The sequence below is a fragment of the Pelodiscus sinensis genome, chromosome 23 (genome assembly GCF_052426305.1).
Source record: "Pelodiscus sinensis isolate ZL-2025 chromosome 23, ASM5242630v1, whole genome shotgun sequence".
Taxonomy (NCBI): Eukaryota; Metazoa; Chordata; order Testudines; family Trionychidae; genus Pelodiscus; species Pelodiscus sinensis.
The window spans coordinates 16,392,122-16,927,408 of NC_143074.1; the positions used below are offsets into that span (position 1 = coordinate 16,392,122).

Sequence of the window (535,287 nt, forward strand, 5' to 3'; positions counted from 1 at the left end):
CCCCGCTGGTTCGAACTCCGTGCAGCGCGGCTACACGGGGCACGAACTAGGTAGGAATCCTAGTCCGAACTACCTAGTTCGAGCCCCGTGTAGCCGCGCTGCACGGGGTTCGAACCAGCGGGGTTTTAAAAATGGCGGCTCCCCGCTTATGCAAATGAAGCCTGGGAAATTCAAATCCCGGGCTTCATTTGCAAGTGCGGTATGCCTACATTACCCCGCTAGTTCGAACTAGGAGGGTAGTGTAGACATACCCTTAGAGACTAACACAAAACTATAAATAGCATCTAAGGTGCTACAGGGCCACACGTTTGTTAAGCTTTTTTAAAGTCACAAACTAACACAGCTACCTACCCCTAGGAGACTTTTAAACATGCAACATCCCAGGAAGGATATTTGGCTGGAGGAGGGAGACCCACGACATAACTTACAATTTCACTGCAGTATTTCATCAATAGGATGTAATGAAATTAACCAGATGGCTACCAACACAGTGTGTGTGGCCATCCATTTCCAGCAAACACAGCTTCTAGCTAGTTTGTGTCACAGTGCTTAGGAATGCTGGAATGGGTAGAATAATGGGATATCCGCCTGGACACCTCTATGTGGACACCACATTTTCTTTATCAGAGAAGGCTGCATAATAAACAAAAAAATGAACCATTACAAAGGCCTAGGGTGAGATATTCATACATTGAGACGCTGGGCCGAGCTGTGTCAGATCTGTTCCGATCGCTTGGGTCTGCAAAACTGGGCTGGATACAAGGAACATAGGAAATGCCAGAGAGGATAATATTACTGTTCTGTCTAGTTGAATAGCTTGTCTTTGACAGAGGCTGAAACTGGTTGCATCAGAGGAAGGTGCAATAGACCCGGTGGCAGGCAGCTAGAGAAAAACCTGCTCCCAGGAAAAGCTTCCTCAGAATCCCCAACATTTGAGGTTGGTTTATGCCCTACATTTATGAGGGCTTATTTTCCTTCCTTGTTTAGTCTTTTACTTTTTTTTTACCATCATTGCAGATGTTCTTCTTACCCCAATTAATGTCCTTTTTTTTTGGCCTCCTGCTAAATACTTGGTCTCAACAATGCCTTGTGGCAATGAGTTCCGCAGGTTAATTATGAGTAGAGCCTTGTTTAAGACATGAGGCACTTGTGGAGTGTGAAAAACTTCATGATAGCTAACTGTATTTTTCCACTGAGAACTGAGATTTGACAGGGATGATATTCCTTTTATTACTCAGTCTCAGACCAAATTACAATGTGGGTATTTTCACACACAGGGGATTCTAGGCTTTGGTATTGCTTGGCAAAAAAGGCCACCAACCAGGCAATTGTAGCACCCAGATTTACAGAGAGGTGGAATCAAATAGATTTGTTGAAGCAGATCAGGAAATCACCGCCAATGAGGCATCATCACGTCCTTCCCAAGTACTTTACGCCATCCCTGAGCTGAAAGAACCATCTGCCCTTCCCTGCGCCGGCTCCACAATCCGTCCCCCAAGGGGAGCCAAAATTCCGACCGGGACGCTTCCTGCACCAACAGCAAACCAAGAGCCCGATTGCCTGGTAACAAAGAAGGCTTGACACATCAGTCCCGGATCGCACCATAGTCCTTATTCACTGTGGAGAAGCGTATCAGGCGGACCTCGGGGGGCTTGGGTTTGGTATCATCCCACAGGTACTCCGGAGAGAGAAGCTTTGAGGGCTTGTGGGAAAGGAAGTGCCTGTTGAGGTGACTCTCCTCCTGCCAGGCCGCCATGATCCCATTGGCTTTGTCTGCCAGGATGGTCGTGTGGCAGTCCCTGGTGAACTCATACACCTGCTTGACCAACCCCCCGAAGACCGCCCCGCCATAGTAGAAGTCCCCCTGGCTGTCAGGGATAAAGGCAGCGGAAGAGCTCCTCCTTTCATAAGGGAAGTGGCTGCGAGGGACGTTGTAGTACCCGGGGTGTATGGCCGCTACCCTCTCCCCCAGGGTCTCCACGCCCCACGGGCTGTGGAACACCATGTCGATGTCCAGGCAGAAGAGATAGTTCACCTCCCGGTGGCTCACGGCTGCGATGTGCCTGTTGATCGCCTCCATCCTGCGCATGGAAATCTCCTGCCAGTGAGAGTATTTCTTGATGGGGACAATAGCGAGGCTCCGGCCCGGCTGCAGCTGGGCTGTGGGGATCGCCTGGGGGTCATCGGTGAAGATGTAGTAATTGACCCGATAGCCCTTCATGAAGTGCTTCTCCGCTGACTCAAGGAAGCGGCCCACAAAGGTGGTGTACCTGCACAGACACAAAGGCAGTGGTGCCTATCACCGGGAGGGGCAGGCGGCTGTGTCCCCGGTTACTGGGGGTCTTTAATTTACTGATGTGATAGGAAGAGTTTTGCCTAGATACTGCTATAATGATGGGTGCATTCAGTGGGGCTGACAGACTCGCCGGGCCCCTGGGTAAGGTGTGGGTGGGGGGGGGGGAGTTCCGTGTCCCCACAAGCTGTGGGGCCTCAGGCAGAAGGGGCAGGACTTAGGCTAACCTTCCCCAGGCAGTCCTCAATGCTGTGCCACGTGGGACTCCAGCAGCAATTTAAAGGGCCTGGGGATCCAGCTGATGCCTCTACCAGACCCTGGGGCAGATGCCCCCTTTGCTCCTCCCATCCCCCATCGGCAGGCATGGGTACGCTGCAAGTGCAGTGGGTTAGAATAGCACTCAATTAGATGCGGGACATAAAGAACACGCCACGGCCCATTAGCTACCTATGAACAAGAAATCCCACCTCATGTCCCCGCTGGGGTTGCCAAGTGTCCGGTATCCAGTCTGGTATTTTTGGCTCCTGTCCAGTAAAAAAAATTCAGAGAATACCGGACACCTGGATTTTTCCCCAGCCAGGAGGTAAAAATGGCGGGCACCTGGCAACCCTACAAACACTCAACGCCCGGCTCCCAAAGCCCCCAGCTTCCCGACCCAGCCCTCATGCTTACCTGGTTCCCCAAGACTGACGGCCAAAAGACCTAGGGGAAGCAATGCTTTCCCCTGGGTCTTAGTGCTCAACCACTCTCCTGTTCCTATCCCTGCACTAACTCTGTTTTATTTTAATTTTTTTTGCTCAACAACTTTGGTCTCCCCCCCCTTTTATTCTCCCCCTTCAATAGAATTTTTTCCCAGTGTGTTTTGTTTTTTTTTGGAGGAGGGGTTTTCAGTATTTTTGTTTCAACCATCTGGCAACCCTAGTCCCAGCTCTCGCTGTTCTCAAGGGGAACCTGGGATGGGCTTGCCCAATGGCTGGCTGGGCTTCCGTGGCCTTCCCGCTTGGGCAGCCATTTAGGGTCTGTCGACACTGCAGCCAAGTGTGATTGCAGCACGAGTAGATGTACCGGAGCAAGCTGTCACCTAGCTAGCTCAGGTCCCACCAACAGTCGAGTGGCAGCATGCACTAGCCAGCCAAGAAGCCAGGCTCCTTGGCAGGCCTGTCCTCAGGCCGCTGGCCCACACTGCAACCCGTGCTCAGTCCACATCATCACTACTATTAGTACCTGTCATGGAGTCAGGGAGGTGATGCCCTAAAACTGTCCCAAGAAGCCAGCCAGGACTCTACGGTATGGTGCCTCCTCTCTCTGAGCACCCTGGTGCCAGGGCGAGAAGCTGACACAGCTTTGACCTTCCTGGGTCTGACCTTGGAGCAACCAGCATCTCCTTCCACACCATGAGGTTGCTTGGCTGGGACCCCTTCACCACAACACTGCAGCCAGCAGCGACTCTTGGCCACCAGGGAGAACGGAAGGTTTATTCGTCAACAGGGACACAGCACAGAATAGATCTAGTTAGCACGGAAGTCAGGAACATTCCCTAGAGTCCATCTTAGGAGGAAGGGAGGGAGGGCTCTGCCCTCCCCTAAGCCCCAGCCTCCAAGACTGAGCCATGTGCAGCTGCCTGGCCCCCCAATCTCCTCATTGTTTCTCCTCCAGCCTCTGTCCTGCTTCCAGGGCCAAGAGTCATAGGCCACATCCTGCTCCTGGGGCTCAGGTTACAAAGGGGCCAGCCTTCGCATTAGTGCTGGCAGCTGGAGCAGATTAGTGCCACACGCAGGGAAACTGAGGCACACACCGGGATCATGCAAAACAGTAAGACTCACCTAGGCTCACATACAAAACAACAAGAGAAAATTCCCACTGCGTCACAGCACCCACCACGCTAGCCTGATTAAAGCTAGCTCCAGTGTATCTACACATGCTGCAACCGCACCTCCATTGCACAGTACCTGGTGGGAGCAAAAACATCACCATTTTGATCTGCATGGGTATGGACAGTTTTTCCAGACAGAAGTGGTCTCTTCTCACATTGTCTAATGAGCACCCATGTGGTTCCAGTTTGTCAGCTGGGAGAAGTCACTGCGGGGTCATTTGACTTACACTCAAGCACCAGAACCATGTTTATTTTAAAGGCTGTGTTACGTTACATCTAATGTTCCTGGGATACTACACAGTTGGCAGGTGATGGCTGGCAAGGGAGGTTATTGCATGCCAGCGTCTATACCAATGAAACAAGCTACATTAATGCAAGCACAGCTTTGCCCACACATCTGCATCTTCATTGTAGCTTCTCAGCTTGTCAGGCACGTCTACACTACAGAGAACGATAGAAGCTGCCACAGTCGATCTTCCAGGGTTCGAATTAGTGGATCTAGTGAAGACAGCTAATTTGAAACGAGACGGGCGCTCCGGTCCATGCCGGTAGTCCTGCTTCCATGAGGAGTGAGGGAAGTCTAAGGGAGAGTGTTCTCCCGTTGGCTTCCTGCAGTGTGAACAGCGCCAAAAGCCGAGTGAAGGTGCTTCGACATTAGCTACACAATTAACGTAGCTGACATTGCGTATCTTCACTCGACCCTGTCCCATAGTGTAGCTGTACCTTCAGGAATCACACCTCTTGCCTGATGCCACAGCTACACTTTGGGCACTTCGGTGGCACAACGATAGCTTGGTAACTGTGCCACTGTAGCACCATGCTGTGGGGGCTTCCTACAGCGACAGAGGGTTTTCCATTGATGTAGATAATCCACCTCCCCAAGCAGCAGCAGCTAGGTTGATGGAAGACCTAGCCAGAGCTAGACTGTTTCAGTTGGCATGGCTACAGCGGTCAGGAGGTGTGATTCATGCCCACCTAACTTTTAACTATAGACCAAGCCGGCCTTAGTGTCTCTGTACTGGACTAGCACTGGTGTTATGCAACACAGCATGTCCAGCAGGGCCGACAGCCTCACCGGGCCCCTGGCCAAGGCAAGGGGGGGCCCTGCTTTGCACCCTGGAAGGAGCCCAGGCTGAGGAATAGGCATCCCTTAGTGCCACCCAAAGAGTACTGCGCCTCCCCCAGGCAGGCCTCAGTGCTGCCCAGAGCATGCCATGCAGCACTCCAGCAATTTAAAGGGGCCGGGGTTCCGGCTGAAACCACATTAACAGCTGGGAACTCTGGGCCCTTTTGTATCCCCGGCCCTGGGGTAACTGTCCCCATCCCCCACCTGTCGAGCAGGCCTGAGAGGCAGCAATGGACCTTTGCGGTACCGAACCTACTTGAGTTCTTGGGAGGCAGCATCGTCTAGTGATCCAGGGTCCGCCGGCAGGCCCGCCAACAGCAATTCTGGGTCCCAGGGCAGAACGAGCAATGGGCCCCCTCATGCATGCAAAAGCCACATTCGCACGACGCTGTCCGCCTGACATTTGGGTGGTGCTGCACCTCCACGGGCTGGTGCCCAGAGAGTTGCCCGCTCTGCTGCGTGGCGCACTCTTCTGGCACAGCCAGGCCTTCCACATGCCTGTCCAGCAGGGTTGCCAACTATCTAAGCATGCAAACTCAAACATGGTTGCCCTGGCCCCTTCCCTGCCCTGCTGTCCTTGAGGCCATGTCCTTGTCCCACCCCTTGTCCAAAGCCCTGCCTCCTGCTTACTCCATCCCCTCTCCCTCTGTGGCTCACTCTCCCCCACCCTCACTCACTTTCACCAGGCTGGGGCAGGCAGTTGGGGTGCAGGCTTTGGGAAGGAGTTTGGATGCAGGAGGGGGCGTGGAATGAGGGTTCTAGGAGGGACTTAAGTGCTGGCTCTGGGCTTGGGCTGTGGCAGGGGTTTGGAGAGCAGCAGGGGACCAGATGGTTGGCACTTACCTTGGGTGTCTACTAAAAGTGACCAACGCATCCCTCTGGCAACAGCTCCCAGGCAGGGCACTAGAGGGGTGTCCGCATACCATTGCCTGCAGGCACTGCCTCTCTAGCTCCCATTGGCTGCAGTTCCTGGCCAATGGGAGCTGCAGGGGCGGCACATGGAGACTCCACTTCCACCCCACCCCCTAGGGGTCATAGGTACATTCTGGCCACTAAGAGAGGGTGGGCAGGACGTCTGCCTTAGCTCCACTGTGCTGCCAGCAGCAGCCAGAGGTTCCCTGTCCCTTTTAAACTGCCCAGGCCTCTGGGTAATTGCCCCCTTTGCTCCCTCATCGGTGTGTATGCAAGCAGGTTTCGGGGGGGAGGGGGGTATGGCATTGGAAAAGCTTCAGAAAAGGGCAACAAAAATTATTAGGGGTTTGGAATGGGTCCCATATGAAGACAAATGAAAAAGACTTGCATTTTCAGCTTAGAAAAGAGGAGACTAAGAGGGGATATGATAAAGGTCTATAAAATCATGACTGGTGAGGAAAAAATGAATAAGGAAAAGCTATTTACTTATTCCCACAATATAAGAACTAGGGGACACCAAATGAAATTAATAGGCAGCAGGTTTAAAACAAACAAAAGGAAGTTTTTCTTCACTCAGCGCACAGTCAACCTGTGGAACTCCTTGCCAGAAGGCCAGGACTTTAACAAGGTTCAAAAAAGAGCTAGATAGATTCAAAAAAGAGCTAGATAGATTCATGGAGGTGAGGTCCCTCAATGGCGATTAGCCAGGATGGGTAGGAATGGTGTTCTTAGCCTGTTTGTCTGTAAATGGGTGACAGGAGAGGATTACCTGTTGTGTTCCCTCCCTCTGGGGCATCTGGTGTTGTCCAAAGTCAGTAAACAGGTACCGGGCTAGGTGGACCTTTGGTCTGACACAGTGTGGCCATTCTTAGAATCATAGAATCATAGAATAATAGGACTGGAAGGGACCTCGAGAGGTCATCGAGTCCAGCCCCCCGCCCTCAAGGCAGGATCAAGCTCCGTCTACACCATCCCTGACAGATGTCTATCTAACCTGTTCTTAAATATCTCCAGAGAGGGAGATTCCACCACCTCCCTTGGCAGTTTATTCCAATATTTGACCACCCTGACAGTTAGGAATTTTTTCCTAATGTCCAATCTAAACCTCCCCTGCTGCACTTTAAGCCCATTACTCCTTGTCCGGTCCTCAGAAACCAAGAGGAACAAATTTTCTCCTTCCTCCTTGTGACACCCTTTTAGATATTTGAAAACCGCTATCATGTCCCCCCTTAATCTTCTTTTTTCCAAACTAAACAAGCCCAGTTCATGAAGCCTGGCTTCATCGGTCATGTTCTCTAAACCTTTAATCATTCTTGTCGCTCTTCTCTGTACCCTTTCCAATTTCTCCACATCTTTCTTGAAATGTGGTGCCCAGAACTGGACACAGTACTCCAGCTGAGGCCTAACTAGTGCAGAGTAGAGCAGCAGAATGACTTCACGAGTTTTGCTTACAACACACCTGTTGATACAACCTAGAATCATATTTGCTTTTTTTGCAACAGCATCACACTGTTGACTCATATTCAACTTGTGGTCCACTATGACCCCTAGATCCCTTTCCGCCATGCTCCTTCCTAGATAGTCGCTTCCCATCTTGTATGTATGGAACTGATTGTTCCTTCCTAAGTGGAGCACTTTGCATTTCTCTTTATTAAACCTCATCCTGTTTACCTCTGACCATTTCTCTAACTTGCTAAGGTCATTTTGAATTATGTCCCTATCCTCCAAAGAAGTCGTAACCCCACCCAGTTTGGTATCATCTGCAAACTTATCATTCTTATGCCAAGCAGGGCCAGAATTAGACTTACTGGGACCCCAGGCTTCAACTTTCTGCCTGGGGCCCTGAGCCCATCCGCCCAGGACTGAAGCTGAAGCCTGAGCAATATAGCCTTGAGGGGGCTGTCTCCTAACACTGGCCCTGGCTTTTGTATGCAGAAAAGCAGTTGTGGCAAAGGTGGGCCACGGTGTTTTTATTGGACCTTGGAGGGGGGGATTCAGAACCTCTGGTTTAGTGGTTAGTGCACTTCATGAGGACTGAGGAGAGCTATGTTCTATGTCTGGCTCTGTCACTAGTCCGCTGGGTGACCTTGGACAGGACATTTCCCCACTCTATGCCTCAGTTTATCCATCTATAAAATGGGGTAATAGTGGATCAAACAAAGTCTCCTGTGACCTACTGATAAGAGCTAGGGATGTTGGTGCTTTTTCTAACTGATTCCACAGAGCTAGCGCATTTGCTACGAACAGGCCACAAGGCCCTCACCTTCAAGGGGAAACTTGAGCATGCGTAAGAGATTGTGCCTGACCCCAGATCTCTAGCCCATGCTTGTCTTCGCCCTCTTCCTTGAGCAAGTCATTTAATCCCACTGCCGCCCGCCCGTTGCTCTCACTGCCACACCCCCGCAGGACACCAAGCACTGGCAGGATCAACGCCAAAGACAACACTGGCGAGGGAGCTTTTGGAGGCGGCGAACCTTTTGCCTCATGAATCCGAGCCGTCGGGTGACTCACTCACTTGCCAATGGCGAAGGCTGTCACCCCTATGGTGAGGTTCAGTGGCTTGTAGGTGCCGTCCAGCAGTTTGGAGTCGAAAGTTCCTTCCCAAACAATGGGGGCCAGCCAGGGCGTGAGAGTCAGCACGTCCAGGCGCCTACAGGCAGAAGAGAAGGGTGGTAAACAAAACGAAACTGCCCCTTTGGCCTGGGTCCAGTGTAGCTGAGAACGAGACGCTGGCCAATGCATGTGTGAAGGCAATCGTCAACCTTTCTAGTTCCATTGGGCAGGAAACAGGCCAGTCTCCCCTCTGTTTGAATTTTCCCTCGCGGCAGCCTGGAGGCTTCACAGCTATATGATTCTCTCCAGCTGCTGCCATCACCTCGCTGCACGAGCAGTGACGCTGGACAGCCCAGAATTTTCTCCAGACTATGCCCCACAACTATTTGTGGCTGAGACTTACCAGAATCTTATGTGGCCAAGTTGTAGGACTCTGCCAGCATGCAACTATCTCCCTGCCTCCACCTTCCAGCTGAGATCCCTCACGATCACTGAGGGCATGCCAACTAGTTTCAAGGAATCCAGGAAATAGTCTAGAGGAATCCTGGGCCCAGTCTTGTTGGGGTTATGAGGGAGTGGAACAGGAGCCCTCGAGGTCAGGGAGGGCTTTGGGTAAAGGAACTGGGAGCAGGACTCAGATCCTTTGGCTAGCCCTCACTGGGGTAATATAGAAACCAGGAAAGTGGCTTAGTGACTAATTGGACCCCATGTTCGAGGCGCCTTGAGTGTTACTTTCTTGTACTGTAACTTACTAAAACTCTGTGGGGTTTTTTGGCTGGCTAGCCCTAGGACCAAAAGAAAGGGGAAGGGTCAATGAGAAATCAGGACTCAGACTCGGGAACAATGGGAGGAGGCCAATGCCCCAAGTCAGGCTGATTGACAGATGTGAGGGATGCTGCTCTTTTCTAAACATCCCAGCAGTCAGTAACTAAAGGGTTAAACCCAGGGTATCCAGGAAGTGTTGGCAGGGAGCCAGGAGAAGCAATGGAAAGAAAGTGTTGAGATTTGAATTGAAAGGGATTCTGTCTGCTGCAGTTCTTTTGTGGGAGTTGGAACCAGAAGCTAAGGGGAAAAGATTAATTAGACCAGGCAGGAATATTCATGCCTAGAAATGGACTGGACCTTGAAGTTACAGATATGTAAGTGATAGTGAATGTTTAATTAGATGTGCTTTGGTTATTTTCTGTGTTTTGTAGTTTGTTTAAATGAATGTGTATTCCACATACAGAACCAAATGTCCCCCCTCCACACTGTAACTAAAACTGAATCCCAGGGAAGCAATTCTCTGTGCTGTAATCTGTATTTTCTTAGTTGCTCTATAACACCTAGCAACCAATTATGCTTTCCCAAGTAGATCTTTTTGTTTTGTTAATAAAATCACCTTTTTTAAGACTATGATCTGATTCTTGTATTCTGGAAGGTAATAAGAGGTCTATATATGCATGCCTAAGACTATCAGCTATCAGTGATTACAGGTGGGGTTTTTTCAAACTCTCTTGTGGTAAAAGAGCTCTGGAAGAAGTTCCCAAGTGAATCTTCCTGGGTTCAAGAAGAAAGGTGTTGTTTTTTTCACTTGGGTGATGGCAGCATCCCACCCAAGCTTAGGGAATCTGTGTCCTTGAGGAGTTTAAGCAGAAGCCTATGGAAGCAAGGTATTTTTAAAAGCTCTTGCAGGCCCCACCTTCTGCAATCAAAGTCCCAGAATAGGGAACAGCCCTGACAACAGGGCAGGTAGACTAATGAGGGAATGAGGAGGCCAGGGAAGGGGAGGGATCCCAGCCTTGTATGAGCTGGATTTGTCTGGGCCTGATGGAGTGGGTCCCATTTACAGAGAGCAGGATCCAGAGCTGAGACGGAGGAGAGTCCTGCCAGTCAGAGAGAGCCAGAGACACAGCCCAGCCGCCGATCCATGCTGGGAGTGGGGCTGCAGCCACAGAGCCAGAGGAGCCAGAGAGACACCTCAGGAGCTTGAGGCAGCACAGCAGAGAGTGGAGCTGATGAGCAACCGGGGAGAGCGAGGGGACTCTAGGTAAAGACCCAGCTCAGGGGGGATTTCACCAGCCAAAAGGCCTTGAAGTCCACTGGGGAGAAGGTTCCTGCCTCCCAGAGCAAGTGTCTGACCTGCAGCATCCCTGCAGCACAGCCAGAGCCTGAGGAGGAGGCCTGGGATCTACAAGGAACAGACTGAACTGTCCTTACACCTCTGACACACTGTGTGTGAGGTCTCTGGTCCACAGAGCAGAGTGACGGGTTTTCTGGTCCCTTTTCCTATTTTCCCCCTTATTTTTTCTAAATTGTTTAATAAATTATATTTGCTTGAACTGTACGTCACCATCAGGGGGTCAGGGAAATGTCCAGACTGAAGAGAGGACCCCAGAGTGGGGACACCCAGCTCCTGCCCTAGGTGACTGCAACAAGATCAGGGATCAAACCCCCCAGGAATCCTGCGCCCAGCTTTGTTAGGGTTACAAGGACTCTGCCACACAGGGCAGTGGAAGGGGAGCTCTTCAGGTCAGGGAGGCCTCTGGGTAAAGGAAGTGGGAGTGGGGATTCATGTCCTTTTGCTAGCCCACTTCACCAGGGTACCGTGGAAGCCAGGAATGTTCCCCTCACTAGAGGGACCAATCCCCTGCTTACATATGGGAGACGAATGACATCTAAATACAATACATTCAGGAACTGATGGGGGAGAAAGAACAGAATTTGGTTCTATATGTAGAAAATACATTCATTTAAGCAAGAGCTTCTCTTTCCAGATCCCTGAGGTCTTATTTCTGGACACCCTGGGAGTAAGTTTTTCCCTTTTATCAAATGTTTCTTTCATTTCAAAGGGCTTCACTGGATCTCTCAGGGTCACTCATTCCCTATGGAATTTATATCCAGGGTAGCATGTGCAACCACTAAATAGCTCCCCCTGGGAAATATGTCACACCAAAAGCTGCTAGAAAACACAACATAATGGGCTGGATTCTCTTCTTACTTACGCCAATATAACTCCATTGACTTCACTGCAGTTACAATAGACCCTTATGTAACATGACAGTAATGGTCCTAGAAAACTGCATCGTATAGAATAGTAGAACTGGAAGGAACCTCGAGAGATCATCAAGTCTAGTCCCCTGCCCTCATGGCAGGACTAAGCACCATCTAGATCATTCCTGATAAATGTCTATCCAACTTGCTCTTAAATATTTCCAGTGATGGAGATTCCACAACCTCCCTAGGCAACTTATTCCAGTGTTTAACCACCCTGACAGTTAGGAAGTTTTCCTAATGTCCAACCTAAACTTCCTTTGCACCAATTTAAGCCCATTGCTTTTTGTTCTAGCCTCAGAAGCCAAGGAGAACAATTTTTCTCCCTCCTCTTTGCAATACCCTTTTAGATACTTGAAAACTGCTATCATGTCCCCTCTGTCTTCTCTTTTCTAAACTAAACAAGCCCAATTCTTTCAGTCTTTCCTCATAGGTCATGTTCTCTAGGCCTTTAATCATTTCTGTTGCTCTTCTTTGAACTTTCTCCACATCTTGCTTGAAAAGATAAAAACATGTTATATAAACTGAAGAGCAAATGGGAAAAATAGGGTTATATTCCCAACATGACTAAGTTGTACATGTTGGGGGCACAGGAAAGGGTGCATGGTGCTGACTCTGGGAGGGAGCTTCGGTGCGGGAGGGAGATTAGGGCAGAGGGACTGGGGCATAGGAGGAGGCTCAGGTTGTGGGATGAGGCAGCACACAGGGCCTCTGCCAGGAGCCACAGGCATGGGGAGCTGCCTGAGGTGAGCGCCCCCTGGATTCAGCATCCTGAGCCACCTCCTCCTGCCCCGAGTACCTCACGCACCGAAACTCCCTCCTATGACCATGCTCCTACGAGCACTATAAAAATAGTACACACAGCAGAAAAATGGGTCACCAACGGAAAACTGCATTATGTCGAAAACATGCTGTCTAAATGCACGTTACGTAAGAGCTGACTGTACTCGCAATTGACACCAGCGTGCCTGAGAGGAGAATTAGGCCCACCGTGTCCTGGCAAAACAGCAATGGGGATGGAAACATAGATGCATACGCACGCCTCCCCTTTGAGTTAAAATGATGGCTTATGAAGGACACTCGTTAGAGGCATCAGTGAGCAGGGGCGGATATAGGGCAGGGCGAACGCGGCGGCCGCCCTGGGCCCCGCGCTTCAGAAAGCCCCGCGCATGCGCCGTGGCAAAGGGGGGGCCCCGTGGAATTATGCTGCCCGGGGCCCTGCAAAACGGTCATCTGCCCCTGTCAGTGAGGCCACATTAGACTCACTCCAGCAAAGGTGCGGTACATGCTTAGCTCCCCGCTTGAGCCAGGGCAAGGTCAGGGACTGCATTTTTCACTCTGGTAGGCAATCGTTATGGAAACGCATTGCAAGGCTCTTTCCAAATCCTAATGATGTGCCCAAAAGGAATTGAAACTTCCCCTGTTGGGGCTTTCTACTGTTGGTCATCACCATAGCCTCTGAGCACCTAACTCGTCATTCCTAACTGGCTATCGAGGGATGATTAACAGAGAACGAGACCAAAGACACCAGCACCACAACCCTTGGGAGATAATGCATCAGCCATCCATTCACTGTCAAGAGGCTGTATTCTCTTACCCGTTACCCTGCGTGTGGAGCATGAGTATGTCTACACTAGCTCGTTAGTTCGACCTAGGTAGGCAAATGAGGGCAACCGGGGTTGCAAATGAAGCCCAGGATTTAAATATCTCGGGCTTCATTTGCATCTTCCCGGGCGCCGCCATTTTAAAATCCCCCTTAGTCCGAACTCCGTGCCTGCAGCTACACGTGGCACGGAGTAGGTAGTTCGAATTAGGATCTCTAATTCAAACTACCTGTAGACATCGTTCCATGAGGAGTAACGGTAGTAAAATTAGAGATCCTAATTCAAGCTTCCTACTCCATGCCGTGTGTAGCTGTGGGCACGGAGTTCGGACTAAGGGGGATTTAAAAATGGCAGTGCCTGGGAAGATGCAAATGAAGCCCGAGATATTTAAATCCTGGGCTTCATTTGCAACCCCGGTTGCCCTCATTTGCCTACCTAGCTTGAACTAACGAGCTAGTGTAGACATACCCACAGTGTCTTTGACTTCAACTCATAGAGTAAGGTGCTGTTCACTGCAGTTAAGGGTATTGCATCCTGACTCTTCATCTTAAAGGGTCCGATCCTCAGAGACACCAACCACCGACCCTGAATTGAAGGTCAGCGGTGCTGTGGGGGGTGGGGAATGTCACAAAAATCAGACTGTTTGGGATTGGGAGGGTACTTACTTCTGCTCCAGTGATCTTGGCTGAGGATAAACTAGCCTGCAAAGGAGAACAAACACTCACTGAATAAGAGAGGACCAGGCCTAGGGGTGAGGAAAAGCATTTCCAAGGGGATGATATTAAAAAGATGAGTGCTTACTGAGGGAAAAGCTGGACGGGCTTCTCTTCTGCATACTGTAGTTTCATGGAGCTGCACGAGAAAGAGGGAAAGGTCTGTACATTCTCCTTGAAATGAGGAGGCAAGTCAGTTTCAGGATCGGTCCTGGTACCAAATACTCCTCAAAGCACAGGCCCTGGTTGCTCCCACCCTGGCGGCGGGCTGTGTGTAATGCCTCCCTTGGTAATGCTTCAAGAGCAGTTACAGACACAATTTGTTTAAAATGGCACCTCGCTACACAACCCCCTAGGGGGTGGGATAGACTTTCAGGGAGCCCTTTAAAGTTCCTCCTGGATTCTCCGGGGGAAACAGGAGAAGGGAAGCACCTCCAGACAATAAGTCCATGGAATAGATGGTAGTAGAGATTGCCAGTGGGCGTTGCATATCAGACACAGCACAGCTTGCTCCCCATAGGGAGCGGGCTGCGCTGGCTCTGGACCCACTGGGGCACCCCCCACTTGTGCAGGAATTTTTAGCTGAGAGACGGGGTGTGTGTGTTGGGCCCGACTCACGTGCAGTCACATGCATTCCCCGGAAGCCCGCGCCGAACGCTAGCAGAAGCGCAACTCAGCAGGGCTCAGCCTTCCGCTCGTACCTGCTCGCCAGAGGACATCTGTCCTCCTTTGGGCCTTGCAGTGCATGAACAGCGACAGGTGGGCAAGTGCTGGCTTCTCCTCAGCACCAGCCGCACCATGTCCGTGTGGCAGCTCTTTGCTACTGGTGAGAACTGAAGGGGCACGAAGCACCCAGCTGAGCTCACAGATCCCAGCTGCCCTGGGCAGCTCACAAACATCCCAGCCAAATGTTACCTTCTAACGGAGGGAAGGGAAGCAAACCCAGCGAACTCTAGATTCTGATCAGTGCTGGCGCTAGCTCCGCAACGGGCAAGGGAGAGTGACCACACAAGCTGACCCTCCTTCATTTCAGTGGGCCGCAAGAGTGAACCAAGACAGTCTCCTGGGATAGGATAATTTTGCGAAGGGTGCTTGTGTGCCTAGAACGTGAACCGTAGCAGCGCTTTGACTGGAGTCCGAGGGCGCACACGGCTCTCGCAGCCCATGCTGTGAGCAGTCCCCCCACACCGCACTGCACGCGTGTGTGTCACACGGAAACCAGCAGAATCTGGCAACCCTGCGCATGTGCAGCAGTAAACACATCGTCACGTGGGCTACACAGAATCCTGAGGGGCGCCTCAGTTCACCTCGTGGTAAGGCCAGCCCTGACAGGGAGTCTGCAAGGGTACGTACGCCAGAAGGTCCGTGAGGCATGTCCAGGGCTGATCAATGCCTCTCTCCCAGGGCCTCTTATAGGCCATGGCACAGTTGTTCCACAGCAGGCAGAGGGTGCTGGGAGGGTGGGGAAGGAGCAGGGCGGGGGCGTGCTCAGGGGAAGGGGCAGAAAAGAGGTGAGGAGAGCAGGGGTGGAGCAGCAGAGGTGGGGGAAGGAGCGGAATGGGGGTGGGACAGGGAAAAACTAGAAGCCAGTTGGGCGGGGGGGAGGGAACATGAAAAAATTTAAATCAAAACCAGGCTCCTCAAGGTGCTAACATCTGAGCCCTGCAGCTCTAGGCCTCTGAGGTGCCGCAGCACAGAGCCTGCCCTGGTACTTCTGAGAAGGGCAGCGATGGCAGTTAACAGCATTGCTGCAGCCAGCATCAACCCTATTTAATAAGCAGTCCAGGGTGCTTTCCAGCATCCCTGAGTCACACAGTTCACAGCCTGCTTAGATTTCATCACCGGAAGCCCAGAGGCCCTCGGTTTGATTTCCCTCCGCCGCCAGCTGCACTAGATGGCTGTGTCTACATTGGGCCACTTATTCTGGAAAATCAGCCGCTTTTCCGGAATAAGCTGCGAGCTGTCTACACTGGCCCTTGAATTTCCGGAAAAGCAACGATGCTCTACTGTACAAAATCAGCCGCTATTCCGGAAAAACTATTCTGCTCCCACTCGGGCATAAGTCCTTATTCCGGAACACTGTTCCGGAAAAGGGCCAGTGTAGACAGCCCAGTAGTCTTTTCCGGAAAAAAGCCCCGATCGCGAAAATGGCGATCGGGGCTTTTTTCTGGAAAAGCGTGTCTACATTGGCCACAGACGCTTTTCCGGAAAAAGGGCTTTTCCGGAAAAGCAGCCGCCAATGTAGACACTCCTTTTCTGGAAAAACTGAAAACGGAATAGTATTCCGTTTCAAGCATTTCCGGAAATTCATGCCAGTGTAGACATAGCCGATGTGTTTAAAGGTAACACGGGCCACTGCTGTGCTCAGGTAGCAGGTCAGCTCCGGCTGTGGCCAGTCAGCACGGCTTGATTTCGAAGAGGCTCTTTCACACGCTCTGTGTCCCCAACTTGCTTTACGGAACCAGAGAACATGGTTATGGAGTGTTAATACCCCCCCACCCCACACACAAATCCCAAACCCACCATGGAGAGGGAAAGAGAGAGATGAGGAATTACAGGAGAGGGGACTGCAGAGCGGTTGTATGCTGCTCGCTGAGCCTTTATTCAGCTGGGAGCACCACACCTTTTAAAGAAAAACCAGGGGAGAGAGCTATTTGTTCAGTTGGCACAGATCCCGGTATAAAATGGCTTTCAGAGGTGTATGCATCTTAATGGGCAGCGGATGTTCCAAGCTGGGGATACTAAGAAGCAAGTGGAAATGTCTAGATCAGGGGTGGGGAACCTCAGGCCTGGGGGCTGGATGCAGCCCTGGATCCAGCCCCCAAGGCTCAGGGCTCTCCGCCCCCAGCATTGGGGAGCCCATGCTGGCAGCTCCATACCCCTGTGGGGCTGGAGCACACAAAATCTACTAGCCTGGGCCCCCCAAAGCTCTGGTGTGTGAGGGGAATGTGGGGAGTGTCTCCTTCTCAGTCAGGGACCATGATAGTGAGGGTTTTGGTTGGTTGGTTTGTTTTTTTTGCTTTTGATTTGTGTGGGGCCCCCGGCTGAGTTTTCTGTGGGTCAGTGGCCCCTGACCCAAAAAAGATTCCCTGCTCCCGGTCTAGATCAGCGGTTCTCAAAGTTTAGCAACCTGAGGAAACCCAGTTTGATTTAAAACATTATAGGGACCCTCCTGCCCCTTCACTGATGCCTGGCCCTGCCCCTTCTCTGAGGCCCCACCATGCTTACTCCAGCCCCCCTCCTTGTCACTTGCTCTCACTCCACCCTCATTCAGTTTCACTGGGCTGAGGCAAAGGGTTGGGGTGCAGCAGTGTTAGAGATATGGCTGAGGGAGTGGGCTCTGGGGTGGGGGCCAGGATGAGGAATTTGAGGTGTAGGAGAAAGTTTGGGGTCCCAGCAGTGTTTACTGTGGCCCCCAGGAAGCAGCCGCCAGGTCCCTGTGACTCCTAGCTGCATGAGCAGCCAGGGAGCTGCTGCATGCTGTCCTCCTGCCTATAGGCACTGCCCCAGCATCTCCATTGGTCACGGTTCCTGGCCAATGGGAGCTGTGGAGCTGGCACTCAGGTGAAGGCAGCATGTAGAGCCTCCCAGTCCCTGGCTGTCCCATGCACCTAGCGGCTCGCAGGAACCTGGCAGCCATTTCCAGGAGCTGTGCTGATGCATTGCAGGTAGGACCCCTGCCTTAGCCCCGGGAAGGGGAGGAGTTGATTAATGGGCCCTAGAGGAACCAAAAAGGTCGATGGACATCGGTTTGAAAAAAGCTAGTCTAGATTCTTTTTCCCCTCTGCAGAAGGTTGTGCTTTCCACCTCTAAAAGTTACGGGCTCTTTAACGATAGACTGTGACGTAGGGTGGGGAATAATATTGTCAACCACCTCTGACTACAGAAGCCACTAAGGTTACTTAGATCTAAGGTCCAGATTCTCAGAGGTATTTAGGCCACTTACTGGCATTGAAATCAATGGAAATAAGAGGTCTAAATTCTTATGAGGGCCTGGGTCTAAACTCTAGGGCAAAGGTCATCTTTTAGTTCTGTGTTTGTACAGCGCCTTACACAGTGGGGTCCTGCTGCAAGACTAGAACTCCTAGGCACTACAGCAATACAGGTAATACACAGTAATTAATGATGATTATTATTTATTAACAGTCAGCAAGGAAGAGGACCAGGAATTAGGAGATCTCAGTGCTGCAGTGTAAAAATATAATAAGGAAGGCCAAAAAGGAATTTGCAGAATAGCTAGCCAAATCCCCCAAAAGTAATAGCAAAACTTTTTTCAGTACATCAGAAGCAGGAAGCCTGCTATCCAGCCAGTAGGGCCATTGGACAACTAAGAAACTAAAGGAGAACTCAAGGCCGATAAGGTCATTGTGGAGAAACTAAATGAATTTTTTACATTAGTGTTCATGGCTGAGGATACTAGAGAGATTCCCAAACCTGAGCCATTCTTTTTAGGTGGCAAATCTGAGGAAGTGTCCCAGACTGAGGTGTCATTAGAGGAGGTTTTGGAACAAACTGGTAATCTAAACAGTAACAAGTCACCGGGACCAGATGACATTCACCCAAGAGTTCTGAAAGAACACAAAATGTGACATTGTGGAACTATTAATGGTGGTTTTTACCTTATCCTTTAAATCATCTTCCATACCAAATGACTGGAAGATAGCTAATGTGATGCCAATCTTTAAAAGGGGCTCTAGAGGTGATCCTGGCAATTACAGAGTGGTAAGTCTAACGTCAATACTGGGCATATTAGTTGAAACTATAGTAAAGACCAGAATTTTCAGATATATAGATGAACATAAATTGCTGGAGGAAAAGTCAACATGGTTTCTGTCAAGGGAAATCATGCCTTACTGAACTACTAGAGTTCTTTGAGGGTGTCAACAGGCATGTGGACAATGGAGATCCAATGGATATACAGTAGGGCACTTAGATTTCCAGAAAGCCTTTGACAAGGTCCCTCACCCCTCAATAAAGGCTTTTTAGCAAAGTAAAATTATCATGGGATAAGAGGGAAGGTCCTCTCATGGATTGATAACTGGTTAGAAGATAGGAAACAAAGGGTAGGAATAAATGGTCAGTTTTCAGAATGGGGAGAGGTAACTAGCGGTGTCTGTACTGGGACCAATCCTATTCAACCTATTCATAAACGATCTAGAGAAAGGAGTAAACAGTGAGATGGCAACATTTGCAGATGATACTAAATTGCTCAAGATAATTAAGACTAAAACAGAGTGTGAAGAGCTTCAAAAGGATCTAAAAAAATAGATGACTGGGCAACAAAATGACAAATGAATAAATGTTGATAAATGTTGATAAATTAATGTTGATGAATGCAAAGTAATGCACATTGGAAAACATCCCAACTATATGTACAAAATGATGGGGACTAAATTAGCTATTACCACTCAAAAGAGAGATCTTGGGGACATTGTGGATAGTTCTCTGAAAACATCCACTCAAAAAAATCTAGTCAAAAAAGCAAACAGAATGTTAGGAATCAATAAAAAAGATATTGAGACTAAGACAGAGAATATTTTATTGTCTCTCTATAAATCCATGATACGCCCACATCTTAAATATTGTGTACAAATGTGGTCACCTCATCTTAACAAAGATATCTTAGCAATGAAAAAAGTTCAGAAAAAGGTAACAAAAATTATTAGGAGTTTGGAATGGCTGCCATCTGAAGAGAAATTAAAAAGATTGGGACTTTTCAGCTGAGAAAAGAGGAGACTAAGGGAGGATATGATAGAGATCTATAAAATCATGACTGATGTGAAGAAAGTATATAAGGAAAAGTTATTTACTTGTTCCCATAATATCAGAATCAGGGGTCACCAAACGAAATTAATAGGTAGCAAGTTTAAAACAAACAAAAGGATTTATTTCTTCATGCAACGCACAACTTGTGGAACTCCTTGCCAGGGGATGTTGTGATGACTAGGACTTTAACAGGGTTAAAGAACTATATACATTCATGGAGGATAGATCCATTGATACTTATTAACCAAGAAGGGTAAGAACAGTGTCCCTGGTCTCTGTTTGTTAGAGGCTGGGAATAGGTGACAGGGGGTGGATCATTTGATGATTGCCTGTTCTGTTCATTCCCTCTGGGGCACCTGGCATTGAAGACAGGATACTGATCTAGATGGATCTTTGGTCTGACCCAGTATGGCCATACTTATGTTATTCCCACCTCTGCCAAGACTCACTGTGTGACTTCAGGCATAATTTCAACTGTGTCTCAGACTGGATACTTACAAGATTTCTGGGCATGGAAGGTAGTATGGCAGGTAGTGGACTGGCCCATTCCAGACTACTGTCCTGTAAGCAATAGGAGAAACTATTTAAAAATTAGGAAGATGTTTTCCAGCACTTGACAGGATTTTCCAAATTTTTCCTCAGAATCCTGCACAGAGTTTAAGAGCTGTGAGGAGGTTTTTCTAGCCAGTTCTCCCACTGATGCAGAATACAGTGGTTCACCCTTCTGAAAACAGCTCTGGGCTATGGATTACTGTGGTTCAGATGTGAAAGGGCATCTGTGATGCCGATGTCAGTAGAATCCAGCTTTAAGGTAAGGGGTACGTTTTATTTACATACCAGTGTCTTACAGAACTACAAATCATTTGAATGTACAGGGATCATCACTTCACCTCAGGGGACAAATAGCCACTTGCTTTCTCTCTGCCCTCACTCAGTTTCATAGAATCATAGAATCCTAGAGCTGGAAGAGACCTCAGGAGTCATGGAGTCCAGCCCCCTGCCCAAGGCAGGACCAATCCCAACTAAATCATCCCAGCCAGGGCTTTGTCAAGCCGGGACTTGAAAACCTCTAGGGATGGAGATTCCACCCCCTCCCTAGGGAACCCATCCCAGTGCCTCACCACCCTCCTAGGGAAATAGTTTTTCCTAATATCCAACCTAGACCTCCCCCACTGTAAATTGAGACCATTGCTCCTCATTCTGCCATCCCTCACTACTGAGAACAGCTTCTCTCCGTCCTCTTTGGCACCTCCCCTCAGGGAGTTGAAGGCTGCTATCAAATCCCCCCTCACTCTTCTCTTCTGCAGACTAAATAAGCCCAAATCCCTCAGCTTCTCCTCGTAGGTCATGTGCTCCAGCCCCCTAATCATTTTGGTTGCCCTCCGCTGGACCATCTCCAATGCATCCATATCCTTTCTGGGTGGAACGAGGTGTAACGGTCGTTCGAATTAGAGAGCCTAATTCGAACTATGTACTCCATGCCGCGTGTAGCCGCGGGCACGGAGTCCGCATTAGCGGGGATTTAAAAATGGCGGCGCCCGGCAAGATGCAAATAAAGCCTGGGATATTTAAATCCTGGGCTTCATTTGCAACTTCGAATACCTACATTAACCACCCTAGTTCAAACTAGGGTGGTAGTGTAGACATACCCTAGATCTGCTGGAAATGCTTCTCCTAATGCACCCCAATGTGCCATTAGCCTTCTTGGCTACAAGGGCACACTGTTCCACCTGGCTGGGGAAGAGGATTGGGGTGTGGGGGAGGGATGGGGGGATCTGGCTGGGGCTACGGGCTCTGGGGTGGGGTACACTGCAGCCATTATAACAGGGCCAGATATATATACAAAGTACCATAAGCAATACAATATCTGGTCTTAGTCTCCCTCCAGGTGGTCTGTGACTCATGCCTAGCAGTGTTTGCCTGGGAGCTTTGCTTGAGAGGAGTCAGTATGAGTAAGGCCAGAGTAGACACTCACCAGATAAATATGGGGATGAGGATCAGGCAGAGTATGAGGACAGGTCTCACCACTTTCCAGCAAGTCATTTCTCCTAGAGTGGAGCAAAAGAGACACATTTCCAGTCCCACCAGCTCTCCGTTGGCCACAGATCAATGGTCAGGCACTGGGCCTTACATGGAGCAGAAGGAGAGACACCTGAAATGCAGCACCTTTAATCTCACGCTTCTAAATCCCCCTCGTCAAAGCCAGGAATCCCAGAGCAGCTGGACTGCATCAGACAGAGGGGCCAACTAGTCTGAAGTCCTGTCGCTGCAGCCATGTCCCCTGGAAAACCTCGGCGTGGCCACAGTGCCCTGCCTACTTCTACTGGAATAGAGGAGTTGTGGAGGGGAGTAATTTCTTCCTGATCACCGCCGCTCACAGGCTCTGTATCCCTGACTCAACCGTAATCAGCTGGAAGGTCAGGCGGCACTGCCGAGGACCAGAGGCTGCTCCGGACAATCAGTCTGCGTTACGCGGTACGTCCGTGTGCTGCCCCCTCTACTAGCCACATTCATCGCTCCTCAACATTGGTGCTGGGTTAATACAATTGGGTGGGAGGCGCCCATGGTATTGGGATCTAGACCTCAGCTGGGGTGCAAAGGGCTGACCCCCTGCCCCACGTGTGGCCCATACCAACTGGATGGAATCTGGGGGCTTGTCCTGGTTGGGTGGGTGAGTAAACCAGCCCTGCCTCCCATCCGGGATGTGGGAGAAAGGGGGACGGGACCTGAGCGAGTCCTTTGGAACACCCCCCATTTCAGAGAGGATAACTCAGGCACATGGAAGTGAACCCAGCAGGTCGTTTCCCTTTCAGGGCTTCCCCAGAAGGACTTCCACTGGGACCCCCCAGGAGCCTGCAGCCCTGGCCAGTCCCTCATTACAAACATACCCCAAAGAGCACCATGTGTGGGCACCCACAGTGTTTGGTTCCCTCTGCCCCCCTCTCCCCAGGTGGGCTCTGGCATCCCCCTCCCAGCTCCCAGGACACCCCTCTGGGGGTCTGTTCAAAAGGTCCCTGCCGTGCAGATGGCGCTACATCAAGCCACAGAGTGGGGAGTCCCCAACATGCAGCTGGGAGTGGCCGGGGGTTTGTGTGCAAGACACGAGAGAACAATGGGAGCATAATACAGGGGGACTAGAGCGTGGACATGAGGTAGGACCAGGGGCCAGAAACGGGGGGAGACCAGGACTCAGGGGACAGACGAGGTGCAGGATGCAGGGAGGGACTAACATGGGAGGGGAAACGAGGACATGGAGGCTAGAAAACAGGGCAGAGAGCAGATCACGGGGCAGAGGAGGGGATAAGACAGAGTGGGTAGATGGGGCAGGACACTAGAGAAGGTGTCTGAGGGCGGGGGAGGGGCACAAGGGGCCAGCTCAAAGTGCTTTAATGCTTAGGGTGCATCAGCAGGGTGCACACAGACAGCTCGTGCTGGGCGGGTCCCATTCCAACCTGCCAATGAATCTACAGCAACCCCCCCAGACAGCTCCCGGTCTTGCCTATGCCTAGAGCAGCCGCTGATGGGGACCGACCATGACACTACACGGTAGCTGTAGGCAGTGCTTTGATATCACCTGCCCACGCTGCCCTGGGAGCCATCCTGCCCAGGCCCATGGGGGGTGGATAAACCACTAGATGGACTCATAGAATCCGAGGGCTGGAAGAGAGCTCAGGGGGTCACCAAGTCCAAACCCCTGCTCAAAGCAGGACCAACCCCAACTAATTCACCCCAGCCAGGGTTTTGTCAAGCTGGGACTTAACCTCTAGGGATGGAGATTCCACCCCCTCCCTAGGGAACCCGTCCCAGTGCTTCCCCACCCTCGTTGGTCCAGACACCTTGGTCTTTCCCCACTTCTAAGATCATTCCTACAAGACAGAGAGCAAAAAGCTGTCGACATTCCTTTGTCATCCCACACACATTTCTCTCTGCCTCCACAACTCATCTGCGGGCGGGGGGGGGGGGGGAACTCTTGCTCAGAAATGGCCCCAATTCCCAATAAAGAAAAACAAGGTGTTTAAAATCCTAATAGGAGCCTGTTTGGCAATTCCAGACTCTTACCTGACTGCTCTGCTGGCCCCCCAGTAGGAGCAACAACAAAAAGATTTTCTCTCCAGCCCTTCTCTCCTTGCAGTTCTCTGACCCGCCTCTTTTGGCCACAGAACACTAAGTGCTACCGCATTGCAGTTTCAGATTTTGTCCCAAAGTCTTAAATAGCCTACTTGAGGATTGAGCTCACACCCCTGGCTTTAAGCAAGCCAATGCTCAAACCACTGACCTAACGGGAATAACAACTACCAGCCAAGAATAAACACTCAAACCAGGATTAATCACAGCACAAGCAGGCTTGTCTCAAGAGCAACACTTTGCAGCCTGCTCCATGCTTGAATGCCGAGCTGGGAAGTGAGGACAGCCTGGCTGCCCTGGAGAATGACACATTATATTTATCCAGGGGCTATGAGTGTAAATATTTCCCCTCTAGTCCCATTGAGCTTCTGCATGGTAGGGGCAGAGATGAGGGGGCGGAGACGCATAGCAGGCAGTCAGAACATAGGCAAAGTGCTGGGGCTACCAAGTTTGATTACACATTTTCTAGCTTGTTACAGGACTGGGGTTTGTGCTGGTTCTTCTGCAGCCAGGGAGGGAGCATGGGCTGTGTTAGAGCTGCTTAAATTATAGCTACGGGTAGGCTGATGGGGAGTGCAAGGTGAAGCAAAGACTGGGTGCCCTGCCTCCCCCCAGAACAAGGCAGGTGTGCATGCAGAGGCAGAAGAAAACCTTACCTCCCCAGGCCGATTCACAGAGCTGGGAGCTGGAGATGATGCAGTGCCAGGGGCAAACACCAGGCAATTTGTACATCCCAGGTGGCTCTGAAGTTCTTTCTAGGGTAGTGCAGTTTGCTTGCTGGCCATCACTCAGGCCAGCCCATAATAATAACCAGGCCCAACCCTGCAACCACAGAGCATTGTGCAAGAGACCAGTTCACGTCAGGAGAGATTCCAGAAGACTGGAAAAGGGCAAACGTAGTGCCCATTTATAAAAAAGGAAATAAGAACAACCCAGGAAACTTCAGACTAGTTAGTTTACCTTCTGTGCCAGGGAAGATAATGGAGTAAGTAATTAAGGAAATCATCTGTAAACACTTGGAAGGTGGCAAGGTGATAGGGAACAGCCAGCATGGATTTGTAAAGAACAAATCCTGTCAAACCAATCTGATAGCTTTCTTTGATAGGATAACGAGTCTTGTGGATAATGGAGAAGCGGTGGATGTGGTATACCGAGACTTTAGTAAGGCGTTTGATATGGTCTTGCATGATATTCTTATCAATAAACTAGGCAAATACAACTTAGATGGGGCTACTATAAGATGGTTGCATAACTGTCTGGATAACCGTACTCAGAGAGTAGTTATTAATGATTCACCATCCTGCTGGAAAGGTATAACAAGTGGGGTTCTGCAGGTGCCTGTTTTGGGACTGTCTCTCTTCAATATCTTCATCAACGATTTAGATATTGGCATAGACAGTATGCTTATTAAGTTTGCAGATACCACCAAGCTGGGAGGGGTTGCAACTGTTCTGGAGAATAGAGTCATAATTCAAAATGATATGGACAAATTGGAGAAATGGTCTGAGGTAAACTGGATGAAGTTTAATAAAGACAAATGCAAAGTGCTCCACTTAGGAAGGAACAATCAGTTTCATACATACAGAATGGGAAGCGACTGTCTAGGAAGGAGTATGGCAGAAAGGGATCTAGGGGTTATAGTGGAACACAAGCTGAATATGAGTCAGCAATGTGATGCTGTTGCAAAAAAAGCAAACATGATTCTGAGATTCATTAACAGGTGTGTTGTGAGCAAGACACGAGAAGTCATTCTTTTGCCCTACTCTGCGCTGGTTAGGCTTCAGTTGGAATATTGTGTCCAGTTCTGGGCACCGCATTTCAAGAAAGATGTGGAGAAATTGGAGAGGATCCAGAGAAGAGCAACAAGAATGATTAAAGGTCTAGAGAACATGACATGAAGGAAGGCTGAAAGAATTGGGTTTGTTTAGTTTAGAAAAGAGAAGATTGAGGGGGAGACATGATAACCATTTTCAGGTATCTAAAAGGGTGTCATAAGGAGGAGGGAGAAACTTGTTCATCTTGGCCTCTGAGGATAGAACAAGAAGCAATGGGCTTAAACTGCAGCAAGGGAGGTTTAGGTTGGACATTAGAAAAAAGTTCCTAACTGTCAGGGTGGTCAAACACTGGAATAAATTGCCCACGGAGGTTGTGGAATCCCCATCTCTGGAGATATTTAAGAGTAGGTTAGATAAATGTCTATCAGGGATGGTCTAGACAGTATTTGATCCTGCCATGAGGGCACGGGACTGGACTCAATGACCTCTCAAGGTCCCTTCCAGTCCTCATATTCTATGATTCTATGAAGTCAAGAGCAGTGTGGCCAACTCATGTGATTTTAGAACAAGTCTCGCATTTTTCTTAAAGCCTCAGCTCCCACAGTCCTGTGGTGTGAGAAACCTGGATTTCTCGCTCTTTTTTTTTTTTAAAGTAAGTTGGCTCTCTTGATGGCAAAGAAACCTTGAACACATGTGCCACGAAGGACACCAACACACCAAAGCCTTAGGACGAGCTCTAAGGACTTCCCATTTGACAAAGGCTGGTAATGAAAGAGGTGACTCCCCTCCCCCAAAAAGGTCACCCTACAGCCGTGGTGTCCAGGACGCCAGCCACGAGCCACACGTGGCTATTTGGCTGGGTGAATGCAGCTAGTTCACTGAAACAGTAGCCGCTATAGTGGCTTCTGCTTCAGAACTGGTTGGACACCACAGCCCTAGAGTAAAGGAGAAAGTGGCTGCAAGACAGTAGTGGAGTGCAGGCCAGCCTGAGCTTCATAGACCTTGCGGGGTTCTAGGAGCTGGTAGCCAGCAGGAAGCGGTGGGAAGCTCAATTAGCTGGGAGCCAGGTGGCATGAAAAACAGAGGCCAAATGGCCAGAGCAGTGAAACAGGAAGGCTCTGCAGGGCTTTGTGGAGTCCAGTCCTCAGCACCTTCAACTTCCAGGGGCTCTGATGGATAAGAGATGAGGAAGAGGCCTTTCAAACCCATGTGTCATTTTCACAGGACCATCACCGGACTCCCACTGCTATGCGTTAGGCTGTGGGCATTCTCACAGCTCACTGTTGCATTAACAAAGTGTCTGAGCCCCTGAAATCAGAGGCAAAGATCAGCATTACAGGGTCTGCACCTGCCTCTTGTGTGCACCCCTTTTACTCTAGCTAGTAGTGCCTGCAAGCACAGTTATTTCAGGAGGGGGCACCCACCTCTCCTGGATGCCCCCTTTCTCTTAGTTAGGTGTGAGCCTGTTCTTCTTTTTTGGTATTACATCAGGGTGGCACCTACTTCTTCCAAGTACCCCATTCCCCAGCTACTGGCTCTCTTAGCCAAACTTTGGCTGTTTAGCCCTCAGAGTATACAATCCCGAGTTCTTATCATGGCCCTGGAATGGGGCTGTAGCTCTTAGGCTTCTTCCCTGAAGCAATGCCTTCTTCCCCCACCCAGCCAGGGGGGTTTCCAGCAGCCCTCCCCAGGATCATCTTGCAACCAGACAAGCAGGCCCCATCACACTACCCTCATGTGGTCTGGCCAAGTTCTGGACACGGTCCTCCAGGCTCAGCCTGCCCACATTGACCTATTCAAGGACCTACTGGTCTTTTCCCCCAGCCACACATTCTTTGTTCAATCCTCAAGCACCATGCAAGAACAAACTAGTATGCTGGGCTGCAGCTCCTTTTATATGGCCCTCCTGCACTCTGATTGGCTGCTTCCACTGCAGCCACTCTAGCCAGCTTTGGAGGACCTCTCTGCTGCTTCTTTACTGGAGTGAGTGTGGCAGAGCCCTGAAGTGTCCAGCAGGGGGCCTTTGGGCATGCTCTATCCCATCATTGACTTCACTGACACTGGGATTTCACTTCAGCCATGCACGGTCTCCCCTCAGCTCAGTCATCAGGAATTACTCAGTTCCATGCAAGCATTGTGCACCTCCAGAGGTCATATGCAGCACTGGCCTCTACACACTATGTCCTGCCTAGGCTTCCCCTATGCTTTATGAAAAGATGCTTATGAATATGCATAACTGGACAATGCTTTATGCAAAATACTTCTTGTAAGGTATCATTTAAAAAGCTGTAATCTGCTGAGTTGGCATGTTCTATTTGTGTGCATGTACCTTTCCTGTACTTGAAGGTAGAAATATGAACTCATTTTGACTAATCTAGACATGCTAAGTGAGGGCCATTAAGGGTATTTCAGAAACCTGAGGGCTTGTGGATAAGGACAACAATCTGTAAATGGGTTTGGTTTTCCTATGAACCAGACAGGAGGAGAGGCTCACAATCCCCACAAGGACATGTGACCATGTCACCCGATGCTGGAATCCATCTTGAATTTTGTAATTTTTCACAGAGATGTGGGGTAATTGACAAAGGCTCCCCGCCCTAGGGAAATTCTATACAAAGCAAGGGAAGTAAACAATGGATTGCCTTCAGCTGGCTTTACAGACTGACTCCTTACTCTGGAAAAACACCTGGAAACAAAGGACTGTGACAACAAGAGGGGGAGGAGAACTGCTGGACCTAGGTCAGGAAGGATATCTCTGGCCTGACAAGGACTTTATTTATCATAAGAACTAGGCTCAGATATTATGATTTATAACACATTCTCTTAGTGTATTATGTTTAGCTTGCATGTTTTCCTTTCTTTTGTTCAGTAACCTATATTGTTCCCCTTGCTATCTCTGATGTCCATTTAAATCCTATTTTTATACTTAAAATCACTTGTTTATTAATAAACCCAGTGTAAATAATTGTTACCACAGGCAGGGAGCTACAGCTGTGAATATTGCGCTTTCATTGTTAAGGCGAATATTTTATGAGCGTGCTCTGAATAAATTGTATACAGAGTAAGATGGTTTAATCTGGGGTTGTGCACCTGGGTGCTGTGTCAAGTCCCTTTGTCTGAGCCTTCCCAGAGGTGAGCTGAGCTCAGTGTCTGTGTTACTCTGCTGAGGGCAGTGACTTTAACTCTGAGCCATTGTTAGAGGAGACCAAAGGGTCTGGCTGAGCGGGACGGCTGGTCTGGCACTCCAGAGCTCAGTGGTATTTCAGCACATCAAGTGACAGTCTCAAGGGGATCTCTGTGACCAATCCTTTCACAAAGGCATCGCCACCGTCTCCGAGAGCAAGAGGGTCCCCTCAGGGAAAATAATTCAGTCATCGTGGCCCATGCCGCCTTGTCCTCTCTGCTCTGTGGGAGGAAGTTCATTGTGCTTGCGGTGGTAACTTTTCTGAGGTGTCCACTTGTCAATTCAATTGACACCCCACCACTTTCAATAGCTAACCTGGGCAGGGTTAGAACCAGTAACCTGATGATGGAAGTCTCCTCTAGCTCAGTCACCCAGTCCCTCACACGCCTGAGTTTAATACATTGCAAATAAAGCCCAGACAGTGCTCAGGGGTCTCAATGGCAATTTTGTGTGGAAAATTTCACTTAGGCTGTGTCCAGACTCAGGGGTTTTTTCGGAAAAAGTAGCCTTTTTCCGAAAAAACTTCCCCTGCGTCCAGACTCAAGCCGCGTTCTTTCAAAATTAAATCGAAAGAACGCGGCTTTTCTTTCGATGGCGGTAAACCTCATTTCACGAGGAAGAACGCCTTCTTTCGAAAGTTCCTCTTTCGAAAGAAGGCGTTCTTCAATGTAAATAGGGCTTCTTCGAAAGAGAGCATCCAGACTCACTGGATGCTTTCTTTCGAAAAAGCAAGCTGCTTTTTCGAAAGTTCAACGTGCAGTCTAGACGCTCTCTTTCGAAAGAGGCTTGCAGTCTAGACATAGCCTTAGAAAGTTAAGGCATGCTGGCAGGCAGAGATATTTCCACTGTGCTCCTCACCGGAGCATCTTGAGGGGAACCAGACCTCCAGCACAGGATAAGGGTCCCTCGGGAGGTGGAGTGAACTCTGGAGTGGCCTAGGGGATAGGGCATCAGCATCTGGGGCACAGGATGTGGTTAACTAGAATCAGGGGTGGCCCTAGACTAGCTGCCAGCAACTGGTGCCCTAGGTGAACCATGCAATCGGCACCCCCACCTCCAAACCCCTCAATGATATTGCGCCACCATTTGGTGCCCCATTTAACTTGGTGCCCTAGGCGACCACCTAGTTCGCCTATATGGATGGGCTGCCCCTGACTAGAGTCCCCGGCCCCCACTCCACCCACTCAGGCAGCTCCTGGACAGCCAACACAGGCTGCCCCAGGGATCAAGCTGTCTCCCATATCAGGAAGGCAAGATAAGGGATGCCCTGAAGGTGAGGTGAGGTGGGGCTGTGTTCTTGAGTGGACTAGGGGATAGGACATTTACCTGGAGAGCACAGGGTGGTTGGCTTGAGCCCAGCCCACCCTGGGAGCTGTTGGTTAGCCAGTACAGGCTGCCCCAGGGATAAAGCTGGCTCTTGCATTAGGATGGAAATAAAACTACCGTGTGTCTGACTAGCTGACTGAACGTACTGTGAAAAAGCATGTTGTTATATGTGCAGTGAAGACTTTAGCTTATGACTTTTGCAGTAAATGTTTATATCCCACTCACAATATTATGCAATAACTCCCTGCCCTTTTCCCCTTGCAGTATTACATAGTAACACAGTCAGATCGTCAGGCCAGATTCCCAGCTCAGTTAGAATCCTAGAATAGTAGGACTGGAAGGGACCTCCAGAGTCACACGGGAAAGCTGACCAGATGCAATCAAGAGAGCAATTGAGGGAACAAAAGGTCAGGCACTAAGTCCCAACTGCCACAGCAGCTGAAATTGAAACTGCAGTCAGCAGTAATCAGAATCAGAATTCAACAAATAACATTCAAACAGTCGAGCAAACTCACTCACACCAAAAGCAAGTACTCTCACTCTCACCAGGTAGCCTGTTCAGCGGCGGGATCTCTTGCGGTCCCTCTCAAACCCCCCTGTCTGCAGCCCCCTCTCCGCTTTCAGACTTCTACAAGTGTCTGTTAGGTTACGTCTACAAGCAGAGCTATTTTGGAACTATCCCAAAATAGCTATTCTGTGTCTTCAGAGCAAGCCCATTATATCAGAATACAACAGGCTCACTATTCCGACTTCCTTATAAAGCTCATTACACGAGCATTAAGGGATGTTTCGGAATAGTGCCTTATTTCAAAATTTGGTGCTGTGTAGACAGCACCAAATTTCGAAATAAGCTATTTGAAATAACATCGAAATAAGGTATGCAATTTTCATAGTGCAAATTGCATAGCTTATTTCAAAGTATGGGTGCTGTGTAGACATATCCTTACTCTGAATCTGGAGTATCCTCATTGAGGGGAGTTCCTTCTGATTTGAACTGGAGTGAGCAGAGCTCAGAAACTGGCCCACTCTGTGTGAAAAAATTCCCCATCTCGTTCATACTGTTAGGGCCAAAGGGACAGCAAAACTCAATACCAAGGAAAGTGAAAACAATCTGGGGGAAGTTGTAGTTGATACAATATTCTAACACCAGCTTCCAAAGGGACAGAAAAATAGCGAACACCTCTTTCATTACGAGTGGTCCTATGGACTTTAGAGACTAACCAGACTGCCTTTTCTTGTCCCCTCCTTCCCAATTTTCCCTTCTTCCACCCCCTCTCCCATCTCCTCTATTTATTTTGGTCCTAGACATCCAACACTCTGGTCATTTGGAGAAGTAGGCTGTGCCCACAAAAGCTCATGATACCATCTACATGTTTTGTTAGTCTATAAAGTGCTACCAGACTATTTGTTCTTTTTTCAGACTATATAGAATCATGAGTTTTCATTGTTAACATTTTTTAACTCTTTCATCGTTGCTCAGGTTTGCTTTGCTTCAAGAGGTTTTTTTTCCTGGTAAATTAACCTGTATGTTACATCCAGACCAAAATGATACACGCACCCCCACCCATCATCTCAGAAGGATTTTCTGGTCTCAGAGACATACCTGTTTGCGATGGCTTTCCAGAAAAGATTTTCTTCATAGAACAAGTCCTTCGGGTTTCTGAAAGCGGTGATTAAATAAGGTTTGAATTACACTCTCTTCGGGCAAACAACCAAGATTGGCTATCACGTGGCTGTTTTCACATCTGTGGGAAATTTCCCCACTGGATTCCCTCCTGTAAATGCATTCCCGTCACCGACTGGAACCACGGCACAAGCGCATCCCGTCTTCTCAGAGTTATAAAATTTTACAGTCACGGATCCAGTATCTGGCTTCAGACAGAAGATTCAGTGCTTCTCAGTCTGATTAGTGATGCAATGAGGTAGCTTTGTTTTGGCACGGACAGCATGATTATTCCCTGTACAGCACATTCGTCAAAGCTTTTACTGAGCTAGCAAGCACAAAATTGAATTCCAGTGTTGGGTGTTTATAGTGCCTAATGTTTCCAGGGGGCTATGCTTGAATAAATGAATTAATTAGAAACCTGGGTAAAAGCAGGGGACAGCTTGTGTTCCATGCAGAAAAACTATAAATATGGATGCAGGTGAGTACAGGGAGTGGGAGGGGCTGACCTCCGCTGCCTCCCCATTCCAACCCCCCCCTCAGGAAATCCCTTGGGTTAATCTGGGTCCCCCCACCACCGCAGGCTCCCATCAATGTGGGGGGCCATCCTGTCTGTAGGATGGTTGGGGTGGCCAAAGTGTGGGATCTGGGGAGGCTGCTCCAAATCATCCCATGGATCTCTGAGGATGTTCTGATTCCATTGTAAGACTCCCAGACTGATTCAGGGGTGCACATTTGCTACTGGCTTGGTGAAATTTAATGACTGAATCTACCACCCGTTTGGGGCATCTGCCCTATTTTCTGCCGGTCTAACCTGAGACTGAAACAAAAAACAGGACTATGTAGCACTTTAAAGACTAACAAGATAGTTTATTAGGTGATGAGCTTTCGTGGGCCAGACCCACTTCCTCAGATCAAATAGTGGAAGAAAATTGTCACAACCATATATACCAAACGATACAATTAAAAAAAATGAACGCATATGAAAAGGACAACTCAAATTTCAGAACAGAAGGAGGATGGGGGGGGAGGTAAATGTCTGTGAGCTAATGATATTAGAGGTGATAATTGGGGAAGCTATCTTTGTAATGGGTAAGATAATTAGAGTCTTTATTCAAACTTAAGTGTAAAGTGTCGAATTTAAGCAGGAATGACAGTTCAGAGGATTCTCTTTCAAGTGTAGTCTTAAAAGGCCTTTGAAGCAGGATGCAGGTAATCAAGTTGTTGGGACAATGTCCTTTCTGGTTGAAATGGCAAGAAACTGTTTTTTCTTTGTAATCCTGTCTAATATCTGTTTTGTGGGCATTGATCCTTTGGCGAAGTGTCTGAGACGTTTGTCCAATGTACATAGCAGACGGCTACTTTCGGCACATGATAGCATAAATTATATTTCTGGATGCACAGGAATATGTGTTCTTGATCTTATAACTCACTTGGTTAGGTCCAATAATGGTATCAGCAGAGTGAATATGTGGACAAAGCTGGCAACGGGGTTTGTTGCAAGGGTAAGTACCAGGGTACACCAGACTAACACAGCTACATTTCTATCACTAACCTGAGACTGGCACTCCCAGTTGTGAGTCACTCCAGAGAGCATGACAGGAGCTATGCAGGTTGCCTCTTAATTAGCAATCTACCATCCAACTGTGCTTGGCCAGCCCCTGAGATGCCATTAAAGCAGAACAGTCCGATCTTAGCAAGGATGAAATGTTCAGAAAATGCCTTCCAGGGAACACCTGCGCCTCCAGCAGTGAACAGCTCTTGAACTGGCTGCCTGAACCTAAAGGAGCAAATAGAAATCTTAAAAGAGGACTTCACCTGCCCCTAGGCAAACAGATCCTAATAGGCTTCAGAGGCTCATACAACTGCACCTCCACTAATGTGCTATATGCCATCAAGTGCCAGCAATGCTCCTCTGCCATGTACATTGGCCACCCTGGAGAGTCTCTATTACGATGAAGGATTAATGGACACAAATCAGATGTTCAAAATGGTAACATGCAGAAACCCATTGGGGATCATTTTAACTTGCCCAGGCATCCATTAATGGATTTAATGGTGGCTATTCTCTAAGGCTATGTCTACACTGCGCCTGTTTTGTGCAAGAAATATGCAAATGAGGCTAAGTGTGGAATATCGTCGAGCCTCATTTGTGTAATCAAGGCACCATTTTTGCGCAATAAGCTTTTGCACAAAAACCCCCTCTTGTGCAAGAGCCGTTCTTCCTGAAAAAAATGTTTGGTTAGTCTCTAAGGTGCTGCAGGATCATTGTTATTTTTTAAGATCCTTATAGATTGTGAAATTCAGACCTCTGCATAGGGCCAACATGAAGCTAATACAACACTCGAGCCAGTTTTAAATGGTGTGTAATCCTTGCGCTGCGCCTCAGCATGGGAGTGAATTTCAACCCCATTGAAACCTTAATTCCCACTATTGGAAGCTTGCCCCTAAGGAATCAACTTACTGTATGTGATCCTTCAGAAGGAATGCCAGCAAAAAGAACGACCTCCAAAGCAACTCAAAACTGACATTTAAGGATTGTTGGGCCACTAAAAAAATAGCTACTAAAGACCAGATGCTAAAGTTACAACTGGGTTATGATGTCAACACCAATGTTTTCTTTAATCTTTTCCATCCATGTGCAGAATAATTTTCATGTGCAGTGAGAAATGTGTACCACCGGTACAACCCACCCCCATCTGTGGGCACTCTGCTAATGAGCTGGGTGGCATTTGAATCTCTCGAGTGGCTGCACAAGCACACATCTTACAGGGAGCACTGGTCTACATGGCAAATGGGCATGAGCTTCCCAGCCCAGGTAGACAGATAGATGCTAGCTCAGCTCAGGTTAGTTGGCTAAAAATGACTTTGTGGACATAGGTGCTGGGCAGGCAGAGACTCAACTTAGCCACCGGAGCTTGGATAGAGGGTTTGGATCTACTCTGCTATTTTTAGCATACTAGCTTGCTGAGTAAGTGCAAATCTGTCTGCCGTGCTGGCTGCCAACTGCAGTTTAAAATACCCTTGGAAAATATACCTGGGATTGACTGGCCATGAAAAAAGGGTCTGCAATTGAAAGCTCTCCATTAGCTTAGGTGTGCATGAGTGAACAAACATTTGATCTCACATGGGATATGATGAACATCCCCAGAGGATGAGGAAATCAGCAGCATCTGCCACTGCCAAGGAGCCCATTTCATAACCATGTCGGTGCTGTTAGTGTAGTATCGACTAATGGCAGCCTCCTAAAGAAAGGAAAACTCCTCCTAGGGAATAGGAATAAAAACAAAGGAGAGGCAGTCCTGCAAACAGGTCAGAACTCATTTGCCTGCTTTGAAGCCACAAGCGCTAAACCTCCCCAGCATTTATGAGTGTGATGCTGGCAGACTACGTACCAGCTCTTGCCAAGGCTTTTGGCTTCGGCAGAGCCCTGACAAATTCATTGCTAGAAACCAATGTTTTACCTGTGTGTTAGCACGATTATTGAGATGGGTGTGTTGATCTCATAATGTGGCCGGTCCGTTGGGATCAGGAGAACCTGTTCTTATTAGGTGCAGCTGGTTTGAATAATCTCGTCTCTGTATGAGGAGTAGTGCTGCTGATGGCACAGGAAAGCTGAAGTGTCTAAGGCAGTGTTTCTTAAACTTTGTGAGACCACGGAACACCAAACAATAGTATTTTTTACGCAGAACACCTATGAAAATTTTCTTCAAAAAAATTTGCTGTCAGACAAAAAAAGACAAAAACAAAGAAGTATCAAAAACAAAGGAGAGGTCACGGCACACCCACGAGTTGTTCGTGGAATACCAGTGTTCTGTGGAACATAGTTTAAGAAACACTGGTCTAAGGGGATTGCTTGTACGACTTCTTGCTAGCCAGCATGGCAAACAGTAGTTCTCTTAGGCCTGTTCTGCACTAAGATTCAGTCCGAAATTTGCCCCCCAAGGTCAAACTTGTAAGCGATGGAGCCACACTACCAAGCCTGTTATTCTGGAATAAGGGGCCATGGAATTCAAACTCTGTAGTCCTGCTTTTCACAAGGAATAATGCTTTAAGTCCGAAATAATGTTAGTGTGGACTCTCCGGTGTGGCTAGTTCAAACTAATTGGCCTCAGAGTGCTTTGTGGGGCTCTCAGTCCCAGGTAGTGCATCCACATTAAGGGAGCCTGCCTCAGACTGCATTCGCTTCTTCTCCGTAATGAGGACACAGAACCTCGAATTTGTAAAATCAGGTGCTCAGAAGTTGAATGTAGTAAATTTGAGATACTCTTGTAGGGTGTGTTGACACAGCAGGGCTTAGCTCAATTTGTATAGCTTATTTCAAGTTATGTCAATTGCGTAACTTATTTCAAAATAGCTTATTTTGAAATTGGGAGCATCTACACAGCACTTATTTCAAAATAGAGCACTTTTCCTTCGACTTCCCTTACTCATACAATGAGGGCTACAGGAGTCGGAGTAAGAAGTCCTCCAGTTTGACAATATTTTGACATTATTTCAAAATAACTGCCTGCTGTGTAGATGCAGACTAAGTTATTTCAAAATAACATTAGTTATTTTGAAATAATGTTGCTGTATAGACATACCCCTAGTGTAGACATGGCCTTAGGGTATGTCTACACTACAGAGTTGTCAGAAAAACAGATGTTTTTCCGACAAAACTTGAGGAATGTCCACATTGAAGTTGTGGTCTTCTGTAAGAAAATCAAAAGAACAGAGGGGTTTTTCTGGCATTGGTAATCCTCATTCTACGAGGAAGAAGCCTGTTTGCGAAAGAACTCTTTTGCAAAAAGGTGTGTGTGAACAGGGAAGAGGGAGTACTTTCGGAAGAAGAGGAAAGAGGAAAAAGTACAGGTGCCCTGGTGGGCATTCCATCCATAGCAATCACAGCTTAAATGCAAGAGAGCATCCATTCAGTCTAGATGCTCTTTTGCAGTGTGGATGCTCTCTTTCGGTAGAAGTTTTTTCGGAAGATCTCTTCCGAAAAAAGCTTCTTCCAAAGGAAGCCTGTAGTCTAGATGTAGCCTTAGTGACTGTTTGGTGTGCCATCCTCAGTCTTGGACTGTAAGTAGCCCTGTCTTTTGACCCTCTCAGCAGTGCCCCAGAAACCTCCAGCATTACAAGCTTGGCTAGCTCAGTCGGTAGAGCATCAGACTTTTAATCTGAGGGCCCAGGGTTCAAGTCCCTGGTCAGGCAAGAAGGGGCCCTGTGCTCCTCCCTGGGGTTCTTCTGCAAGGCTCTCCTGTCTCTCCTAAAGAGGTTGTGTGTGGTATAATTAGATTTCACCAAACAAGTAACAAATATGAACTTCTAAAGCACTTTAATAGTCTTTGAAGTCACAAACAGTCCCCATGGGCATTCTAGTGTATTTTGCCACCCAGACAAGCTGAGAGTTGTTTGCTATACACCAAAGATTGCAAAATATTCAGGTTGCTCCCAGTCCCAAGAGATCAGTTACTTACCTCAGGTCAATTTGTTACCTTGATCTCACACCAAAGACAACACTGATACATACTCCTACAGTAAATTACCTAAGGGTTTATTAACTAAGAAAAGAAACAATAAAGTTATTACAAGGTTATAGCAGGCAAGCATCTATACACAAATGAGTTACAGTTTATGGTTTCCAAAGGCGACAGTTGCAGCAATCTGTCAGCTCTGAATGACTTTGAGAGTTAACTTGTATCGTAGCACCAGCCCTGGGAGAGTCCAAACAGAAAAACACATTGAAAGTTTTCTTGTCCCCCATTTTGATTTTCTTCTTCCAGAATTCAAGCTGTGGGTCAAGAGACTTTTTTCAGGTAGCCTTTTCATGGCCATAAGGGAAAATTAGCAACATTTGTCCATTGTGATGCCCCACAGTGGTCCATTTAGCTTTGATAGGCCTGCTTGATGGGCAGGTGAGAATCCCTCCTGACTGGGTTTGCCATTTCAAAGCAAGCATTTTTACAGTTAGAAATCAAAAACTTAACTATTACCTTGTGGCATGTGTGAAAGAAATGATAAAATTAAAGCTTGTGGTGACTTACAAGCATTTCATAAAGCCTACATGCTAAACACATCATTCACAGGTCAATTTGTACCTCAGACCTTCCCCAAAAGAGCATGCTGTGCCAATCCTTTAGAAACTAAAATCTAAAGGAGAAAGAAAGAAAGAAAGAAAGAAAGAAAGAAAGAAAGAAAGAAAGAAAGAAAGAAAGAAAGAAAGAAAGAAAGAAAGAAAGAGAGTTAGAATTGTTAAAAGAATCAAATACATACACCAATTGCACAGTGGCAGAGATGGAATAAACTGCTGTCATAAAACAAATCTCTGAAATACATCCTCTGTTAGTATGGGGTCATCAGTCCTTTCAGGCTTCAGTTCATAGTGGAGATCCTTCATAAGCGAGTACCAAGAGTGAAGGCAAAATGGAGGAACACACAGGGACCTCTTTATATTCTTACCCAGGTGGAGGGAATCCCATTATTCTCCCTGTGTGAAAGTATGCCCCAAGATGGCATTTGTCACATGAGAAAGTTACCTTTCCATACATGACACAGTCCTTTTTAGGCAGCTGCCATCGGTTACATGCTGGTCCGAGCGTTCACAGCAAAGCTCATTGGATGTGCATTGGCACCACCTAAGGTACATTGTCAGTGAAGTATTGCTATTCATTTGACTAGCAACCTTTTCACAATAGGTTGGCCAAACCTTCTGAAGGCTCCCAGAAGCAGACTTTGAAATACAAGTGCATAGCCAATTCCTGTATCTTCAAATACAAAACTGGTACATGTATATGAATAGTATAAACAGAATCAGCTTTTCAAAGACATCTAACTTGAAACATTTTGTACAAGATTTGGTGCAAACAGATAATAGTGGTTGCAACAATTATTTGTACGTTCATTTCACAATCTAATGTCACAGGGTCTCTGTCCTGATTCTTGACTCTGTGCCTGAGTCTGGCACTCACAGTGTTCGTTGTTTCAGACAATAAGCATAAAGGACTCCAAATAAAGGTATCAGAAAGAGGAAACAATAGTGCAAAATGTACCCACCGAGGGCATCATTTGGTCTAATGGGGCTGTCAAAGATTATTGGGGCTTGAATAATGTATACTTCTGATGATGATGCACGAGGAGGAAATAAACCATTTTGACGCTCAGAAACTAGCTGGAGCTTGAAGCTTGGGAGGTAGCGAACTGAGTGCATCTCACATAGAAATCATCAAGACAATAACCATTGTTATTAGCAATGAGTCACTTTTACAGTGCCAGAGTGAATGGATGCAGTTCCATTGACTTCAACAGAGCTATACTGATTTAAACCAGCTGAGGTTCTGGTCCCAAAAGTCTCTTTTCAGTGTAGAACTGCTTGAATACAATAAAATAAAACAGCTAATGGAGTTCCAAGAAAGTGAACATCTCGACAGCAAGCCCCTTCCCTCAGTTCAAACCCAGCTCTCAAAAACTTCATGCAATTAGTGTGTTAATTGTGTCCTTTAGAGAATATATGAATGCCCTAGCTTAAATGATAGGTAGATATTTTAACATTCTTCCCAAGAAGCTTGAATTTATCTGCATTTAATAAAATATTTTTAAATGGCCAAAAACTGAAGTTTTGACCCCTTAAGTCTAGTATCTTTAAAATGAATAAAAGAAAGAAAGAGCTTGGAAGAAAACAGTGTATATAAGCTTTCAGAGGGAAGAATTAGGCATTTTTAGTCTGGATACAAGTACAAGGGATGGGATAAATCCAAGAGTTTTCAGGGAATTTAAGAGTGAGGTGGCTGAGTTGTTAAAGATATCCAGTGTCTCAATATCATCAGCTACTATTCCAGAGGGCAGCAATACAAAAAGGTGCTATGGATTATAGCAATTACAGACTAATCTCCCATACTTAGATAACAAGTACATTAGTTATAGGAGCTGCAAGATTGGATCAGACCTGTGGTGTAACTAATGTAAGAGTAAGATGCAAGAAATCCAAGGGTGGACAATTATAAAATAACTCGTCTATAGGAGAAATTTCTTCTTAACCTCCATCAGTACTGGCTGTTGTAAAGAGAGACAAACTGATTTTTTTCATGACAGAATCAGCTGTGGCTATAGACCTCTGAGCAAAGATGGACTCTCCACAGACCCTTTACAGACATTCACCAATTATTCTAGGAAAGTTATAGGACAATCAGACTTTTTTCTCTAATAAAGTTTTATTTGTAGAACAAAGACACTGATACATTATTAACACAGATTTACATGTAACAAGAGGTTCATGCATAAAGCTGCTTTATCTTCTGAACAGATTGTTTCCACCACCCCTCCCAGCGCTGAGACTGGGTTAGCTGGGCTGTGTTTTCTTCCTTCATCTTGGCAAATTCTTCCTCCAGCTTCTGCTTATATTTCTGAACAAATAAGCAAAAAATAAGAAACATTAAAATCTGATTACCTGTCATCTCTTTCAGTTCTAACTCCATACTCTGCCCCCCCCCCCCACCCCATGTCAGATGACTGTGTAATGGCCACATTTGACAATAGAGCTATACAAGCAATTAATTACTTAATACATTCTTTCCGTTTCTTTCTTTAATAGGTACTGAAACAAGCAAAATAAAGATTTAAGTTTTGCTTTTAAGTATAAAGTGGGTTAAAATGCAAGATTCTCCATCCCTCCTCAATGAGTTCTACATATTCTAGAAGGATGCTAAAACTCTAATCTTCTTTTGTCTTAGAATTTATTAAGGCACAGAGACAAGCTAAACTGCGTGAAGCTGCTCTGAGATACATCACCTAGACTGAACTAGGGAATTATGAAACTTTTACCATAATCAAAACCTCTAGACCACATAAATGAGTTATTGTTCTAAAATACTGTTTTCTTGAATGTATACATCATTATTTCATTTTGCCTTAACCTAATACATTTTATTGTGCAGCATGTATGTACTATATGATACGTACATTGATAAATATTACTCACACACATATATACATACATCATGCCTAGCTCCCAGGTGTGTTTTAAGACAAGTCCTTAACTATCATTACACACACATAAAATTTGGACACAGTTTTATGATCTTGCTATTTCTGCCATAATTTTATATATATAGATATATATACAAAATGTCTGTTGAAATGAATTGTTGAAATTAATCACTTGGGGTAAAGTCACTTCCAGAACTGGCCTAGCAATGCTGATCTTTTATTCCCCTGAGGACTTAACAGAGCACTTTTCCCCAGCTGCTGATTTTGTTGAGTTTTTCAGCTATACACAATGCGAGTTGGAGGGCTTGGAAGCAGATTGGAAAGGAATGTGTTCATTTTTCTACTGGACAAAGTGACGAGAGGGTGACCCTAGTAGTGGTAGAAAGAGAAATCAAAGATTATTTAGGATGGAAATAGGAGTAGATCTTACCACCTATTCCACTCCAAGAGAGAACTAGCTTTGTGATCCAAAACTGAAATGACAGACTTTAGGAAGAGAAATAAGTACTGTAATGAAACAGTATGAGGGGAGAATTGTGACACCACAGTTCGGGTGCGTCTACACAGCAGCATTATTTCAGAATAACGGCCATTATTCCGAAATAACAATGTGAGTGTCTACACAGCAATTCCGTTATTTTGAAATAAATTCAAAATAACGGATGGCTTATTCCGACTTCCGTAAACCTCATTTCATGAGGAATAATGCTTCTTCCGAAACTGCTATTTCAGAATAGCTGTAGGCTATGTCTACATTGCCCTCTCTTGCACAAGAAAATATGCAAATGAGGCAAAGCGGTGAATATCGCCGTGCTTCATTTGCATACATAATGAGCAGCTATTTTTGCACAAGGGGCTTTTGCGGAAGAGCCATTCTTCCTGAAAAAGTGGCAGAACGGCTGTTGTGCAAGAAGGGGTTTTTGCGCAAAAGCCCCTTGCACAAAAATGGTGGCTCATTAAGTATGAAATGAGGCATGGCGATATTCACTGCTTCACCTCATTTGCATATTTTATTGCACAAGAGAGGGCAGCATAGATGTGGACGCTCCACTGCTGTTATTTTGAAATAGCTCCTCCCCAGGGCTATTCAAAGTAATTACTCTTTAGTGCTTCCTGCGGCTCTAAATCGAGGTAGTGCATCCACATTAGGGGAGCCTACCTCATACTAATTTCAAGTCTACTCTGTAGTGTAGACACACTATTTCAAAATAAGCTATTTTGGAGTATTTCTTCTGGAATAGCTTATTCTGAAATAAGTGTGCAGTGTAGACGTACCCATTCCTGTCCAAACTATAGCTCTACTGACATTTATGTCCATCATAATTTGTTTTGGCACCATTCATTGTTTTGTCCTATTGAAAAGTGGGGAAATGCCTGAGAGAAAAGGATTTCAGCCAGAAATCATTCAAGCACTTTCTACTTTAGTCCCCATCATAAAGAAATGGAAATGAGAGGGGATTTCTGGTCATCCTTATTTTGACTATAATCTTTGAAAAGACTTGCAGTGTGCCCTGGTTTTATGAGCAGGTACATTTTCTATAAGCTATGGCCTTCTGAAATGACCCCCCTCTCCCACACAAACCACATAGGCTGCATCTCTTGCTTCTTCTGCTGAAACATGACCCAGAGTCGTTTTGGCTGTTGTCACAGAGGCAGTTTCTCTGCAGAGAATATGGTCTGGAACATCTGTGAGCATAGTCATAGGTACTCCAGGCCAGGTCCTTAAAACCACAAAAAAGAAATCCTTTAAAAGACTTTTTGTTGGTGGGGAAGGAAAGGAGTAGAACAATTTTACTGCTCATTATACCTAAAGAGAAAATACAGGTTGAATTTTTTTTTCAAAAAGAAATTGCCACAAAAGCAGGAGCTTGACCAGGAGTGGGCAATAATTTTTGGTGGGGGACCACTCCAAGATATTGATACGTGATTAAGGGCCACACTTTTCTGTGGAGAGAGTGCAGAGTCTGGGATGAAAGTTGGATGTAGAAGAAAGCTCAGGGTAGGGGACTGGGGTTCAGGAGAGTGTATGGGGTCTGAGAGGGAGTTTGGCTGAAGCAAGGAGTTGTGACGCGGGGCAGGGTATTGGGGTGTAGGATCTCGGAGGGTTTTTGGGTGCAGGAGAGGATTCTGGCCTGGGGGAGAGATGTAGGAGTGGGTGGCGGGTCTGGCAGGGAGTTATGACCTGGGGCAAAGAGGAAAGTGCAGAAGGTTTGGGCAGTGACCTGGGATAGGGAGTTGGGGTGCACAAGAGGGTGGGGTGCCAGATGCAGGCTCTGGCTCAGAGGTGCTTACCTAAGCTGCTCCCAACCAGCAGCCCAGCAGGACCCTCAGGCAGGCTCAAAAGTGGCTGGCTGCTCCATGCTGCTCTCTGTGCTGAGCATCATGCATTGCCCCTGCCTCCAGCACAATTTCTTAGCTCCCACTGGCAGCCAACCATTTTGAGCAGTCTGGGGCTGCACCTTGACTGATGGTCACTGAAAGCCTTGGTGGGCCACACCTGGCCCGTGGGCCTCATCTTGCCTGCCCCGATCTAGACTAATACTGGGAGTGAGGAATTTAGTTATTTATCAAAACTAGAACAAAAATACTTTTTCTGTTATATGCAAATTCCATTGATTAATATGGGGTCAAAATAAGGAGGGTTTTTCCCCAAAGAGGCATTTTCTATCTCTCAGAAGTAGACTAGTTTAGAGGAACAACATCCTAATTGCTGTGGGTAGAACTTAGGAAGGACAACAAGTGTACTGACATGAACAAGCACAGTAGAAAACTATGTGGACAGAACCCAGAGCATTTTTGACAGAAAATGTGCAGAGAACTGCCATATATAATGGTACCTGCTGCCACGTTCAGTTAATGGCTTCACCTCATGGATCTCTAAAGAAAGTCCAGCTCGTTTACGACGGATTAAAGTGCAAGTCTTTTCTTTCGGCATTTCAATTTCTGGGACACAGCAAAGAGAAAACTTAGTAGCAGCAAGACAAGATCAGCTACGTATCATTGAGCCAAGGCAATTGTACAAAGCTAGATACTTTTCGTTTTCTATGGGTAACTTTGCAAGAAATCAGTGAATCATCCAAATTCTCTCTTTTCATAGTACTCAAAGGTCTCCTATTCCTAACCTGGTCATCAGAGCACAGAAATCGCTTTCCAATTGGGCCAAAAGCCCTGTTTGTAGCATCCTGAACTGCTACATGGTGGGACTGAGGCATGGTACCAGGTGTCTGGTTTTCAACTGGAACACCCTGTCAAAAAGAGATCCTGGTGGCTACAGTCAGCACCACTGACCTGTCCCAGCCCTGATCTCCTCCCCACCCTCTGAATCTCTCAGTTCCAGCCCAGAGCACCCTGCACCTCAAACCCATCATCCCCAGCCTCAACCCAGAGCCCACCCCCCCAGCCAGAGTCCTCACTCCCTTCTGCACCCCAACCTGCTGTCTCAGCCATGATCCCCTTCCCTTCCTTCCAGCCCCTCAATCCCAATCTAGAGCCCCCTCCTGCAGGCAAAATTCCTCATCCCCAACCCCACATCAGTGCCTTTTCCTCCATCTGGAGCCCTCAGTCCCCTGCACTGCAACTCCCTGCCTCAACCCAAAGCCCCTTCTTACTCCCTAAACCCCTGTGGGGGAGCCATTAATGTTGATGTCTGCTTTGTCCAAAGTGTGGATTTCTGGCCTGTTTCAAGTCTGGTGCGCCAAAGCATGCAGGCGGGGCCCAAGAGTCAGGAATTGTTTTGAATAATAATGCAGATTAAGCATGGTATGCGAGACCATGTCAAGAACACACAGGATAAGCAGCCTTATACTGGTACTTGTTTCTGATAAGCAAAGTTGTACTAGCCCCCATGGCAATTTAGAATTTTGCATGCACAAACCACCATTGCACCCTGCCATCTATGCTGCATTTCCAAAGGGCACACAGCAAAACTTCACCTACAGAGTCAGCCACGGAAGAAGGGAGATGCAAATATGTTGCTCTTGAGAATTTGAGATGAAACTACAAACTCTAAATTTGTACTTGTCGTTAATAACACTCATCCTTAAATTGCATAAAACTTTCCTTGAAACCTTTTGACAATGAATAGTTAAAAAAAAAAATCAATGGATGACTGCACTTGGCATTACAAGTTCCTCAGTATAATGAAATACAGCTAATATAAGCAATAGGCATCGTCAATTATAGAATGAATAGCGCAGAAGGGACTCTATTTCTCCTTTTAACAACATTTTGATGGAAGCATCAAGAAAGAAGTGGAGAATTGGGTAAGTGCTCCTTTCAGTTGACTTACTTGCTACTTGTACATCATCAATGGTGATACATTCATCTAACTCCAGAAGCAGGTTTTCCGTGAGGCTAGCTAGCGCAGAAACAAATTTCTGGACACACTCAGTAGCACAGGCCTGCAGGGGCACAGTTATCATTTTGGGACTCAAGTGCAAATGGGAAACGTGCTCCTCCCAAAGATCCTCATCTCCTACACAACTCTCCACCCTTGCTTGTGTACAACAGCTGCAGAGCAGCACTTTAGGAAAAGCTCAGAGTTTGGCTTCTTGGGAATGCTTCCCTGCAAACACATCACGGTTCAGACTGATGTAAATTATAAAATGGCATAAGAAGATCTCTGTAGTAAGAGACTATAAAGCTCAAGAATTGCACAATATGATTAAACAGAAAGCACCCCCCACGTGCTGCAATTAAGAATGTTAGCCAGGAGATGTCACCATTGCTCCATTCTCACATGCTGTGTGATTGAATAAATTAGTCTTTTCAGAACCAAAGATGTTATCATTATGGGAGCAGTCAAATGCAAGTTCACTCCTTACCTCAGTTTGCAGTATGAATAAATACCCTATGGGAATAACAGATTAACTATAAATCTGTATCCATGCACTCTTATGAAGATCATAGGGTCTAATGATGACAGCACAGAATGAAGAGTCAAAAGATATTGTCTTTGTTGGGAGCTCCCTACAATTAAAAAAAGTTTCCCAGTTCACTTTTAACCATGGAGGTAAAATGCACCTAGACTCCAACCGCTGACCTCAAGCAAGAAATCATACAGGTGCTAACAAACCACAATTCAGTGTGTCACTCATACCTGCAGTTTCTGGGTATTCAGGAGTATCCCATCAGCTTGGTCTTTTTGTCTTTTTAACTCCTCCTGGCACAAAACCTCCAGCAGGGGTAAGTTGTCTGGGTGCCCCAGCGCTGGACGCAGTTTTTTCTTGTTCTCGGCCTTTAATCAAACAAAGACATCACTAGCATTTTCTGTAGGGAATGAGTGACTGGGTTCTTGTAGCCAGACAGGAACCCCCTTGTAACATCCATTTTTGCTTGCCTGGAGCATACAGGGCACACAGAGCAGAAGGCCCAGGCTGTGTGACCGTGAATGGCTGTAAACAGAGATACGCCAATTGCTGACCAAGAGGCTGCCAAGGAGTGCCCTTGACTCAAACCCATATTGATACGAACACACATCCATCCACGGGGGGAGGAATCTCTCGCCCAGTAAAAAAATGTCTAGTGCTCACAATTTAGTTATCTCTCTTGCAAGTGTAAATTAACTTGAAACTTGCTTGTAAGAACTGGCGCCACAAAACGGACCAGTACAATTCGGCATCTTAGATAAGAAAGAGAATACGGGCCCCCAGGGGTATAAAGATGGGTCCAGCAGCGCATTTTCTCTGAGTGTCAATCTACCATCTATCTTCTGGTCGGGTTTGGTGATGGATCTCCCGAGGTTCCAAGGGGACGCCCACCTCGTATTCGTCTTTCCTAGGAATTGAGAGACCGGCCCTGGCCTGACACGCTGGAGTCGAGAGGCACAGAAAGGGGTAAAAATTGTACCTGGATGTGGTCCTTTGCTTAAGTATAAATATACATAGTGTTAGAGCTCTTTAAAGATTAAGCTGTCACTTGGTACCATTATTTCTATTTTCTATCTTTACCTTTTTCCTGTGATCATTTTTAAGACCTATATATATATATATATATATATATATATATATATATATATATATGCTAGCATTTAAGAAATAGAGCAATAGCCATTGTAACCATATGCTTTTATAAGTCTTTTAATAAACCTGTAACTGTTTAAGCTTTAACCTGACTCCTTCAGTTGCTGTAACAGAACCAAGCACAATTTAAAAGAACTTCAGCCGGTCATAAAGGGACAGACATAGGGAGAGCTTGGGCGTTTGGATCTGTGTCACTCCCAGGTGACAAGATCCGTTGGGGCACCTTTCCAGCCTTTCCCAGGCTGCCCGCTGCGAAGGAACTTTGTGTTCTAGCAGTTAAAATCTAAGGTGTAATAAGCTCTTCCTATATAACGGGGCGTCTGTTGGCCTGCTGGCCACCCTCTGCGATGGGACCCCGGTCCTAGCAGTAAAGACACGGACGTTAAACCTTTTCTCGGAAACATACACACACACACTGCCCTGACCGTCGGCTGACAGTTCTAAAGAGAAAGAGGGATAAGTAGAAACACAACTCTTATGTATCATATATAACAGGGTGGCATGCTCTTTAATGGCTAAATGCCTTGGGCCAGCCAACTGTAGTTACTAAGGAGATACACCTGAGCAGGGATCAGCTGACTCCCTTATAAAGAACAGCAACATAGAGAGAATCACCAGGTAGATCAGCAGCGGGACAGAGACCTGTCAGAGGGTGAGGGAAGCAAGTAGGCACCCTTAGACATCAGTAATGCTGTGATGCTTCCTGGGATCCCCTGGATTGTTAGGCACTTTGGTATCACCTGCCCTTAGCAAGAGGAAATCTTGTCTGTCGATCAGGTCCTTGACTCCACCAGCCTCTGCCGTCCCTAGCACTGTCCTCCGGGCCTTCAGAGGCCTTGCTCTCTGTGCAGGTTAGTGATAGGCACATAACACCAGAGTCCTTCAAGCATCCCTCTGGAGTGCCCAACCCTAACCCACTGAATACTCACTGAATTTCCAGATTCTCTGCTCCCAAAGGAGTGATATACACACCAGGGGTATGTCTACACTACAAAGTTAATTCGAACTAACGGACGTTAGTTCGAATTAAGTTTCATAGGCGCTACACTAGTGCTCCGCTAGTTCGCTTAGTTCAAACTAGGTAAACCTCATTTTACGAGGACTAAGCCTAGTTCGAACTTACTAGTTTGAATTAAGGGCTGTGTAGCCCCTTAATTGGAACTAGTGGGAGGCTAGCCCTCCCCAGCTTTCCCTCGTGGCCACTCTGGCCAACACCAGGGAAACTCGTATGCCCCCCTCCTGGCCCCGGAGCCCTTAAAGGGGCACGGGCTGGCTACGGTGCCTGTGCCAGGTGCAAGCCTGCCAGCACCCAGCCAGCAGACCCTGCACCTGGCACGCCATGAGCCAGCCACCCGATGCCCCCCAGCCCTCCGCCTCTTCCCGGGACCAGGCTGGTGGCTCTCGGGAGCCTGGCCAGGACCGCAAGAGGCGGGCACCCGGTCTAGTGCAGACATCGTGGACCTTGTCCACGAACTCCGCACTAGGCACAGGAAAGTGGCCGTCTAGGGCATGAGAGCTGCCAGCCTGGCCACCCAGGAGCAGGTTTGCATGAAAATCAAGGTGGTCCACTGAGACCCCCGATCCTGAGCCCTGAGCTTACAATGGCCGTCCTGGGTCAGACCAAAGGTCCATCTAGTCCAGTAGCCTGTCTGCCGACAGCAGCCAACCCTAAGTACCCTGGAGGGGATGGACCAAAGACAGTGACCAAGCCATTTGTCTCGTGCCATCCATCTCCAGCCTTCCACAAACTTTGGACAGGGACACCATTTCTACACCCTGGCTAATACCACTCCATGGACCCAGCCTCCATGACTTGATCTAACTTCTCTTTAAACTCAGTTCTAGTTCTAGCCTTCACAGCCTCCTGCAGCAAGGAGTTCCACAGGTTGACTCTTTGCTTTGTGAAGAACAACTTTCTGTTACTAGTTTGAAGCCTGCTACCCATTCCTTTCCTTTGGTGTCCTCTAGTCCTTCTATTATGGGAACTAATGAAGAACTTTTCTGTATGCACCCCACTCATGCTTTTATAGACCTCTATCATATCCCCCCTCAGTCTCCTCTTTTCTAAGCTGAAAAGTCCCAGTCTCTTTAGCCTCTCTTCATATGGGACCTGTTCCCAACCCCTGATCATTTTAGTTGCCCTCCACTCTCCCAGCCTTTCTCTTCCTCTCTCCCTGTCTCCCCCAGTTTTGTTCAATAAAGAGAGATTCTATTTTTGAACACAAGTTTTCTTTATTTTGTACATCAGGAAGGGGGGCTAGGGAAGGGTAAGTGGAAGGAGGTGAGGGAGGAATGGGGTATGCGCCCCCGATGGGGAGGACTGGGCTGGCTCTGCGGGCTTCTGGGGGTGGAAGCTCTCCTGCAGCCCCCCGATTGCCCCCTCCCCCCGGATGGCAGCCTGCGGCAAGTGCAGCCAGGCTGATGGCCGAGTGCTGTGATGTTCCGCGTGTGGGCACTCAGGGCACTCCAAGCCAGGACTGCTTTGCAAGCAGGGAACCCTGAGAACTGTCTGTTCAGGGTGGGGGTCGGGTCCCTTTAAGCACAGCCCTCGGCTAGCCTGAGACAGCAGCTCCACGCTCTAAGTCCTCATCTGATGCCCTGCCGGCACTGCTTCTGGCCATCCTTAACCTCTGTTCAGGGTCCACTCTGTGTGGACATGCTAGTTTGAATTAGCAAAACGCTAATTCGAACTAGTTTTTAAGTCTAGCTGTGCTAATTCGAATTAGCTTAGTTCGAATTAATTAATTCAAATTAAGTTAGTTCGAATTAGTGCTGTACTGTAGACATACCCCAGCTTACTAGTGTCAACTGAGGATCACCACTCCGGTTAACACAGAGCACTTATAGAACAGACTTATATGACAGCAAGTAAAAATACTGGAAAGAAAACAAAATCATAACATGGGTTCAAAACCCTGAACCCAGCTATAAGACTGAAACTAGTGGCGTAAGCAAGCAAATGAGTTTAATATAACTGCCAATAACATGTTCAGTCTCACAGCAGATATCTTATGCTGAAGACATTCCAGCATGCCCATAAACCGTACCTTTGCACTGTCCCATTCTTCCAGCTGTGCTCTGAAGAGCTGCCGGATCTGATCAGTGGAGTGCCTGAGCTGCTGCTCGTGCTCTTGGAAAAGGCTGTCGATAACCAGACGGGAGACATGAGGAAGCTGTTCTTCAAATAACTTCAGCTGATCCCAGAACTCTGTTGGAAAAGGCCGCCACAAGATGGTTTGTGTACATAAAAGACACTGACTTTAAGGAACCAGAAACCAACCAAACAAAAAGTCTAGCATAAGTACCTAAAGTGACTGGAATTTTCTTTCACAGGGATAATTTTTTTTCCACACACATCCCACCTTTGTGTCCACTGTCCCAGGACCAGTGGTTGGAGACCCACACTGGTTCTAACACATTTGTACAGGTCTGTCAACTATCTTTGCAATGGTTTTTCTCACATAATTTTAGTAACTGAAACCACTCTAGTTAGAGGTATTTGGCCCAACTCTGGTGCCACTCACTGAAACGGAAACATAACTAGGCTTTAAAACTTTCCAGCCTTCTCAGTGATAATAGGACCTTAAATCCATACAAAGCCTGCTCTTGTTCCTTCTTCCAGATCTCTCCCTTCCATAGAATGATTCAGGGCAGCTGTCCCAGGCCCTGATCTTTTGGGGGCCCCGTGGAGGCTGCCCCAACCATCCTATGGATGGGAGGGACCTGGGGGATTACCAAGGTGCCTGGTGCCACAGCAGCAGGGATTGTCCCCCCACCTCACTCACCATGGTGGCAGGCGCCAGAGCAACCGTGCAGCCTGGTCTGATGTACCCTGCCCCACTCTTGTGGCTTGGCTTCCCAAAGCCCTGCTGCCACCATGCCAGACCCCTATAATCTCCCGGGCTACAATTCTCATGGGAGGGGGCAAGGAGGGTGAGCAGGGGTAGAGTAAGGATGGGGCAGGAATGAAGTGGGGTCAGGGGGGACCTGCAACGGGGGGGGGCTTGCCCCAGACCCCTCACCGCCCTCAGGATGGCTGCCATCTTCCATTTGAATTGACTTAAGACTGAATTAAGAAAATTTCTAGGCTTATGATCATTTCAGCTTTCAGTTCCAGCTGGTACATATGACAAAGTATTAGGCTTTAGAATTTTACCTAGTAGGCAGGAATTATGGTAATCATCTGTCTGGCTCTGATAAGACAGGAGCTTCTGCCCAAATACTTCTGCACAATGTTCAAATGTTTCTTGCAGATATTCAGGCCTTGTGATTTGATGCTTATCCTTTCGGTAAAACTCCTTTGGAAGGTAAAGATGTGATAAAGAAAAGGACTTGACAAACCCATCCAATCTAATCCACTGCAAACAAAACAGTCATTGGCTTTCAACCTCCCCTTCATTCTGTGCCACCTTTATCCTCTCCCACGTGTGCCTTATCAGAGGGAATGTTTGCTGAGCACGCAGTGCAGATTCATTCCCAGATATCAGGGGTGTCACAGACCTATCACTATGCTTTATTAAAATATGCTTATGAATATGCATAACTGGAAAGTTGTAATCTACTGAATAGTGTTTTCCTATTTGTATGCATCTATCATTCCTGTTTGCTGGACCTGGGATGTTGTCAGACAAAGGAAATCTGGATTAGAGAAGTTCAACCTGTACCGGAGTAAATCTGTAATAGTAGAAATTGACTGCAGAAAATACAGTTTTCTTACCTCAGCAAGATACAGCAAGGTATTGTTACCTTCCCAAAGAATGCAGTTGATAATCCCCTTAAAATGACTGAAACCAAAACACAGTGACAAACCAAAAAGTTCTTACAATGCTTTTAAAAGTCCCAGTGTATCTCATTGAACATGAGATGTAAATATATTAAAATAATCATAAATACAATGTAAATATCATATTATACAATGTGTTGTAATAATGCCTAAGATGAACCCATCTCTCTTCAAAGCAAGTAAAGACCAGAGTAATATGCATACACAAAAATTCATGCAGAAAATATTAGGTATAGTAAAACAAAAAAGGCAAAATAAGATACATTTTTGTGCTGTGGGTATCATGATGATTTTTGACAGGGTTTCCACCCATTCTCCTTTCATCTCCTACCCCTTTTTGTCCAAGGCATCAAATGATGTAAACAACCAGTCCTATACTTAACACTTCACATTTATTTCTTTGACAATAAGACTGTACAATAATCTATCTTTACCAAAATAGCAATTTAATAATGTATTGGATCAATAGTTAAAGAAATACAGAGCAAACTTACTCAGATTGTTTAGGCCTCTCTCCAAATATGTGGAATTTCTTGTCAATTCGAGTTGATCTGGAGTATTTTTGCATACTGAAGAGGCAAAGATTTTCTATTTTATTAAAAATAATTCAGACATTTAATATATAAGTCTCTCTTCCCCTTCTAGGCAGTTGTTTGTGATAATATGGTCATATAAGCTGTATCAAATTTAAAGCAAACTGGGAAGCTTTTCATGCCCCCTCTTTTATTTAACGTGAAAATTATCATCTGATAGAGAAGGTCTCAGGATTTTGCTCCCTGTTAGCACTCCAGATCCTCCCTTTCCTGATCCTCTTTTAGAACAAATGAGCCAATACAAGGGTGGCTGTGTCTAGACTGGCATGATTTTGCGGAAATACTTTTAACGGAAAAGTTTTTCAGTTAAAAGTATTTCTGCAAAAGTGCGTCTAGATTGGCACGGATGCTTTTGCGCAAAAGCATCCATGCCTATCTAGACGCGCTTTTGCACAAGAAAGCTCCGATGGCCTTTTTAGCCATTGGGCTTTCTTGCGCAAAAAATTAAGGTGCCTGTCTACACTGGCCCTCTTGTGCAAGTATTCTTGCGCAAGAGGACTTATCCCTGGAGCAGGAGCATCAAAGTATTTGCACAAGAAACACTGAGTTCTTACACTAGAATGTTAGTACGCTTGTGCAAATTCAAGCGGTCAGTGTAAACAGTTGGCAAGTTTTTGCGCAAAAGCAATTGCTTTTGTGCAAAATCTTGCCAGTGTAGATGCACCCGGGTATGTCTACACTATTTCGAATTAACTTAATTTAAAACAGTTAATTCGAATTAAGCTAATTCAAAATAATGCATCTAGACACAAAAACTATTTCGAAATAGCGTTTTGCTATTTCAAAATAGCACGTCCACGCTGAGTGGACCCTGAACAGAAGTGAAGGCTGGCTGGAACCAGTGCCGACAGGGCATCAGTTTAGGACTTAGTGTGTGGGGCTGCTGCCTGAGGTTAACTGAACTCCATGCTTAAAGGGACCCTACCCCCACCCCAGACAGACAGTTCTCAGGGTTCCCCGCTTGCTTGTCTACCTCGATGAGGGACAGCAAAGCAGCCCTGTCTTGGAGTGCCCTGAGTGCCCATACTTGGGACACCACAGCACTCGGCCACATGGAGCCAGAGCTGCCCCTGGGCACGCTGCCATCCAGGGGCTCCATCGGGGGGGGGCGGCTGTCAGGATCCAGGAGGCCCTGAGGGAGAGCATCCACCCCGAGAAGCCCTCACAACCTCCCTGGTCCTCCCCACCGGAGGCTCGTGCCCCATTCCTCCCTCACATCCTTCCACTTACCCCTCCTTAGCCCCCTTCCTGATGTCAAATAAAAGACACATATGTTCAAAAATAGAAACTGGGTTTAGTGAACAAAACTGGGCGGGGGGATGAACCTCTGGGGAGACTGGGAAACGGAGGTGGGAGAGGGGAAGAGAGAGGGTGGAAGAGGGGAGGGAGAAACCTGGGAGGAGGGAGCTGGAAGGGGGAAGCAAGGGGAAGAAGGGGGAGGGGAAGCTCAGGGCTCAGGGTTGGGGGTCTTGCCAGACCAACCTGACTTTCATGCTAACCTGCTCCTGGGTTCGTACGTGGCCTTTGGTGGCCAGGCTGGAAGCTATCCTGCTATAGACAGCCGCATTCCTCTGTCTAGTGCGGAGATCATGGACGTTGGGGGCATTCCTCCCAAACCGGAATAAGGTCCATGATCTCCACCCTGGACCAGGAAGGCTCCCACCTTCTCCAGCCCATCAGGCTCCTGGGAGCTGGCAGACTGCTCCTGGGGAGTGGTGGAGGACTGGCTGCCAGTGGCTTGCTGGCTCATGTTTTGGGGCCACTGGGTCAAGGGCCTCGTTGGCCACTGCTGGCTCTGGGCTGGCAGGCTTGGAGATGGCACAGACACTGTGGCCAGAATCTACCCCTTTAATGGCTCTGGGGCTGGGGGAGAGGAGAGTAAGCTTTCCTGGTTGTGCCCAGAGTAGCCACCAGGGCTCCCTGGGAAGGGCTGGAGACCCCCTATTTCAAATTAAGTGTCTACACAGTGTCCTCGTAGAATGAGATTTACCAAATTCGAAATAAGGGCTCCACTATTTTGAATTTATTTCAAAATAGCGGTTTTGCCTGTGTAGACGCTATTAAAGTTAATTCGAAATAATGGCTGTTATTTCGAATTAACTTTGTAGTGTAGACATACCCCAAGATATTACCTCATCCGCCTTGTCTCTCTACTATCCTATTATTGATATAACTACAATTACATTGCATACTGATTAGCACCTAGCCACATAAATGCCTGTTCAATGTGTCCCAGAGCCAAACTGAGTTTCCAAAATCAGACATACAGTTTAGGTAGCCATATCTGAAAACAATGATATCTGTGCTAGCTATCAATAATATATACGCATATCCATACATTTGGAAACACTTTAGTGTTTTTATATTACATACACACTTCTTTGTATAGCATCAACCTGAATCCCAAAACACTCTGTATTTACTGAAATGGGAGAGGGAGAGAGAAATTAATATGTAGAGTTGAGGTGAGTTTTCAGATAAAACTGAAATGAGAGCGAACTGAACTGAAATGAGAGAGAGTTGATAAGGCACAAATACACCGCATAGTTGGTCCAGATTGGAGGCAACATTTAAGAAAAGATTCACACCAATAGCAGAGAGAATGTGTAAGAGGATGTAAAGCAGTCTAGTGTTAAACAAGCGGAAGGAAGTAAATACAAACAAGATGTTCGAGTTTCTCTTTCCACAGTCCTCACCTCGCTACTGAGAGCTTTTTGTTTGCAGAGAAAGACTTCTTGGGTCCTCCATACACATTGCCATAAGGAACAGAGTTCTGGGGACTTTCAGCATGTACATTTGAAACAGAAACTCTCTGTGCTGTGGGAGCCTGATAAGTTGTTTGATAAATTGGTTGATAGATGGGTTGATAGATCCCTTATAAGAAAAGAGGCAGTAAATTCTATAGGTCTAACTTGAAGTAATTTCTATATTATTATACATATGTTTTCATTTCCATGCTGAGTACTCCTAACATTAACCAAAACGAGCAAAGAGAAAACAGTAAGATGTTTGTAAATTTGAATCAGCACCCAGAAGTCTAGGTGGCTAATCTTCTGTTGTTTGAAGGTATGCCGTCTCGGCAAGGGCTCCCTGCAACACTTTTGGACAAGGAAGAGGTTTGTGTATCTGCCACTCCTGGCTTCCCTCCAGGCCACCTATATGCTCATGGGCAGAGACTCTAGAACCTAGGAAATGGGTCTGCATCTGGTGTAGAAAGCAAGTTATATTTGATAAAGATGAGATACAGTGTAGGATCTTATTCCTTTGCAGGTCCATTGAAGACAAGGGCACAATCTGGACACAAGTCTATTTCACTGTATTTTGGTATTTCCACTTCAGATCCTGAACTAAATTAGGAACAAAAGAAAGTGAAAAACATACAGAGAAGTTACACAAACAGTTTCTGAATCTTGGAAAGGTTTGGATGAAAATATGAACAGATTTTTATCTCATCCAAATCAATTTGTCCCTGCCTAATTAGAAGCTTATTTAATGAGAGGTTGGGTTCTTTTCCAGCTATAGCTCTCAGCTTTCACTTTTCTCAACAGAGTTCAAGTCCAATTTGAAGTATTAAGTGAAATGGGTTTTATGGCCTCAATTCAACCTCTAGTGAATGTTTGTCCTCATAAAACCACCATGCGTTTGACACAAATGGGAGTGTCTGCTTAGGGGAGGTTTAGAAATGTGCCAGTATGGATAGGCCAGAGTGGACTCTCCATTAGGGATGTTAGCTAACAAGTAATTTACTAGTCGAGTAGTTGATGGAATTTCTATTGACCACTCAACTAGTCGATAGGCACTTCTGCTGGGGTTCTTGTACATTTCAAAGGAAGAATGCAGAGCTCGCTTTGAAATGTCAGCTGACCCCAGGCTCTGCACAGCATTCCATGGAACCTGGGGTCAGCTGGAGACTCCCCAGCTGACCCTGGGCTCTGCACACTTTTCAAAGTGGCAGCGCCGCACAGAGTCCAGGATCAGCTGGGGACTCCACAGATGACTCCGGGTTCTGTGGAAAAGCTTCAGGGAGCCCGGGGTCAGCTAGGGAAACCCCAGCTGACCTCAGGCTCTACGTATCGCTGCTGCTTTGAAATGCCATGGCGGTGTTTCAAAGGGGCAGCGCCGCACAGCAGATCCCGGGCTCTGTGCGGCACTGCCCTTTTGAAATATCACCACGGTGTTTCAAACGGGCAGTGCCGCATGGAGCCTGGGGTCAGATCCATGTGGCACTGCCACTTTGAAGTACCCTCTCTTTCTCTCCCGCCTTTGCTGCCTCTATCTGATAGAGACAGCAGGAGGGGGCGGAGGGGAAATCAACTGGTCGACTCGACTAGTCCTTAACATCTCTACTCTCCATGTCAGAAGGAAGTTATTGATTAGGTGGCCTGAGAAAGCTCATATTCTATCAGGCCTAGGATCAAGGCAAGGATGTGGAAGAGGACTTACTTGATCACTGGATATCCATTAGGGATACATTTTCAAAGTGCTGCATGGGGTTTAGTGCTAAAACTCCTATTAAACACAATGGGATTTATAGGTGGGACTGCCACTTTCAAAATCTTAGTGGAATTACATGTAGAACTGCCACATATATTTTACCTAAACCAACATAATCCTTCATTTAACCGAAAAGAGAGAGAGATCGTATCATTGGTTTCTCCTGATGGGAATATATAGGCACTCACAGGCTACGTCTACACTGCCATTTTTTTGTGGCAGAAGATATACAAATTGTGCTCTCACTTGCATATCTTCTGTCAATCCTTTTTGCGGAGGAGGAATAAGGGACCATTTTTTGAAGAATAAGGGATCTTGCGCAAAAGGGTTTTTCCGACAAATGGCCCCATCTACATGGGGCTTTTTAGTGGCAAAACCTCTTCCACAAAAAGGATCGGCAGAAGATAGCAAATGAGAGCGCGATTTACATATCTTCTGCTGCAAAAAAACGGCAGTGTAGACGTAGCCATAAAGATAGAGGGATAAGTCTTGTGCACTATACACTGGCACATAAAGTTGGGGACAAAGAAAGAGTATGTAGAGGGTCTCTTTCCTTCTCATAAGCAGCAGGACAAGATTCATCCAAATCTCTCAAGACAGCACTAGGATACATGACTATCCAGTGTGTTTCCCTGCACACCATATTCCAAAGGATGTCTGGTGCACAGTGCCCCCTCCCCAGTCAACTAGCATGTATGATGCATGCAAGAAAAAGCATACTGGAGCGTACTTTATTCCTTCTAAGAGGTATAAATATACAGTCACATATTAAGAGTAGCCAATTACAATATGTATTTCTTTCCGCCAATCAATAAGAAAAAGCACTTCAACATACCTCCTGCTACTGACTGTGAGCGATCATCTCTCTCATGCCGCAGTTCTGGAGATTTCTTGGATTGCTGAATTCTGAAACAAAAATTAGGAGCTACGTGGCTTCTAAATACCTAGCTACCTGTTCTCCCTTGTTATCATGGTCTGAGAGCACTTTAATCTTGGAGATACTGTCTAATGCTAGGGCTAAATTTACAAATGCACGTCTAACTGCAATAATTTGCAGGAGAGCAAGTCAAATGATCTAGCATAGCTAGAAATTAGATGCCTGCCAGCACAATTATGTAATCAAACATGCAATTGAAAAGGTGGAACTTGCCATTTCACATGAATCACTGTCTCCTTATTCATTAATGTTTATACATTTTTTTGACATAATTTTACCTTTTATGTAACATTTACCCCAATTTAATTCAAACAGTGCCCCTGAAGCTAAAAACTTGTAACCACTTAATATCTATTTTTACAGCACTTCAGTTGAACTAGTGAAATTCTATCATTGCCATTGTGACAGTAAAATAGCTTTGGTTGTGAAATGTCTCTCTCAAGAAGAGGCAGAAATCTCAGTACTTGAGGCTTTTAAAACTAGACTGGAGAAAACATATGAAAAAGTCGTGCATATAATCGTTTCCATCTTGCACTGGCACAGAAATGGCCTGGATGATTTAAATTCAGTGGGATCTTTATGCACTACCAGAACAAAAATAATAAATATATACAGTAAACTTCCAATAATCCGGCACCTTTGGGACCCAAGGGATGCCAGATTATTGGATATGCTGGAGTACTGGAAGGGGAGCTATAAGGAGTCTGGGAGGGGGAGCGGTGTCGGCGGGGAACTGTGCAGCATGGGCAGCACTCCAGCTGCTCTGCCCCCGGCTTCCTCAAGTCCGCCGCTACTGGAACTGACCAGCGGCAGACTTTGGGAAGCTCTGCTCCCGGCTTCCCCAAGTCCGGTCAGTTCCAGCAGTGTCGGACTTTAGGAAGCCGGGGGCAGAGCAGCTGGGGTGCTCTGCCCCATGGCTTCCCCAAGTCCGCCGCTGCTGAAACTGACTAGCATTGGACTTGGGGAAGCCAGGGGCAGAGAAGCTCCAATTGTCCGGCTGGCCAGAGCACTTCCGGGTTCCAGTTGGTGCTGGACTATTGGGAGTGCCAGACCACTGGATGCTGAACAACTGGAGTTTTACTGTATTTGTATTCTTTCAAATTGTGCTTCCTATGTTCAGCATGACAATCAAATGTACATACAGTGAACAAAAAATTAAATAAGGTAAAGGAATAACATCTTAAGGCACTGAGAAGCTTTTACTTACTGGAGTAAATGTCTGATAGTGCTTACTGCTACATCTTCAATAACTGACTTTCCAAGTCTGCTTGGATTTAGCAGTGGAATATTATCCACGCCCATGACCATCATCCTACTGTCCTCTCTGAGACTTTCTGAGCGGACGGCATTTGCAATAGAACCCTGCAATGCAAACTCTGTGTGTGCTGGGATGGGGTCCTGGAGGTGGAGGAAAACCAAATCAGGTATTATTAAAGAGAACAGGCAGTTGGTTAGTATCCAGTGCCTCCATGTAATAGTATAACTATGTTGCTCCACAGGCTACATGAAAGAGTTTTATTATTTAGGATGCATCTACACTGCACTGTTATTTCGAGATAATTAGTGTTATTTTGAAATAACAATGCGAGCATCTACGCAGCCATTCCGTTATTTCAAAATTATTTTGAAATAACGGACGTCTTATTCTGAAATCTGTAAACCTCATTCTACGAGGAATAACGCCTATTCCGAAATAGCTATTTCGAATTAAATGGTGGGTAGATGCTCCACTGCTGCCATTTCAAAATAGCTCCTCCCCAATGCCTCATGGGGCTCTAAATTGAGATAGCAAGTCTACATTAGGGAAGACTGCCATGAGCTAATTTTGAGGCTTCCCTGCAGTGTAGACGTGCTATTTAGAAATAAACTATTTCAGAATAACTATTCTGGAATAGCTTATTTCAAAATAAGCATGCAGTGTAGACGTGCCCTTAGAAACATTTCCAATAGATTTTCCCTTTTTCTGCAGCTATGGAGGTTGAACGTTATGTGTTAAAAGCAATCCTCAAATAAATATAATTAAAATAACGATTCCTATTAGCTAACAAAAAACAACACATTGTAAAGATGTACCAACCAATCAGGAAGATTAATCACTTGATACAAAATGTGCTATCCAGTCAACGACTTCAGGAAATTATTCTGAATTTTTTAGAGAGACTTTTAAAACACACTCTCACAACCTCTCATTAAGGATCACCTCCTCCAATGTGCTGAGCATCTCCAGAGTAGTTCTGAGCACCCTGAACACTTGGCAGCCTCATTGGTGGGGTACTCAGGACCTTGCAAGATTGGGCCTTATATTACCACCTCTTGGGCAGCTTGTGATAATTTGAAATTCAATAGCATATGTATTTTACATGAAAATTCAAAATATGCATTCTGTAGCCCTTTTAAAATACAGGAGTAATCGATATAGTTCACATTTGAATAATGAAATTCACCCAAGGTCTTCATAAAATAAAGAGTCCAGCTAAGGTTATCTTATAGTACAATAGGAAGTGAATGTATTTACCAGCAGGCAATTCAGATATTTGCTTCTTTTTTTCATTTCTTTCATCACAGTTTTGGCAAAGTCATACAGTTCTTCTGAAGTCACAGCCTAGTTAAAAAGAAAGGATAACGTGGATAGTATTTTGCTCCACATGATAAAACATTTAGAATCTACCAAACACATTGACATATCAATTTCTCTCTTAAAGATGTTTCTAATTTGTTCCATCACTTCTGTATCGAGGCATGTGTGGAAACTAGGGGATCAGTTCAATAGCTACAGAAGCTTTTTTTCTTTTTTGAAAATAATTTTAATTGTGACTATCTGGCTCAAGAAAATAAAAGACTAGTGGTTTAGAGTCCTTACTGGTGCAACTTCTTATGACTCTTTTCAGCTATGCTATAATAGGGGGAGGAAGCAGAGAGAAGGAACTTTGTTGTGGTAAAATCGATGGAATAAATGGACCTCGAGAGTCAAAGGTTACTCCCGTTACTGAAAAAAACCCACTAAGCAGCTTAACATGATTCAGGGTTTTAAATATAGAGACCTCGGTCTGTTTAGCCTCATGGCAATAAAGGTCATTACAAATCTTTTAAACCTTTTATTCAAAATATAGAAAAAGAAACGGAAAAGAGTTAAATTGTTTAAAATGTAAAGTATTAAGAAAAATCTTTCATTTGAAAATATCCCTTATTCTCTTTTTAGTTGTACCGAGCTTTTGTAGTGGGAACCTCCTATTTGACAGCCTTTTAAATGATAATTGTCCTTTTTAGGGAAGAGAAAAAACTAGTTGCGAAAGTGTGGAACTGAGGTTGCTATTGGTGAAATCCAGTCCTGCTTCTTTCAAGACTATACAAAACGTACACAGAATGGGAGAACAAAGAATAGAATAGACAGAAAATGCACCTTCTGTCTCTGGCAATGACTTTCATCTGCATCCTCCCTGCTAGAGAAACACATGACCTCATCAGTCACTCTGAGACTTGTCAAACTCTTAGTTTAGGGCTCATTGGTCATGGACTCATGGCCAGTGTTGCAATAGAGACAGTCTTGGTCAGATAAGCCAGAGACTTATTAAACAGAACAGGCCCAGCAACGTGGGAGAGGGGCGAAGTGGACAGCTGTCCTAGGGCCCAGTAATTCAAAGGAGTCTGGGGCTCCCAGCTGTTTCTACTGATACTGCAGCAGTGGCGGTGGCTGGAGCCCCGGACCCTTTAAATCACCACGGGAGCACTGGAGTGCTTCTCCATATGCTCCGTGCAGCTTTGAGGTCGGGGGGGGGGGGGAGGAAGAGGGGTGAGGCAGTACCACGGTCCAGGTGATGCTGATGGCTGGCTGCTACAGCCCTACCCATTCCAGAGGTGTGGAGCCACCCCTCAATCCACACCTTACCCAGGGGCCCACAGAAGATGTCAATCCCCCCTGAAACAGAAGGCAAAAAAGAGAGAGTAAGGAAAGAGAAGAAATAAAGTGGGGGAAAGGTAAAGGACACATGACACATTCCAGGTGTTGTTGTGTGGGTACATTTCTGGCCCAGTCTGGCCAGGACACCTCTCAGAATCAAGCTGATGAAGGCCTAATGGTATCATAGTGGGACCCAGCTTCATAGTAATAATAAGAGTGTCCATCATAAGAATAAAGCTCATTCCTTTCAGTCTATTTCTCCTTCATCCTGGCTTAGGTGATTTCCTCCCCCATCTCTTTTTAAAGAACCCACAAGGGAATAATGAGCGGAACAGCCGTCCCCTCATTATTTATTCATCAACTAAAACTACCTTCCAACACATCAATTTTAGGTAATTAATTTCCGATTTCATTCTTCCTTCTTCACCTGTCATGATCTTAACACAGTGCTTTGGTAGTGGCAGTAGACTGCTGTGCCTGGGATAATCCAGTCTGTCTTCAAGTTTTGCTGACTTTTATAAAAAAATGTATGTAACAGGCCTTTTGTTACTTTGGACAACTTAAAGTAAGGTCTGTGGAAAACAGCCCCTTCAGTAAAGAGTGCCATGTCAAATTGTTTGGTAGTTTTTTTGATGAGAACAAATAGAGACTCATTTTAGGATGAGCTAATTTTCAATTGTGAGCAAGGTCAACATTTAGGATTTGAACTCAGGGCTCCCAAAGTAAATTGCATATGCATTAATCGACGATATGACCATTTGCACATGTAGGTGTTTATTAAGATGTATTATGAATTTTTTCTTTGTTAAACAGTAGGCAACCTCAAGAATCTGATAGTTCACTGTTCCAAAATCAGGCAAGAAAATTTTCTGATGATTTAAAGAGGATTTATTGGCATTGCTAGTTTTGCAGTCTCATTACCAAAATTCATGTTTCTCAAAAAGTTTTATTTATATTTTCTGGCATTTTTCCTGACTTTTTAAAAAAACTTTATATATTTATGTGTGTGAACTTCTCTTCATTGCTGGTTTAACAACATCCCCCATACCACTGTGTAGTTCAATACCATACATCTTGTCAGTTTGACTAGAATGAACTGTGATGGATACTAAGAAACACACACAAACATGCATATCTCACAGTTACCTGATATCTCTTTGGAACTTACTTCTTTATCCACAGTAGGATGAGCACAGGCATCTATTTTCTTAAGGAACTTATCCAAAGAGGAGTTTAATGTCTGTGCCTGCAAATTGGAGTTTGCCACCTAGAGTAGAAGCAGATTTTAGTGGAATAAAACCTCAAACATTTATAGAACCATCAAAAGATTTCTCCAGGAAGAAGCAAGCACAGAGGTTTCAGATCCTCATGAAAAAGCACAATATTTATTTTCAAAGAATAAGAATACTGAATCACTGGTACCCAAAATGGAGGCCAAATTCAGTCATTCATAACAGCAGCACTTTTTTCATTAATTATATTGGATCAAGCAGATGGCTGGACTTTTTAGTTGTAGGTGATTAGAGTGAAGTGCTGGAAAAACCCAGGATGTGATCCTACTTGACTACAACAGGAGCAGGATTGGGTTCCACATCCCAACATTCAACGCTGGCAATGGCAGAGGACAACACAGTCCTTACTTAAATAATAAATAAAAATCTTATACCTATGTCCCATGAGTGTGTTTGCCTCCGCCAGCCCAGACAAAACCCTTCTGGAGAGAATAAATGAGATATATATAAAAGATTGAGATTTAGTTTTAGTTCAAATTCGGGAAATTTCATTTGTACCTCTGATTTGATTTTCACTTGTAGATTTGTTAGAAACCGCTGGATTTTCTCTATGAAGAGACGATCCACTGCAAGATTATGGAATTTCGTTTCAAATTTGTTGATAATCTCAGTAGCCTTGAAAACAAATGCCAAAAATTAGCAGATAAATCAGGAAATAAACCTGTCCTTCTTAGGCTTTAATAATAGAACTTAGCATTTATATAATGATTTGTCCATTAACATTAATTGCACTGAAGAAAGTCTCACAACCAAATCTAGGAACAGAGGGGATTAGAAAAGTTTCACTAGGTGCAGCCAGGAATTTGAACACTAGAAGAGTATGAAGCTCTACCCACTTGTTCTAAATAATTTGACTCCATTTTCTCCATATCAATCATGATTAAGCCTTCAATGAAGTCAATACGTCCTGATTCTTTCTCCAGACTTTTACAGAAGAACTCCGCCTCGTCTGGAGAAAAGTTACCTCCCTCTGAAAATAATCTGCAAACAAAAGGTGAGAAAAGAAAGTAATTGTCTAGGGTTCTTCAATCTCCCCTCAAAGAATCTGTGGCAAAGCAGTCCCTATTATATATATTTTCATAGGATAAAAATACCATTATAATACTAATAGCATATATTTTGAAAAGATTAACTTTAATTTTATTGTGCTGACTTGACAAATTGCAGAATTTAGGTAAGGAGACAAGGAGGGAGGGAGAGAGAGAGGAATAAAACTGTACATATTTGGTGAACAGAGACTGTTACAGGAACAAAAACATTCACATCTCTCTCCCCCTTATACCTGCAAGCTTTCAGAAAGTCCACATTTGAATCTCTTAGTTTCCCCAAGGCTTCATCTAAATAGTTCCGGTAACTCCGCAGTGATACCTGGATAACTTCTACATGATTAAGCAGTTCGGAGTGCAGAGAGTTACTTAGCGCAACCAACCTAAAAGCAAATGACAAACCACAGCTTATTCAGGGAAATCAGCAGACACTCCTTTCCAAAGGCTGGGGTCTGGAGGTTTAATCAGTCTGCTTCTGTTTCCCTTTCATTACAAATGTTTTGATGTGGCAGCATATAGCATATACACTAGTAGCCATCACTCAACCTTACTTAACATGACCCTCATACAGGTGTTAACATAACCTAGCTTGTCAATTACTACTAGCGTCCAAGGTAGGTAGCCTGGCTGAAATCTGAATATATGACACAAGCTTTTCCTACTGTATTCTAAAATTATTATAAATTTCACCACTGACTTTAGTTTCTTAGCTAGGAGATAAAGAAATCTATAAGATGCTTTATTTTGCCTCTTCATATTTATGGGCCTAGTTTACACTGGGGCTATGTCTACACTACAAGTTTTTTTGGCAGAAAATAGTGAATGAGGGACTCATTAACATAAGTCATGCCATGATTAGCATATGTTCTGCTGTTTCTTTTTGCGCAAGGGGTTTCTGCGCAAAAATGGCTCAGAATAGATTATGCAAATGAAGCGTGACAAAATGCTAATCAGCGCTTCATTTGCATTGACTCTTCTGGCAAAAACTCACAGTGTAGACAAAGTTTGGGATTTTAGTCTGAACACAGCCACATTAGGTTGAATTTCTAAATAATAAGTCCACTCTACCAAGACTGTCCGTCGACTTTAAGGGCAGCTAAAATTGATTTTGGTACTCCTGCTTTTCATGAGTAATGCTAAATTCAACCTTGCATGGGTCACATGACTGTACATTAGACAAAAGAATTAGGTAAAGAGTGTCCCACTCAGAGTCATGGACCACCTGAAAAAGAACTGGACAATAATTATAAAGAATCTTAGGTCAAATGTTCATACCTTAAATGAACTGTGTGGCAATGAAATAGTAAGATAAAACGTTTCAAACTATCCCAGTGGGAGAATGACAATGGTATGTGCTGCTATTCAAGAATTCTGGGATAAGGCAGATTCAAGATGCAGTCCACGAGTAGGAAACTACACAAATGATGAGACTCACAACGTGCTTACTTGTCAGCTTTAGTGGAACTGAGGAAGATGGTCTCCATGTCCTGGATCTTTTTGCGGAAGTTCTTGCTGATGTCATTCTGATCCTCTTGGAGTTTCAAAAATGCATTTTTCTCCTTGTTCAGTGCTTCCACCACCCCTGCACAGTGACGTTCCAGACGCTCTTGGTGAAGAAGCAGCTCCGCTGAAAGGAAAGAAGTCCTCTTATATAACCGTCACCTCAAGTTTGGAATTAGCTTGAGCATAACAAAATGACCTATCCTGACTTCCAACACCAGTGACTATGGCTTACTTCAACAACTAGCTGCTATGCTCAGTATGTGGTGTGAAAACATGTAGGATTTCAAGGGGGGGAGGAAAGGTGAAAACAAGCCTGGTAAGTTATCACATCAGTCATAAAATTAGCACTGATAAAGGCAAATTTGCCTCTGTGTACCTGGCTTCCCTCCCATCTCTGAAAGTTTCTCTGACATTTTCTGGATTCATCTCTAACTCAGTATGTTAAAATATGAATTTCTCCTCTTTGCTCCTTTGCTACTCCCTCTCCCTCCTTCTTGGTCACTGCTGATATCTTCACCATCCTTCCCATCACCCAGACTTTCAATCTCCGAAGAGATGGTTAAATTTATTTTCTGAATGATTTTTCAATGGATAATGCTCTTTTTGTCTTTCCATTAGGAAAATAATTCTCAGCTTTCTGCCTGAAGGAGAGCTGCAGCCAAACTTGTGGGGGAAGGAGGGTGGTTGAAAAATCTTGGCTCTCCATCTGCTCATTTCTCTTAAAGTACCGCTGCCTCTATGAAGGGAAAGCAGGAAGGTTGAAAGACAGGGAGGCAGAGAGGTTGAGCTATGGATATGGGAGGAAAAGAGACATTGACAAGTACCTAGTTGTGTAACACATTATTTATGATGTAACATTAAAATGGCACAGAAGGTGTTGGTCTTGAGACTCTAATTTTCACTTCTGCCAAAGGACCTGGAGTAACTGATTAGACAGCTAATGTAGAGGGTTTTATTTTTTGTCTCAAATTGAGATGTTAATTTTTTCCCACACCTTAGAATTTTCCACAAGACAGAAATTTCATTTTCCAGAGAGCTCTAATCATCAGTGATATTTTCAGTACCTCAGTCCTTCTCTTCCTATATGCAGGCTCTTGTTAAGCTTTGTCACTTCATTCTCGAAAACAATTCTAAAATGACCCTTTTTTCTTCCGTCTGCCATGCCAAAACCTTATTAACTGCATTTCAAAGGTACCAAGCAGCCACTGGTCCTACTGACTTCAGTGGGACCTGAGGATACTTGTTATTAATCAGTTCAGAGAGCAATGCTTCAGATTCAGTCAATCAGTTCAGATTCAGAGATGAATCTCTTACTAATATGTAAACCAGGAGGAAACCAATCTGAGTTACATATAAAGGAAAGTTAAAACCCCCCAGAATATGTAAGAACCAACAACTTCATGTTCGGCTCTAGAAAAGTCCCCTTGAACCTACATTATCCCCCAATACTCAATCAATTAGTGCTAGCCACTGCTGTGCCAGATGATGAGTCACACCTGTGTAGTTCTAAAATCAGAGGTGCGATACCCAAAGTAAATATACGTACCAGCCCTGACATTATGGATATCCTTTTCTATGTTCTCGCGCCTTGGCTGATGCATATGAAGACGCAGCTGTAATTCTGAATTCAGCTCCTCTTTCTTGGAAGTTACAATGATCCAGGAGTTGGACATGGATTGGGTAAACCATTTCTCGAGTTGCTCAAAAAAGCAGAGGCGGATCCTATGATTGAAAAGCAAGCCTATTACTTTGGGACAGAGTGCATGTGTGTGAGAGAGAGACAGCAGATTTCATTTTGCAGACAGATTCTTCAAAGATTTTAGTAAAAAACCCAAGCTCTCGGATGTCTGACTCCACTGGGATAAGGTTTTTTACCAGTTGCACAATACTGACACACCTCTTTCAACCAAACACAACTAATGTTAGCCTGTGCAACTTGCTATTTTGTCATCTTTACAGAATCTCACTACAATCTTCTTGCCATGGATTTCTTGGATATAAAAAAGCAACTGGTGAAATACAGAAGAGTTGGTGTTCCATCAAAATGAAGGGTAAGAAAAAGGGCTTGGAGGGATAGGGTTTAGAAATTAGAGCAAGGAACTGGAAGTCAGGTGCTTTTGGTTCATGGCTCTGCCAGTGCTTTGTTTTGTGACTGGACAATCCAATAAACTTTCTGTGTCTCAGTTAGTCTTTAAAATAAGGATAAGATCTTCCTCATACATATGCCATGAGGCTTAAATATTTGATAGAATGCAATAGAAAATGTTTCTTATTATTTTTTGAAAAGGTCATATAAAGGGGTAGTTTTCAGATAACTTTTGCATGCTCATTCAAACTTTTCCTCCAAACTTTCTGAGGTTTGCCAATTACTTAGGAGAAAGAAAAAAAAAGGACAAAGTATACTCTACTAACCGCTTCTTAAGCTCTGTAAACAAGCTTTCTGGCATAATAACATTCTCCAGGTGCACAGGAAGTGCTTTTTCTGAAAATTCAGCACAAGTCTCAGATGTCTTGGTCTCGTCTATCTGAACATGTCCAAGGACTGAGTAAGTATTCCCACTAGAAGTGGTAAAGATCTCAGCAATTACTTCACAGCTTTCATCTTCAACATAATCATGGAACAGAACCTAGGAAAGTAATAGGAAGTCATCATCGGTTAGATTTGCTACTGATAAGTTTTTATAAGCAAAGACCTATTAACATGGGTTATATACACAGATTAATGTTGAGAACCTATGGATTTCAAGAATCATGAGCCATGTCCTGAATCCTAATTTGGAAAACAGATATAATGAGCAAGCAAGTTTGTGCATCTCAGCATGCTGCCATTTTGCTCTTAGCCTAGCATTCTTTGTGCAAGGCAAAAAGTAGCAGGTGGCCATTTCATTTTCTTAACTCTACAGAGTCATAGAGAACATCCTAGTACTTCAGGGTGGTCATTAGCTTGAGCTCAGTAGCTCTGGCAGTGTCTCCAGGAACAGTACAAATGAAACTTTACAGCATAGCCAGCAAAACATCTGCATGGCTTGGACTTTTTAAAATTACTTTATTAAGATGCTCTAGATACAGATATATCCTCTTCACTGAGTTATTATTATTATTATTTCAGTCGCCTTGAAATATGAGTAATAAGTGCTCAGATAGATGAACTTAAGGAAGTATAGTTTCACTACAGATTTTGAAACAAAAAACAGGACTATGTAGCACTTTAAAGACTAACAAGATGGTTTATTAGGTGATAAGTTTTCGTGGGCCAGACCCATTTCCTCAGATCAAATATGGTTGATGGATTTCCATTCACAAATTTTGTAATTGCTTTTGTAGGGTTTTTTTGTTGAAATGATCTTTTGTAACTTCTTAGCGTTTCCTCCGTGATCCCTATATCCTCAAAGCAATATTACAATTGAAACTAGTTTTTCTTTCTGTCATTTAAAAACACACAAAGCAGAGAGTGATTTTCAGATCAGACAACATCTGCAAAATGCCTACTCATTCCCAGTTGGGTTGACCTAACAGGATCATTAATGCCAAGGAAGGATTCCAGTTCAGGATTTTGCAGCTGAAATGTACAGAACACGCAGGGCAAGGTCAGATATGAGATGAGGGACACTAATTAGTTAACTTTCCTTTAATGTCTTGCCACCAACTGGCAACTATTCAGAGGTTACCCCACTGACATAAAAGGCTCTCTTACATTGAGACACTGACCATTAGGTCTTCCACTATGCACAGACCTGAAAAGGAAACAATGAGCTATAGAGATAGTGTGGATGCAGGAACAAAACAGACCCCTATTGGAAAAATCTCTTTTCAGCTGTTGCTTTGAAAAAGGACAGGAAAAGTGCATGAGGAAATGGTCATGCACTCATGAATGGGCTTCACCATCTCCCATACAGAATCTACAGCTGCTCTAAATCTCTAATGGTACATATTATAGAACAGCACCAAACTAATGCAGTAAAGACCCACATCTGTCTTGGCTGTATAAACACCAAAAATGTTTGAATTTGTGCTGAAACTGATTTACCTTTCTGAAGAAATTGAAAGATTTATCCAGCATCACTTGGGTTTTTAGCTCAATGTTTGTTTTTCTCTATTTATATCACTTATATCATTGTGCTAGGGTGGGGCTGGGGAGGAGGGGTTCAGTATTCAGGCTTCTCTAGGGAGAGAGGACTCGATAGCCCTCTCTCACCGCAGCACCATGGGGCCAGCTGTTCATAGCTGCTGCAAAGGTCATGGCCAGGGGAGGGGTGTATGTCCTCCAGCTTGGACAGGTGCAGGTTCATCTGCCCTCCTATGCTCCTAGCCAGAGTGAGGAATGCTGCAAACTGTGCACTTTTCCCTTGCTTCCTTATGAAGGGGAACAGCCAACGAAATTCTCGTATGAATTGGGGAGGGGAGAGGAGCTTCAGGCCCCTTCATCCTTCCTAATTCTGGCTGTGGCAGGTCCAGGTTTGTCTGCCCCCTGTGCTCCTCAGCCAGAATGAGGAATGTAGCAAACTGTTCGCTTTCCTTAATGAAGGGAAACACCCACCGATGTTCCATTTTGAAATAGGTGAGGGGACCGCCAGCCTTCTCCGCTCTCCCTAAAGGGTGCCTAGGGGGTGGGAGACTCAGGGCTGGGGCAGTCCTGGACAGAGGGACACATCCCCAGCCAGTCCATGTCACCTGCCTGGTGATTCTTGTCTCTTTTCTGTTTAGTTTTATGAGAACCAATCCCATTCCAGACACATCCCATTTTCCTGGCACAATCAAACCCTTACCTTGCTTTAAGTTATGATAGGGGAAGCTTATTTAGTGGTTTTAGCTCTTACCATTTAGGAAGAGTTCTTGAACAGACAGATGGACACATGGATTGACAGACAGATGGACTCTCAAATATACAGTAAACAAGTAGATTTACCTGGCAATTGCTCAGTTCCTTAACTCTATTAAGGTTTTTTTTTTTAAATAAAAGGAAAATGCACATGCTTTATTTAAATGATTGTATTTTTCCAAAATACAGTGTTATTTTTATGAAGTTAATTTTTATTTCAGATTTTTTAAAAAAAGGATTGTTAAAATTTTTAATTTCTTTAGTATTTTTAAATGGGAATTCCATCAAGTGTATGTTTTCCCTCATCCGTATTAATTCTTATCATTTGCTATGTTTTAATAAAAAAGGGTTGCCCCTCAATTTTGTTTCCAATAACATTTTCCAATAACATTTTCTTCTAATTTTCAAACCTTAAGCATTGATTTAGCTGTGCCAAAACAGAGCACTATTCCAGACTGTATCTTTTTCTGTAAGGTTCATTGAGAAACAATCCTATTCCAGGTTCATCCTAGTTTTCTGGCTCATCCTGGTTCAATCTCTTTCAATATTTGCTCAGTTATGTATTTGATGTGGTGATTCTGTCTCTTTTCTGTTTGGTATTATGACAAGCAATCCCACTCCAGGCACATCCCGTTTTCCTGTAACAACCAAACCCTTTCATTGCTTTAAGTGATGATAAGCGGAAACTGAATACCATATTTGGTGGTGCTAGCTCTTACCCTTTAGGAGGAATTCTTGATCAAACAGACAAAGAGACAAACTCTGTAAAATATATAGTAGGTTAGACCTACCTCACACTCAGGAAGAATATCTTTAAAATAATCGGTTTCTTCATACTCTTGTGCAGGATTGTCTCCATCCTCAAACCTATTTACTTCATTTTCTACACTGTCATCTAACTTTTCACTTTCTTCCCTTTCTGGGGCTGTGCTTTCCACATCCTCTGGTTTTTTTTCTTCCTCAATTTCTTGTACAATGCTCTCCTCATTCTCAAACGTATTTGTTTCTTCAGTTTCGTTTGTGAGACTCTCAGCCTGCTGACCTGCTTCTGTACTTATTTGTGGAAGGGTCTCAGACTGTTGCTCCGTTTCTTCAGTTTCTTGTAAAAGGCTATCCCCGGTTGTCTCTGGCGTATTTTCAACTTCTGAGTCTTCAGCAAATACTTCCCAATTAAAATAAGATAGAAATATCAGTAGCCATAGAAGTACATATTGAAAAAAAAAAGACTTGGATTCTTGAGAGATTACCTTCTTCTTCAAGTGCAGAGCCCATCTCTCCTGCTAAGTTCTAGAAGAAAAACAAAGGTGACAATTTACTTGTTTAAAACAACATTAAGTTCACTTCTCTTTCCAAAGTTAATCTACTCCATTCCTATTTGAAAATTTAAAGTAATACTTTATTATTAAAAGGAACTCATTTCTAAAATGTAATCCAGAGTTGGATGATTTTAAATTATATTTTAAAACAGAAAAATTATAAAAGTGAAGTTGTTAAAACATAGGCCATTGAAATGACAAATCTGAGAATAGAATAAAAGTAGGTACAGTGTGGGCAGATGATGCAAAAAGCTCCCTCCCTCAGCTCTGCCAATGAACCTCAGTCCTCTGGTGGCCAAAACTCTTTCATTTGATTTAACTTTTGATAGATCAAATCTTATGAATTTGAATGCAAGTTCCCCAAAAATGAAACAACAATGCACCAGCCAGATTTTAAATCATAAGAAAGTTTGTTTTTATACCTGTTTATAGACTTCCTTCACGCCAAAATACTGGCTTATGGATGCACTATAAGAAATCAATTCCTTCAGTATAGCTTCTGGGTAGGATGTTACTATCTTCACTAGATCTTGGTGAAAGGCCTCATACCTGTCAAATATCAGGTCACTATTTAAGAGAAATCATTACATAATGTACTAAAAATTAAATGTGAACATCATACACACTTGCATCTAATATGTGATCTAGAAGTGAAATAATAGGCATAAATAACTTTCTTGACCTATGCAGTCTCACTACCCAAGATTTTGACTTTCCAGAGCTACTGCAATGTACTTGTGATTAAATCATTAATGTAATATGATAGCATGTCCTGGACTAGCTTAGCACAATACAGAAAACTAATGATGTAAACCTAAGAAATTCAAATGAAAGAAATGTTTAAAAATCCCATAATTATTTGTTGTTTCCTCCCAACTCTTTAAAACAGGTGGCGTTTTGCACCAATAGTTTTTTGCCCATGCAGAGCAAATGCAATAAGACAAGAGAATACATTATTTAACATCAGTTTTCTTGAAGGGGAAATAGCTAGTGCAATTTTGGCTTTTGTACAAACACATTCAAAATGCAACACAAATGTGATTGGAATGGTCTTATCAAGCTTTGGACATCCTCCACTCAGGCTTTGTCTACACTGCCGAGTTTAAAGCACTCCTGCGGCAGCCCTTTAATGTGGCAGTGTGATCATGTCACCAGTGCTCTAGGTAAACCGCTTGCACAAGGGGAGTAGATAACAGTGTTGGGAACCTGTTACACTGGCAATTTATAGTACTGTAACTTGCTGTGCTCAGGGATGTGGTTTTTTCACACCCCCGAGTGAGAAAGTTACAGTGCAGTAAACACTATAGACAAGCCCTCAGAAAGTTTATTGCATTTTCAACAATTCTGAATACATACCCAGCTTTAATGACATCCAGAAAAGCAAAGGCCTTTCCCAAAAGATTTGTCAGCTTATTTTCAGAGCTTTGTGTTCTCATTTTGTCCAAAGTTATATCCAGATTAGCTTCCCTTATCTAGGCCCATATGAAAAGAAAAAAATAAGCATAGAGCTGTAAGAAGTACAAATGTTTCAGATTTAGGATTCAAGTAATTAGTTTAATATACATTTTTTTACATATATGTACATAATTGCATATTAGATGGCACTTTAAAAGGGCATTACTACGTTAAAAGGCTCAAAATTTGATCTATCTTGTCTCCAATTCCTTCTGTCTATTTAAGACAATAGGTATTCTCCCAAATCAGAGGCATTAATGCCCTTTAAAAAGAATCAGTGATAACAGCACTGTGTGTGTTTGCCCAAGCATGCAAGAAAGGGAATAATGGAAGGAAAATAATATATTTATGGAAACAGAGTTTTGCATTCAAGCACCTATTATAAATAGCTAGCACATGCCTTGTGGGTGTTACATGCATTTACTCTATGGCTATTGCTCATTTGTAATCACATTTGTAACTGGCCAAAGCAAGTGATGTGAATCCCAACTGAACAAAACTATTCACTGCGGACAGGCACTCCAGTGAACAACAGGAAGAGCCAAAGACTCATCTCTGCTGCTAGAGGAAATAGATACCTCTGCTACCTCGAGTCTGACTGATGCCTGGGCAAGTGGCTCAGAAGCATAGAACACTAGAACTGGAAGGGACCTAGAGAGATCATTGAGTCCAGTCCCCTACGCTCATGTCAGCACCCAGTACTGTCTAGACCAGTGTTTCCCAATTTTATTTGGCCACGGAACCCTTTTAACCTCAGAAGAATTTCAAGGAACCCCTATAGCCGGGAGGGGGGATTTGTCGAGCCAAAAAAAAAAAAAAAACCGAAACCTCCGAAAGTTGTTGAGAGCACACCGGCTCTGTCTCTTTAAGAGGGGCAGCAGGTGGTGATCAGGTTCTCGCAGAACCCTTACTTTCACCATTTGGGAAACACTGGCTAGACCATCCTTGACAGATGTCTAACCAACCTGCTCTTAAATATCTCCAGAGATGGAGATTCCACAATCTCCCTAGGCAATTTATTCCAGTGTTTAACCACCCTGACAGTTAAGAAGTTTTTCCTAATGTCCAAACTAAACCTCCCTTTCTGCAGTTTAAGCTCATTGCCTCTTGTCCTATCCTCAGAGACCCCCTCCTCCTTGTGACACCCTGAAAACCGCTATCATGTCTCCTCTCAGTCTTCCCCTTTCCAAACTAAACAGCCCAATTCTTTCAGTCTTCCTTCACAGGTCATGTTCTCTAGACCTTTAATCATTCTTGTTGTCCTTCTCTGGACCTTCTCCAATTTCTCCACATCTTTCTTGCAATGTAGTGTCCAGAACTGGACACAATACTCCAACTGAGGCCTAATCAGCACAGAGTAGAGCGGAAGAATGACTTCTCGTGTCTTCCTCACAACACATCTGTTAATGCATCCCAGAATCACGTTTGCTTTTTTTGCAACAGCATCACACTCTTGATTCATATTTAGCTTGTAGTCCACTATGACCCCTACATCTCTTTCTGCAGTACTCCTTCCTAGGCAGTCACTTCCCATTTTGTATATGTGAGACTGATTGCTCCTTCCTAAGTGGAATACGTTGCATTTGTACTTATTAAACTTCATCCTATTTACCTCAGAACATTTCCCCAGTTTGTCCAGATCATTTTGAATTATGACCCTATCCTCCAAAGCAGTTGCAACCCCTCCCTGCTTTGTATCATCAATACACACTCTAATAAGCATACTCTCTATGCCAATATCTAAATCGTTGATGAAGATACTGAACAGAACTGGTCCCAAAACAGACTCCTGCGGAACCCCACTTGTTATAACTTTCCAGCAGGATTGTGAAACATTAATAACTACTGTCTGAGTATGGTTATCCAGACAGTTATGCACACACCTTATAGTAGCCCCATCTAAGTTGTATTTGCCTAGTTTATTGATAAGAATATCATGCGAGGCTGTATCAAATGCCTTACTAAAGTCTAGGTATATCACATCCACCGCTTCTCCCTTACCCACAAGACTGATTATCCTATCAAAGAAAGCTGTTAGATTGGTTTGATATGATTTGTTCTTTACAAATCCATGCTGGTTGTTACCTATCACCTTATTATCTTCCAAGTATTTGCAGAGGAATTCCTTAATTACTTGCTCTATTATTTTTTCTGGCACAGAAGTTAAACTGACTGGTCTGTAGTTTCCTGGGTTGTTCTTATTTCCCTCAGATCATCTATCTACTCCACTAGTATTTGAAAATTTAAAGTAATAATTAATCATTAAAAGGAACTCATTTCTAAAATGTAATCCAGAGTTGGATGATTTTTAAGAATAATTTTTCTGTTTTAAAATATAAGTGAAATTGTTATAACACAGACCATTGAAATGACAGATCTGAGAATAGATATTGGCATAGAGAGTATGCTTATTAAGTTTGCAGATGATACAAAGCTGGGAGGGGTTGCAACTGCTTTGGAAGAAATGATCTGTACAAGTTGGAGAAATGGTCTGAGGTAAATAAGACCATCAGGATCAAAATATTCAAGATTCTAATGGGTAGAATCTGCCCAGTCAGATAACATGTGAGAACACTTTTGTCTCATTTCCCTTCCAGAATGTTTGGCCTGGTAAATTCAGCACTAACTCATCTACCTTTCATTAAGTAGCACTAACTCATCTACTCATCTACTTTGGGGTTCTCTCAAGCATGGTAGAAGTGAGATTGACTGATCAACAACAGACATTCAGACTAGGCTTCTATATCCAATAATTCAGTCATCATCAAAACTAAATGCATGCCCTGCTGAAGGCACAGGGAGATCTGGGAGAATGCACAAGATATCCCAGAATGATTTTACACATAGAGGGGACGCTATGCTGCTTTCTCTACAGAAAATTGGCAAGTATGAAAATCACTAAAAGGTTTTTAATAATGGCTTGAAAATATTCTTTCATCAAGCCACAGAACACAAATATGATGTGATAACTCGATATACATGCATGGTTGTGTAGCTGTATAAGATTTTCCTTGTGAATGTGCATGCAATTGTATATGAGTAATAACAAGTTTATAGTTGTTAGAGCTGGAAAATACCAATTTAGATACATGTGGTCACTGCCCTGCCAAGAATAAAATATTGTACACATCCTCTGATATTTGACTAATGCATATAGCAGATGCAACCACTTCCAAACACAGAAACCATTAGAAACACTCCCAATTTATCTTGTGCTTTTTATAAAAAGAGATTGTTTAAATGCCAAAAGCATCTTTTTTGCTAATAAGTGCTTCCTTTATACCACACCAGTGTTTTGGACTTTTGATTGTACCTGATTTAGGTTTTCATGTTTCTGCCGGCACTCATTCAGTTTCACCTGAAGTTCATTTTCTTGCTGGGACAGATTGAGTTGATGTTCATCCCAGAGGACAATAACTTGCTGGAAATATTTGTACAAGTCTTTGCAATTCTGTTCAACACATTTAGCCAGATCTTCAAAGTCTCGCTAAAACAGCCAAATGGATAGAACAAACTATATTAAATTATTATTAGACTGTTATTGGAAATAGAGAGTTGCAGGGGAATGCTGACTTGCCAGGACTGTCTAAAGAAATCCTACAGTTACCCAATAAAGCGGAAGGTGCATCAAGAATCAGAGAACACCATCTTTTTTTAGGTCACTACCATCCATTCTGTTATTGCAACTGTGCTAATGGGAATTACATTAACATCAACATTGCCCAACGTAGGAATATAATGTCTAGTAGTACCACTTTCAATGACATATCATACAATTAGAAAATAGGACCACAATGCTGTTTGGAAATTGGAAGCCTTTACATGGAAGCCTCATACCATGACAAAGAGCAAGGTATGAGAACCTAGAGAGAGATACAGACCTGAGAATGTGAAAGAACAATTGCATAGCCTATGAATTTGGGCTACTCTTTTTTCCTTTCCTGCAAATTCAGTGAAAATTTTTCTTACCACCAACAAAATCTAAAACAAAGTGTCAAAGTGAATGAGCATTGTACATCACTTTGCAGATTATAATATTTATAACTGATATATACACACTATGATGTTTTGTTAGTTCAAGGCAATGGATGGAAAAATAGCTAACATCTAAAAGTCACGTGTATATACACATCAAAATAAAACATTCATATGGCTAAAGCTCAGGCCATTTACCAAACAAAATAATGGCTAATGCTGGAAGATAATACAGAAAATTCACCTCTTTTCCATTATAAAATAGCAGAGAATTACTACGGGTTAAAAACAACAGCTAGTGTACACAAATAGAAGAGATCAACAAAATAATATCTTGTATTTATATATCATGTTCCATTTTATGATCTCTAAGGTCACACAACAAATTAGTGACAGTCAGAAATAAAACCAGATTGCCTAATTCCCAGCCAATACTTCAGCTAAAAGACCATCTATCCTTCACAAGAGTAGCAACTACAAAGCATTAGCCTTATTTAGCCATCTAGAACAGGGCTACTCAACACTTGGCCCCTTTGTTTGCGGCCTGCGGTGCAGTTTGGGTTACACGGGGCTCAACACATGGAACACTCTCCACAACGATGAGGCGTCTCCCAGGTAGGGTGAGCATTGAAAGACGCAAGTGGACGGGCTGGCTGGAACAGACGGGTGCAGGGTGTTGGCATTTCTAGCAGCCAGGGAGGAGGTGCCAGGAGTGCCAAGGCATTGTGGGAAGTGCTGGCTGCTTAGCCATGTGGGCAGAGCCTGAGAGGTGCTGACTGACTTACAATGGCCATGTCTGGGTCTGGTACTGCAGCTTAAGGCTTAATCTTTGTCTGTCAGTGTGAAAGAAGCTATTTGCATATATATGTGCATGTATATGCCACCACACTTAATTTGTGGCCCTCGGCATGTACTGTATCGTATCGTTGTGGCTTCCAAGAATTCCAAAGTTGAGTAGCCCTGATCTAAAACCTTGAGCACAAACAGGCCAGTTCTTTTCATATATAGTCACTATAAAAGTCAAAACAAAAGTTATGAACTACCATTCAATCTCCTCAAGTTCCCTGTTTACACTATAAGCAGTCAATGATAATATGGCACACTAATGGGGCATCAATAGAATGATGAAATGAAATGTAATATTTTAAACCAGTGTAGGCTGTAGGATAGATGTTAGATTTGATTATTTCCAGGATGTAAGAAAAAGAATGGCCTTTGTAAACATACATCCATCTGTTCCAGCTCTCGTTCAAACCGACACTGCAGCTTCCCAACCATTCTGAAGAAGTCAGGATTCACAACCTTTTCAGCCTCTTTCTCTGTGCAAACTTTTAAACTCAACAATTTATTCTAAAGAAAAGGAATATTAAGTTATTGACGTGTGCAAACAACCATGTTGTGTCAAGATATTAGAAAGATAAAGTAGATGAAGTAATATCTTGTATTGGACCATCTTCTGCTGGTGAAAGAGACAAGCTTTTGAACTATAAAGAGCTCTTCTTCAGGTCTGGACCAGTAACTCTATGTAAGTGCATACATAGCTGTGTTTTTTTTAACAATGCACCATACTCTAATAAAATATTTGTTAGAGAGACAAGATGGGTGACATAATCCCTGGCATCCCAGGTATTAATTTCTTTTGAACTGGTAGATTTAGAAATAAACATCCAATCTCAGCATCTTTTCCTGAAGAAACCATCAGTTGAGGACAAATGAAGCTAGGTATAAGCAGTGGATGTGCAAGGTGAGAAGTTGTGTACTCCTCCATTAGTAAGAGCACTAAGTCTTTGATGACATACTGTTTATAAGAATCAGTGACAGTTTCAGAAAATGAACGCCTATGTTATTTGAGTCCCATGATTAAACTAGAATGACAAGAAAACTGTAAATAATTAATTCTTTGTATTGACATATTGTCTCTGTCATCCAAAGCTCTCAAATCTCTTTACAAACATTGATTTAAGCCTCAACCTTCCTCACCCATGCAGTAGATAAGTGGCATTAGCCCCATTCTCGATATGGAGAAATTGAGACACAGAGCTTAAATGTTTTCCCCAAACAAGGCTATAGAATGAACCAACAGCCATGCTGGGGTCATGACCCTCAGTCTCCAAGCTTATGCAGTTGACTCTCTTCCCTCCACTAAATTAGTATTAGTAGTTACATTCTACATATTCCAAATACAAATACCACATGTTATTATGTAGAAAAATGCACAACATATAGGATAGGAGAGACCAATTTGGATTGTCATGCCAAAATAGTGGGTCTCAAACTAGATATTATATTGGATGATCTGCTGCTACCAAAATCCTTCATTGGATCTCCAAATTCAGCAACTTTCAATCTCATGACACCAACCTTGCATAGCTGTATATTGGCCAAACATTCCTGGCAAACTCTCTCATACTGGATGCGAATTACCATCATATGCTGTACATTTTGGGTGTCTTTAGAAAAGAAAGAAAGGAAATAAGAGTCAAGTGTGAAGACTTCACCTTTTCACATAGTAGCACATGGAAAAATCAATGTACAGTCATGTCTAGCTTCACTCTACCCTGATGGAATGCTTGACACTCATGTATGGCCAACAACTCGTAGGCTGCCTCTACCCAAATCTTTTTGACATTATGCTTATTAATGGTGGTTTACTATTTTTTATTACAGCCCAACACTGTTTGTGAAGCTATACCAGTTACCGATATCAAGATAGTTCTTGCCTGGAAAGTTTACAGGTTAGAAGACACATATATAGAAAGACAAGGCATAATGCAAAACTTAGAGGAAGGAATCACTTTTTTCTCATTCTAAACAGAAAAAAAATCCTGAAAGACCAAGAGCGGGGCAGCATATTTATGTATAGATGCAGGGTACAATTCAATCATGACCTTAGAAATAAAATTATTGCTTCAATCTCAAGTCATCATGGTGAATTCCTTGCTTACCGATATATTTGTTTAAAGCCACAAGCGATTCGTACCATTCATTTATCTCGGCTTTTGAATGTGTTGGAGGCAAAAGATCACTATTAAAATAGAAAAGAAGTGACACAATTTCATACATAATCCATTCCAGTTCTCAATGGGTTAAAGTTGTGAAGTAATATGACAACACATTTTCCACATTTTGTTTCTCAGAAGACATATTTTCAGCTAAATCAGCAAGGCGCAGCCACAGGGTTGGCTGCAATATCAGCAAAGAAGCTGCTTTCTAGAAAATGGGTGAATTGTTATCTGTTTAGTTGCTATATTACCAGTAATATTAAAGTGAAAAGGAATCATTATTTTAAAATTACAGTATTTTAATAAGTTTTACCGAGGTAGCCAAGGTAGTTTGTTTCAGCAAAAAACAATACGGAGCTTTTGGCACTTTAAAGACGAATGAATGTATTAGGGTATTAAATTTGTTACTCTTTAAAGTGCTGCCAGAATACTTTAATATGCTCTACACGTAGCAACTTTTCTTTTTTAGAATGGAGAGAGTCCCAGATACACAATATGAGATTTCCTTTGTCTCGTCTGCTGATTATTTACTATATTCTAAAGTTTCACACCATTCCCATGAGAGGCATTCACATTTTTCAGTCTAGCCAAATTAGGGTTATGGAATTTTCACCTACCCATTCATCCTGACTTGCAACTATATTACATTTTTAGAGCCACTGACTTCTAGTTTTTAGAGTTTTTACATCAGGTCCATTCTGAGAAATTTGGGGCCTGGTATATCATATTCATTGAGTTCCTGACTCCTTCCATTTCACTTTATCTACAAGGATGTTACAGACTTGGGAGGGCGGGGGAGAGGGGAGACTTGAGCTCCAGTCCTTAGTACAATTGTCCCACATTTCCCTCCTCCTTGACATCCCTGTACATTACATTACTACTAGAAGCTACTTTATATTGCTAATAATGAAACATTTAGTAGCCCCTTCATTCAATACAGTCTGCCCACTGAAAATCATGAGCATCTCCTCACGCAGAAAAGATTAAAAATAAGTTTAGGGGCTCACTGAGTACTATCTTGGTTCATTTTACAAATGTCAGACAGGTAGTCTTGTTAGTCTGTAACTTTAAAAATGAGTAGTCATTTGGCACCTTAAAGAATAACAAAAATATTTATAGTATCATGAGCTTTTGTGGGCAAATCCCACTTCTTCAGATGAACTTGACTGGCAAAAAAAAGGGGGACTCTCATAATTTATAACAGAAAAAAAAGTGATAGAAAAAAAAGTACCTGTCAATTGTAGTGCCGGTGCTAATGAGGTTAGTTGAGTGGGCTGGCAGTGCCCCGTATGTAACTTTTGATGTGAATTAGGTGTTAAATGTAAGGAAGGCTGGTTTTATAATGGGCCATCCAGTTAATATCTTTCTTCAGGCCCAGGAAAACAGTGTCAAATTTGCATATGAAGGTCAATTCCACACTCTCTCTGTAGTTGGCTTGTGAAATTCCTTTGTAGAACAATGGCTACTTTTAAATCCATGTCTGAGTGCCTAGGCAGGTTAAAATGATCCCTTACAGATTTATGTATGTACCATTTCTGATATCTGATTTGTATCCATTTATCCTTTGTCCTAGAGACTGTCCAGTTTGGCCAATGTACATGGCAGGAGTCATTGCTTGCCCTTGATGGCATATATCGCATTAGAGGATGTGCAGTTTTATGAGCCTCTAATGGTGTGGCTTATGTGATTAGGTCCTGTGATGGTGTCATTTGTATAGATGTGCGGACAAAGTTAGCAACAGAGTTTATTGCAGGGATAGGTTCGTGGGTGAGTGTATTTGAGGTGTGATGTGTGGCTGCTTGCAAGAAGCCTGTCTTCCAAGTACTGTGAGAGTTAAGGATCGTTTTCCAGGATAAGTTGTAGATTATCAATGATGCACTGCAAGGGTTTAAATTGGGGGGCTACGTGTCATGACTAGTGGTGTTCTGCTATTTTCATTGTTGAGCCGGTCTTGGTACTCATTCCTGGTACTCATCTGGCTTTGTCAATCTGTTTCTTCTCTTCTTTAAGTGGGTATTTAAGTTTTAAGAATGCCTGATAAAGATCTTGTAGGTGTTTATCTTTTCTGTGGGACTGGAGCAAATCCAATTGTATCTTAGGGCCTGGATGTAAACAATCGATCATGTGATGTGTCTTGGATAGAAGCTAGAGGAATGTAGGTAAGAATAGCAGTCAGTAGGTTTCCATTATAAGGTGGCGTTAATGTAGCCATCATTTCATTTATTTATTTAAAAGTTTTTTTTATTCCACCTCTCTGTTTAAAATATTTGAGGCAGCTATATGGCAATATTCAAGGCGGCTATATGGCTTTATATACACACACACACACACACACACACACACATATATACACATACACTACAATATACATACAAGACCCCACAGTAGGGGAACAAAAAACCTGCTAATTGTACTGCAGTGTCAAGGAAGTGGATCTGCTGTGTGGCTGTACCAGGCTAAGTTTGCTGGATGGAAATTGTTGAAATCTCTGTGGGTCCATATGATGAAGATGTAATCAATGTAGCATAAGCAGAGGGAGGATGGTAGAGGACAAGAACTGAGGAGGCGCTGTTTGTTGTTCAAAGTAAGTCATAAAAATGTTGGTATATTATGGGGCCATGCAGGTGCCCATAGCAGTGCCACTGACTTCAAGGTATAAATTGTCCCCCATTGGAAATAGTTGTGGATGAGGACAAAGTCACATAGCTCAGCCACCAGGTGTGCTATGGCATCACTGGGGGTAGTGCTCCTGACAGCCAGTAGTTCACCATTGTGTGGAATGTTGGTGTAAAGAGTTTCTATATCCATGGTGGCCAAGATGATGTTTTCAGGAAGATTACTGATGCTCTGTAGTTTCCTCAGAAAGTCAGTGGGCTCCCAAAGGTATGATGTTCAGTGGTGTACTGGAAATATTCTTTCAGACAGAGGTGGAGAAAAAGGCTTCCAGGTCACTGCAGAACCGAATTATGTGTGTGGAAGTGGTGGGGCAGAGAGTCCCCGAGACAGGACAGACTCTTCTATTGGGCTACGAGTGTTGTTGGATAGAATGACAGTGCTGTTAGGTCCGTTGAGGGTACTGGAATTATAGTACCCTGAGGCCGATAGGAGTTTATTGTCCTTTTCTCTCTGTAGAGAAGTAAAGTGATGTCATGTGAAGAAGTGGGTTTTGTCCATGAAAGCTCATGATACTACATATTATTTTTGTTAGTCTGCAAGGTGTCACAGGTAAAATGAACAAGTAGTCAAGCAGAAAACAAGATCCATTATTCACTATAACAAGAATCACTATTTTTTCTGTCTCTTCCTTCATACCAAAGTACTTGCAGAAGCTCCATTCTTTTTCTACTGAGTGAAATCTGCTCCTGCCTCATGTTCTCCAAGTCTCTTTTTACTCTTGGGGGTTCCTGTATCTCCTTGCAGGACATAAATTCTCTGCAGGACACAAGAAACTATTTAAATACAGACATATTTGGAACAATCTGTATCTTGACATCTAAACGTTATTTCGAACTGGAAGATTTATCCGAGGTTGCTTGAGTTATTAAAACACAAACTTTGTTTTTCTTCATTTAAATCATTGTTCTTAGGTGGGGCTGGGGATGAGGGTCTCAGTATGCAGGTTCCCTGGGGAGAGAGAACAACTCAAGCCCTCTCATCACAGCAGCTTGGGGCAAGGTGAAAAGTGCTTGCCTATAGCTGCTGCAGCTGCAGCAGGTACAGCTGGGGGAGGGGTGCATGTCCCCCCCTCTGGGGCCCAAACAGACATGCAGATAAACAGACACACAAACTCTGAAACATATAGCAGATAGTTGTCCCTTTCTCCACCCCTGCCTCCTGCTGGCCCAATGCAGTTATAGCTGTCCCAGTCTCTGGCTCCTTGCTGCCCCCCTGTGGTCATTCATAAGCATAAATATCCTTCCTACCAGACCCCTTCTTTTCCATTTTATGAGAAACAATCAAATTCCAGGCACATCCCATTGTCCTGGCACAACCAAACCCTGACCTTGCTTTAGTGTATGATAAGAGGAAGCTGCATACCAAATTTGGTGGCGTTTAGGAGTTTTTTAACAAATGGACTCACAGTTGGACAGACAGACAAACATTTCTAAATTACATAATAAGACCATGTAGATTTAACCCCAATCACTAAAAGGGAGCATAAATGCCAGAATAATTGCCAGAACACTGTCAGCTTTACAAAGGGAACAGAATCAAAGATCATTTTCTAACAGAAACACAAATGGGGTCTAGTCATTTAGTTGTTTTCCCATTAAAAATATAATCCGTTGCAAAATTATGGACCTGAAACTGCGAACCGCATAGTCCTTTTGTATGATTTTCCAGGCCTTCACTCTCTCTTGCCACTTGAGCCTTTCAGACAGCTCCCTCTTCAGATCTGCCTCCATCAGATTAACAAACAATTTGGCTATTGCCCTCTGATTGGCTAGAAGTGCTTGGTTTATCATCTGTGTATTGGAAGAGCCAAATAGGAATAAAAGGCAGCACAAAGCATACACAAATTTTCCAGCTATAGGTTTTTAATCCAATGCAATGAACTAGAAGAGATTTTTAAAGAGACAGTGGGAAAATGGAGAGTATTTTGTGCAATATAGAACAATCCTCCTAAACTGGGATGACTGATAGGTTTGAAAAACAACACTGAACAAATCAAGAAGTCACTTCCTCTGAAGCTCAAGGTATTAGACAGTGATGACCTTGTCTACAGTCAAGAAGTCTCCTCTAACTGTGGAGATGCAACAGAAGGAGATTTATTGGAAACTGCCAGTTTAGGCTCAGCATTAGAGGCAGGATACTAGACATAATGGCCCAGCTGTATGATTCAGTAAGGTAAATGCTATAAAAATATGTTGAAAGAAAAACCTTCGCACAATATGTCCAGTGAATTACACGAGTGAGCCAACAGCTCTGATATTGATCATATCATTATCAGCACTTACCTTGAGGGAACTGTACATATTAAAAGTGGAGGATGTTTTCTTTCCCTAATGAATAGTTATGAGGTTTGGAAAAGGGACCTATATGTTTCAGAATGGAATGATATGTTGAATACTGGAAAATACTGATGCATGCCAGAGATAGAAAATAGCACCTGAATGGAGGAAACTGCAGGTGAAGAAAGTTATGAGAAATGATGATCTAGCTCTTGAATCTTTTTATTGTTATTGAGGTGTGTTAAGTTTGAAAGAGGTAAAAAATGAACACTTCCTGACTGAAAGAGGAATTAATCATGCCTTACAGTGCACAGGGGATATTCTATCCTGCTACTTTCTCTATAGCCTCTCAGACCAATGAATGACAGAATATCAAAATGAAAGATTTACCATGGCTTCAGTATGTATGCACCTGTGAACATCAGAGGGTGAGAGATAAGAAATATCCTCCAGGATCTTGGTATATTTCTTCAGTAAATCTTTTATCTGGAAAACCAAAGAAAAGAGAAACAAGGAAAAGCCCCAAAAGTCAATATTTCTTAAGATAAGTGATCTGAAATAAGATGTTTTGTTTCTTTAAAAAAAATCAGTTCTCTAAAATACTCTCTCATATTATACATTCAAAACTGGATGTATGACTTTAAAAACTACTGTATTTTTCTTCTAAAATTTGATACCTTTAATAAAAACATACTAACTAAAATATTTGATACAAGCATTACTAAAATCAACTGCTTCTCAATATATTTCACCCTTTAGATCAGTGGGTCTCAACCAGGGGTACGTGTAGCCCTGTGGGTACACAGAGGTCTACCAGGGGGTACATCAACTCATCTACATTTTTGCCTAATTTTACAAGCTACATAAAAAGCATTAGCAAAGTAAAATACAAATTAAAATGTCATACAATGATTTGTTTATGCTATTCTATATACCAGGAGTCAGCAACCTTTCCGAAGTGGTGTACCAAGTGGTGTACCAATTTAACCCTCCTGTTCTGAGCTGTATCACTTTCCGAGGGGTGGGAGGGAGGGAAGGGAGGAGCTCTCTCCATTGCACACCCCATGGCCCACATGAGTCAATGCAAACCTTTCTGTGGACCATCAGTTGCTAATGAAAACTCACCATTCATTACATAATTACGCCCACATCATTTTGCTCCCTCTGCAACTGGGGAAAACGGTTTAGTCTAAGTTATTATACAGATTAAGCATTCTAACTTTCTCATGTTAGTTTATCAAACTTCATTTTAAATAATATATTAAAATAATATGTCCAACAGAAAAGCTGTCAATGTTTTCTTCATTATGGCAGGAGTGGGGAACCTTTTTTGGGTTGGGGGTCAGTGACCCACAGAAAAATCAGTTGGGGACCACACAAGTGAGAAGCAAAAAGCTTCTCCCAAAATCCCAAACCCTCTCTGATGTGGCATCCATCTGAGACACCTCACTCCTCTGCTCTCTAGCCTCACAGGGTAAAAGGGAAGGGACAGGAAGAACTGAGGTTCAAGACTTCCCATAGGCAGATTTACTTGTGTGGGGTTCCAGAGTTAGCGAATTTTGTGGATCCGCTTAGGCTCTGGGGTGGGGAAAAAAAAGAGGGGTTCAATGCATGGGACAGGGCTGCCAGTGAATGGGATGGGGTGGGAGGTGGGGTACAGGAGGGGGTGAGGAGGGCAGATTCATGAAGGGAGTTTGGTAGCAGGAGAGGATGTGGGTATGAGAGGGAGTTTGGGAGCCGGAGTAGGCTGGGGGCAGGGGTAACACAAAAACGGTGAGAGAGTGAGAATGCAGCCAAATATCTAGTTGGGGAAGGAAAGGGCAGCTTCTGCAAAGTAAAATTGTATCCCCCTCACATCTTCCCTCTGCTCCATCCTCCCTCCCCTCAGTCCCATGATCCCCACCCCTGCTTGATCCCTCCTCAGTGCAACCCCCACCCCCTCCCATCCTGCCCCTACATCCCTGTGCCCCCAGTGTACTCACCAGCAGGGCAGCAGTGCTGGGGCAAGGAGAGGTAGCGAGGAGGGGGAGGGAAGTCTCTTCCCTGTCCAGCCCAGCCCAGCCCTTTACCTGCAGCTCTGAGGCTGGGGCAGGCAGAGACCAGGGCTGCCCAGGGCTGGCTCCAGCCCGACCAGGCACAGTGGGGTGCTGGAAAAGGGGCTCCCGCAGCACTGGCTCCCCACTGGGTGGGTGGAGGAATGGGGGGACTGAGTTCCTGCCCCACATGCCAGTAAATATCGGCGGCACGCGTGCTGGGGGTTGCTGACTCCTGCTATATACTATACACTGAAGTGTTAATTACAATATTTATATTCCAGTTCATTTTATAATCACACTAGAAGACTTACCCAACATTGCTCAGGGCCTTCAGGAGAGGGGATGCTGGTGTGAGGGGTGCAGAAGTCAGGGGAAGACTTGGGGATGTGTGTGTGGGGAGGGCTGGAGACTGGGGATGTGAGAGAAGGTGCAAGAGTGAGGGTTTGGAGGTGAAGAGGGGCTCAGGGTGGGGGAATCCAACCAGCAAGGCTTTCTTTCCCCTTCCCCCTCAGCCGGGGGGGCTTTCTCCTCTACTTTGCCCCCTTCCCGAGCTGACAGGGGCTGTTTCTCTCCTAGCCCTCCCTCACCACCAGGGACCTTCTGTCTCCCCTCAGCCCTCCTCCCGGCCTTCAGGAGTCTTCGGTCTCCTCCCAGCCACCAAGGGCCTTTTCTCTCCCTCCTCTCTTTGGCACTGTGGCCAAGGTTCGAGGGGGGAAGGATTTGGGGCAGGGGGACTATTTATCTGGTCTGGTGGCAGGCAAGATAGTGGAGTCCCAGCCTTACTGGCCAATCTGTTGATGGTACAGCTGCTCCCAGAGTCACTCTGCAATATAGTTCTCTCCTGCAGGCTCTGCCCCCATTAGCCACTCTTAGTATCACGTCCCTCCTCTCTGAGCACCTCCCTTTCCATTTAATGGAAAACAGTCCCATTCACAGCACTTCCCATTTTCTTGGCACAACCAAACCCTGCCCTTGCTGTAAGTTATGATAAAAGGAAGTGGCATACCAAATTTTGCAGACTGAAGGTCTTTTGCAAAGCAAGAAACTGTGTCTCAAATCCCTGGTTAGCTCTTAAAGTATGGAACCATCATATCATGCTTTTTATCTGTAAAGGCTACTATTGTATCTTTTAAAAGAGCTTTGAAAATAGAGGCACTATCATTTTCTCATTTTACAGATGGGAAAACTGAGGCACAGAGCAGTTTCATATGTAAGAAGCTATAAGCCTATTCCTGATACGCATAATGACTTTTTTTTTAAACAAATAGTTAATTATTATGAAAGATGGCAAAACAAAGCTGTATTCAGGTTGAACCTCTCTAGTCTCTCATGCTTCTGACCTGACAGAGCCAAATCAGAGTATTTGCCAATCCACAGGAAATCAATATTGCAGCAAGTGAGTCTCTTTTTATTTTTATTTCACTGAGACGAATAAATGGAAAAATGGTCACAATGCTGCTCAATAACATATGAATGTACAGATATACCCTATATAAGCCTATAACTAGCCAAGGCTTATCAGCCCGCTTCATAACAAAGTATTAGTGTTGTTATACAATTTTATTGTATGGGCACAAGAAGTAGATAAAGTGCATAAAACATAAAAACCATGCTTATGCTTAGCGACATTACCAACACTTCCACGCTTGCTGGGCTCTTAGAAGACATTTACGGGTAAATTAGAGCTTTTAGAACATTTAGAGGTAAATTAGGGGTAATAACAGCACAGAACACTGAGCGTATGTCTAAACTACATGGCTCTGTCGACAAAGCCATGTAGATTTGCTTGTTCGGCAAAGGGAAATGAAGCCGCGATTTAAATAATCGCGGCTTCATTTAAATTTAAATGGCTGCCGCGCTGAGCCGACAAACAGCTGATCAGCTGTTTGTCGGCTCAGTGCTCTAGTCTGGATGCTCCCGCGCCGACATGAAAGCCCTTTATTGACCTTCCCGGTAAACCTCATCCTACGAGGCATAACGGGATGGTCAATAAACGGCTTTCAGGTCGGCGTGGGAGCGTCCAGACTAGTGCGCTGAGCCAACAAACAGCTGATTAGCTGTTTGTCAGCTCAGCGTGGCAGCCATTTAAATTTAAATGAAGCCGCGATTATTTAAATCGCGGCTTCATTTCCCTTTGCCGATCAGCCTAATCTACATGGCTCCATCGATGGAGCCATGTAGTTTAGACACACCACAGGACTGGCGGCGGTAAAGAAAATATATGGAACGAAGGGAAACTTGGCCACACCCAAGAGGACAGACAGCTAGCTAAAAATCATGCTGAACCATTGATGTTGCCAGACCAGAGAATGCCAGACTAGAAAGATTCAACCGATACTATCATATTATAACAAATAATAGATTAAGTATAATCATATGCTGAAGCTTGAAGTAAAATAGTTCCCTAGCAATACTACAAGAGATGTAACAAACTTCAGAAGGTGGATACTTAAGTACCAAGGATGATTGTGTTTGTTTATGTGTTTCCATCATGTATACAGTTGTTTAGTGAATGATTCATTATAGCCAGGCTTTTCTCCCCCTCCCCTCCCAGTTCCTCAGGAATAAGTTAGTTGAGAAACATATAGTATGGGTGTAAGAACTCTAGAGTACTGATGAGTTGAGAAGATTATTTTGTGAACACTGGTTTCTAGTGCTTAAAAGACTGCAAATGTTACACTCATCATCACAATAGCTAATCATATAGCACATAGAATTTATTAGTGGTGGTGTCTGATCTGCATACTAACAAATACTTTAGGGTCTGATTGTGGTTTTACCCTAACCAATCAACCAGAGGCATAAAGGAGAATCAGACACCTCGCATACACCTGCATGGCCTTTTCACATTTCCCCTGCAGGTGTCGGGGGAGAGAGGAAACAGGCTCCCCCACGGCGGCCTGGCTGAGTGGCGCAGAAGTCAGCCGAGTGCCACGGTGGGAGGTGAAGGGAAGCGGGGCGGTGACGTGCGGCATGACAGTGACTCCAGGCCCCACCCCCTGGCCGTGAACATCATCGCCCCACCCCCCCTTTGCCTCCCGCCGAGGCGCTCGACTGACTTCTGCGCCACTCAGCCAGGCCGCAGCGTGGGAGCAAGTGACCGTTTGGGCTCCGTGCCCCCCTGGCAGCACGGGGAGTGCGGAGCCCAAAAGGCCATTTGGGCTCCGTGGTCCCCCGAGTGAGAGGCAGGAGGGGGAGGAGAAGTGAAAGAGACGGAGAGAGAGGCAGGAGGTGGAGGAGAGCTGAGAGAGAGGGGGAGGAAGGAGGAGGAGGAGGAGAGAGACGGAATGAGAGACTGGAAGCTCAGGAGAGAAGACTGACGTGGAGGAGAGACCTGAAAATCCCGTCTTATGACGGGCTAATTGGCTAGTTAATTAATAACCATTCAAACTTTAGCTCACTTTCTCAGCTCGAGCCACTTCACACTTGATTAAGGATTCATCCATCTCTTTAATCCACTGCCTTCTATACAAGGATTCCTGAGAGATGACATCCCATAACTCTCCAAAACTCTGTAAGAAAAATGTAAATATCAGACCCATTGAAAAAATTAAAAATAAATGGACATTACACATACAGATGGCAGGCAAAGAAAAAAGGAGAGACAAGGGCTTGAGCTAGAGAACTAGATCAAATCAAATACACTCCCTTACTTCAATTGAAAAGGCTTCCAGATCAGTGTCATTTTCAATCTTTTTGAATAGAAGTTCAATTGTTCTATCAGATTCTGACAGTTTTGTCAAAAGCAACTTTCCAGGCTCCAAAATGAATGGTTCCATTTCCTAAAACAGGGAGGTATGCCAGTTAGATATTGGATATTCGGCCTTGATGCTTACATAACACTCCAGACTTCTTAGCGACTCACCCTCCCAATGCAGGCTAACTCCTGCTGTAGCCTAGCTGTGGCTTCATTATGACGGCCTCGTCTGCGCTCTGAGATACGTTCAATGATATTGCTGTTTGTCCTTTCTGGAACTGCCAAAGAAGAAAATAAAGATGGTGCAGACCGGATGTGATGCTGCAGAATGTGCAGCCACCAACCCTTTACAAAATCAACGCTAAGATCTCTGGGTTTTGTGCAGCACGAACGATCCACTACACAACACAAAAGGGCACAGATAATAGCAGCACTTTTTATCTTATGATGCCAAAACACTTATCAGACATTTATTAAGTTTCACATTCCCTCTGTAAGGCAAATATTATCTCCAGTTGAACTGGTAGGGATAATTAAGGCAAAAACATGTTAAGTGACTTGCCAAATTGTGAAGGACACAGAATAGAAATCAAGAAATATTGATTGCCATTGCCCTGGTCCAGCCCCAAGAAAACTTTGTCTTTAATTTTCACACAGGAACAAGTTAATGAGTGAAAAACCCAAAGGAAACCTTGAACCAATATGAATTAACGCATGATCACATAATAGGCTTATTGGTTAATTGTGTAAACGACTACATGCTAACATCCCTACATAGGACTTGTGCCTGTTTTTACCAGGGCTGAATTTGACTCCATGTCTCTAAAGTCTGAGTAATTAAACAAGTACAATAATACAATAAACATGTCTGCGATTATTCCCTCCCTTCCATGTGGAAAATACCCAAAGAATCATAAAAAATAATTTAAGATTAAGTAGTAAACTTTACTAATGAAATCACTGAGGCCTCTAACTTCACGGGCTGCAATCACATCTTCACTTTCTTGAACTTTTCGAAATGCTGTAATTTCTCTGTAATAGAAACAGTGATGAAAGCCTTGAACTATGCCACAGAAGAAAAAGTAGGGATTTCAAAAAGGCATTGCTTCATATTTTGTAAAAAAATCTAAATGACATTAAGAATCATCACAATCATCACAATATGCAGAGAGTGCTCCTGCTCTCCCCTATGCCATGCCCCCCCCCCCCCCGCTAATCCCCCAGGCCATGTCATTAAGGGGAAGAGGTTTGGGGAAAAGGGGTGAAATGGGGGAGGGGGACACACCCGGGATGGAATGTGAAATTGCTCGGACCCTAGATGGCCTGTGGGCCATGAGTTTGAGACCCCTGCTCTTACACTTTGACTGTTAAGAGAGAACTTAGCAAATACTTCGGTTATGTCTAGACTACATGGCTCCGTCAACGGAGCCATATAAACTAGTTTACCCGGCATAGGCAAAGAAGCAGGGATTTAAATAATCCCCGCTTCATTAGAATAAACATGGCCGCCGCGCTGTGCTGACGATCAGCTGATCTGGCACAGTGCAGCAGTCTATACATGGATCTGTCGGCTGGGGAAGCCTTTGCCAACTGATCTCTTATGCCTTGTGAACGTGCAGTAGATGGCCAGGCCAGAATTGCCTTTCTTTACAGCTACGAGAACAGAGCCACATGGATGTTGAATAATTTGCCCAGTAGGAGAATTGTTACTCGAGCCACAATTAAAATTCAAGGAGTTGTTAGCTTTCAGTTCCATGTTCACATCTCACTGTCCATAGTCATAATACATGTGGTTACCCCTTTTTGACCCAAGTAGCTGGGCCAAAATTTGCAGTCTAATGGGCTGTTTTGGTTAGGAGAGAAAAAAGTCCTCTCAACACAGTATGTAAGTTTATTTGCTCTTAGTTCCAAGCATCTGTTCAGGTAGCACATAGACCAAAAATTCTCTCTCTAGGCCTTTCTCAATGCAACATTCTCAGTACTTGCTCTGGCTGCAGCTTTGACTTTCTGCTGTTTCTCTCCCAGCTTCTCTGCTGTTTCTTTCTTCTCCTTTCAAAAAAGAAAGACACAGACCATACACACAGACACTTCCACCAAATCTAGTGACAGCCTGCCACCCACATGTGCCTTGCAAGTTTCTTTGTTTTGGGTGGAAGCTGCTAGTATTTCAGCTGGTTCTATAAAGGAGCTTAGCTGTTTCTTACATGTATCAATAATGAAGCTTAGCTATTCTACCCACTAATTTCAAAGAGGTTTAACTCAACCGCTACCAAACTATAATTACAAATTTATACTTCCAATCTATACCTGTACAACACTGGGTTTTCAATGGAACCATCATTGGGCATTCCCTCAACCCATTTCTGTTGGCGATGAGATAGCAGTCCTTTACCAGCACACATTTCCATGTCCCTCACCACAGGAATCCTTCCACTCTTCACAGGAAACTTAGGTTGCACTGCCTTGTTTCTTGCTTCCTCCAGAGAGCGTACTAAGTGAACCTTCATAGAAGTATAATCAAGATGTTAGAATTTTCACTAATCCACAGAAAGCAGAGAAAATTCAAAGAAGCCACACTGAAAAAAGTGGGGAAAAAGTAGCTGAAAAGTTAAAGTAATAAACAGTTATTTACCCTTACATAACATCTTTCATCCAAGGTTCTTTATAATATGAATAAGAACATCTTTTTTTACAGATTGGGAAACAGAAACAAAAAGGTTATATGACTTGCTTAAGGTGACACAGCAAATCAGTGGCAGACTTGGGAACACATTAAGTAATCCTGGCTTCAAATCCCACGTTCCACCCACTAAGATATCTGGATGTTCCTTTTAAAAATTAAACCAGCTATGTACAATACCCAAATATATGAGTCTGGCACACTAAACCTCTGAACATATCCATCATTGCCATGTCATTAATATAGCAAATTTTAGCTTTGGTAAACACATTCTGAAGTTCAAAAGACAAATAGCACAACCTCAAAAGGTTTGTTGAGGAGGGCACCCTGAAGATATTAACATTATTCTCTTCTAAAATGAATAAAAAATACAAAAGGCCCAAATTCATGTCTTATCTAACTGTATTGAATTCACAACAGCACAAATGAAGAGTAAATTTGGTTTAGCCTCTGATGTTTCTGTACCTCATCATCAAAAATCTGCCTGTAGACTTTTCCACTGGGGACAACACGTACTGCTCCCACCAGCACCATCTTGCAGAGTGCTCAGGTCTTTGCTTGTTTGCAGAACAATTGTACCAACTTGGAGGGAGGGGAAGAGAGACAGAGAAAGAGAGGCAAGAGAATTAAATCCTTAGGACTCCATCAACTTTAAAATTAGACACTTGGCTGAAAATTTTGGACCTTTATATCATTATAAGTGTATACAAATACTATAGCTTAAAGATGCAAAAATATTGGTGATTTCTCTAGTTTGTGCATTTGACAGGACTGCCTACTATCTAGCTATTCCAGTAGGCAAGAAAACAGGGACTTCTTCCATGGTTTTCTAATCTGTGCCAGATATCAGGTCAATCCCAGGCCACCCACAGGAGAGGAAAAGTACCTTGTCCTCAGTGCCTCTCTGAGCTCCTAAACTTAAGACGAATATTGGCAGAGGGATGGATTGCAGTTTCTGTGTGTAAGCAGTTTTGTGCTGGAAAGACTCTTAATAAACAGGAGAACAGAAAAGCTTATATGTCTTTATTAATTTTTTAAAATCTCAAGACAAACTGTTAAAAGCACACCAAAACATATTTTGAAATTAGCCAATTAAAAAAAATCCAAGTTGCCATTCTCCTATTGAAGAGAAATTACTCCTTACTCAAGGCTTTTTTAAACAAATTACATAGCCTCCAATCCTAAAGTGACTTCATGTGAGTGAATTCCTGTGCCAATGTAATCTCACTGACATCAGTGGGATCCACAAAGGCACAAGGATCTGTCAGGCATGGTCATCTGCAAGATCAGGGCCTTAAGAGAAATGTTTTGAAAACACTCTACCGACAGAAACTAAAAACTAATGATGATGGCCATCCTGAGAGCTATTAATGAAGAACACAGGTGTGATTTTGCAGTATTTCTTCCATAGTCTAGATTGCAAATAGTGGAGCCTTACTGATTTTCACTGAAGGCCCAGCATCTATTTAGGGTTACAACATTTTCACATTTCCTAAATAAGTAATCAAAAAGTACAAAGCAATTTGTGAGTTCATTGCATCAGCTGTGACATCTTTTTAATTATTTTAAGATATTTCAGAGGACTACATGTGTCATACAGGGTAGACTGTGAACTAGGGATGTAATAGTGTAGTCAATTAACCAATAAGCAAAAGCTTATAGGTTAATGTTATAGACAACAAGCATTTCCCCCCCCCAACTCCTGCTAGTAAATTTTTTAGCAGGCTGCAGCCTGGCTCAATCCTGGCTCATGCCAGGTCAGGGACCTACGCCCGCTGCAGTTCTGCATTTAAAGTGAATTAAAAGCTGGGCGGGTAGGCAGCACATGCTGGGTCCTGTGAGGGGAGTTAGATTTTAAACCGGCTCCCCTCATGGACCAGCTCCCGCCTGGCACCCTGCGTTGCTGCCTCTGATACTGAGGCAGCAACACGGTGTAGCAGGGGGCTCCTCCAGAGTTGGGCCGGAGCACACTGCCTGCCCGCCCGCTCCACCCCTAGGGACTACAGAATAGTTGACTAACCAAAAAGAATTAGTGAGGTTACTCAGCTATTAAATTAAGCAATATTTAACATCCCTAATGTGAACATCATGGAGACCCAGAGTGGCACAAACCCACATGAGAATGCTCTTCCCTTGATGCAATTTCTCCTCAGAGATCCTAACAGGACACTGTCCCCTTCTGCTCTTACACCTTTCCTGAAAAATGGGAGGAGGCCACTAGCACTTTTGCAAAATTCATCAGGCTTGTCAATTAGGGAAATGAGAAGCACTGAAGCAGCAACATTCCAATATTATGAGAAGTGGGCGAGGAGGGAATTCTACCAGCCTCTGGCAGGATGAGAGTGGATCACACTCTAGTCTACCAGTTCCCTCCAGTTGAAATCCTCTCCCCAGCACCTTTCCCACTGCAACACAAGGGGGGGTCACTCTCCCCAGCACCTCTCCCACAGCAACACAAGGGGGGGTCCCTCTCCCCTGCACCCCCTCCCACAGCAACACAAGGGGGGGGTCACTCTCCCCAGCACCCCTCCCACAGCAACACAAGGGGGGGGTCACTCTCCCCAGCACCCCTCCCACAGCAACACAAGGGGGGGGTCTCTCTCCCCTGCACCCCCTCCCACAGCAACACAAGGGGGGGTCCCTCTCCCCTGCACCCCCTCCCACAGCAACACAAGGGGGGGTCACTCTCCCCAGCACCCCTCCCACAGCAACACAAGGGGGGGGTCACTCTCCCCAGCACCCCTCCCACAGCAACACAAGGGGGGGTCTCTCTCCCCTGCACCCCCTCCCACAGCAACACAAGGGGGGGTCCCTCTCCCCTGCACCCCCTCCCACAGCAACACAAGGGGGGGTCCCTCTCCCCTGCACCCCCTCCCACAGCAACACAAGGGGGGGGTCACTCTCCCCAGCACCCCTCCCACAGCAACACAAGGGGGGGTCTCTCTCCCCAGCACCCCCCTCCCACAGCAACACAAGGGGGGTCCCTCTCCCCTGCACCCCCTCCCACAGCAACACAAGGGGGAGTCTCTCTCCCCTGCACCCCCTCCCACAGCAACACAAGGGGGGAGTCTCTCTCCCCTGCACCCCCTCCCACAGCAACACAAGGGGGAGTCTCTCTCCCCTGCACCCCCTCCCACAGCAACACAAGGGGGGGGTCACTCTCCCCAGCACCCCTCCCACAGCAACACAAGGGGGGGGTCACTCTCCCCAGCACCCCTCCCACAGCAACACAAGGGGGGGTCTCTCTCCCCTGCACCCCCTCCCACAGCAACACAAGGGGGGGTCCCTCTCCCCTGCACCCCCTCCCACAGCAACACAAGGGGGGGTCCCTCTCCCCTGCACCCCCTCCCACAGCAACACAAGGGGGGTCCCTCTCCCCTGCACCCCTCCCACAGCAACACAAGGGGGGGTCTCTCTCCCCAGCACCCCCCTCCCACAGCAACACAAGGGGGGTCTCTCTCCCCTGCACCCCCCTCCCACAGCAACACAAGGGGGGTCTCTCTCCCCTGCACCCCTCCACACCAGGGCGGGTTCAATCTCTCGCGCACTCCCACGACCTGAACAGTCCCTCAGCTCTCCGCGCCGCTTCCCGGATAAGCCTGGAGTACCTGGTCTCCATGGCAACCCGGGACGTCGGAGACATAGGGAGCGAGAACTCATCTTCTCGCGAGAACCTTTGCACGCCGCGCGAGTTCTCAGGCGCTTGCCTGTTGCCCTGGAAACGCAGGGAGGGAGGCGGAGGCGCGCGTCTCCCCCCGGAGGGAGGGGGAGGGGGAGGGGCGGTTGTACGGTAGCGCTGCCCCGCCCCCAGGGAAAATCACCCGCCCTTTTGCCGTGGGAGGGGCCCAGAGTAGCGCCCGTCCTCAGAGGCAGTGGGGAGCGGGGCTGTCCCGGGTTCACGCAGATCCCGGGGTGCTGCCTGGCCTGTGCACGGTCCCGGGGTGCACGAGCGAGTCCGGCCCTGGGGATTCCACCCCGCCCCCACCCTCCTCCTTTCTACTGCAGCTGTGTTCCGCCCGGCTGGGGGACAGGCTCCCGGTAGCAGCTACGCACGGATACTCCTGATAACAATAAACGTTACTTAACTAGAAAATGCCGGACGTTTCTATGTCTGGTATTTTCTCAAGGGTTGTGTCTAGACTGGCCAGTTTTTCTGGAAAATCAGCCGCTTTTCCGGAAAAACTTGCCAGCTGTCTACACGGGCCGCTTGAATTTCTGCAAAAGCACTGACTTCCTACTGTAAGAAATCAGTGCTTTTTGCGGAAATACTATGCTGCTCCCGTTCGGGCAAAAGTCCCTTTGGCGCCAATTTTTTGCGCATAAGGGCCAGTGTAGACAGCTGAGATTTGTGCAAAAAAGCCCCGGTCGCAAAAAATGCTTTTGTGGAAAAGCGTCCATGCCAATCTAGACGTTCTTTTCTGCAAATGCTTTTAACGGAAAACTTTTCCATTACTGGAAAATCATGCCAGTCTATGCCGTGATGGATCGTATGGTGTGTGCTGGATGGGAGCTGGAGGCATGCAGGTAACTATGAGTCACTGACACACCAGCACACTCCATACGATCCATCCAGTACACACCATATGATCCATCATCTATAGCCAAGCCCTTCGATACAACCGCATCTGCTCTAATCCCACTGAGAGGGACCAGAAACTTCAGGATCTCTACCAAGCATTTATAAACCTCAACTACCCACCCGGAGAAATAAAAAAGCAAATTGAAAGAGCCAAACGAATACCTAGAAACCATCTACTACAAGACAGACCCAAGAAAACCCACAATAGAACACCACTTGTCATCACCTACAGCCCCCAACTTAAACCCATCCAACACATTATCAATAAATTACAGCCTATACTGGAACAGGATAATAAACTCCAAGAATCTCTGGGAAACAGACCAATCGTCTCCTATAGACAACCACCTAACCTCAGGATGATATTTACCAACAACTACAGGACATACCACACTAATACCAACCCTGGTACTTTCCCTTGCAACAAACCCCGTTGCCAGCTTTGTCCACATATGCACTCTGCTGATACCATTATTGGGCCTAACCAAGTGAGTTATAAGATCAGGAATACATATTCCTGCGCACCCAGAAATATAATTTATGCTATCGTGCTGAAAGTGTCCGTCTGCTATGTACATTGGACAAACGTCTCAGACACTTCGCCAAAGGATCAATGCCCACAAAACAGATATTAGACAGGATCACAAAGAAAAACAGTTTCTTGCCATTTCAACCAGAAAGGACACTGTCTCAACGACCTAGTCACCTGCATCCTACTCCAGAAGACTTTAAAATCTGCACTTGAAAGGGAATCCTCTGAACTGTCATTCATGCTAAAATTCGACACTCACCGCGGGGGGCTCAACAAAGGCACCAACTACCTTACCCATTACAAAGATACCTTCCCCAATTATCACCTCTAATACCATTAGCTCACAAACATCTACCTTTCCCCACCTCTAATATCATTAACTCACAGACATTTACCTTCCTCCCCCCCCCCCTGCATCCCCCTTCTGTTCTGAAATGTGATTTGTCCTTTTCATATGTGTTCATTTTTTTTAATTGTATCCTTTGGTATATATGGTTGTGACTATTTTCTTCCACTATTTGATCTGAGGAAGTGGTTCTGGCCCACGAAAGCTCATCATCTAATAAACCATCTTGTTAGTCTTTAAAGTGCTACATAGTCCTGTATTTTGTTAAGGGTGATAGTGAGACATTAACAGGAGATTGATAAGAGTTAATAAGGAAATAAGATACTTGACTGGCTAACTTTGTCAATTCGCGCCCTTTTTCAATCCTTTGTCTGCGCTACTCTTTTATCTATATAAATAAGGTGACTTGGGTTTGTGTGGGGGTCTCACTTTTTCTGGTTGTATTAGCAAAGCGCTTTGCTAATAAAACAGAGTGGTCTACAAAAATTGTGAGTCCTGAGTCTAACTTTGATACGATCTAGACATACCCTTAGGAAGACAGACAATGGATGTTGCCAGACCGGAGAGTGATGGACTAGAGAGGTTCAATCTGTATTTCCATTCCCATTCCACTAATGGGAAAACTGAGGCACAGTGAAAAATGTCAGAACAGGGATTAGCATTCGGTGGGAAGGAGGGAGGCAGAAAACAGAACAGTGAAGGAATGGGCAGAAAAAGGAAGGAAAAGGAAGTGGGGCTGGGAGAGGACAGAAGACTGACATTTTGGTTTCCATTCACTAGGAATTAATCAAAGGTTTCTAAAAAGTTAAAACAAATCTTTTCAGATTTGTCTGAGGTCCTTCTCCAAAATATGATATGCTTTTTAGCAGATAGGTCCCCAAATCTCTATCCCCAGAAGCAATTTGATTTTCCTTCTAAGAAATAAGATGTTTGGCAATAGTCACGCAGGCCCTCTGACAGGAATTCCAAGCCTCAGGACAGCACAGTTAATGGGCCCCTGTCTCCCTCCCTCGGATGGAGCCACAAGCCTCCCTCTCTCTACCCAGAGAAACCCCAAGAACCAGGGCCGTCCTTAGGCATACACGGAGTACGCAGTCGCGTAGGGCACCACACTTTCTGGGGCACCACTCTGCCGGCCCGGCACGGAGGGGGAAGCATACACGTGTGCTCTGCACCAGAGCCAGTAGGGGCGCTGCAGGCACTTACAGCCCTGCCAGAAGACCCCACCGGGCCGAGGGACTCCGGCGAGGAGGCCGGCAAGATGATCCTGGCTGGGGAAGGGGAGCTGTCAGCCCGGGTGGCAGCATCGGGGGGAGCCGGGGCTGTGCCGGGGGCAGGGTCACGCGCGGCAAGCCGGAGGGGGCGGGGTCACGCGTGGCTTGGCTCTGTGGCACCGTTTTTAAAAATGGCCAAGCCGCGCCTCTGCAGGAGACGCGCTGAGCGGGGTGTGGGGGGAGCAGAGCCTCGCCAGGGCGGGACCGGCCGTGCTGTGATGGGCCGGGGCTGCGAGCGCCGAGCAGCCCAGCTCCAGGTCCGGCATGTGGTTTGGAGCCCGGGCTGCAGGGACTTCTGGGGCCCGATTGCAGCAGACTCCAGCCCTGCAAACAGGAAAGCAGAAGGGAGACCAGGCGAGGCAAGGTGAGGGGGAGGGGGAGAGGAAGGGGAAGGGAGAGGGGGAGGGGGAGGCTTGTGCTGAGGTGGGGAGAGGGGGCAGGTCAGGAGAAGAAAGGGGAAGGCACCAAGGGGCAGGGGTGCAGGAGAGACTAATGGGGGGGGGCAAGTGGAGACAATGAGGAAAAGGGCAGGAGGGGAGGTGTCAGTGGAAGGGGGGACAGGGTGATGCTGGGAGAGGAGAGGGGAAGGACATTGGGGGTAGAGGGGGAGGGGAGAAGGCTTGAAAGAAGGGGTGGGCATGAGAAAGGTGGGGATGGAGCAAGTCATGTGTGAGGGCACAGAGGGGCAGGAAGGGAATGGGGCAGAGAGTGGTGAGGGGGTGGGCATCAGGGAAAAAGGGGGCAGGGGCAGTAAGGGAAGGGGGAGGCACCAGGAGGGTGCAGGGGTAAGAGAAGGTGCAGGTGCCAGGCGATTCTGGGGGTGAAGCAGAAGGGCAGACATCTGTAGGGGAGAGAGCAGCACCAGAGGAGAGAGGCAGGACAGGTGTGTAGAGGGAGGTGTTAGAAGAGGGGATGGGGAGGGGTAGCTCAGGTGATCAGAGTGGGGCTCCTGGAGGAGTGGGCAGAGGGGGGAGAGAAGTGCTGGTGGAAGGGGGCAGGTCTCAGGAAGGCTGAGGGCAGTGAGAAGGGCAGGAGTCAGGACAGCAGAGGAGGGTTGGGGGTTGGGGGCAGCAGGCACCTGGGGAGCTGATGGAGCAAGGGGAGGAGACATGGCAGCAGAGGGAAAAGGTAGAGGTTTATAAGATATTTATTAATAACTTGGGTGCCACAGTGGCACATCCAAACAAGTCACATGAACTCAGTACTGGTGCATAACACAAAATTCATTTTGCTCATGGGAGGAAACTTAGGCTATGTCTACACTGGCATGATTTTGTGCAAGAACTCTTTTGCGGAAGAGTACTTGTGCAAAAACTCTTCCAGAAGAGAGTGTCTACACTAGCATGTGCCTTTGCGTAAGAGATGTGCTTTTGCGCAAGAGCATCCATGCCAGTGTAGATGCTCTCTTGTGCAAGAAAGCTCTGATGGCCATTTTAACCATCGGGCTTTCTTGCACAAGAAATTCATGTTGCCTGTCTACACTGGCCTCTTGCACAAGAACAGTTGAGGAGGAGGGCTTATTCCTGAGCGGGAGCATCAGTTCTTGTGCAAGAAGCACTGATTTCATACATTAGAACATCAGTGTTCTTGCGCAAGAACTTGCGGCCAGCATAGACAGGCAGCAAGTTTTGGCGCAAATGTGGCCGCTTTTACGCAAGATCGCACCAATGTAGACACAGCCTGAGATGGAACGCTTCCCCCAGCCTCTCTGCCCCCCGAGTTAATGTCACACACATTGGCTACATCTAGACTGGCATGATTTTCCGCAAATGCTTTTAACGGAAAAGTTTTTCCATTAAAAGCATTTGTGGAAAAGAGCATCTAGATTGGCACGGACGCTTTTGCGCCATAGCACTTTTTGCGGAAAAGCGTCCATGCTAATCTAGACGCGGTTTTGCGCAAGAAAGCCCCGATGGCCATTTTCGCCATCGGGGCTTTTTTGCGCAAAAGTTTTTAGCTGTCTACACTGGCCCTCTTGTGCAAAAGCATTTGCGCAAGAGGGCTTTTTCCCAAGCGGGAACAGCATAGTATTTGCGCAAGAACACTGACAATCTTACATTAGATTGGCAGTGTTCTTGCGCAAATTCAAGCAGCCAGTGTAGACAGCTGGCAAGTTTTTCCGCAAAAGTAGCTGCTTTTGCATAAAAACTTGCCAGTCTAGTCGCAGCCACTGGGTTAATGCAACTGCAGGATAGCTGCACGAGGGGGGTTTGGTGGGGGCCAAACTAATCCCTATTCGTAGGAGGATGGTAGGAAAAGTCCTGGGGGGAGGGAGGAGTGTCACATGACAACTTTTACTTTTGGTCATGTGTCCATCTTGCCCTGAGAGTGTTGCCTCCAGAGGCATTGCTAATGGGGGTCAGGGGTGTGGCTAATGGGGGGGTCAAAGAGTACACTTAAAAAAAATTCTTTGGGTGCACACCCTAATTAAATATGCTGCGCATGCCTATGACAGGAAGCAATAGAGCATGTAACAGAAGGGCTAGGTCCTAGAGAGCTGAATGCAGTGTCTGCAGCACAGTCCGAGGGAAGGGATTGACTGCTGGGGTTTCTGGGAAGGGGAGGGAGTAGGGGTGGAAGAGCAAGTCAGTCATAGGGGCACCAGTTTAATAATCTTGCGTAGGGCACAATAAATCCTAAGGACGGCCCTGCCAAGCACCATCCCTTGACCAGAAGATCCCCTGGGCAGTTGCAGCCAATCCCCCACTTGCTCCAAGGTCCCCTGTCCTTCATCTGCCCAGAGAAGCCTCACTCCAGCTGCAGCCGTGCCTCCTCTTCCTTTCCCAGACCCAAGCCACAGTATTTCCTAGGATCATAGAACTGGAAGGGACCTCTAGAAGTCATCAAGTCCAGTCCCCTGCATTCATGGCGGGACCAAGCACCATCTAGACCAGGAGTGGGCAACATATAACACTGGGTCACATCCAGCCCACCAAACACTTGGCTCCATCCCACTACAGCCCAGTAGGATCCTCAGGAAACGTCTCTGCCTGCCATGGCGCCACACATTGCCGAAACAGTCAGATGCTAGGGCCAGCTTGTGTGTCACTGTGTGGCCAGAGCCACTTTGGGGAGAGAGGAGTCTCTGCCCCCTGCTGGAAATTGGTCAATGGGAGCTGCAAGGGCAGTGCACGCACAGCAGGCTGAAGAGTCAGTGAGGGCAATACAGGACAAGGAAGAGAACTAGCAGCATGTAACCTCTAGAAGGCGGCCAACTCAGGTATTCCCCCATTCCTATAGAGGTAAGTAACTGCTTGCAGGCTCTCTCTACAGGCACTGCGGTGGAGAATGCTTTCACAGGGACCTCTCAGGTTTCACGAGGCATAAAGGATCTGCCGACAAAGGGTTCTGGGGTTGGCAGATCCCCGTCTAGACTGCCATGCTGTGCCGACAATCAGCTGATCGGCACAGCACGGCGGCCATTTTTATTTAAATGAAGCGGCGATTATTTCAATCACAGTTTCATTTCCCTTTTTCATGTAAACTAATCTACATGGATCCATCGATGGAGCCATGTAGTTTAAATGTACCCTAAGAGGATGATCAGAGGAAGTGTGGGACCCTTACTGGATGAGGGTGGTAACCTAGTGACAGATGATGTGGGAAAACCTGAAGTACTCAATGCTTTCTTTGCCTCTGTCTTCATAGACTAATGCACTAGGCCATGCAGTATGGGAAGGAGATGGACAGTTCTTGGTGGGGAAAGAACAGTTTAGGAACCATGTAGAAAAGCAAAACATACAGAAATCCATGGGTCCGGATTTAATGCATCCGAGGGTACTGAGGGAGTTGGCAAATGTCATTGCAGAGCCCTTGGCCATTATATTTGAAAACTCGTGGAGATCGGGAGAGATCCCAGATGATTGGAAAAAGGCAAATGTAGTCCCCATCTTTAAAAAAGGGAAGCAGGAAAATCCAGGGAACTGCAAACCAGTCAGCCTTACCTCAGTTCCTGGAAAAATCATGGAGGGGATCCTCAAGGAATCCATTTTGAAGCACTTGGAAGAGGGGAAAGTGATCAGGAATAGTCAACATGGAGATGTGATAAACTTTGACTTTAGCAAAGCTTTTGATACAGCCTCCCACAATGTTCTTGCCAGTAAGTTAAGGAAGCATGGATTGGATAAATGGACTGTATGATGGATAGAAAGCTGGCTAGACTGTTGGGCCCAACGGGTAGTGATCAACAGCTCAATGTCAGGTTGGCGCACAGGTCCAGCACAGTTGGAGCTTGGGGGATTTTGAAGGAGTTATTTTTTAGCATCTCACTTGTGTGGCCCTGACTAACTTTTGTGAGGGGCAGTGACCCCCCCAGACTCAAAACAGGTTCCCCGCCCCTCTCATAATTAAAGACAACACTGAAACATGTTGTGTTTGACATAATATTTTATTTAAAAATGAAGCCTGGCCAACAAGCCCCCAAATGGGGTCAAGCCTGTATCTGGCCGCAAAATCATAACACTCCCGCACACACACCCAGATCCCAAACCTGAGCCTATCATAGACTGGAATCCCCTGCTCTGAGCCCCTCACACACTCCAAAGCAAACTCCTGCACCCTCACATTCACAAGCCTGCACCTTGCTCAGCTCCCCAACCCTCCACCTGACCCCAACACTTTCCAGCCTGGAGCCCCCTCCCTGAGTCAGAATCCCCTTCTCTACATTCTCCTGCACCTACATTCCCTCCCAGAGCTTGCACTTCTCACCCCTTCCCACACTCAAATGCCTCATTTCCGCCCCAGAGCCCGCACCTCCTGTTTCAATCCAGTGAGAGTGGCTCTTGTCTGAAAATTCCTGTAATGTTATTTTTATCACTATATTTTGTGCACTATATATATCTCCATAACTTAAATGAATTGCATGCATCTCTTTTCCTGGGGTACGTGGTTTTAAAGGGTGCCCTTGGTGCTTTTTTTTTTGCTTAACAACTTTCCCCTCAGAGTACCAGCACCTAAATAGATAGATATATAAAAATAAATATATAATACATGGCTCTTTGCTCTCTATCCACCACTATTTTGGATCTTCATCTCTAATGGGTTGGCCACCCTGATATATTCTTATCAACCAAGACAATCTGCAATATCAGTTAGGATAGTTTGAACTAAGGGAGCTGTGATGTGTGGTGCCTGCAAATGATCAACATCAGCAAAATGTCTCGCTGACAGCAATCAGATTACTTTGGGCCACACGTGGCCTACATGTTGCCCACCATTGAACTAAGACCAGTCAGAGAAGAATTTCATTTATTTCTGATTGCAGCATGGTTCTTTGGTACAGCAAGAAACCTTCTTTTCCTAAGGATCTCTGGCCTACCTAGACTGTCATCCCACAAGTATTCTGGGGAAAGTATTTTAGTTGGTTTGTGGTAAACAAAATACTTGTTTAAGTGACTCTCTTCTTGCCATATTGCCTCAATTCCATTGTCTTTGTCCACCATGATGGATTCATGGCATTTCTTGGTCAGCTTGTAAACCTCCTTTACTGTTCCTCCAAAAAATGCTGCCATGTAGTAGAAGTCACCCTCATCGTAGGGCACATAAGCTTGAGAAGCAGGTCGACGTTCATAGGTGAAATACTGACGCGCTGAAGTGTAGAATCCTGGGTGTAGTGTGCCAAACAAGTTGCTCAGGATTTCTACTCCAACGTGGTCATTAAACCTCATGTCTACATCAACACACACAAGGTAGTCGACTTCATTAATGAATTGCTTCTGAGAAAAGTGGTTGATTATTTCCATGCGTCGCATAGAGATCTCTTGCCACCTCGGGTAGTTTTGGACTTTCAGAACTACTACGTTCCTTCCTTCTTTGAGCTCAACTTTAGGAACTTCTTGTGGTCTGTCTGTGAAAATGTAATAGTTCACCTTATATCCAACCATAAAATACATCTCTGCACTTTCTAAAAATTTCTGGAGGAACACGACATACCTACAAAAAAATAAATAAAATTACTAGAAATAAAAAGCATGGTTGGAGAAGACTAGAAGAAGAGGCAGAGCTGGACAGCATCATGAAGATGAGGATGAAAATTCTGAACTTAGTGTGGAAAAAGATAAGAGGCAGTAAAAGGACAGACAGGTCTGGTTTCCTGGCTGGACTCACTAGAAGGATCTAGAATTTAGCTGCTGTTATTTGGGGAGGGAAAGATAAACCAATTAAAAGCACTTGATGATGATCAAAGCTGTGTAAATGTAAGTAGTTTTCTCCTATGTAAAAATACAATTAATATAAGATTGCTATTAAGAAGTAACAAATCACTGTGACGCCACCTAACAGGCTTTGTTGCAAGCAGGAATTGATAATGCTCATGCACATCAAAATTAACTTTTGTATTTTAATCAGAAACAATGTTTTAAAAAAATATTTGTTGTGTGTTTCCTGGTGAGGATTACTTCCTTCCAAATCCTGGTGGTTATCAACATTCATGTCTTGAGCCAGATTCAGCTCTTCAGGACATTGTACATGACTCTGATGGAGTCTGTGCTGCAGGAGCAAGTGAGGTCTTAGATACTGTGCTGATTACAGAGTGCTCTACCCATGAATACATATGGAAGTGCAGAGAAATGAAACACAGACACCATAACACTCTATCCTTCCCCACAGCCAGGAAGGGAGTGTACCTGGGAAAAGTGAAGAGCTGACATGTACCCTGTCTGTATCTGAACCAAGTGTTACAAGAGCTCCCCGCCATGTAGCCAGCGATGAGCCAAGATCTCTGGCAGTGACTTGACATCAATGGCAGGGAAACAGCCAGGGCACTAGGACCATTAGCACTCAGGAGCCTTATCTGCTGTTATATTGGAGAGAGCCAGCAAAGGAACCTCTAAAACATCCATCAAAACCCCTTAAGGGCCAGGTGAGGCATCACTATCTTCCAGAATTCAACTCACACCCAATAGGAGAGAGGGAGCCTTACAGTTACACTGCAAATATCCAAGCCCCTTTCATTTGACTATGAGAGAGATGAACATTAGAGTTCTACGCTGTAGCTCTTAGAAATTAACATCAACCTCATTTGTTGCCCCTTTAGAACTAGTAGTAGTGAATGAGAAACATCTGCCTGGTCTTTGTTCTTGTTTGGTTCATCTTTATACAGTAAACAGATATACAGCAGAGTGAAGACTGGAATTGTTCATTCACAGTCATTTCCAATACAGTTACTAGCCACATGCAGTTTGGATGCGCCAGAAGACCTTTCTGCAACATATTTAGCCTTGCTTGAAGAAACTGATTTCTGATTCAAAGCTAAGCATTTTTAAGTAAGCCCATTTCTCATTACAAAAAAACGTAAAGGTGCACCAGGAAATATTTAGCAACCCTCCCTATAAAACAAAGGGTACAAATATGCTACTTATACCCAAGATATTATTGGGAAGAGATTCTAATTGAAAGACAAAACCCCAAGCAATGTAACACCCCTATATATGATCCTGGCACAATGGTTTATAACTACCCCAGAATCAATATCAAAGTCCTGATTGCATGAAATCAATTCGATTACATGTAGCGCCCCCTCTCCACCCGGTTACCTTCTTTAATGCCAATCTGCTTATGGGTTTTGATGGACAGGTCTGGATTCTTCTGGATCCCACCACCCACTCAGCAGGGTGTATCTTCTTTATTTTTTCCTATGAATTTATTTGGCGGTGCCTCCACCCACCTCACTCCTTCCTGCCAGGGCAGCTTGGGAGGAAAATTCTAACCACAGGGTAATCCCAATTTACTTGCCAGATAGCTGGAGACTTCCAAGAAATAACGCAAACACATACAATATATTAAAACCAATAATTATATTAAACAGGAGACAAATAGAACATTACAGGGTAAAACACTATTTTTAGGTTCACCGGTGCCCACGCTGCTAAAACCGTGACTTGCCCCAGTCATGTGACTTGATGTAGCAAATGTAAGATCAGTGTCCTGTTGGTACACGTACTTTGTCAGGGCCCTTGATGACCTATGACCATAAAATTCTTCTCTGCAGTGGTTTAGCAGGGTGGCTGACTAGGTTCAGTACAGCCCAAAGGACTCACAAGAGGGATATGTGGTAAATCCCTCCACGGGTTTAATATGCAGCAGATTATAAAATCCCCAAACCCTTACTCCCTGGCTTGAGGACACAGTTCAGGGAGTAGGGGGTCCCCAAAACAAATTCCCTGACTAACTAAAAGATGGTGCACTCACAAACTCCATGAATGATCCTCAGGTTCAGAGATGACTCTGGACTCCTCAGTCACTGCAGAGGGCTGATCTCTGCTGGCAGGGATCCTCTTCCAGCCGGAATCAGGCAGCTTCGGTCCCAGTATTTCCCCTCACCACAGAGGGGTGCAGGGCTCAAGGTGCAGATTACACAACTGTACTAAAATCCAAACTGTAGTCTCCTAGCCCAGCGTCCAGACACACACCCAGCAGGCAGCAGCCCAGAACTAGCAGGAAGAGCAGAGCTGACCATGTGGGGTATGTCTAGATTACATGGTTCCGTCGACGGAGCCATGTAAACTAGGTTACCCGGCATAGGCAAAGAAGTGGGGATTTAAATAATCCCTGCTTCATTAAAATAAACATGGCCACTGCGCTGTGCTGACGATCAGCTGATCCGGCACAGCGCGTCAGTCTAGACGTGGATCTATGGTACGCCCACATCTTGAATACTGTGTGTGACGTAGTGTGGGTACCTTGCTGATTGCTAGGCTTGGGGTGTGTGTGATCCCCACTGGCTGCTGTCTGTACCACGGCCCAGAAGAGTAGCTGATGGGACAGGGAGGTAACCTGTCCGATCAGTTACCTCCCATGGAGAGGAACAAAGGAAGGTGGAATGCCGCCCCTGGCTGGGGAGCAGGGCTGGAAAGGACGGTTTTTAGATTCTGTCTGGGATCATGAGGAGACAGCCTAGAGAAGGGGCTGGAATTTAGGGGCCCAGTCCCCCCCATCTCAAGGGGGGCTGAGGCATCCTAGGCCTGCCCTGTAACCAGATTACATCTGTGCTGTGCTGTATCCTGGAGAACCAATAAACTCCCTCTATTCTACTGGCTGGTGGAGTCTGTTTGTGCCACTACAGGGTGCAGGAGACGGGGAAATCCCAACATGCCATCACACTGTGTACAGATGTGGTCTCCTCACACCAAAAAAGATATTTTGACCTTGGAAAGGGTTCAGAAAAGGGCAACTACAATGATTAGGGGTTTGGAATGGGTCCCATATGAAGAGAGGTTAAAACGACTGGGACTTTTCAATTTAGAAAAGAGGAGACTGAGGGGGGATATGATAGAGGTCTATAAAATCATGAGTGGTGTGGAGAGAGCGAATAAAGAAAAGTTATTTATTAGTTTCCATAACAGAAGAACTAGAGGACACCAAATGAAGTTAATGGGTAGCAGGTTTAAAACTAATAAAAAGAAGTTCTTCTTCAAACAGCGTGTAGTCAACCTGTCGAACTCCTTGCCAGAGGAGGCTGTGAAGGCTAGGACTATTATAGAGTTTAAAGAGAAGCTAGATAATTTCATGGAGGTTAGGTCCATAAAAGGCTATTAGCCAGGGGATAGAAATGGTGTCCCTGGCCTCTGTTTGTCAGAGGCTGGAGAAGGATGGCAGGAGACAAATCGCTTGATCATTGTCTTCGGTCCACCCTCTCTGGGGCACCTGGTGCTGGCCACTGTCGGCAGACAGGATACTGGGCTAGACGGACCTTTGGTCTGACCCAGTACGGCCGTTCTTATGTTCTTATGTTCTTTGCCGACCGATCCTGTGAACCTCGTTTCATGAGGCATAAGGGATTGGTCGGCAAAGGCTTCCCTAGCCGACAGATCTGTGTCTAGACTGCCGTGCTGTGCTGGATCAGCTGATCTTTGGCACAGCGTGGCAGCCATGTTTATTTTAATGAAGCGGGGATTATTTAAATCCCCACTTCTTTGCCTATGCTGGGTAAGCTAGTTTACATGACTCCATCGACGGAGCCATTTAGTCTAGACATACCCGTGGTGACTGGTCTCACAAAGGGAACTGGAGGGCTAACTCAGCCTGGCTGGGGAAGTTTCCCAGCAAACTCTACAAACTGGGAATCAGGAGTGGAGAAGGAAAAGCCCAGCTGAGGGATTTTGCTTTCAGGTCCATAAAGGCCAGTTCTCTGGGGGAACCCTGCATGCAGGCCTAGGGCGTACCAGCTCCCCACACAGCCAGTTCTGCCCTTGCCATGGCTGGCTCCAGACTCACACAAATAAATGGCTTCTCCTCTTTCCTGAACTCCCTGGGAGGGGCATCTCACTTCCTCTTGGTTGCCGGGCAGACTCTGAGTTTGCCTTGGATCACCCTCCCTACCAGGGACAGTGTGCCTCTCCCTGAGCTGCCAGCAGACAGAGCCCCAGGAATCTAGGTAATCTCCTTGGGGGTTACATAAACTTTTCACAAGGGTGGGAAAGTTAGCTCCAGTATACTGGACAAATTCAATCTTCATTTCTATCGTACAATCTTCCCAAATTGGCCCTGTATTTTGAAAATTATCTGGTATTCTATGCTTCCTGTCCTAATGTGTTGTGTCTCAATGATGTACAACATTGAAAAGCTGCTGCATCTGATTGGTGGCCAAATCAGACTTGCATATATTTATTCAGCAGCTGATTCAGCACAGGTACAAAAATCTACTTGCCCATGATTAACAGGATGATAATGGAAAAATAATTGTGATATTTTACTGTTCTTTGATCTGGACACTTTTTGTAAAACAGGACTGATAAAGATAAAAGTTTCTTTTAACTCGAATTAACACTATAGTGTAGGTATACCCTTAGAGATTATCTTAATTCAAAATAGTGAATTCGAATTAAGCTAATTGGAATTAACGCGTCTACACACAAAATGCAGTTTGAATTAGTGTTTTGCTAATTCGAAATACCGCCTCCACACTAAGTGGACACTGATTCGGATTTAAGGCTGGCTGGAATCCGGTCAGGGGTAGGGCATCAGGTCAGGACTGTCTTTGTGTGGCTGTTGCCTGAGGCTATCTGAGGCTTATGCTTAAAGGGACACACACACACAGAACCCCGGGCAGCCGGTTCCCAGGTGTCCCTACTTGCTTGCCTGCCTTGCTGAGGGACAACAAAGCATTTGTGTCTCGGAGTGCTTTTGTTGCCCTCACTCGGACACCACAGCACTCTGCAACATGGAGCCAGAGTGGCCCGTGGGCACTCTGGTGCTTCTCTTGGATGCGTTGCTGCGAGCCTGGCTGCACTTTCTGCAGGCTGCCATCTGGGCGGTCCATCGGGGGGCTGTCAGTATCCAGGAGGCCCTGCGAGACAGCTTCCACCCTGAGGAGCACTCAGAGCCTCCCTGGTTTGCCCCACTGGAGGCTTGTGCCTCATTCCTCTCTCACGTCCTTCCACATACCACCCTCCCCCAGCCCCGCTTCCTGATGTCAAATAAAATACACGTATTTTCATGAAACCAAACTCTCTTTGTTTAACAAAACTGGCGGGGGGGGGGAGGGGAGGGTGGGATGAAACGCAGGTGAGACTGGGGAAAGGAGGCGGGATAGGGGAAGAGAGAGGGTGGAAGAGGGGAGGGCGAAACCTAGGAGGAGGGAGCTGGAAGGGGGAAGCAAGGAGAAGAAGGGAGAGGGGAATCTCAGGGTTGGGGGTCTCGCCGGATCACCTTGATTTTCATGCGAACCTGCTCCTGGGATTGCATGTGGTCTTTGGTGGTCAGGCTGGCAGCTATCCTGCCATAGATGGCCGCGTTCCTCCATCTAGTACGGAGATCATGGACATTGGGGGCATCCCCCACTCAAACCTGAATAACGTCCACCCTGATCTCTGCCCTGGGGAGCAGTGGAGGGCTGGCTGCCAGTGGCTTGCTGGCTCATGTTTTGGGGCCACTGGATCAGGAGTAGTGACTGCTGGCTCTGGGCCGGCAGGTTTGGAGCTGGCACAGGCATTGTGGCCAGTGTCAAACCCTTTAAGGAGTCCGTGGTGGGAGAGGAATGTTCTTGTGTGAGGCTGGAGTGGCCACCAGGGCACCCTGGGAAGGCTGGAGGCCCCCTATTTCGAAATAAGTGTCTACACAGCACTTATTTCTAATTAGCTCATTCGAATTTGGTGTTCTTCCTCGTAGAATGAGGTTTACCAAATTTGAATTAAGCGCCCTGCTATTTCGAATTTAATTCAAAATAGCGGTTTGCCTGTGTAGACACTATTAAAGTTAATTTGAAATAATGGCTGGTATTTCAAATTAACTTTGATATGTAGACATACCCTAAGAGCTTAGAAAAAGCTGAGGGAGTGGCGGAAGTTGGCCGGCAACAGAGCTTGTTAAATGCTGGCTGAACCTGAGCTCCATGCCTGGGGCCTTACCAAATTCACAGCCATGAAAAACATGCCTTGGACCATGAAATTTGGTCTCATTCCAGGAAATCTGATCTTTTGTGTGATTTTACCCTATCCTATACAGATGTCAGTGTGGAGATGGATGTTTCTCAAATTGAAGGCCCTAGACCAAAAAGTTGTTACAAGTGGGTTGGAAGGTTATTTTAGGGGTGTGACAGATTCACCCACAGAGATACCTTTGAGGCAGCCACTTAGGGTACGTCTAGACTACATCCCTCTGTCGGCAGAGGGATGTAAATGAGGCACTTGGAAAGTGCAAATGAAGCAGGGATTTAAATATCCCAAGCTTCATTTGCATAGTTGCATCATGGCGCTCTTTTGAATAAGCGCCATTTTGAAACTAAAACCGCAGTCTAGACGTGGTTCTTTCCAAAATGGCAGGCTTTTTCAAAAGATCCTGTACTCCTCAAAAAATGATATTTAATGATATTTAAATCCCCGCTTCATTTGCACTTTCAAAGTGCCTCATTTACATCCCTCTGCCGACAGAGGGATGTAGTCTAGACGTATCCTAAGTGGCAGTCTCAAAGGTATCTCAGTGGCTGTACCTGTCACACCCCTAAAATAACCTGCCAACCCACTTGCAACAACTTTTTGGGCTAACGCCTCCAATTTGAGAAACACCCATTATCAAAAAATGAGGAGTATAGTATCTTTCGAAAAAGCCTGCTGTTTTGAAAGAACCGCATCTAGACTGCGGTTTTAATTTTGAAATGGCGCTTATTCGTGATTATGCAAATGAAGTGTGGGATATTTAAATCCCCGCTTCATTTTCACTTTCAGAGTATGTCTAGACTACAGGGTTTTGTCGACAAAAGTGAACTTTTGTCAACAAAACTATACCTACGTCTACACTACATAATGTCAACAGAACTCGGCAGTTTTGTCGACTGCAGTAAACCTCATTCTATGAGGAATAACGCCTTTTGTCGACAGAGTTCTGTCGACAGAAGACATTATTGCATCTACATTATCCTTTGCGTCTACATTCTCATGTCGACAAAGCAGCTTGCTTTGTCAACAGAACTAGATGTAGTCTAGAAGCTCTTTGTTGACAGAAGCTTTGTTGACAGTATCTGTCGACAAAGACTCTGTCGATAAAAGCCTGTAGTCTAGACGTACCCTAAAAGTGCCTCATTTACATTCCTCTGCCAACAGAGGGATGTAGTCTAGACACAGTGTTAATGTGGTGAAATACCACTGAACCCATCTACCTGCTTTCTGGTGCGCCTCTCCACCATGTCCTGCTGATCCAGACCCTCTGGTCTTCTCCAGAAGTGGCACAGAGTTGGGGACCCAGCCCACAGCAGAGTAAAACAAACACTCAGCTCAGCGTTGGGAAGACTCAGTTAAATGGGCTTGACATGGCATTCAGGTGCACATCCCCAATGGGATCAGAATCCCAGCTAAATACACTTTACTCTGTATTAAGTTTTACACAAAGCGAGCTCATAAAATGTTCACTCCCTTTATCAATGAATGAGAGATATGCAAAGCTGTTTTCCACCCAGGTAACAATTATTTACACAGGACTGATTAATATAAAAAAGTATAAAAAGTAGGATTTAAGCAATTGCAAATAATACCAGACAGATCAAAGTAAGTTACTAAGCGAAGTAAAACAAAACACATCATCTAAACCCAGAAGAGCCAACAGACTTGCTGGGTCCCTGGGAAAGTGGGGAGGGACCACGGGTGGAAGGGGCAGAGCAAGGGTAGCCAGCCCTTAACACTTTAGTTGTCCCCTTTGCCCTCTCTGTTGGTGGGCCTGGCTAAGCCTAATAAACTAAGAAATGTGTTACATATAATACTTTACCCTAATTGTAGTTCTAGTTGTCCTTTTCCACAGGCTGGACTGCCTCCCAGACTAGGTTTGATGCTTTCCCTTATTTAGTCTTAGATGTTTCTAGCAATCATCTTCGGTGGTAAGCAGGGATGTCCTTGTGTCTGGGAGCAGCCCCTATTGTTTGGTTTCCCACCTTTGTATCTCTTTTGCCAAAGATGGGAATTCTTTGTGTTCAGTTCCAACTTCTTCATGCCTCCAGTGGAAAAATACAGCATCCAAGATGGGTTTCAGCATCAGGCCTTGGCAGCACCAGGATCAACAATGGGATGGGGGGAGCAGGCAAAGGAGACAGTTGTCTGGAGTGTGGGCACTTTAAACCACCACTGGAGACCAAAACAGAGCAGTCTAGGCCATGCTGAGGGCTGGCTGTCCCTACTCATAAGGTTCCACCCCTTCTGTGGGGTCTAGAGCTGAGCATGACCTCACATTGCCCAGGGCCCGGCCAAGTCTGTTGCCTGCCCTGGACAGGACCAACTATAGTCCAACCTTACAGGGAAAACAAGACTATTCACAGATCATTGTTCTGAGTACTGGGCCATTAAATTCCTTGAGTATTACTAAGGGCCCTTACTTAGCATGTCTAGTTTCATAAAACAGGTTTATATTTCACATATTTCTAACTTCAAATGCAGGAATGATACATGAACACAAAGGGCATTTTTACACAGCAGGTTTTTTCAGAATAATGTCAGTTATTCCGGAATAACATAGCACGCGTCTACACAGAAAGCCGATTATTTCAAAATAAATTCGAAATAATGGGTGCCTTACTCCAACTTCTGTAAACCTCATTGTGTGAAGAGTAAGGGAAATCAAGGGGAGAATGTTCTATTTCAATATAACTGCCATGTAGACAGCACCAAAAGTCAAAATAGCAAATTTGAGTTAAGCTACGCAATTAGCGTAGCTCAAATTGCGTAGTTATTTCGAGTTTAGTCCTGCTGTTTAAACGTGCCCAAATAGACTATACACATTCAGCAGATTATAACTTTTCAAGTGATATGTTACACGACCTATTTTGCATAGAGCCTTGAGTACAAGCAAACCAATTAGTCACTGGAGTTGAATGACAGGTTTAAAACATCAGCACCTGGTCTACACTGCAGCTCTTACAGTCAATATCATTGGTGGGAAATCCCAGATCCCAATTTCCTGACTGTTGACACAGCTTTGAAGATCTCATTATAACAGGCATCATCTTTCCATCCCAACAGGGATGAGGGTTACTTTCTACACATGCAAGTCCTGTCCCTATGGCTCTGGAGGACATCTTAGCAACTCTGCACCTGGTTGTGGGTATGCGTGTGCATGTGTTTGAGCGTGCATGTGTGCGAGAGAAAGGGAGTTATACTAATTCAGTGTAAATGTTCCCATCTTTCTGCACCTACTACCCTCACCCTCTATCAGATTAAGTTCTCCCTCCACTCCTCTCTCTCCTGTTCCCTCTTCTTGGATATAATTTTAGCGGATGAGGGGGTGGCAGCATGCAGGAACATGACAGAGACACTGCCTGGGGCATGCACTGTTTACAAAAGAGCGTGTGGTGAGTTCTGTGCAATTGAAAGGTGTTGGAGCCTTCTGGTCTCTCTGCAGGACAGAGAGGCAGCATGAGGCAGTGTCAGCTGGTGGGCTGAGCCTTGTGTGTTCTCTTGACCTGCCACACTGGCTTGCTGGTGTCACTTGACCTCTGTCTCAGCTATCCCTTCTGTGGCGAGGACTAATTGCGCAAAGGAAACTACAGACCAGTCAGCTTAACTTCTGTGCCAAGAAAGATAATGAAGCAAATAATACAGGAATTCATCTGCAAACATCTGGAAGATAATAAGCTGATAGGTAACAGCCAGCATGGATCTGTAAAGAACAACTCGTGACAAACCAATCCGATAGCTTTCTTTGATAGGATAACAGGTCTTGTGGATAAATGGGAAGCAGTGGACTTCGTATACCTAGACCAATGGTCTCCAACCTTTTTACACCCAAGATCACTTTTTAAATGTCAGGGCAAGCCAAGAGATATCCCAGGGTGAGATGAGCAAGGGATACACCATCACTACACACACACACACACAAAACAGTTTCCCACTCCTATTAGTGATTATCCTTCACCTTTCGTAAGTAACATACAGTTCTGTGAATTAGCCATACTCACTTTTTGATTGCAAACACTGTCAGTCCTACAGTGATATTCCTTTGTCGGAACTGCTCATTCAGGATCTCAAGATTATAGGTCCCATCCCAAACTATTGGGGCAAACCATGCAGTCATCATAAGGACGTCATTTCTCCTGTGGAAGAGGAAGTTTTCTTTAGAATCACACTATAGAAGTCAGAAGTACAGAGACAGTTGCCTTCCCTACATTTAGAAAGACACTACCAGATCCATGTGCCAAAGTTCAAAAATAACTAATAGGTGTATAGAAATACACAAGTCCATGAACTCACGTGGGATTGTGCGATAAGGCTATATAATGTAACAAGTTACTGTGATCTCCCTGGATTAACCCTTTAAGATTTAGTAATAATGTAAGAATATATCAGCTAACTAATGGTGCACTGCACTGGCATCTATCCATCATGCATAAGGTTTGTAACCAAATAAAACATCCTGGGTTGTACTTTGTTTAAAGATCCAAGTGTTTCTGAGATTTTGTATGAATACATTAACACACAGACAATCCAGGGAATTACAGACCAGTCATCTTAACTTCTGTACCCAGAAAGATAACGGAGCAAATAATTACGCAATCAATTTGCAAACATCTAGAAGATAATAAGGTGATAAGTAACAGTCAGCATGGATTTGTCAAGAACAAATCATGTGAAACTTAACTGATAGCTTTCTTTGACAGGGTAACAAGCCTTGTGGATGGTGGGGGGGGGGGGTAGGGGAGGCGCGGGAGGGAGGTACAGTAGATATGGTTTATCTTGTCTTTAGTAAAGGCTTTTGATACAGTCTCACATGACCTTCTCATTAATCAATTAGGGAAATACAACCTAGATCAGTGGTCTCCAACCTTTTAAAGCACAAGATCACCAACCTTTTAAAGCACTTTTTTAATTTAAGTGCAAGCCAAGATCTAGCTCAAGCCCGAATACCCTTGCCCCACCTCCTTTGTGCCCTTTCGGAGGCCCCGCCCCCTGCTCACTCCATCCTGCCTCTCTTCCCCATCCTCCCTCACTTTCATCAGGTAGGAGCAGTGGGTTGGGGTGCAGGCTCTGGTCTTGGATAACAGGACTTGGAGTTTGAGAGGGGCGGTGAGCTGAGCTTAGGGCAGGCAGTTGGGGTGCTGGAAGGGTTTCTAGGTGCAGACTATGGGAGGGTGTTTGGATAAACGGATGCTTGAGGCTAGGGCCAGAGTTTGGGGTGCAGGAGGGAGTTCATGACTGGGGTAAGGTTTCAGGATGTGGGCTCCGGCTGGGCACTGCTCACATCAGGTGGCTCTTGGGTGGTGGTGCAGTGGGGCTAAGGCAGACTCACCCCGCCCAGGCCCTGTGCCACTCCCAAAGGCAGCCAGAAAACTCCCTCCCAAGTCCTATTATGCCCCTCACTCTGCTTTGTGGAGATAGAAGAGGGTGGAAGAGGGGGCACCTTGATATCAGCACCCCTCTTCTCCTTCCCCTATCCTGCACAGCAAGCAAGAGGCTACTGGGGTTTGGGGGAGGCAGCTCTAAGGCAAATGGCAGGAGTTGCGCAGCAGTGGGGGGAGGGGCAGCTGAAGTGCCAGCACTTGACAGCCTCTTAGCCAAACCAGTCAAGATCACCTGTCAGACACTCCAAGATCTACCAGTAGATCCCGATCTACTGGTTGGTGACCTCTGATCTAGATGGAGTTACTATAAGGTGGGCACATAATCGGTTGGAAAACTGATCTCAGTCAATGGTTCACAGTCATGCTGGAAGAGCATAATGAGTAGAGTTCTGAAGGGATTGGTTCTGGCTCTGGTTTTGCTCAATATCTTCAACAATTATTTAGATAATGGCATAGAGTACATTAACTCCACCATGAAGCCTCTAGGGGTTTCATGCCAGGACCAAGCCTGGATAAAAGAGGAGGGTTAGTCAGATGAGTATCAATGCACTGATTGTAAAACACAATACGAATGAAATCTGATGCCAGTACGATTAACTGATAAAAGATGCTGGCTCGGACGTTGCCTGGTTAAACAAGGTCTGTGATACCAATCGAGAGATCAGGGATGATATAATTCACGGATGATATCGTATGAATCGAGGAAGATGAAGAGAAGCTAGCGAGAACGGGGCAGGTGCTAAATGAGGAAGGGAAGAGGTATGGACTGATTATGAATATTGATAAAACAAAGACAATGGTATTTGGAAATAAGGAAATAGGAAGGAAAATCAGATGGGATCAAACTAGTGATAAAGAAATACTCAAAGAGAAAGATATTGGCGTTCGAGAGGAGTTATAGAAAGATCCTGAGAATAGGATGGATGCAAAAGGTCACCAACAAGGAGTTATATTGGAAGATACAGCCAAAAAAGAACCTACTGCAGAAGGTTATACAATGGATGTTACAGCTATTCGAGCATATCTGTAGAATGAACGACAAGTGAAAAGTTAAGACCCTCGGTTACAAGTGCTTTGGAGAATAAGATTAAAATTCAAACTGGAGAAATGGTCTGAAATCAATAGGATGAAATTCAGTATAGACAAATGCAAAGCACGCCACTTAGGAAGAATCAGTTGAGAAATGACTGCCTAGGAAGGAGTACTGCACAAAGGAATGTAGGGGTTATAGTGAACCACAAACCAAATATGTGTAATACTGTTGCAAAAAAATTGAACATAATTCTGGGATATATTAGCAGGAGTATTGTAAGCAAGTCACGAGAAGTAATTTTTCTGCCCTGCTGGCACATGCATATCCCCTTTCAAAGCTCCGGTTCTGACACCCTGCTGATCTGCTCCGGGACACAGAGAAAGCCATTCTGTGGAATACTCGTGCTGCTGTACAAAAAGACGTGTGTGTGTGTGTGTGTGTGTGTGTGTGTGTGTGTGTGTGTGTGTGTGTGTGAGGGAGGGAGAGAGAGATTGCTGTGTAGCTGTCTGAACATACAAAGCAGTATGCTGATGTCCCCCAAAACACAGTCTCTCCCCCAATACATACCCACACACTCCCCATCCCCCACACTTCTACTGAAAAGCAGCTGTCAGTGTAATAGGTTGACCCTAGAGCAATGGGATTTGTTATGAATGATCTGGAGCTAGAGCTCCCATAGGGAAAAATTAGCAATGCTCATCACCCACGAGTAGGCAAGTTCCCCCTCCCCGCAGTGCTTCTTGCCCACTGGTGGGCCTGCTAACCAACTCCTCCTCCTCCTCCCACACAGTATCTGTCATCCCTCACGAACAGCTGTTCTTCAGCATTTGGGATGCTCTGGGAGGCAGGGGCAGGAGCAGAGACACAGCTGGTCACAGGAGGAGGCAGGAGACTTGGGGGCTGTGGTGGAATGGACATGGTGGCAGGGGCAGAGCAGGGGCAAGAAGGGGGAGGGGGTCAAGTACCCCCAGCTAAAGGGAAAGTCAGCGCTTATGTCTTAAGGTCCCAGTCAGGCCTATGGTTCTAAATTCAGAAACTTCTTTTTGCATTTTGGTCTGACTTTAGTCTATTAACTTTAGTTATATCTTGCAGGTAACAAAATGCCTATTTTTAATTTTACTTACGGTGGACTTAGAATCTGTGGCTTTGAATAAATCATTCTAAAAGGAACACAGGAAAACAAAAATTATTTCAAGTTAAGGAACAATTTTCAGAGCTCTTCAAAAAGCCTTTGACAGTTTACAGATACAGATTCCCACCACTGTCTGATTCCCACCAATTGGTGGGAGTAACCCAAACCAGAGAATATGCCATTACAGAGACTCCATTCAGTAATCCTCACTTGATCTACAAAAATGATACATGCATACAAATGGGATAATCTTATTCAGTAGATTACAACCTTTCGAAGGATATATTATGTGAGGCATCTTGCATAATGCTCATCTCAGTTATGACATTCATTCCATAATCATGTTCAGAAAGCTTATGGAAATCCCTTTCAACGCTGCCTTGTTATTTGAAGTCCTCACTCAGAGGTGAAATCAATTGTGGGAGGACTGATTCTCCCATCTGCTAAGAGATAAAAATCACTGTCAGCCGAAACTAGGTGAGATGGGGCAGCGTCTCTGCCCAGCCTGCAGAGATGAAAGTTACTAAGGGTATGTCAACACTACAAAGTTAATTCGAACTAACAGCTGTTAGTTCGAATTAACTTTAATAGGCGCTACACATGCAAACCGCTAGTTCGAACTTAATTCGAACTAGCAGTGCGCTTAATTCAAACTAGGTAAACCTCATTCTACGAGGACTAATGCCTAGTTCGAATTAAGTAGTTTGAATTAAGGACTCTTTAGCAACTTAATTTGAACTAGTGGGAGGCTAGCCCTTCCCAGCTTGCCCTGGTGGCCACTCTGGGCACAACCAGGGAAACTTGTCTGCCCCTCTCCCGGCCCCGGAGCCCTTAAAGGGGCACGGTCTGGCTACGGTGGCCATACCAGGTGCAAGCCTGTCAGTACCCAGCCAACAGACCCTGCACCTGGCACGGCATGAGCCAGCCACCTGCTGCCACCCAGCCCTCTGCCACTTCCTGGGACCAGGCTGGTGGCTCCCAGGAGCCTGCCCAGGGCTGCAAGAGGCGGACACCCGTCTGGTCTAGTGCGGAGATCGTGGACCTCATCAAGGTTTAGGGGGAGGCCTCCAACGTCCACGACCTCCGCACTAGGCACAGGAAAGCGGCCGTCTAGGGCAGAATAGCTGCCAGCCTAGCCACCAAAGGCCACATGAAAACCCAAGAGCAGGTTTGCGTGAAAATCAAGGTGGTCCAGTAAGACCCCCGACCCTGAGTCCTGAGCTTAGAACATAAGAACGGCCATAATGGGTCAGACCAAAGGTCCATCTAGCCCAGTGGCCTGTCTGCCGACAGCGGCCAACACCAGCTACCCCAGAGGGGATGGACCAAAGACAATGACCAAGCCATTTGTCTCATGCCATCCATCTGTAGCCTTCCACAAACAGAGGCCAGGGACACCGTTCCTACCCCCTGGCTAATAGCACTCCATGGACCCAACCTCCATGACTTTATCTTACATCTCTTTAAACTCTGTTATAGTTCTAGCCTTCACAACCTTCTGTGGCAAGGAGTTCCACAGGTTGACTATGTGCTGTGTGAAGAAGAACGTTCGCGTATTAGTTTTAAACCTGCTGTCCATTCATTTCATTTAGTGTCCTCTAGTCCTTCTATTATGGGAACTAATGAAGAACTTTTCTTTATGCACCCTCTCCACACCACTCATGCTTTTATAGACTTCTATCATATCCCCCCTCAGTTTCCTCTTTTCCAAACTGAGAAGTCCCAGTCACTTTAGCCTCTCCTCATGTGGGACCTGTTCCAAACCCCTGATCATTTTAGTTGCCCTTTTCTGAACCCTTTCCAAGGCCAAAATATCTTTTTTTGGGGTGAGGAGAAGTACTGAAGATGTGGGCATACCATAGTTTGATACTTCCCCTCCTCCTTCTTCACCTGCCTTCCCCCTTCCAGCTCCCTCCTACCAGGTTTCCCCCTCCCCTCTCCCACCCTCTCTCTTCCCCTCTCCCACCTCCTTTTCCCAGTCTCCCCAGAGGTTAATCTCCCCCCCCCCAGTTTTGTTAAATAAAAAGAGTTTCTATTTTTGACCACACGTGTCCTTTATTTTTTACATCAGGAAGGGGGGCTAGGGAGAAGTAAGTGGAAAGAAGTTAGGGAGGAATGGGGTACGAGCCCCCGATGGGGAGGACTGGGGTGGCTCTGCGGGCTCCTTGGGGTGGAAACTCTCCTGCAGCCCCCCGATTGACTCCCCTAGATGGCAGCCTGCGGCAAGTGCAGCCGGGCTGATGGCCGAGTACTGTGATGTGCCGAGTGTGGGCATTCAGGGCACTCCAAGACAGGACTGCTTTGCTGTCCCTCATCGAGGTAGACAAGCAAGTGGGGAACCCTGAGAACTGTCTGTCCGGGGTGGGGGTTGTGTCCCTTTAAGGACAGCCCTCGGCTAGCCTGAGACAGCAGCTCCACGCTCTAAGTCCTAACCTGATGCCCTGCCGGCACTGCTTCCAGCCAGCCTTAACTTTGGTTAAGGGTCCACTCAATGTGGACATGCTAGTTCGAATTAGCAAAATGCTAATTCGAACTAGTTTTTAGGTCTAGATGCACTAGTTCGAATTAGCTTAGTTTGAATTAACTAATTCGAATTAAGTTAGTTTGAATTAGTGCTGTAGTGTAGACATACCCTAAGAAACTGATGTGCAGAGGTCACAGCAGAGAGGCAGGTGGTAGCAGAAGGTGACAGTCAGCTGGCAAACAAGTGGCTGGGTGGCTAGCAGAGAGGGGCGGTGAGCAAGTGTCTGAGCAACAGAACAAATAAGGTGCCTCTTTACACCCTACTTCACCCAGGAAGTGAACTCTATAGCTTCACCTCTGAACTTTAGCTCTGCACTGGCCAAGCAACGCTGACCAGCAACTGTGAGTGGGGTGCAGAGAGGGTCAGGCATGTGAAAGGGTTTGGGTGGCTGGACCTAAGAACCTGAGAGGAAAAGGACACCCTCCAGCCTACTTGGGGATGGCTCTTTTGCCCATGGTTTATTTTTATGAACCTTCTTGCTTCGGTGTTTTCTGAAATTAATGCTAAGTGACTCCCCTTCTTTTATTAAAAGTTTCTTTGCCACACTCAGGCTCTGTGCTTGCGAGTGGGGATGGATTGACTCTCTGTAGTGCCTGGCTGTGTGTGAATTTTACAGGTTACTAGGCAGGGGCCTGAGCCAGTTTTGTGTTGTATCGATGGAAAGGAAACCCTCTGTTCTGTACCCGGCCCTGGTTGCTGCTGGCTCACCTGGCAGAAGGGTTATGCTAACATGGCTTGTGATGGTGTCAAGATCTTTGCAAAGTTCAGCTCCAAAGGTTCGGCATGACAACAGGTGCAACTCAGCTCTTCATCTGTGGCTGCTGGTGTCATTAGAAGGTTGGTAGATGATGTGGACACAGGAAAGGGCCTTGCAGAGCCAGATTCAGAATTAGATACAGGTCTTAGGAGAAATGCTCAGCAAGCATAGCTCCACTGAAGTCAGTGAGTGCACTGATTTATACCAGCTGCGAACCTGCTCCCTTAATGTATCTAATTCAGAAAAAGGTAATCACTAGATCCGTGCTGTCACTCTCCACCTGCCTCTGAGGAGTCACTGCTAGTTTAAATTGAGTTTTCATTTGAAATGTGGCAGCAGACCCCAAATAAGTTTTAAGAGCATAAGAACAGCCGTACTGCGTCAGACCAAAGTTCATCTAGCCCGGTATCCTGTCTTCCCATAGTGGCCAATGCCAGATGCTCCAGAGGGAGTGAATAGAACAGGTAATCATCAAGCGATTCCGGGCTTCATTTGCAAGTGCGGTATGTCTACATTACCCCGCTAGTTCAAACTAGCGGGGTAGTGTAGACATACCCCTAGTTCTTATGTTATGGGAACAAGTAAATAACTTTTCCTTATTCATTTTCTCCATACCTGTTCTCCTCTATCATATTCCCTCCCCAGTGTCCTCTCTTAGATGAAAAGTCCTTGTCTTTTTAATCTCTCTTCATATGGTACCCATTCCAAACCCCCAGTGCTTTTCTTGTTTAAAAAAAACAAAACAAAAAAACGGTGCCGGTACTCACCCTTCTGAGGGATTTTGTTGAGGAAAAAAAAAAAAGTCGGCCACCTCCTGACAGGCGACAAACTGGCCGCAGGAAAAAAAGTGAAAAGGTGACAGTACTCATTTCTTGAGGACAGTAAATTGGAAAATGGTCTCCCATCTTTTTTCTTACTGAGCCCCCTAAATCCTTTTCTATTGAATTTGTGATAAACTTTTATAATTATGCTGAAATAAATACAGATTGTTGAAATAAAATATCAAAATTAGTCATATGTATATGCCACTTATTACTTTGATTGTAAAGAATTAATACAGGAAAACATACTACATTTAGTAGGTTTCGTTCTTTGCTGTTGGTGTCTATGGCTGAATTCCTTTTCGGAATAACCATTAGTCCACATATTTTTTAGAGTCGAATCGTGGGGGGTGGACCAACAATTTTAATAAACAATAGTGCTGTTACCATTTTTGTCATCAATGAAGCTCTGGTCGAAGTGATGATCAGATTCATTTGCGAAAATCCTCATTCACATTCACTTGAAGAAATGGGACTAGTACTCAGAGCGCGTTTCAAATGCAGCAATTTTTCCAGAACTGTCTTTCTAGCCAGACACTCATGAAATCTGTGAATCATATCTCTTTCATTTAGTTTCAGTCTAACTGATAATTTTCTAACTTCAATCGTGCCGAATGTCAATTGAGAATTAACATCTTCAGGCCACTGTTTTTTTTATCAAGCACATGTACCCATTGCAGCAAATCAGCGTCTTCACTATCAAGCAACCTTTTTTTGGATTGATTTTTTTCAAGGTTCTGTTAAAAGCTTCTGGATCAATTGAAGGATAATTTTTGCAATCTTTCTTATGAAGTGAAACTCCCTGAATGCAGAGATTTTCAACGGATTTGGCGGCACTTCCATAATATGGGCCTGGGATCGTTTGTCTTTCCTGAAAAATTTGTACTACAGCTTTTATCTTTTGATCCGCCTTGTATAGGTCCACGTCACGCTCTTGCAAGTCCAAGCTCAATTCAGACAATACTTGAAGAGCATCACACATCAATCCTAAATCCAATATAAAATCTGTGCTTGAAATTTTTCACTGTAAGCCCTCATATGAGCATTTATCTTTTGTGCCCCTCGTTGTCTCATTCTTCGCAATGTTGCACTAAAGCTTCATAGTTTTCCCAAACAGCTGAAATTGTCCGGAAACTGGTTGTCACCCATCACATGCTTAAAATTCAGCCAATTTTTTGCAAGCCGAATCTCCAGCAAGTTTGCATACACTTTCAGTTCTCTGCTATTTTTAGGCAACGTGTTATACAGGACAGAAAGCTTATCAATAATCACTTTAAATCTGTTGATACTTGAAACCGATTTTACTGTGTCACCGACCGACAGCTCTAATCTATGATTAGTGCAATGCCACACAATTAAAGACGGAAATTTGTCCTTCATTAGTTTCCCATAACTACACTTCTATTCCCCAACATCACGGCTGCACCATCACATGCGACACAAACTAAATACGTTTTTAAGTCCTCTTCCGTCAGTCCATATGACTGAAGACAACCAAGCAAAGAATCAAAAATGACTTTTGCTGTAAAACTTCGGAGTTCGATGAAGTCCAAAAATAAATTTACCGCAGAGTTCATTCCACTATCTGCGACACAAATTCAAACATACACAAATGGGGTCAATTTTTTACTCAGAGTAGTGGACTTGTCAAGCATCAATGAAATTTTGCTTTTCAACCTAGCAATTTCATTAGCCAAATTTTTTCTCATTTCATCACTAATGTGATTCATGATGTTAATACATGCATCGTTGCGTGAAGAATATGGCCCATGTCAATTCTGTTTAGTTCTTGTAAATCAATTTCAGATTCAAAATTACTAAATGATTGGTTTTCTTTTGCCACCTTACATGCTGTGCGAAAAATGTTTGCAGTAATCACTCTTTCACGAGATAAAGCCTTTAAACACACATTCTCAAGGGTCTCTTTCTTAGCTTCTGAAAGCAATTTTAATGCAGCTTTATGCCCCACGGTTTCCTTGTGATCGAAAAGTTTTTTTCGTAAATACATAAGCTGTTGCTGTCGATTTTCACCAAAATAGGTTATTTCATTGCTTGCCCATTCTTTAGAAATTTTAATTCCTGCCTTCTTTTCTGCTCCAAGAGTTCCAATTTTTTGACAGGGCATACGGCCAAGTTTCTTATTTCAAAAATTTAGCCAATTCTACTTCATGCAAAAGTCATTTTTTTGATCAACAGTCCAGCAGCTAGGCCACTCGCTGTCAGTTTGCTCTTGGACACTAGTTCAACCAGGAAATGAAACAGTCACTGACTCAATTAATTATTTTCTTCACTCACTTCCTCACTTGTTCTGGCTTACTTATTCACGGAAAGTGAAAAGAAACTTGTAATCCTTTTCATTTTTACATTGGGGTTCAAGACACAGAAAACTAAAAAATACATGTGTACTCACACTGACGTTCACGTTGGAAATCACATGACTTGCCTATATCATGTGCAGGGGAAAGCTGTGCAGAGCAAGCTGCTCCCAGGGCTGATGAGAACTGTGCCGGGGGAAGTGGAACAAGCTGCTCCTAGGGCCGGTAGGAACTGTACCGGGGGAAGTGGCACAAGCTGCTCCCGGGACTGGTGGGGACTGTGCTTAGGGAAGTGGAGCAAGCTGCTTCCGGGGCTGGCAGGGACTTTGCTGGAGGAAGTGGTGGTGGTGGGAGAGCTCCCCAAAAAAGGTGACAGTACGCCATACTGGTGTGTCACAAAAAAAGCGCTGCAAATCCCTAATCGTTTGTGTTACCCTTTTCTGAACCTTTTCCAATGCCAATATTTCTTTCTTGAGGTGAGGTCACCACATCTGTACGCAATATTCAAGAAGTAGGTGTATCATACTTTTATACAGAGGCAATAAGATATTTTCTGTCTTATTCTCTATACCTTTTTAAATGGTTCCTAACATTCTGTTTGCTTTTTTGACTGCTGCTGCACATTGAGTGGATGTTTTCAGAGAACTATCCACAATGACTCCAAGGGTATGTCTACACTACACTGTTATTTCAAAATAACACATCTATACACAAAATGCATTTCGAAATAGTGTTTTGCTATTTCGAAATAGTGTGTCCACACTGACTGGACACTGAATTGCATTGAAGGCTGGCCGGAACCAGGTCCAGCAGGGCATCAGGTCAGGAGTTTATTTGTGTGGCTGCTGCCTGAGGCTATCTGAGGCTTATGCCAAAAGGGAACTCCACCCCGGGCAGCCAGTTCTCAGCTTTCCCAGCTTGCTTGCCTACCTCGATGAAGGACAGCAAAGCATTTGTGTCTCTGCATCCTCTGGTTGCCCTCAGTCAGGACACCACAGCACTCTGCAACATGGAGGTAGAGCTGCCCCTGGGCACTCTGGTGCTTCTTGTGCACGCGTTGGTGCGAGCCTGGCTGCACTTTCTGCAGGCTGCCATCCAGGAGGTCCATCGACGGGCTGTCAGTATCCAGGAGGCCCTGCGGGAGAGCTTCCAACCTGAGGAGCACTAAGAGCCTCCCTGGTCTGCCCCAGTGGGGGCTTGTTTTTTATTCCTCCCCCAAATCATTCCACTTACCCTCCCAGCCCCCCTTCCTGATGTCAAATAAAATACATGTATTTTCATGAACACAAACTCTCTTTATTTAACAAAACTGGGGGGGAGGGAGGGATGAAACTGGTAAGACTGGAGAAAGGAGGTGGAAGAGGGGAGGAAAGAGGGTAGGAAAGGGGAGGGGGAAACCGGGAGGAGGGAGGTTGAAGGGGGAAGCAAAGGGAAGAAGGGGAAGGAATAGAGGAAGCACAGGGCTCAGGGTTGGGGGTTTGCCGGACCAACTTCATTTTCATGCGAACCTGCTCTTGGGTTCGCATGTGGTCTTTGGTGGCCAGGCTGGCAGCTATCCTGACATAGATGGCTGCGTTCCTCCGTGTAGTGCAGTGATCATGGACATTGGGGGCATCCCCCCCAAACCTAAGTAAGGTCCACTCTGATCTCCACCGTGAATCAGGAAGGCGCCCACCTTCTCCAGCCGCTGGCAGGCTCCTAGGAGCTGGCAGACTGCTCCTGGGGAGAGGTGGAGGGCTGGCAGCCAGTGGCTTGCTGGCTCATGTTTTGGGGCCACTGGGTCAGGGGCAGTGACTTGTTGCTCTGGGCTGGCAGGCTTGGAGGTGGCACAGGCACTGTGGCCAGAGTCAACCCCTTTAAGGGCTCTGGGGAGGGAGGGGAGGGAGAGGAATGTTCTTGTTTGAGGCTGCAGTGGCCACCAGGGCACCCTGGGAAGTCTGGAGGCCCCCTATTTTGAAATAAGTGTCTACACAGCACTTATTTCGAATTAGCTATTTTAAATTTGGTGTTATTCCTCATAGAATGAGGTTTACCAAATTCAAAATAAGTGCTCCACTATTTCAAATTTATTTGAAATAGCGGTTAGGCTGTGTAGACACTAGTAAAGTTAATTCAAAATTACGGCTGATATTTCTAATTAACTTTGATGTGTAGACGTACCCCAGGATCTCTCTCTTAAGTGATAATAGCTACATTTTTTCCAATTATTTTGTGCGTTTAGTTGGGATTATTTTTTTCCAGTGTGCATTATTTGGCATTTATCAAAGCTAAAAGAGAAGTGGTTAGGATTCTCAACAAAGTGGAATTGATTCCAGAGCTCTAACTGTGAAACCTCAAAGGCTCACAAAATCGAGGAAAGTCCAACAGGGAATAGTTACCTCATTATGTTGAAGATCTTGGCTGGTGTGTCCTGGCAAGTATCATTGGATATACTCCTGCAAATTAAATCCAAATGTCATGTCAAACATGGAGATCTAAATAACATAAAAGCTAAAAATCACCTAGTCCAATCTCTAGGCATGTTTAAAGATACAAACTGTACAACCAAGAAACAAACCCAGAAGTTTAGCCTCACAATGGAACAAAACAAACCAGACAAACCAAAGGTTTCTAGAATTCTGTGGTGGATGAAGAAAAGCAGTGTCATATTATTATCTGTCATGCCATTTTTAAATCCCCTTAGTCCGAACTAACTGCCTGCGGCTACACACGGCAGTCAAACGTTAACTCAAATAAGTCCTTAGTTCGAGTTAACTGTTACACCTCATTCCACGAGGTGTAACAGTTAAGTACACAAGGTGTAACAGTTAACTCGAACTAAAGACTTAGTCTGAGTTAACGTTTGACTGCCGCTTGCAGCCCCGGGCAGTTATTTCGGACTAAGGGGATTTAAAAACGGCGTCCGGATGGGAAGATGCAAATAAAGCCCGGGATATTTAAATCCCGGGCTTCAATTGCAACTTCAAATGCCTACATTAGCCTCTCTAGTTCGAACTAGGGGGCTAATGTAGACATACCCTGACATCCTAATTACCATTGGAATGCCAAAAGTACAGCCGTTAAAAGATAATTGAAGAGAGTTGTATGGCAAAACAGACGTAGCGCTTTACTTACCAATCTTGTGAAGACCTCACGCTTAACAGTATTTCTGTTTGTCTCTGTGTTATGTGATAACGCTTCAACTTGTGCTTCAAGAGTTCCTTTGTTTTTAAATTTCACTCATTTTTATTTAAAAAAATTAAAAAGATGAAAAATAGCCCCAAGACAATCCAAAACTGAAAACAAAACTTTTTTTTTTGACCCAAAAAGATTATTTTATTTTGCCAGGAAACCAAAAAAAAAAAAAAAAAATCAGTTTAAATCTGAAACCAACTGATAGTTTTCTTCTGTTCAGACCCAATCTGAAAAATCAGTTATGCAGGCTAGGGAACGTAAATCCATAATTCGACCAGCTACTGAAAACCATGGACTCTGGCTTTATGGCTCATTGTAATAATTAGTCATCATCATCATCATCAACAACAAGCATAGGCTCAACAGCCATTGGTGTCCGATGCCTCCCTCACTATTTCCTTCTATTTTTCCCTGTCCAGTGTAGAGTGGCTTAGTTTCTGTAGACTAGCTCTGCACCAATCTACTATATCATCTACCCATTCTCTGTGGAATCTGCCTCTCCTCTTCGGACCATCCATTATGCCGAATACCAGAATCTTAACTTTTCACTTGTTGTTCATTCTGCAGCTATGCCCGAATAGCTGTAACTTCCATTGTATAACCTTCAGCAGTAGGTTCTCTTTTGTCTGTATCTTCTTATATAACTCCTCGTTGGTGGCCTTCTGCATCCATCCTATTCTCAGGATCTTTCTATAACAACTCCTCTCGAATGCCAATATCCTTCCCTTTGAATCTTTCGTTATCACCCGCGTCTCACATCCGTACAACATGCTGATAAATACACACATTTTGAAGATGCTCAACTTTGTTCCTAAGCTAAGCGATTTACTTTTGCAGATCTTATCTATTGCTTTCAAACTCGTTCTTGCTTTCGCTATTCTAGTTGCTATTTCTTTCTTGCAGTCCAGCTCATATGTCATGTTGCTCCCCAAATATGTGAATTTCTCTACGTTCTCTAGTTCGATCCCATCTATATTGATCTTCCTTCCTATTTCCTTATCTCCAAATACCACTGTCTTAGTTTTATCAATATTCATAATCAGTCCATACTGCTTCCCTTACTCATTTAGCATCTATATCATTCTTGCTAGCTTCTCTTCATCTTCCTCCATAACTATATCATCTGCAAACTTCAAGTTGTTAATTCTCATCCCATGCACCAATATCCCTTCGACCTCTTCCTTGATCTTGTCCATTGCTCTCTCTAGGTACGTGATGAAAATATTTGGCGATATCGGATTTTCTTGTCTCATACCGGTACTTGTTCTAAACCAACTTCCCAACTCTCCGCACGTTCTCACCACTGCTTCCGCATTATCGTCGATATCCTTCAACAACCGTATCAGTCTGCTGTCCACTCCATATGACTCCAACACCGCCCAAGTCACTTTCTGATCTAGACTGTCAAATACCTTCTGAAAATCGATGAAGCAATTGTACATGTTCTTGTTCTTTCGCAGAGCTTTCTCCACGATCAATCTTAGTGCCAACATCTGCTGTGGTATTTCTATCTTTCTTGAATCCTGCTTGATCATCCGCTAGATGTTCTTCTATCTGTGATCTCAATCTCTCTGTCAGTATCATCATCAGCACTTTGCCTAGATGACTTGTTAAGGCAATTGTTCTGTAGTTCTTGCACTCCAATGCGCTTCCTTTCTTGTGTATTGTCACTAGCTCAGATCTTGTCCATTTCTTAGGTGCCTTCCCTTCTTTCCACACTATATTACATAGTCGGTGTATTTCCTGAATCATACTTTCTCCACCATATTTCATCATCTCTCCTGTGATCTTAACAATTAGTACTGCCAGATATGCCTCAATTGCTCACTTCATTTTAGATGAAGCAAAATACAGGACTATGTAGCACTTTAAAGACTAACAAGATGGTGTTTAAAGTGCTACATAGTCCTGTATTTTGCTTCAGCTACACCAGACTAACACGGCTACATTTCTATTACTATTCATTTTAGATGGCATCCCACAGCATGTGTGTCATACACATCCTCCTTATGTGCAACAACCTGTCCCAGCTTGTATTTAGCACAAATACTCTGATTACTTGTCCCAGACTTAGAGGAGCTCTGTGAAGCTCAAAAACTTGTTCCTTGCAACAACAGAATTTGATTCAATGAAAGACATTGCATCATCACCTTGAACACTGAAAACCACATTGTTGATTCATATTGAATGTGCAATCTGCGGTAACCTCCCATTCTTTTCAGCAGTACGACTACTTACCCAATTACTCACCATTTTGTATTTGGACATTTGATTTTTTTCTTGCTAAGTGCAGTATTTTGTCCTTGTCTTTATTGAATTTTATTGTATTGATTTCAGACTAGTTCTCCAATATGTCCAGGTTGTTCTGAATTCTAATCCTATCCTCAGAAGAGCTAGCAACAAAGAAGGTATACAGATTCTTGTGCAAAGGGGTTTTTTTTTTGCACAAAATGGACCTGTCTACACTACTTGTTTTTGCGCAAAAACCTCTTGTGCAAAAAGCATCGGCAGAGAATATGCAAATGACAGCGTAACAAATGGTAATGAGCGCTTCATTAGCATACTCTCTGCCAGGAAAAGGCTGCAGTATACATGTAGCCTTTGAGGTAAATGTTGCTGTTAGCCACACTGGGTACATCTAAACTACATGGCTCCATCGACGGAGCCATGTAGATTTGTTGTTTTGGCAAAGGTAAATGAAGCCGCGATTTAAATGATCGCAGCTTCATTTACATTTACATGGCTGCCGCGCTGAGCAGCTGATCAGCTGTTTGTCCGCTCAGCGCGCTAGTCTGGACGCTCCGCTGCCGACAGCAAAGCCCTTTGTCGGCAGCCCCGGTAAACCTCGTCCCACGAGGAATAACGGGGCTGCCGACAAAGGGCTTTGATGTCGGCAGGGGAGCATCCAGACTAGCGCGCTGAGCGGACAAACAGCTGATCAGCTGTTTGTCGGCTCAGCACGGCAGCCATGTAAATGTAGATGAAGCCGCGATCATTTAAATTGCGGCTTCATTTACCTTTGCCTATGTATCTAATCTACATGCCTCTGACGACAGAGGCATGTAGTCTAGACACAGCCACTGTGACAGCCCCTCTCATGTCACTTGGATTGCACAGGGTGTGACAGAAGAGTCTGTTCTCTCACTCATTTTTCTGCCCAGCTAGACTAACACAATGCTGGGGATTCTATTGTACCTCTGAGAACTGGGATTTTGCACCACTGATTTGAGTTTCTGTAGATATTACAGCGCCCCAGCTACTTTTTCCCACCCATGTGCAGAATGAATTGTGTCATGTGCAGCAATATGGAGATGATGAGTGACACATAACAAAATTAATGTGGTGGGGGTTGGGACAAGAGGTTCAGCCTATGGGAGGGGCTTCAGAGTGAGCGGAGGGTTGAGGTGAGGGCTCTGGGGTAGGGACAGGGCTGAGGGGCTGAGGAGCAGGGCAGAAGGCTGGGGTGCAGTGTAGTGGGGTTTCTGGCTGGGGATACAGGCTCTGGGGTAAGGCCAGGGATGAGGGGCTCAGGCTAGGGCAGAGGATTGGGGTGCAGAGGTTTGGGGTGCAGAGGTTTGGGGTGTAGGTGGGGCTACAGCAGGGAGAGGATTCCCCCAGCTCTCTCTCTCTCCACAGCAACACTTGGTTTGTGGGGGCAGAAGAGGCACCTCTCTGCCAAAGCAGCTCTGGGGCTGGAGCCACAGAATAGGCACCAGGCCCCTGGCACCGGAAAGTCTGGGCTGGAGCTGGGTGGAAGCGGGGCGCTGTAGCAGGTACGGGCTCCACAGTAGCTCGAGGTGTCATGGCAGGTCCAGGCCATAGCAGAGCTGGAGTGGGAGAGATGTGCCTGTCCATAGCAGATCCAGGCCAGGCTTTGAGTCAACCTTTCCCCAACTGCAGCAGATCCATGGGCAGATTCCATGAGCATATGTGCGGTGTTAAACCAGCTGGTCCACACAGCTTGCAGGGAACTTAGGCAATAGATACCCCAGGAGGGGAGCAATGGAGACTGTTGCTTACCAAAGCAACCTACTTACCAAAAGTAGCCAAGACTGAAGCCCAGTACCATGGTGCAGCCTATAACATGCAACGTGCGCCTCCTAAAATAGCCTTTGATCCATCCTCTTTTCCCTGGAATAAAGGAGACGTGCATGAGACTGGTCCTTTCTGTTCAAAGTAGCATCAATTAGCGGCCAACCCACTTCCTTTAGCCAGGATGTGGAATAAGGCGAGAGGTGTGGTTATCCATGGTGGCGTAGGCAACTTGGGGAATGCATGAGGGATCCCAGGCATCTCACCCAATGCTGTGCACCGGAGGGGCTGACCATCAGCCAGCGGGGGAGACTACTGAGGGTAGAACCTGGCACCTGCAGCAGGGATCCATCCCCCAATGGGCCCAGCTCTCTGTGCTCTTCCCAATGCCCGGGGGAGGGGCAGGGCCGACCCACACTCACTGGCAAGAAGCAGAGAAGCCAGGAGAGCAAAGTGAGTTGGGTCTGTTGCTCATCTTGCCTCACCGCTGCAGGTGAGTGCTGGAGGGAAAGGGGGCAGGGGCATCCTTGCTACTGGCACTGGCCACCTGACCCCACTCATCCCACATGGGGTTGGGGTGAGGAGAGGGCTGAGCAAGATCAGGGAGGGACAGGGCCTGACGCCGAGGGGGGGGGTTGTCCCAGCCCATCCCTGGGCTGAGGGGAGGTCACGTGCCAAGTGGTCCCTACCACTCCCATTCACCAGTCTGCATAGCAGAGGGATAAGGGGAAATTGGTTCACACTTCTCTAATGCCAGACTCCTTCCAAACATCCAGGTGACTGAAGCCTCATGACATAGGCCAGTGCTTCCCAACCTTTTTTATACCATGGACCAGCAAACTGATTCAAAAACTTTTGGCAGACCAGCACGGAAGCATTTGCATATTCATTATGGTAATTAATTTATTTGCATATTCATTGTGGTGATTAATTTTGAGCGATCACATGTTATTTTACATTGTCTCTGTATGCACACAAAACGTGTCATTGTGTGGATGGGAAGATCAAAATCCTCCATTGTGGTTTTTCACTAATTTTTGTAGGGAGGCAAAGGGGTACAGCAGGGAGGGCAGGAGAAGGGGGACTGTGGCCAAGAGGAAGAAGGGAGGGAAAGAAAAGAAAACGGGGACCAAGCTGGGAGAGGCTGGGCTGAAAATGGTGGGGCCCTGCTCTGCTACATGGCCCAGCCACTCCAGAGCAGCCCCACTCCGCCATTCGGGCTGGCCTCCCCTGCAGCAGCCCGGGCCCCTTGAGCAGACCTGCTCCGCCACACAGCCCAGCTGTCTCAGAGCAGCCGGGCCACATGGCTGCCGTGGAGCAGGAAGTAGGGACAGCCTCACCATGGCCCATGTGGCAGCCACCTGCCTTGCAGCCCTGCAGCCTCGGCTCCAGCTGCAGGACACCCAGCTGCCAGCCACGTCATTCACTGTGCTGCTACATGGGGAAGTAGGTGGGAGGAGAATTTTTGGGAACTGTGCTCCCCAGCAAGCGGGGCTCATTAGCAGCTGGGGGTGAGGCCTGTCAGGGTGGCCCGGCCCGGCAGGCAGGGGTTCATAGGACACCACCAGTCCATGGACTGGCAGTTGGGAACTGCTGAAATTGCCTTACACTGCCCTACTTGCTTTCCCCGCCCCCATGAACCAGCTAGTAGGAAGGGCTCAGCATCCCCACAAGGACATGTGATCATATCATTTGATGATGACTTGCAGTGGGTCACTGAGTCAAGGTGGGCATAGGGGATTCCCAGAGTAAGATGACCCAAGAGTGAGGGTTCCCTGTGGTAGGGCAGTACCCAGAGATGGAGAAAATAGGTAACTGTGGATGAGACACTGGCCAGAAGGGGACAAGCCAGCACCAAAAAGCTAATTCCCAGAGGGTACGTCTAAACTACATGCCTCCGTCGACGGAGGCATGTAGATTAGCCAGATCGGCAGAGGGAAATGAAGCCGCGATTAAAATAATCGCGGCTTCATTTAAATTTAAATGGCTGCCCCGCTCTGCCGATCAGCTGTTTGTCGGCAGATCGGGGCAGTCTGGACGCGCCGTGCCGACAAAGAAGCCTTTCTTGATCGGCACAGGTATACCTCGTGAAACCAGGTTTACCTGTGCCGATCAAGAAAGGCTTCTTTGTCGGCGCGGCACGTCCAGACTGCCCCGATCTGCCGACAAAACAGCTGATCGGCAGAGCGGGGCAGCCATTTAAATTTAAATGAAGCCGCGATTATTTTAATCGCGGCTTCATTTCCCTCTGCCGATCTGGCTAATCTACATGCCTCCGTCGACGGAGGCATGTAGTCTAGACACACCCAGAGTGTCCAGCAGGAGGTTCCCCTGGAAGTGAGGCAAGCCCGGTTACAGACTATAACAACAGGGGTGGAAGGGAATGGCTGGACTCAAATAAAAAAAGACATCTCTGGCCTGAAATCTCAGAAATAAGAACTAGGGCGAGAAATTATGACTTATAACAAGTCAGTGCATTAAACTTAGCTTTCATGTTTTTATTTTTTTTATTAACCTACATTATTGCCTCTGCTATCTCTAATGACCACTTAAATCCTACTTTTAATACTTAATAAAATCACTTTTATTTATGAATAAACCTAGTGTAAATAATTGTTACCTTGGGCTATGAGGTTCTCTCTTTCATTGACAAAGAGTGTGAGCATTTTTATGGGCTTGCTCTGTAAAATTTCATACCAGGGTGGGGAACTTTTTCTGGATTGATCGCTACTGACCCTCAGAAAAATCAGGAGAAGGAGAAAAAAACAACCAAACTCTCATGCATGTGGCTTGCACGTGAGACACTCACCTCATTCCCTTTGCATTACATCCCCACATGTTGGCAGAGCATTGAAGCTCAGGGCTTCTTCCCAGGGCTGAATTCACTTTTCTAAGGCCCAAAGGTAGTAGATTTTTGGGGGCCTGCCTTGGCAATAAATGGTGATGTCTCCCTTGTCCAAAATGTGGATTTCTGGCCAATTTAAAGTCTGGTGCCTGAGAGTCAGGAATTGTTTTGCAAAACAGATTGAGCACAGTACGCGAGACCACGTCAAGAACACACGACAAGCGGCCTTGTACTGGTACTTGTTTCTGATAAGCAAAAAGTACAGATGCAGCCATGTAACTGTCAACTGCGCACAAAACAGCAACATTGTGAGTAGCAGGATATACGCCAGATAGGGGCATTGGGCATGTTACGTATCCTACACAATACATAATCAATTGGTAAATATTATTAGAACGAGCAAGTCTTGCTTTGCTATAAATTGGGCTTAGTAAGAACAATCGATGGGAGGGAATGGGCAGGACGGACCCATACGTTCTGCTCAATATAACCAGAAGTAATTAGGCCTTTTTCACTGGTGGTGCAGTGCGTGACATTTCTATCCACGGGAAGAAACAGAATCACGGCCTCCTGCCTGGCACTGTAGGTAGCATACGGGTGAAGTGTAAGTGAATTAGGCTTTATTACTGTATGTAGTAGATCTTTTAGCAATTGCTTTTGCATTGCTTTGTGCTGTATTAATTGCTTTAGAATCTATAGTATTTAAAGTTTAAATTGTAGAGTAATTGTTATTAAGGCTTGAAATTATATTAACTGCTTAAAGCTTGTAATAAACAAGAAAGTGGTTAAGTAGCCCCGAAGTGTACTGGTTTCCCTCAGATCTACAATAAATTGAACCACACGACAATTGGTGTCACGAACAGGATCCGAGGGACCCAGACAGATCCAGGAGATATGGGAACCATGTCACTTTTCAGGAGTGGCAGGGGAGAAAAGGATAAGGACTGGGGGATGATGCTGGCAAGGACAGTTTGTAACCCCTGGACTGTCCTTGTGCAGTTTACAAGACAAACTGAGCTGCTCATCGGCTGGGATTGAGGTAGACGTGCAGTAATTTGGTAAAAATCAGGGGAAACATAGATTGGTATTTGTAAAGCAATAGGAAGCTCTAAAGAATAGGAATAAAAGTAAAAGAGCTGAAATTTTGCAATTAATGTAAGATGTCTTAAAGAGCATTCCACTATATTAGCTTCCCAAATACATGAACATTTGGATTTACCCAAAAAGGAACCAGAAGGTGTGATGGCTAGGTAAGGAGCCCATTCTTCCTGCTAAATTACTAATGGACAAACCTATGCCTGAAGAAAGGGGCCATACTGCAGAAAAAGTAGGATCGGGCCCAGACAGATAAGAAAGCAAATAAGCATGTGTGAGTGAGTAAGAGGTTTGGAGCCCTGTGGGCATAGTAGAAGGAATAAGGAAAGCAGTAAGTACAGGCATTGTAGAGTTAAATTACTTGGAACTGGTGAAGTTTTCATTTGAAGGACAAAGCAAGTGATAAAGGGAAAGAGAAGAGAGTGAGAAATTAATTCTGCGGAATGTGGAAGGAATTGAGTAAATGTAATACACTAGAAGTAAAATAGTTATAGGAGAAGAATCCTTTGTTTCTTTGCAGCCTTTCTGGAGGAAAAATGGGCCCCTTTTCCAAAGGAAAGTCAGTAAAGAATCCAGGCAACCAGGCAATCTGATTTAAATAATATAGCCATGGTCACGTTAGTGGAACTTTCTAAAAGAGCATGAGGGAATGTAATTTTTGTCTAGCTATGAGAAAAGAGTGTGTGCACGTACATGTATGAATATATTGTGGAAATATGTGAGGTTTCTAGGACCTAACCAGTGTTTTTGGATGTTTATGAAATTCTGTTTTGTAGGTTTTAGGTAAATGAATTGGTTTTGTTTTGTTCAATAATGCTATTTCATTCAGAGTTGCAAAACTGACAAGACATTTTTGCTAGATATTAGTAATTAGTGTTGCTTAACTTTCTGAATCTAGCATTTAACCCTTATGGTGTCTCAATGCTTTATATTTTTATAGACCAAGATATGGCTGTTACAAGCGGCAGCCAGAATCAGAAAAATGGGAAAAGTCTAAGGGAAGAGATTCCAAATGTCTTGGTTTTGGCAAAATAGCAAACAAGTTGGATTTTAAAGTAAACAGCAATCAGAACTCTAAAGTTTATTGTGTCTCTTTTAAGGCAGAGACTCTAAGCTGCTAAAAAAGCTAAATCCATGGGTTCAGACTTAATGCATCCGAGGGTACTGAGGGAGTTGGCAAATGTCATTGAGGAGCTTTTGGCTATTATCTTTGAAAAGTCGTGGAGATCGGGAGAAATCCCGGATGATTGGAAAAAGGCACATGTAGTGCCCATCTTCAAAAAGGGGAAGAAGGATGATCCAGGGAACTATAGGCCGGTCAGTCTTACCTCGGTTCCTGGAGAAATCATGGAAGGGATCCTTAAGGAATCCATTTTGAGGCATTTGGAAGAGAGGAAAGTGATTAGGAATAGTCAGCATGGATTCACAAAGGGCAAGTCATGCCTGACCAATCTGATTAGCTTCTATGATGAGGTAACTGGCTTGGTGGACATGGGAAAGTCAGTGGATGTTATATACCTTGACTTTAGCAAGGCTTTTGATACGGTCTCCCACAATATACTTGTCAGCAAGTTAAGGGAATGTGGATTGGATAAATGGACGGTAAGATGGATAGAAAGATGGCTAGAAGGCCGGGCCCAGCGGGTAGCGATCAACGGCTCGATGTCAGGATGGCGGTCGGTTTCTAGAAGAGTGCCCCAAGGTTTGGTTATAGGACTGGTTTTGTTCAATATCTTTATTAATGACCTGGATGAGGGGATGGATTGCACCTTCAGCAAGTTTGCGGATGACAATAAGCTAGGGGGAGAGGTAGATACGCTTGAGTGCAGAGATAGGGTACAGAGTGACTTAAACAAATTGGAGGATTGGGCCACAAGAAATCTGATGAGGTTCAACAAGGACAAGTGTAGAGTCCTGCACTTGGGACAGAAGAATCCCAAGCATAGTTACAAGCTGGGGACCAACCAGTTAAGTAGTAGTTCTGCAGAAAAGGACCTGGGGGTTACAGTGGATGAGAAGCTGGATATGAGTCAACAGTGGCATATTAGGTTGCATTAAGAGGAGCACTGCCAGCAGATCCAGAGATGTCATTATTTCCCTATATTCGGCTTTGGTGAGGCCACATCTGGAGTATTGTGTCCAGTTCTGGGCCCCCCACTACAAAAAGGATGTGGACACATTGGAGAGGGTCCAACCAAAATGATTAGGGGGCTGGAGAATATAACCTATGAGGAGAGGCTGAGGGAGTTGGATCTGTTTAGTCTGCAGAAGCGAAGAGTGAGGGGGGATTTGATAGCAGCCTTCAACTTCCTGAAGTAGTGGAGTCTCCATCCCTAGAGGTGTTTAAGTCTCGGCTTAAGAAAGCCCTGGCTGGGTTGATTTAGTTGGGATTGGTCCTGCCTAGAGCAGGTGGCTGGACTTGATGACCTTCTGAGGTCTCTTCCAGTTCTATGGTTCTATGATTCTATGAACAGTTTTGAATAGCAGAGCGAGCCAAAAAGTGTCTGTGTGAATATATGTGGCAGCACAAAAGGGATCTGCTTACATGCGTGATACATCTTTTTTTTTAATTACACATACCTCCAGGATAAATTAAAGACTATGCAAAGATATCAGAAAAACATGGAATACACTGGCCTCAAAGATAAATTTTTTAAAAGACATGGTAAACATCCATTTGTAAGAAATGTATACTAATATTATTGTTTAATCCTGGGATAAACTTAATGTTTACAAAGTAACCCTGTAACAATGTGTAATGCATATGATTTTGTTTTGGAAAAGAAAAATCCTTTGTCTACATCTACACTGCAGGCTTCTTGCGCAAGAACTGTTTTGCACAAGAGTTTCTGTACAAAAATTCTTGCGCAAGAGCGCATCTATACTGCCACGTGCTCTAGCGCAAGAGATGTGCTTTGGCAGTGTGGATACTCTCTTGTGCAAGAAAGCTCTGATGGCCATTTTAGCTATAGGGGTTTCTTGCACAAGAAACCCCTGTTGTCCGTCCACACTGCCTTCTTGCACAAGAGCTCTTGTCTAAGAGGGCTTATTCCTCATGGGAAGAGGAATAACTCTTGTGCCAGAAGCCCTCTTTTCTGACTCTTTACTGTTAATTTTACTTGCGCAAGAATGCACAAGCAGTGTAGACACTCCACAAGTTTTTGTGCAAGAATGGCCGTTCTTGCGCAAAAAGCCTGCAGTTTAGACGTAGCCTTTAAGTATAATGAAGTGGTAGTTGGAAACACATCTTTTCTGTAGTATAATAAGAAAACTGAGGTACACCACTGTGGGGGTCCAGTCCCGCCCCTTTCCCTGTTTTGCCTCGATTTGCTCCTAAATGGTCACTTGGCCGCAGTACACAAAGTTTGTTCCGTGTGCAGGGTGGGGGGTCTGGGCCCACCCTCACTCCCAGACCCCAGCCCAGGGCCCTAAGGACAGCGTCCCCCAGGACCTGTCCCACCGGGGGGGGGGGGTCTATTCCCGAAACCCGCCGGTGCGCTGGCTCCTCGCCTTGCCCTGGACTGCTTCCACCCCGCCTATGGCTCCTTACTGCTCTCCCTTTTCCCTTCCTGCTTCCTCCTTCCCCCCTTCCTCTGCCGCTTCTTGGCCTTTATCGCTCTCCCACCCCCGGTACGCCTCCCTACCCGCGACGTCACTTCCGGCCGCCATTACCCAGCGTCCCGGCGTCTGCTGTTGCCTAGCGACGGTTGCCGGCCTGCCGTTCAGCTTGCGTGCGGCCGCGCTACACCGCCGGCACGCACGCAGCCCCCTTCGTGCGGCCCCCCACGAGCGAGAGGGCAATCGCCGGATCAGTGCGGGCTGGGCCTGTTTCGGGGGGGTAGGCGGGCCTCACCCCGTCACAACCACCTTATTAATTTAATCATTAAACAGTGGGATAATTCAACCCACAAAGGGAAAAGTTATTAAAGCTTGGTCTGCTTCTAAAACAAAATTATAGGGAAGTATTGGAGTAACTTAAGAAAAAGAGAGAAATCAGCAAAAATATCTGTAAAAGAAAGAAGTATTTCAAGATATAATGTGGCATTCTCAAGGCGGTAGAAATATTTTCTTTTGTCTTTCAGAAAGAGCTGGTACCAGCTGAAGAGCAATCAAAAATAATATGGATTTATTTTTGTGACAAACATTGTGTTTCATATATACCTATAGCAGTGTTCATGCTTTTATGGCTGACTCTGGGTCTCTAAACAGCAAGTGGTTTTTCATGTGACTCATATTAAAGAGCAGTTAAGTTGGTACCTTCCTGACCAAATGTTTTATCGCTGCAGACTCGACTTTGTCAAAGGGAGGGGAATGTAAGGCTGCTGGGGAGTGCGCTGGGGTGAGGGAGCGGAGTCCAAGTGGGAGGTAAGGTGCAGGAGCAGAGTGGGGGTGTGGAGTCTGGGCAGGAGCTAGGGTGCAGGAGTGGACTAGAGAGGGGGATGCAGGGTCTGGGTAGTAAGGGCAGGTACTTGGGGTGCCTATGAGGCACAGTTCCCAGGGAGCACAGATGGCTCCATGCCACTATTCTTGCAGGTACTGCCCCCTCCCGACTGCAATTCCTGGCCAATGGAAATGACAGGGGGTGGAGCCTGCAAGCGAGCGCAGGAATAGAGTTTCCCTGTACTGCCATGCCAAGCTGTTTCTTTCCCCTGACAGGCCCAGAGCCCACAGGCCAAATGAGTCCTGCAGCTTTCCTTGATCTGGTCTGCAAGGCTTGGGGCTTCTCCTTTCCACAGCGTGGAGCTGATGCTGGCACTCCAGCCACATGAGGGAAATGGAGGCTCAGAAACTTGCTGCGTGGCTGGAGCTCTCCATTGCAGGTGGAGAGGCCGAGTCTGGCTGGCTGGATATAGCCTTGTGGGCCATAGGTTCCCCACCTCTGCTTTAAACAGAGTAAGGTGGATTTATCTGAGATTGGAATCCCATTGGGACAGTGCACCTGGGTGCTGTGTCAAGTCCCTTTGACTGAGCCTTCCAAGAGCTGAGCTGAGGACTGCCCACCTCCTCAGCTGAGCTACACACTGGCTACTCAGCTGCTCTGGGGGTGGGGGGTGCGTGGCTGTCCACCGCCCCACCCCAGGAGCAGCAGGGTAGTCACCACCCAGCGCTGGCCCTAGCTTCAGCCTTTCCCCAGGGGTGGAGCTGCAGCCTGTGTGACTCATGAGGCAGGCGGCAACTGCTCTGGCGGCCGGGACTGGGGCCACGTGAAGGGCACTAGTTGCTCCTTGCCAAGGGAATCATTCCTGCCACCGTTTATTATGAGTGTTGTGTAGCAGCGCAGCCCAGGTCTTTAAGAAAAACAGCTTGTGGTTCAAACTTTGCAGGTATGTGTATGTGGGGCGGAGAGAGGGGGCGATGTCTTTTTACCTTATCTGTAACTTAGGAGGGTCTCAGATTATGAGGGGCCTCTAAATAAAGAAACATGACTAGTTTTTAGTTGCATCCTCGCCTCTCAATAATAAAACATTATTATTTCTATGTTCACCTTCCTTACTGTTAGAATACTACACCTTTCTTGCCAACGCTACGGGGCCTCTTAAACTTGATGTATCTTAATACGACCCTGCCTTTGGGGGTTCTTGAAGAGACTTTGGAGGGGAATCACAATGCCAAAATGCAGACAAGTGGATTGGTAGGTGCAAGCTTTACCATCATGGCTGCCACCCCATCATATCCTGGGAATCTCTGGGACCCCAATGGGCCTTCATCAGCCTGATCCTGAGAGTGTCCTGACCAGAATGAGCCACAGATCAAACCCCCACCTTCACTGGCTTCAGTTAAGACCTGAACAGCACCTGCAATGTGAGCTTTGCACTCCTGCTATCACCTCTCCCTGATGTCATTTACCTTTCCCATTTTTTAACTTCCTTTTCTTATCTCTCTTTGCCTTCTGATTAATAAATGTCTCACTTACCAGCAAAGACTATATCTCTTGCACTGCTGCTGGGAGCCAGTGATCAGAGATAAAAGCAATGCCTTGAAGAGGCCAATGTTGGTACTAATTTGACTGTTAAAGTACCATTTATGCCCATGCTGCTGTAGCTGTGAGCCTGCCAGTGAAAATAGTGGAGGGAGACGGCTCAGGAGGTAGTCGTATTAGTCTGTAACTTTAAAAACAATGAGTACAGGAGGCCCCCGACTTGTGATGCAATTGGTTCTGTGGGAAGCGTTGTAAGTCGGAGGCATCGTAATGTGAAACCTCATTTGCAAGAGGCGCCGTGCACCGTCCTAAATGCAGGCCAAGGACATAAGTTGGGGGTTTCCCGCCCCTTTTGCACTTACAAAAATGGTTGTAAGTGCTGGGGGTCGGAACTCAGGCGGTCGCAAGTCAAGGGCCTCCTGTAGTCCTGTAGTACCTTTTAGAGACTAAAAAAATACATAGAATCCTGAGCTTTCATGGGTTAATCTCTAAGGATTTGTCCACACTACAGAGAAGGTCAAAGCCGCCGTTGTCTATCTTCCAGGGTTTAATTTAGTGGGTCCAGTGAAGACACGCTAATTCGAACTGAGAGGGAATCTCTGGTCAATGCTGGTATTCCTGTTTTCACAAGGAGTAAGTGAGATCTTGGGAATAAAACTTCCGCTGCCACCACCCAAATGTTGATAAAGAAATCAGGGGAAAGATCATTTGGGAAATCTCACCCCTAAAACAAAAATTAGGGCACACAATTAACCACTGCCAGGTTAATAAAAAGAAAAGAAAGAACTTTTATTATTACAACAATATTCCGGTTGCAAGTATAATGACTAGATAGGAAGGTAACAAAATATACTCATGGAGAAATTCCATGGGCCTAGAACTTAGTTACAAAGAAAACCCAAAACATCTTTTAAGCAGTGCCAGACATCAGATCCCATACCCAACCCTTAAAACAATAAAGCCTAACGAAACTACCTAAACTTTACCCTACTTACAGAAAATGAAGAATGAAGAATGGTGTCTTGGAGAGAGAGGGACATGCTTGTCCCTCTCTGTAACTGCAGAGGACTCTCTCAGAGAGACAAAAGGAGAAAGGAAAAAACCCAAATTCCTTTGTCCCAGGTTGAAAGTCCCACCTACATTCCTACTGGTCACTCCACCTGGCTAGGTGTAGTTAACCCCTTAATCCCCAGGCTGCTGGCCTACACTCATAATCATGACACCGCCATTGTATATTCCTTTAGGAGCATGGAACTGCAGCAAGGGGGTGAATAGGGAATCCCCATCTAAACAAGATCACTACTGGAGTACCCAGGATCTCCTTTTATGTTCAAAACATCAGGTGCCCAGGCACACAGGTGAGTGTGGCCTGCTCCTGAGTAAAGAGGGAGGAAAGAGGTGGTTATACTGTAAGCCCAAACTTTGGTTGTTTCTAGGGACACATGTGATCATGCCACCTGGTGCTGGAATTCATCTTGAATCTGGCATTTTCTCATGAGGATGGGGAATATTAAAGGATTCCTGCCCTGGGGAAAGTCTATTTAAGGAATGGAAAGCAATCAGTCTTTTGTCTTTAACTGTCTTTTGAAATTGCCTCCCCACTTTAAGATGAAATACGTGAAGAAACCTGAAAACAAAGAACTCCGTAGACCAGGCCAGGGAAAAAATGCAATTATCTTGAAGGATTTTACCTGGAATAAGGACAAGGGTGAGGAATTTACTTTGAAACAATTTCTTTTTATGTATTAGGCTTAACTGGCATGTTTTGTTTATTTTGGCTTAGTAACTTGCTTTGATCTGTCTGTTTCACTTGCAATCAGTTAAATCCTGATTTTTATACTTAATAAAATCCCTTGTGTTTATTAACAAGGCCAGTGAAAAAAACTGATACCTGGGAGAGAGCAACAGCTGTGTATATCTCCTTGTCACTAATAAAAAGAGAAAATCTTACAAACTTTCTCTGCGCAACATTTTTATACAGAGTATGATGGATTTATTGGGGGGGTTTGGTCTTTTTTGGGGCCTGAGCTCCTGGATGCTGTCAACAGCCCAATAGCCAAGCCCTCCTAGAGTTGATCTGGTTCAGCATCTGTGTTGTCCTGCTTGGAGGGAGGGGGGCTGTTACCCCAACTCTGTGCCTTGGCTAGGGGAGACCAAAGCTTCTGGCCCAGCAGCACAGTGTTACCAGATTTGCCTGATATTCTGGGGTATGCTCGTTAGGGTTACTCTTACCGGGTTGGGGGAAGGTTAACAATTCTATCAGTTCCTGTTTGTGCTTATTTGTGCTTTCCTATGGAGCTGAATCTCCCTGCTGCCAGTTCCCCCTCCCACTGGAGCTCTTCTGCAGGAAGTAGGTTCCTCAGGATGGGGTTCTTCCCAACTTAGCAACACACTCACAGACACTCACACCCACTAACAGAGCATGTCTGAGAGGACTGGGAAATCAACACTCACAAGCTGATCCCTCATATGTCCCTGGACTCAGCAGGCTCCACATTGAGGGACCCTGAACCGAAGTTAAGGCTGGCCGGAACCAGTGCTGGCAGGGCATCAGGAGTGTGGAGCTGCTGTCTCGGGCTAGCCAAGGGCTGTGCTTAAAGGGACCCAACCCCTACCTCGGACAGACAGTTCTCAGGGTTCCCCGCTTGCTTGTCTAACTCGATGAGGGACAGCAAAGCAGTCCTGTCTTAGAGTGCACTGAATGCCCACGCTCGGCACATCACAGCACTCGGCCATTGGGGGCTCATGCCCCATTCCTCCCTCACCTCCTTCCACTTACCCTTCCCTAGCCTCCCTTCCTGATGTAAAAAATAAAGGACATGTGTGTTCAAAAATAGAAACTCTCTTTATTTAACAAAACTGGAGGGGGGGGGGGAGAGGATTAACCTCTGGGGAGACTGGGAAAAGAAGGTGGGAGAGGGGAAGAGAGAGAGAGTGGAAGAGGGGAGGTGGAATCCTAGGAGGAGGGAGCTGGAAGGGGAAAGCCAGGGGAAGAAGGAGGAGGGGAAGTATAAAACTATGGTACGCCATATCTTCAGTACTGTGTACAGATGTGGTCTCCTCACCTCAAAAAAGATATTTTAGCCTTGGAAAGGATTCAGAAAAGGGCAACTACAATGATTAGGGGTTTGGAACAGGTCCCATATGAAGAGAGGCTAAAGAGACTGGGACTTTTCAGCTTAGAAAAGAGGACACTGAGGGGGGATATGATAGAGGTATATAAAATCATGAGTGATGTGGAGAGGGTGCATAAAGAAAAGTTCTTCATTAGTTCCCATAATAGAAGGACTAGAGGACACCAAATTAAATGAATGGGTAGCAGGCTTCAAACTAATAACAGAAAGTTCTTCTTACACAGCACGTAGTCAACCTGTGGAACTCCTTGCTGCAGGAGGCTGTGAAGGCTAGAACTAGAACAGAGTTTAAAGAGAAGTTAGATAAATTCATGGAGGTTGGGTCCATGGAGAGATATTAGCCAGGGGGTAGGAATGGTGTCCCTAGTCTCTGTTTGTGGAAGGTTGGAGATGGATGGCACGAGACAAATCGCTTGGTCATTGTCTTCAGTCCATCCCCTCCGGGGTACCTGGTGTTGGCCACTGTCAGCAGACAGGCTACTGGGCTAGATGGACCTTTGGTCTGACCCAGTACGGCCATTCTTATGTTCTAAGCTCAGGGTCGGAGGTCTCACTGGACCAACTTGATTTTCATGCAAACCTGCTCCTGGGTTCACATGTGGCCTTTGGTGGCCAGGCTGGCAGCTATCCTGCCTTAGATGGCCGCATTCCTGTGCCTAGTGCGGAGGTCGTGAACGTTGGAGGACTCCCCTCAAACCTCGATGAGGTCCACGATCTCCACACTAGACCAGGCGGGCGCCTGCCTCTTGCGGCCCCAGGGAGGCTTCTGGGAGCCATCAGCCTGGTCCTGGGAAGAGGCAAAGGGCTGGCTGGCAGCCGGTAGCTGGCTCATCTTGTGCCAGGTGCAAGGTCTGCTGGCTGGATGCTGGCAGGATTGCAACTGGCACAAGTACGGTAGCCAGACCATGGCCTTTTAAGGGCTCCGTGGCCGGGAGGGGGACAGAAGAGTTTCCTTGGTTTGGCCCAGAGTGGCCACCAGGGCAAGCTGGGAAGGGCTAGCCTCCAACTAGTTCGAATTAAGTGGCTACACAGCCCTTAATTCAAACTACTTAATTCGAACTAGGCGTTAGTCCTCGTAGAATGAGGTTTACCTAGTTCGAATTAAGCGCACTGCTAGTTTGAATTAAATTCAAACTAGCAGTTTGTATGTAGAGATGCTATTAAAGTTAATTCGAATTAATGGCTGTTAGTTCGAATTAACTTTGTAGTGTAGACATACCCTCTCTTCCCTTTTGTTTGTGTTGTCTTGTTTTGTGTTTAAAGAAACTGGCTCAGATATTAACAGTAACAGCAGCTCTAGCCTCACCTAACCTACCTTTGTTTCCCCCCCCCCCGAAAATGACAGTTATCATGATCATTAATATCACCTAATATCAAAGAGAAGGTTTTCCTTATAAAAACTCCACCAATAGCTCATGGGAAAGAGAAGAAAGGATATTTGTTAAATGAAAACCTTAAGTAAAACAAATATATTCAAAGCTTCAATTGATTTTCTTACAGTTTCTCTAAGTATGTATAGGTTTTAGAGAGTTTGTGCGTCTGTCTGTCTGTGAGCCTGTTTGTTCAAGAAATCCTCCTAAATGGAAAGAGCTAGGATCCCCTTCCTTCCAAATTTGGTAGGCAGCTTACTCTTATCCTAATTTAAGGGAAGGTAGAGTAGGGTTGTGCCAGGAATCCGCATGTTTTCTCAGCGCATGGAAAGGGAGGGGGCTGATAGGACAGGCAAGAGGCCAGGGCTGGCCCGTGGATCTCTGCCCCCCTCAGACAGGCAGGAGGCTGAGGCCAGTCCATGGACCCCGCGCCCCCCCCAACAACCTAGAGGCCATTCCAGGGCATCTTTGCCTGGGAGGAGCCACCGGTGGGGGGATCCAGCCATCCCAGCTCCCAAACCCCCTGCACAAGGAGCTGCCAGCTGAAGGGACCAGGCAGCCCCCACCCCCTCCACAAGTAAAGTAGCCACCAGGATGGGGGGGCTGGGCAGCTCATCCCCAGGAAGTGCCTTGAGGCCAGCGCAGCCCCAGCCCCCTGGCACCACCCTCACTGCCATGGGCAACCCCAGTAAGCCCCCCCTGCAACCTCCCAGCCCCCTGCCCTGAGCCCTCCCACCCATCCTAAGTCCTTCACTCCCCATTCTGCTCACCTACCACCCCCTATCCTGAGCCCCCTCTTAACTCCTCCTAATACCCCACACCCACAGCCCCCTGCCCTGAAGGACCCAAGCAACGCCAAGTAAATCTTTAAGTAAAAGATCATTTCAATAGCATTGGTTGTCATAGTCAAACTTAATGAGCCAAGATCAACTGTTTAGTGTTTGTATAGCTGCAGGGTTGTGTTAACACTTTCACCTCTCCTGGACGACTTACTTCTTAGATATTAACACAGCAGATCCAAGGTCTCTCTCTCCAAGCCAATGGATAATGGGACTTCTCAAAAACGAAAGGGACTTAGTGCTCATTGTCAACCCATGCTGGTTAAATGAGCAGCATTCTTTGGACAGGAGTAAATCCACCAAAATTGCCTGTGGATTTTATCCCACAGTGGAAGGGATCAACTACTAGGAAATACCCTTCTTTGACTAGTCCCGGTTTGCAACTCAGATCTGCTCAGCCACATAGCTGGCAGCTCTTTCTATAGCTGTCACATATGCGTCCGCAGAAAATACTGCCTGCTCAGAGCTCTCCAGGAGCCAAAATAAATCTTAATCCAATGCTCTTCTAGAAACAACAATGGAAACAAGCACCACTTAGAATCATAGAATCATAGAGCTGGAAGAGGCCTCAGGGGGTCATCAACTCCAGCCCCCTGCCCAAGGAAGAACCAATCCCAACTAAATCAACCCAGCCAGGGATTTGTCAAGAGGATACTTACAAACCTCTAGGGATGGAGATTCCACCACCTCCCCAGGTAACCCATTCCAGTGCTTTACCACCCTCCTAGTGAAATAGTTTCTCCTAATGTCCAACCTAGACCTCCCCCAACTATAACTTGAGACCACTGCTTCTTGTTCTGCTGTCCATCACTACTGTGAACAGCCTTTCTCCATCCTCTTTGGAACCTCCCTTCAGGAAGCTAAAGGCTGCTATCAAATCCCCCTTTACTCTTCTCTTCTGCAGACTAAACAAACCTCAGTCTCTCCTCATAGGTCATACGCTCCAGTCCCCTAATCATATTGGTTGCCCTCTGCTGGACCCTCTCCAATGTCTCCACATCCTTTTATAATGGGGGGCCCAGAACTGGACACAATACTCCAGATGAGGCCTCACCAGAGCCAAATAAAGGGGAATAATCACTTCTCTAGATCTGCTGACAATGGTCCTAATGCAACCTAATATGCCATTAGCCTTCTTGGCTACAAGGGCACACTGTTGACTCATATCCAGCTTCTCATCTACTGTAATCCCCAGGTCCTTTACGCAGAACTGCTACTTAGCCAATTCCACCAAATTTTTAAGCTGTCTACCACAACAGATACATTGGGATAATGCCCTGATCTTTTAATCAATTAAATAAGCGCTTTAAAAGGTGAAACAAGGAGAGAGAGAGAGAGAGAGAGAGAGAATTCTACCTTAAAAAGATTTTGGACCACACATAGTTGGATCACATAAATTATCAAGAATCAGGAGATGGAAATGTTTTTAAGTGTCACAGGCTAATTCTTAAACAGGAATTGTTCTTTTTCATAAGACGCTTTTCTCCAGAATGAACCCAGTTTCAGGAAAACATGTTGGTTACTGAAGAAAGGGTCATGAAATCTGTAGTATGCAGGGGAAAGAAAGGGAGATGTTGAAGGTCTAGAAATTCTTATGCAAGTGATCCTAATGGAAACAGCTCCACTGAGTTGACCAGGGCAACATAATGAATTGTACAATCAAATCAGGGTTTTAGGCTCTGAATGCCATATAGTTACACTCACAAATGGTGAGTTTCTGTTAGGTGCTAGATGAATGCAAGGAAGGCTGCAAATCCAACTAAGAGCCTGGGATTTTTGTGTATTTGAGATTTTCCCTGAAAATTATTTGTAAAAATAGAAAATCAACTCAGACATTGGGGAGAGCAAAATAAAACTCAGTTTTTTTTTTTACATCTGATAGAAAGCCAGTGCCATGTTTCATATCATCTCCTCCTGGATAATCTTCCATATTCCCCAAATAGATAAAAAAGTATGGGCCCCATCCTGCATTGACTGAACTTCCATTGTCTTTAGTGGGTCAGGACTGAGTCCTATATTCATTATATACATAAAAGCATATAGGTAAAGTGCACAGGAACAAATTCTCTCCCATTACATTGGTGTGACTTTACTGGGGCCAATATGCAGGGGCTGTTTTCTACTCTCTGCTAATTATTCCATTACTGAAAATGAGAAGAATTTGGCCCCATAGGAAGGACAAAAATAACCCTCGGTCTACGATATATGTATACCCCACATATCAAAAGCATTTACTGCTTCCATTCCTTTGTGGACAAATAAGGAAAGTGGTTGATAGCAAGGGAAATATGTGGAGAAGAAAGAAAAGAGGAGAGAGAAAGAAAATTGGGAAAGGGATACAGAGAAAGAAAGGGGAAGAGAATATTTAAAAATGCATGCGTGCCTAAGACTTCCCTCTTCTCTAGACTCAGATATGAATTTGATTCAATTTCTGCAAGAAAATGGGACAAATATTGTTCTGGTATAAGTTATCCCAGCATAAATCAGACCTATGAGAGCCAGTAGAATTAATCCAGATCTATCTCGGCATAGCCAAGAGCAGGAAATGGATCTAAGTTAATAGTACATTGGTTTGTTTTGTGTATTTAATATCCGCCACTTTAAAGTTCTTTCTCCACATTGTCCCCCTACAAACTCCACACCTGCTGCATTCTTTCAAAAGCCAAACAAGATTAGACATGACACAGCTCCTAGAATGTCTTAAAGGAAAATTTACGGGTACCTTGGTCCTTGTTCATCGTATACCCAATTACTCCCAAAGGACTGAGTGTGAAGAAGAAGGAACTGGGGATCTTATTGCTGACAGCTGTTGACTGGAGCAGTCTGAAGAAGCTGGGAGCTCTCTATAGAGGGCAGCAGGCACCAAAACCTCTTATTTTATATCTTATCAATACAAATAGTAATGAAATGGGCAGTTTGCAAGCCTATGAGAATCCTCACATGCTCTGACGCAGTCCAATCCTCGCTCACAGAAACTCACCCTCGGTCCGTGTAATCCGAGGCAGGAGTAAACTGCTTGGGTACAGTAACTGTTGCCACACCCGTGGCCTAGAGCCAGCTTTTCTTTGGAAGGCAACATCTATCGAGACAGGCTGGCAGTTGAGGGCGTTATCCAAAGTGTGCTTTATTGCTGCTCTAAAAAGAGACATTCTCTATCACCTGGGTATTTGAATAAACACTTGTTTGCTAAGCATGCTCCTTGCAGACTTTATGTGCTGGCAACCGTGTGTGGTGTTTTAGATGCTGCTTGTAATTATTAGAACTGGGAGCACTGGCTGTTGAGAATCTGGAAGCACAGGAAACAGGAAGGAGGGGGGAAGAGATGGGCCAGGCCTGAGTGAGAGTTACAGAGGGGAGCAGCAGCAGCTTTGGAAAGAGGTTTCACATTTGGGAAATAAAGGTCTGTTGAAGCTTGTTAGTACCTTGCTTGCATGATACAACACTGTGGTAGCTAGCTTGTTCACTCTGTGCTCCGTCAAGCCATAGGTAGGAAGCTGGCCCATATGGTGCTCGGGTGCAACACTCCCATCTCCTTTCCTCTCAAGAATTTGTACAACTCAGCCATGATCTGCTCTCCTGATTTTAAACGAATGTGTCATGTGTCTCAGGCCTGGTCTGCTCTAGAAATATCTGCCTCCTAACCACTTGAGGCCTCTAATGAGCCAACAACACACCGAGCACGGATATGCCAGATTGCTCCCAGCAGCACACAGGCGATCATGCCATTTGGAGACCTGCTCTGAGCAAGGCCAGTCATCATCATGCTATGGAGATAGTGCCAAGAATGTTGTTTTTTAAAATGCTGAGAGATGATGCTTTGAGTTACAGGGACAGTACCACATTAAATTGTACTCAAGAAAACCATCTAGATTGAAAGCCCTACACGTGAGCAGCTGAAACTAAAATTGACAGGGAGGCAGGACTGTTGGTTACTTCTAAAATGATGTTTTGGTGCTCTCACTGTCATGGCGATGGACACCTTAAAAATGTGGATTCTGGCCCATTTCTAATTTGATGAGCTTGCAAGTTTTTGTCCATTTTCTCCATGTACCCAGAAGATACAATGGAGAATACTGGAATAAAAAATGGTTACTTAATATTGTAACTGTTGTTCTTCACCTTGTGCTGCTCATATGGGGTATGTGCGTACGTGCGCTGACGGAGCCATTTAGATGAGTTTTCTTGACATGCCTCATGAAATGAGGTTTACCGGGGCGGTCGACAAAGGCTTCCCTTGTCGACCGCGGCATGTCTAGACTACCGCACTGTGCTGCCAAACAGCTGATTGGCACAGTGCGGCGGCCATTTTGATGTAAATGAAGCGGTGATTATTTAAATCACCGCTTTATTTCCCTATGTCTAGTAAATTCAACTACATGGCTCCATCAACGGAGCCATGTAGTTTAGACATACCCATGTATTCCAACTGAGGTGTGCCCGCGTTGTGCCTATGCCTGCTGGAAAGTTTTACCCTAGGTGCTCCCCGTTTGGTCGACTGTTGAGCCCCCTAGAGTGGTGCAGGTGTGGTGCACTATATATGACCCTGCCTATCCGAGCACCACTCTTCTTTCTTGCTGTTTTTCCTTCTTCCAGTGCTTGCTTGTGTGTATTCCAGTTGAGGTGATTCATAAGCCATTCCCAGGAGCACGGGTCAGAGTCAATGCATAGCTGACTCAAGTAATGTGGCGCCAAAAGCTCCATTTCGAATTACATGTAGGTTAGGTCCATTAACAGCTATTAGCCAAGGTGGGTAGGAATGGTGCCCCTAGTCTGTTTGTCAGAGGCTGGGAATGGGTGATGGGTAGAATTGCTTAATGATTACCTGTTCTGTTCATTCCCTGGGGAGGCACCTAGCAATGGCCACTGTCAGAAGACAGGATACTGAGCTAGATGGACCTTTGGTCTGACCCAGTATGGCTGTTCTTATGAGCTCTGGTGAGCTTTGGTGTCGAAAACCAGAAAGAAAATGTCCTGACCTATTTCAAAGGCAGAGACCACTTTTGGGGAGAAAAGCTGGGTGAGGGCGATGCTGACCCATGTGTCTATGGAAGACAGCATTGTGAGGTTCTAACATGAGGGTGCAGAGTTCTGACGCCCACCTAGCAGAGATGATGGCAACCTTCCATGAAAGGTAAAGTGATGAACATGTTGCTAAAGGATCAAAGGGGTGGAGGATGGGAGACCTGTGAGCGCTGAGAGGACCAGGTTGAGATCCCAAGCAGAGACAGGGGGCTGCGCTGGTGGGTAGAGTCTATCCATACCCTCGAAAAAATGCCCAACCAGGGGCTCATGAAAACAAAGCAACCAGCGTCACATGGGTGAAAGGCCAAAATAGCTGCCTGGTGAAAAGAGAGTTACTCACCCGCTGCAGTAACATCTGTTCTTTGAGATGTGTGTCCTCGTGGGTGCTCCACTCGAGGTGCTGGGCTCGTCCCGGCACTGCAAACCGGAGGAATTTTCACTAGCAGTAGCCCCCTACCGGACCGCGCATGCGCGAGTGCCCCTTCGCGCCTTTCATCTGAGTGCGGTCCGGTCTTGTCAGTTTCCTCCCAACCGGAAGCATCTGAAAGACATAAATAGAAGCTCTGAAGCAGGGAGGAGGGTGGGACGTGGAGCACCCACGGGGACACACATCTCGAAGAACAGATGTTACTGCACCGGGTGAGTAACTCTCTTTTCTTCATCGAGTAGTGTCTCCGAGGGTGCTCCACTCGAGGTGAGTACACAACAGTGGTCCAAAGTGACATGAGTGCTTCGGACCTATCGCCTTCGGGCTGTAGACAAGACAGCCTGAGCTACCCTCGAATCGGAGGTAAGTATGTTCGCAAGGGCATAGTGTTTAGCGAATGTGAGGGTGGACGACCAGGTTGCCTCATGGCATATGTCCTGCAATGGTACTCCGTGAAGATAGGCAATGGATGTTGCTATGCCCCGGGTGGAATGAGCACGAAGACCGCTCGGAAGAGATTTGTTGCGCAACGCGTAACATTGTGTGATGCAAGCAATGACCAAACGGGAAATACGCTGTGCAGAAAGTAGTTTGCCCTTGGAGCGTTCGGCTGTAGAAAGGAAAAGCCGCTGAGATTTCCTAAAGACCCGAGTTCTGTCAAGGTAAAAAGCCAGTGCTCGCCTGACATCTAGGGTGTGTAGACGTGCTTCTTCCAATGAGGAGTGAGGCTTTGGGTGGAAAGTCGGTAGAATTATGGGCTCATTTATATGGAAAGCAGAGTTGACCTTTGGCAAAAACGCTGGTTGGACACGCAGCACTGCCGCATGACTGAAGAATTGCGTATACGGCAGATCAGCGGAAAGAGCTGCTAATTCGCTTATTCGACGCGCCGACGTGATGGCAAGTAGAAACACAGTTTTCATCGTGAGCATCCGTAGACCACACGTTACAAGCGGCTCAATGGGCATGCGAATCAGAGTGTCCAATACTAGAGGCAAGTCCCAAGGCTCTGGTGGGATCCTGTGGGTCGGATACAAGTTGCCTAACCCCTTCAGAAATCTTTTGGTGATAGGGTGGGCGAACACTGAATAACCGTCAACGGGAAGACGGAAGGCTGAAATTGCTGTTAGATGCACCCTTAGGGAAGAAATAGTTAGTCCCGTCGTCTTTAGATGCATCATATAATCCAGTATCTATTGTATAGAGGGTCAAGATCCCTTGCCAAGCACCACGAATGGAAACGACGCCATTTATAGAGATAGGATTTATGCGTTGTACTGCGCCTACTGTTAATCAACACGCGTCTCACTTCTTGGGAACATGAGCGTTCAGAAGCTTGGAGCCAACTAGGAGCCATGCCATGAGGTGCATGTGGTCGATGGCTGGGTGAAGAATCGTGCCGTGTTTCTGAGATAGCAAGTTGGACAGCTGCGGTAGTCGTCGTGGATAGGCCGCTGACATTCTCGACAGCTGTGTTAACCAGATCTGCCTGGGCCAGAAAGGTGCTATCAGAATCACTGTTGTGCGGCCCAGTGCACTGAGGAGCCCGGAGCGGCACCTAGGGAAGGCACTGTGGGTGCCGACACAGCTGGCTGCAGGCGCGCATGCGCCGGAACTCCCGGTGCTGGGGCTTCTCTTGCCGGCTCCGCAATGGCCGTTAAAGCCGTTGCTGGCACCGACTCCGCTCGCGACCCCTTCTTGGATGCCGGAGCGGAGCTTTTGGGGCAGGCTGTAGTTGGGGCAGAAGAGCTACGGCCCTTGCCCGCCTTGCCCGCGGGGAGTCTCGGCGCATAGCCAGAGCTCCCCGGCTTGTCTGCGGTGCCACCCGGTGTCCCGTGGATCTTGCGGGCTTGCCCAGCGTGCTCAGTAGATGCAAGAACGCGGCTCGGAGACCTCCGGAGCTTGGAGAGCCTTGTTAAACAAAAGGACTCTCAACCTCAGCTCCCGATCCTTTCTGGCAAGAGCTGTCATCTTCGCGCAGTGGCTACACTTCACTGGGACATGAGTGTCCCCGAGACATCTGACTCACCGGGAGTGTCCATCTGAAATGGGGATAGCCTCCTGGCACTGGAGGCACTTCTTGAAGCCAGGTGATCCTGGCATCCTTGAGTCCTTTGTTGTTTATTTAGTCTGTTAGTCAATTTCAGTCAGGAAGGCACTGACCGGCCGCTGAAGAAAAAACGTTTTTTGTTTTTTTTTTAAAGAAGAGAACTACAACTAGAAACAGTATAACAGATAACTACCTATCACTAACCAAGTAACTAACTATAACTAGGAAAATTTCCCTTTCTCCTCAGAGAGGGGAAGGGAGCCTAAACTAACTCCGTCTGCGGCTGCGGACGCTTGGAGAGAAACTGACAAGACCGGACCGGGCTCAGATGAAAGGCACGAAGGGGCACTCGCGCATGCGCGGTCCGGTAGGGGGCTACTGCTAGTGAAAATTCCTCCGGTTTGCGGCACCGGGACGAGCCCAGCACCTCGAGTGGAGAACCCTTGGGGACACTACTCGATGAAGAACCTTCAATGAGGAGGTAGCCAGTCTCTGATGTTTCAAGGAGACCAGATACTCCAGCACCTGGGGACTGGAGGCTAAAATCAATGGATGACTGCACTTGGCATTACAAGTTCCTCAGTATAATGAAATACAGCTAATATAAGCAATAGGCATCGTCAATTATAGAATGAATAGTGCAGAAGGGACTCTATTTCTCCTTTTAACAACATTTTGATGGAAGCATCAAGAAAGAAGTGGAGAACTGGGTAAGTGCTCCTTTCAGTTGACTTGCTACTTGTACATCATCAATGGTGATACATTCATCTAACTCCAGAAGCAGGTTTTCCGTGAGGCTAGCTAGTGCAGAAACAAATTTCTGGACACACTCAGTAGCACAGGCCTGCAGGGGCACAGTTATCATTTAGGACTCAAGTGCAAATGGGAAACATGCTCCTCCCAAACATCCTCATCTCCTACACAACTCTCCACCCTTGCTTGTGTGCAACAGCTGCAGAGCAGCACTTTAGGAAAAGCTCAGAGTTTGGCTTCTTGGAAATGCTTCCCTGCAAACACATCACTGTTCAGACTGATGTAAATTATAAAATGGCACAAGAAGATCTCTGTAGTAAGAGACTATCAAGCTCAAGAGTTGCACAATATGATTAAACAGAAAATTGAAACACCCAGAGGAAAAGCACCCCCCACGTGCTGCAATTAAGAATGTTAGCCAGGAGATGTCAACATTGCTCCATTTTCACATGCTGCGTGATTGAATAACACTACTCTGTTTCAGAACCAAAGATGTTATCATTATGGGAGCAGTCAAATGCAAGTTCACTCCTTACCTCAGTTTGCAGTATGAACAAATACCCTATGGGAATAACAGATTAACTATAAATCTGTATCCATGCACTCTTATGAAGATCATAGGGTCTAATGATGACAGCACAGAATGAAGAGTCAAAAGATATTGTCTTTGTTGGGGGCTCCCTACAATTAAAAAAAGTTTCCCAGTTCACTTTTAACCATGGAGGTAAAATGCACCTAGACTCCAACCGCTGACCTCAAGCAAGAAATCACACAGGTGCTAACAAACCACAATTCAGTGTGTCACTCATACCTGCAGTTTCTGGGTATTCAGGAGTATCCCATCAGCTTGGTATTTTTGTCTTTTTAACTCTTCCTGGCACAAAACCTCCAGCAGGGGTAAGTTGTCTGGGTGCCCCAGAGCTGGACGCAGTTTTTTCTTGTTCTCGGCCTTTAATCAAACAAAGACATCACTAGCATTTTCTGCAGGGAATTCTGGAGAGGCGTGGTGTCAGTGCGACCCCACCCGGGCTGCACAGGGCCTCCGCACCCTCCTCCCCGTCTTCCCTCACCCGAGGTCTCTTCCCCTCGTGTTCGCTGATCACCCCGTTGCCCTGCCCCGGGTCCGGCAGGGTTGGTCCGTCGCTAGTAGGGTCTTAGTGGCATCCGCGTCGGCGGGGAGAGGTAGGGGGGCTCGGGCCCACCCTCACTCCGAGCCCCGACCCAGAGCCCTAAGGTCTGGGGAATTCTGTCCCCAGTCCTGGTTGGTGGGGGAGGGAGTCCCCTAAACACACCAACCCCCCGGGTTCCAGCACCCTGCCCTGGGTCGCTTCCTACCTCCCTTGCCGAGTCCAAAGGTCTCTGCAGGAGTCGTCCGCGGTGCCTCTGTCCAGCTGCCTGGCATCCTGCTGCTCTCCGCCCCCTTCTGGCTGGCGGCGGCGATCCTTTTAAGCATCCCGCCGTGATGACGTCTCCTGTGACTGGGCGGGGCCGCCTCCTTACCGAGCCAATGCACGATCTCAAACTGATAAGGCTGCAGGGCAAGGTACCACCGCATCACCCTTGCGTTGTTGTCCTTCATTGAGTTGATCCATCTGAGCGGGGCATGGTCTATCACGAGCTTGAACTTGTTGCCTATAAGATAACATCTTAACGAGTCAACCACCCATTTCACCGCCAGAGCCTCCTTTTCTATAGTGGCGTAATTCTGCTCCCCAGCTACCAACTTCCTGCTTAGATAAAGTATGGGGTGTTCACCCCCGTCCACCTCCTGTGAGAGGATGGCTCCCAAACCCCCCTCGGAGGCGTCCGTCTGGACGATGAAGGGCCTGGCGAAGTCAGGGTGCCTCAGGGCTGGGTCAGACGGTCCTTCAGCACCTGCGAGGCCCTCTCGCACTGGGGGGTCCACCTTACCTTTGTCGGCTGGTCATTTTTGGTCAGGTCTGTTAAGGGGTCAGCTATGGCCGCAAAGTCCAGCACAAACCGGCGGTAGTACCCGGCCAGCCCGAGTAGCTGGCGGACCCGCTTCTTCGTCTTAGGGGCCGGGTAGTCTCTCAGCGCCTCGATCTTATCTATGAGCGGCTTCAGGGTTCCTCCCCTGACCGTGTACCCAAGGTAGGTGACTTCCTGCCTCCCGAACTGGCACTTGTTGGGGTTAGCCGCCAGTCCGGCTCCCTGCGGGGCTTTCAGAACAGCCTCGAGGTGCCGAAGGTTATCAGCCCATGACCTACTAAAGACAGCTATGTCGTCGATGTAAGCCATTGCGTATTGCTGGTGGTCTTGCAGCACCTTGTCCGTGAGCCATTGAAAGGTGGCCGCGCACCGTGAAGGCCGAAGGGCATTGTCACAAACTGGAATAACCCGAAAGGGGTGTAAAACTCCGTCTTCCTCTTCAAGGCGGGCGTAAGGGGGATCTGCCAGTACCCCTTGGTCAAATCAAGGGTCGAGATGTACTGGACCCCCCCTAATCGGGCCAACAATTCGTCCACTCGCAGCATGGGGTATGTGTCGAACCCGGAGAAGGCATTAACCTTTCTAAAATCTATGCAAAACCTGAGTGTTCCGTCAGGCTTGGGGACGAGGACAATTGGACTCCTCCATTCGCTATGGGATTCTTCCACGACCCCTAGTTCCAGCATCGCCTTGACCTCCCCCCGTACCGTGTCCCACATCTTTCGGGGAAGGAGGCGGATCGCGTCACACACCTTCTTACCAGGCGTGGTCGTGATGTGATGGCTCGTCACCGCAGTCCTCCCCAGCATAGTCGACAGTACCGTCGGGTACCGCTGGAGCAGGGTGCGGAGGTCGTCTTGTTGCTCCGGCGTCAGCACCTCGTTCATTCGTATCGGCATGGCGGGGTCTAGGTCTCTGGCCCACGGTCCTAGGTCCATCTCGCGGTTCTCCGGGACGACCAGGAGTTGTTTGCGGACCCGCCACCTTTTTAACAGGTTCACATGGTAAATCCGGGTGGTCCGCCTCTTCCCCTCCTGCCGTACCTCATAGTCCACTTCCCCAACCCTACGGATGACCTTAAACGGGCCCTTCCACTTGGCCAGCAACTTTGATTCCTGGGAGGGGAGGAGCACCAGCACCTGGTCCCCGGGCTCGAAGCTCCTCCATTCCGTGCCCTGGTTGTAGTTCCGGGTCTGTCTTTCCTGAGCCCGGGTAAGATTGATCTGGGTGAACTCGGCCAGCCTTTGCAACCTTTCCTTTAGTTGTATAATGTACTGGACCGTGCTCATTCCCCTCGGGCCTTGCTCTTCCCAGGTTTCCCGCAGGATGTCCAGTATCCCTCTGGGTCTTCGCCCATCCAGGAGCTCAAAGGGGGAGTACCTCGTGGACGCATGCGGGACCTCCCAGATCGCAAACAGCAAGGCGGGGAGGAGGGTGTCCCAGCCGCTGGGGTCCTCTTCCACAAACCAGCGGAGCATCGCCTTCAGCGTTCGGTTAAAGCGTTCTACCAGGCCATCAGCCCGGGGGTGGTAAGCCAACGTTCTGAGGAGTTTGATCTCCATCAGCTTGCTCAGCTCGGCCATTAAGCGGGAGGTCACGTTTGTGCCCTGGTCCGTCAAGATCTCCTTGGTGATCCCTACCCTTGCGAACATTTTTACCAGTTCGGTGGCGAGTGTGGGGGCGGTGGGGTTCCTTAGTGGGACCGCCTCGGGGTACCTTGTGGTGTAATCTACGACCACCATAATGTACTTGTTCCCCGTTTTAGAGCGTTCGAGGGGCCCCACCAGGCCAATCCGCTCGAATGGCTCACTCACTAGCGGCATGGGCACTAAAGGAGCCTTGGGCACCCTTCCCGAGGCTGTCCTCCAACAAGCCTCACATGACTGGCAGAAATCCCGTACCTCCCTATACATCCCGGGTCAATAGAACCTTTGCAGGATTCTCTGGAGGGTCTTTTCCATCCCCAGATGTCCTGCTCACGGGTTATCGTGGGTCAACTCCAAGACTGTTCTTCTATGGGTGGCTGGGACGAGTAGCTGCCTCCGGTCCCCCTCGCCTACCGGGTCCCTAAAAGCGCGATACAGTCGGTCCGCATGTACCTCAAACCGGGGTCCGTCTCATCCACTGTCGGGGTTGTCCACTGTCCCGTCGGTTGCGTATTCCCACGCTCGCTGGAGGGAGGCATCTGCGCGCTGAGCCTCGACGAAGTCCCTCCCCTCGAGGACCCTCTCTGTCGCCAGTTGCCACTGCCCCTCGTCGCCTCGGTCGATCTGCCGGGGGGCGTCATTAGTAGTGTGGGCCCCCGGGGTTACGGGTTTGGTCGCGCAGGCTCGGCCGGCTCCCTCAGGTTGCCGCCACGCCTCCCATAGGCGTTGGAACCCCCTCCAGTCGCATCCCAGTATCGCGGGGTAGGGCAGCCATGGCGCTAAGGCCACCCGACACCAGGTCTCCCCCCTTTCATCGGTCAGGGTCACCCAGGCAGTGGGATACTCTCAGACATCTCCACCGGGGGTCCCCTCGGATTCGTGGGGTCCACGAGGTCCTCTCGGAAGATGGTTTGACTACTCCCGGTGTTGACGAGGGCATCTACCTGGATGGCGCTAAGGTGGGAGCTGGACCGTCAGTTGGGGGTTCCCCTCCGGTCCCCCCCGGTACATTGTGAGCGCCTGCCCATAGGAACAATCCATAAACGGACAGTCTCGCCAGAAGTGCCCCTCCTGCCCGCACTCGAAGACAAGATTATTTTTGGGCTCGGGTGCTCGGGTAGGAATGGTGTCCCTGGTCTTTGTTTGTGGAAGGTTGGAGATGGATGGCACGAGACAAATCGCTTGGTCATTGACTTCGGTCCATCCCCTCCGGGGTACCTGGTGCTGGCCGCTGGCCGCAGATAGGCTACTGCGCTAGATGGATCCTTGGTCTGACCCAGTATGGCCATTCTTATGTTCTAAGCTCAGGGTCGGGGTCCTACTGGACCAACTTGATTTTCATGCTGACCTGCTTCTGGGTTTGCATGTGGCCTTTGGTGGCCAGGCTGGCAGCTATCCTGCCCTAGACGGCCTCATTCCTGTGCCTAGTGCGGAGATTGTGAGGCCATTGGAGGCCTCTTCCCAAACCTCGATGAGGTCCACAATCTCCGCACTAGACCAGGCAGGCACCTGTGTCTTGCGGCCCCGGGCAGGCTCCTGGGAGCCGTCAGCCTGGTCCTGGGAAGAGGCGGAGGGCTGGGTGGCAGTGGGTGGCTGGCTCATGCTGTGCCAGGTGCAGGGTCTGCTGGCTGGGTGCTGGAGGCTTGCACCTGATATGGGCACTGTAGCCAGACCGTGGCCCTTTAAAGGCTCTGGGGCCGGAAGGGGGCAGAAGAGTTTCCCTGGCTTGGCCCAGAGTGCCCACCAGGGCAAGCTGGGAAGGGCTAGCCTCCAACTAGTTTGAATTAAGTGGCTACACAGCCCTTAATTCGAACTACTTCATTTGAACTAGGCATTAGTCTTCGTAGAATGAGGTTTACCTAGTTCGAATTAAGTTCGAACTAGCGGTTTGCATGTGTAGCGCCTATGAAATTTAATTCGAACTAACGGCTGTTAGTTCGAATTAACTTTGTAGTGTAGACATACCCTTAGAGACTCACCCTCCCAATGCAGGCTAACTCCTGCTGTAGCCTAGCTGTGGCTTCATTATGACGGCCTCGTCTGCGCTCTGAGATACTTGCAATGATATTGCTGTTTGTACTCTCAGGAACTGCCAAGGAAGAAAATAAAGATGGTGCAGACCGGATGTGATGCTGCAGAATGTGTAAGGTAACCACCAACCCTTGACTAAATCAACACAAATCTCTGGGTTTTGTGCAGCACGAACAACACAAAAGGGCACAGATAATAGCACCACTTTGAAATAAAGCACTTTTTATCCTGTGATGCCAAAACACTTAGCAGACATTTATTAAGTTTCACGTTCCCTCTGTAAGGCAAATATTATCTCCAATTGAACAGGTGGGGAAAATTAAGGCAAAAACATGTTAAGTGTCTTGCCAAATTGTGAAGGACACAGAATAGAAATCAAGAAATACTGATTCCCATTCCCCTGGTCCAGCCCCAAGAAAACTTTGTCTTTAATTTTCACACTGGAACAAGTTATTGAGTGAAAAACCTAAAGGAAACCTTGAACCAATATGAATTAATGCATGATCACATAATAGGCTTATTGGTTAATTGTGTAAACGACTACATGCTATGCTAACATCCCGACAAAGGACTTGTGCCTGTTTTTACCAGGGTTGAATCTGACTCCATGTCTCTAAATTCTGAGTAATTAAACAAGTACAATAATACAATAAACGTTTCCGTGATTATTCCCTCCCTTCCATGTGGGAAATACCCAAAGAATCATAAAAAAATAACTTAAGATTAAGTAGTAAACTTTACTAATGAAATCACTGAGGCCTCTAACTTCACGGGCTGCAATCACATTTTCACTGTCTTGACCTTTTCGAAATGTTGTAATTTCCCTGTAATAGAAACAGAGATGAAAGCCTTGCACTATGCCACAGAAGAAAAAGTAGGGATTTCAAAAAGGCATTGCTTCATATTTTGTAAAAAAATCTAAATGACATTAAGAATCATCACAATATGCAGAGAGTGCTCCTGCTCTCCCCTATGCCATGCCTCCCCTGCTAATCCCCCAGGCCATGTCATTAAGGGGAAGAGGTTTGGAGGAAAGGGGGGGGGGGGGACACACCCGGGATGGAATGTGAAACTGCTCAGACCCCAAATGGCCTGTGGGCCATGAGTTTGAGACCCTTGTTCTTACACCTTGACTGTTAAAAGAGAAGTTAGCAGACACTTTGGTTATGTTTAGACTACATGGCTCCATCGACGGAGCCATGTAAACTAGTTTACCCAGCAAAGGCAAAGAAGCAGGAATTTAAATAATCCCCGCATCATTAAAATAAACATGGTCGCCGTGCTGTGCCGACGATCAGCTGATCTAGCACAGCATGGCAGTCTAGACGCAGATCTGTCGGCTGCGGAAGCCTTTGCCAACCGACCCCTTATGCCTCGTGAAACGTGCAGTAGATGGCCAGGCCAGTATTGCCTTTCTTTACAGCTAGGGGAACAGAGTCATGTGGATGTTGAATAATTTGCCCAGTAGGAGAATTATTACTCGAGCCACAATTAAAATTCAAGGAGTTGTTAGCTTTCAGTTCCATGCTCACATTTCACTGTCCATAGTCATAATACATGTGGTTACCCCTTTTTGACCCAAGTAGCTGGGCCAAAGTTTGCAGTCCAATGGGTTGTTTTGGTTAGGAGAAAAAATTGATGTTGAAGTCAGATCTTTCTTTGATGCAATCCTGTTTCATTACAAAGAATATACAAAGTCCTCTCAACACAGCATGTAAGTTTATTTGCTCTTAGTTCCAAGCCTCTGTCCAGGTAGCACTTAGGCCTAGAGAAAGAATTTTTGGTCTTTCTCAATGCAACATTCCCCATGTTTGCTCTGGCTGCAGCTTTGACTTTCTGCTGTTTCTCTCCCAGCTTCTCTGCTGTTTCTTTCTTCTCCTTTCAAAAAGAAAGACACAGACCATATACACACACACTTCCACCAAATCCACTGACAGCCTGCCACCCACATGTGCCTTGCATGTTTCTTTGTTTTGGGTGGAAGCTGATAATATTTCAGCTGGTTCCATAAAGGAGCTTCACTGTTTCTCACATTTATGAAGCTTGGCTGTTCTACCAACTAATTTCAAAGAGGTTTAACTCAACCGCTACCAAACGATAATTACAAATTTATACTTCCAATCTATACCTGTACAACACTGGGTTTTCAATGGAACCATCATTGGGCATTCCCTCAACCCATTTCTGTTGGCGATAACAGTCCTTTACCAGCACACATTTCCATGTCCCTAACCACAAGAATCCTTCCACTCTTCATAGGAAACTTAGGTTGCACTGCCTTGTTTCCAAGTTGCCATTCTCCCATTAAAGAGAAATTATTCCTTACTCAAGGCTTTTTTAAACAAATTACATAGCCTCCAATCCTATAAGTGACTTCATGTGAGTGAATTCCTGTGCCAATGTAATCTCACTGACATCAGTGGGATCCACAAAGGCACAAGGATCTGTCAGGCATGGTCATCTGCAAGATCAGGGCCTTAAGAGAAATGTTTTGAAAACCCTCTACCTACAGAAACTAAAAACTAATGATGATGGCCATCCTGAAAGCTATTAATGAAGAACACAGGTGTGATTTTGTAGTGTTTCTTCCATAGCCTAGATTGCAAATAGTGGAGCCTTACTGATTTGCACTGAAGGCCCAGAATCTATTGAGGGTTACAACATTTTCACATTTCCTAAATAAGTAATCAAAAAGTACAAAGCAATTTGTGAGTTCATTGCATCAGCTATGACATCTTTTTAATTATTTTAAGGTATTTCAGAGGACTACATGTGTCATACAGGGTAGGGTGTGAACTAGGGATGTAATAGTGCAGTCGATTAACCAACTAACCAATAAGCAAAAGCTTATAGGTTAATGTTATAGACTACACCATTTCCCTCCCGCACCCCCTGCTAGTAAATTTTTTAGCAGGCTGCAGCCTGGCTCAATCCTGGCTCATGCCGGGTCCGGGACTTATAGCCCACTGCAGTTCTGCATTTAAAGTGTATTAAGAGCTGGGCGGATAGGCAGCCCAGCTCAGTTCCAGCTCATGCTGAGTCCTATGAGGGGAGCTGGACCCTCACAGACCAGCTCCCACCTGGCACCCTGCGTTGCTGCCTCTAATACTGAGGCAGCAAAGCGATGTAGCAGGGGGCTCCTCCAGAGTTGGGCCGGAGCACACTGACTGCCCGCCCCACCCCCAGGGACTATAGAATAGTTGTCTAGCCAAAAAGAATTAGTGAGGTTACTCAGCTATTAAATTAAGCAATATTTAACATCCCTAATGTGAACATCATGGAGACCCAGAGTGGCACAAGCCCACATGAGAATGCTCTTCCCTTGATGCAATTTCTCCTCAGAGATCCTAACAGGACACTGTCCCCTTTTGCTCTTACACCTTTCCTGAGAAATGGGAGGAGGCCACTAGCACTTTTGCAAAATTCATCAGGCTTGTCAATTAGGGAAATGAGAAGCACTGAAGCAGCAACATTCCAATATTATGAGAAGTGGGCGAGGAGGGAATTCTACCAGCCTCTGGCAGGATGAGAGTGGATCACACTCTAGTCTACCAGCTCCCTCCAGTTGAAAAAGGGGGTCCCTCTCCCCAGCACCTTTCCCACAGCAACACAAGGGGGGGTCACTCTCCCTGCACCCCTCCCACAGCAACACAAAGGGGGAGTCCCTCTCCCCAGCATCCCTCCCACAGCAACACAAGGGGGGGGTCCCTCTCCCCAGCACCCCTCCCACAGCAACACAAGGGGGGGTCCCTCTCCCCAGCACCTCTCCCACAGCAACACAAGGGGGGGTCCCTCTCCCCAGCACACCTCCCACAGCAACACAAGGGGGGTCACTCTCCCCAGCACCCCTCCCACAGCAACACAGGGGGGGTCACTCTCCACAGCACCCCTCCCACAGCAACACAGGGGGGGTCACTCTCCCCAGCACCCCCCTCCCACAGCAACATAAGGGGGGGTCCCTTTCCCACAGCAACACAAGGGGGGGTCCCTCTCCCCAGCACCCCCTCCCACAGCAACACAAGGGGGGGTTCACTGTCCCCAGCACCCCTCCCACAGCAACACAAGGGGGGGTCACTCTCCCCAGCACCCCCCTCCCACAGCAACACAAGGGGGGGTCACTCTCCCCAGCACCCCCCTCCCACAGCAACACAAGGGGGGGTCCCCTCTCCCCTGCACCCCCTCCCACAGCAACACAAGGGGGGGTCACTCTCCCCAGCACCCCCTCCCACAGCAACACAAGGGGGGGTCCCTCTCCCCTGCACCCCCTCCCACAGCAACACAAGGGGGGGGTCACTCTCCCCAGCACCCCTCCCACAGCAACACAAGGGGGGGTCCCTCTCCCCAGCACCCCCTCCCACAGCAACACAAGGGGGGGTCCCTCTCCCCTGCACTCCCTCCCACAGCAACACAAGGGGGGGGGGTCACTCTCCCCTGCACCCCTCCCACACCAGGGCGGGTTCAATCTCTCGCGCACTCCCACGACCTGAACAGTTCCCCAGCTCTCCGCGCCGCTTCCCGGCTCAGCCTGGAGTACCTGGTCTCCATGGCAACCCGAGACTTGGCGACATAGGGAGCGAGAACTCATCTTCTCGCGAGAACCTTTGCACGCCGGCGCGAGTTCTCAGGCGCTTGCCTGTTGCCCTGGAAACGCAGGGAGGGAGGCGGAGGCGCGCGTCTCCCCCCGGAGGGAGGGGGAGGGGGAGGGGCGGTTGTACGGTAGCGCTGCCTCGCCCCCAGGGAAAATCACCCGCCCTTTTGCCGTGGGAGGGGCCCAGAGTAGCGCCCGTCCTCAGAGGCAGTGGGGAGCGGGGCTGTCCCGGGTTCACGCAGATCCCGGGGTGCTGCCTGGCCTGTGCACGGTCCCGGGGTGCACGAGCGAGTCCGGCCCTGGGGATTCCACCCCGCCCCCACCCTCCTCCTTTCTACTGCAGCTGTGTTCCGCCCGGCTGGGGGACAGGCTCCCGGTAGCAGCTACGCTCGGATACTCCTGATAACAATAAACGTTACTTAACTAGAAAATGCCGGACGTTTCTATGTCTGGTATTTTCTCAATTTGTTTCCCAAACAGAAAGCTGAAATACTGGACTGTCTGGTTCAAAACCGGACACCTGGCGACCCTATCTGAAAGCTTCACATTTGGGGGGGAGTGGAGAGCAGAAGCAGATTTTCTTTCCCATTCTCTGTGTCTGCATAAAACTTTTATTTGACAGATGAATAAATAACCACAGTGTTTACCTTAGGACTTTACAAACTCTTTAGGGCTGCCAGGTGTCCTGTATTAAGGTGACCAGAATTTGAAAACGTTTCAGGAGGACACTTGAGTTGACAAAAAAAAAACCAACTTGTATATGTATATAAATAATTATATAAATAAATGATCATGATATTAGTCGTCTTATAAGACAAACAGAAACAATCATATAACATTAAAAACATCAGTATTTGTCACTCTTTTAAGAAATTTAAAATCTCGATCCATGTTTTATCAATATTGTGTTCAGTCCATTGTCTTTTATTATATTGTTAATTCTTCGTACTTCGTCAAACAATAAATTGTCATTTATTGTGATGCTAAATTTTTCTTGAACGAATAAAACTGTTTCAAGCATTTTATTCCATTGAATTTTTTCATTCAGCAGAATCCAATCATACACATACACTGATTCCTCATTCTTAGTCCAATTTTCTAGCTATTCAAGAGCATTTTTATAAAAGCTCGTCGCCTACCTTATAAATTCTTTCTTCATTTCCAGATTGCTCTCTTGTAATTTGTTTAAATTAGTAATTACAACCAATTGTAGTTGGAAGTTGGATTCAAGACGTGATTAAAGTTGCTCCTTTAATTGTTTAATATGCAATCCCACTTCTGTAGAAGTTATATGCTCTTTTACAATACTTTTTATAACTGACTGGAACAAAGTTGCTTGCTTGTGAACAAAATACAGAGTTACTTCAGCAGATTAATTCTTAAAAAAGTTTTTCGAGATCAGTGGACATTTTTCCAAATTTAGAAAATATTATTTTAGAGGCTCGAACAATTGCAGCACTCGTTCAATGGCTGGCATTAAAGCTAACCATCTTGTTTTTGAATATCCCAACAGTTTTTTATATTCAACTGAGGCTTCTTCGCAGAAAGTCTTTAATTATGTAACTTGTTTAAAACGTAAATAAATTTGAGGTATCACAACTTCAACATCGATGGACATTAAGCTTGATGCTGTATTGATGACATTAGATACAATATGGGCATTGCAACCGATTCCAATAATAGTTTTCCCAAGTAAATGCATGATTTTCTTATGAACATTTTTATCGCCTTTGCGATTTACACTGCCAAAATTTGTATTTGTGTTATCGGCACACATCGCACTAACTTTATCATTCAAATTATAATTATCCACTAATTTTTGGATATGATTGAATATTATTTCAGATGTCTCATCATCAATTGCTTCCAAATTCAAAACTTGGATTTGAATTCCATTTTCAAAACTGAAGTAACGAAATAACACCGGATACAACTTTGTATCTTTGTGGTTTGAAGCATCTGAAAGAAGCGTAACAAATTTAGCTTTATCTAAATCTTTCTTCAAATTCTCTTGTGCGTAAGTTTGAAAAACGTTGCGAATAATAGCCTCTCCTTTAGTTCTGGCACAATGGAATTTTTTATTATAAAGTACTCTATTCAGTTTTGATGTACAGTCCATGTTCCGAAAACTTTGATAGTGTATCACAGTGTGGTACGCAGTCAGGCCTTCGGCAGCTGCTAAATTCTTTTCATCTTCTCCAATAAATGTACTTGTCACATTACTGAATTGGAGGGAAGCAGCCAGATCGCTGCTGCACCCCTAGGTGGGGGTGTTGGCCCCAGAAATTGGTATAAAAGGGAGCCGTGTGGGGTATTGAATGGGAGCTTATTGTTTGTTGATCTTATGTACGCTATTTATGTGAATATATAATGTCTGTGTGTGTAGGTAGGAATCTGTAATCTGTGTGGAAGCTGAATATTTCTCTGAATGTGGTTAAGCATTGCTATGGACAGGCTGTGTAGCGAAGCCCTGTGGGACAATGGCTCTCAATAGGCTATGGACACACCCAAAGAATGGGGTTTGTCACCTGAGGGCAGCCAGCAGGAAACACAGAGATTGGCCTCTGACCAGGTGACTTGCTGCATACAAGAAGAGGCAAGGAAGGAGGTATAAAGAGGCCATGCGGTCGATGCCATTTTATTCTCAGCTCAGCACTTCATCCCAGAGGCAGCATTGCAGGGATTGAAGAGCCCGGAAGACCTGTGAACCCATCCTGATCTTAGGATGTGCAATAAGAACATTTAAACCAGCAGCTGCAACATCTCTGCTAGAGCCTGCATTGAGAACTGGGAGATTCGGTGCATGTAACGTACTGTACTTTAATAACCTTACTCTCAGGCTTTTCTTTCTTGTAATAATAAACCTTTAGATATAGATTCCAAAGGATTGGCCCAGCGTGATTTGTGGGTAAGGTCCAGAGGGTAAATTGACCAGGGATCTGTGGCTGGTTTCTTGGAACCGGACAGAACTTGTTCGGGGTAGGTGGGATTGGGTGCTAGGACCCCCCCACCTGTGTATGAGGCCCGGGGCCATCTGGGGCACAGATATTGCTGGGGTGTCGGAGGGGTTTTGATCATGAGGCTTCAGGCAGGCTGCTGAAGTGCTCTGTGGGACTGGTTTGTGGCCTGTGTGGAGAGGTCACCAGTCGGGGGCTGTAAGGAGCCCCGGATTCGAGCAATTCACCCTGAGCGGACGCCCTCAGCTGTGCCCAGACACGGCCCGGTCTGTCACAGTACTTCCTAAGAAGTCTGTAACTTTCTGGGATATTGATGCCGATGTTAAAGAATTTTGATGTTTGTTTGATGAAACATGCTTCGTTCTGCTGGATCGGCCACCTACTGCCACACTGAATTCCACCAAACAGACAGTACACTTCACTAATGAATCATTTCTTGTTTCATCCACAATTCTGATGAAAGGAAATTCCTTTTTTAAATTCTCGTTGAAATGGCATTTTCTTTTCTCCAACATTTTTAGGGTTAATTGTGTCAACTAAAAAATCACATTGACATTAAATTAAAATGGCTCAAAATAAACAATAACATTTCATAAATATACTCTAAGTGTACTTTTACTTTATATTAAGCCTTTTAACAGGGGTTCAGTTGCAGTATAATGATACTTTAAAAAACAGTGGGATATATTTTTAAGGCAAAGTAGGACAAGAAGGACATTTTTTATCCAAAGAAGGACAAAAGGAAGACATAATTATTGGGGAGCAGGGGCGGATGATAATTTTGCGGAGCCCAGGGCTGTGCTGCGGGGCCCGGGGAGGCACAATTTTGCACATGCGCCTTGGCAGCAGCCGACCGGAAGTAGCATTTCACGCATGTGTCTCGGCAGCAGCCAACTGGAAGTAGCGTGCGTGCACGGGACCTATTGAAGCGCGGGGCCTGGGGCAGCCGCCCCGTTTGCCCTGTCCTATATCCGCCGCTGTTGGGGAGGACAAGCCCCTCAAAAGGAGGACTGTCCTCAAAGGAGGACGTCTGTTCACCTTATCTGTATTGACCTAGACAGTCCAGTATTTCGCCTCCTGTCCGGTAAAAAAATTCACAAAATACCAGACACACCTAAAATGTCCGGTATTTTCTGATTTTTTTTACCCTGTCAGGAGGCAAAAATACCGGACACCTGGAAATCCTACACACACTCAGCAGCCGGGCCCAGGCCCGCTTACTCGGTTCTGCAGGGGAGTTGTCTTCTGGCTCGGAGCAGGAAAACAAGATGGCCACTTTCAAAAAACCTCAAAGGCCTTTCTTAAAGGGGCCATGCTGGTGGTTTTTTGTTTTTTTTTTTTGCTTAATGACTATTGGGTCCTTTTGCTCAACAACTTTTTTCTCAACATAATTTTTTCCCCTATGTTTTTTTTTTAGGAGCGGGGGGGTATTTTTGGTTAAACCATCTGGCAACCCTACAAACAATGATTCCTTCACAATCTTTGTGAGAAAACTAGTGAACAACAGGAGGTCAATATTGTCTAGCAGTATTACCAACATTTCCACTGCTTACTGGACTCTTAGAAAGACAGACAATGGATGTTACCAGACCAGATAGTGATGGACTAGAGAGGTTCAATCTGTATTCCCATTCCACTAATGGGAAAACTGAGGCACAGTGAAAAATGTCAGAATAGGGATTAGCATTCAGAACTGTTTGAGTGTGTGTGTGTGTGTGTGTGTGTGTATCCCCATCCGTAAAAAAGGGGAGAATGGGAAGGAGAGAGGCAGAAAACAGAACAGTGAAGGAATGGGTGGAAAAAGGAAGGAGAAGGAAGTGGGGCTGGGAGAGGACAGAAGACTGACATTTTGGTTTCCATTCACTAGGAATTAATTAAAGGTTTCTAAAAAGTTAGAACAAATCTTTTCATATTTGTCTGCGGTCCTTCTTCAAAATATGATATGCTTTTTAGCTTCTAGGTCCCCAAATCTCTATCCCTACAAGCAATTTGATTTTCCATCTAAGCAATAAGATATTTGGCAATAGTCACTCAGGCCTTCTGACAGGAATTCCAGGCCTTGGGACAGCACAGTTAATGGGCCCCTCTCTCCCTCCCTTGGATGGAGCCACAAGCCTCCCTCTCTCCACCCAGAGAAACCCCAAGTACCATCCCTTGACCAGAAGATCCCCTGGGTGGTTGCAGCCCATCCCCCACTTGCTCCAAGGACCCCTGGGCTAGCTGCAGTCCTGACCCTCATCTGCCCAGAGAAACCTTACACCAGCTGCAGCCGTGCCTCCTCTCCCTTTCCCAGACCCAAGCCACGGTATTTCCTAGGATCATAGAACTGGAAGGGAACTCTAGAAGTCATCAAGTCCAGTCCCCTGCATTCATGGCGGGACCAAGCACCATCTAGACCAGGAGTGGGCGAAATATAGCAGTGGGCCACATCCAGCCCACCAAACACTTGGCTCCATCCCACTACAGCCCAGCAGGACCCTCAGGCAACCTCTCTGCCTGCCATGGCGCCGCACATTGCTGAAATGGTCAGATGCTAGGGCCAGCTTGTGTGTCTCTGAGTAGTCAGAGCCACTTGGGGGGGGAGAGGAGTCTTTGCACTCTGCTCCTGCCCCCCGCTGGAAACTGGTCAATGGGAGCTGCAAGGGCAGTGCTTGTGGGTGCACACAGCATGCAGAGACCCACTGCACCCCCCTCAAGGAGCACACTAAGTAGACACACACATGCTGGTCCCAGTCACTAGCCACTTTACACAGAGTATGGGGATGCAGCTGTCAGGGAAACAGCATGAGAGTCCTGCTGGGTCATCAGAGCCTGCAGCTGGCACCCTGCCTGTGACAGGGTGCTCCGGCCCCGCACTCCGGAGAGCTGGGACAAACTCTCCAGAGATTAGGGGGAGTGTGTGGAGACCGGGCAGGCTGCCATGCGTCCGGTGTTTGCCGACTCGGCCGTGCTGGGAGGTCACGCGCGGCCACAGGCGACTCCCTATGTCACCGTAGGCGCGGCCAGGATGCAGGCGGATGACAGCAGCAGCCAGCTCTGCGGGATGATTAAAAAGCAGGAGGCAGACGCCAAGGGAGGGGAAGCGAGGTGGAATGGGACGGGGGTGAGTAGGGGACCTCCCCCTCGCTGTAGAAGGGGGGAAACAGGGGTCGCAGAGGCAGAGTAGGAAGCGGCCCAGGGCGAGGCAGTGGAACCCGAGAGCAGGTGGTTTTAGGGGCAACTACCCCGTCTGCTGTGCAGGGAGACGCCTTCCCTATCTTAGGGCCCTGTGCCGGGGCTTGGAGAGAGGGTGGGCCCGAGCCCCCCTTCTCCTCCACTGAGTGGAAATTGTAGTGCAGCCAGGGTGATAACCTTGAAGAGCAAGGTCTCCAGCTGGAGGACTGGAGGACTTCCGTCGCGTATGATTTGTGTTGGGGAATACGAGGATGGGGAAAGACGCAGAAACACCCAATAGTGTCCACACAGGGAGGAACCCGTGAGACGAGTCAATTACTTTACACCCTCCTTTCCAGACCTCAATTCCCTGCCCCACGTCACAACCCACTCCTGTACTCAAACTCCCTCACTGACCCTCTCATTCTCCTCCAGGTCAGAATTCCCACCCAAATGCTGTCCCAGATGCTACACCTTCTCCACTGATATCTTAGGAAAGTGCAGCCCCTGACCTCTTACCAAATTCTCGGCTCATCCTGCCATTGAAAATTATTCCCTACTCCAGGTTAGACTATTCCCAACAGGTGTTTGTCTAACCTGCTCTGAAAAAATCCTCAATGATGGATATTCCATAATTTCCCTATAATTTTTTTTTAAATTCAGGAAAAAGATTTTATTGTTTTAGGATTATTTTGGGGATAACTTCTTGGTACAAGTGCTGAACGAACCGACCTGAGGCCATGCACAGCTTGACATCTTGCTCACAAACAGGGAGAAACTAGTAGGGGAAGTAGAGGTAGGTGACAACCTGGGAAGCAGTGATCAGGAGAGGGTAGATTTCAGGATCCTGGCCAAAGGAAGAAAGGAGAGTTGCAAAATACACACCCTAGACTTCAGAAAAGGAGACTTTTCCAGGAGAGCTGGCAGTATTTTAAAGGCACAGGAAGAAAACATCTCGATGCACAGCAAGAAAAACAAATATGGTAGGTGACCAGATTGGCTTACTGGAGAAATCATTGGTGAGCATAAACACAACAAGGAAGTTTTCAAGAAGTGGAAACTTGGACAGATGACTGGGAAGGAGTATAAAGCTATTGCTCGAGAATACAGGGGAATTATCTGGGAGGCGAAAGCGCAATTGGAATTGCAGCAAGTAAGGGATGCGAAGGGTAACAAGAAAGATTTCTACAGGCATGTTAGCAATAAGGGTGTGTCTACCCTACATGGCTCCGTGGACGGAGGCATGTAGATTAGGCAGGACGGCAAAGAGAAATGAAGCTGTGAATTAAATAATCACTGCTTCCTTAAAATAAAATTGCTGCCACGCTGTGCCGATCAGCTGATTGTCGGCAGAACGCGGCAGTCTAGACGGGGATCTACCGACCACAGAACCCTTCGTCGGCAGATCCATTATGCCTCATTTCATATTTCACGAGGCATAAACGATCTGCCGACGAAGGGTTCTGGGATCGGCAGATCCCCATCTAGACTGCCGTGTTCTGCCGACAATCAGCTGATTGGCACAGCGCGGCGGCCATTTTGATTTAAAGGAAGCGGTGATTATTTCAATCCCAGCTTCATTTCCCTTTTTTGGGTAAACTAATCTACATGGCTCCATCGATGGAGCCATGTAGTTTAGATGTACTCTAAGAGGATGATCAGAGGAAGGGTGGGACCCTTACTGGAGGAGGGAGGTAACCTAGTGACAGATGATGTGGAAAAAGCTGAAATACTCAATGCTTTCTTTGCCTCTGTCTTCATAGACTAATGCACTAGGCCACACAGTATGGGAAGGAGATGGACAGCCCTTGGTGGGGAAAGAACCGTTTAGGAACTATTTAGAAAAGCAAACCATACAGAAATCCTTGGGTCCAGATTTAATGCATCCGAGGGTACTGAGGGAGTTGGCAAATGTCATTGCAGAGTCCTTGGCCATTATATTTGAAAACTCGTAGAGATCAGGAGAGATCCCAGATAATTGGAAAAAGGCAAATGTAGTCGCCATCTTTAAAAAGGGGAAGCAGGACAATCCAGGGAACTGCAGACCAGTCAGCCTTACCTCAGTCCCCGAAAAAATCATGGAAGGGATCCTCAAGGAATCCATTTTGAAGCACTTGGAAGAGGGGAAAGTGATCAGGAATAGTCAACATGGATTCATAAAGGACAAGTCGTGCCTGCCCAATCTGACTAGCTTCTATGATGAGGTAACGGGCTCTGTGGATATGGAAAAGTCAGTGGATGTGATATACTTTGACTTTAGCAAAGCTTTTGATATGTTCTTGCCAGTTAGTTAAGGAAGCATGGATTGGATAAATGTACTGTAAGATGGACAGAAAGCTGGCTAGATTGTTGGGCCCAACGAGTAGTGATCAACGGCTCAATGTAAGGTTGACGGTCAGTTTCTAGCGGAGTACCCCAAGGATCGGTTCTAGGGCTGGGTTTGTTCAATATCTTTATTAATGACCTGGATGAGGGGATGGCTTGCACCCTCAGCAAGTTTGCAGATGACACTAAGCTAGGGGAAGAGGTAGATACACTGGAGGGCAGAGATAGGGTCTAGAGTGACCTAGACAGATTAGAGGATTGGGCCAAAAGAAATCTGATGACGTTCAACAAGGACAAGTTTAGAGTCCTGCATTTGGGACAGAAGAACCTCAAGGATTATTAGAGACTGGGGACCGAATTGCTAAGTAGCAGTTCAGCAGAAAAGGACCCGGGGATTACAGCAGATGAGAAGCTGGATATTAGTCAACAGTGTGCCCTTGTAGCCAAGAGGGCTAATGGCATATTAGGTTGCATTAGGAGGAGCATTGCCAGCAGATCTAGAGAAGTGATTATTCCCTTTTATTTGGCCACATCTGGAGTATTGTGTCCAGTTCTGGGCCCCCACTATGGAAGGATGTGGACGCGTTGAAGAGGGTCCAGCAGACGTTGACCAAAGTGATTAGGGGACCGGATCACATGACCTATGAGGAGAGACTGAGGGATTTGGGTTTGTTTAGTCTACAGAAGAGAATAGTGAAGGGGGATTTGATAGCAGCCTTCAACTTCCTGAAGGAAGGTTCCAAAGAGGATGGAGAAAGGCTGTTCTCAATAGTGACGGGATGGCAGAACAAGGAGCAATGGTCTCAAGTTACAGTGGGAGAGGGTTAGGTTGGATGTTAGGAAAAACTATTTCCCTAGGAGGGTGGTGAAGCACTGGGGATGGGTTACCTAGAGAGGTGGTGGAGTTTCCATCCCTAGAGGTTTTAAGTCTCGGCTTGACAAAGCCCTGGCTGGTTTAATTTAGTTGGGATTGGTCCTGCCTTGGGCAGGGGGCTGGACTTGATGACCTCCTGAGGTCTCTTCCAGCTGTATGATTCTATGTCATGTGAGAAAAAGTTATGGAGCTTTACCAATTGTCTGTATATTCCAGGGGTGACCAACCCTTGGCTCACAGGCTTTATGCAGTGCTTTGATTAAAAAATGGCAGCTCCTGATTGTACCACTCAGGCCGGCCGCTCTGAGCCACGTTCCAGCACATACTCGCAGCCTGCCATTCTGCTCACAGTGTCCCCCCTGCGCATGGCTTCCCAGCCAGCGTGTGCTCATGGACCACCTCTCTGCTCCCAGCCCCGCCGTCCCATGCGCATGGCGTCCCAGCCAATGTGTGTTCAAGTCCAGCCACTCAGTGTACGCACCCCAGCACCAGACATGCGTGGCGGTAGGAGTGGCGGCGGCTTAGGTTAGAGTGGGGGGGGAGGTTTGGATTGGAGTGGGGGGAGTGCCTGGCTCTGGGCTAAGGGAGGGGACAGGAGGATTGGGTTAGGGGGTGAGGGAGTAGGGGTCAGCTCCAGCTGCTCAGGAAGCGCGCAGCTGTCGTGGGGAGTGAGGAGCAGGGTGTGTGCTTCCTGAGCAGTGGGAGCTGGCGCAGTCCTGGGACTCCTCCTCCCCCCCACAGGCAGGCAGCGGGGGAAGGAAGTTGCTGGCGTGTCACAAACTTAGCTGTTCAGGAAACGCGCCGGCTGTTTCGGGGAGGGGGGGAATCGGCGCACGTGTTTACTGAGACCCCACACCTTGCGTGCAGCTGTAGGATCCCCACGTACTGGCCCCAGTTGTCCCTGTCCCCTCCCCCGGCTAGATCCCCTCATGAGTCCCTGCCCAAGCACCCTGTCCCCTGCTCCCACCAGCACAGTTGGAGCTTGGGGGGTTTTGAAGGAGTAATTTTTTTAGCATCTCACTTGTGTGGCCCCAATTAACTTTTGTGAGGGTCAGTGAACCCTGACTCAAAACAGGTTCCCCGCCCCTCTCATAATTAAAGACAACACTGAAACATGTTGTGCTTGACATAATATTTTATTTAAAAATGAAACCTGGCCAACAAGCCCCCAAATGGGGTCAAGCCTGTATCTGGCCGCAAAATCATAACACTCCCGCACACACACCCAGATCCCAAACCTGAGCCTATCATAGACTGGAACCCCCTGCTCTGAGCCCCTCACACACTCCAACCCAAACTCCTCCACCCTCACATTCACAAGCCTGCACCTTGCTCAGCTCCCCAACCCTCCATCTGACCCCAACACTTTCCAGCCTGGAGCCCCCTCCTTGAGCCAGAATCCCCTTCTCTACTTTCTCCTGCACCTAAATTCCCTCCCAGAGTTGCACCTCTGAACCCCTTCCCACACCCAAATTCCTCATTTCCACCCCAGAGCCCGCACCTCCTGTTTCAATCCAGTGAGAATGGCTCTTGTCTGAAAATTCCTGTAATTTTATTTTTATCACTATATTTTGTGCACTATATATATCTCCATAACTTAAATGAATTGCATGCATCTCTTTTCCTGGGGTACATGGTTTTAAAGGGTGCCCTTGGTGCGGCTTTTTTTTTTTTTGTTCAACAACTTTCCCCGCGGAGAACCAGCACCTAAATAGATAGATATATAAAAATAAATATGTAATACGTGGCTTTTTGTGCTCTATCGACCGCTATTTTGGATCTTCATCTCTAATGGATTGGCCACCCTGGTATATTCTCATCAACCAAGGAAATCTGCAATATCAGTTAGGTTAGTTTGAACTAAGATGGTGGTGGGCAATCTGTGGCCCATCAGGTTAATCTGATTCTAGGCCACGACATATTTTGCTAGCACTGACTTTGTGCAACACCCCTATAGCATTCAGTGGCTGCCCTTCTCTGTTCCAGGCCAATGGGAGCTGTGATGTGTGGTGCCTGCAAATGATTGAGGGGGAAATCTCGCTCCCCTGGGGTACAGAGCCCCCAGAAGGGTCCGAGGCCGGAGGTCAAATCAGTGAGGCAGGAGAGAAACCTAGAAGAGAAAACTTTATGATGCATGCATGCAGGCTGTCACTTCCAAGAGTGAAGCAGCAGCCCTGACAGACAGATTCAGGGAATCTTTATACAGTAAGTTCAGACAGCTCAGTTGTGGATTGTTTTTCTTTAACATATCAAAGTCTCAGCAGAAGCACTCTGAGACTTCTGTTCACCCCAGGAGTGCTAGAAGTAAGTTTTTACAGTACACAAAGCCACATGAGAACTTGAGTGGAGGAGTCTACAAGGCAAACTGTGACAAAGATAAGGGTTTACATGACAAATTGTGACAGACTAGGAGTATCCATGAAGTTGAGATAGGCATTGTAAGGGTCTTGATTAGAGTTAATTTGATTTCTCTCTGTTACAGGGAGAGAGGCCTGGAAAACTTTTTAACCCTTACAGCAGTTTTCTTTTAGAGAGTTTTGATTTCCGCACAGTCCCCCCTTTGACACAATTGGAGTTATTTGATTTTCCCCACATGATCAACATCAGCAAAATGTCTCGCTGACAGCAATCAGATAACTTTGGGCCACATGTGGCCTGCATGTTGCCCACCACTGCACTAAGACGAGTCAGAGAAGAATTTCATTTATTTCTGATTGCAGCATGGTTCTTTGGTACAGCAAGAAACCTTCTTTTCCTAAGGATCTTTGGCCTACCTAGATTGTCATCCCACAGATATTCTGGGGAAAGTATTTTAGTTGGTTTGTGGTAAACAAAATACTTGTTTAAGTGACTCTCTTCTTGCCATATTGCCTCAATTCCATTGTCTTTGTCCACCATGATGGCTTCATGGCATTTCTTGGTCAGCTTGTAAATCTCATTTACTGTTCCTCCAAAAAATGCTGCCATATAGTAGAAGTCACCCTCATCGTGGGGCACATAAGCTTGAGAAACAGGTCGACGTTCATAGGTGAAAGACTGACGCTCTGAAGCGTAGAATACTGGGTGTAGTGTGCCAAACAAGTTGCTCAGGATTTCTACTCCAACGTGGTCATTAAACCTCATGTCTACATCAACACACACAAGGTAGTCGACCTCATTAATGAACTGATTCTGAGAGAAGTGGTTGAGCATTTCCATGCGTCGCATAGATATTTCTTGCCACCTCGGGTAGTTTTGGACTTGCAGAACTACTACGTTCCTTCCTTCTTTGAGCTCAACTTTAGGAACTTCTTGTGGTCTGTCTGTGAAAATGTAGTAGTTCACCTTATATCCAACCATAAAGTACGTCTCTGCACTTTCTAAAAATTTCTGAAGGAACACGACATACCTACCAAAAAAAAGAAGAAGAAATTACTAGAAATAAAAGGCATGGTGGGAGAAGACTGGAAGAATGGGCAGAGCTGGACAGAATCATGAAGATGAGGATGAAAATTCTGAACTTAGTGTGGAAAAAGATAAGAGATAGTGAAAGGACCGACAGGGCTGGTTTCGTGGCTGGACTCACTAGAAGGATCTAGAATTTAGCTGCTATTATTTAGGGAGGGAAAGATGAACCAATTAAAAGCATTTGCTGATGATCAAAGCTGTGTAAATGTCAGTAGTTTTCTCCTATGTAAAAATACAATGAATATAAGATTTCTATTAAGAAGTAACAAATCACTGTGACGCCACCTAACAGGCTTTGTTGCAAGCAGGAACGGATAATGCTCATGCACATCAAAAATAACGTTTATATTTTAATCAGAAACAATGCTTCAAAAATATGAGTTTTGAGTTTCCTGGTTAGGATTACTTCCTTCCAAATCCTGGTGATTATCAACCTTCATGTCGTGAGCTACATTCAGCTCATCAGGACATTTTATATGACTCTGATGGAGTCTGTGCTACAGGAGCGAGTGAGGTTTTAGATACTGTGCTGATTACATGAGTGCTCGGCCCATGAATACATATGGAAGTGCGGAGAAATGCACAGACACCATGGCGCTCTATCCTTCCCCACAGCCAGGAAGGGAGTCTACCTGGGAAAAGTGAAGACTGAAATGTACCCTGTCTGTATCTGAACCAGGTGTTACAAGAGCTCCTTGCCATGTAGCCAGTAATGAGCCAAGACCTCTGGCTGTGATTTGACATCAGTGGCTGGAAAACAGCCAGGGCACTAGGACCACTAGCACTCAGGAGCCTTATCTGCTGTTATATTGGAGAGAGCCAGCAAAGGAACCTCTAAAACATCCATCAAAACCCATCAAGGGCCAGGTGAGGCACCACTAACTTCCAGAATTCAACTCACACCCAATAGGAGAGAGGGAGCTTTACAGTTACACTGCAAATATCCAAGCTCCCTTCATTTGACTATGAGAGAGATGAACATTAGAGTTGTACACTGTAGCTCTTAAAAATTAACATCAACCTCATTCGTTGCCCCTTTTGAACTAGTAGTAGTGAATGAGAAATATCTGCCTGGTCTTTGTTCTTGTTTGGTTCATCTTTATACAGTAAACAGATATACAGCAGAGTGAAGACTGGAATTGTTCATTCACGGTCATTTCCAATTCATTTACTAGCCACATGCAGTTTGGACGCCAGAAGACCTTTCTGCAACATATTTAGCCTTACTTAAAAATGCTTAGCTTTGAATCAGAAATCAGTTTCTTCAAGTAAGCCCATTTCTCATTATAAAAAAACGTAAAGGTGCACCAGGAAACATTTAGCAACCCTCCCTATAAAACAAAGGGTACAAATATGCTACTTATACCCAAGATATTATTGGGAAGAGATTCTAATTAAAAGATAAAACCCCAAGCAATGTAACACCCCTATATATGATGCTGGCACAATCGTTTATAACTACCCCAGAATCAATATCAAAGTCCTGATTGCATGAAATCAAGTCTATTGAATGTAGTGCCCCCTCTCCACCCGGTTACCTTCTTTAATGCCAATCTGCTTACGGGTTTTGATGGACAGGTCTGGATTCTTCTGGATCCCGCCACCCACTCAGCAGGGTGTATCTTCTTTATTTTTTCCTGTGAATTTATTTGGCGGTGCCTCCACCCACCTCACTCCTTCCTGGCAGGGTCACCAGGGCAGCTTGGGAGGAAAATTCTAACTACAAGATAATCTCCACTTACTTGCCAGATAGCTGGAGACTTCCAAGAAATAACACAAACACATACAATATATTCAACACAATAATTATATTAAACAGGAGACAAATATAACTTAACAGGGTAAAACACTATTTTTAAGTTCCCTGGTGCCCACGGTGCTAATACCTGTGACTTTCCCCAGTCATGTGACTTGATGTAGCAAATATAAGATGAGTGTCCTGTTGGTACACGTACTTTGTTGGGGCCCTTGATGACCTATGACTACAAAATTCTTCACTTCAGTGGTTTAGCAGGATGGCTGACTAGGTTCAGTACAGCCCAAAGGACTAACAAGGGGGATAAGGTGGTAAATCCCTGCACAGGTTTAATATGCAGCAGGTTATAAAATCCCGAAACCCTTACTCCCTGGCTTGAGGACACAGTTCAGTAAGTAGGGGGGGGGTCCCCAAAACAAATTCCCTGACTGACTAACTAAAAGATGGTGCACTCACAAACTCCATGAATGATCCTCAGGTTCAGAGATGACTCTGGACTCCTCAGTCACTGCAGAGGGCTGATCTCTGCTAGCAGGGATCCTGTCCAGGCTGGAATCAGGCTGCTTCGGTCCCAGGATTTCCTCTCACCACAAAGGGGTGCAGGGCTCAAGGTGCAGATTACACAACTGTACTAAAATCCAAACTGTAGTCTCCTAGCCCAGACACACAGCAGGAAGCAGCCCTGAACTAGCAGACAGAGCAGAGCTGACCATGTGGTGACTGGTCTCACAGAGGGAGCTGGAGGGCTAATTCAGCCTGGCTGAGGAAGTTTCCTAGCAAACTCTACAAACTGGGAATCAGGAGTGGCGAAGAAAGAGCCCAGCTAAGGGATTTTGCTTTCAGGTCCCTAGAGGCCAATTCTCTGGAGCAACCCTGCATGCAGGCCTGGGGCTTACCAGCTCCCCAAGCAGCCAGTCCTGCCCTTGCCTTGGCTGGCTCCAGACTTACTCAAAAAAATGGCTTCTCCCCTCTCCTGAACTCCCTGGCTACGTCTACACTGCAGGCTTCTTGCACAAGAACTGTTTTGTGCCAGAGTTCTTGTGCAAAAGGTCTTCTACAAGAGTGCATCCACACTGCCATGTGCTTTTGTGGAAAAGATGTGCTCATGTTGCCTGTCTACACTGCCTTCTTGTGGAAGAGTTTTTGCACAAGAAGGCTTATTCCTCGTGGAGAGAGGAATAATGCTTCCTGAAGAAGTCCTGTTTGCCAACGCTGTACTGTAAATTTACTTGCGCAAGGACGCACATGCAGGCTGTGTCTACATTGGCATCCTTTCCCGGAAAAGGGATGCTAATGAGACAAATCGGAATTGCAAATGCCGCGGGGGATTGAAAATCAGGAATAAGGGATCTTCCGGAAAAGGCTTTATTTTCCGAAAGAGCCCGTCTAGACTGGCGCTTTTCTCCGGCAAAGCCCCGAGCCAGAAAAAAGCGGCAGCCATATTCATGCAAATGCCGCGGGGGATATTTAAATCCCCCGCGGCATTTGCAATTCCGAAGTGTCTCATTAGCATCCCTTTTCCGGAAAAGGGTGCCAATGTAGACACAGCCTGATAGTTGAGTAGTGCGAGTCACTACCCTCAATAGAGTTGTCATAGGATCACGGTTGTCCGGTCTGGCTGGCGGGGCGTCTGCCTTAACTCGCCAGCCCGCAGGCTCCCTTTGCCCGCCCTGGGCTGCTTCCTCTCCCCACCTGGGTTTGACCTCGTGGAATAAGGTGTAACAGTTAACTCGAACTAAAGACTTAGTTCGAGTTAACGTTTAACTGCCGCGTGTAGCCGAGGGCAGTTAGTTTGGACTAAGGGGATTTAAAAATGGCGCCCGGACGGGAGGATGCAAATGAAGCCCGGGATATTTAAATCCCGCGCTTCATTTGCAACTTCGAATGCCTGCATTAGCTTCACTAGTTCGTAGTGTAGACATACGCTAAGAGCTTAGAAAAAGCTGAGGGAGTGGCGGAAGTTGGCCGGCAATAGAGCTTGTTAAATGCTGGCTGAACCTGAGCTCCATGCCTGGGGCCTTACCAAATTCACAGCCATGAAAAATATGCCTCGGACCATGAAATTTGGTCTCGTTCCAGGAAATCTGATCTTTTGTGATCTTTTACCCTATCCTATACAGATGTCAGTGGGGAGATGGGTGTTTCTCAAATTGGAGGCCCTAGCCCAAAAAGTGGTTGCAAGTGGGTTGGCAGGTTATTTTAGGGGTGTGACAGGTTCAGCCACAAAGATACCTTTGAGACTGCCACTTGGGGTACGTTGAGACTACATCCCTCTGTCGGCAGAGGGATGTAAATGAGGCACTTTGAAAGTGCAAATGAAGCAGGGATTTAAATATCCCATGCTTCATTTGCATAATCACATCATGGCGCTTTTTTGAATAAGCGCCATTTCAAAACTAAAACCGCAGTCTAGATGCGGTTCTTTGAAAAACAGCAGGCTTTTTCAAAAGATCCTGTACGCCTCATTTTTTGATGATGGGGGTTTGGAGGTGCTAGCCCAAAAAGTAGTTGCAAGTGGGTTGGCAGGTTATTTTAGGGGTGTGATAGGTTCAGCCACAGAGATACCTTTGAGACTGCCACTTAGGGTACTTCGAGACTACATCCCTCTGTCGGCAGAGGGATGTAAGTGAGGCACTTTGAAAGTGCAAATGAAGCGGGGATTTAAGTATCATTAAATGTCATTTAAATATTTAAATAGCATTTAAATATAATTAAATATCATTTTTTGAGGAGTACAGGATCTTTTGAAAAAGACTGCCATTTTGGAAAAAAAAACGCGTCTAGACCGCGGTTCTAGTTACAAAATGGCGCTTATTCGAAAGAGTGCCATGATGCAATTATGCAAATGAAGCATGGGATATTTAAATCCCTGCTTCATTTGCACTTTCGAAGTGCCTCATTTACATCCCTGTGCCGGCAGAGGGATGTAGTCTAGACACAGTGTTAATGTGCTGAAATACCACTGCACCCACCTACCTGCTTTCTGGTGCGCCTCTCCACCATGTCCTGCTGATCCAGACCCTCTGGTCTTCTCTAGAAGTGGCACAGAGTTGAGGACCCAGCCCACAGCAGAGTAAAACAAACACTCAGCTCAGCTCTGGGAAGGCTCAGTCAAATGGGCTAGACATGGCATTCTGGTGCACATCCCCAGTGCGATCAGAATCCCAGCTAAATACACTTTACTCTGTATTGGGTTTTACACAGAGCAAGCTCATAAAATGCTCTCCCCCTTTATCAATTAAAGAGAGCTATGCATAGTTGTTTCCCACCCAAGTAACAATTATTTACACACGATTGATTAATATAAAAAAGTGATTTTCTCAAGTATAAAAGTAGGAGTTAAGCAATTGCGAGTAATACCAGACAGATCAAAATAAGTTACTGTACGAAGTGAAGTAAAACAAAACACACCTGCTAAACCCAGAAGAGCCAACAGACTTGCTGGGTCCCTATGAAAGTGGGGAGGGAGCAGGGCCCTGGGTGGAAGGGGCAGAGCAAGGGTAGCCAGCCCTTAACACTGCAGTTGTCCCCTTTGCCCTCTCTGTTGGTGGGCCTGGCTAAGCCTAATAAACTAAGAAATGTGTTACATACAATACTTTACCCTAATTGTAGTTCTAGTCGTCCTTTTCCACAGGCTGGATGGCCTCCCAGACTAGGTTTGATGCTTTCCCTTATTTAGTCTTAGATGTTTCTAGCAATCATCTTGGGTGGAAAGCAGGAGTGTCCTTGTGTCTGGGAGCAGCCCCTGTTGTATGGTTTGCCACCTTTGGGAAGACTATACCAAGAGGGATAAGGGATCTTTCGGAAAGATCCGTGCCAAAAAAAAGCGGCAGCCATGTTTATGCTAATGAAGCGGGGGAGATTTAAATCCCCACTTCATTAGCAATTGCAATACGTCTAATTTACAAAAAAGGGATGCAATCTAGACGTAGCCATTCAGTGTAAATGTTCCCATCTTTCTGCACCCAGTACCCTCACCCTCTATCAGATTAAGTTCTCCCTCCACTCCTCTCTCTCCTGTTCCCTCTTCTTGGATATAAATTTAGCGGATGAGGGGGTGGCAGAATGCAGGAACATGACAGAGACACTGCCTGGGGCATGCACTGTTTACAAAAGAGCATGTGGTGAGTTCTGTGCAATTGAAAGGTGTTGGAGCATTCTGGTCTCTCTGCAGGACAGAGAGGCAGCATGAAGCAGTGTCAGCTGGTGGGCTGAGCCTTGTGTGTTCTCTTGACCTGCCACACTGGCTTGCTGGTGTCACTTGACCTCTGTCTCAGCTATCCCTTCTGTGGCAAGGACTAATTGCACAAAGGAAACTACAGACCAGTAGCTTAACTTCTGTGCCAAAAAAGATAATGAAGCAAATAATATAGGAATTCATCTGCAAAGATCTGGAAGATAATAAGCTGATAGGTAGAAGCCAGCATGGATTTGTAAAGAACAACTCATGTCAAACCAATCCGATAGCTTTCTTTGATAGGATAACAGGTCTTGTGGATAAATGGGAAGCAGTGGACTTCGTATACCTAGACCAGTGGTCTCCAACCTTTTAACACCCAAGATCACTTTTTAAATGTCAGGGCAAGCCAAGATCTACCCCACTCCTTCCCCAAAGCTCCACCTCTTCCTTGAGGCCCAGCCCTCTCCATTCCCCTCATCTCCATCACTTGCTGTCCCCAGCCCTTACTCACTCTCACTGGGTTGAGGAAGGAGGTGCGGGCTCTGGGGTGGGAATGAGGGATTTGGGTGTGGGAAGGGGTGAGAGGTTCAAGCTCTGGGAGGGAATTTGGGTGCAGGAGGTGGTGGAGAAGGGGATTCTGGCTCAGAGAGGGGGCTCCAGGCTGGGGAGTGTTGGCATCTGGTGGAGGGTTGGGTGCTGAGCAAGGTGCAGGCTTGTGGATGTGGGGGTGCAGGTATTTGGGATGGGGTGTATGAGGAACTTAGGGCAGTGTGTGGATGTTTTAGGAGTGTTGTGGCAGAAGACTTGGGGATGTGGAGGTGCAGGAGTTTGGGGATGTGAGGGGCTCAGGACAGGTGCTTAGGTGTATGATTGGCTCAGGGTTGGAGTCTGTGGGGGTGCAGGAGTGTTATGATGCTGCAGCCAGATGGGGGCTTCGACATAATTGGGGCTAGTTGGCCAGGCTTCATTTTTAAATAAAACATTATGTCCAACACAACATGTTTCAGAATTATCTTTATTTGCGGGAGGCAAAGGGAACCTGTTTTGGGTCAGGGGTCACTGGCCCAGAGAAAAATCAGTCGGGACCACACAAGTGAGATGCAAGAAAGAACCCCTCCAAAACCCCCTAAACCTCACTGATGTGGCCCCAACAGAGACATCTCACTCCCCTGGCACTCTAGCCCCATGTGGAAGGAGGGTAGGTAAGACTGAGGATCAAGGCCTCAGGCCAGACTTTTCTGGGGTTCAAGGGTTAATGGAATTTGTGGGCCCTTCTACATTCTGAGGAGGGGCCAAAAATGAGGGACCCAGTGTGCTGGACAAGGTGCAGAATCTGGGTGGAAAATAGAATATAGGAGCAAGCGGGGGTAAGTGTCTGGCCAGGAGGGAGGGGGCAGGTGCGGAGTACTGGTGGGTGTCTTACAGCAAAACTCCTGCTAGGAAGGGTGAGATGAGCAAGGGATACACCATCACTACACACACAAACACAGACAAAACAGGTTCCCACGCCTCTTAGTGATTATCCTTCACCTTTCGTAACTAACATACAGTTCTGTGAATAAGCCACACTCACTTTTTGATCGCAAACACTGTCAGTCCTACAGTGATATTCCTTTGTCGGAACTGCTCATTCAGGATCTCGATGTTGTAGGACCCATCCCAAACTATTGGGGCAAACCATGGAGTCATCATAAGGACGTCATTTCTCCTGTGGAAGAGGAAGTTTTCTTTAGAATCACACTGTAGAAGTAAGAAACACAGAGACAGTTGCCTTCCCTACATTTAGAAAGACACTACCAGATCCATGTGTCAAAGTTCAGAAATAACTAATAGGTGTATAGAAATACACAAGTCCATGAACTCACATGGCATTGTGCAATAAGGCTATTTAATGTTACAAATTACTGGAATCTTTCTGGATTAACCCTTTAAGATTTAGTAATAATGTAAGAAACTATCAGCTAACTAATGGTGCACTGCACTGGCATCTATCCGTCACGCATAAGGTTTGTAAGCAAATAAAACATCCTGGGTTGTACTTTGTTTAAAGATCCAAGTGTTTCTGAGATTTTGTATGAATACATGAACACAGAGATAATCCAGGGAATTACAGACCAGTCATCTTAACTTCTGTACCCAGAAAGATAATGGATGAAATAATTAAGCAATCAATTTGCAAACATCTAGAACAGTGGTTCCCAATCTTTTCCGTATCATGCCCCCTTTTTGATTTATGAGAAACCCTCACACTGCCCCCCCCAAGCCGAGCAAAACTTGTTGTGCATTAAAAAAAAAAAGAAACTGACGAGGGCAGAAAAAAAATAGCAGCAAAACTTGGGTGGGGGGAGGATTGATGGGGGGCTGGGTCACTCACGCCCCCCTGGAATTTCTTCATGTCCCCCCAGGGGGGCATACCCCCCAGTTTGGGAACCCATGATCTAGAAGATAACAAGGTGATAAGTAACAGTCAGCATAGATTTGTCAAGAACAAATAGTGTCAAACCTAACTGATAGCTTTCTTTGACAGGGTAACAGGTCTTGTGGATTGGGGGGTGGAGGGAGGAGGGGAACAGTAGATATGGTTTATCTTGTCTTTAGTAAAGGCTTTTGATACTGTCTCACATGACCTTCTCATTAATCAATTAGGGAAATACAAGCTAGATCAGTGGTCTCCAACCTTTTAAAGCACAAGATCACTTTTTTAATTTAAGTGTAAGCCAAGGTCTACTTCAAACTCAAATACCCTTGCGCCACCTCCTTTGTGCCCTTTGGAAGGCCCTACTCCCTGCTCACTCCATCCTGCCTCCCTTCCCCATCCTCCCTCACTTTCATCAGGTAGGAGCAGTGGGTTGGGGTGCAGGCTCTGGTCTTGGATTACAGGATTTGGAGTTTGAGAGGGGCTGTGAGCTGAGTTTAGGGCAGGCAGTTGGGGCGCTAGAAGGGTTTCTAGGTGCAGGCTATCGGTATTTGGATACACGGATGCTCAAGGCGAGGATGATGATGACAGAGTACACTAATAAAAGTTATGGATGATACCAAGTTGGGAGAGGTTGCAAGTGCTTTGGAGAATAAGATTAAAATTCGAACTGGAGAAATGGTCTGAAATAAATAGGATGAAATTCAGTACAGACAAATGCAAAGCACTCCACTTAGGAAGAATCAGTTGGGAAATGACTGCCTAGGAAGGAGTACTGCACAAAGGAATCGATGGGTTAAAGTGAACCACAAACTAAATATGTGTAATACTGTTGCAAAAAAATTGAACATAATTCTGGAATATATTAGCAGGAGTATTGTAAGCAAGTCACGAGAAGTAATTTTTCTTCTCTACTCCACATGGATTAGGCCTCAACTAGAGGCATCGTTTCCAGATCTCAGTGCCACATTTCAGAAAAGTTGTGAACAAACTGAAATAAGTTTAGAGAAGAATGTCAAAAGTTACTAAAGGTCTAGAAAACATTTCCTATGAGGGAAGAGTGAAAAAAGTTAGGTTGTTTATTATGGAAGAGAAGACAGAGAGGACATTATAAACATTTTCAAGTACTTAAACAGTTGTTTCAATGAGGAAGGAGAAAAATTGTTGTTCTTAACCGCTGAAGATAAATAAGAAGCAAGGGAATTTTAGATTGGACATTAGGAAAACTTCCTGTCAGGTGGTTAAACTCTGGAATAAATTGCCTAGGAAGGGTTTGGAATCTCTATCATTGGAGAGTTTTATGAGTAGGTTAGAGAAACACCTGTCAGGAATGGTCTAGTTAATATTTAGTCTACACTGGCAAATTACGGGGCAGTAAATCAGCTTCCAGGGCTATAACTCCTAAAGTGTCCACACTGGCAAGGTACTTAATGTGCACTAATTCCACAGTTGTTGTACTCTAGGTAAATCACCTCTACAAGAGGCATAGAGCTTTCTGCGCTGTAACTACAGCACTGGGATGCCAGTGTAAACACTTCAGTTGTTTTCTGCATAGTTACAGGCCTTTGGATATGTCCCATAATCCTTCAAGTGGCCACTCTGCTCATTATTTTGAACTTGTCTCTCTGCCCTGCAGGCACATGCATATCCCCTTTCAAAGCTCTGGTTCTGACACCCTGCTGATCTGCTCCAGGACAAGAGCAAGCCATTCAGTGGAATGCTCGTGCTGCTGTACAAAAAGACAGGTGTGTGTGTGTGTGTGTGTGTGTGTGTGATAGAGAGGGAGAGACAGATTACTGTGTAGCTGTCTAAACTTACAAAGCAGCATGCTGATGTCCCCCAAAACACAGTCTCTCCCCTCCAACACATACGCACACTCTCCCCGTCCCCTACATTTCTACTGAAAAGCAGCTGTCAGTGTAATAGGTTGACCATAGAGCAATGGGATTGGGAAAACTGCATCACATGACACTGCCTGCCCCATGCGGCATTGCAAACTCTTTCTAAAGCACTCTGTGTCTAGTTACACGGTGGGATAGCTGCCACAATGCACTGCTCTCTGGGACATTGCAAGAGCTGCTAATTTGGATGCACTCCACCATCACAAGGAACACAGTGCGGACACACAACAGCAGTATCCCTGCATCACTCTGTGAGCAGAACTGTAACAGCCAGTGCTGTAAATCTGCCAGTGTAGACATACCCTGAGTCCTGCCACATGTGCAGAGGATTGGACTAGAGGCACTGGCGCTGACTCCATCGGTGCTCAGGGGCTGGAACTTTATAGACAGTCAAGCTCCTTCCTCCCACCAGTGACTTTTGCCCATTGGCGGACCTTCTGACCAACTCCTCCCCCTCCCTCTTGGCACCCCCCCGCTCCCACAAACAGCTGTTTTTCAGCATTCAGGATACTCCGGGAGGGAGGGAGAGGAGCAGGGACACAGCACACTGAGAGGAAGAGATGGGGCAGAGCTGGGACAGGAGCGGAGCAGAGGAAGAAGAGGTGGGGCTGTACTGGGAGTATGGAGAAATGGGTAAAGTGGGGAAGGGGTGGAGGAGAGATTGAGCACCCCCAGCTAAAAAGAAAGTCAGCACCTATGTCTCAAGGTCCCTTTCAGGCCTTTGATTCCAAGTTCAGAAACTTCCTTAAAAATTTTGGTTTCACTTTAGTCTTTTAACTTCAGTTGTATCTTGGATGAAACAAAAACACTTATTTTCAGTTTTACTTACGGTGGCTTTAGAACCTGTGGTTTTGCGTAAATCATTCTAAAGAGAAAACAGGAAAAAATTATTTCAAATTAAGGAACGATTTTCATAGCTGTTAAAAAAATCCATCTGGAGTTTCCAAGATAAAAGATTTCCCCCACTCAGGACCCACACTCAGGATTCTTCAGGAAAGGGTTTTAACTTGAATTTAGCTTGAGTTTAAATCCTGGTTGAAGTCACAAATGAACATGAGTTTAATGGTCTCTAATATTGGTTCTGATCACAAAACCGCTACATCGTGTGTCTTCATTGACAATCTATGCTTAAGAGAGGCTCAGAGGGACATAGCAAAAGTCAGGAATGATGTGCATTAGAAAAGCAGTGTGAGCATGCAGGATTGGAGAAGAAAAGTTTTGCAGGTGGGGAATGGGGCACGTTGATAGAGCAGTGGGTGTGGCTCAGAGTTTGAATAGTAGAGATGCAGGCTGGTAACATTCATAGAGGGAAATCCATGATATCACTGCTGAGAAGTAGGTAATATCCAAGCTTATCTAATCTCAGTGCCATCAGGCTTTCCTGACAATTCATAATACACAAATTCAATGCTAAGCCATAGAACTGGAGTTCCACAAGCATAGATGGTCATCCATCAGGATCCCCAGAGCTCTTCTGAAAGCAGATCAAATGCTTAAAAGAAACTAAATAAAGTTCTACCTTGGTAACTCAATTTCCAGTAAGTTCTCCAGGAGGTAGGTATGGTTGCTATGGAGGAGGAGCAATGGAAGTTTGGTTTACAAAAAGACATCATGAAATAGAAAATAAGTAGTCCAAGAAATCATTGAGTTATTTCATGTTTACCAGCGTCTAAATATAAAAGAAATTAACAAAAATATTCTGCTGAATTATCTTTGTTTATTGAATGTCAGTGAGATCATTGGTTTGTTTTTTCATTGAAAGAAAACATCAGACATTTAGTTTACCAAAAATATAGAATTATTAGAGCATAATTTGTCTAAAAGTAATACAAGTCCAAGGAAAATACATCTGCAAACCTACATATGAATACTCCTTATTCACATAAGTACAAGTTGAACCTATTTAGTCCAGCACCCTGTGGGCCTGACCAGTGCCAAACCAGAGACTTTGCCAAACCACGGGAAGTCAATATTTTATATCAGCACTACCAACACATCCTCTGCTTAATGGGCTGTTAAAAGACATTTAGGGGTAAATTAGAGCTAAATAAAAGTACAAAATCCTGAGAGCCAGGACTGGTGGCTGTAAAAAAACTTTATAGGACCAGGGGAAACTTGACCACGCCCATAAGAAGTGGACGTCCAGCTACCTAAAATCATTCCGGACCACAGATGATACTGGACTGGAGAGTGCTGGACTAGAGAGATTCAACCTGTCGTCCCACTGAAGCAAACTGTATTATCACATCAGTAAAGGCCAGTCGAGTTAGCAAGTGTTTTCAGGATTATGTCACAGAAATTAAATGGAATTAACAAAAGGCCCCAACTTAGCAGATCTGTTTTGTGGATGTCATCCAGGTGCGGGTTATTTGGGCTACAGGAAGAAAGCATTTAACATTTAGGGTGTGTCTAGACTACTACTAGACCAGAACATGGCGGTTTTGTCGACGGCGGTAAACCTCAATCTACGAGGAATAACGCCTTTTGAAAAAAGGCATCTTTTGAAAAAAGGCGCTATTGCATGAAAACAGGGCTTTTTCGAAAGAGAGCGTCTAGACTCTTTCGAAAAAGCGAGCCACTTTTTTGAAAAATCTTCTTGTTGTCTAGACGCTATTTTTCAAAAGAGGCTTTTTCCAAAGATACTTTTGAAAAAGCCTCTTTTGAGAGAGGCTTGCAGTCTAGATGTAGCCTTAGTGTTGGGTTGTTTTGTTGTTGTTGTTGTTTTAAGCACAGTATAGAACAAAATAGGCAGTCACCATTAATGTCAAGATTAACACCATTCAAACATTTAACAGAAGGGAACAAAAGATTCCACCTTGGTTGTTTTATTTCTTGTGCCTCATTTAAGCCATGGGAGAGAAAGTGATGGAAATTTTATTAATTAAGTTTGTATGGCTAGAGGCAGGCATGGAGGGGTGGGGGATGGGCATTAGGCTCTTTCCCCAAGCCAGCACATGGTACCACCTGTGGAAGCAGGGAAAGGAAAAGAGGGATTTGTGTGCAGCTATTTTAGGGTTGTTAGCAATTTAGCAAGAGACAGGCTAACCCTGAGGCCTAACAATGCGCGGGAGAGAATTGTAAGAGATGCTTCACTCTAAAAGATGAGGATGGAATGCTGACTCCAGCAGGAACCCTGAGATAAGGTAGCATCTGAAGGGAATTGTGTTAGCAGAGAGATAACTGTTAGTTGTTGATGTATGTAATGGGAAGGTATATATACTTGTCTTCTACTCCCCCCTCCCCGCAGTGCCTCTTGCCCACTGGTGGGCCTGCTAACCAACTCCTCCTCCCACACACAGTATCTGTCACCCCTCACAAACAGCTGTTCTTCAGCATTTGGGATGCTCTGGAAGGCAGGGGCAGGAGCAGAGACACAGCTGGTCACAGGAGGAGGCAGGGGACTTGGGGGCTGTGGTGGAATGGACATGGTGGCAGGGGCAGAGCAGGGGCAAAAAGGGGGAGGGAGTCAAGTACCCCCAGCTAAAGGGAAAGTCAGCGCTTATGTCTTAAGGTCCCAGTCAGGCCTATGGTTCTAAATTCAGAAACTTCTTTTTGCATTTTGACTTTAGTCTATTAACTTTAGTTACAACTTGCAGGTAACAAAACGCCTATTTTTAATTTTACTTACGGTGGCCTGAGAATCTGTGGCTTTGAGTAAATCTTTCTAAAAGGAAAACAGGAAAACAAAAATTATTTCAAGTTAAGGAACAATTTTCATAGCTCTTCAAAAAGCCTTTGACAGTTTACAGATAGAGATTCCCACCACTCACTGATTCCCACCAATCAGTGGGAGTAACCCAAACCAGCGAATATGCCATTACAGAGACTCCATTCAGTAATCCTCACTTGATCTACACAAATGATACATGCATACAAATGGGATAATCTTATTCAGTAGATTACAACCTTTCGAAGGATATATTATGTGAGGCATCTTGCGTAAAGCTAATAGCATTTATGACATTCATTCCATAATCATGTTCAGAAAGCTTATGGAAAGCCCTTTCACTGCCGCCTTGTTATCTGAAGACCTCACTCAGAGCTGAAATCAGTTGTGGGAGGACTGATTCTGTTCTGTCTGCTAAGAGATAAAAATCACTGTCAGCTGAAACTAGGTGAGATGGGGCAGCGTTTCTGCCCAGCCAGCAAAGAGATGAAAGTTACTAAGAGACTGATGTGTAGAGGTCACAGCAGAGAGGCAGGTGGTAGCAGAAGGCGACTGACAGTTGGCTGGTAAACAAGTGGCTGGGTGGCTAGCAGAGAGGGGCGGTGAGCGAGTGTCCGAGCAACAGAACAAATAAGATGCCTCTTTACACCCTATTCCACCCAGAAAGTGAACTCTATAGCTGCACCTCTGAACTTTAGCTCTGCACTGGCCAAGCAATGCTGACCAGCAACTGTGAGTGGGGTGCAGAGAGGGTCAGGCATGTGAAAGGGTTTGGGTGGCTGGACCTAAGAACCTGAGAGGAAAAGGACACTCCTCAGCCTACTTGGGGATGGCTCTTTTGCTCATGGTTTATGTTTATGAACCTTCTTAATTTGGTATTTTCTGAAATTAAGGCCAAGTGACTCCCTTTCTTCTATTAAAAGTCTCTTTCCCACACTCGGACTCTGTGCTTGCGAGTGGAGAAGGATTGACTCTCTGTAGTGCCTGGCTGTGGTGTGTGAATTTTACAGGTTACAAGGTGGGGGCCTGAGCCAGTTTTGTGTTGTATTGATGGAAAGGAAACCCTCTATTCTGCACCCAGCCCTGGTTGCTGCTGGCTCCATCTGGCAGAACGGTTACACTAACATGAGTTGTGATGGTGTGTCAAGATCTTTGCAAAGTACGGCTCCAAAGGATCGGCATGACAACAGGTGCAACTCAGCTCTTCATCTGTGGCTGCTGGTGTCATTAGAAGGTTAGTAGATGATGTGGACACAGGAAAGGGCCTTGCAGAGCCAGATTCAGAATTAGGTACAGGTCTTAGGAGAAATGCTCAGCAAGCATAGCTCCACTGAAGGCAGTGAGCGCACTGATTATACCACCTGCGGACCTGCTCTCTCCATGTATCTAATTCAGAAAAAGGTAATCACTAGATCCGTGCTGTCACTCTCCACCTTCCTCTGAGGAGTCACTGCTAGTTTAAATTGAGTTTTCATTTGAAATGTGGCAGCAGACCCCAAATAAGTTTTGAGAGCATAAGAACAGCCATACTGCGTCAGACCAAAATTCATCTAGCCCGGTATCCTGTCTTCCCACAGTGGCCAATGCCAGATGCTCCAGAGGGAGTGAATAGAACAGGTAATCATCAAGCGATCCCACTTCTGTCATCCATTCCCAGCTTCTGGCAAACAGAGGCTAGGAACACCATTTCTACCCATCTTGGCAAATAAGTATTGATGGACCTAACCTCCATGAATTTAGCCACGTCATTTTTGGACCCTGTTAAAGTCCTGGTTTTCGCAACATCCTCTGGCAAGGGGTTCCACAGGTAGACTGTGCGCTGCATGAAGAAAAACTTCCTTTTGTTTGTTTTAATCCTGCTACCTATTAATTTCATTTGGTGACTCCTAGTTCTTATGTTATGGGAACAAGTAAATAACTTTTCCTTATTCATTTTCTCCATACCTGTCCTCCTCTGTCATATTCCCCCCTCAGTGTCCTCTCTTCTTAGATGAAAAGTCCCTGTCTTTTAATCTTTGTTTAAAAAATGAAGAAGTGCCAGTACTCACCCCTCTGAGGGATTTTGTGGAGGAAGAAAAAAAAGTCGGCCACCTCCTGGCGGGCAACAAACTGGCCGCAGGAAAAAAAGTGAAAAGGTGACAATACTCATTTCTTGAGGACAGTAAATTGGAAAATGGTTTCCAATCCTTTTTCTTACTGAGCTCCCTAAATCCTTTTGTATTGAATTTGTGATCAACTTTTATAATTATGTTAAAATAAATAAAGCTTCACAGAATCATAGAACCATAGAGCTGGAAGAGACCTCAGAAGGTCGTCAAGTCCAGCCCCCTGCTCTAGGCAGGACAAATCCCAACTAAATAAACCCAGACAGGGCTTTGTCAAGCCAAGACTTAAACACCTCTAAGGGTGGAGACTCCACTACTTCACTAGGTAAGCCATTCCACTGCTTCATCACACTCCAAGTGAAATAGTTTTTCCTAATATCCAACCTGGACCTTTCCCACCGCAACTTGAGACCATTGCTCCTTGTTCTGCCATCCAACACTACTGAGAACAGCCTTTCTCCATCCTCTTTGGAACCTCCCTTCAGGAAGTTGAAGGCTGCTATCAAATCCCCCCTCACTCTTCGCTTCTGCAGACTAAACAGACTCAACTCCCTCAGCCTCTCCTCGTAGGTCATATGCTCCAGCCCCCTAATCATTTTGGTTGCCCTCCGCTGGACCCTCTCCAATGCATCCACATCCTTTTTGTAGTGGGGGGCCCAGAACTGGACACAATACTCCAGATGTGACCTCACCAGAGCTAAATAAAGGGGAATAATGACATCTCTGGATCTGCTGGCAATACTCCTCTTAATGCAACCTAATATGCCATTAGCCTTCTTGGCTACAAGTGCACACTGTTGACTCGTATCCAGCTGCTCATCCTCTGTAACCCCCAGGTCCTTTTCTGCAGAACTATTACTTAGCTGGTTGGTCCCCAGCCTGTAACAATGTTTGGGATCCTTCCGTCCCAAGTGCAGGCCTCTGCACTTCTCCTTGTTGAACCTCATCAGATTTCTTGTGGCCCAATCCTCCAATTTGTCTAAGTCACTCTGGACCCTATCTCTGCCCTCGGATGCATTAAGTCCAGACTCATGGATTTATGTACATTTAGCTTTTCTAAATAGTTTCTAACCTGCTCTTTACCCATCAAGGGCTGTCCATCTTCATCCCATCTTGCATTAGTCTGGGAGCCCACCTTGTCCGTGAATACAGAGGCAAAGAAAGCATTGAGTACTTCAGCTTTCCCCACATCATCTATCACTAGGTTACCTCCTTCATCCAGTAGGGGCCGCACACCCTCTCTGATCACCTTCTTTTTGTTAACATGGCTGTAGAAACCTTTCTTGTTATCCTTCACATCCTTAGCCAGTTGCAATTCCATTTGCGCTTTTGCCTTCCTGATAACCCCCCGGCATTCTTGATCTATACATTTATAACCCTCCCTGGTCATTTGTCCAAGTTTCCACTTTTTGTAAGCTTCCTTTTTGTGCTTAAGTTCACCAAGGAATTCCCCTGTAAGCCAATCCGGTTTTCTACCATATTTGCCTCTCTTACTATGCATCGGTATGGTTTCTTTCTGTGCCTTCAATAAGGCTCTTTAAAATACTGCCAGCTGTCCTGGACTCCTTTCCCCTTCATGTTAGCATCCCAGGGGATTCTGCCCATCAGTTCTCTGAGAGAGTCGAAATTTGCTTTTCTGAAGTCCAAGGTGTGTATTTTACTACTCTCTTTCTTCCTTTGTTCAGGATCCTGAAATCTACCATCTCCTGGTCACTGCTTCCCAGGTTGTCACCTACCTCTACTTCCCCTACTAGTTCCTCCCTGTTTGTGAGCAGAAGGTCAAGCTGTGCATGGTCCCTGGTTGGATCCTTCAGTACTTGTATCCAGAAGTTATACCCAACATTCTTCAAAAACTTCCTGGATTGCCTGTGTACTGCCGTATTGGTCTCCCAACAGAAGTCAAGGGATTAAAGTCCCCTACGAGAACCAGGGCCTGCGATCTGGAAGGTTCTCTCAGTTGTCCGAAGAAAGCCTCATCTACCTCATCCAGCTGATTCGGTGGCCTGTAGCAGACACCAACCACAACATCACTGCTGTTGTTTGCACCTCCAAACTTAACCCACAGACTCTCAACAGGTTTTTCTCCCTCTATATACTGGAGTTCAGAGCAATCATAGTGCTCTCTTATGTATAGTGCAACTCCTCCTCCTTTTCTCCCCTGCCTGTTCTTCCTGAACAGTCTATACCCTTCCATGACAGCACTCCAGTCATGCAAGTCATTCCACCAAGTCTCTGTTATCCCAATTAAATCATATTTCTTGGACTGGGCCAGGGCCTCCAGTTCTTCCTGTTTCTTGCCCAGGCTTCTTGCATTAGCGTACAAACACCTCAGATAACCAGTTGATCGTCCTATCTGCTCCATTCAAATCAGGGGTCCTCCTTTCTTGCTCGTTCCGCTTTGCATTTCTTCCCGGTATCCAATTTTCCCATTCCCCTCAGGGTTTTGGTCACCATCCCCCAACGAACCTAGTTTAAAGCCCTCCTCACTAGGTTTGCAAGCCTGCCCACGAAGATGCTCCTTTCTCTCTTGGTTAGGTGGATCCCATCTTTTCCTAACAATCTTTGTGCTTGGAACAGAGTCCCATGGTCGAAGAAACCAAAGCCCTCTCTGCGACACCACCTGCACAACCACACATTTACTTCCTCAATTTGACGATCCCTGCCCAGTCATTTTCCTTCAACAGGGAGGATGGACGAGAACACCACTTGCACTCCGAATTCTTGGATCCTTCTTCCCAGCGCTACATAATCTGCAGTAACCTGCTCAAGGCCATTTTTGGCCGTATTGTTAGTTCCCACGTGGAGAAACAGGAAGGGGTGGCAATCTGAAGGTTTTATCAGTTTGGTAAGCCTCTCGGTCACATCCTGAATTCGAGCTCCTGGTAAGCAGAACACCTCTCGAGATTCCAGGTCCGGATGGCAGATGGATGGCTCAATCCCTCTTAGGAGGGAGTTCCTGACCATCACTAGCCATCGTCTTCTTTTGGGGGTGGTGGTCGTGGAAGCCCCATCCCTAGGACTACGCATCCCATGCCTTCCAGTAGATGGTTTTCCCTTCCAGTTTCTTCCTTGTGAGGTCCCTTCCAAAGCATTCACCACTGCAGACCCTGTGGAGAGATCCTGAAAGCGATTACTTACCTCTACAGTATTGGGGGATTCCTGTGCTGGCCTTTTTCCCCTTCTAGAAGTTAAATGCTGCCAGTTCTCTTCCTGGTCCTGTACTGCCCTCTCTGGCTCTTCTGCCTGCCGTGCTTGCAGGATGAAAGGCTGCCTTCTATCGAGGAAGTCTTCATCCTCTCTGATTGAGCGTAGGGTCGACACTTGGGCCTCCAGTCCTTTAAGTTTTTCTTCCAAAATGGCGACCAGCTTGCACTTAGTGTAGATGAAATACCTTCTATCTTCCGGGAGGAAGACAAACATGGCACACTCTCCGCAGGTAACAACAGCAGACTGATCACCATCCATCCCTGCTGCCCTGGAGAAAGGATTTAAAAACAAAAAGGCAAGAGAACCTGGCCTCCTTTCCTCTCCCCCTCTAAACTCCCTGTTAGCACTCACCTGTTCATAAGCTCCTTGGTCGCTTGCTCACTGCTTTATAAAGACCTGGACTGCCTGAAAGTCCCTCCCTCTAACAAGGCTCAGCCAATCAGCAGAGGCTTCTAGAATTCAAACTTTAATTAGAAGCCAACAGTTTCCACCTGCTAGTCACAGCACACACTCCATAAAGGAGAGGGGGAGGGCAAAGGGGAAGTGGAGAAAGAAAGAAAAAAAAAAAGCCTCACTCACAAACACAGAGAAAAAAACAAACAAACAAACAAACAAACAAACAAACAAAAAAAACCCACACCAACCCTCACTCACAAACACAAGCTCAGCATACAGCAAGAAAGCCCCAAAAACAACACACACTTTCCTCAAGCGTCCTGTATCTGCTTCTCCTCTACCTGGTGAACTCCCTCTCTAAAGCCTCACTCAGAGTGTTCAAATAAAATATCAAAATTAGACATTTGTATGTGCCACTTATTACTTTGATTTTAAAGAATTAATACAGGAAAACATACTAAATTTAGTAGATTTCGTTCTTTGCTGCTGGTGTCTATGGCTGAGTGACGTTTTCAGAATAACCATTAGTCCACATATTTTTCATGGTCAAAGCGTGGGTGGGGCGGACCAATAATTTGAATAAACAATAGTGCTGTAACTGTTTTTGTCATCAACGAAGCTCTGGTCAAAGATTCATTTGTGAAAATCCTCATTCACATTCACCTGAAGATATGGGAATAGTACTTAGAGCGCGTTTCAAATGTAGCAATTTTCCGGAACTGTCTTTTCAGTCAGATACTCATGAAATCTGCAAATCATATCTCTTTCATTTAGTTTCAGTCTAATTGATAATTTTCTAACTTCAATCTTGCCCAATGTCAATTAAGAATTAACATCTTCAGGCCACGGTTTTTTTTTATGAAGCACATGTAACCATTGCGCCAAATCAGTGTTAGAAATTACAAAAAAAAAACCCTGTCCCCCCAGTAAAAAGTTTGGCCAGGCCGCTCTTGCTGTAGTGGGCCGCAGTACTCCTTAGGAGAAACCGGACGCACCCTTCCTGAGTACCATTGCCTTTAGAAAAGGGAAGGTGTGAAAAGGGGAAAATAGCCTTGGACTCCCCCCACCCGTCACCTTGGCGTGAGAACTGCAAAGCTTACCTCGTCGCATAAAACCTGCACAGTTTCAGCCCAGCCCCTGTGATACATACCCCCACTTGCTGACCGTTGGGCCGTATATGGTAATATGCAAGCATGGGAAAGCCATGTGCAGATTTGGGGATAAAAACCCATCGCACAGTTCGCTCAGGGAGGTCTTCACAACACATGGACCACCGTGTGTGTGCCTTCCCGTATACTTCAAAGCGCTGCCGGCCTGATCAACCAACCAGCCACCTCCCCCGACTCTTGGGCGTAACCAAGGTCTTTGCAACCGAACCAATATCTTTGAAATGTTCCGTTTGCTGTGTAAGTTGGTATGTATGATTTGATTTTGCTTGTTGTATAGCTTAATGTTATAGTTGTTTTGGTAGTACATAGAGTTTGTAGTTATCTTTGTTATTAATTAGTATAGCTTGATATCTTTAGAGCAGAGACTATTCCCCTTGCCGTTCCCAACCTTATGTTTCTGATATGTTCAACTAGAAATCGTAGAATAAATATAATAAATATTGTAAATTCATTACTGACACGGTCAATTAAAAATCTTAGAATAAATACTATAAATTCATCACTGTCATAAATAAATAGCTCTTATTTACTAAAACGGTCCACCTGGTTCTGTCCTTCCCCCCTTGGGTATGCACGATTGGACCTGTGGTTCTTGCGACATGGCGTCATGAACAGGATGCCCGTGGGAAGATAGAACTAACTTAGCCCCGGAAGATTTACTCTTTCATGCCCAATATCACCAAATCACCAACACAGGTGATGACATACTGGGACACCTGAGTATCGCTGCTGGGACACCTTGACGGCCCATCACTGGGTTGCGTCCTCCGCACACACCCCACTAGTCGCTTTTTCCCGTTGCTGGAGAAAAAGCAGGTAAAACTAGCAGCCATTAAAAAGCCACTAGATCCAGCAGCGACCCCCCGTCATGCCCTTAAGGCTATGGAGGCCTGCATAACAAAGGCAGGCACCTCTGTCTCTCCCTCGACATTCTACCCTGACTTAGAGACCGGGGGCCGAGCACACACCTTAGCCGCCATCGTAGCCGCCATCCTCATAAATGCACGAACGCGTCATAAGTTAAAACCTGATACCTATGAACCTCACCACTTTTAGGAGCACTGTATGGCCAGCTCATAACCGCACTGCACCTAATAGGACAGTACGAAGTTTCTGCACAAACAGTCACACAGCAAATGTGCCCCACGAACAGCGCTAGAGCTGGCGGCACACAAAACCCTGTTGAAGAACCAAGACCACCTTTACCTGAACCACCCTCCCATAGCCCTCCACCCCACTCCCGCCCGAAAAATCTCCCACCCCTGCCGAAAAAGATATCTGGCCCCAAGAGGTTTGCCCCGTGGTGGTCACCAAGCACCTGGTGGACCAACAAGGTAACACCACGATCCAATCCGTCTTCCACACCCGCACTGTGGTGGAAAGGAGGGAACTGGTCATCATGGGCTTGACACAAGTCATCGTGGTGATTCCACTGGCTCCAGCAGTACCTGGCTCGGTGCCAAAGGTCAGACCACATTTTATCCGTGCCCCTGAAATCATAAGGAGGGCTAACAGCCCAGGGGCCTGCAGGATTCCCCAACAACTTCTCGCCCAGGGTTCTGTATACTTGAGGGCAAGCAGCAGTTTCCCATGGGGTCCATTCCGGTGTTCTGGCCCTTGGATACAGTGCATAAACTACTGCATCCTCCTGGCAGACCTCTAGAATGAAGTGACTATTTGTCCAATTGACCACTGCTAACAATTGCACCTCCGGGTTATAACGACTTAGGGGAGAAGGAATTTCCTTGGCCCGCACTAACACCTGCAGAGCCTGGCAGCGCTCCTCACCCCAGGAGAAGGGCACTAATTTTCGGACTAGCAGCTGTAGCGTGTCAAGGGCTGAAGTGCATTTTGGACTCACAAAGTGGCAGTAGTAATTAAGCACCCCCAACAGCACTTGTAACTTGCGCTTGTTTGAGGGGAGGGTTAAGGGACCACTTCCTGGGGGGTGACTCGTTATCCAATTTGAGGGAAATTGTCTGGGAGGAGATCATGATGCCTAGAAAGGTAAATGTGGTTGCTACGGCCCTTTGGCTTTTTCCCTCGTTCATAATCCACCCGTCGTGCTGTAGGGCATCCCATACGGCATTAAGGGTGACCTGTGAGGTGTCTTTTGCACTGCCGATAACCAAAATGCCATCGAGCGTGAACCCTCGTAGGGGGTGATCTTGTCGAGAGTGCGCTGTAGGTGCGCGCTACAGACAGCGGGTGAGCTTCTGTACCTTTGGGGGAAAACTAGCCAATTAAACATGCGGCCCCCGAAAGAAAAATTAAGCACCCTCTTTTCATCTACCATAGGGACCTGGTAGAACATGTCTTTCAGGTCCAGTGTAGCCCCCCACGCAAATGTCCTGTTGAGCACAATGGCACAGATTCTACATGGTCATTTGCTCAGCGGTAATCAATGACCAGGCGATATATGGGGTCGTCTCTAGGACAATTCGATTTTGGTATACCCCAGCCTGCTGAAAGATATTTGCTACCACTAACTTCTCGTAGCTTTCCCTTGGCCATGAGATTGTTTATTAGCATTCGGATTTGGCCGATGCCATCGGAGGCTGGGGGTGGGAATGTGTTGGTGTTTCCATTGTGCAGGACTGACTAGCGTAGGGTAGTGGGCTAAAGGCTGGGCGGTCAGGCAGTTAGGTAGCACTGACAGTACTTGGTCTTTTAAGTCAAGTCATTTTAGCTCACCCATGCCAAGCAAGTTCTGGCCTCCTACCAGGGCTTTGACTCGGTACACCCTCCCATTGTGAGTGATTTTAATTTCTACAAGCTCCGCTTGGGCAGCTTGGTTTAGGCCTTGAACCCACAGCTTCCTCCCTAGTTTTTTATGCAGTGTTGAGGGGGTGACTATGGATACTTGTGCGCTGGTGTCTAGTAAGAACTTTACCAGATTCCATTGGTGTCTGTAGGGCCGGTGTCAGGTTGAGGGGGTGCCTTGCAGGACTCCAACTATAAGGGTGGTAAATGGCCTTAGATTGTCATCCAGGGTGGCCGCCTGATGGTATGCGGCCGCCACTCGTTTTTTGGCTGGGTGTTCAGGAGTTCGCTTTTGTTGCCCCATGGCTTGAAGCCCTTTGCTTTTGCTAAGAAGAGTTGTTCGGAGGTCGAGAGTCGCCTAACCTCCTCTTTGGTAAGCCCGCTGTTAAGCAGGAAACCAAACACAACCCTTTCCTGGGGGGTGCGTTCGGGGTACGTTTTTTTCCCTTGGGGCTGGGGGTGGGGTCCTGAAGTTACCGCGGCTACCACTCCCACCGATGGTTTGGGTTGACGGGTCAGAATGTGGATCTTATCTATTACGGTGTACAATAAATAAATAAATAAATATCTCTTATTTACTAAAACGGTCCATATGGTTCTGTCCTTCCCCCCTTGGGTATGCATCATCAGACCTGTGGTTCTTGTGACAATCAGCATCTTCACTATCAAGCAACCTTTTTTCGATTGATTTTTTCAAGGTTCTGTAAAAAGCTTCCGGATCAATTGAAGGATAATTTTTGCAATCTTTCTTATGAAGTGAAACTCCCTGAAAGCAGAGATTTTCAACAGATTTGGTGGCACTTTCATATTATGGGTCTGGGATCATTTGTCTTTCTTGAAAAATTTGTACTACTGCTTTTATCTTTTGATCTGCCCTGTATAGGTCCACGTCGTGCCCTTGCAAGTCCAAGCTCAAGTCAGACAATTCTTGAAGAGCATCACACATCAATCCTAAATCCAATATAAAATCTGCGCTTGTAATTTTTCGCTGTAAGCCCTCATATGTGCATTTATCTTTTGTGTCTCTCATTGAATCATTCTTCGCTTCTTTGAAATGTTGCACTAAAGCTTCATAGTTTTATGAAGCAGAGCCAGTATATAAAGGCTGAGGGAGCCCGGCAAGGGAGGAGGCAGCCTGAGAGTAGGAGGGCCCAGGCTGCAGCCCCGGTGTTCCTGCAGCAGCTGAAGCCCGATCCAGAGTGGTAGGAAGCAGCCCAGGGCAAGGACTTGCTTGGTGTGTACTGGCTGGATTCCCCACCAAGCAGGCAGGAGTAAGAACCCCTGCCTACAGGGCCCTGGGCTGGGAACCAGTCGAGAAGGAGGGCCCGGGTCCCCCTAACATCCCTTTCCACAACCGGGGCAAACGCACCGGCCAGGAGATACTTTTTCCAGAGCTAGGCTGCAGGTTCCATATATGCCCTGATAGAGGGGCCTGGACTTGTTAATTCTGGGAATACCATATTTGCTCTGAGAGAGGGGCCGAAACTTTTGGGTAGTCCCATATATGCCCTGATAGAGGGGCCTGGACTTGTTAATTCTGGGAATACCATATTTGCCCTGAGAGAGGGGCCGAGACTTTTGGGGACTTTGGGTACTGTAACTGCCCTGAGAGAAGGGTCCAGACCGAGACACGGGCCCGTAGGAGGGTGCCGTAACCCCTGTTATGGGCGTACCCCCTGACAAGGACATAAAGCTTATCAATAATCACTTGAAATCTTTTGATACTTGAAACTGATTTTACTGTGTCACCGACCGACAGCTCTAATCTGTGATTAGCGCACAGAAACTAATGTCCTTCATTAGTTTCATTACTCCACTTCTATTCCCCAATATCACGGCTGCACCATCACATGCAACACAAACTAAATAAGTTTTTAAGTCCTCTTCTGTCAGTCCATATGACTGAAGACAACCAAGCAAAGAATCAAAAATGACTTTTGCCATAACACTTCGGAGTTCGATGAAGTCCAAAAATAAGCTTACCGTAGAGTTCGTTCCACTATCCGCGACACAAATTCGAACATACATAATTGGGGGTCAATTTTTTACTCAGAGTAGTAGACTTGTTAATCATCAATGAAATTTTGCTTTTCGACCTAGCAATTTCGTTAGCCAAATTTTTTCTCATTTCATCACTAATGTGATTCACGATGTTAATACACACGTGGTTGAGTGAAGAATACGGCCCATGTCAATTCCGTTTAGTTCTTGTAAATCAATTTCAGATTCAAAATTATGAAATGATTGGTTTTCTTTTGCCACCTTATATGCTGTGCAAATTTTTTTTGCAGTAATCACTTTCTTGCGAGATAAAGCCTTTAAACACACATTCTCAAGGGTCTCTTTCTCAGCTTCTGCAAGCAATTTTAACGCAGCTTTATGCCCTGTAGTGTCCTTGTGATCGAAAAGTTTTTTTTGTATAGACATAAGCTGTTCCTGTCGATTTTCACCAATATAGGTTATTTCATTGTTTGCTCATTCTTTAGAAATTTTCATTCCTGCCTTCTTTTCTACTCCAAGAGTTCCAATTTTTTTGACAGGGTGTAGAGCCAAGTTTCTTATTTCGAAAATTTAGCCAATCGTACTTCATGCAAAAGTCATTTTTTTGTTCAATAGTCCAGCAGGTAGGCCACTCGCTGTCAGTTTGCTCTTGGACACTCATTGAACCAGGAACTGAAATGGTCACTGACTCAATTACTTCTTTTCTTCACTCACTTCCTCACTTGTTCTGGCTTTCTTATTCACGGAAGGTGAAAAGAAACTTGTAATCCTTTTCATTTTTACATTGGGGTTCAAGACACAGAGAACTAAAACATACACGTGTACTCACACTGGTGTTCACGTTGGAAATCACATGACATGCCTATATCATGTGCAGAGGAAAGCTGTGTAACGCAAGCTGCTCTCAGGGTGGATGGGAACTGTGCCGGGGGAAGTGGCACAAGCTGCACCTGGGGCCATTGGTGGCTGTGCTGGGGGAAGCTGCTCCAAGGGCTGGCAGGGGCTGTGCTGAGGGAGGCGGCCAAACTGCTCCCAGGCCGTGGGGCTGTGCCGGGGAAGTGGAGAAAGCTGCTCCCGGGACTGATTGGGACTTTGCTGGGGGAAGTGGTGGTGGCGGTGGGAGAGCTCCCCCCAAAAGGTGACAGTACGCCATACTGGCGCATCACAGAAAAAGCGCTGCAAATCCCTAATCATTTGTGGTGCCCTTTTCTGAACCTTTTCCAATGCCAATATTTCTTTCTTGAGGTGAGGTCACCACATCTGTACGCAGTATTCAAGATGTGGTGTATCATAGTTTTATACAGAGGCAATACGATGTTTTCTGTCTTATTCTCTATACCTTTCTAAATGGTTCCTGACATTGTTTGCTTTTTTGACTACTGCTGCACATTGAGTGGATGTTTTCAAAGAACTATCCACAATGACTCCAAGGGTATGTCTACACTACACTGTTATTTCGAAATATCTAATTTTGAAATAGTTAATCGGAATAAGTTGTTTCAAAATAACACATCTACACACAAAATGCATTTCGAAATGGCATTTTGCTGGACACTGACTGGACACTGAATTGCATTGAAGGCAGGCCAGAACCAGGTCCAGCAGGGCATCAGGTCAGGAGTTTATTTGTGTGGCTGCTGCCCAAGGCTATCTGAGGCTTGTGCTTAAACGTACCCCCACCCCGGGCAGCCGGTTCTCAGCTTTCCCTGCTTGCTTGCCTACCTCGATGAAGGACAGCAAAGCATTTGTGTCTCTGCAGCCTCTGGTTGCCCTCAGTTGGGAAACCACAGCACTCTGCAACATGGAGCCGGAGCTGCCCCTGAGCACTCTGGTGCTTCTCGTGAATGCACTGATGTGAGCCTGGCTGCGCTTTCTGCAGGCTGCCATCCAAGAGGTCCATCGGGGGGCTGTCAGTATCCAGGAGGCCCTGCGGGACAGCTTCCACCCTGAGGAGCACTAAAAGCCTCCCTGGACTGGGCTTGTGCTTCATTCCTCCCCCACATCATTCCACTTATCCTCCCAGCCCCCTTTCCGGATGTCAAATAAAATACACGTATTTTCATGAACACAAACTCTCTGTATTTAACAAAACTGGGAGGGGGGGGGGATGAAACTGGTGAGACTGGAGAAAGGAGGTGGGAGAAGGGAGGAAAGAGGGTAGGAGAGGGGAGGGGGAAACCTGGAAGGAGGAAGCTGGAAGGGGGAAGCAAGGGGAAGAAGGGGGAGGGGAAGCTCAGAACTCAAGGTTGGGGGTCTTGCCAGACCAATTTGATTTTCATGCGAACCTGCTCCTGGAGCAGTGGAGGGCTGGCTGCCAGTGGCTTGCTGGCTTATATTTTGAGGCCACTGGGTCAGTAGTAGTGACTTCTGGCTCTGGGCCGGCAGGCTTGGAGCTGGCACAGGCACTGTGGCCAGTGTCAAACCCTTTAAGGAGTCCGGGGTGGGAGAGAAGTGTTCTTGTGTGAGGCTACAGTGGCCACCAGGGCACCCTGGGAAGGCTGGAGGCCTCCTATTTCGAAATAAGTGTCTACACAGCACTTATTTCAAATTAGCTATTTCTAATTTGGTGTTATTCCTCGTAAAATGAGGTTTACCAAATTCGAAATAAGTGCTCCACTATTTCGAATTTATTTCGAAATAGCAGTTTGGCTGTGTAGACACTAGTAAAGTTAATTCGAAATAATGGCTGTTATTTCAAATTAACTTTCATGTGTAGACATACTCCGAGATCTCTCTCTTGAGTGATAATAGCTAAATTATTTCCCATTATTTTGTATGTGCAGTTGGGATTATTTTTTCTAATGTGCATTATTTGGCATTTATCAAAGCTAAAAGAGAAGTGGTTAGGAATCTCAACAAAGTGGAACTGATTCCAGAGCTCTAACTGTGAAACCTCAAAGGCTCACAAAATCGAGGAAAGTCCAACAGGGAATAGTTACCTCATTATGTTGAAGATCTTGGCTGGTGTGTCCTGGCAAGTATCATTGGACATACTCCTGCAAATTAAATCCAAATGTCATGTCAAACATGGAGATTTAAATAACATAAAAGCTAAACATCACCTAGTCCAATCTCTAGGCATGTTTAAAGATGCAAGCCGTACAACAAAGAAACAAACCCAGCAGTTTAGCCTCACAACGGAACAAAACAAACCAGACAAACCAAAGGTTGCTAGAATGCTGTGGTAGATGAAGAAAAGCAGTTTCATATTATTATCTGTCATGCACTGGGAGTGCACTCAATGATATATCATGATCTCTGCAAAAAGGAGCTTACATCCTACATCATCATTGGAATGCCACAACTAGAGTCGTTAAAAGATAATTGAAGAGAGCTGTATGGCAAAACAGATGTAGTGCTTTACTTACCAAGCTTGTGAAGACCTCACGCTCAACAATATTTCTCTTTGTCTCTGTGTTACGTGATAACGTTTCCACATCTGTGCTTCAAAAACTCCTTTTTTTAAAAATTTCACTCATTTTTATTTAAAAAGATTAAGAAGAAGAAAAATACCCCCAAAACAACCAAAAACTGAAAACAAAACATTTTGTTTGACCCAAAAAGATTATTTTATTTTGCCAGGAAACGAAAAAAAAAATCAGTTTCAATCTGAAACCAACTGATAGTTTTCTTCTGTTCAGACCCAATCTGAGAAATCAGTTATGGAAGCTTGGGAACATAAATCCATAATTCATCCAGATATTTAAAACCATGGACTCTGGCTTTATGTCTCATTGTAACAAATAGTCATCATCATCATCAACATCGACAAGCATGGGCTCAACAGCCGTTGGCGTCCAATGCCTCCCTCACTATTTCCTTCCATCATTCCCTGTCCAGTGCAGAGTGGCTTAGTTTCTGTAGACTAGCTCTGGACCAATCTACTATATCATCTACCCATTCTCTGTGGGGTTTGCCTCTCCTCTTTGGACTATCCATTATGCTGAATATCAGAATCTTAACTTTTCTCTGTTGTTCATTCTGCAGCTATGTCTGAATAGCTGTAACTTCCATTGTATAACTTTGTGCAGTAGGCTCTCGTTTGCCTGTATCTTCCCATATAACTCCTCGTTGGTGGCCTTCTGTATCTATCCTATTCTCAGGATTTTTCAAAAACAAGTGCTCTCGAACGCCAATATCCTTCTCTTTGAATCTTTTGCGCAAAAACTTGCCAGCTGTCTACACTGGCCACTTGAATTTGCGCAAGAGCACTGACTTTGTAATGTACAAAATCAGTGCTTCTTGTGCAAATACTTTCATTCTCCCGCTCGGGAAAAAGCCCTCTAACGCAAGAATACTTGTGGAAGAGGGCCAGTGTAGACAGGGAAGAACTGTTTTGCGCAAAAAAGCCCCGATGGCTAAAATGGCGATTGGGGCTTTCTTGCGCAAAATCGCGTCTAGACTGGCCACGGATGCTTTTGCACAAAAGCACTTTTTGCGCAAAAGCGTCCATGCCAATCTTGACGCTCTTTTGCAGAAATACTTTTAACGGAAAAACTTTTCCGTTAAAAGAATTTCCGCAATTCATGCCAGTTTAGACACAGCCGTAGCCTTTGAGGTAAATGTTGCTGTTAGCCACACTGTGACAGCCCCTCTCATGTCACTTGGATTGCACAGGGTATAACACAAGAGTCTGCTCCCTCACTCATCTTTCTGCCCAGCTAGACTAACACAATGCTGGGGATTCTATTGTACCTCTGAGAACTGGGATTTGCAACACCGATTTGAGTTTCTGTAGATATTACAGCGCCCCAGCTACTTTTTCCCCATCCATGTGCAGAATGAATTGTGTCATGTGCAGCAATATGGAGATGATGTGTGACACATAACAAAATTCATGTGGTGAGGGTTGGAACAAGGGGTTCAGCCTATGGGAGGGGCTTCAGAGTGAGCAGAGGGTTGAGGTGAGGGCTCTGGGGTAGAGCTAGGAATGAGGGGCTCAGGCAAGGGCAGAGGGTCAGGGGTGCAGAGGTTTGGGGTGTAGGTGGGGCTACTGCAGGGAGAGGATTCCCCCAGCTCTCTCTCTCCACAGCAACACTTGGTTTGTCGGGGGAGAAGAGGCACCTCTCTGCCAAGGCAGCTGTGAGGCTGGAGCCACAGAATAGGCACCTGGCCCCTGGCACCGGAAAGTCTGGGCTGGGGCTGGGTTGAAGCTGGGGAAGGGACGCTCTGTCCGGGCTCCACAGTAGCTTGAGTTATTATGGCAGGTCCAGACCATAGCAGAGCTGGGGTGGGGGAGGGGTGCCTGTCCATGGCAGGTCCAGGCCAGGCTTTGAGTCAACCATTCTCCAACTGCAGAAGATCTACGGACAGATTCCCTGAGTATCTGTGTGGTGCTAAACCAGCTGGTCCACACAGCTCGCAGGGAACTTAGGCAATAGCTACCTTAGGAGGGGAGCGATGGAGACTCTTGCTTACCAAAGCAATCTACTTACCAAAAGTAGCCAAGACTGAAGCACAGCACCACGGCGCAGCCCATCACATACAAAGTGCGCCTTGTAAAACAGTCTTTGACCCATCCTCTTTTCCCTGGAATAAAGGAGACGTGCATGAAACTGGTCCTTTCTGTTCAAAGCAGCATCAATTAGCGGCCAACCCTTCCTTTAGCCAGGATGTGGAGTCAGGTGAGAGGTGTAGTTATCCATGGTGGCGTGGGCAACACGGGGAGGGGGAATGAATGAGGAGTCACGTGCCCCTCCCCCAATGCTGTGCACAGGAGGGGGCTGACCATCAGCCAGTGGGGGAGACTACTGAGGGTATAACCTGGCACCTGCAGCAGGGGTCCATCCCCCAGTGGGCCCAGCTCCCTGTGCACTTCCCAATGCCCGGGGGAGGGGCAGGGCCGACCCACACTCACTGGCAAGAAGCAGAGAAGCCAGGAGAGCAAAGTGAGTTGGGGCCGTTGCTCCTCTTGCCTCACCGCTGCAGGTGAGTGCTAGGAGGGAAGGGGGCAGGGACATCCTTGCTACTGGCATTGGCCACCTGGCCCCACTCATCCCACATGGGGTGGGGGTGAGGAGAGGGCTGAGCAAAGGCAGGGAGGGACAGGGCCTGAGGCCAAGGGGGGGTTGTCTTATCCCTTCCCCGGGCTGAGGGGAAGTCACGTGCCCAGTGGTCCCTACCACCCCCATTCACCAGTCACCTCTGCATTGCGGAGGGGTGGGGGAAATTGGTTCACACCTCCCTAATGAGACTCCTTCCAAACATCCAGGTGACTGTAGCCTCAGGAAATAGGCCAGTGATTCCCAACCTTTTTTATATCAGGGACCGGCCAACTGATTCAAAAACTTTTGGCAGACCAGCACAGAAGCATTTGCATATGGTAATTAATGTATGGTAATTTAATTTATGGTAATTAATTGATTTGCATATTCATTGTGGTGATTAATTTTGAGCGATCACTTGCTATTGGACATTGCGTCTGTACGCACACAATATATGTCATTGTTTGGATGGGAAGATCAAAATCCTACACTGTGGTTTTTCACTAATTTTTGGAGGGAGGCAAAGGGGTACAGCAGGCAGGGCAGGAGAAGGAGGCATCCTGATACACAGTAGTGCTGGGATGAGGCAGGCAGGCAGGGTGGGGGAGCTCTGGCCTGGCCTCATTCCCAGGCTTCAGGGCCTAAGAATACTAGGGCTGGGGAAAGGCAGGCAGAGCTGGCAAAGTTCTGGGCAGGCAAGCTCCCAGGCTGCAAGGCCTGAGTGTACTAAGGTTGCAGAGAGGCAGCCAGGGTAGGCAAAGGCAGCAGGTCCACACCACCTTGCCAGTGAGAAGTGGCCATCACAGACTGCAGTTTGCCTTGAGGTAAGGGGCTAGAGGATGACTGGCAGTGGGTCACTGAGGCAAGGTGGGCATAGGGAATTGGGGGTTCCCAGAGTAAGATGACCCAAGAGTGAGGGTTCACTGTGGTAGGGCAGTACCCAGAGGTGGAGAAAATAGGTAACTGTGGGTGAGACACTGTCCAGAAGGGGGCAAAGCCAAGACCAAAAAGATAACTCCCGGAGCGTCCAGCAGGAGGTGCCCCTGCAAGTGAGGCAAGCCCGGTTACAGACTATAACAATAGGGGTGGAAGGGAACGGCTGGACTCAAATAAAAAAGACATCTCTGGCCTGAAATCTCAGAAATAAGAACTAGGGCGAGAAATTATGACTTATAACAAGTCAGTGCCTTAAACTTAGCTTGAATGTTTTTATTTTTTTAGTAACCTACATTATTCCCTCTGCTATCTCTAATGACCACTTAAATCCTACTTTTAATACTTAATAAAATCACTTTTGTTTATGAATAAACCTAGTGTAAATAATTGTTACCTTGGGCTATGAAGTTCTCTCTTTCATTGACAAGGGTGTGAGCATTTTTATGGGCTTGCTCTGTAAAACTTCATACCAGGGTGGGGAACTTTTTCTGGATTGATCGCCACTGACCCTCAGAAAAATCAGAAGAAGGAGAAAAAGACCCCAAACCCTCACACACGTGGCTTGCAAGTGAGATGCAGAAAAGTAAAAAGACACTCACCTCATTCCCTTTGTACTACATCCCCAAATGTTGGCAGAGCACTGAAGCTCAGGGCTTCTTCCCAGGGCTGAATTCACTTTTCTAAGGCCCAAAGGTAGTAGATTTTTGGGGGCCTGCCTTGGCAATAAATGGTGATGTCTCCCTTGTCCAAAGTGTGGATTTCTGGCCAATTTAAAGTCTGGTGCCCGAGAGTCAGGAATTGTTTTGCATAACAGATTAAGCATAGTACGCGAGACCACGTCAAGAACACACTTGTTTCTGATAAGCAAAAAGTACAGATGCAGCCATGAAACTGTCAACTGCACACAAAAAAGCAACATCCTGAGTAGCAGGATGTATTCCAGATAGGGGCATTGGGCATGTTACGTATCCTACACAATACGGAATCAATTGGTAAATATTATTAGAACGACCAAGTCTTGCTTTGCTATAAATTAGGCTTAGTAAGAACAATCGATGGGAGGGAATGGGCAGGACTAACCCATACGTTCTGCTCAATATAACCAGAAGTAATTAGGCCCTTTACACTGGCGGCGCAGTGTGTGGAGTTCCTATCCGTGGGAAGAAACAGAATCACGACCTCCTGCCTGGCACTGTAGGTAGCATACGGGTGAAGTGTAAGTGAATTAAGCTTTATTACTGTATGTAGTAGATCTTTTAGCAATTGCTTTTGCATTGCTTTGTGCTGCATTAATTGCTTTAGAATCTATAGTATTTAAAGTTTAAATTGTAGCGTAATAGTTATTAAGGCTTGAAACTATATTAACTGCTTAAAGCTTGCAATAAATAAGAAAGTGGTTAAGTAGACCCGAAGTGTACTGGTTTCCCTTAGATCTACAATAAATTGAACCACACGACAATTGGTGTCACGAACAGGAACCAAGTGACCCAGACAGATCCAGGAGATATAGGAACCATGTCACTTTTTAGGCGTGGCAGGAGAGAAAAGGATAAGGACTGGGGGATGATGCTGGCAAGGACAGTTTGTAACCCCTGGACTGTCCTTGTGCAGTTTACAAGACAAACTGAGCTGCTCATCGGCTGGGATTGAGGTAGAAGTGCAGTAATTTGGTAAAAATCAGGGGAAACATAGATTGGTATTTGTAAAGCAATAGGAAGCTCTAAAGAATAGGAATAAAAGTAAAAGAGCTGAAATTTTGCAATTAATGTAAGATGTCTTAAAGAGCATTCCACTATATTAGCTTCCCAAATACATGAATATTTGGATTTACCCAAAGAGGAACCAGAAGGTGTGATGGCTAGGTAAGGAGCCCACCCTTCCTCCTAAATTAGTAATAGATAAACCTATGTCTGAAGAAAGGGGCCATACTGCAGAAAAAGTAGGATCGGGCCCAGACAGATAAGAAAGCAAATAAGCATGTGTGAGTGAGTAAGAGGTTTGGAGCCCTTTGGGCATAGTAGAAGGAACTGGGGGGCTGTGTCTACACTGGCATGAATTTCCAGAAATGCTTAAAACGGAATACTATTCCGTTTTCAGTTTTTCCGGAAAAGGAGCGTCTACATTGGCAGGCTGCTTTTCCGGAAAAGCCCTTTTTCCGGAAAAGCGTCTGTGGCCAATGTAGACGCGCTTTTCCGGAAAAGAGCCCCGATCGCCATTTTCGCGATCGGGGCTTTTTTCCGGAAAAGACTACTGGGCTGTCTACACTGGCCCTTTTCCGGAACAGTGTTCCGGAATAAGGACTTATGCCCGAGCGGGAGCAGAATAGTTTTTCCGGAATAGTGGCTGATTTTGTACAGTAGAGCATTGTTGCTTTTCCGGAAATTCAAGGGCCAGTGTAGACAGCTCGCAGCTTATTCTGGAAAAGCGTCTGATTTTCCGGAATAAGTGGCCCAGTGTAGACACAGCCGTGAAGTTTTCATTTGAAGGACAAAGCACGTGATAAAGGGAAAGAGAAGAGAGTGAGAAATTAATTCTGTGGAATGTGGAAGGAATTGAGTAAATGTAATACGCTAGAAGGAAAATAGTTATAGGAGAAGAATCCTTTGTTTCTTTGCAGCCTTTCTGGAGGAAAAATGGACCCCTTTTCCAAAGGAAAGTCAGTACAGAATCCAGGCAACAAGGCAATCTGATTTAAATAATGTAGCCATGGTCATGTTAGTGGAACTTTCTAAAAGAGCATGAGGGAATGCAATTTTTGTCTAGCTATGAGAAAAGAGCGTGTGCATGTACATGTATGAATATATTGTGTAAATATGTGAGGTTTCTAGGACCTAACCAGTGTTTTTGGATGTTTATGAAATTCTGTTTTGTAGGTTTTAGGTAAATGAATTGGTTTGGTTTTGTTCAATAATGCTATTTCTTTCACAGTTGCAAAACTGACAAGACATTTTTGCTAGATATTAGTAATTAGTGTTGCTTAACTTTCTGAATCTAGCATTTAACCCTTATGGTGTCTCAATGCTTTATATTTTTATAGACCAAGATATGGCTGTTACAAGAAGCAGCCAGAATCAGAAAAATGGGAAAAGACTAAGGGAAGAGATTCCAAATGTCTTGGTTTTGGCAAAATAGCAAACAAGTAGGATTTTAAAGTAAACATCAATCAGAACGCTAACGTTTATTGTGTCTCTTTTAAGGCAGAGACTCTAAGCTGCTAAAAAAGCTAAACGTACACAAATCCATGGGTCCGGACTTAATGCATCCGAGGGTACTGAGGGAGTTGGCAAATGTCATTGAGGAGCCTTTGGCTATTATCTTTGAAAAGTCGTGGAGATCGGGAGAAATCCCAGATGATTGGAAAAAGGCACATGTAGTGCCCATCTTCAAAAAAGGGAAGAAGGACGATCCAGGGAACTATAGGCCGGTCAGTCTTACCTTGGTTCCTGGAAAAATCATGGAAGGGATCCTTAAGGAATCCATTTTGAGGCATTTGGAAGAGAGGAAAGTGATTAGGAATAGTCAGCATGGATTCACAAAGGGCAAGTCATGCCTGACCAATCTGATTAGCTTCTATGATGAGTTAACTGGCTTGGTGGACATGGGAAAGTCAGTGGATATTATATACCTTACTTTAGCAAGGCTTTTGATACGGTCTCCCACAATATTCTAGTCAGCAAGTTAAGGGAATGTGGATTGGATAAATGGATGGTAAGATGGATAGAAAGATGGATAGAAGGCCGGGCCCAGAGGGTAGCAATCAACGGCTCGATGTCAGGATGGCGGTCGGTTTCTAGCGGAGTGCACCAAGGTTCAGTTCTAGGACCGATTTTGTTCAATATCTTTATTAATGACCTGGATGAGGGGATGGATTACATCTTTAGCAAATTTGCGGATGACACTAAGCTAGGGGGAGAGGTAGATAAGCTTGAGGGCAGAGATAGGGTCCAGAGTGACTTAGACAAATTGGAGGATTGGGCCAAAAGAAATCTGATGAGGTTCAACAAGGACAAGTGTAGAGTTCTGCACTTGGGACGGAAGAATCCCAAGCATAGTTACAAGCTGGGGACCAACCGGTTAAGTAGTAGTTCTGCAGAAAAGGACCTGGGGGTTACAGTGGATGAGAAGCTGGATATGAGTCAACAGTGTGCCCTTGTAGCCAAGAAGGCTAATGGCATATTAGGTTGCATTAAGAGGAGCATTGCCAGCAGATCCAGAGATGTCATTATTCCCCTTTATTCGGCTTTGGTGAGGCCACATCTGGAGTATTGTGTCCAGTTCTGGGCCCCCCACTAGAAAAAGGATGTGAACACATTGGAGATGGTCCAGCGGAGGGCAACCAAACTGATTAGGGGGCTGGAGCAAATGACCTATGAGGAGAGGCTGAGAGAATTGGGTTTGTTTAGTCTGCAGAAGCGAAGAGTGAGGGGGGATTTGATAGCAGCCTTCAACTTCCTGAAGGGAGGTTTCAAAGAGGATGGAGAGAGGCTGTTCTCAGTAGTGACAGATGGCAGAACAAGGAGCAATGGTCTCAAGTTGTGGTGGGAGAGGTCCAGGTTAGATATTAGGAAAAACTATTTCACTAGGAGTGTGGTGAAGCAGTGGAATGGGTTACCTAGGGAAGTAGTGGAGTCTCCATCCCTAGAGGTGTTTAAGTCTTGGCTTGACAAAGCCCTGGCTGGGTTGATTTAGTTGGGATTGGTCCTGCCTAGAGCAGGTGGCTGGACTTGATGACCTTCTGAGGTCTCTTCCAGTTCTATGGTTCTATGATTCTATGAACAGTTTTGAATAGCAGAGCGAGCCAAAAAGTGTCTGTGAATATATGTGGCAGCACAAAAGGGATCTGCTTACATGCGTGATACATCTTTTTTTTAAATTACACATATCTCCAGGATAAATTAAAGACTATGTAAAGATATCAGAAAAACATGGAATACACTGGCCTCAAAGATAAATTTTTTAAAAGACATGGTAAACATCCATTTGTAAGAAATGTATACTAATATTATTGTTTAATCCTGGGATAAACTTAATGATTACAAAGTAACCCTGTAACAATGTGTAATGCATATGATTTTGTTTTGGAAAAGGAAAATCCTTTGTCTACATCTACACTGCAGGCTTCTTGCGCAAGAACTGTTTTGTACAAGTTTCTGTACAAAAATTCTTGTGCAAGAGCGCATCTACACTGCCATGTGCTCTAGCGCAAGAGATGTGCTTTGGCAGTGTGGATACTCTCTTGTGCAAGAGAGCTCTGATGGCCATTTTAGCTATAGGGGTTTCTTGCACAAGAAACCCATGTTGTCCATCCACACTGCCATCTTGCACAAGAGCTCTTGTCTAAGAGGGCTTATTCCTCGTAGGAAGAGGAATAACTCTTGCGCAAGAAGCCCTCTTTTCTGACTCTTTACTGTAAATTTACTTGCGCAAGAACACACAAGCAGTGTAGACGCTCCACAAGTTTTTGTGCAAGAATAGCCATTCTTGCGCAAAAAGCCTGCAGTTTAGACGTAGCCTTTAAGTATAATGAAGTGGTAGTTGGAAACACATCTTTTCTGTAGTATGATAAGGAAACTGAGGTACACCACCTTATTAATTTAATGATTAAACAGTGGAATAATTCAACCCACAAAGGGAAAAGTTATTAAAACTTGGTCTGCTTATAAAACAAAATGATAGGGAAGTATTGGAGTCACTTAAGAAAAAGAGAGAAATCATTAAGAATATCTGTAAAAGAAAGAAGTATTTCAAGATATAATGTGCCACCCTCAAGGGGGTAGAAATGTTTTCTTTTGTCTTTCAGAAAGAGCTGGTACCAGCTGAAGAGCAATAAAAAATAATATGGATTTATTTTTGGGACAAAAATTGTGTTTCATATATACCTATAGCAGTGTTCATGCTTTTATGGCTGACTCTGGGTCTCTAAACAGCAAGTGGTTTTTCATGTGACTCATATTAAAGAGCAGTTAAGTTGGTACCTTCCTGACCAAATGTTTTATCGCTGCAGACTCGACTTTGTCAAAGGGAGGGGAATGTAAGGCTGCTGGGGAGTGCGCTGGGGTGAGGGAGCGGAGTCCGAGTGGGAGGTAAGGTGCAGGAGCAGAGTGGGGGTGTGGAGTCTGGTCAGGAGCTAGGGTGCAGGAGTGGACTAGAGAGGGGGATGCAGGGTCTGGGTAGCAAGGGCAGGTAATTGGGGTGCCTATGTGGCACAGTTCCCAGGGAGCACAGATGGCTCCATGCCACTATTCTTGCAGGTACTGCCCCCTCCCGACTGCAATTCCTGGCCAATGGAAATGACAGGGGGTGGAGCCTGCAAGCGAGCGCAGGAATAGAGTTTCCCTGTACTGCCATGCCAAGCTGTTTCCTTCCCCTGACAGGCCCAGCCCACAGGCCAAATGAGTCCTGCAGCTTTCCTTGATCCTGTCTGCAAGGCTTGGGGCTTCTTCTTCCCACAGCGGGGAGCAGATGCTGGCACTCCAGCCACGTGAGGGAAATGGAGGCTCAGAAACTTGCTGCGTGGCTGGAGCTCTCCATTGCAGGTGGGGAGGCCGAGTCTGGCTGGCTGGATATAGCCTTGTGGGCCAAAGGTTCCCCACCTCTGCTTTAAACAGAGTAAGGTGGATTTATCTGAGATTGGAATCCCATTGGGACAGTGCACCTGGGTGCTGTGTCAAGTCCCTTTGACTGAGCCTTCCAAGAGCTGAGCAGAGTTGAGGACTGCCCACCTCCTCAACTGAGCTACACAGTGGCTACTCAGATGCTATGGGGGTGGTGGCTGAGTGGCAGGCCACCGCCCCACCCCAGGAGCAGCAGGGTAGTCACCACCCAGCGCTGGCCCTAGCTTCAGCCCTTCCCCAGGGGTGGAGCTGCAGCCTGTGTGACTCATGAGGCAGGCGGCAACTGCTCTGGCAGCCGGGACTGGGGCCACGTGAAGGGCACTAGTTGCTCCTTGCTAAGGGAATCATTCCTGCCACTGTTTATTATGAGTGTTGTGTAGCAGCGCAGCCCAGGTCTTTAAGAAAAACAGCTTGTGGTTCAAACTTTGCAGGTATGTGTATGTGGGGCGGAGAGAGGGGGCGATGTCTTTTTACCTTATCTGTAACTTAGGAGGGTCTCAGATTATGAGGGGCCTCTAAATAAAGAAACATGACTAGTTTTTAGTTGCATCCTCGCCTCTCAATAATAAAACATTATTATTTCTATGTTCACCTTCCTTACTGTTAGAATACTACACCTTTCTTGCCAACGCTACGGGGCCTCTTAAACTTGATGTATCTTAATACGACCCTGCCTTTGGGGGTTCTTGAAGAGACTTTGGAGGGGAATCACAATGCCAAAATGCAGACAAGTGGATTGGTAGGTGCAAGCTTTACCATCATGGCTGCCACCCCATCATATCCTGGGAATCTCTGGGACCCCAATGGGCCTTCATCAGCCTGATCCTGAGAGTGTCCTGACCAGAATGAGCCACAGATCAAACCCCCACCTTCACTGGCTTCAGTTAAGACCTGAACAGCAACTGCAATGTGAGCTTTGCACTCCTGCTATCACCTCTCCCTGATGTCATTTACCTTTCCCATTTTTTAACTTCCTTTTCTTATCTCTCTTTGCCTTCTGATTAATAAATGTCTCACTTACCAGCAAAGACTATATCTCTTGCACTGCTGCTGGGAGCCAGTGATCAGAGATAAAAGCAATGCCTTGAAGAGGCCAATGTTGGTACTAATTTGACTGTTAAAGTACCATTTATGCCCATGCTGCTGTAGCTGTGAGCCTGCCAGTGAAAATAGTGGAGGGAGACGGCTCAGGAGGTAGTCGTATTAGTCTGTAACTTTAAAAACAATGAGTACAGGAGACCCCCGACTTGTGATGCAATTGGTTCTGTGGGAAGCGTTGTAAGTCGGAGGCATCGTAATGTGAAACCTCATTTGCAAGAGGCGCCGTGCACCGTCCTAAATGCAGGCCAAGGACATAAGTTGGGGGTTTCCCGCCCCTTTTGCACTTACAAAAATGGTTGTAAGTGCTGGGGGTCGGAACTCAGGCGGTCGCAAGTCAAGGGCCTCCTGTAGTCCTGTAGTACCTTTTAGAGACTAAAAAAATACATAGAATCCTGAGCTTTCATGGGTTAATCTCTAAGGATTTGTCCACACTACAGAGAAGGTCAAAGCCGCCGTTGTCTATCTTCCAGGGTTTAATTTAGTGGGTCCAGTGAAGACACGCTAATTCGAACTGAGAGGGAATCTCTGGTCAATGCTGGTATTCCTGTTTTCACAAGGAGTAAGTGAGATCTTGGGAATAAAACTTCCGCTGCCACCACCCAAATGTTGATAAAGAAATCAGGGGAAAGATCATTTGGGAAATCTCACCCCTAAAACAAAAATTAGGGCACACAATTAACCACTGCCAGGTTAATAAAAAGAAAAGAAAGAACTTTTATTATTACAACAATATTCCGGTTGCAAGTATAATGACTAGATAGGAAGGTAACAAAATATACTCATGGAGAAATTCCATGGGCCTAGAACTTAGTTACAAAGAAAACCCAAAACATCTTTTAAGCAGTGCCAGACATCAGATCCCATACCCAACCCTTAAAACAATAAAGCCTAACGAAACTACCTAAACTTTACCCTACTTACAGAAAATGAAGAATGAAGAATGGTGTCTTGGAGAGAGAGGGACATGCTTGTCCCTCTCTGTAACTGCAGAGGACTCTCTCAGAGAGACAAAAGGAGAAAGGAAAAAACCCAAATTCCTTTGTCCCAGGTTGAAAGTCCCACCTACATTCCTACTGGTCACTCCACCTGGCTAGGTGTAGTTAACCCCTTAATCCCCAGGCTGCTGGCCTACACTCATAATCATGACACCGCCATTGTATATTCCTTTAGGAGCATGGAACTGCAGCAAGGGGGTGAATAGGGAATCCCCATCTAAACAAGATCACTACTGGAGTACCCAGGATCTCCTTTTATGTTCAAAACATCAGGTGCCCAGGCACACAGGTGAGTGTGGCCTGCTCCTGAGTAAAGAGGGAGGAAAGAGGTGGTTATACTGTAAGCCCAAACTTTGGTTGTTTCTAGGGACACATGTGATCATGCCACCTGGTGCTGGAATTCATCTTGAATCTGGCATTTTCTCATGAGGATGGGGAATATTAAAGGATTCCTGCCCTGGGGAAAGTCTATTTAAGGAATGGAAAGCAATCAGTCTTTTGTCTTTAACTGTCTTTTGAAATTGCCTCCCCACTTTAAGATGAAATACGTGAAGAAACCTGAAAACAAAGAACTCCGTAGACCAGGCCAGGGAAAAAATGCAATTATCTTGAAGGATTTTACCTGGAATAAGGACAAGGGTGAGGAATTTACTTTGAAACAATTTCTTTTTATGTATTAGGCTTAACTGGCATGTTTTGTTTATTTTGGCTTAGTAACTTGCTTTGATCTGTCTGTTTCACTTGCAATCAGTTAAATCCTGATTTTTATACTTAATAAAATCCCTTGTGTTTATTAACAAGGCCAGTGAAAAAAACTGATACCTGGGAGAGAGCAACAGCTGTGTATATCTCCTTGTCACTAATAAAAAGAGAAAATCTTACAAACTTTCTCTGCGCAACATTTTTATACAGAGTATGATGGATTTATTGGGGGGGTTTGGTCTTTTTTGGGGCCTGAGCTCCTGGATGCTGTCAACAGCCCAATAGCCAAGCCCTCCTAGAGTTGATCTGGTTCAGCATCTGTGTTGTCCTGCTTGGAGGGAGGGGGGCTGTTACCCCAACTCTGTGCCTTGGCTAGGGGAGACCAAAGCTTCTGGCCCAGCAGCACAGTGTTACCAGATTTGCCTGATATTCTGGGGTATGCTCGTTAGGGTTACTCTTACCGGGTTGGGGGAAGGTTAACAATTCTATCAGTTCCTGTTTGTGCTTATTTGTGCTTTCCTATGGAGCTGAATCTCCCTGCTGCCAGTTCCCCCTCCCACTGGAGCTCTTCTGCAGGAAGTAGGTTCCTCAGGATGGGGTTCTTCCCAACTTAGCAACACACTCACAGACACTCACACCCACTAACAGAGCATGTCTGAGAGGACTGGGAAATCAACACTCACAAGCTGATCCCTCATATGTCCCTGGACTCAGCAGGCTCCACATTGAGGGACCCTGAACCGAAGTTAAGGCTGGCCGGAACCAGTGCTGGCAGGGCATCAGGAGTGTGGAGCTGCTGTCTCGGGCTAGCCAAGGGCTGTGCTTAAAGGGACCCAACCCCTACCTCGGACAGACAGTTCTCAGGGTTCCCCGCTTGCTTGTCTAACTCGATGAGGGACAGCAAAGCAGTCCTGTCTTAGAGTGCACTGAATGCCCACGCTCGGCACATCACAGCACTCGGCCATTGGGGGCTCATGCCCCATTCCTCCCTCACCTCCTTCCACTTACCCTTCCCTAGCCTCCCTTCCTGATGTAAAAAATAAAGGACATGTGTGTTCAAAAATAGAAACTCTCTTTATTTAACAAAACTGGAGGGGGGGGGGGGGAGAGGATTAACCTCTGGGGAGACTGGGAAAAGAAGGTGGGAGAGGGGAAGAGAGAGAGAGTGGAAGAGGGGAGGTGGAATCCTAGGAGGAGGGAGCTGGAAGGGGAAAGCCAGGGGAAGAAGGAGGAGGGGAAGTATAAAACTATGGTACGCCATATCTTCAGTACTGTGTACAGATGTGGTCTCCTCACCTCAAAAAAGATATTTTAGCCTTGGAAAGGATTCAGAAAAGGGCAACTACAATGATTAGGGGTTTGGAACAGGTCCCATATGAAGAGAGGCTAAAGAGACTGGGACTTTTCAGCTTAGAAAAGAGGACACTGAGGGGGGATATGATAGAGGTATATAAAATCATGAGTGATGTGGAGAGGGTGCATAAAGAAAAGTTCTTCATTAGTTCCCATAATAGAAGGACTAGAGGACACCAAATTAAATGAATGGGTAGCAGGCTTCAAACTAATAACAGAAAGTTCTTCTTACACAGCACGTAGTCAACCTGTGGAACTCCTTGCTGCAGGAGGCTGTGAAGGCTAGAACTAGAACAGAGTTTAAAGAGAAGTTAGATAAATTCATGGAGGTTGGGTCCATGGAGAGATATTAGCCAGGGGGTAGGAATGGTGTCCCTAGTCTCTGTTTGTGGAAGGTTGGAGATGGATGGCACGAGACAAATCGCTTGGTCATTGTCTTCAGTCCATCCCCTCCGGGGTACCTGGTGTTGGCCACTGTCAGCAGACAGGCTACTGGGCTAGATGGACCTTTGGTCTGACCCAGTACGGCCATTCTTATGTTCTAAGCTCAGGGTCGGAGGTCTCACTGGACCAACTTGATTTTCATGCAAACCTGCTCCTGGGTTCACATGTGGCCTTTGGTGGCCAGGCTGGCAGCTATCCTGCCTTAGATGGCCGCATTCCTGTGCCTAGTGCGGAGGTCGTGAACGTTGGAGGACTCCCCTCAAACCTCGATGAGGTCCACGATCTCCACACTAGACCAGGCGGGCGCCTGCCTCTTGCGGCCCCAGGGAGGCTTCTGGGAGCCATCAGCCTGGTCCTGGGAAGAGGCAAAGGGCTGGCTGGCAGCCGGTAGCTGGCTCATCTTGTGCCAGGTGCAAGGTCTGCTGGCTGGATGCTGGCAGGATTGCAACTGGCACAAGTACGGTAGCCAGACCATGGCCTTTTAAGGGCTCCGTGGCCGGGAGGGGGACAGAAGAGTTTCCTTGGTTTGGCCCAGAGTGGCCACCAGGGCAAGCTGGGAAGGGCTAGCCTCCAACTAGTTCGAATTAAGTGGCTACACAGCCCTTAATTCAAACTACTTAATTCGAACTAGGCGTTAGTCCTCGTAGAATGAGGTTTACCTAGTTCGAATTAAGCGCACTGCTAGTTTGAATTAAATTCAAACTAGCAGTTTGTATGTAGAGATGCTATTAAAGTTAATTCGAATTAATGGCTGTTAGTTCGAATTAACTTTGTAGTGTAGACATACCCTCTCTTCCCTTTTGTTTGTGTTGTCTTGTTTTGTGTTTAAAGAAACTGGCTCAGATATTAACAGTAACAGCAGCTCTAGCCTCACCTAACCTACCTTTGTTTCCCCCCCCCCCGAAAATGACAGTTATCATGATCATTAATATCACCTAATATCAAAGAGAAGGTTTTCCTTATAAAAACTCCACCAATAGCTCATGGGAAAGAGAAGAAAGGATATTTGTTAAATGAAAACCTTAAGTAAAACAAATATATTCAAAGCTTCAATTGATTTTCTTACAGTTTCTCTAAGTATGTATAGGTTTTAGAGAGTTTGTGCGTCTGTCTGTCTGTGAGCCTGTTTGTTCAAGAAATCCTCCTAAATGGAAAGAGCTAGGATCCCCTTCCTTCCAAATTTGGTAGGCAGCTTACTCTTATCCTAATTTAAGGGAAGGTAGAGTAGGGTTGTGCCAGGAATCCGCATGTTTTCTCAGCGCATGGAAAGGGAGGGGGCTGATAGGACAGGCAAGAGGCCAGGGCTGGCCCGTGGATCTCTGCCCCCCTCAGACAGGCAGGAGGCTGAGGCCAGTCCATGGACCCCGCGCCCCCCCCAACAACCTAGAGGCCATTCCAGGGCATCTTTGCCTGGGAGGAGCCACCGGTGGGGGGATCCAGCCATCCCAGCTCCCAAACCCCCTGCACAAGGAGCTGCCAGCTGAAGGGACCAGGCAGCCCCCACCCCCTCCACAAGTAAAGTAGCCACCAGGATGGGGGGGCTGGGCAGCTCATCCCCAGGAAGTGCCTTGAGGCCAGCGCAGCCCCAGCCCCCTGGCACCACCCTCACTGCCATGGGCAACCCCAGTAAGCCCCCCCTGCAACCTCCCAGCCCCCTGCCCTGAGCCCTCCCACCCATCCTAAGTCCTTCACTCCCCATTCTGCTCACCTACCACCCCCTATCCTGAGCCCCCTCTTAACTCCTCCTAATACCCCACACCCACAGCCCCCTGCCCTGAAGGACCCAAGCAACGCCAAGTAAATCTTTAAGTAAAAGATCATTTCAATAGCATTGGTTGTCATAGTCAAACTTAATGAGCCAAGATCAACTGTTTAGTGTTTGTATAGCTGCAGGGTTGTGTTAACACTTTCACCTCTCCTGGACGACTTACTTCTTAGATATTAACACAGCAGATCCAAGGTCTCTCTCTCCAAGCCAATAGATAATGGGACTTCTCAAAAACGAAAGGGACTTAGCACTCATTGTCAACCCATGCTGGTTAAATGAGCAGCATTCTTTGGACAGGAGTAAATCCACCAAAATTGCCTGTGGATTTTATCCCACAGTGGAAGGGATCAACTACTAGGAAATACCCTTCTTTGACTAGTCCCGGTTTGCAACTCAGATCTGCTCAGCCACATAGCTGGCAGCTCTTTCTATAGCTGTCACATATGTGTCCGCAGAAAATACTGCCTGCTCAGAGCTCTCCAGGAGCCAAAATAAATCTTAATCCAATGCTCTTCTAGAAACAACAATGGAAACAAGCACCACTTAGAATCATAGAATCATAGAGCTGGAAGAGGCCTCAGGGGGTCATCAACTCCAGCCCCCTGCCCAAGGAAGAACCAATCCCAACTAAATCAACCCAGCCAGGGATTTGTCAAGAGGATACTTACAAACCTCTAGGGATGGAGATTCCACCACCTCCCCAGGTAACCCATTCCAGTGCTTTACCACCCTCCTAGTGAAATAGTTTCTCCTAATGTCCAACCTAGACCTCCCCCAACTATAACTTGAGACCACTGCTTCTTGTTCTGCTGTCCATCACTACTGTGAACAGCCTTTCTCCATCCTCTTTGGAACCTCCCTTCAGGAAGCTAAAGGCTGCTATCAAATCCCCCTTTACTCTTCTCTTCTGCAGACTAAACAAACCTCAGTCTCTCCTCATAGGTCATACGCTCCAGTCCCCTAATCATATTGGTTGCCCTCTGCTGGACCCTCTCCAATGTCTCCACGTCCTTTTATAATGGGGGGCCCAGAACTGGACACAATACTCCAGATGAGGCCTCACCAGAGCCAAATAAAGGGGAATAATCACTTCTCTAGATCTGCTGACAATGGTCCTAATGCAACCTAATATGCCATTAGCCTTCTTGGCTACAAGGGCACACTGTTGACTCATATCCAGCTTCTCATCTACTGTAATCCCCAGGTCCTTTACGCAGAACTGCTACTTAGCCAATTCCACCAAATTTTTAAGCTGTCTACCACAACAGATACATTGGGATAATGCCCTGATCTTTTAATCAATTAAATAAGCGCTTTAAAAGGTGAAACAAGGAGAGAGAGAGAGAGAGAGAGAGAGAGAGAGAATTCTACCTTAAAAAGATTTTGGACCACACATAGTTGGATCACATAAATTATCAAGAATCAGGAGATGGAAATGTTTTTAAGTGTCACAGGCTAATTCTTAAACAGGAATTGTTCTTTTTCATAAGACGCTTTTCTCCAGAATGAACCCAGTTTCAGGAAAACATGTTGGTTACTGAAGAAAGGGTCATGAAATCTGTAGTATGCAGGGGAAAGAAAGGGAGATGTTGAAGGTCTAGAAATTCTTATGCAAGTGATCCTAATGGAAACAGCTCCACTGAGTTGACCAGGGCAACATAATGAATTGTACAATCAAATCAGGGTTTTAGGCTCTGAATGCCATATAGTTACACTCACAAATGGTGAGTTTCTGTTAGGTGCTAGATGAATGCAAGGAAGGCTGCAAATCCAACTAAGAGCCTGGGATTTTTGTGTATTTGAGATTTTCCCTGAAAATTATTTGTAAAAATAGAAAATCAACTCAGACATTGGGGAGAGCAAAATAAAACTCAGTTTTTTTTTTTACATCTGATAGAAAGCCAGTGCCATGTTTCATATCATCTCCTCCTGGATAATCTTCCATATTCCCCAAATAGATAAAAAAGTATGGGCCCCATCCTGCATTGACTGAACTTCCATTGTCTTTAGTGGGTCAGGACTGAGTCCTATATTCATTATATACATAAAAGCATATAGGTAAAGTGCACAGGAACAAATTCTCTCCCATTACATTGGTGTGACTTTACTGGGGCCAATATGCAGGGGCTGTTTTCTACTCTCTGCTAATTATTCCATTACTGAAAATGAGAAGAATTTGGCCCCATAGGAAGGACAAAAATAACCCTCGGTCTACGATATATGTATACCCCACATATCAAAAGCATTTACTGCTTCCATTCCTTTGTGGACAAATAAGGAAAGTGGTTGATAGCAAGGGAAATATGTGGAGAAGAAAGAAAAGAGGAGAGAGAAAGAAAATTGGGAAAGGGATACAGAGAAAGAAAGGGGAAGAGAATATTTAAAAATGCATGCGTGCCTAAGACTTCCCTCTTCTCTAGACTCAGATATGAATTTGATTCAATTTCTGCAAGAAAATGGGACAAATATTGTTCTGGTATAAGTTATCCCAGCATAAATCAGACCTATGAGAGCCAGTAGAATTAATCCAGATCTATCTCGGCATAGCCAAGAGCAGGAAATGGATCTAAGTTAATAGTACATTGGTTTGTTTTGTGTATTTAATATCCGCCACTTTAAAGTTCTTTCTCCACATTGTCCCCCTACAAACTCCACACCTGCTGCATTCTTTCAAAAGCCAAACAAGATTAGACATGACACAGCTCCTAGAATGTCTTAAAGGAAAATTTACGGGTACCTTGGTCCTTGTTCATCGTATACCCAATTACTCCCAAAGGACTGAGTGTGAAGAAGAAGGAACTGGGGATCTTATTGCTGACAGCTGTTGACTGGAGCAGTCTGAAGAAGCTGGGAGCTCTCTATAGAGGGCAGCAGGCACCAAAACCTCTTATTTTATATCTTATCAATACAAATAGTAATGAAATGGGCAGTTTGCAAGCCTATGAGAATCCTCACATGCTCTGACGCAGTCCAATCCTCGCTCACAGAAACTCACCCTCGGTCCGTGTAATCCGAGGCAGGAGTAAACTGCTTGGGTACAGTAACTGTTGCCACACCCGTGGCCTAGAGCCAGCTTTTCTTTGGAAGGCAACATCTATCGAGACAGGCTGGCAGTTGAGGGCGTTATCCAAAGTGTGCTTTATTGCTGCTCTAAAAAGAGACATTCTCTATCACCTGGGTATTTGAATAAACACTTGTTTGCTAAGCATGCTCCTTGCAGACTTTATGTGCTGGCAACCGTGTGTGGTGTTTTAGATGCTGCTTGTAATTATTAGAACTGGGAGCACTGGCTGTTGAGAATCTGGAAGCACAGGAAACAGGAAGGAGGGGGGAAGAGATGGGCCAGGCCTGAGTGAGAGTTACAGAGGGGAGCAGCAGCAGCTTTGGAAAGAGGTTTCACATTTGGGAAATAAAGGTCTGTTGAAGCTTGTTAGTACCTTGCTTGCATGATACAACACTGTGGTAGCTAGCTTGTTCACTCTGTGCTCCGTCAAGCCATAGGTAGGAAGCTGGCCCATATGGTGCTCGGGTGCAACACTCCCATCTCCTTTCCTCTCAAGAATTTGTACAACTCAGCCATGATCTGCTCTCCTGATTTTAAACGAATGTGTCATGTGTCTCAGGCCTGGTCTGCTCTAGAAATATCTGCCTCCTAACCACTTGAGGCCTCTAATGAGCCAACAACACACCGAGCACGGATATGCCAGATTGCTCCCAGCAGCACACAGGCGATCATGCCATTTGGAGACCTGCTCTGAGCAAGGCCAGTCATCATCATGCTATGGAGATAGTGCCAAGAATGTTGTTTTTTAAAATGCTGAGAGATGATGCTTTGAGTTACAGGGACAGTACCACATTAAATTGTACTCAAGAAAACCATCTAGATTGAAAGCCCTACACGTGAGCAGCTGAAACTAAAATTGACAGGGAGGCAGGACTGTTGGTTACTTCTAAAATGATGTTTTGGTGCTCTCACTGTCATGGCGATGGACACCTTAAAAATGTGGATTCTGGCCCATTTCTAATTTGATGAGCTTGCAAGTTTTTGTCCATTTTCTCCATGTACCCAGAAGATACAATGGAGAATACTGGAATAAAAAATGGTTACTTAATATTGTAACTGTTGTTCTTCACCTTGTGCTGCTCATATGGGGTATGTGCGTACGTGCGCTGACGGAGCCATTTAGATGAGTTTTCTTGACATGCCTCATGAAATGAGGTTTACCGGGGCGGTCGACAAAGGCTTCCCTTGTCGACCGCGGCATGTCTAGACTACCGCACTGTGCTGCCAAACAGCTGATTGGCACAGTGCGGCGGCCATTTTGATGTAAATGAAGCGGTGATTATTTAAATCACCGCTTTATTTCCCTATGTCTAGTAAATTCAACTACATGGCTCCATCAACGGAGCCATGTAGTTTAGACATACCCATGTATTCCCACTGAGGTGTGCCCGCGTTGTGCCTATGCCTGCTGGAAAGTTTTACCCTAGGTGCTCCCCGTTTGGTCGACTGTTGAGCCCCCTAGAGTGGTGCAGGTGTGGTGCACTATATATGACCCTGCCTATCCGAGCACCACTCTTCTTTCTTGCTGTTTTTCCTTCTTCCAGTGCTTGCTTGTGTGTATTCCAGTTGAGGTGATTCATAAGCCATTCCCAGGAGCACGGGTCAGAGTCAATGCATAGCTGACTCAAGTAATGTGGCGCCAAAAGCTCCATTTCGAATTACATGTAGGTTAGGTCCATTAACAGCTATTAGCCAAGGTGGGTAGGAATGGTGCCCCTAGTCTGTTTGTCAGAGGCTGGGAATGGGTGATGGGTAGAATTGCTTAATGATTACCTGTTCTGTTCATTCCCTGGGGAGGCACCTAGCAATGGCCACTGTCAGAAGACAGGATACTGAGCTAGATGGACCTTTGGTCTGACCCAGTATGGCTGTTCTTATGAGCTCTGGTGAGCTTTGGTGTCGAAAACCAGAAAGAAAATGTCCTGACCTATTTCAAAGGCAGAGACCACTTTTGGGGAGAAAAGCTGGGTGAGGGCGATGCTGACCCATGTGTCTATGGAAGACAGCATTGTGAGGTTCTAACATGAGGGTGCAGAGTTCTGACGCCCACCTAGCAGAGATGATGGCAACCTTCCATGAAAGGTAAAGTGATGAACATGTTGCTAAAGGATCAAAGGGGTGGAGGATGGGAGACCTGTGAGCGCTGAGAGGACCAGGTTGAGATCCCAAGCAGAGACAGGGGGCTGCGCTGGTGGGTAGAGTCTATCCATACCCTCGAAAAAATGCCCAACCAGGGGCTCATGAAAACAAAGCAACCAGCGTCACATGGGTGAAAGGCCAAAATAGCTGCCTGGTGAAAAGAGAGTTACTCACCCGCTGCAGTAACATCTGTTCTTTGAGATGTGTGTCCTCGTGGGTGCTCCACTCGAGGTGCTGGGCTCGTCCCGGCACTGCAAACCGGAGGAATTTTCACTAGCAGTAGCCCCCTACCGGACCGCGCATGCGCGAGTGCCCCTTCGCGCCTTTCATCTGAGTGCGGTCCGGTCTTGTCAGTTTCCTCCCAACCGGAAGCATCTGAAAGACATAAATAGAAGCTCTGAAGCAGGGAGGAGGGTGGGACGTGGAGCACCCACGGGGACACACATCTCGAAGAACAGATGTTACTGCACCGGGTGAGTAACTCTCTTTTCTTCATCGAGTAGTGTCTCCGAGGGTGCTCCACTCGAGGTGAGTACACAACAGTGGTCCAAAGTGACATGAGTGCTTCGGACCTATCGCCTTCGGGCTGTAGACAAGACAGCCTGAGCTACCCTCGAATCGGAGGTAAGTATGTTCGCAAGGGCATAGTGTTTAGCGAATGTGAGGGTGGACGACCAGGTTGCCTCATGGCATATGTCCTGCAATGGTACTCCGTGAAGATAGGCAATGGATGTTGCTATGCCCCGGGTGGAATGAGCACGAAGACCGCTCGGAAGAGATTTGTTGCGCAACGCGTAACATTGTGTGATGCAAGCAATGACCAAACGGGAAATACGCTGTGCAGAAAGTAGTTTGCCCTTGGAGCGTTCGGCTGTAGAAAGGAAAAGCCGCTGAGATTTCCTAAAGACCCGAGTTCTGTCAAGGTAAAAAGCCAGTGCTCGCCTGACATCTAGGGTGTGTAGACGTGCTTCTTCCAATGAGGAGTGAGGCTTTGGGTGGAAAGTCGGTAGAATTATGGGCTCATTTATATGGAAAGCAGAGTTGACCTTTGGCAAAAACGCTGGTTGGACACGCAGCACTGCCGCATGACTGAAGAATTGCGTATACGGCAGATCAGCGGAAAGAGCTGCTAATTCGCTTATTCGACGCGCCGACGTGATGGCAAGTAGAAACACAGTTTTCATCGTGAGCATCCGTAGACCACACGTTACAAGCGGCTCAATGGGCATGCGAATCAGAGTGTCCAATACTAGAGGCAAGTCCCAAGGCTCTGGTGGGATCCTGTGGGTCGGATACAAGTTGCCTAACCCCTTCAGAAATCTTTTGGTGATAGGGTGGGCGAACACTGAATAACCGTCAATGGGAAGACGGAAGGCTGAAATTGCTGTTAGATGCACCCTTAGGGAAGAAATAGTTAGTCCCGTCGTCTTTAGATGCATCATATAATCCAGTATCTATTGTATAGAGGGTCAAGATCCCTTGCCAAGCACCACGAATGGAAACGACGCCATTTATAGAGATAGGATTTATGCGTTGTACTGCGCCTACTGTTAATCAACACGCGTCTCACTTCTTGGGAACATGAGCGTTCAGAAGCTTGGAGCCAACTAGGAGCCATGCCATGAGGTGCATGTGGTCGATGGCTGGGTGAAGAATCGTGCCGTGTTTCTGAGATAGCAAGTTGGACAGCTGCGGTAGTCGTCGTGGATAGGCCGCTGACATTCTCGACAGCTGTGTTAACCAGATCTGCCTGGGCCAGAAAGGTGCTATCAGAATCACTGTTGTGCGGCCCAGTGCACTGAGGAGCCCGGAGCGGCACCTAGGGAAGGCACTGTGGGTGCCGACACAGCTGGCTGCAGGCTGGGGCTTCTCCCGGTGCTGGGGCTTCTCTTGCCGGCTCCGCAATGGCCGTTAAAGCCGTTGCTGGCACCGACTCCGCTCGCGACCCCTTCTTGGATGCCGGAGCGGAGCTTTTGGGGCAGGCTGTAGTTGGGGCAGAAGAGCTACGGCCCTTGCCCGCCTTGCCCGCGGGGAGTCTCGACGCATAGCCAGAGCTCCCCGGCTTGTCTGCGGTGCCACCCGGTGTCCCGTGGATCTTGCGGGCTTGCCCAGCGTGCTCAGTAGATGCAAGAACGCGGCTCGGAGACCTCCGGAGCTTGGAGAGCCTTGTTAAACAAAAGGACTCTCAACCTCAGCTCCCGATCCTTTCTGGCAAGAGCTGTCATCTTCGCGCAGTGGCTACACTTCACTGGGACATGAGTGTCCCCGAGACATCTGACTCACCGGGAGTGTCCATCTGAAATGGGGATAGCCTCCTGGCACGGGAGGCACTTCTTGAAGCCAGGTGATCCTGGCATCCTTGAGTCCTTTGTTGTTTATTTAGTCTGTTAGTCAATTTCAGTCAGGAAGGCACTGACCGGCCGCTGAAGAAAAAACGTTTTTTTTTTTTTTTTTAAAGAAGAGAACTACAACTAGAAACAGTATAACAGATAACTACCTATCACTAACCAAGTAACTAACTATAACTAGGAAAATTTCCCTTTCTCCTCAGAGAGGGGAAGGGAGCCTAAACTAACTCCGTCTGCGGCTGCGGACGCTTGGAGAGAAACTGACAAGACCGGACCGGGCTCAGATGAAAGGCACGAAGGGGCACTCGCGCATGCGCGGTCCGGTAGGGGGCTACTGCTAGTGAAAATTCCTCCGGTTTGCGGCACCGGGACGAGCCCAGCACCTCGAGTGGAGAACCCTTGGGGACACTACTCGATGAAGAACCTTCAATGAGGAGGTAGCCAGTCTCTGATGTTTCAAGGAGACCAGATACTCCAGCACCTGGGGACTGGAGGCTAAAATCAATGGATGACTGCACTTGGCATTACAAGTTCCTCAGTATAATGAAATACAGCTAATATAAGCAATAGGCATCGTCAATTATAGAATGAATAGTGCAGAAGGGACTCTATTTCTCCTTTTAACAACATTTTGATGGAAGCATCAAGAAAGAAGTGGAGAACTGGGTAAGTGCTCCTTTCAGTTGACTTGCTACTTGTACATCATCAATGGTGATACATTCATCTAACTCCAGAAGCAGGTTTTCCGTGAGGCTAGCTAGTGCAGAAACAAATTTCTGGACACACTCAGTAGCACAGGCCTGCAGGGGCACAGTTATCATTTAGGACTCAAGTGCAAATGGGAAACATGCTCCTCCCAAACATCCTCATCTCCTACACAACTCTCCACCCTTGCTTGTGTGCAACAGCTGCAGAGCAGCACTTTAGGAAAAGCTCAGAGTTTGGCTTCTTGGAAATGCTTCCCTGCAAACACATCACTGTTCAGACTGATGTAAATTATAAAATGGCACAAGAAGATCTCTGTAGTAAGAGACTATCAAGCTCAAGAGTTGCACAATATGATTAAACAGAAAATTGAAACACCCAGAGGAAAAGCACCCCCCACGTGCTGCAATTAAGAATGTTAGCCAGGAGATGTCAACATTGCTCCATTTTCACATGCTGCGTGATTGAATAACACTACTCTGTTTCAGAACCAAAGATGTTATCATTATGGGAGCAGTCAAATGCAAGTTCACTCCTTACCTCAGTTTGCAGTATGAACAAATACCCTATGGGAATAACAGATTAACTATAAATCTGTATCCATGCACTCTTATGAAGATCATAGGGTCTAATGATGACAGCACAGAATGAAGAGTCAAAAGATATTGTCTTTGTTGGGGGCTCCCTACAATTAAAAAAAGTTTCCCAGTTCACTTTTAACCATGGAGGTAAAATGCACCTAGACTCCAACCGCTGACCTCAAGCAAGAAATCACACAGGTGCTAACAAACCACAATTCAGTGTGTCACTCATACCTGCAGTTTCTGGGTATTCAGGAGTATCCCATCAGCTTGGTATTTTTGTCTTTTTAACTCTTCCTGGCACAAAACCTCCAGCAGGGGTAAGTTGTCTGGGTGCCCCAGAGCTGGACGCAGTTTTTTCTTGTTCTCGGCCTTTAATCAAACAAAGACATCACTAGCATTTTCTGCAGGGAATTCTGGAGAGGCGTGGTGTCAGTGCGACCCCACCCGGGCTGCACAGGGCCTCCGCACCCTCCTCCCCGTCTTCCCTCACCCGAGGTCTCTTCCCCTCGTGTTCGCTGATCACCCCGTTGCCCTGCCCCGGGTCCGGCAGGGTTGGTCCGTCGCTAGTAGGGTCTTAGTGGCATCCGCGTCGGCGGGGAGAGGTAGGGGGGCTCGGGCCCACCCTCACTCCGAGCCCCGACCCAGAGCCCTAAGGTCTGGGGAATTCTGTCCCCAGTCCTGGTTGGTGGGGGAGGGAGTCCCCTAAACACACCAACCCCCCGGGTTCCAGCACCCTGCCCTGGGTCGCTTCCTACCTCCCTTGCCGAGTCCAAAGGTCTCTGCAGGAGTCGTCCGCGGTGCCTCTGTCCAGCTGCCTGGCATCCTGCTGCTCTCCGCCCCCTTCTGGCTGGCGGCGGCGATCCTTTTAAGCATCCCGCCGTGATGACGTCTCCTGTGACTGGGCGGGGCCGCCTCCTTACCGAGCCAATGCACGATCTCAAACTGATAAGGCTGCAGGGCAAGGTACCACCGCATCACCCTTGCGTTGTTGTCCTTCATTGAGTTGATCCATCTGAGCGGGGCATGGTCTATCACGAGCTTGAACTTGTTGCCTATAAGATAACATCTTAACGAGTCAACCACCCATTTCACCGCCAGAGCCTCCTTTTCTATAGTGGCGTAATTCTGCTCCCCAGCTACCAACTTCCTGCTTAGATAAAGTATGGGGTGTTCACCCCCGTCCACCTCCTGTGAGAGGATGGCTCCCAAACCCCCCTCGGAGGCGTCCGTCTGGACGATGAAGGGCCTGGCGAAGTCAGGGTGCCTCAGGGCTGGGTCAGACGGTCCTTCAGCACCTGCGAGGCCCTCTCGCACTGGGGGGTCCACCTTACCTTTGTCGGCTGGTCATTTTTGGTCAGGTCTGTTAAGGGGTCAGCTATGGCCGCAAAGTCCAGCACAAACCGGCGGTAGTACCCGGCCAGCCCGAGTAGCTGGCGGACCCGCTTCTTCGTCTTAGGGGCCGGGTAGTCTCTCAGCGCCTCGATCTTATCTATGAGCGGCTTCAGGGTTCCTCCCCTGACCGTGTACCCAAGGTAGGTGACTTCCTGCCTCCCGAACTGGCACTTGTTGGGGTTAGCCGCCAGTCCGGCTCCCTGCGGGGCTTTCAGAACAGCCTCGAGGTGCCGAAGGTTATCAGCCCATGACCTACTAAAGACAGCTATGTCGTCGATGTAAGCCATTGCGTATTGCTGGTGGTCTTGCAGCACCTTGTCCGTGAGCCATTGAAAGGTGGCCGCGCACCGTGAAGGCCGAAGGGCATTGTCACAAACTGGAATAACCCGAAAGGGGTGTAAAACTCCGTCTTCCTCTTCAAGGCGGGCGTAAGGGGGATCTGCCAGTACCCCTTGGTCAAATCAAGGGTCGAGATGTACTGGACCCCCCCTAATCGGGCCAACAATTCGTCCACTCGCAGCATGGGGTATGTGTCGAACCCGGAGAAGGCATTAACCTTTCTAAAATCTATGCAAAACCTGAGTGTTCCGTCAGGCTTGGGGACGAGGACAATTGGACTCCTCCATTCGCTATGGGATTCTTCCACGACCCCTAGTTCCAGCATCGCCTTGACCTCCCCCCGTACCGTGTCCCACATCTTTCGGGGAAGGAGGCGGATCGCGTCACACACCTTCTTACCAGGCGTGGTCGTGATGTGATGGCTCGTCACCGCAGTCCTCCCCAGCATAGTCGACAGTACCGTCGGGTACCGCTGGAGCAGGGTGCGGAGGTCGTCTTGTTGCTCCGGCGTCAGCACCTCGTTCATTCGTATCGGCATGGCGGGGTCTAGGTCTCTGGCCCACGGTCCTAGGTCCATCTCGCGGTTCTCCGGGACGACCAGGAGTTGTTCGCGGACCCGCCACCTTTTTAACAGGTTCACATGGTAAATCCGGGTGGTCCGCCTCTTCCCCTCCTGCCGTACCTCATAGTCCACTTCCCCAACCCTACGGATGACCTTAAACGGGCCCTTCCACTTGGCCAGCAACTTTGATTCCTGGGAGGGGAGGAGCACCAGCACCTGGTCCCCGGGCTCGAAGCTCCTCCATTCCGTGCCCTGGTTGTAGTTCCGGGTCTGTCTTTCCTGAGCCCGGGTAAGATTGATCTGGGTGAACTCGGCCAGCCTTTGCAACCTTTCCTTTAGTTGTATAATGTACTGGACCGTGCTCATTCCCCTCGGGCCTTGCTCTTCCCAGGTTTCCCGCAGGATGTCCAGTATCCCTCTGGGTCTTCGCCCATCCAGGAGCTCAAAGGGGGAGTACCTCGTGGACGCATGCGGGACCTCCCAGATCGCAAACAGCAAGGCGGGGAGGAGGGTGTCCCAGCCGCTGGGGTCCTCTTCCACAAACCAGCGGAGCATCGCCTTCAGCGTTCGGTTAAAGCGTTCTACCAGGCCATCAGCCCGGGGGTGGTAAGCCAACGTTCTGAGGAGTTTGATCTCCATCAGCTTGCTCAGCTCGGCCATTAAGCGGGAGGTCACGTTTGTGCCCTGGTCCGTCAAGATCTCCTTGGTGATCCCTACCCTTGCGAACATTTTTACCAGTTCGGTGGCGAGTGTGGGGGCGGTGGGGTTCCTTAGTGGGACCGCCTCGGGGTACCTTGTGGTGTAATCTACGACCACCATAATGTACTTGTTCCCCGTTTTAGAGCGTTCGAGGGGCCCCACCAGGCCAATCCGCTCGAATGGCTCACTCACTAGCGGCATGGGCACTAAAGGAGCCTTGGGCACCCTTCCCGAGGCTGTCCTCCAACAAGCCTCACATGACTGGCAGAAATCCCGTACCTCCCTATACATCCCGGGTCAATAGAACCTTTGCAGGATTCTCTGGAGGGTCTTTTCCATCCCCAGATGTCCTGCTCACGGGTTATCGTGGGTCAACTCCAAGACTGTTCTTCTATGGGTGGCTGGGACGAGTAGCTGCCTCCGGTCCCCCTCGCCTACCGGGTCCCTAAAAGCGCGATACAGTCGGTCCGCATGTACCTCAAACCGGGGTCCGTCTCATCCACTGTCGGGGTTGTCCACTGTCCCGTCGGTTGCGTATTCCCACGCTCGCTGGAGGGAGGCATCTGCGCGCTGAGCCTCGACGAAGTCCCTCCCCTCGAGGACCCTCTCTGTCGCCAGTTGCCACTGCCCCTCGTCGCCTCGGTCGATCTGCCGGGGGGCGTCATTAGTAGTGTGGGCCCCCGGGGTTACGGGTTTGGTCGCGCAGGCTCGGCCGGCTCCCTCAGGTTGCCGCCACGCCTCCCATAGGCGTTGGAACCCCCTCCAGTCGCATCCCAGTATCGGGGGTAGGGCAGCCATGGCGCTAAGGCCACCCGACACCAGGTCTCCCCCCTTTCATCGGTCAGGGTCACCCAGGCAGTGGGATACTCTCAGACATCTCCACCGGGGGTCCCCTCGGATTCGTGGGGTCCACGAGGTCCTCTCGGAAGATGGTTTGACTACTCCCGGTGTTGACGAGGGCATCTACCTGGATGGCGCTAAGGTGGGAGCTGGACCGTCAGTTGGGGGTTCCCCTCCGGTCCCCCCCGGTACATTGTGAGCGCCTGCCCATAGGAACAATCCATAAACGGACAGTCTCGCCAGAAGTGCCCCTCCTGCCCGCACTCGAAGACAAGATTATTTTTGGGCTCGGGTGCTCGGGTAGGAATGGTGTCCCTGGTCTTTGTTTGTGGAAGGTTGGAGATGGATGGCACGAGACAAATCGCTTGGTCATTGACTTCGGTCCATCCCCTCCGGGGTACCTGGTGCTGGCCGCTGGCCGCAGATAGGCTACTGCGCTAGATGGATCCTTGGTCTGACCCAGTATGGCCATTCTTATGTTCTAAGCTCAGGGTCGGGGTCCTACTGGACCAACTTGATTTTCATGCTGACCTGCTTCTGGGTTTGCATGTGGCCTTTGGTGGCCAGGCTGGCAGCTATCCTGCCCTAGACGGCCTCATTCCTGTGCCTAGTGCGGAGATTGTGAGGCCATTGGAGGCCTCTTCCCAAACCTCGATGAGGTCCACAATCTCCGCACTAGACCAGGCAGGCACCTGTGTCTTGCGGCCCCGGGCAGGCTCCTGGGAGCCGTCAGCCTGGTCCTGGGAAGAGGCGGAGGGCTGGGTGGCAGTGGGTGGCTGGCTCATGCTGTGCCAGGTGCAGGGTCTGCTGGCTGGGTGCTGGAGGCTTGCACCTGATATGGGCACTGTAGCCAGACGGTGGCCCTTTAAAGGCTCTGGGGCCGGAAGGGGGCAGAAGAGTTTCCCTGGCTTGGCCCAGAGTGCCCACCAGGGCAAGCTGGGAAGGGCTAGCCTCCAACTAGTTTGAATTAAGTGGCTACACAGCCCTTAATTCGAACTACTTCATTTGAACTAGGCATTAGTCTTCGTAGAATGAGGTTTACCTAGTTCGAATTAAGTTCGAACTAGCGGTTTGTATGTGTAGCGCCTATGAAATTTAATTCGAACTAACGGCTGTTAGTTCGAATTAACTTTGTAGTGTAGACATACCCTTAGAGACTCACCCTCCCAATGCAGGCTAACTCCTGCTGTAGCCTAGCTGTGGCTTCATTATGACGGCCTCGTCTGCGCTCTGAGATACTTGCAATGATATTGCTGTTTGTACTCTCAGGAACTGCCAAGGAAGAAAATAAAGATGGTGCAGACCGGATGTGATGCTGCAGAATGTGTAAGGTAGCCACCAACCCTTGACTAAATCAACACAAATCTCTGGGTTTTGTGCAGCACGAACAACACAAAAGGGCACAGATAATAGCACCACTTTGAAATAAAGCACTTTTTATCCTGTGATGCCAAAACACTTAGCAGACATTTATTAAGTTTCACGTTCCCTCTGTAAGGCAAATATTATCTCCAATTGAACAGGTGGGGAAAATTAAGGCAAAAACATGTTAAGTGTCTTGCCAAATTGTGAAGGACACAGAATAGAAATCAAGAAATACTGATTCCCATTCCCCTGGTCCAGCCCCAAGAAAACTTTGTCTTTAATTTTCACACTGGAACAAGTTATTGAGTGAAAAACCTAAAGGAAACCTTGAACCAATATGAATTAATGCATGATCACATAATAGGCTTATTGGTTAATTGTGTAAACGACTACATGCTATGCTAACATCCCGACAAAGGACTTGTGCCTGTTTTTACCAGGGTTGAATCTGACTCCATGTCTCTAAATTCTGAGTAATTAAACAAGTACAATAATACAATAAACGTTTCCGTGATTATTCCCTCCCTTCCATGTGGGAAATACCCAAAGAATCATAAAAAAATAACTTAAGATTAAGTAGTAAACTTTACTAATGAAATCACTGAGGCCTCTAACTTCACGGGCTGCAATCACATTTTCACTGTCTTGACCTTTTCGAAATGTTGTAATTTCCCTGTAATAGAAACAGAGATGAAAGCCTTGCACTATGCCACAGAAGAAAAAGTAGGGATTTCAAAAAGGCATTGCTTCATATTTTGTAAAAAAATCTAAATGACATTAAGAATCATCACAATATGCAGAGAGTGCTCCTGCTCTCCCCTATGCCATGCCTCCCCTGCTAATCCCCCAGGCCATGTCATTAAGGGGAAGAGGTTTGGAGGAAAGGGGGGGGGGGGGGACACACCCGGGATGGAATGTGAAACTGCTCAGACCCCAAATGGCCTGTGGGCCATGAGTTTGAGACCCTTGTTCTTACACCTTGACTGTTAAAAGAGAAGTTAGCAGACACTTTGGTTATGTTTAGACTACATGGCTCCATCGACGGAGCCATGTAAACTAGTTTACCCAGCAAAGGCAAAGAAGCAGGAATTTAAATAATCCCCGCATCATTAAAATAAACATGGTCGCCGTGCTGTGCCGACGATCAGCTGATCTAGCACAGCATGGCAGTCTAGACGCAGATCTGTCGGCTGCGGAAGCCTTTGCCAACCGACCCCTTATGCCTCGTGAAACGTGCAGTAGATGGCCAGGCCAGTATTGCCTTTCTTTACAGCTAGGGGAACAGAGTCATGTGGATGTTGAATAATTTGCCCAGTAGGAGAATTATTACTCGAGCCACAATTAAAATTCAAGGAGTTGTTAGCTTTCAGTTCCATGCTCACATTTCACTGTCCATAGTCATAATACATGTGGTTACCCCTTTTTGACCCAAGTAGCTGGGCCAAAGTTTGCAGTCCAATGGGTTGTTTTGGTTAGGAGAAAAAATGGATGTTGAAGTCAGATCTTTCTTTGATGCAATCCTGTTTCATTACAAAGAATATACAAAGTCCTCTCAACACAGCATGTAAGTTTATTTGCTCTTAGTTCCAAGCCTCTGTCCAGGTAGCACTTAGGCCTAGAGAAAGAATTTTTGGTCTTTCTCAATGCAACATTCCCCATGTTTGCTCTGGCTGCAGCTTTGACTTTCTGCTGTTTCTCTCCCAGCTTCTCTGCTGTTTCTTTCTTCTCCTTTCAAAAAGAAAGACACAGACCATATACACACACACTTCCACCAAATCCACTGACAGCCTGCCACCCACATGTGCCTTGCATGTTTCTTTGTTTTGGGTGGAAGCTGATAATATTTCAGCTGGTTCCATAAAGGAGCTTCACTGTTTCTCACATTTATGAAGCTTGGCTGTTCTACCAACTAATTTCAAAGAGGTTTAACTCAACCGCTACCAAACGATAATTACAAATTTATACTTCCAATCTATACCTGTACAACACTGGGTTTTCAATGGAACCATCATTGGGCATTCCCTCAACCCATTTCTGTTGGCGATAACAGTCCTTTACCAGCACACATTTCCATGTCCCTAACCACAAGAATCCTTCCACTCTTCATAGGAAACTTAGGTTGCACTGCCTTGTTTCCAAGTTGCCATTCTCCCATTAAAGAGAAATTATTCCTTACTCAAGGCTTTTTTAAACAAATTACATAGCCTCCAATCCTATAAGTGACTTCATGTGAGTGAATTCCTGTGCCAATGTAATCTCACTGACATCAGTGGGATCCACAAAGGCACAAGGATCTGTCAGGCATGGTCATCTGCAAGATCAGGGCCTTAAGAGAAATGTTTTGAAAACCCTCTACCTACAGAAACTAAAAACTAATGATGATGGCCATCCTGAAAGCTATTAATGAAGAACACAGGTGTGATTTTGTAGTGTTTCTTCCATAGCCTAGATTGCAAATAGTGGAGCCTTACTGATTTGCACTGAAGGCCCAGAATCTATTGAGGGTTACAACATTTTCACATTTCCTAAATAAGTAATCAAAAAGTACAAAGCAATTTGTGAGTTCATTGCATCAGCTATGACATCTTTTTAATTATTTTAAGGTATTTCAGAGGACTACATGTGTCATACAGGGTAGGGTGTGAACTAGGGATGTAATAGTGCAGTCGATTAACCAACTAACCAATAAGCAAAAGCTTATAGGTTAATGTTATAGACTACACCATTTCCCTCCCGCACCCCCTGCTAGTAAATTTTTTAGCAGGCTGCAGCCTGGCTCAATCCTGGCTCATGCCGGGTCCGGGACTTATAGCCCACTGCAGTTCTGCATTTAAAGTGTATTAAGAGCTGGGCGGATAGGCAGCCCAGCTCAGTTCCAGCTCATGCTGAGTCCTATGAGGGGAGCTGGACCCTCACAGACCAGCTCCCACCTGGCACCCTGCGTTGCTGCCTCTAATACTGAGGCAGCAAAGCGATGTAGCAGGGGGCTCCTCCAGAGTTGGGCCGGAGCACACTGACTGCCCGCCCCACCCCCAGGGACTATAGAATAGTTGTCTAGCCAAAAAGAATTAGTGAGGTTACTCAGCTATTAAATTAAGCAATATTTAACATCCCTAATGTGAACATCATGGAGACCCAGAGTGGCACAAGCCCACATGAGAATGCTCTTCCCTTGATGCAATTTCTCCTCAGAGATCCTAACAGGACACTGTCCCCTTTTGCTCTTACACCTTTCCTGAGAAATGGGAGGAGGCCACTAGCACTTTTGCAAAATTCATCAGGCTTGTCAATTAGGGAAATGAGAAGCACTGAAGCAGCAACATTCCAATATTATGAGAAGTGGGCGAGGAGGGAATTCTACCAGCCTCTGGCAGGATGAGAGTGGATCACACTCTAGTCTACCAGCTCCCTCCAGTTGAAAAAGGGGGTCCCTCTCCCCAGCACCTTTCCGACAGCAACACAAGGGGGGGTCACTCTCCCTGCACCCCTCCCACAGCAACACAAAGGGGGAGTCCCTCTCCCCAGCATCCCTCCCACAGCAACACAAGGGGGGGGTCCCTCTCCCCAGCACCCCTCCCACAGCAACACAAGGGGGGGTCCCTCTCCCCAGCACCTCTCCCACAGCAACACAAGGGGGGGTCCCTCTCCCCAGCACACCTCCCACAGCAACACAAGGGGGGTCCCTCTCCCCAGCACCCCTCCCACAGCAACACAGGGGGGGTCACTCTCCACAGCACCCCTCCCACAGCAACACAGGGGGGGTCACTCTCCCCAGCACCCCCCTCCCACAGCAACATAAGGGGGGGTCCCTTTCCCACAGCAACACAAGGGGGGGTCCCTCTCCCCAGCACCCCCTCCCACAGCAACACAAGGGGGGGTTCACTGTCCCCAGCACCCCTCCCACAGCAACACAAGGGGGGGTCACTCTCCCCAGCACCCCCCTCCCACAGCAACACAAGGGGGGGTCACTCTCCCCAGCACCCCCCTCCCACAGCAACACAAGGGGGGGTCCCCTCTCCCCTGCACCCCCTCCCACAGCAACACAAGGGGGGGTCACTCTCCCCAGCACCCCCTCCCACAGCAACACAAGGGGGGGTCCCTCTCCCCTGCACCCCCTCCCACAGCAACACAAGGGGGGGTCACTCTCCCCAGCACCCCTCCCACAGCAACACAAGGGGGGGTCACTCTCCCCAGCACCCCTCCCACAGCAACACAAGGGGGGGTCCCTCTCCCCAGCACCCCCTCCCACAGCAACACAAGGGGGGGTCCCTCTCCCCTGCACTCCCTCCCACAGCAACACAAGGGGGGGTCACTCTCCCCTGCACCCCTCCCACACCAGGGCGGGTTCAATCTCTCGCGCACTCCCACGACCTGAACAGTTCCCCAGCTCTCCGCGCCGCTTCCCGGCTCAGCCTGGAGTACCTGGTCTCCATGGCAACCCGAGACTTGGCGACATAGGGAGCGAGAACTCATCTTCTCGCGAGAACCTTTGCACGCCGGCGCGAGTTCTCAGGCGCTTGCCTGTTGCCCTGGAAACGCAGGGAGGGAGGCGGAGGCGCGCGTCTCCCCCCGGAGGGAGGAGGAGGAGCGGTTGTACGGTAGCGCTGCCTCGCCCCCAGGGAAAATCACCCGCCCTTTTGCCGTGGGAGGGGCCCAGAGTAGCGCCCGTCCTCAGAGGCAGTGGGGAGCGGGGCTCTCCCGGGTTCACGCAGATCCCGGGGTGCTGCCTGGCCTGTGCACGGTCCCGGGGTGCACGAGCGAGTCCGGCCCTGGGGATTCCACCCCGCCCCCACCCTCCTCCTTTCTACTGCAGCTGTGTTCCGCCCGGCTGGGGGACAGGCTCCCGGTAGCAGCTACGCTCGGATACTCCTGATAACAATAAACGTTACTTAATTAGAAAATGCCGGACGTTTCTATGTCTGGTATTTTCTCAATTTGTTTCCCAAACAGAAAGCTGAAATACTGGACTGTCTGGTTCAAAACCGGACACCTGGCGACCCTATCTGAAAGCTTCACATTTGGGGGGGAGTGGAGAGCAGAAGCAGATTTTCTTTCCCATTCTCTGTGTCTGCATAAAACTTTTATTTGACAGATGAATAAATAACCACAGTGTTTACCTTAGGACTTTACAAACTCTTTAGGGCTGCCAGGTGTCCTGTATTAAGGTGACCAGAATTTGAAAACGTTTCAGGAGGACACTGAGTTGACAAAAAAAAAACCAACTTGTATATGTATATAAATAATTATATAAATAAATGATCATGATATTAGTCGTCTTATAAGACAAACAGAAACAATCATATAACATTAAAAACATCAGTATTTGTCGCTCTTTTAAGAAATTTAAAATCTCGATCCATGTTTTATCAATATTGTGTTCAGTCCATTGTCTTTTATTATATTGTTAATTCTTCGTACTTCGTCGAACAATAAATTGTCATTTATTGTGATGCTAAATTTTTCTTGAACGAATAAAACTGTTTCAAGCATTTTATTCCATTGAATTTTTTCATTCAGCAGAATCCAATCATACACATACACTGATTCCTCATTCTTAGTCCAATTTTCTAGCTATTCAAGAGCATTTTTATAAAAGCTCGTCGCCTACCTTATAAATTCTTTCTTCATTTCCAGATTGCTCTCTTGTAATTTGTTTAAATTAGTAATTACAACCAATTGTAGTTGGAAGTTGGATTCAAGACGTGATTAAAGTTGCTCCTTTAATTGTTTAATATGCAATCCCACTTCTGTAGAAGTTATATGCTCTTTTACAATACTTTTTATAACTGACTGGAACAAAGTTGCTTGCTTGTGAACAAAATACAGAGTTACTTCAGCAGATTAATTCTTAAAAAAGTTTTTCAAGATCAGTGGACATTTTTCCAAATTTAGAAAATATTATTTTAGAGGCTCGAACAATTGCAGCACTCGTTCAATGGCTGGCATTAAAGCTAACCATCTTGTTTTTGAATATCCCAACAGTTTTTTATATTCAACTGAGGCTTCTTCGCAGAAAGTCTTTAATTATGTAACTTGTTTAAAACGTAAATAAATTTGAGGTATCACAACTTCAACATCGATGGACATTAAGCTTGATGCTGTATTGATGACATTAGATACAATATGGGCATTGCAACCGATTCCAATAATAGTTTTCCCAAGTAAATGCATGATTTTCTTATGAACATTTTTATCGCCTTTGCGATTTACACTGCCAAAATTTGTATTTGTGTTATCGGCACACATCGCACTAACTTTATCATTCAAATTATAATTATCCACTAATTTTTGGATATGATTGAATATTATTTCAGATGTCTCATCATCAATTGCTTCCAAATTCAAAACTTGGATTTGAATTCCATTTTCAAAACTGAAGTAACGAAATAACACCGGATACAACTTTGTATCTTTGTGGTTTGAAGCATCTGAAAGAAGCGTAACAAATTTAGCTTTATCTAAATCTTTCTTCAAATTCTCTTGTGCGTAAGTTTGAAAAACGTTGCGAATAATAGCTTCTCCTTTAGTTCTGGCACAATGGAATTTTTTATTATAAAGTACTCTATTCAGTTTTGATGTACAGTCCATGTTCCGAAAACTTTGATAGTGTATCACAGTGTGGTACGCAGTCAGGCCTTCGGCAGCTGCTAAATTCTTTTCATCTTCTCCAATAAATGTACTTGTCACATTACTGAATTGGAGGGAAGCAGCCAGATCGCTGCTGCACCCCTAGGTGGGGGTGTTGGCCCCAGAAATTGGTATAAAAGGGAGCCGTGTGGGGTATTGAATGGGAGCTTATTGTTTGTTGATCTTATGTACGCTATTTATGTGAATATATAATGTCTGTGTGTGTAGGTAGGAATCTGTAATCTGTGTGGAAGCTGAATATTTCTCTGAATGTGGTTAAGCATTGCTATGGACAGGCTGTGTAGCGAAGCCCTGTGGGACAATGGCTCTCAATAGGCTATGGACACACCCAAAGAATGGGGTTTGTCACCTGAGGGCAGCCGGCAGGGAACATAGAGATTGGCCTCTGACCAGGTGACTTGCTGCATACAAGAAGAGGCCAGGAAGGAGGTATAAAGAGGCCATGCGGTCGATGCCATTTTATTCTCAGCTCAGCACTTCATCCCAGAGGCAGCATTGCAGGGATTGAAGAGCCCGGAAGACCTGTGAACCCATCCTGATCTTAGGATGTGCAATAAGAACATTTAAACCAGCAGCTGCGACATCTCTGCTAGAGCCTGCATTGAGAACTGGGAGATTCGGTGCATGTAACGTACTGTACTTTAATAACCTTACTCTCAGGCTTTTCTTTCTTGTAATAATAAACCTTTAGATATAGATTCCAAAGGATTGGCCCAGCGTGATTTGTGGGTAAGGTCCAGAGGGTAAATTGACCAGGGATCTGTGGCTGGTTTCTTGGAACCGGACAGAACTTGTTCGGGGTAGGTGGGATTGGGTGCTAGGACCCCCCCACCTGTGTATGAGGCCTGGGGCCATCTGGGGCACGGATATTGCTGGGGTGTCGGAGGGGTTTTGATCATGAGGCTTCAGGCAGGCTGCTGAAGTGCTCTGTGGGACTGGTTTGTGGCCTGTGTGGAGAGGTCACCAGTCGGGGGCTGTAAGGAGCCCCGGATTCGAGCAATTCACCCTGAGCGGACGCCCTCAGCTGTGCCCAGACACGGCCCGGTCTGTCACAGTACTTCCTAAGAAGTCTGTAACTTTCTGGGATATTGATGCCGATGTTAAAGAATTTTGATGTTTGTTTGATGAAACATGCTTCGTTCTGCTGGATCGGCCACCTACTGCCACACTGAATTCCACCAAACAGACAGTACACTTCACTAATGAATCATTTCTTGTTTCATCCACAATTCTGATGAAAGGAAATTCCTTTTTTAAATTCTCGTTGAAATGGCATTTTCTTTTCTCCAACATTTTTAGGGTTAATTGTGTCAACTAAAAAATCACATTGACATTAAATTAAAATGGCTCAAAATAAACAATAACATTTCATAAATATACTCTAAGTGTACTTTTACTTTATATTAAGCCTTTTAACAGGGGTTCAGTTGCAGTATAATGATACTTTAAAAAACAGTGGGATATATTTTTAAGGCAAAGTAGGACAAGAAGGACATTTTTTATCCAAAGAAGGACAAAAGGAAGACATAATTATTGGGGAGCAGGGGCGGATGATAATTTTGCGGGGCCCAGGGCTGTGCTGCGGGGCCCGGGGAGGCACAATTTTGCACATGCGCCTTGGCAGCAGCCGACCGGAAGTAGCATTTCACGCATGTGTCTCGGCAGCAGCCAACTGGAAGTAGCGTGCGTGCACGGGACCTATTGAAGCGCGGGGCCTGGGGCAGCCGCCCCGTTTGCCCTGTCCTATATCCGCCGCTGTTGGGGAGGACAAGCCCCTCAAAAGGAGGACTGTCCTCAAAGGAGGACGTCTGTTCACCTTATCTGTATTGACCTAGACAGTCCAGTATTTCGCCTCCTGTCCGGTAAAAAAATTCACAAAATACCAGACACACCTAAAATGTCCGGTATTTTCTGATTTTTTTTACCCTGTCAGGAGGCAAAAATACCGGACACCTGGAAATCCTACACACACTCAGCAGCCGGGCCCAGGCCCGCTTACTCGGTTCTGCAGGGGAGTTGTCTTCTGGCTCGGAGCAGGAAAACAAGATGGCCACTTTCAAAAAACCTCAAAGGCCTTTCTTAAAGGGGCCATGCTGGTGGTTTTTTGTTTTTTTTTTTTGCTTAATGACTATTGGGTCCTTTTGCTCAACAACTTTTTTCTCAACATAATTTTTTCCCCTATGTTTTTTTTTTAGGAGCGGGGGGGTATTTTTGGTTAAACCATCTGGCAACCCTACAAACAATGATTCCTTCACAATCTTTGTGAGAAAACTAGTGAACAACAGGAGGTCAATATTGTCTAGCAGTATTACCAACATTTCCACTGCTTACTGGACTCTTAGAAAGACAGACAATGGATGTTACCAGACCAGATAGTGATGGACTAGAGAGGTTCAATCTGTATTCCCATTCCACTAATGGGAAAACTGAGGCACAGTGAAAAATGTCAGAATAGGGATTAGCATTCAGAACTGTTTGAGTGTGTGTGTGTGTGTGTGTGTGTGTATCCCCATCCGTAAAAAAGGGGAGAATGGGAAGGAGAGAGGCAGAAAACAGAACAGTGAAGGAATGGGTGGAAAAAGGAAGGAGAAGGAAGTGGGGCTGGGAGAGGACAGAAGACTGACATTTTGGTTTCCATTCACTAGGAATTAATTAAAGGTTTCTAAAAAGTTAGAACAAATCTTTTCATATTTGTCTGCGGTCCTTCTTCAAAATATGATATGCTTTTTAGCTTCTAGGTCCCCAAATCTCTATCCCTACAAGCAATTTGATTTTCCATCTAAGCAATAAGATATTTGGCAATAGTCACTCAGGCCTTCTGACAGGAATTCCAGGCCTTGGGACAGCACAGTTAATGGGCCCCTCTCTCCCTCCCTTGGATGGAGCCACAAGCCTCCCTCTCTCCACCCAGAGAAACCCCAAGTACCATCCCTTGACCAGAAGATCCCCTGGGTGGTTGCAGCCCATCCCCCACTTGCTCCAAGGACCCCTGGGCTAGCTGCAGTCCTGACCCTCATCTGCCCAGAGAAACCTTACACCAGCTGCAGCCGTGCCTCCTCTCCCTTTCCCAGACCCAAGCCACGGTATTTCCTAGGATCATAGAACTGGAAGGGAACTCTAGAAGTCATCAAGTCCAGTCCCCTGCATTCATGGCGGGACCAAGCACCATCTAGACCAGGAGTGGGCAAAATATAGCAGTGGGCCACATCCAGCCCACCAAACACTTGGCTCCATCCCACTACAGCCCAGCAGGACCCTCAGGCAACCTCTCTGCCTGCCATGGCGCCGCACATTGCTGAAATGGTCAGATGCTAGGGCCAGCTTGTGTGTCTCTGAGTAGTCAGAGCCACTTGGGGGGGGAGAGGAGTCTTTGCACTCTGCTCCTGCCCCCCGCTGGAAACTGGTCAATGGGAGCTGCAAGGGCAGTGCTTGTGGGTGCACACAGCATGCAGAGACCCACTGCACCCCCCTCAAGGAGCACACTAAGTAGACACACACATGCTGGTCCCAGTCACTAGCCACTTTACACAGAGTATGGGGATGCAGCTGTCAGGGAAACAGCATGAGAGTCCTGCTGGGTCATCAGAGCCTGCAGCTGGCACCCTGCCTGTGACAGGGTGCTCCGGCCCCGCACTCCGGAGAGCTGGGACAAACTCTCCAGAGATTAGGGGGAGTGTGTGGAGACCGGGCAGGCTGCCATGCGTCCGGTGTTTGCCGACTCGGCCGTGCTGGGAGGTCACGCGCGGCCACAGGCGACTCCCTATGTCACCGTAGGCGCGGCCAGGATGCAGGCGGATGACAGCAGCAGCCAGCTCTGCGGGATGATTAAAAAGCAGGAGGCAGACGCCAAGGGAGGGGAAGCGAGGTGGAATGGGACGGGGGTGAGTAGGGGACCTCCCCCTCGCTGTAGAAGGGGGGAAACAGGGGTCGCAGAGGCAGAGTAGGAAGCGGCCCAGGGCGAGGCAGTGGAACCCGAGAGCAGGTGGTTTTAGGGGCAACTACCCCGTCTGCTGTGCAGGGAGACGCCTTCCCTATCTTAGGGCCCTGTGCCGGGGCTTGGAGAGAGGGTGGGCCCGAGCCCCCCTTCTCCTCCACTGAGTGGAAATTGTAGTGCAGCCAGGGTGATAACCTTGAAGAGCAAGGTCCCCAGCTGGAGGACTGGAGGACTTCCGTCGCGTATGATTTGTGTTGGGGAATACGAGGATGGGGAAAGACGCAGAAACGCCCAATAGTGTCCACACAGGGAGGAACCCGTGAGACGAGTCAATTACTTTACACCCTCCTTTCCAGACCTCAATTCCCTGCCCCACGTCACAACCCACTCCTGTACTCAAACTCCCTCACTGACCCTCTCCTTCTCCTCCAGGTCAGAATTCCCACCCAAATGCTGTCCCAGATGCTACACCTTCTCCACTGATATCTTAGGAAAGTGCAGCCCCTGACCTCTTACCAAATTCTCGGCTCATCCTGCCATTGAAAATTATTCCCTACTCCAGGTTAGACTATTCCCAACAGGTGTTTGTCTAACCTGCTCTGAAAAAATCCTCAATGATGGATATTCCATAATTTCCCTATAATTTTTTTTTAAATTCAGGAAAAAGATTTTATTGTTTTAGGATTATTTTGGGGATAACTTCTTGGTACAAGTGCTGAACGAACCGACCTGAGGCCATGCACAGCTTGACATCTTGCTCACAAACAGGGAGAAACTAGTAGGGGAAGTAGAGGTAGGTGACAACCTGGGAAGCAGTGATCAGGAGAGGGTAGATTTCAGGATCCTGGCCAAAGGAAGAAAGGAGAGTTGCAAAATACACACCCTAGACTTCAGAAAAGGAGACTTTTCCAGGAGAGCTGGCAGTATTTTAAAGGCACAGGAAGAAAACATCTCGATGCACAGCAAGAAAAACAAATATGGTAGGTGACCAGATTGGCTTACTGGAGAAATCATTGGTGAGCATAAACACAACAAGGAAGTTTTCAAGAAGTGGAAACTTGGACAGATGACTGGGAAGGAGTATAAAGCTATTGCTCGAGAATACAGGGGAATTATCTGGGAGGCGAAAGCGCAATTGGAATTGCAGCAAGTAAGGGATGCGAAGGGTAACAAGAAAGATTTCTACAGGCATGTTAGCAATAAGGGTGTGTCTACCCTACATGGCTCCGTGGACGGAGGCATGTAGATTAGGCAGGACGGCAAAGAGAAATGAAGCTGCGAATTAAATAATCACTGCTTCCTTAAAATAAAATTGCTGCCATGCTGTGCCGATCAGCTGATTGTCGGCAGAACGCGGCAGTCTAGACGGGGATCTACCGACCACAGAACCCTTCGTCGGCAGATCCGTTATGCCTCATTTCATATTTCACGAGGCATAAACGATCTGCCGACGAAGGGTTCTGGGATCGGCAGATCCCCATCTAGACTGCCGTGTTCTGCCGACAATCAGCTGATTGGCACAGCGCGGCGGCCATTTTGATTTAAAGGAAGCGGTGATTATTTCAATCCCAGCTTCATTTCCCTTTTTTTGGGTAAACTAATCTACATGGCTCCATCGATGGAGCCATGTAGTTTAGATGTACTCTAAGAGGATGATCAGAGGAAGGGTGGGACCCTTACTGGAGGAGGGAGGTAACCTAGTGACAGATGATGTGGAAAAAGCTGAAATACTCAATGCTTTCTTTGCCTCTGTCTTCATAGACTAATGCACTAGGCCACACAGTATGGGAAGGAGATGGACAGCCCTTGGTGGGGAAAGAACCGTTTAGGAACTATTTAGAAAAGCAAACCATACAGAAATCCTTGGGTCCAGATTTAATGCATCCGAGGGTACTGAGGGAGTTGGCAAATGTCATTGCAGAGTCCTTGGCCATTATATTTGAAAACTCGTAGAGATCAGGAGAGATCCCAGATAATTGGAAAAAGGCAAATGTAGTCGCCATCTTTAAAAAGGGGAAGCAGGACAATCCAGGGAACTGCAGACCAGTCAGCCTTACCTCAGTCCCCGAAAAAATCATGGAAGGGATCCTCAAGGAATCCATTTTGAAGCACTTGGAAGAGGGGAAAGTGATCAGGAATAGTCAACGTGGATTCATAAAGGACAAGTCGTGCCTGCCCAATCTGACTAGCTTCTATGATGAGGTAACGGGCTCTGTGGATATGGAAAAGTCAGTGGATGTGATATACATTGACTTTAGCAAAGCTTTTGATATGTTCTTGCCAGTAAGTTAAGGAAGCATGGATTGGATAAATGTACTGTAAGATGGACAGAAAGCTGGCTAGATTGTTGGGCCCAACGAGTAGTGATCAACGGCTCAATGTAAGGTTGACGGTCAGTTTCTAGCGGAGTACCCCAAGGATCGGTTCTAGGGCTGGGTTTGTTCAATATCTTTATTAATGACCTGGATGAGGGGATGGCTTGCACCCTCAGCAAGTTTGCAGATGACACTAAGCTAGGGGAAGAGGTAGATACACTGGAGGGCAGAGATAGGGTCTAGAGTGACCTAGACAGATTAGAGGATTGGGCCAAAAGAAATCTGATGACGTTCAACAAGGACAAGTTTAGAGTCCTGCATTTGGGACAGAAGAACCTCAAGGATTATTAGAGACTGGGGACCGAATTGCTAAGTAGCAGTTCAGCAGAAAAGGACCCGGGGATTACAGCAGATGAGAAGCTGGATATTAGTCAACAGTGTGCCCTTGTAGCCAAGAGGGCTAATAATAATGGCATATTAGGTTGCATTAGGAGGAGCATTGCCAGCAGATCTAGAGAAGTGATTATTCCCTTTTATTTGGCCACATCTGGAGTATTGTGTCCAGTTCTGGGCCCCCACTATGGAAGGATGTGGACGCGTTGAAGAGGGTCCAGCAGACGTTGACCAAAGTGATTAGGGGACCGGATCACATGACCTATGAGGAGAGACTGAGGGATTTGGGTTTGTTTAGTCTACAGAAGAGAATAGTGAAGGGGGATTTGATAGCAGCCTTCAACTTCCTGAAGGAAGGTTCCAAAGAGGATGGAGAAAGGCTGTTCTCAATAGTGACGGGATGGCAGAACAAGGAGCAATGGTCTCAAGTTACAGTGGGAGAGGGTTAGGTTGGATGTTAGGAAAAACTATTTCCCTAGGAGGGTGGTGAAGCACTGGGGATGGGTTACCTAGAGAGGTGGTGGAGTTTCCATCCCTAGAGGTTTTAAGTCTCGGCTTGACAAAGCCCTGGCTGGTTTAATTTAGTTGGGATTGGTTATGCCTTGGGCACAGGGCTGGACTTGATGACCTCCTGAGGTCTCTTCCAGCTGTATGATTCTATGTCATGTGAGAAAAAGTTATGGAGCTTTACCAATTGTCTGTATATTCCAGGGGTGACCAACCCTTGGCTCACAGGCTTTATGCAGTGCTTTGATTAAAAAATGGCAGCTCCTGATTGTACCACTCAGGCCGGCCGCTCTGAGCCACGTTCCAGCACATACTCGCAGCCTGCCATTCTGCTCACAGTGTCCCCCCTGCGCATGGCTTCCCAGCCAGCGTGTGCTCATGGACCACCTCTCTGCTCCCAGCCCCGCCGTCCCATGCGCATGGCGTCCCAGCCAATGTGTGTTCAAGTCCAGCCACTCAGTGTACGCACCCCAGCACCAGACATGCGTGGCGGTAGGAGTGGCGGCGGCTTAGGTTAGAGTGGGGGGGGAGGTTTGGATTGGAGTGGGGGGAGTGCCTGGCTCTGGGCTAAGGGAGGGGACAGGAGGATTGGGTTAGGGGGTGAGGGAGTAGGGGTCAGCTCCAGCTGCTCAGGAAGCGCGCAGCTGTCGTGGGGAGTGAGGAGCAGGGTGTGTGCTTCCTGAGCAGTGGGAGCTGGCGCAGTCCTGGGACTCCTCCTCCCCCCCACAGGCAGGCAGCGGGGGAAGGAAGTTGCTGGCGTGTCACAAACTTAGCTGTTCAGGAAACGCGCCGGCTGTTTCGGGGAGGGGGGGAATCGGCGCACGTGTTTACTGAGACCCCACACCTTGCGTGCAGCTGTAGGATCCCCACGTACTGGCCCCAGTTGTCCCTGTCCCCTCCCCCGGCTAGATCCCCTCATGAGTCCCTGCCCAAGCACCCTGTCCCCTGCTCCCACCAGCACAGTTGGAGCTTGGGGGGTTTTGAAGGAGTAATTTTTTTAGCATCTCACTTGTGTGGCCCCAATTAACTTTTGTGAGGGTCAGTGAACCCTGACTCAAAACAGGTTCCCCGCCCCTCTCATAATTAAAGACAACACTGAAACATGTTGTGCTTGACATAATATTTTATTTAAAAATGAAGCCTGGCCAACAAGCCCCCAAATGGGGTCAAGCCTGTATCTGGCCGCAAAATCATAACACTCCCGCACACACACCCAGATCCCAAACCTGAGCCTATCATAGACTGGAACCCCCTGCTCTGAGCCCCTCACACACTCCAACCCAAACTCCTCCACCCTCACATTCACAAGCCTGCACCTTGCTCAGCTCCCCAACCCTCCATCTGACCCCAACACTTTCCAGCCTGGAGCCCCCTCCTTGAGCCAGAATCCCCTTCTCTACTTTCTCCTGCACCTAAATTCCCTCCCAGAGTTGCACCTCTGAACCCCTTCCCACACCCAAATTCCTCATTTCCACCCCAGAGCCCGCACCTCCTGTTTCAATCCAGTGAGAATGGCTCTTGTCTGAAAATTCCTGTAATTTTATTTTTATCACTATATTTTGTGCACTATATATATCTCCATAACTTAAATGAATTGCATGCATCTCTTTTCCTGGGGTACATGGTTTTAAAGGGTGCCCTTGGTGCGGCTTTTTTTTTTTTTGCTCAACAACTTTCCCCGCGGAGAACCAGCACCTAAATAGATAGATATATAAAAATAAATATGTAATACGTGGCTTTTTGTGCTCTATCGACCGCTATTTTGGATCTTCATCTCTAATGGATTGGCCACCCTGGTATATTCTCATCAACCAAGGAAATCTGCAATATCAGTTAGGTTAGTTTGAACTAAGATGGTGGTGGGCAATCTGTGGCCCATCAGGTTAATCTGATTCTAGGCCACGACATATTTTGCTAGCACTGACTTTGTGCAACACCCCTATAGCATTCAGTGGCTGCCCTTCTCTGTTCCAGGCCAATGGGAGCTGTGATGTGTGGTGCCTGCAAATGATTGAGGGGGAAATCTCGCTCCCCTGGGGTACAGAGCCCCCAGAAGGGTCCGAGGCCGGAGGTCAAATCAGTGAGGCAGGAGAGAAACCTAGAAGAGAAAACTTTATGATGCATGCATGCAGGCTGTCACTTCCAAGAGTGAAGCAGCAGCCCTGACAGACAGATTCAGGGAATCTTTATACAGTAAGTTCAGACAGCTCAGTTGTGGATTGTTTTTCTTTAACATATCAAAGTCTCAGCAGAAGCACTCTGAGACTTCTGTTCACCCCAGGAGTGCTAGAAGTAAGTTTTTACAGTACACAAAGCCACATGAGAACTTGAGTGGAGGAGTCTACAAGGCAAACTGTGACAAAGATAAGGGTTTACATGACAAATTGTGACAGACTAGGAGTATCCATGAAGTTGAGATAGGCATTGTAAGGGTCTTGATTAGAGTTAATTTGATTTCTCTCTGTTACAGGGAGAGAGGCCTGGAAAACTTTTTAACCCTTACAGCAGTTTTCTTTTAGAGAGTTTTGATTTCCGCACAGTCCCCCCTTTGACACAATTGGAGTTATTTGATTTTCCCCACATGATCAACATCAGCAAAATGTCTCGCTGACAGCAATCAGATAACTTTGGGCCACATGTGGCCTGCATGTTGCCCACCACTGCACTAAGACGAGTCAGAGAAGAATTTCATTTATTTCTGATTGCAGCATGGTTCTTTGGTACAGCAAGAAACCTTCTTTTCCTAAGGATCTTTGGCCTACCTAGATTGTCATCCCACAGATATTCTGGGGAAAGTATTTTAGTTGGTTTGTGGTAAACAAAATACTTGTTTAAGTGACTCTCTTCTTGCCATATTGCCTCAATTCCATTGTCTTTGTCCACCATGATGGCTTCATGGCATTTCTTGGTCAGCTTGTAAATCTCATTTACTGTTCCTCCAAAAAATGCTGCCATATAGTAGAAGTCACCCTCATCGTAGGGCACATGAGCTTGAGAAACAGGTCGACGTTCATAGGTGAAAGACTGACGCTCTGAAGCGTAGAATCCTGGGTGTAGTGTGCCAAACAAGTTGCTCAGGATTTCTACTCCAACGTGGTCATTAAACCTCATGTCTACATCAACACACACAAGGTAGTCGACCTCATTAATGAACTGCTTCTGGGAGAAGTGGTTGAGCATTTCCATGCGTCGCATAGATATTTCTTGCCACCTCGGGTAGTTTTGGACTTGCAGAACTACTACGTTCCTTCCTTCTTTGAGCTCAACTTTAGGAACTTCTTGTGGTCTGTCTGTGAAAATGTAGTAGTTCACCTTATATCCAACCATAAAGTACGTCTCTGCACTTTCTAAAAATTTCTGAAGGAACACGACATACCTACCAAAAAAAAGAAGAAGAAGAAATTACTAGAAATAAAAGGCATGGTTGGAGAAGACTGGAAGAATGGGCAGAGCTGGACAGAATCATGAAGATGAGGATGAAAATTCTGAACTTAGTGTGGAAAAAGATAAGAGATAGTGAAAGGACCGACAGGGCTGGTTTCGTGGCTGGACTCACTAGAAGGATCTAGAATTTAGCTGCTATTATTTAGGGAGGGAAAGATGAACCAATTAAAAGCATTTGCTGATGATCAAAGCTGTGTAAATGTCAGTAGTTTTCTCCTATGTAAAAATACAATGAATATAAGATTTCTATTAAGAAGTAACAAATCACTGTGACGCCACCTAACAGGCTTTGTTGCAAGCAGGAACTGATAATGCTCATGCACATCAAAAATAACGTTTATATTTTAATCAGAAACAATGCTTCAAAAATATGAGTTTTGAGTTTCCTGGTTAGGATTACTTCCTTCCAAATCCTGGTGATTATCAACCTTCATGTCGTGAGCTACATTCAGCTCATCAGGACATTTTATATGACTCTGATGGAGTCTGTGTTGCACGAGCGAGTGAGGTTTTAGATACTGTGCTGATTACATGAGTGCTCGGCCCATGAATACATATGGAAGTGCGGAGAAATGCACAGACACCATGGCGCTCTATCCTTCCCCACAGCCAGGAAGGGAGTCTACCTGGGAAAAGTGAAGACTGAAATGTACCCTGTCTGTATCTGAACCAGGTGTTACAAGAGCTCCTTGCCATGTAGCCAGTAATGAGCCAAGACCTCTGGCTGTGATTTGACATCAGTGGCTGGAAAACAGCCAGGGCACTAGGACCACTAGCACTCAGGAGCCTTATCTGCTGTTATATTGGAGAGAGCCAGCAAAGGAACCTCTAAAACATATCCATCAAAACCCATCAAGGGCCAGGTGAGGCACCACTAACTTCCAGAATTCAACTCACACCCAATAGGAGAGAGGGAGCTTTACAGTTACACTGCAAATATCCAAGCTCCCTTCATTTGACTATGAGAGAGATGAACATTAGAGTTGTACACTGTAGCTCTTAAAAATTAACATCAACCTCATTCGTTGCCCCTTTTGAACTAGTAGTAGTGAATGAGAAATATCTGCCTGGTCTTTGTTCTTGTTTGGTTCATCTTTATACAGTAAACAGATATACAGCAGAGTGAAGACTGGAATTGTTCATTCACGGTCATTTCCAATTCATTTACTAGCCACATGCAGTTTGGACGCCAGAAGACCTTTCTGCAACATATTTAGCCTTACTTAAAAATGCTTAGCTTTGAATCAGAAATCAGTTTCTTCAAGTAAGCCCATTTCTCATTATAAAAAAACGTAAAGGTGCACCAGGAAACATTTAGCAACCCTCCCTATAAAACAAAGGGTACAAATATGCTACTTATACCCAAGATATTATTGGGAAGAGATTCTAATTAAAAGATAAAACCCCAAGCAATGTAACACCCCTATATATGATGCTGGCACAATCGTTTATAACTACCCCAGAATCAATATCAAAGTCCTGATTGCATGAAATCAAGTCTATTGAATGTAGTGCCCCCTCTCCACCCGGTTACCTTCTTTAATGCCAATCTGCTTACGGGTTTTGATGGACAGGTCTGGATTCTTCTGGATCCCGCCACCCACTCAGCAGGGTGTATCCTCTTTATTTTTTCCTGTGAATTTATTTGGCGGTGCCTCCACCCACCTCACTCCTTCCTGGCAGGGTCACCAGGGCAGCTTGGGAGGAAAATTCTAACTACAAGATAATCTCCACTTACTTGCCAGATAGCTGGAGACTTCCAAGAAATAACACAAACACATACAATATATTCAACACAATAATTATATTAAACAGGAGACAAATATAACTTAACAGGGTAAAACACTATTTTTAAGTTCCCTGGTGCCCACGGTGCTAATACCTGTGACTTTCCCCAGTCATGTGACTTGATGTAGCAAATATAAGATGAGTGTCCTGTTGGTACACGTACTTTGTTGGGGCCCTTGATGACCTATGACTACAAAATTCTTCACTTCAGTGGTTTAGCAGGATGGCTGACTAGGTTCAGTACAGCCCAAAGGACTAACAAGGGGGATAAGGTGGTAAATCCCTGCACAGGTTTAATATGCAGCAGGTTATAAAATCCCGAAACCCTTACTCCCTGGCTTGAGGACACAGTTCAGTAAGTAGGGGGGGGGGTCCCCAAAACAAATTCCCTGACTGACTAACTAAAAGATGGTGCACTCACAAACTCCATGAATGATCCTCAGGTTCAGAGATGACTCTGGACTCCTCAGTCACTGCAGAGGGCTGATCTCTGCTAGCAGGGATCCTGTCCAGGCTGGAATCAGGCTGCTTCGGTCCCAGGATTTCCTCTCACCACAAAGGGGTGCAGGGCTCAAGGTGCAGATTACACAACTGTACTAAAATCCAAACTGTAGTCTCCTAGCCCAGACACACAGCAGGAAGCAGCCCTGAACTAGCAGACAGAGCAGAGCTGACCATGTGGTGACTGGTCTCACAGAGGGAGCTGGAGGGCTAATTCAGCCTGGCTGAGGAAGTTTCCTAGCAAACTCTACAAACTGGGAATCAGGAGTGGCGAAGAAAGAGCCCAGCTAAGGGATTTTGCTTTCAGGTCCCTAGAGGCCAATTCTCTGGAGCAACCCTGCATGCAGGCCTGGGGCTTACCAGCTCCCCAAGCAGCCAGTCCTGCCCTTGCCTTGGCTGGCTCCAGACTTACTCAAAAAAATGGCTTCTCCCCTCTCCTGAACTCCCTGGCTACGTCTACACTGCAGGCTTCTTGCACAAGAACTGTTTTGTGCCAGAGTTCTTGTGCAAAAGGTCTTCTACAAGAGTGCATCCACACTGCCATGTGCTTTTGTGGAAAAGATGTGCTCATGTTGCCTGTCTACACTGCCTTCTTGTGGAAGAGTTTTTGCACAAGAGGGCTTATTCCTCGTGGAGAGAGGAATAATGCTTCCTGAAGAAGTCCTGTTTGCCAACGCTGTACTGTAAATTTACTTGCGCAAGGACGCACATGCAGGCTGTGTCTACATTGGCATCCTTTCCCGGAAAAGGGATGCTAATGAGACAAATCGGAATTGCAAATGCCGCGGGGGATTGAAAATCAGGAATAAGGGATCTTCCGGAAAAGGCTTTATTTTCCGAAAGAGCCCGTCTAGACTGGCGCTTTTCTCCGGCAAAGCCCCGAGCCAGAAAAAAGCGGCAGCCATATTCATGCAAATGCCGCGGGGGATATTTAAATCCCCCGCGGCATTTGCAATTCCGAAGTGTCTCATTAGCATCCCTTTTCCGGAAAAGGGTGCCAATGTAGACACAGCCTGATAGTTGAGTAGTGCGAGTCACTACCCTCAATAGAGTTGTCATAGGATCACGGTTGTCCGGTCTGGCTGGCGGGGCGTCTGCCTTAACTCGCCAGCCCGCAGGCTCCCTTTGCCCGCCCTGGGCTGCTTCCTCTCCCCACCTGGGTTTGACCTCGTGGAATAAGGTGTAACAGTTAACTCGAACTAAAGACTTAGTTCGAGTTAACGTTTAACTGCCGCGTGTAGCCGAGGGCAGTTAGTTTGGACTAAGGGGATTTAAAAATGGCGCCCGGACGGGAGGATGCAAATGAAGCCCGGGATATTTAAATCCCGCGCTTCATTTGCAACTTCGAATGCCTGCATTAGCTTCACTAGTTCGTAGTGTAGACATACGCTAAGAGCTTAGAAAAAGCTGAGGGAGTGGCGGAAGTTGGCCGGCAATAGAGCTTGTTAAATGCTGGCTGAACCTGAGCTCCATGCCTGGGGCCTTACCAAATTCACAGCCATGAAAAATATGCCTCGGACCATGAAATTTGGTCTCGTTCCAGGAAATCTGATCTTTTGTGATCTTTTACCCTATCCTATACAGATGTCAGTGGGGAGATGGGTGTTTCTCAAATTGGAGGCCCTAGCCCAAAAAGTGGTTGCAAGTGGGTTGGCAGGTTATTTTAGGGGTGTGACAGGTTCAGCCACAAAGATACCTTTGAGACTGCCACTTGGGGTACGTTGAGACTACATCCCTCTGTCGGCAGAGGGATGTAAATGAGGCACTTTGAAAGTGCAAATGAAGCAGGGATTTAAATATCCCATGCTTCATTTGCATAATCACATCATGGCGCTTTTTTGAATAAGCGCCATTTCAAAACTAAAACCGCAGTCTAGATGCGGTTCTTTGAAAAACAGCAGGCTTTTTCAAAAGATCCTGTACGCCTCATTTTTTGATGATGGGGGTTTGGAGGTGCTAGCCCAAAAAGTAGTTGCAAGTGGGTTGGCAGGTTATTTTAGGGGTGTGATAGGTTCAGCCACAGAGATACCTTTGAGACTGCCACTTAGGGTACTTCGAGACTACATCCCTCTGTCGGCAGAGGGATGTAAATGAGGCACTTTGAAAGTGCAAATGAAGCGGGGATTTAAGTATCATTAAATGTCATTTAAATATTTAAATAGCATTTAAATATAATTAAATATCATTTTTTGAGGAGTACAGGATCTTTTGAAAAAGACTGCCATTTTGGAAAAAAAAACGCGTCTAGACCGCGGTTCTAGTTACAAAATGGCGCTTATTCGAAAGAGTGCCATGATGCAATTATGCAAATGAAGCATGGGATATTTAAATCCCTGCTTCATTTGCACTTTCGAAGTGCCTCATTTACATCCCTGTGCCGGCAGAGGGATGTAGTCTAGACACAGTGTTAATGTGCTGAAATACCACTGCACCCACCTACCTGCTTTCTGGTGCGCCTCTCCACCATGTCCTGCTGATCCAGACCCTCTGGTCTTCTCTAGAAGTGGCACAGAGTTGAGGACCCAGCCCACAGCAGAGTAAAACAAACACTCAGCTCAGCTCTGGGAAGGCTCAGTCAAATGGGCTAGACATGGCATTCTGGTGCACATCCCCAGTGCGATCAGAATCCCAGCTAAATACACTTTACTCTGTATTGGGTTTTACACAGAGCAAGCTCATAAAATGCTCTCCCCCTTTATCAATTAAAGAGAGCTATGCATAGTTGTTTCCCACCCAAGTAACAATTATTTACACACGATTGATTAATATAAAAAAGTGATTTTCTCAAGTATAAAAGTAGGAGTTAAGCAATTGCGAGTAATACCAGACAGATCAAAATAAGTTACTGTACGAAGTGAAGTAAAACAAAACACACCTGCTAAACCCAGAAGAGCCAACAGACTTGCTGGGTCCCTATGAAAGTGGGGAGGGAGCAGGGCCCTGGGTGGAAGGGGCAGAGCAAGGGTAGCCAGCCCTTAACACTGCAGTTGTCCCCTTTGCCCTCTCTGTTGGTGGGCCTGGCTAAGCCTAATAAACTAAGAAATGTGTTACATACAATACTTTACCCTAATTGTAGTTCTAGTCGTCCTTTTCCACAGGCTGGATGGCCTCCCAGACTAGGTTTGATGCTTTCCCTTATTTAGTCTTAGATGTTTCTAGCAATCATCTTGGGTGGTAAGCAGGAGTGTCCTTGTGTCTGGGAGCAGCCCCTGTTGTATGGTTTGCCACCTTTGGGAAGACTATACCAAGAGGGATAAGGGATCTTTCGGAAAGATCCGTGCCAAAAAAAAGCGGCAGCCATGTTTATGCTAATGAAGCGGGGGAGATTTAAATCCCCACTTCATTAGCAATTGCAATACGTCTAATTTACAAAAAAGGGATGCAATCTAGACGTAGCCATTCAGTGTAAATGTTCCCATCTTTCTGCACCCAGTACCCTCACCCTCTATCAGATTAAGTTCTCCCTCCACTCCTCTCTCTCCTGTTCCCTCTTCTTGGATATAAATTTAGCGGATGAGGGGGTGGCAGAATGCAGGAACATGACAGAGACACTGCCTGGGGCATGCACTGTTTACAAAAGAGCGTGTGGTGAGTTCTGTGCAATTGAAAGGTGTTGGAGCATTCTGGTCTCTCTGCAGGACAGAGAGGCAGCATGAAGCAGTGTCAGCTGGTGGGCTGAGCCTTGTGTGTTCTCTTGACCTGCCACACTGGCTTGCTGGTGTCACTTGACCTCTGTCTCAGCTATCCCTTCTGTGGCAAGGACTAATTGCACAAAGGAAACTACAGACCAGTAGCTTAACTTCTGTGCCAAAAAAGATAATGAAGCAAATAATATAGGAATTCATCTGCAAAGATCTGGAAGATAATAAGCTGATAGGTAACAGCCAGCATGGATTTGTAAAGAACAACTCATGTCAAACCAATCCGATAGCTTTCTTTGATAGGATAACAGGTCTTGTGGATAAATGGGAAGCAGTGGACTTCGTATACCTAGACCAGTGGTCTCCAACCTTTTAACACCCAAGATCACTTTTTAAATGTCAGGGCAAGCCAAGATCTACCCCACTCCTTCCCCAAAGCTCCACCTCTTCCTTGAGGCCCAGCCCTCTCCATTCCCCTCATCTCCATCACTTGCTGTCCCCAGCCCTTACTCACTCTCACTGGGTTGAGGAAGGAGGTGCGGGCTCTGGGGTGGGAATGAGGGATTTGGGTGTGGGAAGGGGTGAGAGGTTCAAGCTCTGGGAGGGAATTTGGGTGCAGGAGGTGGTGGAGAAGGGGATTCTGGCTCAGAGAGGGGGCTCCAGGCTGGGGAGTGTTGGCATCTGGTGGAGGGTTGGGTGCTGAGCAAGGTGCAGGCTTGTGGATGTGGGGGTGCAGGTATTTGGGATGGGGTGTATGAGGAACTTAGGGCAGTGTGTGGATGTTTTAGGAGTGTTGTGGCAGAAGACTTGGGGATGTGGAGGTGCAGGAGTTTGGGGATGTGAGGGGCTCAGGACAGGTGCTTAGGTGTATGATGGGCTCAGGGTTGGAGTCTGTGGGGGTGCAGGAGTGTTATGATGCTGCAGCCAGATGGGGGCTTCGACATAATTGGGGGCTAGTTGGCCAGGCTTCATTTTTAAATAAAACATTATGTCCAACACAACATGTTTCAGAATTATCTTTATTTGCGGGAGGCAAAGGGAACCTGTTTTGGGTCAGGGGTCACTGGCCCAGAGAAAAATCAGTCGGGACCACACAAGTGAGATGCAAGAAAGAACCCCTCCAAAACCCCCTAAACCTCACTGATGTGGCCCCAACAGAGACATCTCACTCCCCTGGCACTCTAGCCCCATGTGGAAGGAGGGTAGGTAAGACTGAGGATCAAGGCCTCAGGCCAGACTTTTCTGGGGTTCAAGGGTTAATGGAATTTGTGGGCCCTTCTACATTCTGAGGAGGGGCCAAAAATGAGGGACCCAGTGTGCTGGACAAGGTGCAGAATCTGGGTGGAAAATAGAATATAGGAGCAAGCGGGGGTAAGTGTCTGGCCAGGAGGGAGGGGGCAGGTGCGGAGTACTGGTGGGTGTCTTACAGCAAAACTCCTGCTAGGAAGGGTGAGATGAGCAAGGGATACACCATCACTACACACACAAACACAGACAAAACAGGTTCCCATGCCTCTTAGTGATTATCCTTCACCTTTCGTAACTAACATACAGTTCTGTGAATAAGCCACACTCACTTTTTGATCGCAAACACTGTCAGTCCTACAGTGATATTCCTTTGTCGGAACTGCTCATTCAGGATCTCGATGTTGTAGGACCCATCCCAAACTATTGGGGCAAACCATGGAGTCATCATAAGGACGTCATTTCTCCTGTGGAAGAGGAAGTTTTCTTTAGAATCACACTGTAGAAGTAAGAAACACAGAGACAGTTGCCTTCCCTACATTTAGAAAGACACTACCAGATCCATGTGTCAAAGTTCAGAAATAACTAATAGGTGTATAGAAATACACAAGTCCATGAACTCACATGGCATTGTGCAATAAGGCTATTTAATGTTACAAATTACTGGAATCTTTCTGGATTAACCCTTTAAGATTTAGTAATAATGTAAGAAACTATCAGCTAACTAATGGTGCACTGCACTGGCATCTATCCGTCACGCATAAGGTTTGTAAGCAAATAAAACATCCTGGGTTGTACTTTGTTTAAAGATCCAAGTGTTTCTGAGATTTTGTATGAATACATGAACACAGAGATAATCCAGGGAATTACAGACCAGTCATCTTAACTTCTGTACCCAGAAAGATAATGGATGAAATAATTAAGCAATCAATTTGCAAACATCTAGAACAGTGGTTCCCAATCTTTTCCGTATCATGCCCCCTTTTTGATTTATGAGAAACCCTCACACTGCCCCCCCCAAGCCGAGCAAAACTTGTTGTGCATTAAAAAAAAAAAGAAACTGACGAGGGCAGAAAAAAAATAGCAGCAAAACTTGGGTGGGGGGAGGATTGATGGGGGGCTGGGTCACTCACGCCCCCCTGGAATTTCTTCATGTCCCCCCAGGGGGGCATACCCCCCAGTTTGGGAACCCATGATCTAGAAGATAACAAGGTGATAAGTAACAGTCAGCATAGATTTGTCAAGAACAAATAGTGTCAAACCTAACTGATAGCTTTCTTTGACAGGGTAACAGGTCTTGTGGATTGGGGGGTGGAGGGAGGAGGGGAACAGTAGATATGGTTTATCTTGTCTTTAGTAAAGGCTTTTGATACTGTCTCACATGACCTTCTCATTAATCAATTAGGGAAATACAAGCTAGATCAGTGGTCTCCAACCTTTTAAAGCACAAGATCACTTTTTTAATTTAAGTGTAAGCCAAGGTCTACTTCAAACTCAAATACCCTTGCGCCACCTCCTTTGTGCCCTTTGGAAGGCCCTACTCCCTGCTCACTCCATCCTGCCTCCCTTCCCCATCCTCCCTCACTTTCATCAGGTAGGAGCAGTGGGTTGGGGTGCAGGCTCTGGTCTTGGATTACAGGATTTGGAGTTTGAGAGGGGCTGTGAGCTGAGTTTAGGGCAGGCAGTTGGGGCGCTAGAAGGGTTTCTAGGTGCAGGCTATCGGTATTTGGATACACGGATGCTCAAGGCGAGGATGATGATGACAGAGTACACTAATAAAAGTTATGGATGATACCAAGTTGGGAGAGGTTGCAAGTGCTTTGGAGAATAAGATTAAAATTCGAACTGGAGAAATGGTCTGAAATAAATAGGATGAAATTCAGTACAGACAAATGCAAAGCACTCCACTTAGGAAGAATCAGTTGGGAAATGACTGCCTAGGAAGGAGTACTGCACAAAGGAATCGATGGGTTAAAGTGAACCACAAACTAAATATGTGTAATACTGTTGCAAAAAAATTGAACATAATTCTGGGATATATTAGCAGGAGTATTGTAAGCAAGTCACGAGAAGTAATTTTTCTTCTCTACTCCACATGGATTAGGCCTCAACTAGAGGCATCGTTTCCAGATCTCAGTGCCACATTTCAGAAAAGTTGTGAACAAACTGAAATAAGTTTAGAGAAGAATGTCAAAAGTTACTAAAGGTCTAGAAAACATTTCCTATGAGGGAAGAGTGAAAAAAGTTAGGTTGTTTATTATGGAAGAGAAGACAGAGAGGACATTATAAACATTTTCAAGTACTTAAACGGTTGTTTCAATGAGGAAGGAGAAAAATTGTTGTTCTTAACCGCTGAAGATAAATAAGAAGCAAGGGAATTTTAGATTGGACATTAGGAAAACTTCCTGTCAGGTGGTTAAACTCTGGAATAAATTGCCTAGGAAGGGTTTGGAATCTCTATCATTGGAGAGTTTTATGAGTAGGTTAGAGAAACACCTGTCAGGAATGGTCTAGTTAATATTTAGTCTACACTGGCAAATTACGGGGCAGTAAATCAGTTTCCAGGGCTATAACTCCTAAAGTGTCCACACTGGCAAGGTACTTAATGTGCACTAATTCCACAGTTGTTGTACTCTAGGTAAATCACCTCTACAAGAGGCATAGAGCTTTCTGCGCTGTAACTACAGCACTGGGATGCCAGTGTAAACACTTCAGTTGTTTTCTGCATAGTTACAGGCCTTTGGATATGTCCCATAATCCTTCAAGTGGCCACTCTGCTCATTATTTTGAACTTGTCTCTCTGCCCTGCAGGCACATGCATATCCCCTTTCAAAGCTCTGGTTCTGACACCCTGCTGATCTGCTCCAGGACAAGAGCAAGCCATTCAGTGGAATGCTCGTGCTGCTGTACAAAAAGACAGGTGTGTGTGTGTGTGTGTGTGTGTGTGTGTGTGTGTGTGTGTGTGTGATAGAGAGGGAGAGACAGATTACTGTGTAGCTGTCTAAACTTACAAAGCAGCATGCTGATGTCCCCCAAAACACAGTCTCTCCCCTCCAACACATACCCACACTCTCCCCGTCCCCTACATTTCTACTGAAAAGCAGCTGTCAGTGTAATAGGTTGACCATAGAGCAATGGGATTGGGAAAACTGCATCACATGACACTGCCTGCCCCATGCGGCATTGCAAACTCTTTCTAAAGCACTCTGTGTCTAGTTACACGGTGGGATAGCTGCCACAATGCACTGCTCTCTGGGACATTGCAAGAGCTGCTAATTTGGATGCACTCCACCATCACAAGGAACACAGTGCGGACACACAACAGCAGTATCCCTGCATCACTCTGTGAGCAGAACTGTAACAGCCAGTGCTGTAAATCTGCCAGTGTAGACATACCCTGAGTCCTGCCACACGTGCAGAGGATTGGACTAGAGGCACTGGCGCTGACTCCATCGGTGCTCAGGGGCTGGAACTTTATAGACAGTCAAGCTCCTTCCTCCCACCAGTGACTTTTGCCCATTGGCGGACCTTCTGACCAACTCCTCCCCCTCCCTCTTGGCACCCCCCCGCTCCCACAAACAGCTGTTTTTCAGCATTCAGGATACTCCGGGAGGGAGGGAGAGGAGCAGGGACACAGCACACTGAGAGGAAGAGATGGGGCAGAGCTGGGACAGGAGCGGAGCAGAGGAAGAAGAGGTGGGGCTGTACTGGGAGTATGGAGAAATGGGTAAAGTGGGGAAGGGGTGGAGGAGAGATTGAGCACCCCCAGCTAAAAAGAAAGTCAGCACCTATGTCTCAAGGTCCCTTTCAGGCCTTTGATTCCAAGTTCAGAAACTTCCTTAAAAATTTTGGTTTCACTTTAGTCTTTTAACTTCAGTTGTATCTTGGATGAAACAAAAACACTTATTTTCAGTTTTACTTACGGTGGCTTTAGAACCTGTGGCTTTGCGTAAATCATTCTAAAGAGAAAACAGGAAAAAATTATTTCAAATTAAGGAACGATTTTCATAGCTGTTAAAAAAATCCATCTGGAGTTTCCAAGATAAAAGATTTCCCCCACTCAGGACCCACACTCAGGATTCTTCAGGAAAGGGTTTTAACTTGAATTTAGCTTGAGTTTAAATCCTGGTTGAAGTCACAAATGAACATGAGTTTAATGGTCTCTAATATTGGTTCTGATCACAAAACCGCTACATCGTGTGTCTTCATTGACAATCTATGCTTAAGAGAGGCTCAGAGGGACATAGCAAAAGTCAGGAATGATGTGCATTAGAAAAGCAGTGTGAGCATGCAGGATTGGAGAAGAAAAGTTTTGCAGGTGGGGAATGGGGCACGTTGATAGAGCAGTGGGTGTGGCTCAGAGTTTGAATAGTAGAGATGCAGGCTGGTAACATTCATAGAGGGAAATCCATGATATCACTGCTGAGAAGTAGGTAATATCCAAGCTTATCTAATCTCAGTGCCATCAGGCTTTCCTGACAATTCATAATACACAAATTCAATGCTAAGCCATAGAACTGGAGTTCCACAAGCATAGATGGTCATCCATCAGGATCCCCAGAGCTCTTCTGAAAGCAGATCAAATGCTTAAAAGAAACTAAATAAAGTTCTACCTTGGTAACTCAATTTCCAGTAAGTTCTCCAGGAGGTAGGTATGGTTGCTATGGAGGAGGAGCAATGGAAGTTTGGTTTACAAAAAGACATCATGAAATAGAAAATAAGTAGTCCAAGAAATCATTGAGTTATTTCATGTTTACCAGCGTCTAAATATAAAAGAAATTAACAAAAATATTCTGCTGAATTATCTTTGTTTATTGAATGTCAGTGAGATCATTGGTTTGTTTTTTCATTGAAAGAAAACATCAGACATTTAGTTTACCAAAAATATAGAATTATTAGAGCATAATTTGTCTAAAAGTAATACAAGTCCAAGGAAAATACATCTGCAAACCTACATATGAATACTCCTTATTCACATAAGTACAAGTTGAACCTATTTAGTCCAGCACCCTGTGGGCCTGACCAGTGCCAAACCAGAGACTTTGCCAAACCACGGGAAGTCAATATTTTATATCAGCACTACCAACACGTCCTCTGCTTAATGGGCTGTTAAAAGACATTTAGGGGTAAATTAGAGCTAAATAAAAGTACAAAATCCTGAGAGCCAGGACTGGTGGCTGTAAAAAAACTTTATAGGACCAGGGGAAACTTGACCACGCCCATAAGAAGTGGACGTCCAGCTACCTAAAATCATTCCGGACCACAGATGATACTGGACTGGAGAGTGCTGGACTAGAGAGATTCAACCTGTCGTCCCACTGAAGCAAACTGTATTATCACATCAGTAAAGGCCAGTCGAGTTAGCAAGTGTTTTCAGGATTATGTCACAGAAATTAAATGGAATTAACAAAAGGCCCCAACTTAGCAGATCTGTTTTGTGGATGTCATCCAGGTGCGGGTTATTTGGGCTACAGGAAGAAAGCATTTAACATTTAGGGTGTGTCTAGACTACTACTAGACCAGAACATGGCGGTTTTGTCGACGGCGGTAAACCTCAATCTACGAGGAATAACGCCTTTTGAAAAAAGGCATCTTTTGAAAAAAGGCGCTATTGCATGAAAACAGGGCTTTTTCGAAAGAGAGCGTCTAGACTCTTTCGAAAAAGCGAGCCACTTTTTTGAAAAATCTTCTTGTTGTCTAGACGCTATTTTTCAAAAGAGGCTTTTTCCAAAGATACTTTTGAAAAAGCCTCTTTTGAGAGAGGCTTGCAGTCTAGATGTAGCCTTAGTGTTGGGTTGTTTTGTTGTTGTTGTTGTTTTAAGCACAGTATAGAACAAAATAGGCAGTCACCATTAATGTCAAGATTAACACCATTCAAACATTTAACAGAAGGGAACAAAAGATTCCACCTTGGTTGTTTTATTTCTTGTGCCTCATTTAAGCCATGGGAGAGAAAGTGATGGAAATTTTATTAATTAAGTTTGTATGGCTAGAGGCAGGCATGGAGGGGTGGGGGATGGGCATTAGGCTCTTTCCCCAAGCCAGCACATGGTACCACCTGTGGAAGCAGGGAAAGGAAAAGGGGGATTTGTGTGCAGCTATTTTAGGGTTGTTAGCAATTTAGCAAGAGACAGGCTAACCCTGAGGCCTAACAATGCGCGGGAGAGAATTGTAAGAGATGCTTCACTCTAAAAGATGAGGATGGAATGCTGACTCCAGCAGGAACCCTGAGATAAGGTAGCATCTGAAGGGAATTGTGTTAGCAGAGAGATAACTGTTAGTTGTTGATGTATGTAATGGGAAGGTATATATACTTGTCTTCTACTCCCCCCTCCCCGCAGTGCCTCTTGCCCACTGGTGGGCCTGCTAACCAACTCCTCCTCCCACACACAGTATCTGTCACCCCTCACAAACAGCTGTTCTTCAGCATTTGGGATGCTCTGGAAGGCAGGGGCAGGAGCAGAGACACAGCTGGTCACAGGAGGAGGCAGGGGACTTGGGTGGAATGGACATGGTGGCAGGGGCAGAGCAGGGGCAAAAAGGGGGAGGGAGTCAAGTACCCCCAGCTAAAGGGAAAGTCAGCGCTTATGTCTTAAGGTCCCAGTCAGGCCTATGGTTCTAAATTCAGAAACTTCTTTTTGCATTTTGACTTTAGTCTATTAACTTTAGTTACAACTTGCAGGTAACAAAACGCCTATTTTTAATTTTACTTACGGTGGCCTGAGAATCTGTGGCTTTGAGTAAATCTTTCTAAAAGGAAAACAGGAAAACAAAAATTATTTCAAGTTAAGGAACAATTTTCATAGCTCTTCAAAAAGCCTTTGACAGTTTACAGATAGAGATTCCCACCACTCACTGATTCCCACCAATCAGTGGGAGTAACCCAAACCAGCGAATATGCCATTACAGAGACTCCATTCAGTAATCCTCACTTGATCTACACAAATGATACATGCATACAAATGGGATAATCTTATTCAGTAGATTACAACCTTTCGAAGGATATATTATGTGAGGCATCTTGCATAAAGCTAATAGCATTTATGACATTCATTCCATAATCATGTTCAGAAAGCTTATGGAAAGCCCTTTCACTGCCGCCTTGTTATCTGAAGACCTCACTCAGAGCTGAAATCAGTTGTGGGAGGACTGATTCTGTTCTGTCTGCTAAGAGATAAAAATCACTGTCAGCTGAAACTAGGTGAGATGGGGCAGCGTTTCTGCCCAGCCAGCAAAGAGATGAAAGTTACTAAGAGACTGATGTGTAGAGGTCACAGCAGAGAGGCAGGTGGTAGCAGAAGGCGACTGACAGTTGGCTGGTAAACAAGTGGCTGGGTGGCTAGCAGAGAGGGGCGGTGAGCGAGTGTCCGAGCAACAGAACAAATAAGATGCCTCTTTACACCCTATTCCACCCAGAAAGTGAACTCTATAGCTGCACCTCTGAACTTTAGCTCTGCACTGGCCAAGCAATGCTGACCAGCAACTGTGAGTGGGGTGCAGAGAGGGTCAGGCATGTGAAAGGGTTTGGGTGGCTGGACCTAAGAACCTGAGAGGAAAAGGACACTCCTCAGCCTACTTGGGGATGGCTCTTTTGCTCATGGTTTATGTTTATGAACCTTCTTAATTTGGTATTTTCTGAAATTAAGGCCAAGTGACTCCCTTTCTTCTATTAAAAGTCTCTTTCCCACACTCGGACTCTGTGCTTGCGAGTGGAGAAGGATTGACTCTCTGTAGTGCCTGGCTGTGGTGTGTGAATTTTACAGGTTACAAGGTGGGGGCCTGAGCCAGTTTTGTGTTGTATTGATGGAAAGGAAACCCTCTATTCTGCACCCAGCCCTGGTTGCTGCTGGCTCCATCTGGCAGAACGGTTACACTAACATGAGTTGTGATGGTGTGTCAAGATCTTTGCAAAGTACGGCTCCAAAGGATCGGCATGACAACAGGTGCAACTCAGCTCTTCATCTGTGGCTGCTGGTGTCATTAGAAGGTTAGTAGATGATGTGGACACAGGAAAGGGCCTTGCAGAGCCAGATTCAGAATTAGGTACAGGTCTTAGGAGAAATGCTCAGCAAGCATAGCTCCACTGAAGGCAGTGAGCGCACTGATTATACCACCTGCGGACCTGCTCTCTCCATGTATCTAATTCAGAAAAAGGTAATCACTAGATCCGTGCTGTCACTCTCCACCTTCCTCTGAGGAGTCACTGCTAGTTTAAATTGAGTTTTCATTTGAAATGTGGCAGCAGACCCCAAATAAGTTTTGAGAGCATAAGAACAGCCATACTGCGTCAGACCAAAATTCATCTAGCCCGGTATCCTGTCTTCCCACAGTGGCCAATGCCAGATGCTCCAGAGGGAGTGAATAGAACAGGTAATCATCAAGCGATCCCACTTCTGTCATCCATTCCCAGCTTCTGGCAAACAGAGGCTAGGAACACCATTTCTACCCATCTTGGCAAATAAGTATTGATGGACCTAACCTCCATGAATTTAGCCACGTCATTTTTGGACCCTGTTAAAGTCCTGGTTTTCGCAACATCCTCTGGCAAGGGGTTCCACAGGTAGACTGTGCGCTGCATGAAGAAAAACTTCCTTTTGTTTGTTTTAATCCTGCTACCTATTAATTTCATTTGGTGACTCCTAGTTCTTATGTTATGGGAACAAGTAAATAACTTTTCCTTATTCATTTTCTCCATACCTGTCCTCCTCTGTCATATTCCCCCCTCAGTGTCCTCTCTTCTTAGATGAAAAGTCCCTGTCTTTTAATCTTTGTTTAAAAAATGAAGAAGTGCCAGTACTCACCCCTCTGAGGGATTTTGTGGAGGAAGAAAAAAAAGTCGGCCACCTCCTGGCGGGCAACAAACTGGCCGCAGGAAAAAAAGTGAAAAGGTGACAATACTCATTTCTTGAGGACAGTAAATTGGAAAATGGTTTCCAATCCTTTTTCTTACTGAGCTCCCTAAATCCTTTTGTATTGAATTTGTGATCAACTTTTATAATTATGTTAAAATAAATAAAGCTTCACAGAATCATAGAACCATAGAGCTGGAAGAGACCTCAGAAGGTCATCAAGTCCAGCCCCCTGCTCTAGGCAGGACAAATCCCAACTAAATAAACCCAGACAGGGCTTTGTCAAGCCAAGACTTAAACACCTCTAAGGGTGGAGACTCCACTACTTCACTAGGTAAGCCATTCCACTGCTTCATCACACTCCAAGTGAAATAGTTTTTCCTAATATCCAACCTGGACCTTTCCCACCGCAACTTGAGACCATTGCTCCTTGTTCTGCCATCCAACACTACTGAGAACAGCCTTTCTCCATCCTCTTTGGAACCTCCCTTCAGGAAGTTGAAGGCTGCTATCAAATCCCCCCTCACTCTTCGCTTCTGCAGACTAAACAGACTCAACTCCCTCTGCCTCTCCTCGTAGGTCATATGCTCCAGCCCCCTAATCATTTTGGTTGCCCTCCGCTGGACCCTCTCCAATGCATCCACATCCTTTTTGTAGTGGGGGGCCCAGAACTGGACACAATACTCCAGATGTGACCTCACCAGAGCTAAATAAAGGGGAATAATGACATCTCTGGATCTGCTGGCAATACTCCTCTTAATGCAACCTAATATGCCATTAGCCTTCTTGGCTACAAGTGCACACTGTTGACTCGTATCCAGCTGCTCATCCTCTGTAACCCCCAGGTCCTTTTCTGCAGAACTATTACTTAGCTGGTTGGTCCCCAGCCTGTAACAATGTTTGGGATCCTTCCGTCCCAAGTGCAGGCCTCTGCACTTCTCCTTGTTGAACCTCATCAGATTTCTTGTGGCCCAATCCTCCAATTTGTCTAAGTCACTCTGGACCCTATCTCTGCCCTCGGATGCATTAAGTCCAGACTCATGGATTTATGTACATTTAGCTTTTCTAAATAGTTTCTAACCTGCTCTTTACCCATCAAGGGCTGTCCATCTTCATCCCATCTTGCATTAGTCTGGGAGCCCACCTTGTCCGTGAATACAGAGGCAAAGAAAGCATTGAGTACTTCAGCTTTCCCCACATCATCTATCACTAGGTTACCTCCTTCATCCAGTAGGGGCCGCACACCCTCTCTGATCACCTTCTTTTTGTTAACATGGCTGTAGAAACCTTTCTTGTTATCCTTCACATCCTTAGCCAGTTGCAATTCCATTTGCGCTTTTGCCTTCCTGATAACCCCCCGGCATTCTTGATCTATACATTTATAACCCTCCCTGGTCATTTGTCCAAGTTTCCACTTTTTGTAAGCTTCCTTTTTGTGCTTAAGTTCACCAAGGAATTCCCCTGTAAGCCAATCCGGTTTTCTACCATATTTGCCTCTCTTACTATGCATCGGTATGGTTTCTTTCTGTGCCTTCAATAAGGCTCTTTAAAATACTGCCAGCTGTCCTGGACTCCTTTCCCCTTCATGTTAGCATCCCAGGGGATTCTGCCCATCAGTTCTCTGAGAGAGTCGAAATTTGCTTTTCTGAAGTCCAAGGTGTGTATTTTACTACTCTCTTTCTTCCTTTGTTCAGGATCCTGAAATCTACCATCTCCTGGTCACTGCTTCCCAGGTTGTCACCTACCTCTACTTCCCCTACTAGTTCCTCCCTGTTTGTGAGCAGAAGGTCAAGCTGTGCATGGTCCCTGGTTGGATCCTTCAGTACTTGTATCCAGAAGTTATACCCAACATTCTTCAAAAACTTCCTGGATTGCCTGTGTACTGCCGTATTGGTCTCCCAACAGAAGTCAAGGGATTAAAGTCCCCTACGAGAACCAGGGCCTGCGATCTGGAAGGTTCTCTCAGTTGTCCGAAGAAAGCCTCATCTACCTCATCCAGCTGATTCGGTGGCCTGTAGCAGACACCAACCACAACATCACTGCTGTTGTTTGCACCTCCAAACTTAACCCACAGACTCTCAACAGGTTTTTCTCCCTCTATATACTGGAGTTCAGAGCAATCATAGTGCTCTCTTATGTATAGTGCAACTCCTCCTCCTTTTCTCCCCTGCCTGTTCTTCCTGAACAGTCTATACCCTTCCATGACAGCACTCCAGTCATGCAAGTCATTCCACCAAGTCTCTGTTATCCCAATTAAATCATATTTCTTGGACTGGGCCAGGGCCTCCAGTTCTTCCTGTTTCTTGCCCAGGCTTCTTGCATTAGCGTACAAACACCTCAGATAACCAGTTGATCGTCCTATCTGCTCCATTCAAATCAGGGGTCCTCCTTTCTTGCTCGTTCCGCTTTGCATTTCTTCCCGGTATCCAATTTTCCCATTCCCCTCAGGGTTTTGGTCACCATCCCCCAACGAACCTAGTTTAAAGCCCTCCTCACTAGGTTTGCAAGCCTGCCCACGAAGATGCTCCTTTCTCTCTTGGTTAGGTGGATCCCATCTTTTCCTAACAATCTTTGTGCTTGGAACAGAGTCCCATGGTCGAAGAAACCAAAGCCCTCTCTGCGACACCACCTGCACAACCACACATTTACTTCCTCAATTTGACGATCCCTGCCCAGTCATTTTCCTTCAACAGGGAGGATGGACGAGAACACCACTTGCACTCCGAATTCTTGGATCCTTCTTCCCAGCGCTACATAATCTGCAGTAACCTGCTCAAGGCCATTTTTGGCCGTATTGTTAGTTCCCACGTGGAGAAACAGGAAGGGGTGGCAATCTGAAGGTTTTATCAGTTTGGTAAGCCTCTCGGTCACATCCTGAATTCGAGCTCCTGGTAAGCAGAACACCTCTCGAGATTCCAGGTCCGGATGGCAGATGGATGGCTCAATCCCTCTTAGGAGGGAGTTCCTGACCATCACTAGCCATCGTCTTCTTTTGGGGGTGGTGGTCGTGGAAGCCCCATCCCTAGGACTACGCATCCCATGCCTTCCAGTAGATGGTTTTCCCTTCCAGTTTCTTCCTTGTGAGGTCCCTTCCAAAGCATTCACCACTGCAGACCCTGTGGAGAGATCCTGAAAGCGATTACTTACCTCTACAGTATTGGGGGATTCCTGTGCTGGCCTTTTTCCCCTTCTAGAAGTTAAATGCTGCCAGTTCTCTTCCTGGTCCTGTACTGCCCTCTCTGGCTCTTCTGCCTGCCGTGCTTGCAGGATGAAAGGCTGCCTTCTATCGAGGAAGTCTTCATCCTCTCTGATTGAGCGTAGGGTCGACACTTGGGCCTCCAGTCCTTTAAGTTTTTCTTCCAAAATGGCGACCAGCTTGCACTTAGTGTAGATGAAATACCTTCTATCTTCCGGGAGGAAGACAAACATGGCACACTCTCCGCAGGTAACAACAGCAGACTGATCACCATCCATCCCTGCTGCCCTGGAGAAAGGATTTAAAAACAAAAAGGCAAGAGAACCTGGCCTCCTTTCCTCTCCCCCTCTAAACTCCCTGTTAGCACTCACCTGTTCATAAGCTCCTTGGTCGCTTGCTCACTGCTTTATAAAGACCTGGACTGCCTGAAAGTCCCTCCCTCTAACAAGGCTCAGCCAATCAGCAGAGGCTTCTAGAATTCAAACTTTAATTAGAAGCCAACAGTTTCTACCTGCTAGTCACAGCACACACTCCATAAAGGAGAGGGGGAGGGCAAAGGGGAAGTGGAGAAAGAAAGAAAAAAAAAAAGCCTCACTCACAAACACAGAGAAAAAAACAAACAAACAAACAAACAAACAAACAAAAAAAACCCACACCAACCCTCACTCACAAACACAAGCTCAGCATACAGCAAGAAAGCCCCAAAAACAACACACACTTTCCTCAAGCGTCCTGTATCTGCTTCTCCTCTACCTGGTGAACTCCCTCTCTAAAGCCTCACTCAGAGTGTTCAAATAAAATATCAAAATTAGACATTTGTATGTGCCACTTATTACTTTGATTTTAAAGAATTAATACAGGAAAACATACTAAATTTAGTAGATTTCGTTCTTTGCTGCTGGTGTCTATGGCTGAGTGACGTTTTCAGAATAACCATTAGTCCACATATTTTTCATGGTCGAAGCGTGGGGGGGGCGGACCAATAATTTGAATAAACAATAGTGCTGTAACTGTTTTTGTCATCAACGAAGCTCTGGTCAAAGATTCATTTGTGAAAATCCTCATTCACATTCACCTGAAGATATGGGAATAGTACTTAGAGCGCGTTTCAAATGTAGCAATTTTCCGGAACTGTCTTTTCAGTCAGATACTCATGAAATCTGCAAATCATATCTCTTTCATTTAGTTTCAGTCTAATTGATAATTTTCTAACTTCAATCTTGCCCAATGTCAATTAAGAATTAACATCTTCAGGCCACGGTTTTTTTTTATGAAGCACATGTAACCATTGCGCCAAATCAGTGTTAGAAATTACAAAAAAAAAACCCTGTCCCCCCAGTAAAAAGTTTGGCCAGGCCGCTCTTGCTGTAGTGGGCCGCAGTACTCCTTAGGAGAAACCGGACGCACCCTTCCTGCATACCATTGCCTTTAGAAAAGGGAAGGTGTGAAAAGGGGAAAATAGCCTTGGACTCCCCCCACCCGTCACCTTGGCGTGAGAACTGCAAAGCTTACCTCGTCGCATAAAACCTGCACAGTTTCGGCCCAGCCCCTGTGATACATACCCCCACTTGCTGACCGTTGGGCCGTATATGGTAATATGCAAGCATGGGAAAGCCATGTGCAGATTTGGGGATAAAAACCCATCGCACAGTTCGCTCAGGGAGGTCTTCACAACACATGGACCACCGTGTGTGTGCCTTCCCGTATACTTCAAAGCGCTGCCGGCCTGATCAACCAACCAGCCACCTCCCCCGACTCTTGGGCGTAACCAAGGTCTTTGCAACCGAACCAATATCTTTGAAATGTTCCGTTTGCTGTGTAAGTTGGTATGTATGATTTGATTTTGCTTGTTGTATAGCTTAATGTTATAGTTGTTTTGGTAGTACATAGAGTTTGTAGTTATCTTTGTTATTAATTAGTATAGCTTGATATCTTTAGAGCAGAGACTATTCCCCTTGCCGTTCCCAACCTTATGTTTCTGATATGTTCAACTAGAAATCGTAGAATAAATATAATAAATATTGTAAATTCATTACTGACACGGTCAATTAAAAATCTTAGAATAAATACTATAAATTCATCACTGTCATAAATAAATAGCTCTTATTTACTAAAACGGTCCACCTGGTTCTGTCCTTCCCCCCTTGGGTATGCACGATTGGACCTGTGGTTCTTGCGACATGGCGTCATGAACAGGATGCCCGTGGGAAGATAGAACTAACTTAGCCCCGGAAGATTTACTCTTTCATGCCCAATATCACCAAATCACCAACACAGGTGATGACATACTGGGACACCTGAGTATCGCTGCTGGGACACCTTGACGGCCCATCACTGGGTTGCGTCCTCCGCACACACCCCACTAGTCGCTTTTTCCCGTTGCTGGAGAAAAAGCAGGTAAAACTAGCAGCCATTAAAAAGCCACTAGATCCAGCAGCGACCCCCCGTCATGCCCTTAAGGCTATGGAGGCCTGCATAACAAAGGCAGGCACCTCTGTCTCTCCCTCGACATTCTACCCTGACTTAGAGACCGGGGGCCGAGCACACACCTTAGCCGCCATCGTAGCCGCCATCCTCATAAATGCACGAACGCGTCATAAGTTAAAACCTGATACCTATGAACCTCACCACTTTTAGGAGCACTGTATGGCCAGCTCATAACCGCACTGCACCTAATAGGACAGTACGAAGTTTCTGCACAAACAGTCACACAGCAAATGTGCCCCACGAACAGCGCTAGAGCTGGCGGCACACAAAACCCTGTTGAAGAACCAAGACCACCTTTACCTGAACCACCCTCCCATAGCCCTCCACCCCACTCCCGCCCGAAAAATCTCCCACCCCTGCCGAAAAAGATATCTGGCCCCAAGAGGTTTGCCCCGTGGTGGTCACCAAGCACCTGGTGGACCAACAAGGTAACACCACGATCCAATCCGTCTTCCACACCCGCACTGTGGTGGAAAGGAGGGAACTGGTCATCATGGGCTTGACACAAGTCATCGTGGTGATTCCACTGGCTCCAGCAGTACCTGGCTCGGTGCCAAAGGTCAGACCACATTTTATCCGTGCCCCTGAAATCATAAGGAGGGCTAACAGCCCAGGGGCCTGCAGGATTCCCCAACAACTTCTCGCCCAGGGTTCTGTATACTTGAGGGCAAGCAGCAGTTTCCCATGGGGTCCATTCCGGTGTTCTGGCCCTTGGATACAGTGCATAAACTACTGCATCCTCCTGGCAGACCTCTAGAATGAAGTGACTATTTGTCCAATTGACCACTGCTAACAATTGCACCTCCGGGTTATAACGACTTAGGGGAGAAGGAATTTCCTTGGCCCGCACTAACACCTGCAGAGCCTGGCAGCGCTCCTCACCCCAGGAGAAGGGCACTAATTTTCGGACTAGCAGCTGTAGCGTGTCAAGGGCTGAAGTGCATTTTGGACTCACAAAGTGGCAGTAGTAATTAAGCACCCCCAACAGCACTTGTAACTTGCGCTTGTTTGAGGGGAGGGTTAAGGGACCACTTCCTGGGGGGTGACTCGTTATCCAATTTGAGGGAAATTGTCTGGGAGGAGATCATGATGCCTAGAAAGGTAAATGTGGTTGCTACGGCCCTTTGGCTTTTTCCCTCGTTCATAATCCACCCGTCGTGCTGTAGGGCATCCCATACGGCATTAAGGGTGACCTGTGAGGTGTCTTTTGCACTGCCGATAACCAAAATGCCATCGAGCGTGAACCCTCGTAGGGGGTGATCTTGTCGAGAGTGCGCTGTAGGTGCGCGCTACAGACAGCGGGTGAGCTTCTGTACCTTTGGGGGAAAACTAGCCAATTAAACATGCGGCCCCCGAAAGAAAAATTAAGCACCCTCTTTTCATCTACCATAGGGACCTGGTAGAACATGTCTTTCAGGTCCAGTGTAGCCCCCCACGCAAATGTCCTGTTGAGCACAATGGCACAGATTCTACATGGTCATTTGCTCAGCGGTAATCAATGACCAGGCGATATATGGGGTCGTCTCTAGGACAATTCGATTTTGGTATACCCCAGCCTGCTGAAAGATATTTGCTACCACTAACTTCTCGTAGCTTTCCCTTGGCCATGAGATTGTTTATTAGCATTCGGATTTGGCCGATGCCATCGGAGGCTGGGGGTGGGAATGTGTTGGTGTTTCCATTGTGCAGGACTGACTAGCGTAGGGTAGTGGGCTAAAGGCTGGGCGGTCAGGCAGTTAGGTAGCACTGACAGTACTTGGTCTTTTAAGTCAAGTCATTTTAGCTCACCCATGCCAAGCAAGTTCTGGCCTCCTACCAGGGCTTTGACTCGGTACACCCTCCCATTGTGAGTGATTTTAATTTCTACAAGCTCCGCTTGGGCAGCTTGGTTTAGGCCTTGAACCCACAGCTTCCTCCCTAGTTTTTTATGCAGTGTTGAGGGGGTGACTATGGATACTTGTGCGCTGGTGTCTAGTAAGAACTTTACCAGATTCCATTGGTGTCTGTAGGGCCGGTGTCAGGTTGAGGGGGTGCCTTGCAGGACTCCAACTATAAGGGTGGTAAATGGCCTTAGATTGTCATCCAGGGTGGCCGCCTGATGGTATGCGGCCGCCACTCGTTTTTTGGCTGGGTGTTCAGGAGTTCGCTTTTGTTGCCCCATGGCTTGAAGCCCTTTGCTTTTGCTAAGAAGAGTTGTTCGGAGGTCGAGAGTCGCCTAACCTCCTCTTTGGTAAGCCCGCTGTTAAGCAGGAAACCAAACACAACCCTTTCCTGGGGGGTGCGTTCGGGGTACGTTTTTTTCCCTTGGGGCTGGGGGTGGGGTCCTGAAGTTACCGCGGCTACCACTCCCACCGATGGTTTGGGTTGACGGGTCAGAATGTGGATCTTATCTATTACGGTGTACAATAAATAAATAAATAAATATCTCTTATTTACTAAAACGGTCCATATGGTTCTGTCCTTCCCCCCTTGGGTATGCATCATCAGACCTGTGGTTCTTGTGACAATCAGCATCTTCACTATCAAGCAACCTTTTTTCGATTGATTTTTTCAAGGTTCTGTAAAAAGCTTCCGGATCAATTGAAGGATAATTTTTGCAATCTTTCTTATGAAGTGAAACTCCCTGAAAGCAGAGATTTTCAACAGATTTGGTGGCACTTTCATATTATGGGTCTGGGATCATTTGTCTTTCTTGAAAAATTTGTACTACTGCTTTTATCTTTTGATCTGCCCTGTATAGGTCCACGTCGTGCTCTTGCAAGTCCAAGCTCAAGTCAGACAATTCTTGAAGAGCATCACACATCAATCCTAAATCCAATATAAAATCTGCGCTTGTAATTTTTCGCTGTAAGCCCTCATATGTGCATTTATCTTTTGTGTCTCTCATTGAATCATTCTTCGCTTCTTTGAAATGTTGCACTAAAGCTTCATAGTTTTATGAAGCAGAGCCAGTATATAAAGGCTGAGGGAGCCCGGCAAGGGAGGAGGCAGCCTGAGAGTAGGAGGGCCCAGGCTGCAGCCCCGGTGTTCCTGCAGCAGCTGAAGCCCGATCCAGAGTGGTAGGAAGCAGCCCAGGGCAAGGACTTGCTTGGTGTGTACTGGCTGGATTCCCCACCAAGCAGGCAGGAGTAAGAACCCCTGCCTACAGGGCCCTGGGCTGGGAACCAGTCGAGAAGGAGGGCCCGGGTCCCCCTAACATCCCTTTCCACAACCGGGGCAAACGCACCGGCCAGGAGATACTTTTTCCAGAGCTAGGCTGCAGGTTCCATATATGCCCTGATAGAGGGGCCTGGACTTGTTAATTCTGGGAATACCATATTTGCTCTGAGAGAGGGGCCGAAACTTTTGGGTAGTCCCATATATGCCCTGATAGAGGGGCCTGGACTTGTTAATTCTGGGAATACCATATTTGCCCTGAGAGAGGGGCCGAGACTTTTGGGGACTTTGGGTACTGTAACTGCCCTGAGAGAAGGGTCCAGACCGAGACACGGGCCCGTAGGAGGGTGCCGTAACCCCTGTTATGGGCGTACCCCCTGACAAGGACATAAAGCTTATCAATAATCACTTGAAATCTTTTGATACTTGAAACTGATTTTACTGTGTCACCGACCGACAGCTCTAATCTGTGATTAGCGCACAGAAACTAATGTCCTTCATTAGTTTCATTACTCCACTTCTATTCCCCAATATCACGGCTGCACCATCACATGCAACACAAACTAAATAAGTTTTTAAGTCCTCTTCTGTCAGTCCATATGACTGAAGACAACCAAGCAAAGAATCAAAAATGACTTTTGCCATAACACTTCGGAGTTCGATGAAGTCCAAAAATAAGCTTACCGTAGAGTTCGTTCCACTATCCGCGACACAAATTCGAACATACATAATTGGGGGTCAATTTTTTACTCAGAGTAGTAGACTTGTTAATCATCAATGAAATTTTGCTTTTCGACCTAGCAATTTCGTTAGCCAAATTTTTTCTCATTTCATCACTAATGTGATTCACGATGTTAATACACACGTGGTTGAGTGAAGAATACGGCCCATGTCAATTCCGTTTAGTTCTTGTAAATCAATTTCAGATTCAAAATTATGAAATGATTGGTTTTCTTTTGCCACCTTATATGCTGTGCAAATTTTTTTTGCAGTAATCACTTTCTTGCGAGATAAAGCCTTTAAACACACATTCTCAAGGGTCTCTTTCTCAGCTTCTGCAAGCAATTTTAACGCAGCTTTATGCCCTGTAGTGTCCTTGTGATCGAAAAGTTTTTTTTGTATAGACATAAGCTGTTCCTGTCGATTTTCACCAATATAGGTTATTTCATTGTTTGCTCATTCTTTAGAAATTTTCATTCCTGCCTTCTTTTCTACTCCAAGAGTTCCAATTTTTTTGACAGGGTGTAGAGCCAAGTTTCTTATTTCGAAAATTTAGCCAATCGTACTTCATGCAAAAGTCATTTTTTTGATCAATAGTCCAGCAGGTAGGCCACTCGCTGTCAGTTTGCTCTTGGACACTCATTGAACCAGGAACTGAAATGGTCACTGACTCAATTACTTCTTTTCTTCACTCACTTCCTCACTTGTTCTGGCTTTCTTATTCACGGAAGGTGAAAAGAAACTTGTAATCCTTTTCATTTTTACATTGGGGTTCAAGACACAGAGAACTAAAACATACACGTATACTCACACTGGTGTTCACGTTGGAAATCACATGACATGCCTATATCATGTACAGAGGAAAGCTGTGTAACGCAAGCTGCTCCCAGGGTGGATGGGAACTGTGCCGGGGGAAGTGGCACAAGCTGCACCTGGGGCCATTGGTGGCTGTGCTGGGGGAAGCTGCTCCAAGGGCTGGCAGGGGCTGTGCTGAGGGAGGCGGCCAAGCTGCTCCCAGGCCGTGGGGCTGTGCCGGGGAAGTGGAGAAAGCTGCTCCCGGGACTGATTGGGACTTTGCTGGGGGAAGTGGTGGTGGCGGTGGGAGAGCTCCCCCCAAAAGGTGACAGTACGCCATACTGGCGCATCACAGAAAAAGCGCTGCAAATCCCTAATCATTTGTGGTGCCCTTTTCTGAACCTTTTCCAATGCCAATATTTCTTTCTTGAGGTGAGGTCACCACATCTGTACGCAGTATTCAAGATGTGGTGTATCATAGTTTTATACAGAGGCAATACGATGTTTTCTGTCTTATTCTCTATCCCTTTCTAAATGGTTCCTGACATTGTTTGCTTTTTTGACTACTGCTGCACATTGAGTGGATGTTTTCAAAGAACTATCCACAATGACTCCAAGGGTATGTCTACACTACACTGTTATTTTGAAATATCTAATTTTGAAATAGTTAATCGGAATAAGTTGTTTCAAAATAACACATCTACACACAAAATGCATTTCGAAATGGCATTTTGCTGGACACTGACTGGACATTGAATTGCATTGAAGGCAGGCCAGAACCAGGTCCAGCAGGGCATCAGGTCAGGAGTTTATTTGTGTGGCTGCTGCCCAAGGCTATCTGAGGCTTGTGCTTAAACGTACCCCCACCCCGGGCAGCCGGTTCTCAGCTTTCCCTGCTTGCTTGCCTACCTCGATGAAGGACAGCAAAGCATTTGTGTCTCTGCAGCCTCTGGTTGCCCTCAGTCGGGAAACCACAGCACTCTGCAACATGGAGCCGGAGCTGCCCCTGAGCACTCTGGTGCTTCTCGTGAATGCACTGATGTGAGCCTGGCTGCGCTTTCTGCAGGCTGCCATCCAAGAGGTCCATCGGGGGGCTGTCAGTATCCAGGAGGCCCTGCGGGACAGCTTCCACCCTGAGGAGCACTAAAAGCCTCCCTGATCTGCCCCAGTGGGGGCTTGTGCTTCATTCCTCCCCCACATCGTTCCACTTATCCTCCCAGCCCCCTTTCCGGATGTCAAATAAAATACACGTATTTTCATGAACACAAACTCTCTGTATTTAACAAAACTGGGAGGGGGAGGGGATGAAACTGGTGAGACTGGAGAAAGGAGGTGGGAGAAGGGAGGAAAGAGGGTAGGAGAGGGGAGGGGGAAACCTGGAAGGAGGAAGCTGGAAGGGGGAAGCAAGGGGAAGAAGGGGGAGGGGAAGCTCAGAACTCAAGGTTGGGGGTCTTGCCAGACCAATTTGATTTTCATGCGAACCTGCTCCTGGAGCAGTGGAGGGCTGGCTGCCAGTGGCTTGCTGGCTTATATTTTGAGGCCACTGGGTCAGTAGTAGTGACTTCTGGCTCTGGGCCGGCAGGCTTGGAGCTGGCACAGGCACTGTGGCCAGTGTCAAACCCTTTAAGGAGTCCGGTGTGGGAGAGAAGTGTTCTTGTGTGAGGCTACAGTGGCCACCAGGGCACCCTGGGAAGGCTGGAGGCCTCCTATTTCGAAATAAGTGTCTACACAGCACTTATTTCAAATTAGCTATTTCTAATTTGGTGTTATTCCTCGTAAAATGAGGTTTACCAAATTCGAAATAAGTGCTCCACTATTTCGAATTTATTTCAAAATAGCAGTTTGGCTGTGTAGACACTAGTAAAGTTAATTCGAAATAATGGCTGTTATTTCAAATTAACTTTCATGTGTAGACATACTCCGAGATCTCTCTCTTGAGTGATAATAGCTAAATTATTTCCCATTATTTTGTATGTGCAGTTGGGATTATTTTTTCCAATGTGCATTATTTGGCATTTATCAAAGCTAAAAGAGAAGTGGTTAGGATTCTCAACAAAGTGGAACTGATTCCAGAGCTCTAACTGTGAAACCTCAAAGGCTCACAAAATCGAGGAAAGTCCAACAGGGGATAGTTACCTCATTATGTTGAAGATCTTGGCTGGTGTGTCCTGGCAAGTATCATTGGACATACTCCTGCAAATTAAATCCAAATGTCATGTCAAACATGGAGATTTAAATAACATAAAAGCTAAACATCACCTAGTCCAATCTCTAGGCATGTTTAAAGATGCAAGCCGTACAACAAAGAAACAAACCCAGCAGTTTAGCCTCACAACGGAACAAAACAAACCAGACAAACCAAAGGTTGCTAGAATGCTGTGGTAGATGAAGAAAAGCAGTTTCATATTATTATCTGTCATGCACTGGGAGTGCACTCAATGATATATCATGATCTCTGCAATAAGGAGCTTACATCCTACATCATCATTGGAATGCCACAACTAGAGTCGTTAAAAGATAATTGAAGAGAGCTGTATGGCAAAACAGATGTAGTGCTTTACTTACCAAGCTTGTGAAGACCTCACGCTCAACAATATTTCTCTTTGTCTCTGTGTTACGTGATAACGTTTCCACATCTGTGCTTCAAAAACTCCTTTTTTTAAAAATTTCACTCATTTTTATTTAAAAAGATTAAGAAGAAGAAAAATACCCCCAAAACAACCAAAAACTGAAAACAAAACATTTTGTTTGACCAAAAAGATTATTTTATTTTGCCAGGAAACGAAAAAAAAATCAGTTTCAATCTGAAACCAACTGATAGTTTTCTTCTGTTCAGACCCAATCTGAGAAATCAGTTATGGAAGCTTGGGAACATAAATCCATAATTCATCCAGATATTTAAAACCATGGACTCTGGCTTTATGTCTCATTGTAACAAATAGTCATCATCATCATCAACATCGACAAGCATGGGCTCAACAGCCGTTGGCGTCCAATGCCTCCCTCACTATTTCCTTCCATCATTCCCTGTCCAGTGCAGAGTGGCTTAGTTTCTGTAGACTAGCTCTGGACCAATCTACTATATCATCTACCCATTCTCTGTGGGGTTTGCCTCTCCTCTTTGGACTATCCATTATGCTGAATATCAGAATCTTAACTTTTCTCTGTTGTTCATTCTGCAGCTATGTCTGAATAGCTGTAACTTCCATTGTATAACTTTGTGCAGTAGGCTCTCGTTTGCCTGTATCTTCCCATATAACTCCTCGTTGGTGGCCTTCTGTATCTATCCTATTCTCAGGATTTTTCAAAAACAAGTGCTCTCGAACGCCAATATCCTTCTCTTTGAATCTTTTGCGCAAAAACTTGCCAGCTGTCTACACTGGCCACTTGAATTTGCGCAAGAGCACTGACTTTGTAATGTACAAAATCAGTGCTTCTTGTGCAAATACTTTCATTCTCCCACTCGGGAAAAAGCCCTCTAACGCAAGAATACTTGTGGAAGAGGGCCAGTGTAGACAGGGAAGAACTGTTTTGCGCAAAAAAGCCCCGATGGCTAAAATGGCGATTGGGGCTTTCTTGCGCAAAATCGCGTCTAGACTGGCCACGGATGCTTTTGCACAAAAGCACTTTTTGCGCAAAAGCGTCCATGCCAATCTTGACGCTCTTTTGCAGAAATACTTTTAACGGAAAAACTTTTCCGTTAAAAGAATTTCCGCAATTCATGCCAGTTTAGACGCAGCCGTAGCCTTTGAGGTAAATGTTGCTGTTAGCCACACTGTGACAGCCCCTCTCATGTCACTTGGATTGCACAGGGTATAACACAAGAGTCTGCTCCCTCACTCATCTTTCTGCCCAGCTAGACTAACACAATGCTGGGGATTCTATTGTACCTCTGAGAACTGGGATTTGCAACACCGATTTGAGTTTCTGTAGATATTACAGCGCCCCAGCTACTTTTTCCCCACCCATGTGCAGAATGAATTGTGTCATGTGGAGCAATATGGAGATGATGTGTGACACATAACAAAATTCATGTGGTGAGGGTTGGAACAAGGGGTTCAGCCTATGGGAGGGGCTTCAGAGTGAGCAGAGGGTTGAGGTGAGGGCTCTGGGGTAGAGCTAGGAATGAGGGGCTCAGGCAAGGGCAGAGGGTCAGGGGTGCAGAGGTTTGGGGTGTAGGTGGGGCTACTGCAGGGAGAGGATTCCCCCAGCTCTCTCTCTCCACAGCAACACTTGGTTTGTCGGGGGAGAAGAGGCACCTCTCTGCCAAGGCAGCTGTGAGGCTGGAGCCACAGAATAGGCACCTGGCCCCTGGCACCGGAAAGTCTGGGCTAGGGCTGGGTTGAAGCTGGGGAAGGGACGCTCTGTCCGGGCTCCACAGTAGCTTGAGTTATTATGGCAGGTCCAGACCATAGCAGAGCTGGAGTGGGGGAGGGGTGCCTGTCCATGGCAGGTCCAGGCCAGGCTTTGAGTCAACCATTCTCCAACTGCAGAAGATCTACGGACAGATTCCCTGAGTATCTGTGTGGTGCTAAACCAGCTGGTCCACACAGCTCGCAGGGAACTTAGGCAATAGCTACCTTAGGAGGGGAGCGATGGAGACTCTTGCTTACCAAAGCAATCTACTTACCAAAAGTAGCCAAGACTGAAGCACAGCACCACGGCGCAGCCCATCACATACAAAGTGCGCCTTGTAAAACAGTCTTTGACCCATCCTCTTTTCCCTGGAATAAAGGAGACGTGCATGAAACTGGTCCTTTCTGTTCAAAGCAGCATCAATTAGCGGCCAACCCTTCCTTTAGCCAGGATGTGGAGTCAGGTGAGAGGTGTAGTTATCCATGGTGGCGTGGGCAACACGGGGAGGGGGAATGAATGAGGAGTCACGTGCCCCTCCCCCAATGCTGTGCACAGGAGGGGGTTGACCATCAGCCAGTGGGGGAGACTACTGAGGGTATAACCTGGCACCTGCAGCAGGGGTCCATCCCCCAGTGGGCCCAGCTCCCTGTGCACTTCCCAATGCCCGGGGGAGGGGCAGGGCCGACCCACACTCACTGGCAAGAAGCAGAGAAGCCAGGAGAGCAAAGTGAGTTGGGGCCGTTGCTCCTCTTGCCTCACCGCTGCAGGTGAGTGCTAGGAGGGAAGGGGGCAGGGACATCCTTGCTACTGGCATTGGCCACCTGGCCCCACTCATCCCACATGGGGTGGGGGTGAGGAGAGGGCTGAGCAAAGGCAGGGAGGGACAGGGCCTGAGGCCAAGGGGGGGTTGTCTTATCCCTTCCCCGGGCTGAGGGGAAGTCACGTGCCCAGTGGTCCCTACCACCCCCATTCACCAGTCACCTCTGCATTGCGGAGGGGCGGGGGGAAATTAGTTCACACCTCCCTAATGAGACTCCTTCCAAACATCCAGGTGACTGTAGCCTCAGGAAATAGGCCAGTACTTCCCAACCTTTTTTATACCAGGGACCGGCCAACTGATTCAAAAACTTTTGGCAGACCAGCACAGAAGCATTTGCATATGGTAATTAATGTATGGTAATTTAATTTATGGTAATTAATTTATTTGCATATTCATTGTGGTGATTAATTTTGAGCGATCACTTGCTATTGGACATTGCGTCTGTACGCACACAATATATGTCATTGTTTGGATGGGAAGATCAAAATCCTACACTGTGGTTTTTCACTAATTTTTGGAGGGAGGCAAAGGGGTACAGCATGCAGGGCAGGAGAAGGAGGCATCCTGATACACAGTAGTGCTGGGATGAGGCAGGCAGGCAGGGTGGGGGAGCTCTGGCCTGGCCTCATTCCCAGGCTTCAGGGCCTAAGAATACTAGGGCTGGGGAAAGGCAGGCAAAGCTGGCAAAGTTCTGGGCAGGCAAGCTCCCAGGCTGCAAGGCCTGAGTGTACTAAGGTTGCAGAGAGGCAGCCAGGGTAGGCAAAGGCAGCAGGTCCACACCACCTTGCCAGTGAGAAGTGGCCATCACAGACTGCAGTTTGCCTTGAGGTAAGGGGCTAGAGGATGACTGGCAGTGGGTCACTGAGGCAAGATGGGCATAGGGAATTGGGGGTTCCCAGAGTAAGATGACCCAAGAGTGAGGGTTCACTGTGGTAGGGCAGTACCCAGAGGTGGAGAAAATAGGTAACTGTGGGTGAGACACTGTCCAGAAGGGGGCAAAGCCAAGACCAAAAAGATAACTCCCGGAGTGTCCAGCAGGAGGTGCCCCTGCAAGTGAGGCAAGCCCGGTTACAGACTATAACAATAGGGGTGGAAGGGAACGGCTGGACTCAAATAAAAAAGACATCTCTGGCCTGAAATCTCAGAAATAAGAACTAGGGCGAGAAATTATGACTTATAACAAGTCAGTGCCTTAAACTTAGCTTGAATGTTTTTATTTTTTTAGTAACCTACATTATTCCCTCTGCTATCTCTAATGACCACTTAAATCCTACTTTTAATACTTAATAAAATCACTTTTGTTTATGAATAAATCTAGTATAAATAATTGTTACCTTGGGCTATGAAGTTCTCTCTTTCATTGACAAGGGTGTGAGCATTTTTATGGGCTTGCTCTGTAAAACTTCATACCAGGGTGGGGAACTTTTTCTGGATTGATCGCCACTGACCCTCAGAAAAATCAGAAGAAGGAGAAAAAAACCCCAAATCCTCACACACGTGGCTTGCAAGTGAGATGCAGAAAAGTAAAAAGACACTCACCTCATTCCCTTTGTACTACATCCCCAAATGTTGGCAGAGCACTGAAGCTCAGGGCTTCTTCCCAGGGCTGAATTCACTTTTCTAAGGCCCAAAGGTCGTAGATTTTTGGGGGCCTGCCTTGGCAATAAATGGTGATGTCTCCCTTGTCCAAAGTGTGGATTTCTGGCCAATTTAAAGTCTGGTGCCCGAGAGTCAGGAATTGTTTTGCATAACAGATTAAGCATAGTACGCGAGACCACGTCAAGAAAACACTTGTTTCTGATAAGCAAAAAGTACAGATGCAGCCATGAAACTGTCAACTGCACACAAAAAAGCAACATCCTGAGTAGCAGGATGTATTCCAGATAGGGGCATTGGGCATGTTACGTATCCTACACAATACGGAATCAATTGGTAAATATTATTAGAACGACCAAGTCTTGCTTTGCTATAAATTAGGCTTAGTAAGAACAATCGATGGGAGGGAATGGGCAGGACTAACCCATACGTTCTGCTCAATATAACCAGAAGTAATTAGGCCCTTTACACTGGCGGCGCAGTGTGTGGAGTTCCTATCCGTGGGAAGAAACAGAATCATGACCTCCTGCCTGGCACTGTAGGTAGCATACGGGTGAAGTGTAAGTGAATTAAGCTTTATTACTGTATGTAGTAGATCTTTTAGCAATTGCTTTTGCATTGCTTTGTGCTGCATTAATTGCTTTAGAATCTATAGTATTTAAAGTTTAAATTGTAGCGTAATAGTTATTAAGGCTTGAAACTATATTAACTGCTTAAAGCTTGCAATAAATAAGAAAGTGGTTAAGTAGACCCGAAGTGTACTGGTTTCCCTTAGATCTACAATAAATTGAACCACACGACAATTGGTGTCACGAACAGGAACCAAGTGACCCAGACAGATCCAGGAGATATAGGAACCATGTCACTTTTTAGGCGTGGCAGGAGAGAAAAGGATAAGGACTGGGGGATGATGCTGGCAAGGACAGTTTGTAACCCCTGGACTGTCCTTGTGCAGTTTACAAGACAAACTGAGCTGCTCATCGGCTGGGATTGAGGTAGACGTGCAGTAATTTGGTAAAAATCAGGGGAAACATAGATTGGTATTTGTAAAGCAATAGGAAGCTCTAAAGAATAGGAATAAAAGTAAAAGAGCTGAAATTTTGCAATTAATGTAAGATGTCTTAAAGAGCATTCCACTATATTAGCTTCCCAAATACATGAACATTTGGATTTACCCAAAGAGGAACCAGAAGGTGTGATGGCTAGGTAAGGAGCCCACCCTTCCTCCTAAATTAGTAATAGACAAACCTATGTCTGAAGAAAGGGGCCATACTGCAGAAAAAGTAGGATCGGGCCCAGACAGATAAGAAAGCAAATAAGCATGTGTGAGTGAGTAAGAGGTTTGGAGCCCTTTGGGCATAGTAGAAGGAACTGGGGGGCTGTGTCTACACTGGCATGAATTTCCAGAAATGCTTAAAACGGAATACTATTCCGTTTTCAGTTTTTCCGGAAAAGGAGCGTCTACATTGGCAGGCTGCTTTTCCGGAAAAGCCCTTTTTCCAGAAAAGCGTCTGTGGCCAATGTAGACGCGCTTTTCCAGAAAAGAGCCCCGATCGCCATTTTCGCGATCGGGGCTTTTTTCCGGAAAAGACTACTGGGCTGTCTACACTGGCCCTTTTCCGGAACAGTGTTCCGGAATAAGGACTTATGCCCGAGTGGGAGCAGAATAGTTTTTCCGGAATAGTGGCTGATTTTGTACAGTAGAGCATTGTTGCTTTTCCGGAAATTCAAGGGCCAGTGTAGACAGCTCGCAGCTTATTCTGGAAAAGCGTCTGATTTTCCGGAATAAGTGGCCCAGTGTAGACACAGCCGTGAAGTTTTCATTTGAAGGACAAAGCAAGTGATAAAGGGAAAGAGAAGAGAGTGAGAAATTAATTCTGTGGAATGTGGAAGGAATTGAGTAAATGTAATACGCTAGAAGGAAAATAGTTATAGGAGAAGAATCCTTTGTTTCTTTGCAGCCTTTCTGGAGGAAAAATGGACCCCTTTTCCAAAGGAAAGTCAGTACAGAATCCAGGCAACAAGGCAATCTGATTTAAATAATGTAGCCATGGTCATGTTAGTGGAACTTTCTAAAAGAGCATGAGGGAATGCAATTTTTGTCTAGCTATGAGAAAAGAGCGTGTGCATGTACATGTATGAATATATTGTGTAAATATGTGAGGTTTCTAGGACCTAACCAGTGTTTTTGGATGTTTATGAAATTCTGTTTTGTAGGTTTTAGGTAAATGAATTGGTTTGGTTTTGTTCAATAATGCTATTTCTTTCACAGTTGCAAAACTGACAAGACATTTTTGCTAGATATTAGTAATTAGTGTTGCTTAACTTTCTGAATCTAGCATTTAACCCTTATGGTGTCTCAATGCTTTATATTTTTATAGACCAAGATCTGGCTGTTACAAGAAGCAGCCAGAATCAGAAAAATGGGAAAAGACTAAGGGAAGAGATTCCAAACGTCTTGGTTTTGGCAAAATAGCAAACAAGTAGGATTTTAAAGTAAACATCAATCAGAACGCTAACGTTTATTGTGTCTCTTTTAAGGCAGAGACTCTAAGCTGCTAAAAAAGCTACACGTACACAAATCTATGGGTCCGGACTTAATGCATCCGAGGGTACTGAGGGAGTTGGCAAATGTCATTGAGAAGCCTTTGGCTATTATCTTTGAAAAGTCGTGGAGATCGGGAGAAATCCCGGATGATTGGAAAAAGGCACATGTAGTGTCCATCTTCAAAAAAAGGGAAGAAGGACGATCCAGGGAACTATAGGCCGGTCAGTCTTACCTTGGTTCCTGGAAAAATCATGGAAGGGATCCTTAAGGAATCCATTTTGAGGCATTTGGAAGAGAGGAAAGTGATTAGGAATAGTCAGCATGGATTCACAAAGGGCAAGTCATGCCTGACCAATCTGATTAGCTTCTATGATGAGTTAACTGGCTTGGTGGACATGGGAAAGTCAGTGGATATTATATACCTTACTTTAGCAAGGCTTTTGATACGGTCTCCCACAATATTCTAGTCAGCAAGTTAAGGGAATGTGGATTGGATAAATGGATGGTAAGATGGATAGAAAGATGGATAGAAGGCCGGGCCCAGCAGGTAGCGATCAACGGCTCGATGTAAGGATGGCGGTCGGTTTCTAGCGGAGTGCACCAAGGTTCAGTTCTAGGACCGATTTTGTTCAATATCTTTATTAATGACCTGGATGAGGGGATGGATTACATCTTTAGCAAATTTGCGGATGACACTAAGCTAGGGGGAGAGGTAGATAAGCTTGAGGGCAGAGATAGGGTCCAGAGTGACTTAGACAAATTGGAGGATTGGGCCAAAAGAAATCTGATGAGTTTCAACAAGGACAAGTGTAGAGTTCTGCACTTGGGACGGAAGAATCCCAAGCATAGTTACAAGCTGGGGACCAACCAGTTAAGTAGTAGTTCTGCAGAAAAGGATCTGGGGGTTACAGTGGATGAGAAGCTGGATATGAGTCAACAGTGTGCCCTTGTAGCCAAGAAGGCTAATGGCATATTAGGTTGCATTAAGAGGAGCATTGCCAGCAGATCCAGAGATGTCATTATTCCCCTTTATTCGGCTTTGGTGAGGCCACATCTGGAGTATTGTGTCCAGTTCTGGGCCCCCCACTAGAAAAAGGATGTGAACACATTGGAGATGGTCCAGCGGACGGCAACCAAACTGATTAGGGGGCTGGAGCAAATGACCTATGAGGAGAGGCTGAGAGAATTGGGTTTGTTTAGTCTGCAGAAGCGAAGAGTGAGGGGGGATTTGATAGCAGCCTTCAACTTCCTGAAGGGAGGTTTCAAAGAGGATGGAGAGAGGCTGTTCTCAGTAGTGACAGATGGCAGAACAAGGAGCAATGGTCTCAAGTTGTGGTGGGAGAGGTCCAGGTTAGATATTAGGAAAAACTATTTCACTAGGAGTGTGGTGAAGCAGTGGAATGGGTTACCTAGGGAAGTAGTGGAGTCTCCATCCCTAGAGGTGTTTAAGTCTTGGCTTGACATAGCCCTGGCTGGGTTGATTTAGTTGGGATTGGTCCTGCCTAGAGCAGGTGGCTGGACTTGATGACCTTCTGAGGTCTCTTCCAGTTCTATGGTTCTATGATTCTATGAACAGTTTTGAATATCAGAGCGAGCCAAAAAGTGTCTGTGAATATATGTGGCAGCACAAAAGGGATCTGCTTACATGCGTGATACATCTTTTTTTTAAATTACACATACCTCCAGGATAAATTAAAGACTATGTAAAGATATCAGAAAAACATGGAATACACTGGCCTCAAAGATAAATTTTTTAAAAGACATGGTAAACATCCATTTGTAAGAAATGTATACTAATATTATTGTTTAATCCTGGGATAAACTTAATGATTACAAAGTAACCCTGTAACAATGTGTAATGCATATGATTTTGTTTTGGAAAAGGAAAATCCTTTGTCTACATCTACACTGCAGGCTTCGTGCGCAAGAACTGTTTTGTACAAGTTTCTGTACAAAAATTCTTGCGCAAGAGCGCATCTACACTGCCATGTGCTCTAGCGCAAGAGATGTGCTTTGGCAGTGTGGATACTCTCTTGTGCAAGAGAGCTCTGATGGCCATTTTAGCTATAGGGGTTTCTTGCACAAGAAACCCATGTTGTCCATCCACACTGCCTTCTTGCACAAGAGCTCTTGTCTAAGAGGGCTTATTCCTCATGGGAAGAGGAATAACTCTTGCGCAAGAAGCCCTCTTTTCTGACTCTTTACTGTAAATTTACTTGCGCAAGAACACACAAGCAGTGTCGACGCTCCACAAGTTTTTGTGCAAGAATAGCCATTCTTGCGCAAAAAGCCTGCAGTTTAGACGTAGCATTTAAGTATAATAAAGTGGTAGTTGGAAACACATCTTTTCTGTAGTATGATAAGGAAACTGAGGTACACCACCTTATTAATTTAATGATTAAACAGTGGGATAATTCAACCCACAAAGGGAAAAGTTATTAAAACTTGGTCTGCTTATAAAACAAAATGATAGGGAAGTATTGGAGTCACTTAAGAAAAAGAGAGAAATCAGCAAGAATATCTGTAAAAGAAAGAAGTATTTCAAGATATAATGTGCCACCCTCAAGGGGGTAGAAATGTTTTCTTTTGTCTTTCAGAAAGAGCTGGTACCAGCTGAAGAGCAATAAAAAATAATATGGATTTATTTTTGGGACAAAAATTGTGTTTCATATATACCTATAGGTTATGGCAGTGTTCATGCTTTTTTGGATGACTCTGGGTCTCTAAACAGCAAGTGGTTTTTCATGTGACTCATATTAAAGAGCCGTTAAGTTGGTACCTTCCTGACCAAATGTTTTATCGCTGCAGACTCAACTTTGTCAAAGGGGGGGAATGTAAGGCTGCTGGGGAGTGCGCTGGGGTGAGGGAGCGGAGTCCAAGTGGGAGGTAAGGTGCAGGAGCAGAGTGGGGGTGTGGAGTCTGGGCAGGAGCTAGGGTGCAGGAGTGGACTAGAGAGGGGGATGCAGGGTCTGGGTAGCAAGGGCAGGTAATTGGGGTGCCTATGTGGCACAGTTCCCAGGAAGCACAGATGGTTCCATGCCACTATTCTTGCAGGTACTGCCCCCTCCTGACTGCAATTCCTGGCCAATGGAAATGACAGGGGGTGGAGCCTGCAAGCGAGCGCAGGAATAGAGTTTCCCTCTACTGCCATGCCAAGCTGTTTCCTTCCCCTGACAGGCCCAGCCCACAGGCCAAATGAGTCCTGCAGCTTTCCTTGATCCAGTCTGCAAGGCTTTGGGCTTCTCCTTCCCACAGCGGGGAGCAGATGCTGGCACTCCAGCCACATGAGGGAAATGGAGGCTCGGAAACTCGCTGAGTGGCTGAGGCTCTCCATTGCAGGTGGGGAGGCCGAGTCTGGCTGGCTGGATATAGTCTCGTGGGCCATAGGTTCCCCACCTCTGCTTTAAACAGAGTAAGGTGGATTTATCTGAGATTGGAATCCCATTGGGACAGTGCACCTGGGTGCTGTGTCAAGTCCCTTTGACTGAGCCTTCCAAGAGCTGAGCTGAGTTGAGGACTGCCCACCTCCTCAACTGAGCTACACACTGGCTACTCAGATGCTATGGGGGTGGTGGCTGAGTGGCAGGCCACTGCCCCACCCCAGGAGCAGCAGGGTAGTCACCACCCAGCGCTGGCCCTAGCTTCAGCCTTTCCCCAGGGGTGGAGCTGCAGCCTGTGTGACTCATGAGGCAGGCGGCAACTGCTCTGGCGGCCGGGATTGGGGCCACATGAAGGGCACTAGTTGCTCCTTGCTAAGGGAATCATTCCTGCCACCGTTTATTATGAGTGTTGTGTAGCAGCGCAGCCCAGGTCTTTAAGAAAAACAGCTTGTGGTTCAAACTTTGCAGGTATGTGTATGTGGGGCGGAGAGAGGGGGCGATGTCTTTTTACCTTACCTGTAACTTAGGAGGGTCTCAGATTATGAGGGGCCTCTAAATACAGAAACATGACTAGTTTTTAGTTGCATCCTCGCTCCTCAATAATAAAACATTTTTATTTCTATGTTCATCTTCCTTACTGTTAGAATACTACACCTTTCTTGACAACGCTACGGGGCCTCTTAAACTTGATGTATCTTAATCCAACCCTGCCTTTGGGGGTTCTTGAAGAGATTTTGGAGGAGAATCACAATGCCAAAGTGCAGACAAGTGGATTGGTAGGTGCAAGCTTTACTGTAATGGCTGCCACCCCATCATATCCTGGGATCCTATGGGACCCCAATGGGCCTTCATCAGTCTGATCCTGAGAGCTGTCCTGACCAGAACAAGCCACAGAGAGAGACCCAGATCACACCCCCAGCTTCACTGGCTTCAGCTAAGACCTGAACAGCACCTGCAATGTGAGCTTTGCACTCCTGCTATCACCTCTCCCTGATGTCATTTACCTTTCCCACCTTTTAACTTCCTTTTCTTATCTCTCTTTCTCTTTGCCTTCTGATTAATAAATGTCTCGCTTACCAGCAAAGACTATATCTCTTGCACTGCTGCTGGGAGCCAGTGATCAGAGAGGCAGCTAAAAGCAATGCCTTGAACAGGCCAGTGTTGGTACTAATTTGACTGATAAAGTACCATTTATGCCCATGCTGCTGTAGCTGTGAGCCTGCCAGTGAAAACAGTGGAGACAGACGGCTCAGGAGGTAGTCGTATTAATCTGTAACTTTAAAAACAATGAGTACAGGAGGCCCCCTTCTTGTGACGTGATTGGTTTCGCGTGAAGCATCGTAAGTCAGGGGCATCGTAATGTGAAACCTCATTTAGGAGAGGTGCCGTGCGCCATCTTAAATGCAAGCCGAGGACATAAGTTGGGCGGTTTCCGGCCCCTTCCGCACTTACAAAAATGGCAGTAAGTGCAGAGGGTCGGAACTTGGGCGATCGCAAGTCATGGGCCTCTGGTAGTCCGGTCGTACCTGTTAGAGACTAACAAAAATACATAGAATCATGAGCTTTCATTGGTTAATCTCTAAGGGTAACTCTACACTGCCACCGTAGTTCGAACTAGGGTGGCTAATGTAGGCATTCAAACTTGCAAATGAAGCCCGGGATTTAAATATCACGGGCTTCATTTGAATGTTAACGGGCGGGTGCCATTTTTAAATGCCCGTAGCTCGAACTACCTGCCCACGGCTACACGCGGTACAGACTAGGTAGTTCGAATTAAAGCTCCTAATTAGAACTACAGTACCGTTAAATCTCCTTGGAGGAGGAATAATGGTAGTTTGAATTAGGAGCTTTAATTCAAACTACCTAGTCCGTGCCACGTGTAGCCGCGGGCAGGTAGTTCGAACTACGGGCATTTAAAAATGGCGCTCGCCCGGGAACATGCAAATGAAGCCCGGGATATTTAAATCCTGGGCTTCATTTGCAAGTTCGAATACCTACATTAGCCACCCTAGGTCGAACTAGGGTGGCAGTGTAGACATACCCTAAGGGTTTGTCTACACTACAGAGAAGATCAAAGCTACCGTTGTCGATCTTCCAGGGTTTAATTTAGTGGGTCTAGTGAAGACATGCTAATTCAAACTGAGAGGGATACTCTGGTCATTGCTGGTAGTCCTGCTTCCACGAGGAGTAAGGGAAGTCAAAGGGAGTGTGTTCTCCCATCGACTTCCTGCAGTGTGGACAGTGCCAAAAGTTGAGTTAAGCTACTTTGACTACAGCTAAGCAATTAATGTAGTTGAAGTTGGGAACTTAATTAAACTTTATCCCATAGTGTAGACATACCCTATGGTGCCACAGGACTACTAGTTGTTGTTTGAGAAAGAAGATGTATTTTCTATTTTTTCTGGAGATAGACAATGCATTTTCTAGTTTTGCTCTTCTTTTCTCTCCCAGTTTGTGTTTGTGTTTTTTAAAAAAATCGATTTTTTAACGACAGCAGCTCTACCCCATCCTAACTCTGTCCCCAAAAGGACAGTTATTAACATCTAAAAGTATGTCTACACAGCAGCGTTATTTCAGAATAACTGACATTATTTCAAAATCACATAGCGCGCATCTATATGGCAAGCCATTATTTCTAAATAACGTTGAGCTGGAGGACTTATTACTCTGACTCCTGTAACCCTCATTTCATGAGGAGTAAGGGAAGTTGGAGGAGGAGTGTTCTTCCTTGGACTTTCTGCTGTGTAGATAGCATCAAAAGCCAATTTAAGCTATTTCGACTTCAGCTACGCAATTGACGTAGCTGAAGTTGCGTATCTTAATTCGACTTTCACCCTGCTGTGTAGATGTGCTGCTGACTACACTTGTTAAAAGTCTAGTCAGTGTGGTGGAGGCCACAGGACGAGATAGGCTCCCTCCTGTCATGGCTCTGCGCATCTCCCAGAAGTGGACACCAGGTCCCTGTGACCTCTAGACTCAGGGGTGACCAGGGAAGCTCTGGGTACAGCTCTCATGACTGCAGATGCTACCCCTGCAGCTCCCATTAGTCGGGAATTGCAACCAATGGGAGCTGCGGAAGCGATGCTTGAAAGCATGGAGTGTTTCCTTCAAACTCTGTGTTCTTGGGGAACCAGGGAATAATACTCATGGAAGACATACAAACCTCCCTCCCCTTTTCTCCCCCAGCCTCTGCTTGAATCTAGCAGATTAAAAAAGCAAGGAAATGCAGATGCACCTAAATCCTGCTGGACAAGGGTGGCAGGATTAAGGAAACTCTCTCAGCCTCATTTGCACAGAGGATGGGACAAGGGAGGTATCTCCATTTTCATACAGCATGGAGAACAGCACGTCCAAAGCAAGAACTGCATGAACTGGGACACAGCAGGAAAGCATTGCCTGATGGGAAATCATGCTAATGACCCCACACCCAGATAAGTTATTATCAGATAAATTTAGTAATAAATCCTCTATTGGTATCCAACATACTGTAACTGCCTAACTGTATTGGCAGGTGTCCTTAAAGGAACACTGCCCCTAGCCAGGAATAATCAGTCCCTATTATCTAGCCTGATTGGCCTGGGTGTTAGGGAGCGTAGGAAGCCTCTTTCCACCCTGTCAGGGGCATGGATGCCTAACGGGAAGGGGGGCAAAGGGGTACACTCACCCCCCAGACCAATCATGGTCTGGGGGTAGGGTAGCCCAGAAGCATCCTGGCCCTGCCCCCTTTGGGTATAGGCCCCACCCTTTCCAGGGCCCATGCCCCAAAATTATTGCCCACCTCTGCTATAGACCCCCCTCCCCTCCCCCAGCTACCATCACCGTCTGGGAACCCAAAAGTTTCACGGAATGATGAGATCTCTCTCCTTCCCCGCACCGCCCTCTCTAGGGGTATGTCTACACTAGCCCCCTAATTCGAACTAGGGAGGCTAATGTAGGCATTTGAAGTTGCAAATGAAGCCCGGGATTTAAATATCCCGGGCTTTATTTGCATCTTCCCGTCCGGGCCCCATTTTTAAATCCCCTTAGTCTGAACTAACTGCCCGCAGCTACACGCGGCAGTCAAACGTTAACTCAAAATAAGTCCTTAGTTCGAGTTAACTGTTACACCTTGTGGATACTGTAATAAACAGGGTCTACTCTGGAGAAATTGGAGAAGGTCCAGAGGAGAGCAACAAAAATGATTAAAGGTCTAGAAAACATGAGCTATGAGGGAAGACTAAAAGAACTGGGCTTGTTTAGTTTAGAAAAGAGATGTCTGAAAGGGGACATGATGACGGTTTTAAAGTATCTAAAAGGGTGTTATAAGGAGGAGGGAGAAAAATTGTCCTCCTTGGCCTCTAATGATACGACAAGAAGAAACGGGCTTAAACTGCAGCAAAGGAGATTTAGGTTGGACGTCAGGAAAAACTTCCTGTCTGTCAGAGTGGTTAAACACTGGAATAAATTACTTAAGAAGGTTGTGGAATCTTCATCACTGGAGATATTTAGGAGCAGGTTAGACAGACCCCTGTCAGGGATGATCTAGACCAGTGTTTCCCAATTGGTGCTCTGCGGAACCCTGGGGTTCCGCGGAGCAAAACGAGGGATTCCACGAGGAGCCAGCGCTCCCCCGCCCCCTCTGAAAAAGAGAGAGAGAGAGCTGGCTAGCCAGCAGAGGCATGGGCGGTGAGTTGTGTGGGCTTGTGGTGTCCACGCTCCAGCAATATTTGGAGCTGGAGCTGGAGTGGGTCCTGACCCCCCCACGTGCGTCCTCCCACCCCAACCCCAGAGCATCTCTCTCCCGTCCCCAGACCCGTCCTTGCCATGCACAACCTTCCCTGAGCTCCCCCATGCTGGCTGCTGCTGCCCTGCACAGTGTGCTCAAACCAGTGAGTGGGGGACGCCCAGACGTGACGTAACGTCACGGCCCGGGATTTTAAACTTGCTGGGTGCTGTGATGCGCCGCGTGGCTGAGTTGCGGGTTCAGAGTCCAGGGACAGAGCACAGACTCCAGCCCCACAAAGTGGAAGGCAGAAGGTACAAGGTACGGTAGAGGGAGAGGGAAAGGGAGGGAAGGGACGGGGCGGGGCTTGTGCAGATGGAAAGGGGAAGGGCTGGGAGAGGAAGGTGCTTATGCGGAGGCGGAGGGGAAGGGGAAGGCACCAAAGGGACAGGGATGAAGGAGAGACAAATGGCAGGGGGCCAAGTGCAGACAATGAGGAAAAGGGCAGGAGGGGAGGTGTCAGTGGGAGAGGGACAGGGTGATGCTGGGAGGGGAGAAAGTAAGGGCACTGGGGGCTAGAGGGGTGAGGGGAGGTGCTGGGAGAAGGCTTGAAAGAAGGGGTGGGCATGAGGAAGGCTGGGATAGAGCAAGTTATGTAAGAGGGCACAGGGGCATGAGGGGAATGGGGGCAGAGGGTGGTGAGGGGGTGGGCATCAGGGAAAAAAGGAGCAAAGGGGGCAGGGGCAGTGAGGGAAAGGGGAGGCACCAAGAGGGTGCAGGGGTAAGAGAAGGTGCAAGTGCCAAGGGATTCTGGGGGTGAAGCAGAAGGGCAGACACCTGCAGTGGAGGGACCACCATCAGAGGAGAAACGCAGGGCAGGTTTGTAGAGGGAGGTGTTAGAAGAGGGGAGGAGGAGGGGTAGCTCACCTGATCAGAGTGGGACTACTGGAGAAGTGGGCACAGGGAGGAGAGAAGGGCTGGTGGAGGGGGGCAGGTTGCAGGAGGGCTGAGGACAGTGAGAAGAGCAGGAGTCAGGACAGCAGAGGAGGATGAGGAGTGGGGGGGCAGCAGGCACCAGGGGAGCTGACATGGCAGCAGAGGGAAAAGGTAGAGGTTTACAAATATTTATTAATAACTTGGGTGGCATATCCAAAGAAGCCACATGACCTCAATACTGGTGCACAACACAAAATTCATTTTGCTCATGTGAGGAAACTCTTGGGCTATGTCTACACTGGTTGTTTCTTGCGCAAGAATATCTTGCGCAAGTGTTCCTGTGCAAGAACACATCCACTCTTCCATGTGCAAACTGTGCTTTTGCACAAGAGCAGCTATGGCAGTGTGGACACTCTCTTGCCCAAGAAAGTGCCAATGGCCATTTTAGCCATAGGGCTTTCTTGCTCAAGAAATTCATGTTGCCTATCTACACTGGCCTCTTGCGCAAGAATAGTTGCTCAAAAGGGCTTATTCCTGAGTGGGAGCATCATAGTTCTTGCGGAAGAAGCCGTGATTTCGTACATGAGAACGTTAGTGTACTTGTGCAAGAACACACGGCCAGTGTAGACAGGCAGCAAATTTTTGCACAAGACCGGCCACTTTGGCGCAAGATTGTGTCAGTATAGACACAGCCAAGGGGAGGGAGGAAGGCAGGGGCAGAGAATCAGCACTGGCTCAGCATGTCTACATGGTTTGGGGGAAGGTGCAGGGAAATTGAGCTCAGCTGGGTTGCAGAGTGGGGAGGTCTGGGGGGCTGGGCTGAGCTGGGCTGTGTATGTGTGTGTGTGTGCGTGTGTGTGTGTGCGTGTGTGTGGAGCTCAGAGCTCAGTTTGACTGCAGGAGGAGGGAGGTGCCAGGAACCGGGGCTAGACTCAAGGGGAGGGAGGGACAGGGAATCGGCTCTTGGCTCAGCAGTTTTGTGGGGCTTGGAGGAGGTGCAGGGAAACTGGGATCAGCTGTGCTGTGGGGGAAGCATGCAGGGTACCGGTGCAGGGCTCAGCTGGGCTGAGGTGGATGGGGGAGGGCATACAGAACAGACGGGCAGCTCAGCTGGGCTGTGAGGGGCTGCAGGGACCTGGTGCTGCAATCCCTTGGATTGTGAGGGATGGTTTTGGGGGAAGTGCAGGGAACCAGCAGGGGTGGGCAGCTTAGTTCGGTTGCAGGGGATAGAGGTGCAAAGAAGCCTAATAGGGAAAGGGGGGGGGGGAACCAGGAGCCCTGAAATAACCTCCCATGGTCCAAAAATTCCTCATCTGGGACCAGTCAGGTCTAGAGGGTGCCAGATCAGGGAGATCCAACTCCTACCCAAGTCCCCTCCTCGCACCCTCCCTCGTAGCCAGACACCCTACATACAGCCTGCTTCTGCACCCTACCTACCACCCAGACCTTGTCCCCTTCCGCCCCCCAGCTCTCTCCCAGATCCTGCACCCTATCCCTATCCTTCTCCTTGGCAGCCCTGCCATCCACCCTAGCACCACCCTGGCCCCAGCACCTTGCCTCACACCCCAGGACTCAGCACCACCCTGTCCCTGGCCCTGGCCCTGGCTCTGGCCCCAGCACCCTGCCATCCACGCTAGCACCCAGCAGCACCCTGTTCCTTGTCACAGCACCCTGCCAGTCACCCAAGTGCCCAGCAGGACTATGTCCCTGACCCCAGCACCCTGCCACCTGGCTGTCCCAGCACCTTGCCCCAGCACCCGGCCACCTGAGCTAGCATCCTTCCACCCAGCAGCACCCTCTCCGAACCCCAGCACCCACTAGCACTCTGTCCCCTACCCCCACCAGCACATTTGGGACCACATTAGTGAGGCTTGGGGGTTTTTGGAGGAGCTTTTTTGTTCGTTTTTTTGCATCTCATTTGTGTGGCCCCAACTGACTTTTCTGTGGGTCAGTGACCTTTGACTCAAAACAGGTTCCTCACCCCTCTCATATATAAAGACAATGCTAAAACCTTTTGAGTTTGACATAATATTTTATTTATAAATGAAGCCAGGCCAACAAGCCCCCAATTGGGACCAAACCCCCATTTCACTGCAGCATCATAACACTCCTGTACCACCTGACCCCAAATCTGAGCCTATCATACACTGGAACCCCCATCCTGAGCCTCTTACATCCCCAAACTCCTGCATCCCCACATCCTCAGTCTTCTGCCACAACATTCCTCCACCATCCACACATCACAAATCTGTGTCCTGAGCCCATCATACTCACAACCTTCTTGCCCTGAGTCCCTCACATATCCAGCCCAAACTCCTGCACCCTCACATCCACAAGCCCATGGCTTGCTCAGCACCCCAACCGTCCACCTGAACCCAGTACTCCCCAGCCTAGAGCCCCCTCCCTGAGCCAACAGCCCCTTCTCCTGCATCCAAATTCCCTCCCAGAGCTTATACTTCTCACCCCTTCCCACACCCAAATCCCTCATTCCCACTCCACACCTCACTCTCACTAGATTGAGACAGGTATAAGGGCTGGGGATAGCAAGTGATGGAGAGGAGGGGAACAGAGCAGATGAGGCCTCACAGAAGGGAGATGGGAGAGGGGGGTTCTTGGGGAAGGAATGTGATTTTCATGAATTGGTGGGTCCCTCTCTCCTCCCCTGCTCCCCACCTTTTTTTTTTTTTTTTTGCTTGATAAGCCTAGGAGTTCCTTGAAATTCTGAAAAGCTGAAAAGGGTTCCTCGGCCAAATAAAATTGAGAAACACTGATCTAGACAGTGCTTGGTCTTGCTCTGTGGGCAAGGGACTGGACTTGATGACCTCTTGAGGTCCCTTCCACGTCTAATGTTCTATGATTCTACTCCAAGGGGAGAAAGTGAGTGGAAAGTGTTGGAAAGTGAGTGAAAATTCATAAAATGTCACTGTCACAGGCCCCTCGTGCTTTATGAAAATTGGCTTTAGAACATGCATATGCAGAGCTCGAAGCCGCTTTAGATGACATGCATCATGTAATGAATCATTTTTAAAATATCAATCTACTGAATGTGTAGATATAACAGAGAACAAAAATCAAACTCCACCTATTCCCTAAAATTGCTTATAAAACAGAACAATTGATAGAGAAAAAGTGAACTAGTCTAGATAAAAAGGATGGTGAAGTTCATGATGGTGAAGTTGACAAAAGGGAATGGAATTGGAAGTGAATGGATAAAACAATGTGTTGGAAATTAGGTCCAATAGGAGGACAAAATAATGAGGCAATAGGCTGATCCACCCGTCACTGCCTATTGGCAAAGCTGGATTTAGGCAAAAGTTAAGTAAACTACATTTTGGGAGGGACTCAGATTATGAGGGGCCTCTAAATACAGAAACATGGCTAGTTTTTAGTTGCATCCTCGCCTCTCAATAATAAAACGTTATTATTTCTATGTTCATCGTCCTTACTGTTAGAATACTACTCTTTTTTTGCCGATGCTACGGAGCCTCTTAAACTTGATGTATCTTAATTTGACTCTGCCTTTGGGGGTTCTTGAAGAGATTTTGGAGGAAAATCACAATACCAAGATGCAGACAAGTGGATTGGTAGGTGCAAGCTTTACTATCCTGGCTACCACCCCATCATATCCTGGGATCCTCTGGGACCCTAATGGGCCTTCATCAGCCTGATCCTGAGAGTGTCCTGACCAGAACAAGCCACAGAGAAAGACCCAGATCACACCCCCAGCTTCACTGGCTTCAGCTAAGACCTGAACAGCATCTGCAATGTGAGCTTTTCACTCCTGCTATCACCTCTCCCTGATGTCATTTGCCTTTCCCACCTTTTAACTTCCTTTTCTTATCTCTCTTTCTCTTTGCCTTCTGATTAATAAATGTCTCGCTTACCAGGAAAAACTATATCTCTTGCACTGCTGCTGGAAGCCAGTGATCAGAGAGGCAGCTAAAAGCATTGCCTTGAACAGGCCAATGTTAGTACTAAGTTGACTGATAAAGTACCATTTACGCCCATGCTGCTGTAGCTGTGAGCCTGCCAGTGAAAACAGTGGAGATAGACGGCTCAGGGAGTAGTCGTATTAGTCTGTAACTTTAAAAACAATGAGTACAGGAGGCCCCGGACTTGTGACGCGATTGGTTCATCGTAAGTCGGGGGCATCGCAACGCGAAACTTCATTTATGAGAGGCGCCGTACACCCTCCTAAATGCAGGCCGAGGACGTAAGGTGGGAGGTTCCGGCCCCTTCCGCACTTACAAAAATGTTTGTAAGTGCAGGTGGGCAGAACTAGGGTGGTTGCAAGTCAGGGGCCTCCTGAAGTCTTGTAGCACCTTAGGGTATGTCTACGCTAGCCCCCTAGTTCGAACTAGGGAGGCTAATGTAGGCATTCGAAGTTGCAAATGAAGCCCGGGATTTAAATATCCTGGGCTTCATTTGCATCTTCCTGGGCGCCACCATTTTTAAATCCCCCTTAGTCCGAACTCCGTGCCTGCGGCTACACGCGGCATGGAGTAGGTAGTTCGAATTAGGATCTCTAATTTGAACTACCACTACTCCTCGTGGAACGCCTACATTAGCCTCCCTAGTTCGAACTAGGGGGCTAGTGTAGACATACCCTCAGAGACTAACAAAAATACATAGAATCATGAGCTTTCACGGGTTAATCTCTAAGGCTATGTATTTACTGCAGGCTTCTTGTGCAACGATGGCTATTCTTGTGCAAAAACTTGTAGCGTATCTACGCTGCACGTGCGTCCATGCACAAGTAAATTTACAGTGCAGCGTCGGAAAGCAGGGCTGCTTCGGGAAGAGTTATTGCTCTCCCCATGAGGAATAAGCCCTCTTGCTCAAGAGCTCTTCCACAAGAAGGCAGTGTAGACAGGCAACATGAATTTCTTGTGCAAGAAAGCCCTCTAGCTAAAATGGCCATCAGAGCTTTCTTGCGCAAGAAAGCGTCCACACTGCCATGAATGCTGTTGCGCAAAAGCACATGGCAGTGTGGATGCACTCTTCCGGAAGACCTTTTGCACAAGACCTCTTCCGCAAAACAGTTCTTGCGTAAGAAGCCTGCAGTGTAGACGTAGCCTCCCAGTTTTTGTTTGTGTTTAAAAAAAAATTCTACTTTTTAACGACAGCAGCTCTACCCCATCCTAACTCTGTCCCCAAAAGGACAGTTATTAACATCTAAAAGTATGTCTACATAGCAGCGTTATTTCAGAATAACTGACATTATTTCAAAATCACATAGCGCGCATCTATATGGCAAGCCATTATTTCTAAATAACGTTGAGCTGGAGGACTTCTTACTCTGACTCCTGTAACTCTCATTTCGTGAGGAGTAAGGGAAGTTGAAGGAGGAGTGTTCTTCCTTGGACTTTCTGCTGTGTAGATAGCTTAAATTGGCTTTTGATGCTATTTCGACTTCAGCTACGCAATTGATGTAGCTGAAGTTGCGTATCTTAATTCGACTTTCACCCTGCTGTGTAGATGTGCTGCTGACTACACTTGTTAAAAGTCCAGTCAGTGCGGTGGAGGCCACAGGACGAGATAGGCTCCCTCCTGTCATGGCTCTGCGCATCTCCCAGAAGTGGCCACCACCTATGATGGATTTATCTGGGGGTTTGGTCTTTTTTGGGGCCTGAGCTCCTGGAAGCTGTCAACAGCCCAATAGCCGAGCCCTCCTAGGCTATGTCTAGACTGCAAGCCTCTTTCGAAAGAGCACTTTCAAAAAAAGGCGTTCTTCCTCGTGAAATGAGGAGTACCGCCATCGAAAGAAAAGCCGCGTTCTTTTGATTTAATTTTGAAAGAACGCGGCTGTAGTCTAGACGCACGTGAAGTTTTTTCGAAAAAAGGCTACTTTTTTCGAAAAAACCCTGCAGTCTAGACCCAGCCCTAGAGTTGATCTGGTTCAGCATCTGTGTTGCCCTGCTTGGAGGGAGGGGGGCTGTTACCCCATCTCTGTACCTTGGCTAGGGGAGACCAAAGCTTCTGGCCCAGCAGCACAGTGTTACCAGATTCGCCCAATACTCTGGGGTATGCTCGTTAGGGTTACTCTTATGGGGATGGGGGGAGGTTAACAACGCTATCAGTTGCTGTTTGTGCTTTCCTATGGAGCTGAATCTCCCTGCTGCCAGTTCCCCCTCCCACTGGAGCTCTTCTGCAGAAAGTAGGTTCCTCAGGATGGGGTTCTTCCCAACTTAGCAACACACTCACAGACACTCACACCCACTAACAGAGCATGTCTGAGAGGACTGGGTAATCAACACTCACAAGCTGATCCCTCATATGTCCCTGGATTCAGCAGGCTGGGTTTAACAGCAATGCCACACTGCACCCTCATGGCCTTCGGACTCAAGTGGGCTGGACTTTAAGCTGCCATCCTCATATTCCCCGAGGTTCAGCACCTCCATATCCCAACTTTCACACCACAATCATTCACTGGTAAACCACACAATGAGGAAACCCCACAGGATTTTGGGCACTGTTACCTACCAGCCCTGTGCTCTTGGGAGTCAGGGAGTGACATTCATGGAAAACCATCCTCCCCCCTTCCCCTAAGCCTTTGCTAGAATCAGACAAAGCAATGAAAAGGCCAGGGAAGAGACACCTAAACTAATTAAGGAAACACCCCAGCCTCATCTGCACTGAAGAGAGAACTCATTGGTGTACAGCAGTGTTTCCCAATTGGTGCTCGGGGAACCCTGGGGTTCCACGAAGCAAAACTAGGGGTTCCGCGAGGAGCCAGCGCTCCCCCGCCCCCTCTGAAAGAGAGATAGAGCCGGCTAGCCAGCAGAGGCATGGGCGGTGAGTTGTATGGGCTCATGGTGCCCATGTTCCACCAATATTTGGAACTGGAGTGGGCCCCGGCTCCCTCTGCACGTCTCTCACCCTGGTCCCAGAGCGTCTCTCTCCCGGCCCTGTCTCGTCCCGTCCCTGCCGTGCGCAACCTTCACTGAGCTCCCCCTTGCTGGCTGCTGCTGCCCTGCATGGCATGCTCAAACTGGTAGGCCGGGAGACGCCCGGGCGTGACGTAATGCCATGGCCCGGGATTTTAAAACTGCTGGGCGCTGCATTACGCCGTGTGGCTGAGTTGTGGGTTCAGAGTCCGGGGACGGAGCACAGACTCCAGCCCCAAAAAGTGGAAGGCAGGAGGTAGGGGAAGGGGAAGAGTTGGGATGTGAAGGGGCATGTGCGGAGCGAGAGGGGAGAAGGGGAAGAGAGGGGAAGGCACCAAAGGGACAGGGTAGAGGAGAAACAACTGCCAGGAGGCCAAGCGCAGACAATGAGGAAAAGGGCAGGAGGGGCGGTGTCAGTGGGAGGGGGACAGGGTGATGCTGGGAGGGGAGAGGGTATGGGCATTGGGGGCTAGAGGGGGGAGGGAGGATGATGGGAGAAGGCTTGAAAGAAGGGGTGGACATGAGGAAGGTAGGGATAGAGCAAGGCATGTGTGTGGGCATAGAGGGGAATGGAGGCAGAGAGTGGTGAGGGGGTGGGCATCAGGGAAAAAGATCGCAAAGGAGGTAGGGGCAGACCTGATTTTATACATTAGAACGTCAATGTACTTGCACAAAAACACATGGCCAGTGTAGACAGGAAGCAAGTTTTTGTGCAAGAGCGGCCACTTTGGCGCAAGATCGCGCCGGTATAGACACAGCCAAGGGGAGGGAGGGAGAGAGGCAGGGGCAGGGAATCAGCGCTGGCTCAGCATGTCTGCATGGTTTGGGGGAAAGTGCAGGGAAATTGAGCTCAGCTGGGTTGCAGAGTGGGGAGGTCCGGGGAGCTGGGCTGGGCTATGTGTGTGGAGCTCAGAGCTCAGTTTGGCTGCAGGAGGAGGTAGGTGCCGGGAACCGGGCTAGACTCAAGGGAGGGAGGGGCAGGGAATCGGTGCTTGGCTCAGCAGTGTTGCGGAGGCTTGGGGGAAGTGCAGGGAAACGGGGCTCAGCTGTGCTGTGGGGGAGGCATGCAGGGTACCGGTGCAGGGCTCAGCTGGGCTGAGGTGGATGGGGGAGGGCATACAGAACAGACGGGCAGCTCAGCTGGGCTGTGAGGGGCTGCAGGGAACTGGTGCTGTACTCGCTTGGATTGTGGGGGATGGTTTTGGTGGAGGTGCAGGGAACCAGAGGGGGTGGGCAGCTCAGTTGAGTTGCAGGGGATAGAGGTGCAAAGAAGCCTAGTGCAGAGCGGGGAAACCAGGAGCCTTGAAATGACCTCTCCTGGTCCAAAAATCCTTCATCTGGGACCAGTCAGGACCAGAGGGTGCCAGATCAGGGAGGTCCAACTCCTATCCAAGTCCCCTCCTTGCACCCTCCCTCGTAGCCAGACACCCTACCCCCAGTCTGCTACTGCTCCCTCCCCCTCGCCAGACACCCTACATCTAGCCTGCTTCTGTACCCTACCTACCACCCAGACCTTGACCCCTTCCGCCCCCCACCTCCCTCCCAGATCCTGCACCCATCCCTATCCCGCTCCTTGGCAGCCCTGCCATCCACCCTAGCACCACCCCGTCCCTGGCCCCAACACCCTGTCTCACACCCCAGGACTCAGCACCACCCTGGCCCTAGCCCCAGCACCCTGCCATCCACGCTAGCACCCAGCAGCACCCTGTTCCTTGTCCCAGAACCCTGCCAATCACCCTAGTGCCCAGCAGGACCATGTGCCTGACCCCAGGACCCCACCACCTGCCTGCCCCAGCCCTTGCCCAGCACCCCGCCACCTGAGCCAACATCCTTCCACCCAGCAGCACATTTGGGATCACATTAGTGAGGCTTGGGGGTTTTGGAGGGTGGGTGGGGTTTTTTTGCAACTCACTTGAGTGGCCCCAACTGACTTTTCTGTGGGTCAGTGACCCTTGACTCAAAACAGGTTCCTCACCCCTCTCATAAATAGAGACAATGCTAAAACCTTTTGAATTTGACATAATATTTTATTTAAAAATGAAGCCAGGCCAACAAGCCCCCAAATGGGGCCAAACCCCCATTTCAATGCAGCATCATAACACTCCTGCACCCCCTGACCCCAAATCTGAGCCTATCATACACTGGAACCCCCTGTCCTGAGCCTCTTACATCCCCAAACTCCCGCACCCCCACATCCTCAGTCTTTTGCCATAACACTCCTACACCATCCACACACCACAAATCTGTGTCCTGAGCCCATCATACTCACAAATGTCTTGCCCTGAGTCCCTCACATATCCAGCCCAAACTCCTGCACCCTCACATCCACAAGCCCTGGCTTGCTCAGCACCCCAACCTTCCACCTGAGCCCAACACTCTCCAGCCTAGAGCCCCCTCCCCGAGCCAGCATCCTCTTCTCCTGCATCCAAATTCCCTCCCAGAGCTTGTACTTCTCACCCCTTCCCACACCCAAATCCCTCATTCCCACCCCACGCCTCCTGTTTCAACCTAGTGAGAGTGTATAAGGGCTGGGGATAGCAAGTGACGGAGAGGAGGGGAACAGAGCAGATGAGGCCTCAAGGAAGGGGGGTAGAGGGGTCTTGGGGAAGGAATGTAATTTTCATGCATTGGTGGGTCCCTCTCTCCCACCCCTTTTTTTTGTTTGCTTGACGAACCTAGGGGTTCCTTGAAATTCTGAAAAACTGAAAAGGGTTCCCCAGCCAAATAAAATTGGGAAACACTGGCGTACAGAATGGAGACCAGCTATTCCAAGGCAGGAACCGCAGTGAACTATGGGATACCGAAAGCAAAGAAGCACTGCCTGATGGGAAATCTCTACTCCAGATGCTAATGAACCCAGGCCTGCTCACACCCAAATTAGTCATCATCAGACCAATTCTAGTAATGATCCTATTGACATCTAAAATACTGAAACTGCCTAGTTGCATTGTGAGCTCATTCAAGGAACATCACCCATAACCAGGTGTAATCAGTCTCTATTGTCTCTCCTCTTTCTCTTTGAACTATTGGCCTATCCCTATAAAAACTCCTATCCTTGCCCCAAGAAAAACTGTTCTGATACCTGGATTTAAACTGCATCAGTTCCATTGAGACTTCTTCATCTCCAGTCTGATTATGCTGGGGGCTCTGCTCGGCTTGTCTCCTGCCCTCTGGACCCCCGGCTACCATCATCATATGGGAATCCCGATCAATGCAAGCTCCGTGGAGTGGTGAGGTCTCTCTCTCTCTCTCCCCTGCCCATCAAGTACCTCTCTAAACATAGGCTCCTGACCCTGCCCTATGTAAACTGTTCTATGGTTACCTAACATTTGTAATCAGTTTCAATTTAGATTTAATATTGTAACTTTTTGATATCTATTCACTACTCAGAAATAAATCACTTTCATTGTTAAGCTGGTTGCTTCTCTCTCTTTCTTTCTCTTTCGCTCACTCTTCCTTAAGGGGTGTTGTTTTGGCTTCCCCATTTGCTCTGCAACAACGCTTCTTGTACCTAAGCTAAAGATCCCTGTAGTGCCCAAAGTCCTGTGGGGTTTGCTCATCGTGTGGTTTACCAGTGAATGATTGTGGGGTGAAAGTGGGGATAGGGAAGTGCTGAACCTGGGGGCATATGAGGATGGCAGTTTAAAGTGCTGTTTAATCCAGCCCATTGAGTCCAAAGTCACATGAGGGTGCAGTTCCACGAGGCGTACAGGTAGTTTGGAATAGGAAGCCTATTCCCAACTACCTAGTCCGTGCCGTGTGTAGCCGCAGGCACGGAGTCCGCACTAGCGGACATTTAAAAATGGCGGCGCCCAGCAACATGCAAATGAAGCCCGGAAAATTCAAATCCCGGGCTTCATTTGCAAGTTCGTATGACTACATTAACCACCCTAGTTCAAACTAGGGTGGTAGTGTAGACATACCCTTAGTGGGTATGAGTGTCTGTGTGTGTGGCTAAGGTGGTAAGAACCCCATCCTGAGGATCCTAGTTCCTGCAGGAGAGCTCCAGTGGGAGGGGGAATCGGCAGCAGGGAGAATTCAGCTCCATATGAAAGCACAAGTGAGCACAAACAGCTCACTGATAGAATTGTTAACCTTCCCCCAGACCCAAAAGAGTAACCCTGATAAATGAGCATACCCCAGAATATTGGGCAAATCTGGTAACAGCACTACAGGGATCTTTAGCTTGGATACAAGAAGCATTGTTGCAGAGTGAATGGGAAAGCCAAAACAACACCCCTTGAGGAAGAGTGAGTGAAAGAGAAAGAAAAAGAGAAAGAAGCAACCAGCTTAACAATGAAAGTTATTTATTTCTGGGTAGTGAATATACATTTATATATATAGGAGTCAAAACCACAAAACAGTTACAATATTAAATCTAAATTGAAAACTGATTACAAATGCTAGGGCTATGTATAACAGTTTACATAGGGCAGAGTCAGGAGACTATGCTTAGAGAGTGGTAGGTGGGGGTGGGGGAAGGGGAGAGAGGCGAGACAATAGAGACTGATCTCACCTGGTTATGGGTGATGTTCCTTGAACAGCTCACAATGCAACTAGGCAATTTCAGTATTTTGGATGTCAATAGGGTCCATTACTAGAACTGGTCTGATGATGACTAATTTGGGTGTGAGCAGGCCTGGGTTCATTAGCATCTGGAGCAGAATTTTCCCATCAGGCAGTGCTTCTCTGCTTTTGGCATGCCATAGTTAAGTGCAGTTCCTGCTGTGGAAGAGCTGTTCTCCATTCTGTATGCTAATGGAGATGTCTCTTTGTTCTATCTTCAATGTCGATGAGCTGGAGTGTTTCCTTAATTCTATCACCCTTGTCTGGAGGAGCTTAGGTGTCTTCACTGGCCTTTTCATTGCTTTGTCTTTGATTCAAGAAGAGGCCTGGGGAAGGGGGATGGTTTTCCATGAGTGTCACTCCCTGGCTCCCCAAGAGCAGAGGGCTGACAGGTGGCCATGCTCTGGTTCCCAAGAACACAGCGCTTGTAGGTAACAACAGGGTGGTGGGGAACCTCAGAGGGCAGGTAAGCGGGCTCAGAGGCATGATCAACATAGTCCCGAGAGAACCTCTGTGACCGAACCCATCACAATCACGACTAACAATGAATGTTGATAGAAAACTGAAAGGCAGATGGAATTTGTTGAAACCAAAGGTCCAGTACCACCCAAGGACGGGGTTCAGATTGTGACCGATAAACAAGAAGGGAGGAACCAGGAAGTAATGAGCCAAAATCGACCAACACCAAGAACTTCTGGAGCGAAAGGAGCAAGCTTTACTATCCTGCCACCCCCACTACTTCCTGGGCGCTCTGGTTCTAGCATGAGACTGTGAGATGTCCTGAAGAACCAGATGCAATGCCCACCTCTACCAGCTTAACATAAACCTTGCACAGCACCTGGAATGGGAGACGTAGGTTCCTGCTGTCACCCCTCCCACCTGTGTCCTCCTTCCCCACCAGATAGCATCTCTTTGGGTTAGTTTAATAAGTGCCTAGCTGAGACGGACAAGATTACGGGTTTTTTTGCAACAACATTATGAGCCTTTGACCAGGAAGGCTGTTAAAAGCAATGACTTAAACACATGGCTCTCAAGCTTTCCAGACCACTGAATCCCTTTAAATCCGATTCGTCTTGTGTACCCTCTAGTTTTCCCTGGCTTAAAAACTACTGGCTTACAGAATCAGACATGTATCCCAGTGCACTGTCACCAAAAAATTGCTTACGGTCTCATTTTACCATATAAGTGTAAAATAAGTTGAAAATATTATACTTTTCAGTGTACAGTACATGAAGCAATATAAACCAGTCAGAGTTTGAATAAAATTTTACTTTCACTTTGCTAGGGCTTTTTATGCCGCCTGTTGTAAAATGAGGCAAATACCTAAAGGTATGTCTGGACTACAGGGTTTTGTTGACAAAAGTCCACTTTTGTCGACAAAACTATACCTGCGTCTACACTGTTGCTGAGTTCTGTCAACATAATGTATCCTACGAGGCATAACGGGGAGGCTGATAAAGGGCTTTCAGGTCAGCGCAGGAGTGTCCAGACTAGCGCGCTGAGCCGACAAACAGCTGATCAGCTGTTTGTTGGCTCAGCACAGCAGCCATTTAAATTTAAATGAAGCCGCAATTATTTAAATCACGGCTTCATTTCCCTTTGCCGATCAGCCTAATCTACATGGCTCCATCGATGGAGCCATGTAGTTTAGACACACCCTATCTGTCGACAAAACTTCTGTCGACAAAAGCCTGTACTCTAGACGAACCCTAAGTGAGTTGCTGTCCCCCCAGGTCTCAGAGTAGCTAATAAGAGAATAAACTGTGCTAATATTCTCCTGGCAGAGAGGCGGCAAGTGAAAGCCAACCCAAAGATGGCAGCTCCCTTTTCTATTTTTGCTATTCTTTCTCTTCCCTTTTTTTTGTGTTGTCTTGTTTTGTGTTTAAAGAAACTGGCTCAGATATTAACAGTAACAGCAGCTCTAGCCTCACCTAACCTACCTTTGTTTCCCTCCCCCCCAATAACAGTTGTTATGATAATTAATATCACCTAATATCAAAAAGAAGGTTTTCCTTATAAAAACTCCAATACCTCAAGGGAAAGAGAGGAAAGGATATCTGTTAAATGAAAGCCTTAAGTAACACAAATTTCAATGCTTCAATTGATTTTCTTACTGTATCTCTAAGTATGTTTAGGTATTAGAGAGTTTTGTGCGTCTGTCTGTCCGTGAGCCTGAGAATTCCTCCTAAATGGAAAGAGTTAGGATCCCCTTCCTTCCAAATTTGGTAGGCAGCTTCTTATCCTAATTTAAAGTAAGGCAAGGTAGGGTTGTGCCAGGAATCAGCATGTTTTCTCAGCGCATGGAAAGGGAGGGGGCTGATAGGACAGGCAGGAGGCCAGGGGTGGCTGCCCCCCTCAGACAGGCAAGAGGCTGAGGCCAGTTCATGGACCCCCTCCCCGCCCCCAACAACCCAGAGGCCATTCCAGAACCTCTTCTCCTGGGAGGAGCCACCGGTGGGGGGATCCAGCCATCCCAGCTCCCAAACCTCCTGCACAAGGAGCTGCCAGCTGAAGGGGCCAGGCAGCCCCCACTTCCTCCACAAGTAGAAGTAGCCACCAGGATGGAGGGGCTGGGCAGCTTGTCCCCAGGAAGTGCCTTGAGACCAGCGCAGCCCCAGCCCCCTGGCACCACCCTCGCTGCCATGGGGAGTCCCAGTAAGCCCTCCCTGCAACCTCCGAGCCCCCTGCAACCTCCCAGCCCCCTGCCCTGAGCCCTCCCACCCATCCTAAGTCCTTCACACCCCCATCCTGCTCACCTACCACCCCCCCATACTGAGCCCCCTCCTGATTCCTGCATTCCCCACACCCACAGCCCCCTGCCCTGAAGGACCCAAGCAACGCTGAGTAAATCTTTTAGTAAAAGATCATTTCAATAGCATTGGTTGTCATAGTCAAAATCAATGAGCCAAGATCAACTGTTTAGTGTTTGTATAGCTGCAGGGTTGTGTTAACACTTTCGCCTCTCCTGGATGACTTACTTCTTCGATATTAACACAGCAGATCCAAGGTCTCTCTCTCCAAGCCAATGGAGCCACTTGAATCATAGAGCTGGAAGAGGCCTCAGGGGGTCATCAACTCCAGCCCCCTGCCCAAGGAAGAACCAATCCCAACTAAATCAACCCAGCCAAGGATTTGTCAAGAGGAGACTTACAAACCTCTAGGATTGGAGATTCCACAACCTCCCCAGGTAACCCATTCCAGTGCTTTACCACCCTCCTAGTGAAATAGTTTCTCCTAATTTCTAACCTAGAACTCCCCCAACTGTAACTTGAGACCACTGCTTCTTGTTCTGCTGTCCATCACTACTGTGAACAGCATTTCTCCATCTTCTTTGGAACCTTCCTTCAGGAAGCTAAAGGCTGCTATCAAATCCCCCTTCACTCTTCTCTTCTGCAGACTAAACAAACCTCAGTCTCTCCTCATAGGTCATGCGCTCCAGTCCCCTAATCATATTGGTCGTCCTCTACTGGACCCACTCCAATGCATCCACATCCTTTTATAGTGGGGGGCCCAGAACTGGACACAATACTCCAGATGAGGCCTCACCAGAGCCAAATAAAGGGGAATAATCACTTCTCTAGATCTGCTGACAATGCTCCTCCTAATGCAACCTAATATGCCATTAGCCTTCTTGGCTACAAGGGCACACTGTTGACTCATATCGAGCTTCTTGTCTGCTGTAATCCCCAGGTCCTTTATGCAGAACTTCTACTTAGCCAATTCCACCACATTTTTAAGCTCTCTACCACAATAGATACATTGGGATAATGCCCTGATCTTTTAATCAATTAAATAAGCGCTTTAAAAGCTGAAAAATGGAGAGAGAGAGAAAGAGATAGTTCTACCTTACAAAGATTTTGGACCACACATAGTTGGATCACATAAATTATCAAGAATCAGGAGATGGGAATGTTTTTAAGTGTCACAGGCTAATTCTTAAACAGGAATTGTTCTTTTTCATAAGACGCTTTTCTCCAGAATGAACCCAGTTTCAGGAAAACATGTTGGTTACTGAAGAAAGGGTCATGAAATCTGTAGTCTACAGGGGAAAGAAAGGGAGATGTAGAAGGTCTAGAAACTCTTATGCAAGTGATCCTAATGGAAACAGCTCCACTGAGTTGACCAGGGCAACATAATGAATTGTACAATCAAATTGGGGTTTTAGGCTCTGAATGCCATATAGTTACACTCACAAATGGTGAGTTTCTGTTAGGTACTAGATGAATGCAAGGAAGGCTACAAATCCAACTAAGAGCCTGGGATTTTTGTGTGTGAGATTTTCCCTGAAAATTATTTGTAAAAATAGAAAAATCAACTCAGACATTGGGGAGAGCAAAATAAAACTCAGGTTTTTTTTACATCTGATAGAAAGCCAGTGCTGCGTTTGATATCTCCTCATGGATAATCTTCCATATTCCCCAAATAGATAAAAAAGTATGGGCCCCATCCTGTATTGACTGAACTTCCATTGTCTTTAGTGGGTCAGGACTTGAGTCCTATATTCATTATATACATAAATGCATATAGGTAAAGTGCACAGGAACAAATTCTCTCCCATTACATTGGTGTGACTTTACTGGGGCCAATATGCGGGGGCTGTTTTCTACTCTCTGCTAATTATTCCATTACTGAAAGTGAGAAGAATTTGGCCCCATAGGAAGGACAAAAATAACCCTCGGTCTACGATATATGTATACACTACATATCAAAAGCATTTACCGTTTCCATTCCTTTGTGGACAAATAAGGAAAGTGGTTGAGAGCAAGGGAAATATGTGGAGAAGAAAGAAAAGAGGAGAGAGAAAGAAAATTGGGAAAGGGATACAGAGAAAGAAAGGGGAAGAGAATATTTAAAAATGCATGCGTGCCTAAGACTTCCTTCTTCTCTAGACTCAGATATGAATTTGATTCAATTTCTGCAAGAAAATGGGACAAATATTGTTCTGGTATAAACTATCCCAGCATAAATCAGACCTATGAGAGCCAGTAGAATTAATCCAGATCTACCTCGGCCTAGCCAAGAGCAGGAAATGGATCTAAGTTAATAGTACATTGGTTTGTTTTGTGTATTTAATATCTGCCACTTTTAAAGTTCTTTCTCCACATTGTTCCCCTACAAACTCTACACCTTCTGCATTCTTTCAAAAGCCAAACAAGATTAGACATGACACAGCTCATAGAATGTCTTAAAGGAAAATTTACGGATACCTTGGTCCTTGTTCATCGTATACCCAATTACTCCCAAAGGACTGGGAGTGAAGAAGAAGGAACTGGGGATCTTATTGCTGACAGCTGTTGACTGGAGCAGTCTGAAGAAGCTGGGAGCTCTCTATAGAGGGCAGCAGGCACCAAAACCTCTTATTTTATATCCTTATCAATACAAATAGTAATGAAATGGGCAGTTTGCAAGCCTATGAGAATCCTGACGTGCTCTGACGCAGTCCAATCCTCGCTCACAGAAACTCACCCTCGGTCTGTGTAATCCCAGGCAGGAGTAAGCATCTTGCGTACAGTAACTGTTGCCACACCCGTGGCCTAGAGCCAGCTTTTCTTTGGAAGGCAACATCTATCGAGACAGGCTGGCAGTTGAGGGCGTTCTCCAAGGTGTGCTTTACTGCTGCTCTAAAAAGAGACATTCTCTATCACCTGGGGATTTGAATAAACACTTGTTTGCTGAGCATACTCCTTGCAGACTTTATGTGCTGGCAACTGTGTGTGGTGTTTTAGATACTGCTTGTAATTATTAGAACTGGGAGCACTGGCTGTTGGGAATCTGGAAGCACAGGAAATAGGAAGGAGGGGGGAGGAGATGGGCCAGGCCTGAGTGAGAGCTACAGAGGGGAGCAGCAGCAGCTTTGGAAAGAGGTTTCACCTTTGGGAAATAAAGGCCTGTTGAAGGTTGTTAGTACCTTGCTTGCATGATACAACACTGTGGTAGCTAGTTTGTTCACTCTGGGTATGACTACACTACCACCCTAGTTCGAAGTAGGGTGGTTAATGTAGTCATACGACCTTGCAAATGAAGCCCGGGATTTGAATTTCCCAGGCTTCATTTGCATGTTGCCGGGCGCCGCCATTTTTAAATGTCCGCTAGTGCGGACTCCATGCCCCACAGCTACACGCGGCACGAACTAGATAGTTCGGAATAGGAAGCGTAGTCCGAACTATCTGTACGCCTCGTTCCTAGTCCGAACTATCTAGTTCGTGCCGCGTGTAGCTTTGGGGCACGGAGTCCGCACTAGCGGACATTGAAAAATGGCGGCACCCGGCAACATGCAAATGAAGCCCGGGAAATTCAAATCCCGGGCTTCATTTGCAAGTTCGTATGACTACATTAACCACCCTAGTTCGAACTAGGGTGTCAGTGTAGACATACCCTCTGTGCTCCGTCAAGCCATAGGTAGGAAGCTGGCCCATATGGTGCTGGGGTGCAACACTTCCATCTCCTTTCCTCTCAAGAACTTGTACAACTCAGCCATGATCTGCTCTTCTGATTTTAAACAAATGTGTCATATGTCTCAGACCTGGTCTGCTCTAGAAATATCTGCCTCCTAACCACCTGAGGCCTCTAATGAGCCAACAACACACCGAGCATGGACATGCCAGATTGCTCCCAGCGGCACACAGGTGATCATGCCATTTGGAGACCTGCTCTGAGCAAGGCCAGTCATCATCATGCTATAGGGATAGTGCCAAGAATGTTGTTTTTTAAAATGCTGAGAGATGATGCTTTGAGTTACAGGGACAGTACCACAATAAATTGTACTCAAGAAAACCATCTAGATTGAAAGCCCTACACGTAAGCAGCTGAAACTAAAATTGACAGGGAGGCAGGACTGTTGGTTACTTCTAAAAATGATGTTTTGGTGCTCTCACTGTCATGGCGATGGACACCTTAAAAATGTGGATTCTGGCCCATTTCTAATTTGATGAGCTTGCAAGTTTTTGTCCATTTTGTCCCTGTACCCAGAAGATACAATAGAGGATACTGGAATAAAAAATGGTTACTCAACATTGTAACTGTTGTTCTTCACCTTGTGCTGCTTGTCATGATTATGAGGGTTAGCCAGCAGCCTGGGGATTAAGGGGTTAACTACACCTAGCCAGGTGGAATGACCAGTAGGAATGTAGGTGGGACTTTCAACCTGGGACAAAGGAATTTGGGTTTTTTCCTTTGTCCTTTTGTCTCTCTGTGAGAGTTTGCTGCAGCTATAGAGAGGGACAAGCAGGTCTCTCTCTCTCCAAGACACCATTCTTCATTTTCTGTAAGTAAGGTAAAGTTTAGGTAGTTTCGTTAGGTTTTATTGTTTTAAGGATTGGGTATGGGATCTGAGATCTGGCACTGCTTAAAAGATGTTTTGGCTTTTCTTTATAAAAAAGTTCTAGGCCCATGGAGTTTCTCCATGAGTGTATTTTGTTACCTCCCTATCTAGTCATTATGTTTGCAACAGGAATATTGTTGTAATAATAAAAGTTCCTTCTTTTCTTTTATTAACCTGGCAGTGGTTAATTGTGTGCCTTGATTTTTATCTTAGGGGTGAGATTTCCCAAATGATCTTCCCCCTGATTTCTTTATCAACATTTGGGTGGTGGCAGCAGAAGTTTTGTTCCCAAGATCTAGGTTTAAGATTTTGGGGGAAGTTTTATACCAAAGCCTGGTAGATAAGGCTTTGGGGTACACTTGCTGGCCCCCACTTCTGTATTTATCATGCCAGAGTGGGGAAGGAGCCATGACACCGCTCATATGGGGTATGTGCGCTGACGGAGCCATATAGATGAGTTTTCTTGACATGCCTCGTGAAATGAGGTTTACCGGGGCGGTCGACAAAGTCTAGACTACCGCACTGTGCTGCCAAACAGCTGATTGGCACAGTGCGGCGGCCATTTTGATGTAAATGAAGCGGTGATTATTTAAATCACCGCTTTATTTCCCTATGTCTAGTAAACTCAACTACATGGCTCCGTCAACGGAGCCATGTAGTTTAGACATACCCATGTATTTCAACTGAGGTGTGCCCGCGTTGTGCCTATGCCTGCTGGAAAGTTTTACCCTAGGTGCTCCCCGTTTGGTCGACTGTTGAGCCCCCTAGAGCGGTGCAGGTGTGGTGCACTATATATGACCCTGCCTATCCGAGCACCACTCTTCTTTCTTGCTGTTTTTCCTTCTTCCAGTGCTTGCTTGTGTGTATTCCAGTTGAGGTGATTCATAAGCCATTCCCAGGAGCACGGGTCGGAGTCAATGCATAGCTGACTCAAGTAATGTGGTGCCAAAAGCTCCATTTCGAATTACATGTAGGTTAGGTCCATTAACAGCTATTAGCCAAGGTGGGTAGGAATGGTGCCCCTAGTCTGTTTGTCAGAGGCTGGGAATGGGTAATGGGTAGAATTGCTTAATGATTACCTGTTCTGTTCATTCCCTGGGGAGGCACCTAGCAATGGCCACTGTCAGAAGACAGGATACTGAGCTAGATGGACCTTTGGTCTGACCTATGGCTGTTCTTATGAGCTCTAGGTTTGGAGTAGAAAACCAGAAAGAAAATGTCCTGACCTATTTCAAAGGCAGAGACCACTTTTGGGGAGAAAAGCTGGGTGAGGGCGATGCTGACCCATGTGTCTATGGAAGACAGCATTGTGAGGTTCTGACATGAGGGTGCAGAGTTCTGACGCCCACCTAGCAGAGATGATGGCAACCTTCCATGAAAGGTAAAGTGATGAACATGTTGCTAAAGGATCAAAGGGGTGGATGATGGGAGACCTGTGAGCGCTGAGAGGACCAGGTTGAGATCCCAAGCAGGGACCGGGTGCTGGGCTGATGGGTGGAGCCTATCCATACCTTTGAGAAAGTGCTCAACCAGGGGCTCACGAAAACAAAGCAACCAGCGTCACACAGGTGAAAGGCCAAAATAGCTGCCTGGTGAACCTTCAATGAGGAGGTAGCCAGTCTCTGATGTTTCAAGGAGACCAGAAACTCCAGCACCTGGGGACTGGAGGCTAAAATCAATGGATGACTGCACTTGGCATTACAAGTTCCTCAGTATAATGAAATACAGCTAATATAAGCAATAGGCATCGTCAATTATAGAATGAATAGCGCAGAAGGGACTCTCTCCTTTTAACAGCATTTTGATGGAAGCATCAAGAAAGAAGTGGAGAACTGGCCCCCCCATAGCCGCGCGCCCGGGGCCGGCGCTCTCCCCCCCCCCCGCCGCCGAGTGCCGCGCGCCCGGGGCTGGCGCTCCCCCCGCCAAGCGCGCTCCCCCCGCAAGTGCCCATGCGCCATGTGCCTGGGGCCAGGCCAACCCCGAGCACCTGGCAGGCGCATTGAAATGCCCCCGCGGGCACCGTGTTGGGGACCACGGTCATAGGGTCTAATGATGACAGCACAGAATGAAGAGTCAAAAGATATTGTCTTTGTTGGGGGCTCCCTACAATTAAAAAAAGTTTCCTAGTTCACTTTTAACCATGGAGGTAAAATGCACCTAGACTCCAACCGCTGACCTCAAGCAAGAAATCACACAGGTGCTAACAAACCACAATTCAGTGTGTCACTCATACCTGCAGTTTCTGGGTATTCAGGAGTATCCCATCAGCTTGGTCTTTGTCTTTTTAACTCTTCCTGGCACAAAACCTCCAGCAGGGGTAAGTTGTCTGGGTGCCCCAGCGCTGGACGCAGTTTTTTCTTGTTCTCGGCCTTTAATCAAACAAAGACATCACTAGCATTTTCTGCAGGGAATTGTGGAGGGGCGTGGTGTCAGTGCGACCCCACCTGGGCTGCGCAGGGCCTCTGCACCCTCCTCCCCGTCTTCCCTCACCCGAGGTCTCTTCCCCTCGTGCTCGCTGATCACTCCGTTGCCCTGTCCTGGGTCCAGCAGGGTTGGTCCGTCGCTAGTAGGGTTTTAGTGGCATCCGCGTTGGCAGGGAGAGGTAGGGGGGCTCGGGCCCACCCTCACTCCGAGCCCCGACCCAGAGCCCTATGGTCTGGGGAATTCTGTCCCCAGTCCTGGATGGTGGGGGAGGGAGTCCCTTAAACACACCAACCCCCCGGGTTCCAGCACCCTGCCCTGGGTCGCTTCCTACCTCCCTTGCCGAGTCCGAAGGTCTCTGCAGGAGTCGTCCGCGGTGCCTCTCTCCTCCATTCACTATGGGATTCTTCCACGACCCCTAGTTCCAGCATCGCCTTGACCTCCCCCCGTACCGTGTCCCACATCTTTCGGGGAAGGAGGCGGATTGCGTCACACACCTTCTTGCCGGGCGTGGTCATGATGTAATGGCTTGTCACCGCAGTCCTCCCCGGCACAGTCGACAGTACCGTCGGGTATCGCTGGAGCAGGGTGCGGAGGTCGTCTTGTTGCTCCGGCGTCAGCACCTCGTTCATTCGTATCGGCGTGGCGGGGTCTAGGTCTCTGGCCCACGGTCCCAGGTCCATCTCGCGGTCCTCCGGGATGACCAGGATTTGTTCGCAGACCCGCCACCTTTTTAACAAGTTCACATGGTAAATCCGGGTGGTCCGCCTCTTCCCCTCCTGCCATACCTCATAGTCCACTTCCCCGACCCTACGGATGACCTTAAAAGGGCCCTTCCACTTGGCCAGCAACTTTGATTCCTGGGAGGGGAGGAGCACCAGCACCTGGTCCCTGGGCTCGAAGCTCCTCCGTTCCATGCCCTGGTTGTAGTTCCGGGTCTGTCTTTCCTGAGCCCGGGTAAGGTTGATCTGGGTGAACTCGGCCAGCCTTTGCAACCTTTCCCTTAGTTGTATAATGTACTGGACCGTGCTCATTCCCCTCGGGCCTTGCTCTTCCCAGGTTTCCCGCAGGATGTCCAGTATCCCTCTGGGTCTTCGCCCATCCAGGAGCTCAAAGGGGGAGTACCTCGTGGACGCATGCGGGACCTCCCAGATCGCAAACAGCAAGGTGGGGAGGAGGGTGTCCCAGCCACTGGGGTCCTCTTCCACAAACCAGCGGATCATCGCCTTCAGCGTTCGGTTAAAGCGTTCTACCAGGTCATCAGCACGGGTGTGGTAAGCCGACGTTCTGAGGAGTTTGATCTCCATCAGCTCGGCCATTAAGCATTAAGTGGGAGGTCACGTTTGTGCCCTGGTCCGTCAAGATCTCCTTGGGGATCCCTACCCTCGCGAACATTTTTACCAGTTCGGTGGCGAGTGTGGGGGCGGTGGGGTTCCTTAGCGGGACCGCCTCGGGGTACCTCGTGGTGTAATCTACGACCACCATAATGTACTTGTTCCCCGTTTTAGAGCGTTCGAGGGGCCCCACCAGGCTAATCCGCTCTAATGGCTCACTCACTATCGGCATGGGTACTAAAGGAGCCTTGGGCACCCTTCCCGAGGCTGTCCTCCAACAAGCCTCACATGACTGGCAGAAATCCCGTACCTCCCTATACACCCCGGGTCAATAGAACCTTTGCAGGATTCTCTGGAGGGTCTTTTCCATCCCCAGATGTCCTGCTCACGGGTTATCGTGGGTCAACTCCAAGACTGTTCTTCTATGGGTGGCCGGGACGAGTAGCTGCCTCCGGTCCCCCCCGCCTACTGGGTCCCTAAAAGCGCAATACAGTCGGTCCGCATGTACCTCAAACCGGGGTCCGTCTCATCCACTGTCGGGGTTGTCCACTGTCCCGTCGGTTGCGTATTCCCACGCTCGCTGGAGGGAGGCATCTGCGCGCTGGGCCTCGACGAAGTCCCTCCCCTCGAGGACCTTCTCCGTCGCCGGTTGCCACTGCCCCTCGTCGCCTCGGTCGATCTGCCGGGGGGCGTCATTAGTAGTGTGGGCCCCTGGGGTTACGGGTTTGGTCGTGCAGGCTCGGCCGGCTCCCTCGGGTTGCCGCCACGCCTTGCGTTGGAACCCCCTCCAGTCGCATCCCAGTATCGCGGGGTAGGGCAGCCATGGCGCTAAGGCCACCCGACACCAGGTCTCCCCCCTTTCATCGGTCAGGGTCACCCAGGCAGTGGGATACTCTCAGACGTCTCCACCGGGGGTCCCCTCGGATTCGTGGGGTCCACGAGGTCCTCTTGGAAGATGGTTTGACTACTACTGGTGTTGACGAGGGCGTCTACCTGGATGGCGCTAAGGTGGAGCTGGACCGTCAGTCGGGGGTTTCCCTCCGGACCCCCCCTGGTACATTGTGAGAGCCTGCCCATAGGAACAATCCATAAATGGGCAGTCTCGCTGGAAGTGCTCCTCCTGCCCGCACTCGAAGCCGAGATTTTTCTTGGGCTCGGGCTCCGGGTGGCGAGGGGCCTCCAGGGGCGGCCCCCCTCCCCGTCCGGCGGGATCCTTCAGGGCCAGCCAGGACCAGACCAGGGCTAGCCTCCTCTTCTCTTCTGCCCCCCTATGCGCGGCACCGTCCCTCGCGGATCCCTCTTTAGCCCTTCGTGGCCCCATGCTCGGCTGCGCGGAGTCCCCATCCATGGCCGCCCGGGCTTGCCAATCCCCTCGGTGGCGAGGAAGTCTTCCATGAGGCGCACCGCCTCATCGAGGGAACCTGGTCGGTGTCAGTGAACCCCCGCCAAGGATATCCGCATTCTCCACCACGTGTGCAGGGGCATGGCATCAGTGCGACCCCACCCGGCCTGCGCAGGGCCTCCGCCCCCCCCCTCCATCTTCCCTCAGCCAAGGTCTCTTCCCCTCGTGCTTGCTGATCACCCCGATGCCCTGCCCCGGGTCCAACAGAGTTAGTCCAGTAGTAGGGTCTTAGTGGCGTCCGCGTCGGCGGGGAAAGGTAGGGGGGCTCGGGACTACCCTCACTCCGAGCCCCGACCCAGGGCCCTAGGGTCTGGGGAATTCTGTCCCCAGTCCTGGTTGGTGGGGGAGGGAGTCCCCTAAACACACCAACCCCCTGGGTTCCAGCACCCTGCCTTGGGTCGCTTCCTACCTCCCTTGCCGAGTCGCCGTGACGGCTTGGTCCGAAGGTCTCTGCAGGAGTCGTCTGCAGTGCCTCTGTCCAGCCGCCCGGCGTCCTGCTGCTCTCCCTCCCCTTCTGGCTGGCGGCAGCGCTCCTTTTAAGCGTCCCGCCACGATGACGTCTCCTGTGGCTGGGCGGGGCCGCCTCCTCTGCCTGGTGGCGCTGCCCCGCTGGGGCGCCTGCGCCGTCTGGCGCCGCGGTGGTTTGTCGGCTCTCCGTCCTTCCTGCCCGGCCGGGGCTGGGGCTGTACGGCCGGATGCAGCTAGCCCGCTCCCATGCTCTGCTCCGCCTGCGACAGAGCAAGCCGCGATGGGCAGGAACCGGTGTGGGGCCGCCGCTTCTCCCCAGCATGCTGGGGATGGCGCCGGGTTCGTGCGGGGCACGGGCGCTGCCCCGTCACAGGTACGTGTGACTGGGTTCTAAACAGAAAGAGGGATGAATAGAAACACAACTCTAATGTATCAGATATAACAGGGTCGCATGCTCTTTAATGGCTAAATACCTTGGGCCAGCCAACTGTAGTTACTAAGGAGATACACCTGAGCAGGGATCAGCTGACTCCCTTATAAAGAACAGCAACATAGAGAGAATCACCAGGTAGATCAGCAGCGGGACAGAGACCTGTCAGAGAGTGAGGGAAGCAAGTAGGCGCTATCTGAGAATCCTGAGACATCAATAATGCTGTGATGCTTCCTGGGGTCCCCTGGATTGTTAGGCACTTTGGTATCACCTGCCCTTAGCAAGAGGAAGTCTTGTCTGTTGATCAGGTCCTTGACTCCACCGGCCTCTGCTGGCCCTAGCACTGTCCTCTGGGCCTCCAGAGGCCTTGCTCTCCCTGTACAGGTTAGTGATAGGCACATAACACCAGAGTCCTTCAAGCGTCCCTCTGGAGTGCCCAACCCCAACCCACTGAATACTCCCTGAATTTCCAGATTCTCTGCTACCAAAGGAGTAATACACACGCTAGGGGTAAGTCTACACTGCAGCACTAATTCGAACTAAATTAATTCGAATTAGTTAATTCAAACTAAGCTAATTCGAATTAGTGCATCTAGACCTAAAAACTAATGACTGTGTCTAGACTGGCACGATTTTGCAGAAATACTTTAACGGAAAAGTTTTTCCATTAAAAGTATTTCTGCAAAAGCGCGTCTAGATTGGCACAGATGCTTTTGCGCACAAAGTGCTTTTGCGCGAAAGCATCCGTGGCCAGTCTAGATGCGATTTTGTGCAAAATAGCCCCGATCGCCATTTTAGCCATCAGGACTTTTTTGCTCAAAACAGTTCTTCCCTGTCTAGAATGGCCCGTCTGCGCAAGTATTCTTGTGCAAGAGGGATTTTTCCCAAGCGGGAGCATCAAAGTATTTGCGCAAGAAGCACTGATTTTGTACATTGTACAAATTCAAGTGGCCAGTGTAGATAGCTGGCAAGTTTTTGAGCAAAAGCAATTGCTTTTGTGCAAAATCTTGCCAGTCTACACACACCCATTTGAATTAGCGTTTTTCTAATTCGAAATAGCATGTCCACATTGAGTGGACCCTGAACCGAAGTTAAGGCTGGCCGGAACCAGTGCCAGCAGGGCATCAGGTTAGGACTTAGAGTGTGGAGCTGCCTCAGGCTAGCCGAGGGCTGTGCTTAAAGGGACCCGATCCCCACCCCGGAAAGACAGTTCTCAAGATTCCCCGCTTGCTTGTCTAACTTGATGATGGACAGCAAAGCAGTCCTGTCTTGGAGTGCTACACTTGGCACATCACAGCACTCGGCCATCAGCCCGGCTGCACTTGCCGCAGGCAGCTATCCGGGGGTGTGTGTCAATTGGGGGAGCCGTCAGGATCCAGGAGACCCTGCAGGAGAGCTTCCACCCCAAGGAGTCCGCAGAGGCACCTCAGTCCTCCCCATCGGGGGCTCATGTCCCATTCCTCACTCACCTCCTTCCACTTACCCTTCCCTAGCCCCCCCTTCCTGATGTAAAAAATAAAGGACACGTGTGTTCAAAAATAGAAACTCTCTTTATTTAAAAAACCTGGGGGGGGGGGGGAGATTAACCTCTGGGGAGACTGGGAAAAGAAGGTGAGAGAGGGTGGGAGAGGGGAGGGGGAAACCTGAGAGGAGGGAGCTGGAAGGTGGAAGCCAGGGGAAGAAGGAGGAGGGGAAGTATAAAACTATGGTACGCCATATCTTCAGTACTGTGTACAGATGTGGTCGCCCCACCTGAAAAAAGATATTTTGGCCTTGAAAGGGTTCAGAAAAGGGCAATTAAAATGATTAGGGGTTTGGAACAGGTCCCATATGAAAAGAGGCTAAAGAGACTGGGACTTTTCAGCTTAGAAAAGAGGAGACTGAGGGGGGATATGATTGAGGTATATAGAATCATGAGTGGTGCGGAGAGGGTGAATAAAGAAAAGTTCTTCATTAGTTCCCATAAGAGAAGGACTTGAGGACACCAAATGAAATTAATGGGTAGCAGGTTTAAAACTAATAAAAGAAAAGTTCTTCTTCACACAGCACATAGTCAACCTGTGGAACTCCTTGCCACAGGAGGCTGGAAAGGCTAAAACTAGAACAGAGTTTAAAGAGAAGTTAGATAAAGTCATGGAGGTTGGGTCCATGGAGAGCTATTAGCCAGGGGGTAGGAATGGTGTCCCTGGTCTTTGTTTGTGAAAGGTTGGAGATGGATGGCATGAGACAAATCGCTTGGTCATTGACTTCGGTCCATCCTCTCCGGGGTACCTGGTGCTGGCCGCTGTCAGCAGATAGGCTACTGGGCTAGATGGATCTTTGGTCTGACCCAGTACGGCCATTCTTATGTTCTAAGCTCAGGGTCGGGGTCTCACTGGACCAACTTGATTTTCATGCTGACCTGCTTCTGGGTTTGCATGTGGCCTTTGGTGGCCAGGCTGGCAGCTATCCTGCCCTAGACGGCCTCATTCCTGTGCCTAGTGCGGAGATTGTGGACATTGGAGGCCTCTTCCCAAACCTCGATGAGGTCCACGATCTCCACACTAGACCAGGCAGGCACCCGTGTCTTGTGGCCCCGGGCAGGCTCCTGGGAGCCGTCAGCCTGGTCCTGGGAAGAGGCGGAGGGCTGGGTGGCAGCGGGTGGCTGGCTCATGCCATGCCAGGTGCAGGGTCTGCTGGCTGGGTGCTGGCAGGCTTGCACCTGGCATGGGCACTGTACCCAGACCGTGGCCCTTTAAAGGCTCCGGGGCCAGAAGGGGGCAGAAGAGTTTCCCTGGCTTGGCCCAGAGTGCCCACCAGGGCAAGCTGGGAAGGGCTAGCCTCCAACTAGTTTGAATTAAGTGGCTACACAGCCCTTAATTCGAACTACTTCATTCGAACTAGGCATTAGTCTTCGTAGAATGAGGTTTACCTAGTTCGAATTAAGTTCGAACTAGCAGTTTGTATGTGTAGCGCCTATGAAATTTAATTCAAACTAACGGCTGTTAGTTCGAATTAACTTTGTAGTGTAGACATACCCTTAGAGACTCACCCTCCCAATGCAGGCTAACTCCTGCTGTAGCCTAGTTGTGGCTTCATTATGACGGCCTCGTCTGCGCTCTGAGATACTTGCAATGACATTGCTGTTTGTACTCTCAGGAACTGCCAAGGAAGAAAATAAAGATGGTGCAGACCGGATGTGATGCTGCAGAATGTGTAAGGTAGCCACCAACGCTTGATTAAATCAACACTAAGATCTCTGGGTTTTGTGCAGCACGAACAATCCACTACACAACACAAAAGGGCACAGATAATAGCAGCACTTTGAAATAAAGCACTTTTTATCCTGTGATGCCAAAATACTTAGCAGACATTTATTAAGTTTCACGTTCCCTCTGTAAGGCAAATATTATCTCCAATTGAACAGGTGAGGATAATTAAGGCAAAAACATGTTAAGTGACTTGCCAAATTGTGAAGGACACAGAATAGAAATCAAGAAATACTGATTCCCATTCCCCTGGTTCAGCCACAAGAAAACTTTGTCTTTAATTTTCACACTGGAACAAGTTATTGAGTGAAAAACCCGAAGGAAACCTTGAACCAATATGAATTAATGCATGATCACATAATAGGATTATTGGTTAATTGTGTAAACGACTACATGCTATGCTAACATCCTGACAAAGGACTTGTGCCTGTTTTTACCAGGGTTGAATCTGACTCTATGTCTCTAAATTCTGAGTAATTAAACAAGTACAATAATACAATAAACGTTTCCGTGATTATTCCCTCCCTTCCATGTGGAAAATACCCAAAGAATCATAAAAAAATAACTTAAGATTAAGTAGTAAACTTTACTAATGAAATCACTGAGGCCTCTAGCTTCACGGGCTGCAATCACATTTTCACTGTCATGACCTTTTCGAAATGTTGTAATTTTCCTGTAATAGAAACAGTGATGAAAGCCTTGCACTATGCCACAGAAGAAAAAGTAGGGATTTCAAAAAGGCATTGCTTCATATTTTGTAAAAAAAATCTAAATGACATTAAGAATCATCACAATATGCAGAGAGTGCTCCTGCTCTCCCCTATGCCATGCCTCCCCTGCCAATCCCCCAGGCCATGTCATTAAGGGGAAGAGGTTTGGAGGAAGCTGGGGGGAACACACCCGAGATGGAATGTGAAACTGCTCGGACCCTAAGTGGCCTGTGGGCCATGAGTTTGAGACCCTTGTTCTTACACCTTGACTGTTAAAAGAGAAGTTAGCAGACACTTTGGTTATGTCTAGACTACATGGCTCCATCAACAGAGCCATGTAAACTAGTTTACCCAGCAAAGGCAAAGAAGCAGGAATTTAAATAATCCCATCATTAAAATAAACATGGTCGCTGCGCTGTGCCGACAATCAGCTGATCTAGCACAGCACGGCAGTCTAGATGCAGATCTGTCGGCTGGGGAAGCCTTTGCCAACCGATCCCTTATGCCTCGTGAAACGTGCAGTAGATGGCCAGGCCAGTATTGCCTTTCTTTACAGCTAAGAGAACAGAGGGTATATCTACGCTACAAAGTTAATTCGAACTAACGTCCATTAGTTCAAATTAACTTTCATAGGCGCTACACTAGCGCTCCGCTAGCTCGAACTTAATTCGAACTAGTGGAGCGCTTAGTTCGAACTTGGTAAACCTCATTGCACGAGGACTAAACCTAGTTCGAACTTACTAGTTCAAATTAAGGGCTGTGTAGACCCTTAATTCAAACTAGTGGGAGGCTAGCCCTCCCCAGCTTTCCCTGGTGGCCACTCTGGGCACCACTAGGGAAACTCGTATGCCCCCCTCCCGGCCCCAGAGCCCTTAAAGGGGCCTGAGCTGGCTACGGTGCCCGTGCCAGGTGCAAGCCTGCCAGCACCCAGCCAGCAGACCCTGCACCTGGTACGCCATGAGCCAGCCACCCGATGCCCCCCAGCCCTCCGCCTCTTTCCAGGACCAGGCTGGCGGCTCCCGGGAGCCTGGCCAGGACCGCAAGAGGCGGGCACCCGCCTGGTCTAGTGCAGACATCGTGGACCTTGTCCACGAACTCCGCACTAGGCACAGGAAAGTGGCCATCTAGGGCAGGAGAGCTGCTAGCCTGGCCACCCAGGAGCAGGTTTGCATTAAAATCAAGGTGGTCCACTGAGATCCCCCGACCCTGAGCCCTGAGCTTAGAATGGCCGTACTGGGTCAGACCAAAGGTCCATCTAGTCTAGTAGCCTGTCTGCCGAAAGCAGCCAACCCTAGGTATCCTGGAGGGGATGGACCAAAGACAGTGACTAAGCCATTTGTCTCATGGCATTCTTCTCCAGCCTTCCACAAACTTTGGGCAGGGACACCATTTCTACCCCCTGGCTAATACCACTCCATGGACCCAACCTCCATGACTTTATCTAAGTTCTCTTTAAACTCTGTTCTAGTTCTAGCCTTCACAGCCTCCTGCAGCAAGGAGTTCCACAGGTTGACTCTTTGCTTTGTGAAGAAGAACTTTCTGTTACTAGTTTGAAGCCTGCTACCCATTCCTTTCCTTTGGTGTCCTCTAGTCCTTCTATTATAGGAACTAATGGAGAACTTTTCTTTATGCACCCTCTCCACACCACTCTTGCTTTTATAGACCTCTATCATATCCCCCCTCCGTCTCGCCTTCTCTAAGCTGAAAAGCCCCAGTCTCTTTAGCCTCTCTTCATATGGGACCTGTTCCAAACCCCTGATCATTTTAGTTGCCCTCCCCTCTCCCAGCCTCTCTCTTCCCCTCTCCCACCTCCTTTTCCCAGTCTCCCCCAGTTTTGTTCAATAAAGAAAGATTCTATTTTTGAACACACGTTTTCTTTATTTTGTACATCTGGAAGGGGGGCTAGAGAAGAGTAAGTGGAAGGAGGTGAGGGAGGAATGGGGTACGCGCCCCCGATGGGGAGGACTGGGCTGGCTCTGCGGGCTTCTCGGGGTGGAAGCTCTCCTGCAGCCCCCCGATTGTCCCCTCTCCCCGGATGGCAGCCTGTGGCAAGTGCAGCCGGGGTGATGGCCGAGTGCTGTGATGTTCCGCGTGTGGGCACTCAAGGCACTCCAAGCCAAGACTGCTTTGCAAGCGGGGAACCATGAGAACTGTCTGTCCGGGGTGGGGGTCGGGTCCCTTTAAGCACAGCCCTCGGCTAGCCTGAGACAGCAGCTCCACGCTCTAAGTCCTCATCTGATGCCCTGCCCGCACTGCTTCCGGCCATCCTTAACCTCTGTTCAGGGTCCACTCTGTGTGGACATGCTAGTTCGAATTAGCAAAACGCTAATTCGAACTAGTTTTTAAGTCTAGCTGCGCTAATTCGAATTAGCTTAGTTCGAATTAACTAATTCAAACTAAGTTAGTTTGAATTAGCTTGTAGTGTAGACATACCCAGAGTCACATGGATGTTGAATAATTTGCCCAGTAGGAGAATTATTACTCGAGCCACAATTAAAATTCAAGGAGTTGTTAGCTTTCAGTTCCATGCTCACATCTCACTGTCCATAGTCATAATACATGTGGTTATCCCTTTTTGATCCAAGTAGCTGCGCCAAAGTTTGCAGTCCAATGGGTTGTTTTGGTTAGGAGAAAAAATTGATGTTGAAGTCAGATCTTTCTTTGATGCAATCCTGTTTCATTACAAAGAATATACCAAGTCCTCTCAACACAGCATGTAAGTTTATTTGCTCTTAGTTCCAAGCCTCTGTCCAGGTAGCACTTAGGCCTAGAGAAGGAATTTCTGGTCTTTCTCAATGCAACATTCCCCATGTTTGCTCTGGCTGCAGCTTTGATTTTCTGCTGTTTCTCTCCCAGCTTCTCTGCTGTTTCTTTCTTCTCCTTTCAAAAAGAAAGACACAGACCATACACACACACACTTCTACCAAATCTAGTGACAGCCTGCCACCCACATGTGCCTTGCATGTTTCTTTGTTTTGGATGGAAGCTGATAATATTTCAGCTGGTTCCATAAAGGAGCTTCACTGTTTCTCACATTTATGAAGCTTGGCTGTTCTACCAACTAATTTCAAAGAGGTTTAACTCAACCGCTGCCAAACGATATTTACAAATTTATACTTCCAATCTATACCTGTACAACACTGGGTTTTCAATGGAACCATTATTGGGCATTCCCTCAACCCATTTCTGTTGGCGATGAGATAACAGTCCTTTACCAGCACACATTTCCATGTCCCTAACCACAGGAATCCTTCCACTCTTCATAGGAAACTTAGGTTGCACTGCCTTGTTTCCAAGTTGCCATTCTCCCATTAAAGAGAAATTATTCCTTACTCAAGGCTTTTTTAAACAAATTACATAGCCTCCAATCCTATAAGTGACTTCATGTGAGTGAATTCCTGTGCCAATGTAATCTCACTGACATCAGTGGGATCCACAAAGGCACAAGGATCTGTCAGGCATGGTCATCTGCAAGATCAGGGCCTTAAGAGAAATGTTTTGAAAACCCTCTACCTACAGAAACTAAAAACTAATGATGATGGCCATCCTGAAAGCTATTAATGAAGAACACAGGTGTGATTTTGTAGTGTTTCTTCCATAGCCTAGATTGCAAATAGTGGAGCCTTACTGATTTGCACTGAAGGCCCAGAATCTATTGAGGGTTACAACATTTTCACATTTCCTAAATAAGTAATCAAAAAGTACAAAGCAATTTGTGAGTTCATTGCATCAGCTGTGACATCTTTTTAATTATTTTAAGGTATTTCAGAGGACTACATGTGTCATACAGGGTAGGGTGTGAACTAGGGATGTAATAGTGTAGTTGATTAACCAACTAACCAATAAGCAAAAGCTTATAGGTTAATGTTATAGACTACACCATTTCCCTCCCGCACCCTCTGCTAGTAAATTTTTTAGCAGGCTGCAGATTGGCTCAATCCTGGCTGATGCTGGGTCCAGGACTTATAGCCCACTGCAGTTCTGCATTTAAAGTGTATTAAGAGCTGGGCGGATAGGCAGCCCAGCTCAGTTCCAGCTCATGCTGAGTCCTCTGAGGGGAGCTGGACCCTCACAGACCAGCTCCCACCTGGCACCCTGCGTTGCTGCCTCTGATACTGAGGCAGCAACGCGGTGTAGCAGGGAGCTCCTCCAGATTTGGGCACACTGACTGCCCAGCCCACCCTCAGGGACTATAGAATAGTTGTCTAACCAAAAAGAATTAGTGAGGTTACTCAGCTATTAAATTAAGCAATATTTAACATCCCTAATGTGAACATCATGGAGACCCAGAGTGGAACAAACCCACATGAGAATGCTCTTCCCTTGATGCAATTTCTCCTCAGCGCTCCTAACAGGACACTGTCCCCTTCTGCTCTTACACCTTTCCTGAGAAATGGGAGGAGGCCACTAGCACTTTTGCAAAATTCATCAGGCTTGTCAATTAGGGAAATGAGAAGCACTGAAGCAGCAACATTCCAATATTATGAGAAGTGGGCAAGGACAGAATTCTACCAGCCTCTAGGCAGGATGAGAGTGGATCACACTCTAGTCTACCAGCTCCCTCCAGTTGAAATAGGGAGTCCCTCTCCCCAGCACCCCTCCCACAGCAACACAAGGGGGGTCAGTCTCCCCAGCACCCCTCCCACAGCAACACAAGGGGGGGTCACTCTCCCCAGCATCCCTCCCACAGCAACACAAGGGGGGGTCACTCTCCCCAGCACCCCTCCCATAGCAACACAAGGGGGGGGGTCCCTCTCCCCTGCACCCCTCCCACAGCAACACAAGGGGGGGTCACTCTCCCCAGCATCCCTCCCACAGCAACACAAGGGGGGGGTCACTCTCCCCTGCACCCCTCCCATAGCAACACAAGGGGGGGGTCCCTCTCCCCTGCATCCCTCCCACAGCAACACAAGGGGGGGTCACTCTCCCCTGCACCCCTCCCATAGCAACACAAGGGGGGGGTCCCTCTCCCCTGCATCCCTCCCACAGCAACACAAGGGGGGGGTCCCTCTCCCCTGCACCCCTCCCACAGCAACACAAGGGGGGGTCACTCTCCCCAGCATCCCTCCCACAGCAACACAAGGGGGGGGTCACTCTCCCCTGCACCCCTCCCATAGCAACACAAGGGGGGGGTCCCTCTCCCCTGCACCCCTCCCACAGCAACACAAGGGGGGTCACTCTCCCCAGCACCCCTCCCACACCAGGGCGGGTTCAATCTCTCGCGCACTCCCACGACCTGAACAGTCCCCCAGCTCTCTGCGCCGCTTCCCGGCTAAGCCTGGAGTACCTGGTCTCCATGGCAACCCGAGACTTGGCGACATAGGGAGCGAGAACTCATCTTCTCGCGAGAACGTTTGCACGCCGGCGCGAGTTTTCAGGCGCTTGCCTGTTGCCCTGGAAACGCAGGGAGGGAGGCGGGGAGGCGGAGGCGCGCGTCTCCCCCCGGGGGGAGGGGCAGGAGCGGTTGTACGGTAGCGCTGCCCCGCCCCCAGGGAAAATCTCCCGCCCTTTTGCCGGGGGGGGGGGGGGGGGGGCAGAGTAGGGCCCGTCCTCAGAGGCTGCTGCCTGCGCCTGGGCCCGGGGCTGTCCGTGCCGGCAGGGGAGGGGGCGAGGCTGGGCCGCTGCCTGTCACCCCTATTGCCACAGGGGCGGGGGAGCCGGGCTGGGGCTAGCTGCATTCCCCACATTGCCACTGCTTACTGGACTCTTAAAGGCTGTGTCTACACACTGGAGATGTAAGAAACAGTTATGGAGCCTTACCAATTGTCTGTATATTCTCATCAACCAAGGGTACCTGCAATATCAGTTAGGTTAGTTTGAAATAACATAGTGGTGGGCAACCTGTGGCCCATCAGGTTAATCTGATTCTAAGCCACAAAATATTTTGCTAGCACTGACTGTGCGCACTGCCCCTGTAACATTCAATGGCAGCCCTTCTCTGTTCTTGGCCAATGGGAGCTGTGATGTGTGGTACCTGCAAATGACCAACATCAGCAAAATGTCTAGCAGACACTAATCAGATTACTTTGGGCCGCATGTTCCCTGCAGGTTGCCCACGATTGCACTAAGACCGGTCAGAGAACTTCATTTATTTCTGATTGCAGCATGGTTCTTTGGTACAGCAAGAAACCTCCTTTTCCTAAGGATCTGTGGCCTACCCATATTGTCATCCCACACATATTCTGGGGAAAGTATTTTAGTTGGTTTGTGGTAAACAAAATACTTGTTTAAGTGACTCTCTTCTTGCCATATTGCCTCAATTCTCTTGTCTTTGTCCACCATAATGGCTTCATGGCATTTCTTGGACAGCTTGTAAACCTCCTTTATTGTTCCTCCAAAAAATCCTCCAGCATAGTAGAAGTCACCCTCATCGTGGGGAACATAAGCTTGAGAAGCAGGTCGACGTTCATAGGTGAAAGACTGACGCTCTGAACCATAGAATCCTGGGTGTAGTGTGCCAAACAAGTTGCTCAGGATTTCTACTCCAACTAGGTCATTAAACCTCATGTCTACGTCAACACACACAAGGTAGTCGACCTCATTAATGAACTGCTTCTTGGAGAAGTGGTTGATCATTTCCATGCGTCGCATAGAGATTTCTTGCCACCTCGAGTAGTTTTGGACTTGCAGAACTACTACATTCCTTCCTTCTTTGAGCTCAACTTTAGGAACTTCTTGTGGTCTGTCTGTGAAAATGTAATAGTTCACCTTATGTCCAACCATAAAGTACATCTCTGCAGTTTCTAAAAATGTCTTGAGGAACACGACATACCTACAAAAAAAAATTATCTATTAGAAATAAAAGGTGCGGTGGAGAAGATTGAAAGAAGGGGACATAAAGAGCAACAAAGTGAAGTGCAGAAGAGGGAATAGAGAGGGTAAAAGGGTGGCAGTGTAAGAATGGGCTGAACTGTACAGTATCATGAAGGTGAGGATGAAAATACTGAACTTAGCATGGAAAAAGATAAGAGGTGGTAAAAGGACTGGTGAGGGCTGGTGACTTAGCTGGACTCACTAGAGGGATCTAGGATTCAGCTGTTGTTATTTAGGGAGAGGCAGATGAACCAATTAAAAGCACTTGGTGATGATCAAAGCAGTGTAAATGTCTGGCTTTTTTTCATAGGAGAAAACAACAATTAATATAAGATTTCTATTAAGAAGTAACAAATCATTGTGATGCCACCTAACAGGCTTTCTTGCAAGCAGGAATTGATAATGCTCATGCCCAGCCAAAATTACTCTTCTGTTTTAATCAGAAACAATGCTTTAAAAAATATTTCTTGCGTGTTCCCTGGTTAGAACTACTTCCTTCCAAATCCTGGTGATTATCAACCTTCATCTCTTGAGCCACATTCAGCTCTTCAAGGCATTGTACATGACTCTTAGGGAGTCTGTGCTATAGGAGCGAGTGAGATCTTAGATACTGTGCTGATTACCTGAGTGCTCTGCCCATGAATACATGTGGAAATGCCAAGAAATGAAGCACAGACACCATGGCGCTCTATCCTTCCCCACAGCCAGGAAGGAAGTCTACCTGGGAAAAGTGAAGAGCTGACATGTACCCTGTCTGTATCTGAACCAAGTGTTACAAGAGCTCCCCGCCATGTAGCCAAGGATGAGCCAAGATCTCTGGCAGTGATTTGACATCAATGGCTGAGAAACAGCCTGGGCACTAGAACCACTAGCACTCAGGAGCCTTATCCTGCTGTCATATTGGAGAGAGTCAGCAAAGGAACCTGTAAAAAAAAAATCCATTCAGACCTCTCAAGAGTAGAAGGGTGAGATGAGGCACTAGACTTCAACTCACACCCAGTAGGAGAGAGGGGGCTTTACAGTTACACTGCAAATATCCAAGCCCCCTTCATTTGACTATGAGAGAGATGATAGTTGTACGCTGTGGCTCTTAGAAATTAACATCAACCTCATTTGTTGCCCCTTTAGACCACAGTAGTAGTGAATGAGAAACATCCTCCCGGTCTTTGTCCTTGTTTGGCTGCTCTTTATACAGTATACAGATATACAGCACAGAGTGAAGACTGGAATTGTTCATTCATGGTCATTTCCAATGCAGTTACTGGCCACATGCAGTTTGGATGCGCCAGAAGACCTTTCTGCAACATATTTAGCCTTGCTTGAAGAAACTGATTTCTGATTCTAAGCTAAGCATTTTTAAGTAAGCCCATTTCTCGTTACAAAAAAATGTAAAGGTGCACCAGGAATCATTTAGCAACCTTCCCTATAAAACAAAGGGTACAAATGTGCTACTTATACCCAACATATTATTGGGAAGAGATTCTAATTGATATTGATTCTGGGATAGTGCCAGAGTCATTGTGCCAGCAACATATATAGTGGTGTTACATTGCTTGGAGTTTTGTCTTTCAAAGTCCTGACTGCATGTAATCATTATCAGTCCTATTAAACTTTTTACAAGAGTGGGAAAGTTAGCTCCAGTATCCTGGACAAATTTGGACCTCATTTCTATCATTCCATCTTCCCAAATAGGCCCCGTATTTTCAAAACGATCTGGTATTCTATGCTTTCTGTCCTAACGTGTCGTGTCTCATTGATGTACAACATTGAAAAGCTGCTGCATCTGATTGGTGGCCAAATCAACCTTGCATATATTTATTCAGCAGCTTATTCACAGGTACAAAAACCTACTTATCCATGCTTAACAGGATAATAATGGAAAAATAATCATGATATTTTACTATACTTTGCACTGGAGTCCTTTTGTAAAACAGGACTGAAAGATCAAAAAGTTTCTGTTAATCTCTAAGAGCTTAGAAAAAGCTTGTTAAATGCTGTATGAACCTAAGCTTCATGCCTGGGGCCTTACCAAATTCACAGCCATGAAAAACATGCCTCGGACCATGAAATTTGATCTCGTTCCGGGAAATCTGATCTTTTTTGAGCTTTTACCCTATCCGATGCAGTGGGGAGATGGGCATTTCTCAAATTGAAGGCCCTAGCCCAAAAAGTAGCTGCAGGCCATTTCAGGGGCCATTTCAGTCACAGAGATACCTTTGAGACTGCACTTAATGTGCTGAAATACCACTGAGCTCACCTACCTGCTCTCTGGATTGTCTCACCACCCTGTCCTGCTGATCCAGACCCTCTGGTCTCCTCCAGCAATAGCACAGAGTTGGGGACCCAGCCCACAGCAGAGTAAAACAAACACTCAGCTCAGCTCTGGGAAGGCTCAGTCAAATGGGCTAGACATGGCATTCAGGTGCACATCCCCAATGGGATCAGAATCCCAGCTAAATACACTTAACTCTGTATTAAGTTTTACACAGAGCAAGCTCATAAAATGTTTGCCCCCTTTATCAATGAAAGAGAGATATGCATAGCTGTTTCCCCCTGAGGTAACAATTATTTACGCAGGATTAATTAATATAAAAAAGTGATTTTGTTAAGTACAAAAAGTAGGATTGAAGCAATTTGCAAGTAATACCAGACAGATCAAAGGAAGTTACTAAGCAAAGTAAAACAAAACACACCAGCTAAATCCAGAAGAGCCAACAGACCTTCTGGGTCCCTGGGAAAGGGGAGAGGGAGCAGGGCCACAGGTGTAAGGAGCAGAGCTAGGGCAGCTGGCCCTCAACACTGCAGTTGTCCCCTTTACCCTCCCTGTCAATGGGCCTGGCTAAGCCTAATACACTAAGAAACGTGTTACATACAATACTTTACCCTAGCTGTAGTTCTAGTCTGCCTCCCAGACTGGGTTTATCCTTCCCCTTATTTAGTCTTAGATGTTTCTAGCAATCATCTTGGGTGGTAAGGAGGGGTGTCCTTATGTCTGGCAGCAGCCCCTATTGTTTGATTTCCCACCTTTATATATTTTTTGCCAAAGATGGGAATTCTTTGTGTTCACTTCCAACTTCTTCATGCTTCCAGTGGAAAAATACGGCATCCAGAATGGGTTTCAGCATCAGGCCATGGCAGGACTAGGGTCACCGATGGGATGGGGGGAGTAGGCAAAGGGGACAGTTGCCTAGAGTGAGGACTCTTTAAACCACCGCTGGAGCCCCACACAGAACAGTCTAGACGGTGCAGAGGGCTGGCTGTCCCTACTGACAAGGTTCCACCCCTTCTGTGGGGTCTAGAGCTGAGCCTGCTCTCACATTATCCAAGGCTTAGCCAAGCCTGTTGCCAGCCTTGAACAGGACCACCCATAGTCCAGGCTTACAGGGAAAACAAGACTATTCACATATCATTGTTCTGAGTAGTGGGCCATTAAGTTTCTTGAGTATTACTTAGCATGTCTAGTTTAGTAAAACAGGTTTATATTTCATATTTCTAACTTCAAATGCAGGAATGATACATGCACACAAAGGGCAAGTCTACACAGCAGCATTATTTCAGAATAAATTCAAAATAACTGGCTTCTTACTCCGACTTCTGTAAACCTCATTGCATGAGGAGTAAGGGAAGTTGGGGAAAGAATGCTTTATTTCAAAATAACTGCTCTGTAGACAACACTAAAAGTCAAAATAAGTTATTTCGACTTACGCTCATAATTAGCGTAGCTCAAGGTACGTAGCTTATTTCAAGTTTAGCCCTGCTGTGTAAAAGTGCCCAAACAGACTATACATATTCAGCAGATTATAACTTTTCTAGTGATATGTTACATGACCTGTTTTGCATAGAACATATTCCAGTTATGTCATACTCATAAGCATATTTCCATAAAAATATGCATCACAGTCTTGTCACCCTTACTTATGTGCTGCCTTGAGAGCTGAGCAGCAGGAGAATGGCGGCTGTTGGCTGGGCATCTAGCTGTGAAAGCAGCGTCCCACCAACCAGGTCCATTCCTGGGCGGGGGGGGGGCCTAGAACAAATATAGCAAAATGTCTTGAAAGAAACTTCTTTAGCCCTGTGAGCCATTTCTACAGATTTGTTTGTCTGCCTTAGTGAGTGTGATGTCTCCACTGGCTGAGGGGTGGCTGCTCTTCACTTGTGGCCATGGGGTTATGTAGGCCATACCCTGGCAGAGACAGGGCGTGTCCATCTGAGGTACTCTTAAAGCAATTATAGGCCAGTGTTTCTCAATATCTTTTTTATAAAGTACCCCTTTAAAAAAATTATAAATACCCCCAATTCCCCAGCTCTAACCAAATGAACCCATCCCTCCCCCAGAGCCAGGCATCCCCAGCCCCACCCCACTCTAATCCAATGCCCTCACCCTCCTGCAGAGCTAGGCCTCTCCAGCCTCCCTGCTCCATTTTCCAACGTCCCTCCCCTCCGTTTGAAGTGCCTGTTCCCACTGCCCAGCCCTGCCTTGGTGGCTTTTCTGCAGGGAGCAAGTGACCTGCCAGCACTGAGCTTGCTGTGTGGGACTGTGCGCTCCCACCTTAGCGCAGGGCCCTCCTAGCGTGGTGCCCAATGGCAACTGCCCTCCCTCGCTATGCCACTGATGCGGGGGGACTTTTGGAGCAAAGCTTATTGTGCCGCTTCACCACCTTTTAGCTCCTCTCCGCAGTGCCACGGGAAGTGGCAATGGAGATGCATTGTACTGAGCTGCTGGTGGGGGTGGGGGTAATGCGCATTTCCAAGTTCAGCCACCCTACCTGCTGGAGCATCCCAAGGAGGCTGCTGGAGAGGAAATGAACTTGACAAAGCCCTGGCTGGGTTGATTTAGTTGGGATTGGTTCTGCCTTGGGCAGGGAGCTGGAATTGATGATCTCCTAAGGTCTCTTCCAGCTCTATGATTCTAAGAGAGGCAGCAGTGGAAGTGATTTTTTTTCTCCCCATCCAAACCCACCCCCCAACTTGGAACTGCCCCAGGTCTTACCGGAGCTGCTGAAGCCACAGCCATACACTTTTCTCACCAGCACTGGGGTGTGCACGCAGAGCTGCTGTTAACATCCAGGCACGTGGCTCTGAACATTCAATCTGACATACACGTGCCACTGCCCCTTCCCTGATCCCCTTTGCAGGGCAAAATCCCAGACATTTTTTGCCAAATTTCACTAGTGTTGATGTACCCCCCAGACTTCTCTTGTGTAGCCCTAAGGGTACGCGTACCACGGGTTGAGGAACACTGTTATAGGCTGCAACTGGTTTTAATGGAAGGAGGTGGGAGATGCCTGCTCTTCATGGGTGTGTTCACTGGAAGTTATTTTCAGCTCCAACTCTGTCATGAAGAAAATAAGATTCCTAATGGAGGTAACAGCTGAGTCACTTATGGGAGGAAAGGATGAAAAACTGACTTCCAGGGAGTGGTCACCTCCACACAATTGCTTCTCAGGGTGCGAAGCTGGGAGCTGAGGACTGAAATCACAGAGGCAACGCACTCTTGGGCAACCCTGATGCCCCCATTTTCCAGTCAGACTGTGGAATTGGACCGGGTTCTCCAGCACTGTTTCTGGGTCAGTGTGGTGGTGCTGGGCTGTGATTTCTAGGCTGGAACAGGGGAAGTGAAAGGGGTGGAGATAGAAAGTAAAGCAGGGCCTTGAGTGCGAGCAAACCAATTAGTCATTGGAGTAGCTCAGAAACTCATGGTTTGCCCTTCTCCCCTTTTCCACGGAGCAAGAGGAGACAACTCATAGGAACCTTACACTCCCTCCATCACCGGAGAACAGAGTGGGGGAGACTCCTACTCTAATTCCCCCCTTCCTGGAGCTTGAGGCCTCCCTCTTGCTGGGGGGGGGGGGGGATTGAACGACAGGTTTAAAACATCAGCACCTGGTCTACACTGCAGCTCTTACAGTCAATATCACTGTTGGGAAATCCCAGATCCCAATTTCTTGACTGTTGACACAGCTTTGGAGACCTCATTATAACAGGCATCATCTTTCCATCCCAACAGGGCTGAGGGTTACTTTCTACATGTGCAAGTCTTGTCAGGGGTGGCCTGTCCATATAGGCGAACTAGGCAGTTGCCTAGGGTGCCAAGTTAAATGGGGCGCCAAATGGTGGCGCAATATCATTGAGGGGTTTGGAGGTGGAGGCACCAATTGCATGGTTCGCCTAGAGTGCCAGTTGCTGGCAGCTAGTCTAGGGCTGCCCCTGCCTGCCCCTATGGCTTTGGAGGACATCTTAGCTACTCTGTACCTGGGTGTGGGTGTGCATGTGTTCGAGTGTGCATGCGTGCGAGAGGAAAGAAGTTATACTAATTCAGTGTAAAATGTTCCCATCTTTCTGCACCCACTACCTTCACCCTCTCAAATTAATTTCTCCCTCCACCCCTCCTTCTCCTGCTCCCTCTGCTTGGATATAACATTAGCAGTTGAGTGGGCTGCAGCATGCAGGAATATGACAGAGACACTGCCTGGGGCATGCACTTGTTTAAAAAAAGAGTGAGTGGTGTGTTCTGTGCAACTGAAAGGTATTGGAGCCTTCTGGTCTTTCTGTAAGACAGACACTGGGGCAGCATGAGGCAGTGTCGACTGGATGTTCTTTTGGCCTCTGATGATAGGACAAGAAGCAATGGGCTTAAATTGCAACAAGGGAGATTTAGATTTGACATTAGGAAAAACTTTCAGTCCGAGTGGTTAAACACTGGGATAAATTGCCTAGGGAGGTTATGAAATCTCCATCATCGGAGATATTTAAAAGCAAGTTGGATCAACAAGGGTAGAGAACTTTTTTGAGGTCTGGGGCTGCTGACTCACAGAAAAACCAGTCTGAGGCCACACAAAAGCACAACAAACCCATCACTGACTGGCCCTTGACTGAGAAGGAAACACATTCCCCTAGCACACCAGAGCCGAGAGGGCCCAGGCTAGTAGATTGTGTGTGCTCCAGCCCTACGGAGGGACGGAGCGCCAGCACAGACTCCCCAATACTGGGAGAGGAGCCCTAAGACTCAGGAGCTGGATCCAGGCAAGCCAGGGACTGCACTCGGCCACCAGGCCATAGGTTCCCCACCCCGATCTACGGTTCTATTTCTGAAATATTCCACCCCAAGTAGAGTGATAACTAGGGCTTGACAAACGGCGGCAAAAACCGCTTGCCGGCCCTGTACTGCGCATGCTAAAGAGCCACAATGCGCATGCGCGCGCTGCCAGGGCCAGTCCGAGCCATTCCAGCACCCCAGGCGGACAGTTTAATTGTGACCCGGGTTGGGGGAGGGCGCATGCGCAGCCCCGCCCCCATGCCGGTGCCTGGGTGCACAGCCCAGGGCTGCCCGGGTTGGGCCAAGCCAGGCCATGCAGGGCCCCGCAGCCGTGGGGGGAAGGGTGCTTTTGGCCAGTGCTGCGGAGGTTAATGTGGTCCCCACCCCGGGCTGCTGCTGTAGGGTGGCCACTGGGAGCTGCTGCAGCCTGCGATCCAGGAGCCAGGTGCATAGCATCTGATGGCAGCTATAAGGGACACTTTGCGCCCTTTACAGCTGCCATCAGGCACCCCCCATAGGTTGGCACCCTGGGCAGCTGCCCGGCTAGCCCATGCCTTAATCCGGCCCTGCACGCCGCAAATGAACGGGGTGCACGGCTGAAATCTACTCGCTACGGGTGAGTAGATTGTATTGTTTGTCAAGCCCTGGCGATAACAGTGTAGAGAGAAGACAGAAGATCACCTAGGCCCGTGGTCCCCAACACGGTGCCCGTGGGCGCGCGGCGCTTGGAGGTGGCCCCGGGCACTTGGAGGAGGGGTGGGGCGGGCGCCGGCCCCAGGCACGGCTATGGGGGGGCCCCGCCCCGTCCCCTGGCGCCCGGTGGGCGAACGGCCATGCCCCCTGGCGCCCGGCGGGCGAACAGCCACGCCCCCTGGCGCCCGGCAACCTCCGCAGGTTGGGGACCACTGACCTAGGCTATGTCTTCACTGCAAGTTCGTCCAGCAGAAAATATGCTAATGAGGGACCCAGTAGCATAAGTCATGATCTCATTAGCATATTTTCTGCCATTTCTTTTTGGGCAGGGGGTTTTTGCGCAAAAAGAAGCAGTGTTGACTTTTTTTTTTTTTTTCACAAAATCCCTGTTTTGCTGAAGATCTGGGACAGGCATAAGGATCTTGTAAAAACGGTGTTGCTAAAAAAAAAAAAAAAAAACATCCACACTCCTTATTTTTGTGCATAAAACATAGTTGCTTCCATAGTTGCTAATCCTTTCAGTCCCCCTCTCTCTGATACACACAACAAGCAGCTTAACTTGACCCTTTTTCATAGATGCCAGATCCTTATAATTTCCTCCTCTGCCCCACTGTGAAACCCCAGTCCTTTCCCTGTCACTGAAATGTGTTTTAAGTCAATCAGCAGTCTTCCAACAACACTCCTGCTAGGAAGGATGAGATGAACAAGGGATACACCATCACTACACACATACAGAAAACAGATTCCCACTCCTCTTAGTGGTTATCTTTCACCTTTCATAACTAACATATAGTTCTGTGAATTAGCCATACTCACTTTTTGATCGCAAAAACTGTCAGTCCTACAGTGACATTCCTTTGTCGGAACTGCTCATTCAGGATCTCGAGGTTATAGGTCCCTTCCCAAACTATTGGCGCAAACCATGGAGTCATCATAAGGACGTCATTTCTCCTGTGGAAGAGGAAGTTTTCTTTAGAATCACACTGTAGAAGGAAGAAATACGGAGGCAGTTGCCTTCCCTCCATTTAGAAAGACACTACCGGATCCATGTGTTAAAGTTCAAAAATGGATAACTAATAGGTGTATAGAAATACACAAGTCCACAAACTCACATAACATTGTGCAATAAGGCTATATAATGTTACAGGTTATTGGAATCTCTCTGGATTAACCCTTTAAGATTTAGTAATAATATAAGAATCTATCAGCTAATTAATGGTGCACTGCACTGGCATGTATCCATCTATCCATCATGCATAAAGTTTGTAACTGAATAAAAAATCTTGGGTTGTATTTTGTTTAAAGATCCAGGTGTTTCTGAGATTTTGTATGAATACATTAACAAACGGACAATTCAGGGAATTACAGACCAGTCATCTTAACTTCTGTACCCAGAAAGATAACGGAACAAATAATTAAGCAATCAGTTTGCAAACATCTAAAAGATAATAAGGTGATAAGTAACAGTCAGCATGGATTTGTCAAGAACAAATCGTGTCAAATCTAACTGATAGCTTTCTTTGACAGGGTAACAAGTCTTGTGGATGGGGGAGAGGGGAAGCAGTAGATATGGTTTATCTTGTCTTTAGTAAAGGCTTTTGATACTGTCTCACATGACCTAGGGAAATACAACCTAGCAGGAGCTACTATAAGGTGGGCACATAGTTGGTTGGAAAACTGTTCTCAGTCAATGGTTCACAGTCATGCTGGAAGATCATAATGAGTAGAGTTCTTCAGGGACCAGTTCTGGCTCTGGTTTTGTTCAATATCTTCATCAATTATTTAGATAATGGCAGAGAGTACACTTATAAAGGTTATCTTTATACCAAGTTGGGAGAGTGTGCAAGTGCTTTGGAGAATAAAATTAAAATTTAAAATGAAAAGGACAAACGGAAGAAATGGTCTGAAATAAATAGGATGAAATTCAGTAAGGACAAAGGCAAAGCACTCCACTTAGGAAGAATCAGCTGCACGCATAGAAAATGGGAAATGACTGCCTAGGAAGGAGTACTGCACATAGGGACCTAGGGGTTATATTGAACCACAAACTAAATATGTGTAACACTGTTGCAAAAAACATTGAACATAATTCTGGGATATATTAGCAGGAATATTGTAAGCAAGTCACGCAAAGTTATTTTTCTGCTCTACTTCACATTGATTAGGCCTCAGCTAGAAGCATCTTTTCCAGATCTCAGTGCCACATTTCAGGAAAGTTGTGAACAAACTGGAAAAAGTCTAGAGAAGAATGTCAAAAATTATTAAAGGTCTAGAAAACATGACCTATGAGGGAAGAGTGAAAAAGTGGATTTGTTTATTATGGAAGAGAAGACTGAGAGAGGACACGTCTATTGAAAAGCAGCTGTCAGTGTAATAGGTTGACCATAGAGCAATGGGATTGGAAAACCTGCATCATGTGACACTACCTGCCCCATGCGCATTGCAAACCCTTTCCAAAGTACTCTGTATCTAGTTGAGGGATAGCTGCCACTATGCACTGCTCTCCGGGCCATTGCAAGAGCTGCTAATGTGGATGCACACCACCATCATAAGGAGCATGGTGCGGACACACAACAGCAGTATCCCTGCAGCACTCTGCCAGTGCAGTAAATCTGCCAGTGTAGACATACCCTGAGCCCTGCCACAAGTTCAGGGGACTGGACTAAAGGCACTGGTGCTGACTCCATCGATGCTCAGGGGCTGGAGCTCCCACAGGGAAAAATGTATAGGCAGCCAAGCTCCTTCATCCACCCAATGACTTTTGCCCACTGGCGAACCTGCTGAGCAACACCTCTCCCATCCTCTTGGCACCCCCCACTCCTACAAACAGCTGTTTTGCAGCATTCCGGATACTCCAGGAGGAAGGGAGAGGAGCAGAGAAACAGCATGCTCAGAGGAAGAGTTGGGGTAGAGATGGAATTGGAGCAGGCAAAGCAGGGTCAAGAAGAGGCAGGGCTAGACTGGGAGGGTATGTCTACACTACAGCGCTAGTTCGAACTAACTTAGTTCGAATTAGTTAATTTGAACTAAGCTAATTCGAACTAACACGTCTAGAACTAAAAACTAGTTCGAATTAGCGTTTTGTTAATTCGAACTAGCGCGTCCACATTGAGTGGACTCTGAACAGGGCTTAAGGATGGCCGGAACCAGTGCCAGCAGGGCATCAGAGGAGGACTTAGAGCGTGGAGCTGCTGTCTCAGGCTAGCTGAGGGCTGCGCTTAAAGGGTCCCGACCCCCACCCCGGACAGACAGTTCTAAGGGGTGCCCCACTTGCAAAGCAGTCCTGGCTTGGATTGCCCGGAGTACCCACACTGGGCACATCACACCACTCGGCCATCAGCCCGGCTGCACTTGCCGCAGGCTGCCATCTGGGGAAAGAGGGCAATCGGGGGGCTGCAGGAGAGCTTCCACCCCAGAAGCCCGCAGAGCCAGCCCAGTCCTCCCCATCGGGGGCTCGTACCCCATTCCTCCCTCACCTCCTTCCACTTACCCTTCCCTAGCCCCCCTTCTTATTGATGTACAAAATAAAGATAACGTTTCTTCCAACATTTACTCTGTCTTTATTGAACAAAACTGGGGGAGACTGGGAAAAGGAGGTGGGAGAGGGGAAAAGAGAGGCTGGGAGAGGGGAGGGCAACTAACATGATCAGGGGTGGGAACAGGTCCCAGATGAAGAGAGGCTACAGAGACTGGGGCTGTTCAGCTTAGAAAAGAGGAGATGGAGGGGGGACAGGATAGAGGTCTCTAAAAGCAGGGGTTGGGTGGAAAGGGTGCATTCAGAAAAGTTCTTCATGAGTTCCCATAAAGAAGGACTAGAGGACACCAAAGGAAAGGAATGGGTAGCAGGCTTCAAACTAGTAAGAGAAAGTTGTTCTTCACAAGGCAAATAGTTAACCTGCGGAACTCCTTGCTGCAGGAGGCTGTGAAGGCTACAACTAGAACAGAGTTTAAAGGGAAGTGAGATAAAGTGGTGACGGTTGGGTCCATGGAGTGGTATTAGCCAGGGGGTAGGAGTGGTGTCCCTGCCCAAAGTTTGTGGAAGGCTGGAGAGGGATGGCACGAGACAAATGGCTTGGTCACTGTCTTCGGTCCATCCTCTCCAGGGTTCCTAGGGTTGGCCGCTGTCGGCAGACAGGCTACTGGGCTAGATGGACCTTTGGTCTGACCCAGGACGGCCATTGTAAGCTCAGGGCTCAGGGTCGGGGGTCTCAGTGGACCCCCTTGATTTTCATGCACACCTGCTCCTGGGTGGCCAGGCTGGCAGCTCTCCTGCCCTAGACGGCCACTTTCCTGTGCCTAGTGCGGAGATCGTGGACGAGGTCCACGATGTCCGCACTAGCCCAGGAAGGTGCCCGCCTCTTGCGGTCCAGGGCAAGCTCCCGGGAGCCGCCAGCCTGGTCCCAGGAAGAGGGGGTGGGCTGGGGGACATCGGGTGGGTGGCTCTGTGCCGTACCAGGTGCAGGGTCTGCTGGCTGGGTGCTGGCAGGCTTGCACCTGGCACGGGCACCGTAGCCAGCCCGTGCCCCTTTAAGAGGTCCGGGGCCGGGAGGGGGGCATAGAGTTTCCCTGGTGTTGGCCAGAGTGGCCACCAGGGAAAGCTGGGGAGGGCTAGCCTCCCACTAGTTCGAATTAAGGGTCTACACAGCCCTTAATTCGAACTAGCTAGTTCGAACTAGGCTTAATCCTCGTAAAATGAGGTTTACCTAGTTCGAACTAAGCGCTCCGTTAGTTCGAATTAAGTTCGAACTAACGGAGCGCTAGTGTAGCGCCTAGGAAAGTTAGTTCGAACTAACTTTGTAGTGTAGACAAACCCGGAGTGTGGGGGAATGGGGAAAGTAGGGACAGTGGTGGAGGAGAGATTGAGCACCCCCAGCTAAAGGGAAAGTCAGCACCTACGTCTCAAGGTCCCTTTCAAGCCTATGGTACTAAGTTCAGAAACTTCCTTAATCATTTTGGTTTCACTTTAGTCTATTAACTTTAGTTATAACTTGGATGAAACAAAAACACTTATTTTTAGTTTTACTTACGGTGGCTTTAGAACCTGTGGCTTTGCGTAAATCATTCTGAAGGGAAAAGATTAAAACAAAAATTATTTCAAGTTAAAGAACGATTTTCATAGCTGTTAAAAAAAAACCTTCTGGAATTTACAGCTAAAAGATTCCCCCCACTCAGGGACCAATACTAAGGACTCCCCAGTAAAGAGTTTTAACTATACCTCTGGCTTGAGTTTAAATCCTGGTTCAGGTCACAAATGAACACGAGTTCAATGGTCTCTAATATTGGTTCTGATCAGAAAACTGCTACATCGTGTGTCTTCATTGACAATCTATGCTTAAGAGAGGCTCAGAGGGAGATAGCAAAAGTCAGGAATGATGTACATTAAAAAAGCAGTGTGAGCATGCAGGATTGGAGAAGAAAAATTTTGTAGATGGGGAATGGAGCACATTGATAGAGCAGTGGGTGTGGCTCAAAGCTTGAATAATAGAAGTGCAGGCTGGTAACATTCATAGAGGGAAATCCATGATATCACTACTGAGAGGTAGGTAATATCCAAGTTTCTCTAAATCTCAGTGTCATCAGGCTCTCCTGACAATTCATAATACACAAATGCCATGCTAAGCCATAGTACTGGAGTTCCACAAGCATAAATGAGCATCCTTCAGGAATCCCAGAGCTCTTCTGAAAGAAGATCAAATGCTTAAAAGAAACTAACTAAAGTTCTACCTTGGTAATTCAATTTCCAGCAAGTTCTCCAAGAGGTGGGTACGGTTGCTATGGAGGAAGAGCAATGGAAGTTTGGTTTACAAGAAGACAACATGAAAAAGAAAATAACAAATCCAAGAAATCATTGAGGGTATGTCTATACTACAGCGCTAATTTGAACTAACTTATTTCGAATTAGTTAAGTCAAGCTAATTTGAAATAACGCATCTAAACCCAAAAACTAATTCGAATTAGCGTTTTGCTAATTCGAAATAGCGCGTCCACACTGATTGAACGCTGGGTCACATTTAAGGGCAGCTGAAACCGGTTCTGGCAGGGATCAGGTCAGTAGTTGCTTTGTGTGGCTTTCTGAGGCTCGTGCTTTAAGGGACACCCCCGGACAGCCAGTTCTCAGCTTTTTTACTTGCTTGCCTACCTCGCCAAGGGACAGCAAAGCGTTTTCCTCTCTGCCTGCCTGTGTCTGTGGTTCCCATTGGGCAGTTGGCACCATGGAGCCAGAGCTCGCCTGGGCATTCTACTACAGTTTTTGGACTTGCTGCTGCAAGCCTGCCAGGAATGGCTGGAGGCTGCCTTGCACCATCTGGTGCACATCAGCCCCTTGCCCTTCCCCCTGGCCTCCCTGGGGGCCGTGGGGAAGCCGCAGCAGCGTCTGGACACCAGCAGCGACTGGTGGGACCGCATCGTCCTGGAGTGCTGGGGAGACCAACAGGGGACCCAGAATTTCAGGATGAAGAAGGACACCTTCCTGGAGCTCTGCAAGTGGCTCACCCCTGCTCTGTGGTGACGGGACACTCGCATGAGGCACGCCATCCCCCTCCAGAAGCGTGTGACCATCGCCCTGTGGAAGCTTTTCAGCTTCCGAACCATCGGGAACCAGTTCGGCGTGGGGAAATCCACCGTCGGAGCAGTGCTCATGCAGGTATGGCACTCACTGGCCACTGGGCTGCAAGGAGGGGATGGGCCATCCCAGGGAAAATGGGGAGGAGGAGGCTAGTGCCCCGCATGGGAGGGTTTGGTCTGTCCCGGCCATACTACATGTCGCTTGTGGCGGCCAGGATCGCAGCGAGTGGGGCACAGGGCAGTGACAGGGAAAAAACACTCCTAGTCACCCGGGCACCCCAGTGATTTGTGGTTTGGTGTGTCTCTCTGCAGTTGGTCAAGGCCATCAACCGGGTGCTGCTCTGTAGGGTGGTCTGCCTCACTGACCTGGACGTGGTTATCCAGGGGTTTGGCACCATCGGCTTCCCCAACTGCAAGGGGTCCATCGACAGGACACACATCCCCATCTGTGCCCCGGAACACCAGGCCTCCCTCTACATTAACCACAAAGGTTACTTCTCCATGATCCTGCAGGCTGTGTCTGACCACCGGGGCCAGTTCACGGACATTAATGTGGGCTGGTCCGGCAAGGCACACGACGCCAGGGAGTTTTACAACTCTTCCGAGTGCTAGAGGCTGCACACCAGGACCTTCTTCCCCGATCATCAGTTTGCTCTCCTCTCCTCTTACTGTGCAAAAGTGCAGATTTTAATATAGATTCCAGTATCAGGTGATAGGGATCATGTCTCTGTAAGGCCCTTGTCTCCATATCTCATGGGCTGACCCAAACCTCTGCAGGAAGTTTCAACTTCCTTGTCTCTTGCTAATGAGCCATCACAGTCTTGAAACAGTGGGAGTGACCCAAATCTCCCTGATGATTTGCCATTACAGAGATCCCCTGTAGTAATCCTCACTGATTAATGAGGGTAATGACACTCCCTGTCACACACTCCCCTTCTGACCCCTCCCCACCTCAGCTGAAAAGCAGCTGTGGATATAGTAGGATGATCATAGAACAGTGGGATTGGGAAACCAGCATCATGTGAAACTGCCCGCTCCATGCGACATTGCAAACCCTTCTCAAAGCACCCTGTGTCTAGTTGCACAGTGGGATAGCTGCCACAACGCACTGCTCCCTGGGCTGTTGCAAGAGCTGCTAATGCAGGTGTGCTCCACCATCACAAGGAGCACAACAGAGTTTCCCTGCAGTGCTCTGTGAGCAGAGCTGTAACTGCCAGCGCTGTACATCTGCCAGTGTAGACACACCCTGAGTCCTGCCACGAGTGCAGGGAACCGGACTAGATGACCTCTCGATGCACAGGCACCGACTCCATGAATGTTCTCGAGGTAGAGCTCCCACCGGGAAAAATTAGCAATTCTCATCAGCCTCGAGCAGCCAAGCTCCCCCTACTGCCCCCCCAGTGCCTCTTACCCCCTGGCAGGCCTGCTAACCAACTCTTCCTCCTCCCACATAGTATCTCTCACCCCCCACAAAGAGCTGTTCTGCAGCATTCGGGATGCTCTGGGGTGCAGGGGCAGGAGCAGAGACACAGCATGCTCAGAGGAGGTGGCAGAGCAGGGGACTTGGGGGCCGTGGTGGAATGTACGTGGTGGCAGGGGCAGAGCAGGGGCAAGAAAAGGCAAGGCAAGGACAAGGGCGGAGGGGAGGGTGTCAAGGCCCCCCCCCCCCTGCTAAAGGGAAAGTCAGAGCCTATGTCTCAGGGTTCCAGTCAGGCCTCTGGTTATAAATTCAGAAACTTCCTTTTGCATTTTGGTCTGACTTTCGTTTGTTAACTTTAGTGACATCTTAGAGGTAACAAAAACACCTATTTTTAATTTTACTTACGGTGGCCTTAGAATCTGTGGCTTTGAGTAAATCTTTCTAAAAGGAAAACAGGAAAACAAAAATTATTTCAAATTAAGGAACAATTTTCATAGCTCTTCGAAAAGCCTTGGACAGTTTACAGATAAAGATTCCCACCACTCACTGATACCTACCAATTGGTGGGAGTGATGCAAACCCGTAAATATGCCATTATAGAAACCCCATTCAGTAATCCTCACTTGATCTACACAAATGATACATGCATATACATGGGATAATCTCATTCAGTTGATGACAGTCTTTCCAGCCATATTACCTAAGGCAACTTGTATAAAGCTTATCTCAGTTGTGACACATTGATTCTATAATCATGTGTTCAGAAAGCTTATGAAAGCCCTGTCACTGCTGCCTTGTTATTTGAAGTCCTCACCCAGAGCTGAAATCCGTTGTGGGAGGACTGATTCTGCCCTGCCTGCTAAGAGATAAAAATCACTGACAGCTGAAACTAGGTGAGATGGGGCAGCGTTTCTGCCCAGCCTGCAAAGACATGAAAGTTACGAAGAGACTGATGTGCAGAGGTCACCGCAGAGAGGCAGGTGGTAGCAGAAGGTGACTGATAGTCGGTTGGCAAACAAGTAGCAGAGAGGGGCAGTGAGCAAATGCCCAAGCAGCAGGAAGAATAAGGTGCCTTTTTACACCCCACTCCACCTAGGGTGGGAAGTGAACTCCGTAGTTGTGTAACCCACACACCAAGGCTACGTCTACACTGGCATGATCTTGCACAAAACTCTTTAGCGAAAGAGTTCTTGCATTAAAGTAGTTGTGCAAGAGAGCGCCTACACTGGCATATGCTTTAGCGCAAGAGATGTGCTTTTGCACGAGAGCATCCATGTCAGTATAGACGCTCTCTTGCGCAAGAAAGCTCTGATGGTCATTTTAACCATAGGGCTTTCTTGCGCAAGAAATTCATGTTGCCTGTCTACACTGGCCTCTTGCGCAAGAACAGTTGTGCAAAAGGGCATATTCCTGAGTGGGAGCATCATAGTAATTGCACAAGAAGCCCTGATTTCATACAGTGGAACGTCAGTTTACTTGCACAAGAACACGTGGCCAGTGTAGACAGGCAGCAAGTTTTTGCACAAGAGCAGCTGCTTTGGTGCAAGATCGCGCCAATGTAGACACAGCCCAAAGGCTATGTCTACACTGGTGCGTTCTCACGCAAAAACTCTTTTGTGGAGGAGTTCTTCTGCAAAAGCTCTTCCAGAATTGAGTGTCTACACTGGCATGTGCTTTTGTGCAAGAAATGTGCTGTTGCACAAGAGCATCCATGCCAATGTAGGCGCTCACTTGCTCAAGATAGCTTTGATGGTCATTTTAACCATAGGGCTTTCTTGTGCAAGAAATTCATGTTGCCTGTCTACAATGGCCTCTTCTGGAAGAACTCTTGTGCACGAGGGCTTATTCCTGAGTGGGAGAGTCAGAGTTCTCGCGCAAGAAGCCCTGATTTTATACATTAGAACGTCAGTTTACTTGCGCAAGAACACGCGGCCAGTGTAGACAGGCAGCAAGTTTTTGTGCAAGAGCAGCTACTTTTGCATGAAATCGCGCCAGTGTAGACACAGCCCCTAGTGAGGTTACTGAGCAATGCAAGTGGTACCTAGACCATAGTAACAGTTAAGACCAAGAGACCTCTACAGCCTGGGCTGGGAGCCAGCTGGCTTTTCGCTCAGAGGGTAGAGGTTCCTGTATTCAGCTCTAGAAAGCCCAGGTTCAAATCTGCCTGCGGGTGGTTATAGCTGCACCTCTGAACTTTAGCTCTGCACTGGCCAAGCAACATTGACAAGCAACTGTGAGTGGGGTGCAGAGAGGGTCAGGCATGTGAAAGGGTTTGGATGACTGGACTTAAGAACCTGAGAGGAAAAGGACACCCCTGGCCTACTTGGGGATGGCTCTTTTGAGGAGAGCACTGATTCATACCAGCCGCAGACGTGCTCTCTTACATATCTAACTCTGAAAAAGATAAGCAGTAGAGCCGTGCGGTCCCTCTCCGTCTGCCTTTGAGGGGTCCTTGCTAGTTTAAATTGAGTTTTCATTTGAAACGTGGCAGCAAACCCCAAATAAGTTTTAAGAGCATAAGAATGGCCGTACTGCATCAGACCAAAGTTCAGCTAGCCCAATATCCTGTCTTCCGACAGTGGCCAATGTCAGATGCCCCAGAGGGAATGAACAAAACAGGAAATCCTCAAGCGATCCCTCTCCTGTCATCCATTCCCAGCTTCAGGCAAACAGAGGCTAGCTAGGAACATCATTCCTACACATCCTGGCAAATAAGTATTGATGAACCTACTCTCCATGAATTTAGCCACGTCATTTTTGGACCCTGTCAAAATCCTGGTATTCACCACATCCTCTGGCAAGGCATTCCACAGGTAGATCATGGTTTTATATAGAGGCAATAAGATATTTTCTGTTTTATTCTCTATCCCTTTTTAAATGATTCCTAACATTCTGTTTGCTTTTTTGACTGCTGCTGCACACTGAGTGGATGTTTTCAGAGAACTATCCACAATGACTCCAAGATCTTTCTCTTGAGTGGTGATAGCTAAATTATTTCCCATTATTTGTATGCGTAGTTGGGATTTTTTTTTCCAATGTACATTACTTTGCATTTATCAAAGCTAAAAGAGAAGTGGTTAGAAATCTCAGCAAAGCGGAATTGATTCCAGAGCTCTAATTGTGAGACCTCAAGGGTTCACAAAATCCAGGAAAGTCCAACAGGGGATAGTTACCTCATTGTGTTGAAGATCTTGACTGGTGTTTCCTGCCAGGTATAATTGGACATACTCCTGCACATTAAATCCAAATGTCATGTCAAACATGGAGATCTAAATAACATAAAGGCTTTATACCTAGTCCAATCTCTAGGCATGTTTAAAGATGCAAACGGTACAACAAAGAAACCAACCCAGCAGTTTAGCCTCACAACGGAACAAAACAAACCAGACAAACCAAAGGTTGCTAGAATGCTGTGGTCGATGAAGAAAAGCAGTTTCATATTATTATCTGTCATGTAATGGGAGTGCACTCAATGATATGTCATGATCTCTGCAATAAAGAGCTTACATCCTACATCATCATTGGAATGCCACAACTAGAGTCACTAAAAGATCATCAAAAAGAGTTATATGGCAAAACAGGTGTAGTGTTTACTTACCAAGCTTGTGAAGACCTCACGCTCAACAGTATTTCTTTTTGTCTCTGTGTTATATGATAACGCTTCAACTTTTGTGCTTCAAAAGCTCCTTTGTTTTTAAATTTCACTCATTTTTATTTAAAAAAATTAAAAAGATGAAAAATACTCCCAAAGTAACCAGATACTGAAAACAAAATGTTTCATTTGACCCAAAAAGTTTTTTTTATTTTGACAGGGGAAAAAAAATCAGTTTCAATTTGAAACCAACTGACTTTTTTCCTTTGGTCCAGACCCAATCTGAAAAATCAGTTATGCAGGCTTGGGAAAGTAAATCCATAATTCTGCCAGATATTGAAAACCATGGATTCTGGCTTTATGGCTCATTGTAAGAATTAGTCCTGCCAGCTAACCCTTAATTGCTCACTTAATTTTAGGTAGTGATAGAAATGTAGCCACTATTTGATCTGAGGAAGTGGGTCTGGCCCACGAAATCTCATCACCTAATAAACCATCTTGTTAGTCTTTAAAGTGCTCATAGTCCTGTTCTTTGTTTAATTTTAGGTGTCTCCCACAGCGTGTGCAACAACCTCTCCCAAGTTGTGTTTAGTTCAAATACTTGCCCCAGACCTAAAGAGGAGCTCTGTGAAGCTCAAAAGCTTGTCCCTTGCAACAACAGAATTTGAATCAATAAAAGAGATTGCATCACCTCCTTGTCTCTCTGATCAGTTGGTGTCTGATATCCTGGAACCAACATGGAAAACCACATTGTTGATTCTTATTGAATGTGTAATCTGCGGTAACCTCCCATCCTTTTTAGCAGTACTACTACCTACCCAATTATTCCCCATTTTGTAGTTGGGCATTTGATTTTTTTCTTGCTAAGTGCAGTATTTTGTCCTTGTCTTTATTGAATTTCGTTGTATTCAGACTAGTTCTCCAATATGCCCAGGTTGTTTAGAATTCTAATCTAATCCTCAGAAAAGCTACCAGCCCCTCCCATCTTGGTGTCATCCATTGATTTTATAACCATACGCCATTATCCAAGTCATTAATAAAAAGAAGTATTGGACCCAGGACAGACTGCTGTGGGACCCCATTAGACACACCCTCCCAATTTGACAGCCACCTATTGATATCTACTGTTTAGAGTCTTTTAATCAGTTTTGCATGCACCTTGTAAGGGTTTTATCTAGACCACGTTTACCTATTTTAGTGATGAGACTGTGACAGTGTCAAAAGCATTACTAAAATAAAGATATGGCATCTCTTTGCCTTTGCCCCTATCCATGAGGCCAGCCTCCCTGCCAAACAAGCTACATGGGTATGTCTACACAGCAGCATTATTTTGGAATAACTGACATTATTCTGGAATAACAAAGAGTGCGTCTACACTGCAAGCCTTTGTTTCAGAATAATGTCGAGCTGGAGAACATCTATCTCCAACTCCTGTAACCCTCATTTTATGAGGAGTAAGGGAAGTTGAAGGAAGAGTGTTCTTCCTTCGACTTCCTGCTGCGTAGACTGCACCTAAAAGCCCAGTTAATCTATATTGACTTAAGCTATACAACTGACGTAGCTGCTGTGCTTTTTTGTTAAAAAAAGGGGGGGGCAAGTACTCCAGTTGTTGAGCAAAAAAAATCAACCCCCCGGTTTTGCCCTTTTAAGACACATGGCCCCATTAAGACACGTGGCTTAGCCGGCTATCAGCCATTTTCATAACAGAGGTGTCAGTACACTCCATTCTTTCCAGGTAAGCTCTGATTGGAGGTGCCGGTACTGCATAGTGGGCAGTGCTGTCACAAAAAAAGAACGACATAGCTGAAGTTGCATAGCTTAATTCGACTTCCTGTTGTGTAGACAGCACCTTAAAGCCGAGTGAAGCTATTTTGACTGAAGCTATACAATTGATGTAGCTGAAGTTACACAGCTTAAATTGACTTTAGCCCTACTGTGTAGACATGCCCCATGTGGTCAGCAACCAGAGCCAGACTGGATCCCTGCTGCTTTCCCAGCCCAGGTGCAGAAGGATCGCTCTCCCTGAGTGGTTCCCTTCCCCTTTTGGTCTCTATTGCAGTGACAGGAGCAGGAGCTCAGCGGCAGGGGCAGGAGCTCAATTCTTGGCATGAGACAAACCGATGGAACCTTCAGGAACAGTGGGAAAGCTTCCATCTGAACCGCCATGTTTTTGAAGTAGCAAATGTGCTGTGCAACTAGACAAAGGCTTTAGGATGCTCACACAGAGGGGCAGTGATTTTAAGAGTTAATGATTTCTACATTTTGAGCTAAAGGGTGCAGTGCAATTAGCCATTCTGTGACAGCCCCTCTCATGTCACTTGCGTTGCACAGGGTGTGACAGAAGAGTCTGCTCTCTCGCTCATTTTTCTGCCCAGCTAGACTAACACAACGCTGGGGAATCTAGTGTACCTCTAAGAATTGGAATTTTGCACCACTGATATGAGTTTCTGTAGATATTCAGCACCCTTGCTACTTTTTCCCACCCATGTGCAGAATGAATTATCATGTGCAACAATATGGAGATGATGTGTGACACATAACAAAATTCATGTGATGGGGGTAGGGACGAGGGGTTCAGCATATGGGAGGGGGTTCAGAGTGAGCAGAGGGTTGGGCTGCGGGCTCTGGGATAGGGCCAGGGATGAGGGGCTCAGGCTACGGTAGAGGGTTGGGGTGCAAAGATTTGGGGTGTAGGTGGGGCTACTGCAAGGAGAGGATTCCCCCAGATCTTTTTCATCCTGGGGCAACACTTCGTTTGTGGGGGGAGAAGAGGCACCTTTCTCAGCCAAAGCAGCTCTGGGGCTGAGGCCCAGAATAGGCCCCTGGGCCCAGGACCCGGCAAGTCTGGGCGAAGACTGGGTGGAAGCTGGGGAAGGGGCACTGCAGCAGGTCTGGGCTCCACAGTAGCTCGAGGTGTCATGGCAGGTTCAGGCCATAGCAGAGCTGGAGTGGGGGAGGGGTGCCTGTCCAGGGCAGGTCCAGGCCAAGGTTCGAACCAGCCTTTTCCCAACTGTGGCAGATCCAGGGGCAGATTCCCTGAGAACCTGTGTGGTGCTAAGCCGGCTGGTCCGCATAGATTGCAGGGAATTTAGGCAATAGCTCAGGAGGGGAGCGATGGAGACTCTTGCTTACCAAAGCAATCTACTTACCAAAAGTAGCCAAGACTGAAACACAGCACCACGGTGCAGCCCATCACATGCAAAGTGCTCCTTGTAAAACAGTCTTTGACCCATCCTCTTTTCCCTGGAATAAAGGAGATGTGCATGAGACTGGTCCTTTCTGTTCAAAGCAGCATCAATTAGCGGCCAACCCTTCCTTTAGCCAGGATGTGGAGTCAGGTGAGAGGTCTGGTTACAGCCTCTGGCGGCATCAGTGACACGGGGAGGGAGAATGCAGGAGGGGTCACATTCACCACTCCCTCCCCCAATGCTGTGCACAGGAGGGGCTGAGCACCCTCCAGAGGGGGAGACTACTGAGGGTGGAACCTGGCACCTGCAGGAGGGGTCACCCCCCAATGGGCCCAGCTCCCTGTGCTCTTCCCAATGCCCGGGGAGGGGGAGGGGCAGGGCCGACCCACACTTGCTGGCAAGAAGCAGAGCAGCCAGGAGAGCAAAGCGAGTTGGGGCCGTTACTCCGCCTGCCTCACCGCTGCAGGTGAGTGCAGGGGGGGAGGGGTGGGACCAGCAGTTGGGAACGGATGAAATAGGCAGGGACTGTCTTACATCGCCTGACTTTTAGCAACATGGGTTTGTTTCCCCGTCCCCATGAATCATCCAGTAGGAAGAGCTCATCATCCCCACAAGGACATGTGATCACATCACTCGGTGCTAGAATCCACATGAGAACACATCCTCATCCCCCATAAGAGTAACCCTAATACATGAGCATACCCCAAAGTAATAAATAAATCTGGTAACATGAGGGCAACACACCGAGTCTTCTTGATGAGCCACCATGAAACTAGGGGCCAAAGAGACCTAGCAACTGCTTTCTCTGAGCCACAGTAAATGCCACCAGGACCCCCATATTCCCAACTTCCTCCCACAACTCAACCTCCTGCCTGGATTCCTGTGCCACATGCAAACTCCCTCCTAGCACCTGCACACCATACACACCCCTGCACCCAACTACCTGCCCCAGCCCAGAGCCCCTTCCTGCACCCTGAACCCTTCATCCCCAGCCCTACCCAGAGCCTGCACCTTTAGCTGGAACCCTCACCCCCTCCTGTACCCCAACCCTCTGTCCCAGCCCAGTGAAAATGAGCAAAGGTGGAGGAGAACACACAATAGAGGACAGAGGGTGGAAAATTCAATAGTGGGACCTCAGAGAAGGGGGAGGGCCTTAGGGAAAGAATGGGGTAGGGGTGTTTGGCGGCTGTCTACGGCCTCATAGCTGCCACGATGGCCCAGAAAGGCCACAGGTGCACCCGGGAGCAGGTGCACCTGAAAATTAAAGAGCTGCAGCAGGGGTACGCCAGGGCCACTCGGGGCAGCTCCTCAGCACGGGCAGACATCTGCCCCTACTTCGAGGCACTGGACCATCCTGGGGGGGCGGGATGGTTCATGCCACCCCAGGGGGCAGAGAGCTGGGACCAGAGGGCCCTGATCAGGGCACAGAGCAGGAGCCGCCACACCACCAGAACCCCTGAGCTGTCCCAGCAGCAGAGTCAGCAGGGTCTTCCAGGGAGGCCACACCATTTAAGTGCCATCACTGTCCCCTTCCTCGGGGAGGGGGTGGGGAGGGAGATCAGGGACAGCACGCATGGGCCTTGCTTACCACGGATCACTCAGCCACCTGTGCATAGGCAAGCAAGTGCCGTGCCACTCCTGGGCAGGTGGCTCCAGCTGCCTGTCACACAGGGGCCTTGGCCTGATAGCCACACACATGTGTGAAGAGACCTGACATGCTCCTGACCCTGGGGTGGGACACAGCAGGATGCCCTCTGTCATGATTATGAGGGTTAGCCAGCAGCCTGGGGATTAAGGGGTTAACTACACCTAGCCAGGTGGAGTGACCAGTAGGAATGTAGGTGGGACTTTCAACCTGGGACAAAGGAATTTGGGTTTTTTCCTTTCTCCCTTTTGTCTCTCTGGGTGTGTGTTCTCTACAGCTACAGAGAGGGACAAGCATGTCTCTCTCTCTCCAAGACTCCATTCTTCATTTTCTGTAAGTAGGGTAAAGTTTAGGTAGTTTCGTTAGGCTTTATTGTTTTAAGGGTTGGGTATGGGATCTGAGATCTGGCACTGCTTAAAAGATATTTTGGTTTTTTCTTTGTAACTAAGTTCTAGGCCCATGGAGTTTCTCCATGGCTACGTCTACATTGGCACCCCTTTCCGGAAAAGGGATGCTAATGTGGACTTCGGAATTGCAAATTCCGCGTGGGATTTAAATATCCCCCGCGGCATTTGCATTTACATGGCTGCCGCTTTTTTCCGGCTTGGGAATAAGCCGGAGAAAAGTGCCAGTCTAGACATGATTCTCCGGAAAATAAGCCCTTTTCCGGAGGATGTCTTATTCCTACTTTCAAGTTCTATGGTTCTATGATTCTATGAACAGTTTTGAATATCAGAGCGAGCCAAAAAGTGTCTGTATGAATACATGTGGCAGCACAAAAGGGATCTGCTTACATGCGTGATACATCTTTTTTTTAAATTACACATACCTCCAGGATAAATTAAAGACTATGCAAAGATATCAGAAAAACATGGAATACACTGGCCTCAAAGATACATTTTTTTAAAAGACATGGTAAACATCCATTTGTAAGAAATGTATACTAATATTATTGTTTAATCCTGGGATAAACTTAATGTTTACAAAGTAACCCTGTAACAATGGCTACGTCTACACTGGCCCCTTTTCCGGAAGGGGCATGTAAATTTCATGAGTCGTAGTAGGGAAATGCGCGGGGGATTTAAATATCCCCCGCGGCATTTAAATAAAAATGTCCGCCGCTTTTTTCCGGCTTTTAAAAAAGCCGGAAAAGAGCGTCTACACTGGCCCCGATCCTCCGGAAAAAGCGCCCTTTTCCGGAGGCTCTTATTCCTACTTCAAGACCCAGAGAAAGACCCAGATCACACCCCCACCTTCACTGGCTTCAGCTAAGACCTGAACAGCACCTGCAATGTGAGCTTTGCACTCCTGCTATCACCTCTCCCTGATGTCATTTGCTGTTCCCACCTTTTAACTTCCTTTTCTTATCTCTCTTTCTCTTTGCCTTCTGATTAATAAATGTCTTGCTTACCAGCAAAGACTATATCTCTTGCACTGCTGCTGGGAGCCAGTGATCAGAGAGGCAGCTAAAAGCAAAGCTTTGAACAGGCCAATGTTGGTACTAATTTGACTGAAAAAGTACCATTTATGCCCATGCTGCTGTAGCTGTGAACCTGCCAGTGAAAACAGTGGAGACAGACAGCTCAGGGAGTAGTCGTATTAGTCTGTAACTTTAAAAACGAGTACAGGAGGCCCCCGACTTGTGACATGATTGGTTCCGCGGGAAGCATCGTAAGTTGGGGGCATCGTAATGTCAAACCTCATTTATGAGAGGCGCCGTGCACTGTCCTAAATGCAAGCCGAGGACATAAGTTTGGGGGTTTCCGGCCCGTTCCGCACTTACAAAAATGGCTGTAACTGCAAGGGGTTGGAACTTGGGCGGTCGCAAGTCATGGGCCTCCGGTAGTCCGGTCGTACCTTTTAGAGACTAACAAAAATACATAGAATCATGAGCTTTCATGGGTTAATCTCTAAGGCTGTGTCAAGACTGGCAAGTTTTTCTGCAAAAGCAATTGCTTTTGCAGAAAAACTTGCCAGCTGTCTACTCTGGCCGCTTGAATTTCTGCAAGAGCACTGATTTTGTAATGTACAAAATCAGTGCTTCTTGCGGAAATACTATGCTGCTCCTGTTCGGGCAAAAGTCCCTTTTGCACAAAGTTTTTGCACAAAAGGGCCAGTGTAGACAGCTCAGATTTGTTTTGCGCAAAAAAAGCCCCGATTGCGAAAATGGCGATTGGGGCTTTTTTGCGCAAAAGCGTGTGTAGATTGGCACGGACGTTTTTCCGCAAAAAGTGCTTTTGCGGAAAAGCATCCGTGCCACTCTAGACGCTCTTTTCTGCAAATGCTTTTAACCGAAAACTTTTCCGTTAAAAGCATTTGCGGAAAATCAAGCCAGTCTATATGTAGCCTAAGGGTATGTCTACACTGCCACCCTAGTTCGAACTAGGGTGGCTAATGTAGGCATTTGACTTGCAAATGAAGCCCGGGATTTAAATATCCCAGGCTTCATTTGCATATTCATGGGCGGACGCCATTTTTAAATGCCCGTAGCTCGAACTACCTGCCCATGGCAATAGCTCTCATGACTGCAGAGAGCTCTGGGTACAGCAATCATGACTGCAGATGCTACCCCTGCAGCTCCCATTAGTCAGGAATTGCAACCAATGGGAGCTGCGGAAGCGATGCTTGAAAGCATGGAGTGTTTCCTACAAACTCTGTGTTCTTGGGGAACCAGGGAATAATACTCATGGAAGACATACAAACCTCCCTCCCGTCCTCTCCCCCAGCCTCTGCTTGAATCTAGCAGATTAAAAAAGCAAGGAAATGCAGATGCACCTAAATGCTGCTGGACAAGGGTGGTAGGATTAAGGAAACTCTCTCAGTCTCTTATGTACAGAGGATGGGACAAGGGAGATATCTCCATTTTCATACAGCATGGAGAACAGCATGTCCAAAGCAAGAACTGCATGAACATTCAGGAAAGCATTGCCTGATGGGAAATCATGCTAATGACCCCACACTCAGATCAGTTATTATCAGACAAGTTTAGTAATAAATCCTCTATTGGTATCCAACTTACTGTAACTGCCTAACTGCATTGGCAGGTGTTCTTAAAGGAACACTGCCCATAGCCAGGAATAACCAGTCCCTATTATCTGGCCTGATTGGCCTGGGAGTGAGGGAGCATAGGAACCCTCTTTCCACCCAGCCAGGGTCATGGGTGCCTAGTGCAAAGGGGGGGCAAAGGGGTACCCTCACCCCCAGACCAGTCATGGTCTGGGGGTAGGGTAGGGTAGCCCAAAAGCACCCTGGCCCTGCCCCCTTCAGGTATAGGTCCCACCCCTTCCAGGGCCCATGCCCCAAAATTATTGCCCATCTCTGCTACAGACCCCATCCCCCAGCTACCATCACCATCTGGGAACCCAAATGTTTCACGATGAGATGATGAGATCTCTCTCCTCCCCTGCACCGTCCTCTCTAGGGGTATGTCTACACTAGCCCCCTAGTTCAAACTAGGGAGCCTAATGTAGGCATTTGAAGTTGCAAATGAAGCCCGGGATTTAAATATCCCAGGCTTTATTTGTATCTTCCCGTCCGGGCGCCATTTTTAAATCCCCTTAGTCTGAACTAACTGCCCGTGGCTACACACAGTAGTTAAACATTAACTCGAACTAAGTTCTTAGTTCAAGTTAACTGTTACACCTTGTGGATACTGTAATAAACAGGGTCTACTCTGCAGAAATTGGAGAAGGTCCAGAGAAGAGCAACAAAAATGATTAAAGGTCTAGAAAACATGAGCTAGGAGAGAAGACTGAAAGAACTGGGCTTGTTTAGTTTAGGAAAGAGATGTCTGAAAGGGGACATGATGACAGTTTTAAAGTATCTAAAAGGGTGTTATAAGGAGGAAGGAGAAAAATTGTTCTCCTTGGCCTCTAATGATACGACAAGAAGAAACGGGCTTAAACTGCAGCAAAGAAGATTTAGGTTGGATGTCAGGAAAAACTTCCTGCCTGTCAGAGTGGTTAAACACTGGAATAAATTACTTAAGAAGGTTGTGGAATCTTCATCACTGGAGATATTTAGGAGCAGGTTAGACAGACACCTGTCAGGATTGATCTAGACAGTGCTTGGTCTTGCTCTGTGGGCAGGGGACAGGACTTGATGACCTCTTGAGGTCCCTTGCATGTCTAATGTTCTATGATTCTACTCCAAGGAGAGCCCCGCTGTTGGAAAATTAGTGAAAATTCATAAAATGTCACTGTCACCGGCCCCTCGTGCTTTATGAAAATTGACTTTTGAACATGCATATGCAGAGCTCGAAGCCACTTTAGATCAAATGCATCATGTAATGAATTATTTTTAAAGGATCAATCTACTGAATGTGAAGATATAACAGAGAACAAAAATCAAACTCCATCTATTCCATAAAATTGCTTATAAAATGGAACAATTGTTAAAGAAAAAGTGAAATAGTCTAGATAAAAAGGATGGTGAAGTTCATGATGGTGAAGTTGACAAAAGGGAATGGAATTGGAAGTGAATGGATAAAACAATGTGTTGGAAATTAGGTCCAATAGGAGGACAAAATAATGAGGTAAGGCTGATCCACCCGTCACTGCCTTTTGGCAAAGCTGGATTTAGGCAAAAGCTAAGTAAACTACATTTTGGGGGGGGGGGCCTCAGATTATGAGGGGCCTCTAAATACAGAAACATGGCTAGTTTTTAGTTGCATCCTCACCTATCAATAATAAAACGTTATTATTTCTATGTTCACCTTCCTTACTGTTAGAATACTACACATTTTTTGCCAATGCTATGGGGCCTCTTAAACTTGTCGTATCTTAATCCGACCCTGCCTCTGGGGGTTCTTGAAGAGATTTTGGAGGAAAATCACAATGCCAAAGTGCAGACAAGTGGGCTGGTAGGTGCAAGCTTTACCGCCATGGCTGCCACCCCATCATATCCTGGGATCCTCTGGGACCCCAATGGGCCTTCATCAGTCTGATCCTGAGAGCTGTCCTGACCAGAATGAACCCAGATCACACCCCCACCTTCACTGGCTTCAGCTAAGACCTGAACAGCACCTGCAATGTGAGCTTTGCACTCCTGCTATCACCTCTCCCTGATGTCATTTGCCGTTCCCATCTTTTAACTTCCTTGTCTTATCTCTCTTTCTCTTTGCCTTCTGATTAATAAATGTCTCGCTTACCAGCAAAGACTATATCTCTTGCACTGCTGCTGGGAGCCAGTGATCAGAGAGGCAGCTAAAAGCAAAGCCTTGAACAGGCCAATGTTGGTACTAATTTGACTGAAAAAGTACCATTTATGCCCATGCTGCTGTAGCTGTGAGCCTGCCAGTGAAAACAGTGGAGACAGATGGCTCAGGGAGTAGTCGTATTAGTCTGTAACTTTAAAAACAACGAGTACAGGAGGACCCCGACTTGCGACACGATTGATTCATCGTAAGTCGGGGGCATCGCAACGTGAAACTTCATTTATGAGAGGCGCCATACACCGTCCTAAATGCAGTCCGAGGACGTAAGGTGGGGGGTTCTGGCCCCTTCCGCACTTACAAAAATGGTTGTAAGTGCGGGTGGGCAGAACTCGGGTGGTTGCAAGTCAGGGGCCTCCTGTAGTCTTGTAGCATCTTAGGGTATGTCTACACTAGCCCCCTAGTTCGAATTAGGGAGGCTAATGTAGGCATTCAAAGTTGCAAATGAAGCCCGGGATTTAAATATCCCAGGCTTCATTTGCATCTTCCTGGGTGCCGCCATTTTTAAATCCCCCTTAGTCTGAACTCCGTGCTCACAGCTACACGCGGCACGGAAGAGGTAGTTTGAATTAGGATCTCTAATTTGAACTACCATTACTTCTCGTGGAAAGTGGAGCTTGCACTGATCGGGGTTCCCAGATGGTGATGGGCACTGGGGGCCCAGAGAGCAGGAAACAAGCAGAGTAGAGCCCCCAGCATGATCAGATAGGAGATGACGACGTCTCAATGGAACTGATGACGCTTAAATCCAGGTATCAGAACACTTTTTCTTGGGCAAGGGTGGGAGTTTTTATAGGAATAGGACAATAGGATTTGTTTATGGGTAGACAGAGGAGAGACAATAGAGACTGATCATACCTGGTTATGGGTGATGTTCCTTGAACAGCTCACAATTCAGTATTTTGGATGTCAATCGGGTCTATTACTAGAACTGGTCTGATAATGACTAATTTGGGTGTGAGCAGGCCTGGGTTCATTAGCATCTGGAGCAGAGATTTCCACTCAGGCAGTGCTTCTCTGCTTTTGGTATGCCATAGTTCAGTGCAGTTCCTGCTTTGGAAGAGCTGCCCTCCATTCTGTATGGTAATGGAGACATTTCTATGTTCTATCTTCAATGCCGATAAGGCTGGGGTGTTTCCTTAATTCTATCACCCTTGTCTGGAGGAGCTTAAGTGCCTTCCCTGGCCTTTTCATTGCTTTATCTTTGATTCAAGAAGAGGCGTGGGGGAGGGGGATGGTTTTCCTTGAGTGTCACTCCCTAGCTCCCCAAGAGCAGAGGGCTGACAGGTAGCCATGCTCTGGTTTCCCAAGAACATAGCGCTTGTAGGTAACAACAGGGTGCTGGGGAACCTCAAAGGGCAGGTAAGCGGTCTCAGAGGCATGATCAACACAGTCCCAAGGGTACCTCTATGACCGAACCCATCACAATCACGAGTAACAATGAATGTTAATAGAAAACTGAAAGGTAGATGGAATTCGTTGAAACCAAAAGGTCCAGCACCACCCAAGGACAGGGTTCAGATTGTGACCGATAAACAAGGAGGGAGGAACCAGGAAGTAAGCTAAAATCGATGTCAAAACACCAAGAACAGCTGGAGTGAAAGGAGCAAGCTTTACTATCCTGCCACCTCCACTACTTCCTGGGCGCTCTGGTTCTAGCATGAAACTGCGAGATGTCCTGAAGAACCAGATGCAATGCCCACCTCTACCAGCTTAACATAAACCTTGCACAGCACCTGGAATGGGAGATGTAGGTTCCTGCTGTCACCCCTTTCAGCTATGTCATCCTTCCCCACCAGAAAGCATCTCTTTGGGTTAGTTTAATAAGCGTCTAGTAGAGCCTGTCAAGATTATGGTTATTTTTGCAACAACACGCTGGCTACGTCTACACTGGCCCCTTTTCCGGAAGGGGCATGTAAATTTCAGCAGTCGTCGTAGGGAAATCCGCGGGGGATTTAAATATCTTCAAAGTAGGAATAAGAGCCTCCGGAAAAGGGCACTTTTTCCGGACGATCGGGGCCAGTCTAGACGCTCTTTTCCGGCTTTTTTAAAAGCCGGAAAAAAGCGGCGGACATTTTTATTTAAATGCCGTGGGGGATATTTAAATCCCCCGCGGATTTCCCTACGACGACTGCTGAAATTTACATGCCCCTTCCGGAAGAGGGGCCAGTGTAGACGTAGCCTATGAGCCTTTGACCAGGAAGACTGTTAAAAGCAATGACTTAAACCCATGGCTCTCAAGCTTTCCAGACCACTGAATCCCTTTAAATCCGATTTGTCTTGTGTACCCTCTAGTTTTGCCTGACTTAAAAACTACTGGCTTACAGAATCAGACATGTGTGTCCCAGCGCACTGTCACCAAAAAATTGCTTACGGTCTCATTTTACCATATAAGTGTAAAATAAGTTGAAAATTTGGTAGGCAGATTCTTCTTATCCTAATGTAAAGGAAGGTAGGGTAGGGTTGTGCCAGGAATCAGCGTGTTTTCTCAGTGCATGGAAAGGGAGGGGGCTGAAAGGACAGGCAGGAGGCCAGGGCTGGCCGACAGATCTCTGCCTCCCTCAGGGTATGTCTACACTACCCCGCTAGTTCAAACTAGCGGGGTAATGTATGCATACCGAACTTGCTAATGAAGCCCGGGATTTGAATTTCTCGGGCTTCATTAGCATAAAGCCGGCTCCGCCATTTTTAAAAGCCGGCTAGTGCGAACCCCATGCCGCGCGGCTACACGCGGCACGGGCTAGATAGTTTGAACTACGTAGTTATTCCGAACTATCTGTACGCCTCGTGGAACAAGGTGTACAGATAGATCGGAATGGCTACGTAGTTCGAACTATCTAGCCCGTGCTGCGTGTAGCCGCGCGGCACGGGGTTCGCACTAGCCGGCTTTTAAAAATGGCGGAGCCAGCTGTATGCTAATGAAGCCCGGGAAATTCAAATCCCGGGCTTCATTAGCAAGTTCGGTATGCATACATTACCCCGCTAGTTCGAACTAGCGGGGTAGTGTAGACATACCCTCAGACAGGCAGGAGGCTGAGGCCAGTTCATGGACCCCCCTCAACCTAGAGGCCATTCCAGGATCTCCTCACCTGGGAGGAGCCACCGGTGGGGGGATCCAGCCATCCCAGCCCCCAAGCCCCCTGCACAAGTAGCTGCCAGCTGAAGGGGCCAAACATCCCCCACCCCCTCCACAAGTAGCCACCAGGATGGGGGGGCTGGGCAGCTCGTCCCCAGGAAGTGCTTTGCAGCCAGGCAGCCCCAGCCCCCTGGCAGGAGCGGCCATTGGAGCAGCACCACCCTCGCTGCCATGGGCAGCCCCAGTAAGCCCCCCCTGCAACCGCCCAGTCCCCTGCCCTGAGCCCTCCCACCCATCCTAAGTACTTCACACCCCCATCCTGCTCACCTACCACCCCCCCACTCCTGCATTTCCCACTCCCACAGCCCCCTGTGCTGAAGGAACCACGGAACGCTGAGTAAATCTTTTAGTAAAAGATCATTTCAATAGCATTGGTTGTCATAGGGCTAAGCTGGCCAAGATCTCTGTAGTCAAAATCAATGAGCAATGTTCAACTGTTTAATGTTTGTATAGTGGCGGGGTTGTGTTAAAACTTTCACCTCTCCTGGACCACTTACACCTTAGATATTAACACAGCAGATCCAAGGTCTCTCTCTCCAAGCCAATGGATAATGGGACTTCTCAAAAATTAAAGGGACTTAGCGCTCATTGTCAACCCATGCTGATTAAATGAGCAGCATTCTTTGGACAGGAGTAAATCCACCAAAGTTGCCTGTGGATTTTATCCCACAGTGGTAGGGATCAACTACTAGGAAATACCCTTCTTTGATTAGCCCAGATTTGCAACTCAAATCTGCTCAGCCACGTCACCAGCAGCTCTTTCTATAGCTGTCACATATGTGTCCCCAAAAATGCTGCCCTGCCCAGAGCTCTCCAGGAGGCAAAATAAATCTTAATCCATTGCTCTTTCAGCAACAACCATGGAAACAAGCACCAGTTAGAATCATAGAATCTCAAAGCTGGAAGAGATCTCAGGAGGTCATCAAGCCCTCTGCGCAATGCAGGACCAATCCCAACTAAATCAACCCAGCCAGGGCTTTGTCAAGAGGAGACTTACAAACCTCTAGGGATAGAGATTCTACCACCTCCCCAGGTAACCTATCCCAGTGCTTCACCGCCCTCCTAGGGAAATAGTTTTTCCTAATTTCCAACCTAGATCTCCCCCACTGTAACTTGAGATCACACTGTTGAATCATATCCATCTTCTCATCCACTGTAATCCCCAGGTCTTTTACTGCAGAACTGCTACTTAGCCAATTCCACTATATTTTTAAGCCGACTAACACAGCAGATACATTGGGATAATGCCCTGATCTTTTAATCAATTAAATAAGTGCTTTAAAGGCTGAAACATGGAGAGAGAAAGAGAGGGAGAGAGAGAGAGAGAGAGAGAGAATTCTATCTTTAAAAGATTTTGGACCATACATAGTTGGATGACATACATTATCAAGAATCAGGAGATGGAAATGTTTTTAAGTGTCTCAGGCTAATTCTTCAATAGGAATCATTCTTTTTCATAACCCCAACTTAAACCTGTCCAACACATTATCAATAAACTACAGCCTATATTGGAACAGGATACCATACTCAAAGAGGCTCTGGGAGACAGACCCATAGTCTCCTATAGACAACCACCTAACCTCAAGATGATTCTTACCAACCACCACAGGACATACCACACTAATACCAACCCTGGTACCTTCCCTTGCAACAAACCCCGTTGCCAGCTTTGTCCACATATTCATTCTGCTGATACCATTATTGGACCTAACCAAGTGAGTTATAAGATCAAGAACACATATTCCTGCGCATCCAGAAATATAATCTACGCTATCATGTGCCGAAAGTGTCCGTCTGCTATGTACATTGGACAAACATCTCAGACACTTCGCCAAAGGATTAATGCCCACAAAACAGATATCAGACAAGATCACAAAGAGAAAACAGTTTCTTGCCACTTTAACCAGAAAGGACACTCTCTAAATGACTTAGCCACCTGCATTCTGCTACAAAGACCTTTTACATCTGCACTTGAAAGGGAATCCTCTGAACTGTCATTCATGTTAAAATTCGACACTTACCAACAAGGACTTAACAAGTCTTTGAACTTTCTCACCCATTACCAAGACAGTTTCCCCAATTATCACCTGTAATACCATTAACTCACAAACATCCCACTCTCCCTACCTTTAATATCAGCAATTCACAGACACTTACCTTCCTTCCTCCCCCTTCCCACCCCCCCGCATCCCCCTTCTGTTCTGCAATGTGATTTGTCCTTTTCATATTTGTTCATTTTTTTAAATTGTATCCTTTGGTATATATGGTTGTGACTACTTTCTTCCACTATTTGATCTGAGGAAGTGGGTCTGGCCCACGAAAGCTCATCATCTAATAAACCATCTTGTTAGTCTTTAAAGTGCTACATTGTCCTGCATTTTGCTTCAACTACCCCAGACTAACACGGCTACATTTCTATCACTCTTTTTCATAAGACGCTTTTCTCCAGAACGAACCCAGTTTCATGAAAACATGCTGGTTACTGAAGAAAGGGTCATGAAATCTGTAGTATGCAGGGGAAAGAAAGGGAGATGTAGAAGGTCTTGAAACTCTTATGCAAGTAGTCTTAATGGAAACAATGAATTGCACAATCAAGTTGGGGTTTTAGGCTCTGAATGCCATATAGTTACACTCACAAACGGTGAGTTTCTGCTATGTGCTAGATGAATGCAAGGAAGGCTGCAAATCCAACTAAGAGCCTGGGATTTTTGTGTGTTTGAGTTTTTCCCCTTAAATTATTTGTAAAAATATAAAATCAACTTAGACATTGGGGAGAGCAAAATAAAACTGGGTTTTTTTTTTACATCTGATAGAAAGCCAGTGCCGTGTTTTATATCATCTGCTTATGGATAAACTTCCATATTCCCCAAATAGATAAAAAAGTATGGGCCCCATCCCATTTTGATTGAACTTCCATTGTCTTTAGTGGGTCAGGACTGAGTCCTATATTCATTATATACATAAATGCATACAGGTGAAATGCACAGGAACAAATTCTCTCCCATTTGGTGTGACTTTACTGGGGCCAAAATACGAAGGTTGTTTTCTACTCTCTACTAATTATTCCATTACTGAAAATGAGAAGAATTTGGCCCCATAGGAAGGACAAAAATAACTCTCGGTCTATGATATATGTATACAGTATATATCAAAAGCATTTACTGCTTCCATTCCTTTGTGGACAAATAAGCAAAGTGGTTGAGAGTAAAGGAAATATGTGAAGAAGAAAGAAAAGAGGAGAGAGAAAGAAAATTGGGAAAGGGATACAGAGAAAGAAAGGGGAAGGGGATACTTAAAAATGCATGCGTGCCTAAGACTTCCCTCTTCTCTAGACTCAGATATGAATTTGATTTAATTTCTGCAAGAAAATGGGACAAATATTGTTCTGGTATATACTATCCCAGCATAAATCAGACCTATGAGAGCCAGTAGAATTAATCCAGATCTATCTCGGCATAGCCAGGAGCAGGAAATGGATCTAAGTTAATAGTACATTGGTTTGTTTTGTGTATTTAATATTTGCCACTTTAAAGTTCTTTCTCCACATTGTCCCCCTACAAACCCCACACCTGCTGTATTCTTTCAAAAGCCAAACAAGACTAAACATGACACAGCTCACAGAATGTCTTAAAAGGAAAATTTACGGGTACCTTGGTCCTTGGTCATGGTATACCCAATTACTCCCAAAGGATTGAGTGTGAAGAAGAAGGAACCGCGGATCTTATTGCTGACAGCTGTTGACTGGAGCAGTCTGAAGAAGCTGGGAGCTCTCTATAGATGGCAGCAGGCACCAAAACCTCTTATTTTACACCCCTATCGATATGAATAGTAATGAGATGGGCAGTTTGCAAGTCCATGAGAATCCTGACGTCCTCTGACGCAGTCCAATCCTTGCTCACAGAAACTCTCCCTTGGTCCATGTAATCCCAGGCAGGAGTAAGCTGCTTGCGTATAGTAATTCTTGCCACACCTATGACCTAGACCCAGCCTTTCTTTGGAAGGCAACACATATTAAGACAGGCTGGAGGGCGAAGGCATTCTCAAAGGTGTGCTTTATTGCTGCTCTAAAAAGAGGCATTCTCTACCACCTGGGGATTTGAATAAACATCCATTTGCTGAGCGTGCTCCTTGCAGACTTTATGTGCCGGCAGCTGTGGTAGCTAGTTTGTTCACTTTGTGCTCCGTCAAGCCATAGGTAGGAAGCTGGCCCATATGGTGCGACACTTCCATCTCCTTTCCTCTCAAGCATGGCTGGATCCCCCCACCGGTGGCTCCTCCCAGGTGAGGAGATCCTGGAATGGCCTCTAGGTTGAGGGGGGTCCATGAACTGGCCTCAGCCTCCTGCCTGTCTGAGGGTATGTCTACACTACCCCGCTAGTTCGAACTAGCCTTAAAAATGTGGATTTTGGCCCATTTCTAATTTGATGAGCTTGCAAGTTTTTGTCCATTTTGTCCATGTACCCAGAAGATACAATGGAGGACATTGAAATAAAAAATGGTTACTCAACATTGTAACTGTTGTTCTTCACCATGTGCTGCTCATAAGGGGTATGTCTTGACTACATGGCTCCATCGACGGAGCCATGTAGATGAGTTTACTAGACATAGGGAAATGAACCAGCAATTTAAATAATTGCTGTTTCATTTACATCAAAATGGCCACCATGCTGTGCTGATCAGCTGTTTGGCAGCACAGCGTGGTAGTCTGGATGCGCCGCAGTTGACAAGGGAAGCCTTTGTTGACCGTCCTGGTATGCCTCATGAAATAAGGTTTACCGCGGTGGTCGACAAAGGCTTCTTTTGTTGACCATGGCGCATCCAGACTACCGCGCTGTGCCGCGAAACAGCTGATCAGCATAGCGTGGTGGCCATTTTGATGTAAATGAAGCAGCAATTATTTAAATTGCCACTTCATTTCCCTATGTCTAGTAAACTCATCTACTTAGCTCCGTCGACGGAGCCTTGTAGTCTAGACATACCCATGTATTCCAACTGAGGTGTGCCCGCACCATGCCTATGCCCGCTGGAAAGTTTTACCCTAGGTGCTCCCTGTTTGGTTGACTGTTGAGCCCCCTGGACTGGTGCAGGTGTGGTGCATTATATATTACCCTGACTACCTCAGTACCGCTCTTCTTTCTTGATGTTTTTCCTTCTTCCAGTGCTTGCTTGTGTGTATTCCAGTTGAGGTGATTCATAAGCCATTCCCAGGAGCAGGGGTCAGAGTCAATGCGTAGCTGACTCAAGTAATGTGGCGCCAAAAACTCCATCACGTCTGGACGTATGTTCAATAGCACAGTGCAAAGTAAAGGTGTGGAACAAGGACCATGTTGCAGCCCTGAAGATTTCCTGGAGGAACATGGGCCAGAAAAGCAGCCAAAGAGGCCTGCGCCCACATAGAGTGTGCCATGAGAGAAGTAGGGAACCCTTAGCAGGGTCATAACACATGCAGATGCACACCGTGATCCAGGAGGAGATGTGCTGCGATGAATTGGGTAGTCCCTGCACGTAGTCTGCCACTGATACGAACAGCTGGGAGGATTTATCAAAAGGTTTAGTCCTGTCAATGTAGAATGGGAGAGCTCGCCTGACATCCAGGGAGTGCAGTCGCTGTTCTCCAATTGGCATTCACCCGAGAGTTCTCAGAAAACTCAAATGTGAAATTGCAGAATTGACTATGATTTCTAACCCGTCTTTTAAATCATCGTGTGCACCAAATGACTGGAAGATTGATAATGTGATGCCAATATTTAAAAAGGGGTCTAGAGGTGATCCTGGCAATTACAGCCTGTAAGTCTAACATCAGTACTGAACAAATTAGTTGAAACTATAGTAAATAATAGAATTGACAGACACATAGATGAACATAAACAGTTGGCATGGTTTCTGTAAAGGGAAATCATGCCTTACTAATCTACTAGAGTTCTTTGAGTATGTCAACAAGCATGTGGGCAAAGGGGATCCAGTGGATATAACTTACTTAGATTTCTAGAAAGCCTTTGACAAAGTCCCTCACCAAAGGCTCTTAAGTAAAGTAAGTTTTCATGGGATAAGAGAGCAGGTCCTCTTGTGGATTAATAGCAGGTTAAAAGATAGGAAAGAAAGGGTAAATACATGGTCAATTTTCAGAATGGAGAGAGATAACTAGTGGTGTTCCGCAGGGGTCTGTACTGGGACCAATTCTATTCAAAATATTCATGAATGTCCTGGAGAATGGGATAAACAGTGAGATGGCAACATTTGGAGATGATACTGAACTGCTCAAGATAGAGAAGCCAAAGCAGACAGTGAAGAGCTTCAAAGGGATCTCACCAAACTAGGTGATTGGGAAATAAAATGGCAAATGAATTGTAATGTTGATAAATGCAAAGTAATGGATATTGGAAAACATAATCCTAACTATATGTACAAAATGATGGGGACTAATTAGCTATTACCACTCAAGAGATTCAGGGGGTAGCCAAGTTAATCTGTAGAGGATAAACTTAAAGTACAACAAATAGTCTGGTAGCACCTTAAAGACTAACAAAACATGTAGATGGTATCATGAGCTTTCGTGGGCACAGCCCACGTCTTCCGATATTGGAGTCATTGTGGATACTTCTCTAAAAACAATGCGTAGCGGCAGTCAAAAAAACAAACAATGTCAGGAATCATTAAAAATAGGGTATTCTACACTTGCACCCTAGTGTGAACTAGGGATGCAAATACAGGTGTTTGAAATAGTCAATGAAGCAGGGATTAAAATATCCTGTGCTTCATTAGCATGATCTCGTCGGTGTGTTACTCTGAATGCCAGCTGTTTCAAAAGTGAAAGTGCACACCGGGACGCATTAGTTCGAACCAAACGCCTTGGTTCGAACTAACATTACTCCTCAAAAAATCCCCACTTCATTGACTATTTCGAATGCCTGCATTTGCATCCCTAGTTTGAATTAGAGTGCTAGTGTAGACATACCCATAGGGTATGTCTACACTACAGCGTTATTTCAAAATAGCATGTTTAGAAATAACGCGTCTACACACAAAATGCATTTCAAAATAGCGTTCTGGTATGTTGAAATAGCGTCTCCACACTGAGTGGACTGTGAATCGCATTTAAGGCTGGCCGGAACCAGTTCCGGCAGGGCACCAGGTCAGGACTTACTTTGTGGGGCTGCTGCCTGAGGCTAACTGAGGTCTGTGCTTAAAGCCCCCCCTCAGCCCCCCAGACAGCCAGTTCTCAGGTTTCCCTGCTTGCTTGTCTAACTCGATGAGGGAGAGCAAAGCATTTTTGTCTCGGCGTGCTCTGGTTGCCCTCACTCGAGACATCACAGCACTCTGCAACATGGAGCCAGAGCTGTCCCTGGGCGCTCTGGTGCTTCTCTTGGATGCGTTGCTGCGAGCCTGGCTGCACTTGCTGCAGGCTGCCATCCAGAAGGTCCATCGGGGAGCTGTCAGTATCCCGGAGGCCCTGCGGGAGAGCTTCCATCCTGAGGAGCACTTAGAGCCTCCCTGGTCTGCCTCACTGGGGGCTTGTGCCTCATTCCTTCCTCACGTCCTTCCACTTACCTCCCGCTCCAACCCCGCTTCCTGATGTACAATAAAATACACGTTTTTTCATAAACACAAACTGTCTTTATTTAACAAAATGAGCGGGGGGAGGGGGGATGAAACCCTGGTGAGACTGGGAGGAGGAGGCAGGACAAGGGAGGAGAGAGGGTGGGAGAGGGGAGGGGGAAACCTGGGAGGAGGGAGTTGGAAGGGGGAAGCAAAGCTCAGGGCTCAGGGGTGGGGGTCTTGCCGGGCCAACTGTCTCCCAGCACCGTGGATGCGGGTGCCTCGCTGTCCCCGGGGGAACGGGGAGAGGTTGGAGGGTGTGGAGGGAGAAGTGGGAAGGGAAGAAGGAGGGGGAGGGGGAGAAGGAGTGCGAGGAGGAGATGGGGAGGCAGCAGGGGCTGGAGCAGCAGGAGGCAGCATGCTCTGTACCAGGGTCTGCACATGTTGGCACGTGCCCTGGGAAAGCTGCTCCCGCCGGAGCTCCAGGTCTTCTTGCTCCCAGTTCTGGAGGGTGCAGTGCAGGTCTTGCAGTGTCCCCAGGTGCTGCTGTTGGTACCTCTCCACTGCATGGGTGGTCCTGCGGAGCCCTCGGGTGCGGGAGCATGTCCCAGGCGGGGTGGTGCGCCCTGCACGCACAGCTGGTGAGGCTGTGGAGAAACAAGAGAAGTGGTCAGTTATCCCTGGGGACACAGTGGGTGAAGCCCAGCCCCCCTGTGCAAGGTGAGGATGACCATTCCCTGCACCATCAGAGCCGATGTGCTTGCACAGAGGCCATATTCGGAATGTCCTGCTATCTCCAGGATTGGGAGCTGCCTCAAGACCGTACCCATGCCCCTGTTCTGTGTATAGTGTGGGTGAGGTGAGGGGAGATGTCACCTGCCTCTGTGTAGAATGGTCTTGTGGAGGGAGGGCATCCTGCTGTGTCCCACCCCAGGGTCAGGAGCACATCATGTCTCTTCACACACGCGTGTGGCTAACAGACCAAGGCCCCTGTGTGGCAGCCAGCTGGGCCACATGCCCAGGGGTGGCATAGCACATGATCGCACGTGCACAGGTTGCTACATGATCCGTGGTAAGCAAGGCCCACGCGCGTGGTCCCTGGTCTCCCTCCCTGCCCACCAATAAGGGGACAGTGATGGCACTCACATATTGTTGCCTCCCCAGATGACACTGGAGATGGGTCCGCTGGCATGGCTCGGCGGTCCTGGCTGCGTGGCACACTCCCTCTGGGCTCTTGCGGTTCCTGGCGCTCCTCCTCTATGCCCTGGTCAGGGCCCTCTGCTCCAGGATCGATGACCCCCAGAGTGGCATGGACTGTCCGCCCCCCAGGATGCAGTCCAGGGCATCAAAATAGGGGCAGGTGCGCATGTGGCCTTTGGTGGCCAGGCTGTCATCATTCCTCTGTCTAGTGCTGAGAGCATGGACATTGGAGGCATCCCCCTAAACCTCAGTCAGATCCATGATCTCTGCACTGGACCAAGAAGGAGCCTGCCCTCTCCAACACCTGGCAGGCTCTTGGGAGCTGGGGGACTGGGCCTGGGGAGCAGTGGAGGACTGGCTGGCACTGGCTGCCTGGACATGGTAGGGCCACTGGGTCAGGGGCAGCGACTGCTGGCTCTGTGCTGGCAGGCTTTCAGCTGGCACAGGCACTGTGGCCAGAGTCAACCCCTTTAAGGGCTCTGGGGTTGGGGGAGAGGAGAGGAGTTTTCCTGGTTTGGCCCAAAGTGGCCACCAGGGCACACTGGGAAGGGCTGGAGGCCCCTTATTTCGAAATAAGTGTCTACACAGCGCTTATTTCGAATTAGCTATTTTGAATTTGGCATTATTCCTCGTAGAATGAGGTTTATCAAATTTGAAATAAGCGCTCTGCTATTTTGAATTTATTTCGAAATAGCGGTTTGGCTGTGTAGGCACTAGGAAAGTTATTTCGAAATAACAGCTGTTATTTCAAAATAACTTTGCTGTGTAGACATACCCATAGAGAATAAGACAAAGAACATCTTATTGCCTTTGTATAAATCCATGGTACGCCCACATCTTGAATACTGTGTAGAGATGTGGTCGTCTCATCTCACAAAAGATGGAAAAGCACTGGAAAAAATTCAGAAAAGGGCAACAAAATGATTAGGGGTTTGGAATAGGTTCCCCTATTAAGAGAAATTAAAAAGACTGGGACTTTTCAGTTTAGAAAAGAGGAGACTAAGGGAGGGGGGATATGATAGAGATCTATAAATTCATGACTGCTATGGAAAAAGTGAATAAGGAAAAGTTATTTTCTTCTTCCCATAACATAAGAAAGCGAAGTTATTTACCTTCGTGCAGTAACTGTCGTTCTTCGAGATGTGTGTCCCCGTGGGTGCTCCACATTAGTTCCTGTTCATTAGGTGCTGGGCTAGCCCCGGCGCCGCAGGATGGAGATGTTTAAAGCTGTAGTCAGCTGGACCGCGCATGCGCAGGGTGGGGGGTGGGCAGCTTGTGGCGTTCACGCTCTCCCGCGCTGCGCGATCTGGCCTCAACCAGTTCCTCGGACCCGCCTTAGGATCTGCAAAAGAGAAACAGACTCCGAAGCAGGGAGGCCGGGTGGGTAGTGGAGCACCCACGGGGGGGACACATCTCGAAGAACGACAGTTACTGCACGAAGGTGAGTAACTTCACTTTCTTCTTCGAGTGATGTCCCAGTGGGTGCTCCACATTAGGTGAGTAAGAAGCAGTACCCACCCGAATGAAGGAGGTGGGATTCGGATGTCACTATGTATGTAGAGAAGAGAGCACTGCGGATGCTACGGACGTATCCGAGACCCATCTAGAGTGAATGGCGCAGTGTTTAGCAAACGTGTCATAGAAAGACCAGGTGGCAGCTCTACATATATCAGCAAGGGGTATGCCTTTAAGGAAAGCAGTAGAGGTAGCTACTGCCCTAGTGGAGTGGGCCCTGAGGCATTGTGGAAGGGGAACATTTTGTAATGTATAGCACTGGGTTATATAGGAGCCAATTAAGTTAGAAATTCTCTGGGATGACAGAGGTTGTCCCTTGGATCGCTCCACGAGGGAAACTAACAACCCATTGGTTTTCTTAAAAGGTTTAGTACGCTGTAAGTAGAAGGCCAAGGCCCAGCGTACGTCTAGTGTATGAAGGGTTGCCTCGCGTGGAGATGCATGAGGTTTTGGGTGAAAAGCAGGTAGAACTATTGGTTTGTTAAGATGAAACTCAGAACAGACCTTAGGAATAAAGGCCGGGTGATGTCTCAGAATAACACTACTCTTGTTAAAGACGGTGTAGGTAGGTGAAGCCATTAGCACGGAGATCTCACTTGCTCTACACGCCGACGTGATGGCAATCAGGAAGACCAGCTTTAGGGTGAGAATCTGGAGAGATATGGTGGCTAGAGGTTCGAAGGGACGTGTTGTTAAGGTGGAGAGTACCAAGTCCAGATTCCACAGCAGAGTGGGGGCGCAAAGAGGAAGGTTTAAATTTAATAGATCTTTGAGAAACCTCTTAGTGAGGGGTGAGTGAAAAGTGAAGTTCCCTTTATCAGTTGTCTGAACGCAGTCAGTGCCGCGAGATGGACTCTTATAGATGCTAAGGCTAGTCCGTTCTGTTGCAGGTGCCTCATATAATCTAGGACGAAGGAGATCGGGACCATTTGAGGATCGAGGTTGCATTCAGAGCACCAAGAAGTAAAACGTCGCAATTTGGAAAGGTAAGTGACATGTGTGTTTTGTTTCCTACTGTGTATAAGAACATCCTTTACATGATCGGAACACAGAGCCTCAAGGCATTCAGCCAACTAGGTACCAGGATGACAGGTGTAGCGTATGTAGTTGAGGATGAAGGAGAGAGCCTCGCTTCTGGGTCAGAAGGTTCTTGATTAACGGTAGGTGATATGGTGGACGTCGTGCCAGTCGCATGAGAATTGGATACCAATGTTGACAAGGCCACTCCGGCACTATCAGGATGACCGAGGCTTTGTCAGACTTGATCTTCTGAAGGACTCTGGAATTGCTTGATGATTACCTGTTCTGTCCATTCCCTGTGGGGGCACCTAGTAATGGCCACTGTCAGAAGACAGGATACTGAGCTAGATGGACCTTTGATCTGACCCAGTATGGCTGTTCTTAAGAGCTCTGGTGAGGTTTGGAGTCGAAAACCAGAAAGAAAATGTCCTGACCTATATTGAAAGTAGAGAACACTTTTGGGGAGAAAAGCTGGGTGATGGAGATCCTGAACAATGTGTCCATGGAAGACAGCATTGTGAGGTTCTGACATGAGGGTGTGGAGTTCCAACACCCATTTAGTGGAGATGATGACAACCTTCCATGAAAGGTAAAGTGATGAACATGTTGCTAAAGAATCAAAGGGGTGGCGGATGGGAGACCTGTGAGCGCTGAGAGGACCAGGTTGAGATCCCAAGCAGGGACCAGGTGCTGGGCTGGTGGGTGGAGTCTATCCATACCCTTGAGAAAGTGCCCAACCAGGGGCTCACGAAAACAAAGCAACTAGCCTGTCACGTTACTGGATTTTGAGGGGAGCAGACAGATCACTGCTGCACCCATGGGGGGGTTTTGGCCCCAAAAATGGTATATAAAAGGGGGCCATGTGAGGTATTGAATAGTAGCTTACTGTCTGATAATCCTATGTACGCTAGTCATGTGATTGTATAATGCTTGTGTGTAAAATTATAAGCATGCACTTTGTATGGATATTGAATATTTCTCTGCATGTGGTTGAGCATTGGGCAGAGCCCGGCCTATGGATATGCTAATTAGCGAGGCCCTGTGGGACAATGGCACTCAATGGGCCAAGGACACACCTAAAGACTGAGGGCTGCTAGCAGGGAACACACGGACAGGCCACTGGCCAGGTGACCTGCTGCAGCCAAGAAGAGACCAGGAAGGAAGGATGTATAAAGAGGCCATGTGGTGGACTCCATCTTTTGCACTCAGCTCAGCACTTCATCTCAGAGGCTGCAATGCAAGGATCGAAGAGCCGGAAAGAACTGTGGACCCATCCTGATCCTAGGATGTGCAACAAGGACTTTTAAGCCAGCAGCTGTAACATCTCTGCTAGAGCCTGCATCGAGAACTGGGAGATTCGATGCATGTAATGTACTGTCCTTTAACAACCTTACTCTCATGCTTTTCTTTATTGTAGTAATAAACCATTAGATGTTAGATGCTAAAGGATTGGCTCAGCGTGATTTGTGGGTAAGATCCAGAGGGTAAATTGACCAGGGATTTGTGGCTGGTTTCTTGGAACCGGACAGAACTTGTTCGGGGTAGGTGGGATTGGGTTCTAACACCTCCCACCTGTATATGAGGCCCGGGGCCATCTGGGGCACGGATATTGCTAGGATGTCAGAGGGGTTTTGCTCATGAGGCTTCAGGCAGGCTGCTGAAGCGCTCGGTGGGACTGGTTTGTGGTCTGTTTGGAAAGGTCACCAGTCTGGGGGCTGTAAGGAGCCCCGAATTTGAGCAATTCGCCCTGAGCGGATGCCCTCAGCTGTGCCCAGACACGGCCCGGTCCGTCACACAGCCTCACCCGGGTGAAAGGCCAAAATAGCTGCCCAGTGAACCTTCAAAAGGGAGGTAGCCAGCCCACAGCAGGAGGCTTCTGGGTACATGTCTGGCTCTGTTGATCTATTTCCTTACTTCCTCTTGTGGGTATCGTAGTTTCAAGAATGCTTGTTGAAGATCTTGTAGGTGTTGGTCCCTGTCTGAGGGGTTGGAGCAAATGCGGTTGTACCTCAGTTCTTGGCTGTAGACAATGGATTGTGTGGGGCGTCCTGGATGGAAGCTGGAGGCATGAAGGTAGGCATGCCGGTCGGTAGGTTTTTGGTATAGGGTGGTGTTTATGTGACCATCACTCATTTGTACCGTGGTGTCCAGGAAGTGGACCTCCCGTGTAGACTGGTCCAGGCTGAGGTTGATAGTGGGGTGGAAGCTGTTGAAATCATGGTGGAATTCTTCCAGAGTTTCCTTCCCATGGGTCCAGATGATGAAGATGTCATCAATGTAGCGTAGGTAGAGAAGGGGCATGAGTGAGCAAGAGCTGAGGAAGCGTTGTTCCAGGTCAGCCATAAAAATGTTGGCATATTGTGGGGCCATGCGGGTGTCACCAAATTTGAAATAATTGTGTGTGAGGATAAAATTACAGAGCTCAGCCATCAGTTGTGCTGTGCCATCATCAGGGATACTATTCCTGACAGCTTGTATTCCATCTGTGTGTGCGATGTTTGTGTAGAGAGCCTCTATATCCATGGTGGCTAGGATGGTGTTTTCTGGAAGATCACCAATGCATTGTAGTTTTTTCAGGAAATCATTGGTGTCACGGAGATAGCTGGGAGTGCTGGTGGCATAGGGTCTGAGTAGAGAGTCCACAAATCCAGACAGTCCTTCAGTGAGAGTGCCAATGCCCGAGATGATGGGGTGTCCAGGATTTCCAGGTTTGTGGATCTTGGATAGTAGATAGAATAACCCCAGTCGGGGCTCTAAGAGTGTGTTGATTTGTTCCTGTGCTTGTGTAGGGAGTATCCTGAGCAGATGGTGCAGTTTCTTTGTGTATTCCTCAGTGGGATCTGAGGAAAGTGGCCTGTAGAATTTGGTATTGGAGAGTTGTTTGGCAGCCTCCTTTTGGTAGTCAGACCTGTTCATGATGACAACAGCACCTCCTTTATCAGCCTCTTTAATTATAATGTCAGAGTTGTTTCTGAGGCTGAGGACGGCATTGTGTTCTGCCCGACTGAGGTTGTGAGGCAAGCGATGCTGTTTTTCCACAATTTCTGCCTATGCACATCAGTGGCAGTATTCTATGTATAGGTCCAGACTGTCATTTCGACCCTCAGGAGGAGTCCATGTGGAGTTCTTCTTCTTGTGCTGTTGGTGGGAGGGTATCTGTGTGTCAGTGCGCTGTTCAGTGTTGTGTTGAAAGTATTCTTTAAGTCGGAGACGACGAAGAAATTGTTACTCACCTTGTGCAGTAACATCTGTTCTTCAAGATGTGTGTCCCTGTGGGTGCTCCACTAAAGGTGTCGGGCTTGTCCCAGCGCCGCAAACCGGAAAGTTCTTGCTAGCAGTAGCCCCCTCCGGAGGACCTCGCATGTGCAGAGCGTCCCGCGGTGTTCGCGCCTTTTCTGCGTCGCGCGGTCCGACTCGCCAGTTCCTCCTAGACATCTGAAATAGAGACAAGACAGAGCTCCGAAGCAGGGAGGAGGGCGGGTCATGGAGCACCCACGGGGACACACATCTCGAAGAACAGATGTTACTGCACAAGGTGAGTAACAATTTCTTCTTCTTCGAGCGATGTCCCCGTGGGTGCTCCACTACAGGTGAGTATGAAGCAGTCATCTAAACAGCGGGTTGTGCTTCGGAATTATCTGTGCACAGAAGAAAGAACTGCCTGAGCGACTGCTATGTCTGCCGCTTTGAGACGGTCAAGGGCATAATGTCCAGCAAACGTGGATGAGGACGACCATGTTGCTGCACGGCATATGTCCCGTAGCGGGACGTTCTTCAGGAATGCTGTGGAGGCGGCCATACTCCTGGTTGAATGCGCGGTTGGTGGACAGAGTAGGGGCCTGCCCCTAAGGGTGTAGCAACGAGTGATGCAGTTAACGATATGTGCCGATATACGTTGTGACGACAGTTGATGACCTTTAGAGCGGTTCGCCAGTGATAATAGTAATCGCGGAGATTTCCAGAAGGGACGCGTTCTGTCTAAATAGAATGCCAACGTCTAAGGTGTGCCAGCGGGCTTCCTCAGGTGTAGCATGTGGCTTGGGGTAGAAGGTAGGAAAGACTATAGGCTCATTAACGTGGAATGACGAATTAACCTTTGGCACGAAAGCTGGATGACATCTCAGTGAGACGCCCTGCTGAGTGAATACTGTATAGGGAGGATCGGCGGAGAGTGCCGCGAGCTCGGAGACTCGTTGGGCTGAGGTAATCGCAAGGAGAAAGGCAACTTTAATAGTGAGAGTCTGTAAATCACAAGTTGCAAGTGGTTCAAATGGTGGACGGGTAAGAGTGTCCAGTATGAGGGTAAGGTCCCATGGTTCTGAGATAGGCCTATGCGGTGGGTACAGATTGGAAATACCCTTAAGGAACTTCTTCGTAAGTGGATGAGAGAAGACAGAGAAACCCTCTATTGGAGCGTGGAAGGCCGAAATTGCTGCCAAGTGTACTCTTAGGGAAGCAACTGCCAAGCCTTGCGAATGTAAGTGAAGTATATAGTCTAGGATGCATTGAATATGTGCTTTGAGGGGATCGATGGTTTGTGACTGGCACCAAGCAAAGAAGCGACGCCACTTGTAGAGGTAAGATCGCTGAGTGCTGTGACGTCTGCTTTGTACGAGTACGTCCCTGACTGCTTGGGAACAGGTTAGCTCTAGGCCTTGGAGCCAGTTAGGAGCCAAGCTGTCAGGTGCAAACGGTCGATGTTCGGATGGAGAAGATTGCCGTTTTGCTGCGAGATCAAGTTGCTGAGCTGTGGAAGCTGTTGAGGTCTGGATAACGACATCTGCATGAGTTGCGTGAGCCATGTCTGGCGAGGCCAGAAGGGGGCCACCAGGATTACTGTCGCTGCGTCGGATAGTATTTTCCCTATTACCCGGGGTATCAGTGGAATTGGGGGAAAGGCGTATAAGAGATGGTATGTTCCCCATTTGAGCAGGAAGGCATCCCCCATCGATTGGCTGCCTATGCCCGCTCTTGAGCAGTAAGCGCGACATTTCTTCTTGTCGTGAGTAGCAAAGAGGTCGATTTCTGGGTAGCCCCATAGCTGGAACAGATTGCGGGCTACTGAGTGGAGGAGTTCCCATTCATGTTGGGATTGGAAGGATCTGCTGAGTGCATCTGCAACTGTATTGATCTTGCCGGGGAGATAGGAGGCTGTGAGTATGACACTGTGACGAATCGCCCAGTTCCAAAGGCGTACTGATTCCGCGCACAAGGTCCTGGACCTGGCTCTGCCCTGTCAATTGATGTAGTATACAGTGCATGTTGTCCGTAAGGACCTGTAGAGTGGTTCCCTGTATCTGGTGGGCGAAGTGGCGACAAGCGTTGAAAACTGCCCTGAGTTCCAGGAAGTTTATGTGGAGTAGGGATTCTTGGTGGGACCATAATCCTTGGACCCGATAGTGCAGCATATGTGCGCCCCAGCCTACAAGGGACGCATCCGTGGTAAGTTGAATTGATGGGGATTGAGTCCGGAAGGGGACACCAGCCAGAGTATTGGCTGGTTGGAGCCACCATGCGAGCGATTCCTTGACACAAGCAGGGACAGGCGTGAGACTGTTGATATTGGTAATGCCGGGTCTGTAGGCTGCGAGAAGCCAATGTTGTAGGCACCGCATGCGAAGGCGAGCGTGGGTTATGACATACGTGGTGGAGGCCATGTGGCCTAACAGCTTCAGGCAGGTAAGGTATGAGACTGTCGGGGCCGTAAGCAGGACGCTCGATAGGTCTCGGATGGCGTCGGCTCTGTCTATAGGTAGATACGCCATAGCGGTGGTAGAATCTAGTTTGGCCCCAATGAAAACGATGGACTGGACGGGGACCAGAGAAGATTTTGGTAGATTGATAATTAGTCCAAGAGTCTCGAAGATACCTTTTGTAGCGGTAACTGCGGTCTCGGCCTCTTGCATCGAAGGGGCCGTGAGGAGGTAGTCGTCGAGATAGGGAAAGATGGTGATGCCGGCTCGATGGAGGTACGCAGCTACGACCGCCATGGTCTTTGAAAACACTCTTGGGGCTGCGGATAGGCCAAAGGGGAGCACTGTGTATTAGTAATGATCGTCGCCCATGGTAAAACGTAGAAATCTCCTGTGAGCTGGGTGGATGGCAATATGGAAGTATGCGTCCTGTAATCGAGGGACGCGAACCAATCCCCTCTGTGCAGTGCTGGGATGATGGAGCCCAGAGTAACCATCTTGAATCTCTGTCTTCGCAGGTGGCAGTTGAGGCCGCGAAGATCTAGGATCGGTCTCCATCCGCCAGACTTCTTCTCGGTGAGGAAGTACCGGGAATAGAAACCTCAGCCTCGGAACTCAGGAGGAACTACTTCCACCGCACCTATGGTAAGTAGGTGCATGACCTCCTGATGTAGCAGGGATTCGTGAGAGGGGTCTCTGAAAAGGGACGGGGATGGGGGGTTGGTGGGAGGTAGAGTGGAGAAGGGAATGGTGAGTCCAGAGGTTACGATCTCCCTGACCCAACGGTCCGTGGTTATGGCGAACCAACGGAGGCAATAAGGGTTCAGACGGCGGTGGAAGAGCTTGGTTACTCGTGGTGGGGACTCCAGTACGGGGATGGTACGCAGACCCTCGACAAGTCCGTCAAACTTGTTGCCGAGGTTGTTGCTGGTTGTGATTCTTGTTAGGCTGTTGGCGGCGACGTTGGGGGCACTGCCTTTGCCTATGTTGGTCGTAGGGCCTAAAGCGTTGGTTGGAATAAAAAGAAGAAGAAGAAGGAGAAGGTCTTTGCCTGTTATACGGCCAAGCTCTCCTGCGCCTGAAAGGCGGAGTGTACATCCCGAGGGTTCTTAACGTGGTTCGGGAGTCTTTTCCGGAATGGAACACTTGATCCGTGTTCTGGGCAAACAGGGAGGCTCGATCGAATGGGAGGTCTTCCACCTTGGGCTGTAGATCTTTTGGTACAGAAGCCAGGTGGAGCCAAGAATCACGTCGCATGACGATCGATGTCGCCGTAGTGCGGGAAGACGAGTCGGCAATATCCAGAGATATCTGGAGTGCATTACGGGCTGTTGTGTAACCCTCCTGCACAATGGATTTCAGTACGTCCCTTTTGGAGTGTGGAAAATGTTGTATCAACGGCACCAACTTTGAGTAGTTATCGAAGTCATGGTTGGCAAGATGGGCGGAGTAGTTTGCCATCCTTAATGTGGCTGTTGCCGACGAATATACCTTCCTGCCGAGCAAGTCCAGACGCTTGGCTTCTTTGTCCGCGGCAGAATTTCTTGCTTGTGCGGACCTTGCCTTTTGCTGGGCTGCGTGGATGACGATGGAATTGGGCACGGGGTGAGTAAAAAGAAATTCTGTGTCTTTGGCATCAATAAAGTATTTCCTGTCCGTGCGTTTATTGGTAGGGGGCACAGATGCCGGGGTTTGCCAGATGTCATTAGCTACTTCAAGAATAGCGGCATCGAAAGGGAGAGCTAGTTTTTATTTGTTGGATTGCTGTAAGTTTCTAAGGAGGACATGGTGCTTTGGTGGTGCCCCGGAGGTACGTAAGTTTTGTGAACGTGCTACCCGTTTGAAAAGTTCATGAAATTGCTTGTAGTCATCCTCAAGAGGAGGTTCGTCATTAAACACCGAGTCATCAGCGGGAGTGGCCATCAGAGACTGGCATGGCTTCACCACACGAAGCGCATTTCTGTCAGCCGACGGTCAGGGCAGTGAGTGGTATGTGTGTCTGTACTATACACCCAAGATTTTAACTGCTGAGACCGGGGTCCCTTGTAGTGGGCAACCTGGAAGAGGTTGGAGGGCGCCCCAATAAGTGTAGAGAGAGAACTTATTACGCTTCAGATTTCAGCTGCTAGAATTCATAATTCCTTCGCAGCGGGCAGCCTCGGGGAGGCTGAGAAGCGCCACAACGGAATTTGCAACTTGGGTGTGACACAAATCCAAACGCCCAAGCTCTCCCTATATCTGTCCCTTTATGACCGGCTGAAGTTCTTTTAAATTGTGCTTGGTTCTATTACAGCAACTGAAGGAGTCAGGTTAAAGCTTAAACAGTTACAGGTTTATTTGAGGAAGCTTATAAATCATGTGGTTGCAATGGCTATTGTTCTATTTCTTAACTGCTGGCAAATAGATAGATAGATAGATAGATAGATAGATAGATAGATAGATAGATAGATAGATAGATAGATAGATAGATAGATAGATAGATCTTAAAAAATGGTTACAAGGAAAATAAAGATAGGAAATAGAAAATAATGGTACCAAATGACAGCTTAATCTTTAAAGAGCTCTATTCTATGCATGCACTAAAAACAAAAGGACACATACAGGTACAATTTTTACCCCTTTCTGCGTCACTCGGTCCCAGCGTGTCAGGCCAGGATCGGTCCCTCAATTCCTCGGAAAGACGAAAATACGAGGTGGGCGTCCCTGTGGACCTCAGGAGGTCAAACACCTAACCCGACCAGCAGGTAGAGGGCAGATTGACACTCAAAGTGAGTGTGTGCTGGGCCCATCTTATATACCTATTGGGTCACGTATTTTCTCTTTCTTATCGGTAATGCCAATTGATGCTGGTCTGTCTGCTGTGAGACCAGTTCTTACAAGGGAGTTGTGAACTTAATTTACACTTGTAAGAGAGAATTGAGATGATTAAATTTGAAGTACTGGACATTCTTTTCTCAGTGGGAAATTCCTCTCCCAGGGACTGTGTGTGTTCGAATCAACATAGGTGCCAGCCTGACACTTCTTGCAGCCTCGAGCTTAGCTTATTTCCTTAATCGTTACTCAGAGTCAGAAACTTGCATATCCTGGTCAAAGCAGATCAAAGCTTAATGGCTATGCTGATCTTCTTATTGTTTCTTCTCTGCTCTGTATACAGACATCTCAGAGGGCAAGCAAGATTGTTTGAGATGGGGGGGGCTGCCTGGCTACAATTTCTTAAATCCCGGAGAGTCGGGCACGTCTAGTGCGGCGGTCTCCGGGGGAAGACCAACTTGAGGAGCTCGTCGAAGCGGCCCTCAGGGGTTATGTCAAAGTCAGACAGGACTCACAGATTTGGCAGACTGCTCTGTTTATTTCAGCAAAGCTTTGCTAAAATGCATGGAGAAAATGTGAGTACCCTACAAGGTTCAAACCCCTTGATTTTATACAGTCAAAAGGAAGCCAAAATTAACAGGATTAAAAGGGGGGCAAAACTTCACATAATTAGTGTGAGGCTACTCAAGTACTCTTCATTTCAATATTAAGCACACAGCAATCTCCTGGCTATATCTCCCTGATTATCTGGAATTGTTTCCTAACACTTAATGTTTCTTTTCCTGTTAAACTCAGGCCCAAATTGGCTAGCACCTTGATCTGCATACCTACAATCAACATTAACATACTTTTCTTCTTCCTCTTAAAAGACAAACAGAATTCCTTTAACTTATTCAATTATTACAGCACAATTCATCTTTTTCTTACAGTATAATTCTTTCTACTTTCACAGTTATAACGGGAAGATTTTTTTTTTTAACTATTAACTACTAACTAACTAATCTAAGATAATAACTGACTAACACTATGTAGGAAGGGGCTAACTGGGAACGAATAGAGGAATAACAATGCGATTTCTCCTCAGGAGAGAAGCGTGTTCCAAGTCCCTCTGCGGCCGTGGACGGTTAGGAGGAACTGGCGAGTCGGACCGCGCGACGCAGAAAAGGCGCGAACGCCGTGGGACGCTCTGCACATGCGCAGTCCTCCGGAGGGGGCTACTGCTAGCAAGAACTTTCCGGTTTGCGGCACCGGGACGAGCCCGACACCTGTAGTGGAGCACCCACGGGGACATCACTCGAAGAAGAAAGTAGGCTTCCAGATCACCGCAGAACTGTATCATGTTTGCGAGGGTGGTGGGGCAAAAAGAGAGTCCCCGAGATAGGACAGGCTCTTCTGTTGGGCTGAGTGTGTGGTTGGATATATTGATGATAGTGCTGGGTGAGTTAGGGGTACCACAAATTTAGGAACCAAAATCTAGGAACAGAAGGGATTAGAAAAGTTTCACTAGGTGCAGCCAGGAATTTGAACATTAGAAGGTTATGAAGATCTCCCCACTTGTTCTAAATAGTTTGACTCCATTTCTCCATGTCAATCATGATTAAGCCTTCAATGAAGTCAATGCATCCTGATTCTTTCTCCAGATGCTTACAGAAGAACTCTGTCTCTTCTGGAGAAAAGTTACTTCCCTCTGAAAATAATCTGAAAACAAAAGGTGAGAAAAGAAAGTAACTGTCTACGATTCTTCCATCTCCCTTCAAAGAATACATGGCAAAGCAGTCCCTATTATATATATTTTCATAGGATAAAAATACCATTATAATACTAATAGTATATATTTTGAAAAGATTAACTTTAATTTTATTGTGCTGACTTGACAAATTGCAGAATTTAGGTAAGGAGACAAGGGGGGAGGGAGAGAAAGATAGAGAGAGGAATAAAACTGTACATACTTGGTGAACAGAGATTGCTACAGGAACAAAAACATTTACATCTCCCTCCCCTTTATACCTGCAAGCTTTCAGAAAGTCCACATTAGAATCTCTTAGTTTCCCCAAGGCTTCATCTAAATAGTTCCAGTAACTCCGCAGTGATACCTGGATAACTTCTACATGATTAAGCAGTTCGGAGTGCAGAGAGTTACTTAGCGCAACCAACCTAAAAGCAAATGACAAACCACAGCTTATTCAGGGAAATCTATGGAACAGCAGACACTCCTTTCCAAAGGCTGGGGTTTGAAGATTTAATCAGTCTGCTTTTGTTTCCCTTCCATTACAAATGTTTTGATGTGGCAGCAAACAGCATATACACTACTAGCCATCAGTCAACCTTACTTAACATGACTCTCATACAGGTGTTAACATAACCTAGCTTCTCAATTACTAATAGCGTCCAAGGTAGGTAGCCTGGCTGAAATCTGGATACACGACACAAGCTTTTCCTACTGTATTCTAAAATTATTATAAATTTCACCACTGACTTTAGTATCTTAGCTAGGAGATAAAGAAATGCATGAGATGCTTTATTTTTACCTATTCATATCTAGGCCCTAGTTTACCCTGAGGCTCAGTCTACACTACATGTTTTTTTGGCAGAAAATAGCTAATGAGGGACTCATTAGCGTAAGTCGTGACATCATTAGCATATTTGTGCACGGGGTTTTTGCGCAAAAAGAAGCATTGTGGACTTTTTTTTGTGTGTACAATGGCCATGGCCACACTGCTTGTTTTTGCACAAAAACCTCTTGCGCAAAAATGGCTCAGAATAGATTATGCAAATGAAGCATGACAAAATGCTAATCGGTGCTTCATTTGCATTGACTCTTCTGGCAAAAACTCGTAGCATAGACAAAGCCTGGGAGTTTAGTCTGAACACAGCCGCATTAGGTTGAATTTCTAAACAATAAGTCCACGCCACCAAGTCTGTCCGTCAACTTTATGGGCAGCTAAAATTGATTTCAGTACTTCTGCTTTTCATGAGTAATGCTAAATTCAACCTTGCATGGGTCACATGACTGTACATTAGACAAAAGAATTGGGTAAAGAGTGTCCCACTCAGAGTTATGGACCAGCGGAAGGTGAACTGGACAATAATTACAAAAAATCTTAGGTCAAATGTTCATACCTCAAACGAGCTGTGTGGCAATGAAATAGTAAGATAAACGTTTCAAACTATCCCAGTGGGAGAATGACAATGGTACATGCTGTTGTTCAGGAAATCTGGGATAAGGCAGATGCAAGATGCAGTCCACGAGTGGGAAACTACACAAATCATGAGACTCACAGGCTGTGTCTAGACTGGCAAGTTTTTCCGCAAAAGCACTTGCTTTTTCGGAAAAACTTGTCAGCTGTCTACACTGGCTGCTTGACTTTGCACAAGAACACTGACTTTGTAATGAACAAAATCAGTGCTTCTTTCTCAAATACTTTCATCCTCCCGTTCGGGCAAAAGCCCTTTTCCGGAAATGCTTTTGCGCAAAAGGGCTAGTGTAGACAGCTAAAAACTGTTTTGCGCAAAAAAGCCCCGATGGCAAAAATGGCGATCGGGGCTTTCTTGCGCAAAACCGCGTCTAGATTGCAATGGACGTTTCTCCGCAAAAAGTACTTTTGTGCAATAGCGTCCGTGCCAATCTAAATGCTCTTTTCTGCAAATGCTTTTAACGGAAAAACTTTTCCGTTAAAAGCATTTGCGGAAAATCATGCTAGTCTAGACGTAGCCACAATGTGCTTACTTGTCAGCCTTAGTGGAACTGAGAAAGGTGGTCTCCATGTCCTGGATCATTTTGTGGAAGTTCTTGCTGATGTCATTCTGATCCTCTTGGATTTTCAAAAATGCATTTTTCTCCTTGTTCAGTGCTTCCACCACCGCACAGTGACGCTCCAGATGCTCTTGATGAAGAAGCAGCTCTGCTGAGAGGAAAGAAGTCCTCTTATATAACCGTCACCTCAAGTTTGAAATTAGCTTGAGCATGACAACATGACCTATCCTCACTTCCATCACTAGTGACTATGGCTTACTTCAACAACTAGCTGCTATGCTCAGTATGTGGTGTGAAAACATGTAGGATTTCATGGGGGGGGGGGGGGGAGGAAAGGTGAAAACAAACCTGGTAAGTTATCACATCAGCCATGAAATTAGCACTGATAGAGGCAAATTTGCCTCTGTGTACCAGGCTTCCCTCCCATCTCTGAAAGTCTCTCTGACATCTCCTGGATTCATCTCAAACTCTGTGGCTGTGTCTAGACTGGCCAGTTTTTCCGGAAAATCAGCCACTTTTCCAGAAAAACTTGCCAGCTGTCTAAACTGACCGCTTGAATTTCCGCAAAAGCACTGACGATCTCATGTAAGATTGTCAGTGTTCTTGCGGAAATACTATGCTGCTCCCGTTCGGGCAAAAGTCCTTTTGTGCAAAACTTTGTGCAGCCCAGATTTGTTTTCCACAAAAAAGCCCCGATCGTGAAAATGGCGATCGGGGCTTTTTTGCGCAAAAGCGCGTCTAGATTGGCACGGACACTTTTCCGCAAAAAGTGCTTTTGCGGAAAAGCGTCAGTGCCAATCTAAACGCTCTGTTCCGAAAATGCTTTTAACGGAAAACTTTCCCGTTAAAAGCATTTCTGGAAAATCATGCCAGTCTAGACGTAGCCAGTATGTTAAAATATGAATTTCTCCTCTTTGCTCTTGTGCTACTCCCTCTCCCTCCTTCTTGGGCTGTCCTGCTGCGGGCGTGCTCCGCGGCTTTGCTCCCCGTCTTTGCTCCGCCACCCCCGTCTCCCTGGTCTGCTGGGGGGGGGGGGGGTACAGCTAGTGCCCCCCCCCCCAGCAGACCAGGCTTTTCTTGCCTACCCCTGGCGTAGAGCAGCTGGGGGCTGCTGGGTTGGTCCCGCAGCGCCGCTCCAGACCAACCCAGCAGCACCCCAGCTGCTCTGCCCCAGGTGTCCTGATTCAGCCGCTGCTGGTCAGTTTCAGCAGCGGCTGAATCAGGACGCCTGGGGCAGAGCAGCTGGGGTGCTGCTGGGTTGCTCCAGTAGCGCCGAGGAGCCACGCTACTGGAGCAACCCAGCAGCACCCCAGCTGCTCTGCCCCAGGCGTCCCCAGGTCAGCCACTGCTGAAACTGACCAGCGGCTGACTACAGAAAGCCCGAGGCAGAGTTGCTCTGCCCCAGGCTTCCTGGAATCAGCCGCTGATCAGTTTCAGCAGCAGCTGACTTGGGGATGCCTGGGTTTCTTAAGTTGAATCTGTATGTAAGTCAGAACTGGCATCCAGATTCAGCCGCGGTTGAAACTGATCAGTTTCAGCAGCGGCTGACGCCAGTTCCGACTTACATACAGATTCAACTTAAGAACAAACCTACAGTCCCTATCTTGTACGTAACCCGGGGACTGCCTGTATCTCAGTTTGCCTTTAAAATAAGGATAAGACCTTCCTCACACATATGCCATAAGGCTTAAATATTTGATCAAATGCAATATAAAATGTTTCTTATTATTTTTTGAAAAAGTCATATAAAGGGGTAGTTTTCAGATAACTTTTGCATGCTCATTTAAACTTTACCTCCAAACTTTCTGAGGTTTGCCAATTACTTAGGAGAGAAAAAAAAAGGACAAAGTATACTCTACTAACCGCTTCTTAAGCTCTATAAACAAGCTTTCTGGCATAAACACATCCATCAGGTGCACAGGAAGGCTGCATCTAGATTGGCATGATTTTCCGGAAATGCTTTTAACGGAAAAGTTTTCCGTTAAAAGCATTTTTGAAACAGAGCGTCTAGATTCCAGTCGATTCCCATTCTGTATGTTTGAAACTGATTATTCCTTCCTAAGTGGAGCACTTTGCATTTGTCTTTATTAAACTTCATCCTGTTTATCTCAGACCATTTCTCCAATTTGTCCATATTATTTTGAATTATGACCCTATCCTTCAGATTTGTAGTTGTTTTTTTGTTGTTGAAATGATCTTTTGTAACTTCTTAATGTTTCCTCAGTGATCCCTATATCCTCAAAGCAATATTATAATTGAAACTAGTTTTTCTTTCTGTCATTTAAAAACACACAAAGCAGAGAGTGATTTTCAGATAAGACAACATCTGCAAAATGCCTACTCATTCCCAGTTGGGTTGACCTAACAGGACCATTAATGCCAAGGAAGGATTCCAGTTCAGGATTTTGCAGCTGAAATATACAGAACACACATGGCGAGGTCAGACATGGGATGAGGGACACTAATTAGCTAACTTTCTTTAAATGTCTTGCCTCCAGCTGGCTACTATTCAGATCCACCTTACTGACATAAAAGGCTCTCTTACATTGAGACACTGACCATTAGGTTCTCCACTATGTACAGACCTGAAAAAAAAACACTGAGCTACAAAGATAGTGTTATATCATCATCTTGGGCTGACTATTAAATGCAGGAAGAAAACAGACCCCTATTGGAAAAATCTCTTTTTGTCTGTTGCTTCGAAAAGGACAGGAAAAGTGCATGAGGGAATGGTCATGCACTCATGAATGGGTTTTACCATCTCACATACAGAATCTACAGCTGCTCTAAATCTCTAATGGTACATATTACAGAACAGAACCAAACTAATGCAGTAAAGACCCACATCTGTTTTGGCTGTATAAACACCAAAAAGGTTTGAATTTGTGCTGAAACTGATTTACCTTTCTGAAGAAATTGAAAGATTTACCCAGCATTGCTTGGGTCTTTAGCTCAATTTTTGTTTTTCTCCATTTATATCACTTATATCATTGCGCTGGGGTGGGGCTGGCGAGGAGGGGTTCAGTATTCAGGCTTCTCTAGGGAGAGAGGACTCCATAGACTTCTCTTACCTCAACACCTTGGGGCAAGGGGAGAAGTGCCTGTTCATAGCTGCTGCAAAGGTCATGGCCAGGGGACGGGTGTATATCCTCCAGCTTGGGCAGGTGCAGGTTCATCTGCCCTCCTATGCTCCCATCCAGATTGAGGAATGCTGCAAACTGTGCACTTTTCCCTTGCTCCCTTATGAAGGGGAACAGCCAACAAAATTCCTGTATGAACTGGGGAGGAGGGAGGAGCTTCAGGCCCCTCCACCCTTCCTAACTCTGGCAGTGGCAGGTCCAGGTTTGTCTGCTCCCTGTGCTCCTCAGCCAGAATGAGGAATGCAACAAACTGTGCACTTTTCCTAATGAAGGGAAACACCCACCGATGTTCCATTTTGAAATAGGGGAGGGGACCGCCAGCCTTCTCCGCTCTCCCTAAAGGGCACGTAAGGAGTGGAAGGCTCAGGGCTGCGGCAGTCCTGGACAGAGGGACACATCCCCAGCCAGTCCATGTCACCTTCCTGGTGATTCCTGTCTCTTTTCTGTTTAGTTTTATAAGAACCAATCCCATTCCAGGCACATCCCATTTTCCTGGCACAATCAAACCCTTACCTTGCTTTAAGTTATGATAAGGGGAATCTTATTAGTGGTTTTAGTTCTTACCATTTAGGAAGAGTTCTTGAACAGACAGATGGACACATGGATTGACAGACAGATGGACTCTCAAATATACAGTAAACAAGTAGATTTACCTGGCAATTGCTCAGTTCCTTAACTCTATTAAGGTTTGTTTTTTTAATAAAAGGAAAATGCACATGCTTTTTTTAAATGATTGTATTTTAGAAAAAATACAGTGTTATTTTTATGAAGTTAAGTTTTATTTCAGATTTCTTAAAAAAGGGATTGTTATAATTTTTCTGTTTAATTTTTTTAGTATTTTTAAATGGGAATTCCATCAAGTGTATGTTTTCCATCATCCCTATAAATTCTTATCATTTGCTATGTTTTAATAAAAAAGGGCTATAGTCAATTTTGTTTCCAATAACATTTTCTTCTAATTTTCAAACCTTAAGCATTGATTTAGCTGTGCCAAAACAGAGCACTATTCCAGATTGTATCTTTTTCTGTAAGGTTCATTGAGAAGCAATCCTATTCCAGGTTCATCCTAGTTTTCTGGCTCATCCTGGTTCAATCTCTTTCAACATTTGCCCAGTTATGTATTTGATGTGGTGATTCTGTCTCTTTTCTGTTTGGTATTATGACAAGCAATCCCACTGCAGGCACATCCCGTTTTCCTGGAACAACCAAACCCTTACATTGCTTTAAGTGATGATAAGCGGAAACTGCATACCATATTTGGTGGTGCTAGCTCTTACCCTTTAGGAGGAGTTCTTGATCAAACAGACAAAGAGACAAACTCTGTAAAATATATAGTAGGTTAGATCTACCTCACACTCAGGAAGAATATTTTTTGAATAATTAGTTTCTTCATACTCTTGTGCAGGATTGTCTCCATCCTCAAACCTATTTATTTCACTTTCTACACTGTCATCTAACTTTCAGCTATGTTTGTAATGGGTGAGATAATTAGAGTCTTTGTTTAGACCCATACATAAAGTATCAAATTTAAACATGAATGACAATTCTGAAGTTTCTCAGTTGAAGTCTGGAGTTAAAGTCTCTTTGAAGCAATATGCACGTTTTAAGGTCGTTGAGGGAATGGTCAGTCTGGCTGAAATGGCAAGCAACAGCTTTCTCTCTGTGAGAGTCTTATGTCTCTAATTATCTCACCCATTACAAAGATAGCTTTCCCAATTATCACCCCTATGTCATTATCTCACAGACACTAACCTTACCCCCTCATCCCCACTCTGTTCTAAAATTTGATTTGTCAATTTCACATGCAATCATTTTTTTGATTGTATCACTTTGGTATCTATGGTTGTGCCAATTTTCTTCTACAAATTGGTCTGAGCAAGTGGGTCTGGCCCATGAAAGCTCATTACCATTAAAAGGAACTCATTTCTAAAATGTAATCCAGAGTTGGATGATTTTAATTATAATTTTTCTGTTTTAAAATATAAGTGAAGTTGTTAAAACATAGGCCATTGAAATGACGGATCTGAGAATAGAATAAAAGTAGGTACAGTGTAGGCAGATGATGCAAAAAGCTCCCTCCCTCAGCTCTGCCAATGAACCTCAGTCCTCCGGTAGCCAAAACTCTTTCATTTGATCTAGCCTTTGATAGATCAAATTTTATGAATTTGAATGCAAGTTTCCCAAATATGAAACAACAATGCACCAGCCAGATTTTAAATCATAAGAAAGTTTGCTTTTATACCTGTTTATAGACTTCCTTCAAGCCAAAATACTGGCCTATGGATGCACTATAAGAAATCAATTCCTTCAGTATAGCTTCTGGGTAGGATGTTACTATCTTCACTAGATATTGGCGAAAGGCCTCATACCTGTCAAATATCAGGGCACTATTTAAGAGAATTCATTACATAATGTACTAAAAATTAAACGTGAACATCATACACACTTGCATCTAATATGTGATCTAGAAGTGAAATAATAGGCATAAATAACTTTCTTGACCTATGCAGTCTCACTACCCAAGATTTTGACTTTCCAGAGCTACTGCAATGTACTTGTGATTAAATCATTAATGTAATATGATAGCATGTCCTGGACTAGCTTAGCACAATACAGAAAACTAATGATGTAAACCTAAGAAATTCAAATGAAAGAAATGTTTAAAAATCCCATAATTATTTGTTGTTTCCTCCCAACTCTTTAAAACAGGTGGCGTTTTGCACAATATTTTGTTGCCCATACTGAGCAAATGCAATAAGACAGGAGAGTACATTATTTAACATTAGTCTTCCTGAAGGTGAAATAGCTAGTGCAATTTTGGCTTTTGTACAAACACATTCAAAATGCAGAGAGTAGCTAACAGTGCTGGGAACCTGTTACACTGGCATTTTATAGTACTGTAACTTGCTGTGCTCAGGGATGTGGCTTTTTCACACCCCCAAGTGAGAAAGTTACAGTGCAGTAAACACTATAGACAAGCCCTCAGAAAGTTTATTGCATTTTCTACAATTCTGAATACATACCCTGCTCTAATGACATCCAGAGAAGCAAAGGACTTTCCCAAAAGATTTGTCAGCTTCTTTTCAGAGCTTTGTGTTCTCATTTGGTCCAAAGTAATATCCAGATTAGCTTCTCTTATCTAGGCCCATATGAAAAGTAAAAAATAAGCATAGAGCTGTAAGAAGTACAAATGTTTCAGATTTAGGATTCAAGTAATTAGTTTAATATACATATTTGTTTTACATATATGTACATAATTGCATATTAGATGGCACTTTAAAAGGGCATTATTAGGTTAAAAGGCTCAAAATTTGATCTATCTTGTCTCCAATTCCTTCTGTCTATTTAAGACAATAGGTTTTCCCCCAAATCGGAGGCATTAATGCCCTCTAAAAAGAATCAGTGATAACAGCACTGTGTGTGTTTGCTCATGCATGCAAGAAAGGGAATAATGGAAGGAAAACAATATATTTAAGGAAACAGAGTTTTGCATTCAAGCACCTATTATAAATAGCTAGCACATGCCTGGTGTGTTTTCCATGGATTTACTCTAAGGTTATTGCTCATTTGTAAACACATTTGTAACTGGCCAAAGCAAGTGATGTGAATCCCAACTGAACAAAACTATTCACTGCAGACAGACACTCCAGTGAACAACAGGAAGAGCCAAAGACTCATCTCTGCTGCTAGAGGAAATCGATGCCTCCGCTACCTCGAGTCTGACTGATGCCTGGGCAAGTGGCTCATAATTTCATAGAATCATAGAACACTAGAACTGGAAGGGACACAGAGAGGTCATTGAGTCCAGTCCCCTGGCCTCATGTCAGCACCCAGTACTGTCTAGACCAGTGTTTCCCAATTTTATTTGGCCATGGAACCCTTTTAAACTCGGAAGAATTTCGAGGAACCCCTACAGCATGAGGGGGAAATTTGTCAAGCAAAAGAAAAAAAAAGGTGGGGGGCGGAGGGAGATGTCTGAAAGCTGGCGGGGAACCAAAGAAGGAGCTGGAGTCTTTGCGCACCAGCTCTCTGTCTCTTTAAGAGGGGCAGCGGGTGGTGATCCGGTTCTCGCGGAACCTTTACTTTCACCATTTGGGAAACATTGATCTAGACCATCCTTGACAGATGTCTATCTAACCTGCTCTTAAATATCTCCAGAGATGGAAATTCCACAACTTCCCTGGGCAATTTATTTCAGTGTTTAACCACCCTGACAGTTAAGAAGTTTTTCCTAATGTCCAAACTAAACCTCCCTTGCTGCAGTTTAAGCCCATTGCTTCTTGTCCTATCCTCAGAGGCCAAGGAGAACAATTTTTCCTCCCTTCTTGTGACACCCTGAAAACCACTATCATGTCCCCTCTCAGTCTTCCCCTTTACAATCTAAACAAGCCCAATTCTTTCAGTCTTCCTTCATAGGTCATGTTCTCTAGACCTTTAATCATTCTTGTCCTTCTCTGGACCTTCTCCAATTTCTCCACATCTTTCTTGGAATGCGGTGCCCAGAACTGGACACAATACTCCAACTAAGGCCTAACTAGCACAGAGTAGAGCGGAAGAATGACTTCTCATGTCTTGCTCACAACACACCTGTTAATGCATCCTAGAAGCACGTTTGCTTTTTTTGCAACAGCATCACGCTATTGGTTCATATTTATCTTGTATTCCATTATGATCCCTACATCTCTTTCTGCAGTACTCCTTCCTAGGCAGTCACTTCCATAGGCATGCGCATGGGATGTGCTGGGTGTGCCCGGGCACACCCTAATGTCTTGGGCCAGCTAGCCCGCGCCATTTTTGTGCCCTGGGCCCCACCCGGCCTGGCAGCACGGCGCGGTGCCCGGGAATGCCCCCGCCCAGCACAACAGCACAGGGCGGTGCTGCAGCACCCTGCAGCACCGTGTGGCGCCCTTGGGGCATCCCCGCCCCACCCTACATCACCGCGCAGCACCCCATCCTGCAGCACTGTGCGATGCCCCTGCAAGCTGTAAGGCAGAAGCTGAAGGTAAGGGGGGAGGGGATAAGAGGAAGGAGTGGGAGAGGAAGGGGCTTTTGCGGTGGGGGAGGGTGGAGGAGGAAAGAAGGGGAAGGGGCTTGTACAGAGGGGGAGGAGAGAGGGGGAAGAAAGGGGAAGGCACCAAAGGGACAGGGTAGAGGAGACACAAATGCTAGGGGGAAGTGGAGACAATGAGGAAAAGGGCAAGAGGGGAGGTGTCAGTGGGAGGGGGGACAGGGTGATGCTGGATGAGGAGAGGGTAAGGGCACTGGGGATTGGAGGGGGAGGTGCTGGGAGAAGGCTTGACAGAAGGGGTAGGCATGGGGAAGGTGGGATTGGAGCAAGTCATGTGTGAGGGCACAGGGGCATGAGGGGAATGGGGGCAGAGGGTGGTGAGGGGATGGGTATCAGGGAAAAAAGGGCAAAGGGGGCAGGGACAGTGAGGGAAGGGGGAGGCACCAGGAGGGTGCAGGGGTAAGGGAAGTTGTAGGTGCCAGGGGATTCTGGGGGTGAAGCAGAAGGGCAGACACCTGCAGGGGAGAGAACAGCACCAGAGGAGAGAGGCGAGGGAGGTGTTAGACGAAGGAATGAGGAGGGGTAGCTCACATGATCAGAGTGGGGCTACTGGAGAAGTGGGCACATGGGGGAGAGAAGGGCTGGTGGAGGAGGGGCAGGTCTCAGGAAGGCTGAGGGCAGTAAGAAGGGCAGGAGTCAGGACAGTGGAGTAGGGTGAGGGGTTGGCGGGCAGCAGGTACCAGGGGAGTTGATGGAGCAAGGGGAGGAGACATGGCAGCAGAGGGGAAAGGTAGATATTTATTAATAACTTGGGTGCCACAATGGCACATCCAAACAAGCCACAGGAATTTGGTACTGGTACACAACACAAAATTCATTCTGCTCATGGGAGGAAACTCTTAGAGGGAACACTCCCCCCCCCCCCCACCAGCCTCTCTACCCCCGCATTAATGTCATACACATTGGATTAATGCAATTGCAGGATAGTTGCATGGGAGGGCGGGGTTGGTGGGGGCCAAACTAATTCCTATTGGTAGGAGGATGGTGGGAAATGTCCTTGGGTCGGAGGTCACATAACACTTTTTACTTTTGATCATGTGCCCATCTTGCCTGGAGAGGGTTACCACCAGGGGCGTGGCTAATGGGGGACAGTGGCATGGTTAACAGTGGTCAGGGGTGTGGCTAATGGGGGGGGGGTCAAAGTGCATTTTAAAAAAATTCTTTGGGTGCACACCCTAATGAAATGTGCTGCGCACGCCTATGGTCACTTCCCATTCTGTATGTGTGAGACTGATTGCTCCTTCCTAAGTGAAATACTTTGCATTTGTCCTTATTAGACTTCATCCTATTTACCTCAGAACATTTCCCCAGTTTGTCCAGATCATTTTGAATTATGACCCTATCCTCCAAAGCAGTTGCAACTGCTCCCAGCTTTGTATCACCTGTATGCTCTCTAATAAGCGTACTCTCTATGCCAGTATGTAAATTGTTGATGAAGATGCTGAACAGAACCTGTCCCAAAACAGACTCCTGCGGAACCCCACTTGTTATGCCTTTCCAGCAGGATTGTGAACTGGTCTCTACTGGTCTGTAATACTGGTTGTTCTTATTTCCCTCATACTATCTATCTACCCCAGTAGTATTTGAAAATGTAAAGTAATAATTTATCATTAAAAGGAACTTATTTCTAAAATGTAATCCAGAGTTGGATGATTTTTAAGTATAATTTTTCTGTTTTAAAATACAAGTGAAATTGTTATAACATAGACCATTGAAATGACAGATCTGAGAATAGATATTGGCATAGAGAGTATGCTTAGTAAGTTTTCAGATGATACAAAGCTGGGAGAGGTCGCAACTGCTTTGGGGGAAATGATCTGTTCAAGCTGGAGAAATGGTCTGAGGTAAATAAGACCGTCAGGACCAAAATATTCAAGATTCTAATGGGTAGAATCTGCCCAGGCAGATAACATGTGAGAACACTTCTAATTTCCCTTACAGAATGTTTGGCCTGGTAAATTCAGCACTAACTCATCTACCTTTCATTAAGCAGCACTAACTCATCTACTTTGGGGTTCGCTCAAGCTTGGTAGAAGTGAGATCATGACTGATGAACAACAGACATTCAGATTAGGCTTCTATATTCAATAATTCAGTTAACATCAGAACTAAATGTATCCCCTGCTGAAGGAGCAGGAAGATCTGGGAGAATGCACAAAATATTCCAGATTGATTTTACACATAGAGGGGAGGCCATGCTGCTTTCTCTGCAGAAAACTGGCAAGTATGAAAATCACTAAAAGGTTCTTAATAATGCCTTGAAAATATTCTTTCATCAAGCCACAGAACACAAATATGATGTGATAACTCGATATACAAGCATGGTTGTGTAGCTGCATAAGATTTTCCTTGTGAATGTGCATGCAATTGTATATGAGTAATAACAAGTTTATAGTTGTTAGAGCTGGAAAATACCAATTTAGATAAATGAGATCACTGCCCTGCCAAGAATAAAATATCGTACACCTCAGAGGCTGTATCAGATATTAGACTAATACATATAGCAGATGCAACCACTTCCAAAGACAGAAACCATTAGAAACACTCCCAATTTAATTTGTGCTTTTTATAAAAAGAAATTGTTTGAATGCCAAAAGCATCTTTTTTGCTAATAAGTACTTCCTTTACACCACACCAATGTTTTGGACTTTTGATTGTACCTGATTTAAGTTTTCATGTTTCTGCCGGCATTCATTCAGTTTCACCAGAAGTTCGTTTTCTTGCTAGGACTGATTGAGTTGATGTTCATCCCAGAGGACGCAAAAGCAACGAGGAGTCCTGTGGCACCTTATAGACTAACTGAAGTGTTGGAGCATACGCTTTCGTGGGCAAAGACCCACTTTGTCAGATGCATGTAGTGGAAATTTCCAGAGGCAGGTATAAATATGCAGGCCAGAATCAGGCTAGAGATGACAAGGTGGATCCAATCAGGGAGGACGAGGCCCATTTCTAGTAGCTGATCTGGAGGTGTGAATACCAAGAGAGGAGAAGCTGCTTTTGTAGTTAGCTAGCCATTCACAGTCTTTGTTTAATCCTGAGTTGATTGTTTATACAGCATGTGCTGTATGGTATCGTTGTGGCCTCCGGGCTTTCAAAGTTGAGTAGTCCTGATCTAGAACCTTGAGCAAAACAGGCCAGTTCACTGTAAAAGTAAAAACAAAAGTTATGAACTACCATTCAATCTCCTCAAGTTCCCTGTTTACATGATAAGCAGTCAATGATAATATGGCACACTAATAGGGCATCAATAGAATGATGAAATGAAATGTAATATTTTAAACCAGTGTAGGCTGTAGGATAGATATTAGATTTGATTATTTCCAGGATGTAATAAAAAGAATGGCCTTTGTAAACATACATCCATCTGTTCCAGCTCTCGTTCAAACCGACGCTGCAGTTTCCCAACCATTCTGAAGAAGTCAGGATTCACAGCCTTTTCAGCCTCTTTCTCTGTGCAAACTTTTAAACTCAACAGTTTATTCTAAAGAAAAGGAATATTAAGTTATTGATAGTGTTAAGTTATTAAGGAATATTAAGTTGACAGTTATTGACAGTGTTATTCTAGCCATGTTGTCTCAAGATATTAGAAACACAAAGTAGATGAAGTGATATCTTGTATTGGACCAACTTCTGCTGGTGAAAGAGACAAGCTTTTGAACTATAAAGAGCTCTTTTCAGATCTGGACCAGTAACTCTATGTAATACATAGCTGTTTCTTTTGATAATGCACAGTAGTCCAATAAAATATATGTTAAAGACACAAGATGGGTGACATAATCCCTGGCATCCCAGGTATTAATTTCTTTTGAACTGGTAGATTTAGAAATAAACATCCAATCTTAGTATCTTTTCCTAAAGAAACCATCAGCTGAGGACAAATGAAGCTAGGTATAAGCAGTGGATGTGCAAGGTGAGAAGTTGTGTACCTCTCCCCTTAGTAAGAGCACTAAGTCTTTGATGACATGTTGTTTATAAGAATCAGTGACAGTTTTAGAAAATGAACGCCTATGTAATTTGAGTCCCGTGATTAAACTATAATGACAAGAAAACTGTAAATAATTAATTCTATTTATTTACATATTGTCTCTGTCATCCAAATCTCTCAAATCTCTTTACAAACATTGATTTAAGCCTCAAACCTCCTCCACCAAGCAGTAGATCAGTGACATTAGCCCCATTCTAGATATGGAGAAATTGAGACACAGAGTTTAAATGTTTTCCCCAAACAAGGTTATAGAAAGAACCAACAGCCATGCTGGGGTCCCGACCTTCAATCTCCAATCTTATGCAGTTGACTCTCTTCCCTCCACTAAATTAGTATTAGTAGTTACTATTCTACATATTCTAAATACAAATACCACATATTATTATGTAGAAAAATACACAGCATATAGGATAAAAGAGACCAGTTTGGATTGTAATGCCAAATTAGTGGGTCTCAAACTAGATATTATATTGGATGATCTACTGCTACCAAAATCCTTCACTGGATCTCCAAATTCAGCAACTTTCACTCTCATGACACCAACCTTGAATAGCTGTATATTGGCCAAACAGTCCTGGCAAACTCTCTCATATTGGATGCGAATTACCATCATATGCTGTACATTTTGGGTGTCTTTAGAAAAGAAGGAAAGGAAATAAGAGTCCAGTGTGAAGACTTCACCTTTTCACATAGGAATACATGGAAAAATCAATGTACAGTCGTGTCTAGCTTCACTCTACCCTGATGGCATGTTTGACACTCATGTATGGCCAACAACCCGTAGGCTGCCTCTACCCAAATCTTTTTAACATTATTCTTATTAATGGTGGTTTATTATCTTTTATAGTTCCAAGGTTGTCATAGCCAGGGGTGGTAGTGGGGATAAGCTCCCACTGTCTATAAAGTACCCCTATACGGCGTGCGTCTCCAATAGCCTCTGACAACCAAGTCCAGCTCCTGGCCTTCACGTGCGGTTTAGCTTTTAAACCCGGCGGAACTGTTTTAACTGACAGGAGAAGGGGCGCAGGCGGGTCACTGGCGCCTTATAACCAGTTGCTTCGGGGAGATGATACTCGTCAGCCTAGGAAGGCAGTTCATCTAGGGGAAGGAAAACCCTGATTTTAAACCTCCGCTGCCTTGCGGCTATATTCTTCCATGGAAAAGGCTTCAGGAGTAAACCTCGAGGAAAAATCCGGAGTCGGAGTCCCTAAGGCAGTTCGACACTGCTTGCAGCCTCGCTCTGGCAACTCCTGCGACGGCGCCGATGCCAAACTGTAGCAGCCCTGCTGTTCCTTTGGATCCATCGACGACGTGGAGAGGGGGGACCCGCTACGTGGACAATAGCCTGTTCCTCCATATTACATCACCCTGGCTTGTATCCGACTACCAACATATCTCGCAATCCTGGAGAGGACACTCCAGCCTCGCTAGCACTACTAGCGCGGAAACAACACGGGGAGCAACAGTTTACCGGTTATAAGCCACAGCTCAATTGGTGTAGAGCATGGCGCCAGGGGTTGTTCCCGACGGTGGGAGGGATCTTCGGGTCTCACTGGGCAGTTACCGCCCGCCTCAAGCTGGGCAGCCCCCAGACAGTCAGGTACTGCCCCGCCACAGTCTGCTTTCCTCACTGGGTGCATGGGGATTAGGAATACTCCGAACGGCAGGCTGCAACCATCGCACCAGGCAACAAAACACTGAGAAAGAGACCACCTCTTAAACTGGGATGTTGGAATGTCCGTACAATGTTGACGGGTCTCTCCGAAGACGTACGGGACATTGACGACCTACGAAAGACAGCAGTCATCAACAACGAACTTCTGAGGCTGAACGTAGACATCGCCACCCTACAGGAAACACGACTGGCAGACTCAGGCATTCTGAAAGAAAAAGACTACACCTTCTACTGGCAGGGAAAGGCCCCAGACGAGCCCAGACAGCATGGCGTAGCTTTCGTGGTGAAAAACAGCCTACTGAGTATGGCAGAACCAGGCAGTAATGGCTCAGAACGACTCCTCACCCTTCGTCTCAACACCACCACAGGCCCTATCACCCTTGTCAGCGTATACGCCCCAACTCTGAACGCAGCATTGGAAACTAAAGACCGGTTCTATGAGAACCTAACATCTATCATCAACAGCATCCCCAACAAGGAACAACTCATCCTTCTGGGTGACTTCAATGCCAGAGTAGGTGCGGACAATGACTCATGGCCTTCGTGCCTCGGAAAATTTGGCGTCGGCAAAATGAACAAGAACGGCCAATGCCTGCTCGAGCTCTGCGCTTTCTACAACCTGTGCATCGCCAACTCATACTTCCAGACCAAGCCTCAGCATAAGGTCTCCTGGCGACATCCGCGCTCGAAACACTGGCACCAGTTGGACCTTATACTAGTTCGCCGCTCAGCTATCAATTGCGTCCTGCACGTACGCTCTTATCACAGCGCTGACTGCGACACAGACCACTCCTTAGTGTGCTGCAAGATCAGGCTGAACCCGAAGAGGTTTCATCGTTCAAGGAAACAAGGAAATCCTCGCATCGACGTCAGCAAGATGTCGCAGCCTGACCTGATGCAGAAATTCGCAGAAGCGCTTGAGAAGGAACTTGACACCACACAGACAGGAGATTCTGCCATGGAAAAGTGGGAAACACTGCGGAACACAATGCACCGCACTGCCCTGGCAACCTTTGGAAAGAGGACCATAAAGACGCACGACTGGTTTGAAGCAAAGTCCTCTGTGATGATTCCAGTCATAGAAGCCAAGCGCGCTGCCCTGGTAGAATACAAGCGATCACCAAGCCAGAGGAACCTACAAATTCTCAGGGCTACTAGGAGCAAGGCTCAACAGGTTGCCAGACACTGTGCGAACGAATATTGGCAGCAGCTCAGCAATGACATCCAGAAAGCAGCCATATCAAGGAACACAAGAGGCATGTACGACGGCATCAAGAAAGTGCTGGGCCCTACCCAGAGCAAAACAGCACCCCTCAAGTCATCTACTGGAGAAATAATCTCCGACAAGCAACAACAGTTGGGGAGATGGGTGGAACACTACTCCGACCTCTACTCCAGACGGAACACGGTGACCTCCGCAGCATTAGATGCTATTGAATGCCTGCCAACCATGGAAGAACTTGATGCAGAGCCAACAGCAGAAGAGCTCAGCAAGGCTGTTGATAAACTGGCCTCAAGAAAAGCCCCCGGCAGCGACGGGATTCCTCCAGACCTGCTGAAACAGTGCAAGTGTTTCCTACTGCACCCTCTTCACAAAGTGCTCTGTCAGTGCTGGAAAGAAGGAGTCGTACCGCAGGATATGCGGGATGCTAAGATCGTCACCCTCTACAAGAATAAGGGCGAGAGAAGTGATTGCAACAACTACAGGGGCATCTCCCTTCTTAGCATCGTAGGCAAAGTATTTGCTAAGGTCATCTTGACCCGACTGCAGAAGCTGGCTGAACGTGTCTACCCGGAGTCACAGTGTGGTTTCCGCGCAGAACGGTCAACCGTAGACATGATTTTCTCCCTACGACAACTCCAGGAGAAGTGTAGAGAACAGCAGATGCCCCTGTACGTCTCCTTCATTGATCTCACCAAAGCCTTTGACCTGGTCAGCAGAGATGGACTCTTCAAAATCCTCCACAAGATCGGCTGCCCACCAAAACTGCAGAGTTTGATTGAATCCTTCCACACAGACATGAAGGGAACAGTGCAGTTTAACAGCAGTTGCTCTGAGCCTTTCAGCATCAGCAGCGGCGTCAAGCAAGGCTGCGTTCTTGCCCCCACATTGTTTGGGATTTTCTTTGCCCTGCTCCTTAAGCATGCCTTTGGCTCAGCAACGGAAGGAATCTACCTCCGCACCAGATCGGACGGCAAGCTATTCAATCTCTCTCGCCTCAAAGCCAAGACGAAGATACGCGAGATGCTGATCAGGGACATGATATTTGCCGACGACGCAGCAGTTGTCACACATACTCAGGAAGAACTACAGTCGCTGATAAGCCGTTTTTCCATGGCCTGCAAAGACTTTGGGTTGACTATCAGTTTGAAAAAAACAAACGTCCTAAGCCAGGACACTGTCACTCCACCAGCCATCACAGTAGATGACTACCAGCTTGACGTCGTCCACCAGTTCACGTACTTGGGCTCCACCATCACCGATAATCTCTCCCTTGACGCTGAGCTCGACAAGAGGATCGGGAAGGCAGCCTCTACTTTAGCCCGCCTGACAACCCGAGTGTGGACCAACCCCAGGCTGACAATCGCAACAAAGATGGCAGTGTACAACGCCTGCGTCATCAGCACCCTGCTGTACGGGAGCGAGACATGGACCACATACGCGAGACAAGAGCGGAGACTGAACGCCTTCCATCTACGAGGTCTGCGCCGCATCCTGGGCATTACCTGGCAAGACAAAGCCTCCAACCTCGAAGTTCTGACTCGAGCCGGCCTCCCCAGCATGTACACCATGCTCCGACAACGTCGCCTGCGTTGGCTTGGCCATGTATGCCGCATGGAGGACGGGAGGATCCCAAAGGACATCCTCTACGGAGAACTGGCATCTGGGAAGAGAACCACAGGGCGCCCGAACCTGCGATTTAAAGATGTCGTGAAGAGGGACATGAAAGCCATCGACATAAACACGCAGTCCTGGGAAGACCTCGCAGCAGACCGCCCGAAGTGGAGGGGCACTCTGACCACACAGCTCAAGTCAGGCGAAACGAACATGATGCGTGCATCAGAAGAAAAGCGAGCCCGCAGGAAGTTACGCAACAACAACAGCCAGGGAACCACCTACAGCTGCGACTTCTGCGGCAAAGAATGCCTGTTCCGGATTGGCCTTTTCAGTCACCAACGACGCTGTCCCCGACGCTGTCCCAGACAATCCGACACGAACCAAGACGAGAACTAGGATACGTCATCCATGGTCAACATGACCGACGGAGGCCAACAACAATTATCTTTTATTACAGCCCAACACTGTTTGTGAAGCTATACCAGTTACCAATATCAAGATAGTTCTTGCCTGGGAAGGTTACAGGTTAGAAGACACATATATAGAAAGACAAGGCATAATGCAAAACTTAGAGGAGGGAATCACTTTTTTTCTCATTCTAAACAGAAACCCCCGCCTCAAAAGACCAAGAGCAGGGCAGCATATTTATGTACAGATGCAGGTTACAGTTCAATCATGGCCTTAGAAATAAAATGATTGCTTTAATCCCAAGTCATCATGGTGAATTCTTTGTTTACGGATACATTTGTTTAAAGCCACAAGCGATTTGTACAATTCATTTATCTCGGCTTTTGAATGTGTTGGAGGCAAAAAATCACTATTAAAATAGAAAAGAAGAGACACAATTTCATACATAATCCATTCCAGTTCTCAGTGGGTTAAAACTGTGAAGTAGTATGACAACACATTTTCCATATTTTGTTTCTCAGAAGACAGATTTACAGCTAAATCAGCAAGGCAAAACCACAGGGCTGGCTGCAATATCTGCAAAGAAGCTGCTTTCTAGAAAATGGATGAATTGTTATCTTTTAGTTGCTATATTACCAGTAATTTTAAAATCAAAAGGAATCATTATTTCAAAATTACAGTATTTTAATAAGTTTCAGAGAGGTAGCCGAGGTAGTTTGTTTCAGCAAAAAACAATAAGGAGTTTTTGGCATTTTAAAGACTAATGAATGTATAGAGTATTAAATTCATTAGTCTTTAAAGTGCTACCAGAGTACTTTAATATACTCTACATATAGCAACTTTTCTTTTTTAGAATGGAGACAGTCCCAGATATACAGGATGAGATTTCCTTTGTCTCCTCTGCTGATTATTTACTATATACAGTAAAACTCCAAGGCTGTGTCTACATTGGCATCCCTTTCCAGAAAAGGAATGCTAATGAGACACTTCTGAATTGCAAATCCGCAGGGGATTTAAATATCCCCCGTGGCATTTGCATTTACATGGCTGCCGCTTTTTTCCGGCTCGTAGTTTTTGCCTGAGAAAAGCGCTAGTCTAGACGCGATTCTCCGGAAAATAAGCCCTTTTCCGGAGGATCCCTTATTCCCCCTTTCAAATAGGAATAAGGGATCCTCCAGAAAAGGGCTTATTTTCCAGAGAATCGCATCTAGACTGGCGCTTTTCTCTGGCAAAAACCCCAAGCTGGAAAAAAACGGCAGCCATGTAAATGCAAATGTCGCGGGGGATTTTTAAATCCTCCGCGGATTTGCTAATCCGAAGTGTCTCATTAGCATCCCTTTTCCGGAAAGGGATGCCAATGTAGACACAGCCCAATAGTCCAGCACCCAATTGTCCAGCACTCCCGATATTCCAGCATCAAAATGTCACGAGCTCCAATCCAGCTGATTAAAAAACCAGCCGCTTAGTGCACATGCCAGCTGTACCGGAAGGAACATAAGGTGGAGGGGGGGGGGAGGGAGTGGGATTGGGTTACAGCACTGAAAAGGAGAAGCAAAGAGGAAAGGAGAGAGGAGGGGGAGGGGTGTCGGGTTACAGCATGGAGAAGAGCATTTTGCTTCAGCTAAGGGGAAAGGAAAGAGAAGGGGGAAGGAAATCCCGATACTCCAGTATATCCGATAATTATAATCCGGCACCATCTAGGTCCCAAAGGTGCCAGATTATCAGAAGTCTACTGTATTCTAAAGTTTCACACCATTCCCATGAGAAGCACTCACATTTTTCAGTCCAGCCAAGTTAGGGTTATGGAATTTTTACCTACCCATTCATCCTGACTTGCAACTATATTACATTTTTAGAGACACTGACTTCTAGTTTTTGAGTTTTTACATAAGGTCCATTCAGAGAAATTTGGGGCCTGGTATATCATATTCATTGAGTTCCTGACTCCTTCCATTTCACTTTATCTACAAGGGGATGTTACAGACTTGGGAGGGAGGGAAGACTTGAGCTCCAGTCCTTAGTACAATTGTTCCGCATTTCCCTGCTTCTTGTCATCCCTGTACATTACTACTTGAAGCTATTTTATATTGCTAATAATGAAACATTGAGTGGCCCTTTCATTCAACACAATCTGCCCACTGCAAATCATGAGCATCACCTCATGCATAAAAGATTAAAAATAAGTTGAAGGGCTCACTGAGTACTATCTTGGTTCATTTTACAAGTGTCATAGACAGGTAGCCCTGTTAGTCTGTAACTTTAAAAAGAAAGCGTAGTCATGTGGCACAAAGCGTAGTCATGTGGCAGTGGTCTCCAACCTTTTTACACCCAAGATCACTTTTTAAATGACAGACCAAGCCAAGTTCTACCACCCCGCCCCTTCCTTGAAACCTCGCCCCTTCCTTGAAACCCTACCCTCTCTATTCTCCTCCTCTACGTCACTTGCTATCCCCAATCCTTATACTGCTGCTTAAAAAAAAAAAAAAAAATCTTCTGTAGGAAGAGGTTTTTCCAACATTTGGTCTGTCTAGACTGGACCAAATGTCAGAAAAAAAACCCTTCTTTTGGAAGCCCCCTTATTCCTCGTGGAAAGAGGAATATAGGGGTGACAGAAAGAGCATGTTTGCTCTTCCACTAAAAAAAGCAGAAGAACAAACGCAACCCTGGATGCAGAAGAGATTTTCTGGGATATCTCCAGAAACCTGAAAAACTCCTGCAGTCTATCCGTACCCTTGCTGGGTTGAGACAGGATGTGTGGGCTCAGGGGTGGGAATGAGGGATTTGGGTGTGGGAAGGGGTGAGAGATTCAAGCTCTGGGAGGAAATATGGATGCAGGAGGAGGTGGAGAAGGGGACGCTGGCTCAGGGAGGGGGCTCCGCGAACAGCAACAGCTAACAGGAGAGTTTGGAGAGAGAGTTTAGAGGGGGAGGTTAGAGGGCACTAGTGACTTCTGACCTTCTTTAAAACATAACTCTTAGAATAATCTATACTCCAGAGGTTTAAAAAGAATCCCAGTTTATACTTAAACTTATTCATTAGAAAAATGGAGACAGAAGCCCAGCAGCAGAATGGGGGCTATCCTGTTTATTGTGTCGAGTGTAACATGTATGATTACCTGCCCTGTGGGCGGGTGGCGTATGTGTGCACCCACTGCAAGGATCTCCTGACCCTCAGAGACCGAGTTCAGGCTTTGGAGGCCAGGGTGGCTGAACTGGAGGAGCTAAGGGAGGTAGAGAGCTATGTTGATAAGACTTTCCGGGACACTGTAGTACAGTCCCACCTCTAGGCTGAGAGCCCCAGTGCTCTTAAGGAGGATGAAAGTCTCAAGGAAACAGAGCATTCAATGGGAGCAGAGGGAAACCATCCCATAGTTGGGACCCTCCTCCCAGAGGATGTTGTGGTATCCTCTCACACTGAGGATACCTGTGAGGGGGAGGGAATGCCAGTTAGGAAGAGGCAGGTGTTAGTAGTGGGTGATTCGATCGTTAGAAACACAGATAGTTGGGTTTGTGATGACCGGGAGAACCGTATGGTCACTTGCCTGCCTGGTGCGAAGGTTGCGGATCTCTCAAGGCATCTAGATAGACTTATGTGTAGTGCTGGGGAGGAACCGGTGGTCATGGTACATGTAGGTACCAATGACGTAGAGAAGGGTAAGAGAGATGTCCTGGAGGCCAAATTTAGGCTGCTAGGAAAGAGACTGAAATCCAGGACCTCTATGGTGGCATTCTCGGAAATGCTTCCAGTTCCACGTGCAGGGCCAGGTAGGCAGGTGGAGCTTCAGAGTCTCAATGCGTGGATGAGACGATGGTGTAGGGAAGAGGGGTTTAGATTTATTAGGAACTGGGGACACTTTTGGGAGAGGGGGAGCCTATACAGGAATGATGGGCTCCACTTAAACCAGGGTGGAACCAGACTGCTGGCACTAAACATTAAAAAGGCCGTAGAGCAGTTTTTAAACTAAGAGATGGGGGAAAACCGATTGGTGCGGAGATGCACGTAAATCGGAGGGAGACTTCTCTTAGAGGAGAATCCATTGATAGAGTTTCTCTAAGCTGTAATCAGAAAGAGAGGAGGGGAGAGGGCAAACCATGGGCCAGGGCTGACAACTGCATACAAAGGAATCCAATGCATCAGGGAAGGGCAGACAAATAAGCAGTAGCAAATTTTTAAACTGCTTGTACACAAACGCTAGGAGTCTGACTAATAAGATGGGTGAACTAGAATACCTCGTATTAAATGAGGAGATTGACATAATAGGCATCACTGAAACCTGGTGGAATGAGGAAAATCTGTGGGACACAATCATACCGGGATATAAAATATATAGAAAGGATAGAGCAGGCCGGGTGGTGGCGGAGTGTGAAAGATAATGTAGAATCAAATTAAATAAAAATATTAAGTGAATCAACATGTTCAATAGAATCGCTATGGCTAGTAATTCCATGCTCCAATAATAAGAAATTAGCAGTAGGGATATATTACCGACCACCTGACCAGGACAGCGATACTGACTTTGAAATGCTAAGGGAGATTAGAGAGGCTACCAAAATAAAGAACTCAATAATAATGGGGGATTTTAATTACCCCATATTGACTGGATACATGTCACCTCAGGAAGAGAAGCAGAGATAAAATTTCTCAATGGCTTAAATGACTGCTTCTTGGAGCAGCTGGTGCAGGAACCCACAAGGGGAGAGACAATTCTCGATTTAGTCCTGAGTGGAGTGCAGGATCAGGTCCAGGATATAACCATTACAGGACCGCTTGGGAATAGTGACCATAATATAATAACATTCAACATTCCTGTGGTGAGAAGAACACCTCAGCAGTCCAGCACCCTGGCATTTAATTTCAAAAAGGGGAATTATGCAAAAATGAGGAGGTTAGTTAAACAGAAATTAAAAGGCACAGAGACTAGAGCCAAATCCGTGAAAGCTCCATGGAAACTTTTTAAAGACACCATAATAGAGGCCCAACTTAAATGTATACCCCCAAATTAAAAAACATAGTAAGAGACCTAAGAAAGAGTCACCGTGGCTTAACCACCATGTAAAAGAAGCAGCGAGGGACAAAAAGGTATCTTTTAAGAAGTGGAAGTCCAATCCTAGTGAGATAAATAGAAGAGAACATAAACACTGTGAAATCAAGTGTAAAAATGTAAAAAGAAAAGCGAAAAAAGATTTTGAGGAACAGCTAGCCAAAAACTCAAAAAGAAATAACAAAATGTTTTTTAAGTACATTGGAAGCAGGAAGCCTGCTAAAAACCCTGTTGGTCCCCTAGATGATCGAGCTAAAAAAGGAGCAATCAAGGACGATAAAGTCATTGCGGAGAAACTAAATGATTTCTTTGCTTCAGTCTTCACGGCTGAGGATGTTGGGGAGATTCCCGAATCTGCACCATCCTTTGTGGGTGATGAATCTGAGGAAATGTCCCGGATTGAAGTGTCAGAGGAGATTTTGGAACAAATAGAAAAACTTAATGTTAACAAATCTCCGGGACTGGATGGCATTCAACCAAGGGTTCTAAAAGAACTCAAATGGGAAATTGCTGAGCTATCATCTGTGGTTTGTAACCTATCCTTTAAATCGGCTTCCGTACCTAATGACTGGAAGGTAGCCAACGTGACACCAATATTTAAAAAGGGCTCTAGAGGCGATCCTGGCAATTACAGACTGGTAAGTCTAACTTCAGTACCAGGCAAATTAGTCGAAACAATAGTAAAGAATAAAATTGTGAAGCATGTAGAAGAACATAATTTGTTGGACAAAAGTCAACATGGCTTCTGTAAAGGGAAATCCTGTCTTACTAATCTGTTAGAGTTCTTTGAAGGGGTTAACAAACATGCGGACAAGGGGGATCCAGTAGATATAGTATACTTGGATTTTCAGAAAGCCTTTGACAAGGTCCCTCACCAAAGGCTCTTGTGTAAATTACATGGCCATGGGATAAGAGGGAAGGTCCTTTCTTGGATTGAGAACTGGTTAAAAGACAGGAAACAAAGGGTAGGAATAAATGGTAAATTTTCAGATTGGAGAGGGGTAACTAGTGGTGTACCCCAAGGGTCAGTCCTGGGACCAATCCTTTTCAACTTATTCATAAATGATCTGGAAAAAGGGGTAAGCAGTGACGTAATAAAGTTTGCAGATGATACAAAATTGTTTAGGATAGTCAAGACAGAAGCAAACTGTGAGGGACTCCAAGAAGATCTCACCAAACTGAGTGATTGGGCAACAAAATGGCAAATGAAATTGAATGTGGATAAGTGTAAAGTAATGCACATCGGGAGAAATAACCCCAACTATACGTACAATATGATGGGGGATAATTTGGCTACGACAAATCAGGAAAGAGATCTTGGAGTTATAATGGACAGTTCTCTGAAAACTTCCACGCAGTGTGCAGCGGCAGGGGTGGATATAGGGCAGGGCGAACGGGGTGGCCGCCCCGGGCCCTGTGCTTAAAAAAGCCCTGCGCATGCGCCATGGCAAAGGGGGGGGCCCCCGAGGAGTTATGCTGCCCGGGGCCCCGCAAAACAGTCATCTGCCCCTGTGCAGCGGCGGTCAAAAAGGCAAATAAGATGCAAGGAATTATTAGGAAAGGGATAGAAAATAAGACCCAGAATATCTTACTGCCCCTGTATAAAACTATGGTACGCCCACATGTTGAATACTGTGTACAGATGTGGTCTCCTCACCTCAAAAAAGATATTTTGGCCTTGGAAAGGGTTCAGAAAAGGGCAACTAAAATGATTAGGGGTTTGGATGGGTCCCATATGAGGAGAGGTTAAAGCAACTGGGACTTTTCAGTTTAGAAAAGAGGAAACTGAGGGGGGATATGATAGAGGTCTATAAAATCATGAGTGGTGTGGAGAGGGCCGATAAAAAAAGTTATTTATTAGTTCCCTAAATAGAAGAACTAGAGGACACCAAATGAAATTAATGGGGAGCAGGTTTAAAACTAATAAAAGAAAGTTCTTCTTCACACAGCGTGTAGTCAACCTGTGGAATTCCTTGCCAGAGGAGGCTGTGAAGGCTAGGACTATAATAGAGTTTAAAGAGAAGCTAGATAATTTCATGGAGGTTAGGTCCATAAAAGGCTATTAGCCAGGGGATAAAATGGTATCCTTGGCCTCTGTTTGTCAGAGGCTGGAGAGGGATGGCAGGAGACAAATCGCTTGATCATTGTCTTCGGTCCACCCTCTCTAGGGCACCTGGTGCTGGCCACTGTCGGTAGACAGGATACTGGGCTAGATGGACCTTTGGTCTGACCCAGTACGGCCATTCTTATGTTATGGGTACTAAGCAAGCCACAGGCTTGTGGATGTGAGGGTGCAGGAATTTGGGTTGGGATATGTGAGGGGCTCAGGGCAGGGGGTTCCAGTGTTTGATAGGCTCAGATCTAGGGTCTGGGGAAGGGGGAATGCAGGAGTGGTTGTGGCCAGATGGGGGCTTGGCTCCAATGGGAAGTTTGTTGGCCAGGCTTCATTTTTAAATAAAATACTATGTCAAATACAAAAAGTTTCGTCATTGTCTTTATTTATGAGAATGGCAGGGAACCTTCCTTGAGTCAGGGGTCTCTGACCCATAGAAAAGTCATTCGGGACCAGGGGACACAGTACTGGGGAGGGTGCTAGTGGGTTCTGGGGCAGTGAACAGGGTGCCAGTGGGGGCAGGAGAGAGGGGGCAAGGTGCCAGAAGGACAGGTTTCTACAGCAGGGGACAGGGTGCTGGGGGGGACAGGGTTCTGCAGAGGGGAGCAGGGGGACAGGTTTCTGTAGTGGGGAAGGCAGGGGGACAGGTTTCTGCCATAGGGGACAGGGTGCAAGAGGGAACTGGTTTCTCCGGGGGGGGGCAGGTTTCTGCAGCAGGGCGGGGGGGGGGCAAGGGAGAGGGAACACGGGGCCAGAAGGGCGGAGGACAGGTTTGGGGCAGAGGAGAGGGAACAAGGTTCAGGAGCAGGGAGTCCCCTACACTAGCCACGGAGGGAAGCCTCTGTCCTGCGCTCCCTCGGGCTGACTGCAGGGCAGCCAGGCTGGAGCGAGGAGAAGCGGCTTCTCTTCGCTCCTGCCCAGCTGCCCTACACTCAGCTCGGGAAGCTTGCTCCAGCACAGCTGGAGCTAGGTGCAGCGTCTCTGGGCTGGGCGCACGGCAGCCGGGCAGAAGCGAAGAGAAGCCTCTTCTCTTTGCTCTTGCCTGGCTGCCCTCTGCTCAGTCCCCTCCCCCCCTCCCCCTTCAGGCTGGAGCGAAGAGAGGCCGCTTCTCCTCGCTCCAGCCCAGCTGCCCTGCGCTCAGCCCATGGTGGCTGCATCTACCTCCAGCTGTGCTGGAGCAAGCTTCCCGGGCTCAGCGCAGGGCAGCCGGGGTGGAGCGAAGAGAAGCGGATTCTCTTCGCTCCAGCCCGAGGGGGGGCTGAGCACAGGGCAGCCGGGCTGGAGCGAGGAGAAGTGGCTTCTCTTCACTGCAGCCCGGCTGCCCTGCGGTCAGCCCAGGAAGCTTGCTCCAGCACAGCTGCAGGTAGGTGCAGCCTCCCTGAGCTGAGTGCAGGGCAGCTGGGCTGGAGCAAAGAGAAGTGGCTGCCTGGCCAGCTGGCTGTGGCTTTCAGCCCGGAGGAGGCTGAACCGCGCTCCAGCTGATCGGGCGGTTTCTCCTCTGCTCCTGCCCACGTGGAGTGTGGTATACCCTGGCTGACCGCCATGGCCAGGAGGCCTGGCAGCCATGGCGCTCAGCCAAGGTGTCCCACGCTCCACGTGGGCAGGCACAGAGGAGAAGCCGCCTGCTCAGCTGGAGCGCAGGGCAGCCTCTTTCAGCTGAAAGCGGCAGCTACCTGGCCAGGGTTTTGCAGCTCTCCTGACCTCCCAGCTTCCACCATTCCGCAGCTACTCACCTGTGTCGTTGCTCAGTGAGTAGCTGCTGCTCAAATGAAGAAATCAAATATAAATTGACTGCGCAGGCGTGCAGTTCAGAGAGGGCTCAAGATCTACTCTTAGAGCCCCTGAGATCTACCGGTAGATCGCGATCTACCAGTTGGTGACCACAGCCTTAGGGTATGTCTAGACTATATGCCTCTGCCGACTGAGGCATGTAAATTAGACATATCAACATAGTCAATGAAGCGGTGATTTAAATATACCCTGCTTCATTAAATAAAAATGGCTGCCGCGTTGTGCCAGCTCAGCTGTTTGTTGGCACGAAGCGGCAGTCAAGATGGGGATCGGTCGGCAAGGAAAGCCTTTGCTGACCGATCCTGTAAACCTCGTCAATTGTAATGCTGGTGCTAAGGAGGTTAATTGAGTGGTCTGGCAGTACCCCGTATGTAACTTTTGATGTGAATGAGGTGTTAAATGTAAGGAAGGCTGGTTTTATAATGGGCCATCCAGTTGTTATCTTTGTTCAGGCCCAGAGAAACAGTGTCAAATTTGCATATGAAGGTCAATTCCACACTCTCTCTGTAGTTGACTTGTGAAATTCCTTTGTAGAAGAATGGCTACTTTTAAATCCACGTTTGAGTGTCTAGGCAGGTTAAAATGTTCCCTTACAGATTTATGTATGTCACCATTTCTGATATCTGATTTGTATCCATTTATCCTTTGTCCTAGAGACTGTCCAGTTTGGCCAATGTACATGGCAGTGATTCATTGCTCACCTTTGATGGCATATATCACATTAAGGGATGTGCAGTTATATGAGCCTCTAATGTTGTGGCTTATGTGATTAGGTCCTATGATGGTGTCATTTGTATAGATGTGCAGACAAAGTTAGCAACAGAGATTATTGCAGGGGTAGGTTCGTGGGTGAGTGTATTTCAGGTGTGATGTGTGGCTGCTGGAAAGAATTTGTTTCAGATTGGGGGTTGTCTGTAGGCGAGGACTGGCCTCTCTCCCAAGGACTGTGAGAGTTATGGATCGTTTTCCAGGATAAGTTGCAGATTATCAATGATGCGCTGCAAGGGTTTAAACTGGAGGCTATTTGTCATGACTAGTGTTCTGCTATTTTCCTTGTTGAGCCTTCTTAAAGAAGCAGATTCCTGGTACTCATCTGGCTCTGTCAATATGTTTCTTCTCTTCTTTAGGTGGGCATTTAAGTTTTAAGAATGCCTGATAAAGATCTTGCTGAAACAAAAGACAGGACTATGTAGCACTTTAAAGACTAACAAGATGGTTTACTAGGTGATGAGCTTTCGTGGGCCAGACCCACTTCCTCAGATCAATATGTGGAAGAAAAGCAGCACAACCATATATACCAAAGTGATACAATCAAAAAAATGAACGCATGTGAAATTGACAAATCAAATTTTACAAGAGAGTGGGGCTGAGGGGGTAAGGTTAGTGTCTGTGAGGTAATGACATAGGGGTGATAATTGGGGAAGCTAACTTTGTTTTTCTTCATTTAAATCATTGTTCTTAGGTGGGGTTGGGGATGAGGGGCTCAGTATGCAGGTTCCCTGGGGAGAGAGGACAACACCAGCCCTCTCTAATCACAGCAGCTTGGCACAGCTGTGGGAGGGGTGAATGTCCCTCCTCTTGGGCCCAAACAGACATGCAGATAAACACACACACAAACTCTGAAATATATAGCAGACAGTTGTTCCTTTCTCACCCCTGACTCCTGCCGGCCCGATGCAGTTGAGCTGTCCCAGTCTCTGGCCCCTTGCTGCCCCCCTGTGGTCATTCATAAGCAGGGCTCGCCAAGCTGCGGCAAGCCCCGCTCGCCAGCCGCGCGGTTCAGCATGCTGCGCACGTTCGGACTGCGCTGCGCATGCACTGATTGCGCTGCGGTGCCATGCCGGGCTATAATCTACTTTCCCGTGGCGAGTAGTTCACGTAAATTGTCAAGCCCTGTTCATAAGTATAAATATCCTTCCTACCACACCCCTTCCTTTCCATTTTATGAGAAACAATAGAGCCCCAGCCTTGATGGTACAGCTGCCCCCAGAGGTCACTCTGCAATATAGCTCTCCCCTGCAGGTTCATTGCCCCCATTAGCCACTCTCAGTATTGCATCCCTCCTCTCTGTGCCCTTCCCCTTCTGTGTTATGGAGAACAGTCCCATTCACAGCACTTCCCATTGTCTTGGGACAGCCAAACCTGACCTTGCTTTAAGTTAGGATAAAAGGAAGTGGCATACAAATGTGATGGTCCTAGCTCTTACCATTTAGAGCCACTGTTTTAGATAACCGCAGACAGGAGAGCAAAAGTACCTTGTCCTGATTGTCTCCCTGAGCTCCTAAACTTAAGGGATGTGTCTAGACTGGCAAGTTTTTCTGCAAAATCATCTGCTTTTGCGGAAAAACTTGCCAGCTGTGTCACATTACTGAATTGGAGGGAAGTAGCCAGATCGTTGCTGCACCCCTAGGTGGGGGTGTTGGCCCCAGAAATTTGTATAAAAGGGAGCCATGTGGGGTATTGAATGGGAGCTTATTGTTGGTTGATCTTATGTACGCTATTTATGTGAGTATATAATGTCTGTGTGTGTAGGTAGGAATCTGTAATCTGTGTGGAAGCTGAATATTTCTCTGAATGTGGTTAAGCATGGCTATGGACAGGCTGAGTAGCGAAGCCCTGCGGAACAATGGCTCTCAATAGGCTATGGACACACCCAAAGAATGGGGTTTGTCACCTGAGGGCAGCCGGCAGGGAACATAGAGATTGGCCTCTGACCAGGTGACTTGCTGCATACAAGAAGAGGCCAGGAAGGAGGTATAAAGAGGCCATGCGGTCGATGCCATTTTGGTTCTCAGCTCAGCACTTCATCCCAGAGGCAGCACTGCAGGGACTGAAGAGCCCGGAAGACCTGTGAACCCATCCTGATCGTAGGATGTGCAATAAGAACTTTTAAACCAGCAGCTGCAACATCTCTGCTAGAGCCTGCATCGAGAACTGGGAGATTCGGTGCATGTAACGCACTGTACTTTAACAACCTTACTCTCATGCTTTTCTTTCCTGTGATAATAAACCTTTAGTTATAGATTCTAAAGGATTGGCCCAGCGTGATTTGTGGGTAAGATCCAGAGGGCAAATTGACCAGGGATCTGTGGCTGGTTTCTTGGAACCAGACAGAACTTGTTCGGGGTTGGTGGGATTGGGTGCTAGGACCCCCCCCCCCCCACCTGTGTATGAGGCCCGGGGCCATCTGGGGCACGGATATTGCTGGGGTGTCGGAGGGGTTTTGCTCGGGAGGCTTCAGGCAGGCAGCTGAAGCGCTCTGTGAGACTGGTTTGTGGCCTATTTGGAGAGGTCACCAGTCGGGGGGGCTGTAAGGAGCCCCGGATTTGAGCAATTCGCTCTGAGCGGGCACCCTCAGCTGTGCCCAGTCACGGCCCAGTCCGTCACAAGCTATCTACACTAGCTGCTTGAATTTCCGGAAAAGCACTGACGATCTCATGTAAGATCATCAGTGCTTTTCCGGAAATACTATGCTGCTCCCGTTCGGGCAAAAGTCTTATTCCGAAAGACTTTTGTGCAAAAGGGCCAGGGTAGACAGCACAGTACTGTTTTCCGCAAAAAAGCCCCGATCACGAAAATGGCGATCGGGGCTTTTTTGCGGAAAACCGCGTTTAGATTGGCCACGGGCGCTTTTCCGCAAAAAGTGCTTTTGCGGAAAAGCATCCTGTCAATCTAGACGCGCTTTTCCGAAAATGCTTTTAACGGAAAACGTCCGTTAAAAGCATTTTCGGAAAATCATGCCAGTGTAGACGTAGCCAAGTTGAATATTGCCAGAGGGATGGATTGGAGTTTCTGTGTGTAAGCAGTTTTGTCCTGGAAAGACTCTTAATAAACAGGAGAACAGAAAAGCTTATAGGCTACGTCTAGACTGGCATGATTTTCCGAAAATGCTTTTAACAGAAAAGTTTTCCATTAAAAGCATTTTCGGAACAGAAAAGCGTCTGTGGCCAATCTAGATGCACTTTTCCACAAAAAAGCCCTGATCGCCATTTTCGCGATCGGGCTTTTTTGAGGACAACAAATCTCAGCTGTCTACACTGGCCCTTTTGCGCAAAACTTTTGTGGAAAAGGACATTTGCATGAATGGGAGCAGCAAAGGATTCCGCAAAAAGCACTGATTTCTTTCAGTAGGAAGTCGGTGCTTTTGCGGAAATTCAAGCGGCCAGTGTAGACAGCTGGCAAGTTTTTCCGGAAAAACTGGCCAGTCTAGACATAGCCATATTGTTTTATTACTTTTTTAAAATCTCAAGACAAACTGTTAAAAGCACACCAAAACATATTTTTAAATTAGCCAATTAAAAAAAAATCCAAGTTGCCATTCTCCTATTAAAGAGAAATTATTCCTTACTCAAGGCTTTTTTAAACAAATTACATAGCCTCCAATCCTACAAGTGACTTAATGTGAGTGAGTTCCTGTGCCAATGTAATCTCACTGACATCAGTGGGATCCACAAAGGCACAAGGATCTGTCAGGCATGGTCATCTGCAAGATCAGGGCCTTAAGAGAAATGTTATGAAAACCCTCTACCTACAGAAACTAAAAACTAAAGATGATGGCCATCCTGAGAACTATTAATGAAAACACAGTTTTCTTCCAGAGCCTAGATTCCAGATAGTGGAGCCTTACTGATTCACACTGAGGGCCCAGCATCTATTGAGGGTTACAACATTTTCACATTTCCTAAATAAGCAATCAAAACATACAAAGCAATTTGTGAGTTCATTGCATCAGCTGTGACATCTTTTTAATTATTTTAAGATATTTCAGAGGACTACAAGTGTCATACAGGGTAGGGTGTGAACTAGGGATGTAATAGTGTAGTCAATTAACCAATAAGCAAAAGCTTATAGGTTAATGTTATAGACTACATGCATTCCCCCCTCCCCCCGCAGTAAATTTTTTAGCAGGCTGGCCAGCAGCCTGGCTCAGTCCTGGGTCATGCCGGGTCCGGGACCTACCCCCACTGCAGTTCTGCATTTAAAGTGTATTAAGAGCTAGGAGGCAGGCAGCCCAGCTTAGCTCCAGCTAGCACTGGGTCCTGTGAGGGGAGCTGGTTTTTAAACTGGCTCCCCTCACAGACCAGCTCCCACCTGGCACCTTGTGTTGCTGCCTCTGAGAGGCGCTGCAGCACAGAGTAGCAGGGGGCTCCTCCAGAGTGAGGCTGGAATGCACTGGCTGCCAGCCTCGCCCCTGGGGACTATAGAATAGTTGACTACTAACTCATAAGAATTAGTGAGGTTACTCGACTATTACATTAACCAATATTTAACATCCCTGATGTGAACATCATGGAGACACAGAGCAGTACAAACCAACATGAGAATGCTCTTCCCATGATGCAATTTCTCCTCTGGCCTCCTAACATCTTGGTCACCAACCGGTCGATTACGAGGCGTTCGGGCCCCTCCATTTTCCCCCCACCCCCGAGAAGCCCCACTACCTACCTCCAGCGTAGTGCCGGCTTCCCACAGGGTGGACGGAAGTCCTGCCTGCAGCTTCACGCCACTTCCAGGGGTTCCGGAAGTGCGCTGGCTGCTCCCCTCCCACAGATCTGTGGCATCCTTGGCACGCTGCGGGAGGTGGCATTGGCCCCGGAGGAGGAGTGCAGCAGTTTCCCTGCATCGGTGGGGTGAGTCGAACACAGGGGTTGGCCCTGGGGTTTGGCCCCGGGGCAGGCGCGTGGGGGTTTAGCTGCGCTGCAGGAGGCAAGCGCCGGACCTGGAGGAGGCACGCGCCCGCTTCCCTTGGAGGGTGGGGGAGAATCCTGGGAGGAGGCGGGTGCAGTGGACTCTCTGTCCCCACTGCCCCCCTGTTCCCTCTCCCCTCTCTCCACTCCCCTGTTCCCTCTCCCCACCCTCAGAAACCTGTCCCCATTGGCACCCTATCTCCTGCCCTCCTGGCACCTTGTTCCCTCTCCCCACGCCCCAGCCTCAGAAACCTGTCCTCACTGGCACCCTGTCCCCTGCCTTCCTGGCACATTGTCCCCTCTCCCCTGTCCCTAGCCCCTTTCCCCAGCCCTCAGTTCCCTGTTCCCTCTCCCCACTCCCCAGCCTCAGAAACCTGTCCCCATTCGGTCACCCCATATTCCTCTTTCCACGAGGAATAAGGGGGCTTCCAAAAGAAGGGGTTTTCTGACATTTGTTCCAGTCTAGACAGGCCAAATGTTGGAAAAACGTCTTCCTATAGAAGAATTGGGGGAAAAAGCAGCAGTATAAGGGTTGGGGATAGCAAGTGACGGAGAGGAGGAGAATAGAGAGGGCGGGGCTTCAAGGAAGGGGCGGGTTGTAGATCTTGGCTTGTTCTGTCATTTAAAAAGTGATCTTGGGTGTAAAAAGGTTGGAGACCACTGTCCTAACAGGACACTGCTCCCCTCTGCTCTTACACCTTTCCTGAGAAATGGGAGGGGGCCACTAGCACTTTTGCAAAATTCATCAGGCTTGTCAATTAGGGAAATGAGAAACACTGAAGCAGCAACATTCCAATATTATGAGAAGTGGGTGAGGAGGGAATTCTATCAGCCTCTAGGCAGGATGAGAGTGGATCACACTTTAGTCTACGGCTATGTCTAGACTGGCATGATTTTCCGCAAATGCTTTTAACGGAAAAGTTTTCTGTTAAAAGCATTTTTCGGAACAGAGCATCTAGATTGGCACGGATGCTTATCCACTTATTGCGGAAAAGCGTCCGTACCAATTTAGACGCGCTTTTGCACAAAAAAGGCCCGATCGCCATTTTTGCGATCGGGGCTTTTTTGCGCAAAACAAATCTGAGCTGTCTACACTGGCCCTTTTGCACAAAAGCTTTATGCAAAAGGACTTTTGCCCAAACGGGAGCAGCATAGTATTTCCGCAAGAACACTGACAATCTTACATGAGATGTCAGTGTTCTTGCGGAAATTCAAGCAGACAGTGTAGACAGCTGGCAAGTTTTTCCACAAAAGCAGCTGAAAAACTGGGGGGGGGGGGCCGCGCATGCGCCAGGAGCACAGGGGCAGAGCCAGCCATGTGTCGGAGCGCAGGAAAGGCTCTAGCCGGCCCTGGAAATAGGAGGTCACTCTCCCCTGCACCTCTCCTACAGCAACACAAGGGAGGGGTCACTCTCCTCAGCACCCCCTCCCACAGCAACACAAGGGAGGGGTCACTCTCCCCAGCACCCCCTCCCACAGCAACACAAGGGAGGGGTCACTCTCCCCAGCACCCCCTCCCACAGCAACACAAGGGAGGGGTCACTCTCCCCAGCACCCCCTCCCACAGCAACACAAGGGAGGGGTCACTCTCCCCAGCACCCCCTCCCACAGCAACACTAGGGGGGTCACTCTCCCCTGCAACCCCTCCCACAGCAACACTAGGGGGGTCACTCTCCCCAGCACCCCTCCCACAGCAACACAAGGGAGGGGTCACTCTCCCCAGCACCCCCTCCCACAGCAACACAAGGGAGGGGTCACTCTCCCCAGCACCCCCTCCCACAGCAACACAAGGGAGGGGTCACTCTCCCCAGCACCCCCTCCCACAGCAACACAAGGGGGGGTCACTCTCCCCAGCACCCCCTCCCACAGCAACACAAGGGGGGGTCACTCTCCCCAGCACCCCCTCCCACAGCAACACAAGGGGGGGTCACTCTCCCCTGCACCCCTCCCACAGCAACACAAGGGGGGTCCCTCTCCCCAGCACCCCCTCCCACAGCAACACAAGGGGGTCCCTCTCCCCAGCACCCCTCCCACAGCAACACAAGGGGGGTCCCTCTCCCCAGCGCCCCTCCCCCTTGGCAACCCGGGACGTCGGAGACATAGGGAGCGAGAACTCATCTTCTCGCGAGAACCTTTGCACGCCGGCGCGAGTTTTCAGGCGCTTGCCTGTTGCCCTGGAAACGCAGGGAGGCGGAGGCGCGCGTCTCCCCCCGGGGAGGGGGAGGGGCGGTTGTACGGTAGCGCTGCCCCGCCCCCAGGGAAAATCACCCGCCCTTTTGCTGTGGGAGGAGCCCTGAGTAGCGCCCATCCTCAGAGGCTGCTGCCTGCGCCTGGGCCCGGGGCTGTCCGTGCCGGCAGGGGAGGGGGCGAGGCTGGGCCGCTGCCTGTCACCCCTATTGCCACAGGGGCGGGGGGAGCCGGGCTGGGGCAGTTACCCCCCCCCCCAAGTCCCAGGGGAGAAATGGGGGCGGGTCTCCCAGGCGGCCGAGGGCCGCACAGTCAAGTTCTTCAGCCCCTCTCGGCCCTTTGTTTCCCGTGGACCTACCGGGTGACTGGGGCGGGGGCTGCATGTTCCAAGGCTGCCGAGCCGGCCGCTCCCCCCAGTCACAGAGTCCTAGACCCGGAGAGCTGGAAGAGCCTTGCAGGGAATTCCCGTCTGGACACTCCACGGTTTGTGAGAAAAAGAAAAAGCAGATTTTCTGTCCCGCGCTCGGTGTCTGCAAGAACCTTTCATTTGGCAGATGAAGAACTAACCACGGTATTTACCTTAGGAGTCTACAAACAATGAGTCCTTCGTCCTCACCCTCTGGGAGAAACCCACTGAACCAGGGGCGCTCAATATTGTCTAGCACAGGGTTCTCAAACTTTGTGATACCACAACCCCCTAAAATGAATTCGTGTGACCCCACCCTGACTGCTTGGCTTTATACTTTCAGCGGACAGCATTTTCTGACAACAAATTGAAGCTGTTCTATTCCAGTAACAAAAACACTTGTGAAACCAAAAGATACGTCACTTTCATACTTTCTTGATTTAGGCCTATTTTTATCAGCAATATTGGTAGATTTTTCATCAGCTTTTCGCTTGCTTTACCACACAGAAAAACCTTTCCGTTGTAAGGCTAAAATTGCTGGGGAAAGAACAGATTAGGAACTATATAGAAAAGCTAAACATACACAAATCCATGGGCCCAGATTTAATGCATCCGAGGGTACTGAAGGAGTTGGCAATTATCATTGCAGAGCCTTTGGACATTATTTTTGAAAACTCATGGAGATCGGGAAAGATCCCAGATGATTGGAAAAAGGCAAATATAGTGCCCATCTTTAAAAAATAGAAGGACGATCCAGGGTACTACAGACTCATTAGCCTTACCTCAGTTCCTGGAAAAATCATGGAAGGGATCCTCCAGGAATCCATTTTGAAGCACTTGGAAGAGGGGAAAGTGATCAGGAATAGTCAACATGGATTCATGAAGGGCAAGTCATGCCTGACCAATCTGATTAGCTTCTATGATGACGTAACTGGCTCTGTGGATATGGAGAAGTCAGTGGATGTGATATACATTGACTTTAGCAAAGCTTTTGATATGGTCTCCTACAATATTAGGAAGAGCATTACCAGCAGATCTAGAGAAGTGATTATTCCCCTTTATTCAGCTCTGGTGAGGCCACATCTGGAATATTGTGTCCAGTTCTGAGCCCCCCACTATAGAAAGGATGTGGACGCATTGGAAAGGGTCTCGCGGAGGGCAACCAAAATGGTTAGGGGACTGGAGCACATAACCTAAGAGGAGAAACTGAGGGATTTGGGCTTGTTTAGTCTGCAGAAGCGAAGAGTGAGGGGGGATTTGATAGCAGCCTTTAACTTCCTGAAGGGCGGTTCCAAAGAGGATGGAGAAAGGCTGTTCTCAGTAGTGACGGGATGGCAGAACAAGGAGCAATGGTCTCAAGTTATAATGGGGGAGGTCTAGGTTGGATGTTAGGAAAAACTATTTCACTGGGAGGGTGCTGAAGCATTGGAAAGGGTTGACTAGAGAAGTGGTGGAATCTCCATCCCTAGAGGTTTTTAAGTCTCGGCTTGACAAAGCCCTGGCTGGGTTGATCTAGTTGGGATTGGTCCTGTCTTGGGCAGGGGGCTGGACTTGATGACCTCCTGAGGTCTCTTTCTGCTTTATGATATGTGAGAAAAAGTTATAGAGCTTTACCAATTGTTTGTATATTTCAGTGTGGCCAGCCCGTGGCTCACAAGCTACATGCTGCGCTTTCATTAAAAAATTGTGGCTCCTGATGGTATTGCTCAGGCCGGCTTCTCTGCACAAGACTGCTCTCAGCGGGGCCGCTCTGAGCCGCGTTCCAGTGTGTGCTCGCAGCCCACCACTCTGCTTGCAGCCCCTCCCACTCCGCGCATGGCGTCCCAGCCAGTGCTTGCTCAAGGCCGGCCACTCAGCGCATGCACCCTAGCACCTGGAAGAAGACACACGTGGCGGTAGGCCTTAGGTTAGAGCGGGGCAGGGGGGGATCAGGTTGGAGTGGGGAGGCAGGGGGCTGGCTCTGGGGGAGGGGAGGGAAAGGGATGGGGGGATTGGGTGAGGGGGGAGTAGGCATTAGCTCCAAGTGCTCTGGAAGTGTGCAGCTGTCGTGGGGAGCGAGGAGCAGAGCGCACGCTTCCTGAGCAGTTGGAGCTGGCACAGTCTTGGAACTCCCCCTCCCCACAGGCAGGAAGTAAGTTGCTGGTGTGCCACAGACCTAGATGTTCAGGAAATGTGCCGGCAGTCTGGGGGAAGGGAAGCAGTGCACATGCTTACTGAGACCCCAGACTTGCCGTACAGCTGTAGGATCCCCAGGTACTGGCCCCAGATGTCTCTGTCCCTTCCACCTAGCCAGACCCCTTCCATGAGTCCCTGCCCCCCGCACCAGCACCTTCTCCAGCACCCTATTCCCTGCCCCCACCAGCACAGTTGGGGCTTCGGGGCTTTTGAAGGGGTTGTTTTTTAGCATCTCACTTGTGTGGCCCTGACTAACTTTTCTGAAGGGTCAGTGACCCCTGACTCAAAACAGGTGCCCTGCCCCTTTCATAAATAAAGACAACACTGAAACATGTTGTGTTTGATATAATATTTTATTTAAGAATGAAGCCTGGCTAACAAGCCCCTAATTGGGGCCAAGCCCCGCACCCACACCTGCACCCACACCCAGACCCCAAACCTGTGTTCATCATACACTGGAACCCCCTGTCCTGAGCCTCTCATATCCGCAAACTCCTGCACCCCCCACATCCTCAGTCTTCTGCCACAACACTCGTGCACCATCCACACACTGCAAATCTGTGTCCTGAGCCCATCATACTCCCAGCCTCCAAGCCCTGAGCCCATCATGCCCCTCAACCCAAACTCCTGCACCCTCACATCCACAAGCTGCAGCTTGCTCAGCATAATAATCAAATATAATAATAAATAATAATAATAATAAAATAAAAATCCAACCCTCCACCTGACCCCAACACTGCAGCCTGGAGTCCCCTCCCTGAGCCTTTTCTGCTTTCTCCTGCACCCAAATTCCCTCCCAGAACTTGCACCTCTCACCTCTTCCCACACCCAAATCCCTTATTCCCCCTCCAGAGCCCACATTGCCTCCTTCAACCCAGTGAGAGTGGCTCTTGTTCGAAAATGTTATTTTTATCATTATATTTTGTATACTATATATATCTGCATAACTTTAAATGAATTGCAGATATATGGGGCAGCTGGGACACGTGGCTTTTAAAGGGAGCAGCTTTTTTTTTTTTTTGGCTCAACAACTGTCCCCCCAGAGTACCGGCACCTACATAGACAGATGTATAAAAATAAATGTATAATACATGGCTCTTATCACTCTATCCACTGCTGTTTTGGCCTCTTGGTCTCCAATGGGTTGACCACCTCTGGTATATTCTCATCAATCAAGGAAACCTGCAATATCAGTTAGGTTAGTTTGAACTAAGATAGTGGCGGGCAACCTGTGGCCCATCAGGTTAATCTGATTACAGGCCACGACATATTTTGCTAGCATTGACTATGCACACCGCTCCTGTAGCATTCAGTGGCAGTCCTTCTCTGTTCCTGGCCAATAGGAGCTGTGATGTGTGGTGCCTGCAAATGATCAACATCAGCAAAATATCTTGCGGATAGCAATCAGATTACTTTGGGCCACATGTGGCCTGAAGGCTGCCCACCACTGCACTAAGACTGGTCAGAGAAGAATTTCATTTATTTCTGATTGCAGCATGGTTCTTTGGTACAGCAAGAAACCTCCTTTTCCTGAGGATCTGTGGCTTACCCATATTGTCATCCCACACGTATTCTGGGGAAAGTATTTTAGTTGGTTTGTGGTAAATAAAATACTTGTTTAAGTGACTCTCTTCTTGCCATATTGCCTCAATTCCATTGTCTTTGTCCACCATGATGGCTTCATGGCATTTCTTGGTCAGCTTGTAAACCTCCTTTACTGTTCCTCCAAAAAATGCTGCAGCATAGTAAAAGTCACCCTCATCATGGGGCACATAAGCTTGAGAAGCAGGTCGACGTTCATAGGTGAAAGACTGACGCTCTGAACCGTAGAATCCTGGGTGTAGTGTGCCAAACAAGTCGCTCAGGATTTCTACTCCAACTTGGTCATTAAACCTCATGTCTATATCAACAGACACAAGGTAGTCAACCTCATTAATGAACTGCTTCTGTGAGAAGTTGTGGATCATTTCCATGCGTCGCAAAACAATTTCTTGCCACCTCGAGTAGTTTTGGATTTGCAAAACTACTACGTTCCTTCCTTCTTTGAGCTCAACTTTAGGAACTTCTTGTGGTCTGTCTGTGAAAATGTAATAGTTCACTTTATATCCAACCATAAAATACGTCTCTGCAGTTTCTAAAAGATTCTTGAGGAACACGACATACCTACCAAAAAAAAAAAAAAAAAAAAAGAAATTATAAGAAATAAAAGGCATGGTGGGAGAAGACTGGAAAAAGGGGCAGAGCTGTACAGCATCATGAAGATGAGGATAAAAATTCTGAATTTAATGTGGAAAAAGATAAGAGGCGGAGAAAGGACTGACAGGGCTGGTGACACGGCTGGACTAACTAGAAGGATCTAGGATTTAGCTGTTGTTATTGCGGGGAGGGGGGAGGAAGATGAACCAATTAAAAGCACTTGGTGATTATCAAAGCTGTGTAAATGTTTGTTGTTTTCTCCTATGGAAAAAATCCAGTTTCTATAAGATTTCTATTAAGAAGTAACAAATCACTGTGACACCACCTAACAGGCTTTGTTGCAAGCAGGAATTGATAATGCTCATGCACTTCAAAAATAACTTTTATATTTTAATCAGAAACAATGTTTTAAAAAGTATTTGGTGCGAGTTTCCTGGTGAGGATTACTTCCTTCCAAACCCTGGTGATAATCAACCTTCATCTCTTGAGCCACATTCAGCTCTTCAAGGCATTGTACATGACTCTGATGGAGTCTGTGCTACAGGAGCGAGTGAGGTCTTAGATACTGTGCTGATTACATGAGTGCTCTGCCCATGAATACATGTGGAAGTGCCAAGAAATGAAGCACAGACACCATGGCGCTCTATCCTTCCCAACAGCCAGGAAGGGAGTCTACCTGAGAAAAATGAAGAGCTGACATGTACCCTGTCTGTATCTGAACCAAGTGTTACAAGAGCTCCCCGCACATGTAGCCAGTACTGAGCCAAGATCTCTGGCAGTGATTTGACATCAATGGCTGGGAAACAGCCAGGGCACTAGGACCACCAGCACTCAGAAGCCTTATCCTGCTTTTATACTGGAGAGAGCCAGCAAAGGAACCTCTAAAACATCCATCAAAACCCCTCAAGGGCCAGGTGAGGCATCACTATCTTCCAGAATTCAACTCACACCCAATAGGAGCTTTACAGTTACACTGCAAATATCCAAGCCCCCTTCATTTGACTATGTGAGAGATGAACATGAGAGTTGTACGCTGTAGCTCTTAGAAATTAACATCAACCTCATTTGTTGCCCCTTTAGAACCCAGTAGTAGTGAATGAGAAACATCCTTCCGGTTATTGTTCTTGTTTGGTTCCTTTTTATACTGTAAACAGATATACAGCAGAGTGAAGAATGGAATTGTTTATTCACAGTCATTTCCAATGCAGTTACTAGCCACATGCAGTTTGGATGTGCCAGAAGACCTTTCTGCAACATATTTAGCCTTGCTTGAAGAAACTGATTTCTGATTCAAAGCTAAGCGTTTTTAAGTTAGCGCTTTTCTCATTACAAGAAAATGTAAAGGTGCACCAGGAATCATTTAGCAACCCTCCCTATAAAACAAAGGGTACTAATATGCTACTTATACCCACGATATTATTGGGAAGAGATTCTAATTCATATTGAATCAGGGGTAGTTACAAACCATTGTGCCAGCATCATATATAGGGGTGTTACATTGCTTGGGGTTTTGTCTTTCTAAGTCCTGTCTGCATGTAATCATTATCAATCCTATTAAACTTTTTACAAGGGTGGGAAAGTTAGCTCCAGTATCCTGGACAAATTCAATCCTCATTTCTATCATTCAAGCTTCCCAAATTGGCCCTGTATTTTCAAAATGATCTGGTATTCTTTGCTTTCTGTCCTAATGTGTCGTGTCTCATTGATGTACAACATTGAAAAGGTGCTGTATCTAATTGGTGGCCCAATCAGCCTGGCATATATTTATATATATAGTTGAGATTGGTCCTGCCTTAGGCAGGGGGCTGGACTGGACAACCTCCTGAGTCTCTTACAGCTCTATGATTCTATGGTTCTGTGGCTGATTCAGCACAGGTACAAAAACCTACTTGTCCATGCTTAACAGGATGATAGTGGAAAAATAATCGTGGTATTTTACTATACTTTGCTCTGGAGTCCTTTTGTAAAACAGGACGGATAAAGATAACAAAGTTTCTGTTCATCTCTAAGTGCTTAGAAAAAACTGAGGGAGTGGCGGAAATTGGCTGGCAATAGAGCTTGTTAAATGCTGTCTGAAAAGGAAGTTACTCACCTTGTGCAGTATCCTCTGTTCTTTGAAGTGTGTTTCCCTGTGGGTGCTCAACTTATGCTGACAGGGATCCCTGGAGCTGCAGATCGGAGCTTTTTTCTAATCAGTTGCTAGTCGGGCCACACATATACAGCGTGTGTCTTGAGCTGCCAGCAATTTGATCTCCTCCCCTCAGTTCCTCGTCTACCACAGAGCAGACGTTCTCTGAATAGCGGGGAGGAAGGGAGGGTCGTGGAGCAGCCATGGGGGGACACACCTCGAAGAACAGATGTTACTGCACAAATTGAGTAACTCCGTTTTCTTCTTTGGGTGACGTCCCCATAGGTGCTTCACGTATGGTGATTACCAAGCAGTGTCCTGAGTGGTTGGTGGGACTTGGAGTTACTGCTTAATGACAGTGAATAAAACTGCTGTAGCCACCATTGTATCATTCGCCAACTGAACCATTATCACGTAACACTTTGAGAATGTGTGTTCTGAAGACCATGTAGCTGCCCAGGAAATATCTTGTAAGGACATTTTTGAAGAATGCCATGGATGCTGCCATTGCCCGAGTTAGAATGGGCTCTTGTTAAAGCTGGCAAGGGTTTTCCGGATAGTGAATGGCATTGAAGGATTCAAGTCGCTATCAATTTTGAAATTCGCTGGGTCGATATGGGAATGCCCTTTGAAAGGCCAGACATAGCAATAAAGAGTCGTGAGGTTTCGCGAAATTCCCGAGTTCTGTCAATGTAGTAGGCCAAAGCCCTTCATACAACCAATATATGTAGCATTGCCTCCTTGGGAGAAGCATGAGATTTCAGGAAGAATGCAGGCAGAACAACAGGTTCATTGATGTAGAAAATCATGCTGACTTTTGGAAGAAACACAGGATGCAGCCTCAAAATCCCTTTCTCCGTACTAAACACTATATAGGGCGGGCCCTCCATTAGCACGCCTATTTCACTGACTCTCCTCATGGAAGTTATGGCTTCAAGAAAGAGAACTTTCATGGTAAGTAGAGGCAGAGCACATGAGAACGTTGGCTCTAAGAGGGGTTTCATGAGAGCAGTCAATACCAAGTTAAGATCTAATGTAGGAATTAGCAAGAGCAGAGGGCCTCATGGTCATGGAACCATCAAGAAGCCGTGCACGGAGATTCCAGACTGTGGATTCCAGTGATGCAACTTGCCTCCATTCTGGACCAAGAAGTTGTACCAGGGTGGTAGCAGGTAGGGTGGTTTGAGAGACAAGTCCCAAAGAGCTGGATACCAAATCTGCTCAGTCCAGGCAGGTGCTATCAGGATAACTCAAGCACTGTGAAGCTGAATTTTTCACAACTCTGGAAATCAATGGAATTGGAGGAAAGGCATAGTAAAGTGGTTCATCCCATGAGAGGAGAAATGCATCACTCCTGGATCTCCTGCCCAGTCCCGCTCAAGAGCAAAATCTGGGACATTTGGTGTTGTTTGATGTTGTGAAGAGGTCCATGGTAGGATAGCCCCATCTGTGGAAGATGGTATCTGTGACTGCTGGGTGAAGTTCCCATTCGTGTTGAATTGTAAAGTTGTGGCTTAGGGCATTTGCCATGGTGTTGCCTGCTCCGGGAAGATACATGGCTTTCAGGGTGACCCCATGCCCTATACACCAGTTTCAGAGGCAGGCTGGACTGCCTCTGTGCACAGGGATCTGGAGCAGGCTCCCCCATCTGTTTATATAGTACATAGTGGTCGTGTTGTTCGTAAGAACATGAACCGAGCAGTTGGCTATGGAAGGAGCAAAATGCCTTCTGGCATTTCTGACAGCTGTGTTCCAGAATGTTGCTATGTAACAGAGCATCATGTGGTAGCCACTTGCCCTGTACAGTTCTGCTTTGGAGGTGTGCCCCCCAATGCAGTAGTGAGGCATCTGTGGTAATTTGTACAGCAGGCTCCTCCTATAGGAATGGGGTTCCAGTTAACAGATTCTGTGGACATGTCCACCATTTCAGTGACTGCAGCACCTTGTCTGGCACAAGCACCTGTTTGTGCAACGAGTGATGTGAGGGCGTATACATCGATGCTAGCCAGTGCTGTAGGGGTCGGAAGTGGAGGCGTGCATATGGTACCACATATGTGGTGGCCACCATGTACCCCATGAGTTGAAGGCAAGTACGGACTGTGGTGGATGGGTTTGCAATGAGGGCTAGAGCTAAACCTCGAAGCGTATGGAATCTTTGATGTGGAAAACATGCCCTGGCTGATATGGCATCTAGTCTTGCTCCTATAAATTCTAGGTCTTGAACGGGAGTGAGTGTTGACTTTTGTTCACTGATTAGGAGCCCCAGCAGGTTGAACAGTTGCTTGTTTTTTGTTATCATGTCGATCACATCCTCTTGTGAATGACTCTTCAGCAGACAGTCCATCGAGGTAAGGAAAAATCGTCACTCCCTGTTGTCTGAGGTATGCTGCCACTACTGCAAGGGCTTTTGAGAAAACTCGTGGGGCAGATGACATTCCGAAGGGGAGGACCTCGTATTGGAAATGGTCCCCTCCTGCTATAAACCAAAGGAAACGTCTGTGTGATGGATGTTTTGTTATATGAAAGTATGTGTCCTGTAGGTTGAGGGCTGCGAACCAGTTTCCTTTGTCCAGTGTTGGAATGATTGAGGCTAGTGTGACCATTTTGAAATGCTGTTTTCTCAGGAACTTGTTCAGCTTCCAGGGATCCAGAATTGGCCTCCATCCCCTTGTGCGCTTTTGGGTGAGGACATACGTTGAGTAAATGCCCCTTCCCCAGTAAGGAGTGGGAACTCTTTCTACGGCCCCTAAGTGGAGAAGCTGCTCAATCTCCTGTCTGAGAGGAGCCCCGTGAGAAGGGTCCCTGAAGAGGGATGAGAAGGGGGAGTGGGTAGGTGGAATGGAAGTAAATGGGATGGTGTACCCCATATGTATGATCAACAAAACCCAGTAGTCTGACGTTATAGTGCCCCAGTGATAGATATGGGGCAAAGCCTGTGATGGAATAGGCCATTCTGTTCTTGCTGTTGCACTGGACGATCTGGGAGGTTGTGCAGACCCTCGACCAATGTCTCAGATTTGTTGTTTGGTAGGCTGAGAGTCTGAAGGGTGCTATTGCTGCAGGTGCTTCTTCTGGATACGTTGTCTGTTTTTGGTATAATCATAGGCCTTGTTCTGTGGTCGATTATAAAACGAGTCTCTGGCCCAGTTATATGGGGCATAGTACTTTCTCTTGTGTGGTGGTGTATACATCCCAAGGGTGTGTTGTGTAGTGTGGGAGTTCTTACTACTGTGTAATATCTCATCCTACTTATCAAAGGGTAGGTCTTCTACTTTGTTCTGAAGATCTTTAGGAACCCCTGAAGCCTAAAACCATAATACCCGTCTCATGACTATCGCCATGGCCGTGGCCCTTGCAGCTATATTGGCTACATCAATCGCTGCCAATAATGCCATGCAGGTGATGGTATGGCCCTTGTGAATGATTACTCTCAGGAAAGCTCTTTTGGATTCTGTTAAGTGTTCCATGAGTTCTGCTAACTTTGAATAGTTACCAAAACCATGGTTAGCTAGTAAAGCTGTATAATTTGCTATCCTGAGTTGAAGGGTGGCCAAGGAGTATGCCTTTTCCCCAAACTGATCAAGTTTCTTGTGATCTCTGTCCCCTATATTCAATCTAAATAGGGGAGCCTTGTATCTCTGATTTGCAGCATCCACCACCAATGAATTGGGCTGGGGGTTGGAGAAAAGGAAATCAAAGTCCTTTGGTGGAACAAAATACTTTTTGTCTGCCTTTTTACAAGTTGATGGAACTGAAGCAGATGTTTTCCAGATGTCATTCAAGACTTCCATAATGGCCTCATCAATGGGCAATGCTATTCTGCTCCTCGTGGATGGACAAATGTTCTTAAAGAGACTGTGTTGCTTCTCCTTTACTTCCTGAAGCTTAACTTCTTGTGTTATGGCCACTCTTTTGAAGAGATCCTGAAATTGCTTTAAGTTGTCAGTGCCCTGCGTATCATCAGAGACCATAGCCTCATCCTGAGGGGGAAGATTCATGAGGGGAGTGTATGTGGATCCTCCCAACTATCAGATAGCTGGCCCTCTTCCTCTTCGGAATCTGGCATGGTCAAGATCGTATGGGGTGGAAAGGCTGGCCGAAGTCTTTTCGGTGATGAAGATCAACACTGTGAATGATGCCTCCATGATCTGCAGTAATCCCAAGGTGCCCACTGTGGAGGATACTGTGGCAGTGGATAATGGTGGTCAGTGGATAATGGTATTGTTGCGAGCGGTAAGGCTGATCCTTGCAATGATGATAACTAGTACATTGCAGGGGATGAATGATGAGGTGAAGATGCACCCCTGTGATGATAATTAAACAAGTCTTGCTCACATAGCCTTGGAGATGCCTTGTAGAGTGGAGAGCGAGGGGTGGGTGAGTCCTGAACAGGTGGAGTGGGAGGGAGGGTGGGTGGAGCACCTCCACTCAGTAGACATCTGAGCTGTGTTCTTTATTAGCCCGTGTGTGTCAGCGCTATCCTTCTGCTGATTGCTTAGAGCAGCCTCCTCTACGGGGAGTGCTTGAGATGGTGGTGCGCTTGTGGTGGTGCGCTGCTTCCATGGATCTGCTTGGAAGGTGGTTCCACTTCCTGGCTCTGTGCGGTGGAAGCTGGCACCGTGGTTCATCGGTGCGGCGTCTGTGAAACTGACGAGGCAGGCGTGGTTTCAGAGCGCTGCCTCGGTGCCACATTCACCTTGCCTGGAGAGGCTCTGTGTGCCAAAGCACATTCAATGCTTCTGGCACCCCCTCCCCCCTCGCAGGGTCTGGGGGACAGCTGAGCAGGCAGCGATCTGGCCGGCAACAGAACATGTCCCCTCTGCCTTCTAGGGGTTGTGGAAGCAGATCATGTAGCTGGAGAAAAGAAGGTTACTCACCTTCCTGTAACTGACGTTCTTCGAGATGAGCATCCCTGGGGGTGCCCCACAATAGGTGTTGAGCATCCCAGCACTTCTCGACGGATTTTTCTTAGCAGTGCATTGGGGGCCACACATGCGAGCCTCCCCCAGTGCCATCACGCATGCATACCCCCCCCTTCAGTTCCTTCACTATCCAGAACCCGGCAAAGAATGTGTTATAGATGTTATCATAAGGGCATTCTGAAGTAGAGGGAGAAAGGGAGGGTAGTGGAGCACCCCCAGGGATGTTCATCTCAAAGAATGTCAGTTACAGGAAGGTGAGTAAAGAACAGTTACTTACCTCGTAACTGTGATTCTTTGAGATGTGTTGCTCATGTCCATTTCAATATAGACGTGTGTGCGCAGCGTGCATGCGCCGTCGGAAACTTTTCCCTCAGCAGTACCCTTAGTGTCAGCAAGGGAGCCCTCTGGAGTGGCCCCGGTATATCGGCCCATATATACCCCTACTGGCTCCCTCACCCACTCTGTTCCTTCTTACCAGCATATTCCAGATAAAGGGCGGTGGGCGGGGATTTGGAATGGACATGAGCAACACATCTCGAAGAATCATAGTTACGAGGTAAGTAACTGTTCTTTCTTCTTCAGTGATTGCTCATGTGAATTCCAATAAAGGTGACTCCAAAGCAGAACCTAACTAGGCGGAGGACCGGATGTCGAGACCACGGAGGAGCTGAGGACCGCCCTACATAGAATAGCGTACTCTCTGGCCTGATGTGACAGCTCATAGTGGTTGGCAAATGTGTGGACCAAGGACCATGTGGTAGCCCTGCAGATGTCCAGGATGGGAACCTGCACTGCGAAAGCAGTGGAAGCTGCCACAGCTCTCGTGGAGTGTGCTCTAAGGGTCGGGGCTGAGATGCCCTTTAGGGAGTAGCACTCCCTGATACAGGCAGTTATCCATGAGGTGATTCGCTGAGTGGTTACAAGTTGGCCTCTCATGCGTTCCGCGATGGCTACGAAAAGTTGTGTTGATTTTTGGAACGGTTTGGTCCTGTCTAAATAAAAGGCTAACACCCTACGGACGTCTAACATGTGTAAAGCCTGCTCTTTCCCAGATGCGTGCTGTTTTGGGTAAAAGACTGGTAGAAGAATGTCCTGGGAAGCGTGGAATGAAGAAACCACCTTTGGCAGAAAGGCTGGGTGGGGGTAGAGCTGAACTTTGTCCTTAAAATCACTGTGTAGGTGGGATCTGATGTCAGCGCTCTAAGCTCAGACACCCGCCTCACAGATGTGATTGCCACTAGGAGGGATACCTTATATGATAGGTGAAAGAGAGAGTACGTGGCTAGCAGTTTGAACGGGGGCCCCATAAGTTTGGATAGGACCAACTTTATGTCCCACCGGTGAATGGGTTGCCGGACATGTGGATAGAGCCTGTCCATTCCTTTTAGGAACCTGTTGACCATTGGGTTGGCAAATAGTGTTTTCCCCCCTTCCCCTGGGTGGAAGGCCGAGATGGCTGGTAGGTGGACCTTAATGGAGGAGGAAGAGAGATGCTGGAGCCTAAGGTCCAACAGGTAATCCAGGATCAGGGGGACTGGTGCCCACCTCGGGTATACCCCCCGCTTCTGAGAAGCCCAACAGCAAAACTGCTTCCACTTAGCGAGGTACGTGGTTCTAGTAGAGGGTTTTCTGCTACCCAGTTGGACTTCTGAACTCATTGAGAGCACTGGAGTTCTTCTGCCATTAACCATGGAGCTTCCACGCTGTCAAAGGACTGCAGGCCTGGGTGGTGAAGCCTGCCCGAGTCCTGGGATATCAGGTCCCGGGACTAGTGGGAGGGTTATGGGTCTCTTGCATGAGAGGTTGAGGAAGGTCGAAAACCAGTGTTGCCTGGGCCACGCTGGGGCGATTAGAATTAATGATGCCCTGAACTCCCGCACTTTCGACAGGACCTATGAACCAGTGGGAAGGGTGGGAAGGCGTACAGCAGGCCTTGCGGCCAGTGGAGGAGGAGAGCATCCCCTGAGGAACTCCATTCCTGTCCCATGAGGGAGTAGTAGTGGGGGCACTTCATGTTTTGCCCTGTGGCGAGCAGGTCCAGGTGTGGAAATCTCCACATGCGGAAGATGGACTGGGCAACGTCCCAATGCAGGGACCACTCATGGCTCGCAAACAATCTGCTCAGTCTGTCTGCCAGGACATTCTGTGAACCCAGGAGATACAAGGCCATTGGGTGGATATCCGCCCCAGTGCAGAGTTCCCACAGGCGGATCGCCTCTGAGCACAGGCAGGAGAAGCAAGCCCCGCCCTGCTTGTTTATATACGCCACTGCTGTCGTGTTGTCCAACAGGATAAGGACAGGCTTGCCCCTCAGGTGGGGAAGGAAAGCCGCACAAGCCAATTGGACTGCCCTGAGTTCCCTGACGTTGATAATGCAGGGAGGTTTCGTGTGGGGACCATGTACCTTGAGTGTGCAGCTCTCTCAGGTGGGCTCCTCAACCTGTGTCTGACGCGTGTGTGACTAATCGGATGGACGGGACTGGCCGGGAGAATGGGACCCCTGCACAGGCCTCCACTTGATGGGTCCATCACTCCACCGCGAGGAGAAGGGGGGCAGGAACGGTCAACACTCTGTCCCAGGAGTGAACAGTTGGATTGTGGACTTGCGATAGCCACATCTGTAGTGGACGCATGCGCAGCCTGGCATGTTGCACTATATAAGTGCAGGCGGCCATGAGGCCCAATTGATGCATGCAAGCCCGGGCGGTGGTCACTGGAAAGTTCTGGATTGACCTGACCGCCAACTGTAATGTGAGAAAGTGGAAGCTGGGTGGAGAATATCTCTGAGACCGGGAATCCAGGGTAGCACCCAAGAACTCTGTTGTCTACAAATTAGTGTGGATTTGTCCAGGTTTAAAAGAAGAACTAGTTCTTGAAAGAGTTCATGGACTGTGATGATGTGATCTCTCACCTTGGTTTCTGACTCTCCCCTGAGGAGCCAATTGTCCAAATAGGGGAACACTTGGATGCCCCTTTTTCTGAGCTCGGTGGCCACTACTGCCATGCATTTGGTGAAGACCTGGAGGCCGTAGAAATACCAAAGAGAAGGACTGTGAATTGGTAGTGGTCCTGGCCCACAGTGAATCGTAGAAACCTCTGATGGAAAAGGGCAACTGAAACATGAAAGTAAGCGTCTTTTAAGTCAAGGGCAGCGTGCCAGTCTCCGGGGGCTAGGGAAGGAATTATGGACGCCAGAGTCACTATTTTGAATTTTGTCTTGACAATGAAAAGATGTAGGGCCCTGAGGTCCAGGATTGGGCAGAGGCACCCTTTTGCTTTTGGAACCAGAAAGTAAAGGGAATAAAATCCCCTGTTTTGAAATTTGCAGGGAACTGGTTCCACCGCCCCTACAATGAGAAGGTGGCGAACCTCCTCCTGTAACAGAGGCTTGTGAGAGGAGTCCCTGAAAAGGGATGGGGTAGGATATTGGGAAGCAGGGGACGAGTGGAAAGGGATTACATAATCCCTTTCCACTATCTCCAGAACCTATCGGTCCGATGTAACAGACCGCCAGGCTTGCAGAAAATGGGATAAATGGTCCCGGAAAGGCACCGGGGAGCAGGGCTGGCTTTAGGAAGTGCAGGGCCCAATTGGAACAATTTCGACGTGGCCTCACAGCAATTTTGGTTGAGCAAAAAAAAAAGCACAAAAAAATCCCCTGCCAACACACGCACACACCCTACGCTGAACTCACACCGCCTGTGGCGCAGACAGCCGATGAACTCTTTCTCCGGGGCCAGCAGATTTGTATAGATTTTGGTGGTGCCCCATTAACCACACCTCCTGACCCCCATTAGCCAGGCCTCTGGAGGCAACACGCTGGACACATGACCAGGCACGATGGACACATGACCAGAAGTAAAAGGTGTCATGTCACCTCTCTCGAAGGACTTTTCCCACCATCCTCCGACCAACAGGGATTAGTTTGGCCCCCACCAAACTCCCCTCATGCAACTATCCTGCAGTTGCATTAACCCAATGTGTGTGACATTAACTCGGGGGCATAGAGACTGGGGGAAGTGTTCCCTCTAAGGCTATGTCTACACTCGCGGTTTCTTATGCAAGTACAGCCATTCCTGCACAAGAACCCATAGAGGAGCCACACTGCCCACCTGCTCTTGCGCAAGGAAATTTACAGTATGGCGTGGTAAGAGAGGGCGTCTTGCGCAAGAGCTATGCTCTTTTCTAACAGATGTAAGCTCTCTTGCACAAGAAGGCAGTGTGGATGCTTGACAGGGATTTCTTGCGCAAGAAACCACTATGGCTAAAATGGCCATTGGAGCTTTCTTGCTCAAGAGAGCTTCCACACTGCCATGGATGCTCTTGCGCAAAAGTACAGCTCGCACATGGCAGTGTGGACGTGTTCTTGCACAAGACGTGTTCTTTCCTCCCATGAGCAGAATGGATTTTGTCTTGTGCACCTGTACTGAGTTCATGTGGCTTGTTTGGATGTGCCACCAGAGGCATAGCGAGGGTGTTATGCGCCCGGGGGCAAAAGATAAATTTGAGCTCCCCTGCCCCCCACCACCATGTAGCACAGCTCCAAACCTGGTGTACAGCTGAGGGGAACTTGTACTGCATCTTCCCCCACCCCTGCACTAGCCCTCCAGTGGAGATGGAAGAGAGTCGGGCTTGGAGCAGAGGCAGGGAGGAGGCTCCAGCTGCCGGTGGCAGGTGGAGTAGGAGCACGTGAGCTGAAGGGATAACAGGGGGAGCAGAATGGGATTAAACTGGAGCCTCCCTAGCATGGTGCCCAGGGGCAACTGACCCCTCCAGCCCCCTCGCTACACCACTGCCCCCCCCCAGATCTATCATCTTATGCATGTGCAAGATCTGTGAGAACAGTCCCAGGAATCTGCAGTTAGTGTCTGTGGTGCCAGCTGCCACATTCACCTCCAAAGAGGGGGCTTCCCAAAGCAGGCCCTTGCTGCTGACCCCCAAGGCAACCACAGGTCCAGTCTCCTTTCAATGGGCCCACTTCCCAGGGCTCATTGATCTTGGATCTGGCTTCCATCCCCTCTCCAACCTTTGCAACTGCCCAGAGGTGCTCACCTTCCGCCTTATACATTCCCACCTCATTCACCCCACAGGGACAGTCTCTGCCTCACTTGTCCTAGGGACTATTCTACCAAGACGTAAAACAAAGTTTCCATGTAAAAGGACTCACTACAAAGCTAAACACTTCAATGAGAGAATGATTAATATAGAGACGTGTCTACATCTGCTGCAGGGAGATGCCTCTGCCTGCCTCACGCCTCTCCCCCCAGAGTCTACAGCCCCATTGCAAAGTGGGGGAGGGGAAGAAAAGAGGCTGAGGCCCATCCAACGGGACTGAAGCAGTCATGAGCAAGCCATGCCCAGGAGCCATTTTCCTGTCCATTGTTGGTGCTGTGTTGCTTCAGGCACGCTGAAATGCAGTCACCTCTAGGGTGTGCTAGACAGCTGTTTAACACCAGCACAAGGTTTCAGGCAGAAGGCAGTGCGGGCTGCCTTCCTGCAGAGCCCCCATCAGAACTACTGTGCCCTCCTGGCTTAGGAAAAGAATAAACAGGAGGATTGGAAATTAACCCGCCCAGTCTCACGTCCCCTAGGCAGGGAATGAACCATCTACATTAGGCCCCAGCTGGAGTATCATGTCCAGTTCTGGGCGCCACATTTCAGGAAATGTGGAGAAACTGTAGAAAGTCCAGAGAGGACAGAAGGACCTGTTGGTTGGCAGTTCTGTATTGGATGCCCCCAGATGCATAGACCTTTCTGCCCAGAAACTCAGTCTTTTTAGCCTCCCTGTTCTTAGGGGTGGCAGTGGGCTGTCCCTGCCACTTCCTTTGGTTGACTGCCTGAATTACTAATGAACCCAGGGGAGAGTGGGAGAAGAGGTGTTCATTACCCTCTTGAGGGTATGTCTACACTACAAAGTTAATTCGAACTAACGGACGTTAGTTCGAATTAACCTTGATAGGCGCTACACTAGCGCTCCGTTAGTTCGAACTTAATTCGAACTAGCGGAGCGCTTAGTTCGAACTAGGTAAACCTCATTGTACGAGGACTAAGCCTAGTTCAAACTTACTAGTTCGAATTAAGGGGTGTGTAGTCCCTTAATTGGAACTAGTGGGAGGCTAGCCCTCCCCAGCTTTCCCTGGTGGCCACTCTGGCCAACACCAGGGAAACTCTATTGCCCTCCCCGGCCCCGGACCCCTTAAAGGGGCACGGGCTGGCTACGATGCCCGTGCCAGGTGCAAGCCTGCCAGCACCCAGCCAGCAGACCCTGCACCTGGCATGGCTCGAGCCAGCCACCCGATGCCCCCCAGCCCTCCCCCTCTTCCCGGGACCAGGCTGGTGGCTCCCGGGAGCTTGCCCAGGACCGCAAGAGGCGGGCACCCGCCTGGTCCAGTGCAGACATCGTGGACCTCGTCCACGACCTCCGCACTAGGCACAGGAAAGCGGCCGTCTAGGGCAGGAGAGCTGCCAGCCTGGCCACCCAGGAGCAGGTGTGCATGAAAATCAAGGTGGTCCACTGAGACCCCCCGGGGCTGCATCTGGCTCCTGGGCCATAGGTTCCCCACCCATGATCTAGATGATAGTCGGTCCTGCCCTGAGGGCAGAGGACTGGAAATAATGACCTGCTGAGGTCCCTTCCACTTCTAGTGTTCTACGATTCTAGGTTGCATTTATAATCTGCCAAGGGCATGTTCTCCACCACCTCTGTCCTGGTCCCACCCTCCTTTTCCTCTTTCACCAATTCCCCACCCCTGCTCTGCCTCCTCCTGGGCCTGCCCTGCCTTTTCACACCCAGTTCTGGCCCCTCCCCTGAATGCACTGCTCCCTCGCTCCTCCCCTATCCTCCCCCAGAACCTCCTAATGTCACAAAACTACTGATCTGCAGCAGGCAATAAACACTGGGAGGGAAGGAAGGGCGCTGAGGCTCAGGGCCCACCAGTAAGCAGGTTGTGATGAGGGAGGGAGAGGCATTGATAGCGGGTTGCCCAATGGCTGCTGAGTACCCAACATGATTTCCGTGGGCCCCAAAAAACCCCTGGAGTCGATTCCTAAGGCGGCCACTGCTGGAGACTGAGCCCAAGCCCTGCATGACACACACATACACAGAAGCACTGCGCCCAAATCACGGGGCCCGGAGCAGTCTCCCTGATTTGCCATTCTCTAGGGATGGCTCTGCTGCCAGCTGCAGTGCCATCCTTACCTCTGTGTGGCTGCTGGCGGTGGCTTTGCCTTCAGAGCTCAGATCCCAGCCAGCAACCACCATTCTCCAGCTGCTCAGCTCTGAAGTCAGTGATGCTACCAGTATTACTGCACTCCCCCCCCCCCCGCCCAATTATCTTGTGATAATTCAGATCCTTTTGGGGCCAGGACAACTACAATTACACCACCATGAAATGTTAGATGTAAATAGCTGAAATCATGAAATTTATTGTTTTAAAAATCCTGTGACGATGAAATTGATCAAAATGGACCATGAATTTGGTAGGGTCCTATCCAGGATTAACAAGCACTTCCCTGTAGCATGCACAGCTATAGAAAAACATTTATGTTAATGAATAGTTCCTTAATCTGTCTTTGCATAGCACGGGTGGGTTCATCACAAGCCACCAAGTATTTTCCTTCATTTACAAATCTGATAAAGCCCTGCTCAACATGAAAGTCAAATTCTTCCTTTGTAAGAAGGACTCTTGAGGAAAGTCTCTCTTCCCAGTTACATTTCTGGTTGTATTTCTGAAATATTCCACCTCAGTAGAGTAGGGGCAGCAGTGTAGCAAGAAGAAATCGAGCAGTATGGAGAAGATAAAAGATCACCTACTCTGAAGTCAGCAAAACATAAGGTCAAAGACTGTGTTCCCAGAGCAAAGGGAGAAGAGGAAAGTACCTTACTTAGCGTCCATAGTTGCTAATCCTTTCAGTTCCCCTCTCTGTGATGCACATAAGAAGCAGCTTAATTTGACCCTTTCTTTTACAAATTCCACATCCTCCTAATTTCTTCCTCCATCCCACTGTGAAATCCCACTCTCCTTTCCCTGTCACTGAAATGTGTTTTAAGTCAATCAGCAGTCTTCCAACAAAATGCCTGCTAGGAAAGGTGAGATGAACAAGGGATACATCATCACTACACACAAACAGAAAACAGGTTCCCACTCTTCTTAGTGGTTATCCTTCATCTTTCGTAACTAACATATAGTTCTATGAATAAGCCATACTCACTTTTTGATTGCAAAAATTATCAGTCCCACAGTGACATTCCTTTGTTTGAACTGCTCATTCAGGATCTCAAGGTTATAGGTTCCTTCCCAAACTATTGGTGCAAACCATGGAGTCATCATAAGGACGTCATTTCTCCTATGGAAGAGGAAATTTTCTTTAGAATCACACTGCAAAAGAAAGAAATACGGAGGCAGTTGCCTTCCCTCCATTTAGAAAGACACCACCAGATCCGTGTGTCGAAGTTCAAAAATAGATAATTAATAGGTGTATAGAAATACACAAGTCCATGAACTTACGTGGCATTGTGGAATAAGACTATATAATGTAACAGGTTACTGCAATCTCCCTGGATTAACCCTTTAAGATTTAGTAATAATATAAGAAGCTATCAGCTTACTAATGGTGCACTGCACTGGCCTCTATCCATCATGCATAAAGTTTGTAACTGAATAAAACATCCTCAGTTGTACTTTGTTAAAGATCCAAGTGTTTCTAAGATTTTGTATGCATGCATTAACACCCAGACAATACAGGGAATTACAGACCAGTCATCTTAACTTCTGAACCCAGAAAGATAATGGAGCTAAAAATTAAGTAATCAATTTGCACGCTAGAATATAATAAGGTGATTAATAGTCAGTGTGGATTTGTCAAGAACAAAATGTGTCAAACCTAACTTGCTCTTGCTACCATAAAACCGACCTGCACAGGGACTGTATGAGGGGGCGCTTACTTTCTGGCAGGTATTGAAGAAGCTGCAATATCTTTTCATAATTGTCAAAGTTGTGGTTCGATAGCAAGGCGGCATAATTAGAAATACATAGGAGAAGGATTGCCGAGGAGTATATTTTCCTGCTGAATATACCTAGTTTTTTGACATCTGGTGTTGTCTTATACTACGGTGTTTTGGCCCGCTGTTGTGCTGCATCTACCACCAGCGAATTCGGCTGTGGATGGTTAAAGAGGAATTCTAGATTCTTGGAAGGGACAAAATATTTCTTGTACGCTCTCCTGCAGGTTGGTGGCACTGAAGCTAGTTTCTGCCAGATGTCTGCCATTTCCATAATGGCTTCAACAATAACTGCTTGAAATCATCTGGCAAGGACATGTCTGGTGGAAAAACCACCTGGTGTGTTGAAGAGGATGAATGGTCAGGCATTGGATTCCCAATCTGTTGGTCCTCCGTTTTGGACCATTGTCCATCTTCCAGGTCTGACTGTTGTGTTGTGGCCCCCATGGTCCTGCCTTGAGGGCGGAGGGCTGGACTCGATGATCTCTCGAGGTCCCTTCCAGTCCTATTATTCTATGATTCTATGATTCTATGGTGTTGCTGTGGTGGAGAGTGCTCTGCTGACGGTGGATTGTCACATCAGGGTTGTTGGTGCACACGGTGATGGAAATGTGAATGTGACAAGTACGCAGAACTATGGCAATGCACGTAATATCGATCCAATGGGTGAGGTGACGAACACCTGGATGATCTACCACGTGTATGTCACCTTTCATGACTGACTCATGGAGAATAGTGATAGCGTGGTAATCGTCTATATGGTGGAGAGTAGGATCGGTGCCTGTAGTAGTCTCTGTAATGCGGGTGCTGATATGGGGAATACCGTCTGTGATAGAACTGATGTCTTGAGCTATAGTGCTGGTAGGTATGGTGCAGAGGTGAGGCACACATTGGAGGAGAAGGAGAAGGACCTTGTGAAAATCTTGGAGAAGAGGAGTGGGGAGTCCCCTTTCTCCATGTTTTAACTGATGCCTTTGCCGGAAGCTCTGCATGAATCAATGTCGGCTCTGGTTCGTGCTGTGGTGCCGGTGTTTCAGTCAGCTGTGGCACCAATGTATTTGCTGAAGCCAGGGCTGTTTGTAACTTCGGAGCACCACGTAGCACTGGCACTTCTGCTTGTAGTGTTGCTGATGCCGGGAGTGTTCCCTCCGATGCTACTGCTGCCCGCACGGGTATCTGCTGCTCCGGCGCTGCTTGCAGAGTTAAACAGAGCAGTGCTGGCGCCCTTGTAGTATGGGCTCTGCTTGTCAGCACCGAGGCTGCTTTTGGCACCAAAAAGGATCTATCAGATGCCGCAGCCTTCTTCACTTTTGTCCCAGACCCAGGTGCTGAGGGTCACGGGACAGAACCAGAGGATCCTGGTTTACCTCCCACCATTCTCTCTGGCGGGAGCAATCTGGCAGGGGAGATCTTTTTTCTATTGTCTGCCAGCGGTTCAGGGGAAGAAACCCTCTCTTCTGAGTCCCCCCAAGTTGTTCAGTATTCAAAGTATTGGGGTCCAGCGCCTTGTCTAGAAGGAGCATTTTGAGGCACATTTCCCTGTCTCGATGAGTGCGGGTTGTCATCTTTGAGCAGTGCCTGCATTTCTGGGGAATGTGGTTATCCTCTAAACAGTGTATACATGCTGAATGCCCATCCAAAACTGGCATGGACTCGCTGCATTGGACACACTTTTTAAAACCTGGAGATCCAGGCATGACAGGGTTGAACCTTTTTTTCCTAAAGAAAAACACATTTGTTAATTCCCTGAGGCTGAGCTGTTAGTTAGTAACAGCAGGGAGTCACGGGAAGCCTCAGCTTCAAGGGAGTACTGACAAGTCTCTTTCCTTTTTCTTTGTTTGTTTTTGGGTAGATAATAGAAGAACAGTGAACAAAAAGGTCTAACTATTTACAAATTACTAATTACAGGTCCCCTGAGGGGAATGAGAACTGTTGAAGGAATGAGAGAATCGAAACTCTGACTGTGGCCAGGGACGGTTGAGAGGAACTGACAGGTTAGCTGGGTGCGTGTGAAGATCAAAGAATGCGAAAGAATGCGAAAGGCACGTGCTGCACACTACACAGGCACGACCCGGCTGAATACAGCTATGCAAAGCCTTCGAGCTGCGGTGCTGGGATGAGCCTGACACCATGAGTGGAGCACCCATGGGGACCACTCAAAAAAGAAGTTATTTTTCTGCTCTATTCCACATTGATTATGCCTCAACTGGAAGCATCGTTTCCAGAGCTGGATGCTACATTTCAGGAAAGTTGTGAAGAAACTGGAAAAAGTCTAGAGAAGAGTGTCAAAAATTATTAAAGGTCTAAAAAATATGACCTATGAGGGAAGAGTGAAAAAGTGGGGTTGTTTATTGAGGAAGAGAAGACTGAGAGGGGACATTATTTTAGTACATAAAAGGTTGTTACAAAGAGGAGGGAAAGAAATTGTTCTTCTTAACCACTGAAGATAAATAAGAAGCAAGGGAAATTTAGGTTGGACATTAGGAAAATTTCCTGTCTGGTGGTCAAACACTGGAATAAATTGCCTAGGGAGGTTGTGGAATCTCCATCATTGGAGAGTTTTATTTGTAGGTTAGACAAACACCTGTCAGAAATGGTCTAGTTAATATTTAGGCCTTGTCTACACTGGCAAATTACAGGGCAGTAAATCAGCTCCCAGGGCTATAACTCCTAAAGTGTCCTAACTGGCAAGGTACTTAGTGTGCACTAATTCCACAGTTGTTGCACTCTAGGTAAACCACCTCGGCAAGAGACATAGAACTTTCTGCGCTGTGACTACAGCACTGGGATGCCAGTGTAAACACTTCAATTGTTTTCTACATAGTCACAGGCCACCGGATATGTCCCATAATCCTTCAAGTGGCCACTCTGCTCATTACTTTGAACGTGGCTATCTGCCCTGCAGTACATGCATATCCCCTTTCAAAGCACCGGTACTGACATCCTGCTGAGGGACACAGAGCAAGCCATTCAGTGGAATTCTTGTGCTGCTGTACAAGGAGGTAGGGGTGTATGTGTGTGTGTGTGAGAGAGAGAGAGCTGTGTAGCTGACCTTACAAAGCAGCACGCTGACATCGCCCAAAACACACTGTCTCCCACCCCAATACATACCCACACACTGCCTGTCACACATTCCTCTCATCCCCTATGCTTCTACTGAAAAGCAGCTGTCAGTGTAATAGGTTGACCATAGACCAATGGGATTGGGAAACCTGCATCATGTGACACTGCCTGCCCCATGCACATTGCAAACTATGACAAAGTCCCTTGGTAGCTCCCTGGGGTTCTACGCTTCTTGGAGGTTACTTGGGCACCTCAGAGACTCATGGAGCCCCCTCCACCCTCCTTTGTTGCCCTGGGATTTCCCTAGAGGCAAGGGTTCCCGCTTACTGAGTCATTCTCATCACAGACCAATCCTTGGGGTTCATCATTTCCTTGATCTGCTCTCCAGGGGCATGTCTACACTACAGCACTAATTCGAACTAACTTAGTTCGAATTAGTTAATTCGAACTAAGCTAATTCGAATTAGTGCATCCAGACTGAAAAAACTAGTTCGAATTGGCGTTTTGCTAATTTGAACTAGCATGTCCACACTGAGTGGACCCTGAACCGAGGTTAAGGATGGCCAGAAGCAGTGCCGGCAGAGCATCAGATTAGGACTTAGAGCATGGAGCTGCTGTCTCAGGCTAGCCGAAGGCTGCGCTTAAAGGGACCCGACTCCCACACCGGACAGACAGTTCTCAGGGGTTCCCCGCTTGCAAAGCAGTCCTGTCTTGGAGTGCCCTGAGTGCCCACACTCGGCACATCACAGCACTTGGCCATCAGCCTGGCTGCACTTGCCACAGGCTGCCATCGGGGGGGGCGTCAATCAGTGGGCTGCAGGAGAGCTTCCACCCCAAGGAGCCCGCAGAGCCAGCCCAGTCCTCCCCATCGGGGGCTCGTACCCCAGTCCTCCCTCACCTCCTTCCACTTACTCCTCCCTAGCCCCCCTTCCTGATGTACAAAATAAATGACACGTGTTCAAAAACAGAAACTCTCTTTATTGAACAGAACTCGGAGAGACTGGGAAAAGGAGGTGGGAGAGGGGAAGAGAGAGGGTGGGAGAGGGGAGGGCAACTAAAATGATCAGGGGTTTGGAACAGGTCCCATATGAAGAGAGGCTAAAGAGACTGGGACTTTTCAGCTTAGAAAAGAGGAGACTGAGGGCGGATATGATAGAGGTCTATAAAAGCATGAGTGGTGTGGAGAGGGTGCATAAAGGAAAGTTCTTCAGTAGTTCCCATAATAGAAGGACTAGAGGACACCAAATGAAATGAATGGGTAGCAGGCTTCAAACTAATAACAGAAAGTTCTTCTTCTTCACAAAGCAAATAGTCAACCTGTGGAACTCCTTGCTGCAGGAGGCTGTGAAGGCTAGAACTAGAACAGAGTTTAAAGAGAAGTGAGATAAAGTCATGGAGGTTGGATCCATGGAGTGGTATTAGTCAGGGGGTAGAAATGGTGTCCCTGGCCTCTGTTTGTGGAAGGCTGGAGATGGATGGCACGAAACAAATGGCTTGGTCATTGTCTTCGGTTCATCCCCTCCAAGGTATCTATTGTTGGCCCCTGTCAGCAGACAGGCTACTGGGCTAGATGGACCTTTGTTCTGACTCAGGGCTCAGGGTCGGGGGTCTCAGTGGACCACCTTGATTTTCATGCAAACCTACTCCTGGGAGGCCAGGCTGGCAGCTATCCTGCCCTAGACGGCCACTTTCCTGTGCCTAGTGCGGAGGTCATGGATGAGGTCCACGATGTCTGCACTAGACCAGGCGGACGCCCGCTTCTTGAGGCCCCGGGCAGGCTCCCGGGAGCCGCCAGCCTGGTCCGGGGAAGAGGCGGAGGGCTGGGTGGCAGCGGGTGGCTGGCTCGTGCCATGCCAGGTGCAGGGTCTGCTGGCTGGGTGCTGGCAGGCTTGCACCTGGCACGGGAACCATAGCTAGACCGTGCCCCTTTATAGGCTCCGGGGCCGGGAGGGGGCAGAAGAATTTCCCTGGTGGTGCCCAGAGTGGCCACCAGGGAAAGCTGGGGAGGGCTAGCCTCCCACTAGTTCGAATTAAGTGGCTACACAGCCCTTAATTCGAACTAGTTAATTCGAACTAGGCGTTAATCCTTGTGGAATTAGGTTTACCTTGTTCGAATTAAGCGCTTCGCTCATTCAAATTAAGTTCGAACTAGTGATTTGCATGTGTAGCGCCTATCAAAGTTAATTCGAACTAACGTCTGTTAGTTCGAATTAACTTGTAGTGTAGACATACCCCAGCTCTTCTCTGTGTGCCTTCCAAAAAACTCCTCCCCTGCTGCCTGGGAGGAATCCTTTTATAGGAACCTGGAGGCCTTAATTGGCAGCAGATGCTTAATTAACTCCAGCTGCAAGCTGCCTCCTAATTAGGCCTCTATGTTCTACCCTGGCTGCTGAAGCTAATTTGGAAGTAAGAAAGCATTAACCCGCCTCCCAATATGGCAGAGTTTTGCAGTTTGCAGGCTGTGGTCTGTCACAAAACCCTTTCTGAAGTACTCTGTGTCTTGTTTTGGGATAGCTGCCACAATGCACTCCTCTCTGGGACATTGCAAGAGCTGCTAAAGTGGATGCACACCACCATCACAAGGAGCACAGTGTGGACACACAACAGCAGTATCCCTGCAGCACTCTGTGAGCAGAGCTGTAACTTCCAGTGCTGTAAATTTGCCAGTGTAAACATACCCTGAGTCCCGCCACAGGTGCAGGGGATCGGACTGGAGGCACCGGCACTGACGCCATCGGAGCGCAGGGGCTGGAGCTCCCACAAGGAAAAATTTATAGGCAGCCAAAATCCTTCCTCCCTCCAGTGATGTTTGCCCACTGGTGGACCCACTGACCAACTTCTCCACCTCCCTCTTGGCATCCCCCACTCCCACAAACAGCTGTTTTGCAGCATTTGGGATACTCCAGGAGGGAGGGAGAAGAGCAGGGATATAGCACGCTTAGAGGAAGCGATGGGGCAGAGATGGAACAGGAGAGGGCAAAGAAGGGTCAAGAAGAGGTGGAGATGGACTGGGAATTTGGGGGAACAGGTAAAGTGGGGACAGGGAAGGGTGGAGAGATTGAGCACCCCCAACTAAAGGGAAAGTCAGCACCTATGTCTCAAGGTCCCTTTCAGGCCTATGATTCTAAGTTCAGAAACTTCCTTAAGAATTTTGGTTTGACTTTAGTCTATTAACTTCAGTTGTATCTTGGATGAAACAAAAACACTTATTTTTAGTTTTACTTACGGTGGCTTTAGAACCTGTGGCTTTGCGTAAATCATTCTAAAGGGAAAAGAGGAAAACAAAAATTATTTCAAGTTAAGGAATGATAGTTATAGCTTGTGACATAGTGGGGGGTACCTTACTATGCTGGGCAGTGGGTTGTGAGTGACCTCCACTGGCTGCTATCTGCAGCACGGCCCAGCAGGGCAGGGGATGAATCATTATGCAAGGGGGCTTCCGAACCTGTCTGATGAGTTATCTCCCAGGGAGCGTAACAATGGGAAGAAGGGGAGTGGAGCCCTGGCTGGGGGCAGGGCTGGAAGTGAGTGAGTTAGGTTTCTGCCTGGGAAGCAAGGGAGAAGGAGCTAGGGAGGGGGGCTGGGATTGTAGGGCCCAGCCACCCCCCATCTCAAGGGGGGACACTGTGGCCTCCTAACCCCAGTTTCTGTAACCAGATTACATCTGTGCTGTGCTGTATCCTGGAGAAGCAATAAACTCCCCCTATTCTACTGGCTGGTGGAGTCTGTCCGTGCCACTACGGGGGTGCAGGAGATGGGAAAACCCCAATGCACTGTCACATAGCTGTTACAAAAATCTTTCTGGAGTTTACAGCTAAAAGATTTCCCTCACTCAGAGGCCCATCCTCAGGACTGCTCAGGAAAGGGTTTTAACTATACCTCTGGCTTGAGTTTAAATCCCGGTTCAAGTCACAAAACAACATGGCTACGTCTACACTGGCCCCTTTTCCGGAAGGGGCATGTAAATTTCATGAGTCGTAGTAGGGAAATGCGCGGGGGATTTAAATATCCCCCGCGGCATTTAAATAAAAATGTCCGCCGCTTTTTTCCGGCTTTTAAAAAAGCCGGAAAAGAGCGTCTACACTGGCCCCGATCCTCCGGTAAAAGTGCCCTTTTCCGGAGGATCTTATTCCTACTTTGAAGTAGGAAAAAAGCGGCGGACATTTTTATTTAAATGCCGCGGGGGATATTTAAATCCCCCGCGCATTTCCCTACTACGACTCATGAAATTTACATGCCCCTTCCGGAAAAGGGGCCAGTGTAGACGAGCCCCATGAGTTTAATGGTCTCTAAGGGTATGTCTAAACTGCATCCATCTGTTAGCAGAGGGATGCAGATTAGGCAGGTCGACATTGCAAATGAGGCAGGGATTTAAATATTCCATGCCTAATTTGCATAGAAATGGCCTCCGTGTTTTGCTGACTCGGCACTTTGTCTGCAAAAAGTGGCAGGATAGAGGGGGATCTGTCGAGAAAGAAAGCCTTTTTTGACAGATCCTTGCAGGAGGCATAAGGGATCTGTCGAGAAAGGCTTTTTTCTCAACAGATCCCCCTCTAGAGTGCCACTTTTTGCCGACGAAGTGCTGAGTCAGCAAAACGCAGCAGCCATTTTTATTCAAATTAGGTGTGGGATATTTAAATCCCAGCCTCATTTTCAGGGCTTGACAAACGGCAGCAAAATCTACTCGCCAGCCCTACACTGCGCATGCGCAAGACCCTCATTGCGCATGCGCGCGCCACCAGTGAACGGGGCAACTGGCTAAAATCTACTCGCCACGGGCAAGTAGGAACAGCAATTTGTCAAGCCTTGCTCATTTGCAATGTCTAGACATACCCTAATATTGGTTCTGATCACAAAACCGCTACATTGTATGTCTTCAATGACAATCTATGCTTATGAGAGGCTCAGAGACAGATAGCAAAAATCAGGAATAATGTGCATTAGAAAAGCAGTGTGAGCATGCAGGATTGAAGAATACAAGTTTTGCAAGTGGGGAATGGGGCACATTGATAGAGCAGTGGGTGTGGCTCAGAGTTTGAATAGTAGAGGTGCAGGCTGGTAACATTCATAAAGGGAAATCCATCATATCACTGCTGAGAGGAAGGTAATATCCAAGCTTATCTAAATCTCAGCGTCATCAGGCTTTCCTGACAATTCATAATACACAAATGCAATGCTAAGCCATAGCACTGGAGTTCCACAAGCATAGATGATCATCCTTCAGGAACCCCAGAGCTCTGCTGAAAGTAGATCAAATGCTTAAAAGCAACTAAATAAAGTTCTACCTTGGTAACTCAATTTCCAGTAAGTTCTCCAGGAGGTAGGTACAGTTGCTATGGAGGACGAGCAATGAAGGTTTGGTTTACAAAAAGACAGCATGAAAGAGAAAATCATTTCATTATTTCATATTTACCAGCATCTAAATATAAAAGAAATTAAAAAAAAAAATCTGCTGTATTATCTGTGTTTCTTGAATATCAGTGTGATCATCGGTTTGTTTTTTCATTGAAAGAAAACACTGAATATTTAGTTTACCAAAAATATAACCTTTAAAAGTACCGTAAAATCTCGAGTATAATGCTCACCTATGTATAATGCGAACCTACCTTTTAAACATCAGCATTCTGGAATAAACTAAACTCTTAACTATAATGCGCACCCCCATTATACTCGTGATTTTATGGTTCTGCTCCCACCTGCAGGCTTGCCCAGGAAAAGCACGCACAGCACGGGGGAGCCGGCAGCGGAGTTTGAAACTTGCTCCCCACCCAGCTGCTTGTGCGCCGGGCTGAGCTCGTGCTTTCTGCGGGGTCCCCTTTCCCCCCCACCCAGCTGCCCCGCCCGCTGGCTCCTCACCTTGTCTGGGAGCCTGGCTGACCTTGCGCCTGCCGCAGAGGCCCCCTGCTAAGCTGCCGTGCGCCGGGCTGAGCTCATGCCTGCTGCGGGGCCCCCTGCCCAGCTGACCTAGCGCTTGCTGCGCACGGGCAGCTGAGCAGGAGGCCCTCGTGGCAGGCACAAGCTCAGCTGGGTAAGGGGACCCCTGCGGCAGGTGCGAGGTTAGCTGGGCAGGGGGCCCCTGCAGCAGGTGTGAGCTCAGTGTGGCAAGCCGGCATCTGGGCAGGGGGCCCCCATGGTTTAGTGTTCAGCCAGGCTCCTGGACAAGGTGAGGAGCTGGCGGGCGGGGCAGCTCCCTTGTCCGGGAGCCTGGCGGGGATGGTCAGGTATAAATTTTACAAATTACCTCCTATGTATAATGCACACCCTGGTTTTAACCCTTAAAAACTAGGGAAAAAAGTGCACATTATACTCAAGATTTTACGGTAATATAAGTCCAAGGAAGATACATCTGCAAACCTACACATGAATACTCCTTATTCACATAAGTACAAGTTGAACCTCTTTAGTCCAACACCTTTGAGGCCTTCCCGGTGCGGAACCAGAGTCTGTGCCAAACCACAGGTAGTCAATATTTTATATCAGCACACTACCAACACTTCTGCTGCTTAATGGGCTCTTAGAATACATTTAGGGATAAATTAGAGCCAAATAACAACACAGAACCCTGAGCACCAGAATTGATGGCTGTAAAAAAACTCTATAGGACCATGGAAAACTTGACAACACCCATGAGAATTGGACATCCAGCTAATAGAATCATTCCAGAATATGGAGATTACTGGACTGGAGAGTGCAGGACTAGCAAGTTTCAACCTGTCATCCCACTGAAGCAAATGGTATTATCACATCAGTAAAGGCCTTTCAAGTTAGCAAGCATTTACAGGATTATGTCACAGATATTAAATGGAATTAACAAAAGGCCCCACCTTGGTAGATTTATATTGTGGAAGTCATCCGGGTCCTGGGTATTTGGGCTACAGGAAGAAAGCATGTCACATTTAGTGTTTGGTTGTTTTGTTGTTGTTGTTTTAAACACAGCATAGAACAAAATAGGCAGTCACCAGAAGTGTCAAAATTAACACCATTCAACATTTTAAGAGAAGGGAACAAAAGATTCCACCTTGGATGTTTTATTTCTTGTGCCTCGTCCAAGTCATGGGAAAGAAAGTTATGGACATTTTATGAATTACATTTGTATGACTAGTGGCAGACATGGGAGGGTGGGGGATGGGCATTAGGCTCTTTCCCCAAACCAGCACATGGTACAGTACCACCTTTTAGTTGGTGGGGAAGAGCAAGGAGAAAAAAAATTCATCACAAAACCCAAAACTTATTACAGAAACCTGGCAAATGAAGTGTAATGTGGATAAGTATAAAGTAATGCACATTGGAAAAAATAACCCCAACTATACATATAGTATTATGGGTGATAATTTGGCTACGACAAATCAGGAAAGAGATCTTGGAGCTATCATGGATAATTCTCTGAAAACGTCCACAGTGTGCTGCGGCAGTCAAAAAGGCAAATAGAATGTTAGGAATTATTAAGAAAGGGATAGAAAATAAGACACAGAATATGTTACTGCCCCTGTATAAAACTATGGCATGCCCACATCTTGAGTACTGTGTACAGATGCGGTCTCCTCACCTCAAAAAGATATTTTGGCCTTGGAAAGGGTTCAGAAAATGGCAACTAAAATGATTAGGGTTTTGGAACAGGTCCCATATGAAGAGAGGCTAAAGCGTCTGGGACTTTTCAGTTTGGAAAAAAGGAGACTGAGGGGGGATATGATAGAGGTCTATAAAATCATGAGTGGCGTGGAGAGGGTGAATAAAGAAAAGTTATTCATTAGTTTCCATAATATAAGGACTAGAGGACACCAAATGAAATTAATGGGTGTCAGGTTTAAAACTAATAATCGAAAGTTCTTCTTCACACAGTGCATGAAAGTATAGGCTGAGTCCTTTGCTTCAGTTTGATCTCCTCCCCTCTTCTCCTGGAAAAGTGCAGATTTTAATATAGATTCCAGTGTCAGGTGACAGGATAAACAAGGCCTCTGCAAGGCCCTAGTCTCCATATTTCATGAGCCGACCCACACCTCTGCAGGAATGTTTTGCTCCATTGTCTCTTGCTAATGGGCTATCACAGCCTTGAATCAGTGGGAGTGATCCAAATCAGCAAAAATGCCATTACAGAGACTCCATTTAGTAATCCTCACTGATTAATGAGGATAATGACACTCCCTTTCTCACACACACATATATGAACCTGTGCACTGGCCCTCCCCCGACTTCAGTTGAAAAACAGTTCTCAATATAGTAGGATGACCAAAGAACAATGGGATTGGGAAATGTACATCATGTGACACTGGCTGTCCCATGCAGCATTGCAAACCCTTCCCAAAGCACCCTGTGTCTAGTTGCACAGTGGGATAGCTGCCACAATGGACTGCTCCTTGGGCCATTGCAAGAGCTGCTAATGAGGGTATGCTCCACCATCACAAGGAACACAACAGCGGTTTCCCTGGAGTGCTCTGTGAGCAGAGCTGTATCTACCAGCACTGTACATCTGCCAGTGTAGACACACTCTCATGAGTCCTGCCACAAATGCAGGGGAGTGGACTAAATGACCTCTGGATGCACAGGCATTGACTCCATGAACACTCTGAAGCTAGAGGTCCCACAGGGAAAATTAGCAATTCTCATCACCCCAGAGCAGCCCAGCTCCTCCTTGCCCCAGCGCCTCTCTCCCACTGATGGGCCTTAAGGCTATGGTGGCATGTACATAGTATCGGGGTAGAGCAGAGGCAAGAAGTGGGAGGGGATCAAGTACCTCTAGCTAAAGGCAAAGTCACCGCTTATGAATTAAGGGTCCAGTCAGGCCTATGGTTCTAAATTCAGAAACTTCTTTTTGCATTTTGATCTGACTTTAGTCTATTAACTTTAGTTAAGGAACAATTTTCATAGCTCTTCAAAAAACCTTCCACAGTTTACAGATATAGATTCCCACCACTCATTGATTCCCACCAATCAGTGAGAGTGACCCAAACCAGCAAATACGCCATTAAACAGACCCCATTCAGTAATTCTCACTTGATCTACACAAATGATACATACATACACATGGGATAATCTTATTCAGTAGATGACAGTTTTTCCAAGGATATATTATGTGAGGCATCCTGCATGAAGCTCATCTCAGTTATTTCATTCCTTGCATAGTAATCTGTTCAAAAAGCTTATGGAAAGCCCTTTCACCACCACCTTGTTATTAACTCCTCACTCAGAGATGAAATCAGTTGTGGGAGAACTGATTCCACCCTCCCCGCTAAGAGATAAAAATCACTGACAGCTGAAACTACGTGAGAGTGTTTGTGCCCACCCTGCAAAGAGATTAAAGTTACTGATATGCAGAGATTTCAGCAAGAGGCAGGTGGTAGCAGAAGGTGACTAACAATCACCTGGCAAACAAGTGGCTGGGTGGCTACCAGAGAGGGGCAGTGAGCAAACGCCCAAGCAGCAGGAGGAATAAGGTGCCTTTTTACACCCCACTCCACCCAGGGTGGGAAGTGAACTCCGTATCTGTGCCTCTGAACTTTAGCTCTGCACTGGCCAAGCAACGCTGACCAGCAGCTGTGAGTGGGGTGCAGAGAGGGTCAGGCATGTAAAAGGGTTGGGGTGGCTGGACTTAAGAACCTGAGAGGAAAAGGACACTCCCCAGCCTACTTGGGGATGGCTCTTTTGCTCATGGTTTATGTTTATGAACCTTCTTGCTTTGGTGTTTTCTAAAATTAATGCCAAGTGACTCCCCTTCTTTTACTAAAAGTTTCTATCCCACACTCGGACTCTGTGCTTGCTACTGGGGAAGAACTGACTCTCTGTAGTGCCCGGGTGTGGTGTGTCAATTTTACTAGTTGGGGACCTGAGCCAGTTTTGTGTTGTATCGATGGAAAGGAAACCCTCTGCTGCATCCAGCCCAAGTTGCTGCTGGCTCCACCTGGCAGAAGGGTTACACTAAGGCTAGGTCTACACTAAACCCCTCTGTCAGCAGAGGCATGAAATAAAGCACATCAAAAGTGCAAATGAAGTGGGGATTTAAATATCCTGCACTTCATTTGCATAATCACGTTCTGGCGCTGTTTTGATCAAGCGCCATTTTGAAACTGAAACTGTGGTTTAGACACGGTTTTGCCGACAGTGGGGTGATTTTTCAACAGATCCTGTACTCCTCAAAAAACAAGGAGTACAAGATCTGTCGAAAAATCACCCTGCTGTCGGCAGAACCACTTCTAAATCATGGTTTCAGTTTCAAAATGGCACTTAATTGAAACAGCGCCAGAATGCGATTATGCAAATGGAGCATGGGATATTTAAATCCCCGCTTCATTTGTACATTCTATTTGCTTTATTTACATCCCTTTGCTGAAAGAGGGGTGTAGTGTAGACCTACCCTAACATGGTTTGTGATGGTGTGTCAAGATCGTGCCAAAGTACGGCTCCAAAGGATCGGCATGACAACAGGTGCAACTCAGCTCTTCATCTGTGGCTGCTGGTGTCATTAGAAGGTTGGTGGATGATGTGGATACAGGAAAGGGCCTTGCAGAGCCAGTTTACAGAACTAACTCCCTTAATGTATCTAATTCAGAAAAAGGTACGCACTAGAGCCGTGCTGTCCCTCTCCACCTGCCTCTGAGGGGTCACTGCTAGTTTAAATTGAGTTTTCATTTGAAATGTGTCAGCAAACCCCAATTAAGCCTTAAGAACATAAGAATGGTCGTACTGAGTCAGACCAAAGTTCATTTAGCCCATTATCCTGTCTTCCCACAGTGGCCAATGCCAGATACCCCAGAGGGAGCGAACAGAACAGATAATCAGCAAGCGATCCCTCTCCCATCGTCCATTCCCAGCTTCTGACAAACAGAGGCTAGGAACATCATTCCTACCCATCCTGGCAAAAAGAGTATTGATGGACCTAATCTCCATGAATTTAGCTAAGTCTTTTTTGGACCTGTTAAAGACCTGGTCTTCACAACATCCTCTGGCAAGGTGTTCTAAAGGTAGACTGTGTGCTGCATGAAGAAAAACTTCCTTTTGTTTATTTAAACCTACTACCTATTAATTTCATTTGGTGACCCCTAGTTCTTATGTTATGGGAACAAGTAAATAACTTTTCCTTATTCATTTTCTTCATACCTGTCCTGATTTTACACTCCTCTATCATATTCCCCCTTACACTCTGCTTTTCTAAGATGAAAAGTCCCTGTCTTTTTAATCTCTCTTCATATGGCACCCATTCCAAACGCCTTTTCATTTGTGGTGCCCTTTTCTGAAACTTTTCCAATGCCAATATATATTTCTTGAGATGAGTGACCACATCTGTATGCAGTTTTAGGGGCAATAAGATATTTTCTGTCTTATTCTCTATCCCTTTTTAAATGATTCCTAACATTCGGTTTTCTTTTTTGACCATTGCTGCACACTGAGTGGATGTTTTCAGAGAACTATCCACAATGATTCCAAGATCTCTCTCTTGAGTGATAGTAGCTGAATTATTTCCCATTATTTTGTATGCGTAGTTGCGATAATTTTTTCCAATGTGCATTACTTTGCATTTATCAAAGCTAAAAGAGAAGTGGTTAGGAATCTCAACAAAGTGGAATTGATTCCAGCCCTTTAACTGTAAAACCTCAAAGGCTCACATAATCTAGGAAACTCCAACACAGAATAGTTACCTCATTGTGCTGAAAGTCTTGACTGGTGTGTGCTGCCAGGTATGATTGGATGTACTCCTGCACATTAAATCCAAATGTCATGTTAAACATGGAGATCTAAATAACATAAAAACTTCACACTAAAAATCACAGAGTCCAATTTCTAGGCAAGTTTAAAGATGCAAACTGTACAGCAAAGAAACAAACCCAGAAGTTTAGCCTTACAATAGAATAAATCAAACCAAAGGTTGCTAGAATGCCGTGGTAGATGAAGAAAAGCAGCTTCATATTATTATCTGTCATGCACTGGGAGTGCAGTCAATGATATATCGTGATCTCTGCAATAAAGAGCTTACATCGTACATCATCATTGGAATGCTAAAACTACAGCCGTTAAAAGATAATCGAAGAGAGTGATATGGCAAAACAGATGTAGTGTTTTACTTACCAAATTTGTAAGACCTCACGCTCAACAGTATTTCTGTTTGTGTCTGTGTTACGTGATAATGCTTCAACTTCTGTGCTTCAAAAGCTCCTTTGTTTTTAAATTTCACTCATTTTTATTTAAAAAAAATTTAAAGATGAAAAATACCCCGAAGACAACCCGAAACTGAAAACAAAACATTTTGTTTGACCCCAAAAGTTTCTTTTATTTTGCCAGGAAAAAAAATCAGTTTCAATTTGAAACCAACTGATTTTTTTCTTCTGTTCAGACCCAACCTGAAAAATCAGTTATGCAGCCTTGGGAATGTATATCCATAATTCGGCCAGATACTAAAAACCATGCACTCCGGATTTATGGCTCATTGTAACAATTTATTGCCAGCTAACCCTTAACTGCTCACTTAATTTTAGGTGTCTCCCACAGCATGTGCAACAACCTGTCCCAACTTGTATTTAGCTCAAATGCTTGCGCCAGACCTAAAGAGGAGCTTTGTGAAGCTCTAAAGCTTGTCCCTTGCAACAACAGAATTTGGTTCAATAAAAGATATTGCATCAGCTACCTTGTCTCTCTGAAATCCTTAAACCAACACTGAAAACCACATTATGGATTCATATTGAATGTGCAATCTGCTGTAACCGCCCATCCTTCTCAGCAGTACTACTACCTACCCTATATTTCCTCATTTTGTAGTTGGGCATTTGATTTTTTTCTTGCTAAGTCCAGCATTTTGCTCTTGTCCAAGGGCAGGAGCTCAATTCTTGGCATGAGACAAACTGATGGAACCTTCAGGGACAGTGGGAAAGCTTCCCTCTGAGCCGCCGTGTTTTTAAAGTAGCAAATGTGCTGTGCAACTAGACAAACGCTGTAGGATGCTCACAAGGAGGGGGGCAGTGATTTCAAGAGTTAATGATTTCTACACTTTGAGGTAACCGATGCTGTTAGCCAGGCTGTGACGGCCCCTCTCATGCCACTTGGATTGCACAGGGTGTGACAGAAGAGTCTGCTCCCTCGCTCATTTTTCTGCCCAGCTAGGCTAACACAATGCTGGGGAATCTAGTGTACCTCTGAGAACTGGGATTTTGAACCACCGATTTGAATTTCTGTAGATATTAAGCACCCCCTCTACTTTTCCTCACCTATAGGCAGAATGAGTTGTGTCATATGCACCAATATGAAGATGAGGTGTGACACATAACACAATTCATGTGGTGTGGGTTGGGAAGAGGGGTTCAGCATATGGGAAGGGGTTCAGAGTGAGCTGAAGGTTGGGGTGCAGTGTTGTGAGGTTTCTGGCTGGGGATACTGGCTCTGGGGTAGGGTCAGGAATGAGGAGATCAGGCTAGAGCAGAGGGTCGGGGTGCAGAGGTTTGGGGCGTAGGTGGAGATACTGCAAGGAGAGGATTCCCCCAGCTCTTTCTCAGCCTGGAGCAACACTTGGTTTGGGGGGGGGGGAGGAGGGAGGAAGAAGAGGCACCTCTCTCAGCCAACGCAGCTCTGGGACTGGGGGATAGAATAAGCACCTGGCCTCTGGACCTGGCATGTCTGCGCTGAGGCTGGGTTGAAGCTTGGGAAGGGACGCTGCAGCACGTCCGAGCTCCACAGTAGCTCAAGGTGTCATGGCAGGTCTAGGCCATAGCAGAGCTGGTTTGGGAGAGGAGCACCTGTCCATGGCAGGTCCAGGTCAGGGTTCGAGCCAACCTTTCCCCAACTGCGGCAGATCCACGAACAGATTCCCCGAGCACCTGTGCGGTGCTAAACCGGCTAGTCCACACAGCTTGCAGGGAATTTAGACAAGAGATAACTTAGGAGGGGAACTATGGAAACTCTTGATTACCAAAGCAATCTACTTACCAAAAGTAGCCAATACTGAAGCACAGCACCACGATGCAAATCATGACACGAAAAATGCGCCTTGTAAAACAGTCTTTGACCCATCCTCTTTTCCCTGGAATAAAGGAGACATGCATGAGACTGGTCCTTTCTGTTCAAATCCCCATCAATTGGCGGCCAACCCTTCCTTTAGCCAGGATGTGGGGTAATGCTAGAGGTGGGGTTACAGCCCATGGCGGCATAGGTGACACAGGTCCCATGAACCCCCCCTCCTCCAATGCTGTACGCAGGCGACCCTGCAGGAGAGCTTCCACCCCGATTAGCCCGCAGAGCCACCCCAGTCCTCCCCATCGGGGGCTCGTACCCCATTCCTCCCTCACCTCCTTCCACTTATCCCTCCCTAGCCCCCTTCCTGATGTACAAAATAAAGGACACGTGTGTTCAAAAATAGAAACTCTCTTTATTTAACAAAACTGGGGGAGACTGGTAAAAGGAGGGAGAGGGGAAGAGAGAGGGTGGGAGAGGGGAGGTGGAAAAGATATTTTGGCCTTGGAAAAGGTTCAGAAAAGGGCAACTAAAATGATCAGGAGTTTGGAACAGGTCCCATATGAAGAGAGGCTAAAGAGACTGGGACTTTTCAGGTTAGAAAAGAGGAGACTGAGGGAGGACATGATAAAGGTCTATAAAAGCATGAGTGGGGTGGAGAGGGTGCATACAGAAAAGTTCTTCAGTAGTTCCCATAATAGAAGGACTAGAGGACACCAAATGAAATGAATGGGCAGCAGGCTTCAAACTAATAACAGAAAGTTCTTTTTCACAAAGCAAATAGTCAGCCTGTGGAACTCCTTGATGCAGGAGGCTGTGAAGGCTAGAACTAGAACAGAGTTTAAAGAGAAGTTAGATAAATTCATGGGGTTGGGTCCATGGAGTGGTATTAGTCAGGGGGTAGAAATGGTGTCCCTGGCCTCTGTTTGTGGAAGGCTGGAGATGGATGACACGAGACAAATCACTTGGTCATTGCCTTCGGTCCATCCTCTCCAGGGTACCTAGTGTTGGCCACTGTCGGCAGACAGGCTACTGGGCTAGATGGACCTTTGGTCTGACCCAGCACGGCCATTCTTATGTTTTTATGTTCTAAGCTCAGGGTCAGGATCTCACTTGACCACCTTGATTTTCATGCAAACCTGCTCCTGGGTGGCCAGGCTGGCAGCTATCCTGCCCTAGATGGCCACTTTCCTGTTCCTAAGTGCATAGATCGTGGACGTTGGAGGCTTTCCCCCAAACCTTGATGAGGTCCATGATCTCTTGCAGCCCCGGGAAGGCTCCTGGGAGCCACCAGCCTGGTCCCGGGAAGAGGCGGAGGGCTCGGTGGCAGCGGGTGGCTGGCTCGTGCTGTGCCAGGTGCAGGGTCTGCTGGCTGAGTGCTGGCAGGCTTGCACCTGGCACGGGGACCGTAGCCAGACCGTACCCCTTTAAGGGGTCCAGGACCGGGACAGGGGCAGACGAGTTTCCCTGGTGGTGCCCAGAGTGGCCACCAGGACAAGCTGGGGAAGGGCTAGCCTCCCACTAGTTCGAATTAAGTGGCTACACAGCCCGTAATTCAAACTACTTAATTCGAACTAGGTGTTAGTCCTCGTAGAATGAGGTTTACCTAGTTCGAATTAAGTGCTCCGCTAGTTCGAATTAAGTTCGAACTAGCGGTTTGCCTCTGTAGCATCTATGAAAGTTAATTTGAACTAACGGCTGTTAGTTCGAATTAACTTTGTAGTGTAGACATACCCTAAGGTTTTGTCTACACTACAGAGAAGATCAAAACCGCCGCTGTCAATTTTCCAGGGTTTAATCTAGTGGGTCTTGTGAAGACATGCTAATTCGAACCGAGAGGGATACTCTGGTCAATGCTGGTAGTCCTGTTGCCACAAGGAGTAAGGGAAGTCAAAGGGAGAGTGTTCTCTCCCATCGACTTCCTGCTGTGTGGGCAACACCAAAATTTGAGTTAAGCTACTTTGACTACAGCTATGCAATTAACATAGCTGAAGTTGGGAACTAAACTTTATCCCGTAATGTAGACATACCCTAAGATGCTACAGGACTACTCAGCTTTTTTGGAGACAGAAGATGTATTTTCTATTTTTGCTGTTCTTTTCATTCCCAGTTCGTGTTCGTGTTTTTTTAAAAAATTGGACTTTTTAATGACAGCAGCTCTACCCCATCTGAACTCTTTCCCCCAAAAGGGCAGTTATTACCATTTAAGGATATGTCTACAGGGCAGAGTTATTTTGGAACAACTACCATATAGGCTGTGTCTACACTGGGCCACATATTCCGGAAAAGCAGCCGCTTTTCCGGAATAACTTGCCAGCTGTCTACACTGGCCGCTTGCTTTTCCGGAAAAGCAGTGATGACTTACTGTAAAATTGTCAGTGTTTTTCTGGAAAACTATGCTGCTCCCATTCGGGCAAAAGTCCTTTTCCAGAAAAACTGTTCCGGAAAAGGGCCAGTGTAGACAGCACAGTAGTCTTTTCCGCAAAAAAGCCCCGATCACAAAAATGACGATTGGGGCTTTTTTCCGGAAAAGCATGTCTACACTGGCCATGGACGCTTTTCTGGAAAAAGTGCTTTTCCGGAAAAGCATCCTGCCAATGTAGATGCGCTTTTTCCGGAAATACTTATAGCAGAAAACTGTTCCGTTTTAAGCATTTCCGGAAAGGGGTGCCAGTGTAGACGTAGCCATACACTACAAGCCATTATGTCTAAATAATGTCGAGCTGGAGGACTTCTTACTCAGACTCCTGTAACCCCCATTTCATGAGCAGTAAAGGATGTTGAAGGAAGAGCGTTCTTCCTTCAACTTTCGGCTGTGTAGACAGCTCCAAAAGCCAATTTAAGCTATTTCGACTTCAGCGACACAATTGACATAGCTGACGTTGGCGTATCTTAATTTGACTTTTGTCCTGCTGTATAGATGTATTGCTGACTAGACCTATTAAAAGTCCAATCAGTGCAATGGACACCACAGAACAAGGTAAGCTCCCTCCTGTCCTGGCTCTCCCAGAAATGGCCACCGGGTCCCTGCGACCTCTAGGCTCAGGGGTGATCAGAGAAGCTTTGGGTACAGCCCTCATGACCACAGATGCTACTCCTGCAGCTCCTTAGCTGGGAATTGCAAGCAATGGGAGCCGCAGGAGCAATGCCTGAGAGCACTGAGTGTTTCCTACGAACTCTGTGTTCTTGGGAAACCAGGGGATAATATCCATGGAAGACATAAAAACCTCCCCCTCTCCTCCTAGCCTCTGACTGAATCTAGCAGATTAAAAAAGCAAGAAAAAGGCACCTAAACCCAGCCAGAAAATGGTGGCAGGATTAAGGAAACTCTCTCAGCCTCATTTGCACAGAAGATGGGACAAGGGAGGTATTTCCATTTTCATACAGAATGGAGACCAGCATTTCCAAAGCAAGAACTGCATGAACTGGGACACAGCAGGAAAGCATTGCCTGGTGGGATATCTGTTAGCTCCCCGTGCTAATCACCCCACACCCAGATCAGTTATTATCAGATAAGCTTAGTCATAAATTCTCTATTGGTATCCAACTTATTGAAATTGCCTAATTGCATAATGAGCTTCTTTGAAGGAACACCGCCCATAGCCAGGAATAATCAGTCCCTATTATCTAACCTACACAAAACAACTTTGGGATACTCCCTTGAACCATCCATTTACCTATAAACAAGTCTAGTGTTCCTTCTTGAACCATTGTTGTTTCCCTACAAAAATCCCTACTCATGCTCAAGTAAAGTGTTCTGATGCCTGGATCTAAATTCTGCATCAGTTCCATTGGCACTTCATCTTCTCCTGACTGATCCTGCTGGGGGCTCTGCTCTGCTCTGCCTGTCTCCAACACTATAGACCCCCAGCTACCATCACCATCTGGGAATCCCGATCAGTTCAAAGTTTCACAGAATGATGAGATCCCTCTCCTCCCCCGCACTGCCCACTGTAGATATATAGTCTCCTGACCCTGCCTTATGTGATCAGTTATGGTTTGCTAGCCCTAACATGTGTAACCAGATTTAAATTAGATTTAATATTGGAACTGTTGCGATTGTTTGGCTCCCCTTGTATGGTCACTCCCTAGAAATAAATAACTTTCATTGTTAAGGTGGCTACTTCCCTCTCTTTTCCTCTCTGTCCCTCCTCCCTGGAAGTGTTGTTTTGGCTTCCCCCATTGACTTTGCAATAACGCTCCTTGTACCTAAACTAAAGGTCCCCATAGCGCCCCCAAACACTGTGGGGTTTGCTCATCAAGTGGGTTGATAGCAGAATGGTTGTGGTGAGAAAGAGGGGACAGGAAGGTGCTGAACCTGGGGGCATATGAAGGTGGCTGGTTTAATTGCTATTTCAACCCAGCCCACTGAGTCCAAGGGCTCATGAGGGTCACAGCTTGCACTGCTGTGCTATAAGCCTACTAAGTCTAGGGGCATATAAAGGGTCAGTTTTTGAGTGCTGATTAGACCTTGCAAGAGAGCTTCATTGGGAGGGAACCGGCAGAAGGGAGAAGTAAAGCTCCACATGAGAACACAACCCCACCCCCATAAGAGTAACCCTAATACATGAGCATACCCCAAAGTAATGGGTAAATTTGGTAATATGAGGGCAGCACACCGAGTCTTCCTGACCAGCCACCATGAAACTAGGGGCCGCAGAGACCTAGCAACTGCTTTCTCTGAGCCACAATAAATGCCACCAGGAGCCCCATATTCCCAACCTCCTCCCGCAACCCAGCCCCTGCCACATGCAAACTCTCTCCTAGTACCTGCACACCACACATACCCCTGAATCCAACTGCCTGCCCCAGCCAAGAACCCCTTCATGCACCCTAAACCCTTCACTCCTAGGCCTGTTCAGAGCCTACACCCTCAGCTGGAGCCCCCACACCCACCTGCACCCCAATTCTCTATCCCTGCCCAATGAAAGTGACTGAGGGTATGTCTACACTACAAAGTTAATTCGAACTAACAGATGTTAGTTCGAATTAATTTTGATAGGCGCTACACAAGCGCTCCGCTAGTTCGAACTTAATTCGAACTAGTGGAGCGCTTAGTTCGAACTAGGTAAACCTCATTCTACGAGGACTAAGCCTAGTTCGAACTTACTAGTTCGAATTAAGGGGTGTGTAGCCCCTTAATTAGAACTAGTGGGATGCTAGCCCTCCCCAGCTTTCCCTGGTGGCCACTCTGGCCAACACCAGGGAAACTCTATTGCCCCCTCCCAGCCCCGGACTCCTTAAAGGGGCACGGGCTAGCTACGGTGCCCATGCCAGCCCTCCCCCTCTTCCCGGGACCCGGCTGGCGGCTCCCGGGAGCTTGCCCGGGACCGCAAGAGGCGGGCGCCCGCCTGGTCTAGTGCGGACATCGTGGACCTTGTCCACTACCTCCGCACAGGAAAGTGGCCATCTAGGGCAGGAGAGCTGCCAGCCTGGCCACCCAGGAGCAGGTGTGCATGAAAATCAAGGTGGTCCACTGAGACCCCCGACCCTGAGCCCTGAGCTTACAATGGCTGTACTGGGTCAGACCAAAGGTCCATCTAGCCCAGTAGCCTGTCTGCCGACAGTGGCCAACCCTAGGGACCCTGGAGGGGATGGACCGAAGACAGTGACCAAGCCATTTGTCTCGTGCCATCCCTCTCCAGCCTTCCACAAACCTTGGGCAGGGACACCACTCCTACCCCCTGGCTAATACCACTCCATGGACCCAACCTCCATCACTTTATCTCACTTCTCTTTAAACTCTGTTCTAGTTCTAGCCTTCACAGCCTCCTGCAGCAAGGAGTTCCACAGGCTGACTATTTGCTTTGTGAAGAACAACTTTCTGTTACTAGTTTGAAGCCTGCTACCCATTCCTTTCCTTTGGTGTCCTCTAGTCCTTCTATTATGGGAACTAATGAAGAACTTTTCTGTATGCACCCCACTCATGCTTTTATAGACCTCTATCATATCCCCCCTCAGTCTCCTCTTTTCTAAGCTGAAAAGTCCCAGTCTCTTTAGCCTCTCTTCATATGGGACCTGTTCCAATCCCCTCATCATTGTAGTTGCCCTCCCCTCTCCCACCCTCTCTCTTCCCCTCTCCCACCTCCTTTTCCCAGTCTCCCCCAGTTTTGTTCAATAAAGACAGATTCTATTTTTGAACACAATTGTCCTTTATTTTGTACATCAGGAAGGGGGGATAGGGAGGGGTAAGTGGAAGGAGGTGAGGGAGGAATGGGGTACGAGCTCCCGATGGGGAGGACTGGGCTGGCTCTGTGGGCTTCTGGGGGTGGAACCTTTCCTGCAGCCCCCCAATTGCCCCCTCTCCCCAGATGGCAGCCTGTGGGAAGTGCAGCCGGTCTGATGGCCGAGTGCTTTGATGTGCCCAGTGTGGGTACTCCGGGCAATCCAAGCCAGGACTGCTTTGCAAGCGGGGCACCCCTGAGAACTGTCTGTCCGGGGTGGGGGACAAGTTCCTTTAAGCACAGCCCTCGGCTAGCCTGAGACAGCAGCTCCACGCTCTAAGTCCTCATCTGATGGCCTGCCGGCACTGCTTCCGGCCATCCTTAACCCCGGCTAAGGGTCCACTTAATGTAGACATGTAGTTCGAATTAGCAAAATGCTAATTCGAACTAGTTTTTTAGTCTGGATGCGTTAGTTCGAATTAGCTTAGTTCGAATTAACTAAATTGAACTAAGTTAGTTCGAATTAGCGCTGTAGTGTAGACGTACCCTGAGAGTGGAGGAGAATACACAATAGAAGGGGTGGGGGTGAGGAACATGCAATAGTGGGGCCTCAGAGAAGGGGGAGGGCCTTAGGGAAGGGGTGGGGAAGGCGTTTTGTGAAATTAGAAAGTTGGCAACCCTAAATTTTAAGTGTGCAAGTGGCAAAAGGAAGGAAAGATGGTTCCCTCTCATCTCCTCCCCCCTCCCATTTTTTTTACCATTCTGGACATACAGCCAAAGTAGTAATAAGATCTGTCTGCAGAATCATATGGTACATCTAGCCTACATGGCTCCCTCGATGGAGCCATGTAGATTAGTTTACTCGACAAAGGGAAATGAAGTGGTGATTTAAATAATCACCGCTTCATTTAAATCAAAATGGCCACCACGCTGTGCCGATCAGCTGTTTGTCGGCACAGCGCAGCAGTCTAGACTGGGATCTGCCGACCCCAGAACACTTTGTCGGCATATCCTGTAAGCCTCGTTTCACCATTGTTCCTTCTTCTGCCATCTGTCACTACTGTGAACAGCCTTTCTCCATCCTCTTTGGAACCTCCCTTCACGAAGTTGAAAGCTGCTATCAAATCCCCCCTCACTCTTCTCTTCTGCAGACTAAACAAACCGAAATACTTCAGTCTCTCCTCATAAGTCATGTGCTCCAGCCCCCTAATCATTTTAGTCGCACACAGCTGGACCCTCTCCAATGTGTCCACATCCTTTCTATAGTGGGAGGCCCAGAACTGGACACCATACTTCAGATGTGGCCTCACCAGAGCAGAATAAAGGGGACTAATCACTTTTCTAGATCGGCTGTCCATGCACCTCCCAATGCAACCTAATGTGTCATTAGCCTTCTTGGCTACAAGGGCACACTGTTGACTCCTATCCAGCTTCTCATCCACTGTAATTCCCAGATCCTTAACTGCAGAACTGCTACTTAGTCAGTTCCACCACATTTTTTAAGACGCTGATATCAAATCATGACGTCTGTCACAACAGATACATTGGGAGAATGCCCTGTTCTTTTCGTCAAATAAATAGGTTTGCTTTAAAAACTGAAACAGAGAGAGAGAATGCTATCTGAAAAAGATTTTGGACCACACATAGTTGGATCACATAAATTATCAAGTCAGGAGATGGAAACATTTTTAAGTGTTAGAGGCTAATTCTTAAACACAAATCGTTCTTTTTCATAAGATGCTTTTCTCCAAAATGAACCCAGTTTCAGGAAAACATGTTAGTTACTGAAGAAAGGATCATCAAATCTGTAGTCTACAGGGGAAAGAAAGGGAGATGTAGAATTCTAGAAACTCTTATGGAAGTAGTGCTAATGGAACAGCTCCATTGACTTCACCAGGGCAACATAATGAATTGCACAATCAAGTTGAGGGTTTAGGCTCTGAATGCCATATAGTTACACTCACAAACTGTGAGTTTCTGCTATGTGGTAGATGAATGCAAAAAAGGCTGCAAATCCAACTAAAAGCCTGGGATTGTTGTGTGTGAGTTTTTTCCTGAATTTTTTTTTTTTAAATACAACATCAACTCAGACATTGGAGAGAGCAAATAAAAGTGTTTTTTACATCTGATAGAAAGCCAGTGCCGTATTTTATATCATGTGCTTATGGGTAATCTTTCATATTCCCCAAATAGATCAAAAAGTATGGGCCCCATCCTGCATTGACTGAACTTCCATTGTCTTTAGTGAGTCAGAATTGAGTCCTATATTCATTATATACCTAAATGTATATAAGTAAAATTCACAGGAACAAATTCTCTTTCATTACATTGGTGTGACTTTATGGAGCTGATATGCAGGGGCTGCTTTCTACTCTCTATTAATTATTGCATTACTGTAAATGAGAAGAATTTGGCCCCATAGGGAGGACAAAAATAACTCTTGGTTTACAATATATGTATACATTATTTATCAAAAGTATATACTCCTTCCTTCCTTTGTGGACACATAATGAAAGTGGTTGAGAGCAAGGAAAATATGTGGAGAAGAAAGAAAAGGGAAGAGAAAGAGAGAAAACTGGGAAAGGGATACAGAGAACAAAAGGGGAAAAGAATATAAAAAATTGCTTGCATTTCTAAGGCTTCCCTCATCTCTAGACACAGATATAAATTTGATTCAATTTCTGCAAGAAAACGTGACAAATATTGTTCTGGTATAAACTATCCCAGCATAAATCAGATCTGCGAGAGCCAGTAGAATTAGTCCAGATCTATCTTGACATAGCCAAGAGCAGGAAATGGACCTAAGTTAATAGTATATTGGTTTGTCTCGTGTATTTCATATCTGCCACTTTAAAGTTCTTTCTCTGCATTTAAAACATGGACTCCCTACAAACCCCAGACCTGCTGCGTTCTTTCAAATCCCAAACAAGATTAGACGTGACACAGCTCATAGAACATCTTAAAGGAAAATTTATGGGTACCTTGGTCCTTGTTCATCGTGTATCAAATTACTCCCACAGGAATGAGTGTGAAGACGATGGAAATGGGGATCTTATTGCTGACAACTGTTGACTGGAGCAGTCTTAAGCAGCTGGGAGCTCTCTATAGAGGGCAGCAGGCACCAAAACCTCTTATTTTATATCCCTATCAATATGAATAGTAATGAAATGAGCAGTTTGCAAGCCTATGAGAATCCTGACATGCTCTGACGCAGTCCAATCCTTGCTCACAGAAACTCTTCCCTGGTCCATATAATCCTAGTTAGGAGTAAGCTACTTGCGTACAGTAACTTTTGCCACACCTGTGGCTTAGAGCCAGCCTTTCTTTGGAAGACAAAACATATTGAGACAGGCTGGAGGGCGAGGACATTCTCTAAGCTGCTCTAAAAAGAGACATTCTCCATCACTCAGGGATTTGAATAAACACCTCCATTTGCTAAGCATGCTCCTTGCAAACATTATGTGCTGGTAGTTTTGGTACTTAGTTTGCCCACTTTGTGCTCCGACAAGCCTTATGTAGGAAGCTGGTCTATATGGTGCTGGGGTATGACACTTCCATCTCCTTTCCTCCAAAGCACTTGTAAAGCCCAGCCATGGTCTGCTCTCCTGATTTTAAATGAATGCGTCATACATCTCAGGTCTTGTCCACTCTAGAAATGTCTGCCTCCTAACCACTTGTTGCCTCTAAAGCGCCAACAACACACCGAGCATGGACACACCAAATTGCTTCCCGCGGCACATGTAAGATCATGCCCTTTGGAGATCTGCTTTGAGCAAGGCCAATCATAATCATGCCAATCTCTCTCATGGGGATCGGGCCAAGAATGTTGTTTTTTAAAATCTTGAGAGATGATGCTTTAAGTTACAGGGACAGTACCAAATTAAACTATACCCAAGAAAATCATCTAGACTGAAAGCCCTACATGTGAGCAACTTAAACTAAAATTGACAGGGAGGCAGGACTCTTGGTTACTTCTAAAATGATGTTTTGGTGCCCTAGATGTCATGGTGATGGATGGACAAATTAAAAATGTGGATGAGCCATTGGCCCATTTCTAATTTGATAGGTTTGCAAGTTTTTGTCCATTTTGTCCATGTGTCCAGAAGATACAATGGAGGATACTGGAATAAAAAATGATTACTCAGCATTGTAACTGTTGTTCTTCATTGTGTGCTGCTGATGTCTATTCCAACTGAGGTGTGCCTGCACCATGTCTATGATTCCTGGAAAGTTTTACCCTCGCTGCACCCCATTGGGTTGACTATGGAGCCCCCAAGAGTGGTGCATGTGTGGCACACTATATATGACCCTGCCTACTTGAGCACCGTTCTTCTTTCTTGCTGTTTTTCCTTCTTCCAGTGCTTGCTCGTGTGTATTCCAGTTGAGGTGATTCATAAGCCTTTCCCAGGAGAAGGGGTTGGAGTCAATGAGTAGCTGACTCAAGTACTGTGGCGCCAAAAGCTGCATCACGTCTGGACAGATGTACAATAGCATAGTGAAAAGTAAAGGTATGGACCAAGGACCATGTTGCAGCCCTGCAGATTTCCTTGAGGAACATGGGCCAGAAAAGCAGTCAAAGAGGCCTGTACTCACATAGGGTATGTCTACACTACCCCCCAGTTCGAACTAGGAGGGTAATGTAGTTTAGGGTGAAGGGTTTAGGGTGCAGGAAGGGGCTCTGGGCTGGGGCAGGCAGTTGGGTGCAGGGGTATGTGTGGTGTGCAGGTACTAGGAGAGAGTTTGCATGTGGCACAGGAATCCAGGCAGGGGGCTGGTTTGTAGGAGGAAGTTGGGAGTATGAGGGTCCTTGTGGCATTTACTGTGGCTCAGAGAAAGAAGTTGCTAGGTCTCTGCGGCCCCTAGTTTCATGGTGGCTGGTCAGGAAGACTCGGTGCGCTGCCCTCATATTACCAAATTTACCCATTACTTTGGGGTATGCTCATATATTAGGGTTACTCTTATGGGGGTGGGGTTGTGTTCTCATGTGGAGCTTTACTTCTCCCTTCTGCCGGTTCCCTCCCAATGAAGCTCTCTTGCAAGGTCTAATCAGCACTCAAAAACTGACCCTTTATATGTCCCTGGACTTAGTAGGCTTATAGCACAGCAGTGCCAAGCTGTGACCCTCATGCGCCCTTGGACTCAGTGGGCTGGGTTGAAATAGCAATTAAACCAGCCACCTTTGTATGCCACCAGGTTCAGCACCTCCCTGTCCCCACTTTCACACCACAACCATTCTGCTATCAACCCACTTGATGAGCAAACGCCACAGGGTTTTTGGGTGCTATGGGGACCTTTAGCTTAGGTACAAGGAGCGTTATTGCAAAGTCAATGGGGGAAGCCAAAACAACACTTCCAGGGAGGAGGGAGAGAGAGGAAAAGAGAGGGAAGCAGCCACCTTAACAATGAAAGTTATTTATTTCTAGGGATCGAGCGTACAAGTGGAGCCAAACAATCACAACAGTTCCAATATTAAATCTAATTTAAATCTGGTTACACGTGGTAGGGCTAGCAAACCGTAACTGATCACATAAGGCAGGGTCAGGAGACTATACAGTGGGCAGTGCGGGGGTGGAGAGAGATCTCATCATTCCATGAAACTTTGAACTGATCAAGATTCCCAGATGGTGATGGTAGCTGGGGGTCTACAGTGTTGGAGACAGGCAGAGCAGAGCAGAGCCCCCAGCAGGATCAGTCAGGAGAAGATGAAGTGCCAATGGCACTAATGCAGAATTTAGATCCAGGTATCAGAACACTTTACTTGAGCATGAGTAGGGATTTTTGTAGGGAAACAACAATGGTTCAAGAAGGAACACTAGACTTGTTTATGGGTAAATGGATGGTTCAAAGGAGTATCCCAAAGTTGTTTTGTGTAGGTTAGATAATAGGGACTGATTATTCCTGGCTATGGGCGGTGTTCCTTCAAAGAAGCTCATTATGCAATTAGGCAATTTCAGTATGTTGGATACCAATAGAGAATTTATTACTAAACTTATCTGATAATTGATCTGGGTATGGAGTCATTAGCATGGGGAGCTAACAGATATCCCACCAGCCAATGCTTTCCTGCTGTGTCCCAGTTCGTGCAGTTCTTGCTTTGGAAATGCTGGTCTCCATTCTGTATGAAAATGGAAATACCTCCCTTGTCCCATCCTCTATGCAAATGAGACTGAGAGAGTTTCCTTAATCCTGCCACCGTTTTCTGGCTGGGTTTAGGTGCCTTTTTCTTGCTTTTTTAATCTGCTAGATTCAATCAGAGGCTAGGAGGAGAGGGGGAGGTTTGTTTGTCTTCCATGGATATTATTCCCTGGTTCCCCAAGAACACAGAGGTTGTAGGAAACACTCAATGCTTTCAGGCATTGCTCCTGTAGCTCCCATTGGTTGCAATTCCCAACTAAGGAGCTGCAGGGGTAGCATCTGCAGTCATAAGGGCGGTACCCAGAGCTTCCCTGATCACCCCTGAGCCTAGAGGTCGCAGGGACCTGGTGGCCATTTCTGGGAGAGCCAGGACAGGAGGGAGCTTACCTTGTTCTGTGGTGTCCATTGTACTGACTGGACTTTTAATAGGTCTAGTCAGCAATACATCTATACAGCAGGACAAAAGTCAAATTAAGATATGCAACGTCAACTATGTCAATTGTGTCGCTGAAGTCGAAATAGCTTAAATTGGCTTTTGGAGCTGTCTACACAGCAGAAAGTCAAAGGAAGAACACACCTCATTCAGCTTCCCTTACTCCTTGTGAAATGAGGGTTACAGGAGTCAGAGTAAGAAGTCCTCCAGCTCGACATTATTTTGAAATAATGGCGTGTGGTGTATATGTTAGTTATTCCAAAATAACTCTGCCCTGTAGACATATCCTTAAATGGTAATAACTGCCCTTTTGGGGGAAAGAGTTCAGATGGGGTAGAGCTGCTGTCATTAAAAAGTCCAATTTTTTTTAAAAACACAAACACAAACTGGGAATGAAAAGAACAGCAAAAATAGAAAATACATCTTCTGTCTCCAGAAAAACTGTGTAGTCCTGTAGCATCTTAGGGTATGTCTACATTACGGGATAAAGTTTAATTAAGTTCCCAACTTCAGCTATGTTAATTGCATAGCTGTAGTCGAAGTAGTTTAACTCAAATTTTGGTGCTGCCCACACTGCAGGAAGTCGATGGGAGAGAACACTCTCCCTTTGACTTCCCTTACTCCTTGTGGCAACAGGACTACCAGCATTGACCAGAGTATCCCGCTCGGTTCGATTTCACTAGACCCACTAAATTAAACCCTGGAAGATTGACAGCGGCGGCTTTGATCTTCTCTGTAGTGTAGACAAACCCTTAGGGTATGTCTACACTACCCTCCTAGTTCGAACTAGGAGGGTATTGTAGGCATACCGCACTTGCAAATGAAGCCTGGGATTTGAATTTCCTGGGCTTCATTTGCATAAGCGGGGAGCCGCCATTTTTAAAACCACGCTGGTTCGAACTGTGAAAGTAGAAAGAATTATACTATAAGAGAAAGATAAATTATGCTGCAATAATTGAATAAGTTGAAGGAATACTGTTTGTCTCTAAACAGGAAGAAGAAAAGTATGTTAATGTTGTTTGTAGGAATGCAGATTACAAAGTGCTAGCCAGAGTTAATAGGAAAAGGAACATTAGTTGTTAGGAAGAAACAATTAAGCTAACCAAGCAATTGGACAGGAGATTGCTGTGTGCTTGATGTGGAAATGAAGAATACTTGAGTAGCCTCACACTAATTATGTAAGTTTTGCCCCCCTTTTAATCCTGTTAGTTTTGGCTTTCTTTTGACTGTATAAATCAAGAGGTTTGAACCTTGTATGGCACTCACATTTTCTCCATGCATTTTAGCAAAGCTTTGCTGAATAAACAGAGCAGTCTGCCAAATCTGTGAGTCCTGTCTGACTTTGACAGAACCCCGTGCAGCGCGGCTACACGGGGCTCGAACTAGGTAGTTCGGACTAGGTTTCCTATTCCGAACTACCGGTACACCTCGTAGTTCGGAATAGGAAGCCTAGTCCGAACTACCTAGTTCGAGCCCCGTGTAGCCGCGCTGCACGGGGTTCGAACCAGCGGGGTTTTAAAAATGGCGGCTCCCCGCTTATGCAAATGAAGCCCGGGAAATTCAAATCCCGGGCTTCATTTGCAAGTGCGGTATGCCTACATTACCCCGCTAGCTCGAACTAGCGGGGTAGTGTAGACATACCCATAGAGTGCGCCATGAGAGAAGTAGGGGACCCTTATCAGGGTGATAACACATGCGGATGCACACCGTGATCCAGGAGGAGATGCGCTGCGATGAATCGGGTAGCCCCTGAATACAGTCTGCCACTGCTACAAACAGCTGGGAGGATTTACGAAAAAGTTTAGTCCTGTTGATGTAGAAACTGAGAGCTTGCCTGACATCCAGGGAGTGCAGTCTCTGTTCTAGCACTGGCATTCACCCGAGAGTTCTCAAAGAACTCGAATGTGAAATTGCAGAACTGACTATGGTTTCTAACCCATCTTTTAAATCATCATCTGCACCAAATGACTGGAAGATAGCTAATGTCACCTCAATATTCAAAAAGGGGTCTAGAGGTGATCCTGGCAATTACAGACTGGTAAGTCTAACATCAGTACTGAGCAAATTAGTTGAAACTACAGTAAATAATAGAATTGACAGACACATAGATTAACATAAACAGTTGGGATAAAGTCAGCATGGTTTCTGTAATGGGAAATCATGCCTTACTAATCTACTAGGGTATGTCTACACTGCCACCCTAGTTCAAACTAGGGTGGCTAATGTAGGCATTCGAACTTGCAAATGAAGCCCGGGATTTAAATATCCCAGGTTTCATTTGCATGTTCCTGGGTGCTGCCATTTTTAAATGCCCCATAGTTCGAACTACCTGCCCACGGCTACACGCGGCATGGACTAAGTAGTTTGAATTAAAGCTCCTAATTTGAACTACCGTTAAACCTCCTTGCAGGAGTAGTAGACTCCACTTCTTCAGATTTTGGAGTCATTGTGGATACTTCTCTAAAAACATCCACTCGATGTCAAAAAAACATCGGCAGTCAAAAAAACAAACAATGTTAGGAATCATTAAAAATAGGATAGAGAATAAGACAAAGAACATCTTATTACCTTTGTATAAATCCATGGTATGTCCACATCTTGAATACTGCGTACAGATGTGGTCGCCTCATCTCAAAAAAGATGGAAAAGCATTGGAAAAATTTCAGAAAAGGGCAACAAAAACGATGAGGGTTTGGAATAGGTGCCCTATTAAGAGAGATTAAAAAGACTGGAACTTTTCAGTTTTGAAAAGAGGAGACTAAGGGGGGTATATGAAAGAGGTCTATAAAATCATGACTGGTATGGAAAAAGTAAATAAGGAAAAGTGAATAAGAAAAGTTATTTTCTTGTTCCCATAACATAAGAACTAGGGCTCATCAAACGAAATTAATAAAACAAACAAAAGGAAGTTTTACTTCATGCAAAGCACAATCAACCTTTGGAACTCCTTGCCAGAAGATGTTGTGAGGACCAGGACTTCAACAAGTTTAATAAAAAGAACTAGATAAATACCTGAAGGTTAGGTCCATCAATGGCTATAAGCCAAGGTGGGTAGGATGGTGTCCCTAGCCTGTTTGTCAGAGGCTGGGAATGGGTAACGGGTGGAGTTGCTTGATGACAGATAACCTGTTTGGAGGGCACCTAGCAATGGCCACTGTCAGAAGACAGGATACTGGGCTAGATGGACTTTTAGTCTGACCCGGTATGGCTGTTCTTATGAGCTCTGGTGAGGTTTGGAGTAGAAAACCAGAAGGAAAATGTCCTGACCTATATTGAAGGTAGAGACCACTTCAGGTGATGGAGATACTGAACCACGTGTCTACGGAAGACAGCATTGTGAGGTTCTGACATGAGGGTGTAGAGTTCCGACGCCCATCTAGTGGGGATAATGGCAACCTTCCATGAAAGGTAAAGTGATGAACATGTTGCTAAAGGATCAAAGGGGTGGAGGATGGGAGACCTGTGAGTGCTGAGAGGACCAGGTTGAGATCCCAAGCACGGACCGGGTGCTGGGCTGATGGGTGGAGCCTATCCATACCCTTGAGAAAGTGCCCAACCAGGGGCTCATGAAAACAAAGCAACCAGCCTCACCCAGGTAAACGGCCAAAATAGCTGCCCGGTGAACCATCAAAAGGGAGATAGCCAGTCCCTGATGTTTCAAAGAGACCAGATACTCTAGCACCGTGGTCACCAACCGGTAGCTCGCGATCTACCGGTCACTCTCAAAGGCTCTCAGAGTAGCTCTTGAGCCCTCTCTGAACTGCACGCATGCGCAGTACCTTTACATTAGATTTCCTCATTTGAGAAGCAGCTACTCACTGAACCACACCAGTGGTGAGTAGATGCGAGGAATGGTGGGAGGTTGGGAGGGCTGAAAAACCTCAGCCAGCTGGCTGTGGGTTCAGTCCGGAGGAGGCTGCCCCGCGCTCCAGCTGATCGGCGGCTTCCCTTGTGCACCAACCCACGTGGAGCGTGGTGCACCCGGGCTGAGCGCCATGGCCAGCTGGCTGGGCAGCTGCTTCTGTTCCCTGCGCTCAGCCCAGGGAGGCTGCACCTAGCTCCAGCTGTGCTGGAGCAAGCTTCCCGGGCTGAGCGCAGGACAGCTGGCGGGCAGGAACAGAAGCGGCTGCCCAGCCAGGTGGCCATGGCGCTCAGCCCGGGTGCTCCACGCTCCACGTGGGCTGGTGCACAAGGGAAGCCGTCGATTAGCTGGAGTGTGGGGCAGCCTCCTCTTCCAGCTGGCTGGGCAGCCACTTCTGTTCCTGCCCGCCAGCTGTCCTGCGCTCAGCCCGGGAAGCTTGCTCCAGCACAGCTGGAGCTAGGTGCAGCCTCCCTGGGCTGAGCGCTGGGGGAAGGGGGGGAAAGGAAGGTGGGTTGGCGCCGGGACAAGCGCACGCGGGGCTTCCCTGCGCCGGGGGAGGTTGGGTCGGCCCCCTGAGCAGGCGTGCGCGGGCTTCCCTGCACGGGGGGGGGCGGTTGGCTCTGGGGCAGGTGTGCATGCGGGGCTTCCCTGCACGGGTGGGGGGGTTGGCCACCTGGGCTGGCGCGTGCGCACAGGGCTTCCCTGCACGAGGCAGGCGCGTTCGGGGCTTCCCTGCGCCGTGTGGGGTCGGCCCCGGGGCAGGCATGGGCTGGTTTCCCTGGGGGGAGGGGAGAATCCTGGGAGGAGGGAGATGCAGGGGACTCTCCGCCTCCACTGGCACCCCACTCCCCAGCTACAGAACGCTGTCCCCACGCCCCTGGCCCCAGCCACAGTACTCTGTCCCCACTCCCGTCCCCACTCCCCGAACTCTGTCCCCACTGGCGCTCTGTCCCCTGCTGCAGAACCCTGTCCCCACTGGCACCCTGTCCTCTGCCCTCCCAGCACCCTGCTCCCTCTCCCCTGCCCCCAGCCGCAGAACTCTGTCCCCACAAAATGTATAATTCTTCTTCGAGTGGCCCCGTGGGTGCTCCACTCTAGGTGTCGGGTCCATCCCGGCGCCGCTGGTCGGAAGATTTCAGAGCCATCTTCAGCCCGGTCTGCGCATGCCCCCTGCAGCGCGCGGCTTTCGCACCTTTGATCACGAGCGCAGACCGGCCCCCCCCGCCGCCAGTTCCTCTCAACCTTCCTAGGTTGCTGGCGGAGCTGTGTGATCTCCTCAGACACAGAGCAAAACCTTTGTCTTTGTTCGGTAGTTAGTTTCCAGTTAGTTAGTTAGTTAGTTAGTTAGTTAGTTAGTTTTAGAAAAAAAAAAAAAGACGTTCTAGTCAATTTCTGCCAGTGCGGCAGTTTGCCTAGTCAATTTAATCATGCCTGGGACACCAGGATTCAAACGGTGTTCCCAGAGCAAAGAGGCTATGCCAGCCTCAGACGGTCACACAGTCTGTGTCCGTTGTTTGGGGGAGTCCCATGTACCCCAAAAATGCGCTCATTGCTGGAAATTAACCCCGCGGGCGCGCAGGGACAGGGATCTCCGGCTCAAGCTTCTTCTCTGCGACAAGGCTCTTCAGCCTGTACAAACTTCACAGGAGCAAATAACTGCTCCGAAGAGAAGGGCGCTATCCCCAGGAGTGCCTAAAACAAAAAAGAAAAAGGCTTCTCCCGCCCGCTCTCTCCCCGCCGTCCCCCTGCCGCGGGTGAGTCAGGACAAGTCGGAGGCAGCAACAGTGGGCATTTGACCGGCATCTAAATCACTTTCCCGGTCTGTGGCAGAATCATCAAAGCCGCGCACAGTTTCGGCTCCTGCAGCAGCTTCCCCTACTCATAGGGAGTATGCACGGACCAGAACCCCTTTGGGGGATAAGCTGGCCATGCCACTAATGCCACCAACGATGCCACCTGACAAGGAACTGTCCCCGCAGCAGCGGGATGAGTCAGGAACGGCACCAGAGTCTGCACTGCTGAGGGCATCCCTGACCCCTCCACAGGAGCGAGCACTGGCCGCTCCAGAGAAGAGACAGCGGCACCGGGAGACCACTGCTCACCGCGCCGTAGACACAGTGCCGACAGGGCAGACAGCACTGCAAGAGAGCAATTACCCCGGAGTGCCCCGGGTGCCGTGTGAGAGCACTCGCTCCGCTGGGGAGATCATTAACTCGCTGCCGTGTGAGCTCATTCACTCGGGGTGGGGCGAGAGCTGCTCAGTCCTCCCACCCCTCGGCACCGAGATTACAATCAACCTCTCTGCCTCCAAGACAGTCTCAGCAGGTGCGTGCTGAGCGTAACCATGGCAACCCAGCAGGAGACCTGACAGCTGCTCTGCAGTCCCAGGCAGCTGTTCCTACTAAGACAGCAAAGAAATCAGCACCTAGAAACCATTCCAGGTCACCTTCACCGTACTTCTCTCCTGAGCCTTCCCCACCTGCATGTCACTCAGACAAGGGGGCTTATTCCTCTCCATATAGCAATGCTCATAGACGCTCCTGCTCGAATTACTCCTATAGATGCGTCTCTCCACATAGATCTCGCTCGCCGACCTACTCTCCTCCCAGATCATATCGGAGCAGGCATAGCAGCAGATATGCATCAAGGAGATCATCTCCTGACTATGATTATCATTCTCACAGGAGTTATCATGCCCCTATAAGGAAGGGCAGATCACACTCCAATTCCCACTCTTGCTGTTGCCATCAGCCTTATCATAGACGATCTTCACCACATGCTCCAGAATATCAAAGACTTCAGTCACCGAAGCCGCCCCTTCCCACGGCCCCCTCAGTATCAGTCCTTTCTGATCCGGAGGAGGGTCAAATTTCGGATACAGGCGAGCACACGCCTGCAGCTTCCCCTGGGGATGTCCAATCATCCTCCCCAGATGACGCAGTTTTTGTGGCGGATCCTTCACCACCGGACGATGCCCGTGAATTCCAAGACCTATTCAAGAGGGTGGCACAGTCACAGGAAGTTCAACTAACGGACGTGCAGGCGAAACAACATAAGTTGTGGAAGAACTTGCACCCTAGGCATCAGTCCAGAGTGGCCTTACCGCTAGACGAGGCAATTCTAGAGTCGGCTTCAGAGATCTGGAACACGCCGGCTTCAGTTACCCCATTGTGTAAAAGGGCTGAGAAAAGATATTTCATAGCAGCCAAAGGGGCAGAGTTCCTGTTCACTCACCCCCAGCCCAATTCACTGGTAGTGGACGCAGCCTTGCAGAGAGCAAAGAGCCCACAGGTCAGAAATTCAGCAGCTGACAAGGATGCAAAAAAGCTAGGCATCTTTGGACGGAAGGTGTATTCTTCATCCACGCTTCTCCTGCGTATTGCTAATTATGCGGCGCTCTTGTCCAATCATAGCTTCGATAACATTGCAAGATTGACGGAAATTGCACAACGAATCTCCGAGGCCAATAGGGTTCTCCTCCGTGAGATAATTCTCCTCCATGAGATAATTCAAGAGGGCTACGTCTACACTGGCCCCTTTTCCGGAAGGGGCATGTTAATTTCAGCTATCGTAATAGGGAAATCCGCGGGGGATATTTAAATATCCCCCGCGGCATTTAAATAAAAATGTCCGCCGCTTTTTTCCGGCTTTTAGAAAAGCCGGAAAAGAGCGTCTACACTGGCCCCGATCCTCCGGAAAAAGCGCCCTTTTCCAGAGGATCTTATTCCTACTTCGCTTTTTCCGGAGGATCAGGGCCAGTGTAGACGCTTTTTTCCGGCTTTTCTAAAAGCCGGAAAAAAGCGGCGGACATTTTTATTTAAATGCCGCGGGGGATATTTAAATATCCCCCGCGGATTTCCCTATTACAATAGCTGAAATTAACATGCCCCTTCCGGAAAAGGGGCCAGTGTAGACGTAGCCGAGGGCTATGCGTGTGCCAGAGCAGGTCTGCAGATTGCCAGTGACATGGCTGACACAGCAGCACGAACAGTAGCTACGGCAGTATCCATGCGAAGAACCTCATGGCTAACAACGGCCGCAGTACCCAGAGAGCTACAATCCAAGGTGGAGGATCTCCCATTTGATAGGATTAAGCTCTTCGTGGAAAAAACGGATGACGTACTTCATACAGGGAAGGACTCGCGAACAACCTTACGTACACTCGGAATGTACGTCCCACCTTTCCACCACAGACAATATTTTCCGTTCCAAAAACGTTATGACTATCAATTCCGGAGACAACAAAACCGTCCTTATGATAAAGGTCATTCTAAGCAGAAGCCACAGCACAGACATCCTCACCCGGCTAGAGTGAACAATGCCGGGGCGCCCAAACAGCAGGTTTGACTTCCATGTCGAGGGCGTGCTGAACACTCCAGTCGTTGCCAGAGATGCCAAGCCCATTTTTCCATCACAGACTGCAACCCTATTACCATCAATGGGTTGCTGTAACGTCAGACAAATGGGTATTGGAGGTGATAAGATCCGGTCTCACCATCCCATTCACATCCCTCCCTCCTATCACCCCACCATCCCCGTCCCTTTTCAGGGACCCATCTCACGAGGATCTTCTGCAACAAGAGGCTTATCGCCTAGTATCCATCGGAGCGCTAGAGAAAGTCCCAGAGGGCTTCAGAGAAAAAGGGTTCTATTCACGTTATTTCCTAACGCAAAAGAAAACGGGGGGATGGAGACCTATTCTGGATCTGCGCCAGTTGAATCACTACCTTTGAAAACAGCGATTCAAAATGGTGACGCTCACTACGATCATTCCAGCTCTGGACAACAACGATTGGTTCGCGGCCCTCGACCTACAGGATGCGTATTTTCATATAGCAATACATCCTGCACATAGACGATTCCTGCGTTTCGTCATAAAGGATGAGCATTTCCAATATCGTGTCCTCCCATTCGGACTGGCTTCTACTCCACGGGTATTTTCAAAGACCCTTGCCGTCGTTGCTGCGCACCTCCGGTGACTGCGAGTCATCATATTCCCTTATCTGGACGACTGTTTGATAAAAGGCACGTCTCAGGAAGAAACATCCCTCATGGTCACAACGGTCAGACGAGTGTTCGACTCTCTTGGACTGATTGTAAACGAGTCGAAATCGACCCTCACTCCAACGCAGAACATACAGTTCATAGGGGCAGTTCTCGACTCAAGGATGGCAAGAGCCTATTTACCGAAGGACAGATTCCAGGCAATAAAGGACTTGGTCAGTCTACTCGGCAAGGGCCCAGTAGTCTCAGTACATACCTGTCTGCGTCTCCTGGGCCACATGGCTGCAGCCACGTTTGTCGTTCCCCATGTACGCCTCCACCTCAGAAACCTGCAACACTGGCTGTCAACTGTGTATGTTCCAGGAAGACACGACATTCACAAACAAGTTTCTCCTCCGCTCCACGTTCACGTGTCTCTGCTCTGGTGGACCAAGGCATCAAACATTTTGGTGGGAATGCCTTTCCACAGACTGATTCCATCGGTACAGCTGACGTCGGACGCTTCCCTCATCGGAAGGGGTGCGCACATGGGCAACGAACGCGTACAAGGTCGCTGGTCTCCTGCCGAGAGGTATCTACATATCAACAGACTGGAGTTGCGTGCAATATTCCTGGCATGCAAACACTTCCTCCCTCACCTGAAAGGCAAGACAGTCAGGGTATGTCTACACTGCATCCCTAGTTCGCTGACCTGTCCCAGCCCTGATCTCCTTCCCGCCCTCTGAATCTCTCAGTTCCAACCCAGAGCACCCTGCACCTCAAACCCATCATCCCCAGCCTCAACCCAGAGCCCACACCCCCCAGCCAGAGTCCTCACTCTCTTCTGCACCCCAACCTGTTGTCCCAGCCATGATCCCTTTCTCTTCCTCCCAGCCCCTCAATCCCAACCCGGAGCCCCTTCCTGCACCCAAAATTCCTCATCTCCAGTCCCACATCAGTGCCTGTTCCTCCAGCTGGAGCCCTCAGTCTTCCGCACTGCAACTTCCCACCTCAACCCAAAGCCCCTTCTTACACCCTGAAGAAGTTACTCACCTTGTGCAGTAACGAATGGTTCTTCGAGGTGTATCCCCCCCGTGAGTGCTACACTGTGGGTGTCAGGCTCGTCCCGGCACCACAGTTCAGAGATGTTTTAGCTGTTGTTTGCTGGACCGTGCATGCGCGGCGGCTATCTTGTTTCTGGTCGCACGGTCTGGCCCTGCCAGTTCCTCCCGACTGTCGAGATCTGCAAGACAAAACAAGAGACTTCAGAGAGGGGAGGAGGGCAGGTCATGGAGCACCCACGGAGACACACACCACGAAGAACCATCGTTACTACACAAGGCGAGTTACTTCTTCTTCTTCTTTGTGTAGTGTCCCAGTGGGTGCTCCACTGTGGGTGATTCCATACCAGTAGCTGACCTAAGGAGGAGGGTCAGAGTCAGTGTGGTGCCTCCAAAGAGAGGATGGCATTGGCTACTGCTGTCGGAGGCGATGACTCTGGAAAGTGCATAATGGTTCAAGAACATAAGTTCAGAAGACCACGTTGCCACTTGGCAAATGTCCTTCATAGGGACCCCTTTAAGGAAGGCTGTTGAGGATGCTACTGCCCTGGTGGAATGGGCCTTAATCATATGGGGTACTGTGACATTTCTCATCTGGTAGCATTTGGTGATGCATGACACAATTATCTTAGATATTCGCTGAGATGATAACGGACTGCATTTGGTGCGGTCATCTAGTGAGATGAACAGATGGTTTGTTTTCCATATTTTATGAGTTCTTTCTATATAGAATGCCAATGCTCTATGGACATCTAGTGAATGGAGTCTAGTATGGTGTTCAGAGGTATGTGGTCTAAGGTAGAACATGGGTAAAACGATAGGTTCATTTATATGAAAGCTGGAATTGACCTTGGGTAAGAACATTGGTTGTGGTCACAGAATGACTGCCTGTGCCGTGAAAACCATATAAGGAGGTGATGCCAACAAGGCTGCCAGTTTCCATACCCTGCGTGCAGATGTGATTGCCAACAGGAACACAACCTTCATGGTGAGAGAGTTAAAATTGGACGTGGACAATGGTTCGAAAGGTGGCATGAGTGTATCTAGAACCAATTCGAGGTTCCAAGGATCTGGGGGGTTGTCTGTGCTCGGGGAAGAAATTGTTACTCACCTTGTGAAATAACATCTGTTCTTCAAGATGTGTGTCCCCGTGAGTGCTCCACTATAGGTGTCAGTCTTGTCCCGGTGCCGCAATCCGGAAAGTTTTTGCCAGCAGTAGCCCTCTCTGGAGGACCGCGCATGCGCAGAGATGTCCCGCGCCGTTCGTGCCTTTTCTGTGTCACGCGGTCCAATGCGCCAGTTCCTCCTAGCCGGAACATCTGAAACAGAGAAATAAAAGAGCTCCGAAGCAGGGAGGAGGGCAGGTCGTGGAGCACCCACGGGGACACACATCTCGAAGAACAGATGTTACTGCACAAGGTGAGTAACAATTTCTTCTTCTTCGAGTGATGTCCCCTGGGTGCTCCACTATAGGTGAGTATGAAGCAGTAATCCAAACGGCTGATCGTGCTTCGGAATTATCTGTGTACAGAAGAAAGAACTGATTGAGCGACTGCTATATCTGTAGCTCTGAAACGATCAAGGGCATAATGCCTAGCAAATGTGGATAATGACGACTAGGTTGCCACGTGGCGTATGTCTCGTAGCGGGACGTTCTTCAGGTATGCTGTGGAAGTAGCCATGCTCCTGGTTGAGTGCGCTGTTGGTGCACAGGGCAGAGGCCTGCCCCTAAGTGTGTAGCAGCAAGTGATGCAGTTAACGATATGCGACGATATACGTTGTGATGACAGTTGATGACCTTTAGAACGGTTCGCCACTGATAATAGTAATAGTGAGGACTTCCGGAAGGGACTGTCCAAGTAGAATGCAAGTGCCCTTCTGATGTCTAATGTACGTAAGTGCGCTTCCTCGGGCGTAGCGTGTGGCTTGGGGTAGAAGGTAGGAAAAACCATAGGCTCATTGACGTGGAATGACGAATTAACTTTTGGGACGAATGCTGGGTGACATTATTCCTGTTCAGTGAATAATGTGTAGGGAGGATCGGCGGAGAGTGCAGCGAGTTCGGAAACTCGGCGGGCCGAGGTGATTGCGAGGAGAAAGGCAACTTTAATAGCGAGAGTCTGTAAGTCACAAGTTGCGAGCAGTTCAAACGGTGGGCGAGTAATAGTGTCCAATACGAAGGTAACGTCCCATGATTCTGGAGTAGTCCTGTGTGGTGGGTAGAGATTGCAAATACCCTTAAAGAACCTCTTTGTGAGTGGATGCGAGAAGATGGAAAAACCCTCTATCGGAGTGTGAAAGGCCGAAATCGCTGCCAAATGTACTCTCAGGGAAGCGACCACCAAGCCTTGCGAATGCAAGTGGAGTATATAGTCTAGGATGCATTGGATATGTGCCTGGAGAGGATCAATGGCCTGTGAGTGGCACCAGGCGTAGAAGCGACACCACTTGTAGAGGTAAGACCTCTGAGTGGTCTGCCGCCTGCTTTGTACCAACACGTCTCTGACTGCTTGGGAGCAGGTTAGTTCTAGCCCTTGGAGCCAGTTAGGAGCCACGCTGTCAGATGCAACCGGTCGATGTTTGGATGGAGAAGATTGCCGCGTTGTTGCGAGAGCAAGTTGTGCAGTTGTGGAAGTTGCTGAGGTCGGGATAGCGACATCTGCATGAGCTGCGTCAGCCAGGTCTGACGAGGCCAGAAGGGAGCCACCAGGATTACTGTCGCTGCATCGGCTAGTATTTTCCCTATCACTCGGGGTATCAGCGAAATCGGGGAAATGCATATAGAAGATGATATGTCCCCCGATTGAGCAGGAAGGCATCTCCCTTCGATTGGCTGCCTATGCCAGCTGTTGAGCAGTAACAGCGGCATTTCTTGTTGTCGCGGGTGGCAAAGAGGTCGATTTCTGGGTAGCCCCATAGTTGAAAAAGATCGCGGGCTACGTAGTCGAGGAGTTCCCATTCGTGTTGGGAGTGGAAGGATCTGCTGAGTGCATCTGCAATGGTATTGGTCCTGCTGGGGAGGTAGAAGGCTATGAGTGTGACGCCGTGGCAAATCGCCCAGTTCCAAAGGTGTTCTGATTCCGCACATAAAGTTCTGGATCTGGCTCTGCCCTGGCGATTGATGTAGTATACAGTGCATATGTTGTCCGTGAGAACATGTAGTGTGGTTCCCTGGATCTGGTGGACGAAGTGGCGGCAAGCATTGAAAACTGCCCTGAGCTCCAGGAAGTTTATATGGAGTAGGGATTCCTGGTGGGACCAGGAGCCTTGGGCCTGATGCTGTCGCATATGTGCTCCCCAGCCTAGAAGGGACGCGTTGTGGTAAGCTGGATTGACGGGGCTTGAGCGCGGAAGGGGACACCCATGAGAGTATTGGCAGGGTCGAGCCACCATGCGAGCGAGTCCTTGACGTGGGCAGGGATAGACATGAGTTTGTGGATATTGGTGATACCAGGTTCGTAGACTGCCAGAAGCCAACGTTGCAGGCACTGCATACGAAGACAAGCGTGTGCTATGACATACGTTGTAGACGCCATGTGGCCTAACAGCTTCAGGCAGGTAAAGTACGAGACTGCCGGGACAGTAAGCAGGACGCTCGATAGGTCTCGGATGGCGTGAGCTCTGTCTATGGGTAGGTACGCCATAGCGGTTGTAGAATCCAGTCTGGCGCCAATGAATTCGATGGACTGGGCCGGGACCAGAGAAGATTTTGGAAGATTGATGATTAGTCCAAGAGTATCGAAAATACCTCTTGTAGCGGTAACTGCGGTCTCGGTCTCTTGCATAGAGGGGGCTGTGAGGAGGCAGTCGTCGAGATACGGAAAGATGGTGAGGCCGGCCCGTCGAAGGTATGCAGCTATGACTGCCAGGGTCTTTGAAAACACTCTTGGGGCTGCGGAGAGACCGAAGGGAAGCACCGCATATTGGTAGTGATCATTGCCCAGGGTAAAGCGTAGATGATTCACCTGCGGGTGAAGCAGAGAGCGATGATCCTGCGACAGGAGATCGTGTCGAGGTGGCAGAAGAAACGGAGGATGCCTCGACATGCGATGTAAGTATGGGTACCATGTTTGCCTGGACCAGGCTGGGGCTATTAGGATTACTGTGGCCCTGTCTCGAATTATTTTCTCTACCACCCGTGGAATTAGAGGTTTGGGTGGGAATGCATATAGTAGGTGACGCCCCCAGTTGTATATGAAAGCGTCGCCCTCTGAATTCTGTCCGATCCCCGCTCTCGAGCAATACCGAGGACATTTCGTATTGCGAGAAGTTGCAAAGAGGTCCACTATTGGGAAACCCCAGCGTTGGAATATCGTCGCAGTCACGGTCGGGTGTAGCTCCCATTCGTGATTGGGAGAGAAATGCCTGCTGAGGGCGTCCGCCCTTACATTGTGCTGACTGGGGAGGTATTCTGTGAGTAGAAAGACATTGTGGCGATTGCACATGTTCCATAGGCGAACCGCCTCCGCACACAGGGAGTGAGACCTGGCACCCCCTTGCTTGTTTATATAATAGACGGTCGTTATATTGTCCGTCAGGACTCGTATGACCTGGTCTTGAATGACAGGAAGGAAGTGTTGACATGCCCTGTACACTGCCCTGAGCTCCAGAAAGTTGATGTGCATCAGCTACTCGTCTGGCGACCATAGGCCTTGTATTTGCTCGCGCCCAAGGTGCGCACCCCATCCGATGAGTGACGCATCTGTTGTCAATTGCATCGACGGTTGGGGGCGATGAAAGGGCACTCCCAACAATAGATTGTTTGGTACTGTCCACCAAGTAAGTGATTTCTTGACGTGGGTGGGGACTGATATTGTCCTGTGGACGTCGCGTACGTTGGGGGGGCAGATTCGAGCCATCCAATGTTGTATGCATCGCAAATGTAACCTTGCGTGCTTCACTACGTACGTTGTGGAGGCCATGTGACCCATGAGCTGCAGGCACCTTAGTATGGGAACCTTTGGGCTGATGAGTAATATCTGAATCAAGTCCTGCATCGTGGAGAATCTTTCCATCGGTAATGATGCGCGTTCAGTCGTAGAGTCGAGACGGGTGCCTATGAATTGTATTGTTTGACATGGTTCCAATGACGACTTTGGAACGTTGAGAAGGAGTCCCAGCTCGTGAAAGAGCCTCCGTGTTATCTGAGTGGCATTGATCGACTCCTGGAGTGACTGGGCTCTTATTAGGCAATCGTCGAGGTAAGGGAAAATCATTATGTGTAGGCGACGTAGGTATGCCGTCACCACAGCTAGGGTCTTGGAGAAAACCCACGGAGCCGACGAGAGACCGAACGGCAGGACCTTGTACTGGAAATGGTCTGTACCGATTTGAAAGCGCAGAAATCGTCTGTGTGCTGGGTGGATCGCAATGTGAAAGTATGCGTCCTGAAGATCGAGGGATGTGGACCAATCCCCATTCTGAAGTGCTGGGATGATTGTAGTTAAGGTAACCATTCGAAAGCGTTGTTTTCGCAAGAAACGGTTGAGGTCGCGGAGATCTAGTATCGGTCTCCTTCCCCCTGATTTCTTTTCCGTCACGAAGTAGCGGGAGTAGAACCCTCTGCCCTTGAATTCGTCCGGAACACGTTCTATCGCCCCGACGGTAAGAAGACGGGCGACTTCCTGCCTGAGCAGTATCTCGTGAGATGGGTCCCTGAAAAGGGACGGGGCAGGGGGGGATGGATGAGGAAGCGACGTGAATGGAATGGTATAACCGAGACGAATTGTTTCGAGGACCCATTTGTCGGTGGTGATGTAGGCCCATCGATGGAGGTACGGTCTGAGGCGGTGATGAAATATCGCCTTCGAAGCACTTGGAATGGTATTGACGGGAATGGTTCTCAACCCCTCGACGCGTCAAACTTGCTGCCTGGTACCCTGCTGGGAAGTCGTTTTGGGCGGCGGGCGTCTGCGTTGTTGCCGCTGCCTACCCCTCTGTTGGTCCTGGGGTCTATACTGAGGGGATTGCCGGAAGGGGGGCCTCTGTCTCTGGTAGTTCGTATATCGCTTTTTGCGGTATGGAGGGGTGTACATTCCGAGCGTTTTCAGGGTGGTTCTGGAATCCTTCCCCGAGTGTAGAAGTTGGTCAGTCTTCTCGGAGAAGAGGTTCTGCCTGTTGAAAGGTAAGTCCTCGACCTTGGAAAACAGGTCTTTAGGAGCAGAAGACTGTTGCAGCCAGGATGCTCTGCGCATAAAGACTGATGTGGCTGTCGTGCGCGCTGCTGCATCAGCTGTGTCCAGAGCAATATTTAAGGCTGTTCCTGAGGCTGCGTAGCCTTCTTTTATCACAGCTTTTAGGATGTCCCGCTTTGACTCTGGAATGTGCTGTAGCAAAGGTACAAGCTTGGCGTAATTGTCAAAATTATGGTTCGCCAACAGTGCGGAGTAATTGGCCATTCTGAGTGTTAGAGTTGCCGAGGAATAGATTTTACGTCCGAATAAATCGAGACGCTTACTATCTCGGTCCCTAGCGGTAGGTTTGTACTGTGGCATCTTTGCTCTTTGCTGGACTGCATCCACCACCAAGGAGTTCGGTTGCGGATGCATGAATAGGAATTCCATTCCTTTGGCAGGGACAAAGTACTTTTTATCCGCCTTTTTATTTGTCGGAGGGACAGATGCCGGGGATTGCCAGATGTCGTCCGCAATTTCAAGGATAGCTGCGTCCAATGTTAGGGAGATCTTTGGTTGATGGGTGTGTTTGATGTTACGAAGGAGATGATGTTGCTTTTGCTCCACGTCACCCAATTGTACGTTTTGGCTGTCAGCCACCCTTTTGAACAACTCCTGAAATTGATGGAGGTTATCAGAAGGTGAAGTGTCACCCTGAAACACTGCGTCGTCGGGGGACGATGAGGACTGTTGTGCCGGTGAACGGTCAGGTTCGACATCCCGAGCGGAAAGAGGTTGCTCGACGTGGTAGGTAGACCCGGAGAGAGTTGGTGGTCTTAAAGGATCAGAAGAAGACTGGTATTTCTGACCTTGTTGATAGGACGAAATATGGCGATGATGGGGGGATGTGGAGTGACGGGATCCCATTGAATATTCCGAGCGGGTTGATCTTGGTGATCGCGATTTGTCCCTATAATAAGTGCTGCGACTGGGTGAACGCAGGTCACGGCGGTAAGAATGGCCAGAACGAGGCGATATATGGCCAGTATGAGAGTACTCGGAGTACTGTGGAGACGGGGACCGTGGCTCTGGAGAAAACTCTGGGCTCGGGGATAGAGAAGACAATCCCCTGGTTACGTGGGCCGTTGGGGCTAGTAAATGCTCCGGTGGAGAAGATGCCGGGGTAGAGATGACTGAATGGGGAATCACTTCTACAGGCATTGGAGGAATCCGTGCCGACGTAGGCCCCTTCAGCACCGCTGATCGACTCGGCACCGGTGATTGACTGTGCTCCCGAGATGTGTGGAGGGGAGAAGGCCGTCACACCGTCGGTGAGCGTCTGTGCTGAGACGGGTCTTTCGGTGCCGAAGGGCGACTCGGTGCCGGCGCGGTCGACGCCGGGGAGTGCCTCAGTGCCGAAGGTTGTTGTGACTCCCGTTGTTTGGTGGGAGGTGGTGGATGCTTCAGTGCCAATGGAGCCGCATGCCTTAAAGGGCGGCTAACTTTCGCCGACTGTTTGGCTGTGGTCTTCGGCGCCGGTGGTTGTTCCGGTGCAGGTGAGCCCGTAGGTACCGGTGATCGTCTCGGCGCTGGGGAGCGGCTCGGTGCCGGAGAGCGACTATGCGCCTGAGAGCGCCTCGGTGCGGGAGAGCGCCTCGGTGCCGTGGGCCTCGGTGCCGGTGAGCGACTACGGCTCAGTGCTCAGCTACGGCTTGGTGCTGGGCTGCTCGGTGCCGGACTGCGTCTTGGTGCCGGGGAGCGGCTGCGTCTCGGTGCCGGGGAGCGGTTGCGTCTCGGCGCTGGGGAATGGACCGGTGCCGGGGGACGCTCGGTGCCGGGAGCAGTTCTCAGAGCCGTAGGCGGCCTGGAGACCGAGGGAACGGCTGATATGGTCGAGCCCGATATAGAAGGGCTCAGGGCCGACTTACTCCGGCTGTCTTTCGGCGGCCTCGCTACTTTCGCGGGCGGTGCTGTAGACGTCCCTGGTTGATCGTCAGCCGATCTTGAGGGTGAGAGGGACCGTGTCGGAGACGGTTTTCTTTTAAGTTTTTTGGACTGTTCTGAGTGCCCTTTTGACTGTTGGACATCCGGTTGTAGGGCTTTGTCGAACAGAAGGACTTTCAGGCGCATGTCCCTGTCCCGTCTAGCTCTAGCTGTTAGTTTGGAGCAGTGGGGACATTTTTGGGGAATATGTCCTTCCCCGAGGCACCTAATGCATAACGCGTGGCCGTCGGAGGCAGGCATTGCCTCGTGGCATTCGCTGCATTTCTTAAAGCCAGGCATTGGGATGACTAACTAACTATCGAAGAAAAACTGGTTTTTTTTTTTTTGTTTTTTTTTGACTAACGACTAGGATAAAACTATAACTTGTAACTCTATGAAGGAACTATATACAATAACATATAACGTCTCTCTGTCTCTGTAGGAAACAGTAGTCACCAGAGAGACAATATTCCGTCCGCGGCCGAGGACGGTCAGGAGGAACTGGCGGGAGCCGGACCAGCGCTGCTCAAACGGCGAGAAAAGCCACGAGCCGCACTTCGCGCATGCGTGGTCTGGCAGACTACGGCTAGAAAGATCTCCGATCTGCGGCGCCGGGACAAGCCAACACCTACAGTGGAGCACCCATGGGACACTGCTCGAAGAAGAAGAACAGAAATATGGAAGTACGCGTCTGAGGGGGAAATCTCGCTCCCCTGGGGTACAGAGCCCCCAGAAGGGTCCGAGGCTGGAGGTCAAATCAGTGAGGCAGGAAAGAAACCTAGAAGAGAAAACTTTATGATGCATGCATGCAGGCTGTCACTTCCAAGAGTGAAGCAGCCCTGACACACAGATTCAGGGAATCTTTATACAGTATGCTTAGACAGTTCAGTTGTGGATTGTTCTTCTTTAACATATCAAAGTCTCAGCAGAAGTACTCTGAGACTTCTGTTCACCCCAGGAGTGCTAGAAGTAAGTTTTTACAGTACACAAAGCCACATGAGAACTTGAGTGGAGGAGTCTACAAGGCAAACTGTGACAAAGATAAGAGTTTACATGATAATTTGTGACAGACTAGGAGTATCCATGAATTTGAGATAGTCATTTGTAAGGGTCTTTGATTAGAGTTAATTTGATTCTCTCTGTTACAGGAAGAGAGGCCTGGAAAACTTTTTAACCCTTACAGCAGTTTTCTTTAGAGAGTTTTGATTTCTGCACAGTCCCCCCTTTAGACACAATTGGAGTTATTGGATTTTCCCCACAATTCCCCCCTTTAATACTCCTATTGGAGTATTACTCAAAGTTATTCTAGACATTCTTAGGTATTCTTCTTTTGCTGGGATGAATTCTTAGAGGGAGGTTTTCTTTATCAGTTGGGTAAATGATCCACTGCCCATTCACCCCCAGATCTTTACCAGTGCCAATATTGCTTTTAAAACACAATGGAAACATAGTCCCTGATGGATGTAATGCTTGAGTAAGGGGAATCCCTGAGGCAATCAGATTTTTATGCCAAATCTGCCTGTTTTCCCCATGACTATGTATTCCTGGTACAGTGTTATCATTCTGGGCATCTACCCACTCCCGCTCTCCTGGGGTATGTCTACACTAGAAAGTTAGTTCGAACTAACGGACGTTAGTTCGAACTAACTTTCCTATGCGCTACACTAGCGCTCCGCTAGTTCGAATTTGAATCGAACTAGCGGAGCGCTTAGTTCGAACTAGGAAAACCTCATTTTACGAGGACTAACGCCTAGTTCGAACTAGCTAGTTCGAACTAAGGGCTGTGTAGCCCTTTAGTTCGAACTAGTGGGAGGCTAGCCCTCCCCAGGTTTCCCTGGTGGCCACTCTGGCCAACACCAGGGAAACTCTATGCCCCCCTCCCGGCCCCGGACCCCTTAAAGGGGCACGGGCTGGCTACGGTGCCCGTGCCAGGTGCAAGCCTGCCAGCACCCAGCTAGCAGACCCTGCACCTGGCACGGCACAGAGCCACCCACCCGATGCCTCCCAGCCCACCCCCTCTTGCCGGGACCAGGCTGGCGGCTCCCGGGAGCTTGCCCTGGACCGCAAGAGGCGGGCACCTTCCTGGGCTAGTGCGGACATCGTGGACCTCGTCCACGATCTCCGCACTAGGCACAGGAAAGTGGCCGGCTAGGGCAGGAGAGCTGCCAGCCTGGCCACCCAGGAGCAGGTGTGCATGAAAATCAAGGGGGTCCACTGAGACCCCCGACCCTGAGCCCTGAGCTTACAATGGCCGTCCTGGGTCAGACCAAAGGTCCATCTAGCCCAGTAGCCTCTCTGCCAACAGCGGCCAACCCTAGGGACCCTGGAGGGGATGGACCGAAGACAATGACCAAGCCATTTGTCTCGTGCCATCCCTCTCCAGCCTTCCACAAACTTTGGGCAGGGACACCACTCCTACCCTCTGGCTAATAGGACTCCATGGACCCAACCTCCATCACTTGATCTCACTTCCCTTTAAACTCTGTTCTAGTTCTAGCCTTCACAGCCTCCTGCAGCAAGGAGTTCCACAGGTTAACTATTTGCTTTGGGAAGAAGAACAACTTTCTCTTACTAGTTTGAAGCCTGCTACCCATTCCTTTCCTTTGGTGTCCTCTAGTCCTTCTTTATGGGAACTCAGGAAGAACTTTTCTGAATGCACCCTCTCCACCCAACCCCTGCTTTTAGAGACCTCTATCCTGTCCCCCCTCCGTCTCCTCTTTTCTAAGCTGAACAGTCCCAGTCTCTGTAGCCTCTCTTCATCTGGGACCTGTTCCCAAACCCTGATCATGTTAGTTGCCCTCCCCTCTCCCAGCCTTTCTCTTCCCCTCTCCCACCTCCTTTTCCCAGTCTCCCCCAGTTTTTTTTCAATAAAGACAGAGTCAATGTTGGAAGAAACGTTAGCTTTATTTTGTACATCAATAAGAAGGGGGGCTAGGGAAGGGCAAGTGGAAGAAGGTGAGGGAGGAATGGGGCACGAGCCCCCGATGGGGAGGACTGGGCTGGCTCTGCGGGCTTCTGGGGGTGGAAGCTCTCCTGCAGCCCCCCAATTACTCCCTCTCCCCAGATGGCAGCCTGCGGCAAGTGCAGCCGGGCTGATGGCCGAGTGGTGTGATGTGCCCAGTGTGGGCACTCAGGGCACTCCAAGCCAGAACTTCTTTGCAAGCGGGGCACCCCTTAGAACTGTGTGTCCGGGGTGGGGGTCGGGACCCTTTAAGCGCAGCCCTCGGCTAGCCTGAGACAGTATCTCCACGCTCTAAGTCCTCCTTTTATGCCCTGCCGGCACTGCTTCCGGCCATCATTAAGCCCTGTTCAGAGTCCACTCAATGTGGACTTACTAGTTCGAACTAGCAAAACGCTAGTTCGAACTAGTTTTTAGTTCTAGATGCGTTAGTTCGAACTAGCTTAGTTCGAATTAACTAATTCGAACTAAGTTAGTTCGAACTAGCGCTGTAGTGTAGACGTACCCCTGTAGAGTACTGACTACCAGGAAATCTGAATTTTAGGGGTCTGGTCCACAGGGAGGCAGGAGTTGGGATAAACTGTAATGGTAAAAGGCCTTCAGAGCCTTTGATAAGCTGTTCACATATCCAACAGTCACTTGTATTGGTGAGGGACACAACCTTTTGCAGGGCTTCCCAATAAGGGTGGGGAAAGTTATACACTAAGGCTATTCTGACTACTAAAAGAAGGAAAACAATCCCCATCTTATAGTATCTTAAGTCTCTAAAGTAGAAGGATAATAATAATATAGTAATTATCTAGCAACTAGCAAAGCAGTCTTTTAACTAAACTTAATCAGTTAGTATTGTTTGGCTTGCCTCTGCAGGCACTCTTCGAGATTTCGTAGTCTCTTAGTTCACTCAATACTGGAATGGCTTCCCCTTTGTGAGAGCTACAGGGCGCCAGACTCACCTGTAGGTCTTTGCTGGTACAGTCCTACCTCTCAGGTTGTACCTCGAAGCTCCTGGTGGAGGCCGGTTTGGTAACAGTCTGGTTTGAGAGTTTGCCGCCTCGGTCCGCTGAACCTCGTCCTCAGGTGATTCCTCCAGGGAGGGGTCCTGGGTGACGGGGTCAATCAGCTCTGTTGGATCTGCAGTTCGGCGTACATGACTTGCGTAGATCCACGAGGGGCCCTCCTTCACCTTTACTGCTGTGTGGGTGATGAGCAACACTTGGAACGGTCCTTCCCACCGGGCTGCCAAGCAATTCTTTCTGCGATGTTCCTTCACGAACACGTAGTCGCCTGGTTGGATGTTGTGGCACGGTACATCAGTAGGTACTGGGAGGGCTTCCTTCACCTGAAGGTGCAAGCTAGAAGCAAGCTTAGTTAGTTGGATAACATACTCAGTCAGGGAGTCGAACTCCTCACTTAGGCTTTTTACAACTCTTGGGGGAGATAGCCCCACTGCCATGGGTCGGCCAAAGACTATTTCATAAGGTGTGAGATTGTGTTTTCTGTTAGGTGTATTTCTAAGATGCATTAGTACTAAAGGTAGGGCCTCTGGCCACTTCAGTCCAGTGTCAGCGCAGACCTTTCCTAACCGTCGTTTTATGTCTAGGTTTCTTCTTTCCGTGTGGCCGCTAGCCTGTGGGTGGTATGGGGTATGGAACTGTTGAGAGATATTTAAAGCCTTGCAGATGGCCATCATAAGGGATGCAGTAAAGTGGCTCCCTCTGTCAGAATCAATTCGTAAGGGTATTCCAAACCTAGGAATGATTTCAGATAGTAACTTCTTTGCTACAGTCACAGCATCTGCTTTTCTGCAAGGAACACTTTCAATCCAGCCACTAAACAAGCATACTATAACAAGACAATACTGATAGTTCATACACTTGGGAAGCTCAATAAAGTCTACTTGCAAAAATTGAAATGGTCCTTCTGGCCATGGGGTGGCGCTTGTAGCTGTTTTTTCTCCTCCTGCAACATTAAACTGCTTACAAATCACCCATGAATTAGATACCCTTGCAGCTTCTAGGTGCACGCCTGGGGCATACCATTGTTTTAAGATCTGTGAGGCCACCCCCCTTTTGCTCATGTGTGTCATCTGATGAGACACCTGAGCAAGCTGCCGTGTGAGAGATCTTGGGGCGACTGGGCGGCCATCAGGCGCAACCATTATCCCAGCTGGGGATAAGGAGCAGCCTGCTTTCTCCCAAAGGGTTTTCTCCGTAGGGTGAGTAGCTTGCTGTAGTTCTATCAGGTCCTGCAAAGAAACAGGGAGGGAAAGAGAGACCAGAATCTGAAAGGGAGCCAGAGGTCCATGTTCTGCTGCATGTCTGGCGGCTGCATCAGCATTCCCATTACCCAGAGAAACAGGATCAGTGGCACCTGTGTGGGCCGGGCAATGGGTAATAGAGAGGGATGTGGGTAGCTGAATAGCATCAAGGAGTTGGGAAATAAGGGGACCATAAGAGATAGCAGAGCCAGAAGAGGTAAGGAAACCTCGTTGTTTCCAAATTTTTCCTGTGGCATGACAGACAGAGAAAGCATACTTTGAATCAGTATAAATGGCAGCAGACTGTCCGGACGCTAAAAGGCAAGCACGAATTAAAGCGATGAGCTCAGCAGCCTGAGCTGATTTGATTCCTGGAAGAGAAAAAAACTCTAAAACATTATTATCTGAGACCACTGCATATCCAGCCTTTAGTTTACCAACTGAATTTCTTTTATATGAGCCATCAGTATACAATACAAGATTTGCATTTTCCAGCTGTTGATCAGACAAATCTTGGGGGCTTTACACAGTGCTCAAGCAATTCTTCACAGTTATGGGTATGTGCTTTACCAGTAGAGGGTAAAGGAGAAAAAGTAGCTGGGTTAAGTACATTACATCTTTGAATTACCACATTTGGGGAAGAGAGGATAACATTCTCATACAGGGTTTGTCTCTGAACAGACAGGTGCTGAGTGCGGTGTCGCTGTAAGAGAGCAGAGACAGCATGAGGGACCTGTAAGATAATGCTGTGGCCTAATGTGACAGGTTGGGCCTTTTTAAAGTAATTCAGCAGCAGCTGCAACTGCCTTCAGACAAAGTGGGAACCCACGGGCTACTGAGTCCAGTGTTGCAGAAAAATAAGCTACTGGACGAGGTGTGGGCCCAAGGGGCTGACAGAGAACTCCAGCTGGAATTCCATCCTGTTCATGGCAAAACAGAGTAAAAGGCTTGCTATAATTAGGTAAGCCTAGAACAGGTGGCTGTGAGAGAAGAGTTTTAAGGGAAAGGAAAGCAGATTCACATTCTGGGGACCAGGTCACTGGGTCAGGAGCTAAGATTAAGAGTAGAATAGTAAGGGGTTTGGTGAGTTCAGAAAAGTTAGGAATCCATTGTCTGCAATATCCTGCTGCACCCAGAAATTTGTGTACCTGACTTTGGTGAAAGGGTGAGGAATGGAAAAAACTTGTGAGATTAGCTCAGGTGTTAACTGACGGCCATCTCCTGAAAGTAAAGGTCCTAAGTACTGAACTCTTTGTTTTACAAATTGCAATTTGGCTTTGGAAGCCTTGTGACCCTTTTTAGCAAGACACTTTAACACATAGAGGTATCAGTTTTACATCTTTCCTCAGTTTTACTAGCAATTAGCACATCATCAACATACTGAACTAACACAGAACTGCAGGGAAGAGAGAGAGAATTAAGGTCAGTTTTTTAAAAACTGAGAAAACAAAGTAGGGCTTTTACAATAACTTTACAAAAACATGTCCAGGTTAATTGATGACCCTGAAAGGAAAAGGCAAAGAGAAATTGGGAATTCTTATGCACTGGAATAGAAAAGAAGGCAGAACATAAATCTATTACAGAAAACCAGGTTAGGTAATACTGGAAATCTAGGGATTACAAACTTATTAATGACTCTTAGGTCTTCTACAAATCTATAGATTTGCTTTTTCACAGGTAGTATAGGTGTATTACATGGTGAAGTTGTATAAACAAGTATCCCTTGTTTAAGAAGGGAAGAGATTACAGGCTTAATGCCCTCTTGTGCCTCCCTAGCCAATAGATACAGGGCTACCCTTGGGAAAGGCTTGTTGTGTCTGTATGTTATTTGCACTGGTGTTGCAGAGGCTAGCAACCCCACTTCATTCACATGGGCTGCCCACAATGTCTCTGGGACATCTGAGAGGTCCAGGAGGGGTGTATGTCCTGAGGTCTCATCAGATTCCTCTGAGAGTAGTAATGCCATCAATTTTGGGGTCTGATAGGGGGAAAGGTCAACAAATATCCCTTCCTCTCTACAGAAAAGGTTTGCACCCAATTTACACAACAAGTCACGTCCCATAAGGTTTACAAGAGAACAGGGAGATAACAGGAAAGAATGTTCAGCTGACAAGGGTCCAAAGCGGGTGGGGGTGCAGATGGCACATCTGGGGAATCAAGCTGTTTCTTTAGAGTAGCCAATTCTTGCTGCAGCTTTTCAATAGAATCTTTTTTGCTAGCCATAATGCTCTGATTTTTTTTTACTGCCACATCCTCCCAGAGGCACCAATATTCCATCTGGTTAGGATGTTTTTCCTCGAGGAAAACTCTAAGATAAGTAAGCTTTTGTAAGTCAAAGCTCTAGTTGCCATTTATTCTGGGAATTCCCCTGAGTATAGCCATTCCAAATGCTCAATAATTCCTTAAGTCTCCTTAGTTTCAAACCTGCAGGCAATACCTAGCTGACTGATCATCTGAGACAAGGGAGTCCCAGGCTGTGAGAAACCTTTTCTCTCAGTAGGAGACAGACTTGAGGGAGCAATCTTATCCATGTTAGCACTGTCTTGTCCAAGGACAGCACAGGAGCCCAACAGTACTACCCTCTCCAAGGATAGCACAGGCGTCCAGCAACACTACCCTCTCCAAGGATAGTGTGGGAGTCCACACAAACTGTCAGCTTCACTCACACTCCTTATGTGCCGGGGGAAACCGCCCTTGCTTTCAGCAGCTGTGCAGTGACACTGACAGCGCTGGTGCGGCTGCGGTCCCACTCCGGACTTCACTCACTCAAAACCATGTGCTTGGACTCGCCACCAATCAGTCAGCAACAACAACAACAACAACAAAATCCAACCCCTATTTGGCTATACCCAGTGTTTTCGTTTTAAGTTTCCCTCAAGCCTCTTAACAAAAAATTTTAAGTAAAAGATGACTCTTACCGCCAGCCGGTCCAGCTGGTGATGAGAACAGGGAGGCGGACTGGGAGATTTTAAATGGATCCCTTACCCTCCAGATGCACGCTGTAGTCCGTTCCCATTCTCCGTCATCAGCCTTTCCAACTGGAGTTCCAAGCCATCCCACTCCTGACACCAAATTGAGGGGGAAATCTCGCTCCCCTGGGGTACAGAGCCCCCAGAAGGGTCCGAGGCTGGAGGTCAAATCAGTGAGGCAGGAAAGAAACCTAGAAGAGAAAACTTTATGATGCATGCATGCAGGCTGTCACTTCCAAGAGTGAAGCAGCCCTGACACACAGATTCAGGGAATCTTTATACAGTATGCTTAGACAGTTCAGTTGTGGATTGTTCTTCTTTAACATATCAAAGTCTCAGCAGAAGTACTCTGAGACTTCTGTTCACCCCAGGAGTGCTAGAAGTAAGTTTTTACAGTACACAAAGCCACATGAGAACTTGAGTGGAGGAGTCTACAAGGCAAACTGTGACAAAGATAAGAGTTTACATGATAATTTGTGACAGACTAGGAGTATCCATGAATTTGAGATAGTCATTTGTAAGGGTCTTTGATTAGAGTTAATTTGATTCTCTCTGTTACAGGAAGAGAGGCCTGGAAAACTTTTTAACCCTTACAGCAGTTTTCTTTAGAGAGTTTTGATTTCTGCACAGTCCCCCCTTTAGACACAATTGGAGTTATTGGATTTTCCCCACACGTCCTAGAGGTCGAGGGATGCGAACCAATCCCCTTGGTGTAGCGCTAGGACGATGGAGCCCAAAGTAACCATTTTGAATTTCTGTTTCCGCAGGTGGCATCGGTCTCCATCTGCCAGACTTCTTCTCAGTGAGGAAGTACCGGGAATAGAAGCCTCTGCCTCAGAACTCGGGTGGAACTTCTTCTACTGTACTGATGGTAAGTAGGCGCATGACCTCCTGACACAGTAGAAGGTCATGAAAGGGGTCCCTGAAAAGGGACAGGGATGGGGGGTTGGAGGGAGGTAGAGTGGAGAAGGGAATGGTGAGTCCAGAGGTTACGATCTCCCTGACCCAACGGTCTGTGGTAATGGCGAACCAGCAGCGGCAATAAGGGCCCAGGCAGCAATGGAAAAGTTTGGTTACTCGTGACGAAGGCTCCAATAGGGGCATGGTGCGCAGAACCTCGACAAGGGCGTCAAACCTGCTGCCGAGGCTGTTGTTGGTTTTGCGGCTTATTAGGCTGCTGGCGTTGTCGTTGGAGGCGCTGCCTTTGTTTATGTTGGTTATACGGCCTGAAGCGTTGGTGGTATAATAATAATAATAATAATAATAAGAAGGCCTCTGTCTGTTATACGGCCATGTTCTCTTGCGCCTGAAAGGCGGAGTGTACATCCCGAGGGTTCTTAATATAGTTCAGGAGTCTTTTCCAGAATTGAACACTAGATCCGTGTTCTGGGCAAACAAGAAGGCCCAATCAAATGGAAGGTCCCTCCACTTTGGGCTGTAGATCTTTCAGTAGAGAAGCAAGGACGAGCCAAGAGGCACGTCGCATGACGACCGATGTCGCCGTAGTGTGGGAAGCCGAATCGGCAATATCCAGAGATATCTGGAATGCGTTACGGGTTGCTGTATAACCCTCCTGCACAATGGATTTCAGTATGTCCCTTTTGGAGTCCGGCAAATGTTACATTAAAGGCACCAACTTTGAGTAATTATCGAAGTTGTGGTTAGCAAGTTGGGCGGAATAGTTGGCCATCCGCAGTGTGGCTGTTGCCGATGAATATACCTTCCTCCCGAGCAAGTCCAGATGCTTAGCTTCCTTGTCCGCAGCAGAGTTTCTCGATTGTGCGGACTTCGCCTTTTGCTGCGCTGCGTCAACAACGATGGAATTTGGAGCGGGGTGTGTAAAAAGAAATTCCGCGTCCTTGGCGTCAATAAAGTATTTCCTGTCTGTGCGTTTGTTGGTAGGGGGCACGTATGTCATTAGATATTTCAGGGATTGCGGCATCGAAAGGGAGAGCCAGCTTCAACTTGCTGGACTGTTGGAGGTTTCTGAGGAGGGCATGCTGCTTCTGTGGCGCCTCGGAGGTACGTAAATTTTGTGAATAAGCTACCCATTTAAAAAGCTTGTGGAATTGTTTGTAATCATCCACGAGAGAGGGTTCATCATTAAATACCGCGTCATCTGGGGAGGAGGAAGAGATGTCCGTTGGGGAAGCTGTGGGTTGTTGCTCTGCAACAGGTGACTGAGTGACGTCGCCGTGGGGGGCAGCAGTTGTTGACGCATCACCGGTAGGCATTGGTGGGCGCTGAGCCAGCGGGATAGAGTCCTGGGTTATTGGTCTTGGTAAGTATAATTGCTGCCGCTCTGGAGACAAGGGGGGTGAAAGCCTTGTGAAGGAACGTGAATGATCATGATGGGGCAAGGTGCACCTACGGTAATGGGAGTCATAGTGCGAATATGTCGGAGAGTAAGAAGAAGCGCTCCTATGACGATAGTAATGCGAGCGAGGAGGGGATCCCGGGGATTGTGAGCGATGGGAATGACGACATGGAGATCTCGAGTAGTATGTGTGGTGGTAACGTGGCAGTGTGATAGATCGCCTTGGAGATCTGCAGTAACGGTGTGTGGGAGAGTGTCCATAATGGTAGTGCCGTCGTCTTTGACAAGGTGAGAGCGATAGCTCAGGGGAAAACGCCGCCCTGTTGGGACTGGTGGAAGGCGTATGTGGATGGTGAGTCTTCCTTTGCACCTTAGTCGGTATTCTCGTGGATGGGGGAACCATGGGGATTGGGCTACCGGGGATCGAGATGACTGAGGTAGAGTCGGAGACTTCCCTCAAGAGGCGTGGTGACCTAGGTGCGGAGGGTGGGGATGCTGGTGCTGTATCCTCCCTTGAGCTGCCAGATTGTTGGACCACAGGGACTGGAGCCGAAACGACGGGCGGTGCAGGTTGGGTCGCACACATTGGGTGGTCGGTGCGGGCAGGCACGGGTGTGCCCTGTATGCAATGCGGAGCCGCGTCCCCGGGTCTTGAATGGGGCCAGGTTGATCTGGGTGCCGAGTGCTTTTTCGGTGCTGGCTCCACTGTCTGCGCTGATTTGGCTCTTGGTGCCGACTTAATCTTCAGGGCTGGCTCTCGGTGCGGGATCGGTCATCGGTGCTGACTCCGCCCTGGACGTCTGGTCCGGTCCCGTATGTGGCAACGGTGCCGAGTGCGTCGGTGCCACGTGGAGACTTGGTGCCGCAGATGATGGTGCCGATTCCGGACGACCTGGCAGTACCAAGAATACTGAAAGTGCGGGGCTAGGCGCTGATGTACTTCGGACTTTGGTTTACTTGTCCGCTCACTGTCTGGGAGGGAAGCCCGATGAGCTCCGTGCCTCTCCTGCACTTACGCTCCTAGGTGGAGCGGAGCTTTTTCCGTCCCTGGACTTACGTGGGACTGGAGCTTCCCGTTCTTCTGCTGATGGGGGCTGAAGCGCCTTATTGAAGAGTAACATCTTCAGGCGCATTTCTCTATCCCGTCTCGCCCGAGCGGTCAACTTCGAACAGTGACCGCATTTCTGGGGGATGTGGCCCTCTCCCAGGCAGCAAATGCAACGGGAGTGGCCATCGGAGGCCGGAATGGTGTCACTGCACGAGGCACATTTCTTGAAGCCAGGAGAGCCAGGCATGTTTAGTGCAGCGATCTTCGGGGGAAGAAACAACTTGAGGGGCTGGTCGGAGCGGCCGTCAGTAATTATAATGAGAAAAGAGAAAATTTTTTGTAAACGACTAACTAACTAATTAACTATGATAATAAACTGACTAACATTATGTAGGAAGGGGCTAACTGGGAAGGAACAGTAAGAATTTAAGATACAATTTCTCCTCAGGAGAGGAGCATGTTCCAAGACGGTCTGTGGCCGTGGACGGTTAGGAGGAACTGGCATTTCGGACCGTGTGATGCAGAAAAGCGTGAATGGTGGGGGACACCTCTGCGCATGCGCGGTCCTCCGGAGAGGGCTACTGCTGGCAAAAACTTTCCAGACTGCTGCGCTGGGACAAGCCTGACACCTATAGTGGAGCACCCATGGGGACATCACTCGAAGAACAGGTTGTTTAGGCCTTTGAGGAATCTTTTTGTAATTGGATGTGAGAAAATGGTATAGCCCTCGACCTGCTGTCTAAAGGCTGTGATGGCCACTAAGTGGACCTTCAGGGATGATAGGGAAAGCACACTATGTTTGAGGCGTAAAACGTATTCTAGAATGGAGTATAGCAGCACTCCATGAGGGTCCGTGCCCTTGTGTGCACACCATTCGGTGAACCTTTTCCATTTATGCAGGTAAGTATTCTGGGTCGAGGTTTTTCTGATATGTAAGAGCACATGGTTGACCGCTGCTGAACCCCCTAATCTTTCTTGTTGGCAGGTGCCAGGAACCAAGTGGATAGGGTGAGGTGATCCGGTTATGGATGAAGTAGTTTCCCCTGTTCCTGTGTCAGAAGATTGGGCCGACTGGGAAGGCGATATGGGGGAAGAAACTACATATAGAGGAGGTAAGGGAACTACGTCTGGCATGGCCAGAATGGTGCTACTGGGATTAGTGTTGCTCTGTCTGCTATTGCTTTCTCTAGGACCTTGTGTTTTAGGGGGTTGGTGGAAATACATACAGCAATTGTCGACCCCAGTGGAGAAGGAACACATCGTCCTTCGATGCTCGGACTATGCCTGCTCTGGAGCAGTAGTGATCGCACTTCGCACTTTTTCCGGAAAAGCGTCCGTGGCCAATGTAGACGTGCTTTTCCGGAAAAAAGCCCCGATCGTCATTTTCGCCATCAGGGCTTTTTTGCAGAAAAGACTACTGTGCTGTCTACACTGGCCCTTTTCCGGAACAGTTTTTCCAGAAAAGGACTTTTGCCCGAACGGGAGTAGCATAGTTTTTCCGGAAAAACACTGTACATTTTACAGTAGATCGTCATTGCTTTTCCAGAAATTCAAGTGGCTAGTGTAGACAGCTGGCAAGTTATTCCGGAAAAGCGGCTGCTTTTCCGGAATAAGTGGCCCAGTGTAGACACAGCCCCACAGGAAAAGCACCCTCCACGTGCTGCAATTAAGAATGTTAGCCAGGAGATGTCACCATTGCTCCATTCTCACACACTGTGTGACTGCGGCTGCTTTTCCGGAATAAGTGGCCCAGTGTAGACACAGCCCCACAGGAAAAGCATCCTCCACGTGCTGCAATTAAGAATGTTAGCCAGGAGATGTCACCATTGCTCCATTCTCACACACTGTGTGATAGAATAATACTAGTCTGTTTCAGAACCAAAGATGTTATCATTATGGGAGCAGTCAAATGCAAGTTCACTCCTTACCTCAGTTTGCAGTATGAATAAATACCCTATGGGAATAACAGATTAACTATAAATCTGTATCCATGCACTCTTATGAAGATCATAGGGTCTAATGATGACAGCACGGAATTAAGAGTCAAAAGATATTGTCTTTGTTGGGGGCTCCCTATAATTAAAAAAGTTTTCCAGTTCACTTTTAACCATGGAGGTAAAATGCCTCCTAAACTCCAACCACTGACCTCAAGCAAGAAATCACACAGGTGCTAACAAACCACAGTTCAGTGTGTCACTCTTGCACAAGAGGGCTTATTCCTCATGGGGAGAGGGACAACTCTTGTGCAAGAAGCCCTCTGTTCTGACACTTTACTGTAAATTTACCTGCACAAGAATGCACGTGCAGTGTAGGCGCTTTGCAAGTTTTTGCGCAAAAAGCCAGCAGTGTAGACATAGCTTTATGGAAGCATCAAAAGATTTCTCCAAGAGGAAGCAAGCACAGAGGTTTCAGATCCTCATGAAAAAGCACAGTATTTATTTTCAAAGAACAAGAACAGTGAATCACTGGTACCCAAAATGGAGGCCAAATTCAGTAATTCACAACAGCAGCACTTTCTTCATTGTTTATATTGAATCAACCAATGGCTGGACTATTTAGTTGTAGGTGATTAGAGTGAAGTGCTGCAAACGCAGGATGTGATCCTACTTGACTACAACTGGAGCAGGATTGGGTTCCACATCCCAAAATTCAAGGCTGGCAATGGCAGAGGACAACACAGTCCTTACTTAAATAATAAATAAAAATCTTGTACCTATGTCTCATCAGTGCATTTGCCTCTCCCAGCCCAGACAAAACCCTTCTGGAGAGAATAAACGAGATATATAAAAAATTGAGATTGAAGCAAACTAAAATTCTGGAATTTTTATTTGTACCTCTGATTTGATTTTCACTTGTAGATTTGTTGGAAACTACTGGATTTTCTCTATGAAGAGACGATCCACTGCAAGATTATAGAATTTTGCTTCAAATTTGTTGATAACCTCAGTAGCCTTGAAATCAAATGCCAAAAATCAGGAGATAAGACAGGAAATAAATGTGTCCTTCTCAGGCTTTAGAACTTAGCATTTATATAATGATTTGTCCATTAACACATCACAAACATTAATTACACTGAAGAAAGTCTCACAACCAAAATCTAGGAACAGAGGGGATTAGAAAGGTTTCAAAGCCAGGTGCAGCCAAGAATTTGAACACTAGAAGGTTATGAAGATCTGCCCACTTGTTCTAAGTAGTTTGACTCCATTTTCTCCATATCAATCATGATTAAGCCTTCAATGAAATCAGTGCGTCCTGATTCTTTCCCCAGATGCTTACAAAAGAACTCCCCCTCTTCTGGAGAAAAGTTACCTCCCTCTGAAAATAATATGAAAACAATAAGTGAGAAAAGAAAGTAATTGTCTAGGGTTCTTCCATCTCCCCCCAAATAATCCGTGGCAAAGCAGTCTCTATTATATATATTTGCATAGGATAAAAATATCATTATAATATTAGTAGTATACATTTTGAAAATAATAACTTTAATTTTATTGTGCTGACCTGACAATAAATTGCAGAAATTAGGTAAGGAAACAAGGAGGGAGGGAGAGAAAGAGAGAGGAATAAACATGTACATACAGTAAAACTCCATTGGTCCGGCATCTGATGGTCCGGCACCATCAGGAACCCGGAAGTGCTCCGGGCAGCACACCATTGGAGCTGCTCTGCCCCTGGTTTCCCGCTGCTGAAATTGACCAGCGGCTGATTTCGGGAAGCCCGGGGCAGAGTAGCTCTGCCTCGGGCTTCCTGGAGTCAGTCGCTGGTCAGTTTCAGTGGTGGCTGAATTGGGGACAGCCGGGGATGCTTGGGGCAGAGCAACTGGGGTGCTGCCGGGTTGATCTCGCAGTGCCAAGGGGCGGCGCTACCAGACCAGCCTGGCAGCACCCCAGCTGCTCTGTCGCAAGCGTCCCGATTCAGCTGCTGCTGAAACTGACCAGCAGCGGCTGAATCGGGTATGCCTGGGGCAGAGTGGGACTATCGGAAGGGGGGGCTATGAGGAGTCTGGGGTGGCATCCCCCCCACACCACCCTAGACCCCTCATAACCCCCCCCCCCTTCTGATAGTCTGGCATATCTGATAATCCGGCACCTCCTGGGTCCTAAAGGTGCCGGATTATCGGAAGTTTATTGTACTTGGTGAACACAGATTGCTTCAGAAACAAAAACACTCACATCTGCCCCTTATACCTGCAAACTTTCAGGAAGTCCATGTTTGAATCTCTTAGTTTCCCCAAGGCTTCATCTAAATAGTTCCGGTAACTTCGCAGGGATATCTGGATAACTTCTATATAATTAAGCAGTTCGGAGTGTAGAGAGTTACTTAGCGCAACCAACCCAAGAGCAAATGACAAAACACAGCTTATTCAGGGAAATCTATGAAATAGTAGGCACTCCTTTTCAAAAGCTGGGTTTTATAGGTTTAATCAGTCTGCTTCGGTTTCCCTTCATCCAAAACAGCGCTGTAGGAGGAATAAGGGTGAAGACGGAGGAACACCAAACAATTTTTTTTTATGGGGAACACCAAGGATTTCTGTTGATGAAAAGAGAGCGGGAGGGGGGGAAAAGGAGGAAGTTCACTCCTTTTAAGGACGCCCATTTGAACTCTGTTCTCTCCGCATATGGGGACCATATTTTCTGTACCAAAATTAGGGACATATTACCTAGACCCCCTGACCTCTGTTTACTATGCCCCTGACTCTCGGGGTCAAAATGGACACATGACCAGAAGTAAAAGTAACCCCCTCTAAGAACTTATCCCACCATCCTCCTACCTATAGGGGATGAATTTTGGCCCCCACCAAACCCTCTCTCCTCTGGTACTGGTCTCTCCCCTGCAGGGGTCTGCCCTTCTGCTTCACCCCCAGAATCCCCTGGCACCTGCACTTTCCCTTACCCTGCACCCTCCTGGTGCTTCCTCCTTCCCTCACTGCCCCTGCCCCCCTTGCCCTCTTTCTCCCTGATGCCCATCCCCTCACCACCCTCTGCCCCAGTTCCTCTCATGCCCCTCTGTGCCCTCACACATGACTTGCTCCATCCCCGCCTTCCTCATGCCCACCCCTCCTTTCAACTCTTCTATCAGCACCCCCCTCCTCTTGCTTCCTCTTGCCTCCAATGCCCTTCCCCTCTCCTCTCCCAGCATCACCCTATCCCCTCTACCCTCCCACCCCCACTGACATCTCACCTCCCTCCTCCTGCCCTTTTCCTCATTGTCTCCACTTGGTCCCCTGGCATTTGTCTCTCCTCCACCCTGTCCCTTGGTGCCTTCCCCTTTCTTCTCCTGCCCTGCCCCCTTTCCCTCAGCACAAGCCCCTTCCTCTCCCACCCTCCTTCCCCCTAGTTCTCTCTGAGACCCTCCCCCATCTTTTGCCTTCCAGTTTTTCTGGGGCTGGAGTATGTGGTTGGGCCCCAGAAGTCCCTGCAGCCCTGGCCAGTCAAGGCAGGACTGCTTGTTGGGCCTGGAGCTGCGCCGCCTGTGGTGCTAACGTTAGCGCTGCATTCCAGTCCCCGCACCAGCTTTGGCTCCCATTAGGAGGAGCGGGGGACGGCGGGAAAGAAAGCCCCTACTCTCTCCGATCTGGCTTGCGGAGTTCAGCAGAACAAGCGGGTCCATGCACTGCCGCTCCCCCAGCGGAGTGGAATGGGGTGGGGGAAAGAAAGGGACATGCACAGAGCACATCGGCAGAGCCCGAACATACCCCGCTCTGCAGCACTCCAGCTGGGCTCTGAGCATTCTCTGCTGGGACTCTGGCAGCAGTGCCCAGGAGTGGCTCACCGGCTCCAACCAGTGTCCCTCCCGCTCCGGCAGTGGTGGTAGCCGCCTGTGGATGGAGGAGGCCAGGCTGGTGGCACACGGCAGAAGCAGTCCCACAATGGGAGGGAAGAGCCACATGGTGGGGGAAGGGGCTTGCTGGACAATGGCACGTGCTGCATGGGAGCTCGAAGCTCTGGACACTGCGCACCACTGGCAGCGGTCCTGGCTGCCTGCGTGTAGGGTAAACTGAGGCAGCCCTAAATGCGCTAATAGGCCTCTAAACAGCATAACTCCATTTTAGGATTAAGGCCTGAGAACACCACAGTCGGGATAAGAGCTGCAGACAGTGGAACAACCCTGGGCACCATAGCAACCACATTCTAAGACACTCGAACTGGACTCCAGTTAGTAACCTAACACATTTTGCTTAAGATAACATTCATAAATTTGCTTAACTGTCTTGCTTCTTGCTTCACTCCTAGATAATGAGCCTGAGAACCCAGTGCTGCACCAACTCAAAGCCATACCCGCCTGCTATAAGAAACATCATCATCATAAATGCAGACTAAATGTTATTACTGTTTTGCTGACATGTTTTGGCATTTAAACAATAACCACCTATATGTATTAATTAATAAGTTGTTACTTTGCAATGGGCGGAGATATTATGTAATCTTTAGTAGTTCTATTGGCTTATGTGCTCATGTCGTCTTGCTGCTAGACCTATCAAATCACTTTTCCTCTGTCCACCTGCTGACTATATAATCTATTGTATTGTGTTAATTAACCAGTGTTCACCAGGGAAACCCCTGCGTGTCACTCCATCAGCTGGTGTAATAAATCCTCCGCTTGTTTTCACCTGCATCCAGAGTGTCCTGGCTTATTTCCAACAGCTTGGGGGCTCGTCCGGGATTCAAGCTTGTGAGCTGATCGGGAGCTGGAGACTGAAACCCAAGAGAGGTGAGTATATTTAATTTACCACCTCATTAGGTCTAGGGGTTGACGTCTCTGGTTTCCTTCAGACACATCCTGGTTCCGTTCCCATTTGAGGCATGAGATACCTGGATGAGGGTGAACCAAGTATATGAGGCAGGCCTGAAAGAGGGAGGGAGGAACATCTAACCCCCCCACAGGGGACGAGCACAAGAGGGTTGTGTACTGTTAGAACTAAGGGGCTCGTTACGGAGAGACTGGATAAATCACCAGGGAGTGATTGAGCCGTACGTTAAGCTCGGGATTGGCCGAGTACGCAAGGCGGCAGGCAGCACGAACTGGTGACCCACTCTCTCATTGCACATAACATTGTAAGACCTGGCGGACGCCCCCCAACAGGCACTTAACGTACACACTCTCGCATAGTGCAAATCCCCGCCAGTAATTGTGAAGGTACCAAGAGGCGCTACAAGAAAAGAAGACCGTACGGTATAAGCCCACACACGGAAGTTCGGGGAAAAAGGCTGATCCCTAAGAGTACGTCTGAAAGACGAAGCTAAAGAGGGACAGTTAAGTCGTGTGTGGACTCCCCAAGGAGGTACCAAAAAGCAGAAGCAGGGAGAAAAGCCGCGCGCAACCTCCGTAAGTCAGCCGGGTCGAGAGCAAGGTGCCCGAGCCCGAGCTGGAAGTTAAGCCCAGCTGGATTGGGAGCCAAAGCACCCAAGTCTAGGACTGGAAGAGAAAGAACCCAGCGCCTGTCCGGAGGGCCTGGGAAGGTAGGACGGTGAGCTGTAGCTGTTACAGCTGGAAAGTGTGATCCGCTGAACCTCTGCGTTTTCCGGACCACGTGTTGTATGTTTGTATGTCATACCTTAGCATTGGTTGCTAGGGAATAGAATAGGATTGCTAGCAACCAATGACTGAGTACACTAATCCGTGGGTTGTTCTAGACAACTATTGGGATTTGGAGCAACCCCAGGGATTGCTCCTCTTCCTGTTAGGGGTAATCCTATTCCTCCTTCTGATGGTGTGTTGTAAACCACGATTCTAATCACTCATCCGAATGAATGTTAATTGATGAATGAGGAGTGAATGCTACTGACCAGGTCTGAGTTAAGCCCCAGCACCCTTTCCTTCCAGTGTACGTGTGCGGGCACACAAACAAAACACCACAAAAGCACAATAAGATATGGCTGCACGGCAGGAAGTTGGTGTTAGCCCTCAAGAATATTTAGAATATAAACATGCCCAAACCCGGCAAGTTGCTATTAAAAAGCATGGCTATCCAAGTGCAGTATCAGAAAAGGATTTGAGTAAGTGGTGGTCAGAACAAAAGAAAGATAAGACCGAGAAAGCAGTGATAGCAGTGTTAGACAACCTTACACTAAAGGATAAGAAAATTAAAGCCCTGCAGGAAGAGGTTAATGCCCAACAGCATAATTCTTCTTCTAGCAGCGAACCATGTAATCCACACGCTGCAGCACCTCTGTGTCCGGAGAATGTGAAACAGGGAGAAACGAATCTTGCAGTTCCTGCACCTATGCCAACTGCACCTCCCTTGTATCCCTCATTATATCCACATCCTCCAGAGGCACAGATGATAGGTATAACGGGCCAAACCACTTCTATGGCCCCAATTAAGACACAGACTCGGCGAGTCCGAAATGTAAACGCACAGGGAGAACAAGTCAGAGGATTCCACTCCGAGACTGTCTCAGTGTATCACCCATTCACATCCTTAGAGAAACAGGCTTTTGTAGCTGAGCTGCCAGCCTTGAAGAGAGACCATAAGAATACCGAATTTTAGGACAAACTGGAGGGTTTGGGAGAAATGCATGAGTTACACAAAAAGGATCAACACATCCTGATTAAATGTAAATGTCCCAAGGATGTGTGGGAAAACTTGGAGGACCGATGGAGAACTGGGATCTGGGCTGAGGACCCTACCCCAGACCCTGAACATCCTGAGCAAGATCTCGCAAACAATCAGGAAGGGACCTTAGCAGAATTCAAAGCCGCCCTCTCCCATGCTCTGGGGGAACGCACCACCAATTGGGGAGCATTGAAATTAGTCTCACAACACAAGGAAGAGCCGGTCACTACTTATGCAGAAAGGATGTAGGCCGCCTTCCGCTCCTACTCTGGTCTCGATGGTGTCAATAGGGACCATGAAGCATTTTTACAGCTCTTAATAGAAAGGATGTCAGCGAACCATCAGGCTGTGCTATCCCTAGGCATATCAGTGGGAAACACATACGTAGATATAATGAAATGGGCCTCTGACTTAGAAACCAGGAGACAGAGGGAAGCAAAACAGACTCCAGTTCATGCAGTAAAGGGAGAAACCATGCTCAGTGCCTCAGCTGCCCCTCGTTGTCATGGCTGTGGGAAATTAGGACACGTGCTCCGGGAGTGTCGTGCTAAACCCAAACTCCAGTGTACAAACTGTAAACGGATGGGCCACTTGTTAGAGGACTGTTATCGACCCGAAGGGGGTAAGGAAGGCCAATGGCCAGTAAACCAAAGCCAAACCCCGGCTCCCAACCCCAAACCACAAAAAAATAGAGACAATGGGCAGGATTTAAGACAAGTGAAACAACAGATCCAAGAGATTCTCAAAATCCTAGCTAGTAAATAGATTACAGCGGCCTCTGTGGCTGGATCTGACGGCGACCCTAGAATGTTTCTTAACGCACGTGTGGGAGGCCGGCCGTGCAAAATGTTAATAAACACTGGAGCCTCAGTATCGATAACCAGCCAACCCCTTCCCCTCACTCGCCGGCATATCTGGCTTGAAGGAGTAGGAGGAGGGAAATTAAAAGCTACCTTAAGCAAACCAGTAGAAATTGAATTTGAAGATGCATTTACCGTGAGTCAAATCTGGGTCTGCCCTACACAAGTAGAGACAATCTGTGGCATTGATCTTCTCACCGAGCTTAGGGGGGTCATTAACCCCAGAGCAAGTAATATAGAATGGGCCTCTCAGAGGAGCCAGGGAATACAACCACTTCAGAACATTGCCTTAATAGCCAGCAATAAAGTTACCACCCCAGTGTGGGATGATGGTCTGGCCGCAACTCTGTGCTCACTATATCCTGGGGTCTGAGCCACTAACAAGCAAGACTGTGGGTTATTAAGCACCGAACCAGTAGTCATAGAAAGACCCACACACAAAGCCCACAGACAATATCCTATAAAACCCGATGCTCTAAAAGCGGTCAAGAATATAGTTCAGGATTTAGAACAAAGGGGAGTAGTACGGAAAACAACCTCTACTACTAACTCCCCAATTTGGCCTGTGAGAAAGCCTGACGGCACTTAGAGACTAACTATAGACTATACCCACCTGAACAGAGTGACCCCAAAACCTCACCCAATAGTGGCAAGTCCTGCCACCATTCTAAACCTCTTAAGACCGACACATTCAGTATTCACAGTCCTGGACGTGGCAAACGGGTTTTGGAGCATTCCCCTTGCTAGTGAAAGTCAAGACAAGTTTGCCTTCACCCTTAGAAACCAGCTGTACACTTAAACTCGTGTACCCCAAAGATATCATAGGTCCCCTTCAATCTTCCACAAAGCCATGGCAAAGGTCCTAGAACACGTCCAAACGGAGGGGGACACAGTGATATTACAGTATGTGGATGATCTATTAATTGCCAGCTCTAATAAAAATGACCATCTGAAAACTTTAAATAAGCTATTGTTCAACCTGCAGGAAGCTAGATTTAAACTGAGTGCTAAAAAAGCCCAAATACAACAGCCAAAAGTCTTATACCTAGGGTATGAAATTTCCCAAGGACAAAAGGCCCTCACAGAGGACAGGAAAAAGGCCATTAAAGAGTTACCAAAGCCCCGAACAGTCAGAGATGTCCGCAAAATCTTAGGTCTTCTAAACTACTGTAGAGCTTATATCTCTGAATTTTCTGATATAGTGGAACCCATCCAAGTCCTAGTACGGGGGGAAAACCAGCTAACAACCTAGTATTATGGGAAACCCCCCAGGAGGAAGCTTTCAAGAAAATCAAACAGACCCTTGCTTCAGCACCCTGTCTTGGCTTACCTGATATGCAGCAGCCATTCCATCTCTATTGTAACCACAGTAAAACTCAGTATTCTGCGGTGCTATTGCAAATTCACGGGAACCGCCCGCGTCCTGTTGCATATCTGTCCACCCCAAGGCCTCCTGTTTCACAAAGATTACCGGAATGTGTTGCAGCTCTAGACTGCGCCACCTAAGCTGTAAAAACTTGTGAACCATACACCCTCACCGGAATCCTAATTTTACACACACCCCACACGCTTATTGATCTCCTTAACACCGGGCGACTCAAATCTGTAACCGATGCCCGGCGGAGCCAATGGGAATCCGTCCTGTGTCTTCAGAATCCTAACTTTTCAATAGTAAGAGACAAAGGAATTAATATAGCTGAGTTTCTAAACATTGAAAGGGATGTGCATGAGTGTTTAGTGGACAAGAAAGAAGAAGTACTTGGGAGTGTCAAAGAGCAGCCCCTAGATACCCCAGACCTAACTCTGTATGTGGATAGATCAAGGAAGTACATTAATGGGGTACCCTCCACAAGATAGGCTGTGGTGTTAGGAGATAGAACTGTAATTGCTGCCGGTAAATTAAAAGGTTCCAAATCTGCACAAGAAGCAGAGCTGACTGCACTCACCGAAGCTCTTTATGCTGGCCAAGGAAAAAGGATCACTGTGTATACTGACAGCCGGTATGCTTTTGGAGTAGTGCATGATTATATGAATGTGTGGTCACGTAGGGGCTTCCGCACCACCACTGGCAAACCCATAAATCATTTAGAAGCTATCCAAAAACTGGTGGAAGCTATCAAACTCCCTGCCGAAGTGGCTGTGGTTAAAGTTAAGGCACATCGCAAAATTGATAGTGAGAAACAGAAAAAAAACTATTGGGCAGACTTCCGAGCTAAAGAAGCAGCACAAGTAATGCCACTAAGTGTTAGCACAGCTAAAGAAATCAAAGAAAAAATAAATCTTACTGCCCTATACTCTTCCCTAAGTACGGAGGAGAAACAAAAATTAAAATCCTTAAGTTGTGTGTATAAGAAACCATTATGGTATGCCCCTGGAGAACAGCAGCTTGTGGCACCCGCCTGTATACGTAACCTGTTGTTAGAAGTTATACACTCCCCTGCCCATCTGGGCTGGAGGCAAATGAAAGCTGCTTTAGAACCCTGGTGGTGGCCAACCAAAGCAAAAGACACGGCCCAGTTCCTTAAGCGGTGTATAATTTGCGCCCAAGTCAATACGGGCAGAAGAAAAAAAATTCCCCTAAATCACCAGCCACGACCAGAGAGACCCTGACAACACTTACAGATAGATTTTACAGGACCCCTGCCACCAAGCCGGGGGTATAAATACATTCTAATGATTGTAAACACCTTCACTCGATGGGTTGAAGCTTTCCCTACTAAAAACTGTACCGCTACCACAGTAGCCCGCATTTTAGCAGAAGAAGTTATACCAAGATAGAGATTGCCTCACTCGATCGACTCCAACCAGGGAACTCATTTCACAGAAAAGGCAATGAAAGAAGCCTGCAAAGCTCTGGAAATTAAACAGCGCTTCCATATTCCATACCACCCTGAAAGCTCAGGGATGGTCGAAAGAATGAACAGAACTATAAAAACTTCTTTAACAAAGGCAGTCCTAAACACCGGAGATAGCTAGGCACATATGTTGCCAGCTGTACTTTACCGGATCCGAGGCAGCCCAAACAGACTAACACAGTTAACTCCGTTTGAATTAATAACAGGGAGAGCTATGCGAATGCCCACCGATGCACTCTTACCAGCCCAGGAGTCAGGCCCATTCGCCAATCGGGTGCAAGCATATATCAAAGCACTGGATATGGAACTTAAGAAGCTATATAAACAAGTAAAGGCAAATCAAACCCAACTAAATAACAACACCTGCTTAAAAAAACCAGCATTTCAAGTCAAAAACCTAGTGATGTACCGCATTTACCCTGAAGTAAAAGGAATTCTGAAACCTAGATGGCAGGGCCCAATGCGAGTCTTACTAACTACCAGTACATGCGCCAAAATTGGGGGAAAATTAGGAACATTTTGGAAGCATCAAAACCAATTGAAATTGTTCGAATCCGTAAGCGAAACCACTAACATTATCTCTCCAGTTTCCTCTTCAGGTACCTCAGCCACCGACTATAAGGCCACTCCTGCTGAGTCTGCTTCTATTACTGTGGTATCACCGGAGGGGAGCGAAAGGAACACCTTGTGAGCGAGTGGACTGGAAGTGGATCTTAAACCCACCCCCTCCGGGGGTGCTACGGTTCAATTGCCATACTAACCAAACCCTTAGCCATTGTAAGTCCCAGAACCTAACTCCTACACAGGTTTGGTCAAAGGTAAAAGCCAACCTATAGCTAGGACGGGGTCCGGTTGAGCACCAGAGGGTGCTCATTAAATCATATGTTAATCCCTATAAGAACAGGGAAACAAGTAATGTCACCCTTATCATCACTGCAAAATGCCCCGTCCTCCGTTGGTGCCAAGTACCAGAGATATTGGGGCCAGACAAGCATACATGGAAGAAGTCATGGGAGTGTATTGCACAACCACCTCGAGCCCTAAATACCACAGATGTTCTTAAACCCTGTTGCGGACCCATAAAGGGGACGGTTACCACAGTAAATAAGACCAGTATTCAGGTTATCTATTTAGACGGACAAATAAGAACAGGTCAAAATAGAGAATACAAGGCCTTAAGCCAGCCCTCCTTCACACATAACTATTTTGCTTACTGTGCAAATTCCAGCCCCCGTAGGACCCGAACCACCCAGTCCTCCGTGTTAGAATTTATGTGGGATTTCGTGGGGAAAAAAACAGATATAAATAGCAAATTTTGCACCAACTACACATATCAAGTGCCCATCGAGGTAGGAAGTGGTGACTCTCCGTGAAATATACCACTAGGAGCCCAAACACAGGTTTCCTTGAGTACATAGCAACACTTTCTCAATCAGTAGCCATCATTGAACTGCCCCTCCTTAAATATCATTAACCAGGTTCTAAAAACCAAAGTTAAACCCCCCGACTGTGTATCTTGTCCTGAGCAAACCCCCGTTCTAGAGCCAGGACTTGTGTTAATAGGACCAAAATTATCAGTCCTTACCTCTGTAGTGTTCCATACTTATCAGGTCAATGTCCAAATCGCCCTAGATAATATTAGGCAACAGTGTGCTAGCCTCACCAAATTAACTACCCAAATTAGTGAACAACTACCTAGGCAAAAACGGGGATTAACTGACACGATTGCAAGATGGTTCGGAGCAGAAAATTCTATCAGTAATACTTTTGTTATAGCCCAGCAGACAGAAGAACGGCACCGCATAGAATCCAAGGTAGCAGGTGCAATCATATCAAATGCCCGAAGGGGTTTAGACACCAGCCATGCCGGCCAGCTCATCCTCAGTAGCCTGAGGGAGCTGTCTACCTCAGTATCAACGTCATTAGACATAACCCAATATCTAGATCAACAACTTGTGAAATTGCTCATTAATGGTACAAAATTGAAGGATTTAAAAGATCAGTGTTAGAGACTTAAGCAAGCCTCAGCTATCGTACTCCAAGGAATTGTAACTAATTTACTGGAAGGCCGAGTTCATCCTGCTCTTACGAAAGTGATAAAGCCTCATCTTCCCCAGACAAACCCATAGCTATAAAGACACAAAGAATCTATTCAGGTACAGAGACCTATCTGGACAGGTAGCAGTATAACCTTCCAGCTCCTAGCTCCTCTAGGTATACCCCATGTGCAATCAGCCAGAATAGTAACAGCCCTACCAGTGCCTAAACAGGGTCATGTAGTAAAAGTAAAAGGTATCGCATATTCCAAAGGCCCTGGGGGTGCATTATTTCCCCGAGACTGCTGTACCCACTCTGATAAGGAAATCTTGTACACCTGCCCTTATAACACCATGACAAATCTGTCTAGGTTTGAAGTGGCCATCACAGAGACACCTGCACATACCGAGCTAATCCAAATGAACAGTACCTACTGGTGTTTGACTGCCCAGACTAACCACTCCATTCAGTTAAATGCACAAACATGCCCCTCCTCATATCCATCTGCGTGCATTACAGTCCCTCATAGGTCAGTCCTAACTGTAGATGGAACACGACTGTACCGTACACCAGCTATATTCAGTAACTTTACTTAAAACCCTAAATGGCACAGTGGCAGTAAATATCTAGAGAAGGGTTTACTAGCCTTGCAGGCTAAGATCGAGGAGCTGGTAACCCTTGCCAAAAGACGCATTGCAATCGGTCGTCTGCGGTACACACAGTTAGGTAATACCGTAAATCATGCCAAGACTCACTTCTCTAAAGCACTCAACCAGGCAGTAAAAGTCCAACATGTAATCATAGGCAGCACCTTCACCGGCGAAAAAATACCCTAGGGGTAGATTTGAGTAGCGTTTTGCCAAATTATGTGGGGAGTTTCAATCATAACATTCATACTAGTACTAGTATTGTGCCATCGCTTCCAGCGCAGACTGAACACCCTGAAATTACTGTATTTAACCTGGCGGGTCAGAGAACCCTAAGGTCAAAAGGAGGGAACTGTAGGGTAAACTGAGGCAGCCCTAAATGTGCTAATAGGCCTCTAAACAGCATAACTCCATTTTAGGATTAAGGCCTGAGAACACCACAGTCAGGATAAGAGCTGCAGACAGTGGAACAACCCTGGGCACCATAGCAACCACATTCTAAGACACTCGAACTGGACTCCAGTTAGTAACCTAACACATTTTGCTTAAGATAACATTCATAAATTTGCTTAACTGTCTTGCTTCTTGCTTCACTCCTAGATAATGAGCCTGAGAACCCAGTGCTGCACCAACTCAAAGCCATACCCGCCTGCTATAAGAAACATCATCATCATAAATGCAGACTAAATGTTATTACTGTTTTGCTGACACGTTTTGGCATTTAAACAATAACCACCTATATGTATTAGTTAATAAGTTGTTACTTTGCAATGGGCGGAGATATTATGTAATCTTTAGTAGTTCTATTGGCTTATGTGCTCATGTCGTCTTGCTGCTAGACCTATCAAATCACTTTTCCTCTGTCCACCTGCTGACTATATAATCTATTGTATTGTGTTAATTAACCAGTGTTCACCAGGGAAACCCCTGCGTGTCACTCCATCAGCTGGTGTAATAAATCCTCCGCTTGTTTTCACCTGCATCCAGAGTGTCCTGGCTTATTTCCAACACTGCGCAAAGCACCAAGGGAGCCGCTTACATGCTGGGTGGAGGTAGGGAGTTGCTGCTGCGCCTCACTAGCGCTGGGTGTCTTTAAATCCAGGACTGTCCCGGAAAAAAAGGGACGTATGGTCACCATATCTCCATAGTACACCTTCGACTGCTTCACAGCACACCAGTGTGCAGCGGAACACAGTTTAAGAAACGCTGGCATATACTCTACTAGCCATCAGTCAACTTTACTTAAGATGACTCTTATACAGGTGTGTAGTGGGGTCTATTTGAAAACATGGGATGGTGGGCGGGCAAAGCCCGCCCACCTTCTAAAAGCCCCTCCCCAGCCTTATGGGAGGGACACTGGACCCATGTCCAACTAAGTGCTTGGGGCAAATAATGAATAAAGGATCAAGGAGTGCGGGTTAAAGGTTCAAAATAAGGGAGCCGGATGGGGACACCGAGCAGAGAACCCCGGACAGCGCCCACTGCTCCTCAAAGCTGTCGATGGAGCCAGTGGACGCCGCCCAGAGGAACTCTGCCCGGATTCGTGACACAAGGGAGGAGCGGAAATAGGCCCCACAGTCGCAGAGAACCCCCTCGTCTAGCATCCTCCTCCTGGTATTGTAGATGGTGCTCTTAGCTAGAGCCAGGAGGAGGTTGACGAGGAGGTCTCGCGACTTTGTGGGGCCACGGATAGGGTGTGCATAAATGAATAGGTGGGGGGAAAAGTGCAGCCAGAACCTCAATAAGAGGTTCTGGAGGAGCCGGAATAGGGGCTGCAACCTGGCGCATTCGAGGTAGGCGTGCGCCAGGTTCTCCCTCACGCCACAGAAGGGGCAGGTGTCTGGAATGGGGGTAAACCGCGCCAAGTACACGCCCGTGCTCACGGCTCCGTGAAGGAGCCGCCAACTGATGTCCCCGATGGGCCGCGGAATCAGATCGGAATAGACGCTGGCCCACCGGGGTTCCCCACCCTCTACGGGTCTTAGATAGTCCCGCCATTTGGTATCAGGGCGGGACACGAGGGTGGGGAAATGCAGGGTGTGGAGCACGAGCGTGTACAGATGTTGCCTTGGCGCGGCTTGGAAACAGACCGGCTGCAGATTTTGCAGCCGGCTGGGGGTCCAAGGGTGGGGAGGCCGGGGGGGCCCGTGGAACAGGGGCCCAATAATAAGGGACGGAGGCTTTGCAGGAGGGGAGGGGCGGGGTGTACCCTCTCGCAAGGACCGCTGCAGGAAGTCGAGAGCGGGCCGCGGCAAAGCCGCCTTCACCTCCTGGAGTAGGCGCAGAGGGGTTCGGGGGGTGGAGAGCCCCATGCGCCGAGCGAGCGCTCGGGGATCCACCCAGTCCCCCCTGTCGTAGTCCAGGAGGTCTCCGACCGTGGTGGTTTCTGCCAGGATCAGCCTCCGGCGCACCGAGGGAGACTCCGCCACCTGCACGCACAAGGCTGGATTGTGGAGCAGGGGCTCCGCGAGGAGGTCTGCCCCCTCGGAGGCCACAACGGACCTGGTCGCCGAGAACAGCTTCCAGGTCTGGAGGAGGTCCTGGTAGAATTCCGGCAGCTCTGAGAGGTCTCGCGGAAGACCCCTCGGATGGATAAAAAAGAGCTGCCGGTCGTATCGGAGCCCTCGGAGGCGGCGGAGGAAAGCGCGCGCCAAGGTGCCCCATGCCGGACTACCTGCACTGAAGAGGAGTCTCTGCAGGGCCTGGAGGCGGAAGGTCCGGACCTGGCTGCGTATGCAGACCAGGCCCTGACCCCCCCCCTCCAGGGGGAGGGACAGGACCCCTGCAGAGACCCAGTGCAGTCCTGGCCAAAAGAACCCCAAAGCTGCCCTCTGGAGCTTGGCCAGGACCTCCGGGGCCGGGCGCAGGGTGTTGAGCCGGTGCCAGAGCATGGACAGGACCAGCTGATTGAGTACCAGCGCTCTCCCGCGAAGGGAGAGACACCGGAGCAGTCCCGTCCATCTCCGCAGCCGCTCACCCACCCTGGCCTCCAAACCTTGCCAGTTTTCCGGCGGAGAGGGATGCGTGGCGGATAAATAAACGCCCAGATAGAGCAGCGGACCCGCGCTCCACCTGATGGCCTGAAGCGCGGGTGGGAGGGAGCCGGCCCGCCACCCGTCCCCGACCACCAGGCCAGAGCTCTTGACCCAGTTGACCCGGGCGGAGGAGGCTGCCGAGTAGACGGCTTGGCAAGCCTCCACCCGCGCCAGGTCGCCCGGGTCCTGGACCACGAGGAGCACGTCATCGGCGTACGCCGACAGGACCAGCCGCAGCTCCGGCTCCCGAAGCACCAACCCCGTCAACCTCCTACGGAGGAGACAGAGGAAGGGCTCGATCGCCAGAGCGTACAGCTGGCCCGACAGCGGACACCCCTGACGTACCCCCCGCCCGAAGCTGACCGGCTCGGTCAGGGTCCAGTTGAGCCTGACCAAACACTCCGCGAGGGCGTACAGCACCCGGAGAAAACCCACAAACCGGGGCCCGAAGCCGAAGGCCTGCAGGGTGCCCAGGAGATACCCGTGGTCCATCCTGTCGAACGCCTTCTCCTGGTCCAGGGACAGGAGGGCGAACGACAAGCCGTCCCTACACCCGAGCTCTAAGAGATCCCGGACCAAATACAAGTTATCAAATATACTACGGCCCGGGACGGTGTAGGTCTGGTCGGGATGGATCACGTCCGCCAGCACGGACCGCAGTCGCAGCGAGATGGTTTTCGCTACGATCTTGTAGTCCGTGCTGAGGAGCGAGACGGGACGCCAATTCCGTAGGTCGCGGAGGTCCCCCTTCTTCGGCAGTAAGGCGAGCACCGCTCGCCTGCACGACAGAGGGAGGACCCCGCTCTCCAGGGACTCGGCCCAGACGGTGACGAGGTCCGGGCCGAGGACGTCCCAGAACACGCGGTAGAACTCCACGGTCAGCCCGTCCATGCCCGGGGTTTTGTTGTTGGGCATGAGACGGAGGGCTTCCGAGAACTCGGCCAGAGTGAGAGGCAGCTCCAGCCGGTCTCGGTCGCCCGCGCTGACCGTCGGGAGCTCGGTCCAGAGCGCCCTGCAGGCGTCGGCTTCGGTCGGATCCGGGGAGAACAAACTGGCGTAGAAGGCCCTGGCCCTTCCACGCATCTCCACCGGATCCGTGAGGGGGGTGCCGTCCTCCGCCAAGAGGCAGGTGACGTGCTTTTTTGCCCCCCTCCTTTTCTCCAGGGCATAGAAGAAGCGGGAGCCGCGATCCATCTCCCGAAGGAGGTGGATGCGGGATCGGACAAAAGCGCCCCGGGCCCTGTGATCTTCCAGGGCTCGGAGCTCCTCCCGCTTCTCCCGGCACGCCTCGCGGAGGAGTGGATCCTCGGGGGCGGACGCCAGGCGCCTCTCAAGCTTCAAGACCTCCCGCTCCAGCTGCTCTATCGCCGCATCCCTCCGCCGGCTGGCGCCCCGGGAGTAGTCACGGCAGAAGAGCCGGGCGCGCACCTTCCCCACATCCCACCATCGCCGCGCCGAGGGAAAGGCGGGCCGCTGCCCCCGCCAGGCCTGCCAGAACTCCCGGAAGGACGCCACGAAGCCCACATCCTCCAGCAAGCTATTGTTAAAATGCCAATAGGCCGGCCCCAGCCTCTCCGAAATCAGAGAGGCCTTCACGGACACCAAATGGTGGTCCGTGAACGGGGCCGGCCGGATGCTGGAGGAGTGGGCTCGTGCCAGATGGAATCGTGAGAGGTAAATGCGATCCAACCGGGAGTGGCTCGACCGTGTTTTCCCCACCCGGACGTAAGTGAAGGTGGTACTGTCGTCCGGGTGGTGGTCTCGCCAGACGTCCACCAGGGAGTGATGTTCCACGATCTCCCTGAGGACGTCCGCCGCGGCCTGGCAGTTCGCGAGTCCTACACGGTCCCGGTCATCGAGGGTGGTGTTGAAGTCCCCGCCCAGGACCAGGCCCTCGCGAGGATCCAGAGTGCCGAGGAAGGTGGCCGCCTGCCGATAAAAGGTGACCTGGTCCGGGCCCGCGTTCGGGGCATAGACGTTGACCAGGTTCAACGTCCGCCCCTCCACGCGGGCCCGGACGTGCAGCAGGCGGCCCGGGACAACCTCGGCGGTCCCCAGCACCTCGGGCCGTAGGGCAGGGGAGAACAGGGTGGCCACCCCGGCCGAGTGGGCGCCGAGGTGGCTAAAATACACCCCGTCCCCCCACTCCAGCCGCCAGCCAGCCTCGACGGCTGGAGTCGTGTGGGTCTCCTGCAGGAAAACCACCGAGTACCCCCCCTCCCGAAGGAAGGAGAGCACCCGGCTCCTGCGGAGACCCGCCCTACAGCCCCGGGCATTCAATGTTGCGAAGATGGTACAGTTCATAGTGAGGGCTGGGGTAGATCCTCGCGGACAGGCGAGTCGGCGGCCTCACGCAGACCCCGCAGCAGACCGCTCCCCGACCCGAAGGTCAGGAGGGCGTCCCGAAACCTGCGGGTCTGACGGTAGGCCGCGTCGTCCTGCCTACTGGTCCCTCTCCCCTCCTGCAACAAGGCTCTAGTGGCCTGGAGGATGGAGTGGAAGTCCCCCCAGCGCTGGAGGGCGAGCTGCACCTTTCCCTTCGCCCCGCGGTTATCCGCGAGGAATTGGCGCAGCTCGCCCCTCAGCACCGAGGGGGAACCAGGATTCTCCTCCGTCCGGGCCCCCGGACGAAGCTCACGGGCCACGGAGACGGGCAAACAGGGATCCGATCCCCGACGCGGCGCCGTTGCTGCTGGCGCCGCGCTGCCCGCCCCCGACCCCGGCAGGGAAGGAGGCGGCGGAGGGAACAAGGCAGCCCCCAACGGGTTGGGGACCGGGGATACAAAAACGACCCCCGAAGGGCCGCCCGCAGCTAGCGGGAACGAGACGGCCCTCGCGGGGGTGGCACTGGCGGACGTTTGGGGGGGCAGTAGGGACGGATCGGGCAACATAACGGGGACCAGGATGGGAAAAGAAGGGGGGGACGGCGAGGGAGGGGTTACCTCCACAGCAGAGCCGGGGGGAGGGGTAGGTTCAGGGCCGGACAGTGGGTCGGGGGCAGGGAATGGGGCAGAGGTAGGGGTAGGGAAGGGATCGGGAACAGGGGAGGACTCGGGGCTGGAGATGGGTTCATAAAGGGCGGAAGCGGGAGTAGGGGGAGGATCGGGACGTGGGAGGGAATTGGGATCCTGGATGGGGTCTGGGAAAGGGTCCCCTGTGGCAATCCCACCGGGCTGCGGCGCCTCCCGAATGGGAAGTTGGGGGTCGGGAACAGGAAGGGGCCCGCGCCGACGCCGGGCTCAAGTGGAGAGGCAGGTGTTAATGCCTCGGCGTCGGCCTGGATGGCATTTTCTGCTGGGCCCCCAACGGGAAAGGGGGATGACTGCCCCGCCTCGGTAGCTGGAGAGGGGGCACCCCCAACCCCGGGACCCGGCCGCTCGGCGCCAGCCGTCGCCCCAGAGGGCTCGGCGGCATCCGTTCCGGCGCTCGAGTCGGCCGGGCCAGTGGGTAGTATCAGGGGCGCCCCGAGCGTGAGGACGGGGTCAGCCACCTGGGACACGGGATCGGGGAGAGGAGGGGGCGGCGCCATAGAGTCGCCGCCCAGACCGAGGCCCGCTGGCGGAGGGTCGTCCTCCCCCTGGGTGAGCGGGGTCAGACCCAGGGCCTCGATCTCCTCGAAGATGGAGCTAAGCTCCATCCCCTCGGCCCCGGAGCCTTCCCCTCCGGCCGCCGAGGCAACAATTACCTCAGCGGGGACGGAGGGGGGCTCAGTTGGAACCGGGGTCGGGGGGGCTCCACCCGAGGCCTCCTCGTGGAGAAGCTCCGCAGGGGGGGCGGCGTCGTCCCCCCTCGCCGCCGCGGCTTCCTCGGCCGGCGCCTCCCGCTGATGCTCGTCGGGGGCACTCTGGGCAGCGCCGGCCCCCCTCGGGATCTTTCGGAGGGGGGCCTTCCCGCCCTCCTCATCGGAGGGGGGAGATTGGGCCCGCAACCGGCGGGCTTTGCGCTTGCCCCCAACGAGCGTCCAGCCCTCCGAGGTGGAAGTGGAGGGCCGGTCAGCGAGGGCAAGGCCGGGGGGCACTTTTGGGGTTCGGGGACGGCGTTGTGGCAAGGGTGGGAAGGAAGGGGATACCTCCACCCGGGGAGGGCCCTCTCCCTCGCCCTGCGGCAACCGCGCCACCCTCTCCTCCTCGGGCCCCGCAGTGACTGACCTAATAGAGGTGGGGCCCGCCTGCCCGCTCGGGCACGCCAGGGGGGACGCCTCTGGCTCCCGAGCAGGGCCGTCGGTTGGAGGAGGGGCGGCCGCGGATCCCGGACTACCAGGGGGGCCGGCGGTGGTGGGGCCGGCGCCCTTACGGGCCCCGGGGGGCCCGGACGCCTCCTCCGACCGGGCCAAGGGACAGTCCCTCCGGACGTGCCCCATCGCCCGGCAGAGGAAGCACCGGGTCTCCCCCGAGGAGTAATGAATCCGATAATGGGCCCCCTGGTAGGGCACCAAGAAGGACCCCTCGAGCGCCTCCCCGCCACGCGCCGCCGGCGGCACGTGCCTCCTGGTCATGGTGGGAAAGGGGCCGCGGCCGCCAGGGATGGAGCTGGAGGCGGCAGTCGGGGCCGATGACGGGGCAGGTGAGGGGGTAGCAGCGGCCACCTGGGCGTACGCTCTGGGGGCCTTAGTTGTGTCACCCCCAGAGCTGGTGGAAGGGACAGCAGGGGAAGGAGGGGCTGCGGAGGGCGGGGCGGCTTTGGCCGTGATGGATTTGGCCTTCGGGGCCGGGCTTTTGCCCTTTTTCTTCCCCCCGCCCTTTTTTCCGGCCGAGGTGATGGTTGCTCCCGTGTCTGAGGGAGCGGCGGCCGTGGCGGCGGCGGAGCTCGGGCCTAGGGTCGGGAGGTCAGCCGCAGCGGTTGTCGGGCCTGGTGGTAGCGAGGGGGCCGTGGTAGGGACTGCCTCCATCATGGAAGGGGGGGGTAGGAAGGAGGCACGGATAACAGGAAGGGGAGCAAGGGTTCACCGCTCCTCCCCACCAGACAGCAGGCGAGGGAGGAGGGTGTCTGAAATGGAGGGGGTGGGAGAGAGGGAGGGTGCTGGTTTTGGGGAGGGCAACTGAAGATATGGGGGGGGGGGAGTTAGCAGCCTCACCTCCCTGCTGAGGCTGTAGCAGAGGAGGAGGGCGCTAATACGGGGGCGGGGGCACGCAAGGGAAGGGGAGGGTGGGGGGGGGCGTATAATTGGGAGGGAAGGGGAAAAAGGGGGGGGCAACTACTCCCTCCCGCCGACTGGTTGCTGGGAGGGAGAGAACCAAAAGGGGCGGATAGAGCAGGGGAACCGAGGGGCCAGCAACCACTCCTCCCCGCAAGGCTGGAGCGGAGGAGGAGGGTGCCGGCAGGACAGACAGGGGGCAAGGTAACGGGTACAGGGCGGGGGCCGGCTCCTCCGGCTGCACTGGGATACGGGGGGGGGGTTATGGGGCCACTGGGGAGGTGCAGTGAACAAGGGGGCTAACTAAAAAAGGGGGGGCACAAGCGCTCAGGGCAGGGAGGGGGCGAGGCAATCTGGTGGTGCTCAAGGGCTGGGGGGGTGGGGGGGGGTGGGGAGGGATAAAATGGAGGCAAACAACAGCTGGGTGGGGCGGGGCACACACTCTTGGGCTGGCTGGGGCAGGGGCGTGGCAGATGACTTTGGGAGCAGGTGTGGTGGGTAAGTGGATTTGGGAAGGGAGGGAAGGAACCAAACTAAGCTAACAGGGATGGGCAGGCAGTGGGGGAAAAAAAAAACCAAGCTGCTGGGGTAGGGTGGGTGACCGGGGGTAAGGGTGGCCCCCCAGCCAGATGTAGCTGAGGGAGGGGGGCCAAGTCCAGAAGAGGGGGGAGGGAGCACACCCACGAGCGCTGTGTGGGGCTCAACCTCGCCCACCGCTGCAGCAGAGTCCCAGGTGGAAGGCAGGGCAGCAATCCCCGCAAGGGGGAGAAGAGACAGTCCAGATGGTAAGGGGTGGTGGAGGGGGCGTTGGGGGTGGTGGCAGCGGGTGGGATGGGGGGGCAACTGGACTGGGGGGAGGGCTCTGAGCCTCTCCCCCATGCCCCCTTTTAACAGTTCAATTCACCACCACCCCGGAGCAGATTGAAAAAGCTCAGTCTGTAAACAAACCCCCTCCACAGTTCTTGATGGTGATGATCTTCTCTTCTCCCCCTCAGCGGGGTGCAGCAGCAGCAGGCAGATGGCAGTGGAAGGCCTCCGGGTGGTAGGTGCTGATGGGGTGGTCCTCCTCCTCTGGAGCGATGGTGGAGGGGAGAGGGAGGGCAGCCGGCAGGCCCCCCCTCTCCCCCCAGGCAGCAACAGGAGCAGGTGGTGGTAGCGGTGGTAGCGGTGGTGGTGGTGGGGTGCAGCGACGTCCGGGGAGCAGGCCTCAGCAGACGGGCGGGCGGGTAGGCAGCTGGGTGGGGAGGGCTCCGGCTGGTGCAGGAGCAGGAACCAGGAACCAGCGGGGTGGGGGGAGAAGGAAGAGAGCAGCCCCTGCACCCCGCTGCCTCTCCTCCTTCTCACGAGTGTAGGGGGGTGGAATGGCCCCCACTGAGCCAGAGGCGGAGGAACCCCTCTGGGAGCCATTTTGGGCCCAGCCTAGCCCCGCCCCCTCACCTGACCGGAAGTCAAAGGGCGGGGCTAGGACTATAAGAAGGCGGCCGAGGAGCTCAGTCAGGGCCCAGCCTCTGAAGGAGCCAGTGGCCTGTCTGGAGCTCCTGCCTGGGGAGGCTAAGACTCGGACTAGGCCGCCCTCAGCGGCCGCCTCGGAAGCCAGCCAAGGCTTCCCTGCCAGGGCTACTGAGGCCTGGCCAAGCAAGCCAGCGGAACCTCCCGGGGACCCCGAGGACTGGTCCAAGCCGCTGGACCAGCTGGAACCCCGATGGGTACTGGAACGCCGGGGCCGGGTGAGCCCGCGAGACGCTGCGGGGTTCCAACCCCTTGACCTCTGGATTGGGCCAGCCGGACCCTGCTGGGACGACAGCGCCTCGACTCCCTGCTCAGACCTGCTGGAGGTACAGGTACCAGCGAAGGGGGAGACAAGAAGCGGCCCAGGGGGTAGCATGGGCTGAGAACTGCCCTAGGCCAGCAAGTTGCGGGCTGGAGCCCCTGCTGAGCCTGTAGCAGCTGAACTGCTGCATTCAGGGCCCCTGGGCCGGGGCGCAGGAGAGTGGGTGGGCCTGCGCCCCCCCCCCGCCACCCACTAACCGGGTGGCAGTCTTCCCCCTTTGCCACTGCTGCAGGTGCACTACCTGCCCAGCTCTTGAACTAGGAGCGTCTACAAACCTGGGTGTTTGTCTGCGGCCCTGCCTTGGGTTAGGGCCGGCTCAGCTTACTGTGGTTTGCTGCCATTTGTTGCCCTGCTCGAGGGCCTGGGCCTCCATATGGTGGTCTTTGTACCTGGCCAGGATCCGGACCGGACCTTTTTAAAGGGCCAGGACTAGGACTGTTGCCCTGCCCTAACTGAGTTAAGGGACTTAAGTATACGCAGAATTTCTTCCCCCATGGCCCGGGCCTGAAGCAAGGCCGGGCCCCTGAACTATTGTCTCTCACCCTGACCTGAAGTAAGGCCGGAGATAGACTCACAGACTCGGACTGTTTTAAGGCACGGTAGGGCCATAGGGCGGACTAGCCACCCATTGGGCCAGGGCGGAGGAACCGCCTCCAAAAGGCCTGCCGACCTACAACTAACAACAGCCCCCGGAAGGGGGGAAAAGCTCAGGCTATAGTGGGCATTGCTGGAGGGCAGTGTCCTGAAAGACTGCGCCACCTGCCGGCCGATCTAATTCCCCGAGCAGATGGCAGGGGGCGCTGTGGTGGAGCGGGGAGCCCGCTACAAGGTGCTAACATAACTTAGCTTGTCAATTACTACCAGTGTCCAAGGTAGGTAGCCTGGATGAAATCTGGATACAGGACACAAACTTTTTCTGCTTTATTCTAAAATTATTATAAATTTCGCCACTGACTTTAGTTTCTTAGCAAGGAGATAAAGAAATCCATGAAATGCTTATTTTTTGCCTATTCATGCTTATGGGCCTAGTTTACACTGGGAGTTTAGGCTGAACATAGCCACATTAGGTCTAAGTTCTAAACCATAAATCCATTGCAAAAACGGCTTGGAATAGATTATGCAAATGAAATGCGACAAAATGCTAATCAGCAATTCATTTGCATTTGCATTGCCTCTTCCGCCAAAAACTTGTAGTGTAGACAAAGCCTGGGAGTTTAGTCTGAACACAGCCACATTAGGTTGAATTTCCAAACAATAAGTCCACACCACCAAGCCTGTCCATCGACTTTAAGGGCAGTTAAAGTACCGGGTAATGCTAAATTGAGTAAGGCCAAATTCAACCTTGCATGGGTCACATGACTATACAATAGACAAAAGAATTAGGTAAAGATTTTCCCACTCAGAGTTATGGACCAGCTGAAGGTGAACTGGACAATAATTATGATCCTACCTCAAACAAGCTGTCTTGCAATGAAATAGTAAGATAAACATTTCAAACTATCCCAGTGGGAGAATGACAATGACAATGCTGCTGTTCAGGAAATCTGGGATAAGGCAGATTCAGGATACAGTCCACGAGTGGGAAGCTACACAAATGATGAGACTCACACTTACTTGTCAGCCATGTCCTGAATCCTTTTGCGGAAGTTCTTGCTGATATCATTCTGATCCTCCTGAAGTTTCAAAAATGCATTTTTCTCTTTGTTCAGCGCTTCCATCACCCCTGTACAGTGATGCTGCAGAAACTCTTGGTGAAGAAGCAGTTCCACTGAGAGGAAAGAAGTCCTCTTATATAACCATCACCTCAAGTTTGGAATTAGCCTGATCATGACAACATGACCTATCCTGACTTCCAACACCAGTGACTATGGCTTACTTCAACAACTAGCTGCTATGCTCAGTATGTGGTGTAAAAACATGTCGGATTTTTTTTTTTGGGGGGGGGGAGGAAAGGTGAACACAAACATGGTAAGTTCTCACATCAGCCATGAAATCAGCACTCACAGAGGCAAATTTGCCTCTATATATCAGGCTTCCCTCCCATCTCTGAAAGTCCGTCTGTTATCTCCTGGATTCATTTCAAACTCAGTATGTTAAAATATGAATTTCTCCTGTTTGCTCCTGTGCTACTCCCTGCCCCTCCTTCTTGGTCACTACTGACATCTTCACTATTCTTCCCATTATCCAGACTTGGAATGTCAGAAGAGATGGTGTCACGAATCATGGGTAATGTCAATGGTTAGTATGAGTGCATGAGTGAATCTATAGTAAGTGAGCTGAAGAGAGGCTATGCTGAGGTCCAGGGAAGAGCCCCAGAGGATTATGGATTTGTTTGGTCCGGGCAAAAACTCCGGAGGATTATGGACTTGTTTACAACTTTAAGAGAAAAGACTATGTGAAATAAAAGAACTGTGTATGTAACTGAGGCTGCATTCCCAGCATTGCCAGATAAGAAAAAGTAACAAGGGAAGAATCTAACCAAGGACAGATCATTGTTTCACACTCGTGGTGAGGCAAGTGGTACAAAAACCAGATATTTCTGGATCGGCCGTGGACATGCCAGTAAGAAGAAGGGGGTGTCACTAACGGACATCACCCTACTGGACTGTGTGCAACCAGTGGATGGCATCTCACTGGTCTGGCCCCTGTCAAGGGGATATATACCACACCATTTTCCCCCATGAGTTGGAGTACATCAATTCAGTATCTTGGGGTGACGTGCATATCGGACTTCTGTCTCAACCAAATCAACCAACATTACCTGGGGTCTGGCCAGCCCCAGAGGGTGTATGTGTGTGAAAGTGGGAGTGTGTGTGTATTAAACTGGATTAAGAATTAGGCTGCTAAATTGGGTTAAGAATTAAATATTCCATTTAATTATTGCTTTTAATTCCTTTTTATGCTTGCAATGCCTTTTAATGTCTTTCACTGTTTGTTTTAATTAAGTACTAAATATACATATACATATAGTGCTTTTAAAATTTCCTCCTGAATTGCTTGCAATAAACTTGTCAAGGGTACAATCTGTCTACTGTGGATCTCTTGTTATGTGAGACTGTTATAATACAGGGACAGGAGCTCTGTTTGCTTGGCTTAATCACCTGAGCAGCAGCAGCGCCCT

General features: G+C 47.4%; 6 protein-coding genes across 20 annotated transcripts; all 6 read right to left on the reverse strand.

The window, feature by feature from the left end:
* Window positions 1-219: 219 nt before the first annotated feature.
* Window positions 220-32,185, reverse strand: LOC102455930 (globoside alpha-1,3-N-acetylgalactosaminyltransferase 1 (FORS blood group)). 3 transcript variants are annotated; one of them, XM_075905405.2, is made up of 8 exons: window positions 31,887-32,185; window positions 24,655-24,820; window positions 21,849-21,921; window positions 20,372-20,434; window positions 14,196-14,246; window positions 14,060-14,095; window positions 8,720-8,854; window positions 220-2,270 (listed from the first exon to the last, which is right to left on the reverse strand). In XM_075905405.2, the coding sequence occupies exons 2-8, from the start codon at window positions 24,728-24,730 to the stop codon at window positions 1,586-1,588; spliced, it is 1,119 nt and encodes a 372-aa protein (XP_075761520.2). In that variant the 5' UTR covers window positions 24,731-24,820; window positions 31,887-32,185; the 3' UTR covers window positions 220-1,585. The 3 variants fall into 3 exon arrangements, with proteins under 3 accessions (XP_075761520.2, XP_025034088.3, XP_025034089.3); XM_025178303.3 differs by lacking the exon at window positions 24,655-24,820; XM_025178304.3 differs by lacking the exons at window positions 24,655-24,820; window positions 31,887-32,185 and adding an exon at window positions 23,933-24,591.
* A 7,934-nt stretch (window positions 32,186-40,119) lies between these two features.
* CCDC180 (coiled-coil domain containing 180) lies at window positions 40,120-335,609 on the reverse strand. 12 transcript variants are annotated; one of them, XM_089772936.1, is made up of 38 exons: window positions 335,584-335,609; window positions 93,877-93,993; window positions 93,039-93,232; window positions 91,681-91,763; window positions 90,900-91,009; window positions 90,688-90,816; window positions 90,436-90,546; window positions 85,389-85,484; window positions 84,349-84,512; window positions 83,359-83,478; window positions 79,990-80,069; window positions 79,406-79,494; window positions 78,272-78,394; window positions 76,383-76,556; window positions 72,971-73,086; window positions 72,037-72,163; window positions 71,546-71,585; window positions 71,090-71,460; window positions 67,892-68,106; window positions 67,026-67,201; window positions 65,423-65,603; window positions 64,213-64,359; window positions 63,767-63,911; window positions 63,429-63,545; window positions 62,807-62,905; window positions 60,256-60,342; window positions 58,948-59,138; window positions 57,639-57,709; window positions 55,006-55,183; window positions 52,211-52,285; window positions 51,651-51,717; window positions 51,090-51,231; window positions 49,981-50,141; window positions 46,012-46,149; window positions 45,202-45,313; window positions 43,751-43,856; window positions 42,496-42,634; window positions 40,120-40,330 (listed from the first exon to the last, which is right to left on the reverse strand). In XM_089772936.1, exons 2-38 carry the CDS (start codon window positions 93,943-93,945, stop codon window positions 40,199-40,201), a joined length of 4,875 nt encoding a protein of 1,624 aa, XP_089629062.1. In that variant the 5' UTR covers window positions 93,946-93,993; window positions 335,584-335,609; the 3' UTR covers window positions 40,120-40,198. The 12 variants fall into 12 exon arrangements, 11 of the variants coding, with proteins under 11 accessions (XP_089629062.1, XP_075761305.2, XP_075761300.2 ...); XM_075905190.2 differs by lacking the exon at window positions 335,584-335,609 and adding an exon at window positions 167,248-167,269; XM_075905185.2 differs by lacking the exon at window positions 335,584-335,609 and adding an exon at window positions 97,020-97,162.
* Window positions 254,506-288,051, reverse strand: LOC149521745 (histo-blood group ABO system transferase-like). The gene is made up of 7 exons (XM_089772921.1): window positions 287,853-288,051; window positions 285,359-285,415; window positions 270,734-270,769; window positions 268,633-268,680; window positions 267,943-267,978; window positions 264,352-264,486; window positions 254,506-256,776 (listed from the first exon to the last, which is right to left on the reverse strand). Exons 1-7 carry the CDS (start codon window positions 287,966-287,968, stop codon window positions 256,089-256,091), a joined length of 1,116 nt encoding a protein of 371 aa, XP_089629047.1. The 5' UTR covers window positions 287,969-288,051; the 3' UTR covers window positions 254,506-256,088.
* Window positions 335,610-335,909: 300 nt separating the features above from the next.
* On the reverse strand, window positions 335,910-356,098 carry LOC142819330 (histo-blood group ABO system transferase 1-like). The gene is made up of 6 exons (XM_089772911.1): window positions 356,047-356,098; window positions 353,279-353,314; window positions 350,614-350,661; window positions 349,917-349,952; window positions 345,706-345,840; window positions 335,910-337,119 (listed from the first exon to the last, which is right to left on the reverse strand). The coding sequence occupies exons 1-6, from the start codon at window positions 356,049-356,051 to the stop codon at window positions 336,432-336,434; spliced, it is 948 nt and encodes a 315-aa protein (XP_089629037.1). The 5' UTR covers window positions 356,052-356,098; the 3' UTR covers window positions 335,910-336,431.
* A 23,439-nt stretch (window positions 356,099-379,537) lies between these two features.
* LOC149521746 (uncharacterized) lies at window positions 379,538-384,139 on the reverse strand. Its single transcript, XM_089772997.1, has one exon. The coding sequence runs from the start codon at window positions 383,831-383,833 to the stop codon at window positions 382,820-382,822; it is 1,014 nt and encodes a 337-aa protein (XP_089629123.1). The 5' UTR covers window positions 383,834-384,139; the 3' UTR covers window positions 379,538-382,819.
* A 46,388-nt stretch (window positions 384,140-430,527) lies between these two features.
* On the reverse strand, window positions 430,528-475,482 carry LOC102449345 (histo-blood group ABO system transferase 1-like). 2 transcript variants are annotated; one of them, XM_089772894.1, is made up of 8 exons: window positions 474,075-475,482; window positions 464,906-464,999; window positions 462,631-462,687; window positions 457,825-457,872; window positions 456,286-456,333; window positions 454,227-454,262; window positions 447,148-447,282; window positions 430,529-431,853 (listed from the first exon to the last, which is right to left on the reverse strand). In XM_089772894.1, exons 1-8 carry the CDS (start codon window positions 474,088-474,090, stop codon window positions 431,166-431,168), a joined length of 1,122 nt encoding a protein of 373 aa, XP_089629020.1. In that variant the 5' UTR covers window positions 474,091-475,482; the 3' UTR covers window positions 430,529-431,165. The 2 variants fall into 2 exon arrangements, with proteins under 2 accessions (XP_089629021.1, XP_089629020.1); XM_089772895.1 differs by lacking the exons at window positions 464,906-464,999; window positions 474,075-475,482 and adding an exon at window positions 463,058-464,323 and having other exon boundaries at window positions 430,528-431,853.
* Between the last annotated feature and the right edge of the window lie 59,805 nt (window positions 475,483-535,287).

What these genes read in the sequence shown, in the direction of transcription:
- LOC102455930 (XM_075905405.2), bottom strand. Translation starts at nt 24,730, where the DNA reads ATGTACAAATTGCCTGGTGTTTGCCCCTGGCACTGCATCATCTCCAGC. An exon ending in CTTCCATGCCCAGAAATCTT is followed by an intron (nt 14,247 to 20,371) that starts GTAAGTATCCAG and finishes TTTCTCGTGCAG; the next exon opens with CTCCATGAAACTACAGTATG. An exon ending in ACAGCCTTCGCCATTGGCAA is followed by an intron (nt 2,271 to 8,719) that starts GTGAGTGAGTCA and finishes GTGTCTGTGCAG; the next exon opens with GTACACCACCTTTGTGGGCC.
- CCDC180 (XM_089772936.1), bottom strand. Translation starts at nt 93,945, where the DNA reads ATGGTGCTGGTGGGAGCAGTACGTGTTGTCCCCAGTGGAAAAGTCTAC. An exon ending in TGGAAGCCTTTTCAATTGAA is followed by an intron (nt 90,547 to 90,687) that starts GTAAGGGAGTGT and finishes TTTTTCTTACAG; the next exon opens with AGTTTTGGAGAGTTATGGGA. An exon ending in GGCTTTAAACAAATATATCG is followed by an intron (nt 79,495 to 79,989) that starts GTAAGCAAGGAA and finishes TCTTTTCTAAAG; the next exon opens with ACACCCAAAATGTACAGCAT.
- LOC149521745 (XM_089772921.1), bottom strand. Translation starts at nt 287,968, where the DNA reads ATGCACGTCTCCTTTATTCCAGGGAAAAGAGGATGGGTCAAAGACTGT. An exon ending in TTCAGTCTTGGCTACTTTTG is followed by an intron (nt 285,416 to 287,852) that starts GTAAGTAGATTG and finishes TTTAATTTGCAG; the next exon opens with GAGTATGTCCAATGATACTT. An exon ending in CCACAGATTCTCAGGCCACC is followed by an intron (nt 268,681 to 270,733) that starts GTAAGTAAAATT and finishes CCTCCTCCATAG; the next exon opens with CAACCATACCTACCTCCTGG.
- LOC142819330 (XM_089772911.1), bottom strand. An exon ending in CTGGAAATTGAATTACCAAG is followed by an intron (nt 349,953 to 350,613) that starts GTAGAACTTTAG and finishes TTTTCCCTTCAG; the next exon opens with AATGATTTACGCAAAGCCAC. An exon ending in ACAGTTTTTGCGATCAAAAA is followed by an intron (nt 337,120 to 345,705) that starts GTGAGTATGGCT and finishes TTTTTTTTGTAG; the next exon opens with GTATGTCGTGTTCCTCAAGA.
- LOC149521746 (XM_089772997.1), bottom strand. Translation starts at nt 383,833, where the DNA reads ATGAACAGGTCTGACTACCAAAAGGAGGCTGCCAAACAACTCTCCAAT.
- LOC102449345 (XM_089772894.1), bottom strand. An exon ending in CACAATATAAATCTACCAAG is followed by an intron (nt 456,334 to 457,824) that starts GTGGGGCCTTTT and finishes CGTCCTCCATAG; the next exon opens with CAACTGTACCTACCTCCTGG. An exon ending in ATAATTTTTGCAATCAAAAA is followed by an intron (nt 431,854 to 447,147) that starts GTGAGTATGGCT and finishes TTTTTTTGGTAG; the next exon opens with GTATGTCGTGTTCCTCAAGA.